Genomic DNA, 520,692 nt, shown 5'->3' on the forward strand with positions numbered 1-520,692 from the left:
TTGCCAATAAAGAAACTAAACCCAGAGGCTAGGCTAGGTTGCCAAAGTCTCACAGGTACTGGGTTTGAATTAAGGCAGTTGGCTTCCGTGTGCATGCTTAATCAAAGAGCTGAAGTTTATTATGGGGCCAACCTGCAGTGGAGGCAAGTGTGAAGAAGTATCAAGGCAGAGGTTTGGTCTAAGCTGGTCCTGAGAGGGGCATATTTATTCACAGGCTGGATGTGGGTAGGGTAATTCCACATGGAGGACTCAAGAGCAGAACACACTTGGGACTGCAAGTGGTTTAGGAGGAATATAGAAAAAGAGGTCTCTTGTAAGGTTGGTGTGACGGTTAATCTCAAGTTGTCCACTTGAAAGGTTATACAACTAGAATCATCTGGGAGATGGAACTTTGAGAATGCCTGTGGGGGACTACTGTGATTAGGTTAACTGAAGTGGGAGGACCTGTCCACTGTGAGCGGCGCCATTCCCTGGGCTAGGATTTTGGATTGGAGGAAGAAAAGAAGGTGAGCTGAGCATGATCACTCATTGCTTTCTTTCTTCCCCTCTATGGATACAATGTGACAAACTGTTTCAAGCCATCTTGCCTGTTATGATGGATCGGGGAGGGGCTGTGCTTCTTCACTGTTAGTATTGTCAGGGTGTTTTATCACAGAAACAGGAGAAGTAACCAAGACATGTAAGGAGAAGGCAACCTGAGACATAAACTGGACCTATGTGTCAACCTGGATTTTATCTCACCAGCATGAATTAGACTTCTCGTCTGGAAAGATGTTTTGACGGCCATATCAGGGGTGGAGGTGGGAGGTGGGAAGGGCTGGCCATTGGGATTTGTATGACATGGAGCAGGCTGAAAGGTTTCTCTCTTCTCTGTGACTCAGGAAAGGGGAACATTATGGGATGTTTGTCTGATGACTACATCCACTTAGCTGGTTGGTGAAGACTCTGTTTAAGGGACTAGTTTCATGGGGCCAAGGACACAGCCCATCTGCTCCTTCAGAATGCAAAACTGTTACCTCCTGGAGGGAGTCCACTACCTGCCTCAGCTGAGGCCTCCCTCTCCTTTCCTAACCCTAGGGCCTAGGAGGCCTTTCTTATCCCACCACCAGCAACTCTCTTTTCTGTTCCTCACAGGAAGGGTGCATGGTGAGTAGAGGAAGCCTAGCCCCTTGGTGAGCCTGTTTGAGTTTGTATCTGCAGATCTGGTCTTCTGCATCAGATTCCTAGGTCTGGCTGAGATGGCGGTGGTGACCAGAGGGCAGGGAAGGGTGGGTACTCCAGGCACAGGATAGCTGGAATCCTCTCCCCATGTCCCGTCCACCAGCGCAGGTGTCACACTTACTGTCTCAGCCTCGTCTAGTTCCAGATCTGACTGTGCTCAGAGTCTAGAAGGGAAAGTTATGATTGACTTGAAATTCAAAACAATCATCTTTACCACAGCCTGGGGGTTGGGGTGGGGGTGGGGGTGTCATTTCTGCCTCGTTTGGGACAAGAGACAATTTTTTTTTTGGTTCTTTTTTTTCGGAGCTGGGGACCGAACCCCGGGCCTTGCGCTTCCTAGGTAAGCGCTCTACCACTGAGCTAAATCCCCAGCCCCAAGAGACAAATTTTAAGGCAGTGGTTCTCGACTTTCTGAATGCTGTGACCCTTTCACCCAGTTCCACATGTTATGCTGATCCCCAGTCATAAAATTATTTCTTCTGGTACTCCATAACTGTAATTTTGCTTCTGTCGAGAATCGCGATGTAAATTGTTTCGAAGATAGAGAGTTGCCAAAGGGGTCGCGGCCCCCAGGTTGAGAACTGCTGTCCTAAGGGACTATGGCTAGCTGGAGTTACAGCAGTACCAGGATTCCACCTGCTTCTCTTACACTTAAAGACAATGGCTGAGCCTAGAGCCTGTCCCCCCTTGAGAGGCAGAGGCAAGAGAATCTTTACAAGTTCAAGGCCAATCCAGTATATACTGGGAGTTTGGGGCTACCTAGGGCTACACAGTGGGTTTCAGGCTACCCAGGCTTGCTAGACACTGTCCCCAACCTACAAACAAACAAACAAATAAAATTTTAGGTAGCCAAGCTGGTATTTAAAGTCTCCAATCCACCGGTATAACATTGTGAGAAACTGCGAAGTTTAAAGAAATATTCTCTGCACAGCTTTTGACGTGCAAATAAAGTTCTACAGATGAAATAATCATGAGAGTGATTAAATTGTAATTACGACAGAGAGCTGACTGCTTATTTGGGTAGACTTAAACATTTGACAGAACTCCATGTTAACCCTGGCCAGCTTTCTTTTCCCCTTCCTGGATTCTCCTCTGAGTTTCAGTGAATTCTTCATCAGCTTATTAATTAGTATGAATCTTGAATCGCACTTTGTAATTAAGGTCTTATATGTTCCTCCCGCTCCCACATTTGAGCTAAATGTTAATTTCTCAAAGAGAAAAATTAGGAATTTGACAACCGCCTTCCTTCCTGGCAATAGAATATACATGCTACCTGTCAGGAAAGATGGAGTGCCTGGGTTCCTCAGATAGAGAGTGATAGATTATCCCTCGTGCCACTGAACACTCATTTGCCCGATCTCATACTCAGCTGCTGACGGAGTTCCTCGAGAACGCCATTTGTGAGATGTGCTTAGAAGTCTAGTCACTCAGCATCAACTCAAACCCTCTGACTTGCCCAGAGTCTGGGTAACTTTTCTTGCCTCCAGTCCCCAGTTTAGTCCAGTATCTAGCAGTTCCAGAATCATCCAAAGACACAAAGTTATGTGTTGCAGCACTCCTACAGCAGCTCGGAGGGCGAATCTCGGTAGTCAACTTGACTATGTCTAGAATCAACTAAAAACTGTTGGGCACTCCAGCGATGGAGTTCCTCGATTATCAGAAGGAGGAAGACCCAGCCCAAATGTGGGAAGAGCCTTCTGGTGACAGCCCAGGCCAAAGGATGCAGAAAAAGGAAAAGGCTTTTTGCCTGCCTGCCCTCAGGCTGGCTGGCAAATTCATCTCTGTTCTACTATTAAAACTCTAATAATAAAAATAACACCATTGGTGTTCCGACTTAGACCTACAGCTCTCGAGAACTCCTCCAGTCCTTTAGCTCCAGACTAAGATATCCGACCTCATGGACTGAATAACTACAACATTCTTGGCCTGTCCAGTGTGAGACAGACTTGTTGGACTAACAACCAACCTCGTCGATCCACATTTTACACACACACACACACACACACACACACACACACACACACACACACAAATTGGTTCTGTTCTTTCGGAGGACCCTGCCTGTTACAGTTGTAATACTGGTTCCACTATCTGCTCTCAGGAATGGTTCAGAGATACTCCTCAGAGACACTTACTACAAACATCCTTGGAAGAGAGGGGCAGGGGTCACTGCCCAGTATAAAGAATAGGGACTGCCCACACTCGGGATTTCCTCTTACAAAAGCCCATGATGCTTACATCACTCCATGGTGCTTCAGCTCAGGGAAAATCTCGGGAACTGACACTGGCTGCTGCTGTGGGCGGGACTGACACTGGCTGCTGCTGTGGGCGGTGAGTGATCATGTATTTTGCACTTGACTCCATGTTCTCCATCAGGGCCTATGAAAGGGGGCTGCTTGACTGGCGAATTCCCACGTAGAATATGTTTGTTGGCCCTTTGGTTGGTTTTGTTTGGTTGGTTTTTGTCATATGCCCAGCACTGTCTCCCCCAACCCCTCTCTTCCTCCCTCCTTCCTTCCCTTTGTCTATGTGTGTATATGTGTATATGTATATGTATGTATATGTATATGTATATGCGTATATGTATATGCGTATATGTATATGTATATGTATATGTATATGTATATGTATATGTATATATGTGTGTGGTGTATGTGTGTGGTGTGTGTATATATGTGTATGTATGTGTGTGGTGTATGTTTGTGGTATATGTGTATATATATGTATGCATGTATGTACGTATGTGTGTATATATGTACATGTATGTGTGTGGTATATGTGTGTGTGGTGTGTATAATGTGTGTGATATATGTGTGTATGGTGTGGTGTCTTACATATAAATGTGGGTATAGTGTGGTGTGCGTGTATGTGTGTGTGGTGTGGTGTATATGGTGTACTGTACAGTGTGGCATGTGGTTTGTGTATGTGTGTGTGTGTGCGTGGTGTTTGTATGTGTGTGTGTATGGTGTACTGTGTAGTGTGGCATGTGGTGTATATGTGTATGTGTGGTATGTGTGATGTGTATATGTGTGTGAATGTGTGGTGTGGTGTCTGTGTATGTGTATGTGTGTGTGTGTGTGTGTGTGTGTGTGTGTGTGCATTCACACATACATCGTCATAACCCTCATGAGATAGGCAGGTATCATTATTGTTCTTATCTTGCAGGATGTGAGGAACACAGAGACCTTACACGAATGATGGCCAAGCCAGGGTTTAAAACTAGGCAGTGTAGTTCCAGCATTTGAGCTCTGAGTCCTTCAAGCAGAGGGACCTGAGCTTGTGTCAGCTGCTGAATTTTACTTTAGAAATTAAGTTCTGCCTCTCTGTGTCTAGGCATAGACTGAGCAGCTGTGTGGGGTGATGGCATCCATTCCAAAGTTCCAGCAAGTTCTTGTGCATTCCCGTGACGTACATCTACAGAAGAAGAAAGTGCCTTGGTAGCTGCCTATATATGGTGTGGGGGGTAGAGCTCCACATGTCCGATGAGCAATGCCCATCAATCACAAGGACGACCAGGCTGGAGCAGTGAGCATCCAGGGACAGAGGACTAAAGGAGGACAGTAGCAGATGGCCTTGTGGATCACAGTCAAGGACTTCGGCTCGTTGGTGTGGGATTTCCACGGGGTTGTGACCCATCTGCCCTTGTCTGACTTATAAAATACAAATGCTCTTCAGGACCACTGCATGTATTAGCACTTAGGGTGAACCACCACTGTGGGAGCCCTGGGTACGTCTGACTATGGTTCCGCTGTATGGATGAGCTCTTGGGGTAGCGAGTGCTAAAGTGACTTTCCCCAGGGCGTACAGTTGGTCTTCATAGAGTTGCACTCTTTAATCCCAGCTAGGATTTCTGCAGCTCAGTGTCCTTTGGCCAGCCAGCCTTCAGGTCCCCAGAGAGAAGAGCCTCTGTCCAATTGTCTTGTCTACCCCGTGAACCCCGTGGCACACTTTCGAGCATAACTGCACACTCTTTGGAACCCTGGTGCACACTTTGGAACATAAGCACACACCCAGCAACCCGGCGACCGTTCCCTCCCTAGAGACTTACGCTTCTCACTGTGTGCAGTTCAAGGTCAGCAGGTTCACAGCCGCCTGCCACAGCCGTGCCTATTGATGGCATGTCTAGGTTCACACCGACGGAACTGGTGCAGGGCAAGGCTGTTCCCATTTCTAGCTTCTGCCCTACCCTGTTTTCCCCTTTCTCTTCCGAACCTGAAGAACACAACTCGTCTCTTGCTTCTGGTCCATGCCCAGGTCACAGTCTGTGAGAGCTACAGATCTCACAGTTGAGGGAGCAGGTGCTGTACTTTGTCCGTTTGGAGTCTTCCAAGGCTAGGGACAGTGGTGGCCAGTGTCTCCTTGGCCCATGCCCCACTCAGCACCCTTCCTGTCTTTCTGACGGCTTGTTCTGAGTTCCAAAGAGGTCCCCACCCTCCACATTTTTGGTTCTGTTCTTGACATCATCCTATGACATCACGCACTCATGGACATTGTAATTCCAGTCCCAATATGGCTCCTGAGTTGAATGTTTCTGTCTATATGGTTTCCCGGCTGCATGCCCACAAGATTCCTGGACTTTCACAACCCAGTAAGACCACTCGTCATCCCCACCCCCCACCCACCTCTCAGAATGATCCCAGCACATCCTCTGGGGACCCCGTTCAGCCCCCTTAGATGCTGCTCCCTCAAAGCCCGTCATGAACATGCCCTGTCCTCACGGCCTTTTCTGTACTCTACCATCTGCTTACTGGTGTTTAGCTACTGCAATGGTGTAGTTACAACTTCTCTTTCTGGAAGCTTTTTGGGAGTTCAGGTCTTCAGACCTTGCTTCTGGGGTCTGATTTAGTAAGAACAAAGGTAGGGTTAGGTAATTCTGGGGTTTATAGTTCTTAGATGCTCCTGCAACCCAACCCCCCATTCCCAATCCCCACCCCCAAAAACCCACCCCACGGCCAAGGCCTTTCAGTCTAGTGTGGTGTCTGCTGGGTTAATGGCTACAACTGTCATTGCCTAACATCTTCTGAACACTTTACAGTTCCTTTACTGTGCTGAGCCCTCTCTGTGCACTACTATACCACTAATATAACTCTAGGCTTTTACACTGTGAACACAGAGGTACAGGGAGCCATCAGTCTGCACAAGGACATGGTGTCTCTCACCCAAGGCCTTGTTTGTTCTTAATGATGGGTTTTTCTTTCTCATTTGCTTGCATGGTCCTGCTAACCAGATGGCTTTTGTTCTCCAAGTGCACCCTGCCTCCGAGCCTTTGCTGTCCTGCTTACCCTTCTCAAATGGCCAACCCCCTCCATCTTCTGTGGCTCCTGAACACATTGCAGATCCATCAGCTCAAATCCCCTCCAATTGGTTAATCATAGTTTTATAGCTCAGCACAGACAGCCGGAGTCCTCTCTCCATAGTCTTGCAAAGCTAAACTCGGGTGTCAGCTGGGACTTGGTTGTTCGCAAAGCAAGCTCTGGCTTCCCTCCCAGCTCACTGGCCACTGTCAGAACCCACTTTCTCACAGCTTGGCTCTCAGCTCTCTCCTGGCTAGCCAAATTCCGCATGAACAGCCAATCAGGGAAAACTCCACAAGAGTCCTTTTGAGTCTCCAATCTCTTCTGCCAGGAACATTCCAGTCCCTTTAAAGTATTCAGCTGATTGGGCGAGGCCTGCACTGGACAATCTTTAGATTTTTAAGATTGGCAGACCCAGGGATCTTAACCACACCCGCAGATTCTCTTCCCGGCCGCACTCAAGTTCATCGCTTGAACCACTGAGAGGAAGGATGTGTACATTGTGGGCTGTCAATCCACTTTTATTCTATCATGCTAGTTGACCTTCAGGACCCAGCTCAAGTGGTGACTGCTCTCTTCCTTGTCCTTCCACAAATGACACACACACATCCATTTTTCCAGGGGACTATGGTGTTTATAAAATAAAACACCTCCCACGCAATCCCCCTCCCACGCAATCCCCCTCCCACGCAGCTCCTGGGTCCATTTCCTACACCTACCTAGGCTCTACATTTCTTGAGAGCAGGAGCCTAGCCCAGGGCATCTTTGTGTTGCCAGCACCTGGGAGAGCCTCTAGCTTAACACATTCACTGCTAGAAACACGTGTCAGTTGAGCATGCTCTCCAGCTAAGAGCGTTTCTTTCGGAATCACATACAACAAAGAGCGGGATTGTGGTAGGTGACGGCGCATGCTTCCGGGGAAGTGCTAGGAACCTTGGGCGCTGCCTTTGATTCCCCAGGTCTTTGAAGGCAAGGAGGAGCTCCAGTTTTCTCAAAACCCCTCTGAGCAGAACCGTCAGTGACGACGGTGAGGCGGGCGAACCACTAGGTGTCACTCAAGATTCAATAAAGAGACTCAGGTCCTTAGAAAGGTATTTCCACCTTTCCTGGGGGAGGAAACTGATTAGATGGTCCCCACACATTGTTTCTGTTGGTTCACGATTCCTCACTAGCTGCTGTTTTCTCTCTGTGGACAAAAGCTGGGTCTAAAATAGGACACCAGTCAGACACCACCAGAGTTGGAACCACCTGGCCGTCGAATTCAGCCTCTCGGTTTTGTAGATAGGAAACTTGACGTGTGTGTGTGTGTGTGTGTGTGTGTGTGTGTGTGTGTGTGTGTGTGTGGCTTTACCGTGGGTCTGAGTTGCTCCCTACTAAAAGGTGTCTGAGATCTTCCCCAGCACCAAGTCTCCCTAGTTCTAGAGTCTGAGAAATGGAAGGTAATAGGGTAAAAAAAAAATAGTAATAATCGGTTGTCTTTCTTAGAAATTAAGGTCTCTGGAGTAGGGGGGGCACACCTCCCCCTTGGAATCAGCACCTGCAATTAGCCACCGGATTTTATGCTCAGAACTGAAAGGAAGGGGCTAAGAAAGAGCTTGTGAGGAACATCTCCTGGTTGCTTTATTTTTAACAGCCTTCTAGAAGTGAAGTCTAGTCATAGGGTTCACCAACTGCCAGACTGTATTTTCCTTCACCCTCGGCAGAGGGCGCCCTTCTCCCGCGCCAGCTGCCCGCTGGGCGAAGCCCCGGAGGCTAGTCGAATCCTCACCCAGCTTGCCTGTGAAGCACCAGGGGCCAGCTGGCACATTACACTGAGATAATTCGGGACTCGCTTATGTTTCACCTTGGGACACAGTCTTGAGATCTTCTATCCCCTTCCCCCTCTGCAGATCTACAGCACATTGTTATCTTAAGTGAATATTGAAATTCAGTTGCATTTCCCGGTGCTCCTGGAAACTTGAGAGGTTACCCCACTGAGAATCCAGTTCTTGTTCTGAGAATCCAGAAACGTATTCAGAATGGAGAGTCCTGCCAGACTGCCTGCACAGAATGGGGAAAAAATCTGATCTATCGGTGCAATAAATTTTTTTAAAATCTGGGAACCCCCGGCCCCTCCCCTATTCTGTTTGATCTTCCTTCCTTGCATTGAAAAAAAATAAGTCATTCATTCATTTAGTTTTACAATATGCATTTTTTTTTAATAAAGCACGTTCTGTGTGCCAGGGACCTGGCTTGGGAAAGCGGGCTGGCTTGCTGGTTTGGGTGAAGTAAGGCATGGGAAAGGAGATAACTGAAGAGATATTTGTAGGGATAAGTGTGGGCCATTCGTGAGATGACTACCACAGAGGAGAGGCAAGATGGGGTGGGGGTGGGGAATGACAGCAAGTGCCTGAACCTCAGCCAGGACTCTCTTCTACCTTCCCTCCTTTTTGGGCTGCAAACTTACAAGGGTTACAGCCTCCCGGAAGTTGCAAGCTATTGCTCTCCTCATTGCCCTTCTCCTCATTGCTCTCCTCATTGCCAAATGAAGCAGCTGGAGGAGCTGGAGTCTGGCTAGACTCTGTTTCCAGCTTTGTGCCCTGCTCCTGAGTTGAGTATCAGCCATTATGCAGGAATCCACACCACTCAGTTCTCGTGAGGTTCAACATGGTCTAAAAGCAAGATGACAGTCTGGGTGCAGCGCTCCTGTTTCTCGGGGCTTGTAGAGCAGGTATCGGGATGCAGGTACCAAGGAAGCTGCTAGGACCTTAGAGACCAAAGGAGGAAGGCTGGACAGCTGACGGGTGTTACAGAGGAATGGTTCTGGGTCTGGGGCTTTAAGAACAGGTGAAAATAAGAATTTATGTGTTCTGGGGAGATACGAGGAAATGTCTATTGACCCAGATAGGACATCCATGACGGACCAAAGTACTGTTGTGAGCCAGTGAATTTATTAGGGTTACTTGCTTATAGGAGCATGGTGATGCAAAGACTGCTGAAAAACTCATCCTCAAACTGGTAATCATATATCCAGAGCTTTCTGCACGACTCTCGGTGTGACCCAGCTTGCCTGGGCTCCAGTCACGTCCCCCCCCCTTTCTTCCCTCCTCCAGCAAATGTCACTGCTCATACAGTGTTGGGAAGGGAGGGGACCTCTTGTGAGTTTCCATAGCTTCTTGAGACTCAGAAGTTTTGTTTACTTCCTTAACAAGCTTCCCTTCAGTTGGAGTGGAGATGGACATAGGCTTCAACTCCTGGATAGTTAGAAAAAAAAAAAAAAAGATTAAGACAAAGCCAGCATACCATTAGCTACAGTAAGACAGAGGATAGAAGTTTTCCTCTACCATGGTGTCTGCAGTTCCATGGACGCAGAACAGGTGAATGGGCTCTCTGTGGCCCTGCCTGTGATTTTCTCAGAACAACGAAGGCAGAAGGAGGCAGAGACTTGGATCATTGCTTCTACCTACAGCTGCAGGCAGGGCGTTGAATAAGTGCTTCAGAGCATTGCTCTGCGGTGCTCCTCCTGTGCTCTGTAGTGCTCCTCCTATGCTCTGTGGTGCTCCTCCTGTGCTCTGTGTTGCTCCTCCTGCCCTGTGGTGCTCCTCCTATGCTCTGTGGTGCTCCTCCTGTGCTCTGTAGTGCTCCTCCTATGCTCTGTGGTTCTCCTCCTGTGCTCTGTGGTGCTCCTCCTGTGCTCTGTGGTGCTCCTCCTATGCTCTGTGGTGCTCCTCTTGTGCTCCGCTGTGCTCCTCCTGTGCTCTGCGGTCCTCCTCCTGTGCTCTGTGGTGCTCCTCCTGTGCTCTGTGGTGCTCCTCCTATGCTCTGTGGTGCTCCTCCTGTGCTCTGTAGTGCTCCTCCTATGCTCTGCAGTGCTCCTCCTATGCTCTGCGGTGCTCCTCCTGTGCTCTGCGGTGCTCCTCCTATGTTCTGTGGAGCTCCTCCTATGCTCTGTGGTGCTCCTCCTGTGCTCTGTGGTGCTCCTCCTGTGCTCTGTGGTGCTCCTCCTGCCCTGTGGTGCTCCTCCTATGCTCTGTGGTGCTCCTCCTGTGCTCTGTAGTGCTCCTCCTATGCTCTGTGGTGCTCCTCCTGTGCTCTGTGGTGCTCCTCTTGTGCTCCGCTGTGCTCCTCCTGTGCTCTGCGGTCCTCCTCCTGTGCTCTGTGGTGCTCCTCCTGTGCTCTGTGGTGCTCCTCCTGTGCTCTGTGGTGCTCCTCCTGCCCTGTGGTGCTCCTCCTATGCTCTGTGGTGCTCCTCCTGTGCTCTGTAGTGCTCCTCCTATGCTCTGTGGTGCTCCTCCTATGCTCTGTGGTGCTCCTCCTATGCTCTGTGGTGCTCCTCCTATGCTCTGCGGTGCTCCTCCTGTGCTCTGCGGTGCTCCTCCTGTGCTCCGCGGTGCTCCTCCTGGTGCTCCTCTCTTACTTTCCTATAACCTGTAGCACTTTTCAGATTGCCTTTGTGGTCTGTCCTGCTGGCCTTGGTCACCTGCTCCCTGCTCATTCCATGCTGGTTACAACCACTTTCTGCTTCTTTAACCAAACCCTAACTGGATACCTTTTCTCACCCGTGTGTTCTTCCCACAGCCTCTTCAGTGGCCTGTTCATCCCTGCCTAAGGGCACTGGGACTTCCTGTCTTGATCTCTTCAACAGCTCGGGGCACTCCAAAATGGTAGAGCATCTCGAATATGCTCCATAAATATGCGCTAAGTGAACTGAATAAGAAATCTGGGCTGGAGTGAGTGATGGCTGTGCTGGAACTTGCTTTGTGAGGTGTCTTGTGGTGACACCTGTCCTTTCCTGTGTTGTGACATGAACATATCTGCAGATACTATGCTAGGTGATGTCAGAGAGACACAAAGAACCATCACCCCATGTACCCATCGGGGTGTCTAGAACACCCAACTTCACTGAGACACAACATAAAATGGTAAACGCCAAAGGTTGAAGGGAGGGCGGTTCGAGGAGTTACTGTTTGTAGAAGACGAAAACAGTTCTGGAGGTAGGTGGAGGTGAGGGATACCTCGCCCAAGTGGGATCATATTTATCTTTTGTGACAGGATAATTCCACTTGACAGAATGTCTTCAAGGTTTACAAGAGTCAAACTTCTCTCTTTTTTTTTAACAGGCAAAGCAGAACATCTCCTCTGCCTTACATTGGAATGAATTGCAAAGACTAAAGAGGAGAAAACACATACAAAATAATTAATGCATAGATGGGGGAATCACTGAAGGGGTAGGAGAACATAGGAAGGAGCAGATAGTGTGACGGTTCCCAGCCTAGTATGACGGTCCCCAGCCTAGTATGACGGTCCCCAGCCTAGTATGACGGTCCCCAACCTAGCATGCTCAGAAATATAAATACTTCTTTGCTTACAGATGGGAAGAATAGAAAATGTGGATGGCTGTAAAAGTTGATGGGTCAGAAATTTGTAGGTCAAGATTCTCTTCAGAATTAGAGCCTAAAAGGCAGATGCCATCTTGGACGGGACCTCCGCCAAGGTGTGGTCACAGTCCTCAGTCTTTGCAAGAGTGTGACTAAGAAAAGCTCCAATGGGCTCATAGATTTGACTGCTTAGTCACCAGGGACTGGCACCATTTGAAAGGGTTAAAAGAATTACGAGGTGTGGCCTTGTTGGAGGAAGTGTGTCCCTGGAGGGTGGGCCTTGAGGTTTTAAAAGCCCATGCCAAGCCCAGAGTGTGTGTGTGTGTGTGTGTGTGTGTGTGTCTGTCTGTCTGTCTGTCTGTCTGTCTGTCTGTCTGTCTGTCTGTCTCTCCTCTGTTACTTCTCCAGCACCAGGTCAGCCTACCACCACGCTCCTCGCCATGATAACACACTAAACCTCTAAAACTGTAAGCAAGCCCACAACTAAATGCTTTCTTTTATAAGAATTGCCTTGGTCCTGGTGTCCCTTCACAGCAACAGAACAGTCTCCTCTACTGAGATGGGTAATGGGGCTTGAAGTCTGGCTTTTACTCCTGTAAGACCACTCTACAGGTTTCTCCCCTCATGTGGTAGGCCAGACGGACCACAGTCTTGCCCTTTATGTGAAGTGCTCGGTGGGCCCAAATAATGTCCTGTTTTTCTTGGAGTGGCGTCGTTCTCCAAGCCCCTCAGGTAAGTATAACGGCACAGTTTGACCCACCCACCCATGCATCCACAGTTGGGAGCTTCTGTCTTGCTTCGACCACTGCTGCTGCCTCCTGTTGTTTCTCCTTCAGTTCGTTGAGCATGTTTTCGGAATTGGAATCACCCACTCAAATGGTAATTCTATGTTGTACTTTGAAGAAATCTCCATGCTGTTTTCCACAGTGGCTATACCATTTTACACCCCTCGGGATAGTACATAAGCAGTCTACTTTCTCTAGAGCCTTGCCAACACTTGTTATTTTCTGCTCCCTCCCTCCCTCCCTCCCTCCCTCCCTCCCTCCCTCCCTCTGTCTCTGTCTCTGTGTCTCTCTGTCTCTGTCTCTGTGTCTCTCTGTCTCTGTCTCTCTCTGTGTCTCTCTGTCTCTGTCTGTCTCTCTGTCTCTGTCTGTCTGTCTGTCTCTCTCTGTCTCTGTCTCTGTCTCTGTCTCTCTCTGTCTCTCTCTGTCTCTCTCTGTCTCTCTCTCTCTCTCTCTCTCTCTCATTGATGGTGAATTATAATTTGTGCAGAGTAAGACCTCACCGTGTTTTTCGTTTGTTTTGTGTTTTTGTGACAAGCTGCCTAGGCTTGCTGGCCTGAGACTCACTCACGTAGCCTCCATTGGATTAAACTTGTGATCCTCCTGCCTTTGCCTCTTGTGAGCTGAAACCCGTGTGTCACCACCCCAGCATCTCACCGAAGACTTGATTTGAATTTCTGTAACCATTCAGTGAAGTTGAGCATCTTCGATGATTTTATACTTAGTCACTTATGTAGTGTATATCCACTTTGGAGAAACTTCTGTCTCAGCTAAAAAGGTAAATTGAATGTTACGTACATTTGATACCCAGCCATCACCTGCCCTCGCCGAAGAAACACAACCAAAAACCTTGAAGCTCCTTTTAAAGAGCTCTTTTGCTTGCCTACAGTTACTTCACCATTTCCCATCCTCGAAGTTGTAGTTGATTTTATTTTAGTGCTGCAGGCTATAAATTGTTTATAGAAATCTCAGGAAAGGGTCTGTCTGAGTGTATGTATGAAGGGGAGGGGGCCAGCTATCACCTAGAGAGGACAATTGAAACTGAGGTGACAAGGACTGAGGTAGACAGAGGTCACCTAGCTGATTATTTATTTATTTTTATTTTATTTTATTTATTTATTTACTTTATTTTTTCCCCACAGGCAGATTTCAAAGGAAATGTGTGAGTATCTTATCTGGGAAAAAAATGATGTTAAGGGCAGGAATGCCTCCAACTGTGGAAGTTCAAAACATAAAGGTTGAGATAAAGATGTGTCACCAGCCAGCATGTGTCACCCACATGTGACTGTGTGACTAAAACTCACTCATTTATAGCAGAGTTATGATAGGCAGATAGAGCTATTAGGACACAAAAAATAAATACTTCATTTACATAAGCAGGTCCAGCTACAGAACTGGAATAAATGAAAACGTGGGCCTTACTAGGGGATGGTAACGAATTTCAAAACAGGGGCTGGAGAGATGGCTTGGCTGTTAAAAGCGTGCACATTTTTGTAGAGGACTGAGTGTGGGCTCAGCACCAACATTAAGGAGCTCACAACTGCTTATAATTCAAGCTGTGAGGGAATCTGATGCCCTCTTCTGGTCTTTATGGGCACTGCACCCCTTGCACAAACCTGCACGAAGATACACGTATTTCAAGGAAACGATGGAACTGCATTAAACACAGGGCCATTCTAAGTTCTCCAAGGGGCTTGAATCTCTTCATGGGAAGCGTAAGTCAGTGGAGGCTCACCAGCCTTGTCCAAAGGTAGTTCATTGCCACATTTATGCGGTTTTCTTCCTTTGATAGTGTTGTCACCACAACCTGGAATCCCCTAGGAGACAAGCCTCTAAGGACACCTGTGAGGGATTATCCAGATTGGGTTGACTGTGGTGAGAAGACTCACTCTAAAGGAGGCCAGCACTGTTTCCCCGGGCTCCAGTCCTGCACTGCATAAAAAGGCGGAAGTGAGGAGAGTACTAACGCTCATCGCCTTGCCGGAAGTGAGGGGAGCATGGATGCGAGGGGAGGAGCACTTGAACGGAGCACTGACGCTCATTGCCGGAAGTGAGGGGAGCACTGGCACTCTTTGCTCTCTTCGACCTAACTGCAAATTCAACATCATTGACCACTTCATACTTCTGCCACCACGACGGCCTTGCCATGACAGACTCAAATTACAAGCCCCAAACAAAACCTTACCTCCTTTAATTTTTCTTGTCAGAATATTGTATCACAGCAACTGAAAAAGTGACCAAGGCATTTCCCCCTTTTTATCGACAGGGGATATGTTTCAAGTCTCCCGGTGGATCCTTGAAAACCATAGATAGTGGTAAACATGATGTATATAGTATTTACTCCTATACACACACACACACACACACGCACGCACGCACGCACGCACGCATATCTCTGTTAAAGGTTTCACCCTTTCAATTAAAGGAAGCACGTAATGGCTTCTCTTTGACGCACCCTCATTTCTAGCACCATCATGATTTTTTTTAACTTTAAAGCTATTTATCAGGTAAAATGAAGGTTGTTTGAACAGTAGCTCTGGTTTCGTGTCAGTCGACCTGATAGTGATGTAGACTGTGATAGACAGCGGGGGTGGGGGTGGGGGTGGGGGTGGGTAGGACACATGACAAACAGGTGACTCAGTCCAGGCAGGACAGAGTGAGACTTCATGGCACCACCGCTCAAAGCAGAATGCAATTTAAAAATGTGTGAATTATTTATTTCTGGAATTTTCCATTTAAGACTTAGATTTGTGCTAGCCACAGATAACTAGTACTGCAGAAAATGAAGCCAAGGATAGCGGCTACCATATTTCATTCCTTTTGATTTGAACTTAATCTCTTAACCTTCCAGTGCACTTGAACATCTGTCCATGGAGCTGTTTAACACAGGCCTTCGTGTGCTAATATCCTCGTTCGATCAAATTCTAACCCCGTCAGAGTCAAAGTTTTGGTCTCCATTCCTATCTCCTATTCCCTTTCCACAGTACGGGGCTGGGGGATGCTGGGTGTTTAGTATGCATCCATTACAAAGCTTAGCTTTCTCTGAAGAGAAACGTGGGTAGACGGATGCTGATGGAAACTGGTCCACAGAGGAAGAGAGACACCATGACTTATTTACTCTACACCGAACACTGGGCGGGAGTGCTAATTTAACTCTCATAAATAGTCCTGTGAAATATGCAGATATTTTCAATTTTAGAGATGGCGGAGTGAGGCCCCGAGGGCTTAAAGAGCCTGAGGATTACACAAGGATTCAGTTTAACTCCAAAGCCTTGACATTTGTTTTTTAATTGCTAGACCTGTCCTGTCCCTGCTCACTACAGAGTCTGATTCCTGAAATCTGGTGAAAAGAAGGAATTGCTCTAAAAATTGATCAGCATGAGGGTTATTTTTTTTTAAATTTTGATAACCATTTTGGAAATCACTTCTTTAATAGGCAGGGTCCAAGTTACAATGTGGTTACAGGGCTCTCACGCGTCCCTGAATGGAGAAGTGCTTTCAGGGGTGCTAGCTTTACACATCTAAACATTGCTTGGGCTAGAATGGGAAATCATATGTTCTTTTTTAACTCCCTGACTAGACTAGAAAATGGGAATGTAATCTTTCAGTGTGTGTAAAGACAGAGAAATATTGCTGGGCAGTGGTGGTACTCACCTTTAATTCCAGCAGCACTTGGGAAGCAGAGGCAGGCAGATATTTGAGTTCAAGGACAGCCTACTCTACAGAGTGAGTTCTAGAATAGCCAGGGCTACACAGAGAAACCCTGTCTGGAAAAAGGAGGTGGGGGGAACGACTTAAGTCCAAAGTTAACTCAAGTTCATGACAATTTATTGAGTAATTAAAGACATTGCTAGATGCTTTAAACCAGTGGTTCTCAACTTTCTAATGCTGCGACCCTTTCATCCAGTTCCTCTTGTTGTGCTGACCCCCAACCATAAAATTATTTTTGCTACTTCAAGAGTGTAGGTTTGCGTTGGCGATTTAGCTCAGTGGTAGAGCGCTTGCCTAGGAAGCGCAAGGCCCTGGGTTCGGTCCCCAGCTCCGAAAAAAAAAAAAAAAAAAAAAAAAAAAAAAAGAAGAGTGTAGGTTTGCTACTGTTACGGATTGCAATGTAAATATCTGTGTTTTCCAATGGTCTTAGGCAACCCCTGTGAAAGTCTTTTGACCCCCATAGGAGTCCTGACCTAAAGGTTAAGAACCTTCTTTTAGAGGCTACAAGATGAACAAAGATGTCCCTTAAAGAGGGGGGCAAAGCAAGTATGCAAGTGACAGAGAGACCCAGACATGGAATGTCTACAGAGACATCTGGAGAAAGTGTGTTTGTCCACCAAGACCAGGGTACGTGTCCAGAGGACATTGGCATTTTGAGTTGTCTTGACCAACAGCAGAATTCTGACAGGACAGCGTCCTGGAACACTGAGGATGGCAGCCATCAGAAGGGTGACGAGGTCAAGAATTGGGTAAAAGAGGTGAAGTCAATTCAGGTAGGAGACAGTGATGTTTTGAGCTCAGGTGGGTCAAGGGCACGATGTGTCAGAGATCCTTGAAAACATCTATCTTCTCATAAAAAAATTATGCACAGATTATATAGAGACTTTTCTAAGGAGTTTGGAGAAGTGACACACCTTTTCCATCACCCTCTCTCTTATCCAGCCTGGGATATTTCTCCACAGTTCTGGTTGGCTCCCATGGACTCTGGTTCTCTCGGACTCCCTGACAGCAGCCTGCGAGGAAAACAGCACTCCCCTAACAAGGTAGTGTCTGTGTTTGTGTCAGCACTTCTTTGGCTCCTTTTGGAGTATTCCACTGTCTTAGATAGGGTTTTAATGCTGTGAAGAGATAACATGACCAAGGCAACTCTTATAAGGACAGCATTTAATTGGAGCTGACTTAGAGGGTCAGAGGTTCAGTCCATTATCATCAAGGTGGGAACATGGCAGCGTCCAGGCAGGCCTGGTGCAGGAGGAGCTGAGAGTTCTACATCTTCATCTGAAGGCTGCTAGCAGAAGACTGGCTTCTAGGCAGCTAGGGTGAGGGTCTTAAGCTCACAGCCACAGTGACACACCTACTCCAACAAGGCCATACCTCCTAATAATGCCACTCCCTGGGTCAAGCACATTCAAACCATCACATCTACCCTTCCTGGGCCGCTGGACAGTTTAAGACCTGCAAGTAAAAAAAAAAAAAAAATCACATGCAGTGAATAGAAGAATAGATGGACCATTTTGTGAGTCAAACGGCCACAGAATCTTTGCCTTTTCAGGCATCCACACCAACTTAAGAAGCTGATCAAGAAACTTTTTCTTAAGACCCCAGCATCCTGGGGGAAGAGCCAGGGCTCTTTCCTTTACTCTCTGTGGGACTCCCTATAACCAGAAATACATCACTCACTATTCAGAACACTGGGTGACAGGATTCTAGAACCAAGGAGTTAAAAAGGGAGAGGAAAAATATGACCCCCCATTCTATCCCAAGCAATCAATGTTCAGTCTGTGTAATGCCAGCAGCTCTGAAGGCACCTGTCCACTCACGGACGTGTGAGGAACCCTGTAATCACACCGTAATTTGGACCCTGCCTAATCGCGCGTCTGGGAGCCACAGAGCAACGCTGCGATGAAGGAAGCAGAGTGAGTCCTCTGCTCCTCCCAACAAAAGAATAAGGTACATCCAGGAAAAGCGGCATGCCCCGGGAACGCAGTACATCCGGGAAAATGACGATGTCTGGGGAAATCATTACCTCTGGGAATGAAGTACATCCAGGAAATGCCGCCCGCATGGGAACGCATCGCCTTCCAGAAAGCCGGGACATCTGGGAAAACCAGGTAACACCAGGAAACTCAGAACACCCAGGAAGGCAGCGTCTCTGGGGAAAGCATTCTCAATCCATCAGTGCATGAAGCGGCTCTGCAGGCTGCATAGCCTGTAGACAAGGGGAGGAGGGACAGGCCTGTTTCCTTACAGAAGGGATGGGGCACAGGCTTGGGGCTGAGCAGACCTACACTCAAATTCCCTCTTCTACCCACTAACTCCCCCTCCCCTCCCCCTCATCCCCTTCTCCATCCCCCTTCCCCCCTCCCCTCTTCTCCCATCTTTCCCCTTCCCCTCACCCCCTTCTCCCTCTCCCTCCCCCTCCCCCCTCATTACCCCCTTCTCTCTCCCCCTCCTTCTACTTCTCATCTTCTTACTACATCTTAGCTATTTATAATGCGTGCATTTATGTATGTGTGTATGCACATACATGCCATGGCTGTCAAAGGACAACATGTGGTGTTAATTCTCTCCTACCACATCAGTCCCTGGTTGCCAAACTTGGTAGTGGCCCCCTCTGTCTGTTGAGCCACCTTGCTGGGCTGGGAACAACCTTCTGGAAGCACAGTTTGCTTATTTGTAAGATGAGGAAAGTCTTGATGAGTGTGTGATTAGAGAGTCACGTGGGTGACATATTCAAGTCCAGTGACTTCTCAACCGCTTCTGAATTTATTATTTCCAGGAAACTATTCCTTCTGTTTTCTTTGCAGACACCCATAAAAGATGTCCTTAAGCTCCATTATCTGCTGTGCCTGGCAACGCTGACTCCAGAAATTCTAGATATTGGATTTGTGGGCAGGGATAGGGAAAAATCTTATAGCTGCACTTGCAGTCTCTGTTTTGTGAGAGGGTTTCACATGGTAGCCCAGGTTAACCTGGAACCCATTATAGACCTGGTTGGTCTTGCCTACTCATGGCCATCCATCTGCCTCAGCCTCATGGGTGTAGGATTGCAGATGTTGGTCACCACACCTGGTTCCAACCCCTCTCCTCTGTGGTCAGTTGTCATGGGAGAAAGAACGGGACCCTAGGAGAGAGTCTGAGTACTCCTCTGTGTGAGTACTCTTCTGTGTGAGCACCCCTCTGTGTGAGTACTCCTCTGTGTGAGCACTCCTCTGTGTGAGCACCCCTCTGTGTGAGCACCCCTCTGTGTGAGCACCCCTCTGTGTGAGCACTCCTCTGTGTGAGCTCTCCACTGTGTGAGCACTCCTCTGTGTGAGCACTCCTCTGTGTGAGTTCTCCTCTGTGTAAGCACTCCTCTGTGTGAACACCCCTCTGTGTGAGCACTCCTCTGTGTGAGCACTCCTCTGTGTGAGCACCCCCTGTGTGAGCACCCCTCTGTGTGAGTACTCCTCTGTGTGAGTTCTCCTCTGTGTGAGCACTCCTCTGTGTGAGCACTCCTCTGTGTGAGCACACCCCTGTGTGAGCACCCCTCTGTGTGAGTACTCCTCTGTGTGAGTTCTCCTCTGTGTGAGCACTCCTCTGTGTGAGCATCCCTCTGTGTGAGCATCCCTCTGTGTGAGCACTCCTCTGTGTGAGCACTCCTCTGTGTGAGTACTCCTCTGTGTGAGCACCCCCTGTGTGAGCACCCCTCTGTGTGAGTACTCCTCTGTGTGAGCACCCCTCTGTGTGAGTACTCCTCTGTGTGAGCACTCCTCTGTGTGAACACTCCTCTGTGTGAGCACCCCTCTGTGTGAGTTCTCCTCTGTGTGAGCACCCCCTGTGTGAGCACCCCTCTGTGAGCATCCCTCTGTGTGAGCACTCCTCTGTGTGAGCACCCCTCTGTGTGAGTACTCCTCTGTGTGAGCACTCCTCTGTGTGAACACTCCTCTGTGTGAGCACCCCTCTGTGTGAGCACTCCTCTGTGTGAGCACCCCTCTGTGTGAGCACCCCTCTGTGAGCATCCCTCTGTGTGAGCACTCCTCTGTGTGAGCATCCCTCTGTGTGAGCACTCCTCTGTGTGAGCACCGCTCTGTGTGAGCACTCCTCTGTGTGAGCACTCCTCTGTGTGAGCACCCCTCTGTGTGAGTACTCCTCTGTGTGAGTTCTCCTCTGTGTGAACACCCCTCTGTGTGAGCACCCCTCTGTGTGAGCACCCCTCTGTGTGAGCACTCCTCTGTGTGAGCTCTCCACTGTGTGAGCACTCCTCTGTGTGAGCACTCCTCTGTGTAAGTTCTCCTCTGTGTGAGCACTCCTCTGTGTGAACACCCCTCTGTGTGAGCACTCCTCTGTGTGAGCACTCCTCTGTGTGAGCACTCCTCTGTGTGAGTACTCCTCTGTGTGAGCACCCCTCTGTGTGAGTACTCCTCTGTGTGAGCACTCCTCTGTGTGAGCACTCCTCTGTGTGAGCACCCCTCTGTGTGAGCACCCCTCTGTGTGAGCACTCCTCTTTGTGTGCGTGTATGTCCTCCCAGGTTTCAGAATGGTGGTTCTCTTCGCTCTCAGTTCTCATGCAGAGCCACAGAGGCCTTGCATCCACAGTAAAGACGTCTCCCCACACATCTGTTCACACTGAACACGTCCATCTGACCCCAGCAAGACGGGTGATGTGCTTCTACTTAAGTGTCTTTTGGTAACTTCTCCTCTATAACCCTATAGCCGCTCAGTCCTTTGTACCTATGGTAGACACTGGGGGTGCACTCCCTGCTCCCCACTTTGGGTGCAGTGCATTCTCATACTGCTGCCGGGAGTGTATGCTGCTTCTGAAGCTAACCTTACCCTTTCTGGATAATCATACTGGGCTTGGGGGATGGCCTTCCCCCAGGAACTCTTGGGAGACTTTGTTCTTTCCCCTCTCAGTGGTAGCCTGCTGCGGTGACCTGCTGCTGTGTATCCTCCTGGTCCTTTTTCCAGGACCTCTGGGAACAGCTCAACCCACACTTCCTCTCTCCCTTGAGACTACCCACCCCAACCCCCACCCCCATCCCCAGATTCTATTCCTAGGGAGCCAGCTCTGTGACAGAAGCCAGGGAGGAAATTCTTTTAATCATGTTCTCTGTTCTTGGAGGACACGGCAAACAGCTGCCCTTTCTTGGCAAGCCCTGTGTCAGTGGAAGACTCCTTCCTACCTTCTGTTCTCTAGCTGCACAACTACAATTCCATTAAACTGTGGCTCATGGTTTAATTTTTAAACATCCACACTCCTTCCCAGGACACCTCAATAAAGTCACTTAGCAAGAATGGGACACAAGAATGGGATGATCTCACAGATAGCCGTAAAGAAGAGGAAAGGGCCAGCCATCTCAAACGGCTGTTTTTCTTTTTATATCAGGTAGTTATCACGGTTCTGTAGGAGTGACTCTTATTATTTTCAATGAGGAATCTCGAGTAAATAGTGCTTAAGGGGCTTCTTACGCCCCATGGAGCAAGCTTAGTGTGAAAGCAGCACGGCATGGAATAAAAAGACAGATTCTGGACTGGTTCCAGGCATGCATTCCTATCCTGCTGTCTAACCCTGAACAGATCTTTTTATGATATATCAGTGAGGAACTGTATTTGGCTGACATTTAGACATGCCCCAGATGATGTTTTGAACACTCAAGACTATTTTCTACAGTTAAAAAAAGGAGGTCGGGAAAGGGAGGTGCTTGGGACTGGTGGATTGGTGGGGCAGCTTCATTACCATCAGAGACTTCTCGTCCACCAGGCTATGATTCTTGTTTTCTTGCTTCAATAGGATCATGGAAGTCCTAGCCATTCTAAGATAGTTCCAGACAATGAAAAGGAAGAAAGGCCTGCTCGGGCCCCTCTTAGCCCCGCCCCCTCTTAGTCCCACCCCTACATAAGGAGGCTTTCCTATTGTCTCAGAAAGTACCTCTCTTCGGGTCCGGTTGGCCAGACAAATAGCAACATCTAGGGGCCAGCAAGGTGCAAGCAAATGTTCCTCTCAAATGTTTATGCCTAAGTTCTTGTTCTCAATTTGTAACTATTTTCAGAACAGATTGAGTATAACTGTGCTCCAGTTACTCATCGGGGCATAAAAATGATTAAAAGCAGGGATAGATGTGGGTTAGAATAATCACAAGAGGCAGAGTTGGAGGAAAGACCCAGCAGTTAAGAGCATCTGCTGCTCATTCAAAGGGCCTGTGATCAGTTCCCAGCACCCACGTTGGGTGGCTAACAACTGCCTGTAACTCCAGCCCCAGGAGATCTGACGCCCTCTTCTGTTGGAGTCTGATGTCCCTTTGGGTAAATGTGCCCCTTTCATCAGCCTCGCTCCTAGCTCTAATTCTCTAAATATCGTCGAGAGTGGTGAGGCGCTACGGTCTGAGGCAAAAGAAAGGAATGAAAACTACAAATCCATGAGGGCAAAACATCGACAGCTGATGTACTAAGAAAACACGAATACCCCCATTTATTTCACTTCTGAAGGGGAAAAATATGTTCCTCTTTGTCATAACTAAAACGAGGGTGAGAATCACTAAGCAGATGATAAGACAGAACTTAAGTCGAAAGGGTGCTGTTAAGTCCTGCTTCTTGGCCGTGTGGGTAAAAAGGGTGTTTACCGACCCACTTCTACAACTGCCCAGGAGAGCTGCGGTGGTTCTAAGGGAAAGACGTGCCCTTTCATGAGCACGGAACTCTGAGATTTACCAGGGCAGCTCTGTTTCAGTGACACCGAACCGTAAAACACATGACGCATAATAAGTGTTTGCATCAAGTGAGAAAATTTATTTGCATTATCAATCTTGGAAAACTCGGATCAAAAATTTAAATAACGTATTTTGCTGGATTTAAGGCATCGTTAATAATAGATATGCCATTATTTTATGTATGGTGATGATAGGGCAATCTCTGCCCAATAAATTATGGTGACTTCCAATAAGCCGTAAGCTGCATTTTAACTTAAAAGATGCTAAAATGCAAAAAAAAAAAAAAAAAGCACCCATGATTTATGGTTACCCTTCTGTGAATACATTTCCTCATGGAAATAAAGTGATACATTATAAAACGGAAACGATTTTGCCTCATAGGAGTCCAGGGAGTGTTTGATTTCCCACTCCTTCCCTGTGTTCCTATTACCAGCCTTGTAGCCATTTCTCTCTCATGGGGTGTCATGGCAGAGTCTTTTACACTGACATGTCCACATCTTTGTGAATTTGGGTTTTGGTAGCCAAATGAGCTGACTACTGTCGTAAGTGAAATGGCGTTTCTTCTGAGTCACCTTACGCAGTGGGAAGGAAAATGATTGGAAAGTTTGATCTTGGCCCAAGCTACCAAATTGTAGGCAACGACTTAAAAACAAATAAACAGCTGTTTGTTGTTTTTTGTTTTTGTTTTGTTTTGTTTTCTGAAACCGGATCTCACGGAGCCTGGGCTGGCCTCAAACTTGATATGAAAGCAAAGCTTGTGTTGACCCACGGACCTGAACGCTTTCTTCAGCCCCCAAGTTCTGGGATGGTAGAAGTGGACCACTATGCCTGATGAGTATGGTTGACATTTAAAAGGTCAAAGTATCATAGAGGTAGAAAAGGAATGAACTTATAATTGGAAAGTCGCCAGTAAAGTACACAGGAAAATCCCAGAAAGGATTGCAGGGGTAAGCACGTGTGGTTATGGCACCCATGAGGTACAGACCCATTTATTGCCCCAATAATGGCCTCTTTAGAATGGTTACGTGCCAGACAGGGTCTCTTTGCTGGAGGTTTATGCATTGGCTGACTCACAGTTTTCACTTTTGGGGGATGGAGTGATGGCTCAGCCATTGAAAGCACTGGCTGCTCTTCCAAATGACCCAGGTTCACTTCACAGGACCAGCATGGTGGCTCATGGGTGTCCTTGGTAACTCTAATTCCAGGGGATCCGACACCCTCTTCTGATCTCTGTGGGCACTTTGTGCACGTGGCACAAAGGCATGCATGTGGGCAAACCGTCCATACAATAAAATAAAAACAAAAGCTAAACACTTTTAAATTATAACACCTTTCTGAGCATGCGTGCATGCGTGCGTTAGAAATGACAGTAGATGTCGATCTGGGGACATGGTTAGGCTTAAGTGAGGAGAGCAATTTGGGGATATGGACTCTGAATAATCATGACAGCCTGCACTTTCAACCCTTCCTCCCTCTGGCTTTTCCTTATAAGCCAACGTTATAAGACTTAGCGTTTCTAAGTCTTTCCATACTAAAATAAGTAACCCAAACATCGTTCCGCCAACGTCCATCTTACCTCTCTACTCTCCAAAAAAACAATCACATTCTTCTCTTGAAGGAGCAAATCCCATTGTGCTTTCTGTGTCATCTTCTACCCGGTGCTCTTGCCCATTAGTTATTTTTCTTGTTTCTGTGGTAAACCACTCTGAGGAAAGCAGCTTATGGGTTTACCTCGGCTCACAGTTCTAGGATACAGTCAGTCTATCTTGGTGGAGAAGTCACAAGGGCCGGAGCCAGACGCAGCTGTATCCAGTGTCAAGAAAGAGAATGGTACGCGCATGCGCTCAGCTCATGTTCTCCGTTTTGCTCAGTGTGGATCCCATCCCAGGAAATGGTACCATCCACAGTGGGTGGATAAAGACAAGCCCTCACGGGATGCCCAGAGACCCATTTCCTGACAATTCTAGATCTCGTTGAGGTAACAATTGCAGTCAGCATCACTTCTCTGTTACAGTTAGGTTCTGACTGAAACATCCCTTTCGTATGCTGAGAACTCAGCAGAGAAAATTCAGTGGCGGCGTTTAGAGACGTGATCAGACCGTGAGGCCTCCGATAACATTCATGGATTATCCGTCCATGGATTTATAATTTGATCTGTTATTGGGAGGCAATAGAAACGGAAGTGGGCGTGCCTAATTTAAAGGAGTAGCCCTTTGGAGAGAAGATGCCCTCAGGGATATATTCCGTTTCCAGCTCACCTGCTTCCTTGTGCTCTCAGCCCCTAGGGCTAGCCATTTTCCTCTGTCGAGCCACCCCTGTGTGGTGTCTGTCTCTTTACAATCCACTCATTTGATCCTGGACTAGAACCTCTAAACCCACGAGAGCCAGAATGAAGTTTTTCTTCTTTAAATGAGTTATCTCAGGCTAATGCCACCCCATCCCTTCTCTGAAGATGCTCTCACTGGGCATGCCCATGACCTGAATTGTGTCAAGTCTAAGCTTTGGCTCCCTTGATGTCATTGATATGTTGAGCAACATGGCTCCCTCGCTCCTCTGAGATATTCATATCCTAAGCTTCTGGGACCCCATACTTCCTTGGCCCGTCTCTTGTCGGGTGACTCTCGGTTTCCTTTCTAGACTGTCCAATTTCTCCTGAGTTTGGGCTTTTGCTCATCACTCTTGCTCCCCTTTCCTTGCACAGTCTCATTCTCTCCTGTGATTTTAGGTAGACCAACAAAGGGCAGATAACTCTTAAAACTCAAACCTTTATCCAAAATGCCAGACTCCTAACTGCCAACCGCATCTAACCAAACAGAAATCCCACAGGCCATCGTAAGGCTCAAAGTGCGTCTTAACTACCGGGAGAGCCCTCAGGTGAGATACGAGAATGGAGTGCGACGAAAACACAAGAGGTTTATTTTCTGGTGCATTGAGGTCGACCTTCAATCATCCCCTCGTGGCAAATGACTAGAAGGCAACCCCAAATGGCTATAATAAGCAGTTTTTATACTTTTTAGGGCTACAGGTTACATCAGCAAGGTTACAGTTTAAACTTATTGGCTAAGCATATTGACCTTTGAATCTATTGGCTAGCAAGCAAGGACATGCATTCAAACTCTATCTGGGACCAGAGGGTCAGGTGACTATCACTCAGTGCATTCTGTGGTTTTTCAAGATTGTCCCTGCTCCTCCCCAGAAGTGTGGGTGGAAAATGGAACAATAGCCTTGACCCGAGGTGGGAAGCTGGTACTTGTCCTAATCTTGACTGAGGTGGTGGGTGTAAAGGAGGTGAAAGCCCTTAGGGTCCTTCACAGGAACTCCATAACCTACCTACCTTCTACCAGGCCAAGCCTCTTAATAGCTCTTACACTTCAGTAAGAACTAGGGTCCTTCATTCCCCCCCTTTTTCTTGTACAAGCTCCAATCTTAGAGCTATGCTCACAATCTCTGGTGACAACTCATTTTTTTTAGATCCTGCCCTCAAGGTCTCATATTGTTGGCGCAGGACCAACAGCTGTACTGTACCTATTTTTTCTTTTATGAAGGCTATACACTTGTTCAATATGCAGGGTCTAAAGGTCAACAATAGCAGAACAATTAAGGGTCCTAACAAGATGGATATGAGGGTGGTTAGCTAAGGGAATGAGTTAAACCAAGCTTCGAACCATCCCTGACTGTTCTCTCACTTCCGTTTGGCTAGCCTTTCTCTCATCTTGGTCATCATACCACAATTTGTACAACCTGACTCCCTAAGCTTTTCTCCTTAGCTATTTCATTGGTTCTTTGCCTTTCTGAGTGAATCTGATTATTGGGTCATAGGTAGCATTTGCACAGAGGGTATCTCAGTACCCTCTGTTCCTCTGGTAGGGCCCCTCAGGAGTGTAAATTTTTATCATGATCAAGTCCCAAGAGGAGGAGGGGTTCCAGTAGGTGTCTCTTGTAGTCTGGCATCCCCAGGCGGCACAATAAAACTGGTGTGGAACCCGATATCGGTGACCTTCTACCCAGTTTCTTTCATTGAGGCTAAATATGAGTGTGTGTGTGTGGGGGGGGTCTTCCTCAAGTGACATCTCTGTGCAGGGAATGCACATCTCATCACCCCTCTCCCAGCCCTGAGCCCTCTTTCTCCCATATGGGCAGTTTGCTTCTGCCAGCACTCACATCATAGCTGGGGATGTCCCATGAGTCAAGTCCTGCTGCCAGCTGACACAGGTTAAAAGTGAGGTCAGGCCACCGGATGTTGAGGGGTTTGGAGGCAGTCAGGGAGGTGACCTCATCTCCAGTTCCAGGAGAAACCACACTCCAGGTTTGATAGACCAACACATGGGGCAGCAGGAGTCCCTGGGGAGTGAGGCGTCTGCAGGTTTCACATGGGATGCATGCACCAGGGCTGCAATATCGTCCACCTTAAGGACTGTAGGAGTGGTTAAGTACTAGGAAGGGTCCCTTCCACTGGGGTTCCAGCAACTGTGCCCAATGCTCTGGCTACTACTGTAGCCAAGATTCTACAGTAAATTCTTTTCCTGTCACCTTTCTTTTTGTATCTCCCTTTTGTCTTCTTCCTTTCTCTTTCTCTGTTCCTTCTCCTCCCCTGTCCCCCTGTTATGGTAGACCTGCCCAGCAGCCTGCACTAAATCCCTCAACAACTTATACTACAGTCCCTTTAGCCCCTGAAGCTTTTTCCTGATATCTCTACTAGCCTGGATAAAAGCCAAGGTCACAGTAGCTTTATGCTCCTCAATGCTGGGGTCATAGTGTGTATATTGGCAGAATGCCTCCATGAGCCACTCTAGAAAGGCTGAGGGTGACTTGTCTGGTCCCTGCTTAACCTCACATACCTTGGTCTTCCTGCGACCCCCATGATCCCTGCCAACAGAGTCTGGTGGTAGACCTTCAGTGCTCCTTACATCCTGCTGTATCAGTAGTCCCAGTCAGGTCTAGTCAGGGAAAACCTGCTGTTGATGACAGCCTGATCAATCGGTGGTGCCCCTGTGTCTGAGGGAACATTCTTTCTGGCTTCCTGCATTATCCTTTCTCACTCTCTGGTCATGAAAACACTCTCATGCGTTGTTGGCTATCATCCCAGGTGGGCTGAGGAGTAAATAAAACAGCGTTAAAGAGGTTAATCAGCCCCTTGGGGTTATCTGAAAAGGGGGGTGTTGGCCTTTCCAGTTGTACAAGTCAGCCAAAGAAAGGGGCCAATATTGCATGGCCTGATTGCCATCCTCATTTATGGGTCCATAGGCTTGGACGGGGAGGGCCACTGTTGCATCGGGTGAAGTGGTCCTCTTGGTCCAGGTCCCCATGGCCGGTCCCAGTTCTGAGGGTCCCTCCTCACACTCCCCACTTGCTGAGGCCTGAGAAAGGGTGGGGTAAAGGGACAATGGATGAGAGCTCAAAGGAGATCTCTGAGGAGGGGCCGTGGGAACTAGGGCCATAGTAGGTGGGTAAGGGAGTAGAAGATCCATCAGTAGCAGATCCTCTGTGGAAGGGTCCTGGTTACAGACTCGTTGGTCTCTGCAGGGTTCTTCTCTTTCGTGGCCAGGACCTGTGAGAGTCTTGGAGACAAAAGAGCTTTTATCCAAGGTGACAGGGTTGGGGTGGATCTCTACTAGATTCTTCCAGTAACTACATAGGGCACTTGGTCTCAGTAACTGAGGGATCCTGGCCTAAAGACTCTTTCCTCTACTGCTTTGATCATCTGCAAGCCAAAGGTCCCTATGGGTGGCCACCCTACTCTGAAGGTGGGCCATTTGGAGGCGCAGAGAGTAAGTAACCTGCCTTTCTTTACTACTACTGACAAGTTTTCTCCTTTTCCTAACTTCCTTCCAGTGGTTAACTAGGATGTTTAACAGGGTAGTTTCAGTCTGTCCCATGTCCAAAAATAGCATCAGCCACAGTCCAAGTCCAAGAACACAGAGAAAGACAATCAACACCCAGTTTTACCCCTGCTTCAGATACAGAGCAAGACTCACTTGATCGGCTCCTGCAGATACTGAAGTCCAAAAACAAAGAGAAAGACAATCAATACAAACAGCTCACTCCTCTCACGGGCACAGAAGCCAGGTAATCAGGTGACCCTCCAGCTTACGCCAGACCAGAGGCTACAGATATAGGTGATCCATTAGCTTACACCAGACCAGAGGCTCTCTAAGCCTTACAGATGCTCACAAGCAAACCAAAAGCGAGACAGACAGCACAGATAGAGACAACACGGATACAGACAACCGTGGTACCTGACATCAAGCTCGAGCTGTTCCTCCGACCACCGTTCTGTCCTTTTCCAACAGATGATTCCTGTATTTTTGGATTTAACAGATGGTCCTGTCATTCACCCAACCTAGAAACAGCCCCCCTCATCATGGCTTCTACATTGCCATCGTTCCAACAGATCTACACCCGATGACTCCTACTCATCGTCAGCATGGCTCTCCCTTCCACTGTCACCAAAATCACTACGATTTTCCAAACCATTTTGAACACCATGTTGTTCCTCCTCAACCAGTTCCAGAGAGCGACTGCTTCTGTAGTGCGAACATTACAGAACTATCCCACTTAAAGCCTGCCATCAGCTCTCATTGTCAACAAGCTACACTCAGACTCAGGTAGCATTGACTTAACTCAGCGTTAAGTCAATCTGTTAAAGGGATGACATTTGGTTCAGCAACTACATCTTCCATAATTTCATGTATGGGCCTGACTCTATCTTCTAAACCTGGCTCCACCTTCTAGACCTGGCTCCACCTTCTAGACCTGGCCCCACCTTCTAGACCTGGCTCCACCTTCTAGACCTGGCCCCACCTTCTAGACCTGGCCCCACCTTCTACAACTGGCCCCACCTTCTAGAACTGACTCCACCTTCTAGAACTGACTCTACCTTCTAGACCTGGCTCCACCTTCTAGACCTGGCTCCACCTTCTAGACCTGGCCCCACCTTCTAGACCTGGCTCCACCTTCTAGACCTGGCTCCACCTTCTAGACCTGGCTCCACCTTCTAGACCTGGCCCCACCTTCTAGAACTGGCCCCACCTTCTAGACCTGGCTCCACCTTCTAGACCTGGCCCCACCTTCTAGAACTGGCCCCACCTTCTAGACCTGGCTCCACCTTCTAGACCTGGCTCCACCTTCTAGACCTGGCTCCACCTTCTAGACCTGGCCCCACCTTCTAGACCTGGCTCCACCTTCTAGACCTGGCCCCACCTTCTAGACCTGGCCCCACCTTCTACAACTGGCCCCACCTTCTAGAACTGACTCCACCTTCTAGAACTGACTCTACCTTCTAGACCTGGCTCCACCTTCTAGACCTGGCTCCACCTTCTAGACCTGGCCCCACCTTCTAGACCTGGCTCCACCTTCTAGACCTGGCTCCACCTTCTAGACCTGGCTCCACCTTCTAGACCTGGCCCCACCTTCTAGAACTGGCCCCACCTTCTAGACCTGGCTCCACCTTCTAGACCTGGCCCCACCTTCTAGAACTGGCCCCACCTTCTAGACCTGGCTCCACCTTCTAGACCTGGCTCCACCTTCTAGACCTGGCTCCACCTTCTAGACCTGGCCCCACCTTCTAGACCTGGCCCCACCTTCTAGACCTGGCCCCACCTTCTAGAACTGGCCCCACCTTCTAGAACTGGCCCCACCTTCTAGACCTGGCTCCACCTTCTAGAACTGGCCCCACCTTCTAGACCTGGCCACACCTTCTAGACCTGGCCACACCTTCTAGACCTGGCTCCACCCTTCTAGACCTGGCTCCACCTTCTAGACCTGGCTCCACCTTCTAGACCTGGCTCCACCTTCTAGACCTGGCCCCACCTTCTAGACCTGGCCCCACCTTCTAGAACTGGCCCCACCTTCTAGAACTGGCCCCACCTTCTAGAACTGGCCCCACCTTCTACAACTGGCCCCACCTTCTAGACCTGGCTCCACCTTCTAGAACTGGCTCCACCTTCTAGAACTGGCTCCACCTTCTAGAACTGGCCCCACCTTCTAGACCTGGCTCCACCTTCTAGACCTGGCTCCACCTTCTAGAACTGGCTCCACCTTCTAGACCTGGCCCCACCTTCTAGACCTGGCCCCACCTTCTAGACCTGGCCCCACCTTCTACAACTGGCCCCACCTTCTAGAACTGGCCCCACCTTCTAGAACTGGCCCCACCTTCTAGACCTGGCTCCACCTTCTAGAACTGGCTCCACCTTCTAGAACTGGCTCCACCTTCTAGAACTGGCTCCACCTTCTAGAACTGGCCCCACCTTCTAGACCTGGCTCCACCTTCTAGACCTGGCCCCACCTTCTAGAACTGGCCCCACCTTCTAGACCTGACTCCACCTTCTAGACTTGGCTCCTGTCTTCATACTCTCTTTGATGTCATAGCTCTTTAAAAATGAGGCTTATATGTCATCTCATGCCTTCAGACAGCCACTCTCCTCCCAACTTCTTCACATCCCCATCACATCATCTGGGAAACTGCTTAACTAGCTAATGCCATTTCTGCTGAGATGACCTCCCTGACACCCCACCCCTACCCCAGATCAGACACAGCCTTTCCCACAGACACCCCTTATTGTGTTCTTTATATCCTGTATATGGAATGTGTGGTTTGAGTAGGAACAGCCCCATAGACTGTGTTAGAATGTTTGGCCCATTCAGAGTGGCACTATAATGGGATGTGGCCTTGTTGTAATGGGCGTGGTCTTGTTTCAGTGGGCGTGGCCTTACTGGAGGAAGTGTGCTACTAGGGGATGGGCTATGAAGTCTCAGAAGCTCAAGCCCAGGCTTAGTGGCTCACAATCCCAGAAATACCTTCTGCCTACAAGCCCGTAGGTAGAGCCCTCAGCCATCTCTCCAGCACCATGTCTGCCTGTGCATCACCATACTTTCTGCCATGATGATAATGGAACTTTAAGCCAGCACCAGTGAAATGCCTTTCTTTGTAAGAGTTGCCATGGTCATGGTGTCTCTTCATAGCAATAGAAACTCCAAGACATGGAGTCTGTCAAGTCTCTCCTACCTTAGCTCAGAGAACAGGCCTTGTTTACTCTGATATTTTGGGTTCCCAGAAAGGTGCCTGGTGTATACAATATGCGCTCAATACATGTTGGTTCTGTTACTCTCTTTGGCTCCAACTATAGTGTCTTAGTTAGGGTTTTATGTTGTGAAGGGACACCATGACCACAACTCTCATGAAGGACAGCATTTGATCGGGGCTGGCTCATAGTTCAGAGGTTCAGTCCATTATCATCATGGCGGGAAGCATGACAGCATGCAGGCAGGAATGGTGCTAGAGAAGGAGCTGAGAGCTCTGTGTCTGAATCTGCAGGCAGCAGAGAGAGAGACACTGGACCAGCCTTGAGTGTCTGAAACCCCAAAACACACTACCCAGTGACACACTTCCTCCAACAAGGCCACACCTCCTAATAGTGCCCACTTCCTATGCATTCAAATGAGATTCTATAGGGGCCATTCCCATTCAAATCACTGCACATGGATTACTTTCTCTTGAAGCTCTGCAAGGAAATGGTCTCGCATGAGCAAAGGAAATCGAAGACTATTATCTCACCAGTCAGATCTTCCAGCGCTCCCTTACCTGTCTCTCCTCATCTTTCCCCCACAAATCAAAATTAACCCAGTAGGGGTTCTCATGCCTAAGATACTGAGTATCTGACCACACTTTGTACTCTGAAGTCATTCAATGCTCACAACAACCCCACAGGTAGGTGTCATTCTTCCCGTTTAACAGACGAGGGAACTGAAAACAGTTCTTCGCTCAAAGTATTTCACGATATTCATGATTCGATGAAATATATAGGAATCAGTTTTATGCTTGTTAATGCTTAAGAACCAGAGATTATGCGATAGGCTCAGAAGCCAATGAGCTGGCTGTATATAGTTTCTAAATGAAGTGAAGGGGAACTCGTATTTCTGGGCCCTTTAGATGCCTCATGGCTTACTTTACAGTGAAGCACTCAGTTACTGAGGAATGGACCAACGTGCTGTGAAGGGAATGGGATGTTCGGAATGGGACCAGCTGGTGGGCAAGCCTGCTGCGCTACCCTCTAACACTTGCCTTCCCCAGTGTGCCACCTATTCATCCCCACCGTGTGTCCAGTAGAAACAAACCAGGGCGCAGCCAAAGCCCTTTCTTTCCACCCACTCCTTACACTGCTCTACACCCTGCTCTGCTTGTCCAGGCCGGCAGTTGCCATGCAGGCACTCTTGAGCTTCCAGAAGAGTTCTCTTTATGAACAAAGAGTAAGCTCTATTTATTAGCCCTGACCAGCTTCTAGCCGCAACAGTTAACTTTATAGTCATTGCCTTTAGTCCTCACACATACCCTATCGAAGTAGATGGAGGCGTCTCACTTCAGACACTGGGAAACGGGGCTGTAGGTGAATGAGTTGTGCAATGTCTGTGTGTGTTCCTAATGCTCATTTAAGAAAATCACTGCAAGGTCGGTGGCTTAATGTAAAACCATCCTAGAGATCTCGAAGCCAGATCCTTAAAGGCAGCGTCCGTGGGCTAAGGTCAAGGTGCTGGGGAAAAGAGAAGAGGCCAGCAGTCCGCATGTCCCTTGGAAGGTGTGTTAGCAGAGTGGTTAGGTGAGAGCTGGGCCTGGACTGCCATAACCAGAGAGGCGAAGGTACCCATCCTCAATGGGGCCATGGGGAACAGAGAATGGCATATATTTGATGGCCCCGTTTGGAAGAGGAACAAAAAAAGAGATCTGGTGACGCCCAACTCTGGATGAGACCTTTAGGGCTAGCTAAATGACGTGTGATCTGTTGGGGGATGGTTTTGTTCACCGTGTGCTCAGATGCTTGGATGTCTGGTTGCAGGCTGGATAACGGACTGGTCAAGCATCTCTGATGTCAATGCTATGTAAACATTGTTTTTCTTTACCTCAGATTGGTTACTAAAGAGCCGATGAGTCAATTAGCTGGGCAGAAGAGAATAGGGAGGGACTTCCAGTCCCAGTCAGGGGATATACGGAAGAGAGAGTAGGGAGAAGGAAGGAGGAGGTGGAGAGACCATATGGAGGTACCAGGAGGATTCATCATGTAATCGTGATGAGAGAGCAGCCATGAGGATACACGGGGACCAGAGTGAACCAGGACAAGACCAGATTGCAAGTAACGATCCACATGGCTGGGTGGTAGCCTAGTCAGGTTAGACTAGCTCAGAACCTGTCCAGCTTAGGTTTGGGGCACCATTTGGGAGCTAAAATGGGTTAAAGCAAGCATAGAAATGCCATGTTCTTACCTGGGAGCAAAATGAGCATATAATGCCCCTAAGAATTACATTTACAGTGATCAGCATAACTGAGCTGCCCCTGGCTGAAGTGGGATCCCCTCCTTCACGGTCTCATCACAGACTCACTGTGTCCACTCCATTCTCCCTAACAAGGTGGTAGACAAGATAGCAAGATCTTTTGCAGGGAGCTAAGGACCTCCGCTGGCTGGCACTGGGCTTCAGCCTGCTCCTTTTCCTAGAGAGAGGCTCCCAGGGAACCCAGTTCCTTGCGGCCATTGTTTCAATACTGTGATAACCAGAAAGGGTGAGACTGTCTCCCTATTAGAATATCTTTGCTCATGCCAAGCTGGCTAAAGGCAATTCCACAAAACCCGATTTCCTTTTAGAAGAATTCACCTCTTAGATGTTTCACCATCCCCTAGTGTAGCACTGCCCGGAGACTAAGCCTTTAACACGCCAGCCTTTGGGAGGCATTTGCCCAAGCACAGTAGAACACGTCTCTAGGAGGTCCTATGGTGTTCAGCCTTGAGAACTGAGCCCTATACTAGAGAGATCTGGCTGTCAAAGCCTTTGAGCATAAAACACTGTAAGTCTGCTATGGAAGGATGAACTGTAAAGGTGCATGCTAAGAAAAGGGAAGCGGGTTAGCGAGCATCCGTCCTGATGTCGTTTCCAGACTCTACAACCGTGGTGATGTCACCTGAGTCCCCTGCACTTCACTTCTTTTAGATAACCAGACCTTGCAAGGGTGGTACAACGACCAACAAGACATCGTGAATGAAAAAGCCCTTAGCTAAGCCCGGCGTGCTAGCACACACCTTTGGTCCCAGCATGAGGAGGGAAGGCAGACAGGTGGATCTCTGTGAGTTTGAGGCTAGCCTGGTCTATGGATTAAGTTCCATGACTGTTAAACAAACAAACTCCGTTTGGGAAAGGGGGAGGAGGGAGAGAGAGAGAGAGAGAGAGAGAGAGAGAGAGAGAGAGAGAGAGAGAGAGAGAGAGGAGAGGGAGGAGAGAGGAGAGGAGAAGGAGAAGAGAGGAGAGGAGAGGAGAGGAGAGGAGGGGAGGGGAGGGGAGGGGAGGGGAGGGGAGGGGAGGAGAGGAGAGCAGAGGAGAGGGGAGGAGAGGAGAGCAGAGGAGAGGGGAGGAGAGGAGAGCAGAGGAGAAGAGAGGAGAGGAGAGGAGAGGAGGGGAGGGGAGGGGAGGAGAGGGGAGGAGAGGAGGAGAGGAGGGGAGGGGAGGGGAGGGGAGGAGAGCAGAGGAGAGGAGAGGAGGGGAGGGGAGGGGAGGGGAGGAGAGGAGAGCAGAGGAGAAGAGAGGAGAGGAGAGGAGAGGAGAGGAGAGGAGGGGAGGGGAGGAGAAGAGAGGAGAGGAGGGGAGGGGAGGGGAGGAGAGGAGAGCAGAGGAGAAGAGAGGAGAGGAGAGGAGAGGAGGGGAGGGGAGGAGAAGAGAGGAGGGGAGGGGAGGGGAGGGGAGGAGAGGAGAGCGGAGGAGAAGAGAGGAGAGGAGAGGAGAGCAGAGGAGAGGAGGGGAGGGGAGGGGAGGGGAGGAGAGGAGAGCAGAGGGGAGGGGAGGGGAGGGGAGGGGAGGAGAGGAGAGGAGCCCCTAGCTATATGCTGACTGGTCCCCGACAGAGGGCACTGTAGCCTTCTCTGCAACCCACCCACCTCTGTAGAATGGAGCTGGCCGAGCCTCTACTAAGAATAGAATTCCTTTGGATCTTGTTTTCCAGCTCAGAGAATATCAGATTTGCTTGCTTCTTGGCTGTGTCTGTCTTTTGCTTCCTTAAAGGTGTCTTTTTAGTTTTTTTTTTTTAACTTAACATTTCTACTACTCCCAGTGTTTGATCACGCCAAGGCCAGGAGGTAGATGCGGATACTTCTGATCTTCCGCGCTGCTTTTGGGAGGCCAGGATGTTACTAGGCTTTCTTGGTCGATGCCAAGCTATCTAGCTGTAAGCTGAAGGCAAAAAAAAAAAAAAAAAAAAAAAAAAAAATAGTGAAGAAGCCCTTGGAAGGAAACTGTGTTTAGTATGTGGTTGGAGGTGGGAATCGAGAAGTTTCCTCTGAGCTGAGGCTAGCAAGGAGAAATCTAAAAAAATTGGATGTGACAGAAGAAGAAAAAAATGTTTCTAATGGGAAGACTTCCTAGAGATGGAAAGAGACGGAGGTCTTGGCCTCTGTTGTCTGTCTGAGGGTGTGGATGGTACTCTGGGCCTCGCTCTTCCTCTGCTGATTGTTTTAGTTCTTGAGGGCATTAGGAGATGGGGCTGAATCATCGTTTGGACTGAAGCAGGCGGGGCTGGCCCAGGCAGCTCTGCCTCAGACCGTGGGGCTGGATTAATAGCATCAGTGGAAAGTGTTCCAACTAAAGAGGGAGTAGGGCTCTGGCAAGGTCACTTTCCATCAGGGACGGCCAAAGCTGATGTCACCAGGAGCTTGCAACCTGGGTCTGATTTCTCCCTTTCTTTTGTACTTTTTGTTTTGTTTTGCTCTTTTGAGACAGGGTTTCTCCGTGTAGCCCTGGCTGTACTGGAACTCACTCTGAAGAGCGGGCTGGCCTTGAACTCAGAGATCCACCTGCCTCTGCCTCCCAAGTGTGGGGCATTTTGTACTTTTTTTTTAAAGTTATAGAATGATGTCTTTTTTCCCAAAGCTCACCTCTTGTCGTTCATTCAAGAGGAAGCTTATTTTTCACCAACTCTATTGTACCACCCAACTTAGTTTTTAAAGATTGCACTTCCCAAATTGTGCTGAGCCAACAGGCACCCACCGTGGCTCTACACTGGGTTAGGAATTGAGGTAGGAATAGCAAGGACATCCAGGCATGGTACCATGCCTACCATCAAACTGAACAAGGGTATGAGAGTAACATGCATAGATTAATGCAAGGAAGATGATTCTTAGGAGCTCTCAGAGAAGTGGGAGGCAGGTGAACCCTTGAGTGGCCTGGGAAGACTGCCTGGCGGGGGTGATCTGTGAGGGAGCTGGGTAAGCATAGCTAGGCATAGTCAGGGCATTCCAGAAGGGAGAGAACACAGGAAGGGCCTGGGGTAATGAAAACAGAAATAGTAAACGGAACAAGTAATCATGGAAACAGGCTGTTTGTTGGGGTGTCCGGCCCCCTCCCCACAGGTGTAGAGATAACCTTGATAGAAACATGTAGTCCAAGCCTTTCTCACAGTTTATCTCCTGGGTAAAGGGGTGCTGCTTTCCCAAGATCACCTCAGACACTTGGACTGCAGCATCTCTGTTCCAACTAAGTTCTAGGGACCAATGGGACACCCACTGAAAGGGTGACACCCCATGGTAAAAGTAACCTTAGGGGCCAACAGGACACCCATTATAAGGGTGACCCTAGGGGCCAATCCACTGTAAGGGTGACCCAAGGAGACAACAGAACACCCTCTGTGAGGGTGACCCTAGGAGACAGCAGGACACCCATTGTAAGGGAGATCCTAGGAGACAACAGGACACCCATTGTAAGGGAGATCCTAGGAGACAACAGGACACTGCTCTAAGGGTGACCCTAGGAGACAACAGGACACTGCTCTAAGGGTGACCCTAGGAGACAACAGGACACTGCTCTAAGGGTGACCCTAGGAGACAACAGGACACTGCTCTAAGGGTGACCCTAGGAGACAACAGGACACTGCTCTAAGGGTGACCTTAAACCTAAGGTCCTTCGGACTCACATCACTTGACTCTAAGAGTGAATGTGAATTCCTTGCAGTGAAGTCTCTGGTAAATGGCTGGTTGCTGCTGGTATCCTTGGATTTCCTCTGACCTCTTCCCCTGCCACATCCCCAGCTCTTTCCCAATGGTCTCTGGAGCATCCATGTGTCCATAAGGCTTATTGTCTCCCGAGTGGATGGAGAGCTGCCCAGCTGAAACCTAAGGACCGGGTAGCCATCTGGCCGGCCTATTATCTCAATTAAATAGATGGCAGGCAGAGGGTGTAGAAACTCCCAGTTCCCATCTGGTGTGTGGAAATATCTGAGGCCTGCATCAAGAACTTGAGCGCCTGCTGGCCGCTAGGACGGACTGTCCTCTGGACCTGTGCCGGACACTGTGAGGTCAGGGCTGCAGGTGTGGTAGCTCATTTGGCTCTAGTGATGGAATGGCTGGGAGGGGGAGGGGGGAAAGGCTGAAACAGCCATAAAAGCATCGAGCCCTCTGTTGTGTGCCATTTATCAAAGTATCAAGAGATGCTGAGGGTGCGTATTCTGTCGGAATAGGAGTCGCGACAGGGAAAGAACGTTAAAAGTTCACCTCTGTATTAAAGATGGTCTCTTCAGAAGGGGCACGTGTGAAAATTCACATCACCTATTCAAAATTCTGATATGTGGCCTAACCCAGCCATTTTCATGGATTGAATGTCCTACTCAAGCATCGGGAGGAGTCAGACAGTGTAAGTCCGGTCCCTCATGTATAGTAGAAGTTAGTACCCCTCTGAAGAGGAAGGGTCTAGTAACACCATCCTCTATTTTCTCAAACTTAACTCTGGGATGACCGGCTCCTAACTCTGTTGGACTTTGGAATGTCTTGTTGTGGAGGTGGGCTAGCCAGGGCTACTATTAGGTCCAGAGCAGTATTTTCTTAAGAAACTACAAGGCAACCCCCTCAGAAGGAGGGCCACTAACCACACTATAGGGTATGAGGGAAGGTGGCTGGGATTACGGTATACGCCTTTGCATGTAATTACTATTGTAATATGTGACTTACTACATCTTATATTCACGTAATTCTCTAACATGATCTTCCTGAGATTTTTGTGATTTGGAGGGGCAGGTGTTGTTATTTGGTAATCAAAGAACCTATAGTTCAGAGACATTGCCATTTGAGTCTCACACAGAGTAGACAGAGGCCCATGCATTCAGACCCCAGCACAGGGCTGTCTGACAGGCCCTGCACAATGGTCCCTCCTCTGCTTCTCCCCTGCTGTATTCGATCTCATTTTGTCCTTATTAGCTCTGCTCCAGCACATTGATATCCTGGACATACTTCTACTTCAGGGCTCAGGTCACCCTTCTATGCCCACATCCTCCTTCCTCTAGGCTTTTGCTCAAATAATTCCTTTCCCAGAATGCATCCTGTGATGGGTAAGCTTCAGGTTGACTGAATTTAGAGTAGCCTGGGAGATACATCTCTGGATATGTTAGTGAGGGCATTTCTAGACAGGTTTAATTGTGGAATGTTATCCTGAATGTGGTGGTACCATCCCATGGACTTGGGTCTCAAACTGACTAAGAAAGAGAAAATGAGGAACTGGGCTAAGTACCAGTCTTCATCTCTTTGCTTCTTGTTTGTGGTCATAATGTGACCGTATCGTGATGCTCTTGCCTCTGTCCCTTTACTAGTGTTGATGATCATACCCTCAAACTGTGAGCCCAAACAAACCCTTCCTTAAATTACTTCTTGTCAGATAATTGGGTATAAGGAGACAGTAACTAATACACCTCCTTGGGTTACCCCATGTAGAACTTCTCCCCCTCCTTATCTTATTTGTCTAGCTGATATATATCTGCTATTTATCTATATCCTTTTATGTCTAATTTGTATCTATGCCCATTTCCATCTATCCTACAAGGTCTTTAAAACTGTAGTAAAATGCAGGTAACACCACTTTAACAGTTTTGCAGTATGCAACTCAGTGAAATTAAGTAGATTTGCAACAATGTAACAATGGCTACCACCCTTCTCCAAACCTCTTTTCATTTTGCAGAATAAAAACTCTAAACCTATAAAACAATAACCTCTCCTCTCCCCCACCTTCTGGAAGATCTCATTCTATCCATTCTCTGTCTCTGACATGTTGACTATTCATGCTAGTGGAATCATACAATAATTGCCTCTTAGGGACTGACTTAGCTCCTTGGCATATTGTCCTCAAGATTCACCCACATGAGTCAGGCTACTTTTTTTTATGGCTGAGTAATACTGCATCATATGCATACCCCCAACTTTGCTCATGTTTTCATCCTTTGAAGGACCGGGTTGCTTCCACCCTTTGGCGGTTGTGAGGAGCACTGTAAGCATGGTGTCTTAGGGTTACATTGCTGTGAAGAGACACCATGACCAAAGGACAACATCTAGCTGAGTCTGGCTTATAGTTTTCAGAGGTTCAGTCCATTATCATCAAGGAAGAAGCATGGCAGCATCCAGGCAGACATGACTGACGCTGGAGGAGCTGAGAGTTCTACATCTTGTTCCAAAGTCAAACAGGAGAAGACTGGCTCCATGTGGCTAGGAGGAGGGCCTCAAAGCACATGCCTACAATGACATACTTCCTCCAACAAGGCCACACCCACTCCAACAAGGCCACACCTTCTAATAGTGCAATTCCCTGGGCCAAACATATTCAAGCCATCACACAAAGGCATACACATACGTCTTCAAGATCCCACTTTTAGATCTTGGAGTCCATACTAGAAATGGAATGCTTGTACGTGTGGTAATTCTGTTTTTGTTTTTGTTTTTGTTTGTTTGTTTGTTTGTTTGTTTTGAGGAACTGCCATTTTGTTCCTCACAGCAGCAGTAACATTTCTCGGTCTGACTAACAGAGCACACAGGTTCCTGTTTCCCATGATCCTCATGAGGACTTGTTAATCCACTTCTTCATCCTCAGCCATCCTAATAGTTGTGATATGATAGCTCATTATACCTTTAGTTTGTTTTACCCTGATGATTCATGAAAATGATTGTGTTTTTCTGTGCTTGTGGGTGTTTTGTATATTTTCTTTGAAGAGCCCTTTGCCTGGTTTTGGGTTTAGGGCTTTTTGTTTGTTTGTTTGTTTTTGTTTTTGTAGTGCTAGGCATTGAACCTAGGATCCCGTGATGCCAGGGGAGCCTCCTCAGCCACTGAACCACAGACCTAGCATTTGCCCATTTTTAAGGCCAGGCTGTGCGGTAATTTTTGTTACTGCTTTAAGCTGTAGGAGCTCTGTATGTCTTCTCATCCAGAAAACTTATTTTTTGAGGATGAGCTTGGCTGGCCTCAGACTCAAGATTTTCCTGCCTCAGTATCTAGAGTTTAGGGGTTATAGGTGTGTGCCAACAATCTGGTTCACACTGGTATATTTTTAATAAGGTGTTACTGGGCTGGGGATGTAGGTCAGTTAGCAGAGTGCTTGTGTAGCATACATGAGGCCCTGGGTTTGATCCCCAGTACCATAAACCAGGATTAGTGAATACACTTGTAATCCCAGCACTTGGGAACTGGAGGTAGGAGGATCAAATGTTCAAGGCCATCCTCAGCTATATAAAACACTGTCTTAAAACAAATAATTAAACTAATAATGATTAGAGTTAGAAATATTTGTTTATTTTTTTCATTACTTCAAGTCCAGCACCTAGAGCCTTGCCTATTAAATTTATTGAATTAATGATGTTGTGTACTATGATATAATAGGAGTGTAAGCCAAATAAACTCTTCTTTTCTCCCTGTCTTAGTTAGGGTTTCCACTGCTGTGAAGAGTCACCATGACCAAGGTAGCTCTTATAAAGGAAATGATTAATTGGAGCTGGCTTACAGATTCAGAAGTTCAGTCCATTATCATCATGGCAGGAAGCATAACAGGCATGGTCCTGGAGAAGAAGCCAAGGATTTTAAAGCTTGATTCAAAGGCAATCTGGACCCTCAGGCAGCTAGGAGGAACCTCTCAAAGTACATTCCTACAGTGACACAATTCCTCCAACAAGGCCACACCCACTCCAACAAGGCCACACCCACTCCATCAAGGCCACACCCACTCCATCAAGGCCACACCCACTCCAACAAGGCTACATGCCACTCCATCAAGGCCACACCCACTCCATCAAGGCCACACCTCCTGGTAGTGCCACTCCCTGTGCCAAGCATATTCAAACTACCATACTCCCCAACATGCGTTTTAGCCATGGTGTTTCATTTTAGTAATGCAAACCCTAAGGAAGACACATAAGTGTCAGGGGATCCTGGGTATTGCTGTGACAGACCTGACCATGTTTCAGGAGGACAGTGGAAGGACTTTGGAACCTTCGGCTAGCAGAGCCATTTAGTGTTGAAAGCTCAGTGGGCTGTCCTTTAGGAGCTTTGAAGAGTTGAATGCTGAGAGGGGTGCAGACGATGCAGGTTTGACTTGGGTAGAGGGAAGTTTAAAGACTCAATCAGAGCAGTTTGTTATTTTGAATTAAGATTCTGTAGTTCTGGTTGGCTGAGGCTGAAGAGTCAGCAGTGATTAACAGGAGACCAGCACCATTGAAGAGAAACCTTTGCATTACGGGGACAATTGATGCTGGTTAGCTAGAACTAAGAAATGAGGGGTGATTAAGAAGAGACCAGAACACTCCTGGGAAATGTCTCCTTAGGGTTAGCACACAGAAACTGTGCTCCAGAGGTGGTCAAGGTTGGACCTCAAGCCGGCAGCTGAACTTAGTAGAGTCACCTAGGCAGTGCTGGCTTTGAAGGCACGAAGAGGGACATTGGAAAACAGCTGAGAGAGTCCAGGAGAGGCCATTGGTGAAGGTGCAGCTTCAGCAGCAGTTGAAGGCCCAGGATGAAAGGGGTCATGCATAGATGTTGAAGCTTAGCACCGTGAGGAGAGCCTGTGAGAGGCTATTGGTAAAAGTGCAGCCTAGTTGCAGCAAGGGACCCCAACATTTTTCCAGATGTCAGTGTCATGGGACAACCACCAAGAATAGGAGCAGTAGAGAGTAGAGCCAGATAAAGCCTAGAAGACAAGCTGTGTGTGCTACAGAGAGCAGAGCTGGAGGAGTGACTCGAGCCCTTTGGAGAAGCCCAGAATATTGTGACTGAATCCCAGATAATTGGACATTGAGTTATTTACACTGTTGGTGTTTAGCTTGGCTTTGTTCAGACTGTGGCTGTGTCCTGGTTCCTTCCGTGTTGGAAAATTTGTTTAATTTAATTTTGATTTTTATTGGAGCCCACAGCTGAAAGACTTCAATTTTTAAAAGAGACTTTGGATTTTAAAAGACATTGGCTATGTAAAAGGGACCAAAACGTTAATGTGTTTGAGTTTGTAAAGAACACAATTTTAATGTGAGATCCTGGGGACAGACAAGAAAGGAAGGACTGTGGCTCAATACCAGTGCGTTTGTGTGTCAAATTAACAAGCAGTCAGTTGTGGTGGCTGGCCTTCTGTCAGCTGGACACAAATTAGAGTCGTCAGAGAGGGAGGAGCCTCACTTGAGAAAGTGACTCCATGAGACCCAGCTATAAGGTGTTGTCTTAGTGATTGATGGGGGAGGGCCCAGCTCATTATGGGTGGGGTCACCCATGGACTGATGTTTCTGAGTTCTATAAAAAAGCAGGCTGAGCAAGCCATGAGGAGCAAGCCAGTAAGCAGCACCCCTCTGTGGCCTCTGCATCAGCTCCTGCCTCCAGGCTCCTGCCCTGCTTGAGTTATTGCCCTGACTTCCTTCAATGATGAACAGCAATGTGGAAATATAAGCCAAAAACCCTAAGACAACAGGTGATTTTAAAAAATTTTAGAGCTTTTTATTCTTACTGTATGAGAAAAGTAGAGGCCATTGCCAGAAAAAGACAGGTGCAGGGTAGCAGACACTTGGAGGCACTTAGCATAACTGCGGATAGACAGGCTTTCCTGCCACAACTTCACGCCCGGAAAAATTGGAAATGGAAACTGATAGCATCAAGCTATAAGATTATGAAGGCCACAGAGCAGCAGTGTTTGCAATTGCCCCAAGGTAGAAATAACTCAAATATCTGTTAAGAGCAGAGAGGGAAGTAACCAGGGTTTGTTCAAATGGCAGAATTCTGTATGACAGTGAAAAGTCAACCAGGCCTGTGTCAAGCTCCGACAGGTAAGCTACGTGTGGTGGTTTGAATACGCTTGGCCCATGGGAAGTGGCACTATTAGGAGGCGTGGCCTTGCCAGAGTGGGCGTGGCCTTGTTGCAGGAAGTTCATCACAGTGGGGATGGGCATTGAGGCCCTAGGCTCAAGTTCCTCCCAGTGTGAATGAGAGAACCTCTTCCTGGCTGCTTACAGAAAATAGTCTCTTCTGGGCTGCCTTCTTCAGATCAAGATTTAGAACACTCAGCTCCTTCTCCAAGCACCATGTCTGCCTGGATGCTGCCATGTTTCTCACCATGATGACAATGGACTGAACCTCTGAAACTGTAAGCCAGCCCCAATGAAATGTTTTCCTGTATAAGACTTGCCTTGGTCATAGTGTCTTTTCACAGCAATAAAACCCAAACTAACACAGTACCTTATACGATTTGATATTCAAAGAGAGCAGATATAAATAAAAACTGTACAACAATGGGGGGAGCTGGTGTCAGCGCCTGAGAGTGGGGACGCTACCTCAGAACAGTCAAAGCTACAGCGTAGCAACCATGTCTGCTTTCTGTCTTCCTGTTGGTACCTCCCCTCAGGCCTCATTTTGCACTCATTCTGACTTCTCTACAGAAGTCTTCTGGACAATGACATCACTGCTGTAGTCTTTCCCCTCAGGCTGTTTTCAGAGATGAGCTAAGTTTTTAAGCAAGCCTGCGCTGCTGTATACCGAGGCTGGCCGGTTGCCTCCACTCCCATCTCTGCTTGGTACCGTATTTGTAACAGAGGACCGTGAAGTGTGGCATCCAGTGGCAAAAGAGCAATTCTCATGCAAGCCACGCCCTGTTTCAGTTAGCAGGAGAGACGTTCAGGTCCTCCCACTGAGGTCTCCTTGTTTCTCCAGGCCTCCCTGGGATGGGTCCAACTCCCATGTCAGTCCTACCTTTAACGCCGAAATGACTTTTGGAAAAAGCACAGAGAAGGCGAAAGCTGTGGCGGAGACTCACGGTTGACTCTGCAACCACTGATTCCAGCCAGTGTGGATGCACCCTGGGAGAAAGCAGCCCAGATAACAGTACTGCAGTGTGGATCCTGGATTCTCATTCTACACGTCATAAGCCAGAGTCTTGACACGCTCACTTTGCTCATTCCTGCTCTTACAGTCCATACGGCTCATGGTAGGAGATCGGGACTCACACCCCCATCCCCCCACGCCCCCACCCGTTAGGCCAGGTGTCTCTGTGTAGACTTAGCTGCCCTCAGATGTGAGATCCAACTGCCTCTGCCTCTGAGGGCTGGGGTTAAAGTTGAGCACCACCAATGTGGGGCTCAGGACTCAGCCCTTAGAGGTCTAAGTAAGGCTCGGACGAGCAAACTACAGCTATAGGCCAGATTGCAACAATTTTGTATAGTCTCTTGAGTCAAACTTATAATTTTAAAAGGTTGCAAAAAAATTAATAAACAATAGAAAAGTGAGTGTGGTAAGTTGCTGGACACAATTTGCCTACAGTTTGACTTGCATTTAGAGAAGGAAATCCACCTTAATACACATTTCACCCTAACTCATTTGAACCCCTGGATCTCTAGTTTTAATGGTCCTGACAGACTCAGAGCTCATTCTGATACTTCTGGCATGGTGACACTCAGTGTTGATAGGGGTTTAAAAGTGATTTTACTTTATTTATGTGTGTATGTGTCCATGGAGGCCAGATGAGATGATTAGAGCCTTTGACAGTGGAATTATAGGTGCTTGTAGATACCTGTTGGGAGTGCTGGAATCTGAACCCTATTAGAGTAGGTGGCTGAGCTCATCTTTCAGCTGTGAGAATAGGTATCCCCAGAGAACCTGAGTGGTATCCATGCCTTGGATGAAGAGAAAAAAAATATAGTGTCTTTAGTTTCCTTTCCTTTGTTCTGATAGGTTTCTGGGTTATGGTCAGTTTTCTAGAACTTTCTGGAAGCCTGGTCACTTAAAGAAAGAATAGTTAGTCTATGACTTGAGTGTCTTGGTCTTTTGTCAAGTAGGTAAACACACATGAATTTACATCACACAGTTCTTCTCCAGGATCACATTTCTAGGAACACCAGCCATTTGGACCACAGAATTTGAGTTCAAAGAGAATGCCCCATAGAGATGTAATTGTACTTTACTCAAAGGAGAAAGGAATGAGGGTACACACTTGATTCCAGCCACTGACCGTTCTAGGAGGGAAGCAATTATCATCAGTGACAAATGACAACAGAGGAGCCAACAGCAGTGCAAGAGACAGACAGGCAGACAGCAGTCCAAGAGACAGACAGGCAGACAGCAGTCCAAGGGACAGACACAGGCAGACAGCAGTCCAAGGGACAGACACAGGCAGATAGCAGTCCAAGGGACAGATATAGTTAGACAGCAGTCCAAGGGACAGACATAGGCAGACAGCAGTCCAAAGGACAGACACAGGCAGACAGCAATGCAAGAGAAGACACAGGCATGCGGCAATGCAAGGGACATAGGTAGACAGGGCAATTTGAGACTACACAATGTGGGGACCACCTTCCCCATACATCCTAGGAACATTCAGGGGATAGAATCATGTAACAAATTTATAATAATTTTAATCAAGAAAGGAGAAAAATTCATGTTTTATAACCTCTGTGATAAAAGGCAAAGTTAAAATTCTATCTATCCATCCATCATCTATCTATCTATCTATCTATCTATCTATCTATCTATCTATCTATTTATCTATCTAATTCTCAATAGAATGCCAACTTAAACAATGGAACCATCATGAATAAAGGATACTCTTCACCTAAGCTGGAGAGAGACCTTGATTAGCCTGACTTCTACCATGCACTCATATTGTTTCACACGCATGCAGGCAACATGCACACATGGCCCCAAACATTCCCACGATCTACAAACATGCTATAGCTCGCGACTGCTGATGTCACCAAATGCTTAGATACATTGGGCATTGCATCAAGAGCTCCGCCTACCGTTTTACTTTAGTTCTCACCACTCACCTACAAAATAGGCATTAAAGCCATCCACGTTTTTATACATAAGAAATTGTCCTTAGTCACACTGTCTACAGGCGAGGAAGCCTGGGTTCAAATCCAGACAGCCAGCTCCTTTATCCACACTCTAGGGTCCGTGAAGGCAAGGGGCTTGGCAGAACAGAAATGAGGTCTTCGGAGAAAAGGCAAGGGGGCCCGGGAGACGAGTACGCCAGCAGACCTTCTGTGTTCTTCTCAGGTGGAGAACTTGGTGTCTGCACGGCCACGTACCTCAGTTACAGCCTGTACTAAGTGCTGTTTCCATGCTAAAGGCTTGTCTGACATTGGCGGTAAGAAAGCACCCTGAATACATCAGAACTCAGGGTGAAGACACCAAACAATGGGATGGGCCACTGTACTCTGCACATGGCCTGTGTGGAAATGATGGCCTCTTATTCAAGGCACACTCTTTTTGTCTTCTAAACTGGTGTGAGTCAGCCTTTGAGGTATTATTGGTTTCCTGACTGTGGGATCGCACATAATTTTAAACACAATTTCATGCTACAGCAGGCAGTTGCAATGGCTCCCATGGTCCACACACGTGCTTTCCTTTGCTCCATTCAGTTCTGCCTATTTTTAGTCCACGTTACTGAACTCCCATTTCAAGCCCCCTCCTTAACGCCCCCACACCCCTTTGGAATAGAGCAGACATAAGCATTGCAAATATTTGGTGATTAACATAAATCCCATTTATCGATGGCTGGCTTTTTTTTATTAGCAAAACACAAGGAAATAGACCCACCATTAAAATTACACCGAGCTTCGTATAATGTTGCCCAATTACTCAAATGGCCCTTGGAAGCTTTACACAACGGCAGGGCATTATCGCTGATATCAGCTCTCAGTCACCTGTGAATGTGCGGACATGACTACTAAAGATTTCCAGTGGCTAGAGATAATGAAGGTGGTCATAAAATGATGGACATTTGCATATTGATTCCCTCAATAAAGGTGAATGAGTGCTTCCTCTATTAGAGAGGGAGAAGTTCTTGCCCTGACGTGATTCAAAGGTTGAATTGACTTTTGTAAGACTCGTTTTGTGAAGTCCTAAGCACCCATGTTTATTATTTTCCTCATTGTCATGACTAAATACCCAGTAACAACAGCTTACAGAAGGGGAGTTCATACTGGTTATACTGGCGTAGAGCAGGTTTTCTCAACCCGACCACTTTGAAAGTTGTATATCAGACATCCTGCGTATCAGATATTTACCCTACGACTTATAACAGTAGCAAAATTACAGTTAATGAAGTAACAACAAAAATAACTCCATGTTTAGGGGTCAGCACAACATGAGGAGCTGTATTACAGGCTCGCAGTGTTAGGAAGTCTGAGAACCACTGACTTCAAACTTGAGAGGTCGCGGAACATCATGGTGGAGCAGACATCGCTGGTCATGGTGGAGCTGGTCACACTGCGTCCTTCCCCAGAAAGCAAGGACAATGTTGATATTCACCTCAGCTTCTTCTCTTGGTTCATCCAGGACCCCAGTCTATAGAATGGTGCTGTCTACATGGAAACATTTGGGGGACATTTCTAAAAGTAACAGAATGAGAAAAAGGAGTCTAGATCTCAAAGATGGGCGACTTGAGGTCTTTGCTTGTACTTTTCTGTATTGCAGTCAAGGAGGCAGACAGGGTTCTTAGCTTCTCAGATCCTGGTTAATTCCATTTCCAAGTAATGTGGGCTTACAAAGCTGGAAACTGTATTTTCTGCAGACACTAGAATTCCACCCCCCTCTTTTTTTTCCTTCATGGATGGAGTGTGGGAACATCCTTCCTTATCTATATCCAGGGCCAGCATAGCAGGACATCTAGAAGGAGATGCTGTGACTTGCTATGACGGGCCCCCCAAAGCTCATATGCTAAAGAGTTGGTCAATAAACAGTGACTCTGTGGAGGAGTGATTGAATCGCACAGACTCTAATCATCAGAGGGTTAATTCATCAATGGACACAAGTAGCTGAATGAACTGTTGGGAGTAGGAGAAACTGTTGGAGGTGGGTTCTGATGTATTAGGGATGTAGATAGTTACGGACATGCATTTGAAGGGTCTGTTTGTTCCCTGAACCCTTTTTCTGTTTGTCTTTGCTTCCCATGAGGTAAGTAGTCTCTTCTCTCATTTGCTTGGGTTACTACGATGTTCTGCCTTCACACAGGCCCATTGCAATGGTGCTGGCTGGCCATAGACTGACACCTCTAAAACCATGGGCCAAAATAAACGCTCTTTCTCTAAGCTGTGATATTTTTGCATTTGTTTATTTAGTGTGTGTGTGTGCGCGCGCATGTGTGTCCGTGTGCATGTGTGTGCCTGTGTGTGTGTGTGTGTGTGTGTGTGTGTGTGTGTGTGCATGTAATTCATTCTCTCCTTCTACTATGTAAGTCTTCAAGTACTTGGGGTTGAATTCATGTTCTCAGGATCGGAGGCCTTTATCTACTGAGCCATCTTGTCAACTTTTTCGTAAGTATTTTGTCATAGAGAAGGAAAAAAAACGACTCATGAGAGGATTGAGGATTCTAACTAGATCAGTAAAGGCCAGTCTGGCCCAGTTTTTTGTGGGTCTATTTTAGGGAAGCCTGGGGAAAGGAAATGGCCTCTTAGACTCATAGGCTCATCCTGCTGGGTACTATTGCCAGGAGCATTACAGATGCTGGAGTTCCTAGCAAAAGCTCAGGATAGAAGGCTTAAAGAGCCCGCTGAAGTCATGTATCTTACTCCAGCATCTCAGGGCATGGGGAAACAAGACTTTTTTTGAACTTTCTCAGTTCTCAAGACTTGACCATGGCCTGAGGTAAAGTCACAATGCCATCCCATCCATTCTATTTCTTCTTTCTCCACACCTGCTCAGAGTCCCCATAGCTTGAAGGTGTTTTGAGTGCAACCCCCATGCTTTTGATTTACCTCTCTTCTACAAGCCACATAGTCCAGTTCTGAAACACATGCCTTTAAGTGCATACATGAGTCTTGATGTAAATTACCCAGGCTTGTTATCTATGAGGAAAGCAGGCTGCCCTGGAGCCACAAGGGCTATCCTTGGGAAGAGAATGCAGGCCTAGAATGACCCCTGCACTCCTAGAGCACTGCTGAGACCTCATGCACACAGCCAGAGGGCAAGGTGCTAGCTTTTGTCCTGAGACAGGGGACGGGATGAATCTTTGATAGTAGAAAGTCTGATTCTTGCCTGGAGATAGTATCAGAGATAGACTTCTATGCGGTGTGTTTGTGTGTGTGTGTGTGTGTGTGTGTGTGTGTGTGTGTGTGTGTGTGTGTGTCTATCTTTGGTCTCATTTATACTCATGTGACAAGCATTTTATCCCTGGAGCTACCTCTCCAGCTCTCCATGCTACTTGCCTGTCATATCTGATCACCAGGCAGCTATTTGGATTCATGTTGGAGGGACATTGGGCATAGTGACAGGGAACAGTTGGCTGGGGAGGCAGAGAGACCTGAGCGTGGATGGCTACTCTCATTTCTGAGCCCTGGGAGTGTTGGTCTGGGGGAGAGGGAAGCTCTCTGAGAAGCAGGAAGGGAAAGTCCATGACCTCATTCAGCAGTTATATGAAGGCCGGGGAAACAGCAGACGGGGCCGATGGTGCCTGCAGTGGGAGATGAACTTTTGAACGGGGTAGATGAACTCCTCAGTGAGAAGCTAAAGCAAGCAGGCAAGAAGCACATCTGTTCTCCCACACTGCCTTATTTCTGGGCCTCCGGTGGAAGGCATCCCACCATGTTTACGGTGAGCCTTCCTGCTATAAATAACCTAATCAAGGAAATCCCTGATCAGTGTGTCCAGAGGGTTGACTCGTGGTGGAGTCCAGATCTTGTCCAGTTGACAATCAATACTGACCAGCACAGCATTCACATGGGGCTTCAGTCTGTCAGTAGACATTTCTAAATGGCAGCTAGACATGGCTGGGTGTGGTTCCTGGGTTTCACTCTCTCATCACCCGGGGGGGATCTTACTTGCTTGTGGACTAACTGCAAGGTTGTTTGTACAATTCTGTTCTGTAGCAGCTTGCACCATGGCTGCAATTATGTAAGAAATTCTATACTTTTTGCTGGAATGTCTGGTGAGGGGAGGGAAAAGCTACTATTTAGAGGGGTATTTAAAAGGCTTCCTTTTCTATTCTGGCCAAAGGTAAAAATAGACATAGCAGATGTTGAGGGGGAAAAACAGCGAAGCTGATTGTTTCTAAGTGGACTTGAGTTGGTGGGTGAATTGGAGCAGGGAGAGGAGACCCCCGGGACCAGTTATTAGATGAAATTGCTTTGGTCAGAAAGGTGATGGCCTCTTTCAGGTTTCCCAGGCCAGATGTCTTTTTTTTTTTTCAGAATTGCATAGTAAAGTGATTTTGCATTTGGGCTCTGCAGGAACCCGTGTTCGATCATGCAGCAGCCCACAGGACTTTTCTGACACCAAGGCACTTTTGTTCCTTCCTTCTCTTCATCAGCACCAGAGTGGGCAGGGCAGAGAGAATGCACACAGCCTGCCCATTTCGTAGATGGAGAAATCCAGGTTCAGAACAGCTCAGTAATGTGTCCAGATATTCAGCAAACGAGAGTAGAAAAGGAGGCAGTCTGACTGCGCCATCAGAATTCTGTTCTGGGTGTTTGTGAAGGCACTCGAAACAGCTATATGTTTACTTAGGTTTTAAAGTAACAAATCTGTAAATTCCACTAGCAGTTGTCAGTCCAGCCTGAAACCTCCTGGGCTGGAATTTGCCACTTTTCATGAGTCCGGAACTCCAGTACAGTGTGCTGGTGGTTAGGCGCAAAAGCAACTTTTATTCTCCTGTTGTTATTGATGTCTGAGAGGTTTATTGCCTCTGTCTGCTAACCTAGGCCTGGTCCCAGAAACTTTTAGTTTCTGTTTAATCTATCTAGACCTAGAATGTTTTCATCCTCTGGGACTTGCTGGTTAATAAGCTCACCCCTTTCTAGTTCTTTCTGAACTCTAGTTGGCTGGTTCAACAACTCAGCTGTTCTGTTCAAACTCCTCTCCCAGCTGACTTATTCAATCTGGCTTTTCTCTTGGCCCCTGAACTGCTCTGCTTGGTCTCAAACTAACTCTAGCAATCTGTTCTGATCTTCCGGTTCTTTCTCATTCTCTTGCTCGTTCTGTCTTTACTGGAATTCTCTCTTCAATTTGTCTCTGTAAAACTCTCCTGGTAAAACTGCTTCCTTCTCCCTCTCTGTGCTGCCCTACTCTCTCTCAACTCCACTGCACTGTTCTCCACAAACTCTACTGTATTCCTGCACTGTACTTTCTTCCTGTACTGTCTCTTCCCTTTTGTCTCTCTTCTCGTGAGAGTTGGTCATATGCTATTCTGTCAAATCTTTCTCTGATTCATCACTTTGTCTGCCTCTCAATTTGACATCACTTTCAAACATGGGCGCTTCCTTCTACAAACTAACCTTAATCTTCACTGTTTGGGATTAAAAGTGGATACTAAGGGTGGGTCTGTAGTTTAGGGATTAAAGTTGTGTGCACTCTAACTAGCAGGTTCAAATATCCTATAACAACAGCTAGTGTGATAGTTAATTTTATATGTCAACTTGACTGTACCATGAAGCCTAGATGGTCACAAGTTACTGTGAAGTGGTTTTTATGGAATTAACATTTAAATTGATAACACTGAACAGAGTTGAGTTACCTTCTGTTATGGAAGGTGGTGAGCTTTGTCCAATCAGTTAAAGAATTAAATATAATGAAAAATGGATTTCCCTTGAACAAGAAGAAATTCTTCAGGAGATGGTCTTTGGAATCGAACTTTTAAATAGAACCTTGACTCCCCTCACTCTTTGGTTGGTTTTAGACCAGCAGATTTTAGACTTCCAGACTCTATAATCACACGAGGTAATTCCTTAAATCTAACTATCTCTCCACAGATCTGTCTATCTATCTATCTATCTATCTATCTATCTATCTATCTATCTATCTATCTTCTATCCACCATTTATCTACCCATCATTTATCTATCATTCATTTATCATCTATCTATCTACCTATTATCTGTCTATCACTATCTGTCTGTCTGTCTAGTCTGTCTATCATCTGCCTATCTGCCTATTTACCATTCTACAAACCAGTCTTTTACTACATGTCAAAGCAAGTCACAAACAGGTCAAGGGCAAAACAAGGTTCCATAGAACCTACCTCTTAGTGATAGAATTGAGGATATGAAGACAAAAGAGGACCGAGGGAATTGCTCATTTGATAATTCCCACAGCCTCTGAGGGGTCAGAGACAGGTGGATTCCCGGAATTCCAGCCTATTTGACAAGTTCCAGACCAATGGGAGAGGGGGAAAAAAGGTGCATCGTGCCTGAGGAATAACCCTGAGGTTGACCCTGGTCCACACACACACACACACACACACACACACACACACACACACAGACACACACACATACACGCATGCACACACACGCAGGCACACACATGCATACGCACATGCACATACACATACACTTCTCCCCACGAAGACAGGAGAGATAAAAGATATTCATGTAGCTGGTTTTAGAACCAATCTTCCATAATCCATTTTTTTCAAAGTCGTTGGGGATATTAGGTATAACAAGGAAGACAAAGGGTATAGTTTAATAATGATCCCTTGAATACACGTGTGTGTGTGTGTGTGTGTGTGTGTGTGTGTGTTGATGCACAGATGGGTGAGAACATATATGCTTATGATTTCAAAGGCCCATTGTGATCTCAGAGACACCTAGGTGATCCAAGATCCTTCCCCCTTTCATCCCTTCTGGGTCTATTATATCTTGTTCATGCTTGGAGCTCTCGGCTTTGGAGGTTATAGATTACAGAGCTCCAGACCCAGCTCCACCACTGGGGAGGAGTTAGAGAATGTTTGCTAAGGTTTCTCCTCAGAGCCCTCCAAGATGTTCCCATGAGTATTCACCGTCTCCACGGACTGTTGTGTTACTTAATAGTGAAAGTGAGGTGGTGTAAGGGGAAGCCTCTGTATATACTTAGAAGCTTAGTGGTCTTATCAGTACACAGTAATAATTACCAGAGTGATTAGTCTTGTGCCACGCTCATGGACTGCCTGCGACATGTTTCCTTTCTTTCTGCCCATGTACGGCCATCCTTTCATTCTCTCTCAACACTGCTCCCCCACCTGTGAGCACAGTCCCAGTGTCTCAGGTGGTGCTGTCAACTGCCTATGACACAGTATATAGAACGGGGGATGCCCTGGGTCTAGTGATCAGGCTGCTTGTCCTCCTGAGCTGCAGTGCTCCCAAACTTCAGTGCTCCCTAATTGCAGTGCTCCCCAGCAGCTGTGCTCCCCAGAGGCAGTGCTCCTGACTCCTTCTTGCTCTGTTCTATTCCAAGTCCCCAAAGCAACCTGGCTTTCTGAATCAGACACTGATGTCAAGATGAATGGGTCTGGTTTTGAATGGTGGCTTTGGCTTGAGCTGTATGTCTGGCTTTTGCTGGCTTCTCCATCTCATGGTGCCAGACAAAGGTCCTCTCAAGTCATTGGCTGCTGGCTCCTGTGGTTGTTTCTTCATCTGGAGTAGAAAGAGAGGGAGCTTCTGGCAACCCGTTTTTAGATTTATGATGAGTTGTTCCTTGATTGCCAAGATCCCTCTGTTCTCCAGCCTTAGACTACGTAGTCATTAAAAGGAGATTACTGACTTTGGGATTCAGGGTGAAGGTTCAGGGATATCATACAGAGTGGTTCAGGGCACTACAAGAGCTACCCAGCCAAGACATCCGGCCTCATTTTAGCTCACTAAGCCATCTGCCCTTCTCAGAGAAGTGCATTACTTTGTGGATAACTCACAGAGTCAGAGAGTGTACAGAACTGCAGTTGGAGAGCACTGCAGCTTGGGGAGCACTGCCTCTGGGGAGCACTGCCTCTAGGGAGCACTGCCTCGGGAGCACTGCCTCTGGGGAGCACTGCCTCTGGGGAGCACTGCCTCTGGGGAGCACTGCCTCTGGGGAGCACTGCCTCTGGGGAGCACTACCTCTGGGGAGCACTACCTCTGGGGAGAACTACAGCTCAGGAGCACTGCAGCTTGGGAGCACTGCCTCTGGGGAGTACTATCTCTGGTGAGTACTGCAGCTTGGGAGCACTGCCTCTGGGGAGTACTTCAGCTCAGGAGCACAAGCAGAAACAGAAGAATTTCTCTTCACTGCTTTAATCCTAAATTAATCTTAATCTTAAACATCAAATAAGAAATACCTTGGTTCAGAGCCATCAAGGCCTTTTCCCTTCTTCCTACCTCGCTGCCAGTACATCCCCACGAGGCCTGAGGAACAGGCGGTGACCCATGCCTGCAGCACAATGAGTCTGTTTCCATTTCTACCAACAGTAGGCTCAGGATTTGTGTCTGTTTAAAAACAAAAAACAAAAAACCCAAGCCCAGGACTGGAGAGAAGGCTCAGTGGCTAAGAACAATGGCTGCTCTTACAGAGGATCTAGGTTTGGTTACCAGCACACACATGGTGGCTCACAACCACCTGTAACTTGGGTTCAGGAGATCCAGTGTCCTCCTCTGACATCTATGGACTCCAGGAATGCTCCTGGCATACATATATGTGCACACAGGTAAAACACCCATAAAATAAAAATAAATGAAGCTTTAAAAAAATTTTGAGACAGGTTTCTCTGTTACCCTGGTTGTCCTGAAACTAACTCTCTCTCTCTCTCTCTCTCTCTCTCTCTCTCTCTCTCTCTCTCTCTCCACCAGGCTGTCCTCAAACTCATAGACATCCACCTGTCTCTGCCTCCTGAGGCCAGGATTAAAGGCATGTGGAAGAATGAAACTAAATAAAAACCTCCAAGCCACTGAACTTTCCAAGGCCCATATCAGAAGGTGTAATTTTTGCCAGGGGTTGAGATGTCCTCCCGCTAAGGCTCCTTGCTCTGTAGAGTTGCCTCCCCTGTGGGTTTTTTAAATTATTTTCATTCACTCATGTCCACTACGGTCCGGCCTGGCACTGGGCAGCCTCAATTGGATGTGGGCAGCACTTCTTTCTGTTGAGCATCTCTAGACATAATTATTAACCTTTCCTTTGCTTCAGTTCCTCTATCTGCAAAAGGTAAAATGCAGCCATGCCTGTCTCAGAGAGCTGGGACCGTGCAATGAACTAATCTGTGTAACTTGTGCATGTCTATGATGCTAGTTCCCCCGATGCGAGCTCTTCTCCAGTGACCTGAGATCAGCAGCAATAAATCTGGTTTTGAATGGTAGCTCTGGCTTGATTTGCGTATCTGGGTTTAGCCGATTTCCAGGTCCCATGACGTCAGATGAACAGCCTGTCATTCACGTTGCTGGCTCCCGCTGTTGCTTCTCCATCCAGATTAGAAAGAGCTAGGAGGTTTGGCAACGTGTTATTTGATTTATGAAGAGTGACATAAATAGAGCAGGCACTGGGAAATCACTAAGAGGGTATGATTTGCACCAGACCTCCTGGGAGCTGACCATCTAGGGAGGGACCAGGAGCCGGGTACCTCTAACACGGTTTCATGGACATTATAGAAAAGAATCCCAACTCCAAGGACCCAAGAAAGCCCCTCACTAGCCACCAAAGCCTTACAAATCAAAGCACCAATAAAATAATCTTGTACAGCTGCTAGGATGGTTTTAATAAAAGGCAGGCAATAACGACCATGGGCTAAGAAACCGGAACCCTTCCACACTGCGGCTGGCAATGTAAAATGGTAAAGCCACTGTGGAAAAGTCTCGTCGTTCTTCAAAAACTTAGAGAGGCTGTATGAGCCAGCAATTATAGTCCTGGGCATAGAGCCAAGCATATGTGCACACAAAATTTGTGCATGAATATTCATAGCGGCGTTACTCACGATAGCCGACAGCAGGCACAACGCAAATGTATAGCAGCTAATGACAGGGAAAGTAGAAGTTGGCGTGTACATACTGTGGGACATTGTTTGGACAGAAAAGGAAATGGGAAACAGGTCCACAAGACTACAACGTAGTTGAGTCTTGAAAAATCTTCTATGTGACAGAAGCCAGGCAGGACCACATGTTGTTCCCATCTGCTCATGCAATGACCCAGGTAACTCAGAAGGCTGGAACACGAGGATACCGAGTTCAAGGCTTTCCTGTGCTACAGGATGAGGCCAAGGCTAGGCTGGCCCATGTGGAGAGCTTCTGTTTCAGAAGGAAAAGTGAACAAGTGCTGGGACCACAGATGCAGCCCATTTATGGTCATTTATGGTAGGTAGAGTGCTTGCCTAGGGTTCACAAGGCCATAGGTTTGGGCCCTAGAGTCACCTATACATTTAGATCTTTCACCCAAAGAGTTTGATTCAAGTCTGGTTGGGAATGTATAAAGCACCTTTGTTTTTTCAAATCTTCTATGAGTTTGGCAGTTGAGACAAAGGTTTGACCAACATATATCATGATTGGCTTCCTGGAGGAGGCTATACCTGTAGTAGTCTAAGTAGTAAATGAGGTATAGTCCACGGGGGTTGACAGCTGTTTTTCTTCACTCTCTTTTCTCTTTGAATCTGAAGCTATGTCAGTTAGAAATGGAGCAAAAGGCAGCTATTAACAACCCACTGAAGGGCCGAGTTTAATGTTCATAGGAGTCCTGGGAAGCGAGCCCTTGCTGCGTGTGTCCAGCAAAGCCCTACATAGCGTTTACTATCTGACCTCAGGATTAATCTTCTTTTTTCCCAAGAGAAGGGAGAAATGTCCGACACTCCAACAGTCCCCCTGGTGAGGTTGAGTCGTGAACATGATGTGAACTCTGCACTATTAACATCATGCAGAACCAACCGAAATATCTGGGACTCATGGGGCTAGAAGGGAAGGGTGTGTGAGAGTGAGATCCAGATCAACTAGTGGGTCTCAACCTCATTGGGAGTTGCATGTCAGATATCCTGCATATCAGACATCTACGTTATGATTCATAATGGTAGCAAAATCACAGGTATGAGGGAACAATGAAATAATTTTATGGTTGGGGGTTACCACAACACGGGGAGCTATGTTAATGGCTCGTGGTATTAGGAAGGTTGAGAAACAGAACTCTAGAGAGAGAAGAAAAAATATATGAGTCTAATTTATGAGGTTATTGAGAGATTTTTGTCAAATTAATAATGGTACAGAAGTGAGGAGCATTTTTAAGAAATAAAAATAGGCCCACACCCGCGGATCCCGGCCCGCAGCAGCTCTCTGCTCCCAAACCCCGTGGGAGAGAGACCTCACCGCCTGATCAGGTGGGCACTCCTGAGGCTGCAGAGCGGAGGAGACCACCAACACTGCCCACCCCTGCCCACATCCCTGGCCCAAGAGGCAACTGTATAAGGCCTCTGGGTTCCCGTAGGGGAGGGCCCGGGAGCGGCAGGACCCCTGCGCCTGAGACACCGCCGGAACCTGAAGGAAACAGACCGGATAAACAGTTCTCTGCACCCAAATCCCGTGGGAGGGAGAGCTAAACCTTCAGAGAGGCAGACACGCCTGGGAAACCAGAAGAGACTGCACTCTGTGCACATCCAGACGCCAGAGGAAAACACCAAACGCCATCTGGAACCCTGGTGCACGGAGGCTCCCGGAAAGAGCGGGCAGATCTTCCCGGTTGCTGCCGCCGCGGAGAGGACTTAGGCAGTACCCCACGAGCAAACTTGAGCCTTGGAACCACAGGTAGGACCAACTTTTCCCCTGCAAGAAACCTGCCTGGTGAACTCAAGACACAGGCCCACAGGAACAGCTGAAGACCTGTAGAGAGGAAAAACTACACGCCCAAAAGCAGAACACTCTGTCCCCATAACTGGCTGAAAGAAAACAGGAAAACAGGTCTACAGCACTCCTGACACACAGGCTTATAGGACAGTCTAGCCACGGTCAGAAATAGCAGAACAAAGTAACACTAGAGATAATCTGATGGCGAGAGGCAAGCGCAGGAACCCAAGCAACAGAAACCAAGACTACATGGCATCATCGGAGCCCAATTCTCCCACCAAAGCAAACACGGAATATCCAAACACACCAGAAAAGCAAGATCTAGTTTCAAAATCATATTTGATCATGATGCTGGAAGACTTCAAGAAAGACATAAAGAACTCCCTTAGAGAACAAGTAGAAGCCTACAGAGAGGAATCGCAAAAATCCCTGAAAGAATTCCAGGAAAACACAATCAAACAGTTGAAGGAATTAAAAATGGAAATAGAAGCAATCAAGAAAGAACACATGGAAACAACCCTGGACATAGAAAATCAAAAGAAGAGACAAGGAGCTGTAGATACAAGCTTCACCAACAGAATACAAGAGATGGAAGAGAGAATCTCGGGAGCAGAAGATTCCATAGAAATCATTGACTCGGGGGCTGGGGATTTAGCTCAGTGGTAGAGCGCTTACCTAGGAAGCGCAAGGCCCTGGGTTCAGTAACCAGGTCCGAAAAAAAAAGAACCAAAAAAAAAAAAAAAAAAAAAGAAATCATTGACTCAACTGTCAAAGATAATGTAAAGCAGAAAAAGCTACTGGTCCAAAACATACAGGAAATCCAGGACTCAATGAGAAGATCAAACCTAAGGATAATAGGTATAGAAGAGAGTGAAGACTCCCAGCTCAAAGGACCAGTAAATATCTTCAACAAAATCATAGAAGAAAACTTCCCTAACCTAAAAAAAGAGATACCCATAGGCATACAAGAAGCCTACAGAACTCCAAATAGATTGGACCAGAAAAGAAACACCTCCCGTCACATAATTGTCAAAACACCAAACGCACAAAATAAAGAAAGAATATTAAAGCAGTAAGGGAAAAAGGTCAAGTAACATATAAAGGCAGACCTATCAGAATCACACCAGACTTTTCGCCAGAAACTATGAAGGCCAGAAGATCCTGGACAGATGTCATACAGACCCTAAGAGAACACAAATGCCAGCCCAGGTTACTGTATCCTGCAAAACTCTCAATTAACATAGATGGAGAAACCAAGATATTCCATGACAAAACCAAATTTACACAATATCTTTCTACAAAGCACTACAAAGGATAATTAAGGGTAAAGCCCAACATAAGGAGGCAAGCTATACCCTAGAAGAAGCAAGAAACTAATCATCTTGGCAACAAAACAAAGAGAAGAAAAGCACACAAACATAACCTCACATCCAAATATGAATATAACAGGAAGCAATAATCACTATTCCTTAATATCTCTCAACATCAATGGCCTCAACTCCCCAATAAAAAGACATAGATTAACAAACTGGATACGCAATGAGGACCCTGCATTCTGCTGCCTACAGGAAACACACCTCAGAGACAAAGACAGACACTACCTCAGAGTGAAAAGCTGGAAAACAACTTTCCAAGCAAATGGTCAGAAGAAGCAAGCTGGAGTAGCCATTCTAATATCAAATAAAATCAATTTTCAATTAAAAGTCATCAAAAAAGATAAGGAAGGACACTTCATATTCATCAAAGGAAAAATCCACCAAGATGAACTCTCAATCCTCATCTTCGGTTGGTTTATATACAAGTGTGCAATTTCTAGGCTTGAAAGTAAAATGATGCTATCTGGTGCTGGATAGAGGAGCCTTATTTTTTATTATGGCAGCTTGCTATTTTTGTAACATGGTGATTTGGTTGAACACAATAAAGTACAGTAGTAACTGAAAAAAAAAGAGAGAAAGATTTGCTTTAAAAATATTTATGTGCATTGGTGTTTTGATGTATATCAGTGTGAGAGTGTTGGATTCCCTATAAGTGGAATTACAGATGGTTGTGAGCTATTATGAGGGTGCTGGAAACTGAACCCAGGTCCTCGGAGAGAGCAGACAGTGCTCTTAACCAAGGAGCCGACTCTTCAGCCCCAAGAAAAGATTTTATTTTAAAAACGTTTTCATCGTGTGTGAATTTATATGTGTATAATCTGTGTGTAGGGGTGCACATGTGGAGATTGAATAATAACTTTATAGAGTTGGTTTTATGTGGGTGCTGGGATTAAATTCAGGCCATGAGGCTTGCATGTTTTTACCCTCTGGAAAAAAAAAAGAAATAAAAATAGATATCTCCCCCCAGATAGACATTGGTAAGCAGTGCTTCTCTGTAGATAGGGGGACTGACTTGTACAGTTGTCTGGGACTTCTCTCATAGCTCCCATGTCCCACAAATCCTCTTGGCCTAGCAAATTGGAATGATAAGTCGCATTACTTACAATAAGGACATACCACTCCCCATGTGTCTATTAGCCCAGTATAGCATAGAAAACACAGGAATTACTCCTTGGATTGTGAGTTTCTAAACCTGAGTACAAAACACAAGGCAGGATGTACATAAGATTGGAAGACCATGTGCAAGCAAGCCTTCTTCCTCAGGTCAGTGAAGATTCTGAGGAGAGGAGAACAGAAGCTACCCATGGGAGCAACCTTAGACTACCGCCGTCCAACAGAAGTCTCTGGGCAGTGGAAATGTTCCACAATACAAGCCACCTTTAGAATGCTTGCCGCTGTCCACATGGCTAAGGAACCCTTGAAATACGCCCAGTACAAATCTATAAAGGTACAACTTTCACTTCCTTTGCCTTTGGATAGCACCATTTGCCCAGTGTCTATCAGATTGAACAGCACAATCTTTGAGGCTGTGAGAACTCTCTTCTTCAGTAGAGCATTGGGAAAGGGTGTGGTTGATATTAAATGAAGGAATACCCAGGTAGCACTGGGGACCCAAGAGACAGAACACACCTGAGCTGCATTGTCAGGGCCTGGGAAGGGTCCTGTATCCCTAGGCCAATGAGGTCTGAGAGCAGAAGGCGTTATCAGTGAAACGAGTCATGACAAAAAGGGCGAAGGCTGCCTCCGTGAGGATTCTAACGTTCTAGAACAATCTGAGCAATATGAGGGTGCTTCCTATGTATTTTGGAATCATCCAAATACGGCATGTGGAATTTGCAGGCCTGCATATGGTTAGCGGTGGGAACAAGATGTGATCCACACAAACCAGAGACCCAAATAACAGCCAAGGCTAACTCAACGGGCAGGGAGTAACAAAGAAGGCCAGAAAACATCTCCTTTGCCTTTATACTTAAAGCTAGACTCTCCTTGCAGACGTTGGCTGAGACTGGATTGAGACTCAGTTGCTGTCACCAGGAGGAATGGGTTTAATGCCGTTAAGTTCTAATATGGAAAAATGAAGTCATTACATAGATGACTTTATAGACTCAGCCCCATGTGTATTGTCCATTCTGTGATATTCTAGTGGTTCCTCTTGCATGATAATTACACAAAGTACTTGGCCAGCATTGTCTGGTAAGAAGTTTGTGATGATCGAAGAAGGAAATTCTACTATTAATTCCCTTTTATCATGGAGGCAACTGAAGCCCTCTGTCTTAGTGAGAATATTCTGTTTTGTCAACTTCAGGTCTTATTTTCTTCCAGAAACAATGCCTACTTTTTGTTTTAGAAAGGCTTTACCTCACTCACTCCAAAGATCTCTTTTTAGTGGGTTGCTGGTCAGGATAATTCACCTCCCAGGCCATGGCGGTCTGTGGGTGGGGAAGAAATGATGACAGACGTTTGCATCCTGTTTCTTTTCCTTTGTGAGCACATGAATGAGATTGCATTTTCCAGACTTTGGTGCAGTTAAATGGACCGTGTGAATGAATTCTGCGCGGCATGGGTTGTGGAAATATGTGAAGGGGGGTAGGGAGGGTGGAGAGAGAGAGAGAGAGAGAGAGAGAGAGAGAGAGAGAGAGAGAGAGAGAGAGAGAGAGAGAGTCCTGATACAGCACCAGCTCAATGCTAGGGAATTGTTTAAACCAAAAAAGAAACAAACAAACAAACAAACAAAAAAAAACAAAAACAAAAATAAAACCAAAAAACCCCACAAGCATGAATTTAAATGAAAATGGAACATTTGGAACGTTTGGGGTGTTGATGTTATAAAACCACCTTAGACCTGTAAGTCTGTTCTAGGAAGACAAGGATTCCAAAGCCATGACACTCTCCTAAAAATCTCACCATTTGCATCCTAGTTTAGACACACAAAGATTGGCAGGAAGAGCGGTGTCCCAGGGACATGTACCGGATAAAGGAATTTCCCCCACAGTCAGCATTTTGGAAATGCCGTGGACAAGGGTTGCCTCTCCTATGACTCCCATGTTCCAATGGGAGCTTTAGTTTGGGCTAGCCACTTCCTTTCAGCAGTGTGTATAGTTCATGATGGGTGATGTCTTAGTTAGGGTCTGACTGCTGTGAGCAGACACCATGACCAAGGCAACTCTTAGAAGGACAACATTTAATTGGGGCTGGCTTACAGGTTCAGAGGCTCAGTCCATTGAGGCTCAGTCCATTATCATCAAGGCATGAGCATGGCAGCATCCAGTCAGGCCTGGCACAGGAGGAGCTGAGAATTCTACGTCTTCATCTGAAGGCTGCTAGGAGAAGACTGACTTCCAGGCAGCTAGGATGAGGGTCTTAAGCCCACGCCCACAGTGACACACCCACTCCAACAAGGCCACACCTACTCCAACAAGGCCACACCCACTCCAACAAGGCCACACCTCCTAATAGTGCCACTCCCCCGGTCAAGCATATACAAACCATCATAGGTGATAATCGATGATCTGTTTCTCCAGTTCACAGGTCTCTAAACCAGCGGAAGCCAGTCTAAATTCAGTGGTGAGTTATCTAAAGTACCCAGAGGGTCTTTGGGTTTTCTCAGCTGACATGACAATGACAGGATAACGAGTAATATGGGCATTTGTTGGCCAGATAGGCAGACTATTCCAGAGACAAGGCTATGTGGTGAGCAAATCTAGCTTCTTTTTGTTCCTGACCACCCAACAAGCCTGTATTTTCCAAATGTCTTTGCACTTTGGTGACACAGGGTGACCAAAGGCTGGCCTATAAAATGGTGAATGCAGAGGTGCCCTGGCAGGTTTTGAGCAGATATGTAGGTAAACGGAAGGGACAGATTGCTGGCTAACATAAGAGTGTAGCACTGTTCCTGCATAGCGCCTGGTGAGAACACAGGGGCTTCTGGACATGACTAGGTACACTGTGTGCTGCACCAAGATGCCTGACCCACAAGGTGAAGGAAGGCTGAGTTCTCATCCATGCTAGTAGCACCTGTCTGTGTTCTGGCACCAGGACAAGAGGCATCCAGGAGTCCAGACAACACCTCTTCTTACCCCCTAAGGCACATGCCTGCAGGGCTTTGCCTGCTTGAGAAGAGTCACATCTTCCCCTCCCTCTGCACTTGCTAGAGACTACACTTTGAGACTAAGCCACTCCCTGTGGTGAATGCTTTCCCAGGTGTGGGAACAGGAGGCTAGCTCCTTGAAAAGTCTCCGGTTTGAAACAAGAAAGCTTTGCTTTCAAAGAAGTCTGGAGTGGGCATATCTCCCACCTTCCTAGCTGCTTCTTACCGCGCGTCTGGTAGGCTAATCGGAAATCTGAGTTCTGACAAGCCTTTGAATGTTCCGACAGCTCAGAACCACCGAGAACTGATGAAAGCGTGTACACTTTTTTTGTTCCGATCATTTTTCTTTTTTGCCTCCTTGATTTGATATTTCCAGTAAACCTCCTCATTAAAGTAATATTAAGCTATCTCATAAATATGTATATCGTCTTCTTAATTATCTGTTGATGGATATGGACTCCGATACATTTACATAATAAGCCTTTAAAACATGCAGATGCTCTTCACAATTAGACCCAGGTGGGGGCTGGGCGAGGCAGAAAACACAGGAGGAAAAACAGGCTCACTTTTGACAACACCAAAGGTTCTGTTTTAGAGAAACCAGAGCTAGGGGGAAAAAATTGTCCCGTTGAAGAGCTTGGCTCCAGCCCACAGATCTCAGATGAAATTAGGGATGCTGCCAAGTTAGGGGAGACCAAGCGAAATGCAATTACATCGTATTCTAAAAGCTGACAGCCAGTCTAATAAACCAGAACAAAGGTGGAGGGCATTCAAAGCTTAGGTGCCAAGATGGGTGTGGTAAGTATTACCACCCTCACCTCTTTGATACTCAGGGCTGTGTCGCTTTGAGTTTGGGGAAGTTAAGTGTAGCCATGATGTACATGCTCTAGCCAATGAAAAGTGAGAAGTGTGTGTGTGTGTGTGTGTGTGTGTGTGTGTGTGTGTGCGTGCGCGTGCGCGCCCATGTGTGCCTGCCTGCCTGCCTGCCTGCCTGCCTGCCTGCCTGTCTGTCTGTCAGACTGGAAACATCAGCCTATGTGATCAAGTGAGGCATCTATGGAGCAGAGGACGTTGCTCAAACATGCCAACTTGTGTCCTCAGCCAGGAATAAGCCTGTGATGCGTGTGATGCGGTAACACACCAAGATTTTGGGAACTGTTTGTTGTAGCAACGAAAAGAAACTCATTCTGACTGATAAAAGCGAGGCTAGGGTGGGGTGGATGCTAAGGAGACGGCTCTGTTAGTGAAAGTGATTGTCATACAAACAGAAAGACCTAGGTTCAAATCCCCACCTGTCCCATAAAAAGCTGGGCAGGGTGGCACACATCTCTAATTCCAACACAGAGGGCATCTGTAGGCATAAATTTTTTTGCAACCTACTTTTAATAAGGGTTCACCCTTTTTTCTAGCCCACTACCCAGCACAGGTAGTGGATGAGAAAGTTATTAAGATGTGGGGGGAAGTGGACCTGCTCAGTAATAGTTCTTTGTGGGTGAGCTTGATCTTTCTCAGCAGTTCAGTCCCGTGGCAAACACCAAATATGAGTCAGCAGCTGCTGACCAGCCCTCCAGGCAGGCAGACACCAGGCACAAACCAGCAGCTGTAATTCAAACCTGAAGAGATGGCTAGACTTGCTAACTGGCCTGAGACTAGGTCACAGAAGACTCAAATTGCTGCAGGACCCTCATGGGCAGTTCTTGGGCGAGCTTCTCTCAATGGTGGCGTTATCACAAGTTGAGCTCAGCAATGCTATGTAAGGCGAACCAATACATGCGTGTCGTTAGTGAAGAATAGTGAGGCAGAGCAAACCATACCAAAGCTCGGTGCCTGTCTCCCACTGTCTGTGGGGTCATATTTATCCTCCTTCATCAAGCGTCCCTTCACGTGTTTGCTGTAGCCAAACGTCCTTTCACCTGTGTCTGCTTCAGGAAAACAGTCCTTCGTGTGTCTACATTGGCAAGACATCCATTCACCTGTGTGCCCCAGCAAGACAACATTTGACATCGATAACTTTCCAAAGGATCTAGAAGTTTCCACTTCAGGGGGGTGGGGATAAAGGGATCCTTGATTTCCTTTGGCCAGCTAGACAAGTCTGATCAGTGAGCTTCAAGTTCAGAGAGAGTCTCTGGAAAAAATAAGGTGGAAATCAATCAAGGTACCTAACGTGGGCCTTTAACAGCCATACCCTGCACATGACCCTGCACACATATGAACTCACATGTATCATATACACTGCAAACACATACACAGATATGCACGCACAAAGGGACAGAGGTAGAGACAGGGACAGAGATGGATTAGGGGCCGGGGACTGGCGATGCTATTCAAAGTGCAGCCCCACTGGGATGGATGATTGTCAGCGCTCACTTTGGAATGACTTTAAAGCAGTACAAGGAAGCTAAGACAAACTCCTGGTCCATATTCCCCAAGAGAACCATGCATTTGGGATCCCTAAATTTTTAATCTAAAAGTAAGGTGGTTCTAGTTTTCTTGGCCCACCGGATCCTTGGTCCTCACTAGGGCAGAGACTCCAAAGGCCACTGGGATCTGATGCTCAGAGTAAGTCAGTGCAGTAAATTCATCTGACCCATCAGAAGGGCTGTTATGATAGTGAGTGGTGATTTGAGATATTCATTCTGCTAAAAAAAAACCTCCCTCAGATGAAAATTGCTATATAAATCTTTGCCTGATGGTAATATCCTGACAGAGGAGAAAATTAGAAAGTAGTGATACCCAAAGAGCTCTAAATTAGAAGTTGGTTTTCATTCTCAAGCTCTAAGGGACAGATGTGGACCGAGGACCTACAAGAGTCAGGTCACGTTGTCTCTGTCCTTGCCCTCTGAGGGGAGGGATATAAAGCAAGAGGATACTGTCTGGACTCAACGTTCTCTTCTGGCCTCTGCAGGCATCTGTGCTTATGTGCACATACCCCCCCCCAACACACACACACACACACACACACACACACACACACACACACACACACATAACTTAAAAAGAAATCACCCAAGGGGCAGTGTTCCCTTACTTGGATTTTTTTCATCATTCTCCACTTCACAAAAAACCCTATTCCTATCTAATACTTGACATCTCAATTGATTTCTCTCCAAGTAGATGGGTGTGTGTGTGTGTGTGTGTGTGTGTGTGTGTGTGTGTAAGGGGCCGTTGTCGGACAGAAAGAGTTTATATCCCATACGTCTTGTTTGTTCAGTAGGGCATGCCAAACCTCCACTAGTTAATGACTTCTCCCATCCCTAGGTTCAGTCTGATGGAGGGGGTCATGGCTACTCCTTTGCCTCCATTTGTCCCTCACTAATATGCCCTCTGTCCTAGCCAGCCTCCAACTGAGAGTTCCCTCAGGAGACCACCTTCTATTCAGGTACACAGGCCTCTGCAGGCACCTGTGCTTAGGTACACTTATCCCTGTGTCTGGTTCAATCTTTGGAAGTTGGCCTCAGGGCTCCTCGATCCCCCAATTCTAACTGGGATCTGCACTGCTCCTTTCCCCAGAGCTGGAATGGGAGTATCCAAGCAGGCTTCGTCCTACCCCCAAGTGACAGTAGCAATGAGAAATGAGTCTTTGAGACCATAAGCCATGAAAAATCGAAAATAACTACTACCTGTCCCAAGCCTCGCTTTTCTTGATTAGCATGGTCTCCTAGGTGGGGACCATATCCTATTAATTTACTGTCGACTCTTTTACCTTGTGTGGTAGGCCCTGCCAGCTGTTTTCACTTCTTACCGCTGTCATGCGGGTGCCATGGAAACAAACCAGACTACTTTCTGGGTTACTGCTTCCTTAAGGCCCAATCTGGGTTGTGGGAAGAGAGATGCTGGAGACAAGGGCTGTCATTTCCCAGGCTTTGAGAGGTCCCGCTCTAGCAGGCAAAGCAATTTGTTGGAGATTCAAAGGTCAGGAAGGGATGAAATGTCACTAGCAAGCAGAGAGCATGTTCACGTGGTTTCTTCTCATCTATCTGGCAAGATCTTTAATTGTTTCTGAAGAAATCTCCAGGCTGATGTTAGCCATATGGAAATGCTCAAACGGGGGGGGGGGGGGGGGGACGACAACAGAAGAACACAGTTGGATCCTGTTTCTTTGGTTGTCTGTAAAATGGCGTGTAATTTGCAAACCAAAAATGATGCTTAAAAGAAACAAGGACAGCAAAGTTCTTCATTTGAAATGCCTCCATGTGCCACCCCACCCCGCAAAGGCATTTTTAATGAATGGCATTCTTTAAAGCATTCTATCTTCATAACACTCCTTAAAGGACCAGGACCGGTGCACTTGTGTGCCCCTCCCGCAAACCTAATCCTCTATTAATCCTAACTTATTTTACTAGTCCTATAAACCTCCCCCCCCACACACACACAAACACACTTACCACATTAGGTAGTATTTTTTTTTCTTCTGTTAGCTCTTCAGTGGTCCTTATTTAACCAACATTTGAATAGATGTGATATTGACCTTCCCTGAGTAGCAGAAATATTTATACTCTCTATATAATTTCCCATGATACCCTTCCTTCCTTCCTTCCTTCCTTCCTTCCTTCCTTCCTTTCTCCCTTCCTCTTTCTTCCTTCCTTTTTCTCTTCCTTCCTGACTTTTTCTCTTCCTTCCTTCTCTTTCTCCCTCCCTCCTTCCCTCCCTCCCTCCCTCCCTCCCTCTCTTCCTCCCTCCCTCCCTTTCTTTCTTCTTCATGTTTAGCAACGTCTCTATTATTGAGCTATGCCCCCAGCCCCTGAAGGTATTCTAACTTGGACTGGATTTGATAATTTAGGGATGGGCCAAACCCACAAAATGAGAGGAAATGGATATAAGTAAGTAACGGCTGTATGAAAGACGAGGTGTGCCATAGTTAGTAACACATGGCCTTAGACACAATGTGTCTAATGTTACTAGCTACAGTCCTTTCCTAAACTGCACTGGGAAAGGTTTTTCTCTGGGAAGATATGCTCTAAATAGTTTCAACTTTGCTCTGATTCTAGAGACTTTTCTCTTTATAATTCTTGTTAGGCACTTATGCACCTAAATTTGATGGCGTATGATATCACGAAGGTGGGGGGAGTTGGGAGCGGTTACGTAGGCATGTATTTATGGGCAGACTGCTTAACTACGCTGGTCTGTCCGTCTTACTTGTCTTCCTGTCATTGCTCAAATCTGAGGGTTTAACGTAACAGAATCCCGGAGACTTTCATGTCAAGCGCTGAAACAGATCTTTGTTTGACTCTCTTTATTCCAACTGTGCAAATCAGCAGGGCTCCTGGAATTATGGCAACAGACTCTGTTCAAATAAAAATATACTCTAGAGCTTCCCCACTTCAGCGTACTTAAGAGTCACCAGGGATGCTTGTTAAAAATACAGATTTCCAGACTCCACCTCGCACAACTCTATCAAAACAGAGAAGAGTAAAACTTCTAACTCTGCTTTCTAAGATCGGCACCATATATGGTTCTCAGACTGCTAGCCAGACAATCCTTCTTTGAAAGACTGTACTGACTAGGTGTCTACATGATAGGATGATTCAATGGGCTTCCCCTACTGTGGTTGGGAAATTAACATCTCCTGGTCTGAGGGATGTTTGAAATAATCCCCTTCACTTCTCGAAAGACCCCCTAGGTCAATGGTTCTCAACCTTCCTAATGAGGCAACCCTTTAATTCAGTTCCTCATGTTGTGGTGATCCCCCAACCATAAAATTAGTTTCATTGCTACTTTATAACTGCAGTTTTGCTACTGTTATGCATTGTAATGTAAATATCTCGGATGCAGGATATCTGACATGTGATCCCCAGAGGGGTTGTGATCCACAGGTTGAGAACCATTGCCTTGGGTAGTTCCTTGCTCCAACTCTTGCATGTGCTTCGCTACCTTTTTTTTCTGTTCTGTTAAGTTTTGTATTCACATAGGCTGGGGAAAGTAACAGAGTTTCCGCAGGAAAACCTTGAATAAACAAGAACAATAACATCTAACACATCTATCTAACTGGGCAGTGCCTGGGGCTTGAGCAGAATTGAAAATTTAAAGGTATTTTACTTACTCTTAAATTTATTTTTAAGATATGTGTATGTCTATGTAGGGATGTGGACATATAATTAAAGTGGTCCTCAGGGTCTAAAAGAAGGTATTGGATACCCCAGATCTAGAATTCCAGGCAACTGTGAGTGACCCAGTGTAGGTGCTGGGAACTGAGTCCCCTATAAAAGCAGGATGTGTTCTTAACTGCTGAGCTGTCTCTCCAGCCCCGAAAGATTCTATGTCTTCCTAAATGTATTTCCAAATAAATGCTACAAAAGGTTTTAGACCTTTCAAAGTAACAATAAAAACTCCCTTGGGCTGGAGAGATGGCTCAGTGGTTGAGAGCGCCAGCTGCTCTTCCAGAGGTTCTGAGTTCAAATCCCAGTAACCACATGGTGGCTCACAACCATCTGTAATGGGATCAGATGCCCTCTTCTGGTGTGTCTGGAGACAACAACAGTGTACTTATATATAAAATAAATAAATTTTTAAAAAACCCAAAACTCCCCTGCTTCCAAATAGCCATATTATTCTTTGCAGTAGTCTTTGGAAAGTCTTCCCAATAGAACATGCCTAGAAACACTACATAAAATAAAATAAATATTCTAGGGATATGATTCAGAACAGTGGTTCTCAACCTTCCTAACCCTCTGACCCCTTGATACAGTTCCTCCTGTTGTGGTGCCCCCAACCATAAAATTATTTCATTGCTACTTTATAACTGTAATTTTGCTACAGTTGTAAGTTGTGATGTGAATATGTGTGTTTTCTGATGCTCTTAGGTGATCCCGTGAAAGGGTCGTTCAACAGCCCCCACAAGGGTTGTGATCCCACAGGTTTGCAAAGGTTTAACAGAGCAGTTGGGCAGCGTGAGGATGAGTTCAATCCAATTCCCATCAAAATCCAGCACAACTCGTTACAGACCTTGAAAGAGCAATTCTCAACTTCGAGCGAAAAACAAAACACTCAGGATAGCCAAAGCAATCCTGAACAGTGAAAGAACTGGACGAATTACCATCCCTGACTTCAAGCTGGACTACAGAGCAATAGTGATAATAACTGCATGGTGTTGGCACAAAAGCAGATAGGTTGATCCACAGGATCAAATTGAAGACCCAGACATAACCCTGCACACCTATAGATACCTATACACAATGAAAAATAAAGCATCTTCAATAAATGATGCTGGTCTAACTGGACCTGTTGGCATGTGAAAGAATGCAAAGAGGTCCATATTTATCACACTGCGCAAAGCTTAAGTTCAAGTGGACCAAAGCCCTTGATGTAAAACCAGATACACTGAACCTGACAGAAGAGAAAGTGGGGAATAACTTTGAACGCATCTGCATGGGAGACAGCTTTCTGAACAGAATAGTGCACCGATAGTGCACGTAATATCACCAACTGTTAATAAATGGGACTTCGTGAAACTGAAAAGTTTCTGAAAGGCAAAGGACACCATTAACAGGACAAAGAGGCAGCCTATGAAATGGGAAAAGACTTTTACCAACTCCACATCTGATAGAAGTCTAATATCTAAAATAAAGAAAGAACTCAAGAAACTAGATATTTTAAAAAAACAAATATTCTAAGTAAGACGGGGGGTATGGTTATACAATGGGGTACGGAGAATTTTCAATGGAGAAATCTCAAATGGTTGAGAAACAGTTAAAGAAACATTCAACGTCCTTAACCATCATGGAAATGAAGAGCAAAGCTGCCTGGAGACTACATCTTACTCCTGTCAGAAGGCCTAGGATCAATAGCACAAGTGACAGCTTGTGCCGTCAAGATATGGAGCAAGGGGAACTGGTGTGAGTGGAAACTTGTACAGCCAATATGGCGGTTCCTCGGAAAGCCGGGAACCGATGTATCCCAACACCTAGCTATAGCGCTCTTGAGCATACACCCAAAGGAGGTTTCATCCTACCATACGGACCCTCGCTCAACTATGCTCATTATGGCTTTAGTCGTAGTATCTAGAAACTGGAAACACCCTAGCTGTCCTTCAACTGAAGAATGAATAAAGAAAATGTCGTTCATTTACACCATGAATTATTACTCAATGGTTTAAGGGGGGGAGGGGATTTGCAGGTAAATGCATCCAACTGGAAAAGAAGCATGCTGAATGAGGTAACCCAAACCCAGAAAGGCAAATATGGTATGCATTCGCCTATAAATGAATATTAGCTGTTAAGTAAATGATAATTGAGCTACAATCCCCAAGCCCCGAGTTGGGTAAGGAGGAGGGTTGGAGCCAGGAAGTATGGATCTCCCTGGAAAGGGGAAACAGATTAGATTCTCTGGGTAGAGTGAAGATGGGTGGGGATAGGAGCAGGAGGGGTCAGTTGGGGGAAAGAGATGGAAAGAGGAAGTAGGGTACAGGGAGAGAGAGCTGGACTTGGGGGACACTTGGGGGGCAGTGTAGAAACCTAATGCAGTACCGGCTTGGAGCCTTCAGCCATGCATTCTAGTCTCTTCGGCACGTGTGGCACTCTGCAGGCTATGGAAAGAGGAATCTGAACAACAACCCAGCCATAAAACCCACAATCTGACCTGCCTGCAAGATGTGGTGGGGCTATGGTGGTGCAGAAGGTGTGGGGATGGCCAACCAGTGTTTGGTTTAACTTGAGGTACACCCTATGGGAGGGAGAGACCCATGCCCTATACCACCTGGATGGCCAGGAGCCAGAGTCTAGTAGCTAGCCTAGAGACATAGGGTGCAACCAAGCAGGACTTGAAAAAGATTTTAATAAAAATTTAAATATAAAGATAAAAAAAGTCACACACTCAGTGAAAACACGGGCTAGAAAAACATGGGCTTCCTAATGGAAATGTGTGTCACAGCCAAGGCTCTGGAGTGAATAAAGCGTTCCCTCAAAACTAATGAGCACACACTTGTGGGCATGGCGGCCTGAACCAATATTTACATAGCCCTTGAAATTCCAAAGCACTGAGGAAGAATAATGCAATTCCAAGGCGCCGTGAGAGGAGAATGAATTCTCTCTGAAGGAATGAATTTTGAATATGAGTTACCCACATGCATGAATCTGGGGTGAAGAGCCCAAATGGCAAATATGTTGCTAGAAGCGACCTCAGAAAATGGAGTTATCCGGTACACAGTGTAGACAGTAATAAGTTGAAAACCCAAGAAAGGGACATCACCTAAGAAGAAGGGTTTGGAAATGACACAAGAGCAGAGCGAAGAGAAACGAAATCCCCGGCGGGAAGGTTAATAGCAGACGTAACAGCTAGAGCGAGGGTCAGTAATTCAGACAGAGAGGATTAATTTATGTAGAGCGTGACCCACTGAAAGAGGAAAAGCACACAGGAGAGCCATTTCTTGGTGGATGGTTTTATGCCTCTGTCTTTCCCACTTTAGTCGACACTAAGAGAGATTAGAGGACCTGACCTTAGAACCCCTTGGCTTATCAGAGGGAGACAGAGAAGAAAGCCAATCGTCTAACCTGATATGGCGAGGACTGTCATAATATAGCTTTAAGGACTGTGATGACTTGTATATGCCTGGCCCGGGGACTGTGGAAGCAGAAGTGTCAGTGAGGGCGAGGTCTTTAAGACCTTCATCCTAGCTCCCTGGAAGCCAGGCTTCTCCTGTTTGCCCTCCGAACAAGATGTTGAACTCTTAGCAACTCCTACACGAGGCCTGCCCAGACGCTGCCATGCTCCCGCCTTGAGGACTGAACCTCCCTCTGACCTGTAAGCCAGCCCCAGTTAAATGTTGTCCTTATAAAAGGTGCCTCAGTCTTGGTGTCTGTTCATAGCAGTAAAACCCTCACTAAGACAAGGACCAATTAAGCAAATATCAAAGGGGTAACCACTTAGGCCATGAATCTAGGAATGCTCATTCTTCTATCTCTACTCTATAAAATGTGTGTGTGTGTGTGTGTGTGTGTGTGTGTGTGTGTGTGTGTGTGTATGTGTGTAGATGTGTATATTCTGCATGGAAGTATACATATATGCACGTTACGTGCACATCTGTGTGGCGGTCAGAGGTCAACCTCAGGTGTCATTTCTTGGAACCCATATGCCTTTATTTGATTTGAGATACCGTCTCCCACTGGGACCTGGGCTTGTAATTAGGCTATGCTGCCAGGGAGCCCCAGGGATTCTCCGGACTCTATTTCTCCTGTGCTGGGGTTTTAAATACATTCCACCAAACCTGGTTTTTACATAAGTGCCAGGAGTCAAAAATGGGTTTCCCCAGGTTGCAGTTACAAGCCCTTTTCTGATTGAACTATCTCCCCAGCAGCTCGGGAGGTTTTCTGATAAAGATATACTCATAAGGGGAAATGCTATCACTTACAAATGATAGTTAAAATCTGGCCCTATGAGAACAGTTGCTGATACTCCAGCTAGAGAGCGGAGTCAAAGTGAGGCGGGGCCATGGGTTAGAGTAGATGTAAGCGTGCAGCTGTGTTTTCCTTAGATCTGAATCCTGACTCTGGGTGTGCTGTAGGAAATGAGGTGTAGGGCTGTCACTAAAGCAAGGAAACAGAATGTAGGAGTTCAGGCCGTGTGTCTACTTCTGTCACAGGATGGTGACAGTGACTGGTCCTGGTCAGTTTCATGTCAGGTGTCAGGGCCCTGGCGGAGCACCTTCCGTAATGTAATTTTACATTTGCCCGTTTTATGATTCAAGCCCGTGTTCTCCCTACTTTACATTGAGAAGGTGGAAGTTGTGGTAGACTAAATATGTTCATCAAGGTCACATAAAGTGTAAGTGGCAGAGCGAGCTGTAGTGTGAACTCTTTTAACTCCCGTGGTCCCCATGAGTGTGCGTGTGACCTTTTACCGCACCACTGAGCCCTGAGCATGCCAGTAAATGACTCGGTCTGTGCCAGGAAGCAAGGCCGACCAGATTCTTCCTTCTCTGTGAGGAGGTGGGCAGGCAGAAGAAAGATGTGCCTTCCCTTTAGGTTGATATAACAGTGGCATCTGTCATTTGGGCTGCTAACTTTTCCAGATGACTGTCATTGTGTGCTTAAAGCACAACGGTGGATGCTACCTGCTCTCCTTCTAGCCTCCTTCCAGTTGTTCCCCACGCTTTCTCAGCTTTGTTGTGTGTGTGTATATTCATGGAGACCAGAAAAGGCTATCAATCCCTTGGAGCTGGTTGTGAACCATTGGGGACCAACCTCTAGTCCTTGGAAGTGCAGAAAGTGATCTTAACCACTGAGCCATCTCTCTAGTCCCAGCTTTGTGATCTTCTGTGTACTATTTTGGTCGTGGTCTCATGCAAATGAAGTAAATTTACAGCATCCCAGGGCTCGAGGTACTCGGGATACTAGCACTCTTAAATAGTTATATATTTTAGGTATATAAAAATAAAATATCACGTGATAACCACACATGCTGTCAACAGCCAATTTAACAATGCATATTGTGTTAGGCGTGATGAAACAGGATGTCGGAGTGCAGTAGGTGTTTGTTAAATGAATGAATACACTTGCCACTTATTTCCATACTTTGGATAATGAAATTTTGTCTCTTGAGGCTCCATGATTTTACCCCACCATTTTTTTGGCTGGAGAGCAAGGCCATGACATGTCCTCATGAATGTCTACAATCTGTCAATCTAGAATGGGAAAACATTTCTCTAGAAATCTCTCTCCTCTTTAATTCTAGCTATTGAATTTTTCTCTTAGCCACACCCTGTAGCATTTATAAAAGCACACATGCCTTCTCTTGTTCTCTCTGTCTCTGTCTCTCTGTCTGTGTCTGTCTCTCTGTCTGTGTCTGTCTCTCTGTCTGTCTCTGTCTCTCTGTCTCTGTCTGTCTGTCTGTCTGTCTGTCTCTCTCTCTCTCTCTCTCATGAGTTTTGTCCCTCAGTGCTCCTAATTTTTATGTCCCATATAGTTAAAAAAATTATAGTAAAGTTTGTATCCTGTAAATTTTGCTGTCAACTGTTTCAAATGCACATTAAAATTGCACTAAAGATGCTCACATTGTTACGCAGCCGTCACTGCTGCCTTTAGCCAGGGCTTGATCTCCCCTATATAAATTTTACAATGGCCGTGGCCACAGCAATGCAGAAGGCCACACCGCATCACCGGCCTTAGTAAAGTTAGGCTTGAGTGCACATTTGCAATTTTTGGTAGCTGCTAGAGATTTGTGACCCTGGGAAAATAGACTATTGCAATAAATCATAGAATTCATCAGAAAAACAGTAATATGAACAGCTGGTAGTTAACTTAAGAGGTTTTTGGAAGCAAGATTCCATATTCTCTCTCTCCCTCTCTCTCTCTAATATATATATATATATATATATATATATATATATATGCAATGTCATAATTCATTACATGTCTACAATGCCTTCTGATTGTTCTCACCACCCCCACCCTTTTACCTCCTGCGAACTCCCTGCTACCTCTCTTCTTTTCTACTATCTCTTTCCCACATTCCTATCTTTTTGCTTGAGACCCAGTGAGTTTGACTGGTCCGTCTGTGTGACTGACCACAGATGCGTAATTATCCACTGACACCTGGTGGGCTAAGCATCAGGTACGGGATAGAAGGTGATGGTTTCCCCCTCACTCCCAGAATCTATTGGTAGTCAATAAATAGTTCAGCAGTAAGGGCTATAGGCAGGTCTTAGGGTTTTACTGCTGAGAAGAGACACCATGAGCGAGGCAACTCTTAAAAGGACAACAACTGGGGCTGGCTTACAGGTTCAGAGGCTCAGTCCATTATCATCAATGCGGGAGCATGGCTGCATCCAGGCAGGCATGGTGCAGGAGGAGCTGAGAGTTCTACATCTTCATCTGAAGGTGGGTAGTGGAAGACTGACTTCCCTGGCAGCTAGGATAAGGGGTCTTAAGTCCACGCGCATAGTGACACACCTTTCCAACAAGGCCTCACCTCCTAATAGTGCCACTCCCTGGGCCATATACAAGTCCTCACAAGGCCTGTGAGCCCTTCCTCCATCCATAACTGACTGTCGAGAGGGATGAAGACTCTGTATTCTTCTGTGACTACCTCACCCATGCCAATGACATTTGAAAAGTGGGTGGTGCCCACTTTGAAAAGGAGAAAAATTGGGGGCTGGGGATTTAGCTCAGTGGTAGAGCGCTTACCTAGGAAGTGCAAGGCCCTGGGTTCGGTCCCCAGCTCCGAAAAAAAGAACCAAAAAAAAATAAAGGGGGGGAGAAAAATTGAGAAGTGCGAAGAACTACCAAGGAGTTTGAGAGTCGAACTGCTAAATTTTATGGACTTCATGTAAGACAAGATCTATAAGGCCAGAAAAGTGTTTGAGGATGCTTGTCAGGCATGAGAATGGCAGTAAATAGCCAAGGACAAGGAAGGTGGGGTTGAACGAAAGCATTTCTTGCTCCAGGGCCTGTTCTAACAGGTCAGTTATGGATGTTCAAGTGTGGCATCTTGTGAGACCGTGCTGGCAGATTCCATAGAGGGAGAGGCCCCTCTGTCACTTCTTAAGGGCAACTTATTCAGATTTTGGAGTACAGGTGATTGTCGGAGGTCTATTCTGTTTAAATGCTGCCCCTGCCCCCAGGAAAAGACATATTCTTGAAAGTGATCGAGTTGGAGAATTATCCACCGGGAGTGAGAGGCCAGGCACCTGGAGGTCTTCATATTCCTTACAGTCCAGTTGTTCTCGCAGATGACTTGACATTTCCGAAAATCCCCTACATCCCTGCCATTTTAGAACAGCGGTGGTCATGGTCTCCGGAGGTTGAGCATCAGAGGACTCTGAGATACAGTTATGGTGACTGTAGAAACCACATGTCAAAGTACTGCATGTTCCAGAGTGGAAGAAGACACTACAAATGACCACAGGAGCCACCGCCTTACCTGTGGCTTTGCCCCCCCACAGGTTATCTCAATCCAACTGTGGTCTGAAAAAGGTTAAATGAAATATTCCAAAAGCAAGCAATCTATACAGTTTATTTCTCTATTAAGTTTCATTTTTTATTTATCTATTCATGTGTGGTGTGTGTGTGTGTGTGTGTGTGTGTGTGTGTGTGTGTGGTGTGTGTGTGTGTGTGTGTGTGGTGTGTGTGTGTGTGTGTGTGTGTATGTGTATGTTCAAGGTCAATGCTGGCTGTCTTCCTTCATCTTTGTCCACTTTATTTATTTTAGAGACTGAACCTGGAGCTCACCAATTAGCTAGACTGGCAGGCCACTAAATCCCTAGGATCCTTCTCTTTCTGCCTTCCAATTCTGGGTTACAGGCACACGTAGTGTTCTTTAGAAACACAGAAATGTTATGTGAATGTGCTTTGTTTTAATCCCAGGTGTGAGCTATAAAAGCCTTGTCTTCCTCAAATCCAGTGCTAACCTCTTGAGGTCCACCTTGAGGGGGAGGCAGCCTGCGAACGCAAATAAAAGCTTGCTTTAATTAATTGGGCATGAAGATTTGGGTGTGTGGTCTTTCCTCTCCCATCTTTGGGATTAACAGATGCACCAGGAAGTAGGCCACAGAAGAACATATTTTCTTGGTGTTATTTGACAGCACAGCAGGACATGTAGAAGAAACAATGATACCAATATTGTCCTGTACAGTGTGGAGAATGACACATGGGAAGCTATGCTTTTGACTTTGAATGAATGAATTTATTAAGTATATTACAAGTAAAAGGACAAATAGCAAGTGACGGGTATAAACAGCAAGAGATAGCAAATTATCATCACACCAGGAGCCTACAGGCCCCAGCACAGAAGACTGAGGCAGTCTGAGAACCAAGGCAACCTCTTCAAATGGAAGCTTATAAGCATCTAAACAGAAATCAGCTAGATACATTGTATCAGTCAACTAGAGCTTCCGATTGGGTTTTCCCTGGGTGGATAACCATCCAGCTGCCTTTCTCACCACTGCAGGGCTTATACCATGGGATAAACAGCAGAGATATCTCTTGGTAATGGTTTGTCTTCGAGCTGTTCTCAAGGATACAATGTTTTCAATATTCTTATCTGCCCGTTCTTTTCTCTCTCCCTGTCACAAAGCGAGAGGACCAGCCCGACCCAGGACAGGGCAGGGAGAGCAGGAGGGGGTCGGAGGACACCAAGGAAGAGTTCTTTGCCTCCATAGTCTATTTTCAACAAACATAGACAGCACGTGACACTTTACCAACATAATGCCCATTACTGGTAGACAGTATCCATTACTAACTGAAGCTTTTCTCATCCAACTGGTGATTTTGAAACAAAATCTTAAAGATAAGGGAGTGGGGGGAAGGGAGGCTACCATGTGTGGGAACAACAGTAATAAGATGTCTAAGCGGAACAGATGTCTCTCGTGTCTGATGTTGCAGGAGACTACTGAGGAGGCACAATGGGTGCATGGCTGTCATCAGCTTCACTAATGTCCCATGGAAGAGGACCCTCCACCAGTCTTCCTGGCTGCTGGCAGCTCAGTCCAGTTGGTTAGTACCAGCATCCTGCTTCTACGGGGGTTTGATACAAGAGTTCCCAAAGTACACTGTAATTGTATGGAATCTTGCCATCCAGTCTTGCTAGAGGGTGAGCCTGGCTCATGTCCCAGTGGTATTATAAATTACTCTATCTCATGGGCTTTTAGGAGATTCTTCCCATGGTCAAATCCAAGACCCATAAATCCCCCCTGTTTGATGACAAACAGGATCCATCAAAGGCAGCTCAGGGGTTTCAAATGCTCAGAACCAGCTCTAGCACAAAAAGGAGGGGTTTTTTTCTATTCTTTTTTTCGGAGCTGGGGATCGAACCCAGGGCCTTGCACTTGCTAGGCAAGCGCTCTACCACTGAGCCAAATCCCCAACCCTGAGGGTTTTTTTTTTTTAAACAGCACTTTTTGATTGGAATAAAATATTCATCAGCTGACTGTTCAGACTTGCCAGAGATAGCCCCACAGCCTACAGTTTCCCCTGTTGTTAACACCTTGTGGCGCACTTGTGACTATGAACAAACCCATGACACAGCCCCCAGTTTACTCAGATTGTCTTGGGTTTTATACCACGGTCCTTTTCTAACCTGGGATCATATCTAGGATACAATGTTACAGTTAGCTATCCTGTCTCCTACGGATCCTCTTAGGTGTGACAGATGCTCAGTCTTCTCCTGTCTCTGAAGACCTTGAGAGCTGAGGAGTGCCAGTCAGGTAAATCTTGGGATTTTCTACTCTTTGGGTTTGCCTGATACATTTTTTCGTATTTATGCTGTACGGATTTGGGAACAGCAAATCACAGAGGTGTGGTGCTGCTTTTAGAGCAACCATTAAGGTAAAAACCATTGACATGATTTACGATTACCGAGGTTGACGCTGATCAACTGGCTGAGGCAGTGACCATCAGAGCTCTGGGCTGTAAAGTTACCCTTTTTCCCACCCCCCCCCATGCTGTACTCTGTGGAGGGAAGTCACTATGAACAGCCCACAAACTGGACCAGGGCATCCTTTTTCCCACCTGTTTAAGGGCAGGAGAGATGTTGCCTTTCCTTTTTTTATAACGTTTGGAGAACATTTGGTTAATGAGCAGTGGCTAGCAAGACGTGAAGACACCTCGGTCAAAGGCCAAGCCTACAGTCATAACACTAGCCCGTGTACACATAGGTTGGGTTTCTCCCATGATGACCGGGACAATGAAATGGTATCACAGTCACAGGATGAGAGGGAGCTAGAGATCTGGGTTGTGTCAGGGTGGAGAACTGTGCATTGACAGCTGCCTGGCAACGCACAGAGCAGACTCCGTTACCATTTAAATCACTTCTTAAACTAAGGCCAGAGGTAAGAGCTGCAATAGAACTATCGTGTGATTGTTGTTGGAGGGGATCCTTTCAAAGAGCTATTAGTCAAGTTGAGGATTAGGAATGAGAAGCAAGAACACGCGTTCAGACATTTTGAAAGAACTCATCTAACTGCTTCCTAATTAATTAGTCGGCTTTCTGAGAGCAAACTGCTGTCTAATTGCTGGGGGAAATTACCCTTAAAGAGACGACCCCGAAGCGTCTACAGCAGAATGTGATTTTTCTCACTTGTATTCAGAAAGACCGGAGCTGCTTAACACAGGCAGGCAGACAACTTCATTGACAAAGTGAGCTCCTGTCATCTGGCCACTAACAGCTGATCCTGTTTTAGATTTCTTTCTTTTCGGGGAAGTGTTGATGAGGGAAGAGAAAAAGCATCAAGTTGACAGGTCTTTGAATCTAAAACCCTCCCAAGACACCTAGCAGACGACTCTCTTGTACTATCTTAATACCCTTCTCATGCAAGCACTGTGCTTAACACCCCGGGTAGGTATCCTAGTGTGGGCTGATAAACTCTTCTGTGTGATAAATGCCAAGTTTTATTTAACAAGCAAGCAAGCTGGCATCTGGAAAGAAGTCTGCAGGCAGACCCTTAACTTCCAGGAAATCAGCCGAGGCTTTAGCGTTTCCATAGCAATGGCTATTGCAGAAACTAAGCACGAAGAGCATTGCTGGGTTCGCTTCTGTTTGTCATCCTTCATCTTAACTTCATAAAGTAGAGAGGGTCTCAAGATTAAGCCTATGTACAGATACGCTCCTACCCACGACGGGGCTGAAGGCTGATAAACGCGCTGTAATTTGAAAATATCTGAAGTTGGAAATGCAGTTAAAACGCCCAGCATAACCCAGGAACGTAGTGTACGGCCGGATGCAGGTCTATTCTGTTGATCGAATAGAGGATGAAGCTGTGTCCAAACATCCCAAGACAGTGTCCTGCCATGCGTGTCACCAACCCTGGAGGGAGGGGGGACGTCAAAATTCAAAATTTAAAGCATGGTTCCTACTGGATGTGTGCCAGTTTGTCCCATTACGGAGTCCAACCTCTCGGGCTGAGCAACCGTATACTATTAAATACTACTATATCTAAATTACATTATATACTCTATTCGCCCATTACGGTTGTGTATTTGACACTCTGTCTCATCTTTGAATTCATGTCCCTGCGGAAAGTCAAGTCTCAGAAGCGTTTGGATAACTGCGCAAGGAAATGCCTGTGTCCTGTTCCAAGCTGAGGGTTCTAACGGGAGCTGCTTTATGTCTCCAGGATTAACACACTTTCAACACAGGAAAACTCACTGCCTGAGCTAGAAAGAAAACGGAGGGCATCGTTAAAACCGTTAGTGATGCTGGGAACAATACGGGTTTTCTTCTTTTTTCATCTAACCTTTCTCAAAGTGACATGAATCTTCTTGGTTGTCCAGCCTCTGAGGAGAAATGCATACCTTTTTTACCCAGTTTAGTAGCTAAGGTTAGGTTGCTTCCAAAGGAAAAACAAATCCATATAATTTCGAATACATTTGAGATAAAATTATTTCAAATGTATATTTGAGATCTATAGTATTTCAAGTGTATTTTTGAGATATATTGTTTCAAACACATATTTGAGATATATGTTATTTCAAATACATATTTCTTCTCTCATCTACATGTTTCTCAGATCTTGTTTTGTACCCTTTACTGGTAAGTTGCCCATGGCTTTACTTCCATAGAAAATGATCTGTAGCAGGTGGAACTGAAAATTATCGTCGGTGGAGAATGAATTCCAGTGGGGGTAGACTTAGTGCCATTAACGCTTTCTACAGCTCACAGACACTCCCCTCACTGATGACTTGAAATCGCCTTTCCTTTGTAGCGTCGTCCTTTGTAGCGTTGCAAACATCACAGTCGCTAATAAAAGGTTTGAGTTCTTTTTGCACCAGTGAAGAATTGGACTCTTGCCCCACGGTCCCTCATTTATTAAAGGAAGGATGAAAGAAACATAAGGCTCAGTGTCTCGTATGCATATTTTATTCCCTTAGAAATCGCTGTGGAAATGAAGCTTCTCCTGGGGTAGTTATTTCATTTCTGCTCTTTGATATATTAGAGGAGGTTTAACTGTTTCTCCCCAGTTACAAGATATTCATTAGGCAAAGTGGAGTGGCCGAAGGTCGAGAAGATTGTGTCTAAAACCTTCTTCACAGCTCAATGATGAAATTTGGCAGGAATTCCCAACTGGGGGTTCGGGAAGGTCAGAGACAGTAGGTGGTTGCTTTTTATGCAATGTACTTCAAAGACAGACCGGGCAGCCTTAGTGTGGTCCCTAAATTTTCCATTTAAAATAGGAAACTAGTTTACAGGACAAGTCATGTTTCAGAGCACCGCAGTGTGGTTTCAAGGATGACAACTGGTGTTAGAAAATGACCCTTGATCATGCCTGTCTGAAATCCTGTCAGAGCATATGAGAAACTAAGATATTGTTGAGATATATAAAATTCGGAAATAGGACTTGGTGCCCAATCCAGGATCCACCAATGACCAATAGCGGGACTTTGGGTAATCTTGGTCTCATCTATGAACTGAAGACAGTAACGACGTCCTGCCTGTTCTGGGCCCGTCTCTTGGTCTTTCTCTCCCCACCCCTGTCCACTTCTTGTTTCCATCCACTACTGAGGCCGGAAACCCCCAGCGCTCGCACATAGAAGAGTCAGGTGACTGCTTCTGGCTAATGAGAAGTAAATGAAAAGCTGTGTGGGACTTCAGGGAGAATATTCATGGCCTCGTGAAGGGACTTGGCTCCAGAAGAGCGCTCACTGCCGTGGGCTCTTTTTCTTTTTTCTTTGTTTGCTTGAGGTTCGTCTGTCACCTTGCTTTCATGATAAAATAAACATCCACATTAAAGCCAATCTGGTAAGTATAGCGAAATGGAAAATCAGGTACTGGGAGCCTTTCCACTTTGAAGATGATTGTTCGTAATCAGGCACATCCATGGACAGCTAAAAGTCAGTCCTCAACAATCAGGCATCTCCACAGCCAAGTTTGAGGGACCCAGGGGCAAGATATGTCATGTATAGCTGCCCAGGAGGCAACACTGTTGCTCTTGTCGCATATGTCTTTGTGCATGTGCCATCGCCCCAATAAAAATCATGTTCTCCCTGTCCCTACTCTTTTCTTTCCTCTCTCCTCCAGAGGCTGTCTCTCTGCCTCAATAAACCTCCCACGTGAGACCTGTTGCATGGTGTGCTTTTGTCAGAATCTATTACCTAGTACTATCACTTATAATGTAAGACTCTACTTATAACTTATTACACACCTATCATGACATTATATATGTATTATTACATATGGATATTACTTACATATTTACATATCATTATTCATTATAACGCAATGCACTGTGGTTTTAGTGTTGACCACCACCAATGAGATAGTTATCCTAACAGTTAAAAACATTCCATGTCTTTTACAATGATAAAATAAAAAAGCTAAACCCTAACACGAGACCCGGCTCAGAGAAGACAAGAGTAAACGTTAGTGCTTTTCTGTGCTCAAGACTTAGTGGGATAACAGCACATTGATGGAGGACTTCATTAAGTGAGTCAAAAGTGTCGTTCATGTTATTCTTGCTTTTCCCTTCTGGAGAGAAGGAAAAGGGTGTGTGGATCATGCTGAGTTTGTTTTGGAGAAGGAGAGAATCCTAAAATGAACACTTTTATGCAGTGAAATTTGCATCTTAGCTAGATCACTGAAGCTTCAGGGGGTACGTTTGCAGCAAAATAGGGCAGGGAGAAGGGAAATGGGAGGAAAGCCTTGCTTGCATCTTTGAAATAATCTGCTGCGGAAGCTGAGTGTTAAAGACAAGGCAACTACGGCAGAGACTGGACAAGAGAACCATAAACTTTTATTGTTAATATAAAGCAACGGAGAACTGGTGTTTGAACAGAATGACTGAAGGGCAAGGCAGAGAAGAAAGGTAAATCCTAACGCTCTACACTGTGTGGCCGTGGATAACCAGGGAAAGTGTGCTTATCTTTGATTTAGAGAAATGTTGGCAAGGCTAAGCCCATGGAACCTAGTCATACACATGAGGAAAGTGTGAGTTTGAGCTTCCAGCTTCTGGGAAATCTGGAAACCATTAGTTTAAACCGTCTAGGAAGAATGAAAGGCGGCCTGAGATAAATGTAGTTCTAGATAGCCCCACTATTTACAATTAAAAAAAAAACTGCAACAGACCAGTAGTTTACTTGAGAAATTACAAGAAGATAAAAGTTAAATTTATAAACAAGCTAAAAGCAATAAATCAGAAAATAAAATAATAGTAAAAAGAATATTAATTTAAAAGCTACCTTCCTTCCTCCTTTTTCTATGCATTATATTGCCACATGACCCAGGTTGACTTCAAATTTGTAATCCTACTGCCTCAGCCTCTGAAGATCTGAGAATATTGTGTGTGTGTGTGTGTGTGTGTGTGTGTGTGTGTGTGTGTGTAGGGGTGTATATTGTGTGTGTAGGTGTGTGTGTGCATGTGCGTGTATGTGTATGGATGTGTGTGTGTATGGGTCTATGAATGTGTGTGTATGTGTGTGTATGTATGTATGTGTGTGTGCATGTGTGTGTGTATATGGGTGTATAGTATGTGTATATATATGTATGTGTGTGTATATGGGTGTATAGTATGTGTATATATGTATGTGTGCATGTGTGTGTATATGTGTGTATGTGTGTGTATGTGTGTGTATATGTGTGTATATATGTGTGTATGTATGTATGTATGTATGCATGTGTGTGTACATGGATGTGTGTAATTGGGTACACATGTAGATGCCAAAGGACAGCCTCAACTGGAGTGTCTTGGACATTGTTCAGTTTTTCTTTGAGACAGGGTATCTAGCTAGCCTACAGTTCATCATGGGGAGAGAGCACTGACTGTCCTGCAAGCCCCAGGAATCTACCTGTCTCCATCTTGTCCACGACTGGTATCATAGGCCATCAGCCACCATATCTGGCTCTTTTACATCAATTCAGGGAATCCTACTGAGATTCTTACACTCAGGCTCACTTTACCTACTAGGCTAAAAGCTACTTCTTGATCAGTGATACAGATTTATATATCATACACACGCTTATGGGACAAATCATAAGGCTGGAATGAATTAAGAAACATGATCACACACAGACAATATAAAAGATAACTATAAAGGAAGACTTTCCACACATTTGAAAACTAAATACAGGATTCCCATATGGATTTAATTTTGGAAGCAAAGGGCTGGAGGGCTGGGGAGGTGGCTCAGTTTTGTAGCTATGAGGATCTGAGTTAGGATTCCAGCACCCATGTTAAAAGCCAGATGGGAGGTCTGCATCTGTCATCCCAGAAGTGGGGAAGCAGAGAGAGAGATGGATCCGTGGAGCTCAAGAAGATGCAGAGAGTAGTCATGGAAGATGCAGAATGTTGACCTCTAGCCTCCAAATATACGTGTGCACACTTGAACACTCACATGCATTCACGTGCACTGTGATGGTTTCTATATGCTTGGCCCAGGGAGTGACATGATTAGAAGGTGTGACCTTGTTGGTGTAGATGTGCCACTGTAGGTGTGGGCTATAAGACTCTCATTCTAGCTTCCTGGAAGTCAGTATTCCGAGAGCAGCTTCAGATGAAGATGTAGAACTCTCAGTTCTTCCTGCACCATGCCTGCCCGGATGCTGCCATGTTCCTGCCTTGGTGAGTATACACTGAACCTCTGAACCTGTAAGCCAGCCCCAATTAAATGTCCTTTATAAGACTTGCATTGGTCATGGTGTCTGTTCACAGCAGTAAAACCCTAAGACATTCTTAAGAAGCACATGTCTTCATGAACATATATCATCTCCCCCACCCCACCCACACACGCAGAAAACTTTATTAGATGATTTACCACAGAGAAGCTGGGAAGGATAGGTAATAGATAACTAAGCAAGAAAAAGACATTAGAATAACAATGTAGGTGGTGGCAAACCCTTATAATCCCAGTTCTTGGGAGGTTGAGGCAGGCAGGTCAATCATGTTTGGCAATCTTGGGCTTTCTAATGAAATTATGTCAGAAAGACAGAGAGAGAGAGAGGTGGGGGAGGGGAGAGAGGAGGAGAAAACAAGCATTAGAATCTAAGAATGTAGAAGAACTAAGTTTGAACAGGAAATATTTCAACAAATTAATGCCCATAAATTATTTTAATTTGTGAAATTAAAAATTAAAAAAAAACAAAATTAACATTATGGGATGCGAAACGCCTAAAAAAAACCAAACTTGAAACTATGTCAAAGTAGATCATTATCAGCTAATTACACTGGTGAGGAGGGAAAAGACAACAATTCCGTGTTTTATGAAGTAGAATTCACTGGATTATCGGGGGAATAGTTCACAGCTCTCAGCACAGTTATTCTAGGAACTCAAGAGGAGTTGGTTATGGGGAAATTATTTGTATTGTGCCAACAAACTAAAGGCAAAAATAACTGCACCGTGTCTGTGGATGGCAGAGTGTTTGGATTAACCCGACGCCTACATAAAGGTCACACCAAATGTCACAGGCATAAGAGGAATGTACTCACAATGAAGAGCGTGAAGGCCGTGCATGAGAAAGCAGCAGCAACTATAGTCACGAATGGTGAGCTGTGGTAGAGTGCACTGTGCTGTTAATTACTTACTGTCTTGCCAGTGAGTGGATTATAATCCCCCACAGCCTTGACATCACAACACCACAGGGCATTCATCTGCCCATTTGATTGGTTTTGGCCAATCAACACAAGAGGAATTGCTATGGACCTCTTTACAGCTGAATGAACTGGCTGTGGCCACTTTCTCTGTTATAAAAATGTCAACTCTCCCGGAAATCTGAGCTTGGTCAAGATCCTAGAGAGAGAAAACAAAACTAGAGGCACAGGGAGCCTACAGCTAAGACTCAAGGTGAGCTGTTTTATTAAAAACGAAATTTTGGAGCTAGGATGTAGCTTAGTGGTAAAGTATCAGCTCAGCATGCGTGAAGCCCTGGGTTCAATATTCAGTACCACATAAAGCAGGTGTAGTGGCTCATGAATGGAATCTCAGCACTCAGGAAGTGGAGGCAGGAGGATCAAAAATATCATTTTTGGCTATATAGCATGTTAGAGGCCAGCCTGAGCTACATGAGACCCTGTCTTTAAACTTAACAGTTCCTGCTAAAATAAAGAACAAGATGTTATTATCATTTAATATTATCTGTATATACTAGGGAATTATTTCATACACTGTGTACATATATTTGTGTGTATAATACATGGTACAAATATGGAAGAAAGAGGTGAAATATGTTGTTGGTAATATAATTCTATGCTTGACATTACCAATAAACTCTAGTAAAAAAACAAAAAAAAGGTAAAAAAAAAAGACAACTGATAAGCTAGGTAGATACAAAAATAAATAAAATCATTAGTTTTAGGGGCTGGGGATTTAGCTCAGTGGTAGAGCACTTACCTAGGAAGCGCAAGGCCCCGGGTTCGGTCCCCAGCTCCGAAAAAAAAGAACCAAAAAAAAAAAAATCATTAGTTTTTTTACATGAGCAAAATTTACCTATACATGGAAATAAGGAAAACATCCAAAACACAATCATGATAAAAATCAGAAATGTATGAAAATGAGATCCTACTATGGGGCAAAACTAAGATCTGGACAAACAGGAATCTGTACTATGTTCTTGAAAAGGAATATTCATTATCACATAAATTCTGATTCCTAATAACCAGATGAAATGTGTAATTGATAACCTTTACATATTATGCAAAATGAAGACTTGTGAAAATGGTTAATCATTTATCTTGTAGTCTCTACTGCAATTTCTTAAATCATGTGTACACTGAGACAGACTCAAAAACGTACAAGCATAACATCATCTCCAAAACATCTGATGGCACTAATTATTCAAAATGTTATCTAGCCTTAAAGAAGAGTGATAAAAACATTAGATAGTGCGAACCACCGGGAAATCATTTACATTTGTTGCATTTTGTAATGAATAAATAAAAAAATAAGCTTTAAAACCTTTGGTCTCAGTCAGTTTTGTCAACTAGACATAGCCTAGATTGGTCTGAGAGGTGTCAGTTGATGGGTGTTCAAGGACTGTGAGTAAGTCTGTGGAAGACTGTTTTGACTGCCTCAATTGATGTGGAGGGGTCATTCCTACGTTGGGTGACACCATTCCTTGGGCAGGTGATCCTGGTCAGCATAAGAAAGCAAGCTAAGCACACTCTGGTGAATGAGCCAAAAAAGTAACACTTCTCTGTCAGCCTCCAACTTTCTGTTTGAATTCACACTCTGACTTCCTTCTATGATGGGCTATTGCCTAGAAGTATAAATCAAATATACCCTTTCATGCCCTACGGGGAGAGAAAGAACTGTTCGGAAGAGAGGATAGACATTTAATGTTAGCTTCAAAAATAAATTCCTGATGGATTGAAACTTGAAAATAAAAATAATTATTTTAGGGGGGAAAATGGAGTATTGTCTCTATAGCTAGGAGCTGAGGGAATAGTATTTGTAAAGGAAGTTTGTGGTGGTGAATCCTGCCCTCTACTGAGTTGTACACAGACTGGAAATGTGTCTATAAACCCAGACATTTGTTATGATACCTTCTCTCTCACAATTAAGATCCAAGGAGTTTTTTAAAATAACCACATCAATCATAACCCACTGCATTAGAAGCTGTGGTGACCTTGAAGTCACAGTTGTACCTAAATATGGTTTATCCTTGAAACTCAGAAGTCTGACTGGCTGGCAAGTTAATTAAACCCTCAATATGCTCAAATAGAATTGAGAAAAGACAAAGTTATGATTTTCACAGAGGTACAGTCTACTGGAATCAGCAAATGCTGGCCATCTGTGGAGTTCTCAGCTCTGAGAGAATAAGGAACCACATGCCCTTGAGGTTAGGCCAATCCAAGGAGCTCGTAGAGACATACTCTAGAGGGACCACATTAGTCCAATAGCATTGCCCAAATCTCAATGACTGCCCGGAAGCCCTAATTAGAGCCCTGTGTTCATTAATATGGTCCACAAGCATCTACCAGGCAGTGCTCTGTTTGTGAGACTGTAACTGGCTTGGCTTGGCCTACCTGGAGTCCTTCTTAGCCCTACCACCAGCCATTTTGGATTCTGCTGGAGCAAAAAAATAAAAAGCAAAAACAAACAAGCAAACAAAACAAGCGGAGCAAAGATCATGGCAAGAGATAAATAACCACTTGTTCTTTTGTAGCATTAACTGTTGGCTCATGTTTCTGTTCTTAGTTTATATTCATTCATCATGAATGGAGGAGGTGGTATGAACGTTAGCATGTGCAATATATGTATATGGCCCAGAAGACATGTTTATAATTAATAGCGTTATATATGTACTCTGTTCATTCTGCGTCCATATGCATAAAATTCTTAGGAATTACCTGTAGCTCAAGAGATACCAAATATAAAGTCCCGAGGTGAATAAGTTGGAGAAAATCCTTTAAATTCAAATGGTGGATTCAAATTCCTATCTATAATTTAAGAACAGCTCTTTTACAATTTAAAAAAAGATAAGGATAGTCAAAACCAATAGCAAAATGGGTTGGAGATACAAAAAGGCAATTGTCGGAAGAGCGAGGAAGATAAAATGTTCAGGTTCCCCGAATGGGCAGAGAAGGGGAAATTAAAATGACTATGGTGATACCCATCTCAGTAGCAAGCATGAAAATGTAATAGCACCTATCACTATCAGGGATGGCAGTCTGAGCAAGGGCGCTCTCATCTATTACTGGTAGACACGTGTAAAAGCGATTTATGACCTTTGCTAAAAATCTACACACACATGCAATTCCACGCAGAGTTCCACTCCAGGGACCATAAACTACAGAAATTAAAAGCCCCTAGTGTATAAGTACTTATGTACAAGGATGTACAAGGGTGATCATTGCAACCTTAGCTTTAATAACTGAAAGGTGATGGGAAACCTAACCCATTAATAAAAGAATGCCTGGATGAATTATGACAACCCTTAGGACAGAACATTCTGTAGGAATTGAATATTAATGACCTATACTAGTTGACCTGGAAGGATTTCTGCCATATATTGTGAAAACACAGAGAATTATATAGCACCGACACCTTTAAAAACACGTCCTTCAGGAATTCTTTCCCCCTCAGAACCTCTCCCATTCTCATGAGTTCCTTCTCATTTTTCTCTGATAAATCCACATCTATTTTGTTTAAAACAAAATGAGTATAACCTTAAACATCGCATGTGGGCATGCACACATATATTAAACACATATGTTATCATACTTACCCATACACAATCTATAGCTACACGAAAGGGTGCTCATGCCGTTACTCTTTCATGGGACTAACTTCCCCTGTTTAATATATCAACCTTCTGAACACACTCAGTTGGAATCAGGAGCATCTTAGATACCATAACAGAACACCACACACTGGTTACCTTATAAACAATAAAAGTTTATTTCTTACTATGCTAAAGATTTGGAAGTCCAAGGTTAAGGTTACACAGAGACAACTTAGATAAGGACCTACCCACTTATTTGTGCATAGTCAACTATCTTTTTATATATATATATATATATATTTTCTTTATTTACATTTGAAATGTTATGCCATTTCCTGGTTTTCCCTCCAGAAACCCCCTATTCCATCCCCCTTCCCCTTGCTTCTATGAATGTGCTCCCCCACCCACTCCCTCCCACCTCCCTGCCCTGGCATTCCTCTACACTGGGGCATTCCCCTTCATAGGACCAAGAACCTTTCCTCCTATTGATGCCTGACAAGGTCATCCTCTGCTACATATGCAGCTGGAGCCATGGGTCTCTCCATGTGTACTCTTTGGATGGTGGTTTAGTCCCTGGGAACTCTGGGGTATCTGGTTGGTTGATATTGTTGTTCTGCCTATGGGGTTGCAAACCCCTCCAGCTACTTCAGTCCTTTCTCTAACTCCTTCATTGGGGACCCTATTCTTGGTCCTATGGTTGGCTGCAAGCATCCGCCTCTGTATTTGTCAGGCTCTGGCAGAGCCTCTGAAGAGACAGCTAAAATCAGGCTCCTGTCAACATGCACTTTTTGGCATCCTCAATAGTGACTGGGTTTAGTGACTGTATATGTGATGGATACCCAGGTGGAGCAGTCTCTCTCTGGTTGGCCCTTCCTTCAGTCTCTATTCCACACTTTGTCTCTGTATTTCCTCCTGTGAGTATTTCGTTGCCCCTTCTGAAAAGAAGTATCCACACGTTGGTCTTCCTTCTTCTTGAGCTTCATGTGGTCTGAGGATAGTATCTTGGATATTCCAAGCTTTTGGGCTAATATCCACTTATCAGTGAGTGCATACCATATGTGTTCTTTTGTGACTGGGTTACCTCACTCAGGATGATATTTTCTAGTCCCTTCCATTTACCTAAGAATTTTGTGAAGTCATTGTTTTTGATAGCTGAGTAGTACTACATTGTGTAAATGTACCACATTTTCTGTATCCGTTCTTCCTTTGAAGGGCTTCTGGGTTCTTTCCAGCTTCTGGCTATTATAAATAAGGCTGCTATGAACATAGCACGTGTCCTTGTTATATATTGGAGCATCTTTTGGGTATATGCTGGTTTCTCGGATAGTGCAATGTCCAATTTTCTGAGGAACCTCCAGACTGATTTCCAGAATGGTTGTACCAGCTCACAATCCCACCAACAATGGAGGAGTGTTCCTCTTTCTCCACATCCTCCCCAGCATCTGCTGTCACCTGAGTTTATCTTACCCATTCTGACTGCTGTGAGGTGAAATCTCAGGGTTGTTTTGATTTGCATTTCCCTTATGACTAAAGATGTTGAACATTTTGTTAGGTACTTCTCAGCCATTTGATATTCCTCAGCTGAGATTTCTTTGTTTAGCTCTCTACCCCATTTTTAATGGGGTTATTTGACTCTCTGGAGTCTAACTTCTTGAATTCTTTATATATTTATGAGGCTTTACAGAAGCTTTGCAATTTTATGAAGTCCCATTTGTCAATTCTTGATCTAGGAGCATAAGCCATTGGTGTCCTATTCAGGAAAATTTCCTCTGTGCCCATATGATCGAGGCTCTTCCCCACTTTCTCTTCTATTAGTTTGAGTGTATCTGGTTTTATGTGGAAGTCCTTGATCCACTTTGACTTGAGCTTTGTATAAGGAGATAAGAATGGATTATTTGAGGATTGATTTGCATTCTTCTACAGGTTGACCTCCAGTTGAACAGCACCATTTGTTGAAAATGCTGTCTTTTTTTTCCACTGGATGGTTTTAGCTCCTTTGTCAAAGATCAAGAGACCAGAGGTGTCTGGGTTCATTTCTGGGTCTTCAATTCTATTCCATTGATCTACCTGCCTCTCTCCGTCCCAATACCATACAGTTTTTATCACTATTGCTCTGTAAAACACTGGAGGTTAGGGATGGTGATTCCCCCAGAAGTTCTTTTATTATAGAGGATACTTTTTGCTATCCTGGGTTGTTTTGTTTGTTATTCCAAATGAATTGGAATAACAAATTACTCTTTCTTGCCTTCTTCTTTTTTTTTGGGGGGGGGTTCTTTTTTTCGGAGCTGGGGACCAAACCCAGGGCCTTGCGCTTCCTAGGCAAGCGCTCTACCACTGAGCTAAATCCCCAAGCCCCCAAATTACTCTTTCTAACTGTGAAGAATTGAGTAGGAATTTTGATGGGGATTGCATTGAATCTGTAGATTGCTTTTGGCAAAATGGCCATCTTTACTTATATTAATCCTGCCAATCCATGAGCATGGAAGATCTTTCAATCTTCTGAGATCTTCAATTTCTTTCTTCTTCAGAGACTTGAAGTTCTTGTCATACAGATCTTTCACTTGCTTGGTTAGAGTCACACCAAGGTATTTTATATTAGTTGTGACTATTGTGAAGGGCGTTGGTTCCCTAATTTCTTTCTCAGCCTGTTTATCCTTTGAGTAGAGGAAGGCTACTGATTTGTTTGAGTTTATTTTATATCTGGCTACTTTGCTGAAGTTGATTATCGGGTTTAGGAGATCTCTGGTGGAATTTTTTGGGTCACTAAAGTATATTATCATATCATCTGCAAATAGTGATATTTTGACTTCTTCCTTTCCAATTTGTATCTATTTGGCCTTCTTTTGTTGTCTGGTGGCTCTGGCTAGGTCTTCGAGTACTATATTGAATAGGTAGGGAGAGAATTAACGAGTAGAGTGTTGTTCAACTTCCTTGTGTATGTGGGCTTTCTGTTGTTTTTGTTGTTATTGAAGACCAGCCTGATCTGATAGGATGCGTGGGATTAGTTCAATCTTATTGTATCTGTTAAGGCTTGTTTTGTGACCAATTATATGGTCAATTTTTGAGCAGGTGCCATGAGGTGCTGAGAAGAAGGTATATTCCTTTGTTTTAAGATGAAATGTTCTATCTACACAATGGAATATTACTCAGCTATCAAAAACAATGACTTTATGAAATTCGTAGGCAAATGGTTGGAACTGGAAAATACCATCCTGAGTGAGGTAACCCAATCACAGAAGAACATACATGGTATGCACTCATTGATAAGTGGCTATTAGCCCAAATGCTTGAATTACCCTAGATGCCTAGAACAAATGAAACTCAAGACAGATGATCAAAATGTGAATGCTTCACTCCTTCTTTAAAAGGGGAGCAAGAATACCCTTGGCAGGGAAGAGAGAGGCAAAGATTAAAACAGAGACAGAAGGAACACCCATTCAGAGCCTGCCCCACATGTGGCCCATACATATACAGCCACCCAATTAGACAAGATGGATGAAGCAAAGAAGTGCAGGCCGACAGAAGCCGGATGTAGATCGCTCCTGAGAGACACAGCCAGAATACAGCAAATACAGAGGCGAATGCCAGCAGCAAACCACTGAACTAAGAACAGGACCCCCATTGAAGGAATCAGAGAAAGAACTGGAAGAGCTTGAAGGGGCTTGAGACCCCATATGAACACAACCAGAGCTTCCAGGGACTAAGCCACTACCTAAAGACTATACATGGACTGACCCTGGACTCTGACCTCATAGGTAGCAATGAATAGCCTAGTAAGATCACCAGTGGAAGGGGAAGCCCTTGGTCCTGCTAAGACTGAACCTCCAGTGAACGTGATTGTTGGAGGGAGAGCAGTAATGGGGGAGGATGGAGAGGGGAACACTCATGTAGAAGGGGAGGGAAAGGGGTTAGGGGGATGTTGGCCCGGAAACCGGGAAAGGGAATAACAATCAAAATGTAAATAAGAAATACTCAAGTTAATAAAAAAAAAGATGAAATGTTCTATAGATATCTGTTAAATCCATTTGGTTCATAACTTCTGTTAGTTTCACTGTGTCTCTATTTAGTTTCGGTTTCCATAATCTGTCCATTGATGAGAGTGCGGTGTTGAAATCTCCCACTATCGTTGTGTGAGGTGTAATGTGTGTTTTGAGCTTTAGTAAAGTTTCTTTTATGAACGTGGGTGTCCTTGCGTTTGGAGCATAGATGTTCAGAATTAAGAGTTCATCTTGCTAGATATTTCCTTTGACATGTATGAAGTATCCTTCCTTATCTTTTTTGATAACTTTTGGTTGAAAGTCAATTTTATTCAATAGTAGAATGGCTACTCCAGCTTGTTTCTTGGGACCATTTGCTTGAAAATTTTTTCCAGCCTTTTACTCTAAGGTAGTGTTTGTCTTTGTCACTGAGGTGTGTTTCCTGTATGCAGCAAAATTCTGGGTCCTCTTTATATATATAGTCAGTCTATATTTTTTATTGGGGAATTGAATACATTGATGTTAAGAGATATTAAGGAATAGTGATTGTTGCTTCCTGTTGTTCTTGCTGTTAGAGGTGGAACTTTCTTGCTTTTTCTAGGGTGTAGTTTCTCTCCTTGTGCTGGAGTTTTTCACCTATTATCCTTTGTAGATCTGGATTTGTGAAAAGATATTGTATAAATTTGGTTTTGTCATAGAATATCTTGGTTTCTCCATCTATGTTAATTGAGAGTTCTGCTGGATATAGTAACCTGGGTTGGCATTTGTGTTCTCTTAGGTCTGTATGACATCTGCCCAGGATCTTCTGGTTTCATAGTCTCTGGTAAGAAGTCTGGTGTAATTCTGATAGGTCTGCCTTTATATGTTACCTGACCTTTTTCCCTTACTGCTTTTAATATTCTTTGTATTGTTCATTTCGATTATTATGTGACTGAAAGAATTTCTTTTCTGGCCCAATCTATTTGGAGTTCTGTAGGCTTCTTGTATGTTTATGGGCATCTCTTTAGGTTAGGGAAGTTTTCTTCTATAATTTTGATGAAGATATTTACTGGCCCTTTTAAGTTAGGAATCTTTGCTCCCTTCTGTACCTATTATTCTTAGGTTTGGTATTTTCATTGTGTCCTGGATTCTTCGATGTTTTGGGGACTAGGAGTTTTTTGCATTTTGCATTTTCTTTGACTGTTGTGTCAATGTTTTTTATGGTATCTTCTATACCTGAGATTCTCTCTTCTATCTCTTGTATTCTGTTGGTGATGTTTACATCTATGACTCTTGATCTCTTTCCTAGGTTTTCTATCTCCAGGGTTGTCTCCCTTTGTGATTTCTTTATTGTTTCTATTTCTATTTTTAGATCCTAGATGGTTTTGTTCAATCCCTTCACCCGTTTGGTTGTGTTTTCCTATAATTCTTTAAGGGATTTTTGTGTTTCCTCTTTAAGAGCTTCTATCTGTTTACCTGTGTTCTCCTGTATTTCTTTAAAGGAGTTATTTATGTCCTTTTAAAGTCCTCTATCATTGTGAGATGTGATTTTGAATCCAAATCTTGCTTTTTCAGGTGTGTTAGGGTATCCAGGACTTGCTGTAGTAGGAGAAGTGGGTTCTGATGATGCCAAGTAGCCTTGGTATCTGTTGCTTACTTTCTTGCACTTGACATCTGGTTATCTCTAGTGCTACCTGCCCTTGCTGTCTCTGACTGGATCCTGTCCCTCCTGTGACCCTGGTTGTGTCAGAACTCCTCAGAGTCCATCTGTCTCTGGGATCCTGAGACCCTGGGTGTGTCAGAGCTCCTGAGAGTCAAGCTGCCTCTGGGATCCTGAAATCCTGGTGTGACCAGGCTCCTAAGATCCTGTTGTGTCAGAGCTCCTAAAAGTCAAGCTTTTTCAGGGTGTTGCAGGAGTGGGTGGGGAGCCAGAGCCCTGGTTTTGCTCTGGGCACAGGTACAAGCTGGCAGGAACCCATGCCGCTGGCTGGTGTGGGTGTCCCAGTTATGCTGGGTGTTGGGAAAGATGTTGTAGCCTCAACTGTGATCTTGAGTGTGTCAGAGTTCCAGTGCTCCTTGGTTCTGCCAAGTCTCCCTGGAGTGGGGCTTCCTCTGTGATCCTGTGATCACGGGCACTTCAGAGTGCCTGGGAGTTGGGCTCCCTCTGGGTGTTGTAAGAGTGAAAGCAGAGCCAGCGCCCCAGATCTGCTCCAAGTCCAGGTTCAGACTGGACAGAACCCGTGCTCCTGGCTGGACAGAGGTTCCTGTGTCCCTGGATTCTGGGGGACCCAGTTACTCCAGATGTTGGGGCATTTGTGGTCCCCTCACCTGTGGTCCTGGGCATGTGAGAGTCCCTGAGAGTCCAGCTTCCTTTGGGTCTTGTAGGAATGGGTGCGGAGCCAGGGCCCAAGGTCTGCTCAGGTTAAGACATGAAGGTGACAGTCAACTATCTTTTCTGCCTCTCATGCGTGCTTTTATCTGTGTTTTCTCAGGGCATAGAGGGAGAGTAAAAGTTTTGAGATCTATTTTATAAAGCCACTAATCCCAATTAGGAGGCTCTACCTTTCTCACTAAAGGCTTCGCCTCTAGAAAAATAAGGCTCGGATCACAGCAAGAAGCAAGCAACAGAGCGCTCTTAACTGTGGGAAGGAGACACTGGGAGAGAAGATTAAAACCTCAAGCCAAGCAGGAATACCTCTGTATTACTCAAAAGATCATAAGAACTCGTCAAAATGTAAAGGTCTAAAATTAGACTTTGGTTAATACATTATAATCCACCGTGTAAACAGTAGCAAGTAGCAATTTACAGTGGAAAAAATATACTTATGGATGTGGTGGCATTCATTTATTATTAAGAGAAAACAAAACTAAAGAATCTATAATATACTATTTATGAGGAAAATATATTGTATGAGTATATGACTACTTATATGTGTATATCAAAATTATATTTATGCAATCAACTTATGAACATTTTGAAAACGATATACCAGTATATATATCTATATTAATATAGTAGAGATATTCCTTTTGCTTTTATAAATTTTTTCCTTTGAGACAGGGTCTCATTATGTAGTCTTGTCTGTCTTGGAACTCCTTATGTATCCCTGGCTGGCTTCTAACTAAGAGAGATCCACCTGCCTCTGCCTCCACAGTGAGAGGATTAAAGAGGGGTACACTACATCAGCTGACATGGTTTCCTTGGTAGCAGATTTATAGGTGGTCTCTATTTCTGCATGTACACACACACACACACACACACACACACACACACACACACACACAAACCCGTGTTGCACTTTTGACTTACATGAACAAAAAATGTTTGGGCTTTTCTTTTCTTTCCCATGACCCTTTCCTAGTGTTTTCTGACCATTCTTTAATCCTAAGGGTGGAGAGGAATCAGCCACAAAAGGGAACAATTTTGGGAGATCCTTCCAGCTCTTAATTCTTCTCCCCAGAAATCTTTGAATGCCCCAGAATTGAGCTCCATTAGAGGACACAAAGTTAATCCTCTATTCTCCTCATCTTGTTCAACTTAAAAGTCAAACTCGGAAAAGGCAGTGTCAACTTTATTAGCCCTAATTATAGCTGCATGCCATTAAGATTCCGTGATTGTTCCCCATCACCATTTCCTCTGAACCTTAATGAACTGATATAATCACTCCTGTAGGGACTGCTTACACACTAGAGGAGAAAGACCAGCTGCCGTCCTCAAACCCTCAGCGTGCTTTTCGAACATCTGATCTGACCACAGCTGCTCTTTATAAAGCAGGAAAGCCGCCCACCCTCCATGCAAGCTCCACAGGGTGTTACAAGCCCTCAAGGGGCTCACAAAGGAGGAATTCTAGTTGCTATGGAGAAGGGCTGCATGGGAACCAGGCCTCCTCCTGGCTCATCTCTAGGAGTCCGAGCCTTAGGCTGAGGCTGGCTAGACCCCTGGTCAAGTTTTCTTTCTACCTCCTGCTGAGTTCTATCCATTTCCTAGTACTATTTTAAGAAGTACAACTTTTATTTCCGAATTCCCTCGGTAGTTGGGTTCATGTAAGTGCAGGAAAAATTTAATGTTCATGTCAAAGCCCATTTTCCTTAAAGAGCTTGTTTCTGTCCTAGCAGCATTTTATTAGCCAGAGTCTCGTGTAGCTCAGACGGTTTCATACTTGCTAGAGAGCTGAGGATAACCTTGAACTCTTGATCTTCCTGACTTGACATCTCTATTGCTAGGATTATAGGCATGAACCCCCATGCCAAGCCTTTTTAATTTTACTTTGCTATTTTTTTTAAAGGACATGGTCTCATTGTACATGTAGCCCAAGGTAACTTCACATCTGATTATATATATTGAACATGAGTACACTGTCTCTGTCTTCAGACACACCAGAAGAGGGCATCAGATCCCATTACAGATGGTTGCAAGCCACCATGTGGTTGCTGGGAATTGAACTCAGGACCTCTGGAAGAGCAGCCACTGGGCCATCTCTCCAGCCCCTAATATCTTTTCTCAGCCTCACAGACCCACACACCACACTCACGTTTTCTTTGTTTCTTTTTCTCCCCCTTTCCTTTGACATGCGTGTACTTTTCTTTTGCAGTGCTTGGGACTGAACCCATAGATTCACACAGGCTAAATACTCTATCATAGAGTTAAAATACCAGACTTTAAATACTTAAAGAACTCTGTGGGTGAAGTCTTTGCATAATGGTGGCCGGTTTTAGCGCTTTCTTGAATCTTGAGAAATTTTTAATGAATTATTTCAAGTCTGCTGATGGCTTGGTTTGGTGTTTTTGTTTTTTGGAGACAACTCTCCCCGTGTAGCTCAGCCAGCATCAAACTCGTTATCTCATTTCGGCTTCTCAAGTGAGGCTTATAGACATGCGCATGCGCTGTCACGTTCAGTCTTGATGCCAGTACGCCATTCACCATTTTTAAAACTCACTGACTCCCACTTTACCATGGTGATGAGCTTTGATTTCTCTTTCTTCTGGGAGCTTCCACACGATATTTATCAATGAGTTCTAGTTACTTTTTTCTTTTATATTGACACTGAAAGAACACACATAGCCTCATGTAGCTGGAAAAGCGCAGCCATCCATCCACTGATGGCTGGAACCAGGCCAAGTAACTTGCTTAGAGTCATTTCATACAAACAGTCCTGGCCCCATCTGATGTCTTCAGAGAAGAGGCATCTCAGATTTAAGCAGGTATTTGAGCCCACGTTCTGCTGTAAGCCACGTGTATGCAAACATCTCTAAACAATGCTAATTTGATTCAGACTTAACACTTAACCATTTCAAGTAGAAAGGGGGTCAAAGAGATCTTCTTGGCTCCTTTACCCCCTCTCAATCTGAAAGCTAGATCTTCATGTGGAATCCATGCTAGCAAGACGCCTTTATAGAAGCATATTTAAGTGGATACGTGCTATTTTATAATACATATGTGTGGAGCGTAGAATCTGTTGCATTGTGCAGTTTATAATAACCAAATCAAGATATTTATCATGTTTGCCTCTTCAAACACTTCTAGTTACTCTGAAATGTACTGTGTAGGCTATAGTTACCCTGCTGTGTGTCAGTTTTGACCTCTCCCATCTAGCTCTGTGCTGGTACATGCAACCTAGCCCCTCCCATCTCCCTAGGTCCTCTTCCTCTCCAAGAGCAAGTATTTCCCTCTCATTTTACACACAGTCATTTCTTTCTCAGCCTCTCCCAGGGATGTGGAATACTCTGCAGTTGTCTTCTTTCACTTACCATGATGTCCTCTGACTTTATCTAGGTTGCTGCAAACAAAAGTATTCGATTTTAAGAGTGCATATATATACAGTGTATCGTCACTGTGGCGGTTTGAATATGCTTAGCTCAGGGAGTGGCACTACTGGAGGCGTGGCTTTATTGAAGGAAATGTGTCACAATGGGCGTGGGCTTTAAGACCCTTGTCCTAGCTCCCTGGGAGTCAGTCCTCTCCTAGAGGCCTTCAGATAAAGATGTAGAACTCTCAGCTCCCTCTGCACACTTCCATATTCCTGCCTTGGTGGTAATGGACTGAACCTCTGAACCTGTGAGCCAGCCCCAATTAAATGTTGTCCTTCTGAGAGTCGCCTTGGTCATGGTGTCTGTGCACAGCAGTAAAACCCCAACTAAGACACTCGGCACATTTTCCCTGGTTGCTCATCTGCTGATAGATGCCTTGGAAAGATCCAAGTGTCTTAGCTTGTGTGGATAGAACTACAGTTGACATGGGAGTCCCAGGATCTCTTAGACATTACTGACTTCATTTCCTTTGGGCGCATGACTAACAATGGGGCTGCTGGGTCACAGAGTAGGCTCTTTTAGTTTTGGGGAGAACCTCCACACTTTGCCATAGTATCTGTACTAATCTACGTTCCCACAAACAGTGCACAGCACCTGCCCTTTCTCTACATCCCTACCAGCATTCGCTATTTTCTGTTCTTGACTTTTCGATAATCACAGCTCTAATTAGGGTGAAATTAGTACATCACAGTGGCCTTGATTTGCATTGCCCTGTCTTCTAGTGATGAGTATTTTTCTTTCATATTCTTCTTGCCCATTTTTATTTCTCATTTTTAAACACAAATGATATTGAGATTACTTGCCAAGCATTTAAATCAGATGATTATATATTCTGAATGTTCAGGTCTGCCCTCCCCAACCCAGCATATCTGTAGCCATTTTGTTCCACGCCTGTCAGCTACTTCATATTTCAACAAGCCTGCCAGTCAGTGACACAGGAAAATGACTTGACTCAGAGCAGGGTCATGCTGACGGGGTCCCCTGTTATGTTCTGTATGTCCTAAGGTTTGTTAAACTTAAGGAATCCCACAAAGCTTTACTTAGGACCCATCAAGTTAAAGGTCAGTGTGAACTTCTATGTCTGAAATTTCTTGAGTCAGAGCTGACGACCAGCAGCACTTCCTGTACCAGCTAATGAGCTCATTGTGGGTTTTGTGGGGTTTTTTTCCTCTATAACCCTGGCCTGAGAAATGTTTGTTGTCATAGCTCAGATAATCCTGAGCTACGTCCTTGATCTGATCAGCCTTAGGATGTGCCTTTAATAAACCATCCCTGTCTGAGATCGGTGTTCTTGTGCTTTATGGAGTGACTCTCAGACCGCCACACTGAATGCGCATCCTCTGCTGGGTGATGGTTTGCTGGCATCTTCTCCTGTCCCACTTGTTATCTCTTCATTCTGCTCATGCTTCTGTTTTTTTGGGCGGAAACTTCTGTGTTGGATTCAACTCTATTTGCATATATTCTCACTGTAATTGCCTGCGCTTTGAGGTTCTTTCTCCCATGCTGATGAATTACAACCCTCCCCCTATGTTTTCTCCTGGTGGCTTCATAGTCTTGAGAGGGGTAATATTCTGAGTTCACTCTTCTGTGTGTGTAGTTACCCCAATCATTCCTTATCCAAGAAACCACCCTTTCTACCATGTGTCTTCTTGGTACCTCTGGTGAAAATCAGCTGGCCGTTTGTCTGTGGATTGATTTCTGGGTACTCCATACTGTTCCATCATCTATACGGTTTTATACCGGCACCATCCTATTGTGCCGCGGCTTTGCGAATGCCAGAGGCACTTACAGTAGAAGCACCTGTCCTCAGGCCTGAGAGACACAGTAGAAGCCGTGAGCCTGGGGCTGTGCTTTGCAAAGGGACACGTCCTTAGGCACACGAGAGGAGAGGAGGTAGAGCTCTGGGCTTCTGGTAGCGGCTGCCCTGACGAAAGAGCTGTCTGCTGATCCCCAGGGCAAGGTGGAATCTAGTGATGGCTCTATTCCATTCAAATGGCACCGTGCTAGATGGCAAATTGGGCTCTGGGGGTTAGAAACTTACCATGTGTTCTTTAAGTGAATAGAGTGGTTGTGCAGACAGGCTGAGTTTAAAGCCTGTGGAGACTGTTAACATTCTCTGGTGGTGATGGGAGAGCCATGGACTGTCCCATGTCTGGAGAGGTTGCAACAGAAAACCAGGGTCTCTGCGGCAGTGTCCTGTGTGCCTCTCTAGACTATCACCTCCGTGCCTACGGGTTCGTATGGATTCCTGGCTGAGTTCTAGGGTTCTCGCCCTCAAGGGGTCAATCCCCTCAAAACACAGGCATTCCTTTGTCACCCTGGCTCTTTATGCAGAGGTAAAAAGGAATGGGGTTTGCTAAGTTGCATCCTCTCCTCCACCTGACTCTTGGTCTGAGTGTAAAATCAAGCTGCTTGGCCAGGTCCCAGGTTGCACTGCGTTGACAGGAGCACCCTGGAGTGTGACTTGCCTGACTACTCTTTGTCATTTGTATTTCAATAACAAGGGCCAGTCTTTTTTTTAATATTTTATTTATTTATTTATTTATTTATTTATTTATTTATTTATTTATTTATTTATTTATTGTATATAAGTGCACTGTAGCTGTCCTCAGACACACCGGAAGAGGGCATCAGATCTCATTACAGATGGTTGTGAGCCACCGTGTGGTTGCTGGGAATTGGACTCAGGACCTCTGGAAGAGCAGTCAGTGCTCTTAACCGCTGAGCCATCTCTCCAGCCCCACAAGGGCCAGTCTTGATGAAGCTAGAAAATGCATGCTGAAAGGGACCGGATATAGATCTCTCCTGAGAGACACATCCAGAGCATGTCCAACACAGAGGTCAATGCTAGCAGCAAACCAACCAAACTGAGAACAGGACCCCCTTGGGGGAATTAGAGGAAGGATTGAAAGAGCTGAAGGAGCTCGCAACCCCATTAAAACAACAATGCCCACCAACCAGAGCTTCCAGGGACTAAACCACTACCCAAAGACTACACATGGACTGACCCAGGGCTCCAACTGCATATGCCCCTTGTTGGGGCACCAGTGGAAGGGGAAGCCCTTGGTCTTGTCAAGGTTGGATCCTCAGTGCAGGGGAATATGGGGGGGGGGCAATAAGGGGGATGGATAGGGGGACACCTGTGTGGGGGAGGGGGAGGGGAGAATGGGGGCTATGGACAGGAAACCAGGAAGGGGAATAACATTTGAAATGTAAGTAAAGAAATATATCTAATAAAAAATTTAAAAGAGAGAGAGAGAGAGAGAGAGAGAGAGAGAGAGAGAGAGAGAGAGAACAGAATACAAGGGAGTCAATCCCATGCTTTTCCCTGAGAACCAAGAGACTCAAGACAACAAATTTTAAAAATAAATTTATATGCCTGGGGCTATATCCTAGTTGGCAAGAAAAAAAAAGTATTTTAAAATTAAAAAAAAATTAGAAACCCTCCCCCCAAAAAAAACGAATAAAAACAAGGGCCAGTCTTGCTGGGTGGATCTTCTAGCTGGCTCTTATCCTGAGGAAGGTCAGGCTTAAGGAATGGCATATGGAGGGGATTTGGGAGGAAGGGAAAGGAATTGTGTAGCAAAGTGGCTGAACAAAGAAAAGGTTCTGTCTTAGGGTGAGGTTAAGGGTGCGTGTGTAGGGAAGGCCAGAAGACACAGAGCAACAGAAACATGTCTTGATTCTGCATAAAGGTATGTATGAGAGCCTATAGCAAGTAGACATTGGGGTCTTTGCTATGCTAAGGTGGTGGGGTCTTTATTGTCAATTTGGCTGGGTTTAGACCGGCTCAGGAGACACACCTCTGCGCATGTTCGTGAGGGCGTTTCCGGTGAGGTCCAGCAGACCGAGTCTGGGACTGAATACGATGGAGAAAAGGGAGAAAGCAAGCTGTGCTGCAGCCTGCATCTCTTTACTGTGTGAGCGAGTATACCATAGAGTAACTGCCTCACACACCCTAATGGACTGGGTGCTCTCAAACCAGAAGCCAAAGGAAACCCTCCCTTCCCGAGGTTGCTTGTGTCAGGCACTCCGTCAGAGCAGTGAGATGACAAATACACTTGTCAATAGGAAACGTGTCACTTTAAATGTGTCCTCTGCATAATTTGCAGCTAGGACCTACCAACTCTCGTCCTCATCTCAACACATTAGTTTTTAAACTTCTGCTGCAAAACCCACAGAAAGAAAGTCACCGTACTTCACAATCCATGACTCCTGTCGCTATGCCCCAACTGGAAGCAAAAGTCCATGAAACGATGTTTGTAGTAATTACAACGGCTCTGGGCACTGCCTTACATCCTCCCTCAAGCCCAGAAGCGTCTCGTCTCTCCTAGACACAGGCTCTGGGTACCATTTTCCCAAGCGTTCACCTGCTTCTCGTCTTTCCTTTTGCATCTCACAGAGGCTGGTTGTAACCTACCAAATTCATTCCACAGTTTCTGAAGGAATCGGGGCCTAGAGATTGAAAACCATGTTTCAGTTCCAGTCCCCAGTTCTGCCACCGTTCTCTGGGGGGCACAACTGTCATCTCTGGCCAGCCTTAGCATAACCCTCTTACCATCCCCACTTCCTCCAAATAAACCCTGTTGCCCAAGGCTGCCCACATTTCACTGCTCCAGGGTGTCCTTTCTCTTGTTCCCACCCCTTACCTTGGATAGGCACTTCCTCTCAGAATATTCTCCCATTTCATCTTACTTGATCTCTTGGCTTTGAAGAAAGAGAACAAAAAACGAATTTCCCAGAATCTACCTAAGGCATCTCTCCGGCGTGAAGATAACTTTAGGGTCAAGGAGGTGTGCTGTTGAATACACCCTACCCACCTTTCTTCAAAACACACAAAAGTTAATCACAGCTACTTTTAATAGAGAATTTCCAGAGATATCAGACAGGACCCTTAGGGCTTTGTCTGTACCGCCTTGTTTAGCTCCCATTATAATCTCGTGGATTAGTTGCTATTACTGTTGTCGCCATTAATAAAAGCACACAGGAAGTTAAGGCTTGCCTGAAGTCAGGGCTAGCACTAGGACAAAACAGATTGCAAATCCAGTGAGGTTCCCCCCACACACACCCCATCTTTTTAACTGGCATCTAATAATTATGCCAAACAGTGAGTTTCACTATCAAATCCAGGAAGTCTGAATCCTTTCAGGAAACTCCACTCTAGAAACTGCATGGGCTCTAGTTCCAGCTCTACCATGTTATGGTTGGGTGAGTTTTTTAATCCACACGAGCCTCAGTTTCCAGATCCCAGCCTCAGCTTCCTCACTGAATCTAATGTATCACTAATGTATGTGTCCCTACGAAAGACGTGAAAAAAAAAACATAAATTCTGACATGTATGCACCTCCGTATCGATTCTGTGGCGCACTTTGAAACGGACATGTTAAAAGATAGCAAGACAAAAAACAACGGAGGCACAGGATCCCTGAAACCTAGCAGCACTAGCCGTCTAGCCCACGGCGCTACCATGAAGTACAAGTGAATCGGGTTGGTATGCCTGGCCCTTGGCAGCACTCAATAAATTCAAGCTCTTCCGATTGTGACACTCAGCAGAAGGAACAGAGGCCCAGGTCAAATTCTCAGGTTGTTGTGATGGGAAGTCAATGGCATTTGAACGGGGTGGAGCCCCGCCTGGTGGGTAGCTCTGGCTGCTTCACCAGGCAGGACTGGCTTTGTCCAGCCACTGGCTCAATGCATTTTTACTATGCATGTGCTGTCTTGAACCCTGGAGCCCATTTACTTGAGATCTGATTACTCAATGCCTTTTGGGTTACAAAAGCGTCTTGAAGGTCATAGAAACACACCGAGGGTTTCACATCCCCAGGGGAGTGTCTAGACTTTCTGACTCAAGGCGAATTACTAAATGTACAATTGCCCGTTCTGCTTAACGACTTCCCTTTCTTCCTAGACGAGGAGATGTGGCCAGAAATAGCCCAAACCCTGTAATCACTCACAGAGCTAAGAGGAGTTAAGTGGGCAGCGTTTCTCCATCGCTTCTTCTCCAAGCACTTACTGATGGTATATGTCCCCTCCCCACTTGGCTGGAAGAACAGATGCTTTAAAAAAAAAAGGCAGTTGATGGTGAAGCAGGAAAAAAAAGAGCATTGCTAAAATGTCGATTCCACTCCTGCGCCCCCACCCCATGCAAATGCTCTAGGCTGCAGAGATGGATGCTATCCTATATGAAGATTCCCCAGTTTAACTGGCACACTTGCACGCACCTGACTGTGTGTACACCCATATGTCACTGTACCCTCCGATGTCACCATTTATCCAAGCACAGTATGCAAGTGGATTTTTTTTTCACTTGTATTTTGAAGGTTTTGCTCCACAACTCAGCTGGGAGTGGATTTTCCCCACATCTGTCTCATGAACCCCAGAAGTGGTAGTCTCATTGGAATCTGGCAGGAGATTCTTTGAGAGGCAGCCCAGGAGGGATGTCATAGGCCTGTGCCTCCTTCTGGTGTCATCACTGCCTTGGAATGAGATGGGTCCTTTGGGAACACAGACTTGGGATGTAGCAAGCACAGACTCCCACACAGAGGGACAAAACCTTTGTCATAGAGCAGGAGGGGATGATGTGGTGCCTTGGACTCTCACAGTGGAACAAAGGTTACATCTGACACGACTAATTGCCGTCTTTGCGGATAATTGTTCTCTTTCCTATCATGTTGGGAAGATTGTAGTCTCGGAGAGGAGCTCCCTGTGGTGAAGCTTTCCTTCCCTGCCACCTTCTTTATCTTCAAGGACAGCAGGAGAGGGATCACAGGTGCCATCTTGTCATAAGAGATGAGGACACATGCACGGGAAACTAGATGTTGAATGTGGCACTTCCTCGGGAAATATGGGATTTGTTTATGTACTTCTTTACAGACTGCTGCTAAAGATCAAGTCCAGGGTCTTGCACCTTCAAGGCAAGCACCTGACAGTGAGCCACCTCACCGGCCAAAATCTGGGTTTTGAAAGAAGATACCATGATCCTTGCAAGGGCCCTGGAGGATTTCGTCAGGCAGATTCCTCTCTGTGGTTTAGCAAAGGTTTATCTTTGCTCTGGCCAGAGCTTTTGTTTCCACGGGGAGAAGCAGAAAGGATAGAGTATGTGCCCCAACTGCAATGTAAGCCCTGCAACTTCTAGAGCACAGCTCTACTTAGAGTCAGAGGTTGTACGATGATGGCTCCCATCTGGCCATCAAGTGACCTCTTGGGGGCAAGGAGAATGTCATCTAGACACAAGGAATCACTTGCTTTCTCCATCTCTCAAAGGAGAGACTTGGGGTACTCTTTAAGCCCAGAAAGGGGATGATTTACCCCGAGAGGGAAAAAAATGAAGTATTTGGTTTCTTCCAACAAAAGCATCCCCCATTGTTTTAATCTCAGCAAAATGCACATAACAGAATTTACCATCTATTTGCTTATGAGCAGTTCAGTGGTAGTTCCTGTACTTGTAAGGATATCGCTCAGCTATTGCCAGCATTCATCTCCATTCCTCCACCATCGTATTCTCCATATATGAGCACAGTATCTGCCTCATTTCTCCCTTCAGTTCTTCCCATATCCCCATCCCCCTCAAGCTCAGGACCTCCTATTTCATATTTTCTTATGGTATCATACACACATACAGTCTGCTGAGTGGTCAGCTCTGAACACGTGTGCAGAATACCTCCATATTTCCTTATGATCTTGTAAAACTGAAGTTTTATGGCCAATAAACACCTCACCTTCCCTCTCTCCCAGATTCTGATATCCACAGGTCTGTCTTCCATCTCTATGATATTGACTCTTCGAAGTTAGTTCCACTACATGGTATTTACATCTTTGTGACTGACTTATTTCCCATACCATAATAGCTTCATAAGCCTTGACATATGTCAATGTTTCTCTTCTTCTTAAGACTGAGCAATATTCCATGGTATAAATAGGTCACATTTTACATAGCCATCCATACCCATACCACCCATACTAAATATTCCTTTCTAAAAATTATTCCCCCCTAGTTTCAAAGTTCTGTGGCTCAATATATGCCCCCCCATAACACAATTTCACAGGTATTTCCCAATGATTGAACAACACTTTGAAATGCACATTTAACATGCCCTCTGTGTGCTTTCTTTTTGCCTACACATTCTGCCACATGATGTTCATGGACTATTAATGTTCTGTTGTGGTAAACTAATCAGAATAAGTTAGCAAAAGCTGCAGTAACAAGCACTTCCAACCCCAGATGGCATGAAACAGTAATTTTTAATTTTTTTGCTCACTCTGTGGATAATTATGTATTTGTCCTTAAGATTTTTGCCTGAAAGCCATGTGGTTTTTTCCTTTCATAACTCCTTAGCCAGAGCTAGTCACGTGGTGTCAGTCACCATAAAATGGGAGGAGTATGCAGTCTTAGCTTTATCCAGAATTGGAAATGCTTGATGGATAACGATTACCACCTTTGGATGTAATATAAACACATGAAATTTATTTTTAATATATATAACATTATATATATACACATATATACATACATATATACGTACATACACACCACACACACATATATATAAATGTCTTTTGGTAGACATATATATAAATGTCTTTTGGTAGAAATGCTAGTTTATGTTGAGATAAGCTTTGGACAAATTATAATTTTCAAACTTTGCACTTGATCTTAGCCAAAAGGCCAAGAGGTGGCAAACTTCCAAACTCAGAGAATAGACTTGAATCTTGACATTCTACATCAATCCAAACACCAATAGTTCAAAGTAAATTAGACACCAACAATGAAAAAAATCCATTGCTTCATTTTTTTACCTAAAATCCTTTTATAAGCTATCTTTCTGTTGGTAAGGAACCTTCTGGAAAACTCCAAAATCTTATCAGGTATGGTTGACACCTTGGCCTGTGTAAATTATTCATCCCTAACCATGAATCCCTGTGAGGTTTTGGATGCTACATGAGCACATGCATCTTCAATCGCTGTTTCACAGTCTTCCCCAGAATCACGACATGTCTTATTTAGGGTTTCCACTGCTGGAAAGAGACATCATGACCAAGGCGATGCTTATAAAAGACAACATTTGGGGGCTGGGGATTTAGCTCAGTGGTAGAGCGCTTACCTAGGAAGCGCAAGGCCTTGGGTTTGGTCCCCAGCTCCGGAAAAAAAAAAAGACAACATTTAACTGGAGCTGGCTCACAGTTTTAGAGGTTCAGTCCATTATCATGGCAGAAAACATGGCAGTGTCCAGGCAGGCATGAGAGTTCTACATCTTGTTCCGAAGGTAAAGTGGAGAAGACTGACTTCCAGGAAGCTAGGAGGAGGGTCTCAAAACACCCCCCCCAGTGACACACTTCCTTCAACAAGGCCACACCTACTCCAACAGGCCACACCTGCTAACAGTGCCACTCCTTGGGCCAAGCATATTCAAACCACCACACCATGTGAGCGCTTGCTCACATTCACTAGCTAAAGACAAGTCCATCGACCCTAACCACACACTTTCTACCATGGGCCACTATTCTTATGGAGCAGTCAATAAGCTAATGGCCATATTGGTTCAGGGCACTGGCTAATGTCCAAAGCAAGTCAAGACACCTTGGGAGGTGGCAACACAAAACACCTTAGGAAAACCTATCTCAAGGCCTCTTTAAATATTAACCATACAGTGTCATTTTGCCTGCTATCTCAAGCCACGACTATAAGACAGGGGAGAAAAATGATAATATTCTATATGACATATGGCAGATACAGACCACATTCAGACTGCTACTGTCCCCAGGAAGCCATCCAGCCAACCACTTGTGTATTTGATAGCCTTCACTTACTTTCGCTATGTCTTCTACTATTTAAAGTCATTTTACTCAAATTGTGTTTCATGGGTGCTTTTGTACATGGGAGGATAGGAGATGATCAAAAGAATTCATTCTGAGATCCATTTGGGGAAAATATTAGATGGAGTGACAGAAATAAAATTCTTTGTTTCTCAATCACTTCTCAGAGCTTTTTTATGCTAATGTGATGGCGAGAATCTTCAAAGGCTGCCAGTTTTTTATCAATAGAAATGGCCTTAGCATATCTTTTTCAGACAGAGATTCAAAGTCGCATTGTTTATCAGTAACTAATTCGCCTCTTTCCGACATGTAACCTCCGTGAAAACTTCAAAGTTTATAGACATTATCTCCACTTAATTCGATAGTCACATCGTAGTCCCACTAACAACAGCTAGCTGTCTAGAATGAAGAACATGACAGGGATTTCCTGAAAGAAACTTAAAATGATGTTAAAAAAAAAAAAAGCCGGGGAGATGTGAAGAAGATTTTAAAGAGTGTGGGGCATCTAAGAATATGGTGGGCAGTTGGGCACAGTCAATAGATATTATAGAAGAAGAAGCTTAAGGAAATAGCTCAAATAATCCTGTAGATTATGAATGGAATCTACTTTCCATTGCTGCTGGGATGAAGGATGCCAGTAGGGTGGGTGGAATAGATAGAGGCAGGATCAGGAGTCTGAGGACAGTCTATAATGTTCTAAAAATTACAAAAAATGTGTTTGCTTTTATTTTTCCTTTCATGCTATACTTGAGAGCTGGTGAGATGGATCAGTGGTTAAGAGAAGGCACTGCTCTTGCAAAGGACCCAAGTTCTGTTCCAACTCTAGTCTTGGGATAGCCACCACCCTCTTTTGGCCTCTGCAGATATATATGCACTTACACACACACACACACACACACACACACACACACACACACACACACACACACACACCATAGACACTTTTTTTTCTTTTCTTTTTTTCGGAGCTGGGGACCGAACCCAGGGCCTTGCACTTGCTAGGCAAGCGCTCTACCATTGAGCTAAATCCCCAACCCCGACAATTTTTTTTAAAAAAATCTACATTTCTTTGCAAAATTGAAACAAGGTAAAAGTCATGATCACCTGTGGCTATCGGATGCTTTTGAGAATGTGCCCATTTTATTGAGACTGACCAGCTGAGCCCTGGGACTTTTTTTCCAGGCTATAAAGCATCACTCCAACATACCCTAAAATATATTCAGAGAAGTGCCCAATAGCACTATGTTTCCAACTTACACGGCTAAGAATAAGAATAAGGAGGTAAGCAAAATAATTTGCTTCTATCTTACAGGTTTGTTTGCTTTATTTTAAAAAACATTTATGGAGCAAAGCACAAAACCTGCAACATTTTTCTTATTTTAAGGGTTGACACGAAACTTCAGATGAATTTCTGGGTACAAGACAAGGCTTCACTTTAGATATTTATTTCATCAAAGGGAAACCATCAGAGCAGTATTTGGTCACACACACTTTTATAATTGTTGCTTTGATGGCATGAATGTGTCAGTTCAAATAAAACTTTAACAACCCCGGGTTGAATTGACTTCAAGTGTGAGCCATCTGTTTCGTTAATTATGGGTGTTACTTATGTTAATGGCATATACCTAGTCAAACCATTAGGACTGAACTAATTAAATGGAGGGAACAGAACATGGCCTATTACTTAGCTAAATCTTCATAGGTTCAGTTATCATTGTTCTGCCCAGAGTCCACATACCTTTTCCCTGGATCTCTGTTTCTCAGGCCATCTGTTGGGGGCTGCCAAGATGGTCCAGCAGTTAAGAGTGTAAGTGCTTTCTGCTCTTGCAGAGGACCTGGGCTCAATTCCCAACACCCACCCAATCCAGGTGGCTCATAACCATTTGTAACCCCAGTTCCAGAGGGTCTAACACCCTCTTCTGGCTTACCCAGGTACCCACACACATGCGGTTATACATACAGATAAGCAGGCACACTCACAGACACAAATTAAAATAAACTTTAAAAAAGAAAATACCCTAGGCTAGGTGAATGCTATATATTAGACTATGACGTCTCAGAGTTCTGGAGGTTGGGAAACCTGAGGTCCAGGTGAATAAAGCTTCGGCAGATTGAGGACTTGCCTCCCCTTTCTCTGTAGGCTTCTGTGTAGACAGAGCAGAAGTGTCATGTACAATCTGTTTTGCCTGGAGGCTCTGCTTATGACCTAATCACCTCCCTCCCAATTACTTTTGATACTTTACAATATTTTTGTACTTCTCAACTTTTTGCATTTGTTCTTGAATACTGTTAGACAAATACACATATATCATGTATAACAAAAAACAATGCAACTAAAAACTTGGCACCTCCCAAGACTTGACAGAATGAGTTATATTTTGATGTAATTGGGGCTGTAGGTAATACATCAGCCATTTATCATACATTGGGGATATTTGAGGAAGGAGTTAAAATGAACAACAAATTAATCATAAGAGGAACTTCAAGGCAGGAGAAGATGAGGAAGACAAGATACGGTGTTAAGTAATGAGCCTTGGAAAAGACACGAGAGTTTTCAGAACCAGCATTCATGTAGCCAACCCCTATCGGGCTCACGGTAATCAGCATTTCTTTTGAATATCTATCAAAGAGACTTTGATAGATATGAATCTGCATGAAATAAAGTTCTCGGGTCACAGGTAGCAAGCACACTCCTGGCAACGTCAGCTTTTTTTGAAAGGCTGTTTGAGAGTATATAGGAAAGCTAAAAGAATAAACTCGGAAATCAAACTCACAGATGCACGAGAGCCCAGTCTGACCCCTAAGGTCGCTTACCTTAGGAATCTCAGTTTTGTAAAACTACCCAGGTTTATTTGCTAGAACATCATGGTTGATGGGATGAGTTTACTGGTGTTCAATATCTTTGCCCTTTCGGTCAGTGCTAAGCACGAACCTGGTGTGATTGTGTACTTTTGTAATCCTGGTGTTGGAAGCTGAGGCAGGAAAGATCTGAGTTGGAGGTCAGTCTGGGTACATACTGAGTTCTAGGTCAGTCTTGGGTGCATGCGTCTCTGTCTCAGTTAACTGAAAAGAAATATAAGTAAGAACACACATAAGCAGGACCTAGAACACAGGGGAGGAACTCGTGGATGCTGTGGTTCTCAAGCCTACCTCTTGTCTGGGGAAAAGGAGGGGAGCTGGTGAGATTATGGTTAGACTGTCTCCAAGAGGAGAGACAAGTCTCACCCCCCCCACAACGGAACCAGAAACCAGGCACTATTAGTAAGGAAATATGGCACCCATCCTGAATTCCTAACACCCAACAGATGCCCACTAGCAGCCTGAACAATTAACAATCAGCAGTTGGCCATTCTAGCACTTGAAACTGCATGCCAGTAGCATTGTCTATTCCCCCAATACAAAGAGCTATGAATATCCCTCTCTGTGTAAGTCCTGAAAACAGCCACACTGGGAGGCAGTGTGGGTGGTACACATATCCCTTCAGCCCAGTCTAGAATACCCATGGCGCCCAACATGGAAACCACAAGGGTGGTACTGTACCCTTTCTGCTCCTAACCTCCCAGGTTTCTCATTTCTGACGCCATTACCAACTACTAGGGCACATGGCAACAGAGATCAACTTTGATAGCTTCTGATCAAAATACTCAGATTTGTTTTTAATGCACAAGGTTAATTAGAGTTGGTGGCTCGCCTTTCTCGTTAGAGGATTCATGCCATGCATGCGAAAATTCTCAGCTGTCCCCACGGTTGCGTGAGTCCGCTTGTTTCCACACACTTGGGTGAATGCAAGCTGCCCTTGTTCCTGTTGCCTGGATTTGGTTTTGGTTTGGGTGGTTTCTTGCCTGTTTACAATCCCTCTAGCTCCACAATCAAATGCCTGGTCAGAACGTCCATGTTCCTGCCATGGTAAAAATCAAACCCAAGGAGACCCATTGAGCTTGTCACCTACCTTCTTGGCAGCAGCCCGATGTTAATTTCTTGCAGCTGTGGCAAGAAGGCTTGACCCTCAGCCTCAGTGGGAGTGGAGTGGGAAAGCAAGGTTTCCTGTGGATCTAATCTGCCCAAGGCCCCAAGTAGCGTCTTTGTTTCCATTTGCTACATTTGTAAGCCTGGCCGTATTACCAGTGTGTGCAGCAAAGGCGATCTTTTCCACACTGGCTTAACTACCACATTAATGATACCTCCAGAGACCCCAGTAGTTTAAGGGAGAGTTGCCAAGCTGGTATTTTAATATAAAAATGGATGTAGGAGTCTGAGGAAGCCATAGACGTTTCTTGTTAATATGATATTTCAACATAGGATTAGGCAGTCTTTCTTTGATTTATGCTTTTGCTTCTCTGTGCATTAATGCCGATTACACGCATAGTTCTGTTTTAATGGCTGATCCTGCACAGAAGCAAGTCTGACAGCTCCCACGAGCATTTCTCCAACCTCAGCCCTGAACAGTCTGCCCTGTTCCAACTTGCGCTCTGCATCCCATCCCAGGCTCTGCTTGCCCATTCATGGCCTTGCCTTGTTCCCTAGACCTTGCTTCACCTTCCTGCCTCACTTTCTTCCCCTCCCAGATCAACCCCAGCCTCCAGCATTTCCCCTTTGACCTGAGGACACCTGCGAGCAGCGTCTGCCTCCACTCTTGTGAGCGGAATCCAGTTATTTAAGGAAAGAAAAATACAACAAAATAAAAGCATAAATAGAACTCGCAGACCATCCCTGCATAGAGAGAGCAACAAGAAGCGGTACACTCCTTCCTGAGCTGGCAGCGCTCCTGCAAACATGGCGAACGTTCCAAAGACCCGCCGGACATTCTGCAAGCAATGTGGGAAGCATCAACCCCACAAGGTGACACAGTACAAGAAGGGCAAAGATTCTCTGTATGCCCAGGGAAAGTGGCAAGAAACAGTGAGTTGGGTGGGCAGACTAAGCCCATTTTCTCCAAAAAGTCTAAAACTGCAAAGAAGATTGTGCTGAGACTGGAGTGCGTTGAGCCCAACTGCAGATCTCAGAGGATGCTGGCTGTTAAGAGATGCAAGCATTTTGAACTGGGAGGTGACAAGAAGAGAAAGGGCCAAGTGATCCAGTTCTAAGCTGATTTTGTTATAAAGACAATAAAATCTTGACCTTTCAAACAAAAAAAAAAAAAGTACACTACACAAGAACACTGAGAGAGAGAGAGAGAGAGAGAGAGAGAGAGAGAGAGAGAGAGAGAGAGAACCATCAAAGCCCAACTTTTGCCAGTAATTTTGCAGGCTAAAGATCTTCCCAAGCTAGCCTCAGGAAGCTGGTGGTAAGGGCTCAGGGAGAGGGTTCTAATGACTCTTCTCATAAGTAGAGAAGAGAAGAATGCCTTGAATCAAGTAGGAAGATCAGCTTTGAGTAAGTTGAGTTGATCATTCCTGAGGAAATGAGCGCTTTGATATCTAGAGACTTTTAGAAAGAAGAGTTTCTGAAAATGAACATTGTTTTTAAAGGGACCAGTCAGGCTCTGCATGGAATGGATTAGAGGCAGACAGGATCCTTTCGAAAACACAGAAGTCTGTCCTAGGGAGCTGTGGATATAGCTCTGTTGGCAGAGTAGACTTACCTACATGTTCACAGCCCCTGGGTTTGATTCCCAGATCCTCTAAACTGGGCATGGAGCCTGCCTGTTCACAGAATTAGGGAAACAGAGGCAGAAAAGCAGTCCTAAGGTTGTCACTCAGTGAGTTTAAGGCAGCCTAGGCAATAGGAGACCCTATCTTTAAAAAAAAAAAAAGACAACAACATATCAGGGAAAAGAAGACTCTTACAGTCATCTTAACTGTCAGAAACATAGTTCTAAAGGTTCAGGATGTGACACAAACAATGGAGAAGGGACAGGCAGCAGGGCCAGCAGGAATAGAATGTCACGAAGATAGCAGTGAAAGTTCCTTCTCTCTCCTGAGAAGGAGCGACACAATCAGAACACTGATTACATCCCTAGCCCAGCCCCAAGGCCGGTGACGAGTTCTGTGTCCACCCTGTGGAGCAGTCAGCCAAAGGGAGGCGTCAAGGTGAGCAACTTCTCAGATGGTAGCGAGTTTGGGAACAGGAGGGACTCGGAAGGGATGGGCTCAAGAGCGTTTTAAGCAGTAAAAAATGGATTTGATAAAAAAAAAAAAATAAAAGCAACAAAATAGTATAAGTACGAAAGAAATAGGATATGCAGAAGCGACTCCGTGGTTTCAGATCTGCAAGAACGGAGGTATCTTCATGAGTGTGTGCGAAGAGCTAGCTTGGAATATGGCAACAACTGCTCTGTCTGTCTGTCCTTCTCCAGTATAACTGGAGCTGGAGGTGGACGACTGGGTGTATCCCTCCTCCATGCAAACGTCTGTGCAGCTCAGTGTCTGTTGTAAGCGCTTGCTTAGAAGCTACCGAAGAGGCCCTGTGGCTCAGACTCCATTAATAGAAACTTCTCGAGAGTCGTGGGGGAGAGTGAGTTGGAGGGGACTGTCCCAAGCTTCCTGCACAACTGGTCTCGTCTGTACCCATTCATGGGGCTTTGAAATAGACGTGGACAGATGGCCGCTCATCCAGAGCAGGACAACGAGGGTGAGCCGGGCGTAAGCCACAGAAAGAATGAACTATGTTTAGCCTAAATAACAGGAATGAGAGGAGGGTTGTGGTGTGGCACCTGTCCTCAAATATCTTAAGAGGCATCCCTTTAGAATGCTCTGGGTGGTTCCCTTGGCTGGGGAGTTTTTCTCAAGGTTATAGCAGATGGGATTGGAGAGAACTAGTTCTTGTGACCACACAGTCTTCCTAGTCTTCCTAAGAATGGCTTTGGGTCATTCGCCCTTCAGAGTGAACATGTGGCTTACGCTCTCTACAGAAGGAAGAGGACGTTGGAAGAGGCTAGGACTTTCCTCCCAGCAAACTCCTCCCTTCTCAGTTCCTGTTCTCCACACCCATTATTCGCTCTCTTCTCCACCCATAATAAAACTGAGGCTTTCCCACGCTGTTACCTCAGTGTCTCTTTAAGAGGCAGAACTGTCTAAACTCTTAAAGGGATGCTTTAGTACAGGCAAAGAAAATTTACAGCCCAAGGCAATAGAATCCTTGGTGTCATATCTCCTGTCAACTAATGAGGTGACTTTGGTCAAAATCTGAGCTCCAGTTTCTTCAAACAAGGGGATTTAAAATTCCTTCCTGGTTCTACGCTTCTGTGACCAAACATTCTAAGGTAGTTCGCTTTAAAAAAAAAAAAAGGAAGATATCCAAAACTTTCTTCTTTCAAGATCCTGCCCGCCGATGTGCCCGCCCACCACCCTCACTATCGATTGTTTGAAAGCCTCACTTCACTTCCCTCCCCATTATCTGGGTGATCTTTCTTCCTACTCCACTTGTCTAAATGCCACCCATCCTCCCAGTCTTAACGTAAAGTTCTCCTTTGAAGGCTAGTGTATTTGCTGTTTGTACACTGCCTGATTGGACAAGACTGAAGCATTTGTGGCAGGAAGCGGGTCCCTTGCTACATTCTCAGGACTGCCTTTATGCTTAGTAAGTATTGGTTAATTGCTGGCACAGCTGAGAGGCTCAATCTGTAGTGGCAGACCTGAGCAGCATCACAGTTGGTAAGCGTTCTGGGAGGTCAGCAGACAGCTACATTCTTCCTTCTCGGTCACATAGAAAAGATTGGCCTTGACGGTCCTCTATCCGGGTGAGTGTTTTAGGGCATAGTGCAGCACTCCAGAATAGTGGGAGAGATTCAGTTCTGTTTGACATACTTAATCTTGTCACCGGTCTGCAAATGCTCATTGGCAACGACCCTGTACCAGGCACACTGCTAAGTACTTTACATAAGTCACCTTGTTTGACACTCATCATAAATCCCATTACCTTGTTAATAGGAGGTTCCTACTGACAGATGGGGAAACAGACGCTCAGGGGAGTTAAATAACTGGTCCAGGGTCACTAGGAAAGAACAACGAAGCCAAGAAGAGTCAAACCCAGGCTTCCTGATGCTGGATGCTGAGTGCTAACCCAGGCCTCCAGCCATGCCTCCTAGAAGTACAGGCTTCTCCTTTCATCCTAGAAACCAGGAGAGACAGGTTAGAAGACATGTCATTGGAATATACAGGAACCATATAGACAAATGCAAGCTGTCGTGGAATGTCCCCGCCAGCGGGGACCCAGTTATTCAGGGTCCCGAAGAGGCTTTCTACCTGTGGGCCAAATGGGGGTGAAGAGAAGAAGGAGACCAAGCAAAAGTTCTGTTGTCAAGGTCTCGTTTATTGGGGTGAACGTTACAGCTTTTAAGGCTTTCAGGTAGGGGGAGTGTCCTTTGTGAAACACAGAGGAGGGGGAGATGAGGGTATAGGCAGTGATAGCTGGAGGCAAAGAGGTCAGGCGGTAGGCGATGAGGTCTGGTGGTGGAGACACTGGGTGTTGACTGAGGAGATAACTGGTATCTGCTCGAGCTGAGGCATCCCTTGAATGTTACCTTCCTATGCCGTAAATTCATGGGAGAGTCCTCTGTCCAACAATCTTAAGACTTATGGCAGTCATCTTAGGGGTGAATATCTGTGGCCAAACAGCCCAGAGTCACCTAGCCACTTTGAGCCATGCAGTCAAAAAGCGGCTAGGCCCAAATCCAATACGGCTCCCTACAGTGGAACACACAGCAGGCCATGGGAAGGGTCCCAAGATGTCATGTGCATTTGGTATTTCCTACGACAAGCTGAGGGGGGCCAATAAAGCAGAGCTCTCCATACCAAGGGCATGAAAAAGCCCACAGGGTAAACAGCTGTGGGAAGGACATGACTGACTTATAAATGCAGATAGAGAGACGACAGAGGAGTGAGACTGGGGTGTTTCACTGGGGCCCAAGAACAATAGGTACTGTATGATGGGGTGGCAGTAGGAGCCATTGAAAGATTCTAAGCAGAGAAGACTCATGTAGTAATCAGATGTTTGCATTAGAGAGATAAGTCAGTTTGTAATGTAAAGATTAAATGAAGGGGTGAGGTGGGGTGCACATGTCTCTAAACCAGCCTCCTTAGAAGGCAGAAGCAAGAGAAGGGTAAACTCAGAGCCAGCTTCATAAACAGACTCTGCCGAGAAAGAAAGGGAGGAATGTATAGCAGCCTCCTCCTTTCCTAACAGAACCCCCGGGGTTTGTTCAGAATTCTCTTCTTGTAACCATGGCCGTTAATAAGAATCTTCCGAGATATTCCGGAGAGGTTTTTCTCCCTCCTACGTGAAGCATGATGGAAGAAATGGCCATCCTATCTCTGACAACTTAGACTCTGAGTATCACACCGGGAAGGGATCCGGTCGACTAGCCGGAGGCTGAAGCTGCCACTTGGGGGAGTTTGAGACTAAGAGATGTAGAGGGTTCAGTGAAACCCGTGGTGTGGCCGATGTGCTTCTGCCCTGAAGCAGATCTTGGAAGGAAGCTGCTCTCTTTGATTTGCTGACTTGGTATTTTCTTCTGGGATTGCTGCTACTGGCAGACCGAGAGGGAAGGTTTGCTGTCACCAAACGAAGCTAGCTTTTGTCCTTTGGCTGCAGATATCTCCTCTTGGCTTCCCAGAGAGCTAGCCCCACCACTCTGGTCCTCCCTATTTGACCCATGAGGAGCACATGAACTTTCAACATACCATGAAACACCCTTCCCTCCCAGTTTCTAATTCTGTTGAACACCAGTAAGATTTGGATGGGGGCGGGGGAAGACCAGTGAATTTAGAGTGCCGAGTCCCCTGGGATTAAGGCTGATGTTCTGTTACCTGGGGACCTGCCTATGGCTACATACAGTGTAACTTTAATTTTTTTCAAAGTTTATTTTTAGTGATGGTTCTTAAATGCTTTAACCTCCCTTTTAGCCCACCGCCCACCACAGGTAGTGGAAAAGAAAGGATACAGGGGTGGGGGAATGGGGGGTGAGTGGACCTGTTTAGTAAGGTTCTTTGGCACAACCCCCATCTGTGCTGTCTGGAAATCAGCAGTTCAGTTCACAGGTCAGCTGTGGCAGCTCGATCCACTCGCAAACACTTCATGGATACACCAGCAGTCCAGTTTGATAGAGTCAGGATAGCAAACATGAATCAGCAGCACTGGCACTACCTAGAAGAGACAGCCAGGCCTCAGGCTCGGCACAAGTCAGGGATGTCAGGAGAAATTCTCAGCTGTGCCACTCTCAGCAAAGTGAAGATCAGTGAAGACTCGAGACCCACAAGCACTGTATAGCTAGCTCTATAAACAAGCCTATCTCAGCCTCCAACACTGTCAAGTCCTTTTCATATGCCCTCCAAAAATCATGTGTCTTCCATGTTCAGGTCTTGCCTCAGTTCAGGTCTTACCTCAGCATGTACGTATGCCTCAGCTGACATCACTCTTCCAACCGGCCCGAGTCCTTGGAAGTGTCAAGAAACTGCAGCACAACACCAGATGTTTTTTGGTGCATTTCTCTCTGTGGAGTCCCAACAAATGCAGCTCAACTATGCAAAGTAAGGTGAACCAGTACTTGCACTGTTAGAGAAGAATCCTTCATCATGTGTCCTTTCATGTGCTTGCTTCAGCAGGACATCCTCTCCCCTGTGTCTGCTTCAGCTAAACATCCCTTCACGTGTTTGGACCAGCAAAACACCATACAACTGACTTTCCAAAGAGCACTTAAGTTCCCACTTCACTACAGTCCTTGTGGAAACGTCCCAGCTCCCATAAAGAAATCCATCCCTCAAGCCTCTGCATTCCAGAAACTGCTCCCTGCCTTTCCTCCTTGTGTAATGTGAGGAAACCCTGCCTCCCACTCCTTCACTTATTCCTGGGCAACTAACTGTAGGCTCTGTGGTTGTCTAGAATCCCACTTTGAGTCTACTTCTCTTTTTGTGTTTGGATCCCAACAGGGTTTGTTCATTGCACTCATCTGGGGCACTAGAAAAGCAGATGCCAGAGCAAGATGTAATAAGTAAGCACAGAAAAACCACAAGCCCAAGAAGCCAAGGGGGCAGGGAACACTAGACAGGAGCATTCTAGACTATTGTACAACCCAGAAGAGGTTTGGTAAGATGGATGGGAAGTCTCAGGTCAAAGCCAGACACCAGAAGAGTCCTATAACTCTTAGGATAGGCTGCCTCATTCTTACTGGGTAGGACAGAGTATGGCCTCTATGAAAATCTCGTGCTGGACTCCAGAGCACATATCTTCCTCCCTGTGGGTGGCAGCTTATGAGGTACAATTTTTAGGGCTCCCACATTTATTACATCAACACTTTTTTTTATGTATGTGAGTACACTGTCCCTGTCCTCAGACACACCAGAAGAGAGCATCGGATCCCATTTCAGATGGTTGTGAACCACCGTGTGGTTGCTGGGATTTGAACTCAGGACCTCTGGAAGAGCAGTCAGTGCTCTTAACCGCTGAGCCATCTCTCTAGTCCACCAATACTTTTGGCGTTATCTTCAACTTTGCACCCAGGACTCTGTTTTCACCTTGCTATAACTATTTTCCCCAACAAGGGTTGTATTCAAGTTCAAAATGTGGCAAAGCACGGTGGTATACACTTTCAATCCCAGCATCTGGGAGTCAGAGGCAGGTGGATCTCTGTGAATTAAAGGCCAGTCTGGACTATAAAGTGAGATTCAGGCCAACGAGAGCTGCACGGTGAGGCCCTGTCTAAAAAGAGAGAATGGAAGGAAAACTCTTAAAAGACAGACAGCAAACTTGAGATTGTGCTTGATAGAAAAGTTCAGTATGTATTCTCAGTTAGATAGCTACATCAGCATACTCTGCTACAAAAATATTGGCTGGCTGTCTTGGCTAATGACACGATCTTGGTATTATTTATCACCTTACAAATTTATAACCCCGGTGTTCTGATGATTAGGCAAAGTCAAGACCTGCCCTTGTCAGCATGCCAGCAATTTATCTATTTCCAAGTCAGGCTCCTGTTAATCATATTCAAGGCTGGTGGGGGGAAATCAGTGTACTTTGTGCATGAGGAAAGCACCTTCAGAAGGACATGAGAATTTGAAGGCTTAGGATCAATACATTATTTCCCAGAAGAAGCTAAGTCCTAACTGAAGATTCCAAATGTGATGTTAGATCAAATAGACCTGGATACCCAGGAGGTTATTATCAGTACAGCAAGATGTAACCTCATGCCCTGTTTACACCACACAAGGACATTCTTTCAGACCGGATGTGCATTCTAGATGTATCCATGCATTAGGAAAGATGTTATAAATCGACTAAGCTCACTTTTCCACTGAGTAGATTTCTAACAAGCACTACCAACACTCGACTCCTCCTCCCCCATTTCCATGATTGACTGTCAGATCCACCCCTCCCCCTTTTCAGCCCAGCCAGTTCCAAGAACTTTCCAGATCATCTTGTTGTTTTCCATTAAGCCTTCACAGCAAATCCAGCAGTATTTTCAGCCCCTTGACTCCATTTTTGTCAGATGAGAGCCAGAAAAATCAAAGAACTAATTTTGGTTTTCACCAAATGTGCATAGAGCAAAAATAAAGTCTGGGGAGTAAGGAAGTCCCATGTTCTAAGAAGAAAAAGGTTAGATCCATTTTATGTGAGTGTTTTGCCTACATATGTGTCTGTGCATCATGTGCGTGCCTGGTAGTTTTGGAAGCTAAAAGGTGGCATTGGGTCTCCTGAGAGTGGAGCTATACACGGTTGTAAGCTATCATGGAAAGTAAGGAAGCCCTGTTTTCTTATGACAAAGTCTCTGACTTTTGGGTAGTACTGGGCATTTACTTGATTGATTGGTTGGTTGGAGGTGGGCGGGACTGGGGATTGAATGGGGAACAGGCTAAGCCTGCATTATGTTGTATGGAATAGCAGCTTTGAGGTTGTGCCTAACTTTGGATTACTCTGTTATTGAGTATGAGTTCCATGAATGAATGACTCTCAGGGATAGAGAAATGGCTTAGAGTAAGAGCACCTGATGCTCTTGGGGAAAACCTCCATTGATTCCCAGCTTCCCAGCAACCATTTTGGGAGGTCCCAACCACCTGTCACTCCGGTTCCAAGTGCCTTCTACAGGCCTCCTCAGACACCTGTACACACACACACACACACACACACACACACACACACACAGAGAGAGAGAGAGAGAGAGAGAGAGAGAGAGAGAGAGAGAGAAACAAAAGTAACTCTTAAAAAGAAGACTGACATCTTGTTCACATAAGTAAATACCTACTGTTTGCCAGCACACAAGGAGGCACAGAGAGAGAAATAATTTATTTGTGCAATAAATAATACCTGCAAATACACCCAATCATTTGAGAAACACCAGACACAAGTTTGTCAGGTTCGCCAGATTTAAGCTCCCCTTCACTTGGGACTATAAAGTAATGGACACTCCAAGGCCACAAAATGTGGCGGGTATGATTCATTTCTTGGTAACTCATCATGGGCTCCATTCAGAAAAATTGCTACTGTGAAAGACTCTTGTGTCTGTACCAACTTGACAGTAGATTTTCTTGCCTGTGACAGTCTACTTCACAGAGACCCTTAAAATGGCCCTGCCAGGCAGCCAGTATCTGCCACCTGTGCTTGAACAGCTCTTAGGCCTCATGTCCCTCAGACTTCTCATATGGTCTACTACAGACTTTCCCTTGTGCCTGCATTAGGTTTCTGCCCCAGTTTCAGAACAACCTTTGTGAGCTCTACAGCCTCCTTAACCACACACACACACACACACACACACACACACATACAGATACATACTCATGTGCATGCACACACACATAAATGCATGCCCACATACATGTGCCTTCATGCACACATGCACATGCATGTATACACACATGCATACATGCATGCAGGCACACATGCAGGCATACACATGCATATATGTACACATCCACACATGTACACATACACACATATACATGTATATACATACATGTGCATACATACCCACACAGTGTGTATGCATACGCACATGCATAGATACACACATGCATGCACACACATTCATGCATACACACATGCAGACACATACACACACATGTACAGGTACACACATGCATTTACACACACTTATATAAAGAGTAATGTGTGATCATAGAGTTAATAATGAAGATTAGGATATCAGAATCTGTGATGGTCAATGGCCCGCTACCAAGCAAAATTGGGAGTTATTTGGCAAATTGCAGTTAGCATAAGTGTTATAGCTTATGAATCTATTTTTATTCAATACATTCTGACATTGTAGAAAGACACAAATATCCATCTATGTTTCTGCAACATATGGCGTGCTCACAACATATTGATATGCATCCAGGCTGGACTTGAACTCTTGATCTTCCTGCTTCAGCCTTTTTACCAACATGTATGTAATAACTAGCTTTGGCCTGATAATGAATGGGTGTGTGTGTGTGTGTGTGTGTGTGTGTGTGTGTGTGTGTGTTGCTGGGAATTAACCTCAAGGCTTTACACATGTTAGGCAAGCATTGTACCACTGAGCTGCCTCCTCATGTAACATTAACACAAGGGTATCCTAAGGGTTTTGTGATTTTCTTCCTTTGGTCACCCAAACTGCTAGCTTCCTAAGCATCCAGTGATTTGACTGAGAGTGCTCTAATACCAGTCAGCAAAGGTAAGAGGACACATCAGTTAAGACTCTTGATTTCTGGGAATAAGAAACCCATCTGTCAACACTGGAGTCCAGCAATGAGAGTCTGTTGGAGGTGGATCTCAGGACTGTGGGAAAGTGAAGCTGGACCGTGGGGACAAGTCAGCTGAGGACTTGGTTCTAACCAGTAGGCCTCTTTCCATCTTTATAATTAAAACATTTATGGGGTGAGTCAAGCATGCTACGGTGTATGTGTGGATGTCAAAAGAGAACCTCCAGGAGTCCGTTCTCTCCTGCTCTGTGGCTTTAAGGGACAGTTCTCAGGATGTCAGGTTTGACAGTATGTGTTCCTCTTCTGAACCATCTCAACACCCCATCCTCTTTACACCTTGTGCCTGCTAATCTATGACTTTTATTCTCTTAACAGGATTCTTTGAAGACGCGATCCACATGACCATATCCGGAGGCCAGCCTACCCCACCAAAATGAAGTTATATATATATTTTTTTTAGTTCCTATTTGAATGGTTCTGAGAAATAACTGTGTTGGTCTGGTGGTCCTCACAAGTTCACCTTTGGATCACTCAATCATGTCTGCAAGGAGGACTTAGCATACCCGGCCAAATCAAGTGAGATCTCAAGACTGGAGGGGGAGGGACAGTCAGGATCAATGATCCAGGTATAGTCAAGGGGGGCATTTCTGTCATTTAGAGCCATTGAAAACACTTTCAAGGCATCGTTAGAAGTGGCAGCCAATGTAATTGTGAGAAGTAAAGTGAGCTGCTAAAAATGCCTTCAGGTTAAGTCTTTGTATTAAAGTCGGAGTCATATTTATCCAAGGAATGCAGAGCCTGGAGGCCAAATCTACTGACCAGGATACTTGGCCACAGTGTACTCAGAGGAGCTAAAAGCTCACAGGGACTTGGCTACTTCTTCACAATCAGGGTAGGCTCAGAATATTCAAGTGTGAAGAAGCATACAAAAGACTGTCCAGCCCCTTGCCCATCTCTCTGAGAACATTAGCTGCTGGGTGATAAAGCTATATTATCTTCTCCCTCACCTTTCCCAAGAATCTCCTGGCAAAGTTCAAACCTGATGCTTTGTGTTAACTCATTTCCATGACAACAAATTGGCCCTCTTTCTTGTCGCCTGGCCTTCATCACATGACAGGAAAGGGGCAACGAGCCTCGATGTATTTCTACATGAAGAGCAGGAATGTGTGCTAACAGGAAAAGTGTGTCTCATTAACTTTTATCAAGAGCCAGGGAGAACAAAACAAGAACCGGCAGGCTAGGTTGACATTTTCCTCCTAGATACCCAATTACAACTAATTCTTCCCCAAAGCATGGAAGCAAGCATAACGTATTCTAAAACATAATTAATCATAGGCAAAACTTCTTAGGGATTAAAATGATTCTTATGGAACATCTCTCATAATGACTTTGTCTTTTGGGTACAGACTGCCCCAGAGAATTTCCTAGAAAGCCTTAGTCCAGAGTTACGTGGAAAAGTTCCTTTTTTTTTTTCTCCTTTTTTTTTCTTTTTTGTCAGATGTGAAAAATCTGAGTTTTCATACTTTAGTGTTCATTTATATGAAAGAGACATTGACAATCTGAAAGTAACCTGGGGGGTGGGAGGTTGGGATGCTATCACTCCTACACACATAGCACATGTGTGAACCAACATGTCAATCCTACATCCATGTGCACACATATGAACCAACACATCAATCCTACACACCTGCACTTGTGTGAAGCAACACATCAATCCTACACACTTATGCACATGTGTGAACCAACATGTCAATCCTACATACATGTGCACATGTATGAACCAACACATCATTGGGAAATTTCTCAGTGACCCAGGGCTTCGGAAGCTGTGTGTCCCTTAATATCTGGATGTCAGTTAAGTCTTTGGTCACCCAAAGAAAAAGGTTATGCATAAAGCCAGTCTCATTTTAAAATAATAACCCATCACCTACCTACCCAGTTGGTAACTGCAGTAGGTTAAATGCTGGTCTCCAAAGATATTCCTGTGTCCTATTTCCTAGAACCTATGGCTATGATACTATCTCAAAGAAAGGGCTTTAAAGTCATAATTAACGATCTTGAGAGGTGGTCATCTGGATTATCCAGATTTGCCCTAAACACATCACTGACAAATATCCATGGAGGCCCGAGAGGCTGGCACAATGGGGCCAACAGTCAAGGAATGTCATAGCCCCTGGATGCTGTAAGAAGCAAAGCTCGCACGGAGCCTCTTCTGGAGCCATGGAGGACTTGCCAGAAACTGTGAGCCTTTATTTATGTTATCTTAAGCAGCCGAGTTTGTGGTTATTTATTGTGATTTCTCCAGGAAACAAATATTGTACCCCTCCCAGAAGATGAAGCCAGGAGACCCAAAGGTTTTATTATTCAGTGAGGTTGGTATCTAAACACCTACTCTACAGGAACTGATTTTTTTTTTATTAACTTGAGTATTTCTTATTTACATTTTGAATGTTATTCCCTTTCCCGGTTTCCGGGCAAACATCCCCCTAATCCCTCCCCCTCCCCTTCTTTTTGGGTGTTCCCCTCCCCACCCTCCCCCCATTGCCCCCTCACCCCAACAATCTAGTTCACTGGGGGTTCAGTCTTAGCAGGACCCAGGGCTTCCCCTTCCACTGGTGATCTTACTAGGATATTCATTGCTACCTATGAGGTCAGAGTCCAGGGTCAGTCCATGTATAGTCTTTAGGTAGTGGCTTAGTCCCTGGAAGCTCTAGTTGCTTGGCATTGTTGTTCATAAGGGGTCTCAAGCTCCTTCAAGCTCTTCCAGTTCTTTCTCTGATTCCTTCAACGGGGGTCCTATTCTCAGGAACTGATTTTTACATAGAGACAACGCTACATCTGTCGCTGGCCCGCATGCGCTATGCATTCCAGCTAAAGGCTGCTCCATCAATCTGCTGGTGGGCGTGAAGCTCCCGACTTGGGGGGAGCACACAGCACCAAGGAGAATGAAGCCATGGAGTTCTAAGGGGTTTGTGGTAGCAGGTCAGCCTAGCCTGTTCAGACCAACAGACATTCTCGTGTGGTCTTTTTACTGACCTCACAAAGAAGGCAAAGACCTAAAAACAAAGAGACTCAGAAATTCATTTCATCGCCCAAGGGCACAGCGGTTGAAAGACAGCCCTGGGAACAGACACCTTGAATGCCAGGGGGGAATGATAACCTTTGCGAGTCAAGACGATATATAAAAACAGGCTCCAGAAATCAGTGCAGAATGGACAGTGGTAGGGAAGAAGGAAGGTAGGGGAGTATAAGAGGTTATGAAATGGAGAGACATCACAGAAGAACCGGGTGTACCCTTCTGAGCCGAATACCACGATGAAAGCTAAGAAGCTGTGGTAAGAAAGGACAGGGCACAACCTTGAGACAGCTTTGACTATGAAACAAGAAGAAAAGAGCAACATTGGGAATCTTGCCATCCCCCCAGAAAATTCTCCGAAGGTTCTAGAGCCAATCGGACAGATGTACTTTGAATCCCGCTTGCCAAGCCACAGCATCCCCCATCCCCTCCAGGAGGGGATCTCATTACACTCTCCCTTGGTTCTTGAATGAATTAAATGCTGTAAGGCAAATGCGTGTGAAGCTTCCTATGGAGTCTTTAACAATCTAATAGAATCCGGGATCTTGAAGTAGGATCATTTCGATTTAGACGAGTTTCCCACATGTGCCCAGCACACTAATGGCTCGTCCAGCCCTGGCCACAGCTGTTCTTTATTTCTAAACTTACCTCAGGCCCAAATTTTGGGTCTTGACATTTTGTGAATGAATTCAGAAATCCAGGTGACGTCTTTGCCCTAAGAATTGTTTACAGGTCTTTAGACATTTGGACACTGTTCACAGAGGAAAATCTTACCACCATCAACCTTCACGGGGACAGAAAGAACACTCAGTCAAGATGGTTCGGCGTTTTCCTCACAATGATGAGTTTAATCCTAGAAGGGTATTGTATTTCCTAAGAAATAATTCTTTGCATGTTATGTAGATGTGCATTGATTCAATATTACTTGTCAAAAGGCTGTCGTTTATCATCTGTAAAGAAGCATAGCAAAAAGAGAAGGCTCTCTTCACACGCCAAGCTTCAACTTCTCTCCTTGACGCCTTTAGTCCTGGGCCTTCAACTGCCCTGAGTCTGCACCTTATCCTGGCCTCTCTCTGTGCCAAGCCTCAGCTGCTTTTTTGGACCCCTTCATGCCTTCAAACCAGTACTGGCAAGTTCAGCTGGTGTCACAAGGTCCAACCCTAGCTTCTGACTGTGGACTCAGAAAACACTTCCCAGCTTTCACCTCAGTGATGCTGGTTTCTTCTTTTTTTTTTTTTCTTTTTTTTCGGGGCTGGGGATCGAACCCAGGACCTTGCGCTTCCTAGGCAAGGGCTCTACCACTGAGCCAAATCCCCAACCCCGCTGGTTTCTTCTTAATCACTGCTAACTTCTTAGCTCCAGCTGACCAGCATCTATTGTCCCAGTAGACAAAGGTTTCATTTCATTGGTTCCAGTCTCTTGTTAATCACAACTGATTCTTCAGCCCCAGCTAACTAGAACCACAGATTTTTAACTCAAAATACACAACAGCTGGGATAGTCTTCGCTCTCTAAACTTCCCTTTGGATATTCACAAACCAGGCCTCCCTTGCCCACATTTCTCTCAAGGACTCTTATTGTTAAAGCTCACATAGAATGGCTCACCCAGCTTTGAACAGCCAATGGCTTTTCCAGCCAAAAGTTCCAAAGCCCTTCCACAGTCCTCTCCAAGGCATGGTCAGGACTGCCACAGCAATACCCCACAACCCTGTCCTAGTCAGTGTCACCATGGCTGTGACAAAAGACCATGGCCAAAAGGAAGTTGAGGAGGAAAGGGTTTACCTGACTCACACTTCCACATCAGAGTTTTATCTCTGAGGGAAGTCAGAGCAGGAACCTGCAGGCAGGAGCTTCACACAGAGGCCTTGAGGGGGTGATGCTGGCTAGCTCATCATGGCTCTCTCAGCCTGCTTTCTTATAGAACCCAGGACCGCCAGCCCAGTGTTGGTACAAACCCACAATGGGCTGGATCCTCCCCCATCAATCACTAATCAAGAAAATTCTCTACAGGTGGGTCTTATGGGGGTGTCTTCTCAGTCGAGGTTCCCTCCTCTCAGATGACTCTAGCTTGTGTCAAGTTGACGAAAAAACAAAACAAAACAAACTAGCCAGCCACATTGGCCAAGCATTGGGCTTCCTTACTTGTACATAACAGGCAACAGATCTCCCTAAAGAAATTGTTATTCTGGTGGAGAAATGTAGCTAATTAATAACAAGACATCGTTGCAACGTGTAAGGCAGCAAAGGAGCTTCATGAGGAAAGTTGAGGGAGGCCTGGAGGAGAGAGTGCACGGGGTCAGTGCGGAGTGTGGGCTGTGGGTCCACATAAAGGGTGATGGTGGGATAAAGGGGTGCTTTCTGACGGAGACTTAGCACATACAAAGACGTCAGCATTGTTGAGGAGGGAGCTCCTTGCTGTCACCCTTAGCCCGAAGAGTTCTCTCCATCTTTTAGGGACTCAACTCATACCACATCCTTGAATTTGATATAGAAAGGAATTTTGGGACGAGCCAGTATGAAGCAGAGATAGAGTGCATGGGATGCCTTTTTTTTTTTAAAGTATAGATTTTTGGGAGATCTTATTTTCATTCCATGCATACAGGTGTTTTTCTTGCATTTATATCTGTGCACCGCATGTGTGCCTGGTGCATGAGAACTCCAACTGGGGGCATCAGTTCCCCTGGGGCTGGTTGTGAGCCATCGTGTGGGTGCTTAGAATTCAACCCAGATCCTCTGGTAGAGCAGACAGTGCTCTCGAACACTCAGCTGTTCTCTGGCCTAGTATATATTTTTAAACATGGGGGTTAAAAAAGACGTAACCCAGAACACAAGTGGGGGCATCTCAAAGAGAGAGTCCTACTTTACTGTCTTGAAATTGCCTTAGAAATACCTTTTGTGGGTCTTAAAGCTAGTATCTTTAAAGGCTTACTAAGGAAACTTACGTGAAATTACAGCGTGGGTCCCAAGGGCGCCAAACAGGATTACAGCTGATAAGGTTAAAGTCTGGATGCCGAGGACACAGGCATTAGGATGTTCTTACTGTAAGCAAAGCTAACAACAATCTTGACTGAGGTTCCCAGAAATTATCTTGACAAGGAATGAGGTCATATATGTGCAGGTCTAAAGCTTGGTCCAGGGCTATTCTAATAGAAAACATCTCTGTACAAGAGATATTATCTGTGCCTTGGCAAGCCTCAGAGCAAATGATGTTAACTGTGCTAGATGTGTGAAAACGCATGTCTACCTCCGAAGGACCTAGGGCTAGACGAAGATAGAATTTAAGTAGGTGTTTTCCCACCAACTCAGAGACAGCTCCCCGATTTTCACCCAAGTCCTCGTGGTGACAATTTTCCTTTGTTTGATTCATCCCACAAACAGAAGCCTTGGGCAGAGTTTCTAGGTGTACTTAATGACCCTCCTGTTCCCTGAACTGGTTAGAATAGCTGGAGGCATTAAATACCACACCGTCAGAGGAACTTCAGTGAATCACCATGTAGCCGGGAAGGTTAGGAACTGATGAGGAATTTGAATGCCGTGTGATGTGGTAGATAACTCCCTAATAGCTACAGAGCTGTCAGTGGGCGCCTACTCCTTCCTAGCCTCAAGCCCAATGTTCTGTGACTCACAGACTTAGCCATTCGTGTACTGTGTGACTTACAACCTGCTGGCTCAAGCCACAGCCCTAGGCCCAGGAGCTCCCCCTTGGCTTTGAAGGGCAGGGCTTCCCCTCTGGGAGGGCCAGACCTGAATTACATCTGTGAGGCTGGGGTTCCAATCCCAGAGTCATTTTCTGTTAGTGTCTGAAGAGATTCTGGGCTAGCCCAAGCATGGCCAGCCTGGCTCCAGCAGGCTTTGCCCTTCTCCCCCATTTCCTCTGCCTTACTAAAAACTACTAGATTACATTCCTAAAGCTGGCCATCAAGATCAAGTCCATATTTGGCCACTTCCTCCTCCTGAGGGTGACAGCCAAGGTCCAAGGTCCAGCTATTCAAGTATCCAAGTCCAGCAATCAAAAGTCCCCTTTGGCTCACCTAATGCCCAAATTAACATGCCCAATTAAAATTAAACACCTCCTCCTAACATGGGGCTTCCCCTTCTACCTTTATAAACTGTCATTATCCTATGGGCCAAGTCTGTCTCCTCTCTATCCCAAGGCAGCCCTCTGTAACCCAGGGATAAATACCCCATCCTCCTCCTGTCCCCTTCCCCTTCTCCCTCACCCTCAATCTCCTGTCTTTGTCTCTCATTCCCTGCCCTCTGTCCTTCTGGAGTAAATGAGTGTCCTTTGTGCTGAGGACTTGGTCTTGGGGGTCCTGATCCCATACTGTTCCTTTTATCGTTTCCACCAACATCTTCGCTGTAAAATCAGAATGATTGGAGTCAGAACCGCCTAGCTCACTCGCTCTAAAAACATGTGAAGAGATGCGTGCTGGATAATCTGTAACCGTTATAAGCTTAAATTCCCAGAGAAGAAGAAAAGCTGAACGTCTGTTGAAGATTCTACAAGGCCAAAGGACTCAACTCTGTGCTTACAAGGAGTTAAATGTCTTAGACCAGAGACATATTCTCTGGGGCTATTTTTAAGACTCTTTGAAAGCCATCTCTTGCTCACCTCGGTGTCCAGCTGATAGTAACTAGGATGGTGTCATTTCTTTATTTCCAGCTGAGATCTTTATAGTGCAAAGCCCAGGGGTATTCCAAGCCATCATTTTAATCCTCTAAACATGTGTTCCTTGAGATAAGCATGTCAAAAGATGTCTACAATCTTTTAAGCTAACTTTAAACTAAGCACACTCAGACATGGGACAAGCGGTGTTTGAGTATCTACAGTCTCCCTTGAGCGTTCTCTCCAGCCTGCCTTTGTTCCAGGAAGGCAGAACTTAGATATACCCTCTGTGTTTCTTGACTGCTGCTGGTAACAAACCTTTCTCTACTCTGGGATGTTTTGGCTGGGCTTGGTTTGGCTTTGCACTAACGGCAATGCGACCCACTGAGCCCAGGTCCAGGAGGACGGCTTTAAAAGGCAGAACTAAGAACCCTGAAACAGAGGAAGAGTTAGGAAGAGCTAATCCTTCACCTTGAGCCCCAGTACACGCCTAACATTTCCCAATTGGACCGAGAAGATCTAACACTTGCCAGTTGGAACTCAATGTTGCTAAGGACCAGCTTCTTGTTTTCCTGTTTTGGGGACAGAAATATCTATTTTGGCTAGCCCATGACTGTCGCTGTGTGTGTTGGGGGAGGGAAGAAGACAGCTTTTACTCTAGTTGATGGATCTTTAAGTAGAAGTCTATTTACGGAGCTACCACAAAATACCCCATGGTTACCAGGTCTTCGTGCAGATGGCAATTTTGTAAGGTAAGATGACATGTCGCAGGGTATCACTTGCAGGAACTTGGAAAAGGGATTGTATATATTTATATATTTATTACATATTCAAACTGCAAGGGGTGGGGGGGTATGTGTGTGTGTGTGTGTGGTTTTTTTTTTTTAGTGGTTTTGTTTTTTGTTGTAAAATGTGATGGCTTAAAAATATCCACTTTATTTTTATTTATTCTTTTTTTTATTTTTTAATTTTTTTAGTTTCTTTGGGCTTCAAGAGATAGGACCAGAAGCACCTTGCCTTGAATGTGGGATGACCTAGTGCCTTCTTTCTGATAAACAGAAAGAAGAAGAAGAAAGAACAGGGGTGGGTACTGCTAAATAGTGTGACTGTCCACATGTTTCTATGAAGCAGAGCTTTCTTTCTGAGCAGTGGGAACTGACGTGCCCTCTAAAGACCAAGTATCAGCCTGTGGTACAGCTGAGTCAGTAGAACGCTTCCCCTGAATGCACAAAGCTCTGGGTCTAACCCCAGCCCTGCAACAGACTGGGCATTGTAGTGGGAGCCCATGATTCCAGCACTTGGGAAGTAGGGGCAGGAGGATCAGACGTTCAATATAGAAAATAATTTGTTCCTCACATCCCAGTAGAGCTTTGAGCCCCCCTTAGGGGAGACATTGACTTCTTTTTTGTGGTTTGGTTGCACTTTGTTTTCGTTTTTTGAGACAGGATTTCCTCTGCGTAGCCTTGACTGCGCTGGAACTCACTCTGTAGACCAGGCTGGCCTCGAACTCATAAATCTCTCTGCCTCTGCCTTCTGAGTGCTAAGATAAAAGGTGTGCACAGCCACCTGCCCAGCGAGAGCAATTGATATCTATTCAAAGGAAAGTAAACTCTTTCTTACCTTCCCTAAGGCTACATACTCATATTCCTGGACAGAGTACTTCCTAGTTTCCCTAGAGACTATTTTATGTTGATTCCTTTCTTTGGTGGGTACTAGGGTAAAAGTTCCAGCTATAACATGAGCTTTGAATTAGCAACTTCAGAATCCCCGTCTTGTAGAACAGACTTTCTCTTCTGCTCATGTCCTTCCTAGACATCAATGGGATACAAGAAACAGCTACTGAAATAAATAGTCTCCATCTTAGTTAGGGTTTTCCTGCTGTGAACAGACACCATGACCAATGCAAGTCTTATAAAAGACAACATTTAATTGGGGCTGGCTTACAGGTTCAGAGGTTCAGTCCAGTATCATCAAGGTAGGGACGTGGTGGCATCCAGGCAGGCATGGTGCAGGAGAAGCTGAGAGTTCTATGTCTTTATCTGGAGGCTGCTACTGGAAGACTGACTTCCAGGCAGCTAGGGTGAGGGTCTTAAGTCCATGCCCACAGTTACACACCTACTCCAACAAGGCCACACCTCCTAATAGTGCCACTCCCTAGGTCAAGTATGTACAAACCAGCACAGTCTCTAACCAAGGTCTCTGGCTCAGAAACCTTACACTTACTATAAGCTAAATATAAAAAGTAAGCTGTTTAGTAATTCAGTGGTAGACTAGCTTCTTAACATTATGAGACCCTGAGTTCAATTCCCAACACTGAAAAAGAAATAATGAAAGAGTGTGTGTGTGTGTGTGTGTGTGAGAGAGAGAGAGAGAGAGAGAGAGAGAGAGAGAGAGAGAGAGAGCGCCTTATTAGCTAATTTAGAGATTAAATCATACAATGAAATGACTTCCTTGTCTCTCTTTCTTTTAGGCTATACCAGGCCAGCTGCCATGTTGGAGACATACCAAAGTGAAAAAGAAAGATGATTCCGGCCAATGGCTGAAAAGACAACTAGACCTATTGCCATCAGCAACGGTAGAGAGCTCAGAAGGGGACCCACACTCTCAGTCAATCCTTCAGATGACTGAAGTAGGACAGATGACATTTTTTTTGGCTGAAAAGGTATGAGACACCCTGGTCCAGAATCACCTAGTAAATTGCTTCTGGATTCCTGGCCCAGAGCAATTGTGAGGTAATGAGTGTTTCTTTGAGGCACCAAGTTTTAGAGTAATTCTTATTTGGCCAAAGATAGCTGAGATAGTTAGCCAGAGTTAATTCCTATTGCTTGCAGCTAGAAGAACTCTGAATAAGTATGTCAGTCACTAGAGACCTCAACACACAAGAGCAGTTAGTATGGTCTTATAAGAAATCAACACTTACCTTGTATTGCTCCCAATGGTGCACCTAGAACTAATGGGAAGAAGGCAGAGTTCAGCTTAATAACTCCAGCAATTAGAACTTGAAACAAGAGAACAGTTTGCTCAGCCAACTAATGATCTCTCTGCTTGAAAAAATTCTAGTAGAGGAGAGGGTCTGTGAATATTCAAGAACAAATTCTTGTGTGGGGAGAGATCTAGAACTAACCAATCTCCTGGACCCCCCCAGCCTTGAGATTCAGTTACTTTACAACTCACCGTGCCTTAAGGATGCTTGCTTAGAGCTGTCAAACCCAACCTCTCCCGTTTCTCAGGGCAACCAGCCCAAAGGTGATGTCAGCTGAGAAGGTCGCTGAGACAAGGGGAAATAGATCAGGGGGATTTATGAAGGGACAGACTACAGTACCAAGGCTGACCGAAACTTCTATATCAAATGAGAAGGCCTTAAAGCTTCCGGTAAGATGCTGCTTCAAAAATGACCATCTTCAGGTTAAAGAGAGTCAGTGAAATGGATCGTATAATCGATTAACAACAAGCTTGGGGAAATTGAAAAAAAGAATCCTTAAAACAGGCTACAGAGTTCTGGCAGGTCAATCTTTACAGATGAATGGGAGCCAGGGGTCTCAAACTGGGACAGTCAGAGTGACTGGAGCATAGAGTGACTAAACTATAAGCCGGAACCTTGGCTGTGGCTAGAGTTGAACTATAATCTGAATTCTGCAGAAGTTAAATTAAACTATTATGGCAATTTCAGGGGAGTATAGAACAACCCATATTGGGGGAGCACTCGGCTCCCCAAATGGGAAAACTTGACCTCCATTGGAAAATATGAACATATTGACTGCCAGGGTCTGTCTCTCAATGCAAAGTCAAAAGATTACAGCACAAAAGCAGTGCCAACAGCCAGGACAAGGAAGGACTCCTATAACCCATTCCAGCATTCAAGTAGCTGAGATAGGAAATATCTACCATGTAATCCACTAATAAGAGTAACTATTGTAGATACGCGTGCGCTGGAAACAGACTGAGAGGAAATGGCCGAGGTCTGCAGTGTCCTGGCTTGGCGTGCCCCTCCCCCCATCCCTCCTCCACCCCAATTCCATCCTCCCAACAAGGATGCTCTACTCATATTGTAAAGGAGCCAATTTTTACTTCAGCAAAATGTTTGGAGCCTCCAGCTGTGGCTGCGTTGGGATAACAGAGGTCAGCCAGCATGTTTCACGTTTGTATAATAAGGAGATGGGTTGATAACGAAGACCAAAAGGCCAAGACATCTGGAGCCACGGGATGCACCACGCAAGAGGTCAGGGAAACTCAGAAAGGTAAAAATGACCTCCCCCTATGCCCGAAACTGAGGCAGAAGGAGCACTCCCAGCCATCTTCGGGTCATCTACTGATGATGCATGCTCACGATGTGTTGTGAGCTTTTAAGGTCCCAAATTGAGGGAGAAAACCATGAGAAGGTGTTTAAGGGCAGAGAGCAGGCTCAATCTATCAATGTATGAGTTTATGTCTTCCAGTTTATGACATCACTTAGTCGACAATGGTCCGGGTCTTAAGCTCCACGTAAGCTCCAAATCCCACAATTTGCAAGGCCTCCAGTAAACCTCTTATATAGACTCACTACTCTCAATGTCACGGCAGAAGGACCGTGTTTAACACGGGAGAAGGCCCTTGGTGCTATTAATAAAAACATGCAGAATTAAAGTCATCAAACATAAATGAGAGATCAATACCACTCCCTTCTCTGTGAGGCTCAGGGATCACTGAGGAAGAGTGGGCGGAGAGACTGTACTAGCCAGAGGCAGTTGGCTGAAACAGTATTTGGGAGGCGTGAGAGGTCCGTTACACACACGGACTTGCAGCAGCTATGAGACCATCCACAAGAGCCATCCAAATCAAGCCAGACAAGACCTCAGCACAAATGTGGAAGAGAGTCACCAAGTTCCACCACTAGCGGCTGTGGGCAGAAGGGTCAGTTTGCTTCAAAGATGAGGCTCCTAAAGTAACTGTCCGCGCTCCAGTAGATGGCACTGCACTCTTGCGCATAAAACACAGAAGACACCAAGTAGGGGCTAGAGAGATGGCTCAGCGGTTAAGAGCACAGCTACGCTTCCAGAGGTCCTGAGTTCAATTCCCAGTAACCACATGGTGGCTCACAACCATCTGTAATGGGATCTGATGCCCTCTTCTGGTGTGTCTGAAGACAGTGACAGTGTACTTACATATATAAAATAAAATAAATTTAAAAAAAAAGAAGATACCAAGTAAGTTTGGTGGTTTAAACAAACAAACAAACAAACACAAAAGCAAATTGAGAGGAAATAGTGTGGGGGTGGGGAATGGGGTGGGAGTGGATGTGATCATTTACTCTTAAGAGTTTATTTTTATTATTTTAGGTTATGTGATGTATGTGCATGGAGGCATATGTACATGAATTTGGATGCCCAGGGAGGCCAGAGATGGCAGATCCTCCAGAGTTATAAGCAGTTGTGAGCTGCCCTGACTTGGGTGCTGGGAACCAGACTCGGGTCTTCTAAAAGAGTGATGAGTGCTCTTAGTTCATGAGCCGTCTCTCCAACCCCCTAATTTCCATTTTTTTATAACATAAAATAAAATAGAAAAATTTAAAGGAAAACAAAAACTAAAGTTACCCAAGACACATAGTATTTCAAGAAATTTAAATTTAAAATAAGAAGCAATTGTCTTGTATGTCAGAAAAGAAATACTCCCGTGAGGTCCGTGGGTTGAGGAGAGGTTTAGAGTAGAGTCCTGCTTGTATCGTGTTCAGTATATGACTCAAGTAACCTAACCCTGATCCCAGGTTTCCCATCCCATTAATAGAGAAATACCAGGGCACTTCAAAGGCTGTAATGAGGAGTTGATGAAAGGAAAGCCAAGAACTTACCATGGTGCTTGGCAAACAGTGGAGGCTCTCTAAGCAATAGCCATTACTCTTACATTTCCGGTCCTTAGGAAGGCACTGTTGCAAGCTTAGCATGGCTCTGAAGGACCAGCTCCCTAACTTACCTCCCACAAGAAGACAGACTCAGCCCTGTGGGCCATTGACTTCTGGGAAGGCAGGGCTGAGAAGCAGATCTCAGATGTTTGAAAGGTAATATTTGCATTAATTCATTTGACTGCTTCTGGGCAGGAATGCAGGATGAAAGTCACCGACCAAAGAAAGAACAAGTTGATTCTGGCTTGATGCTCAAGCAGGAGCTTTGAATCAGCTGGTTACATGGCATCTAAAGTCCGAAAGTAGAGACTTGAGAACCCCTACCCCCATGTTTGTGTGTGTGTGTGTGTGTGTGTGTGTGTGTGTGTGTGTGTGTGTGTGTTTGTGAGAGAGAGAGACAGAGAGACAGAGAGAGAGACAGAGACACAGAGAGAGAGACAGAGAGAGACAGAGAGAGACAGACAGACAGACAGACAGACAGACAGACAGAGGGCAAAGGATATGGATTCATTGCAACTGGAGTCACAGGCAGTTGGGAGCAACCCAATTCCAGTGTTAGGACCTACAAGAGCAGTACATCTTCTCATCCACCAAGCCATGTCGCCAGCCCAGTGGAGACACTTTCCCTTGCTAACTCCGTCCAGGACCCTTAGCTCTGGAGTGGGGCCATCCAAATTTAGGGTGGTTCTTCCTACTCCAATCAACCCCAACTAGATGCTTCCACACAGACAGGCCTAGCAGTCATTCCTGTGGGTGTCCCACACAGACCCAGCGGGTGTCCCTGTGGTTATTCCATATCCCTGCAAGTCGACAGTCAACATCAGCCATTACGAGGACATCAAAGGGACCTTGCTCCTACCCTCCGTTCCGTTTCTGGAAATTTTTATAATGTCTTCCTGTGTAGCACCCCAGCAGGGAAGAAAAATAAATAAGTAACATTTGGTGTATAATTCCAAGTAGAATGATAGTTTGTAATCTCTAGGAAAGCGGATGATTGCGGTCTCTGGATGGGAGCTATTACTTAAAGCCAACTCTGTGTAACAGCTCTGCGGAGTGGAAAAGCCAACGGTCTTGACTTTAATTTCCTAATGTCCATAAAGTCATTTAGTTCATTCACTCATTCATGTATAACAAATATTGAGGAGTACTTTCTATAGTAGATCCCCCCCTTAATCATCGCAAGACTCCAGTTGACCTTGGGAGATTCCTACATTGTACTTTCTCTCTATATATCCACCTGGGATAAAGTGTAACTTCTAAATCAGGCCAGTAAGAGCCCAACAGTAACAATGAATGTAGTCATGGCAGGGTATTAGACAAAAGTTTGTATCTGGATGCAGATACCACCAACTCCTCACATTTGGCCTTACAGAATCTCTGCTAATTGCTGTGCACTGAGGTTTTGTTTGTTGGTTTTAGGTAAGGTCTTTATGATCTGTCAGAACTGAAATGTTTCTGGACTCCGTCATTCATCTCACGCCAGCAGTTACCACTGCGCCAGATCTCTTGGCCTCTCGCCCTAACCTAGGCAGTTTAGTTCTCAGTCAGTTACTCAAAGAGACCTCAACTCATAGTTTAGGGTCTTTCTCCTCTTGGGGATCCTGTCCTGAAGATTGCAGGCAACCTCAGCATTTCTGAACTAAGGATCTTCTCTTTCTCTGTCTATAAACCACTGCATTCTCCTGACTCCTGTCTCTGTGCCTCCATTTGCTACATGCCCAAGGCAACCTTTCTTTAATGATGAAGTTGTCTGCAGGGCTAACTGTAAAGCTCACTGTGTATAGTTTCCTTCCTTGCTATTGCCTATTGATTAATGTCCGCAGGTTGTTTCCTTGTGTGTTACAGGTGTGAGGATGGAAAGTCTATTTTCCATAAGACTGAAATGGATGTCGCACTCAATAAGTTTTAGCATTGCTGTAGGACCCTAGGAGTGCTGCAAATCTATAGGTCAGGAGGTGACTGGGAAGGCAAGACAAAGAGGAAGTCCAAACTTCTAGGCTCCTTTAAAACTTCAATACTGGAAGGCATTTAAGTATAGCAATTGTACTGGAGGTAAAGTTCAAAGGTAGGTCATGTGCCTGGCTGCGTTTCATCTGAACTCAACCAACAAAAGAAGAAAATAAAGGGGGCTGGAGAGATGGCTCAGTGGTTAAGAGCACTGACTGTTCTTCCAGAGATCCTGAGTTCAAATCCCAGCAACCACGTGTTGGCTCCCAACCATCTGTAATGAGATCTGATGCCCTCTTCTGGTGTGTCTGAAGACAGCTAAGTGTGTGTGTGTGTGTGTGTGTGTGTGTGTGTGTGTGTGTAATAGAAATAAATCTCTTTTTTAAAAAAAAAGAAAATAAATGGTTCAGAGAGATAGCTCAGAAGTTAAGAGCACTGAATGCTCTTGCAGAGGACACAGGTTTGGTGCCACATGGCAGCTCACAACCATCTGTAACCCCAGTTCTAAGGGATCCAACACAATCTTCTGGACTCTTCTGGCAATGCGTGCGCACGATACACAGACATACCCAGGCAAGACAGTCATACACATGAACGAAAAATACACCTTTTTTTTTTTTAAGAAAAGAAAAAAGCAGCAATCAAAGAAGAAAGGTTACACAGAAGGAATGTGAATACAAGTCCTGCAGAAAATCCTGAGAAAATAGCTTGGTCCGTCTGACATTGCAGCAGAATGGTTATTGGCGAAAAGACAAAGCAGGTAAAGCACCTTTAGAACCATTTCTCCTGAGAATGGCTACTGCACACTTGCGTTTCGTCGGTGTTGGCACTGGAATTTGAAGTGAAATCTCCCTGGAATATAGAAAAGAGAGCACACGACCTGTGGTGGTTACTTTTAGTTGTCACACAGGTCTTGTCTGAGTGCGCTCATGAGAGTGTTGGGGGTGGAGTTAATGGAAGAGGAAGACCCGCTCAATACGGATGGCGCCATCTCACAGGCTTGGGTCTTGGACCAAATGAAAATGGGAAAAGGAAGGGGTGAGCGAAGAACCAGCCTCTGTCTCTCTCAACTTCCTGACAACGAACTCAGTATCACCAACTGCCACAGAACGTCCGCACTGTTGTCTCCCGCCCATCCTTCCTTCTCGTCCAATGACAGGCCTCATTCTATCTTGTACCTGCCTCACCTGTGACATCATCCCACACTTTGGAGTCACAGCTAAAGCAGCTCTCCCCACCATTCATTCTTAGTCATGGTAGATGAGCCAGGAGAGCCCTGCAGATCAAACTTCAGGTTGTCAGACTTGGTGGCAAGCCCCTTTACCAACTGAGCCGTCTCACCAGCCCATGGTCTTTCTTTTACACAGTTTGGGAATTGAATTTCAAATCCTCTTTGGATGCGCTCCTCAAGCAGTCAAGTCAGGTTTGCTTTGTCTCTTGCCGTGGCCGTATACCCCTGTGAGGCGTGTAGCGCTGATCTGCCTTAGGCAGTTAAAGGAGTCACTTTAACTGTAGATGCCGAAGCAGAATTCCCTCGTGAGCTTGAAAACGACACTGGTGATGACTGAGAGGAGAGGTCCTTTTCCCCATGTGCAGCTCTGAAACATGATAAGCACTGAGGGAACCCTGCTGTGGCTAGCACTAGAGCAATAAAGACGCTAACCATGAGACTCACCACCCTTTACTCCATAGTTACCCATCTGCCACGGCCATCCAGCTGATGATCACAACAACATACATTTCAAACATGATTGGCTAACTATCTTCTTCATAACTTATAAAAAAAAGGGAATCGATGTTTTCTCCCATCTTCAAAAAAAAAAAAAAAAAAAGAAAGAAAAAGAACAAAATTCTGTTTGAAGATCCTCAGAGTCCCAATGTTGAGTCTTTGAAGACAAAGAAAACCACTGTAGCTCATTCTGCAACGAAAGGACCATATTTAAAGAAGAGTTAACCACGGCAGGGCTCAGAGGCAAGAGGAGATGAAGGTTGGAGGCAGCCAGGGAGGGACGACACCCCCCTGGCATGCTGCCCAGCTGCCAGTGGAGAGATGATAGCCTTTGGGGTAGGATGGGGGGGTAGGGGGAGCCACCAAGGTTGAGCACCATGAGGGAAAATAGCTGAGGCCTAGACACACATCAAAATAAATTCCTTAACTTTAAGTGGTTTTCCAGGCAAAGCCTTTAACCCTTTTGCCAGTGGTGTGTGGATTTTTAGGGATAGATATGAGAAATCCGGTGGTCTGGTCAATGATTTTATATGCTCAAAAGTCCCGGGTGCAGAGCACAGCCTCATGTAACCCTGCTAAAAAGGACGGGTCACGAGCTTGTCATTCAATCAACATGCAATGCTATCTCTTTTTACCTCTGGCAAATTTCATCCCCCACCCCCGCCCCCAAACGGATTGGGGAAGCAAATCTGAGTTTGTAGCTCTTTGCCAAATAAAGCTTTTTCTTTTTGCAAAATCCCAGGCACAGAACACTGGTTTCTATGCACAGCAGGCAACGAGCCCTCCTCAGTGATGTCATCCCTGTTCCAACTAGCTGAGCGTCTCAATGATTGTCCTGCTGGGACAGACCTCTCACCATAACTGGCTTGCCTCTCACCATAACTGGTGGAGTGTGTTAGCTCTCCATTCCTGCAGAGAAAGTATCACACACACACACACACACACACACACACACACACACGCGCGCGCGCGCGCACGCGCGCACATGTACACAGGCACACACACACACTCCATTAAAAAGACAGAGGGGTTCTTCTGAATGATAAGTCAGACCTGTCAGTCAGTTGTTTCCAGGTAGCTTCCAGCCTTCAGAAAGGCTGAAGGAGCTTCAAGTTGGGTCTTGTCATAGAGCAAAACCCGTTTCCTCTTAGCAGTAGGGATGGGAGAGACTGATATAAAGGGACCTGTGTCACTATCTCCTGCAAAGACAAGGTCCTGATGACCCAACTTTCTTTCCACCAGGCCTCACCTCTACCATCTGTCTCCCAGTAGCAGATGAGGAACAAGCCTTTAACCCATGGTCTTTTTGAAGACATTTAAGATCCAAACTACAAAAGAGAGGAGGGAAATAAAATTCCCCTATATTTTCTTCTTCCTAGAAGGGATGGGAGAACAAAGCCCTATAATATGAAGTTGCGTTAGCAAGGAAAAAAAAATTAAATGAAGCACACCTCGTTTATAGGTGGGAGATAGACAGGAAATAAGGTTAAGATTCTGAGTAAATGTCAAAACAGTCGGGTTGGCTTTAGAATTAAATGTCACGTTCCTCAACACGAAGGTGGGCACCAGGCCCACTTAGGGGACTCTGGATAGGGAGACGTTTTTGTGCAGATCGTTGTTTTGTTTTGCTTTTTGTTTTGAGTCTCTATCTTAGGGTCACTATTGCTGTGATGAAACTCCGTTGATCAGAAAGCAAGCTGGGGAGGAAAAGGTTCATTTGTCTTGCTCTGCCCATCGTTGAAGAAGTCAGGACAGGTACTCAAGCGGGGCAGAAACCTGGAAGCAGTGGCTGATGCAGAGGCCATGGAGAGGTGTTGTTTACTGGTTTGCTTCCTATGCCTTGCTAAGCCTGAGTTCTTACAGCACTTAGGATCACCAGTCTAGAGATGGTGTCACCCACAATGGACTGGCTCCACCCCCATTGATAATTAATTAAGAAAATTCCCTACAGACTTGCCTACAGCCTGATTTCATAGAGGCATTTTCTCAGCTGAGGCTCTCTCCTCTCTGACGACTCTGGTTTGCATCAACTTGACATAAAACTAACCAGGACAGCTGACAATGCAAACACATCACTTTTTTAGTAAGAACCTTCCCTTTCTCATTTATCCCCCAAAGGGCACTTTAATATTCATATCACCGTATAAAACATAAACAAAATTCAAAAGACCCACGGTCCTTACAAATTCAAACACTTTAGAAGTTCAGTCTCTTTAAAACATCCGATCTCTTTAAAAATCCAAAAATCTTTTAAAGTCTTTCAACTTCTGAGGCCCCTTTTTAAAAAAAAAAAATCAAAATTAAGTTAAATACTTTCTTCAGGAGGGAAGATCCAGGGCGCGATCACAGTCTGAACCAAGCAAAAACCAAACTCCGACAGTGTGAACTCAATGTCCAATTATCTGAGATCCACTCACCATCCCTGGGCTCCTCCAAAGGACGTGGATCACCTCTCCAGCTCTGCCCTCTGCAACACACACAGCTTGCCTTCTAGGCTCTGGCTGACTCCATCCCACTGCTGCTGCTGTTCATGATGGTCATCCCATGGCACTGGCATCTCCAAAACCGCTAGAGTCTCTTGCTGGAACTGGGCTGCACTTTCACCCTCTCCTGGCCTTCTGCAGGGACTCCAGCCCTGCCACACAGTGCCAAGCCTCAGCTTCTCCCCATGACTCCTTCATGCCTTCAAAACCAGTCCCATCTGGGAGACTCTTACCCTACCAAGTTCAGGGGGCAGAAGGAGGGCTCCTCTGGAAGACAGCTTCTGTGAGCTCTCAGGTAACACTTCCCAGAAGATTTCACCTCAGTGATGCTGGTCCCTTCTTCTCCAGCCGACCAGCAAAGTTTCGCTTTATTAGTTCCGGTACCTTGTTGATCACAGATGATTCCTCAGCCCCAGCTAACCGGAACCTTAATTCAAAATAACATGTGACCCCAACAGAGTCTTTAAACCCCACAGGCAGTCATTCATCTTCTGCCTTTTCCTCAACCTTCTCACCTTCTAAGCTCCTATAGCTCACCATGCAATGAACACTCAACCACTTTCCTGGCACCAAGATCCAAAGTCCTTCCACAATCCTCCCCCAAAACAACCTGGTCAGTCTGTCACAGCGATACTCCACCATCCTGGTAGCAATTTCTGCCTTAGTCAGGGTTACTGTTGCTGCAATGAAACACCATGACCAAAAAGCAAACTGGAGAGGAAAGGGTTTATTTGACTTACACTTCCCCATCTCTGTTCATCATCAGAGTGTGGACAGGAACCCAAACAGGGCAGGAACCTGGAGGCAGGAGCTGACGCAGAAGCCATGAGGCTCCCTGGCTTGCTTCCCCTGGCTTGCTCAGCCCGTTTTCTTATTGAACCCAGGACCACCAGCCCAGGGATAGCACACCCCCCCAAATGGGCTGGGCCCTCCCACATCAATCAGTAATTAAGAAAATGTTCTAGAGAAGTGCAGCCTGATCTTATGGGGGGAATTTTCTCAACTGAGGCTCCTTCCTCTTGGGTGACTCTAGCTTGTGTTACTATCCAGTACAGTCTCACACTGTATGTGGCCGGCTGGCCCAGAACTGCTGGGTTTGCAAGCATGAACAATATGCCTGGTTCTGGTGCAGATTTAAGTGGTCGCCTTCTCCATTAATATGAGATTATAGAGAGGTAGAATCACCCTTCTGGGTACAGTGAAGAGACAGACATCTTTGCAACTACAGATGTGTGTGTGTGTGTGTGTGTGTGTGTGTGTGTGTGTGTGTGCCTGCCAGAGATCATTCTTCAATAACTCTCCACCTTGATTTTTGAGACAGTGTCTCTCTTACTTGGACCCGAGGCTCATGAATTAGGCTAAGCTGGGGTCTTGACATTTTTAGTCTGGCTAGACATTCTGCCTGCACATGTGATGTGAGCTGTGGTAATTCATTCATGCATAACGTCTTCCAGTAAGCCACTAACATTTGCTTTCAGTGGGTGTGTTGAATCATTCTTAAGAGTCTGGTTTTTCTTTTTCTCTTTTTTAACATGGGATGTAGATTGGTTCCAACTTTATGCCCCAACTCTGATCCTTACAGAAACTTGGTTTAAAATCTACACAAAACCACCATTCTACACAGCAACGGCGCCATTAAGCCCCAGTGAATCGACACACCTAAGGATGAGCCTGGTCTCCACGGTAATCCTGGAAGACAACTGTGCTTTTACGGCACAGTTACTGTCAGCCCTTGTTTTTAATCCAACCCCAATGGGAATGTAGAGGAGCGAGAATGGCAATTAGAAGATTTCTGGTCGCAGCACCCGGAATGTAGCTCGGCGTTCAGGTTCAACCCCCAAAACCAGGAAAAGGAAAAAATGGCCTTCTGGTAGATGATCAAGACCGGATGAAAACATTCTAAGCTGGGAAGAAGTCAGCGTCAAGGTTGCCCCACCCCCACCCCCAGCTGGTGATTTCACCAGATATGGAGTGGGGAGGAGGGGAGCCCGGAGTGATCTCCGGGTAGAGGCATCCTGTTGACACTATGTAGCAAGTAGTTTCAACAAAACACCCACGTGAGCATAGCTGGCAACTTTCAGCTGGCAACCGCTCTAGGCAACTTTCTCAAAACCTGGTGAGGAAATCAATCCCTGACCGCTAGCAAGAGGCTCCTCGGACACAGGTATAGAGTCAGTACACCTTAATCTCCCACCTAGGGTCTTTGGATGCTTCCCCATTCTTCTGAAGTAAGTTCTGGCATAGCGTACAAGGCCGCGTGTAACGGGAATACCCGATGCCTTTTGGATCTTGGCATCTTGGCAGTATGGGTCTGCATCCTGAACTCTAACTTCATTGGAGCCGTACTCCACTCATGTCCTCTAGGGGTCGCACACACCGCTCCACTGCCCCACCTCACCCATGAACGCCTTGTCCCATGATGATCATTCCCACAGGCCTCACTGTATGTTGAGCCCAAGTCTGTGCACCCTCGCTTAGTATCAGTCAGTACAGATCAAGGACCTTCCATAACTGCCCAACTTCCTTCCATGCGGTCTCCAGGAAAGGCAGGGGCCTGACCCACCCATTTCTGTGTCTGAAGTGTTTCAGCACACATCTGGAACAACATAAACGCACTACTCCAAAGCACGATTCTCATTAGAGAAGAAAAGGAAGATCACAGGCCTGTTCCGCCTACCCATTTCCTGGTAAAAATGAGGGGGGGCGGAGCTAAGGACCTTGTTTCCTTAGAAATAAGACACATTTTAACGATAAATACGTGGACTCCAAAGGTCTAATTTCTGGTGTTTAAAGTCACACCCCGTAAGACCCATGATAAAGATGTCCTTTGATCTCGCAGCTTGCCTCCGAAAAGCTCTGATCTTAACCATTCTTTGACAAAGGGTCTGAATCTGTATTAAGCACTCACCAGACTGCTCGTCACTTTCTCTGCCTAGAACAACAAACCAGCAGATGCTTGGAAAGAGGGCATTAGAGGAAATGAAAAATGATTTACAGGGACACAACAGAGCCAATGCTTTAGTGGCCTCCACAGCAATCATCTTTAAGTACTTAAAAAATCATTGCTTCCTAAGACAAAAGAACTTTAAATGCCACCTTCTAAAAACCTGGAACTGTTAGACACAGGAAGAAACTGACCTCCGATCCCATTGATGTTCTTGGTGGGTGTGAGCAGTTTCCATTCAATCCTCTCCTCTGCAACGCTGCAGACAATGGGGACTTGCAAAGGGCATCTTGGATCATGTTCTCTTCAATAAGGAGTCCATTCTTCAATAGATATGGACGTCAGACTCAGCTAAGCATTCTACATATATTAGTGTGTTTTTAGTTGCTACAACAAAATACCAGAAGTTCCATGTTTGTTTGTCTGTTTTTTAGAGAAGGGAGGTTTGTTTGGCCCACAGAGTTAGTCCTCGATCAGCCTTGGTTCAGCTTCTGTTAGGAGTTCCCTTGGCTACTTCACATGGTGACATCATGTTGGAAGATGGAGGGATAAGAGGATGAGACAAAAGTCAGGGACCAGGAGAAACATCAAGCTCACCCTTTTAGGGCTTGTCAGCCTTGTAGGAAATAACTGAAGTTGTATGAGGACTACTGTAATTTCTTCCCGAAGTAACGCCTCGATACTCTCCACACAGAAGCACTGAACGGCAGTCCTCTGCTGTGTGAACCCTTCCAGGACACTCCCAAACCACAGGACCACCACGGTCAGCTCTTTCTTTTAGAAAGCTGTAGAAGTTTCTAGCAAGCGTGACCCGCAGAACAGTTATTCTCAATATTTAGCCCAATGTATTTAAAAACCAGTTTGAGTTATATTTGAGCTCTCGTGTCATCCAAGGTCATATATCCGATGGGACACTAAGGGATACAGACACAGACTTGACACCAGCGTGGTCTCTAGGACACGGGTGTGATAAGGGAAAAGGGATAATGACAGATTACTGAGGGAAACCTCCCACTCTGGGTTATTTAGGAGAATATAAGAGTAGTCATTCACCACCTGTGGGTCCATAACTGTAGGTGACCTTATAGTAATTAGGAGATGCAGTCATACTGTAGTCAGAAATGTGCCTAAAGAACGTTCCCAACTGTGCTATACTATTATGTGAAAATGTGCTTTAATCACAGAAAAAATGAGAACCTCCCCTCCCACCTCTGAGAGACCATTAAGGCCTCAGGCTAAGGTAGCTAAAAGTCTAGGATGTGAAGAGACATAGCATGGAGGAACAAGGATGTTTCCGGTGTTCATAGTTAAGACTAGAGTTCAAACCTTAGGATACTCAGCCAAGGGCTTCTTGCAGTATACTCAGTTCCCTCTTTGAAACAAACCTAGGTCCCTACCATTAAAAATGAGAAGAATTCTTGTGCATGCACAGATACACACATATATTCTCACACACTTTCACACACACTCTCTCACAATACTCTCACACACACGTACACACATATACACACTCATATACACAAACACACTCACTTGCTCTCTCACACACACTTATACACAAATCCATACACACACACACACACACACACACACACACACACACTCAAACAGGCATGTGATCACTTCATATCCCAAAACCCTGTCCCTCTTGGATTATGAACTATCTGAAACACTTTGGAGGGTCTCCTCCAAAAGCAATCAAATTAGTGAAGAATTGGACAAATTAGTAGAGAATTGGACATTTTGCACGTCTTGAGTGGGATTTCTAGTTGCTTGCTCTTACCGCTGGAACTGCATGAGACTCTTACACAGTTCGTAATAAGACTGCATTAACAGGAGATGAGGATAGTTTGGGGTTATGTGAGACAGGAATGAAGTGCTAAAGAAATCCACTGAGCTGGAGTGCTGACCCCCAGGAGAGTGGTTTTATGGCTCCCGGTTGACTGCAGGTGCTGGCCAGCAGATGTGGATACAGGAATGAGCTCACCCAGGCAGCTCAGCAGAGGCGACTGGGAATCCAGGTGTAGAGGCTGTGGAACTCTGTGCTCTGATTCCGAGGATGACTTAACTCTCAGCAATTCTATAGCGTATCTTCAAGAAAAAGAACCAACATCCAACCCGAAGAAAGAACCCTGGGAAAATGTAGGCAGAAGTCAGGCATTTGCTAAGCTGTAGCATTTTTTTTTTTAAAAAAAGTCCAGTTCTTGCAAAATTGTTAGAAGATAAAATGTTGTAATTCAAGTCCAGCGTGGAGCGACCAGGAAGTGACAATGTGACTCTGTGTCAGTGGGCAGGCAAGCTGGACCAATGTGTTTTACCTCAGTGTGTACTGTATACGCTGCCTGCTTAACACTTTTACTTGAAAAATGGATAGTTTATATTTTAGGATTAAAAACCCATCAGTATTTATATGTCCAAAGCATAAACTGGGTTTATCCAGCTTCCTGGTTAAGATCTATTTCAGATGCCCATTTTCTGGGTTCCTTTCTATTCCCATTTATTATGGTTCTCCCTTCCCACTTCCCAGCTCCAAACCTCACCTTTCCATCTGCAACAGTAAATGTGTTGGAGTCCCTGGGGCTTGACGCCTCTGACATTGTTACATTCTTGCTTCTAGCCGACACTCCCTTGCCGGTCCTTGTTCTGAAGACCTAGTGGGCCATCCATCATCCTATAATACTTTCTCTCTGCCTCCAAGCAGAAATGACACCGCCCTTCATCCACTTGTGCCTGGGATTCCTCTCCAGTCTTCAGCCATCTTGTGTCAGGGCTGCCTGTGCCAGCTCTAAGATTACTGAAATAACGGGTTAATAAAAAGCTACTTTCTCAAGACCTCACATGCTTTCTTCCTACCGTCCTAGACCTCTCCAGGGGGACAAGGACTTAGGCCAGTGCTTCTCAACCTTCCTAATACTGTGGCCTTTCATACAGTTCCTCATGTTGTGGGGACTCTCAGCCATAAAATTATTTTCGTTGCTACTCCATAACTGTAATTTTGTTACTGTTATGAATCGTAATGCAATTATCTGTGTTTTCCAATTGTCTTAGGTGACCCCTGTGAAAGGGTTATTCAACTACTCCCCAAGGGGCCTCCACTCACTGTTTGAGAAATGTTGACTTAAAGGCTACCTTTGCTTAAAAGCATTGATGCTTCCCAGTCTGGCCTAAAAATGCCCAATGGGTAAGTAAAGATATAAAACCTTGACATCTGTGGATCCATTTTGCCTAGGCCACCTTTACTTTGAATCATTCTCTTCTGCGGCTACCTCAGATTTAAGTAGACCTTGTGACCAGAGTCTACCATCTACCAGTCAGGAAGCAATGCTTTTCATGTTGCAATAAGGCCCTGTCTAACCAATGCTGATCAATGGAACCACCATTTTTCCTTAAAGATTTATTTATTTATTTTCTGTATATGAGAACAATGTGGCTATCTTCAGACACGCCAGAAGAGGGCGTCGGATCCATCATAGATGGTTGTGAGTCACCATAAGGTTGCTGGGAATTGAACTCAGGACCTCTGGAAGAGCAGCCAGCCTTCCTAACCATCTCTCCAGCCCTGGAACCACCATTTGACTAAGACGTATTATTTGTAATTGTTTGCGCCACCCTTTGTCCCTTTCCTCTATAACCTGGAAAGTGAAGTCAGCATTCCTGGGGACAGAGATAAGGTTGCAGGACTCCTTTGTCTCGATATCATGGATGTACTGATTAAATTTCTTTGCTGTTTTTCACCACTTCCTTTTCCATTTCTCGGGAACTATTTGTTGGAATTCCCTCCCCCTAGAGTCCGGATCTCTATTGCAGGATTCCATTAATACTAGAGTCCAGCGGCTGAAGGGTTAATGCTGGTAGCAGCAGGACTCTCCAGACGGGCTGCCCCTGGCCTCACTCTCACCCGTTCTCACGAACTCACCAGCGTTGATTAGAACACCCACCTTCAAGTCTGTCCGATTCACACTTCCCGGTGAATTACTTGGTTCCTCCCAGTCCTTAGCTTTCTCATCTACAAGGCAGGGGTGAGAACTACCTCGCAGGGTTTGCAGCAGGAGTTTACGGTCATTTACAGTTGAGATGGTAATTACTGGTGTATGCCAGTTTTGAAGAAGATTAGTAAGTATGCCAGGATTCTGAGAAAATTCCAGGGGAAGGCAGTGCTAGTCTGGGCCTCTTGTGCTGACATTGTTGCTGACCAAGCCTGCCATACCTAACAGCCCAGAGTGGGGAGAACAGCCGGAGGCTTGGCTCCTTTCCCAAAGGCAGTAACTGTCCTAAGTGGCAGCAAGGTTTTTATTTAAACACTTAACTCATCTAAACCTCTCAGAGTGTGTGGAAGGCTCTGTTTTCTTTGCTTTTGTTTTTCCATACACTTCTTCTGATTGGACCAGCAAGCTTGGAGGTCGAAAGGGCTTCTGAGAATCCCATTTTCTTGGAAGCCTTTAAGAGGCCAGGCACTATTCCCTGGAAAATATGAGGTTCTTGGGGATTTTTAGAAGCTTAAACTCTTCCATCAAAGTTAAGATATCTCAAACCCAGTTCCTGGGAAGCGTCGTCAACACCTTAATTGGCCCAGTTGGCTTCCTCTGAAGGCAGTGCTTTCTAATTCAGATCCTGGCTTAACTCCAAGGTCTCCTCCAACCAGTCTCCTTCTGGGATGGATGATAAGCAGCAAGCTCTAGCCTGTGTTTCTTCAGAGTTGGAGAGAAATAAAAGAAGCCTGGCTGCGGGCGGTTGCATAAATCATGCTTATGTTGCTTTCCGGAAGTGTATTTTTCTCCAGGAAATCATCACCCTCAAGAGAAATCCCTCTTCTTCCTCCTCGCCTCCATCCCCCCCATACTGAGTGTGAGAGCGAATAGAAGATTCATCTTTGGTCTGGGCTCAAAAGGTAAAGTCTGGAGGCCAGGAAGCTTCAGGGTTTGCATCCTGATGGGCAAAAGCCTGGGCAGCAGAACTGAGGAGGAAGGAAAGATCTCTCTCTCTCTCTCTCTCTCTCTCTCTCTCTCTCTCTCACACACACACACACACACATACTTACACATTCACACATACACACACACATGCACACACTCAAACACATACATATATACACTCATATATACACACACACATATAAACACACACATAGGCAGACACTCACACACATAAAGACACACACATATACTCACACAATGCACACACACATATACACACTCATGAGTATACACACACATATACACACTCACACGTATATACTCACACACATGTATACACACACTTACACACATATACACTCACACAATGCACACATACATATACACACTCATGAGTATACACATACACATATACACACACATACTCAAACATACACACACATACACACATACACACACACATACTTACACATTCACACACATTCACACATACACACACACACATGCACACACTCAAACACATACATATATACACTCATATATACACACACACATATAAACACACACATAGGCAGACACTCACACACATAAAGACACACACATATACTCACACAATGCACACACACATATACACACTCATGAGTATACACACACACATATACACACACATATACACACTCACACGTATATACTCACACACATGTATACACACACTTACACACATATACACTCACACAATGCACACATACATATACACACTCACGAGTATACACATACACATATACACACACATACTCAAACATACACTCACACACACACACACACACACACACACACACACACACACACACACACACGAGCCTCTTAGAAAGCACAGCTGCTCCCCTCCTTGGGGCTACAAGCAGAGCAAGCAGGATGAAAGAAACCCGCCCCTTTGGAGTTTTCCTTTGCTCCTCCCTCCTCTCAGCTTCTCATCTCCCATTCCTGTCACACCCCCTTCCTTTTAAGGGCATTCAAAATTCTGAGGAAAAGTTTCTGAGGAAAAGATGGGTAAGATGTTAACAGTTAAGTTTTTCTTCAGATTCGTAGAAACATATTGTTTGGGTCTCTGTCTCAACTAACACAAAGCACAACAATTCAAAAGGAGAATTTGCAAGAGCTGGCCCCAGGGCCATGTACAAACTCAGTGCAATGTCTCAGAGAAGAGGACCCAGATCCTAACCCACACCTTCTCTCCTAACATAACGCTTCATGTTCCTGAGCCCCCATGTTGGAGTGTTAAGGCAGTAACCCCTTTGTATTCCCAATCCTGTGGGTCGTGAGTAAACATGAACCCCATATCTAATTCTCGTCTCCCTATAGATGCACCCGCCAGACCTTTAACTCGGGAAAAGCTACACCTTTGAACCCCCACACATATGTCGATGACACCACGCTCACAATGCTCTAGTGACAATTCTAGAAGTACAGCCAGTACGGACTACAGTTTTAAAAGCACAGATGCTCCGAAACCGTAGCTGGAATCCTTTTCCTTCACCTCATGGCCCTTCAACTGTTCGCTTGAGGTCATGGTAATGTTGTCTGAGCAGTAGGGTCGAACAGCTGAAAAGAGAAAAGAGCAGTGTCAACTGACTTCTTTCGAAGGTTCTGCCCTTGAGACACACAAATGGACAGCATACATTAACAGCTTGAATGATAGATTTGGAAAACGTCGTCAGAAAGAGGAAAGCTCCTTTAATTTTCTTTTCTGTGACGGGGGTATTATCCACCAGCTGAGGAGGATATGGTAGGAGATTCATCCACCAAATGAGGATTCTTCTGCTTTGCTCAGATAGAAAATGTATGGCAGTCAGGTCAAGGGACTTCTTCCGTGCTGGCAACTGTGACCCCTGGGTTCTGAGATGCTCCATGGTCAGCATTCTAGCTCTGGGCTTTAAATGTCAGTGGCTCCGACACACAGCACCCAGTCCTGAGGCAGGAGAATGGGGTGGCGAGTAAGACTGTACAAACGGTTGGCAGAGAAGAAGCCAGGCAGGTATCAGCATGTTTATGTGCGGCTGGGTTGTAAACTCCAGAGTTTGTGCCAGGCCAGCTCTTTATCAAATGAGCCCCATCCTCGGCCTTCAAGGAAACTGTTTTAACAATGAGTAAGCCCTAGCTGAACATCCTGGGGCATTCTGCACCGCATGATCTAGCTTACATTAAGGGGTAAAATAAGGAAGGGCCTCGTGAGGACCTGTGCATTTGTAGAATGCAAGGAAAGGGAGACGGCATTTCTTGTCCAGGATCTAGGGAGGCAGTAAGACCTTTAATAATGTCCCAGAGAGGAGACATGTGTACAGAAAGGGCCCTAGAAAACAGAGGGGTTAACAGGAACCCTATTCCTATTGTTGTAATAAAGCATGGTCAGCAAGCAACTTATGGAAGGAAAGGTTTATTTGGCTTATGTTCTGGAGGGAAAAGGGTTGTCGTGGTGTTAAATCTCACATGGCTGTAAACGGCAAATACGGCAGCTGTAACTGAAGCTGAGGACTCACATCTTGTCTCACAGGCACCAGGCAGGGTGACCTGTGAATGACATGTGGCTTTGGAAACCTCATCACTGCCACCCCCCAACCCCCCATGACACACTTCCTCCAGCAAAGCCTCACCTCCTAAATTTATCCAGATCGTTCCAGCAACTGGGAATCAGATATTTCATACACCTGAACCTGTGAGGAACAGTCTCATTTAAGATACCACAAGGAGCAGTGGCCAGGCAGAGACAGCGTGGTAGCGGCCAGAAGGGGCGTGGCCAAGCTCTCTGAGATACTTGCAAAGACGGTCACGAACGTGGCTGAAAAACATCCTTGGGAAAATGTTGTGTGCTTTTGGAAACAAGTACCTTTCACATGTACATTCCCAACATATATTATATATAATATATACATTTATATTTGACATTTTATTATACACATTCTCTTATATACACATATGGTATGGTTTGCCCTGGAGTTATCTATATTTTGATGCTAATTCCACTGCCCCAAGGACAGCTGCCTAGTCACGTACTCAGGATTCAGGTGACTTCACCAGAACCTTCTCCCCATTGAATTTGTAAAGTACAGGTGAGGGGCAGGTACAGGATAGAAGGAGGCCCGTCATTGGAGGAGAAGGAAGGATGGGCGGGAGAGAAGTTTGAAGGAAGAGGAGGAGACTGGAGGAAAAAGGAAGGGACAGGAAAGGAGGAGAGGGTGAGAAACCATGGCAGGTGATGTTAAGATTCTGCTCTGTGTATTTACAGGTTGTTATTAATGTTCCTAAGGGATGGATGTTACCGGGCTTTGTATGTTTAAGTGGGCAATTATATCTTATCAATTGGGTCAAAGATTATTGTGTTGTGTGTTCTTTCATGTGACGGTTTGAGTGTAGGAAAGTGTGCGGCGGCAGGAGACAATGGGCCGCCGTGGAGCTGGGATGTGTTTCCTCCTAGATTTCTAGCAGATATCTTGGGGCACTGCAGTGCGGACCTAGTGGGGAAAAAGACAACCATACCTTTTTTATTTTCGTATTTTACAACAACACATATATATGTATATGGTAGCAACATTAATAGAAAACCTATAAACATCATAGAAATAATGCAACACAATGGTAACTTAGTATAAATCCACAATATTCAATCACTAATCACTCTTGGACTGGTGAGATGGCTCAGTGGGTAAAGGTACTCAGCATGCAAACCATATGACCTGAGTCTCCAGGACCCACATGTTCGAAGGCGAGAACCAACTCTCACAAACTATTCTTTGGCCTCAGAGTGTGCACCCTGTCATGCTCCCACCAATAAATAAACACAATAAAAAATGTAAGGAGTAAATTAATCACTTTTTCTTTCACTTATTCAGCTATAATGCAAATTATTTCAGAGCCTATGTATTCCTACTTGCATGCCTGTCAGACCAGTCAGAAAAAGTTCAAAACTTCCTTTAGTGAGTGGCTACACATGAAGGTAATTTTGTTGCAGGGCATTTTCTCATGCTGTGAACCCTGAGATTGTGTTATTATTGGAAAAAAAGGAAAACAAAAACCCTGTTTTTAGCTGGGGCTCAGCCCTTAAAACACACTTTTAATCCCTCTGTCTGGAATACAGACACACCTTTAATCCCAACCAATGAGGGTAAAGTTAGCTTTTAGAAGGAAGCCTCATGTTTGATGTCTAATTGAGTGGCAGACAGAGTGATGAATCAGAGAAAGATTTGATAGAATTGGATGGATATGCCCAATTCTCATGAGAAAAAAGAGGAAAGGGAAGAAAAGGAAGCTACTTAAGGGGCCATGCAGAGAGAAAAAAGGGGCAATTTACTGGGACAGTTGTACAGAGACAGGTTGTAGGAAGAGAACAAGTTAGATACAGGTGAAAACAGAATGATCTAGAGAATGAGAAGGAGCCAGAAGATTGGAACAGGTTACCAAAGTTAGTATGAGGCCAAGCAGAGCAATTCAGGAGAGGCTGAGAGAAAGAAGCCAGCTCGAATCAGTCAGTTTGGAGGGGAGTTTCAGCCAGAACAACTGAGTTGAACAAACCAGCCAGAGATCAGAAAGAGCTAGGAAGGGGTGAACTTACTCAGCAGTAATTCTCAGAGGCAGAAAACATTCTAGACCTAGATGTATTGTATGAAAGCCAGAAGCTTCCAAGACTAGGCCGAGGTTAGCTGACAGTAAGCTTCCATGACCACAATAACTTCAGGAAAACAAAAGTTACATTTACATGAATTTGACCAAATTCCATTCAAAACGTAAACCTTTGACTGAAGTGAGCAGTGCTTTTGTCCAAATCCTATTTCACAGGTTAATAACAAAGTATCAAAACCAGAGCTCTACCTCTGCAAGTGAGAAGGAAGAAGGTGGTGTCTCGGGTTTTGACTATTCCGTGTGCTAACTCACCATGGCTCTCCCCATAACTAGCTGAGTCTGGCTGAACAATTTACCACTCACAAGCTTGTCATTTCCAACTGGCAATAAGGGCACCTGTGTCATGGGGATGTGCATATAGAAAAAGGAAAGAAGATGCAAAATTTAACAGTGCCACAGACATGCGAAGATGTGCCCTGCAAATGCTAATTGTATTGTGATTGTAGACTAGGTCACAGAATGCTCTAACAGTGAAATGTTTGAGAATTAGATTTTGCAACTTAGTCCTGGAACCTGGAATTTGCCCGTTGGATTAACTGCTCCCCACCAGTTTTCACGGTTTAGCAGAACATAAGATCGTGACCGGTTCTCAGAAGGAAGATAGGTAAAGAAAATGAAGGATGGTGTCGAAGGTGATGGCCGAGTGTGAATTAGGAAGGGCACTGTCCGTCAGGTCATTTGTGAATTGGCAATTCAAATATATTATCATCTTAAACAATAATAAAATAATTTTTAAAAAGACAAACACAAAAACAGACAAGGCAGCTAATTTTCAGAGGGGTGGATCATGGGCACAAAGTAGCTTATGTGTGGGACCATCAGCTCCATCAAGTGCTGCTCCAGTTGAATCCTCAGACACAAAGACAAGTCGTTCCCAGTAAGTACAATGTGGAAAAGCTGGCCTAGGCTCACACATGTCTTAATCTCCCTCTTCAATGCCCTGACTTTCTGCAACGCACCACTTGGGGACATTTACCCAGGAGGAGAGTCTAGTCTACCTCCTTACTCAGACTAATCATTTTACTGGGACTTGAGCATGCCCTGTGTTCTGAGGATTAGCTCACTGTAGTGAAACTTGCCTGTCAGAGGCACTTAAGGGAGCAATCTTCCCTTCCTCCCAAAGGCCAGCCCTTCGGTGAAGAACCACAGGCATCGTTTCATTGTGACTTTCATACAGAAATTACAGGGTACAAGCTCCTTGTTGTGTGTGTGTTGTATGTTTGTCTTTCTTCTTCTTCTTCTTTTTTTTTTAAAGATTTATTTATTTATTTTGTATATGAGTACACTGTAGCTGTCTTCAGACACACCAGAAGGGGACATCAGATCCCATTACGGATGGTTGTGAGCCACCATGTGGTTGTTGGGAATTGAACTCAGGACCTCTGGAAGAGCAGTCGGTGCTCTTAACCACTGAGCCATCTCTCCAGCCCTTGTCTTTCTTCTTTAAGTGTATATTTTGCTTGCTTTGTTTTTTGAGAGAGTCTCACTGTGTAGTCAAGGCTGCCCTGGAACCTGTTACGTAACCTAGTCTGGCCTCAAGCCCTGGTTCTGCAGCCTCAGCCGCAGCCTCACGAGCAACCGGGCAATGGGCTTGTGGCAGCGCACTTCAACTCAATATCGATTTTCCTTTATAAGTTATTTAAAACTCCACGGTAGGGTTTTAAATTATAAAGGCCCCTCACTGAAGCTAATGATAGATCCGGGAGTGGGGGTGGGGGGGGGGGCTCAGAGGAGAGAGTGAATGAAAATCACTTTAATAGGTCAGTGTGTAAAAAATAAGTACAGTAAACCACAAAAGTCTGTATAGCATTTTTTTTTAAATCAACGAGGAGTTAGCCATCATGGAATTTAAAACTTTATAATTTAGAGAAATGGTTTCTGGAAAAGGGGGAACGGCTTAGACAAGTAAGCCTTGCTGGTGCCTTCTTTTGTTTTGTTTTGTTTTAATCCTTACAGGTTAATCTTAATTTCTTATTTTTCCATGTGTATGTATTAAGCGATAATTTTTAGTTGTGGAAAACTATTTCGATTGGAAACTCTTAATAGTGGCGAGAAAAGACAGTTGTGGGGCAGGGATCTGAGGGTGGGCCACATCGAGAGAGTACTTGCCTCGCCTGTCCAGGATTCTTACTTTGATCTCCAGTATTGAAAAGAAGATAGTTTGTCTGTTTATGGTGGAGATGATTCAAAATTTCAAAGCTTTGCCAGATATGGGAAATCACCCGGAACAGAGGTAGACATTCTATAGCGTTCTAGAAACCAGCAGGCTTCCACATAGCATGGCTTCTCTGGCTGTGAAGGAGTTGGAACTGGAGGGTCACTATACAAAGGCCACTGCCTGCTCCGAGAGTCGTTCTGGAAACTTTCCACCTATGGCTTCCTACGCCCGCCTCTTTGACTTTTCCCTGCCCTGTGTACAGAAGTTTGGCTGCGTCATCCTTGCTCCTTGCCCACGCATCACCCACTGCTGCCCTGGAAAATAAAATGATTCGTTTTATCTTTACTCTCAAAGCATAAAGGAAGCCACACCTCCAGGTTATGAGAACATGAGTGGAGGTTCCTGCTGCAGCTTTATGGCATGTTTCCTGATAAGATAAGGAACGACCTTGACACCGAAGGTGTGCGGGTGGCAGTTTTCCCAGGACTGAATCAGAAACTTCGAGGTGGGTTTATTTTTTTTCTCTGCCACGTGAAGCTTATGGTGACTAAGCCAGGCCTGAAGACCGGCCAGGGTGGGCAGATCCTGTGGAAGAAGAAAAGAGAAAAACTCCTCAGCTCCTTGGTAACCCATCCAATCAATGCTCTCAGAGGGAGGTAACAAAATGGCCGAAAGTGTGTCCCGCCCCCTGCCCACCCTACCCCCCCCCCGGTCTTTATACTGCATCCTCGGATGGGGACCATTTCTTCTTTTCAGTGTTGCTTTGCCATGTTTGACCCTAGGTCTGAAAAATGAACGGAAGGGGTTCAGATCAGACGAATTCAAAGAACCAAGATGTGAGTGGAGAATGAGATCAGTTTGAATTTCATAACGGGATATACGGGGACCAGGGGAATAATTACCCTCAGTCTGAAGGAAGACTGCCCACACCCTCACTCAGTTCTCCTTGAGTCATTCCGTGAGATTCCCAGCAAGTGTGTGTCATCGGTGTTTGTGGTAGAGAGTTTCATGTCAACTTGACACAAGCCGAAGTCATTGGAGAGGAAGGATCTCAATGAAGAAAATGCTGCCACAACGTTAGGCTGTCAACAAGCCTGTAGGGCACTTTCTTGATTAGTGATTTAAGGGGGAGGGCCCTGCTCATTGTGCCCAGGGCCATCCCTGGGTTGGTGGCCCTAGGTTTTATAAGAGAGCAGGCTGAGCAAGCCACTAAGAAGCACTCCTCTGTGGACTGTGTCTGCCTTGTGGCTCCCCTGTTTGAGTTCCTATCCTGACTTGCTTCACTTATGGGCTATGGATGTGGAAGTGTAAGCCAAATAAATCCTTTCCTCTCCAACTTGCTTTGTTCATAGTGCTTCATCAAAGCAATAGAAACCCTAAGACATTGTTCATGCCCAGTTCCCTCACCTTCTACTCAAGTTCCTGTCCTCAGCTCAATTAAGTAAGATACCACTGAAACATACACAATGCAGTCTGCGAGCATGTCAGGGGACTGAGGCTCTGTAACACCAGGTTACACTCATGATCAATATTATAAAGTGTTGCAGTCAACACAGCCATCTTAAAGTTATACCCAGCATATCATTTGGGGCATATCGCTAGGAGAAAATGGAAGGTTAGAGGGGGATTTAAGGTCTTCTCACCCTTTAAGGAATGCCAGGTGCCTTCCTGGGCCTTCAGTCCCCCTTGCTTGTGTAAGACCTGGTTGGCGTGGTGGTGAACATTGTCCAGACACAGTTCCTGGTGACTGGAGGGAGAATGGAGTCAACAGGAGGTAGACTCCAGGTCTGAGAGTGAAGGGGAAAAGTCAATAAATGGAAAAGGCCTGGCTCCGAAGGCGATGGAATCTATTACTCAGAGATTAAAATGTCATAAAGAGTATATGTCAGCTCCAGACCTTGCAAAATGGTTTTCCATCAATATCACTCCCGTCATCAAGAGAAGGAACTTTCCCCTCCCAGGGATGGGGCTGACCTACTTCCTGTCTTTTTCTTTGGACCTCAAAAGCTGCCTCTTATTCATGATATTAACAATGGCCAACACCAATGAACACTTGCCTTACATGAACTCTTTACAGCATGTCAGTCTTTCAGTGACTCTGTGAACGGGCACATTTTATCTCACCATCTTGCATAGGAGGAAACCGAGGCATTGAGATATTAGGTGCCAGGTCCTAGACTTCTGGGAAGAAGAGAATTGGGATTTGAACTCAGTTAATTTGAGGGCTGGGGCTGTAGCTCAGTGTAGAATGCTTTCCTTTCCTTGCATGCATGATAACATAAATTCAAGCCCCAGTAGAATCTCCTACCATTGAATAAATAGAAAGAAAGGGAGAGAGGGAAGGAGGGAGGGAGAGAGGAAGGAAGAAAAGAAATGAAATGAATTTAGCTCATCAGTTCAAGAAGATATTTACTATTTCCCAAAACTTCCTCTGCTTAGCCCATGGGCAAGTGGAAACAGTAAAAGGTGTACTAGAAATTATATGCTTTCCCCAGTTTGATTTCATAGTGAGGCTAATAAATGCCAAGATCTAAAGGCTAGAGAGGGTGGAATGTTAAACCAAACCATAGCTGGGGGTGGTTAAATGAATTAGTATGATTCACAACCAATGGCCACTTATTAACTAACCTTTGGAATACTGTGTCACAGGCTGTGGCACCACAGCCTTTAGTAATCCCAACACGTGGGTGGCAGAGACAGGTGGATGTCTGCGAGTTCAAGGCCAGCTTGGTCTACATAGACCAGTTCTAGATAGTTCTAGGCCAGTTAGGACTACACAATGAGACCCCTTCTCTAAAGGGGGTGGGGGGTAATGCTCAGAAGATATTAAGCAGATAAGGTTATAAAGTGTACATATGGTGTGATCTCCATTTCAGTATGTTTCCATACACAGAAGCATATCCCCGTACTTAAGACATTTCCTATCAAGGATCATGGATCCTTCTATTCTGGTTGTCAGATTAAACACAAACATTTATGTGAAGCTCTGACTTCTTCCTCTTCCCTCTCCTCCTCTCCCCTCTGCCCCTACACTCAGATTGTACTAAGATTTGAACTCTTGGGAAGCTGTGTAAACTTTGGTCTAGCTAGCAGAGATGGGTCACTCAGGGTAGCCTTGAAAATGCTGTTTCTGATCCAAGCTTTCTGCTCCCTGGTTGACCAACAGGTAAAAAAGCTGTACCACCAAAACAGGCATAGCCACCTTAGCTTCTATGTCCTCTCTGCCATAATGAACGGCACTTCCCAACTATGTACCAGAGTAAACCTCTTCCCGTAAGTTACTGGCAAAAACCTTCAACCAACAATGTTTCCTACCAACAAGAGGTGCAGGGGTAAAGAGGGAGCAGAAAGGGAAGGAATGACCAACCAGTGACTGGCGGAACTTGAGTCCCATGCCATGTGTGATAGAGAGCCCACCCCTGACACTATTAATAACAGTCTGCTATCCTGGCCAACGGGAGGTTAGCATTACAGTCTTCTGAGTGGCTTCACCCAGCAGCTGGTTAGCTATCTACTGCTGTAAGAAAATGCCCGAGTCTAACAATTTACAAGGAAGAAAGGTTTAGTTTGGATCTTAGCTGCAGAGCTTTCCAGCAGGCTGGCCTCCTCCTATCACTGTTGGCCTGTGTAGGAGCAGATCATTGCAGGACCACGGGCTGGAGGAGGCTCGCCCCAGCGTGACCAGGGAATGAGAGGAAGGGAAAGGCAATGCCTCAATATCCCCTAAAGGACACACTTCCAACCCAGTGGCTTATCTCTTCCCTTCCACCCAGCCCCTCTCCCAAAACTTTCTGTCCCCTCCCACTGGTACCACAGGCTGATAACCCAACTGTTTACACATGGGCCTTGTTGGAAATTTACAGTCCAAATGGTGGCATCCCAAAGCAATTGACCAAAGCCTTATCAAGGCTGAACTTTGTGGAGAATAGAAATCTCTTAAAGGTTTGTTTTTTTTTTCCTTTAAAAATAACTTCAATTTCAATTTATTAACTCATCTCATAAAATACACAGAACATGTGGCTTAGCATCTTAAACTACCTTTGAGTAGAGTTAAGTGTATTTCACATTGCCGAGTAAACATCTCTATCCCCAGAAACTTCTTCCAGGGGGCAGGGGAGGGGCTGGAGAGAGGCTCAGCTGTTAAGTATACACCAACTGGCATCCCCCAACTGCCTCATTTTAGATTGTTTTAATTTTATGTGTTTGAGTGTTTTACCCTATGTACGTAAGCATACAACATGCATGCAGTGCTCAAGGAGGTAGAAGAGGACATTAGATTCCCTAAAATTGGAGTTACGGTTGGTCGTGAGCCACCGTGTGGGTGCTAGGAATCAAAGCCAGGTCTTCTAAGAGCAGCATGTGCTCCTTGCTGCTGCACCATCTCTCTAACCTCCAGCTCCCTGATTTGAGTGATAAATAATTCAAACAGTTAGAGTTGAGGCAGTACATGCCAGGCATTGACCTAGCCACTCCATAGATGTTCTCATTTAATCTTTAAATAGATACTGTTATTATCGTCACCTCTCAGATGAGAAAATGGAAGCCTATGAAATTTAGGAAGCTTGCCAGATCACACAGATGCCAGGGGCTGGAGTCAGTATTCTAATCCAATGGGTCTACATGGGAGCCCAGGGCTGTCAGGAGAATCATTACGGAGGCTAGAGAGATGGCAAACTGCTCTTCCAGAGGACCTGGGTTCAATTCTCAACACCCACATGGCAGCTCACAACTGTCTGTAACTCCAGAATCAGGGGATCTGACACACTCCCTCACAGAAGTACATGTAGGCAAAGCACCAATGCTCATAAAATAAAGATAAATCATTTTTTTAAAATGCAATTTATGTCATATGGGAGCACTGTCAAAGAACAGGATATAGGTGACTTCTCTCTCATTTACAGATGTCAACTTCATTACTTTTAAATACGTATAAGAAAAAGACTCATTGAGTGTTGGGGCACTTCTCCTTTAATGGTTGTGATGATTTGCATATGCTTGGCCCAGGGAGTGGCACTATTAGAAGGTGTGGCCTTCCCAGTCTGTTCTTGGCTTCCTTCCGGTGAAGATGTAGAACTCAGCTCCTCTTGCACCATGCCTGCCTGGATGCTGCCATGTTCCTGCCTTGATGATCATGGACTGAACCTCTGAACCTGTAAGCCAGCCCCAATTAAATGCTGTCCTTTATAAAACTCATGTTGGTCATTGTAGAGGGCCGCAATAACATTCGCCACCGCTAGATGGCGCTGGCTTCCACTGCGCCCCACGTGGAAGGCCAGGATAGCCTCCGCCATTACAAGATGGCGCCAGCCTTCGCCGCGCCAGTCGACTTCCTTTCAGGAAGTTAACTGTGTGCGCATGTGCAAGAGTGCCTTCGTGCCAGGTCTTTGCTCACTCCGGGGCGTGCCTGTGAGATCATGGGTAAGCAACCAATCAGGCGTGGACACGCCACATTAGGGTGTATATAAGCAGCGCCATTCTGGGGCTCACTCTCTCCCCTTCAAGATGTAATAAACGCTTTGCTGCAGAAGGATCCTGGTGTCCGCGCATCGTTCTTGCTGGCGAGACGTTGGGCGCGCGACAGGTCATGGTGTCTGTTCACAGCAATCAAACCCTAACTAAGACAATAAATATTTACGTTCTCTCTTGGGTCGAGCTGCAGAGAGATGTCCTATTTGTGCTCAGCAGAGACTTAAAGAGAGGAGTATCAGTGTGTCCCTTAGAGGATTTTCTAAGTATCAGCTTTAAAATACAAAAACCAAACCAACACACACACACACACACACACACACACACACACACACACAAGATCCCACAACTGAGCTGCATCAACTTATCGCTGGAACATGTGTTGCAAGGTTCAGGCCCCTGCAATTCTACAATATCTGATGTCCATGGAGGGTTCTGGAAAGAGTCACATCACTGCCCTGCTTGTTTTCCTCAGTCATAGAACACTTCACTCTCAAGGCAGACAAGAAACCCCAACCTCCCACAAGCAGCCTTTGTCCACGCCAACTATACAGTTGTTCTTCTAAGAAACGAGTCAAGTCCCCATAAAAGACAGCAATAAAAAATAACATCAGTAATCCTGTGAGTCAGCTTCCCAGGGCTTGTTGAAAGTTTTTGGTCATAAACAATCTCTGGCTTCTTTGCTTAAAAACCCTTGCAGATCGTTGATCCCATATAACAAATAAACTCACAGGGAATGTATAAGATTGGAGGTAACCAGAACTTCCCAAGGCTTCCTCAGCCTGAAGTCTTCATGCTTAGTTTCATGGCTAGCTCCCTGAAAACCCCATGTCTCAGTGACTTCACCAGACCAACTATGAAACATTCTGCAGATGGTGGCCTTACCACTGCCTCAGGTGTTGCTGTTGGGCTGGCCAACCACCACCAACTGTCCTGTATTGATTGCATCCAATATGGCGGGAGCCCAAGGTGATGGTCAGGTGACTGAACAGGGTTTCAGATCCCAGTAAGATCTGAGTACGTAGTAGCTGTGATGATTTTCTTACCTAGCTTATTGAATGTATGTTTTTCTGTTGGAAACCAGCCCCATCCCTACACTAGCCTGTTGAGGTGTCCTGATCATGTAACATTTTTACAAATTAGAGAGATCCTAACACCGCTGTCTATAGATGATTCATAATCTCTCCCAAATCTATTCTTTCTCAAGTGTGGAGTATTTGTGCCTTGGATCACACCATTGTGATTCTTTAATTCCTCCTAATCCTTTGCTAGACTCTTAATCCATTCTTTAAGTCTTATCAGCTCTCCATAACAAAAATTCTGTAACACGGGGTTGGTAACACCCCTGTTACAAAACATTAGCTTTTCAAGCCTCATCTCGGACTCGAAACCAGACAGGGTCTGGGCTGAAGCCTTTCCCCACCCTATAGTCAGAGAATGACGTCCTGACTCTGAACATTCGAAGCACTCCCTCCAGGGTTATCCCCTTGCAATTGACACCTTTTCTCAGGTAGTTCCGGATCTGCACTAGCATATGCTGTAGACCCGGAATCTGTTTCCCTTTGGCTTTCTATCCATGTTTGTTCTGATGGATGAGACATGGTGGAACCATTGTCATCTTGGTCCTCACCCTGGCCCCAGGTCTGCTCAGTAAATATTAATGGTGTGATTTTAGGTACCCAATGCCCAGCCTCTTCAGACTGCTGTAGGGGCAGTGTGCCAGAGGACTTGTGAAGTCAAAAGAGTTAGTTTCACAGTGAGTCATCCTGAGCCGACTTCTTATATCAGCATTTTAAAGTGTAGTCAAAAGTAAGATTTATGTGACCCTTTTTAAGAAAATAAATTACTTCAGAAATATTCATGTGGTTACATAGCAAATGTCCTTTCTTCTTTTTCCTCCTCCTCCTTCCTCTTCCTCCTTCTTTCTTCTTCTTCTTCTTCTTCTTCTTCTTCTTCTTCTTCTTCTTCTTCTTCTTCTTCTTCTTCCTCTTCTTCTTCTCCTCTTCCTCCTCCTCCTCCTCTTCCTCCTCCTTCTCCTCCTCCCCCTCTTCCTCCTCCCCCTCTTCCTCCTCCTTCTCCTTCTTCTCCTCCCCCTCCTCTTCCTCCTCCTCCTCTTCCTCCTCCTCCTCCTCCTTCTATTCCTCCTCATCATCCTCCTCCTCCTCCTTCTATTCCTCCTCCTGCTGCTGCTGCTCCTCCTCCTCCTCCTCCTCCTCCTCCTCCTCCTCCTCCTCCTATAAAGCTTGACTGAGCACACTCTACATGCCATGTAGGCAATAGGCCTGGAGAACACAAGCATAAAGCAGACAGATGTGATCCCTGCCTTTGTGGGGTTTATAGTCTAGTAGAGATGCTAGCAAACCTATTACGTACAGTCCCACACAGCAAGCATTGTGAGCCAAGCATTCCTCATTGCTCTGTTCAGCCCTACTGCTGTGGCACACAGCAGCCCCAGACAGACAATATGCAACAAGCAGACGATGATGTTTCAATAAAACTTTATTACAAAACGGGCAAGGAGAAAGACAAAGACAGTGAGGCAGTGGTTCCAGGGGAACAGGGGGATGAGGAGAGACTGGCCAAGCTGTATGATACTGCACTGTTGTGTGGTGAACGAGCCTGGTAACCTAATATAGAGACTGTGGTGGATGATATTGGAGTCTACCCTGGAAATGTGTTAAGAGAACAGTCTAATGGATTCTGTCACCTACCCATACAATGAGAGGTTGGTTACATAGACGTGCTTTGACTGTAGTAGAGGCTGTAGTGTATGTATGCTACAATATGTTTACTCCTGGCACACGGTTCCACTGTTATCTGCTGTCTTGCCACCGGTCCAAAGTAACGGTGCCAACCAGCAATGAGGAGGAAACTTCAAATCTGGGGGTTGAAATGAACTCTTCTCTCTTCATAAATTAATCACCACAGATACCCTCATAGTAATGGGAAGTTACTATCCACATACAAGCTCAGCTTGTGGGTATACCAGTGGCCAGCGGGTGATAGTTGGCTCAGTGACTTAGTAACCACATGCAAGCTGGGAGCACCAGGGATCTGAGAGATTGACAAGGGGGCGTGGTCTGAGGTGATGTGTAGCAATGAGAGGAGCAGAGGCAGCAGCAACAGCTGTGGGAGAGAGGAGGGCATCCTCTGAGAGCAGCAGCAGATATGTGGTGGACACAGCTTGTCTGAACGACCCACGACTTTCCCAATGGTATCTATACAAAGCTACTCTCCAGCCAACACTAGGATAGCAACAGCAGATGTCCAGGTAGAAAATCGCTCAGTAAATTATTATAAGAGTTCGCAGAGATACATTCCAGCAAAGGACATTAGGGGTGTCGGGGAACGTACCTGTAACCCCAGGACTGGCTGAGCTGAGGCAGGAGGATCATGAGCTTACATATAGTCTGAGCTACAATGTGACACTACCTCAGCTATTTTCAACTGTTGAGAACTTCCAGTTTTAAAAGCTGATGACACAATAAAAACCATATTTCTACCGGCTTAGAAATAGAATTCAAATGTGACAATAGTTCTGTTTGACAAAGCGAAACTAACTTCATACTGCATTTCAGAGGGACTGGCGGTTTTTTAACTAAAATAGCTTTCAAATTAATTTCCCCTGTGCCTGGAGACACGGCCACTGAGACTACAAAAAGATACCCTATGTTATCTGAGAACACGAAGACCCCCAAGTCACACAAATCTCAGAATCTATCAGAAAACACACTAGTTCATTCTGAGATATTTGAGGTTGAATTGTAAGAAGAAATGAATCAGAAAAGAGTCACCCCTAGATTTACTGAAATCCGTATTTCAAACGATTTTCTAGAACTCGGTACCGATATCATTAGCCTAGGAAATCATGACACCTGTTCCAGCAGCAACTGCATTGGATTTTATTATTGAAGTTAAAAGTATCTCAAAGGACTTGGTTTTCCCTTTGCCAAAAGCAATTAGCATTGCTTTCAATGGCATCGTTTGAAGATTCATTTGCTAAAAGCACAAAGGAGCATGTGAATGAATAAGCAAGAAAACAAGCCCGAAATATTGTATGACCTATTGCATCAACACAATATTAAGTCATTTATTACACAAAATTATGGCCTCAGAATACTTACTTTCCATTTAAAAATTTGTACTGGTTTAATGTTATTACTCTTATTAGCTTTCAATGGTAAAAAGCATTACAATCTTTACGGTTTAGTAAATGCCCATTTCTCCTCTGAGTTTCAAGCAAGGACAGCTCGAACGTGAAGCCCGTGGCTTTGTATTAGGTCTTGCCAATTTTGTATCGAGTATGCATAGGAATTAGAGCCGGTTGCTCTAAGGAAGAGGGAAGGCCTAAGTCGAAGAGGGAACTGGAGGAGGACTGAGTAGCGTGGCACTTGCTTAGCACCTGCAAGGCCCTGAGTTGAGATCCAGCATCTGAGGCAAGAAATTCTCACTGAAAAGATAGATCCTGTCTCCCAGAGCGATGGGGTCCCTGAGTCAGTGTCCCCTGATGTCTCTCTCGGTCTGTAACAGAACTTCCACCCTGGGTGGGTTAAACACCAAACACTCACAGTTCTGAAGGCTGGAAAGGTCAAGGTCAAGGCAGATTCTGTGCCGAAAAACTACTCTCTTCCTAGCCATAGAGGGTTCTCCCCTCTTTATCCTCATCTGGTAGAGGGGCCAATATGCTCTCTGGGACCCACCCTTCCTTCCTTCCTCCCTTCCTTCCCTCCCTCCTTCCTTCCTCCCTCCCTCCCTTCCTTCCTCCCTCCCTCCCTCCCTTCCTTATTGTTTCAAGATTTATTTCTCTCTTTTTGAGTTACCCCAGGAGGTCAGAGGTATCTGGGGTATTAGATGTCTGATGTGGGTGCTGAACTCTGGTCCTCCCCAAGAACAGTAAGTATTCTCTCACTGAGCCACCTCTCCAACCTCTCTGGGATTTCTTCTATGGCACTGTTTCCACTCAGAAACAGTGAGCTATCATGTCCCAAAGGACTTACCTCATTCAGTGAATATTTACTGAAGACAAATTAATGAGGACTCAGTCAAATATATACTGTCGGATTAGGATAAGTGTCAGCATGTGACTTTGGTGGAGACATAACTGTGTAGACATTGCCCCTAGACCCTACTAGAATTTCAGATTTCTGCCCTCACCCCACCCCCCAGATAAGAATGGGACTATTATGGTAAGGGCAGAGCTTTTTACATGGGCCCCGTCATCCTCCTGACTGCGGACCCCCACCACTTTGCTCTGAAGCCACTCTAGTGTCCTCAGTATGGGAGACACTCTGCTGCTTCAGGGCCTTTGCACTGGTCACAGAAGGTTTATCCCAGCACTGCTGTGTTCTCTGTATTCTTTGGGGCTTTTATTCAACAATATTTTCCCAGAAAGGCCTGTCCTAGCCATCCTGTTTAAAACTGCTCCCCGACATAGACACACACACACACACACACACACACACACACAGAGAGACTTACACTTGCTTACACAATTCACATACATTTACATACTCAAATGCACTATCACACACATACACATGCATTTACATGCATAAACTCACACACAAATACTCATTTATGCAGTTATATACATTCATGCTTCTACACATACACTTAAATATTACACACACACACAAATACACTTGCACATATTCACATACTCTTATGAACATACATAGACTAATACAATAAACATGCATGCACACATTCATGCACACTTTTTTTTCTTTTTCTTTTTCTTTTTTTTCTTTATTAACTTGAGTGTTTCTTATTTACATTTTGATTGTTATTCCCTTTCCCGGTTTCCGGGCCAACATCCCCCTAACCCCTCCCCCTCCCCTTCTACATAGGTGTTCCCCTCCCCATCCTCCCCCCATTACCGCCCTCCCCCCCCAACAATCACGTTCACTGGGGGTTCAGTCTTAGCAGGACCAAGGTCTTCCCCTTCCACTGGTGATCTTACTAGGCTATTCATTGCTACCTATGAGGTCAGAGTCCAGGGTCAGTCCATGTATAGTCTTTGGGTAGTGGCTTAGTCCCTGTAAGCTCTGGTTGGTTGGCATTGTTGTTCATATGGAGTCTCGAGCCCCTTCAAGCTCTTCCAGTCCTTTCTCTGATTCCTTCAACGGAGATCCCGTTCTCAGTTCAGTGGTTTGCTGCTGGCATTCGCCTATGTATTTGCTGTATTCTGGCTGTGTCTCTCAGGAGAGATCTACATCCGGCTCCTGTCGGCCTGCACTTCTTTGCTTCATCCATCTTGTCTAATTGGGTGGCTGTATATGTATGGGCCACATGAGGGGCAGGCTTTGAATGGGTGTTCCTTCTGCCTCTGTTTTAATCTTTGCCTCCCTATTCCCTGCCAAGGGTATTCTTGTTCCCCTTTTAAAGAAGGAGTGAAGCATTTGCATTTTGATCATCCGTCTTGAGTTTCATGTGTTCTGTGCATCTAGGGTAATTCAAGCATTTGGGCTAATATTCACTTATCAATGAGTGCATACCATGTGTGTTTTTCTGTGATTGGGTTACCTCACACAGGAGGATATTTTCCAGTTCCCTCCATTTGCCTATGAATTTCATAAAGTCATTGTTTTTGATATTATGCACACTTTCTATGGCACTGTTTCCACTACAGCTTTACACTCATGAGTACACAGAGTAACACATACACACACACACACACTTTCACAGGTTCACACACTCTTATACAAATATTACATATACACACTTTTATATGTACATCCACAATACTTATACACACACAGTCTTACACACGTGTGCACACATCACAGTAATACACACTTCCACAGGCTCACACACTTTTACACAAACACTACATACACATACCCCCTGACACATTTACACAATCATACGCTCACTCTTTTATTTACATTCACCAACATTTGCACACACATTTACACACTCACTTATATACTCATTCACACAAATGCAAACTTTTTTTACATAGCAACACACAAATGCAAGCTTACACATACAGTTACACAACATATACTCTCACACACACGTTCTATTTCCCTGTTATATTTTCTACCATTTTACCCGTCAGCTCACAATCCATCTCGTTCTTGTTTCTTTCTATGTTATATGTCTTCCCTATTTGCTAACAGAATGCCAGTCTACGCACAAAGTGGTGGTGTTTTCCTGTTTTCATCATTGGTACCCCAAGGGATTAAAACAATACCTGGGAGAGCAGAAACATTAGGAAAATATTTCCTGAATGAAGACAGGTTAACAATGCCTTAATCAAATAGATAATAACCATAGCTAACAAGAAAGGGGTTCTTTCGCTGGGTTATCGAAGTTTCTAGCATTTGCTCTTAACCTGGGGCTACGATTTGGGTTTGCTTATTGAGGTAGAGATTGTGAGGGATCTGAGAAGGGAGAAGCCATGTGTTCCCTCACTTTCTTACCTGCTCTGGTTGGGGTCCCATCACTCTGCTGGCCAGCGGATTGAGGAAACTAAAGGTGTGTTTAATGTAGGACAGGGAAGGTAGTAGGAGTATCCTCTCCACTTTGCTGTCTGTAGCCATGGAAACATGATGAGGAGGCACAAGGTAGAAACAGCCTGGACCCCCGAGTACCTGGAAGGAAGCTTCCTCCTGGTTTTTTTTTTTTTTTTTTTTTTGTTCTTTTTTTCGGAGCTGGGGACCGAACACAGGGCCTTGCGCTTCCTAGGCAAGCGCTCTACCACTGAGCTAAATCCCCAACCCCGCTTCCTCCTGTTTTTATGGGAAGAGATCTTCACTGTGATAGAGCACTTGACTCTGGGGGGTGTATTCGTTACTGTACCATGTTGATCTCAACTATGGACCCTGACTAGTATTCATTACCAATAAGCAGACATACTGACTAGGCTTAGAGAAAGTATTTGATATGTTTAATGAGGTACTAGCACCTAGTTCATGAGTGGAAGTACATATAAATATATATATATATATATATGTATTTATATATATATATGTATTTATATATAAGTATATATAAATACACAGGAACCACGGAGATTGTGAATTGAACACAGAGTACCCAGCTAGAAAGCAAAATATACAAATATAGAGAGAATATCTTGTGTACTATATGGATGCATCATTTGTCAATTAAAAAGCCCATGGCCTATGACTTAAGCAGGAAATAAGGAGGTGGGATGTCTGGGAAGCAGAGAGAATTCTGGGATAGAGCACAGGCAACCAGCCATGTGCAGAATGTAGGTTAAAATAATTGGGTTATTTTAGTTATGATCTTAGTCAGAGTAGAATCTAGCTATGTGGCCAAGATCTTTGTAAATATATTTTGAGTCTGAGTCTTAGTTCTGGGAGCTTGGGACTGGGAGGAAGAACCGGACCTAACTTCTACAGAAATACTCCATGTGACACGGTTGAGTTCTGAACTTCAGCAAAGCTACCTTTGGCCCTTGGACGAGTAAATTTGCATTCCTGTGCCTGAGTTCATTAGCTGTATATAAGGATGAGTACATTAGCTATCTCCTGATATTGCTTGATGATCAGATAAACCAAACTATGGAAAGTACCAGGTCAGAGCTTGACCCAGGGTGCCTTCCTTAGGAGATGTTATTAACCGTTGTTGTTATTGGAAGTCACACTTCAGTGGACAGAACATGAATGGACACAAAGGAAGGACATAATCTCCCATGATTGGGGCTCCATATACAGCCCTTGACCCAGAGGTGACCGTCCCCGAGTGTCTCAGAGCCAAATAACTACTTACTAGTGAATGGGAGGAATATAGAGGAAAAAGGAGGATCCTACATCCTCTGGATCTTCCAGAGAGACAGCACTGACAGCTGGTGTGCCCAGCCTACTCCTTTGACATAACTAAAATCAAAACAATGGTAATGACGATAACTCTCCCTAATATAAACTCAATGATTCTATACCAGTCTGCTTGAGACACTGTTCCTACCCGCTGTCTACACATGATGAAAAGACGCAGGGGAGTGAAGTCACTCTCCCAGGACCCTGTATGTCGTGAGCAGTGCGGCTGGGCTTTAGGACCTGCACTGTGACACAAAGGGCACAGAAGGGGTCTGGAGGTAAGGAAGGCCGGAAATGAATCTCAGCTGTCAAATTCGCTTATCCACTGACTTACAGGCAACAGCTTTTAAAAAAAGTTGGACATGATGGTAAATACTTGTAATCCCAGGGCTGGGGAGCAGAAACGAGTGGTACCCTAGGGCTTGTTGGCCAACTAGCTTAGCCTACTTGTCCAGTTCTAGGCCAGGAAAGATTCTGTCTCTAAACAAAACAAAACAAATCAAAAATAGTGGATGGCACAAGAGAAATAATACTTAACGCATGTGCAGACTGACTCTCTCTCTCTCTCTCTCTCTCTCTCTCTCTCACACACACACACACACACACACACACACACACACACGTGGAGGGGGAGGGAGATAAAGAAAGAGTACGAGAGAGACAGAGACTGAAAGTCCTTCAACGTCCTTTAAGGGTAAGTCCTCGAGGACCTGAAAGGGGGGACATTTACCATCCAAATGGCAGGGGTTAAGCAAAGGCAGCCTCTGCTCAGGACACACATCAGCTGGCAGGCTCAGCCTGTGCAGGCGTTTTTTTGTCAGAAGGCCCAGTTCTCCTCTCCACCCTCAGAAACCTGCCAAGCCTTCCTCCGGGTTAGGCCACCCTGACCTCCATCTGTGGGTAAAGAGAAGGGCGCTAGCAATTCAAGAAGCCTCTGCTGTCGGACGCCAGGGCTTCTGCTCCTCAGGACGACAGCCCTGAAGCCAAAGAAGCTAGTGAAGTGTTTCTGAATCATCTTCAACAATGAGAAACTTTCCACGGGATTGTGTGATTGGGGCAACGGAGTCCATTTTACTGTCCAGATTCCTTTGAAAACCCAAGAGCTACCAATGACCACACCATGTGGAGATGGGTGGGGGAGGTGTACCTTGTCCTGCCATTGGATTGGGTCTAAAATATTTGGCCTCACCCTGTCAAAGAGCATTATTTGGCAAAAGGAGTTTAAAGGTCACACTGGCTTTCATCTGAAAATCCTTTTTCTTTTTTTAATTTTTTATTTTTTTACTTATTCATTTTATATCCTGCTCACTGCCCCTCCCCCAGCCACCCCATCCCACAATCCTTTCATCTTCCCCCTTCCCCTTCTTCGCTGAGCAGACAAGTGCCCCCACAGGGAGGGTGGGGGGTGGGGGGGTATCCCTTTACCCTGGTACTTCAAGTCTCTGAGAGGCTAGGCACTTCTTCTCTCACTGAGGCCAGACAAGGCAGCCCAGTCAGAAGAACATAGCCCATGTATGGGCAAAAGATTTGGGGATAGGCCCTGTTCCAGCTGTTCAGGACCCATATTAAGGTCAAGCTGCACAATAGGAGTGGGGTGCCTAGGTCCAGCCTGTGTATGTTCCTTGGTTGGTTGGTGGTTCAGACTCTGAGTGCCCCAAGGTTTAGTTGATTCTGTTGGTCTTCCTGTGGAGCTCCTATCCCTTAGGGCCCACAATCCTTCCTCCTATTCTTCCATAAGAGCCCCCAAGCTCCATCCACTGTTTGGCTGTGGGTGTCTGTATAGAATAGAAGCAAGAAGCAGATGGAGGGAAGGAACTGGGAGGGAGAGGGATGGAGAGGGGAATGGGGGATTCAGGATCAGGGTGGGGAAGGACAGGAGAGATGGCCAGAGGGCCATGAAATGAATGAAAATCTGTAACCGACATGGGTGAGGAGGTGGGGGATATCTCCAGGATGAGACAGAGAGCTGGGATAAGGGAATCCCAGGAATCAACGGGGGTAACCTTAGCTGCGACTCACTACATTGGGGATATGGAACCTGAAAAGGCCACCTCCTGTAGCCAGGCAGGAACCCCAGTTGATCCCATAGAGACACCAACTCACCCACAAAACCTTCAACCCAAATTTTATCCTATCTACAAACAATGCAGGCACAGGGGAGAGAACAGAGATTGAGGGAATGACCAACGGATAAGCAGCCCAACTTGGGACCCATCCCATGGGCAAGCACCAATCCCTGAAACTACGAAGGATGCCCTGTTATGCTTACAGACAGGAGCAAGATGTTCGCTGGGAGGCTCCACCCAGCAGTTGACTCAGACAGATATCTGAGAACTCTTAAACAGGGGCACCGTAGAAACGGCTCCAGTGATTTAAGTACAGGCAGGCTTTAGGAGAGAAACACGGATCAGGGCTTAGAAGGGAACTGCCACTCAAAGTCACTTTCTTTACAAGTAAAGCAGAGACCAATTCAGACACAGAGGGGCTCTGCTTGTGAGTCTCCGTGTGGCGGGGAAACTGACTTCTTAGGGATACCATTCAGGCTTGGTCTGACGTGTAGACGTCTACTTCAGGAGGTGAGTCTCTTGACTGACCCGATCTGTGGCAATATAGTTGTAGATAGTGCAGTTGCAGTTTGGAGACTTGTGTCTTTCTCTAGCAGCCACTGCGAGTTTCACCAGACAAGCATATCAGAAGATGTAGGAGCAGTGGCACACCCCAGGGCAGACATCGTCATTTCCTAGATCTCTTGTGCCCTCTACAGAGACTCTCCATCTCTCTCCTCAGCAAGCTATTTCTCTTTCACTCTGCCTGTCCCTGTTTCTTCCTGGTCTCTTTCTTTCCCTCTCCCTCAATACCCTTCTTCTTCCTCCTTGCTTGTCTGGAATGTTTTTCTGATAGCTTTTTTTTTATGTTTCCCGTCATAATTTAATAAGAAGCTCACTCTTCCTCCCTAAATGGATGGCAGGATTTAACAAAACAAACGATGCCCAGTTCATCTGAGTTTTGACTAAACGGCAAATATTTGGGACACGCGTCAAAAAGCAGTTTCTTGTTTCTCCAAAACAAGTCATTGTTTTTGGTGTATCTGGCACCATGATCCCTCCAAGCTCACGGTGGCTCTGTGTAGGCCTCAAATGTATTCTTGTAGTTCTTCAAAAATAAAATGCTCTGTGGTAAACTTCATGATTCTCTCACAATTCAAAAAATTAGGATTAAACAATATATCCCGAACATTCCAGAGAGTTTTGGGTCTCTTGTTCACTCATGACACCCATGCCTGGGTCTGTAAGGAGCTCTTTGATTCCAACTCCACCACATGTGCCCTTCCTGAACCAGAGGTCAAGGGAGGTTCCAAAGTCACCAAATGCCAACAGACACATCAGGCCTTCCAGAAAGAGAAGGTTGATTTGCATATGGTAGGAGTTAAGTCAATAAATTATAAGCTTAACTTTCACTTTTGCCTTATATTTGATATATTCTCAGAATGACTGGAAGATGGGGGGGGGGGTTAAAGAAAGAACCCCTTTCTGGGGCTCCTTTGGGTGTCCTTAGGGGTGAAATTTATAAGAGAAGGTGTGTAGGTGTGCACTCCCAGGTGATGTGGGATCTCACCGCTGACGAGAGCTGGTCACCTAACCTGTCACCCTCTTGCATGTTGATATTTTATGCCTGTGAAGGACACGGAGCTGTCTGAAGGAAGCTGTAGCAAGAGCCTCTGCAGGGCATCCCACATCGCTTTCCACCCGAGTGACTCCAGCATTGATGGAAGTTCCACAAGCAACCCAAAAGAACAGACCCGCCATTCTGGAGGTCCTGAGGAAGGCTGCCTTCCGGCGCTGCCGTTTCTCAGCATGGTCCGGGCCAGGCTTTCTGCTCTGCCGGCTGGAGGACAGCCATCCTTATTGAGTGTATTTCCAAGAAAGCAGTTGACAGGCTTGCAGTGCTATTCCTGGAAATGTTCAATAGGCCATCCTCTGGCAAGGCCTGCTGCTGACGGATGGGTCTGAAGGGGTACCGCGTGCTCAGCGCTATCTAGGCCGGGCCTGTTCCCAGGTGCCTCTGAGAACCAGTTATCTCCAAGTACCACAGCCTCCGCGGAACTGCTTCCTCCCTGGCAGGGCCGCTGCCAGCCGGCTTGCTGCTAAATGAAGACAAGCGCCCTGTGACTATAAACAGTAAAACATCAGGTCCAGCTGATGTGCCTCCTGTGTGTCCCCACAGTAAGCTCCACGGGGATCCTTGACCACAGCCAGAGGGCACTCCATACAGCCGCTGATCTCTCACAGCAGCCACTGGAGAGCGGCCAAGCCTGCTGCCAGGCGGACTGATTCTCAGCAACCTTCAAAGTTGAGAGTTTACCCTCGATTTCCTAGCACAGTATGGACCCAGGCTTCTCGGGCTCGGCACTACATGCATTTTCCGGGTCCATCTGTGTGTTGGGAGCCTTATGTAAGCATCCCGAGCCTCCTTCTACTAACATGCCAGCAGCAGAAAACACAAAGAAAGAAAGAGAGCCTGGAAGGTGCAGGCTGAAGAGCCAGTCTCTGATGACAGGCCTGAGAGGGTCCTGGGGACCGTGCTTCAAGCCCTCTCCCTCACAGGCTGTGCTCTGATGATCCATGTTTGGTTTAGGACACAGATAGACAGACACACAGACAGAGTCTCTCTCTCTCTCTGTCTGTCTCTGTCTGTCTCTGTCTCTGTCTCTGTCTCTGTCTCTGTCTCTGTCTCTGTCTCTCTCTCTCTCTCTCTCTCTCTCCAGATATTGCTAAATATCCCCTTAGAAGGCAAAATTGCCCTTAATTGAAAATCACTATCTAGAGGCAAGGAGCTGGGTCCCTGGGGCGATGCCAGGGAAGGGGCAATGTATTTGCATTCAGAGGTGTTTAGTCTACAGACAAAAGAAAGCAGCTGGGGCTTCTACTGTGGAGCTTAAATCAAAGCAAGGCTCCCCTGAAAGGAAAGCCAGGCTGGCTATTTATAAAATTCCCTGACTCTTAACTGAAAACAACCACACGCTTTAGACAGCTTCCTCTCCCTCTTCTCTGCTTTTCTTGTAACTTTGAACAAGAATAATGGCCCTGTGTCCACCTGAAGGTAGAGAACAAAATTCCCCCCCCCCCTCTTTCTTCAAAAAGGCTTTGGGAGGGTTGTTGTTGTTGTTGTTGTTGTTATTGTTGTTGTTGTTGTTGTCTTTTGGTCATGTTGTCATAAACACCATCACCCGCCCCACCCTCCCCATCCCATTCCCCTACCCTCCCCACCTCCCTTCCCATCCCGGTGCCCTGCCCTTTCCACTCCTCTTCCCCACCCTGGTCTCCTGCCTTCCCCATCCCCCTCCCCACCCCCACCCTCCCTTTCTCCCCTGCCCCAGCCCTCCCATCCCCTGCCCTCCCCCTCTCCCTCCCTCCCCATCCCTGCCCCTGCTCTCCTCAACCCCATCCCCTCCGCCCCCCACCATCATCCTAGGAATTGTCTTTCTCTGACCAAAGCAGTGAGAGGGGAAAGTAGGGGTGGAACTGTGGGTGGAGTCGCCTTGATTTTTCTTCACAAAACTGGTGGACTTTTCTTTATCCTTAGAAACAGAAACCGGCCGGGAAATACCCCTTGCCCACATAGGAAGATACTATTGCTTTAAAACGGCTTTGCTGTTATATAATTCACGCCTGGCTTCTCCCGTCCAGCTTTCAAGGAAACTATAAAGAAATCTTGAAAGATCTCTCCTGCTCCTACTGGCAGAAATCACAAAGGAAAGGGGGAGTAACTGAACGCCCTGGTGGAAGGTACAGGCTGGAGAAGACAAGGCTGCGTGGGTCCTGGGGATGGCTTCAAGCCCTCTCCTTCACAGCACAGGCTGTGCCTTCGGAGGGCGCAAGGCCATATTTGCTTTTGGAAACAGGGCACTGTGATTAATCAAAGAAAACAAAACCAGCTTCATTTCCCATAACAGGTCCGAGGAGGGCTTTTCTAAGAAAAACCTTGATCCAAATGTTCCTTCTGTTTCCCTAATGGCCGATGAGGAGGGATCCATGGAAGCCAGTCCTGAAGAGTCCCCTTCAGAGAAAAGGGCTTCCTTATGCTAACTTACTCCAAACAGCAGGGCAGCAGCCGGTCTGCGGCAGCATCATTGACCCCTCTGGCAGCAAGCAAAAAAGGGTGTCCTGTCCCTGTACTCACTTGGGTACTCACCTGTTCTCTCTGGGCCATTCTGATCATCCAGGCTTCCTGGAATACCTGGGGGAACTGAACAATGATCAGGGGGGTCAGAGAAGGCAGGCAGCTGGGAGAACTGTGGGCAGCTGGCTCCCTTGCACAGGCTGACCTCTCAGGGGGTGAGACAAAGAGACAAAGGAGATACAGTCTGGGGTGCCAAATAAACTCAGGAATCGGAAAGTATTTTAATGGAAATCATTTAAGCAAAATGTAATTTCTAAAATCCATGGTGAACAAAACCTCTATCATTCAAAATATGGATATCCACTTTCAGTTAGGTACATTTCCAGCCGTGGGCTTGTGACACTGGAAAGTCACAAAGCAGCTCAGCGAAATGGGTACACCAAATCAGCCCTAGATTTAGAGACTGAAAAGTAGTCCACCCCATCAGCTGCCAACAAGCCTACCACCTCTGGGCTTCTGCCCTGTGTTGGGATGAGTTGGTTAATTTTGATTGGGCATGTTAGTATGGGCAGCCCCAAAAGGGGGGATTTTGATAGCTAGACTTCAACACTTTGATAGCTGGACCTTGGTAGTCAGCCTCAGGAGGAGGGAGTGGCCAAATAAGGGAATAGACCTTGGTGGTTATCTTTAGGGATGTAATCTAACAGTTTAGCAAGGAATTACCTCTGGGAATGGGAAAGAAAGGTAAAAGGCAACCCCCCCCCCACCCTAGTGAGTGTCCTGTTCGCCATGCTCAGACCTTCTAGAGCCCTTCTGGTGGGGAGGTGCAAAGGAAGACTCGTGGAGGATTCTGTGTTTGGGATTCTGACCAGAGTGCTGGAGCCTTAGGTCATCAGCCTGTGTCAATCTTCCAAGATGAATGGGCCTCAGCTTGTCTAGTCTCAAAATGGGATGGTAACAGGATTATGGAATGCCATGGTCCACAGCATTTGCACACATGTGTACACACAGAGAGGTACATGTGATGGAACAGGAGGGGTGGGGAAGGATGCTGGTAGATCTTGGTGGAACTGAGAAGAGAACCAAGCAAAGGAAGAGAGAGTAACTCAGATCCCATTCTTAGACAGCAAGTCCGCCGAGTTTCCCCGGAAACATCCTTGAAAAGAACCAAGCCCAGCGATCTATTTGACACTCAGAGCTCTGATTCTCTTGTTTTTTCCAGAGTATTCTAGAACATTCTACTCTCCTCTTTCTCTGGAAGACCAACGTTTACTTATACTATTTGAGAAGACGTCTACCACATCAATGAAATTTTATTATCTCGGGTGAAGAAACAGAGAAATAATAATTTTTTCCCTACTTTGCTGGTTCTGCCAGACCTCCAGGCCTTGCCCTTCGATTTGATAGCAAGGGGATTCTGGGAGTGGGCAAAGAATATGGAGGTAGGCAGCAGGCAGGTGACTTGTGGCCAGTTTTGCCATACTCCAAAGCCCCAGAACAGAGATACTTCAGGGAAAACAGTTTCTCCTCCAAGGCAGAGCGCCTTTGAATGGCCTCCCTGTGCCTTTCATGGTAGAACAAAGAGGAAAGGCAGTCTGTGAACTGGGAGGGCTGCTACTGACAGACATCCCCTGGAAGGCAGCCTGGGCATTTCCTTACCAAAGAAGAGGAGACAGAAGTGCCAAGAACTTAAAAGAATAAATATTCTAGAAATAATACTTGACCGTCTTTGGAATGTGTCCTTCCTCCCCTGGTAGACTGGTTTCTTAGAGACTGTTTCCTTTGGCTTCAGAAGTTGGTCTGCACTCTGCAAGCACCCACCTGCTCTGGGGGGAGTGACTGCTGCCCCCTCTGGCATCTGTGAAGCAGCAGCAGGGAGGGAGGGAGGACCGGCCTCCTCAGTCTGCTGCAAGGTTAACTCCTTAGGCCAGGACTTGAGGGCTGGGATCTAGGGTATGAACTTGACAGGATACCAAAACTCGGTAACCAAGATAACTGTTGTTATAATCCAGTGCTTAAAATGTACTGCAAAGACCCGAGATGAGCAGAATACGAATTTTAAAATAAAGACAATATCTGTGCAAAAGACTCCTTTAGCTCAGCTGGAAAGGGAAGTTCTACAACAGAGGCTTTTGTTTTGTTTTGTTTTAATATTCTCTACATTTATTTACTGTGTGTCTATATGCATGTGGGTGTGTGTCATGGCACGTGTGCCAAGGACAGGTGACAACCTGAGGTTATTGATTCTCTCCTTTGACGTGGGTTCTGATGGGACTTGGGTCATTGGCCTGCGTAGCAAGTACCTATATCGGTTAAGCCGTCTTGCCCAGGCCATCAGATCTGAGGCCTTTAGTGTGGGAAAACAGGCTACCATCTTAGAAGGTCAGGGACGAAACTGTCCCCATCGCTTCAGAAAACTATCTGCCCCACATTTGGAGGACAGGGTCTCTACAAATCACAACATCCTATAAAGGGTGGAACGGACCAAGCATAGCCTGAAATCTGCTCTTCTGAAGCTCCTGCTCTTTCTCATCTAGAACATTCCAGCCTCGTCCCTCGGTGGGATCACGGCAAGCTGACTGACAGCTGACTGACATGTGTGTGTGTGTGTGTGTATGAGTGTATATGTGTGTATGTGTATGTGTGTGAGTGTATATGTGTGTGAGAGTGTGTGTGTGTCTGTGTGTGTATGTTGGTGTGTGTGTGTGAATGTGTGTGTGTGAGTGTGTGTGTGTCTGTGTGTGTATGTTGGTGTGTGTGAGTGTGTGTATGTGTGTGTGAGTGTGTGTATGTGTGTGTGTGTGAATGTGTGTATGTGTGTGAGTGTGTGTATGTGTGTGTATGTGTGTGTGAGTGTGTGTATGTGTGTGTATGTGTGTGTGTGTGTGTCTGTGGGGCAGACAGACAGACAGACATTCAGACAGAAGATTTTAACTACATGTAAACATTTTAACATTGGGAGATTCTGATAAAAAAATAATCTACATTCTAACTAATCTTTAAAAACTTAAATACTAGACTTGCCTTGAAAAAATATGTTTAGTAATTGACTAGAAAGGTTAACTTTTTCTCTCTCTATGTGTTGTATTTGGCAACTAAAACCAACATTAATAACCATTCCTACTTACTGATAACACATTAAATCTTAGCAGAGTTCAAGGCTTCCAAGTGTTTGTGCCTTTAACTCCTCACAATTCTGCACTCATTCCTCTCATCTTCTGAAGCTCAGAAAACATAAATAATGTTTCCAAGTCTCTTGACTAATAAATAACCTGGCTGCCTTCCATCCTGGGAGGTGTGGACTAAATTACCGACTATCAAAGAGTTCCAGGAAGCTTCAATGGTCCTGGGTGTGCCCACAGGGGCGAGGGAGGGCCCCACCACCCAGAGAGACTGGCTCAGTTCCCAGGCTTCTGTTTCTGTCAAACAGCCCTCCCCCCTTCTCTGTTGTTGTCTTGCTATCCTCATCATTTCTCTTTCTGATTTCTCTTCCCTCTCTTCTGTTTGCTTCTGTGTTGGTTGCTTTGCTCATCTCTGTGATGAAATACCTTGCATCTTGACTTACATTTTGAGGGTACAGCCTACCATGGTGGGGAAGATATAACAACCAAAGCACAGGGCAGATAGTGACACTACTCACACTACCGGCAGGCATGAAGCAGAGAGGTGAACGGTGGTGTTCCCTTCTCTTTCTCCTGTTTCTCCTGTTTCCTCAGTCCAGGAACTCAGCCTGACCCTTGCCCCTTACAGTAAAGGACATAAGAGTGGGAGAGATGGTCCTGCCCTCTCCATGGCTGTAGCACTCGGGAGAGTGGGCCCTGCTCCACCTGGGCAACAGAGTGGAGCTGGCCCTGAGATAAAGGCTAGGGTGATCCTCCTAAAGGCCTGAGACCCCCTCCTACCTTGACCCTGCCTCCTATGGATGAGTAACCTAGCCATGTGCTCGCCCTGGTGGTGCGGGTAAGGGAAAGCCTGCTTGCTGCCCAGCTTGGCTGCCACCCAGGCCCAGATCCAGGGCTCTAAGTTGGCCCAGCCCCAAATTGATATCATCTGCAAGTGGTTGGGATTCGTGAAAAGACCAGTCCTGCTGTCCCTAAGCTGCAGGATCTTCATGATGCAGAGTACCAATGGGAGTCCTGGTGAGAATCCAGTATTAATGGTGTCACAGAAGCCAGACCTCAAACCAGACCAATGACTCATTGCAATGAGCATGTGCAAGTGAAGATGTGTGGACAGAGGGGTACACTGTGGGACACACTGCGATATGTTACAGCCTCCAGGATGAGATGTTTTCTATGCTTGTGTGTGTGTGTGTGTGTGTGTGTGTGTGTGTGTGTGTGTGTGTGTGTTTAGTTTTGGAGTGTCTTAGATAGAGTTTCCACTGCTGTGAACACACTCCATGACCAAGGTGTTATGAAGGACAGCATTTAATTGGGGCTGGCTTCCAGGTTCAGAGGTGCAGGCCATTATCATTAAGGTGCGAGCATGGCAGCATCCAGGCAGGCATGGCACTCGAGATGCTGAGAGTTCTACATCTTGTTCCAAAGGCAAATGGGAGAAGATTATTCCCCATGTGGCTAGGGGGAGAGTCTCAGAGGTCACCCCCACAGTGACACACTTCCTCCAACAAGGCCACGCCTACTCCAACAAGGCCACGTCGTGCCACTCCCTGAGCCAAGCATATTCAAACCACGACATTCCACTCCCTGGCCCCCATAGGCTTGTTCAAGCACATGATTATATGGGGGCCATACCTAAACACAGCATGACGCAAAATATTTTTAGTCCAGTTTCAAAAGTCCCCATAGTCTGTAGCAGCCTCAACAATGTTAAAAGTCCAAGGTTCAAAGTCTTCCGTGAGATTCATTCCATCACGTAACTGCAATCCTCTATAAATTCAAAATCAAAACGCAGGTCACATACTTCAAACATCACAGGATACACATTATCATTCCAAAACATCGTAGTGAAGAAGTACTGGACCAAACAAGACCAGGAACCAGCAGGGCAAACTCCAAACTCTGTATCCCCATGTCTGATGTCAAGGTGGTCTTCAAATCTCCAACTCCTTTCATCTTTTTTGACTGCAACAAATGTCTTTCTCCCGGGCTGGTTCCACTCCCTGTTAGCAGCTTTCCTTGGCAGATAGCCCACGGCTCTGGCATCTCTAACACCTTGGATTCTCCAAGGTCACTTCAACGTCACACCTTCTTGTTCCAATGTTTGGGATCCACACATGATCTTTTGGGCGCCTCTAAAGGGCTTAGCTCATTTCTCTAGCTTTGCTCTCTGTAGCACTCTAGGCTCTGGTTGACTCCACTCCACTGCTGTTGTTCTTGGTGATCATCCCATGGTACTGGCCTCTCCAATACACCGGCGTCTTCCACTGCAAATAGGCTTCACCAATAGCCTCTCATAGTCTCCCTTTGTGTCGCCAAGTCTCAGCTTCTTTACGTGACTCCTTCAGCCCTGGGCCATCGAGTGCAACAGAGGCTGCATCTTTACCAGTGGCTTTCCCTGGTCTTTCACAATGACGACCTTCAGCTGCTCTCCATGACCCCTTCGTGCCTTCAAAACTAGTATCACTTGGGTGATTCTTACCAAGTCAGCTGAAGCACAGGCACAACCTTGGCTATCTCAGAAAACACTTCCCCAAAAAAATGTCACCTCCCAGATGCTGCAGTAAAAATAAAAAAGGCACATGACCGGTTCCCATTCGTACCTCTCCTCACTTTCTCTCCCAGGCCACCTCTGACCTGGGTGGTCCATGAGGCATTTCAGCTCAGCACCCTGCCCTCATTCACAGCTTCATCCCATCTCACACTGCCGACAGCTACTCTGAGCCCTGTAGCCATCTCTCCACCCATCTAGTTCCCAGGGCGGGTCGCTGCCACACTGGTTTCATACAGAGATCACCTATCTCGAAGCTCTCTTACTTCGGACTCAATTAAGTCACCGCACGAAAGAACACACCACACAATAACCTCTGATCCAACTGATAAGATATAACTTGCCCATCTAGACAGCACAAAATCCTGCATACATCTCTTTTAAAAATGGTCATAACAACCTGTATCTGTGCATAGAAAAGAATCTTAACATCTGCCGCCATGTTCTCCCGGTTCCTTCTTCCTCACTCAGGCCCCTTCTCTCCTTTCTAAAACTTTTCTCTCGCCCATCCTTCCTTCTCGTTCAATGACAGGCCTTGGTCTATCCTGTACCTACCTTCCTGCATAATGATATCAACTACACCCAGATCAATGATGCTGGTCTTTCTTAATCTCTGCTAATTTCTTAACTCCAGCTAACCAGCATCAATTGTTCCAGTAGTCCCTTTATTCTTGACCCTGAAGGCAGAGTCACATGGCCAAAGCTGCTTGTTGGGGCTAGCACATGCTCCCCTTGTTCTATTACATTATGACCAGCTTTGGGTTTTCACTCCCTGAGCTTGGCTGTCTTGGAACTTGCTCTGTAAAGTGATCTCGAACTCAGAGATCTGCATAGCTCTGTCTCCTGAGTGCTGGGATTAAAGGCCTATATCACCATACCTAAGGTTCTCTCTACTTGAAACTCGCTCTGTACCTGGCTGGCCTTGAACTCAGAGATCTGCTTGCCTCTGTCTCCTGGGATTCAAGGCATGTATGACCGTGCCTGGACCTAAGCTTTTCATGCCGACATTCCTTCGAGATGTGGATCAAAAGCCTGTCTCCTCCATTTCTGGATTGTAGTTTATTCCAGGTTAAAAATCCAAATGAAAACGATAACCAGGGAATAGTACCTAACATAATATAACCATCCCTTGTGCAGATGCAGACACATAAACAATAAGTGTAGCTAGGTGGGACCTTGCCCTGAGGTCACCACTCCCTTTATCTGTTCATCTCTTTGAATACAGGATTCAGCTCCCTTCACTTCCTGGTGCCCCTTTGTTCTTCGAACCCTGTATTTTGTATCTTTCCTTTCTGAAGCTTGCTACACTTGATCAAAAATGCTCTTCATGGGACTAAACCAGAGAATGAGAACCAAGTCTGCTGGGCTTTTTTGAGACTTCTTTTGTCAATGCAATTAATATAAATCTCTTTACCTTAGCCTCAGGGAGACCCCTCAGACAAGGGTAAAACAAAGCCACACCCTTCACCAAAATACCACAAGAACACTCTCTAGGCCACATGCTGAAAATCTTCTTTCCTGAAACCTCTGGGGCCAGGTCTGCACAGTTCAAATCACCCTCAGCAACAATGCCTTCCATATTCCTCCTGGGATCGATTGTGGAGAATCACAGCTTTAGCAACACTCTTCACCGTAGAGCAGAGGCTCTCAGTCTTCCTAACGAGGCAACCTCTTCACACGGTTCCTCCTGTCATGGCGACTCTCAACCATAAAATTATTTTTGTTTTGCTTCATAAGTGTACTTTTGCTACTGTTATGAATTGCAATGTACCGATCTGCATTTTCTGATAGTCTTAGGCACCCCCTGTGAAAGGGTCATGTAGTCACCTTTCCAAAGGGGGCGTGACTCACAGGTTGAGAACCACTGGTGTGGAGCCTCAAGCACATCCCTCAGATCGAATGACTAGGAGTTGTGGGTCACGGCCTCTGTGTAACATCATCAGAGAATCATAACTCTCATCACTGGTCCAGGATAGGATATACATTGAGCATTCATTTTCAAGGCTTTTTAAAACACTGCATATGTATTGCTTCTCCACAATCATAATAAAAGAGAAAAATGGAATGTCAAGCCACCATTTAGTTGGGGATTTCTTAAGTTGGCGTCTTATTCAAGATTTTTCTTGGGAGTTTCCCGACTGAGAAGCAAAAACAGATCACGGTTCCGAGTCCCCTCTGCTCTCCATAGGGCTGACTCCTTGTGTCAGCAGAAGACCTTCACCCTCCCATCTAGACACCTCTGGACACATCTAAACACCCTCCCCGTATTGCTACATTCTTTCTGGTAGTGCCTATGAGTATAATTGGACCGTGGTTTACAGCACACGAATGGCCAGAGCTTTGGACCCATGGCCAATACAATCTTATGAAAAAAACTCCATCTGGTCGCTCCACACTTTTCCAGATTCATTTCCCAAATTGGATTTGTGATGGTTAAGCTTCAATGCCACCTTGGCTAGAATCACTATGGAAACATATCTCTGTGCATGTGTGTCTGATAGCGTTTAACTGAGCAAGAATGACATGCTTTGAATGTGACGGGCACTGGGCTGGATGAATGCAAAAGAGGACGCAAGTGGAGGGATGGAAACCAGCACTTGTTTCTTTACTGTGTGCACAGCGTGACCAGCTGCATCTCGCTCTAGCTGGCAATGCCTTCTCTGCCATTGTGGACGATAACCCATAGAACTTTTCTTTATGTTGCTTTTGTTGATTTTTTTTCCTGATAGTAACAAAAGAACAGAGAATATATAAGTCCCTAACACTTCTCAGTAAATAAGATGCTGATCTCATCTACATCCCAGAAACCTGGGTATCACACACATCCTGGATCACTTCCCTACATAGTCCTCACACTGAATCCAACACAGAGTCTTGTTGATAAACATCTTTAGGGGGCTCTTGCACTGGTTTCTTCCTTCCCAGCTCTGGCAATATAACTTGGATTAGACCGTGACCATCTAGAGAATGAACCATTGAGAGTAAGCACCCCGTGCTTTTGTCCTTGTCCCTACCCTGTATCTCATGCACTGAATCAGCAGGTTTCCTGGAATATACATGCCCAGAATCATGATCTTTCTAAACCATAAGTGACCATCGTATCCTCATTCTTAAATCTCTGATGATCTGTAAGTCTCTAATGCAGCGTGTGAGACAAGTCTCTGCCTGAGTATTCAGCCATCTCCACTTGCCACACAGAACCCTTTCAACTTCCCAGATACACACATTCTCTTCTGGCCCTTCCCATACATTCCCCTTTCTGCAGAAAAAACACCCAGCGATAGTTTGTATATGCTCGGCCCAGGGAGAGACAATTAGAAGGTGTGGCCTTGTTGGAGTAGGTTTGTTACTGTGGGTGTGGGCTTTAAGACCCTTGTCCTAGCTGGCTAGAAGCCAGTATTCTGCTAACAGCCTTCAGATGAAGATGTAGAACTCTCAGTTCCTCCTGCATGATGCCTTCCTGGATGCTGCCACGTTCCTGCCTCGATGATAATGAACTGAACCTCTGACCTGTGAGGCAGCCCCAATTAAATGTTGTCCTTCTAAGAGTTGCCTTGGTCATGGTATCTGTTCACAGCAGTAAACCCTAAAACACACCCATTAGCTCCCCATCTTTGAGGTCTCACTTTAGATAACACTTGATCCAGGAACCTTGTGTTGACCTTCCAACACTGGGTTGGATACCCTTTGTTGAACTCTCTCGGGTACCCTGGCCTACTTGTATTGCAGCTCTTACCCTGACAGACAAGCCGTAACTCTTTGATGGCTTGCCCACTTTTCTTGTCAGGCTAGAAGTTCCACGAGCACTGGTATGTGACGCCATGTGTAGCCTTGGTCACAGCTGACTTTGTAACTTGGTCACAGCTGACTATGCGTTCAATAAAATCTATTTTCCCAACTAAAGTGCTCAGAGCACCAACAACAGGAGTCACCTTCTAGCAAAAATATTAAGAATCGCTACCAGGGGGCTGGAGAGATGGCTCAGTGGTTAAGAGCACCAACTGCTCTTCCTGAGGTCCTGAGTTCAAATCCCAGCAACCACATGGTGGCTCACAACCATCTGTAATGAGATCTGATGCCCTCTTCTGGTGTGTCTGAAGGCAGCTACAGTGTATTCATACAATAAAATAAAATCTTAAAAAATAAATTTAAAAAAAAAAAAAAAAAGAATCGCTACCAGGAAAGCCTGTGTTTGCTCAGGAATGGCAGGTGCACAAGTCAGGTCAGACGATGCTACAAGCTGGCTGTGAGCAGCAGGGCGTTCGCTAACCGCCCGGCTTCCTAGAAGTACACATGTTTTAGAATTTGTTTAGAGAGGTTGTGAAATTAATCCCTTTCTATGTGTTTGAGAACATTCCATGTTTCCTTTAATTTCTTCTTGCCAGACCGATACGGTTTCATAATTTCATTTTAGGGCCACTGTATCTCAGTGCGACCCTTGCCCTTTAACCATTAATAGCCCTGCCTGGTTGGCACGGGAATCTCCTGAGGGCATGTTTGAAGAGGAAATGGTGTTTAAAAGCACGTCTGTACCTTGTATCAAGAAGGAAAAAAAAGTAAGAATTTCATTTTTCATTTAAAGTAAACAGCTTGACCTCACTGTTGCCTAAAGGCCAACACTACAGGCTTTTGTGATCTCAGCCTTTGGTTAAAAGAGTGTAATTATTCTGGTTCCCTGTGTATTTTCTCTCATTTACAGAATAGAAGTGACTATATTTGATACCCCTTGGCATGAAGTTATGGAAACCGCAAAGAATGTGGATTCGAATGTTAACTCGTCCATGCCTAAGCTTCTGTGGCCTTAAGCAATCCATTTGACCTACCAGAACTTTAGCCTTCTCTGCAAAGTGAGAGAAATGGCAGCCTCACACCTCACTCTCTGCCTCGAGGGGAACAAGCACTGGGTAATGTTACTGTCCTTCCCAAACCTTCTGCTGTTTGCCACACCAGAGCATTATGGTAGTCCCTGTGGAAACTCTCTGGACTGGGGTTGTTTTCTGTGAAAAATCTCCACTGTGAGCTGGAGTTGCCAGTCAGTCTCCGAGCCCACACTCAGCAGTTAAAGCTTTGGGAATTTCTAGTAAAATGACAGGGTTACAAGCGTTCTGCTTTCAAGAGGAAGCAAAGTCATGTAAATGAAGAGGACGAAATGAAATATCCAAGAGCAGTGAGCTGATACACTCTTGAGACCAAGGTAAGAGGCAAAGGGCCTGGCCCTCTTAGCTTAACGTTTAGATTGCTTATAGATTTACATGTCCAAAGACTACTTTTGTATCTTGCCCAATACCACGGACCCTAGATACATGATTCACATGATTCCTTTTTAGCTTTGGAATCATGTTGAAAAATCAGCAACTGCTGTTATATACCCATTTTCCTGAAGAAGCAGCCACAGAGTGTATACCTGAATCACACTAACCTACTCGTGACAGTGCTGGATTGAGCTCGAGGCTTGCTCTGTGGTCAAGGCCCTTCCTACCACACTCTCTCCTCTCTCACACAGTTGAAGAACAATATTCCAATCAATCTTAAAGAGAGCATATGCTTGGGAGCCCTTGCCAACGTCACAGAGGGCAAAGTACCAAACTGGGTTTAAAAGGAAGGGAAGGAGGGAAGGAGGAAGGGAGGAAGGAAGGAAGGAAGAAGCACCTGTGTTCTACTCCCAACCATTAACCCTAGGGCTGAGTGCTTTCTCACCTCTGCAAAGAGCAGGTAAGGAATACATGTGTTCAAGCTTCTCCTGGGCTTTCGTTTTTTGAATGTGGATGCATAGCTGTTTTATAACACAAATGCCCATGGCATAGAAGAAATGTCTAGAAGTTAAATCTGGAAATCACAAGTGTCGGCATAATTACATCTCTAGCCTGTTCTACCCACCGTGCTTGGTAGCAAAGCCTACGGTGCTACTTCATGGCTTTTTAGAAACAGGTCACACTCAACCTCAGCAACTGTTCCACAGCTCGGTTTCCAATGTAGGAAGAGCAAGGACTGAAGAGTTTTTAACTCATTCTTGCCTCTTCACCATTACAAGGAGGCTAAGTTGTTAATCTAGTTGACCAGAGACAGAGCCTTCCAGTCATTGGGCAGGATTACCATACCTAGGAATGGTACTTTTTTCTGTGTAGTTGGCTGGCAAGAACAGCCATTTTTTCTGGCATTCACATCTGTCACGCAAAAGCCTAGGGAGGTAACTCCCCTTACTTTATTTGTCCTTTTGTTCCCTTTCCTCCATGTATCTCTTCTAGATACAATGTCTGTCTTATAGATATGGTGCCCTTCTAGATGCAATGGCTTTTCTAGATACAGTGTCTCTTCTAGATACATTGTTTCTCTTCTAGGGAGTACAGTGACCTAAGATCCAGATTTAGGGATGTAGGAGTAAGAAATTCTGCTTCCATTTGTTGTTTTGGTTTTTGAGACAGTCCCACCATATCACCTTGAACTTGTAGTCCTTCTGTTCAGTCTCTGAGTTGTTGGGGGTCACAGGTATGTGGCATCATGTATGGTCTTCTATTAGTTCACGATTAAGACTCGGATGGATGAATCTATTAATTAAAAGCAGTACTTTCTCTTTTGACTCACTTCTTCTGCCTCCTACCAGAGACCTATGCTAGCCAACCTCTCAAGCAAGTTCTGACATACCCCACTCCCAGTAGTCATGCTCTTTAGACCAAGGTAAAACCACGTGGCCAATGGAATTTGGCACAGGAAATAAAAGGATGCCTTTAAGACAAGCTATGCATGATCCTAAAGCTCCTCTCATGGCTGATCTCTTCTTTGGATCACCATGATGGGGAAAGCCAGTTCCGACAACTGGACAAGCCTAATACAGAGAGACATAAGTGGCTGCCTTTCTGGGGCTTTCTCTTTCTTGTCCTTACATGAATACTTTGCTCTTCAAGCCGGGATGAACTGTACCGCCTCTTCAAATCCTCAGTGTCTAGCATCATGCCTGGCACTGTTCATACCTCCTATTTTCAATGTTTTAAAAGTTGCTTTAGTTTTTTTTTTTCAGTAGAAAACTAAATGTAGCAATTTACATTGAATTTCATGGGCATTTTTCGATGGCCAAATAAGTAAGTGCACATAGAAATCAAAAACGAATGTGGTAAGTTTTACAGAGGCGTTTCCATATTTGTATCTGAATTTGACCTCACAGCTCAGTTCCCTGTGTACCATAAAATGATCCTTTCTGCTTTTTCATAAGCTCAGTTAAGTCACACTCAAGACTAATAAAATTATACTCTATTAAGCTGACTGTTTTGCCCCCACAGATACAACCGTTCCAATTCTCTCACTATTGCCATTTGGGTCTGTTTTCACTCATTTCTGAAGCCTCCTGAGACTCAGAAGACCGAGAAGACCTCTAAGAACCAGGAGAATGAAAGAAAAAAAAAACCCACAGAGGACAGCCTGACACTGTTTGTCTCCTAAGTCTGGATTCTCAGAAGTGAGCTAACGCTGGGCCATGGGCCCAGGAAATCTGCTCCGTCGGTCTGGATCTGGAGAATTCGCCTTTCTTCCCTCAAAGATAAAGCTCCGAAACATATCCACAAGTCCACTTACAGCCATTGAAAAGGTGTCTCATGAAACTCAAAAGCAGCTTACAAGCCTGGGGAGCAACGTACACGACCTAGGACTGGTGAGATGGCTCAGCAGTGAACCGCACTTGCTGTTCTTCCAAAGAGTGCACACCGGCATGGTGGCTAATGACCATGGGACTCCAGTCCCAGGGGATGCAATGCCCTCTTCTGGACTCTAAGGGCACTGCATACACGTGGTGCACAGATATGCAGAAAAAAAACACCCATACATAAATCAAAACATTCTTTTTGTAAAAGAAAGAAAGAAAGAAAGAAAGAAAGAAAGAAAGAAAGAAAGAAAGAAAGAAAAGAAAGGAGGGAAGGAGTCAAGGAAAGAAGGAAAGAAGGAAGGAAGGAAGGAAGGAAAGAAGGAAAGAAGGAAGGAAGGAAGGAAGGAAGGAAGGAAGGAAGGAAGGAAGGAGGGAGGGAAGGAAGGAAGAAACTTAACAATTCCCATGAGGCTCTCCCTGAGGTTTTATAAGCAGTAAACACTTGCTGCCGCGATGAAGCTTTCTAGAGTTGTTAGCATGCTGGAGAGGGCTTATCCGTGTGACTCAGCTGCCTATGTTGACCATGCCTCTGGAAATAATGCCTCATCGTTGTTTCTTGGAGTAATTCTGGCAAACACATTGATTCACTATGCTGGACTGGGCTGAACTGGGCTAGAATTATTTCTTTGGTCAGTCTTCGCCTGCTGTGGTGGTTGAATAAGAATGACCCTTATAGGCTCATATATTTGAATGCATAGTCACCAGAAAGTGGAACTCTTTGATAAGATGAAGGATTGGGGGTGTGGCCTTGTTGGAGGAAGTGTGTTACTGGGGGTTGGGCTTTGAGATTTTCCTCTCTGCCTTTTGCCTGCAGATCAGGGCATGGAATACTCATCTGTTCCTGCATGCCGCCTCGCTCCCTGCCATGATATAATAGACTAAGCCTTTGAAAGTGTAATCAAGTCCATAATTGTTTTCTTTTGTAAGAGTTGACTTGGTCACGGTGTCTCTTCACAGCAAATGACACCCTCTGCATCAGACAGGAATAGAAATAGAAAAGTCCCCAGGAAAAGTCATGCTACCTCGGCCAGTGTAGAAACTCTACTCTCTGACCAGGCCACAGTGGATGTGTTTAAAGCAGCACTCACTGCCTATGGCAACAGAGGCAGGTTTTCTGCAGTATGATTTGGTATGGCTTGGTAGAAGAAGTGAGCCCTTGGTTTTGTCTACCTTAAATATAACTCCTGCCACACGGAATGAGAAGGCTAGGTTGACTCCATGACGGCTTTAAGCTGGCAGTTAAGGAGACTAGGCCTACATCTCTGTTTCCAATAACTGGGCAATTCCAGGCAAGTCCTGCCCTCAGAAGCTACCCCACCACCTAGTCTGAGACAAGGACAATAGGTTCAGCAGCAGTTTCCAGGCTTCCTCAGCAACAGTTTCCAGACCGCCCAGCAAGTTTTCAGCCCCTATACCCAGGTAATGGAAATACCCATAGAGAGGGACCCAACAGATTAACACAGAAGTCACCTGCCCTGGAATTCCCTAATGTGCTTTAAATCAGGCCTGCAAGCTCACTTGGGTGTCTTTCTATTCTGGTAATGGGAGACCCCAGCATGCTGGACTTATACAGAATAAAACACTCTTTGTTTGAGTCCAGGGTCTCATTCTTTGGTGAATCGTGGACCCTAACAGGAGTAAAAGAGCATAAAGAGTGCCAGTGTTCTGTTCCTGAAAGGGTAAAATTGTAGCCCAAAACTGGGGAGCACAAGAGAGAGAAAATACCTCCCCTCAAATTTATAATTTTTCATGTCCAGTGGTAGAGCTGAGAGGGTAGGTCATGGTTCAGGTGTTGTCGGCTCATGCAGTGTTTACCAAGATGTAAGTTTTTCTCAGATACATATTTCTCCATCGGTTGTCTACTGTATCCCTTTAGTATAATTTCAAAGGCTTGGAATAAGTGTTTTAAAATGCTTCTCTCGGCATGAGAGTATCTGACTATAATAATACTAGTATTTGAGATGTTGAGGCAGGATGATCGCAGGTTTTAGGTCCTCCTTGGCAACATAGCAAGCATCTTTTAAAGAAAGGGATACTTTCACTGGGAGATCAGACTGAGAAGTCTTTTTTTTTTTTTTTTTTTTTTGAGACAGTATCTCATGGAGCACAGTCTGGTCTTAACCTTGGTATGGACCCAAAAGTGACCTTGAATGTTTGATTTTCTTGCTTCTACTTCTCAAACACTGAGATTACAGAGGAGTGCCAATACCCCGAGCCCAATCCTTGCCCGTCTGTACCATTAGTTACTTCTGACGAACACTCTTCAGCCATCCTTCTCCTTTGTCTCCTGTATATTCATCTTTTTATCATTTGAGGAGGACATTTCCACATGGGAGTCTTCTTCTTCTTCTTCTTCTTCTTCTTCTTCTTCTTCTTCTTCTTCTTCTTCTTCTTCTTCTTCTTCTTCTTCTTCTTCTTCTTCCTCCTCTTCCTCCTCCTCCTCCTCCTTCTCTTCCTTCTCCTCTTCCTCCTCCTCTCCTCCTCCTCCTTCTCCTCCTCCTCCTCCTCCTCCTCCTCCTCCTTTTCCTTCTCCTCTTCCTCCTCGTCCTCCTTTTTTTCTTAGATTTAAAACTCATATTATTGCCTGGTGGTGGTAGCACACACCTTGAGTCCCAGTATTCAGGAGGCAGAGGCAGGCAGATCTCTGTGAGTTTGAGGCCAGCCTGGTCTACGGAGAGTTCCAGGACAGCAAGGCTACACAGAGAAACACTGTTCCAAAGATCAAATCCAAACCCCAAATCATATTATAATTCAAATTTAGATAATTATTAAGCCAAACTTCTGGTCTTAATTCTCCCTTCTCTTCATGTTCATGGGTATTTTCTTTTAGATATTCGTGTTCTGTTTATTTCTCTTCAAATGTTTTCTCCCCTCAGCTTGATGGATTGTGGTGGTGATGGTGTGTTGTTGACTATTTTGCAAATGTCCCAATATTTTCTTCTGCTTTTTCCAAAATGATCATAGCCTTATCCAACATGCTTTAAATTATGTGTTTCTTTTTTTCCTACTTCCGATATTTTAATTTTTTCAGTTGTGAGAATGTGTCAGTTCTAAAATTTCCATTTTTTTCCCTACAGTCCCCACACCGTCACACAGTACATTAATCTGTTCCTGTAAAGGATGGTAGTCGTCTTAAGTTCCATATATGCTGGTTCTAACCCCGACTTGCCTTGTGGAGATCCCTTTATTTTCTGGCATTAGTTACTGTCTTTGCTCTGGTGCACACTTTTCTACTTCTTTGCACATCTGCTGACTCTGCTTGCATGCAGGACATTGCAGAGAACAGAATTTATGCTATCTTCTAACAGGTATCTGGATTTATGCCACTGGAAGCTGAGCTTCTTGTGGATAACCCTAATGGCGTAAGCTGTTTCCGAGCCTCGTTAAGGTCATCTTGTTGAATTTTGTCCTCAGTCCTACACTAACAGCTCATACTCCGGGAATGTGCCCCATATAGCTGAGGCATGATGCTAGTGCCTCACAGACCGAATTCTGGAGATGTTGATCGAGTTTTCCTAAGTTGGTAGGATTTAACTTCAAACCCTATCTCCCCAGTGCCAAGCAGCTGCTGTGATCTCTGCTTATCATCCGGCTGCTGTTTTCTGCTGCGATCTTTGGAATTTTGCCCAGTATGTTTCCACTTAAGGATTCTGCCAAGATTTTGTACATACATCTGGGCTCTCCCTCTCCGCTGGACCGAACCTTCTGTTACTCCTTCCTTCAAGTTCCCTAGTTGACTAAGCCCGTCCATTTCCTGTGAATGTCTGCAGGGGAGAAGTCAGTTAGGTGTGATTCTATCCCACCAGCTCCTGCCTGCTTTTGAATCTGTTTTTAGAACTCTGCAGATACAGAGTTCTAATGAGTGCTTTCTCATTATTAATGGGAAGTTTAGTCTGATGTGAACTACTGTGTAATTACTGGAGGTCTTTGTGTATACTTAAACATAAGTGGTCACGATATATGTTCTAGTTCATAATGATGGTTTTAATAAACAATATACCTCATACATTATTTCACATTAATAGATATTAATTAAGCTTGTGTCTTTCCCCTGGTTGGTGGTGCTTGAAATATTTAACAATAAGGCTTCAAAACAGAAATGCTTCTTTAAGTAGAGGTAAGAGTTATGACCTTGAACTCTTTCAATGTTCTGTGAAAGGAACTAAATTAGTTTATTTTATAATAACCCACCCCTTCAGAAAGACTATACAACAGGAAACCAGTTATATTTGGATCTCCAGCGCCAAAGATTCTCACACCATGTATTTTTCTTTTTCTGGTTTGCCTTAGAAGCGATGCTGTAATGGGTTTTGTAGATTAATTTTCAGTCTTCCCAAATCATTGTGAAATCGAAGCAAATCCGCATTCAAGATTTTAATTTTAATGTGTACAGTCATCTGGTGTTGTGCACAGGGAATTGGTTCTGGTACTTTCCCTGTGGGCGCCAGAACGTGTGAGTGCTCAAGCTCCTTATGAGACTTGGATAGTATTTGCAGATAGCGTACACGCATGCTCCCCGGTATATTAAGTCACCTCAAGATCACCGTTAACAACCAAGGCAATGTGAACGTTGTATCGACAGCTATTTCACTACCGTGTGTTGGGAAAAATGATAGGGGATTACGTCTGTCCTGAACAATCCCCCGATGCTTTCCGTTCTTGGTCATTACAGTTCTTTAATGTGGAAGCCGTAGTTACAGGCTGTCTATAACCACCGTTGCTCTTCACTGAAGACTATACAATGATATACCCCTCAACGGTATGTGAAATTGCCCATTTTTAAGGAAACGTTAACTGTACCTATCGTTCGTCTCTGAACTCTTTCCATAAGCATGAGACTCGTGAATGGAAATGTGGATTTATCCCAACTTCCTCTGTTCTTGTCAATCTTAATCACTTAATCTTAACCCTCAACTGCGGCTGAACTGTGTTCAGGCATGGTGACCACTCCTTATGAACTTGGCATATAGGCACGTTGGTCACATAGGGGGTGTCCCCCTCAAACCTGATGGTACCTACCTAACCTATTTTGTGTTGCAGTAAATATTAAAAATACCCACAAGCCCTCGCTAGCGGACACCGTCCAGCATCGTCAAGCCATATGGCGTTAGCGGGTACATTCATCTCAGCGGCAGTGGGTTCTAGGGCACCACGCACAATACCCCCAGCCATTCTTTGTCCCCAGCGGTCTCTCTGCCCCTGTTGCCACCAGCATGCCAGTGGCCGCCCTCTCCCCACTGGTTCTCTGCTTCGAACTCTGCTCTCATTCCCTGCAACTGCCCCCTGCGGTCACTGTCACAACCCACACCAGCCTGACCACATCAAAATTCCAGATGCTTGTAATTTAGCAATCAGATTTATATGTTAAATTCAAACCCTCCAAAACATCTGCAAAACAAACTCATAGCCAAATGATAATGATATAAACCACCCACCTAAATAAGATAAAAGTCTATCATCCCTTAAGAAATATTCATAACTACCTAGGGCCATTTAAGGTCACACGGATCTGGGTCATCCTTCTTTGCCACCATCTTGGTTCCTCTCTTTTTCCTCTCTCTCCCCTTATGAAAACTCTGTCCCCACCCCCTTTCCCACCGTCTAATTACAGGCCTCGCCTTAACTTGTCCCAGCCTTCACCTGCATGTGACACCAACCTACAATTTTGTCCTGCTTCGAGGCTAAAACCATAAAGATGAGAGTGACAGAGGCATCTTCCTGTCGGCCTTTCCCACTGCTCGGCTCTGTGTCCCACAAAAATTGGTGGGAAGTGCTCAATCACTGTCCCAAGCTTGGGTTGGGACACTTACCTTGGGTTCTAGGAACAGAACTCTGAAGACAGATCAACCCGTGATGTGATTATCCGCAAGCTGGAGCAATCAGTCCGAGGAAAACAAGTGATTTCTAATTAAGCAATAGGGACTTCTTCCAATCACCTTCGGAAACAAGCCTGAGAGAATGATTAACCATATCTCAGCCTGGCCAACAGTGCCTGATTAGGCGCGTCCCTTTCCCACCGCCCTAATTCTTCCTCTATTTGAACCTAAAGCTTGTGTCAATACTCTGATGATAAACCTGGGAGTGGCTGATTGAAGCTCCTCTCTGTGTCCTTCAGCTGCCATGCTGGTGTGGGTAGATGGACCCAATCTACCATGAGGACTCACGGAACTGGGGATTTTACTATAAAATGCCAGGAACACCAACAGTTAAATAAGCACCCAACTGAGCCATCAAGATGGAAGTCAGACCAAGATAAGAAATCTAGGTGAGTCCCCACACACACCAAGAAACTCTTCTGCATGTGTTCTCATAGCTTGCTTCCTTATAAAGATTCATTTATATTTATTTTACATGTATGGGCGTTTTGCCTGCATGTATATATATGCACCACATGTATGCAGTAATCTAGAGACCAGAAGAAGACATTAGATCTCCTGGAACTGGAGCTACAGATAGTTTTTGATGCTGCGTGGGTGCCGGGAATCAAACCCAGGTCCTCTGGAAGAGCAGCCATAACCACTGAGCCATCTCTCCTCTCCAGCCTACATAGTTTGCTTCTCATCATTTACTATAGCTATAATTTTAAAGTAGATTATAACCTCTATGAGGGTAGGGAGGACCTGGTTTGTTCGTTCATTTGTTTGTTTGTTTGTTTTTGTTTTGCAGCTATGGTAGCCTCCGTCTAAGGGTACCTCTCATCATGTGCTGGAGACGCTAAGAAAACTTGTTTGCTACATAACTCAGTGAACCAGCAAGAGCAAAGAAGTTTGTGGGAGCAAATGAAGTACAGGCTTCAAAACCAAGAGTTAAAAAGGAAGAGGCACTGGGGGATGGCATGAGATAATGTGGGAGATGCTGCTTCTACAAAGTGGGACTGCGGGAGCCTGGCATCTGTCCTCCCAAACGTGCCTCTTTGGCATAAAGAATATCTTGAACTGGTAACTGGTATAGGGGAAGCTGATAACAGAATAGACAGAAGCCTTTTATAGAAGGGATCTCCATCTCAGAAGGAAATCTCCATTTGCAAAGGCGTCTCCTCGATGCGCCAAGAAGGAACTGCTGACTCTAAGAAACTGGAAAGGCAGCACAAGGGGAAGGCGCGACATTAATCTGATCGTGTTTACCGAGCGTTTCCTGAGCATCTTGCCAGGATTCTGCAAAGCCTTGCACCCCCTGCTCTCTGTTCTAGGAACCGATGGAATTTCAGCCTGAACTTACTCTTACTTATTCTCTGTTTCCCTTTACCCAGGCTTACAGGCTGTTAAACTTCGATCTCCTGTTGGTCTCTTTTGTTATAAAGGATCAACCTGACTGAGAACAAAGAAAGCGCCAGAGCAAACCAGGCCATTCATCTTCCCTCCTTGCTGTGCTGACAGTCTGGACAGGGGAGGGAAGGGATTCTTCTGAGTCTCACCTGTGCCCGGAAACCCCACTCATTCCTGTTTGTGCCTGATGTGCTCACTGTGGGTTGTAAACACTGGGACTCTGACTGTGAGAAGGCTCATTCCACTGACACCGGATGACAGCCTGAAGGGAGAAAATGGAGCCTTTTCTGGCAGCACACCAGCAAGCTGAAGACGGTAGATTCCTGTCCAGGACAAACTCTCCTTCCTAACAACTGTAAATGAAGAACTTACACAAGGAATTCGATACAACATTCTTCAGCTACAGAAGGCCTAGGCGCCACAGAATCTTGACTCCCGCAGCGGTCCATTTCTGTGATGCACATTCTTGTGTTATCTGCAAATCACTGATATTCTGGGTTCCGTATATCACAAGGAAGATTGCTGATTGAAAGGCTCGATGACCTGCTGGGTTTTTTCTGTTCCTTGTTCCTAGTAGAGATGACTCTGGCATTTAATATCATAAGCATTTCTTGGGAATTTACAATGTCAGGAAAAAGAGAGGGGAAACAAGTGACTGATCTGCACACAACAGTTTGCAAAGGGCAACTTGACCTGTCAAGTTGGGAAACATTAGTGCCAGGGGAGGGCATCCCTGTTGGAAAGTTGTTCGTGGAGCTGGAAAGAGAATTCTCTGGCTTTTACTTGGGAACCCAAACTTTATATTGACCAATAGCGACCTCGCTGGGATTAACAATTTCAGATGACAGGCCACGTCCCAATCCTGTTGGAGGCTTCGTAAGTTAGCTGTGGGGAAAGCAGAGTGCAGTGACAGTTAGCACTAGAGGGCAGGAGGAGTATTCCTCCAAGAGTAGAGGACACTAAGGACATTTTGCCTTGGAAATAGCTTTGTCTTGGGTTCCATGGGCATAGAAGAGGGGGTCTGGGTGGAGATGGAGAACACAAAGGGCTCCATACAGACTGCCACAAGGAGCTCATGTTGTATGTGGCTGGCAAAAGCCAGAACATTCATTGGCTCACACACTGAGGCAGCTGTGTCTTCCCTGCATTTGCAGGGAAAGGGAAAATTAAACCGTTTATAAAAACACTCAGTGTTGCCAGGAGTGGGATGTAGGGCCCACCTGCAGCAGAACAGATAGAGTGGAGTCCTCCATCTCTGCCACACTTGCTTCTCCTATACTCTCCCTTAAGTCACTATCTCTTCAAGGTCACCAGTGGGGTGCTTTTCCTGTAACTCTGAGTCAAATCCCATAGTCAAAATATTCACGCCACCCCCGTCCGGCACATTCACAGACAGGTTATCTTGGCTGTTTACTAAATCCTGAATCCCAGGGGACAGCCACTGCAGCCTGACCGCACTCCACCCTGTCACATGACTGGATGCCGAGGGAAGACTGTGTCTCGTACAGAACGTCGCCTATTTAACGAAATCACTCACCCATCCTCTGCACCAATGAAGGGAAGTAGTGAGGGTGTAAGAACGTGGCCGGCAGCCTGTACTCGCTTTGACATGTAGCTGATGTGTTCTCCTGAAAGTGTGGCAGGGGTTAACTCCTCCTGGGCATCAGTTTCTCCAGTCTGGAAAATAATAAGGTAAACAAGGTTCAGGCCATGGTCCCTAAGAAAATCAGATGGTTAAACTATAGCTGGAGTCCTAGGTCGGAAGGGTTACAAGTCACATCCAGCTACTTGTCCCAAGGAAAAGCAGACAAAGGTGATGACAGACGGTAGAGGGGGTGCCTGGGAAGATAGAGTAGTGGACACAGTGCTTGCCATACCGCTATGAGGAAGGGAGTTCAAATTTCTAGTTAATGGAAATGCCTGGCGGGGGTCCTAGCCTGTCTGTAACCCCAGCACTTGGAAGGAGGGCATGAGGGAGCCTCAGAGCAAGCTGCCCAGCTAGACTACTCAAATCAGTGAGCACCAGGTTCAAGTGAGAGACCATGTCTCAATATATAAGGGGGAGAGTGGTCAAGGAAGATACCTGATGCCAGCCTCTGGCCTACACATACACACACACACACACACACACACACACAAGTGCATGCACTCGTGCACACATATCATATACACATCGTCATTGTGCTCAAGGAAGACATCTGACATCAGTCTCTGGCCTACACACACACACACACACACACACACACACACACACACACAGACACACACTTGTTTGCACATCATATACATATACACATACCCTACAAAGAAAGACAAAGAAAGGGACAGAGGGATTTTATCAGTAAAGCTATGTCAGGAAGACGGAGACCAAGTTCTTCAGCCCATTTGGGGTGCAGATAGTCATTTTTCTAAGCGGAGAAGAACAGGGGTGAGGTAAGGAGGAGGCGTATTTAAGCAGGCTTGTTCAGACTGTGACACAACTCTTCGTTATCTCAGTTCTGGTTCTGAAAAGTAGCTTCAGAGAAGTCCTTACCGAAGCTGAGGGACAATCCAGTTCCCAAGGGATGACTGCTTCCGCCTGGGTGAGGAGGCTCATCTAGCTCCCACCCACTGGTGATTTCTTCCCCTTAGGAGGACCAGCCCGTGGGACGATCAGCCCGTGCTGCTCCACTGTGTCTGGAATTCAGGGCGAATGCACGACTGCAGATTTTGCGCCACTTTGGAGGGGGTGGAGTCTGAAATGTTGTCAAAATGGCAGTAAAATAACTTAGTGATTTTCATCTTCGTATGTTAAGCTTTGCAAGGGGGTAAGGTGGGTGAGGTCATTTAAAACCAATCAGCCTCGTGTCACCAGGTTTTAAACAGACACCCCTTAGCAATTAGCACGCCTATGGGGAACCGTCTCCTAGTCTAGGAGACGGGCACGGGATGAAGGCAGAGCTGCCATGTTTTAGTCTGCATTTAGTTGCCCATCATTGAAGACTCACTGCTCTTTTACCAGCCACAGTTCCTAAGTCCTTGTTAGGAAAGGACTCTAGTGCTTGCTTAGAATCGTTCCCAGAGGCCCCGTGTCTACCAGGAGTCCCATGATGCTCTTCTCTCCCCTGCATCCCGCCCCTCCATTACTCACTACAGAGACATAGTTGGTCCCTGCAGGATGAGTCAGGAGCAACAGAGCATGCATTCAGCTAATTGGACATGTTCTAGTGCTGGCCTAGATCACTAATCCACAGGTCCCTGGGGTGGGGGAGGGGAGCGCTGCTCTGTGTTCTGAGAAAGCTTTTTCTATGTTAAGAACTGAACTGGAAGGACTACCTCGCGTGTGTTCGTTCAGGATTTCACGCCTTCACAGAGACTTTCAGAGCCATGATGGTGTGGTAGACTCTGAATGAGGTTAGATGGGAGCTTGGCACAATGCCTGGTAAGCCTCATTTTTTTAATGCTTGACTCTGGAATTAGCAAAGAGATGGTTGGCCTGGGTCATGGCTGTGGTTCTCAGGTAGGCATTTTTATATGAAGCAGAGTGTTTTATGGGTGCTCAAACACATTCCCTTTGCTTACATGATGCTCACACTGGAGTCCCCACAGTGCCTGCTTGGACCTCTGTGGTTCAGAAGAGAAAGCTTGTGTAAGGTTAATGTCCCCCATCAAAACCTAAAGGATATGCGATCATAAGATGTCCCCAGAAAAGTAGCAAGTGGATGGCAGCACGGGTGGTGCTTTAGATACTGAACATCATCAGCGTACTCTCCTGGAGCCGCAGTAGTGGTTATGGATTGACCATGAAACGTTCTGCATGGATTCGTGTATTGTAGTACTTGGTCCTCAGCTGGGACACTGTTGGGGAAGCCGTGGAACCTTTGTGACATGGTCCTCCTGCAGACGATAAGTCACTGAGGACAGCTCTGAGCATTAGAATTCAGGTCTACTTTTGGTTCAATTTCTGCTCCTTGATCCATGATGCTGTGAAGAGCTGTTGCTCCAGGCTTCACTGCCACAAATGGCTACCAGCATGTATGTCCCTCCATAATGGGCTGTGTCCCCTGAAACCATGAGCCAACATAAACTTTTCTTCTCTTAGGTTACTTTGTCAGGTTTTAGTGGTTAGAAAAGGCGACTGGCACGGTGGCTGACATTATAGTGTCATTGTCGCTCTTTATCATGGTCAGTTACCTGTTGTATACCTGATAGCCCTAGATGCTGCCACCCCTATTCCCCAACATGCATGGTGACTACTGTCACTGCAAAAAGAAGAAAGCCTCTAAATGTTTCTAAATGCCATGTATTACAGTGTGTGTGTGTGTGTGTGTGTGTGTGTGTATCTCTGTGTGTGCATCTGTGTGTGTATGTGTCTGTGTGTGTGTTGTAGTTTGCCCTGGAGTTATCTGTATTTTGATGCTAATTCCACTGCCCCAAGGAAGGTTGCCTAGTCACATATTCAGGACTCAGGTGACTTCACCAGAACCTTCTCTCCATTGAATTTGTAAAATACAGGTGAGGGCTGGTACAGGATAGAAGGAGGCCTGTCATTGGACAAGAAGGAAGGATGGGCGGGAGAAAAGTCTGAAGGAAGAGGAGGAGACGGGAGGGAAACCGCGGCGGAGAGAACATGGAAGCTGGAGTTAAGATTCCACTCTGTGTATTTACAGGTTGTTATGAATGTTCTTAAGGGATGGATGTGTTTAGGGTTTTGTATGTTTAGGTGGGCAATTATATCTTATCATTTGGATCTAAGGTTATTGTGTTGTGTGTTCTTTCATGTGCAGATTTAAGTGTAAGGGTGTGTGGGGTGGCTGGTCTGGGCTGCCATGGAGTAGGGATTTGTGTTTCTGTCATGGAAACCTGCCTTGGGAACTAGACAGATAGAGAGATTGCTGCCAGGCTCAGAGAGAGACCTTTGGCAGTGTGATATGGGATGGAGCAGAGCAGGTGAGAGGCTTTGTATTGAGATTAAGATATCAATCAGATATCTTGGGGCACCACAGTGCCAAATCTAGAGGGAGTAAAAGACAGCAGATATTTTTTATAATTTTACAACAACATGTGTACCTGTGTGTGTGTGTGTATAACTGTATGTGTATGTGTCTCTGTGTGTATCTCTCTGTGTGTGTGCACTGTGTGTGTGTATTAGTGTGTGTGTATAGCTGTGTGTGTGTATAACTGTGTGCATGTGTGTCTCTGTGTGTGGTATGGAGGTTGTAATAGACACTGTTCTAGAAAGACAATGGAGGATGAAAGTCAATTATACCAGGGCTCAGTGGAGGAGGCTCCAGGTGAGCAAATGAGAACCCAAATAAGAAGACAGAAGCAAGAACAGGAGCAGACAGGAAATGCCTGGGGGAGCAGACAGGTTTCCTGAGACAGATCCGTCTCTGGGGACAACCTAGTCCCTGTCTGCTTGAGGTATGGGTGCCACCTGGCAACTGATGATAACAGGAGAGAGTGCCCCCTGGCCACCGAAGGGCAAGCAACACATGCTATGGCTTGGGTTAAATGAGGGATGGCAAAAAGCCAAGGAGAAAACTTGCAAGGATATTGGAGTCATAGGAGTAAAAAATGTGACAGATGTATCCATCACTGAAGGACGAAAGGAAGATTCAGAAAACCATATGTCTCTCGGCAAGCGTTCTGTAGTGTGATGTGTTGCATTGCTGAAGATGGATTTGGAGGAAAGGAGAATGAATTGCCGCTGTTTAAATATCGCTTGAGGTACTATCCGTGACCTTTAGAGAGTCTTGGCTATTTTGGGAACCTGTAAGCTACTAGTTTTCCCATTGCATACCAAGGTTGAACAGTCTCGACCTCAGTATGTCTGTGAAATAAATCTTTCCAAAGATACTCTTAGGTGGTGTCATAGAAGCAAGACTCCAATGTCAAGTAAACCTGGGAAGTAGGGAAGCAAGGAAGTAGGGAAGCAAGGGCACACTGGCACCTGAAGGTCTAGAGACTTCTCTTCTTGCATTTTTAGTCTAAAAAGTGTGATCCAAGCTCTGTCTGGTTTTAAACACACACACACACACACACACACACACACACACACACACACACACACACACGCACGCGCGCGGGAGGGGAAGTCAGATCCACACAAGTGTTCCTAGCGTCTTCTCAAGAGCATCTTCTTGAAACAGTTCTACCACCCTTGTCTTCTTTCCTTTGCTAACACATGCGTTGTTTTGAGGCAGGATCTTACTATGTAGTTTACACGGGTCTTGAACTCGCTGTGTAGCCCAGGCTGGATTTTTGACTTGTGATCCACCTATTTCAGACTCTCGACTGTTGGAGCTGCAGGCAACGTGCCTCGGGCTTAGCTTCTAACTAACATGGCCCCAGTATTTCCGTTTATTCCATACTTCTGGGTCAAGATCTTTCTCAACCTTCGTTCTGCACAGTGAGCGTGCTCTTTGCTGGGAGCTTTTACAAATCTAAGGTGCCATTGTGTTACTTCAAGTTGCTGTTGGCAATAAGATCTGGGTATGTAGGATTCTCTGGGTGTGGGGGATTCTCTGGGTGTGTGGAATCTTCTGGGTGGGGTGATCCTCTGGGTGTGTGGGATCCTCAGAGTGTGTGTATGGGGTCCTATGGGTGTGGGGATTCTCTGGGTGTGGGAGATCTTCTGGGTGGGGTGATCCTCTGGGTGTTGGGGTTCCTTTGGGTATAGGGGATCTCCTGGGTATGGGGGACACATGGTCTATAAACAGCTCCACTACTTTAATCTCCATGTGGGAACTACACTGTTCTAGTCTATGTATTCTAAAGGTTTTGTAGAAAAATATTGCTTGATGAGTTTCCCAGTAAGTGCGCCAAAGGCTAGCTAGCCACAGCCCCCAGAGTGCCAGGATCACAGCCTAGCCTCAGCCCCAGAGTGCCAGGATCACAGCCTAGCCTCAGCCCCAGGATGCCTGTGTAAGTCACTACACCCAGCTGGCATGCTGCTTCCTCTGGCACGATGAAGTAGTTCTTCTCCTTCCTCTGCCTCTAGCACTTTCTTGGTTATGCTCTTTTTCTCGGTAACGGGGAGCTCCTCCAGGGAAGAAACTTGGCACTGTTACACCGAGTGCCTATGCTCACCGAAGTTCCCGCCGGTGCACTGAAGGTGCTATGAAGTGGATGAATATGTGTGGAACGAAGCTATACAAAAAGCTTTCATGATTGACCCAAACTGGAAATCATTCCACAGTTTTCTAGAATGACAGGAAGAATTGTTTCCTTTCATTTGGTTTAGCATTATTGATAAAGGCCATTTGTTTCTCCTTTTCCAAGTTAAACACAGAGACAAGTGTCTGCTATGGAATGGTGGGGAGGGTTCATAAGATGCCACGATTCTGTTTTGTCTCATATGCAAATCTTACAAAGCTGATGGTATTTTTTTTTCTTTCAAACTTGTTTCAGGCTCTCGTTCTGAATGAACGCAGTGAAACATCTAAAGAAGGCTAACTTTATATAGAAAGGGGTTTGTTTACAGCTCTGGAGACGGAAAGGCCATGATTGGACGGCTCCATCGATATGTCCCTGTCAGAGCTGGGTTTGCTAGTGGGAAAGATCTATTGTCGAACAGGAAACCAGAACCCGATACAAAGGTAAATTCAAGGGTCACTCAATCCTGCAACAACTCCCCCTCTGAAAAACCCAGGGTCCCACTAGAAGGTTCTTAATTCTTTTTTCGAGAAGAGCTCTCAAAGACCTAAGACTTCCAGCAGACCTGCCTCTTAAAAATGTCATCTTCCACATCGCCATGCTGAGGACCAGGCTACTAACAAATGAATTTTTACCACATCACATCGGGCGTAGAAGTTTAAAAACAGACAACTGTGGGGGGTGTGGAGGTCAACCTTGTGAAGGAAGAAGTGGGATGGGGAGCAGGGCGCCACAGTTCCTGTGACTCCTTGAAGAGTCTTGACCTGCTGTACAGGGCCTTAGATCTAAGATGGCTTCCGAACAATGAGACAGCAAAAGGGAACCAACGCCAGGGTGGTGGCTGCTTCCTGCATCTTCACATTAGTTCTAACAGGTGACAGCCGGTCGTCCCACCCCCTCCCCCCTTTCTGAGTTACCTCATCAGGCAGGGCTTTCATCAGGGCATGGTGATGGCATGGAGAGATATGATTGGCTCAGACATCTGCACCCTGATGCTGCTCTCTGGAGTCCGAGTTCCCGGATCTGTCATGTGACTCTTTCACTTCTCAACCCCTATCCTCAGTCCTGTTCCCACAAACAAACAAACAATAGCAAAACAACACAACAATGGCTTTTTACCACTGTCAACTTTATCCAAGCCCTGTGCTCTCCAAGAGCAGTAACAACTATAAAGAGAAAGGTGATGGGTTAAGATTATCTAATTTCACGAGCTACTCACCGATCCAGATCTATCATACACTTGGTGACTAGTGAGCACAACATAGTAACTCACAGATCAGCACAAAGATGTGCCAAACCAAAGGAGTGAAATCCTTTATTGTGTAATAATAGAAAGAAAATCATCCACCATGAATGACAACTCACCCCTTGACTGTTCTAAGACCATCCTTTCTCATAAGACGTCTTGATAATTCCTTTGTACAATCGGTTTGTCCACAAAGCTCTAAGAGGCTCTCCTCTGAGCTTTTCCTTGTTAACAAATTTCCTCCCTATGGCAGTAGCCTGAACAAAAGATTACATCCTTCTATAGTGTACTTCACCTTTCACAGTTTGAGGTCGTTAGTGGCGAGGATCCAGCTCTCTTTTAATTCCACATGTGTAAGCTGTCTTCAAGAGGTTCATGATCTGGTGCCTTTCACTAGCAGCTGGGACACTTACGTTGAACAGCATAAGCCTGACAGTGTTGAACTTACGTCCCCTGCCCTGGAAAGCAGGGTTGCCTAACGAATGCTTCATCCTTTTCAGTTGCAGTTGACCGACTGCAAAAGACCATCGGTCTCTGTGTACTCTAAAACTAGCCTCCCCTTCTTCCTGACTCCCATGAACCCACGGGTGGATGGATGTCTTTACTTATCTTCCTCCAAAATAATCAAAGACGCCATTCCTCTTCAGTGAATGTCCTTACCCCGAGCCTGAGGAAGGTCTTATCCCGACTGACCGGTACGATGGTACGGTACTGTTTGTCATTCACACTTTCAGAAAGGGAGTGTTGGGGTTTATTTATAACCGTTAACGAAAGATGTCCCCTGGCAAGCAGGAGATGACAATATTGAGTGACAGAAGATGTCTTGACGACAGAAAACAGACAACCAAAGGGTCCACTCCCTCAGCCGAAGCCAGCAGGGAGCTTAGCTTTGGAGCAGGAAAAGAACTGCTCCCAGAAGCTGAAAGAAACGAGATTCAAGCAGATGGTGGAACAAAAGATATTGTTAGGAACAATTTCCCAGTATATGAAGTGAATGGGGCTCTGTTTTCTCCGATTTCCCCATGAAACCAACCACCCATTTCTTCCTTGCCGAGGAGTTCTGGTTCTAAAGAGATGAGGCGACAGCAGGAAGTCCCTTAGAGGCAGAGACTTATACATGGCACGGCTGTAAATGCTTCTTTGCCAAGAGGCGGGTCCAGGAGGACTGTCAGCCTAGACTCCGTAAGAGAAAAGATCTGTCGTCAGTTATACACAGATCTGGATTTAGATAAATGACTCTGCCTCTACTTCAACACCTTCACAGCGATTTATACCTTTGTGTAATCCAATACGAACAGCTCCACGCTACTGAACTCAAGGCCTCCCGATATCATCTGAAACAAAGAATACTCTTGGTAGAATAGTTCAGTGCAGAAGAACCAGGGTTCACATGAGGAGTTCTTGGGAAGAATGACTTGGATTCAGAAGTACCGAGAATTCCTTCAAAATTATATGTCAACATGTCTGTGTACAACATATGCACATGTCTGCGTCTGGGCACATCAGAGTGTGCCAGAGCTCATGTGTATTTTCCTGAAGAAAGTCTCTGCCGTCTTCTAATATCTGTAAAGGAAGAAATCTGTGCCCTTCAATGGAGAAGAACCACTTTCTACTGCACATGCTCTGGGCCTTCAAAGACGTAGCCCCTATACCTCATTCTTGGTCAAGGCGTGTTCCGAGGGGCAAGTTCATTACCATCTATTTCCAGCCTAGCCGTGTGGAGAAATCCAGCCTCATCTGAGGTCAACACTGAGCTAAGTCACATCCAAGTCATTGGCATTGGCAAGGTGTTCACAACACCAATGTGTCTCCTAGACACAGGGACGGTTAAGGGTCAGCAGGAGCAATAGGAATAATTATTTCATGACATCCCGCCCGTTTCATATTTTCCGCAAATACTCTCCACCAAGAATGTAAAGTGACACCCCCCAAAACATCGTGGCTCGAGATGAGATACAAAAATGAGATGGAATTGCTGCCGAGACGTTGTATCTGCTTTTTCTTTCTGAGCATTCAGACCTGGATTTCAGAGCTGGTGTCTTGAATGAACAATAGATCTCCGAATCACCGCCGCATGTTTCTCTCGAGTTTAACAAAGCAGAGACAAGGTTTAATTGGCTCACTGAACCGTGTCTTTGAGAGACTTTAATTTTCTTATAAGAACAGTAAATGCCAACAAGACACACATCCCTGTTCCTCTCAGCTGTTTATAGTTCAGGGAAGTAAACAAGACATTATATTAAAAACATTCCCTGAATGCTGCAACATCTATTTTGAATTTGTACAAGTGTTGGGGGGTGGTGGTGAGAGGGGGTGCTATAAAAAGCTCCCTCAAATATGCCTGATACCTAGACCCTTGAAGCCTGATCCTGATTCTACTGTGGCTGAGCACGCCACTGCTATCTAGGGGTATGGAGCAGGCTGGCATTTGTCAACGTGTTTTGTTTCTAATGGCTTTGAGATAGCATTTCGGAGGCATATGCATCTTGCAGACATATGGAAGGAGTGGCATTTGTCAAGCTGGATGAAGACGACATTAAATGGAATTCTGGTGTCTCCTAATATCCCCTGAGGGGGGAACCATCACGCTAACTCGGGCAGGGCTTACAAGTGTCGCTTCCTCTGTGGCCAACTTAATTGCTCCCTTCTCTGTGCAGTGTCATAGTTGCTGGCCGTTACATCCGCCTTCTCGGCAGGCTAAGGTCCTGCTGGGCAGAGACTATGTCTTATTTATCTTTGGCAGAATTTGTGCCCCGACTGTAGGGATTCATTTAATGAGAGCCAAGGGTTAGATCAGACTCCCACCCAGATTCTCGACATGCTCTGCAGTGTACTGACGGTTCATGTTTCCTTATGCCTAGGAATGCACAGAAGGGTTGCACACTCCCTGCGGCTGCATACGCCCCAGAAGGAGGAGGGGCCTTAGCCTAAGATTTTTGGGGCCCTGACTTGGTAAAGAATATTAGGTAAAAAACAAACAAACAAAAAAACCCAAAATCTAGTAGCCAAAATAATTCAGCTCGGACATTTCCTTTGCCAAAATCCATTGTAGGCGCAGTATATCTTTCTTACCTCTGGAAGGCTCTCTGAAGCCCTAGACCAGTTACTGTGCACACGTGAATAAACCTGCTCTAAGATGATAGAGTGACTTACCCAAGTGGTGGCGCTTTCTTGTTCTTCAGGCCTCCCATCCCCTGAGGAGCAGGCCAGAGGGGGTCATTTTGCTCTGTTCTCAACGGCTCGGTACTTGAGTGTGGACTTGATCCTGTCATGTTGTGATTAGAGATCTGTGGCTGTCTCATTTGGCGTTGAGCTCCAGAGAGTAGGGCTTGTGTCTTGGTTGGTGAGCTTTCAATGTCCTCAATTAACAGAGATGAGATTAGCCTCTCCCTATAGCTTTTCTGGAAAGACACGTGAGGAGTGAATGTCTGTATGTCTCAGATAGGACAGATGACAGACAGAAGAAACCATTCCATACAAATCTGGGCTGGTACAAGAATGAGTTTTACTGGGACGACTTACAAGAACAATGGTAAAGAATTGCTTACAGAGCCACTTACAGGTGACAATTATACTACCAGTTTCTCCCCTCCAGCAACTGTCAATTGCGTACACATCCTCGAAAAGCACAGGGGCCATGTGTAGCTTCTGTGTTTACTGTCTTCCCCTAACATTCTCTTGAAGAAAAGAAACTCAGCTGTAGTTAGATGTAGTCCAGTGGAGAGGACATCTTGGGGCAAGGGGAAAAGCTCTGCGTGCAGACATGCTAAGCTTTGCTTCTTGCAGATGTAAGGTGCACAGGGCCGGCAGAGAGCAACGATTTGCTCAGATTGGTTCTGGGTGGGATTTGGGGTCGGGGGATGTCAAGCAAGAACTCCAGTGCCTGTGAACTTCCTGAAGGGGAGAGCTGTTGGTATCTTAGTAGCTAAGTGCTTTTAATCTCTTCAAAGATGCTGCCCAAACTACAGCACCTACAAGTGTTCTCTAAGAGCAAAGGGTGTTGTAAAGTCCTTTGGCATTAGAACAACTGCTGTGTGTTCAGTCAAGGAAGCCAAGTGTCAAAGAGCCTTACGGGACAATCCTACTCTGCTGAGAAGGGACACGTGGGCTTAACTAAGAAACTGACCGCAGAGCAGAACAAAGCTGACTGGCTGCGGTGAGCACAAGGGGACTTTCCCTCGTTTTACTCGATGCTAGGTTTTCGAAATGACACAATGAATGTGTACTTTATTTGCGCTGAGAAAATTTAATAGAAGTTACACATTTTAAAATGTTGAAAGACGCAGTCATGTATATAAATGCTGACACAGAGAGAGAGAGAGAGAGAGAGAGAGAGAGAGAGAGAGACAGACAGAGAGACAGAGACAGACAGAGACAGACAGAGAGACAGAGAGAGACAGAGACAGAGACGACAGACAGGCAGAGAAAGAAAGGACATTATTTTGCTGCTTTTAGTGCCTCAAAGCCTTGCTGTCCCATCGAACACATGTAGAATTTTCTTTGGGGTAGGTCTCTGAAGTTTCAGAATCTTCTGTGCAAGAACACATGGAATCCTGGTGGGCTCCCTCCCAGCCTTCTGGGAAACAGAGAGATGAGATGTAGCACAGAGGTGCAGCCGTTCAGCTGCCTGGCTTCACTCCTAAGCGCTTCTGCAGGAAGTGGGCAGGGGCAAGGCGTGGCCCTTGTCATTCAGTAGTGGCACCCCCTTGCTTACTTATTAAGGGCAGTAAGGCAGAGCTCTACTAACCCACCCAGCATCAGCCCCCCACAGCCTTGCTCTTCACCACCAGCCCACTACTGACAGCACAGGAGTGTCCCCGAGCAGGACAGATTCATTAGAAACAGCAGGAGGAGGAAGCAGCTAGGCGGCAGACCCACACCAGCTAGCTGCAGGAGAGCCCAGCCCTGCTCACTCAGCCACAAGAGGGGCTGAACTGGGAGAAAATAAAAGCCAAGACAGCTCCCTATTAGGAATCCCGGCAGGGATATGGCAAAGCAGTAAGTTCAAAGTTCAAAATGACAAATGGTTTTTGAAGACTCTGCCGAAGAGCCATCTATCACTGGGTACGGAGATGTGGCGAGAAGCATGGGCTTTATAAAATAATGAAGTACTGACTGGACCACAAGAAGGAACATTAAGAGAGGGTATGGCTCGTATACAACGCTTTGGGATGGCATCCATGGAATGACAGGGGAACAGTTGGTCTTTTCGGTAAAGGTACCAGATTCCTGAAAGGACATCAACACACACTGCTTCATGCTAACTGCTACCTCTTCACAGGCTTGTCCTTGGATGGAGAGAGATAAGCTACCTCAGAAAGTCTATAGAATTAAAAACTGGGTTCTCCGGGCATCCCAAAGGATAAAGGACATGTCTACTTGTCACCTTTAATGTGGGTTTGCTCTCTGTTTATGACTGGGTTTCATGTAGCTTAAGCCGGGCTTGAATTCACTACGGAGATGAGGATGACATTAAACTTCTGATCCCCCTGCCGCCATCTTCTGTACTGCTGAGATCGCAGGCTTGCCCCCACCACACCAAGTTTATTAGCTGCCGAGGTGGTTTTGAGCCTGCTAGGTAAACGCTCTACCAACCAAACTGCCCCGCAGCTCCTACAAGAGCTTTTTATGTCTTTCCCGGATGGAAGCTTGCCTACCTCTAATCCACTCATGCGCAGGCAAACCCCTTCCCAGCCTGGTCAGCCGACACAGGCCCTGCTGCGGGTAAAGAAGGGGCCAAGGACCCTTGCATATCTCTCCACAGGACCTCTGAGAGGCTCACAGGAGAACATGCAGACGAGCAGGCCCTGAAAAGGATCGTTTTATAACCCCTGCATGGTAAATTTTTGTTTATTTGCTTTGAGATGGGGGTCCTGCTAATAACCAAATCTGACCTGGAACTCACTGCGCAGCCCAGGATGGCCTTGGGGTGATCATCCTGCCTCAGTCTCTTAGATGGGATTACAAACACATCCACCTGTCCAGCTAACACTATGGGCTGTTAATGAAAGGCTGGGCCACCCATGACTCTCCCCTCTGATCCAACGCCTTTAATAAAAAGATTCCTCACTTAGCTCCTTTGTCTCTGATCCAACGCCTTTAATAAAAAGATTCCTCGTGCAATCTGTTAAGATGAAGGGCTTCAGTTCTCTCCCTGGCCTCTGCAGGGAGTTTCGGCGCCTCCTGCTTAATCTATACTCCCCGCCTGAGTTATTTATCCCCACCATTGCACGGCCAAATCAATCTTGTCCCACTCCCATGTTTTTACACCCTCCATCTATGCAACAGAAGAGTGGTGTGTGTATGTGTGTGTGTGAGAGAGAGAGAGAGAGAGAGATACAATACTTCCTCACAAAAGAGGCACATTCTATACCACAATTCACTTTTTATTATCATCATCATTAAGAAGAGCTAAGTCCACAGTCCAGTTTCCAGGCAACGTAAGCATGGCTGCCTTGTGTGCAGGACGCCTGCATGCGATGTTGTAGCATGATTTTTTTTTTTTTTTGGTGTGTGTTTTTTTCTGGCCTTCCATCAAAGGGAAACCATGAAGTTCAAAACGGTAGTTACAACAATGCCATCTTTGAGCAATTAAAGCCAGTAGATTGTTGAGCCAGTGTGGGGGATCTACTTCGTGATCTTGAGTAGAATCCAGATGTTCTCTTTCCACCTGAGGATCATTGAAAAGAAAAACCCTAACCCAGAACAAAGGCACCTGCTGAGCAAAGTCCAGTTCAGCCTGTGTGACTTGGGAACCCGGGCACCGGCAAGTGGCAAGGGTCTGGTCACTCCAGCATGTGCTGGAGCAGCGAAGGGTCAGCCTCCACTGCTTGGAAGCCCTTGTGCAGGCTTAGGAAGGTGGCCTGCTTCCCATAACGCTGGCGCCAGCGGACAAAGGCCTCCACCACCTGCGACTGCACGTTGTGGGGATGGTTGGCCTTGCAGCGGTAGATGTCGGTCTGCGACAGTCCCAGAGACAGCACCATGGGCTCCCACTCTGGGCCTAGCTTCTGGGCCAGCTGGTTAATCTGCCGGTCTGATGGGGAGCTGTTGAGGATGTGGGAGGGGATTCCAGACATCCAGTCACCTGAGGAGGAAAAGAACAGGAAGTTGAATGAGGTAAGTACCTCAGATAGGGAATGGGGCAGGTCAGTTAGGCGACTATTCCTGGTCTCTTTGTACTGCTCAGTTCTGTGGGCTGAACAGTGCCCCTTAGCATCTCTAAAAGTGTTCAGTGCAGGAGATTTGAGAAAAGCTGCTGAGCAGAGAAGTCCGTGGATGGACACTTATTTCCTCCTCCTTGTGCACATAGACAGACAAACAGACAAACATGTATCATGCCCACGGACACACTGTTTTGTCACAAGCTTTTTTTTTTTTTTTTAAATTCCTGTCTCTTCTTTTTTGTCAGAAATATCAAGAGCTCTGGCTGAAATGCACTCCCCTCAGTACCAGCCTGGGGACTGCTCCAAGCTGTGAGTTCAAGGCTAAACCAACAGCCTCTCTCCTGGTGGCCCTAATAAAATATCATCCAGAAAAGAAGTAGGGACAGAAGCAGGAAGCCAGAGCATCCTGCCTCCCTAAGGAAAAAAACAAAAAACAAAACAAACAAAACAACAACAACAAAAAAAAACAAAAAACAAAAAAACAAGCCGTAGAGCCAAGATGTGATGGGAGAGGAGAGAGGAGGCCATTCGAGCGATGTCACCATCCCAGCTAAGCCAGAGGAGCACAGAGTTGGAGTAGGTGCTGAGGAGAGCTTGACCTTACACTTCCTAAATAGGATTCTGACTGCCTGAGTCTGCCTCCTGTAAGGGGTGACTGTGCGTGGCTGTCACTGTGCACTGCACAGCCACAGACGTTCTGTCACCTCTACAGAATGGGGTCTAACCAGGTATGAGCCTCAGAGAGAAGAAGCTAAAGCTGGCCCCCGAACAAGAGAATGCTGGCTGAAGAGGGCGGTCCAGCCTCTCCTGAGGGAACGCAAGGGTGGAGGAACTGGAGTGCATGGAGTCTGAGGCCGTTTGAGAGGGACCCCTCCTTACATGCTGTGCAGGAAGGTGGCTCGATCCCAGTGACATTCAAAGTGGCAGAAGAACTCTCCTCCACCAACTGCCTTTAGTTACGTTGGAAGATAAGACCCTGAATGTCCTTGCAACCTCCAGTTAAATACTTAACACAATCCCAGGGAAAAGGATTACAAACACTTGAAGGGTTGGAGAAACCCTCTGACTGAAACAATCCGGAACCCACACTGCGTCCCCTACCCCAGCCCCTCACAATGCTTCATTTTTATTGGTTTTGTAGAATGCCTGATACCTTCCTGTTTCTCAAGTGATAGTCTACATCCCATGCCCTCCACTGAGTGAAGGCAACAGGACAGTGCCTCTAGCCCAAGATGGAGCTCTTTGCTACTGGGTTGCGACTGGTTTTCAACTGTGACTCTTCCGTTCCTGTGTCTGTAGTTTTGATGTATGTCAACTATTTACTTTTATTACAAGTTTTTTCATTTCTTACAAGAGATGTTCACAGTTGCTGTAGTCTCTGAGTACTTTCAGGTCAAGACTGCCTATTGTCTCATTAGAACAATGTCTTTATATTTATACAATCATATATATGTATGATACATTATATCATACTTTTGAATTATAAACATATGTTTATATGTTATATAAACAATTTTATCCCCCCTTTGCTAATTTTCAAGTTTATAGACCTCACTCCTATTTTGTGGTTGGAAGTGTTGCTTTGGAGAATTCTGGTACCAACTTGGTTATCCAACATTTTGCATAGAATAGTTTTTGGCCTTCAAAAGAGTTAATATTCTGACATGCTACAATGTTACAATCTTGAGGACACCTGCGAAGTAATTGCAGCATCTGTGCAGAAGGATAAGCACCGTGTGGTTCCATTCGTAGGAAGGACCTAAGGTCATCGAGGTCACAAGGGCAAACAGCAGAGTGCAGCAGGGACAGGAGGGAGGGATGGGGTTGGTGTTCGTGGGTAAGGGGTTCGAGATACTGAAGATGAGAGGTTTCCAGAGATCTTTCCCCGCCCGACACTCTCCGGATTTTATTTGTCTGTGTGTTACTTTATACACGGCTGGTGAATTGGAGGAGTCAGGGTTTGATTTGCTTTTGACTGCTTCCCTTTCAGGTGAGAGGATGCTGGGGAGGGACCATCAGTGTCTATGCTGCCCTGGCACCTTTTTATCTCCAGGACAACTCAATGCAGCAGAGGCTGTGAGCCAAGTGTCCGGCACTAAGAACAGACTATGTTCTGATTCTTCTGAACTTTCATGGTCACCTGCCTATGGATAGTGCCTCACCAATGAGATGGCAGAAGCCTGTGGACACCAGCCAGAGCAAAGATGACTGGCATAAATACACTACTTCCCCCAAGCAAAGCCCACCCTACCCACAGAGCTTCGCTCCCTCCCTCCCTCCTTATATACATCTGCTCCTCCCCCACCCCACCCATGCCGCAGAGGAGACAAAGCTGTTAGTGTCATCTGACTTCCAGCAGGAAAAGTTTCTTCCCTAGGCCTTTTTAAGTTTATGACTTCTGCGAGAGAGAGAGAGAGAGAGAGAGAGAGAGAGAGAGAGAGAGAGAGAGGGGAAGGACACTAAATTTAGCGTGAGGATAGAATGCATCAGATCAGGCAAAGCTATAAATTAATCCACTGTGACCAGGGGCCTTTGTGTAGTGTGCAGGGCAGTCTTTGGTCACACTCCCACGGGTGTTTTGTCTGTCAGCTACCACATCTACTTTGATGTGGTGGGGAAAGTGTAATGGGAATTTTGAAGCCCAGATGTCAAGGATTAATGCAGGTCCAGTTAAATTAAATGGAAATGAAACAGACAAGGTCAACTAAAAACACAAAGTAAACGTAAGGAGATTCAGCGAGTAGTGTGGGTGGCGTATGCACACACACATACACATGCACACACACATGCACACACACATACACACATACACATACACATGCACACACACATACACACACATATACATGCACACACACAGGCACACACACACATGCACACACACATACACATGCACACACACACATACACACACACACACACACACCAACACTGCAGCAGTGGGACGGGAAGAGCAAGGCTGGAAGGGCCAGGTCTGTCCACAGGTGCACCTGGCACTCCAGCAGCATCTGGAGCCACACCTTCCCACAACCTTGACGGCCCCTTCCACCCTCCTAATTGCTAGGAGCAGACCTCATCCCACCATAGCACACAAGGGCATCTGTCCTGGGATGATGAGATTATCCTTGGTTATGAAGCACCAGATTCTACTGAAGAATGCCTGTTCCAGTATTTAAGACCCTAAATGAGAATTCAACTCTGTCTATATGGATAAAATGGTCTGCCTTTATACAGATCCTAAATCTATCGTGTAGTTTTAAAAATCTCCTTCTGGGTGAAGCTAAAACTCACCTGTTTCAAAGGGAGCAATTCACACATCCAAATCCACCTACCACACAGAGTCAAGGAAGAGCGACCCCTACCCATGATGCTTTCTTTCTTCTGTATTCTCTAGCCCTTCCTCCCTCCATCTCTATGGTCTTATGAGTGGGCACAAATAGAATGTCAATGTCCCACTTCTGCAGTTGTGTCTGCCCTCTTCTCTCACACCCATGGGCAGCTGTCCCAGACCCTAAGCCAAAAGTCTCTTTGTCAGTCATCCCTGTTGGTTTAGAACCATGCGTCACTTTCTGTTTGACAGAAGGTGACTGCTGTCACCCATGCTCTTTACGTACAGAGATCACAATGTCTTCTACTTACTTCTACCCACAACCCCCACCACTTTCAGCCCCAGACCAGGGACAAAAGAAAACCTGATGGGTTGAGTACTCTGATGGTTTGTATATGCTTGTCCCAGGGAGTGGCACTATTCAATGTGTGGCCTTGTTGGAGTAGGTGTGTCACTGGGCGTGTACTTTAAGACCCTCATTCTAGTTGCCTGGAAGTCTGTATCCTGCTAGCTGCCTTCAGAAGAAGATATAGAACTCTCAGCTCCTCCTGTACCATGCCTGCCTGGATGCTGCCATGTTCCCACCTTCATGATAATGGACTGAACCTCTGAACATGTAAGCCAGCCCCAATTAAATGTTGTCCTTATAAGAGTTGCCTTGGTCGTGGTGTCTGTTCACAGCAGTAAAACCCTAAGGCAGATGTGGTGGTGCATTCTTCTAACCCCAGCACTTGGAAGGCAGAGGCAGGAGACACAGGAGGTCAAAGTCATCTTAGACCACACACTTTTTTTTGAGGCCAGCCTGGGCTACATGAAGCTCTGTCTCGAGAAAATACAAAGAGAAGAAAAATGTGAAATGTTCTTTCCTGATATGTAATCATAATGTTAAAGAAAAAGGGTTCTCCAGGTCAAGTTCCCAACTCACCGTCTTCACTGGCACATGTTTCTGTTTTATAAAGAAAGCCCTCATTTTCAACAAACCCTTGGGCCCTGGTAATATAGAGGCTTTCTGAATGAACTAGTTTATGTCTGGTCAATCTGCCCTTTCTACCCTGCATTCTCCAGTACGTGGCCACTTTAAATGTTGCCTGAGATAGACCGCAGGGTTCAGAAGAGAATTCAGGGGCTGACGACCATGGTTTGAAGCCATAGAGCAACCGGTACAAGAGCTGGTGGAATCTGTGGCCAGGAATCTAAAGTAACAGGAAGCCTTTTAAACCTTAAAGTCCTTTCATTTTAACTTCAGCTAATTTGTGACATGTGCTGTGACCAGATATGAGTTCTTTATGATGGTGACTTGGTTGGATATGGTTAACCCTTTAAAAAAACACACACACTTTTTTTCTCCCTGGGGAATCTGATAATATACCAGTCACTCCAACTCACTGTAACTCTGAGCCACTGATGCTGACTTAAAATAATATGTTATGAACACGTAGACCTTACCCTAGGTTTATAAATAATTTTCAGTATCATAGACTTTTTAATTATTTCAACAGATCAATGGTCTGAAGAGAAAGGTCATCTTCATAATGTGAAAACTACATTTGTTGAAGATACCCACCTATAATTTAGGAAAAATGTTTCTGTGAAAATTTAGATTTTAAGCAAATTTTTTGACTTGATAAAACCTGAGACTTATTTCAGTTGGCATTTTCTTAGGTGAGGAAACTTTAAATGTGTTCCCTCTAAGAACTAAAGCAAGAGGGCTGAATTGGTGGTTCGAGGCGGACCTGGGTACACACGACCACACGACTAAATGAGGTATTCCTGAAAACCGCCAGGAGAGACAGGAACCTCCACCAGACAGGTTATTTACATTAAAGGACTCACAAAAGCAAACACCTGAAAAGGTGGTAAAGCACAAAGTTTAAAGGAACAAGAAAGCAAACGCCAAGGATAAGTCATTTTATGTGTGGAGAAACAGAAAGATACCACGTTTTGTCTAGACAGCAAACTGGCAGTGCTGGGGGTGGGGCAGGGCATATTTTGGAATATTAGTATCAGCTGTAAGTATCAAGAAGAATTCTACAATCCATTCATAGGTTGATGCACAAAGCTGTTGGTGAGATAAGGTTCGTTATTTGTGCCAGCAAATACACATCTTATAACTCAGCCATCTATTTGGAAGATATGCACATAATACTGCACATACAATGCATATATATCCACCCAACACGTATCCGCGAACGTGTTCACGAGAGCCATGCACCTATTTATAAATTGCGCTGGGTGTAGGAACTAGAAGCGCCCCAGCAGCTCTCCACTGGGGAGATTAATAGGAAGTGTGCATAGGAAAACCAGTAAGGGTGGGCTGAACGTGGACGGTAGGTAGAGCGCCAAAGGAATATCCTGAAGGGGGCAAATTAAAAATAATGTCCAGATGCCACTTATAAAACAGCACAGATAAATAAAAGAATACATCAGACACAACAGTTATGGGGAGTGGGAGGGGGACGGGAACAGAAATGAAGGACAAAGACGTTCCTTGTGTCCGTTAAGGGCATACAGTGCAGCATACACACATTGATGAGTGTGCACTGTTGAGGCTGGCTTTGTGCTGCTATGTATTCAAATGCTAAATTCTGTGCCCCAAGATCCGGTTGCCCTAAGATGGGCGGAATTCTCACCTACACCAGCTTTTGTTGTGCGGACCTTGCTCCTTAAAGTTAATTGGTTAATAAAAGGCTAAAGCCTATGATTGGGCAGTACAGAGGAAGAAGAAGAAAGAGGAGGGCCCTGTTGCTAGGAGACATGGATGGAAACTGTCTAGGTATAGCTAGCGGTTTGGCTGGATGGAGCTAGGCGGTCCGGTTAACTTAGGTAGGTTAGTAGAGAGTCTGCCCAGCTAAGGACTAAGCTTTGAGATATTAAAAGGTCTCTGGTTGATTACTTGGGGAACTCACTGGTTAAGGAATTTCCAGTATCCAGCGCTAATTAAGATACGCACAATATTAGTCATCATTCTTACAGTGGAGAACTGAACAGGAGAGGGTACAGTCAGAAGGGAAGAAGAAAGAGGGAGAGAAGGAGGAAGGGGAAGAAAGGGAGGAAGGGCAGACTAGGGCCCACACCGCTTGGCAGCCATCTCGTGGTACTCTTAGCAATGATCATGAGGGACGTTATCTGCGGCAGGTGGGCTGGGTTACTTCCAAGGACCTGTGTGAACTCTGGTCCTTGAGGGTAACGACTACAAAAGCATTCTTTTGGCTAAGAAACTGACGTCTCGAAGAGAAAAGAAAAGCACCTTGAAAAGCAAACCAGTTAGAAACCTTCGTTCTGACGGGCAACCACAAAGGACACCCCGAGTTCTCAGAGAGGCACAGGAATCAGATATTTGATCTTCCTGAAACCAATTCCCAGTATACTCCAAAGATGAAGGCCATACAGCAAAAACACAAATACATCCTACTTATTGCGATGGAAACCTTGATTTGACTGTCAAGTCTGGGAAGGCCAACGAGACTGTCATCAATAACTGGGCAGGGGTTGGGGCGGATACCCTCTGGGCTGGGATTAGCAGGCCAGGGCAGTCTCTAAAGATGAGCCTGTCGCCAGGTAACCAGGTAGCATGGGCTAAGTCACTTAGCGCTTCCCAGACGACTCATTTGTAAAAGATAAAGCCAGATGGCAACCAAGGCTTCATTTAGCTGTAATATGGTACTGTCTTCCAGAAATGATTTTATTATTTTCTTCAGACCTTGTGATTTTTGAGTTCTCATTAAATCGACCGCTAATCATTTAGCACTGTGTCCCCTTACATGGCTGTTAAAATAGAAGCATGCCTTCCAGGCTCTTGAGAATGAGTTTTGGGTAATTATTTCAGTTTTGTAGAGACCACATACCTTCTGAAGGAAAAAAAAAATGGTGAGCTGGATCTTTGCTACAGTTTTTTTTTCCTAAGTTGTGTAAAACATTTGAGAAGTTCTTGGGGAGCCGCACCTTCCACAACCTCACCAGGACCCGACAGAGCTCCAGTTGTTAGCCATTTCTCCTTCCTTGAGCTCTGCCCTCAGACCGCAGCTTTACCATAGCTGTCCCCTTTCTGTGGGACACTTCCTCCGTCCAAGTGTGACTTCTCATCAAGCCGTACCACCTGCACAGCTCTCAGATGCAATCCCACGTCCTCTGAGATTTCCCTTGTCCACCTGTGACCTCTAACGTCTCACCCACTGTCTATGTGCTGCTGCTGTTTCCCCTTCCCTGGCCCTGCTTAATGTCTCTGAAACCTTTAGCTTCTGTTGAGCAACTGGAGCTCTGTCCACTTGCTCAGTGATGCACCCAGGTACCCAGAGCAATGCTTTGCATACGACGGTCCCTCCCCTGATGCTCTGGGATAAAAGAGTGATTGCAAAGGACACTTTAGCTCGACATTCATGTATGAAGCTCTCTGTGTGTGTCTCTGTGCCTGCCTGCCTGCCTGCCTGTCTGTCTGTCTGTTGTCTGTTGAGTACCCCAGAAAGGGAGAGAATTGAACAGCAACACTAGCTCCACCACAGAAACTAGAAAACACAAAGCCCACGAAAAAAGTTCGTCACCCCTCTCCCAATTTTGTAAGGAGAAATAAATAGCATTTCTTACTATGAAAAAAAAAAGTTTATTCAAAGGTCAGAATTCTTTCCCATTCAGCCCCCCCCCCATTATCTCAGGGAGGGGAGGCCAGTTTTCTGTCAATTTGACACCAGCTAGAGTCATCTGAGAGGAGGAAACCTCAATTAAGAAAAGGCCTCCCTGAGATCCAGCTGTAGGCAAGCCTGTAGGGTGTTTTGTTAATCAGTGACTGATGAGGGAGGGCCCAGCCTTGATGCTGAAAGGCGATGCAAGAGGGAGCCAAGTAACTCCCCCTTCCTCCCGAGCTGCTTTCAGTCCTGGTGCTTCATCACTGACAGTAACCCTGATGAAGACATTGGGCGAGTTTGAGAAAATTAAATGTAATGATTTTTAAACTTTCAAAATAGCAGCGTATCGCGTAATTCAGCTTTTCTAGACCATCTCCTAGTCTGTAACTACATCTCTTGTTGGCTGTTAGTACAGTTCCTATAGTCTGCAATAAAGCTCCTGACTCTCTTCAATTAAGAACACCCCCTTTCTCTTTGTCCGTCTGTCCATCCATCCATCCATCCATCCATCCATCCATCCATCCATCCTTCCATGCATGGACAAGATGATGATACTTTGTGAGTTTTTTTTCCTTCCTTTTCCTTTTTAATACGGCTTGGACTCCTCTAAATGCACATGCATAATTTATAGGAGAAAGTCACAAGAAGCCGAGAGAATGAGAGGAAACAGCTGGTCTTGCAGTGCTCAGCCTGGATGCCACTGGGTGCTGGAAAAGAGACACACATCTTTATATTGTAGAGGAGGAGGGGACTGAGACTCAGAAACTGACGGCATCATACGACAGCGCTGGACGCAGCGAGCAGGAAAATGCTGAGTCAGGCGCTTGTGCTTAGACGGTTGGCAAGAACTTTAGCGCTTGGGGCCAGGCAGGCAGATTGAACCTGGTACGAAATGACATGCGTTTTTGGGTTGTTTTGGTTTTTTGTTTCGTTTGCCAATTAAAAAAAAAATCTCTTATTCAGAAAAATTACTGCTATAGCTCTGGCAACCTGACTTATTCCCATCGAATGTGCAGCTGCTTCCTGGGTGAACGTAGCTGCTTTCTGAGGTAATTGGGTTTTTTTTTTTTTCTTTTTCCATTTCATTAAAAACATGGACATTATAATTCAGAAGTAAAATCTAAAAAAAAATTGTAAAAGGAAAAATAATGACTTCTAATCAGACTTGTTTTACCCACGGGCAGGAGGGGCCAGCATTAAGAGTTCATAATACTTTGGGGAGAACAAGAAAAAGTAATTTTTTATCTTCATAATTAGAGGGAAAACTGGACATTGGTTGAGTGAAATGTTTGAATAAATAACATCACCATGTCCACCTTTATTAACCATCATAAACTTACTTTTTTATTATCTTAAAGAGGAGAGGCTCATAAAGACAAAAATGGCTATGGCCCAAGGGAGCCAGTGTGAGCCTGCCTCTAATCTGCCTAGGTCACGGTTACAGTGGCAGAACTGCTGGGTTCATGGAATCATGTCCTTTAAAACCACACTTGAAACTTAAAGACACAGTGAAGGGCTAAGTTCCAAAGCGCCTGCTGTCTCCCTAGAACGCAGAGGTGCCCCACAGACATTGTTAATGCTAGTGCCCGACAGACATTTGAATGCTAGTGCCCGCACTGCTGGCTGCTCTGAAGGCAGTGGGTTGCCTCAATCACTCATGAGGTCCATGCCGCTCCTCCCCGGGAGGTCTGCAGGAGACTACTATTAAAGATTCCTTATGACGCTACATCATCTGGACATACAGATCTGAGTTTTTCTCTTTTTCAAAATAGGGAAATTACATTATTTCACATTAATAAATACTCTCAAAATTTAAAAAAATGTTCAAATATTCCTTTAAGCCATGTTTTAATCTTCCAAATAAAATGTATAAACATGGGGCTGGAGAGATGGCTCAGCGGTTAAGAGCACCGACTGCTCTTCCAGAGGTCCTGAGTTCAATTCCCAGCAACCACATGGTGGCTCACAACCATCTGTAATGGGGTCTGGTGTGTCTGAAGACAGCTACAGTGTACTTGTATTCATTAAATAAATAAATAAATATTAAAAAAAACCGAGATAATCCTTAGTAGCAATTACAGTATGAAGCAGCAACAAAAATAATTTTTACACACACACACACACACACACACACACACACGTAGACTGATACCCAGGCTAAGGAACACGAGCTGGCCCATAGCCCTGGATAAGATCTCTGCTGCTGATTTTTGGGCACTGGCCATTTCAGAGGCGGTTTGAGAAAGCACAACATCACTATAAATTATGATGCAACTCCAGTGGATTGATGCTTTTCCCTGTGCAGCCTCCTGAAAGAAGGGATGGGCCTGGAGCAGTACTGACGACAGGGTTAACTTCAGCCACAGATACCCATTTCCCGGATGGTGCTCAGATGGGCTGGGTGACTTGGTAATAAGACTGTAGTGGGCAGGGTTTGAAGGGCAGGCAAATCTGGGGTACAACACCAACCCCAAGAGCAAAGCACTCAGTTCTTGCACCAGCAAGCCCAAGAGAAAGGAAGAAGACAGTGACCCACCCTTTTGTTCTTTCTGAGACAGGGCCTTGCATAACACAGGCCATCCTTCAAGATCTCCCTGCCTCAGCCTTCTGGATACTGGGTCATAGGCAGTGTCCACACCCTGTCTCGCAAGGTAGGCGTCCTAATGTGTTACCCTTTCAAAGCTGGAAGATCCGGATGCTGACAATCGAGTGATTTCCAAGGATTGGTGAAATGGTACTAGAAAGATTTACGTTGTTTTGGGATAAATGTAATATTTTCATCCTGGCTTAAGTGAAGCCTGAAAAAGGGAGGGTTTGGTGGTTTTGTTTGTCTGTCTGTTTGGTTGGTTTTTTTTAAGACACATTTTATTTTATGTGTATGAGGTTTGGGCCTGTATGCATGCGTGTGTACTGTCTGCATTCAAGTTCATGCATTTTAACTGACTGCAAATGCAACAGGACTCTGGCCCTGAAACCAAAACAAAATAAAAAAAAACACTTGAGAGCAATCTCTGTTCCATTAACACCTGCATTTGGAATCTGGGGCCGGGAAGATCAAAGTCCCAGAGCATCCACATTAGCCAAACGGCTGGTTTCCAAACCCATGACAACTGCATGCTATTATATGGACAGGCAGAAGGCTGGCAAAGGCGGGCAAGGACGGAGTGCCAGTACACATGTCACCTTGGGCAGAGGCGTGTGGCATGTGCTGCAGTTAGCTAAAAAGCTAACAGGGCCACGTTCCTCTTGTTCACAGCTCATACCCTCCCCGCACAGTGTCTGGTCATTAGCAGCTCCTACCAATATATTGTGAGGGTTTAGGGTTTTGTTTTGTTTGTCTTTTTTATTTTATTTTTTTTAAGCTACTGGGGCAGTTGCCATGGATTCAGAGGCTGCTCCAGTCTCACGCAATGCATAACTAGCTTGATAAAGGGCCGGATATGCCATGCGGCGGGGCGAAGCGAACTGCAGAGTTCCGCTTGGCTGTGCGGCTCTGCAGTTCTTGACGAGCTTGCACTTTTCTAGGCTTCTCCGCGTCTCAATTTTGTGAGGAAAGAGACTTCAGAGATATTTTTATCACGGGGGGATGCGGGCCTCGCTTCACGTAAAATGCAACGACAGCGCACATTAATCCAGCGAATTCTCCCAGGGGCCTACAGTACGGGCACGTTTGAGGCACTGCCGACAGAACACGAGGCAAATCGGGCTGATTATGGACATCGTTGAGGGACTGTCTCAAACACTGTAGGCTTGAGCACCGCTGTTGAGCCAAACGCATATACCGCCGTGAAGTTGAAACGAGAGAAATAAAGTCACTTGCTCACTCTGGCATTAGCTGGTGACAGAGCTCAGCTGGCCAGGTGGCTGTGTGCTGTTGCCTGGGTCACAATCCTGGCACCCATTCCGCGGGACCTCAAATAATAATGCAGGCTCAACCCTGATTGATGTTGCTAATCCCCTTACCAGCCATGAAGATAATGTGTGTGTTTCTCCTGATCTTTTCTATATTTTTTATATATTTCCATGTTTCTTTCTAAACATACGGATATATTGGAAGCATGTGATACGTGTGAAAAACTGAAAGAAAAGTTTCACAGAACAAAGGAACCACCTTCCCAATATGTTGCCCTGGTTCATTTTAAGGGCGGCTTAGTAACCTCAAAATTTATTTCATTTCCTAGTGGCTGACAGCAGGCGGAGGCTTGCTTAATCCTGTATATTCCCAGTCTAGGTTCCCATTCTCATCAGTCATTAGCTGGTGCCACCTCCTCAGAGGAGCCCCCTGGGACTCTTCAAAGGTACTTAGCCAGTCCCTTCTCCAGGGGACAGATTCGGGAGAGAAAGGGAGGGGCTACAGAGATGCTTTTCTATGCCCAACCTGAAACCCTATTGGAGCAGGAGACCTAGGGCCCAGGAGAGGAGGGGCCTCCCCCGCCCCCGCCCCCAAATGCTTCCTGGCATCTGTTTAGTGCTCAATAAGCAAGTGTTGAAATAAGTCCTTTAGGGGGCTGAGGAGAGAGCTGAGTATAAAAGAACTCACTCACTAGAGGCTTCACTTCAGGAGTCAATGGATGAAATTTGGCTACCTTATGTTGAGTGTGGCCTATGTAGTTCAACTAGATTTAGAACTTGGTAGGAGGTTCCATAAAATCCCATATTGGTGACTTTACCTGTCAGCTCCCTGACATCATCTGTATGCTAGTCGCCACTACCGCCCCCGCCCAAGTCGCCCCGCCCCCAGTCTTCCTGCCCCCAGGCGCCCCGCCCCCAGGCGCTTTCAGGGCAGATCCAGCTTGAGTCCTCTGAGTCGTGTGTCCTAAGAATGTGGTGGAAAACAAGCCCATTCAGAAAAGAGGACAGATTTAGAGCAGATAGTTCCAGCGATGAAGATATAGGGGTGGGGGATAGAGACACAAAAAGGCACAGTGCGCCAGTCGTTAGGGAAACGCACATTTAAACCACAGTTGACCACTCAACTCAGATGAATATGGCTGCCAGGCTCAGAAGGAAAAACCCTGCTCGCGTGAGGATCCATCCACGGTCACATCCACCGAGGTGGAGTCGTGCTTGCCTGGAGCATGGGGAGTGGAGTGCCTTTGTCGGGTACCAGCTCAGCTGTAGAAGATGAATAGGTCCTTCACACCTGTCAGACCGCACTGGGTCTAGTTAACGATGACACATCATGTAGGCTGCATGTGGGTTTCACGGTACAATGGGGAAAAGCCGAAATTAAGGGGAACTATATACCATGTTGGCGGGGTTGTGGAGCGACAGAAAGTTACTCTAAAGACAGTCTGGGTCCCCAGCTCCGAAAAAAAAAAAAAGACAGTCTGACGGTTTCTTAACAGGTTAGATCTATAGCAGGCCTTTGTTCTTCCAACTGCATTTCTAAGCATTTACCGCAGAGAAAAGTAACCTCCGTTCACGCAGTTACACGCATGAGGGTGCTTAACGCCGGTGCTTCTCGGTGGCTTCATAACAGCTGCGAACGGGTAAACAGTGCGTGCCATATCGGTACAGTGGAGTATCGCTGTCTAGTAAAATGAATGAAATACTATACATACTTCGACCTGAATGAGTCTCAAAATAATTACACTGAATGAAAGAAGCCGAAAAGGAGGAGGAGGGAGTACAGAACTGCATTTAGGTGAACGCAGGCAATGAAGCCCACGAATAACAACAGAGAGTAGATCCATGTCTCCCCCCAGAGCACCCCCTCTCCCTCCCCCAGGCTGGGGAGATGGGAGGGAATTACAAAGGATCATGGGGAAAGTTTCAAGATGATAGCTATCTCGTTATCCTGACGGTGGGGATGGTGTATACACACGTGTGGAAGGAGATGGTGTATACACTCGTGTCGAAGCATGCCAATCCACTGTTGTGTTTTGAGGCAGGGCCTCATACAGTCTCGGACCTCAGCCCTGCTTTGGAGCTGAGGTTGACTCTGGACCCTGGCTCCTCCCGTGATAAATTACAAGCATGTACCACTGTACCCAGTGCAGCTTGTGAGACTTTACACCGTGTGTTTCATGCCGATTCCTCTTCAAGGAAGCTGGCTTTGTTTCCTTTAGAGCACTCAGATGCCATGGCTTCCTCCTTGTCCCCAACCCCGCCCTCCATCCTGGCCCCATCGAACTCTTCATCGTTGTGTGTGATTCCCATCCAGCTGATTTTGGAGGCTGTGCTGGCACAACTTCCAATGCCCTTCCATTCACTTGACGGGATGGGAACTTGCCCTGGCTTAACCTTGGCCTTGCCTGCCAGCCCACCTGCCAGCGAGTACCGGGAGGCCTGGGGGAGCCTCTGAGCCAGCACTGTGGCTGATAGAAGGAGCTGTCACGTTGTTCTGTCCAGTGACCCCACTGCTGGGTTCTCTCAAGTAGCTTGAGAAAAGGCTGTGGGCCCTGCCATACGGTCTCAACCCTTTCACCCACAGGGATCACTCGAAATCAAGGACTACAGAACCTCCTTTTCAGTTCTAAAATGTCCCTCTTAAATGGGTAAAGGATATGGGGTTCAAAGCAGCGGAAACATACCCAGAGGCTTCTGGAGGCCGAGGGGATGGCTTTGAAAATGTACAAGGTGTTAGGCGTTTAGAACAACCATAAATCGCAGAGAAACTCTGATTCTCGGCATCTCTCAGAGGAGCGTTTCCAGAGGCTGCAGGGCTTTCAATTAACAGCTCTGGCTTCAGCTTTGGCCGCTTCCCCTTAGAACAACAAAAAGAGCCATGCCAGCTACTAAAGGCGGTCTTGTTACACAATGCAGTTAGTCGCACATACGCTCCCCTGTGGGATTGAGCCCAGGTTTCACAGTGGTCTATTTTACTTAGCACTGATAGTTTTATTTGTTTCCTGTTAAAGACATTTTCCACAAAACTGACTCTTGCCTCATCCTTGGCGTAAGAAAGAAGACTCTGATTTAAGGCCGTGAGCCACAGATGTGCCTCGGGTATAAAGAACGTCGCTGAAACTTCTCACGGGAGGCAGGTGTCCCGCACGCCACTAAGTTCTTTGGGTCCTGCTATGGAAGGTTTTGCCTTTAACCTGGGCATCTTGCAGGAATGAACATAAAAGGGAAGGCCAGTTTTATATCTTCTTGTCTAGTTTAAGGGCTGCTTGGCATGCTTGCTCACTTCCAATGGCCCAGACTTTCATTAATTGAAAAAACAAACAAACAAAAAAAACCAAGACCATGAAGGAGGCAGCAGGAGAAAGCAGAGGGAACTTGGTACTGATATACCGCCTCCTCCTCCTCCTCCTCCTCTTCCTCCTCTTCTTCCTCCTCTTCCTCCTCCTCCTTCTCCTCCTCCCTCCTCTCCCTTCCCTTCCCACCTCCCCCTCCCCCTCCCCCTCCCCCGAGGTTGGGGTCCCTGGCATCATAGCATGGAAAGGTCTGTCTGATACTGCGGCCTTTTCTGCTCCCAGGGTGGGGTTGGGAAAGTTGTGTGAAGGTTCCCTATGGCCCAGCACTGTCTCCCTTACAGCCCCACACTTCCCTCCTAGCTACTGGGTAGATAAGGGAAGGGAAGCAAGATGAAGTAATTTCCTTCATGCTTGTATGACTGATAAAGCAAATGCTGTGCTCCAGCCTGAGGAACATTTCCTAGTACAGTCCCTTCTGGTTCCAGGGAGCTCCGGCACAAGTGTGCTCTCTGTGTCATTTTAAAGCAAGGATGGGGGGGAGACAAAGAAATACTTGTGCTTTTAGAGCCACTGCCACAAGACAGGTAGCATCCACTTTCTTAAAAAGGGAGCTAGTAGTATTAGGACACACTGAATGACATGCCCTAAACTCTAACTAGTAAATGTCTGAGACTATATCCGGCTCTGTTTGGCTGAAGGTCTGGGTTCTTCCAGACAGCCTGCTAAGATGCTGATGAGGTGAATGCTGTTGACAAATCTGAGAGGGGGGGGGGCAGAGAGAGACAAAGAGAGAGAGAGACAGAGAAAGAAACAGAGAATGAACATGACCATTTCAGACTAGTCTGACTGCAACAATTCTCAAATTGTGAAGATTCTCGGACACTCCTACTAAAGGGCCAGCCTGAATCCTCCGGGAAAGCACGCTATGTAGCCTAGAGGGAGAAGATGAGTCTTACATGCTTCCATAATTCATGCTGCAGCTGGAGCATCCTAGAGAGAAACAGCTCCTGTGAGACAGTGGGCAGGGGCAGCTACACTTTAACAAAATAACAATAGAAACTTGTTTTCTCAGGATTGGCTTGGGATAAGCCCCTTGTGAAGGCGTGTCTGGTAATACCTGTTTGGAGAGACGATGTGACCAGTGACTGACCGAGAGATGAGTGGACCCAAAGACACAATAATGCTTGATAACCTCTTCCCAGCATGCTTCACCTGTTCCATGGCACTTTCTACCCCGTACAGGTCATCGGCGTTCCAGTCTGCAGAAGATGTGGACACCGCAAACAGCACCTCAGTTTGGGAAATGAATACTCTATTTCTAGAGGGGCTGCTTTTAGCAAGATCGTTTGCCAAGGGCGAACCTTGGATTCAGCTATTACATCATCCAAATCGCCGCCCTTTGGTGCTGACGCCACACCATTGGCCCCTGGGCTTCCGAGCTTTTCACTTTATAATGCGGTGGAATGAGATCTCGTCAGTAGAAAGTGTATTTCAAATTTAGGATTTGGATCTTTTCTTGGTATCTCTTGAGACGCTGGGCAGCGGCCATAGGCTGCAGCTCCTGGCCAGCGAGCTACCGGCCATGCTACCCAACCCCAGGGATACCCAATGCAAGAGGTTGTTGCATTTCTAAGCTAGGGTGCTCAATAGGGCAGGTATGTTGAAATGCATTTGTGACCTAGGATATTTTCAGGTTAGATTGGCTTTCCCAAGATGTAACCTTGCTGTGAGCTGGGAAACATGGCCGGCCCCACAGAGATTAGTAACTGAAACTACGAAAAATACGAACTTCAAGGTAGTGTTTTTAATTTCCTCCTCCAACAGAAGGTACTAGAAGAAGGTAAAAAGGAAGAGGAGGATAAAGAGGAGTGAAAGGAGGAGAATGAGGAAGAGGAGGAAGAGGAGGAAGAGGAGGAGGGGGAGAGGAGGAGGAAGAGGGAGAGGAGGAAGAGGAGGAAGAGGAGGAAGAAGAGGAGAAAGAGAAGGGGAGAAAAGAGGAGAAAGAAAAGGGGAGAGGAGGAAGATGAGGAGAAGAGGATGAAGAGGAGGAGGAAGAAAAGGAGGGAGAGGAGGAAATTGAGGAGGAGGAGGAGGAGAGGGGGAGAAACAAAAGGGAAAATTCCATCATATCTTTTTTAGTCTGTTTCCTGGCAGTATTTCTGTGTAGATGGCCCAAAGAGCACAGAAGCAGCTTGTATGGTTAGGAAATTAAAGTGCTATCAAACTTAGGAAATTACAGGGATGGGGAACAACCGCTCATCTACATGTGTCCCATCTGCTTTTGGTTTCATGTTTTGCACAAGCAATTGCTGGAAGCATTTGAGGGTGTGCTACGACACTGAACACGAGAAAGGGGTGTGTCCTAACTGCAGCCTGGACTAGAAATGGGGGGAACGTGAGGGGGGAGGGGATGGGGGGGAGGTGAGTGAATGCAGCCCTGGACTCCAGGGAGGGTTTCCAGGAAACAGCAATGCAGAGTATCACAAACACAAACCAAGCGCGCACACAATCAAGCCAGTGTTTTGGAACACGGTGAAAAGCAGCTTTCCGCTTGGTGGGGAGATGCCACCCATTTCATTACTGTGTCAGCTTGGGTCACAGTGTCCTCCGCAGTTTTGCTGTGGCTGCAGTTGCTCTCAAGCTGCTTTGACTGTGACACTTGTGGGCGCTTGACCATGGCCCAGAGCCTGCTGCTGCCTTTTTCCAATGTGAGCTCTTAAGAGGGGTTCTGCTTCTTCACTGTCCTCCGACTACTCCCCACTGCCCGCCCCACCTCCGTGAGCTCCTTGGAGCCTCCCTGCACTCTTGGCTCAGTTATTATGGCCACTTCAGCCTGAGCCACAGCCTTGCAAGGAAAAGGGCCTGGTTTCTCAAAGGACAGGCAGAGCCCAGAGCAGCAGTGGGTTCACACCCCAAATAAACAAAGCCTGAACTGAAGAGGGGTTGATAGGAGCCGACACTCTTTGGCTGAAATAACTCAGTGGCAGAGAATTCTTTAGAAGTAAGAAGAAGAAAAAAAGGTGTTTTGTATCTGCACCAGTCAAACAATTAAATGCATCAGCAGCGGAAGCGATTAGAAAGTTATTACTGTCTGTCTGTGGGTAGGAGGGGAAGAGGATGGTGTGAGTTGCTGATCGGCTGCTTACTCTTCTGGGTATCCTTCTTAAAGTGGAGAGCAGATAAAGGTCCCTGGGATGCCAGGAATACAGAGCAGCAATGTGAGTCTATTCATACGATCCCTTCCGTAGCATAAATCACCACCAGCCTCATTAGTCCACTGTTAGCAGGCGGTGACAAAACTGCATCATAAATCTGACTGCCATTTCTGAGCAATGACTCACAAGTTTGAAAGAGAGCGCTCCCCTCTCCTTCCCTATCCCATGTGTGTGTGTGTGTGTGTGTGTGTGTGTATGTGTGCACACGCGCGCACGTGAGTACATGGATGTGCATGTGTGTGCACACAAGTGCGTGTGTGTGTGTGCATGCATGTGTGTATGTAGGCCACAGGACAACTTCATGCACTGTTCCTCAGGTTCTGTCCACCTTGTTTTTGAGACGGGGTCTCTCTCTCTAGCCTGGAACTCAGCAGTTAGGTAAGGCTGCATAGCTGGTGAGCCCTAGGACTCTGCCCGCCTGCACCTGCCCTGTGCAAGGACTATGAGCCCACGACCAGCTCTTTAATATGGCTTCTGGGAGAGAAACTTGGGTCCTCATGGTTGCAATGGTGCTTTGCTGACTTGGCTATCTTGCTCCTCGATCCCATAATCCTCTTATCGGTACAATATTCTGGTCACATTTACTTAGTCATTTGAGAGACTGTGTCTCCAGAGTTCTTGAACACACTTAAATACAGAGGAAGGGGGTACCATTCACCATCACTAGGCATTTCAGGGTGCCAGTGGTCAAGGCAAAGGAGATGGCCCAATAGAAACAGACCCAGGAGGCAAACGCATGTCATGCGGATAAAGTCTAGAGTCAGCCATGACACGAGGTAACCTTGTGTGATGGCTTTAGTGGGATATCTCACATGGATTAATGGTGGTCTCTAGCTGGTGATGCTGTTTGGGGGAGGCTGTGGAACACTGAGGAGGTACAGCCTTGCTGGAGGAAGTGTGTCATTGGTGGAGGGCCCTGAGGGCACACCCCACTTTGCTCATTCTCTGCTTCCTGTGTATGTGCAAGCATGTGGTGGGCCAGTTTCCTGTTTCTGTTACAAACCCTGCCGTGATGGAATCTAACTTTCTGAAACTGCAATCCCAAATTCATCCCTTCCTCCAAAAGTTGCTTTTGATCAGTGTGTTTTATCATGGCGCCAGGAAAATAATTGATGCATCTGCCTTCTAGAGCCATAGTGACGATTCCACAGGATACAGTGATGACTCAGCAGCGAGGTGGTCCCTGCAGGTGTTCAGGTTAACTTCCCCAAGGGTGAGTGTGGTCTCCTTTACTAGCAGACCCAGGAGGAAGTTCTTAAGATTCTAGGCTCTGAGGCACAGGTCACTGCAGGTCCTTTTGATTGGCCAAGGCCATTGCTCATTAAGGAAAATTTCAAGTTTTCCTTTTCCTTAGCAGTGACACAGTAACTGTATCAGGGGAGGGGGTAGCAATATTGGTATAGGCGCTAAAACTTCACCCTTCTTCCACTGACTCCTGGCTGCCTACCTACCTGTTCAAGTGTGTGTCAATAGGAAGAGAACAGCCAAGCTCTCTCGCCCACTTTCCTACAGTACCACAAGAGGAGTCTGGAGTTCAGATTTACCTTGCCTGTCCCATTCAATCCTCCCATGTTACCTTGCTTACTTGGGCTATAGTCTCCTACAAAGTAGGGGTGGGGCATTCTCAGAATGCCATCTTGGCCTTCCAGAGCACATGGCCTAGCTTTCCTGTGGCCCTGAACACAAACAAGAACAGCTGAAGGGTAAGTTAGTTGGGGGACACAGTAGGGAGTCTATCAAACCAAGTCGCATAGTGTATTCAACACAGAGATAAGAGACCCAGGAGTTAGGAGACGCACGATCTAGTCCATGACCTAGGGACGCCTTCTGGACTCACCTTCCACACCTGTAAAATGAAAGGGTTGAGACAGCTCCAGACACTGCAAGTTCGAATATCTCCACGGGTGTAGTAAAGAGTATAGACGAGTGTAAACGCGGGTCTACAGGGGCTAAAGACACCCGTAAGGACAGAGCTCACTAGCATCAGTTCCTGCTTAGAAAGAGTTAACTGTAGCCCTCCGGGAGGCTTCCAATGTCTCCAAGTTGCATCTTTCAGAAGAAAGCCACAGATTTGTAAGAAAAAAAAAACTCTCTGGGTTTTGTTTGGTTATGTTTCGGGTTTTTGTTTTGTTTTGTTTGTTTCTTTGGGTTTTTTTTTTTTTTTGATTTGTTTTGTTTTGTTTGAGATAGGGTTTCGAATAACCCTGACTGGCCTTGGCCTTCCTATGTACCGAAGTTGGTCATGAACTCGTCTTCCTCCTCTACCTCCCAAGTGCCAGGATGCACCCCCATGGTTGGCTGAAATCTCTTTGTTTTACATACTGTCAATGAATTTAAAAAAAAAATCCCTCACACACATCTAAGTATGCTATGTAAGCCAAGCAAAATGTTGCATGCAGGGTGGCTGCAGCCTAAGGGTTCAGTCTGTGGCCTTGGCACTGGGCCATGTCTCTGAGCTTTCTTTAAGCACTTGCGTACATTCTGTGATCTGCTCCAGAGCATGTTTTCACAGAAAAACTGCTGCCCTGATTAGTGTCTATCTGATAATGGAGCCAGAAAAGACCAAGCGCAGGACTGACCCAAGGTCGGGTCAATACAGGAGCTATACAGAAAAGTAGAGGGGGTGTGGAGGTTCAGGAAGGAAGTGGACATCGGCTGACGGGTTAAACACAGGCCAAGACAAGAGGAGCCATGGATGCCCAGCTTCTAGCTTGAGTAACTTGGTGACTGCTTTTCCCTCTGCTGGAATTGAAATGGAGAAGGCTGGGCCAGGGCGACGGCTCAGCAGATAAAACTGTTACCTGAGCAAAGCTGGAGGACCTGAGTTCAATCCCACCCTCGGCTGAGGGACAGAACCCACTCCAGAACCTGTCCCCTGACTTTCACACGCACAAGGTGGTTCACACCCACACACACCATACACATGTGCACCCATGCACATACAATAATAACCCAGAGAAGGCTGCGTGCAGAAGGGGCAGGGAGGAGTGAGACTGAGAGACATGTTTGAATGTGCTCAGTGGGAGATTCCTGGGGGGGGTGCAAAAGTCAAAATCTGAGCTACAAAATAACTCATCTAGTTCTCTCATTTTCTTGGCCCCTTACTTTTCAAGGTACTTTTCGGGGAAACTGATTACACACGACCTTAAGCTGTTCGCTGGGGTTGGGTTTTCAGCAGCGGCTCTCCTTTGGTTGCCTGGTATAACCCGCATCTGCCTTCCCGTGCTCAGTAATAAATGCATTGCTTTGCTTGACGGGCATTGTTTTGTGGTGTGCTCACTTGTCCATCCGACTTTCAGTTCTGCTGTGTGGTAGGATATCCCTGAACCGAGAGAGGGAGGGTTGGCTTCCACTGTCCGTCCAGGAGACAACCCATCACTGTGGCGGAGTCACACTGGTCAGAGCCTGAGGCAACTCATCTGCCAAGTGCAGGGAGAGGGGGAGGGGGAGGGAGAGGGAGAGGGAGAGGGGGAGGGGGAGGGAGAGAGTGAGAGGGAAGAGAGGGAGAGGGAGGGGAGGGAGAGGGAGAGGGAGAGGAGGGAGGGGGAGGGAAAGAGAGTGAGAGGGAAGAGAGGGAGAGGGAGGGGAGGGGGAGGGGGAGGGAGAGAGAGTGAGAGGGAAGAGAGGGAGAGGGAGGGGAGGGGGAGGGGGAGGGAGAGAGGGAGAGAGGGAGGGGGAGGGAGAGGGGGAGGGAGAGGGAGAGGGGGAGGGGGGAGGGGGAGAGAGTGAGAGGGAAGAGAGGGAGAGGGAGTGGAGGGAGAGGGAGAGGGGGGAGGGGGAGGGAGAGAGAGTGAGAGGGAAGAGAGGGAGAGGGAGGGGAGGGAGAGGGAGAGGGAGAGAGAGTGAGAGGGAAGAGAGGGAGAGGGAGGGGGAGGGGGAGGGGGAGTCATGCATGTTTGGTTCGCTCCTAGCTTTCTCTGCCCTTACACGGTCTAGAGGCTAAGCCAGGTGAGTGTGCTTCTAACTATCGAGCTGGGCCTCCCTACGTTGATAAACACAATCAAGATACTCCATCACAGGTGGCTGGAGAGATGACTCAGTGGTTAAGAGCACTAAGTGCTCTTCCAGAGGTCCTGAGTTCAATTCCCAGCAACCACATGGTGGCTCACAGCCATCTGTAACGGGATCTGATGCCCTCTTCTGGTGTATCTGAAGAAAGCAATAGTGTACTCATATACATAAAATAAATAAATACATCTTTAAAAGATACTCCATCACAGACATTTCCTAGGGGCCGGCCTGGTCAAGACAATTCCTCATTGCAAATCTCTCCCCAGGAGATGTTAGGGTCCCAAGCTGGCAGTTAAGCTAATCATTACTGCTTAATTCTCATAGCGGCTCTAAATTCAGACACCACCTTATCTTCACTCTGCTAAGCAGGACACTAAAGCACAGGGGAGCAGAAACTCGCCAGGGTCAGACCGCCCGAAGCGTACTGGCCCACAGTTGAACCCAGACAACCGGGCCCCTTAGACACGCTTTGAAACATCACGCACTGTCTCCTGCTGCCTCTCTGAGCATCTCAGGTGATGTCTGTGGCTCCGTTTAGTCTCCCGCTTTCATACTGAATATCCTCATTCCTCATTTGAACTGGTATCCGGACTTCTTGTTAGGCTTTTCCTCACATGAACTGGTTTTTAGATGATCCCCTCCCCCATTCCCTCTACACCCCCACCCCCCTGCCCCGATCCACCAAGGTTTGCCGGTTCTCGGTCTGTATATGAATGAGCCTTCTCTTCTGGAGGAAGAACAGGAAGTAGGCCCTGTGTTTACTCCGTCTGAATCCTTTACAGTGATGCCAAGAGTGGTACAAAGAACAGGCCCTGTTATGCAGACGGGGCAGGCCAAGAGGGGATGATAGGACCTGGCCACGTGGACACCATGAGTCAGACGGAATACATTTTTATCTGTCACAACCCCAATTGAGGGAAAGGGCCTTATTTTGTAAAATACTGGCCTTGTGGCCAGAAATGTCAACATAATGAATTGGCTAATTGTTCCTTCTTGTTGCCGATCCTTGCTGGTGCCATCTCTCGATCACAGCATCAGAACTGGAAGGCACCTTACATGGTGGGCCCTGTGACCCTGTGGGGCAGTGAGGCTGCTCAGAAGTCAGGCCACCTCTCTCTCACGTTGGTTTCTGGGTCCCACTGCATTTTGGGGCACTGTGTAGTATCGCTCCCCTCGGTATCTGCTCTTCTGTTCCGTTCCCGAGGGGCCGGGAGGCTGCTCCCTGCCAGATGCGGGAACGGTGCTATCAGCGGGTGGCTTCTGGTCCTCATCCCATCCCAGCCTCTGCACAAACTCCCTCCTAGCAGATCTTCCTCCACATTCCTCACCGCTAATATTCCTCCTCACTTCCCACCCACAAACACGTCCTTTCTTGTAGGATCAGGATTGCCTGACGGGCCGAAGGGAGGCTAACATTTTGTTCTGGGTCCCCTTTGTCATGTCCTCCTCGTGTCGAATTTCCAACAATAACCAGTTGGCCCTAGCATTTCACGTTATAAAAATGGCCTGACTAGAAATCCATCACTGAGAACAAGTGAGGGAAAACTGGCAGTGCTGGACCGGAGAGAGTGTGGTTGGTAAAGTGCCTGCTTCATAAGGGCAAGAGTGTGGGTTCGATCCTCAAACCTCATTTTAAAAAATGCTGTGTGATGGGGCAGGCTTGTAGTCCCGCCACTAGGGAGATAACTCTGGGGTTCCATGGCCAGCCAGCCATGGTGCCTAGTTGGTGAGCTCCAGGCTACGGAGAGACAAAAGAACAAGGGAGGAAGGGAGGAAGGGAGGAAGAGAGACTGACTAGAGATGACTAGAGGTGTTGAGTACGGCTACATAAGCTCTCTTCTGAGTTATCAACATGTGCAAGGGTGTGCGTGTGTGTGTGTGTGTGTGTGTGTGTGTGTGTGTGTGTGTGTGTGCACGCACGCACACAGGGGGATCAGAAACAAAATATTGAAAAGAGTTATCTTTTAGGATAAAGCTCTGGAGTTGATACTTGAGGCCCAGAGACCCCGGGGCACCACGAGTTCGTGGCTGGCAGGCGAGGGCTGCTGAGCCTCCTGGTGCCAGCTCTTTGCAAGGTACCTAAGGGTCTGATTCCTGTGGGAGAGTCTATGGCCACTTGGATGCTGAAGTTGAGCCTGTTCCATTGGAGATATCAGAGTTTACCCTGCTACCTCCACAGGATTCTGGGACTCCTGATGAGGAAGGACACAGAGGAGTGCTTAGATTCTCCCAAACCAGTTACATTATGGTCACGATGGGTCCATTTGACCCCTCTGTAGTTCTGGGACAACAGTCTAGTCTTCACTCTTCCCCAATACTATTCACTTTGGAATGGGAGGTCAGGTCAGCTACTCGGAGGCCTGGCCTGGCCTGGCCCCTTGGTGGAGTCTGCATCCTCAGCGGAAACAATTTGCTCAGGCCAAGGAACTGGATCCTGTTTAAATGAGTAGTTATGGGAAAACAACATGTCTACAGCCGGGACTGAAGCCTGGCTTGTACTTCATGGCTGGCACCGCCCCAACATGGACTTAGCAGGCCGTGGAGAAACTTCCTCAGGACACCAGGCTATGACAACCAATTCTGCTGCCCTCGCTTGCCCTTCGCTGCCTCGCCCCTCAATCTGGGTTTTGTCGGACAGTGATATCCTCAGGCTCCAGTCAGCTCCTCTCCTGGGATAATAGCATCTGGAGAAAGGTAAGGTTCTGGCTGGCCTGAACCAGTCTGTTCCCGGATTCTAACACCTTCTCTACTTTGCCAGGGCCACTCTAAGCTCATCTTGTCCCCTACACTGCTCAGCGACACACCCTCCTCAGGCCAATGAGTCCTTAACATCTGAGGACCCCAGACCCAGGCCATCTCGTGAGGTGAGCCTGTCTGCTGGCACCTGGATCACTGAGGGTGTCTTGGCTTTGGGATCTTTGTCTATCACACAGTGGATGAACCAGAAAACTCAACTCAGAATAGTGACAGAGGTCAGACAAAGAAAGAAAGAAAGAAAGAAAGAAAGAAAGAAAGAAAGAAAGAAAGAAGAAAGGAAGGAAGGAAGGAAGAAAGGAAGGAAGGAAGGAAGGAAGGAAGGAAGGAAGGAAGGAAGAAGAGAAAAGGAAAGGAAAGGAAAGAAAGTGAAGCAGGCATTAGTTTCCAGAGGCATGTACGATGTGGATGAGTGCGAACGTCCAGAAGCGAATGTGTAAAGGAGGCTCTTAGCCAGGTAAAGGCACCTGCCACCCAGTCAGGTGATCTGAGTTCAATACCTAGGTCCCCCATGTTGCTAGGACCAAGCCAACTCCTACAGGGCGTCTGTCCCCTGACCTATGTACACGCATACATCCACACACAGACAGTGTACATATCATAGAAGAAAGAGGAAGTTTCTGTCCCAACCTTTTCTGATTGCTTATAACCCTGTGTTTCTGAAATGGGCTAGGAGGAGCTGCCAACCAAGAAGGTAGAGAAGGTAACATTTATATTACTTTACGTGTATATTTAGTGCGCTGTAACATCAAAGTCTGTTTATCCTAGGCTCTTGACAACTTCTACATTGCTGCACTGGATGCGAGGTTTTGTTGGATGGGGCCACTTGGAAGGTTTCTTAGCATCTCAGGAGGAAGGAAACTCTGGCCTGGAAGGGGTTCCAGTCATAAAATAGGGTGGTTTTTTTGTTTTTGTTTTTTTTTTTTTGTTGTTGTTGTTTGTTTGTTTTATGTACTATATAATCCTTCCCATACATTAGGTGCTGGCGATGTTTTCTGTGTACCATTTTAAGGCTTTAGAACTCTCACATAATTTAGCATTTCATTCAAATTCAGAGTACCTGCCTTTGCTTCTCACCATAATTTAAGCCGTGCCAAAACAAAAATAAAAACAAAACAAAACCAGGCAACATTCACAAAGGCCCTCTGAAACAAAAGAGGAGAAACTTCAAACGGAACAAACACGGTACTGCACTGCACTTCCTCGGAGCCTTTCTTGATTAAAGTGAGCGTTTTACATAACAATACTGGATCTGGGAAAAATCAACTCAAGATGCAGTCTATTGCAAGTGCACGCAGACTAACTGAGTCGAGACCCGGACTTCACACCAGCTACAAATCACGGTGCCTACAAATCCAAAATTCCTGCACAAGACAGTTTGCTACCCTTGGTTTTGGCCACGGATTATCCTTAATTTGGTCTAAGATAGGGAGCCGGCGAGAGAACACCATACCCTTCTGAGCGCACCTATGGCTGTAGAGGGTGACTAGCTCCCACTTGGCAGTGGTACCATGTTTTTAGTAACACAAATAGAAACTACGCTCATAGCTCCCTGCTGCCCACTGTGTGCTAGGGAGTTAGGTCTGCCCTATCCGTGCTTAGCCCATTTAATCTTTCAGACTTATTTAATAATATCCGCAGGTTACATAAAGGCTTGTTCTCTGTGCTGTGCACTGTAGGTCCGGACACAGACCATGCTGTGTCTCTATTACAGTGTTACACATAACGGCTTCCCTGCTCTAAGTAGCCAGGGTTTCACCCAGGCACCCTCTGTCCCCCTTCCTGAACACTGGGCAAACATTAGCCTTTTTACTATTCTGATTGTTTTGCTTTTTCCAGAATGCCACTGCCACAGTTCTGAGCGTAAGGCGTCCCCCCGGGAGGTAGGTTTATGCGTTGAGAGCCTCACTTTTCACACAGCAGAGACCAGAAATAGGGAGTTCAGGGGAAGTGACTGTGCTCTCGGAGCTCTGACTTCATGACTCAGTGCACTGACAGGGAGGAAATAAGGGGCGTGTGTATGAGGGATGCGTCTTATGCCTCCTCCTGTTTGCCATGAAGTGAGCAACCTCTGCCCCGTGCTCACGCCGCACAATGCTTCGGCCTCGCCTCAGACTCAAGCAATGAGGACAACCAGCCATGGGTCGAATCTTCTGAAGTTGGGATCCAAGGAACCCACTCCCCAACCTTTCGCCCTGGTGTCTGGTATTGTCACAGCAATGAAATAAATGTCAGCGAAGAGTCGTGCAGTTGGGGGTCACGGAGGGTAGCCCTTTCAGGGTGGTTTTTTGTACCAATCAATGTGCAGTCAATACCCTCCGGGTCTTCCCATTGCTTGCCAGTTCGTTTCTTTTGTTGCCAAATTAACAGTCTACCGTATGGACGTACAATGGTTTGTTCCATCAGTTACTGAAGGGTCCTGGCTGCTTCCACGTCTGGGCAATTGTGAATAAAGCCACTGTAAACATCAGTGTTTGTGTGGACGTTTGCTATCAGCATTTGAGTGAACAGCAGGGAGCACTTCCGGGTCATCCTGAGGTAAACCGTGTCTAGCTCAGTAGGAAACTGCTGAACTCTCCAAGTGGTAAGCCTCCTCCTCTGGCTGAATCTTTCACAGTCCTCGGTGTGTGTTATTTTATGCTTGCTTCTCGGGTGAAAAAGAAATCTGAGGGTCTAAGGTGTCAGGTAACTAGCCTGCAGCTGCAGCACCCTGCCCCTCCAAGCCACCTTAGTGTTCAGGCAGCCCGATTCTCCAGTGTCGCGTGTGCATAAAGCCAACCTTTGCTGCGTGGGTTAACGTTCCTGTTCGTACTCAATGAGAGTAGCAAGGAAATGTCCTGTGTTGCATCCCGTTACTTTTCCTCCTTCCCCAGTCACCCTTCTCCTCTCCCCTGGCTATGAACCCAGAGTGAGGTTTGCAAGGCGCTGTGGGTCTGGAAGGCCACAGGGATCAGAGGCAGCCACACCTCAGTATAACTGCGGCTGTGGGCAAAGGCAGCATGCTGTCAACTAAACTTCGCCTAATCACTCCGTAAGTCGCATTTACTGATGCACATATGGGCCCTCCTTAGTGGAGCTATGTCCTGATACATACATCCTAAATTAGAGCCCCATCAGTAAGAAGGCACTGAAGACCCCTAACATACTGAACGTGCGAGTTCAGCAACATGCTATATGCAGAGGGTCAGTTGTTTCCTCTCGTGACTGTGGCTAGCCATGAGCTGGAGCTTGCAAAAGAACAGTATCGCTGGCCCAGGGCAAGAGCAGAGTTCAAAATGTAAACAGTTTCTACTGAATGGGCATTGTGTTCTGCGCCATCACAAAGTCCAGAAATCTTAAGTTGAACCAGGACTGTCTCCTCTCTAAGTAAAAGTCTCTGGATCAGGCTTAAGGATCCAGGGTTTCCTTAAAACATTGTCAGCAGCAGCAGATGGGAGAGTAAAGAAGAGGCCACTGCATCTCTTTCTTTATTCTAGCATCAGCAACAGAGGAGCCCTTGTTCGCTAGGCTGGGAGTGCAGCTCAGTGCCTAGAAGGCAGAACTGGACTCTATTCTTGGCCTTTAGTTATTTATTTATTCACTTTAAATCCCAATATCAGCTCTTCCTCTCTTCCAAGGATCTCCCCATTCCTCCCTCCCCTTCTCCTTTGAGGAGAGGGATACCCCCTCTAGGTATTAGCCTCCCCCCACTCCTCCCTCTCCCAGCATATCAGCTCTATTGGCCTTCAATTCTATTCTTAGCACTGAGGGAAAATGAAAGAAAGAAAAGAAAATGAGGAATCGAAAATTCAAATCTATATGGCATGTAGTCACTTAGAAATATTCTATTGGTTGGGGATTTAGCTCAGTGGTAGAGCGCTTGCCTAGGAAGCGCAAGGCCCTGGGTTCGGTCCCCAGCTCCAGAAAAAAAAAGAACCAAAAAAAAAAAAAAAAAGAAATATTCTATTTGCAGACGATAGAGTTCAACATTGTACCTCTGAGGCGTGGTCTCAGACTGTCCTTATTCTGAACCCAACACAGCCGTTCACTGAACCACCACAACACGGTGCAGGAGTTGGGCAGGAAACAATGCCAGCCATCGGACTCGGGGAGGATGGCCAATCTAGGCCCGCTACTATATAAGAAGGCCGGCCTTGACACTTCCTATGGCTCTGGGCGTGATGTGGACTCTCTGCCATTTTAAGGCAGAGTAAATCTGCCCTGTCAAAATACATGGGTCAGCTATAATGTGTTCAGCGAAGGTCCCAGAGCAATTCTGCACCCCTAAAGCACATTGGTCATTCCCGCCCTCGCTTCCCGAGAAGTGTGTCTGCTAAGTTAGTCACGCCGGCTTTCAAAGAAGCACAGAGCATCCTATTTCAAGAGGCAGTTTAAGAAGCTTACCAGAAGGAGCAATGCTTGGTGTCACGGCAAGTTGGGTGAGGTTAATTTAGGAAGCGCACTTTGTATAGCAATTGGACAACCTAGAAGCAAAGCCCTTTGCTGACAGCCATTGCTTGAGGAGCTTGGACCCCCTTCAGCTATTGGCTGAGTTAGTTATACAATAATATGCATACCTTTGGCTGCCACAAGAAGATGTGGTCTTTGCCCTCGTTACTGTCACATAAGCACACCAAGGATTTGTTTTAAATCAGTGCTGTCATTTGTTTTATTTGATAGAATCTCATTAGGCAGCCCTAGCCAGCCAAGAAATCACCATGTAGCCCAGGCTGGCCTCGAACTTGTGGCAATACTCTTCCATCAGCTTCCAGAGTGCTGGGTGCAAACCACTATACTGGGCTTTTTTTTAAGTGATAAGACTGAACCCAAGGCCTTTTGCATGCTAGGCAAGTGCTCTATCGCTGACTTGTTACTCAGCAGAGAATGGATGGGCGTGTTTGGATTGGCGTTGTATCACCCTCCTCTGTTTAGCAAAGGTGAAGATGAACGAAACACGGCCCTTCATTGGCAGCTAGGCACATGGGCATTCGACCTCAATGCAGCCCGGTTTCTTAATCACTAATCCCGACCCTTCCTCTCAACTTGTCTCCATCCTGATGAAAATGTAGTAGCCACTTCTTTATTTGTATCCTTGATAGATAATGCAGACTACAAAAGTTCCCAGGTCCTGTTCCGATTCTATCAGTAAACTGAGCTGTCTAGGGAAAGTGTCTGACTTACAAGGAAGAGGAATAAAGGACCTGCAGTGCACTTTATCACATGCATCTGAACCTGAAGGTCAGCAAAGGCAGCAGCAGTGTGGTCCTCAGGCCCTGCTGGCCTCTCTTTCCCTGACTCGGGATCTGCTGATGACTAGGACCCAGCTGGGAGGCAGCTCCTTATTCTTAGACAGTTCTGACTACCCCCTTCCCCCTACCCTCACCCCTTAGACAGTTCTGACTACCCCCTTCCCCCTACCCCCACCCCTTAGACAGTTCTGACTACCCCCTTCCCCCTACCCCCACCCCTTAGACAGTTCTGACTACCCCCTTCCCCCTACCCTCACCCCTTAGACAGTTCTGACTACCCCCTTCCCCCTACCCTCACCCCTTAGACAGTTCTGACTACCCCCTATCCCCACCCCACCCCTTAGACAGTTCTGACTACCCCCTTTCCCCACCCCACCCCTTAGACAGTTCTGACTACCCCCTATCCCCACCCCACCCTACCCCCAGAGTCCCTGGCTGTGTTCACCATGTGGCTCTCAGGAGTCTGGGCACCACTGGATTCTGGGTTTTAATTTACAATGATGCTATGGCTTCTCTGAAGGAAGGATGGAGGCCTATTACGCTTAGCCCACAAACCCAAGAGCTTCACTATATAAATTTTATCTTTATCAGTGACTTATACTTTTAGAGGATAAAGAGCATCCCATTCATGCCGATCATAGTCACAGTAAAGCTTGAAGTTGAAAATACTGATGCCAACACAGATACTTCAGAGAAACATTAAAGTTTCTAACATTCAAAACACTGGGGAAACAGCAGTCCTACAGGTTTCAAACACTGACTTCTTGTACTACACCAAATTTAAATGAGAAAAGCAAGAGTGATCACTGTAACATGAATGTCTGCTTGCCCAAGGGCATTTCCTAAGCCGTCTGCTTGGTATATCGTGCCTTATGCTCATGGTTTTCTGGGTCTCCAGGAATTGGTTTGGTTTTGTTTTGTTTTTCTGTTTTAAAATTTTTTATTTTATGTAAATGAGTGTTTTTACCTGTATACATACATACATACATACATACATACATACACACATATATGACATTTCACAGACATATATATATGCACTGGGTACCTGTGGCGTTCAGAAGAGGGCATGGGATTCCCTGGAACTGGAGCTGTGGTGGCTGTGAGTCACCACAGGAGTGCTGAGAACGGAACACCAGTCCTCGGCAATAGACACGAGTGCTAAGCCCTGAGCCCTCTCTCCAGGACCCAAGAATTCTTTGTCCTCTTTCCTCTGTACTTAAACATATCTCAAAACTGTGTGGTGACTAACACTTACGTTGAGGGAACTCTATTCCATTTGGGAACATTGTGTAGCTCTCTGCTGTCCCCTTGGCAGAGAGTGGCAGCCTAAGGTAAGATTTCAGAGACCACAGAAGCTCAGACATTTCTACAACCAACATCAAACCTGGGCAGGCTCTGCTAAGCTACCTTCCATCAAAAGAACAGTGATATATATATATATATATATATATATATATATATATATATATATATATATATATATATATAATTTTTTTTTACCAGAAACATTTGTTTCTTGGTTCATTGAAGCTGTGGTCCATAAGGCAGGGTATCAAATGGACACTGGACTGTGGCACCTGAGCTGTCCCTAGCTGGGTGAAGAGAAGGCAGAGCGTGGGCTGCGGAGAGTACACAGAGAGAGGCAGTCACTTCTCAGCGCCTCGTTAATCTCACACCTGGGTCACTCCGAGGCTGCTCTCCACATGGCTGCTGAGTGAGCCTATTAATACCCAAGCTGCATCAGGCCACCCCTCGCCTCAAAACCCCACAGGAGTCCCCCAATACATAGTCATCGTATTTAGAGAGAAAATACAGAATGCTCCCAGTGGCCTATGAGGCCCAGGAGATCGGACCTACAGTGATTGATGGTTTTGGCTTCTTGTCCAAACACGGACCACATTCTTGTTCCTTAGACGTGGGTCAGTCACGTTCCAAGTGAGGGACCTTGTGCTGGCTTCCTTTCACAGCTGATGCACACAGCTAACTCCTCCAAGTGTCTGCTCAGAGGTTATCTGGTCAGTGACACTCCCTGTATGCACACTCTCTCTCTCTCTCTCTCTCTCTCTCTCTATATATATATATATATATATATATATATATATTATATATATATATATATATACCTCTGAACATAATACATAACTTTACTATCTCATAATTCCTGTGTCATCATCACCAGACACACACACTGAAGGATCTCCTTCAGTGCCTAGAACAGTGCCTAGCGTGTAGCAGACGTACAGCGTCATCACGTTGGTTCCCTGTTTCATGATCCAGCATCTTAAAGAACTGGAGTGTGGGGCACTGAAGCCACGAGTGCTGTGACCCAGCTGCAGTGGACGAAGCACCTACTCCTCTCCTGTTGCAGACAAGCACTTCAGCTTATTCTCAAAGGACGTGACCTGTGCCATCCAAGTACAGTGTCCCTGTTCCTTCCCTAGCTGGGGTCCAGTGAGGGTGTGACCTTACCCAGTGCCTTCTCTCCTTGCGGTTAGAGGTGTAACCTCTTGGTCCTAGTATGCACGCCTTTCACTGGTATTCTCCTGTGCCATGAACGGCGGCTGAGGGTTGGGGAAGCAGCTCTTACCCCATTGGAACTTGAACTGAGCTGTGACGTCACCATTTTTTTAAAAATTTATTTATTTATTATATATAAGTACACTGTAGCTGTCTTCAGACACATCAGAAGAGGGCATCAGATCCCATTACAGATGGTTGTGAGCCACCATGTGGTTGCTGGGACTTGAACTCAGGACCTCTGGAAGAGCAGTCAGTGCTCTTAACCGCTGAGCCATCTCTCCAGCCCGACGTCACCGTTTTTTAAGATTTTTTGTTGTTTTTTTATTTGTGTGTATGTGTGCTGATGCCTGCAGAGGCCAGAAGAGGGCGTCAGATCCTTTGCCCCTCAACTCACCAGCAGTTCTGGGCCCCCTGGAAGTGGGTGCTGACAACTGAACAATGTCTGGAAAGCAGCAAGTGCTCCTAACGGCTGGGCCGTCTCCCCACACCCAGACCAAACAGACTCCTTCTGGGATTGGTACCCTCATTAGAGTAGCGCAAAGCTGATTAATACATCAGGTCCGTGACCAATCACAGTTGTCTTCAGATGGACTTTCCAAAGAGACGGATCAGGAGGGCCGAACACATCTGTGAGGGCTGCCATGCCCTCAGCCAGGTATGTACTTCTTTCTAAAACTGGCCGAGGGTTTTAGGCATGGACACTCTCTCATCCCACAGAAGAAAAGTCCTTCCTCACATATCTCAAACCCTACTATGGTGTGATGCCCTACATGACTAAAAATGTTGGTTTGGGGGAAGCCACAGGTCCTTCTGTCTGTCTTAATCCTGCCAGTAAAGATGATCAAGAGAGGAGCAGGTCAGAACCGGGACGCTCTGGGTCATTACAAAGTGTGATTAGTTCTAAAGTAGCTGCAGTGTTTTCTGGAGCCACCAGATTTCTTTTCTTTTGGTGGGGGCAGGGATGAGCTGTATAAATATTTCGTGTAAAAGTTTTTATTGCTTTGTTTTAGGTGTCACATGATACTGAGTAAGGTTATTAAGATCTATTTTATTAAATCATGTTATGGAAGGTTTATTCCACATGCCATTTTCAGCCTATTTCAGTTTGTGACGTGTGTTGTGTTTTCTCTTACTGTTGAGATATCAGGTTTAAAAGGCCAGGAGGTGCCTATTTTAAAGCATTCTTTCAGAGGCATCTAGAGCCCCAGAGGGGCAGAGCAGAGAAAAGCGACTCGCTTACTGAAGAGCAGACACTTGGAGCACACAATGGCCACATGGAAGTCCGCTGTTTGTCTCACAGAGGCAAGCTACTCCTGTCTTCTGGGAACCGACACGTTCAGCCCCTGGAAATTTTTCTTTAAGCAGGAAAATCACATTGACCTAGTCAGCTCATGACCAGCAGTTGCTCTGGCCAACGTTAAAGGATATAGCAAAGTCACTTACGAATTGTTCTCTCCTCAGCAGGCCTGTGGAATCTTACATCCCTCTGGGATCTGCTGTGCTTTGCCCTGACTGTCTCTGGAAGATCTGTGACGCAGCGGTGTCGTCACAATCCATGTTCCCCTTTCTGTCTGACGGATGTATCACCAAGGCACTCGTTACACAGTTTCATGGACGGGAATAGTGAGACATAGTAGCACTTTCCAGTTTCATGTAACAAATACATTTAGATTTCTAGGGCTCTGGCTAGTATACATTTCCACAGAGAATCTGTGAATTTTTTTTAACATTAGCTAGTTTTTGCTTTGTTTCTATTTACATATTTATTTTGATATAAAATCCTATCTTCTTTTTTGCCCACTGACTCAATGAACTGTGTGGGAGAAATGTTCAAGTAACAGGCTCTGAGAAGTAGCTAAAAGAATCAAATGAAAAATGATTGTGAAGGTAAACTCCAATAAATACGTGACTTTAAAAATAAACAAGAATATGTGTTCCCTTCAGAGTAATTTCTATAAAGATTTTCTTATTTCTTGTTACAGTAAGAATTTTATCATCTATATTTAAATATTTCTTGGTCCCCAACTCTTTTATCATCTATATTTAAATATTTCTTGGTCTCCAACTCTTTTATCATCTATATTTAAATATTTCTTGGTCCCCAACTCGGCATAAAGCCAATCTCTGCTACAGGATTCCTGTGCACGAGAAGGGAAGAGACCTCAACAATTATAGAAAGACACAGGCATTTCACCTTTCCCACTGTGTCACAACCACAGCAAGGAAATGCTATTAATTATTTTGAGAATAAGGAGTACACAGACAGAGACATCTGGCTCTCTGCTCATAGATGACTTATGAACTCATCAGAGGCCTAAGCCCTTCTGTGAATCTTTGAGAGAAGGAGACCTTAGACTCCAACATTACTGCTATTTATTCGTTCTTACCACCTCCACACAGCACACAGAGAGTGTCCTCCCCACTTTCTGAGAAGGGTAGGGAAGGTGAATGAAAGGCACAGCACATGGGCAAGATGGGGGAGAGTTGCACCTAGGGGGTCTTCCCTCCAGCATGAGTTCCTAACTGTTGGCTTTCTCCCATCCCCGCCTCCTCCAACCCCCACTCCCCACGCCATGTGGCTTTATTTTCCAACTGTTTTGCTCGGTGTGAATTAGAAGGATGACACTCTAATTGGGAGGTGCAGCAGCTAGCCACATTTCAACAGTAGAGGAGGGGGATGATTTAGAAGGAAACAAAATCTTAATTGCATCGCTTGCCCAAGGGCCTGACCACAGCATTAGCGGCTAGTCTAGCACGAGGCGGACGAGGCGAACACCAGGGTTGAACAGCATTGTCCTCCCGAGACATGGGGGATGAGTTAGTTCCTCTGGAGCTCACATCGGCTGCCATGTGAGCTCTTGCCAGAGTGTTGAGGAGGAACCAAGAAACTCCCTGAGATGTGCCTGGCAACGTGATTCTGACCTCCAGACATCTGGAATCAGCCAGTAAGGCTTGTCGTTGTCTCTACTGTGCTGTGGGTCAAAAACCCTGACGTGAGGCTCACTGAGTTAAACTAAGCCATCAGCTGACTGCCTTCCGTTTAGGCTCTAGGGAGATTCCCTGGGCTTGGTCTTTTCTGGCCTCTGGAGACTGCCTGTGTCCCCGGTTCAGGGTCCCTCCCAAGTCAGGGATTCTGAGTTGAAATTTCCTATCACATCTCTGTGACCTGCCTTCTGCTTCCCTTTCTCAGTTTTCTTTGTGATGCGTTCGAGTACATCTAGATGACCCAGGGCAAACATCCATATCAACAGCAAGACCCTCAACTGTATCTGTGTGTTGCGTTAACACGGCATGAGTTTAAAGGCTCCACTGACTAAGGGTCAAACATCTTTAAAGCAAGGCCCACTCTGCCCTCCACGAATGACTTTCTGTTTTGTTCCGTTTGTTTTCCGTTTTTCAGCTGGAAGTAATTTGGGGCTTCTGCTTCTCAGAAGGCCAGGGGAGACAGATCTCCTGGGTTAAGACGTCCTGTTGTTTATTGGCAAGAGAGGGGTACTGGGGGGGGGGAGTTTGGATGGTTGTAGCTACTTAGCTAAAAGAAGTGTGGAATGACTCTTAAAGAGAACTGTACTTGCCATGTACATCTGCTACACGTGGAACGTATCTCTGTCCTTACTCGCGAACAGTTACTTCTACGCAGGTAGGCAGGTCAGAACACAGATACCCGGCTGATGGAGACTGCCAGCTCTCAGCCTAGCCAGAACACGGAATCAAGAACACAGAGGAGAGAATGCACATGGGAGGTTCCTGTGGGACAGACCTTGAGGAGTTTATTCCTCTGTTTCTGTCCCACGGAGGCAGCCTCCATTTCTCTGGACTGCAGTGAAGGCTGGGTACTGTAGTCTGCATGTGAGGAAGAGAAGACGAAGTGATCTTGTTCGGACACACGTGGGCAAGGAGGACATGTGGCTGTATACTCCAGCCTCTCCTCGGAACTTAACGCTCCCTCCTATCAACTTCCAGAAGTGCTCGGTGGTAACGATTACCAGGGAAGGATCTGAGGAACGGCAGTTTATCTATAAAGTAAAACCAGTACTTGGGGCTAACAGACACAGCTTCAAACCACAGCTTGTCTCTCCCATAAGAGGAAGAGGGAAGAGTCCCAGACTGTCACTGTCGCTGGGCCTGCTATCTCTGTGTCTGCCCAGGAACCTTTCAAACAGGAAAAGGCTGCCCCTTGAAAGCTTCTAGAGTTCTCACTCAGAGGCCCTCAGGACACGGAACAAAGGTGATGGCTAAACAGGCCTGAGGTAACCTCACCCTTCCCTGAAGCACCTGCTCCTGCAGAAGGAGACAGGCTGTCGTGGCACAAAAGGGATCTGGGAAAAGGGGTGCAAAAGGGATGACGGAGTCTTTGCTTGGCGAATCTCAGCAAAACAAAAATTCTCTTTGAGAAAAGGCAAATACCTTTGCACCCCACTTCTCTTGCTTCTCGTCACAAAGCTTGCTTTCTCCAGATAGGGTCGGGGAATGCCCATGGCCAGGTGAGCCAATCCTAGCTGCTTACCATTGTCAGCTGACCACTCTGTGCCCTCCCTGAGGTGCTGACTACCTAAGTGAGACCCCACTCAGGGGGCCACGACTTAACGGAGCCTCATAGCTACATGTCAAGATAACCAAACAGTTGGAAAGAGAATGCCTTCAGAGATGAAGGCCAGCTAGGAAGTGTAGAACTGCATCTGTGAGTGAGTGGAACTCCACTGCGGTTGACACTGAGCCATGTACAAGGCCGACAGGTGCTTTACCATGGAGGGCAGGCAATGCGAGTGGGGCTGCCAAGTTCATGCTCCAGGGACGCGTTCATTGAAAGTACACGGCACCGTACAGTAGGCTTTCCCCTGAAATATCCGACCAGAATCAAATCAAGCTGCTAGATCGAACTACTAGCTACGGGAAATACAATCGACAGAAGAGTAAACCACGAAGATAAACCATTCAAATCCAGGCCAGCATAACTGAACACTAAAGACCGTGTGGTGCTGCAGAGATGGCTCAGCAGTTATGAGCACTGACTGCTCTTCCAGTGGATGTAGCTTCCCCGTTTCTATATTGTAGTTCATAACCATCTCCAGTTTCAGGGGATCCATGGGCACCTGACATACATGTGGTACACAAACTTACATGCAGGCAAAACAACTAAACACATAATAATAATCACAAATATTATTATTATAGTTACTATTGTAATAATAAAAATAAAGAATTTATGTGATGAATAATTTTATATGTCAACTGGACTGTGTGTGAGGAATACACAGCAGATGTGACATTACTTCTGGATATGTCTGTGAGGGTGTTTTAGGAGAGAGTAACTTGTGACCCAGAAGACAGTGAAGATCACCCTTAGCAGTGTGGGTGAGACTCACACAGTGTGGAAGGGCCCTCGTGCAGAATGAAAGTGTGAGGGGAGGCAGTTTCCCTCCTCCTGATCTGGCACACCCAACCCTTCTTGTCCTCCGGCAGGAGCTGGCATTGCTCTTGGACTCTAGGATTTGTGCCATCTCTCTTTCCTTCTCCTCCACTGAATCACAACAGCTAGCTTTCCTGGTTCTCCAGGCAACACAGTGATGAACCTCCACAATCACTCGAACCAGTCCCTACAGTAAGTTGGTGTGTGTGTGTGTGTGTGTGTGTGTGTGTGTGTGTGTGTGTGTCCATCTATCTATCCATCTATCTATTATCTATCTACTCCCTCTATCATCTATTTCTCTATCAGTTATCTATCATTGACCTATCTACCATCTATCTATACCTATCTACTATCTATCACCTATCTATATCTATCATCTATCTCTATATCTATCATTTATATCTATTATCACCTATATGAACTATCTAAGCTATCATCTCTTTATATCTATCCATCTATCTATGCATCTAACGATCATCCTACCTACCTACCTACCTACCTACCTATGCATCTATCTACATCTATGAAGCACTGGTTCTGCTGCTCTGTCAAACTCTAACCTCGTATACCCCCAAATTAACTTTGTTTGGTTTCTTGTTTGAAAGGGGGTCTCAAGCTTGTGGTCTTCTATCTCAGCCTCTTGAGACGTGCTGCCATGCCTGGCTTAATAAACTTTCCCATGGCTAATGAAAAAAAAATCTGGGCACTTCTGTAATTCCAGCATTCAGGAGGTAGAGGTTGGAGGATCCTGAGATTTAGGCCAGCCTGGGCTAGACAGTGAATTAAGGGGCAGCTTGTCTACAAAGTGAGACCCGGTGTCAAAATAACAAAGGCTAGGGATGTGGCTCAGAGGCAGAGTGTGTAGCATGTGGGAGGTCCTGGACTTAGGGGAAAGTTACCACCGAATACCTGTTACCATGTTTCCTACTATGAACCATTGTAAACTGGTATTTCCAGAGATGGTGAGCTAGGCGTGGCCTCAGCTACAAAGTAGATAAGCTATCGGTTGCTCCAGTACAGATGCTCTGTTTGTCCCGTAGGCTGGCCTGAATGGAATGTGTACTGGAAGAGATGGCCCGGAACCTCTGGTGTTTCTGTCTCTGTGCTCTAAGGACTAGGTCAGCAGAGTGGAAAACATAGCTGACTCTCAGTGCTGAGACTAAGGATCACCGACAGGATCCTCGTCCTTCGAAGGAGCCTCATGCTGTTCTGACACCTGCCTGCACTCCTGACCTAAATGTGTCCTTTTATCTTGGTTTTTAATATTCCCCTAGCTATGCACTATGTGTGAATTCTGAAGACCATGCTGAGACAGTTGGCCTTGCCCAGCAAGTATCTTAACCCTCTGAGCCTTCTCACTAGCCTCAAGTTTTAAATCTTAAAACGACACATGCTATTTGTAAATCTGACACATACTTATGGGGCACAGTATGAATTGATAAGAACTGTCAAGGATTACCAAGATATAGTCCAGATATTAGTTCAGAGACTCACTGCCCTTGAGATTTAGGAGAAGATGGCTCAATCTATTCACACTCTCGCCTTCTCAACATTTTGGTAGGGTTACACGTTCAGAGCCTCCTTCCGTTCCAGGGCTCCTGGTCATGTTGTCCCTGGGGTTGTTTTATGGACAGAGCCTGGGTCTTGGCAGTACTGACAAGCTAGGCTTGGCCACCATGTTTGAGATTACAGTTAGAGAAGGCATCGTTGCAAACAGAGGAAAGAGATTTACTTGGTGTGGGTAGGCTTGGTAGAAACACAAATAAAGAGATCCAGTGGCCATGCCCCTGCCTCCAGACCATCTGTGGGTCCTCTTATGTAAATCAGGAGCAAGAAGCCTGCATAACTGAGCAGCATTGGTTAGGGTCTGGTCCCGTCCACCACTAACTCCTGGCCTGCTTCACAAGGCGGTGGGACAAGTTATCCAAAGTACATACAGTCACCTCCTCGCTGCCACCAAGAACTCGGTCCTTTCCTCATCCAGCAGGAGACTCCCAGGGGGTTTGTGAATCCTTGGGGTCATTTGTCCTAATAGTCTGATAGCCGAGGGCAGGGGTACAAGTGTTTCTTTTAGCATCTTTTGGCTCCTGCCGGGATGGTTACAACGTGAATACCATCTGTACTTTGTATGTATCAATCAAGTTGCTAACACACACATTTTTAAATTTACCCCACCCACAATCTTCTCCAATGTCAGCATGTACCAGCACAGGACACTTCAGAGAAGGCTTGGGGACCTCGGCGTCGTACAGCTGTGTCATGGCTCTTCCTGTTTAGGGATGCTTTGTCCCACCTCCTCCCTTCCCTTTTATTAAAGCATAAGTCCCCCTCACTCTCTGAACAACCAATAAATGTTTCCCCTTGACTCACACAGAGCAGCTCTGCCAAGGTCTGGGCCTTTGGGGCCTCATCATCTTCCCTCATCAAGAAGTTTCTTCTAAAGTCATTTCCTTTATAAAGCAGAGGCTGAAGCCAGATGTTCCAACAGCAGCAACTTCATCTCCCCTGATTCCTGATGCTTATATGTGAGTGGAGGGCTCACCCCAGTGGAGGCAGCCAGGGTAAATAGCACAGGGAGCTATCGGGTGATCTCAGGCTTGAGTGTGAGCACCGGGAGACATGGCCAAGTCTAGAAGAGTGATTTGTGAGGGGCATGGCTCTGATCGAGCAGAGGCTAAAGGAACCACAAAACTGGAGACCGTGACCCTGAAAGAGACCCTCTTGTCCTGGGCCTTAGGAAATAAGGACCTCTGATAAAAACAAAACAAAACAAAACAAAGATAACCTCTCCCACGTAAGTGATTCTGCTATTCTGAAAGTAAAAAGATGTGAAATGTGTAAGCACTAGTTTGATGCAGGTGACGATGCCCAAGAACACAATTCTGTCTGTGCCCTGCAAAAGAATACTACTTACTTACAAAAACTGTTTGCTAGGACAGAAAAAGAGAACAAAAGAAAGAAAACCAAACCAAACCAAACAAACAAAAAAAAATCCTCCCAGTGGCTTAGCTTTCTTTTTTTTTTTTTTTTTTTTTTTTTTTTTCTTTTTTTTTTCGGAGCTGGGGACCGAACCCAGGGCCTTGCGCTCGCTAGGCAAATGCTCTACCGCTGAGCTAAATCCCCAACCCCGTGGCTTAGCTTTCTATAAGAGTTTTAAGGTATAATTCTTTAATTCTTTGGGGACAAAAGTCCTAAAAAGAAAAAAAGAAAAAAAATCCTCCTACCCAATCTATTAAGTAGACTAGAACAGCTGTGATCACACACACTGGATCCAGAAATGTAGCTGGTTTTTCCACTTTATCCCTCATCTACACAGAAAATTCTTGAAGTAGGACCTGTCCTGGGAGGTGGCTAAGGGTCTGATCTGTTAGGAACGCCCATCCCCACTAAGATAGTACTAGGATTTGTTCACACCAATGAGGCATCTAGAGGTCAGGTTGAAATCCTTGGCCCGATTGTAGCCATCCCACAGGAAGCTGCTCAATTATTAGACTCAAGTCCATGTTTGAGTGTGGCTTTTGATTTTATATGCAAGCTTGGGAAATCGGTTTTCTAAGAACTGATCATGCTGAACTAGAAATATATGGGCTGCTTTTTAAAAAAAAAGAAAAACAGAAATAGAAACACAGAAGGGAAGGGAAAAGAAGGAGCAGGCCGACCACTAAATACGGGCAGGGGAAGGTAAGAAGGAACAGTTCTGCCTTAGCTCAAGGACAAGTGGAGCTGGTGTGCTCTGTGCTGACAGATGAGCATTGTGGGTTGAAACGCAATTGGAGGAGCAGGCTGGCGGTTGTGGAGTGTTGCTACTTTTCGAGGAAGCTGAATGAGATGCCGCTGGTTGGTGTCCAGGATGAAATGTGACTGTAGAACCTGACGAAAATAAACAACGACAAAATGCCAACAATGTACAGTGCTTCTCCCATCGAATGCCGCATGAGCTTTATGCCGCACACAAACAAGTGTGGGTTTCCAGAAGAAAGGGGTAGGCTGGGGTAAAAACGCATAAGTATCCCCATAGGTGCAGAGCTCCAGACCTTCACCCATAAACAGGATTCATTCATCTGTCCATGCGTGTTATAAATATTCCTCTCCTGAGTGTGCTATGCATTATTCTAGGCACCACAGACACAGCACTGAGTAAGACCTGCCCTGCTGGGTTTATAGGCAAGGGGCAGAAACCTAATAACTTTGTTTTGCTTTGTTTACTGACTTCTGGGGGCTTTGTTTACTGACTTCTGGGGGCTTGGTTTTGTTGGTGCCTTTCGTATATAAATCAGAATAAAATAGGCTATAGGTTAGAGTATGCCTGGGGAGACAGGGAGACCATGCAGAGTGGTCAGGGAAAATCTTCCTGGGCAGGTGACCTGGCTGGGACTTAAATGAGAAGGAGGCAGCTTTCTCATAAACGTGAGAGACAGAGAGACAAAGGACACACAGCTGTTTATCTGAAGACCAGAAAAGAGGCCAGAGACTCTGCCGGGCTCTGTGGGACTGGGAGCCAAGGGGTGGTGAATCACACAGCTTCTAAGCGGGCGAAGACCTCTGCCGGGTTATTTTTGTTTTGTTTTGCTTTTGTTTTACATCTGTGAATGACTAGGTGACATTCCCGCTGAGAAATCACTTAGGATTACTAAAATTCGTACAGTTGGAGGCTGATTCTTACTCAAAATTATGGTCGGGTGCTTGTCAGCCACAAGCCTCACAGCCTGCCTTGCCGCACAACAGCCACAGGTGGCAGGAATTACTCAAAACTGGGGCAGGCCCCCTAATCACCCATGTGGGTGCCTAGTAGACTGTGATTGGAAATTCTCTCCCATTCCTGCCCCAGTCCAGGATAGGCTCTCCTGTAGCCCTAGCTGGCCTGGAACTCCTGATTCTTCTGTCTTCTCCTCCCAAAGGAAGAATATATCACACCAAGCCTGACTCTAGCTTTTACTTACTTATGTCTGCTTGTTCAGCGTGTGCACACGTGTGTTGGAACTATTGTCTTCTTTACCATGTCTCTCTACCATATTCTTTGAGATAGGTTCCTCTTTGAAGTTTCCAGGTTCAGCTGGACTGGCTGGACTTCCAGGGAGCACCCCCATCTCTCTCCCAGCACTGGGTTTATAAGTGTGCATTGTGTGGGCTTTTCCAATGTGAGTATTGAGGGCTGAGTGTTTGCATGGGAAGCACATTCCTCATGGAGATACTCTTTTCCTTGACCCCTTTCTTTATTCTTGCTTTCTGGCCACACATGATTTACCTTCTTTAGCAATAATGTAACTTTCTTGGGACTATCCGGCTAAATCATCAGTAGTGGTGATGTTCCTTTAAGTCATTTAATGAACTGTGTTAATTAACTTGTTAATTTATAGTCATCTGTGGTCCTGAGAACAAGGATTTGAGAGAGGAAAATTTCAGATCTAGACGATCCTATCTGTCTAGCATTGATTTGTTATGTGGACTGGGGAAAGCTTGCTTACCTCTGTCTTCGCTATGCAAATATCGCTCAGCCGTTCAGAACGGAAACTGGACCTACAGCTACTGGGTTCACGTCAAAGCTTTGCCACTTGGCACCTATGAACCTTTAGGAATTGATTCATTTTTTCCGTCTCTCTTACTTAAACAACTTGTTCAGTAACTGGGTTGACCTCTCACATATATTAACTTCTAAGCTTTTTATAGAAAACATTGCTGCTGTAACCACTAAAACAACAACTGCTACAACTACTGCCGGTTCACCATGACCTTGGAATTCTTAGAGGACATCCTGAAAATGCTATAACTTCCCTAAGAAACAGATCTAACAATATCAATGGTGGGCAGCTTTCTACTATGTAACTCGTCTCTACTATTTAACACATCGCGTCATCAAACATTCACTGAAAGCATTAGCTGGAGTTCTCAGGTGTAAGGGATTTAGTGCAGAAAGCGGTGAGATGTGAATCCTTCCCATAGAGCGGTCCAGCCAAGGCAGTGGTGTGAGTTTCCGGGAGCCTCCAGCATTTTCTCACCTCCTTTCTGCCAGTTTCTCTTCCCTTCTCTCCCCATGATTTCTACAGCCCAGGTCCCTGAATTCTGGATTTTATCTTGAGTCTTTCACCGTAATACCAGGCTACCCCTCCAGCAGTCTGTTCTTCAAATGTGAACTATTCTCTAAGCCTTTCCAGAGAAGCTTACAGTGAGAAATGTTTTGTAAAACTGTGCCAGCAGCATCTTGGGATTCTCATGAGTATTTCTAATCTTAAATTTCTTATCAGAATCTGAAACTATTACAAATTAATGCAGAGAAACAAAGATAAGTGAAAAAATTCAACCAGTAGGAACGACCATAATCTTTTCTGGAAGTTAGTCTTCTTGAGACAGAAAAACTGTCGACTTAATTTCTTCCCCCTTTCTAATTTGAAATAACATAATATTCATTTTTATTATAAATACAAAATAACCATATAATTGTAAGGCAATATTATAGTCTAATAAATGTATTCATTGAATATCACCTCACATGATTATATTTTGTCAGGTTAACATTTGAAGCCTTCAGCAATTTTAAAATAAACGTTGCATTGTTAACTGTAAACACCATGCTGTGTCCCTCCCGTGTCTCTGAAACGTTTTGTCCTTTGATCAGTATCTTCCCAGCTCAGCCCTCTCCCTGGCCTCCAGTAGCCACTGATCTACTCGGGCTTACATGATTTCTATTTCACATATTAGTGAGCCATGAGTCATCATCTTTCTGTGCCTGGCTTTCGTCTCTTGACAATGCACATCCCTTATCCGTTCATCTGTGAGGGTCTCTAAAGTCAGCGTCGTCTCTTTGCTGTTCTGAATGACGCTGTGAACGCAGACATCTGCTCGACACCCCTATTTCACTTCCCAACGTGGGACCACATAGTTTAAGTTTTTGGAGGATTTCCGTATTAGTTTTCATAATGGCTATATCCGTTCCTATAACATTGTATTTTATAAATCCTCTCTGTAAAGTTCCTGTGGTAGCTGGGATCCCATGTTTGAATAAAGACAGAGGAGAAAGAGGAAAGCTGCAATCAGGTATTTGTAGGACTAGTAAGGGTGTGTGCAAGAGTGTACATAGAATGTATTCGATGCTTTTTATTTGATTTGCTGCTGATAATAATTACTGTTAAGTGACCTCTTTGCGTTCAGGAACTATTATCATAATTCACTTCTAGCCAAAATTTGGGACCTAAGAGTCAATAATGGGGAAAAGTTAAAGATAGTGACTAAGTCTGACAAACCACATGGCTTTTTCAAATTTCAAGTAGTTTGATTTTTTCTGGCACAAGAATCTCTTGACTAAAGGACAGTCTGTGAACTAAACCACAGACTTTACTTTCTGAATAACTAGAAAAAGTGTGGGTGGGGGGTGGGGGGTGTAAAGCCCTCAGTATTTACAAAGAAACAGAGACTCAAGGTCAGGAAAGGGTAAAATGAAGTAGAAATTCAAGATGAGTGAAAGTGACCCCCAGGTTGCAGGCCATGTCTGGCAGAGCTGTGCCGTGAGCTGACCTTTTCCCTTCTGGAAGATAAGGAGGAGAAGGGGACAGCACTCCACTGGTTTCTGGGAGGGATCCTGTGCACTGTGTCCAACCAGAGAAGCCCTACCTGAGCTGTGGCCATAAAATGTTCCTCAAATGGACTACAACTCTTGAATGGGCTTCCAAGACACCTTCTGCTCTACCCCAACCCCAGCCGCTTAGGACATCTTAAAAAAAAAAACAAAACAACAACAACAACAACAAAAAAAAAAAACAAATAAAACCATCCTAATACACAAGAGATACACAAAGCGGTAGGGGAGATGTGGACTTCCTATACAGGAGCAGCGCAGGCTCGTGATATTTCTTCTAAATGGTTCAGATTACTTTTATGAACTGTGAGAGCTCCAATTAGAGAGCCCCACACAAGGGATTTGTGGAGAAAATAATAACAACAACAACAACAACAATAACAATAGGGCTGGAGAGATGGCTCAGCGGTTAAGAGCACTGACTGCTCTTCCAGAGGTCCTGAGCTCAATTCCCAGCAACCACATAGTGGCTCACAACCATCTGTAATGGAATCCGATGCCCTCTTCTGGTGTGTCTGAAGACAGCAACAGTGTACTCACATACATGAAAATAGATAAATAAATCTTTAAAAAATAATAATAATAGCAACAACAAAAACACAAAATGACTTGCACTGCTTTACTTTGTCTTTCTAGAGTATTACTTTCTACAAGCATCTCTTCTGCAAATTTCCTCCTGTCTAGAATGCTGAAGACACAGATTTTTAGCCAAGTTCACTGAGGCGTCTGACACCGTGTGGGCGATCCGACACCGTTTTACAGCTGTGAGCTAGCAAGGGCACAACGTAGTCCTCGGAGCTCCTCTGACCCATTCTGTGCTGGCCTCTTGCTCTCCCCTCTCCCTCCCACCCACCTCATCCCAAGGAACTGCTGGTCTACTTGAAAGTTTAAAACTTTTTTTTTAAAGTAAAATGTGTACGTGATATTTTCATTTTGGCCATGTTCCTTAGTCATTTTCTGTAATTTTCCAAGTCAATCGGTTGTTCTTTCTGTCTCAAATTACCAAGAAGTAACCCGCCACACCCACTTTCCAATTCTTTCCGACTAGCTTAGGACCTGCTGTACCAAGGCTGCATGTACACCCAGGGGGTTTGGGGAAAGCCGTGCAGTCCCTGCCCTTGGCAGCCACCTTACTCTTTCTAGCTGACTCTAGCAACAAGCTCTGAAAACAAACGACTGCACCGGGCACTGCCTAGCTTCAGCTTGAGGGGATCGCGTAGCTTCCTGGAAAAACACTGAGGCACCGCTGGGAAGAAAGGAGATTCTCCGTTGACACAGGGATTGGACAACAAGGGCTGGAGTAAAATATAAAGGGGATGGCCACCGTGGTCTGTGACAACCACAGAAGGAAGGAGTGGAGAGCTGGGAGTTCCGCTGTGAAGGGAGGCTGTGGGGAAGTGACCCTTCATTCTCATGAGGTCAACGACAAGGCCCAGTTTTCCACAGTTTCTCGAATGTGCTCAAATGTCCTGCTTCCTGTGACTCTGTACACAGCAAACAATGTGGTTTGTTTCTTAGGGTTCTGCCACTGTGACAAGATGTCGTGATCAAAGCAACTTGGGGAAGGAAAGGCTCTGTTTCATCTTTAGTTCTCAGGATACACTCCGTCCCTGAGGGAAGTCAGGGCAGGAACTCTAAGTAGGAACCTGGAGGCAGGAACTGAAGCTGAAGTCAAAAAGGAATCCTGCTTACTGGCGTGCCCAGCCTGCTCTTTGAAATGAAATACAGTCCGAGACCACCTGCCCAGGGGCATCACCATCCACAGTGACCTGGGTCCTCCCACGGCAGTCATTAGTTAAGAAAATGGCCCACAGTCTTTCCCACGGGCCGATCTGATGGAGGCATTTTCTTAATCAAGGTTTCTCTTCCTTGATAACTCTGGCTTGCAATGAGTGACCAAAATAAAACAACAACAACACCTTAGAAGGTGAGAACACTGGTTTCAGACAAGTCATGTGACTACGGTAGACAATAAGCTGAGGAAGATGGACATCAGGGAGTGACTTGTGGGCCATTCACAGCTAGGGATGGCTCACATTCACGACCCGCTGGAGTGGGCACGGTTTTTTTTTTTAAGATTTATTTATTTATTATATATAAGTACACTGTAGCTGTCTTCAGATACACCAGAAGAGGGCATCGGATCTCTTTACAGATGGTTGTGAGCCACCATGTGGTTGCTGGGAATTGAACTCATGACCTCTGAAAGAGCAGTCGGGTGCTCTTAACCGCTGAGCCATCTCTCCAGCCCGTGGGCACGGTTTTTATTTTCATTTTTGATGTCAGAGAAAATGAAAACCAGATAACCGAGTCGTCTCAGTTATTCCTGGGAGTAGCAGAGTGCACCCCACTTACCCAGGCTTTCTCCTCTTTGCTCCCAACAGTGCTAAGCTCATCAAACACACACTTTCAGGCCCCTTCTCACAGAGAAGGAGAAAGGCACCCAGAACAATTTGCCGATTGGAAATAACATTCAGAGGTGTCTGGGCATGTATGTTTTCTAATAGAGGTCTTGTCTTTCTCAAAATTAGAGCAGAGCAGTGTGCTGTGCTCTTCCCGTGTTTCTGCACGGGACTGAAACTAGAGACAGAGAAGATGGCCTAGTGAGTGAGTATAAACCATACATCATATGCACATGATTGGTGGACTGGATAGTGAGTGAGTGTAGACCATATATTATATTCACATGATTGATGGACTGGATAGTGAGTGTAGACCATACGTTATATGCACATTGGTATGGTTGTGCTCAATTTAGATCTGAAAAAAGGAGCCTTTTTATTGGGCAAAAAGGGGGGAAATGTTGTGGGTTGCCCTGGTGTTTGTATCTGATGTTAATTCTGCTTCCTCAAGAGGGGCTGCGCAGGATGAAGGGTGGATCCATGTAAGGCGATCTATGTGAACCTTCTCCCCATTCTGACTGGTCAAATAAAGGCTAGAGCCTGTGATTGGGCTCTATCTGAAAGGGAAAGGTAGGATGTGAGGTCTTAGAGAGGAGGGATGATGATGGTGATGATGATGAAGAGGAAGAGGAGGAGGGGGAGGAGGAAGCCAATACAGAGCAGAACCACATGACCTGGAGAAGCTGCATTAGCAAGGGGTCTCATAGCTGGGAATGAATAAGTATAGTGATAGATTTGCCGAATCTAGGCATATAGCTTATAATAACTGGTTTGTGTGGTTTTAAATTCCGGCTTCTTGGGGTAAGAAATGACAACAATAGACTATAGTTGTCAAAGTATCACTTTTTTTTTTAAATTTATTTATTTATTATATATGAGTACACTGTAGGTGTCTTCAGTCACACCAGAAGAGGGCATCGGATCCCATTACAGATGGTTGTGAGCCACCATGTGGTTGCTGGGATTTGAACTCAGGACCTCTGGAAGAGCAGTCAGAACTCTTAACCACTGAGCCATCTCTCCAGCCCAAAGTATCACTCTTTTGAGGACAGTCTGTCACACTGAGTTGTGCCTGAGGGAGGCTGGGACAGCAAAGTAAATAGTCTCCGTGCTTTTCAAGTGAGTTGGTAAAGAATAGATACGCATCCTCATGGAGTGAAGAGAGATCTTGTTTTGGTATTTATGGTTAAGTGGCCTTTCTTTGCCGTTTGGTTACATTTCCAGTCTGAGGTACTTTCTTCCTCACAGCTGCAGTGAACATCCATTCTGACGGCCTTTAACTGCCTTGTGTGGGAGCCAGGCCGTGCAGCTTTCGCCCTAGACGGTGAGTTAGCCGACACTCGGTGTTCTAACACCGGTTCTGCAGAACTGCCTGCCGCGTGTGCACCATCTGTCCCTTCTTCCCTGCATGCACCTCCGGATAGCTATAAACATGAGGAAACAAAGAGCTCCACACAGAACAGAGGCGGTGAGAGACCGAATGAGCACCGGCTGGATTACTCCATGTCCGTTACCTTCTGTTGACACTGAAACTACGTGGGGGACAGAAAGCGAAGGCTCTGGCGTCAGAGGAAGGGCTCTCAGAGCCCAGCTCTGCCCCTTCCTAACTGTAAAGCCTTGTGCGAGTCACTGGACGGCCCAGCTATAAAATGAGATTACTGGGAGGGCTACTGGTGATTATGTCGTTACAAGGCTTAACTGCATCTGGTGTGCTGTAAGACTCCATGCTCAGCAGTGATATTTATCCCTCCATTTATATATATATATTTTCTCACTGGTCCCTGAATGTGAATAAAACTTTCTCACTCATTCTGACTGTATTCAGAGCCTTGATTTCCAAAGGACACGACAATGTTAGGAACATCCGTGCGGAATCCACACACTCGGTCAGACATCTGTAGGGCACAGATCTTGCTGGGAGCTTCGGGTGCTTTCTGCTTCTCAGTAAATCTCGTGGAGCAGAAGGCAGGGATCTTACACAGCCCGAAGCAAGGGCCCGGCAAGGCAGCTACTCGGATGACTGCTGCTCCTGACACCTAGTGTGTGACACATGACAGGTGACAGCAAGATCTGTACGTGCCCTCGGGCGCCCCGGGTTTTTACAAAAGGCAAAATAATTTTGTCAGGAAGCAAAGAAAATCCCAGCCTAGGGGAAGTTGGGGACTTTGTGTGTTTTGTTTTTACATTTGTAGAAGTTTATCATCATCATCATCATCACCACCACCACCATCACTATGACCTCCACCACCACCACCACCACCATCAGAATGGTCTTAAAAAAGTGTTTTTAAGATCTGGAGAGATGGCTCAATGGTTAAGAGCACTGACTGCTCTTCCAGAGGTCATGAGTTCAAATCCCAGCAACCACACGGTGGCTCACAACCATCTGTAATGAGATCTGGTGCCCTCTTCTGGCCTGCAATCACATATGCAGGCAGAATGCTGTACATAAAATAAATAAATTAAAAAAAAGTGTTTTTAAGCACAATAGGGAACTGAAATCACCTATTTCCCCTCAGGCCTTATTAAAGTATAAATGAATGTTACTTTTGGTTTGCAGGGTTTTATTATTGTATGAATGTGAGGCAGGGCTGCAACGCGTTTCCGTGTCATAGCAGCTTCCCTCAGACTGGGTCTTCACAACTCTGTGTTAAAAGGGACACCTATACCCACTCCCAAGAAACACAGAGGCTGTCCCACTTGCTTGGCCCTTATTTGTTGTTCAAAGTTTACCCACGAACAAAGTAAAAGACAGGTAAGTGGGTAAAACCACTGTGTGTGAAATAAGGAATATGAGCTCCAATTGTGGGCAAGTGGGAAGGTGGCTACACGGCTTGGTCTTCGGCATCTGGCAGGCGCGTGTGCGTGTGCGTGTGTCTGTGTGAAAACCTGGTTCCCCGCCTGGGGCACTGTACGGAGAGGTGGAACCAGCAGGATCAGGAGCGGAGCACAGCAGAAGGAAGTCAAGCCCTGTGCGGAGGGCCCCTCCCCACCCTTCCCGACCACCAGCAGACAAGGAAACCTCTCTGAGTCACCACAGTTTCCGAAAGAGAGAGTCAAGCACTTTCTTCACAGTGGTTCCACGGTGGGCGGAAACCTGACCTTTAGGCTTTGTCTTCTTCCTCTGAAGCAGGGGCAATAGGGACAAACGGGGCTCAGCAACGACTTCGACTTCGGAAGACATGGAAAAGGTGTGAAAAGAGAGGAGGAAAGTGAGAACGGGCAGAGAGTCTCTCCAGTTAAAGCCAGGCCTCTGACTGGGATTCTGCCTCTCAGACAGCGAAGGCAATTGTTTCTATCATGTGCAATTCTCATAAGCACGAGGGTAGAGCAGAGCCATAAAGAAATTCATGACCTCCTCACCAAACACTAGGACCACATTCAATCACTCTGATCTTACCTACGGCCTCATGCGGACCTCTTTGCCTTTAATAGAATGTGTTCTTTCCCTTTATCTCTTGTTTATTCGTTGACAATTTCATGTGTCTACAAATGTGTCTTGGGCCTCTTAGTGGACTATTTTTAAAGGAAAACTCAGACACCCTTTGAACTCATTTGTAAGTATGACTAGTAGACAAGAACTGGTAAGGGTCATCTCAGTACCATCAACACTCAGAAATTATCAAGTATCCCTTAATAACACAAAGACTGTATTCCGTTTTCTCCTAGTGTTTTAAAAGAAGGATATTATACAGCTAGTCTGTATGACTTAAGTTCCAAAGAGGGCTAGCATCTGAAGCTAGTTAATAAATCTCCTTAGATCTGGCTTAGTCCCTTCTCTACCTTCTTCTGGAACATTTACTTGTGGGTGTGATGAATCCAGTTGTTTGTAGAACTTCTATATTTGGGCACAGACTACCTTAAGTCTTATAATATTAAACATGATCTCCTGCCCCCTGTTTTTCCTATAAATGACTATGGTGGATCCCTCTTACCAGGAACAGTTGTCTACTGCTAACCAAAGTGTGAAAATATTACATGGGAAATCCAGACACGAATAATTTGTATGTTTTAATTTGCATGATACCGTGACTAGCGTGATAAAGGTTTCTGATGCTCTGCTCAGTCCCCTAGGGGCAAGTCACAAATGTGCCATTGGCCCGGCAGTCTGGGCCCATATTGATTGACTTATGGTTCATGTTCCAGTATCTTTTACTTTATAATTTGGTAATGGCCCAAAACGCAAGGTTATGGAACCTAAAGATTTGAAATGCAGAAGAGAATCCACACATGCATCCTTCTGGTGAAAGAGTTAAACTTTCAACTTATTTTTTTTTTTTTAGGTGCACAGTGGTCGGTAAGATGTGTGAGAACAATGAAGCTTCTATTTCTGGGAGTGTGAAGGAAAAAAAGAAATGAGTTATAAGTGGCTCGATGACCATCTACTGTGGTCTACTGTACATGAGGCCTTGGGTTTCATCTACAGAAGAGGAAAGAAGAACGTTACAGGAGAAGAGAGAGAACAGCCTACGGAACACTTGCAAGGCGGACACAATTACATAAGTTTTGTTATGGTGTATTACTGTCAACTGCTCCCCATTCGCTATTAGCTGTTCCTGAATATCTAATCACTTTCTTTAATTTAAACATTTGAAGTTATCACATGTATATACAGAAGAAAGTCAGCATATATGACTGATTGGTACTTCATATAGTCCACAGACAATGCCTGTATGGTGGTGGTGGAGTCACTTGGGATGTGTGTGCTGTAGATAAGTCGAGCTCCACTGTATTAGACATGGATGTTCATGACATTGAGTTCAGCTTTGTTAGGAAACAGGACAGTGGGTAGGAACACTACATAGGTGCTGCTATTTCTGTGCGTGACTAGCTCGTGTTTAACAACGTGGACGTGGGCCTGCGGGTTCCAGCACTGTCTGTTGATGGACCTGCGGGTTCCAGGACTGTCTGTTGATGGACCTGCGGGTTCCAGCACTGTCTGTTGATGGACCTGCGGGTTCCAGGACGGTCACACTATCTTCCACTATAAAGCCCCACTGGCACCTCATGGCTTCAGGTCTATTCAGGGTTGTCGCCTCCCTCTTTGATTTCACTGGGTGCTACCAATCCATGGCCTTTTACCCCTGCATCACTAATTAACCCCAAGCCTGTACGGGAGACTTGCCCTAAAGTACAGGATCTCAAGGGAGTGGGGATGGAGGCCAGACTTCCTTGTTTCTCCTTAATCCACAGTCAGAACCATAACAGGCCGCCTCACACCTTTAAATGCCACAGAGAAGCCTGGTTTCGTCATGTCTTGTTTTCCAAGCATTATCACAGACTCGAGTTTTTTTATGTGTTTCAATTCTGTTAATGTTCACTATCCCTCCCGTTTTTGTCCCCAGGACTCCTCCGGGCTGGCTCCGGGGTTCTTCTGGTGTCATCCTGGCCTCTTCAGTTTTGAGACGCGCCAAGGCCATTCCACGTGTTCCCGTTCCAGACCCAGAATAAGGTGTTTCTTCAAGGAGCCCTGAAGCCTCCTAGTGAGAAGGGCCATTTAGAGGCCCCAATCTGGGCACCTCGGGTCCTAAGTGCTACTGCCCCTACCTCTGAGTTTCCTGCTGCTTCTTTCTTTCTTTTCTTTCTTCTTTTTTTTTCTTGGTGGCATGTCTAACAATATAAATCATGCATTTATACTGATAACCTCTCATTTAAATAAAAGATAACTGGACTGTTACGTTACTCTTTTGAATTCACACCTGAGCCTTTTTTCTTACTTAGAATTTAGTGCTTAGTTGTATTAACTTAATTACTTATTTCTCATTAACAATAAGTTAATAATAAGAACTCTGGTTATAGTTTGAGTATTTCTTGTGATCATTTTCAGTTTGCCTTAAGCTGATTTCCACATGGGATGCAGAGTCAAAATATTTCAAATTCTCTGTGATACATAGTTATATTCATTTCTTATAGTTTTCTGAGGGACTTGCTTTCCTTTTTACCTTTTTATTCAATTAGATAAAACTCTCCCATAGGCTGAAGACTCAAACAACAAAACAATAGACAGCGATCTTCAACTTCCTCTCTACCATTCACTCCCCATCCCATGGATAACGCCCGACTCCTGACTTCCCCTAAAGAAGAAAATCTATACAGAAAGTTCCAGTCAACGGTTTTCACTTTTGACAAGCACAGAACACTCTTGACATGTCCATGGGAAAAATATTACAAGAGAAACCTTTGGGTGTCGGCTGTAGTGTGTTCAATTACCAAGAAAGCAAACGGCAGCACACTGTTCCACTTTTCAGCTATTCAATATTTCAATTCTTCGGGTAACAAGACCTGTGAAATTCCTCGTACTCTTCCTCCTTTCTGAAGAAAAATGTCAGAAATGCTGCTGAAGATACTGGTACCGAAAAACCAATATTGAAAATTCATAATACGTGTGTGTGTGTGTGTGTGTGCATGTGTGTGTATGTGTGTATGTATGTGTGTGTGCATGTGTGTATGTGTGTATGTATGTGTGTGTGCATGCATGTGTGTGCATGTGTGTATGTGTGTGCATGTGTGTGTATGTGTGTGTGTGTGTGTGTGTTTACTAGAATTTAAGGTGAGTTTAAGGATTTTTGAATCTCCACCATTTTAAAACAACCAACTACCCCAGCTTTACTGGAGGTAGAGTCAGCAATCACAATGGCCCCGCTGAGGCACTGACTGACCCACACTGGTGCTGAGCCCCAGCCAATTACTGCTCTAAAACTGGTCATTCCTGACATGACATTTCTGTTAAGTTCAAACAAGATTAAAATGTCAGCATCTGACAACATGCTCAGGTAAAAACCTGTCTTCTCCATAACAAACATCCACCTCCTACATTTGAACTTGAAAGAATGAGGGGCTGAGGAGACGCCTCAGTGAGTAAAGATCTAATTTAATGATCCCAACCTGACAGCCTGGATTCTGTCCCCGGAACCCACCCACAGAGATATCCTCTGCTCTGACCTCCACACATGCACCATGGCATACAAACCCACAGTCATAGATCTCTCTCTCCCTCTCTCTCTCTCCCTCCCTCTCTCTCTCTCTCTCACACACACACATACACACATACACTTTCACACTCACTCACATACTGACACACACCCACTCATATACTGACACGCACTCACACTCACACACTCGCACACTCGCACACTTGCACACACTCACACATTGACACACTTGCACACACACTTATACACACTGACACACACTCACTCATACACTGGCACATACTGACACACTCGCACATACACACTGTAAGTACATACACACTGACACATTTGCACACACTCACACACTTGCACACACACACTGGCACACACTCACTCACACACTGACATATTTGTACACACACACACACTCACACACTAATGCTGCCTACTCACACCAAACCAAAACCCTGCATTTACTGATTCTCTGATTCCTTTGATGGCTTTTATGAAAGAACCTGGTTCTTAGTCAAAAGGAATTCTTGACAACACATGCACGGCTTTTCGGTGAACTCCACCTCTGTATAGAAGCCAAAGAGTAGCCATGACAGGGATCCGATCCAACATGGAAAACAGCTCAAGGGCACTAAGAGGCTGCCTTTGATTAACTTTACACAAAGGTGGAAAAAGCCTGATGCGTCAGAAATCATTGCCAGTAATGAGACACACACAGACAGAAGGGAAGGAAAGGAAGCAAAAAGCCTGGCCTACCATAAATGTCCTAAAGAAGGATCTGTTCTGCCATCGTCTGGTGCACAGTGTACTTTCAGTCTGGCTCTCCTAAGCCAGTGAATCCAGACAGGTCTGGAGTGTGTTCAGTTTTCAAATGATGGTCAGAACTATTACAATTTTTTTTTGTAATTTTTCTAAAGTAGTGGAAATACATTCTAATCAGTTGACTTTGTTATTTTATTTATTTATTTCTATTTATTTATTTATTTCTAATTATTTATTTTGGCTGTAAAGCTCCCTCTACCCTCTGAGAAGCCGGTCCTTCAATGAAGTGCCTTCAGCACAAGGTCTCCTTACATAATGTGTGGAGGGAAGACGGAACCTTCCAGTAGCTGAAGGCTGGATGGGTGGGAAGGCGGGATTTTTAAGAATCTATGCTGGAAAAATAATCCTTAATCCCCTTTTCCTGGAGAGAGAGGAGTCAAAATACCCCCAGCGCAGGAAGAGAACATTTCTCCTGACCTTGTCAGAGGTTAAGAGTCTACTCCAGCAAGTGTGTTAGGGGCCAGTCTTTTCCTGGGTAATTGAATGTATGAAGCTTCTCTGAGTCATCAAAAATTATTTGCTGCTCATTAACAGGCAGATGTCCCTGACCTAGGCAGGTGTGAAGCCCAAGCCCCTGTCCTGTAGCAGCAGTGGGTGAGATCAGGGACAGACAGGCGAGATTACCCTTTTCTAAGGGAGTGCCAGGCTACAGTGAATCCTACGGAACATATAATGAGATTGGTCTCGTCCGTGTACACACGCCAGTGCAATGCACGGTGTGTTGGTGACACGAGGTGGTATACTCGGGAAGATGTGAGCAGGAAGAGACTCAACATCTCCCCCACAGAAAGAAAGGGTTCATGGAGGGGAAAGTACTATTTAAAAACCATTTTTCTGTTTCTGTATTACTATTTTTGAATGTTCTCTGAAAGGTATTTTTTTGAAACCCTACAAGGGAGGTTCCAACCCAGGCTATAAACGAAGGTGGGTGGGGGTCTAAAATAATGTCCGGGCTATAGGAGAAGAATGAGTTTGCTGACACAGACTAGACCAGCAGACAGAAGGCTGGGGGTGGGGGAGGAGGAACTGGAAACAGAAGCAGGAAGGAGGCGAAAGGGGAAGGGAGGAGAGGGAGGAAGGAGACAGGCAGGGGGAGGGGAGACAGATGAAGAGAGAGAGATGGGGGTGATAACAGGCTACTACTGGTTAGAATGAACTTGAAATAATATCAAAGCTGGGCAGGAAACAAGTGGTAATAGCAATATTCAAATTGCCATGTCTACACATAAAGCCAGATACCAGTGACCGAGTGAGTCAACAGCCAGTGCCTGATTGGCATGCTGCACACACGCATCTGTCTTAATCAGTGCTCTACTGCTGTCAAGAGACACCAAGGCCACAGCAACCCTCAGAAAAGCATTTCACTGGGGAGGGCTTGCAGTTGCACAGGTTTAGTCTATTGGTTGTCATAGTGGGAAGCCCGGCAGCATCCAGGCAGACACGGTGCTGGAGACGGAGCTGAGAGCTCTACATCTGGACCCACAGTCAGGAGGAAGAACAAGAAGACACTGGGCTGAGCTGGGGCTCAGAAACCCCAAAGCCCACCCCTAGTGACGAACTTTCTCCAGCATGGCCTGGTGCCACTCCCTGATGGCCAAGCATTCAAACATATGAGCCTATGGGGGCCAGGCCTGATTTAAACCCCTACATAGCACATACTAATGTCTATCTCCGTCCTCCGTAAAGTTCATAAACACAGAGTGTAGGGGCTCAGGGGGAGTCTGCAGTCAGGTGTAGTGCTCACACCTTTAATCCTAGCACTCAAGAGGCAGAGGCAGAGGCAGGAGGATCTCTGTGAGTTCAATGTCTACATGGTGAGTTCCAGGACAAGCCAGAGCCTCATAGTGAGATCCCCCTCTCAAAACACCACCACCACCAAAAATCAGAAACAAAAAAGTAACGAAGAAAGGGGTCTGTTGTTTATGATTCCACCAACAAGCATTTGTTGTACACAGTCTTCACTGCAAAGACCACAAAGCTAAGATGTGGGGAAGAAGGGCCACCATGATGTGGGGACCCCCAGAGCTTTGTGATCATGTGATCCTGATCGGGATTCATCAATGGAGTCAGTCAGTGGCTGCCTTCAAAAGCTTATGGTCCCTAAAGAAAGCCAGACACCTGAGCACACACAACAGGATCACAGCTCAGGAAGAGGGACCAGAATGGGCAGAAGACTGCCTGCCGTGATCACTGGGTGTTCTCGGAGTTAGACAGGCCCTGTGACAGCCACTCCAGAATGATCGTCCTCACACTCACTCGGAAGCAGGGACCTCTCAGGCCTTCTGCTCACTTCATCTTGCTAGCTGCTCACTGTCCCCTGAGCGCTAAAAACTGTTTCCTGTGGTTTTCAGCTGCAGACACACCGATGGAGTCCATCCTGGTTTGGCCCTGACCACCAGCTCTAACCCCGGCAGTACACAGCTTTGCCAATGAAACATAACCCTGCCAATCCCATCGTTCCAGGTAACTTCGGCGTTCCTATGAGGAAATGGGCTATCTTCAAAGAGGCTCTGCTTGTTCTGAGAAACTAAACATACACTACAGCATCACTTCTAGCCTATCTGTGGGCAAGTTTAACTTCATTTTAATTCAAACTTCTGCCAAGTTTAGGCCCCCGCACAGTCGGGTATGCAAATGGTTCTTGACTAAACCTTTATTTCTCTTCTTTAAGGGTCAATAATAAGAGAACCATGTAGACTAAAGAGAGTGGTGACAGCCAGCAATCTTACATGGAGCCATGGACAGTCTCATAACATCTGCAATAAACGAAAGGGCTAACATGAACCCATTTCCAAACTGCCATCCGTCCCCGATGAGTCATCAAATCAGCAACGACTTTTGGGAACTTGGAATGACACAGTCTTCTTGGGTGACCATGGTGTCATAATACAATGGTCTTCCACTTGCAAGGTTTTCGATTATTTATTTGGTGTGTGTGCAAGAGTATGCATGCCTTCATACGTGCATGCCACAGCACACATGTGCAGATCCTGTGACTTGCTACAGTCAGGTCTTGCTTTCTACTTCATTGACAAGCGGTGGCTCTTGTTTCTGTTGCTGGGATGGACACTCCAGGAGAGCTGGCCTGTGACTTCCGATCCATTCTCCTGCCTCACCTCCCATCTCATTTCAGGGGTGATGGGAGTACAGATGCATGCCACCATGTCTTGTGTGGCTTTTTACCCAGCCTACCACCTACCTGACCCTGATTTTGGTTTCGACAGTACCCAAGGGGCTATGTATGAAAGAGAACTGTTAGTAATCATAGAACCTTAGAGACAGGGGTCTTCCATATCATCCTATCCAGAGTATGCATGCCAACTTCTTAACACTAGCAGATGTGCAATAATCCCTTCCCGAATCTCCAAAATATAAGGAGGTATTTCCCTACCGACGTGCCGTATCTCCATTTATAACTTCAGAGTCCTACCTTTCCTTTAAGCTACTGCACATGCCACGCCTAACTCCTCCCACTTCAAAAGATAAAACATAAACAGGGCTTAAAGCCCCCCAAATAGGGATAAGCCTGAGCAGTTTAAATGCACTGACGTCACCAAGCCAAGGTGAATTGTCGTCTAAGATGCTGGAGGAAATGACAGCTACACAGAAAGAAGGGAGTCTCTGAGGAGCAGACAGATGGCAAATAAATCACTCTGGATCTTGAAAATGGAAGAGTGGGAGTCTCTAAATCACAGACCACTGGGCTTACTATGATAAGGCACAGACTCTCTCCCTAGCAGAGTTTATGAACGGACGTCACACAGAGGTCAACATTACCCACACTGCTGCTCTCAGGAGGTGCCACTGACTTGCTTCTCCTTTTCCTTCCTCTGAATGAATGCTGACACAGAAGATTCATAGGCATGTGGGAGCCAATAAATACCAGGAAATGCCAAACAACCCGGGCCAAAAATGAATTTCCTTTTTAGATAAGAGTTGCTATTTTGATGGTCCAGAGGAATGACATAACCACAGTATTATTGCAATAAAAACTTTAAAATCAATACTCTGCAAAAGAAGCTAAATCGATCATCAATCTACCTTACTGAGCCCAGACTAATTCCCTTGTTCATAATCCCCCATGAAACCCTCCAGCAATTTAAACACCATTTAAACAGCTAGGAAGGAACAGAGGAGGGCAGGGTCTCCGGTTGGGAGAATCCAAGTTGGCATGCTTTGTGAACACATAGGCCATCTCATACGGATCTCTTCCTTCACTTACAACTTGACAGCTCCCTGACACAATGTCTGCTTTGCCAAGGATCAATATCAAAATTCTTGGCTCTAAACAGTCTAAAGTGAGCCTATAAGAAGAAATCCAGATGGTCTGGTTTTGGTGCTGCAGATCAAGCTCACGGTCCTACCCAGTGTAGGTAAGCACTGTGCAAATGAGCCGGCCAGCAGCTACGTTTCTTTTTTTTTTCTTCTTTTCTTTTTTTTGGAGCTGGGGACCGAACCCAGGGCCTTGCGCTTACTAGGCAAGCGCTCTACCACTGAGCTAAATCCCCAACCCAGCAGCTACGTTTCTTACGATCTTGGTATTCCACTTCCTTGTTTCAGCTAAGATTGCACACTGTGGCTCTTCAATGCCATCTATTGGGTTTATCTTTGTTTATTTTCGTGCCTGACAATATAATTTAAACCAAACCAGCAATCTGGTTTAAAAGCTTGGTGCTAGCAGGCATGAGTTGGGATGCTTACTTACTTCAAAGAGGCAGACGTTCATTTCCTTAGTGGCGTAGCCCTGGTAAGTTGCCTGGGCTCCAGTAAATAACTCCTATCCAGGTCAACACAAGCAACCCTAATAAAATCCACTGAGTCCAAAAATAAAAGGAAAACTTAAGGTAGAAGAGGAAGATGGATGGGGTCAGCAAGAGTGGGAGGGGAAGAAGGGGTACTAAGGAACAAACATGATCACAATACATTGTATACAGATTCATACAAAAGTATACATTGTATACATTTCAGACATATATGAAACTATCTCCTCAAAGAGCCAGATATTGAAACAGGTCAGGCCCTAATCTGAATCTTGGCCTCTGATCTAGAAACTTCAGGTTTGTTATGAAGTCTCCTGGGGTCTGGTAGTTCCTCTGTAAATGGGGTTGATGGCAATAATGTCTACCATGCACGGCTGCTAAGCGTACTAGGAAAGAAAAAGTCAACCCTCTTTTATTGTGTCCAGCCCTGAATAGAAAGTCAGTGGGTTGTGGTAACTTATTATCATTACCTAGCTTGCACACTCTGTTTACTACCAACCACTGTCACATGTTAACATTACTCCGTCTGTCTCAAGCCATGAGCTCGTTAGTCCCTACCTGCCCTCACTCTGGACTCAGTTATAAAGGTGCTCTTCTGGTGGGCTCCACATTCTCTCCATACACAGTTAGGTCTGACCTTAAGCTCTGTGGCTATTCCCTGCTGGTTTACACCATTCTCCTGATTTTGTGCTTCATTTTTTTGTTCCCCCTTTAGTCTTCTGTGTGTGCTCTCTTGGGATCCAAGCCCAACAAGAGTTTCTTGTTCTTAAAACAGCTCCCTCTCCCCACCCCACCCCTTTTTTCCATCTAAAATATTGTGATTTTGCTGTATGGATTTTCCTCCTTTTTAAGTTTGTGGACATTGAAAATACCCGTCTTTCTCTGAAGTATACATTCCTGAGATCATTATTAATAAAGTTATCATAGCCAACTTTCTTCTACAGTCACTAACAAATACCATGCTTACAATCACCCAAGGATTTAGTCAATAAACAGTTCTCTGAGTTGGTCAGAATCACATTAAGAGCACAGTTGTGTCCCAGTCTGTGGCTTGTGAAGAGAGCATGGCAGGAAACATTTTGTTTCTATGGACTAAAACAATCTATCAGACACTGAAAGCACTCAAAGTCTCCATCAATGGCTGTACACTGGCATGTGGTAATTGTGATAATTGGGCGAGTTTAAGCTTATACAGTATCACACAAAACAGCAATATAAAGCAACAAAGGAAAATTCTTACTCGTTTGTCTATACTAATAATAGCTGTCCAAGCATAATTAAGATGCTTTGGTGCCAATGGCAAAGGGACAAGCTGTGCTTTGATGTTAAGTCTGAGCTGCTTACAGCCAGTCTCTAAGGGGGCGGGTTGCTCAAGCCAGTCTCTAAGGGAGCAGGGCTGCTCACAGCCAGTCTCTAAGGGGGTGGGACCTCTCACAGCCAGTCTCTAAGGGGGCAGGACCTCTCACAGCCAGTCTCTAAGGGGTCGAAGCTGCTCACAGCCAGTCTCTAAGGGAGCAGGGCTGCTCACAGCCAGTCTCTAAGGGGTAGAGGCTGCTCACAGCCAGTCTCTAAGTGAGCTGGCAAAGGATGAAAGTTTATTCCAACTCAGAAGATGGTGGAGACACCTTGCTCTTATGTTCATGAGTCCAATGAGTTCATAGCTATTTCCAATAAACTAACACAGGAGCCAAAAGGAATTCTACTGCAGGTCATGGCTAGCTGTCTTTAGCAATACATTTAGCAAACATAGCTGTGCATGGTTATGTGTAATAATTCATGCTTGACTAATAGTCAGAAAGAATAATTCACATTATGTTGTATAGTTTACCTGCCAAAAATGCTATTCTTCATTTACTGTATATGAGGAAGTTACATCAGAGAGGGAGGTACTTCAGCAATCAGCGAGGCATAGTGTTGTTTTTCCCAAAGGTTGAGACGTCACAGATTCAAGTGAGACAGATTCAAGGAAGAGGCTCTAAGTGTCATGAGCGTAAGGAAGCTTAGTTACTCCTTAGCCAGCCATGGGGCTTAGACTAAAAATAGCAATAAATGTGAAAATATCCAGCAGTCCCCACTCAAGCCACTAGCCCAGCTCAGCAAGGCTCTCTTCCCCTCCTCATACTGAATGATTTACCAAATTTTCTCATTGGTAACATTTCTTTAGCAATTTACAATAAAACCAGAAACAAAGAAAGAAAGAAATTATAAAAAGAAATTATTGGAGAGTTCTTATAGTGGCTGAGGTTCCTGTGTACCCCCCTAATCAAGCACAAAGTCTAACTTTTATTATCCAGGGGGTTTGTTTGTTTCTTTGCTTTTGAGTGCTGTAGGGTATTGGACCTAGGATACTATATATGCAAGATAAGTGCTCTACCACTGAGTATGGCCTCAGGTCTCGAGAAACTAGTCTTCAGGGAAGTTAACAAGACAAAAACAAAAACAGAAACAAAACAAAGACAACAAAATCAAGAGTGATAAAGAAAAAGACTTCTTTCTGCCTGTTCCGAAGCCACTTTGCTATTGGATCAACACTGACCCACAGCTGTACTGTCCCAGACTCTGAAGTAAACAGCTGGTAGACCAGCAGTAGCTCCCTAAAAATAATTAGCTTTCATATGGACCACGGAGACCCCAGTTCTTTCTGAGTTCAAAACCTCAGACTTGGACATAATTAAACATAAGGTTTGGGGCTGTTGCATTTCATCCAATCTGTGCACAAGTCAGGGAAGATACGCAGACGGTGTTTAACGACCAGACACAGGGACATGTGGGCTGGGAGAGAGGGCTCTTGCTTCTCCTTTAACTGTAGGTGTGCAGTGCTAGGTTAATCCTATTTCCTTGCGCTGAATGTTATCCATCAACACAACACAGAGCCACTTAAAATGCTAACTTCTTTCTAAACATTCTTATCCAGCTATTCAGGAGCAAAGGCTTCCAAAAGAACAGTCACATCCAGTGTGTAGGAAGAAGCTTAATTGCTAAATCTCAAACTGACTGTACTCGTTCACTAAGAGGAGCCTGGCTCTGTCTGTGACTTTAGTGTTTCCTCTTGCTTTCCTTGACTCAGCAGCTGAGTTCAACTTCCCCTCTCTGACCAGACTTTTCCAAACGCTGGAGCACAGCAGGCATTTCTTTCTAGGTCAGCAGAAGAACTGATTACTGCCTTCTGGGAGAACAGTGCCTCCTGTGTCTTCGAAGGACTGACCACATACAGGGCATTAATTCGGGGTGCTACCCTCTTTTCTGACCCTGAGGAACATGGCATTGACTGCCTCAAGTCTGCACAATGCTCCCTTGCAGCTGGCTGTCATTAGCCCAAATGAATGGATGTCCCCAACACACTGCTGGCCATGCCGAGTATGAACCCCTTTATGCCTGGCCCACAAGCCCATGGTAAAGCGTGCATCCTTGTTCTTTTGTTCCATCCCATGCATGGGATGCCACTTATTTTAATCGCTTCAGAGGCTTGAAGTTCACACATTGTAAAATTCACCCATTTAAAATATGCCATTCAGTGGGTTTTTATATGTTCAGAGTTGGGCAACTATCACCACATTTCCATCACCCAAAAGGAAACACTGTGCCAAGGGTGCCAATTAGCAGCCAATTGGCTGCTACTCTCTCTGTTTCTCAGGGTTGTCCATTCTGGGCACTGCAGGGAAATATATGTGCTCACTTCTGATTGCTTTTTTGAAGTAGCATAATGCTTCCCACCCAAACTGTCATTTCACTGATGAATAGCATCCGTCCACATATGTAATTATTAGTGTATTTCTGTACCACATTGTGTATCCATCCACGAGCTGATGAACCTCTGGTTGTGCCCACATTTTAGCAGCTATGGCTAATGCCACCAATTTTTGTGTCAGGTTAGGTTTTCATACATCTTGGCCACCCCACCGTCTTTAGCAACTCCTCTCTGTTTCTTCAGGCCTTGCGTTTGGGATTCTATTTTAAGAGAAGTCCATGGTGAGCAGCCATTCACGGGCACTTACCCTGCTGAAAGTGGGTTTTCCCAGAGGAAATACATGTACACTCAAGCCATTCCACTCAAGACCTTCAACAAATGACCCCTTGACATGTTTGCAGATGGTTCCAAGAATGTTTTCTGCAGCACAGTCTGTGATAACCGGTGTTCAGCCAAGGATAGACTATAGTAGTGGTTAAAAAAATGATATGAAGGAGGAACCAGTAAAGGTCTCCTATAGGTTCTAATGAAAGCGGGTTACAGAAAGGAAAATATTAAATCTGCTTCAATTAAGCAGCTGTGTGTTTGATTATCCGTATCTAAAAAGATTCATTTTCTTTAAAAGGAGATCAGAATTGTGACGGAAATGGACAACTGTTTTTAATTCCCTATGCTTATTCTCTATAACTTGGGTTGTTACCATGAGGATGTGTTTAGAATCTAAAACGTGTGCGTTATAATGATCCGGACACTCCTCCTGATATCCCATGGTACCCTACTGTAGACAAATGATGGGAAGGTATGAGGAAGCGAATGTCAAGAACACAGGGGACAGACCAAAGAGGAGCTGGGGGTGCTGGAGCAAGCACTCTTGGTTCTTCACTGATCCCCAGCAACCTTGATCCTAAACCCCAAGCCTGAATCCAGCCTACACTCTCAGAGGGCGCTGTGCCATCCATCATGGAGAAGCATAAGCATCAGAGAAACCTGCTCCATGGCAGGCTGCCACTTATGTCACAACTCTCATTCGATGCTTCCGTCGCCAAAGTCCTGTTGGCTAGTCTACAGGCAACGCATGCTCTGTTGTTATTATCTAACAACTCCTGCTGGCTGGTTTTTGTGTGTCAACTTGAGTTAGAGTCAGCAGAGGGGGAAATGTGTCCTTGAGACCCAGGTGGAAGGCATTTCCTCAATTAGTGATCAAGGCGGGAGGGCCCAGCCCATGGTGAGTGATGCCATCCATGGGCTGGTGGTCCTGGGTTTGTGGGTCCTGAGTCCCATGAGTGAGCCATGAGAAGCAGGCCAGTGAGTGGCACCATCCCGCGGCCTCTGAATCAGCTCCTGGCTCTGGGCTCCTTTCCTGCTTGAGTTCCTGTCCTGACTTCCTCCAATGGTGGACTATATGATCTGGAAATGTAAGCCAAGTAAACCCTTTCCTTCCCAAATTGCTCTTTGGCCATGGTTTTTGATCACAGTAATAGAAACCCTAAGACGCCACTGTACTGGAGATGCCAATCAAGTATTTCCATTGACCTTGCAAAATTAAGCTCAACATAGGAACTCACAGAAAACCTTTCTGGAGAGAGAGCCCAAATTCAGCTTTTGCACAGCTGCTCAACACAATGCACTGTGCATCTGTTCCCTTGCTAATTCTTAGCTCATGCTTCTTCCTTCTGTCTCTCAAATTCTTTAAAGGGGTCACACCTAACTAAAAACCCATGATTATTGAGCCTAGACGAATGGATCCTGTCCCATAAGTAAGTAAATAAATAAATAAATAAATAGTCTACTGGCTCAATAAAATACTTGATGATGACTGAGTGGTATGCAAAGGTCATTTTATGTAATTATTTACCGGCCAAAGCTTGACAAAATGATAGATGAATAGCGATTTGCGAAGGCTAAATGTTAATTTGCCATGGGAGGTTTGATTTGAAAACAGAACGCTAGAGTTAGGTTGATTTTTGTTTTGTTTTGTTCCATTTATTTCCCCCTCGATGCACATGCACGGTAATGGAGGCAATCTGTGTCCATGTGTGCGCAAGCACCCATGTGTGTCTGTGTCCATGTTTCTGAGTGCACCAGTTTCCAAGTGCAACCCATTCACTAGCATCTGATTCGAAGATTCCCTTCTAAGGCCAGGTGTGGTGCTGCACACGTGGGATCCCAGCCCTCAGGAGGAGGCAGAGAACCAGGCGTTACAGCATCAAATCCCATGCAAGCCGGAATCAACCGAGTCTCTGATGGTGCAAACGTAAAAGAGCCCACTGGTGCCAGTCACCAGAAACATCAATAATAGTATTCACTGGGAAAAAGCAGTTTAATTTTCCCTTAAAAGAGACAATCTACCACCATTAAGAGTGACATTTAAAAGCTAATTGTAAAAGCAGTTTTCCCCGAGTCTCGACAAGTATTTGCATGTTAATTAATTCTAGGGATAAGAAGAATGGCTTCCAATATGAACTGTCAGAGGAGAGAAAGTTCCTCTGCAGAAGATAAAAGGCTGTGGCGGAGACATAATTAAATTACTCGGCTTCCAGTGTTCCAGAAGGAAATAAGCTTCCCCTTTGCAATGCAAATCCACACTGCCTCCTTTGTGAAGGGGTGCATTTTAATGAAAGGCCCAAAATACAGATTTCCAGCTCAATACTCTTTTAATGCCTGTGCCTTCCTCACAGACCAAAATGACTTTTACTAGAACAGTGGCTAACAAGCTCATAAGGACTGTCCGTCTGGCAGACAGAGCCCCAAGGGCCGATAAAGCACAAACACCCCCTGAACGGCAGCACAGAACATCAGCTTGGATTTTTTTTTTTAAGGCGATAAACCGTTTCTTTCAAAAAGAGTCAGGCAAATGGATGTAAACCCAAAGCCACAGAACAAGAAAGATGCTTGCGAAGGCTACTTTATAAATAAGGTTACCTGAAAAGATAATTTTAGTAAAATATACACTCACCTAGCTATACTCATGACATACTTATTAGCCCTTTAACTTATATAACAGCTGTTGTTTGCAGTCTTCTTCTCTGTTTTTGAGGCAGGGTCTCATATAGCCCGGGCTGGCCTCAATGTGTAGTCAAGGATGGCCCTGAAGTCCATCCAAGTGCTGGGATTGCAGGTGAATCCCACCACACCTGGTTTCATGTGGTGCTGGGGACTGAACCCTGGACCTAATAAATGCCAGGCTAGCACTTTACCAATTGAGGTACGTCCCCAAATCCTAGCGGGCTTTTAAAAGATGATCTTACGCAGACAGCCCTTAGAGGGAAGGTTGACGTCTATGTAACGTCTATGTATAGATGAGGAGATTGGGCTCAAAGAGAATATTCAGTACCACGGTGGTAAAAAGCGATGGAGTTGTGTCTAGAGCCATCTTCTGGATCTACGGCCAATGATCTTCCCACTCATACTGTCTTCCTTTTAGCTTATCTAGTTATTAACATACTAAGTATGCTATTGATATGATATTGTTAAATGATCCAAAGACGGGAATTAGGAACAGTGTTCATATTCTCTCTCTCTCTCTCTCTCTCTCTCTCTCTCTTCCCCCAGCCCCCCTCTTTTCACCTCCCATAAAAAAAAAATAAGCCTACTCCAATAATGAAAAAATACTGGTTAATTCATCTGCTATAAATATTTCTGTTCTGTATGTAAATATAATAAACTGTGATATACAAAAACACACTATTGATAAGAAAGGGGGATAAATATACTGATCCCATGAAATTGTTAACCAAACGAAAACTCATTCAATAAAAAGAATTCAAAGTTCAAGCGTAGTAGCATTTACCTATAATTCCAGCACTGGGGAGGCAGGAGCACGAGCATTGAGAGCTCAAGGTGGGTCTGGGCTACATAAGATCCTGACTCAAGAAAGAAAAAGCCAAACCAAAACACAGCAAAACCAAAAAACTCAAGATGAAACTACAATGAGTTATTATCTTTTTCTCATCAAATTGGAAAGTCACTTAAGAATAGGAGTCCTGTGGATTGACGTCTATTATGAGACTCACAAGAGTGGACCCCATTTCCACCATAGGGAAGCAGGGAAGGGAGGAGGAGGAGGGGGATGTGGTTCATGGAGAAGGAAGACGACAGTGTGTGGTGTGTGACTCCCAAGTCCAAGACCACGAATGTTTTCTGAAAAGGCAGACACTACTTAAATGTGAATGTGTGAACGTTTGTGACCACACACTCCACCTTAGTGAGATAAAACAAGGTGATCGATCAGATAAAGTCACTCATAAAACATTCTGAACCCCTTGAAAAGAATTACATGGTTAAAATTAAATCACTAACGTACACTGGGTAAATCACAGAAGACTGAGGTAAACAGGAAGTTATTCCTTGAGCTTGAACTACAGAGTTCGGTGTTGTGAAGCTGTCGATTCTCCGACAGACTTGACTTCGAAGCAATGGATGCAAGTTTGAAACAAACTCATCTGAATCTCTGCATGCATCTGTGTGTATGTTCACTTCATCGAGAGATGTAAGAGGTTAAGGGCAAACAGGATTTCGCTTGGGGCTGGTGAGTCAGCTCAGCTGTTGGGGCACTTGCCCCTCTTCCACTCTTCCGGAAGACCTAATTAGATAGTCAGTGCCAATGTTAGGCAAAGCATCTAACTCCACCCATGACTCCCGCTCCGCGGAACCCAATGCCCTCTTTTGACCTCTGTCGGCACCTGTAGTTAAGCATATCAGCATGAATGGTTACTTACACATACACACACACACACACACGTGCGCGCGCGCGCACGCACGCACGCACGCACGTACGCTCGCTCGCACGCACACGCGCGCCGGTCACTGGGGGAAGTCAGAGCAGGAACTCAAACGGGATAGAAGCCTGAAGGTAGAAACTGATGCAGAGGCCATTGGAGGGGTGCTGCTTACTGGCTTGCTTCCCCTGGCTTGCTCAGCCTGCTTTCTTACAGAACCCAGGACTCCCGGTACTCAGGGGTAGCACTGCCCACTGTCGAATGGGTCCTTCCACATTAATTATCAATCAGGAAAATGCACACAGGCTTGCCTACAGGACAATTTGATGAAGGCATCTTTCTTTTTTTCATTTGTTTGTTTTTTGAAATAGGGTTTCTCTGTGTAGTAGCCCCGGCTGTCCTGGAACTGACTGTAGAGCAGGCTGGCCTTGACTTCAGAGAGGCTCCTCCCTCTGCCTCCAAAGTGCTGGGATTAAGGTTGTGTGTCACCACAAATCTCCCCTTCCAAACTAGCTTGCTCAAGTTGACATAAAACTATCCAGCACAGGCTAAAAAAGAATTTTTACCCAGATTTACTGGCTTTAAACATGTCCAAGGAAGATCAAGCAAAAGAGTAGACGTTTAAGTTACATAATACTTTTAATCTATACATAGAACAAGCAGTTTTATTTAAAACATTTAGGCCCAGAAACTGCTTACTTTCCAAAGCTAGTAAAGTGGGGATTCATTTTGAAAAGGATAATTTAAAAACCACCTGTTGCCTTGGCCATTTTATTTTGACTTTAGCACTGGGGGCCTTAGAATTCTACAGTGCTGCACAAATCATATCCATATTCCATATTCTGCTCTACTCAACGGTTCAGTTCTTTTAATGTGGAACAAAAATTTAAATGTGAGAAGCGATATGAATGCTGAATCATTCATGACTTTTAATATTTCTTCTCAAATCTCTGACAATTATTCCACCCGCTCCTACTTCCAGAGTGACTGTGTTGGAGCCTCACGGTTATCACGTTTTCCTGAAGCATTTGACTTTGTTTTAGTGGAACCAATGACTCTACTTTTATAGTCATAGTTCAATTTATGTACTGTTTAATTTTAGTTCATAATTATAAGTTAATTGGAATAAACAGGAGGGGGAAGTGACTCCTAAGAAGTGTACAACGGTGGATATCTTCAGGAGGATTTGTTAGCAGAACTCATTTAGCCCTGGGGTTCTTCTGACGTGAAGACTTGATTCTTGGTTTTACCACCACAGAAGGTAGAGGGAGGGCTGATGTGGAAACTTCTGGTTTCTTTGCAAAGTCAGTTGTGTCAAAAGATGTTTTGCTGGGGCACACGGGTGAAAGGATGTTTTGCTATAGCAGACACACAAAAGAATGTGTGATATCTAGAAGGAATATAAATGTGGCCCCACATGCATATACAGCCATCCAATTAGACAAGATGGATGAAGCAAAGAAGTGCAGACCGACAGGAGCCGGATGTAGATCGCTCCTGAGAGACACAGCCAGAATACAGAAAATACAGAGGCGAATGCCAGCAGCAAACCACTGAGCTGAGAATAGGTCCCCTATTGAAGGAATCAGAGAAAGAACTGGAAGAGCTTGAAGGGGCTCGAGACCCCATATGTACAACAATGCCAAGCAACCAGAGCTTCCAGGGACTAAGCCACTACCTAAAGACTATACATGGACTGACCCTGGACTCTGACCCCATAGGTAGCAATGAATATCCTAGTAAGAGCACCAGTGGAAGGGGAAGCCCTGGGTCCTGCTAAGACTGAACCCCCAGTGAACTAGACTGTTGGGGGGAGGGGGACAAGGGGGGGAGGGTGGGGAGGGGAACACCGATAAGAAAGGGGAGGGGGAGGGGGATGTTTGCCCGGAAACTGGGAAAGGGAATAACACTCGAAATGTATATAAGAAATACTCAAGTTAATAATAAAATAAAATAAAATAAAATAAAATAAATAAATAAATGTGGCCCCACAGACAGTGGGAGCTCAAGCAATGATTCACTTTGCTCCACCTCACTATTCTTCCCTGAAGACACGCGTGTACTGGTTTGCCTTACACTGCATTGCTGAGCTTTGCTTGTGGTGACGTCGCAGGGAGAGACTTGACAAAAAACTCCTTGGGAGGTTCCTGAGGCTTCTTCACACTTCTTCGGTCTCGGGCCTACTAGCAGAGCCTCGTGGTTTCTGGATCAAAATGCCGTTGCTGACCCTTAGCGGTGGTTGCTGAGGGCTGGATTGACTCTGCTGACTCCTGCTGGTGCTTTGCTAGAGGAATGGACTACTAATGGCAGAGAGTGGAATCGTCCCAAAGGACAATTTCTTTATTTTTTTTTTAAGATTTATTTATTTATTCTATATGAGTACACTGTAGCTGTCTTCAGACACACCAGAAGAGGACATCAGATCTCATTACAGATGGTTGTGAGCCACCATGTGGTTACTGGGATTTGAACTCAGGACCTCTGGAAGAGCAGTCAGCGCTCTTAGCCACTGAGCCATCTCTCCAGCCCCAAAGGACAATTTCTAAACAGGTTCACAACGCTATTAACCCTATTAACATTTCTTTTCCGCTGGCTCTGGTGGGTGGTGGACTAGAGAGGACGTTGAACCCTTGTGTGTGTGTGTGTATAGATATAGATATAGATATAGATATAGATATAGATATAGATATAGATGCTGACAGAGGGCAGCAGCATGGTGGAAAGGGTAGAAGCTCTTGTCGCCAACCCTGAAACCTAGGTTCCATCCTCAGGACCTATACGGTAAAAGGAGCGAATGGACTCCTGTAAGTTGCCTTCTGACCACGCCACACATGCACCCCCGCACATACAACTGTGCCAAAGTTACATAGAAAAAAAATGTGATAATCGCTGTCTGAAGACAAAACACAAATGTTACTAATTGTTTATTTTGATTGAAAAGGTTTCTGGTGAGGTTAAATTTGATTTGCTTGTGCGTATGTTTCCTCAGAGGACTTGTATTATATAAAAATGCATCATTTCAAGCTGGGCATTGGTTAATCCCAGCACTGGGGAGGCAGAGACAGGCCGATCTCTGAATTTGAACCTAGTCAGGATTATGTGGGGAAACCCTGTCTAAAAGCAACAAACAAAACAAAACAAAACAAAATGCCATTTCAAGTCTATCAAAGCTTGTTAAGATCTCTCTATGGCCTTCCGTTCATGACCCCTATTGACAAGGTTTCATTGCATAGCCATGTCTGGCCTGGAACTTATATGTAGGATAGACTGTCCTCAAACTCAGATTCACCTGCCTCTGCCGTCTGTGTGTTGGCACTAATAGCGTGTGCCACCATGTCTGGCTCTCTGTGGTGCACTCCTAAGGAGTGTGGTGGCTGCTGGAAGTAGAAACAGGAATATTTCTTTCCTTTAAGAAAGTGCGAAGTAGGGGCTGGGGATTTAGCTCAGTGGTAGAGCGCTTGCCTAGCAAGCCCAAGGCCCTGGGTTCGGTCCTCAGCTCTGGAAAAAAAAGAAAGAAAGAAAGAAAAAAGAAAAAATTTTTAAAAAAGTGTGAAATATGATCTATTTAATGTCTTAGTTCATGTTCTATTGCTATGAAGAGACAGCATGGCTGGAGCAACTCTTATCGAAAGAAAACACTGAACTAAGGATTGCTTAGAGTGTCAGATTATCCTCAGGACGTAGGGCAGGGAGGCAGGGAGGCAAATGTGGTAGCCGACCCCAGGCATCAGGAAAAGAGAAAGACAGTGGACCTGGCTTGGGCCCCAGAAACCCCAAAGCCCACCCCCAGTTAAATACTTCCTCCCACGAGGCCGTACTTACTCCAGAAAGGTCATACCTACTCTAACGAGGCCACACCTCCTAATCCCACTCAAGTAGCACCACTCCCTAATGACCCATGGAGCATTCGAATATATGAGCCTATGGGGGCCATTCCTATTCAAGCCACCACATCTAACTAGGTCGGTGTAGCTGAGCAGGCAGTGTTTGTCTGTAATCCCAGCACTCATGGGGCTGACCCAGAGGGTCATGAGCTTGACACCAGCCTGGGATCCAGAATGAGGCCCTGTTCTCCTGCAAAAAGGTCCAACCCCCAGCTCTGCTAGTTACCAGCCACACGTGCTTAAGCATGGCTCCTCTCTCAAACTGGCTGTTAGCCTATGGACCAAGGATACTCGAGACTATTACAAACAACAGCTTGGAGAATGAGCGTGCAGCCTCTAGGCTCTAAAGCGCGGGACCTAACACAGAGTCAGCTTCGGTAAGGATCAGCTTGAAAACTGCCAAACGGCAAGAGAAAGAGAACGAATGTACACATGATGTACAAATAAATACGAGGCATCACAGCACAGCCTGCTGGCAACATGCTGAGGAGACAGGAGAAGGGAGGATGCAGGATAAATGAGGCCCTGACTGCAGGGAAGGGCTTTGCATACAGGGGGCGGTTTGGACTAAGGCTTATCAGAAATTAAGGAGAGGGATCAATAGTCAACACTTTACCCAGTCTGTGGAAGGAAAAGTGTATGAAGAGATCTCACATGAGCTTGCTGGGATCATTTACATAGACGACGATGACAATGACAGGAGAGCTGACTTTTTTTTGGAAAGCATAGATGGCGAGCTTTCTGCCTGGGCCCCGTGTCTAGGAACACACAAGCAGAAGATAAGGGTGGAAAGGAGCCCGGAAGACGCACTTAACTAAGCTGAGTTAGATGCACACACAGATCCTTGACACACACACCTCCAATGTCACCACAGGAAGGCTCGATTCCTTACACTCCAGGCAGGGCAGCAAACACAAGGACATGGAGATGAACCACAAAGCTCCCCGTCCTTGTGATGCTCTTCTCATTAGGGACAGCTAAGCCTCAGCACCGAACGACATCAGTCTTCTGGTGGTGGCAGAGGTTGGGGGCGTTAATTAGGAAAGAACGAGACTGGGTATCCTCTCATCAAAATGAGCTTCCCCCTGAACTTATTTTTAACCCTAGCCAATGGGAAAGTAAGAACTAAAGAGAACTAGGGGCTTTGCCAAGTCAACAGAGACAACCAACAGCAGCCAGGAAAACAGCCACACTAATCGGCAGCCCAATGGGAAACTCTGAACAGCACATTACTACAGGTGATGGACCGAGAGCACTGCAGCTTGTGCTTTAGTCAGAATAGCAGTTGTCTATATATCAAATTCCCAGGGCCCTTCCATAGCTTGATGCTGACAGGACACCGTCAGAGAAGTTGATGAGGGGAGGGAGTCAGGTGCTGATGGACCAGAGAATCTCGAAGGTCTGACTGACCAGCCATCAGAGTGCTTCTTTATCTACAGAACAAAGACAGACTAATGGTGACTCAAGAAGTACGGATTATGTGTTTGATTTTTCATTACATACCCAGGGTTACACGTTCGGTCACCATTGGGAAATACAAACAGAACAGATTTTATTTTATTATCAGCCCTATAACTCCAATTTAAAGAATCTAAAGAATGTCTCCTCCAAAGCAAACATTTATTGTATGGCAGCCTGCTTTTAGGCTGGCAGTATTTGCAGTTTGAAAGCACTCCAGACAAAAAAATATCTAAACTGTCTTTATGATTAGCAAATACTAATACCTAAGTCCTTTTATTATATGTTTCATCATCTATGCTACAAAGCAGGGGAAATGTTAGCCAATATATGTTATTTACTGAGTCCTATTCTTCCAGGTGGGTGTACTCTGCAGGACACCCCCCCCCATCTTTAAACTACATTTTTCAGAGTGCTAAGTATATTATAAAGGGAGGCCTTGAATCTGTAACCTATCCCCCTGGCCAGTCAGAGTTTGTCAATTGTCTCTCTTTACCCTGCACCATCTCACGAGCAGACACCTCAAGCAGATTTCACTTAGTTCTCTGCTTATCTGTGCTTAGTGATCTCCAGGGCATAAGGAAGACTTCCAAATAGTGACCAGATAAAGTTAATTTTAGGATTTTCCTAAAAAGACTCAGACTTTTTTTTTTGAACCTGTCTCTGCTGGTGATTTTTTTTTAAGGAATGCGAACTGAAGACAAGAAAATTTTACTGGTTAAAAACAATGGCAATGTTTAGTGTCCCCAACTCGTTCCTGGCACTAAGGTGGCAGAGCCCTGGTGAGGTGGAGTTTAGTGGGAGGAAGGCTGGGGTGAGCACTTGATAGGGCAGTCCGGCCATGACAACCATGAGGTGAACAGGCTTCTTCACCCTGAGCTACTGTGACATCATGAGGGAAGGGCAACAGGCCAAGCAACTGCTAGAATCTCTGAGGGTCTGAACAAATAGCCCCGCCCTCCCTGTGACTGTCTCAGGATAGCCCCGCCCTCCCTATGACTGTCTCAGGATAGCTCCGCCCTCCCTATGACTGTCTCAGGATAGCTCCGCCCTCCCTATGACTATTTCAGGATAGCTCCGCCCTCCCTATGACTATCTCAGGATAGCTCCGCCCTCCCTATGACTATCTCAGGATAGCCCCGCCCTCCCTATGACTATTTCAGCATAGCCCCGCCCTCCCTGTGACTGTCTCAGGATAGCCCCGCCCTTCCTATGACTATCTCAGGGTAGCCCCGCCCTCCCTATGACTGTCTCAGGATAGCCCCGCCCTCCCTATGACTATCTCAGGGTAGCCCCGCCCCCCCATGACTATCTCAGGGTAGCCCCGCCCTCCCTATGACTGTCTCAGGATAGCCCTGCCCTCCCTATGACTATCTCGGGTATTCTGTCACAGAGAGCTGATAAACACTGACCAACCTCCTTTTGGTTCCCAGTCAAAAGTGTGAGTGGAGTTGTGCTTTTAATTTTGGGACTGAAACCAAGGCAGCATACCAGAGCCTGCTGACTCTCTCTCTCTCTTTCTCCTGCCACAAGGCTTCCCTCCTGCCTCACTGGGGCTGCAGAGAGGACATCACTGAGGCATCCAGCAAATCTGTGTCTACTGGGGAAAGCGATGCGTCCAGAATTAGGTGACCTCAGATAAACTTCTTGGATCTGTTTTGTGACCTGTAAAATAGATTAGCGACGTTGGCTCTCCCTGCTTCAGAGGGCTAAATGAGTCGCACCCTTGCAGGAAGTAAATTGCTGTGCAAACCTAATGGGTGGTTACTATTTACTAAAGTCTATTGCTGGGAAACAAAACCAGTAGCTCTCTCGAGACTTCTCCAAATAACGGATCAATTCCTTTACTTCCTGAGCTGTGGGCAATCTGTGCTAAAACAATGTTTGTCTTCAGGTACAACAAGAGCATTAATCAATCATCAGTAATTTCAAAACATAACCAGCCCTGGACTCGGTGTGATCCCAGCACTGGAGACAGAGGCAGGCCGACCTCTGTGAGTCTTAGGTCGCCCTGGTCTACAGAGTAAGTTTCAGGACAGCTACACAGTGAGACTCAGTCTCAGACCAAAAAAAAAGGGGGGGGGGGCAGGACTTTTCCAAAAATGCTGTCTTTCCCTAGTAAGTTGGGGTAGAACTAATGGACATATTAATTTCTGAATTCTGAAATTTTTCTGAATTCTAGAAACTTTTAAACTTCTCCACGGGGACTATTTCTCAAATAATCAAAAATTAAATTGATAGATTTTATTTATTTATTTATTTATTTACTTATTTAATTATAATCATTGTTTTAATTTGTAACCCAGGCTGGCCTCGAACTTGTGATCCTCTTGCCTCTTCCATATCCTAACAGTGTGTGCTACCACAACCGGCTTATTTATGTTTTTAACCTTTCTACTGACTCACGGAAAGTTAGGTTCCATAGGATGATTTGTCTCTGACATAAAATATTATCAGAAAATGGTAATTTTTAAATATGTTAATGACAGACATTTCTTGTCAACCAAGAAGAATACACACACACACATACACACACACAATACACACACACACCACACACACACAAATTCATACAAAAAAGCTCCATAATCAGGAGGAAAATTGTTATATCCTTCCTCTGATGGAAAATTCGAAAGGGAAGACAGGAAGGGAAAAGAGAAATCTTGAAAGGATATAAAGAGATACCTAAGGGACCAGGAGATGACTTCTGTCGTGTCCATTCGTGGGGTCTCCTCCTGTCCACCGTCCCCCTTCCCCTGTAAGCAGTGGGGACCACAGAGAACATCGCACTCAGCCTCTCCTCCGCCTCTCCTTCAAGATCCAAGAAAGAAGCCGCAGTCGGAGGATAACGGAGGAGGAAGGGCTATAAAACCGAACAAGGCTGAGACAAGTCCCAGCGCCCAGTTGTTTACTCTGGACCAGCCGCGGTTCTAAGTGCTTCGTGCCCACTTGGTTCACGTAAAACTCAGAGGCAACTGTGTTAGCACAGCCCTCCCATCATAACCCGCCCAAGGGCCCACGACCAGTAAGTGCGCAAAGATCCTGTTCAGGGGTCAGCTCCACTTTCCACGTGCTCCGTGGGTGCCTATGTGTGTTTGCTGAGTCTGAGCCTCATATTCAGCGGTAAAGAAGAATGACCACTCAGTGGCTATGGAGATGGAGCAACTGGAGTTAGCGGTCTTCCCGCACCGTGTTGGCTGCATAGCCACTTATGTTCCAACCCGAGTGTGAGCCTATCTCCTCAGGAGCAAACGGCACTCGGGGTGCTTGCCCAAGAAGACATACCAGGTAGGTTGGCCTTGCTCTGTTTGACAAGAGCAGTCTCCCTTGCTCTGTGATGTTTTATATTTTTTTTTCCGGAGCTGGGGACCGAACCCAGGGTCTTGGGCTTGCTAGGCAAGTGCTCTACCACTGAGCTAAATCCCCAACCCCTCAGGATGCATAATTTTAATAAAATGTTTGTCAGTTGCATTATCAAAGAGCTGGCATTAACTATGGGGAAGTTTATAGGAAGTGAACCAGCACAGCCTCTGGAAAGGGAAACCAAGGGTCTCGGGACATTAGAGAGAGAAACCCTGTTCGCATTGTGGCACGTGCACACCTATGTTCGCAGTTCTAAATAAGTAAAGTCTAAATACTAACACCTACCACTACACAAAGGCCTGTGAGTCACTTAGAGCCCAGCCCAGCTCCCAAATATGTGAGAGCCAATCTCCGTGGCCCGTGGGTCTCTACTGACCTCGCAGCTCTTCCTGACTGACCTCTCCTTTCCCTGAGCTTCCTTTTACCTCTGACATCATTACCAACTGACTCAAGAAAGCCAGGCACGCACCACCAAGAGAGGCAGGGACCAAGCTTTCTGGATTCGATGCTACCCACTGAGCTGCCCAGAAATGAAGCAATGGACTCTGGGTAAAGCACCTGGACAGAGCAATGGCTACCATCACACATACACTCACCAACCTCCAGGTACCTATCCAGCCTGGATCAAGACGCTGAAGAGACCACTGTTGCTTAAAACACAGTGAGTTTGCCTCCAGCTTAAAAATCTCCCCAAGTCATGAACCTTCCCAATGCACTCTAAGCATTGTTGGTTTTGACTCTGCTGAGCTGGGTTTCTGTTTCAGGTTTCACTGGCTGGGTGGTGTCTCCTCTAGTTAGGAAGACACAAAGCACAGAAAATGGCAGAGAAGCAAAAGCTCGTCCTCGGAAAGGCAGCAATTTTCTGAATTTGCAGTATTCATCCGCTCCTTTAGATTAAAGCCTGGGCAGCGGTTTTTCTAAAAATCAGCAAGGAATCCGTCGGGACCCAGAAGCATACTGAAAAGCAGAGAAATTAGAATGAGGAAAATTACAGAGAATTTTCTCTTCATTCCCATTTGTCACAGAGTGTAGCTACTACTCGCAATGCCCTTGGACACAGTGAGCTCTGCAGGGAAGATGAGGAGAGCCTGAGGGGCAGTGCATCCTGACAGGGCTCTAGAAGCAAGGACTTAGAGAGGTGCATCCTGGGACAGCAGGGGGCGTGGCATTGGAGGCCATCTGATCCCCTGCCCATCTCCCTCACCAGCAGACCTCCCTTCCTGTAGTTGTCCCTAACTCAGGAGAGAACCTCTGCACTTGCTCCACTGTGAGATTATCGCACTGGAAACTCATTTTTTAATCTGCCTCTGAGCTGCACTCCCTGCTTCCCCAGCGCAGCCACTTCTCATGGTGCCCACAGCATTCGCTTTCTCTCATCCGCCTTGAGGGCCATGTGTCCCTGAAGACACCCTTCCTTCTCTCAGGTTGGAAAAGCTTCTCAGTGTAATCAGAATAAACCCAAAGCCACGTGAGAGTCACCTGGAGATATTTTTAAAGCACCCGTGCCTCACCTCTTCCATAGAGAGGTAGACAGAAACCAGGACGGGTGGCTCTGAAGCCATTCGCCTCTTACCTGCCACCATTCTTAACTGGCTTGCTGGACCCAGATATCTGTGGCCTTCTCCCCTGGTGCCTTGCACTGCAGGTCTATCTGCTTCAACAGCCTTTCCCTTGATCATTTATTTACTGTCATTCAAATGTCATTTCCTAACTTTGGCTAAAGTCACAGAATCACCAAATCTTCACTACTGGTCGGGGCACAGGGAGTGGAGGAGCCCTTCACATACTCAGAATAAGTAGTACTTGCAACAGTGCTGGTGCCCAGTTAATCTGCAGTGAGTGAGTGAGTGAGTGAGTGAGTGAATGAACGAGTGAGTGAGTGAATGAATGAATGAATGAATGGATAGATGAATGAAACACAAATTAACCAAGAGATAACCCTTCAAGTTTAAGTTCCTGCTGCAGAAGCCCCATTATATCCATGTGATGGCTTGGCTTGTTTTTCTTCTGCTGTTGTTGTTGTCATTGAGTTTGTTTGTTTGTTTGTGACAGGATTTTCTACGATAGTCCAGCTGGCCTTGGACTCATAGCCATTCTCCTGCCTCAGACGCTACCATGACTGACGTGGCTCTCCCAGCACATTATGACAGCGGCCCCTGTAGGTGCGCGTGGCCTTTAAGAATGCCCGTGGCTGAGCAGGAACAAGCATCTTCCTTGCTCGAATCTGCTGTCCCCCCAGTTGTACCATGCTGGCCCACTTGACAACTTGCCTCCTGTCTCTCAGCCGCACACTCGGTCACCCTGCCCCTCACTTAACCCCATACTCGATTGCCCTGCCCCTCTCCAAAGATCTCATTTCTCCAAATCTGCTTGCCAAAATTCCAATCATTCTTACGAGATCAGAAACAACATCACTTTGTTCATAACACCTTATAACCCTATAACTTCTTCCTTCTCCATTATATGGGGGGGGGGGTTCCATTTCTGTACTTCTATTCTAATATGTATTTGACAGAGCTCCAACAGATTGAACTTTTGAAGAATAAAAATCCAGTGCTACCGTCCCTTCCAGTGACACTCGCTTACGCTAGGGTAGAACCTGGCGTGCTGAAGATGTCAGGCTCCTTTGGGTTCATCTCCAAGGCCCCTGCCATACTCACTCCCACCACCCTGACTGGCAGAATGCCACGGAGCAGCACACTGCCCCTCCGAGCTTGGACTCACGCTGTTCCTTTGTCTAGAACGTTCTTCCCCTTCTCCTCAGACCGGCTACCCTTCATCCTTCAGATAATTCCTGAACTATTTGTGTTCAGAGTCTTGCCAAGGCATGGCAAGGTGGCTCCCTCATTTCCTGCCGGCTACTGTTTCCTTCCCAGAGCTCTTCCTGGGCTGTAGCTCTCTGTTTTTCCTGTCTTTGTTAGCATGAAAGCTCCCTGGAGGTGGTGGTCATGTCTGCGTTGTTGGCCATTTTGTTTTCAGTTCCCGACAGAATGCCTGGCACGTGATGGGTAAATAAAGGAATGAGCAAAGACAATTCTATCTAACTCTTGGTCTCTACAAGTCAATGAGGCCATTTTTCTCAGAAGCCCTGAGCTTCTTCTTAGACAGTAGTGGCTCTCAGTGTGTTACAGGGTAAGGACAGCGGTTCTCAACCTGTGGGTAGCGACCCCTTCAGGGACTGAACGAGCCTCTCACAGGGGTCACCTAAGACCACCAGAAAACACAGACATCTACACTATAATTCATAACAGTAGCAAAGTTATAGTTATAAAACAGCAGTGAAAATAATTGGGGCCACCACATGAGAACTGTATTAAAGCATCAGACCCTTTACTCAAAAGAGTAATGATTTCCTTTGTTCTTCTACTTGAATCAAGCAGTGTCGAGGGTGAACTTATAGGTTTCATTTAGAAAGTGACATTATTTTTGTAAAATTCTTGTAATTTTCTTTAAAAAACAAACACGTTGAATGCTCATATAAAACCGAACCCTAACCCTAACCCTAACCCTAATGAAAAACACTAAGTATGCACTTATAAGTGTTGTTGGCGACTCGTTGATTTTACAGTCACTTACTGTCACGGAAAAGATACTGCCTTGGTTTGTGCAAAGGCTGGGTTACAGCTATTTGTGTGCAGGCCTGTTAATCAAGCTAGGAGCTTCAGACTGCTGTGACAGACACCTGAGACTGCAACAGCACGGTTGTATTTGGGTCACTGTTTGAAGGGAGGTTCCACGCATGATGAATCAGCCCCATCATCTTGAGCCTATGTCAAGGCAGCACACCATGGAAAGAAAGTGTGCAAAGGAAGCCTCTTACCTCCTGGCAGCCAAGAAACAAAGAGAAAGGGGCTAGGGACCCAATATCCTCTCCTAGGGCCTACTGCACTCACATTTAACTTCCTCCACTAGCCCCCTCCTCTTAAAGGTTCTACTGCCTCCCAATAGAGCCTCCCAATAGGACCTCCCAATAGAGACTCTCAATAAAGCCTCCTAATACAGCCTCCCAGTAGAACCTCCCAATAGGATCTCCCAATAGGACTTCCCAATAGAGCCTCCCAATAGTACCTCCCAATAGAATCTCCCAGTAGGACCTCCCAATAGAGCCTCCCAATAGAGCCTCCCTCCCAATAGGACCTCCCAATAGAGCCTCCCTCCCAATAGGACCTCCCAATAGAGCCTCCCTCCCAATAGTACCTCCCAATAGAGCCTCCCAATAGAGCCTCCCAATAGGACCTCCCAATAGAACTGCAAGCTGCTAACCAAACATGGGGGCCTTTGGGGGGGTGGAGGGGGACACATACCTAGCCATAGCCTAGTGGGCAATGGTTTCTCTTGACTCTAACTCCTTTGGCCTACATTTCCGCACTTCTTTCCCCTCCTTTTCTTCTTTCTACTTGACTGAACATCCTACCCATACTTTCCTGAGCTCCTTATGCTGGGGCCCGGAATGACAAATGACTGGTATTCACCACTTCCCTGGAAGAGAGCTATTTGTCCGCAGTATCTACAATTAGCCGGCTGACCTTGACAAGCCAAACAATACCCTGTTTGCCACACTCCTGCAGCAGAGGGGAGGACCTACGAGGGTGCTCAGCTCCCAATCACAGTTTCTTTGGTAAAGAGCAGACTTCCAATAATCCCCGTTCCTGGAAATCCGTGGACGGTTTCCGTTGCTTCCCACTTTGGCAGCATCTGCTGATCCCTGTTGGATTTAGCTGCCTGTTTTCCTGCTGCTTGTCTTTCTGGGATCTGACGGAGGCGGGGCACCTTGAAGGAGCCCCAGCCTCCTAGAGCAGAGAACCTTGGTCAACAGGTTTCCTCAGCTGCAGGAGAGGGGCTGGGGGCACGGAGAGCAGGAAGACATGGGAATAGAAGAAGACAGGCTCTCGGCTGGCAGTGTGCAGCCAAGCCCAGAACTTGAACGGTTTCAAAATGTCCAAATGGTGTTCTCTAAGGACAGGAGCGAAGAGATTCACAAAGCAAAATGATCCACTTTTCAAGCAAAGCATGGGGGAAGAATTCTCCCTCATCGAGTACCTAAGGAAAAAGAAATTTGTTCCCCTTCGATTAGGTTAGCAGAACATCCTACTATTATTATCATGTACAACTTTTTAACTGTGTAGTAACTCTGCTGTAATTGGTAACAGATATTTTTCTCTCTTGTGCTGTTCTCTCGCCCCTCGTGTGCCCCCTACCTCTAAGCCAAGATTATATCAACGATTATTACTGCTGTGGTTTTTTTCCACTCTGGTTACATCATGTGCAATAAAAGCAAACATTTGTAACTAGCACACTGTGTAACACAATACCCTTCTCTATTTTGCTAGTCCTCAGAACTTAAAGAGTCATAAAACACTCTACACTCACACAAAATTAAATGCCTCAATATTTTCAAATTCTCGGTAAGATATTTCTTAGCCCCTGAGTTCCTGGAAACCTGTGAGGATCTCTCAGAAGAGCAGAGCTTAACAGAATCACAACAAACACGGCACCTATCTGAACTTGGACTGATCCGCTCCCAGGGTCCTGTGCTTTCCCTTGCAGCAAAAGGATCTGGGGCGCCGTTGGCTTGAGGCTAACGGGGCCCATCGTGAAACCTCAATGATGCCTTTGCCTTTGAGCCCATTTAAGTGGCAGATCAAGCTGTAGAGAATCTAAAATGAATGGCAAAATGCTCCTGTAAATTAGGCTCACGGCAAGTCAGGGCATGTGCAAAATGCCATTTGTGAAAGGAGATGTGAGAGCGCTCGTTTCACCCAAAGCTGCAGTGGCTATACGGAATCACTAATGATTTAAATAACAGAAACATTTAAAAAACAGAAGTTCATGTCTTGGTGTCCTGTGAGAAATATTTAGTTATTGGTTCGGAGACATGGGGTGGGTTTGTTTTTTTCCCCACAAAAGTTGCTGAGTTTCTAACACAATCCCCAGAGTTATGTTTGAGAAGTGCACTAATGATGGGGAATCTCGTGCTCACTGCTAAGCACATGTAGATTTTAATCTGACAACATTTGGATTCCCTGTCCATGGGTGGAGACTAACTTTAATTCTAATAACAGTCAGTGAACCTTCCGAAGTGAGCCCACCACAGTCGCACCAGTAGCCACAAGAACTGATAAACTTCATTCCTTAGCAAACACAGGTACAGTGCGAACTCGCATAACTAAGCTTATTAATGTGCTAGAGACTCGAACTTCTGGCCCTGGGACTCTGCCTGCAATGCAGGCTAAGTCCGGCTGCTTCCCTACCCACACCACATCTGTCCTCCCACAGGACGGCTTCCACGGGGTTTGCAAGAGTCACCCTTATTGCTCCTGAATCCTCCAACAGCCAGAGGAATCCTCCAGCACCCCTCCCAGACAATGACATTCCCTGGCACCCCCCCTCCTCCCCATTATTTTAAAGAGGCAGCTATGGAGCTCTTTGAGAATCAGGTTTAAAAAACGAGCATGCTTTAATCGGTGTGCCTAACTACTTTCAAAACCTAGAATGGAAAAATTATGAGCCACTGACCTCACTTCTCCAGAAGCCTGTATCTGAGGAGAAAAAAAGGACCAGAAATGGACAAGTTGGGAGAGGAGGCTCATGGGTATCACAAAACCTATAAACGAAGGCCTTGTGTGTTTATTGCTTCTTATTTATTTTCATATTGTTCTTTATTAAGCAAGCCTGATAAAGTAAGTCATCTACTTTCACCCATATGATCAGAGAAACTGTTTAGAGTCTGAGAACTCTTCAGGTAGCTGTGAAGGCAGCACAGGAAATGCATACCAATAGCCTGACAGACAAGGGGGGGGGGGGGCAAACAACGAAAACCAGACAGGAGGAGCTTAAAAGCAGAAATTAGTTTTCAGCACAATGAGGAGACTCCGTCATGACTGTGCTCTGAGTGTGTGCACCAGAACTGAGGCACAGAACTTCCGCCTCGACCCTGACATCATAGGGAAATACAGACCAGATAAAGCTCCCGATACTTTTAGTAAATAGTTTTGAGAGAAATTCGGGTACCTACAATGGATGTTAGTAGATTTTCCAACAAAATGGATGGGATGGTTTAAGAGATGGCTCTTAAATGGTAACTATTGTCGTGTCAGCGGTAATAAAAGTGAGCAAACACACTGACCGGTCTGGAAATGAACTTATTTTTCAATTCACACTCAACTGTGTCTGTCTCTCAAGGGGGTGGCCAAGTCTTCTCACCTACAGCTGGGCCAGCAGAAGGAAGAGAGGGAGAAACGGGGCTTGGGGGAAGGGGGAGGGGGTAGGGGAGGGAGGCAGGTATGCTGGCTGGTTTCCAATGTGGAAAGGCAGGGTGGGAGGCTGGGAGGGAGTGAGGAAGGGAGGGAGACAGCTAGGCTGGTTGAATTCCAATGTGGAAAGGCGGAGGCTATGTGCTCTTGGGCTGGGAGCTCCACAGTCTAGCCAGCCTAGAGGCTCTATCTCACGTTCCCTACCACTGTGTCCGCTAGACCTAATTCCCCTTTGGATGGTTCCTCTTTCGCTGTATACAAAGGCTGTCTCCCACTCAGGAAAGCTTTGTCCCTCTCCACTCAGAACACACTTACTGAGCACCTACTGTATACCAGCACTGGTTCAGCTTCTAGGGAGGCCGGGTTGGATTAAGGAGAGCTTCTCCTGAGACTGGTCTAAAGCCCATTAAGGCTGTTCACACTGAGCTACGCAGATCAACACCCTCAGAGGAACTCTGCAGTGGAAGTTTCTAACAGCAGCCATTCAAACCTCACTGTCACACCGTAACTCTCTTTATCATGGTGTTTCCTGTGGCGTTTCCATTCGTAAACCGGAGGGTACCAATAATCATGTCATATGGGTAGTGACGTGGACATTCACGTCTAAAGACTCGAATGTGAATGTCAAAATGTAACTCTCGCAAGTTAAAAGTAGGATCCGTATACGAATGCACGCTGAGTACATGTCAAAATTTATACACTTCATTATGTCAAAATTTATACACTTCATTAATGGCAGCAAGGTGGCAAAGAACCTAATCCATATAGTCAGTTAAAAAGGAAATGTTAGGGGGTTGGGGATTTAGCTCAGTGGCAGAGTGCTTGCCTAGGAAGCGCAAGGCCCTGGGTTCGGTCCCCAGCTCCGGAAAAAAAAAAGAACCAAAAAAAAAAAAAAAAAAAAAAAGGAAATGTTAGGAAAGCTGGGGAGATGGCCCAGAGAGTAAGAGCACCTACTGCTCTTACAGAAGACCTGAGTTCAGTTCCCAGCACCCACAATGGCCCGAAACTACAGTTCTAAGGGGTGGGACCTCTCTCTAGCTTCTTTGTTGCTGGCACACACATATGCGCGCGCACACACACACACAAACATTAAAAATATTTTTTTAAAGAGCCTGTTAGAATATAAGTCTAAATTGTTTCTAGGCCTGATTAGTATTCAGTAGGACAAAAACAAATCCATAAATACTAAGATTACCTTTTCTATCTGCAAAAACTCATTCACAGCGTATTAACTTCTAACTTTGCAGAGTCTGTGACTAATTCCTGGTAAATAATAAGTACAGCAAAGCTACACTCTGTAGGGACTCACATGACCCCTCCCTCAGCTGACTCGGACAGGTTATTCTCCGCCTTGCCCACAGTACAAAGTTTCAGGTCATTTCTGTTCATGAGACTGAACCCTGACTTGGTTGACTACAACGCTGACCGTGCTTCTGTATCCCCGAAGTAAATGGCCGGCACGGGGGCTGGATCTCGGGTTAGGAAGTCACATTTGTATCCCAGTTCTCCGTCTGCAATGCGTTTCCTATTTTATAAAGGTTCTAAGGTACCAATGCACTCTGGAGGCTTAAATGGACTCCTTAAGACGGTATGCTGCTTGGAAAAGAGAACGATGTTTGTCGAGTTCACCACAGATGTCCGGCAGACTTTGCTCCAGTGGATTTATCCACTCCTGTAAGGAAACATGAGCGCCTCGAAGGCACAGGGGCTTTCTGTGTTTGTTACAGTGAACCGAGTTTTATAGAGCAAAGCAGTGCATGGGAGAAAGGATGCCCCTAGAAGTCGTGCAATACATGTGCATAAAAAGGTATCCTGATCCCAATACTGGGGAGCAAAGTGAGGGCCAGGGGTAAAAGCTCACTGACTGCTGGCCGCAGGTGTTGGAAGGCAGATAGACAAAGTCTGTAAGAGAGAAGAAAAGAGGGAAGGAGAAGGCCCAAACAGACAGAGCAGGGAGGCTGACCAGTGTTCCAGAGATGACTGCTCACGTGTCCTTTGACCTACAAGGGACACTAACAATGACAGTAAATAGTATTCGAGTGAAAAACTTAACAAAGAAGAAGAGGGACAGTGACTTCAAATTATTCGCATTTGAGTTAAAAGCAAACGTGTCACTGGACTAGCCTTGCTCCCCGCCAGGTTTTTTTTAACACTGCAGGAATCCGCTGGAGAGACAAAGTAGACTCATGCCGATTGCCTTTCTCCCCAGACGAAAAGCCTTAGGAGCTTCGTGTTCTGGGGGTAAAACCCACACTCCTGTCCAAGGCTGGCAAAGCTTGGCATGTCCGTCCTGGCCCTCACCCGCCTACTCACGAGGGTCCAGCACGTCAGGTTCCTCCTCATCCTCTGGCCTTGCTGGCCTTACAAGGCTAACTCTGCTCCTCTGCAGATAGAGCCGACCTCATTGTCACCTCCTCAGACAGATTTCTAACCACCCATATCAGGAGCCCCCACCCACCCACCCATCCTGATCTTGATGTTTCTGAACAAACTACTCTTCGATGTTTCCATGACAACGGGATCTTGTCTATGCCGTTCGTTAACAATCATATCCCCAGAACATCGACTAGCACACATTAAGCACTTAATGTTATTGAGAGAATTCGTGGAGTTAAGGTAAATACCCGGCGTGCCACCAACAGGACCCAGGATAACGCTGGGAAATCACTGTGCAACTTTTAGTGGTTTCCAGTAGACTTATTCTTACCACACCCTACACCGGCCTTCATGGTGACAACCATTTCAAGTTAAGTCCCCAAAACATCTAGTTTTACCCAAACTGCAAGGGAGATTGAAAATGATTTTTTTCCCAGAAACTTCTTAATAATATGGTTTATGGAAGGCAGAAGGCCAGAGCCCGTGATTAGGTGAGATACAACAACCCACACTCTGGATCCTTCAGACCTTTGCGCATCACTTCCCGTCACCCCAGCACAGCTGTTGTTCTCACCGTCTGAGGACCTTCTCTCTTTCCCGTCCTATCAACCTACGCTATACTGTATCTGTACTCCGGCCCGAGTTCCTGAATCTCACAGTACCAGGAGGCTGAGTAAAGTTTCAGGGCCGTGGGCGGGGTCGATGAGGGAGAGGGCGGGGTCGATGAGGGAGAGGGCGGGGTCGATGAGGAAGAGGGCGGGGTCGATGAGGAAGGGGGCGGGGTCGATGAGGAAGAGGGCGGGGTCGATGAGGAAGAGCACTGCTATTGACTAAACAGTTCTTGACTTTCATCAAAACGCTCACAATCTTCTCAAGTATCCTGGGAAGTACAAGCAAGTGCATGTGTGCACATGAGCGTGCATGCGCGCGAGTACACACACACACACACACACACACACACACACACACATACACAACGTTTTCCAGTCTACCACTTAAGCAAACCATCTGACATTCTGCACACAGAGAAAAGGACTGCTGAGCCTGAGACCTTGGCTTAGCTGCTTCTCAAAGCCAGGTATGGAAGGAAGAACGGAGAGGAGAAGCAAAGCGAGGAAGGGAGTAGGAGGAAAGTCAGTCCCTGGCCCTGCTCTCTCCCCTGTTCCCTCAACACTTCCCAGACCATGGCTCCCACCCCACACTCCAACCAGCACCAGCCTGGTGGTTACTGGAAGGCCTTTCACTCCCACTGAACTGCGACAAAAGATCAATGGTTTCCTGCATGGGAATCGTGGGCTTCTAATAATTTGTTTATTCTTTTTTGAGATTATTAAAAGTGACATGATTCTCCCTTCCCTTTCCTCCCTCCAAACCTTCCCATGTGCCCCCCACCTCGCTCTCTTTCAAATCCATGGCCTCTCTTTCTTTAATTGGTGGTGATGGTGGGGTGTGTGTGTGTATACGTCCCTAAATATACGAACATAATAGGTTGCTGTGCACAGTGGTGCACACCTTTAATCCCAGCACTCAGGACCCAGAGGCAAGAGGATCTCTGACTTCAAGGCCGGCCTGGTCTACAGAGCAAGTTCCAGGACAGCCAGGGCTACACAGAGAAACCCTGTCTCAAAAACACAAAATAAATAAGTAAGTAAATAAATAAATAAAGGCAGGCATGTATGTAACGTGCTGGGTTCATATAATGTATGTGTTCAAGGCTGATTCTTTGGCATTAGATATATTATACCATGAAATGACATTCTGCCATGGCCAAGACGTGTCGTACTCGTGCAGTTCTTCCTGTTAGAAAAGGAAAGCTCGGCTCAGGAGGGATGTGCTGATCTTAACTCCCAGTGCTCTAAAGCCGAGCGTTTCTTCATAACTCATTTGGCAGCAAGGCCTGACCTGGGCTGAACTCCCCGGGCCCGGGTTTGCTTGCTGACAAAAGCTGACCTGAGCTCACAGGAGATTATTTATAGTTTGTATGTCTGCCACTGTGTGTGAATATTCATCAGTGGCTGCAGAAATACCAACGTGTTTGATTACAGACGCCTCCAGACCCCGTCTCAAGGCCGTGGAGCAACTGCTATACACAAGCACTATCCTTTAAAGACACCGTTCGAATGCAGCAGAGTCCGTTTTGTCTGTTGTTTTAAAACCCACCGTAGCCCAGGCTGGCCTTGAACTCGGCAGTCCTCCTTCCTTAATCTCCCCAGAGCTGGAATCGCATGTGCACATCCCAGGTCCAACGAAGGACTGGATGCAAAACTGGAGTCCTGTGTTTACTCAGATTTAACTTCTCTGAGCTTTGGGTTTGTTGAAAATCCAAGATACTTTATAGACAGCTTTATTTCTTTGAGAAAATATATTCTTAATATCAAGTATGTAACTTGAAAATAAATTCTGGAATACCATGAGTTCTTGGGCTTAAAAAAGTTAGTTTTTTAAGTATACAATAGAGAAGACTTCTTTTTGCTAAGGTTTTTCATTCTATAAAACAGAAAGCCCAAAACAAAGAAAAAAAACCCACAACAACAACAACAAAAATCAAGTATTGCTTCCTGTTTCAGAGAATCATCAGGGAAGCCTCCAGCAGAACCTCTGAGGGAGGGAGGGAGGGAGGCAGGGAGGGAGGGAGAGAGAGAGAGAGAGAGAGAGAGAGAGAGAGAGAGAGATTGATTCTGTCAGATGCCTCCAGTCTGTCAGACTGTACATTTAAGTTCCTGCCAAAACCATGTTTCTATGACGTTCCCTGCAGTTTACAGTTTACCTTTTCAGCAGAAGGAAAGAGTCAAACATCTCTCTTTCGAAACAAGACGAGTTCAAGAGAAACCCAATTTTTCTGTTTTCATGTGAATATGTAGCTAATTATTTCTTGACTCCGCAGTAAAAATGCTTGCCTGAAACACACACACACACACACACACACACACACACACACTCACACACACACAGCATTTTCTGAAAGGAAACAATAGGATTTATATAGCAATTGTGATGAAATTTTGTAAACGGTAAATTGGGACATAAAAACAAGCCTAATGAGATGTTAAGAGGCACTCTGATCTCTAAGAGATGACGAGGCCTTCCCATGCCCCACAAACAGGAAGCTGCTAGTGCACCGATGACAGTGACGTCGGGAGACCTGGTTTTCTCACTGAAAATTGAATTCTAGAGTAATTGTATTTAGTACATTAAAAAATTCTCCAAGGCTGAAATCAGGGTTTACATGCAAAGCATTGTTTTTAAGACAATTGTTTTTAATACTATTATGTCTATTCCATAAATGTGTATGTTCAGGTACTGTATGGTCAGGTAGTGTATGTTCAGGTACCGTATGTTCAGATACTGTAAGCATCCATTATAATATCAAAAACCAAAGACTGGAGAAGACTTTGCAAAGCAGAGACTGAGCTTAAGAAACACCATGCTAGGGCTGGAGAGATGGCTCAGCGGTTAAGAGCACTGACTGCTCTTCCAGAGGTCCTGAGTTCAATTCCCACAACCAAATGTTGGCTCACAACCATCTGTAATGGGATTCGGTGCCCTCTTCTGGTGTGTCTGAAGACAGTGACAGTGTACTCATATAAATAAAATAAATAAATCTTTTAAAAAAGGAAGAAAGAAAGAAAGAAAGAAAAGAAACACCATGCTAGGTTTGGTGACACACACTGGCCATTCTGGAAGGCTCTGGATTCCAAGACAGCCTGTACTACATGGTAAGATCCTGTCTCATTGCAGGGAGGAGGGGAGCAACAATTATGGTAAATATTTATTGTTGCAGAAACTCAAAAAAATGGTTAATGGGTAATATTTGATGTTACCAGAGTTTACAATTTTATCTTACAAAAAAAATAATCCTTAAAATGTTTAAAAGTCACTTTAAAGGATGAAGTGACTATGTCTGTTGCCATCCTTTGAAAACTGTGACTAGAGGGGTATGGTACCCAAACTTCCAGAGATAATACTTCAAAAGTCCTATCAGTTAAGCCGTTAAGGTAGTTGGTATAATGCTACTCACAGGTGTAATTAAGATTACTAGTCAGCTAACTAAAGACACCAGTGAGTTCAGCAGGAGAGCAGGGGAGGAAGGGGGGGGGGGAGTGTCATAGAGATGGGCTCCTCCCAGGTGCTATTGCTGGCTATGCAGCTGAAAGGAAGCAAGCCTGGAAGAGCCCACTGACAGCTCAAGACAACTGGGGTGCCCCGCCCCCACCCCAACATCCTCCTGGAACTGAGTCCAGCCAGTGAACTGTAGTATGTCCTAAAGAGAAAAGACTGCAGGCCTCTGCTGCCTCTGCTTCCCTAGACCCTGGGCAAAGACAGCACGGGAGCCACCCTCAGCCCCAGTTTCTACCTCATGGCGAGAGGCAAGTGTGTATTGCTATAAGCCAGTAACCTGTGTGGGAACTTGTTATGCAAGATAGAAAACTAATAACACAAAGGGAAAAGAAAACAGTCTGAGAATTTCTTAGACTCGCCTATCTTTATTTAATGATTCCAACTTAACTCAGTTACACAGAAAAATGGATTTTTTTTGAATACCATAAAGCTCCAGACATGACCAGGGAGATGGCTCTTTTAACAGAGAGCTTGCCTTATAGACAGTGGTTCTCAGCCTTCCTAAGGTTGCGACCCTTTAATACAGTTCCTCGCGGTGTGTGACCCCCCAACTGTTAAATCATTTCACTGATACTTCAGAACTGTAATGTGGTGGCAACTGCTATGAATCGGAACGTAACTATCTGACATGCAGGATATCTGATATGTGACCCCTGTGTAAGGGCCTTTCAAGTCCCAAAGAGATCTCGACCCACGGGTTGGGAACTGCTGCTTACAGGCACTAGGCCCTGAAACAGGTCTTCAGAACCACACAAAATGTCTGGACAGTGGCCTAGGCTTGGAGTCCCAGTCCTGGGGAGACAGAGACAGGGTAGGGTATCCTGGAGCTTGAGCCTAATCCACGAGCACAAGGCCAATGAGAGACACTGTATCAAAGAAGGTAGCAACTGTTCTGAGGATGGTGACATCAGAACTTGTCCTCTGAAGCACACATTAGTAATGATAATCATCATCATCATCATCATCATCATCATCATCATCATAAATAGGAGGAGGGCTGTTGAGATGTCTCCATGGTTAAAAGCACTGGCTGTTTTTCCAGAGGAAACAGGTTCAATTCCCAGCATCCACATAGCAACTCACAAATGTTTATAACTCCAGTTCCAGGGAATCTGACACCCTCACACAGACATACATGCAGGCCAAATACCAATGCATGTATAAAATAATAATAATACCAATAAAAATAATAAATATTTAAGTGTCAAATTATTTAAAAGGTTAAAATATTACAATATAACGTTTCATTACATAACCTCAAAGCACTACCTAAAAACCAAAGATTGTTTCCAATAATTCACAGGACACACAGCAAGGACTGGAACCAAAATGTGAACAGAATTGAAAACTCATTTTATCATGATTTTTGAGTACATCCACACTAATTAAAATTAGGTGGAAAAGAGTCATTGTTTAAAGAACGATTTCTCAGAGAGTTCCAGTTAGTATTCAAAATAACACTGCAGCCATTAGAGTTTTCTAGCACTGGGATTGTGCACTTCCCACAGCAATCAGAAACAAACAAAGATTGCTAAGCTGTCATAGGAAAAATCAGAAATAGAGAAAGATTGCTAGAATGTTGTAGGGGGGTAAATGACAAAAGGATAACACTCTCCTCCACCTCTAGGATTTTGTATTCTGTAACTCAGTAACAGAATGTTGGGCTCCTCGGAGTTCTGGTTCAATTTCTACTACTAAAGGTCCACAAGAACCCACTCACTCCATTTTAGCCCCCCGGTTCCCAGCGCTATCTTCAGGGCAGTGTGGATTATCAGCATTGCGAGAGTCTAAACAGGAATCGCATACACTATTCTAAATTTTGAGGGCAGGCTCTTGTCTTCCGGACACCTTTGCGGAAGAGAAGTTAGGGGTGAGGTTTCAGGTCTGTGGCTGGAGAGGAGAAGCTGGAAAGGCCAGGCCCGCTGTTGGTCATGCTGATAGGGCCCAGCACACACCAATGCTAACACCTGTCTGCAAGCACGGAAACAAAACTCATCTCACACAATAAACCCCCGGCAACCTGGGACTGCTGGCTGAGCAAAGCTGTGCTGAGGCCGCTGGAAGTAACGCGAGTTTCCCGGTATTCCCAAAGCAATGCCAGTGTTTGTGCAAAGCTCACGTTTCACTCGGGCTAGGGATGGGCTGGGGTTTGTTTCCTCAGCAGAGTCCAGTTGCCCTGGTTTTGATGGGGTAAGGGCATGTCGATCGCTTCACAGCTGCCTTTCGTAAATGCATGCAGGCAAACACGCACTCTTTGAAGGGTGCTGTCACCCTCGCGGTGGCGGGGAAAGTCTGCACCCTGGAGCGCGGGGACGCTGCCTCCAGCTGCAGCCCCCTTAGCCTTAGGCTTATCGCAGCACACACCAGTTCCTAGAGAAGAGATTCCGAGAAAAAAACCCTAGTTCCCTAGAAACATTAAATTAACACAAGGGATCTGGAAACGAAACAGCAGATGCCTGGAGCCTTCCCCCTTGCTGGCTTCCCGCCTTCTCGGAAAAATCTTTGCGTTAAAATAGATTGGATTACCCGACTCGGCCAGATGCAGCTTGAGACCTGCTAGAGAACAGGAAAGCCGTGTGCCATCTTTTAGAAAGATATTTTTTTTTCTTTCCCAGGTGGTAGAAAAATGCCTTTGGGTCGTTGGTATTAGCAAGGACTCAGAGGCTGAGCTGCTTGTGTTCCGACAGAAACTTTCCACAACTCCGACTTGCAAATCTGACAACCGGAGACTGAAGCAGAGTAGGTCAGGCGCTTAGTTCGGAGCCTAGGAAGAGGATAACTCGTCCCCTCTTTTACTAAGAAGAAAACGTCTGTTTTCTTCCGGAATCATCTTTGACAAGAACTATGAGAACGGAATAAAGCTAAAAACATTTCCAGGGAGTCACAGAGCTTGAAGGCTTTCAGTCAGGCTTCTCATCTGAATCTCAGAAAGTAACTAACTAACCCCCATGGACCCTGTCTGCATCATCATCGCAAGGTGTGTAATCTCTAAATTCAAGCCACGACTGATAAGCACATTGAAAAGCAGTCAGCCGTAGGTGCCTAAGTATATTCCATTTTTGTGGCATCTTCCACACACAAATTATTTTGGTGGCTCAGAGTCAGAAGCAAAGCTTCCTGTGAGTCTTGAGAATTTGAGGAGAAATACAGTTTTTACTGTAGCTTCCTTCCTTGATGCATTTAACTTGTTTCTCTTGGTAATCCTTACAGAGGGGCCCAAAATCCTCAGGCTCTATTTTAACACCGGCCCTTCTTTCTAATAAATCAGATCATAATCTGTAGTTCTAAAAGGATTCTGTGCTTAGCCCCGAGCTTGGGTGCTCTGGATGGAGGAACACATTACCAAATACTGGAAGACACATCTTTGCCTAAACATAAGAACAAAACCTATTGTAAAACCCTGCAGGCAGACAAAATTACCTCCCCAGAATAAAACAAGGAAGGCCTTCCATGAGAAGAGCCACCCTGGGTACTCCTGCACAAAGCCTCGAGGGAAAGAGAAAGGGCAGTTCCGTATTGACTTCCCTGCTTCAAACTCAACGGCAGGCAGGCCGAAGAAAGAAAGCCGGGGAGGACTCTAAACTGTTTATAAGAAAGCAAAGGGAAAACGCTGGGATGGTTACTTGGCTAGCAGGCCACAGGGAGGGCTGAGAGTTGCAGACAGCAACCAGCAGGCTGAGCTGCTTAAAACCGAAAGTCAAACAAAGGGCTTTGAGCAGGTAGACTCTCATGCAACAAAATGATCAGAAGGGCGTTCTTCCGAGCAAAGAGGATGCTTGTTTTGTATCGAGCTAATGGGAGCTCGGCCACACAAAGTAGCTAGTCCTGCTACAGCAATTCCAATTAGCCCAGCAGACAATGTTAGTCAGTGGTTGCTTTTTTTATTTTTTAATGACAAGCGAATTTCCAAATGATTATGAATGACCACATGTGACATTTTTCGGGTTGGGTCTTCACCACAAAAGCATGCCTGTCACTAAGACACAGTCTTATTTTCTAAGAACAGACCGTATCTTACTCCCATGTGGCACAGCAACCACAACGATGGCCAAAGGTCACCCAGACTCCTTTAAAAAATATTTCTTAACTTGAAAGTAAACTACAACATTACGGAATACTATGGAAACGCGATACGTTTAATAATGTCCTTCAAAATTAAAAAAGAAAAGAATACTAACATCGTAGAAAAATGCCAGCAGCTTCAAAGCCACAATCTCTTTCCTGTGGCTGGATGGGGCCTCATTCCTGGGAGTTTATCACACTTAACTGAGTTTTTTTAAAGGAAGAAGACACTTAGATATTTAAAAGCAGTTATTTCCCCTTGATCATCTAATCCCAACTCATCAAATTAGATATCTAGAAATCACCTGGTCTGCTTTAGCAGATTTTTTTTTTCTACTTTAAAAGTTAGTTCTGTGCAGATGTAGATGCAGTGGCAGTCAGGTCCCCATGCATACAGCTGGCTGCCATAAATGCACACGGAACTGGGTCGGTATACTCTCCCTTCTACAAGCTGCCGGTCTCCTTGACCGGACACACACACACACACACCCATGAAGTCCTAGTTTATGATTTGTTCCTTAAGTTAAAAAATGTTTAGACTTTATGTTTTAAGAAACAGTAAACATCTTCTGAAGTTGAGTGTTCCAAAAGAAATGATTTGAATGTTCTAATGAAAGCCTCTTATAGCTAAATGAGATGGCGCGGGGCAGGAAGGCCGTGGGAGAGGAGGGAAAAGCCTGGTTAAAATGAGAAACCTCCACAGTGGTGTGTAATCTCTCTAGAAAATCCTGCGCTTGCCATGGAGCCAAAGGGACAGCATAGGATAGTTTTTCCTTAATAAATAAAAGGTAATTCCTTTATTTCTAAGATGAGGACCACACCAGCCATCTTTCTTTTTGGCCTTTTTCAAGGCGTTGGGTTTTCCTTTTGTGGCAGTGGTGGTGGTGGTCTTTTGTGTTGTTAAAATCTGAGTGGTATTGCCACAGTTCAAGGGTGCATGCCAACAGGAACTGACAACAGCCTGCACTTCTGACTATGTCGTACTGACTGCAGGCTTGATATTTGATCTTAGGAGTCTTTTTAAAAAGAAAGCCTCGGGTGGCAATAGAAGAGCTCTGTGGCTCAGGCAAATCCGGCTCATCAGCTTACGCTACAACCAGAATGGTGTTAATAAAACCAAATAACACATTTAAAAAAAAACGGATTAGATCCGTTCAATACATCCCGTTAAGATAAATGAGTGTCAACATCAAATTCATACTGTAAATAAGCAGGGTATATACATTTTTAAAGAGGCTGCAGTGTCTACTTCCTACTAGTCCTGGCAGCTGCCAACTTCAGTCTGTGAAGTTCAGCTCAAATGTCAGTCAGACACCTACATGGTTGCCATGAGACGGGTTGGGCGGGGCTGGGGGTGAGGATGCGCAGACAGGACACAGTGGGGTCGGAACTGGGACAGGGAATGGATCACGCCATACATCGGCTCCAGATTCCCCGTGTCATTTCAAAGTCCCACTTTACCAGTGGGAATTAGATCAAACAAAGCAGCTGCAGTAACTAAATGATGGTTTCTCCTCATAACAGTTTCCGGAGCCAACCAGACGCGCCCTTCCGCTTGGTACCACCGCATAGCCCTCCTTTGCTCTCTAGCTTTGAATGTTCTGACTTACCGACCCATTCCTCTTGACTCTGGCCCCTGTTATCTTCTGTGATTTTCTACAGAGGAGGGTTTTACTGTTTGTAGCAATGAAGCAGAGGATGGGACTTTATGTACAGAAGAGGACAGGCCAGGTTAGGGGGACGCCAGCTTTAGCTTGGGCTGAAGCCGGCATTGGGCAGGCTGAGGATTTCTGCTTCCTGCCATGATCCTGGCGGGCTCCTGCTAGGCCTGGCTTGCCCAGTTTGAGGAGTTGGGCCACCTCTCCCGGTGTAAGGAGCCTAAGGCTGGCAAGTGCATCTCAAGGAGGAAGCCCTTAGAGGGTTAAGCTAGGATAGGATGGTGACAGCTTCGCAAGGCAAGGCGACTGGTAGGCATGCCTGAGGCCACAGGCCTGCCTGCTTCAGGTCCTTGGTCTCTCTTTTCTCCTCCCCACACCACCCCCAAACCCTCCCCCTTTTCCTCTAACCTTGCGGAAAAGAGAAAAAGAAAGAAAGAAAATGAAAGAGCAGAGCTGTTGTTTTGTGCCAACTAACAAAACAGCTCAGAGGCAGCGGCAGAAGAGTGCTGCCCTTTTAAAAGCAAGCCACGTGGTTGCAAGTCAGAGGCAGCTCTCACAAAAAGGAGCAGAGGGGGGCAGTAGGGAAACTCCTGCTTGTTTTAAGAATACTGGACCTCTATCCTTGAAGCTACCTGAGCACCGGAATGGCTTTATATAATGAGCTATATTTTCTCAGCCCCAAAGTTCTTTCCTGGACCAAATTGCTAATGCGGCGGGGGCAGGTTCCAGCTGCCTAAATTCCCTCAGCACCCCCCCTCCGCGCACCCCCTCCCCCGTTCCATAAAAAGTATTCGAGTGCTAACACAGCAGTCTCGCTCTCTCAGTTCCTAGAACTATAAACCGACTACCCAGATCCCTGGCCTGGAGAGACAACCAAGGTGCACAACAGACATGATTTAAAGGTACACAGTATCCGAGGTGTCACTTTGATCATGGCCAGCCAGGGTGGACGAGGTGGGGGCCGTCCCCATTTTTTCTCCTGGCTATTATATCAAGTCCCTGGGAACCATCCTTCAGTGAGGTGCTGCTTCTGTGGTGGTGTCTGCCACTAAGAGGGCAGCATCCCCACAACTACCTCCAAGAGTAATGCTGTCGCCTCACCAACCCTGTTCACACAGCAAGCTCTGCCTTATTCCTGGACGGCAGCTAAGCAGCACCCCTCTACGGTCCCACCACTGCCTCCTCCGTCCCTCCCTCATACATGTGCCTGTGCTAGGGGATCAGATGGCACCAAGTTTGCTCACATGTTCATCTCCCCAGATGGGGCTCCAAACTCCTTGGAGATCTAGTTGTCTCTGTAGCTCCTCACAAGAACTAACGCAAGGTGGCTGCTGTTGCATTTCTGGTTTCTAACCATAAGCAGGAATGGAGCTTATGCAGATTCGGCGGCTGTCCTTCCACACCTCACCCTGCAGTCAGAAGAGGAAGACCACTGTTCATAATCCCACGACCTCTGCTTCCTACTACGCTGCAGTGGGGGTGGGCAGCTACAGAACTCGCCGACTCCAGTCACATTCCAAGAGAAATCAGGATGGAACTCAGTGGCTACTATCGACATTGAACACATCCTATGTTCACCCTTATTTTAAAAGAAATAAACAGATACAGAAATACAAGGGTTGTGCGGTTACCTATTTCTCTGTATTGAGGACTAAACCTGGAGCCCCATACATGGTAGGCAAGTGCTCTACCATTGCCCCATGTCTCTACCCTCTCCCTATCTTAACTATATGAGTTGGCATCAAAAGAGAAGCGGGGGAGGGTAAGGAATAGATGAAATTAGCAATTCAAGGAACCACTAAAGGAAGTGAGCCTCGGGGACACCTGTAAGACGGAAAGACGGAACTGACTACAGTGGACAAACAGCCTTGAACCTCAAGATGTAAGAAGCCCATTTGGTCCATAATTTTAATTACAGTCTGGCTGTGGACAAGAATGGACAGCTCCTCAGATCCTACAAACTGTCCTGGGCTGCAGGTGAAGCATCCCACTATGGTGTTTGTCTGCGTAAACAAGTTATGACTCTATTGCTATGATTCAAAGGCCCTGAGGTTCCCTGCTGCTGTTTGATGATCTATTTACTATATTCCCTAGATATCTTCCTGGGATTAGACTAAAGAGAAAGTCAGAAAAGATGTGCATACACCGGGTGAGATATACCTGGTGCTTGCTAAGCACTTTGTATGCACTAAGCCTACAAGAGCACACTCTACTTGATAGGCGCAATTAGCCTTCACTTAATTATAATTTTAAACCCAGGTTTCAAACTTAATTATAAATTTAAAACTAGGGAAATTGAATGAGAATGGCCCCCACAGGTTCATATATTTGAATGCTCGCCCCCCCCCGCCCCGTTGGTAGAACTGTTTGGGAAGGATCAGGGGGTGTGGCCTTATTGGAAGAGGTGTATCACTGGGGGAGGACTTTGAGGTTTCTAAAGGCCACACCATTCCCAGTTAGAACCCTCTTCTGGTGCTTGTGTCTTAACCGTGTAAGCTCCCAGCTACTGCTCCATCACAATGCTTTCCCACAGCTGCCATGCTCCCTGTCATGGTCATGGACTCTAACTCTCTGAAACCGTAAGACCCCAATAAACTCTTCCTTCTATAAGCTAGCTTGCTCATGGTGGCTTATTACAACAATAGCAAAGTAGCTAAGACACTAGATCCCTCTGATTCTGTATTCAGTACTTTTTCCATCAATTATACGGCTTCTGCTTGTAATGCCAGCATCAAGAGCAGATGAAGTTGGCTCCAAAGGTCTATGACTCAATTCGGATTTGCTCGAGAGTTGATTTGTACAGAGGAATATATTCTCCTTAAAGATAGAAACAATAGTTTTGGGTGCTGGCATCAAACCATTCACAGTCTAAGGGGGAAGAGACATTTTAAAATAAGACAATAAATTAATTTATTCTCTTCCCCTCAACCCCCGTCTCTGCCAGATCTGTACCCCTCCGTGTCACATTTTGCAGTCTCTTTATGAATTTTCCAAATCTTAGTAGATGCTGCCTCGCTCTTTATTTAAACATCAGCAAAACATGAGAAACTTGTACTACTTCGTAAGCTGCCTACATCTCGAAAGTCACATTCCAGGAGGACACTTGAACTTTATCATGATGCTGTGAGTTCCTTCACCCATTCATTAATATGGTTTGGAGTATCAGCAGGAAGCCTGGGACCACTAAGGGAAGCAGTGATAGGAAGAACACAAGCAGACGCTGCATCGTGATATCCTCCAGCCATTCCAGAAGGCGAGCAGGAAGTATTCAGAGCCACGCATTGTGCTAGGTGTGTTATAAGATGTGAACGCAGGGCCTGGAGGGATGGCTCTGTGGTTACGAGCACTTCCTGCTCTTGCAGAGGCCCTGGGTTTGGTTCACAGCACCCACAGGGATCACAACCACCTATAAGTCCAGTTCCAGGGGATCCAACACCTTCTTCCGAATGCCACGGATATCAGGCACGTTTGTGGCATAAATGCGTATATGCAGGCAAAACGCTCACACACACAGGTCTGTAAAAGAAAAAGGCCATGGGAGTACAGTACATAGCGTGAGCTGAGGTCTGTGCATGAAGCAAGGCTGGCTTGACAGGTTTAAGAGACAGGAAGGAGAAGGGACACATTGAGCCAAAAGAAGGGCAGAGGTCTGAAGCCAGGAGGAGCACAGGAGCTGTGGGAAGGCAGGGACTACAGGGCTGGGTCTGCACGTGGAACTGGAAAATGGCATGAGCCACATCTGGGACGGCTCTGCGGGGGATGTTCTGGGTCTCAAATCTCATTTTAAGAGCAATGGAAATAAATGTATCAAAAGGTTAGAGAAGAAGAATGGAATTCACATAATTGCCCTTCAAGTTCCCTATGCTGTCTATGACTGAAGTATCAGGAAAAACCCAAGGTGGAGATCTGTTAATGCCTGAATAGAATAGAATAGAAACCACAGTGCCACAGGTAAAAGGTGCTAAGATGAGGGAGGGAAATAGAGGTTCTGTTTATAACATTGCCATCCGGGCTGACTATTTAATTGAACTTTCCCCCTCTATCAAAGGAAAGCGTTTCTGACCTCAGAATCTCTATACTTGATCCAAACAGCAAATATGGTAACACTTTAAAACTGCTTCCACTCTCTAAAATGTAAACTCCTTGAGGTCAGAGACCACAGGCCACGTTCCCTGCCATATGCAACCCCTAGGGGCTGCATACCTGGACGGTGACAGGACCGTAGATGGACAGAAGATTGTAGATGGCAGACATATGGAAATTCACGTTAAGGCATCATTCTGTGGTCTAGCGGAACATGACGGGGTGTGTGGGAGAAGTTTATCCAGGGGACAGTCTCCACAGGAAGGGTTTCATGGACATGCATGCCAGCTGGCAATGCCAGGTACCTCCAGGTACCTGGAGGGGCTGGCTGCTCAACTGGGTTGCACAGTCAGAGGTCAGTGGCATCATCAGTAAAGTGAGTGGGACAATCACATGTTCTACTTGACACTTCTTCCCAAGAGACCAGAGGCCCTGGCGCAAACGCCCTCCCCTAATACAGCCTACCAGTTGCCGTGATTCCGCGTGTCTGTATCGAGTATAGCGTCACATGTGTCTCTGTGCATTGTGTGTGCCTGGTACCCACAACAGCCAGAAGAGGCCATCAGATCCCCTGGAACCTGAGTTACAGGTGGTTGTGAGCTGCCGTGTAGGTACTGAGAACTATCTGAGTCTCTCCACACCCCCTCCCCTTTACAATACACTGAGTATTACCTCTTAAGCTTGTTGGACTGAAGTCCTCATTGTGCGTGTCCCAATTCTTAAAGGTTACAGCTGGGGGTAAGAAGCAAAGGCAGGAGGGGAACTAGGACGAGGCCTAAGATGTTCTTTGGTGTTTACGCGCTCTGTGACAATGACCACTCACTGAATACTTACTCTGTCCCAGGCAGAGACTTTGGCAAATATGGCCAAACATGGCCTCTAACCTCACAAGTTCTGACAAGATAAAGAATACTGGTGGCACTGCGTGGGCAAAAACCTGAGGCTCAGAGCGGAATCAATGTGCTCAAGATTATGCGTTGTCAAACGGCAGAGGCGGGTGTGAACCTGGCGAGGACTGTTAGCTACTACACCAGTCTCATCCCGCAGCGTGATAAACTTCTAAAGTAAACAGACGTGCAGGACAAAAGAAGCCACTCGCAGGCGTTTAGAATGGTACTATTAGGTTGTTTGTAACAGTATCTCTTTTCATCTTGGCAACTTCCAGAAGTTTGCATTTTGACGTGAGAACACTAAAGCTTAGAAAAGCTTGAACTTGCCCAAGTTTTTAAAAACTACTCGAGTGAAGGAGCCTGGATTTTAATTTTAACCTAGGTCGGTCTGACCCCCCAAAAAACACACTCAATTAGCCGTTAAGAGTTTGGCTACTCAGACACAGAGCTACAGCTTGTACTCCTCTGAAAGAGAATGTCAGAATGAAAGGACGGGGTCAATGCAACATCTTAAGGATGAACTCCGAATTCCCACTGCATGAAAAGGCCTCTCCAAAAGCCATCTCTGAGCATTTTCTCTGCAACGGTTTCCTTGAGCTGCTCCCCGAGGGCCTCTAGAGCTTTTTAAAGCCAGTGTCTTCTTCGCTGCCTGTGCCTCTCCTTTCTTTCTGGTGAAAAATTAAGCGCTCTTTCTAAATCTGCCCCTCCCTTTAAACAGAATGCACATGTCTGCATTCAGGGAAGGACTATGTTGACTAGTCCTTACTGTTATCACTGGATGGTGTTCTTTGAGTAGGCAGAATCATGGTAAGCCACTGTGTGAACTGCGAACTGCCCCTTAATTATTTACCTGAGAATGTTGCTATGTAGCCCAGGCTGTCCTGGAACTCCCTACAGTGACCGGGCTAGTCTCAAACTTGCAGAGACCTTCCTGCCTCTGACTCCTGAGTGCTGAGATTCAAGTGCTTGCCACCGAGCCCAACTCATTTCATAACTGATTTTGGTTCTGCCAAATCTTTCAAGATGTTCCTAACATAAGTGTCTGATTATGACAAAAAACGTTCTTCTCTAGACCGGAAGACTCCTCTGGCAGGCAGGTCTCCTCCGCCACTTCGTTAGATCCTGCTAGGGCATTTCATTTCGGAGTTAAAAAGGTACTTAAGTCCAGTGAGGAAACCTGACTTTACAACTCTACTGATTGAGGGAAGCTCCTAATATCTTATCTGTTCCTTTAAATGCACTGAGGAAGAAGCAGCCTGGTAACTCTTGGTAAAACCTGAGAATTAGTGTGCGTGTGTAAGCTGACACTTGCATCAACTGCTCTCAAGGAAATGGAAGTTTTAAGAGAACCGCCATGCTCGTCCATGAACGCAAAGCTAATGTGCTTCCCCAGGACGCAGTCACCAAACTGCATGCTCAGTCTTCGAGTTGAGATGTCCCATCAGTTTGAAGAAAAAGAAATTACGGATGTCAACTCGGCATGTGTGGTGGTAAAACTGTATCCGCAGACACTGTTGGATGACGTGAGGGAGAAAAGACATCAGCTCTAGATGCCAGGCTCCCCAGCCTCTCTCTGGCAGGCACACGTAAGCACTGGAGTTGTCGAGCTCCAGCTGAGACGCATGTCCCATGGTGGGACTGCTTTGCTCTGCCTTCCTGTTACAGCAAATTAGGGGCAATGTTTAAAACTTACTAACGAGATATGCTGCTTTGGCTCTCCCGAGCTAAGCAATGGATCAGTGATACTGACTCAGATCTTTTATTTATATGAACAATACTGGTAGGAATGCTCTTTTACATATAAGTACGTGTCTAATTAGTCCTTGTAGAGCCAGGAGGAGTGGCGAGCACCTTTAATCCCAGCACTTGGAGACACAGAGGCAGTTCAAAGCCAGGCTGGCCTATAAAGTAAGATCTTGTCTCAAGAAAACGAATATTAATTAGCTTTTCGATCGCTCCTTTCGTCAGGATCCTTAGAAGTGGAAACACTGCTAAAGGGTGTGGCGTGCGACAAGTACTGTGGAAATGAAAAGCATGCTTGCTGATGCGTGCTCCGGCGAGATGTTATCGCAAACTTCATGCACTGGCGTTCCCTAGGTGTGAGTACTGTCCTCATTAGGGTGAACCAAAATCAACTCGGCAGGAAAGGGCTTATTTCCGCCTCCATGCCCCAGCCACGGTCTGTCATGAAGGGAAGTCAAGGCAGGAACTGGAAACACTCACTGAAGCAGAGGCCATGGTGGACTGCTGCTTACTGGCTGTCCCTCATGGATTGCTCAACCTGCTTCTTAATGCCAGCCAGGACCCCCTGCCCAGGGGAGGACGCATTCACAGTGAAGTGGGTGCCCCCAAGCCAAGCATGAATAAGTGAAACGCCCTACAGACTTCTTCCAGGGCAATCCTGTGGAGGCCTTTTCTCTAATAGCGTCCCTTCTTCCCAAACGATCCTAGCTTGTGTCAATTTGACATAAAAAAAAAAATTACGTAGCACAAGTACTACTTTCCAATAATTGCCAATCTGCTAGAAAACCAGTAACTTCTGGTTACTTCCACTGCGTTTTTCTTTTCAAGTACAGAAGCAACCTGTGCTGTTGCACTACAGGAAACTTGAGAGAGAAGGAAATTGAAGAGAGAGATCAAGGGGACCAAGAGAGGAGAAGATCCAAGGAGCAGGTCCTGGCTTGTAAATGCTCAGCCCAGGGAGTGGTACTATTAGAAGATTAACTCCCTGGTGGGGTAGGTGTGGCCTTGTTGGAGTGGGTGTGGTCTTGTTGGGGTGGGTGTGGTCTTGTTGGGGTGGGTGTGGCCTTGTTAGAGTAGGTGTGGCCTTGTTAGAGTAGGTGTGGCCTTGTTGGAGTAGGTGTGATCTTATTGGAGTAGGAGTGTCACTGTGGGTGTGGGCTTTAAGACCCTCATCCTAGCTGCCTGGAAGTCAGTCTTCTCCTAGCTGCCTTCAGATGAAGATGTAGAACTCTCAGCTCCTCCCACACCATGCCTGCCTGGATGCTGCCATGTTCCTGCCTTGATGATAATGACTGAACCTCTGAACCTGTAAGCCAGCCCCGATTAAGTGTTGTCCTTCTAAGAGTTGCTTTGTTCCTGGTGTCTGTTTACAGACACTCACTAAGACAGAGCATGTGGCCAAAACATTTGAGTCACATGAGAATCAGAAGCCGGGGTAAGGGAGGAAGCAAAGCCCCTGAGCTTGAGGTTTAGGGTGGGAGATGGGGTGAGAGAGCTGAGAGGAACCAGGATGGGGAGCATGGCCTCTGTAACAGGTACTTGCTGAGAGACCAGAGACCAGCATGCGCTTCGTAAGCTAATAGGCACCACAGTTAGCCATTTTCCCTGAGTTTCTCTGGGAGATGGCACACCTGTCCCGGTAGTTTAAGTGTTAACATGAAGCTCTTGGCCCAAGGCAAACTTAGTAGATGATGGGCAGTGATGGTTATAACGAGAGGGGGATTGGGGGGGTTGTGCTGGCGGCCATCTGTGTCTATACTGTGCCTGTATATTAGTGTCTACTTTTTTTTTAAAGATTTATTTATTTATTATATATAAGTACACTGTAGCTGTCTTCAGACACACCAGAAGAGGGCATCGGATCTCTTTACAGATGGTTGTGAGCCACCATGTGGTTGCTGGGAATTGAACTCAGGACCTCTGGAAGAGTAGTCGGGTGCTCTTAACCGCTGAGCCATCTCTCCAGCCCTAGTGTCTACTTTTAACTGAACAATTCATCTTCTGCTTATTAATCTGTAAGTTCTGGATAATAACTGTTTGCTCTCTATGTAGCCAACCACTTTCCCACGTCAACAATCCTTTTTAGTCTTCTGTACCGAGCTCGTACTACAAGGAGGGAACTCTCAGAGAGTTGGATCTGCTTTCTCTTTTTGAGTTTTCTCTAGTTGAGTTTTCTCTAGTTCTGCTAACAGTGTCACACCCACAAAGACCTACTCATGCCCCACGAGACACCAGACAATGCATCTGAAATGGGTATTGATTGTGTGATGCTACTTTAACAGAGACCTTATTTACTTTTATTTAAATAGTTAATGTTGATGTTAAGATTTCACTTTATTCTTTTTGCCCTTAAGTGACTTGTATGTCATCCCAACACTTTTTATAACTTTTTCAAACTCAAAATTGATTCTTACAAGTCAATTATTCTTGGCCTAAAACGGTGAAATCAATAATCTCTAAAAATAAATGGGCTAGTAACATACACTCCCATTCCAAAAGGGAGGACTAGAGATACAGGCAAGATTAGATCGAAGCACAACTGGAGGCCAGCAGGACATACAGCAAGTAAGTAACTGAATGCCCGGCTTTAGGTTCAGTTTCAAAGGGCTTGGTGGTCCTGCCCCTGGAGCGTTGCTATGGGCTTGGTGAGTCCGCCCCTAGAGCGTTGCTATGGACTTGGTAGTCCCGCCCCGGAGCGTTGCTATGGGCTTGGTGAGTCCCGCCCCTCGAGCGTTGCTATGGGCTTGGTGAGTCCGCCTCTCGAGCATTGCTTTGTGCAACATACATCACTCTCTTCTTCTCATTCTACTTCTCCAGCTCCGCCAGGGGCAGCCCCTGTAGCTTATGTCATTGCCTCAGGCAGTCGTCCAACATGATCACACATCTCCAGCCAGTACCCTAGGTCTCCCCTGCAAAGGATGCTGCACCTTCACCGATGGATTCTTTTGGCCTCGCATCGGGGAACTTCAACAGTGTCACGCAATGTCAGGCCTCAGTTGATCTCTAGACAGAGAGTTTAGTTAGACCTCCAGGTTACAAGCCACCACTGAGGGAAATCAGGACAGGAACTCAGGGAAGGACTCAAGCAGAAACCATAAAAAAGCCACTTCCTGGCTCACACTACAGATTTCGTAACTCCCCACACCGTCTCAGGTAAGGAGGCTGAGAAAGCCATTGAGTACTTGCTCTTTGCCGGCTGTGCACAACCACAAAAGCAATGCATGCCACGGGCCACGCACATTGCAAACAAGCAGGTTAATAAAATTGCAGGTCCTGACAGAGCTGGGATTAAGTAAAATCATATGATTTGAGACCCTGGAAACATTCACTTCTCTGAGCTTCCTTGTCTGTAACAAGGTCTCTCTACTTACTTACTTACTACTTACTACCTACTTACTTACTTACTACTTACTTACTTACTACTTACTACTTACTACCTACTTACTTACTTACTACTTACTACCTACTTACTACTTACTTACTACTTACTACCTACTTACTACTTACTTACTACTTACTACCTACTTACTACTTACTTACTACTTACTACTTACTTACTACTTACTACCTACTTACTACTTACTTACTACTTACTACTTACTTACTACTTACTACTTACTTACTACTTACTACCTACTTACTACTTACTTACTACTTACTACGTACTTACTACTTACTACCTACTTACTACTTACTTATTACTTACTTACTTATTTGAAACAAGGTCTCTCTAGAGAGCCCTAGCTGTCCTGGAACTCACTTAGACCAAAGTTGTCTTGAACTCACAGAGATCTGCTTGCCTCAGTAGCCCAAGCCGCTGTAATCGAAAGTGTGTGCCACCAAGCTAGGCAAGGCAGGAAGAGGCTTTTGAAGCTTAAAAGAAATCAGTAAGTATAATGACAGTTGGAATAGAAGGTCACCCGCACCCACTTAGTTCCCTACTCAACTCCTCCACACACTGAATGGTCAAAGCAAATTTTGGAGCTTCTCATCATCCCACAGTGGACACTTTCTGCTTAACATAGGAAAGTCTGTCCATAGCTCACTGCCCTACATCTTATATCACAGCATTCCACAGACAAATCCTCTTCAGCTCAATTAGAACTTCTTGTAGCTACCACTTGCATGCCCCTTCCAGTGACAGCATTCCCAAAGAAACTCACAAGGGATGTGGGTGGGAATTGGGAGGCATGGCTTCGTTGAGTGGGGTCTTGAGACCCTAGAGAGAGTCATGACGCCTGGTTCGCCCCCACCCCTCTCTCCCTCTCTCTGATTTTTTTTTCTTCTTCAAAACACAATTGGAGATGTGAAGCTATGAGGAGTGTGGCACTCCCCTGAGCACAGTTGTTACCACCTTGTTCAAATGGCTTTATGCTGGGGGATGGTTTTGTGCACTGTGTATTTGAGATGCTGACTTCTGTGCCCAGAGACCTGGTTGCAGTGGGACGTTAGCATCGCCATTATTATTGGAGCATCTCCGGTCTCGATGATGTGTAAAGACTGTTTTCCATCATTAACCTCTGTTTGGTTAATAAAGACAGCTAGTCAGCTTGAGGCTCCACATGGAACAGGAGGAACCAGGGCAAGCCTCAGACGCCAGGTAACGCCAAGTAGCTGGGAAGTAAGCCAGGCCAGGCATAGTCCAGTTAGAATAGATAAACCCTGTCCAGCTATGGTGCAAGAAGCTCATTAATAAAAATACCTGGTTTCTGAGTCATTATTTCGGAGCAGGGGCAGGCATAGAAGAGCCACATGCTGTTGAAGTTTGGTCTGTTGCTATGTATTATATGCCAAATTCTGTATCCTCAGGATGAGTGGATTCTCACGTATACCAGTTGGGCAAACCTTACTCCTTAATTTAAAACTATTGGTTAAGTAAAAATGGCTACAGCCAATTACTGGAGGGAATAGAGGTAGGCGGGTTTTCAGTTACCCGGCTGAGGGTCTCAGGTAGAGAAGAAGGAGAAGAGACCATGAGGAAGAGAAGCTGCCATGAGGGGAGACGGACCAAGAGCACATGACCAGGAGAGACAGCAAGTATCTGGGGTATGCTGCTGGGGAAATAACCAGCTCAGCAGTTAGAAAAGTAGACTGTGAATTAGGGGTTCATCTCAGGGTTTTACTGCTGTGAACAGACACCATGACCAAGGCAACTCTTATAAGGACAACATTTAATTGGGGCTGGCTTACAGGGTCAGAGGTTCAGTCCATTATCATCAAGGTGGGAACATGGCAGCATTCAGGAAGGCATGGTGCAGGAGGAGCTGAGAGTTCTACATCTTCATCTGAAGGCAGCTAGGAGAAGACTGACTTCCAGGCAGCTAGGATGAGGGTCTTAAAGCCCACACCCACAGTGACACACCTACTCCAACAGGGTCACACCTTCTAATAGTGCCACTCCCTGGGTGGAACATATACAAACTATCACAGGGTGACCCCCCTCCCCAGTGATTGTCAAAGTCAAATAAAATAACCACAGCATGAGTCTCACTCATTTGTAAGCTAGATAGGGATATGTTTACATTAGTTTAACTACACTGTACATTACAGATTTACTCTTAGATACATCATCCCTCTAATAGCCAGAGCGCACTACTGGTTAGAAACAAAAGCAGACACCACTGATGGTACAATACACCAAGTGCACGGAGAGGTAGACCTAGAAACAAGTGTGTTCCTTAGAGATACATGGGACAGCCTAGTGCCAGACCCCTCTGTAGTGAAGCAAACATCTACAACTATGCTCGAATGATAAAGGCGGTAATTATTATAGAGCCTTATCATTTACAGTGAATAGGAGTGTTATATATTGTGTTAGTTGGGTAAGGGAAGTTTTGAACAGTATTCAGTCTTTTCTAGATCTATGTATTTTTTTTACATTCTTTTTTTTATTTTTTTATTTATTTTTTTTATTAACTTGAGTATTTCTTATATACATTTCAAGTGTTATTCCCTTTCCCGGTTTCCGGACAAACATCCCCCTCCCCCCTCCCCCCTCCCCTTCCTTATGGGTGTTCCCCTCCCAACCCTCCCCCCATTGCCGCCCTCCCCCCACCAGTCTAGTTCACTGGGGGTTCAGTCTTAGCAGGACCCAGGGCTTCCCCTTCCACTGGTGCTCTTACTAGGATATTCATTGCTACCTATGGGGTCAGAGTCCAGGGTCAGTCCATGTATAGTCTTTAGGTAGTGGCTTAGTCCCTGGAAGCTCTGGTTGCTTGACATTGTTGTACTTTTGGGGTCTCGAGCACCTTCAAGCTCTTCCAGTTCTTTCTCTGATTCCTTCAACGGGGGACCTATTCTCAGTTCAGTGGTTTGCTGCTGGCATTCGCCTCTGTATTTGCTGTATTCTGGCTGTGTCTCTCAGGAGCGATCTACATCCGGCTCCTGTCGGTCTGCACTTCTTTGCTTCATCCATCTTGTCTAATTGGGTGGCTGTATATGTATGGGCCACATGTGGGGCAGGCTCTGAATGGGTGTTCCTTCAGTCTCTGTTTTAATCTTTGCCTCTCCCTTCCCTGCCAAGGGTATTCTTTTTCCTCATTTAAAGAAGGAGTGAAGCATTCACATTTTGATCATCCGTCTTGAGTTTCGTTTGTTCTAGGGATCTAGGGTAATTCAAGCATTTGGGCTAATAGCCACTTATCAATGAGTGCATACCATGTATGTCTTTCTGTGATTGGGTTAGCTCACTCAGGATGATATTTTCCAGTTCCAACCATTTGCCTACGAATTTCATAAACTCGTTGTTTTTGATAGCTGAGTAATTAGATCTATGTATTTTATGTGTGTGTTTTGCTTGCAAGTATATTTGTGCACCACAATTATGCCTGGTATACTCAGAGGTCAGAAAAGAGGATCAAATTCCTTGGAAAGAAACTCAGGACAAGGGGCTAACTGTCGTACTTATTAGTATATCAAAGCGAGCTGCCTTCAGCTCTGCCAGCACCTGTTACAGAGCCCAAGCTCCTCTCAACTCTTCTTACCCCTCCTCCTACCCTAACCTCTCACTCCCCTGAGCTCCCCTGCTGTGTTAGTCAGGGTTCTCTAGAGTCACAGAACTTATGGAATGTCTCTCTTCATTAAGGGAATTTATTGTGATGACTTACAGTCTGTCATCCCACTGACCCAACGATGGGCAGATGCGGATGGGAATCCAAGAATCTAGTAGTCGCTCAGTCCCACGAGTCCAGTGTTTCCCTTGGTCTTCTGTATAAACCAGAATCCCATAGAAGTAGGTTCCCACAGATGTGCCAGCAAGTAAATGCAAGCAGTCGAAGAAGTTGAATCGTCCTTCTTCCAGAGTCCTTATGTAGGCCTCCAACAGAAGGTGTGGACCAGTTTAAAGATGTGCACCACACCTGGATCTGGGATTTGCTTTGTCTCAGGCTGACCTTGAACTCAGAGGTCTCCTTGCCTCAGTCTCCTGGGATTAAAGGCCTGCACTCCCTTGCCTAGGCCTAAGCTTCTCATGGCCACTATGCCTCAAGATCTTCATGTCAAAATCCAGGTCAGAAGCCTGTGTCTCCCAGCCTCAAGATCTGGATCACAGTGTGCCCTGCAACTCTGGATGGTAGTTCATTCCAGACGTAGTCAAGGTGGCAAGCAGGAAGAGCCATCACACCTTCCGTTCCCTGAGCTTCTGATTCCTACATAACCCAGCCATTGTGGACATGCTCTCGTTTGTCCCTTGTCCTCTTGGTTCCTCTCCTGGTCCTCCCTCCGCCCCCCCACTTCCTCTCTGGATGCTCATGCCCGTCCCTTTGCATGGCCCAGTTCAGTCTATTAGTTTCTCTCCCAGATCTGGACTCTTCCGGCTGCCTCTGGCTGTGCTCTCTCCTGTCAACAATGGGAGGATCGCACCCTCACCTTCCTCCCCTCTGCACGAGCAGCCAAGTGCTCTAAAAGGCCTCACACAGGATCCTGAGAGGGGAGTGTTGCACTCTGTTTTCTGTTGTTGTTGTTGTTGTTGTTTGTTGTTGCTGCTCTTGTTTTTAAGACAGTGTCTTACTATGCAGCTCTGGCTGTCCTAGAATTCACTCTGTGGACCAGACTGGCCTGAAATTGACAGAGATCCACCTGCCTTGGCCCCCTCGGTGCTGGAATTAAAGGTGTGTGCTACTACACCAGGCTTACATTTTATTTTCAAAGGCAAAAAAAGGGCAAGGGGGCTCGGTGGGTAAAGGTGTTTGCTGGTGTTTGCTCGCCAACTTCATAACCCGAGTTCAGTGTAGAACTCACGTGGTGGAAAGAGAGAGCTGACTCCTATAAGCTGACCTCTGATCTTCACAAATGCCAGTACGGGAAGCACATGGAAGCACACACACACACACACACACACACACACACACACACACACACACACGAATGCACACATAGATAAAAAAATTTTTTTAAAAAGGAAAAAGTCAAAAAATGGATTTTTTTTATTCCCAGATGCTCAGAAAGTCACCCCTCTGCCTAGGGAGCAGAAGCTGGAAAATGGTGACCTTTCAGCAAGTCTCCCCACCGCTGGAGAGACAACGGGCAGACACAGAGGAGGAACCTAACGTACTGGGACAGAACTCTCCACAGGAAAACCCCTGCGTGGTCCAGTGGGCGGGGCTAAAGAGAGGGGTCCCAGTATGAAAGACACAGGCAGGTCTGCAGAGGGAAACTAACCACAGGTAACCTGCTGGGCTGATATAAGACATAACTGACCTGTGGGAAGGGAGACCTCACTTCATCCCAACCTCACCGCTCCTCACCGCTTCCTCACCTAAGAAACACCTGTGAGATCCGGAGAGCAGTGAGGCAGGCTCGCCAAACCGCGGAGGCCCACAAGACGCTGCATTCTCTCGCCTTTTCACATCTGCTAGAGGCCTAGTCGCAGCTGTGTCCTCTACTCGGCACTCATATCCACTTATAAACAGAAATCACCAGCCAGGAACTTAACTGTAGTTATAGAGGACGGGTTCCAACACGTGGTCAGCATGTTGAGAACGGATGGGCAGGAGAGCCACAGAGAAAGAACCCATAAGGAAGAACGTGCTGAAGTCCAGAGCAGGGAAAGCTTCTGGTGGACTCTGTGGGACATGGTCAAGGAGACAGTATCTGTCACATCAACAGAAACCCACCAGTCGGAAAGGCAAGGAGAACAGAGACAGAAAAACATGACATTTGCCAGAGGTGTGAGACGACAGCTACAGTCAGGTAAGAGGGAGGACTGGGTTGGGGAGAGGAAGGGCAACAGGGACAGAAGTGCTTGAGGTAATGCTGAGAATTCCTCCCAAATGTCAGACACGAAAGCACAGGTGCAGCAGGCTCAACATTGTGCAGGATAAATATACACACAGATACACATACTACACACATACATGCATACACATGCGTATCTCTACACACATATGTACATACATATACACAGAAACACACACATATACATATGTACACGTGCACAGCCCTGCACACACGTATACACAGAAACACACACAAAGCCGATACAATAGGCTTACCGTGTTCAAGCTTCAGATAGTGAAACATTATTAATGAGAATCCCTGAGATCAACTCTAGGGGAAAAAAAAAAACAAGCTGGCTTTTGAGAGCAAGGATGAAACTGTGGCTAATGCCCGGAAATCGCACACACGTGAAGAGGTCTGAAACCCTAGGAAAGACACAGACACTAGCCGAGAGTCTGGTGGAACCATCCTTCAAAGCTGAGGGAATTTCTAAATCAAAACTGGAGAGAATCTCTGGAAACACATCTGCCTTGCAAGGGATGTTAAAGGAAGTCCTTCAGAGAAAAAAAGAGTAGAGGTAAGAAGGTAAGACCGCCTCAAAAGGGAGGAGTGCATCAGAGCCGGTAAGAGAAAGTGAAATAAAAGTATTTACATCCTTTTTCATTGCTAATATTCTTTATTATTTAAAACAATTCTTCAAATTTAAATATATTTTGACCATATCCTTCCACACCCCCAGTCTTTCCAGAGCCTCTATCCACCTAAGTTCTTTCTCAAACACAATCAAAAGCCCAATGCAACAAGAAAATCCTCCAAATAAAACACCACCAAAACCAAAACAAAAAAGAAAACCAACCAAACAAACAAACAAGCAAGAAAAAAAATGTAAAAATAAAAGCACACAGAAAAAAAAAAAAAACCCTGTGGAGTCCATTGTGCTCTGGTCAACTACTCCTGAGCATGAGGCCTGCCCTGGACTGGGTGACACACCCAGCATCACTTCCTTGGAGAAAGCTGATGTTCCCTCCCCCAGCAGGTCTAAGTGACAGCTCAGTTGGTGACCTTTACCCTAGTAGCTAGGTTTTATCCATTCATTCCTTCATTTGCTTTTTAAATATAACAAAGTAAAATACAGTAAGATAAATAAAAAAGCTACCACATTAAGGTTGGACAAGACAAACCAACAGAAGGAGAGCCCAAGAGAAGGCACAAGAGTCAAACATCCACTGGTCTGAAAGTTTTTCTCATTCTTAATTGCTCCAAAAGAGTTTCCTCAAAATGCTAACAAAAACAATGCATTTTATTATGTAGGGGTGTGTGTGTGTGTGTGTGTGTGTGTGTGTGTGTGTGTCACATGTGTGTTTAATGAATGCAAGGGGTGAGGTAAGAAATGGAAACTGCCATTCCATGGGTAGAAGGGGAAAAATTTATTCCAAACTGCCAAGGCTGTTGGGGCTGGGGGTTGGGGCACAGAGAAATGGGGAGGAAATCTTCAGGGTTCTAAGGGACTGGGCACCGGGGAGAAAGGGAGCCTCTGAGCTGGGGTGGGAAGCTTGAAGTGTATAACAAGAAACTGTGAGTAGGGACTGAGGGAAGCTGCAGACTAGCATGGACCGTCAGATGCTGACAGACAGGCAGTGCAGGCGGAGGTTAATGGGAGAGCACTGGATCCTTCCTGCTATGGATGACAAGAACTACCTTTGGCAAGTGGGAAGTAGCTTCCCAAGTTCCTGGGGGAACGCTGACTTTCGTCTAACCTATGGCATTTGAGAAAAAGAAGTTCCTTCCAATCTGTTACATATGCTGCTGTGTGACAGTTGTATATGCTGCTGTGTGACCGTTGTATATGATTGTGTGACCGTTGTATATGATTGTGTGACAGTTGTATATGATTGTGTGACAGTTGTAAATGTTGTTGTGTGACCACAGTATATGATTCTGTGTGACAGTTATATATGACTGTGTGTGACAGTTGTATATGATTGTGTGTGACAGTTGTGTATAATTGTGTGACAGTTGTATATGCTTCTTGTGACAGTTGTTTATGCTTATGTGTGCATCAGGTGAATGACAGTAATGATACAGGAGACAGGGCAAAGGAATTAGACACTGTACTGTCCGTAGATCCACACAGAATTATTTGAGAGTGAACTCATGTAGTTATAAGAATATCCTATAAAATCTAAGACAAAGGGGCTGGAGAGATGGCTCAGCGGTTAAAAGCACTGACTGCTCTTCCAGAGGTGCTGCGTTCAAATCCCAGCAACCACATGGTAGCTCACAACCATCTGTAATGGGATCTGATGCCCTCTTCTGGGAGTTTATTTGTTTGTGTTAAGGGGCTGATGAGATGGCTTGACTGATCAATGTTGTTCTTATAGAAGATCCTTGGGCTTCTACTCCCAGAACCTATGTGATGGCTCCCAACACTCTCCAACCCCTCCCTGGGACTCTGACTCCTACCTCTTCTGACCGCTGTGTTTATAGACGCAGACAGAAATGCAGGAAAGACATCCAACACATAAAATAAAGTAAGGCTTTGCTTTAAAGTATAACTGAGCCCGACGTATCTGTGGAGGGCACACCTCTTCATCCCAGCACTGAGGAGGCCAGCAGCCACATCGCTCTGAGTCCGAGGTCAGCATGCTCTACATGGTGAGACCCAGGCCAGCCAAGCCCCCAGGGCAAGACCCTGTCTCGAGACAAGACTATAAGCCTGCCATGCTGGGGCACGTATGCAACTTGGCCCCAAGGCTGAGGCAGGAAGAACATGAACCAGAGACCAACTCGGGCCACAAGATCCTGCCTAAAAGAAACAAACAACAACAACCAGAAAGGGACGCTGGATAGATGGCTCCTAAGGTGCCGGAGAGACGGCTCCTAGGTTGCTGGACAGACAGCTCCTAAGATGCTGGCTGCACTGGCCACTCCTGCAGAGAACCTAGATCCAGTTTCCAGAACACACATGGGCTAGAAACCACCTGTAACTCTAGCCCCAGGGCATTCAACGACCTCTTCTTACCTCTGTGTGTGCCAGGTACACAAGTGGTACACATGTATGTGTGCATGCATGCATACATGCATACACAGACACACATATAGGCAGATAAAACATTCATACATAAATATATTTTTAAAGGATAAATGATCATTAAATTTTATTACAAGGACATGAATTCTCAATAAATAGCTACAAATTGAGACCAACGATGCATAAAATGAACTATATTTCAACATAAGAAACCAGCTCATTTAATCATTTAATATGCTAGGTACAAAAAAATTCACAGGATCCTTTCACTGCATGCAATAATGACATTTGGCAAAATCCAAAACCACTCATGAAAAATGTCTCAGCGAACTCGGAAGAGAAGGGAGCTTCCTGCCTTGATGGCCAATGTCTAGCACACACCGTAATGCAAAGGAAGCATTTACCTAGTGAGCTCTCCCACTAAGACCAGCAGCCAGGCAGGCATTCTTTGTTTTTTTTTTCTTTTCTTTTTTTCGGAGCTGGGGACCGAACCCAGGGCCTTGCGCTTGCTAGGCACCAGGCAGGCATTCTTCTACTTGCAACTGCCTTTCAACACTGGACTGAAAGTCCAGGATGCTACAGAAAGGCAAAGAGAATGGGAGCTGTAAAGATGGGAGGAGAAAGAAATTAGATTTCTTCACAGACAAAATGATCATCCAGGAGGAAAATCCAAAAAGTCAACAAAAACTCCAGGAACAGAGATATTTACACCAATAGTAAATTTCAAGATAAAGGGTTAAGATACAGTAACAGCCTTCCAGCAACAAGTATGAACTAAGGTGAGGCTCAAACATGTTGTTGTATACTTTAGCATGTCTAGAACTGTAATGTAATGTAGACTAATAAAATGTGTACATGATATGAAAACCACAAAACTCTGATGGAAAACATCCGAGAAGAGCCGTGTGGTGGTGCAGGCCTGGAACGGCAGCACCTGAGGATTTGAGGTCAGCCTGAGCTGCTCGGCAAGTTCCATGCCGGCCTTATCAGAAGACTGTCTCAGAGAGACAAAGAGAGAAAAGAAGCTAAAAAGAAATGGAAATGTTCATAGACTCTAGACTACTAGAGTGTTAGCTGTTCCCACACTTATCTATAGTGTAGATACAGTCCCAGCCAAAATCAAACTAGTTGTCTGTAGATACTGACAAAGGAACTGACTCTAAAGTTTAGTCAGAGGGAACCATCCAGAAAAGACAGTCAGTGCTGATGCACAAGGTTGGAGGACTGACGCTACTCAACTTGCAGACTTGCTGTAAGAGGCATGTCTCAAGGTAGCACAATGTTGGTGGAAGAACAAATAGAGCAATGGACTGAACACAGGGCCTGTGGAAGACCAAGGCAGTCAGTCAGCTGGCCTCACAGTAGAGCAGATACGGAACGGCAGTACCATGCGCCTCTCAACAAATGGTGTTGGAACAACTGGACCTGCTAAAGAACAAACAGAGTCTAGACACCACCATTACAACTCTAAGTGTGAAGCAGGAAACTATAAGACTCTGTCCGAGTGAGGCAGTGCATGCCTGTGATCCCAGACTTGGAAGACAGAGGAACGAGGATTGGGAGTTCGAGGTCAGCCTGGGATAGCAAGACCCTGTCAAAGACCGGGAAGAGACGGGTTGAGATAGTATGGAAGAAAGCTGGGGTGTAGCTCAATGGTAGGGCGCTTGACTAGTGTTTGTGAGGCCCTAGATTCAGTTCCTCGTTTTGTGAAATAATACATAAAAGGAGAGATAATGTAGGTGACTGTAGGTATGGCGATGATTTGGGGTACAACCGATGGGGACCCATAGAAGAAAACTCTACTCTGCAGTAAACACTGCCAAGAGAACAGGAGAGAAGCCGGAGAGGTTAAAGGAAATATTTGTGAAATACCTGACCAAAGACTGTTTTCAAAGTATAAAAAAAACCTCAGGAATTAGAGAGAGAGGGGTGGAAGGGGGGAAGAGAGAGAGAGAGACAGAGAGAGACAGAGACACAGAGACAAAGACAGAGAGAGAAGAGAGACAGAGATGGAGAGAGAGACAGAGAGAGACAAAGACAGAGACACAGATACAGAGACACAGAGAGATAGACAGAGACAGAGAGAGAAGAGAGAGACAGAGACAGAGAGAGAGCAAAGACTTATGTAGATACTCATTAAAGAAGACACACAGACGGCAAGTGGGCAGGTGAAATGTGATGAGCATTTTAAATCACGAGGGAGCTGCAAATTAAACCACAGTGAGATCCCACTCTATACCTATTAGACTGGCCAAAATCCAAAACACTGACAACACAGACTGCTGGCAAGAACTCAGAGCAACAAGAGCCCTCATTCGCTGCAGATGGGAGTGTGAATCTGCAAAGCCACTTTAGAAGACAGTGACAGCTCCTTACAAAATGACCCAGCGAGAGTGCGTCTTGGTATTTATCTACTTACTAAACTGAAATTGTATAATCTAAAAGAAAGCATGCTCATGGGTGCTTATAGAAGCTTTAATTAAAACTACTGAAATTTGAAAACCACCAAGATGTCCCTCTGTAAGTACATGGATTAATAAACGTGGCACAGCCAGATAACGGAATATTACTCAGCACCCAAAAGAGGCTAGTCGCTCATGAAAAGCAGAAATGAGGAACAGTAAATGACCGTTACCACATGGAAGAAGGCATTCTAAAGGGCTGTCTACCACATGATCCCAACCATGCCGCGTTCTGCAAAGATAAAAACCACAGAAACAGTAAAACGAGATTCATGGCTAGAGCCAAGGACATGGCTCAGCTGATAGGATCCTTGCACAGCATGCATGAAGCCCTGGAGTTGATTGCCCAACACTGCATATAAAACTGAGTGTGGATAAGAGCCACTTGGGGAAGAGATCTGCTCTCCCGAAATTGCGGCCAGAAGCTCCCCTATACCCCTCACCAGGTAGTCAGTCTGCTGGCTCAGCATGGCTGGGCAACCGAAGTAACAGCGAAGGAAAGGAGCAGAACCGGCAGCAGAGGTCGCAGAAGCAGCCCCACCCCCACCCCTCGCCTGAGTTCTCTCCCCCCTCACCCGAACCAGAACATCTTGCTGGGCCAGAGATCGCTACCTGACAAGAGGCCCAAGGACCGCTGTTTTCTTCCAGGAATGGAAGTTCACAACTGTGCAATGCTGGGAACGGATCCTCCCCAGATGTTTAGTCTGTGGGCGCCTTGATCCAGGACTTCCTCATCTCCAGACCCGTGGGAAGAAAATTCTGGTGGTTTCACCCACTTAAGTTAAAGCACTTTGCTACAGTAGCCAAGATGGCGGCAGGACTGGAAAGTAGAATCCCAAGGATGGCCCGCCCTGGTGAGAGATGCTTTCAAGGTCAGGGTGTTCTGGACCTATCCCTATTGTCAGCCATGTTGTCTGGAGTTCAAGGCTAAGTTGTCTCCAGGATACTGCAATGTATTTTCTTCATTTACATTTGCTTTCTGTGTCATTGCTGATCTAACTGTGAGAGTTGGTTTGTAAGGCATAAAACTCGGCAAAAACATGCCCGAGTTTCTGCAGAAAAGGGGGCTGGATGTCTACACTTTCGTTGTGCCTGGGAGCCAAGAACACGTGAAAAAAATTGACTTTGTGTTTCGTCCTTGAACATCTTGCCACGGAAACTTCAGACCAATTAGGGTTATGCTGCAAACCTAAAGTCCCATAAAGCCTGTGGGTCTGTGAAGGAGTCTGTTTTAAACCGGCTGGAAATCTCAAGCTGCTATCTCCCAGGGTTTCTAAGATACAGTTGACTCCAAATTGGCCCACTGTGTTGTGCCCTGGGGCAGTGCTACAATGTGGCAATTGTGTCTAATTAACCTGCTGCTAACCGTGGGGTGTCAGAAAGGCAAATCACCAAGCAGAGAGGGAGGCTGCTGTTATTTCCTCAGACTCGGAGCTGGCTGGTTTAGATTTTTTGAGACAACTCTGAAACCTGCCATCACATTAGTGCTGTATTTCAGAGTTGGGTTTTATGCGTCTTTGACAGGGTTATATTTTAAACTTGGAAAAGGTAAAAAGGCACAGAGATTATTTCCTGAATATTAATTTGGAGGTGGGAGCAAGATTTCAAACAATCAAGCTTTGAATCCACGCACTGACTGTTCCGTGCATACTCCAGGTGATAACGCTAATGGGGTAATTTTCTTCAGCCATGTGGGAGCCAGGTGAGCAGAACAGAAGGCTTTGCTTTATATGCAAGTTGGAACACATAAGTAGAAGTCAGTAATGCTCACACGAAGTGCGAAGTGCGAAGTGCGGCTTTAAATATCCATTTACATTAGGTCAGCTGGGACCCAGCCTGAGGGAGGCTTCATCCCTGTGCTACCAACTGGGTTTCTATTGTTGCTTCAAACTACCCACGGTGTGGGCTTTCAGAGCAGTGCAGTCCAGAATTGCATTGCCTCACAGCTTCTGTGGGTTGGGGGACCAGAAGAGGCTCGGCTGGATAGTTTCACCATGTGTTGGGAGGTTGCTACTGAGGTCTTAAGGGTCTGCTTCCAAGCTGATGCTTGCAGATTGCTTTCAGTTCCCCATCTGCAGAGAGAATCCCCAGTCTGATGTAACAAGTAGCATTGTATTGGTTAGATATTTTCTAGTTTGTAGCAAGTCGCAGACTAGGCCACCCTTAAGGGGCGGGGCTTGAATGGGAAATGAATTTCCCAAATCATTGAAAACTAGAGGCCATGTGAGACTTCATATGCGGCCAAGGCAGAGAAGAATGGATATGAGGCATGAGGAATGGCTCTGGGAGATGTCACTTTCATTTTTAATCACGTGGCCATGCCACCTCACACGATCACGTGGTAAATCTAATCCTGTGCGTGCTGTGTGCATAATACATGCCTGGAAGAGGGAAAACCACAACCTTTGTCTATAGCCTCAGCAGCAGCTTTATCTTGTCTATGAAATGAAATTACTTTGCTCTATGTAGAACAACAAACCAATTGCAAGCAGATCAGCTCACAGGTGGAGTTTAAAACGTCACCAAGTCAACCACGGGGCTCTGCCTTTCTCTTGGCGGGGTTCCTTAGATTCAGAGACAGGAAAAGGGGCACGGTCACAGGGAGTCTAGATGTGAAGGGGAAGCACAGAAGACTAAAATGAGGTGTGGGATGACAGTGACTGCAAATCCCTGGAGCGCAGAGGAAGTTATTTTGTGTGGCACGGAAAGGTGGTCTATGTTTTCCTCAACTCCCACCGGGCTGAGGGCTGTCTGTGGTAACCAGCCATTTCCAGCCCTCTCTCTGTCTGAGGGAAGGATTTAGGCAAAGGGTTTCATCTGCTTGAAGTAGCTCCGCGGTCGAGTGCGTTGGCCTTGAGTGCTGAGATGTAATGGGCAGGGCTCAGCGGCATCCACTATAACCACTGGGCCAGTCTTATGCTCGACTCAAGTAACTGGAATTTGGAGTGGCGTTTCTTCTGTAACTGTTACAGGGATCCCACCAGACGTGATCGCTCAGACAGTTGATGGCCAATTGAAAGTCTTCATTCCAACTAACTTGGATACAGACGCCCTGAGTGTTTAGGGGAAGAGATTTTTAAAGGCAAAGCCCACATCCTGGTATCTTGCTAGGTACTAAACGACAGGGGGAAGTTTTGCTGGAGGAAGCAGCTTGACAGACGTAGATAATCAGCCAGAGCGGAGGGTTTGCAGAAGCAGGCAGTTTTGACAGAAACCGAGATAAATTAGCTAGGGCATCTTGACCTCCATTTTCCTAGAACAGAGTGGGATTGTTTTCTATGGGGCTTGTCATCGGGTAGAACCAATTTTAGTGAAGCCTAAAATGGACCGTGACCAAGGTGGGAGGAACCTCTGTACTGTGTCCCTGTGACACGATCATGTGCTAAACAGCAGTGTTTTGGTCAACACAATGAATCGCATATGACTAACTCTACCATATTGCATGGAGTTCTAAGAGTCCTATACCTACTGAGGTGCAATCGTTGAGGCTTTGCGTACCAGAACACGTCACTGATAGGTCTGTGGTGGTGATAGAGGGAATGAGTTAGCATAGCCCTACAATTATATACAGCACATATTTGATAACGAATGTATTAATATGCACACCACAGCTTTTGTTTTGTTTTTGAGGCAGGGTCTCACGACGTAGTCCTGGTTAGCTTAGAACTGGCTATGTGGACCAGGCTGGCTTTGAACACAGAGGTACCTCTGACCGTGCCTCCTCAGTGCTGGGATTAAAGGCGTGTTCCTCCACGCCCTCTACTCTGCCTGTACTGCAACAAGACCTCTGTATCTATAACCAGTTAACCCCTTTCAATTTGCTAATTTCACTTAACACATGCAGAGTGTGAAGCTTCAGAAAGTCTCTATAATCAAATGTTTGTTATGTGAGGTTGAGATTAAAGGTATGCACCACCATGCCCAAGACACGCGCGCGCGCGCGCGCACACACACACACACACACATACACATATGTGTGTGTGTCTATGTATGAAGTGTATATTAAATTGCTAGTTTCTTGGTGTAGTGTACCTATTTTTAGAATATTTTCTCATGATACAGAGCCATGTTAGCAACCTTAAACCATTTGTGTTTGCCATCTCCAGTACAAGAAGAAGCTTCCTGAAGTTTTGACCTGTACTTTCCAGGGTTTTTGCAAGTGTGCTCTAGAATGTTCACACAATAAAATTACCCAATGGCACAGTTCTCAGAAAAAAAAAAAAAAAAACTGAGTGTGGTGTGTTGGGAATTAGAACTAATGCTTCGTCTTAATTTGGCTCCCAAAGTTGCACTTCCAGACCTGAGGGTCCCTGCCCCAAGATGGCTTTGATTGATAATAAAGAATTGCCACGGAGCCAATGGCTGGGCAGGCAGATGGAGGCAGGACTTGAGATTGCTTGGGCAAGGGACCAAGGAAGAGAGGAGGAGAATTGCTATGACTCAGAGGCAGAGGGATGAAACTTAAGAGCTGCAGAAGAGAAATCATCCAACAATGTAGGTGGAAAGAGAGAGTGGCCCCATGGTGGGGGAGGGAGGAGGGACCCAGAAGGTAACAGGACAGCAAAGATAAAATATAGATTTAGAAGGTGTTAAGCCAGGAGCACTGAGAGAATTTGCTAGCCGTGGGGAGGTTTAGAAGTGCCCAACCATTGAGCTAGTCAAGGCATATTATCAAAAACAATTAGCTTGTGTGTGTGTGTGTGTGTGTGTGTGTGTGTGTGTGTGTGTGTGTGTGTCTTTCAATGGAGAATCCAGAGCTCTTGGGAGGGTATAGACCTTTTAATGAGCTGATGTAGACAGTTGTCTCTCTGTGAAATTACTTCTTTACCATAGACCAAAGCAAATGAAGGAACTAAGAAATGCCACAAGGCTGCAAGAGGCCATTCCTGCCACAGGGCTCCCACAGGCAAAGTCAGATCTCTGTGGGCATTCGTTGCCACATGCTTCCATGGTCCGCATCTTGTGGTGTTGGCTATCCTCTATAAAGATTCTTTGATAACAAGAATTCCTAAGACTAAACTTCGCCCAGTTCTCGCCTCTTACATGATAACGTCTTCTCCTCCTTTTTTCCCACACATCTTGTCACATATGGTCTCCTCTGCAACAAATGTCTGTTGAGAACTGATAACATTTGTGTTTGTTTAGCAACACTCTCGTGGAGTGCTCTCATGACAGATAATAACTGTGATGATCGTGACATTTTCAGATAACTGAAAATAAAACCAATATGCTCATCTTTGCTGTTAAGTTAGGAAGGTAAAAGGCTGGAGCAAGGAGCCCCACCCACTCCACCCCCAGGGAGGAACTGACGTAGGGAGCAAAAGCATGAATGGCTCTCATTTTAAAGTTTACTAAAACTGGACTAGTGTGACGGGCAGGCAGATCTCTATGCGTTTGAGATACTGACTGGAATGATGGTCTACATAAAAATCCAAAGCTCTGGACTTGGTCAGAACTTGATCTGCATAAAAAGTCCCAGAGTTCCAGGCCTGCCAGGGATACATAGTGAGTTCCTGTCTCAAACAAACAAACAACAAGTAAATAAGCAATGGGCTACAGGGCTGGCTCAGTGGTTAAGAGACACCGATGCTTTGTAGAAGCCTGGAGTTCATCCCGATTCTGCTACAAAAATCAGTGGTGACCTGAACACTTTCAGTGGAATTCTCCAGAGCTCCTGTCTCTTGGGATGCCACACATTGCCCTAAACAACATTTACTCATCGTAAGCTGCTGTTGCTCCTCCTCCTTCTCCTCCTCTTCTTCTTCCTCTTCCTCTTCTTCTTCCTCTTCCTCCTCCCCCTCCTCTTCCTCCTCCCCTTGTCTTCCTCCTCCCCCTCCTCTTCCTCCTCCCCCTCCTCCTCCTCCTCCCCTCCTAATCCTCTCTCCTCTTCCTTCTCCTCTTCCTCCTGCACCCTCCTCCCTTTCTTCCTCCTCTTCCTCCCCTCCTAATCATCTCTCCTCCTCCTCCTCCTCCTCTTCCTCCTCCTCCTCCTCCTCCTCCTCCTCCTCCTAATTGTCTTTCTCCTCCTAATCCTCTTCCGCCTCCTTTGCCTCTGCCTCAGCCTCCCCTCCTTTTTCAATCTGGACACCAGCTTACTTGGTACACCAGGCTCACAGCAGCCCTCCCATCTCTTGCAGTGCTGGACATCTAAACTACACACAGAGAAAACACCCAGCGCAAGACTGTTGGTTTGGTTTTATATTTTTCTTTTTTTATTTTTTTGTGAGCAACAAAAAATATGTGTCACTACCTAGCTTGCAATCCTCCTGCCTCACCCTTCCAAATGTTGGGATGAGCAACCTAGATTTAAAACTCAAATCCTTCGCTCTCGAAAAGCCAGACCTGAACCTGTCTGTCCACAGAATCCCCCTTGCTCCGTTTCAAAATCCCGTAAGAGAAATTAGCAGGGAATTACCCTCAAATTCTTTCAGTGTCCAGGAAAGAACACTCACTTAAAATCCCAAACGCAGTACACACAAGTGAACCCTCTCACAGTCCAGCCGGCTTTCCCGGCCTCTGCCTTCAGGGTTCTCTGGCCTATCCGCTGTGACGGCTGAGTTTCAGTTCCTGATTTTACAAGGTTTTCAGGGTGCACTGGATATGACAACATGCTGGCTGTACAAGCGGAATGAAAAGGACTTTCAAAAAGCAGACACTTCAGTTACAAATGAGGGACAATGGAGTGGATATAATCAAGGGACATTTAGGTAGCAAAAAGTGACATCTTGACAAAGTTACCATGGAGAGCACACCAGGTACCAGCTGTTCTTTTTTAAGGGCACCTAACGTATCCTCTGGTAACAAGTATAAACCACTGACGCCTTACACAAGAGAAAACTGCGGGCTTCGTTGATGAGAGCAGGACCTGCAGAGGACCTGGGTACCACCCCAGCTCCCACACGGTAGCACCCAACAGTCCATAGCTCTGCAGAAGTAGACGGTGGAGGAGTGAGGAGGAGACAGTTGTCCCACTGCGGTTATCTGGTTGTCCAAGACCTGGATGAAGAAGCAGCTGCACAGAGATGCAGGTCCAGAGTGGTCCAGAGAGGGAACTGTAGGTACGAGGGCCTCGAGATGCAGTGGCTCTGGCAAGGGGAGCCTGGAGAGCACCAGGAACAGAAAGGAGTAAAAGGTGCTCCATCACAGAGAGGAGAAAGAATAGGAGACACGCCGAAGGCAGCGTGGATGCTAACATAATGGACAGCAAATTACAAATGCAGCAAAACCCGTTGGGGTATTCTGAAGGGGAGAATGATACATGTTTTATACACATACTATTTTCATTGACGATTAGGAATTTCCATCATGAACCCCAATCACACTTCCCAGTCTTCCCAGGTCCGGCCCTCCCCTTGTGACCTGACCCAGAAAAATCAGTAAGTAAATAAATAAATAAATGTGTGCGTGCGTGCGTGCGTGCGTGCGTGTGTGTGTGTGTGTGTGTGTGTGTGTGTGTGTAACATGCATAGGCATGCAAGTCTCTCCACAGGTCAGTCAGTGCCACCTAGGAGCAGAGCACAGCCTGCAGCGGATGTCAAATCTGCAAGTGCATGGACTTCCTGGCTTCCAGAACATGGTGAATAAGCTGCCGTCTGTGAACTGTCCCGTTCATGGCTCTGTTCTACCAGTTTAAGGTTCTGCATACGATTAACCACTGTATTTATATTTTTAAATGTTTATTTACTCATTTATTTATTTCCTTTCTTTGAGGAAGGTCTGAGTGTGCCAGGGCGTGCATGCATTTGTTTGTTTGTTGTTGTTTGAGGGTCTGAGCATGTCACGTGGAGGGCAGAGAACAACTTGTGGAGTCTATTCTTAACGTCTACCACAAGTGGACTAAGGCACCAGGCCTGACTTCCTGCCTTCACCGGCTGAACCATAATATGGACACTACTGAACCACGTTTTATTGGTTGCCAGCCATACACCAGAGAGCGGTCTACGTGCTAAGGATACAACGGCCTCTATGAAGAGAGACCCCGATGAAGAATGAGGAGCAGACGGGAGCAGGGGAAGGCAGGAGGAGGCCAGAAAGAGTGGAAATAGGAAAAGAGCTGCTCTGGAGGTGGAAGAGCGGCAAGCACTGGAATCTGCCAGGGCCAACACCTCACAAGAAAAAGAGATAGTGGCTGCGGCTTGGCTATGACCTGCCCAACCCCAAAAACCCGGTCTCCAGGGAGAAGCCGCTCAAGTGTGGGAATCTCTAAAATTCAAGGCTATGGGTAGGCAGAAAGGCCCTGGGAGAACAGCTCTTGAAAAGAATGACATGAATCTTATATAGCTGGAATCGTTCTCATGACAATACGTTGTTAAAAGAAATCCTGGCTCCTCCCTTGAATCCCTCCATAACTCTTTTAGAGGGTGAATCCCATTCTGTCACATGCACCCTTGACATCAGCCATGGGGCCTACATCAAAGCTGATGAGATGACAGTGTCATGTTCCTATGCCTACAGAACCGTAAGCTAAATAGACCCTTCTGACTTTATAAAGTACCCGATCCAAGTATTTTGTTATAGCAACACCAGATTTAAGTCAGGAAGCAATGGGATTAGACGGGAGGCAAGGCCTTGTATTTCAGAGGAACTTGTAGGCAATGACTAGCTCTTTGGATTTTGCTTTCAATGAGATAGACAGGCAACCTGCTTGCTGACTGCCTCTCCCTGATGTCATTCATGACTGTGTGACCCAGCATCCATGACAACCCCTCACTCTGGTGCTTTTGTTTGCCAGTCAGCTGACATCCACCGGCCTCCTACTCATCTCTCATACGTTGCCTCTATTTCCGAAACCCTGTCTCAATGGCAAGAGTCTGACATGTTCTTCTCTGTGCAAGCCGCAGGGTCTGGCACCTAAAAGACTTTCAATAAATCTTTCCGGAAGGTGATCGAGTATGATGGTGTAATCTCTTAGTGCCCCTTCCAGCTGGAGGAGATGAATGGTTTGAACTCTCCTAACAAACCAGTTTGTACAAGGACTCAGAGAAGGCTAACAGCTTTCTAGATATTTTGACATTAGTCAGACCACTCTTCATCATGTGACTGGGATGTGCTGCAGCAGATATTTTTGTGTAAGCGAACACCGCAGTGCTTGGAAAGGGTCCCAGTACACAGACTGGCTGCTTGATCACCAGGCGGAAAGCTTGCTAAGGTTCAGGAGCAGGGGTTACAAATTGTTACTCAGTAAGCACTATTCTGATGGGATTGATGGTGCTCTGAAATTCTTTCTTTCTTCTCCTGTGAAAGATGGAGACACCTCCATCTCTGCCCTCAGCCAGCCCCAGAGCCTTAGCTGATGTTAGTGACATCCTTGGCAGTAACACACAAAACGACTAGTGATCTGAGGGGTGTAGGGACGGTGATGCTTCAACGATACCTGGTAGTACTCTCACAAGAAACCTTGAGGCCTGAAATTCTGCCCTCAACTTCTGAGGAACTCAGCTTCCATCCTATGAGAAAGCACAGCACTGACAGAGACCGTGTGCAAATACATATACATAGACCAGGAACCCAGCCAGGAGCTGGCCCCTGCTGACAGCTATGACAGGCCCCGAGTAAGAAGCCATCTTAAAAGTGCATCTTTCGGGCCAGTTGTTTCAACTAATACGCAGTGGCTCAAATGCTGCACAGTCTACTGAAACATGACAAGGAAGCAAGACTCGCCATGCCACATTGTTACTGGCCGTAACTGCCAGAGCGCCTCCTCCTGACCACTCATAAAAATGACAGGTTCACAGTCAAGTCTAATATCCAGTGATGGCGCCACACAGATTTAGTTCATAGGACAGAAAATGCACCAGTTAAGTGACTCAGAAGGAGTTCTCTGAGTCAATCATTCTGACAGGATTGTGGGTCAACAAAAGTCACCTGAAATGTACCCGACTACAACATTTATCAGAATTGTACAGGTCATAAAATTCGGCGACTGGGCAAGCTGTAGGTACATTCTTTCTCAGCCCATCACGGACAAGGAAATGATTTATTACACTACTTAAAAGGCACAGGTAAGACCTGAAACAGAAATGAAACATGTAATCACATCATGCTATAAATATTCTAACCCCTAAATGGTGATTGCATTTAACAGTGGGGAGTTCTAAAATTATTCTCAGGTGCTACAAGAATAGGAAAACACTTGATTGCAAACGGTCCTTTTCTTTACAGCATCCTTTCGTGTGTACAAAGAGCCAAAAGGCCCTTGAAAGGCGAGCCTCTTCCGCCTGTTGCTTTGACGCCCTCTCCCCACAGCAGCCATTTTCAGTCCTGCCAATGAGAAGCTTCTGGAAAAACAGCCCTTTCATCCCATGTCCCTCTCCTTTCTCCCTCTCCCTTCTCCCAAGCCACCTTCTTCAAGTCAGATTTATTTCTCCACGGAACTGTGGAGTCATTAAGGTTGGACCTGAGGAAGGGAATGGTTTTAAGCTAGGCACAGTGCACACTTATAGTCTCAGCACTTGGGAGTCGAAGGCAGGAGTATTGGGGATTTACAGTCATCCTATACAGGGAGTTTGAGTTTGAGCTACATGAGGTCTTGACTCAAAACAAAAAAATATTTTTCATGGAAATTACTATTTTGAGCTAGAGGGGAGTAGAAGCTTATGCCAGCAATCGATGAAGGCTAGCAAGCTAGATTCCACCCTGGGCTACACAGTGTAGAGCGAGAATATGGACAAGAGAGCAAGCTCAAGAGACCTAGAAAGGGACCTTGAAGTGTGTCTCGGTCTTTCTGTCACCCCCATTTCATAACTGGTTCCGCGCTCACAGCGACTCGTTATTTTTAAAAATCAACAAAAGGAAAGACCTCAAGAAAACACCCTAGACGCTAATAAATGAAACAATGAAAAAAAATCGGAACAATGCTTTTAAGAGAAAAATGCCACCTTATAACTTTACAAAGTGCACTCATGCTTGATTGAAAATGAATTCATTAGCAGTGATACAAGGGCAACCATAACGAAAGAAGCCAGACTGCCAACACTTGTGCTGCTGGAGGTTGATTTCCATTACATTTTAAAACGGGTAAATAAGTAAGTCCTCCCGGATTGAAGGAAAGGAAAACTGGCCTTTGATGCGGAGGGCTAGTGAAATGTGAAGTATTTCCTCCCCATAAAACCACTCTGGATGAAGCAGGAAATCATCAGTGCAGAGTGACCCAGGGATGCATAGTCCATCTCCCCGTCACACTTCCAAAGCAGGAGGCAAGCAAGAGATAGTGAGGGAGCATCACCAGAGGCTACTCGGGCATGGGTTTAAGCCAATAGAAAGTCTTTACTAGCTGGGGGGCGACTGCACTGGGTGTTTGGGAGCCCACTGAAGCCCTGGGATGTTCTCAGGGCAAGATTATAAGCAGAAAAAAACATACGCTAGGTTGACAAACTTCAGTTAACAAAAAACGGTTAGCCAAAAAGGCTTTCCCGAGGCTTTCCCGCAACTGTGGACTTTGATGGATTAGATCCCTTGTTTTCATTTTGGCTGATGGTGCTGTCTATGTGCTGAGTTTTAAGGCCTAAATGGTACTTCTATCATAGAGTCAGCTGTGGTGAGATCTGGGGGCCAGTTACAGTAACCGTTTTGTTGTGCGGCTCTGACCATCAGTAAGCGGGGATTAAACAAGAATTTAAGAAGAGAGACAAGGGTGTACCCGTCCTTCAGTTTACACGAGAGCATTAGCAGCTCCCAGCTCGAGCCCTCATTGACATCCTCAGTTCAAAAGGAAAGGAAGGCATTCAGGCTGACAGCAAAAGCGGATCTGGCTAAATGTCAAACCACATGATCCTAAGATTCCTGCACTTTAAAAAGGCCAAGAAAGTCAAACCCTGATTTTTCTAAAGCAAACCCACAGCTGAGGCTGGGATGTGGCTCCGTACGGTGTTTGTTTAGCTGAGGCCGGGATACAGCTAGGTGACAGTGTGCTTGCCTAGCATGGTCAAGGTCCTTGGTTCTCATCAGGACACAGAAAACTTACCACCCCAAATGGTCCTGCCTCAGAAAAGACCCTCTGTCAAGACACATATATAAAAGAAATTTATACAGGAATTTGTTAAGAATGTTCCCAGAAGAATCCAAAAGATACACCCCAAAATTTAATCATTTTATTACTTTTTCAGTTTCAAGAACTATTGTGATTATCTGGTCCATTACTGCACCTGCTCAACTGTTGATGCCTTCTTTAACCAGGGCGTAATCCTAATGCAGGGTGAACCAGACGGCTAAGGCAGACCTTGCTGGGGAGCTTGCAGTCCAGGGAGGGCTAGCTTGCCAGTCTAGTCACAGCCAAGGACAGCCAAGTGTAAAGATAACTTCATATGGTATTACATGCTGTGGAAGCAGCAGCCTGGGGTGGCAGAACGGAAAGTGACTTGGGGGCTGGGAGGGCTGATACAGTAGTCTCACAGCAAGGTACCAGATGGAGTTAATTAGCAGAGGAAAACATGAGACAGTGTGAGCAAGCAAGCAGTTACGTGAGGCCACGGGGAGGCACAGACTTCAGTAACTGGAACTTCGCGGAGCCTACGTGGCTGGTGCCCAGGCAGAAGAAGGCAAAGTGACAGCTGACTCTTAGATTAGCAGCGGGAGCTGGGGTGAACTGTTCCTTCAGTGTCACGAGGGGCCACCGAAGGGGAGTTTTAAGCAAGGAACAGTAAGATCTACTTTTTAAATTCTGGCCACTGTATAGATAATGGTCAGTAGAGACCACTTATGGGTTCTATTCCACAAATCCAAGCAAGTAATGAAACAGGTCAGAAGGCGCAGGGAAGACTTCAGAAGGCTCCCGGGGCCAGTGGGCACTGCCACTGAGGACAGAGAAGGCTTCCTGGGGCCATGGGCAGTGCCACTGAGGACAGAAAAGAATCCCCCAGGACAGTGGGCACTGCCACTAAGGATAGGTGCAGCAATGGAGGAAAACAGGATGTGTCAGTCCCAGGGTTGGGGCTGCAACAATTCAGTGAGCCGCAGGGCATGCTCTCTGAAAAGCAGTAACTGTGAAGGGCTTTAGGGAAGGAAAAAGTGGAATCAAAAGTCTTGCTTGGCTTAGCGCCTCCATGCAGAGATGGGGGAGTGATGCTCTGAGCATGCTTGTGACATCATCGAAACAGCACAGCTGGATGGCTAGAGATCTGGAGTTAGAACCTGACCCTCTACTAACTTCTACTTAGAAGCCTTCGCTAAGTACAGTAAACCAAGACTTCACCATGATGTCACTTCCAGTGTTGTCTCGTTATTCACATGAGAATTCCAAATAACTTCATGATAAATGAGCATTTTACAAATCAAGGTAGATTGAAACAGGAAATTGCACAGAATTACACACAGAGACACGGGGGCACACACAAACTAAATCCCAGTAACATCTGTTACCAATACTGCACCAAATCAGTTTCCAGCTTTTAACAATGTAACAAGGTCACTTACAGTGTTACCCTTGGAGAAGCTGAGCAGAGAGTACTGGGAACTCTGTCACTGCTTCTTGTCTTAAATCACTTAAAAGTAACAACAGGGGAGCAGAGAGATGCTCAGTGGTTGCCAGGAGCACGTGTTGCTCTTGCAGAGGTCCTGGGCTGTCCCCAGCACTCAGATGATGGCTCACAACCATCCATAACTCCAAGTCCAGGAGATATGACACCTGCTTCTGAGTTCTCAGGCACTAGGCAGGCACACGGCGCACATACATATTTTCATATACTGAAAATAAAAATAAGTAATTCTAAAAGTAACACAATATCACCACCACTAAAACAGCTTGCCATGGATACTCACTCATGCCTAAAACCCCTGTGTGGTTTGCACAGAACCCTAGAACCAACAGAAATCAGACAAAATTTCAACTAGTTCTATTATACCACAAGTTTAATTCAAATGATCTCTTTTAAAAAGGCATTTTGAAAAAGGAACACCTACTTGGCACTTGTTTTCTCTAATGAACAAAAGAGAAATGGCCTTTTGGACCTTTTTGAAGGCAATCCCTGTCTTTGGCTAGACCCTGTCTCGCCCACACTCAAGAACACAGCTTACAGTCAGCAATCTGAGAGCCAAATCCTGCATTTGGCTGGTTCAGGAAGTCGGTGTGAGGTGCGAAATGCAGTTCAAAACAACAAAGAGCTCTACCCTCTCAATTCCCGAGTGAGTGAAACAAAACGACGACGATAATGACTTAAGCCACTCGTGAAATGAATAAGAATATGGCTATCACAAAAAGCAGGGTTTGTGTGATGGAATGAGGACCGCTGCTCTCAACAGCCTGCAGAGCAGACACTACTAAAAGGCCACCACAGCATCCAAAAGGTGCACTTCCTTAAAGAGAGCTGTTTCCACTAGCAAGGGAGGCAACCGAAAGCCTGGAGGAGCAGGGCGGGTGGGTGGTGAGACCTGGTGAGCATTGCTCTATGAAACCCACTGCCTAGAAGCCCAGTGAGAGGAGTCGTAACAGGCTGAATGGTTTCCCTCTCTCGCAGGAAACCACAGCAAAGAGCACTGCAGCACTTGAGCCATGCCTGGGATACAGAACCTGCAGTTTCCAAAGCTTGCCAAGCACTGTCAGGCCTAGCAGCAGCAGCCGTCACCACAGCCTAGAACCCACTCTGGTTGTCCTTTCTCAGTTAAGGTGGGAAAGAGAACGGAAGTCTTCATGTCACCCCAGATATGAAGAAATCTAGTAGCTGTGGGGCGGCTTTCAAAGGTGGGAATTGGGGGTGATGCCTCCCTCACGGCCTAAGCCAGAGTCTACACTAGAGCCCTCACCCTAGCCCTACAGAGTCAACGTAGAAAATCTCCCCACTGACTCATGTGTTTGATCATGTGGTCCGGTTAGTGTTGGCATTTGGGGACATTGTAAGACCTTTATTAGGTGGAATTTCATTAGAGGAAGTGAATTTCTGGGGGTTGTATCGTGAACCGTTTCTGGACCAGTCTGGACCGGTGTCATCTACTTACTGACTACTGATGGCCAATCTAAACCCCATGAGACTCTTTGACACCACTGCCATCAGCCACTTTGGTTGCATGCCTTTCCCGCCACCGTTGAAACGTTCCCTCCCATGTTGTGAGTCAAGTTTAAGTTCCCATACACGGTTCTGTGGTGGCTGTGGCTGAGGACCTGGTAACTGACAGTGAAGAGGAGGTACAGACAATTACAAGTAACTATGACCAAAGATGGTTGACAATGTTACTACAAAATTCTAGGGAGCAAGGCAGAGGGGGCCCACTCCAAATTCAATAGAATATTGAAAGGCTTTGGGAAAAGGTTATACTGGGACCCGAAAATGGAGGTGCTTCTTGTTGTTGGGGGTTTTGTTTGTTTTCTGGTTGGTTTTTGCTTGCTTGTTTCTTTGTTTTTGAGAGACAGAGATTGGACACTAAACAGAAAAGGAAGGAAGGGAGGGAGGGAGGAAGAGAGGGAAGGAGGGAGAGAGGGAGGGCAGGCAGTCAGGTCCTTGAGTAACTGCGAGTGAAAAGACATGGTGTTGTTACATAATGAGGCAAAAGCTGATAAATGTCTCTCTTCCAAAGCAGGCCCTGAATGGCTAGACTGGGTAACTGGATCATCACAGGAAGCTGGGACGGTCAAAGTAGCTAGACGGTGTGGAGGTATGGTTACTCTTCCCAGAAGACCAAAGAATTGGGGTTTGATTAAAGACCTGTTCTCCCTGGAGGTACAGGGAGTACCCCTTCCCCTTTCTATTTTCTCTCTAGTCACCCCTCTCTTCTAGAACGACTCTAGAGGCAATGTAGGACCATGAGAATGCAAGTCATGCCATAAAGGCAGCATGAACAGGAGTCCTAGCTTCTCATCATGGGACTTGGCCTTGGACTCTGAGACAGCATACTGTGTGTGTGTGTGTGTGTGTGTGTGTGTGTGTGTGTGTGTGTGTGTGTGTTAGGAGGTGGGGAGGGGGAACTCTAGAAGAACTCATTAGTACTTTTTTTTTCCCTTTGCCTCTTGCTTTGTTTTCTCTCTCAGACAGAGTCTCATGAAGTCACTCTACCTAACCTGGAACTTGCTATGCCTCTGGAGTGATAGGGCTGAAAAGGTAGAGGCCACAACACCTGTCTCACTGTTATTTCTTTGTAGACCTCGCTGTTAACCATTCAGAAAATTCACATTCAGGGGCTAGAGATGTGGCTCAGTGGTATGGCACCTGTGAGACTCTGGTTCAATCCCCAGCACCATGAAAAACCAAAACTGGAAAGAAGCTAACACACAGACTATCAACCCCTTGAAGGAGAAAGGCTCTCGGTTCAGTTTCTGATGTAATCTTTTTGATGCCTTTCAGAGCCCACAGCACTGTCTGTATTGACCAGTCCTTAGGGAGCAGAGAACCCCACTCAGATGCACCTCAGAATAAAAGGCAAAAACCGCACAATGACCAGTTCAGGGAACAGCAGAGATTCTCACGCTTGCTTAGGATCGCTTGTTAGGATTTTTTTGAGACTTGGTAACAAATGGCTTCCTTCAAAAGAATGAGAACAAAGCCAAGAAGGACGGTTGGGTGGGAATACACAAAGTACCTAACAGACAGGAACAAACATCGTGGCTTCCTAGGTGCAGACCTTGCCTAACTCTTTGTGTGGTTACTAGTTAAATGCTAGTGTTACCTCACAGCCCAGTACTTAAAGATCTGCAGACTAAACCAGAGCCAGTACGCAGGGTGAGCTGAAATCAAATCCTCGTGTGAGTGAACACAGCACAAAGGCGCTGTGTCAGTTAGCATTACCCAATGCTCTCTCCTCTTCTGCACGCAGTAGATATGAAAGAAAAGGCTCAATGGGTCTGGTGTGACAAATCTCTTCTGGCAAAACCCAGTTCCAAAGAAATGGCAGAGATAATGACAGGGTTTCACAGGGACTATTTACCCCAAAGGAAAGTCCCTCTAGGTTTTCCTCCCAACCAATTAACAGTAAGCATTAGCTTTAACCCTGCACTGTATTAGGTGCCAAGAGAACGATGTGACTCCCAGTCACCAGGAGAACCACAGCTCTCCTGACCTTTCTCACTGTCCTATTTTGGAATTGTGTGTGTGGCTGTGAGAGCTCTACTGCAGTTACTTAATTCCACTGCTGTGGTGTGAGGGCAGCCAGAGGCAGCATGTTAACAAATAAAGCATTCCCATATTTCAATAAAACTTTATTTCTGCTCAGTGTGTTTGAAGTGCCACCTGATTTTCAGCCATAATGAAACATTTTCTGTTTTCTGGCCATTTAAAATAAGACTTGGAGGTCCAGCTTGGTAGTAGAGAATTTGCCTAGCGTGTGGAAAGGCTTGGGTTTGAGCCCCAGCACCTCCATGAAAGGAAAGAAAAAAAAAAGGAAGTATAAATCATTCTTAGAAGTCGGGTGACAGGTAGACAGGTACACACCTGTAACCCTAGCACTCAGGAGGGTGAAAAAGGAGGACCATGAATGGTAAGCCAGCCTCAGCAACATAGTGAAAGTATCACACACACACACACACACACACACACACACACACACACACACACATAAACATGCACACACACACGACACACACATACACACATATACACATACACAGACATACACACACAATCACACACATACACATATATACACACATAAACACACATATACAACACACACATACACAGACATACACATACATAAACATACATACATGTACGCACATATGACACACACAGACATACATACACATATACACAGACATACACACAATCACACACATACACACATTTATACATACATATACAACACACACATATACACACATACACACATGCGCACACACATATACACACATGCACACAATCTATTCTTACCTCATAGGTCAGACAAGACAGGATAACTGAGGCCACAGATTCCCAACTTCTACAATCCGTATCCCATGGCAAGGCAGCAATGAGACAAACAGAAATCAGGCCGTAGGCAATACTTTTGTCACCTCCCAGCCCTCTGCCTCCTACAGTGCACTAAATAACTGTTTCTTCCTATTGAAGACTTGAATTCGTTTTAAAACTGTGTGCCTCCTAAAAGAGGCAGAGATAGAAAACCACAGGCTTCCGAATGGAGGACAGAGAAAGTGACGCAGGGCAGAAGGCAGCAGCAAGAGGCCCCACCACCTCTGCATCTCTCCGTGAAACGAACGGAGGGCCAAGAGAGGACTAAGCTTGGAGCTGACAACCAGCCCAGCAAATGGGCTATGGGTTAACCTAGAGGAGAGACGTGGACCAGGGCAGAGACACAGAGGTTAGTAAGTATATTGTTTCTTCTGCACAGTTGGACTAAGGGCTGGATAGAAACCACTTACAGGAAGGAGGACATCTTTTAGCTCATGGTTTGGAGGACTCAGTCACAAGTCAGTTGGCTTCATGAGATTCAGCCAAATGGGGACAGAACATGAGACAGAAAGGCTGGTCGCATCACGGTGGACAAGAAACCAAGCAGAAGTGACTGGACACCACGTAATGACTTCAAGGCATACCCGACCCCCAACCCCAGGAGCCAACCCTACCTACCTTATGTCATAAAGTCCCCCCGACCTGCATACTTGGGAGCACGCGTTGGTCACACTGACGTGTGGGGAACATTCCATCTTGCTAGTACGGCTTTCTGTTACTACTATGAACGCCATGGCCAAAAGCCACTGGGAGGGGCAAGGATTTATTTGGTTTACCTTTCTACATCAGGATTCATGGAGGGAGCAGGGCAGGGACCTGGAGGCGGGACCTGCAGCTGAGGCCATGGGGGAGGGCTGCTTACTGGATTGCTCCCCATGGCTTGTTCAGCCTGCTTTCTTAAAGAACCTAGGATCATGTGCCCTCGAATGGTACCACCCACAGTGTGCTGAGACCCTCTGCATCAATCACTGATCTAGACTCGCCCACAGGCCAGCCTGAGGGAGGCAAGTCCTCAGCTGGGGCCCCCTCTTCTTCGGGGGACTCTGAACCAACAAAAATCGAACTTCGCGCAGACTGTACCAGAACCAGAGCCACTATGTACAGAATATTAGTTTGTTCAGCAGGAAAAGGCTGGTCTAAAGTGAGAGATCCACTGGGCTCTGCGAGCGGAGCTGGTTTGCATTTTCTTTTTGCCTGTTTGTGCAGTGATCCTGGGAAAATCAGGCCAGAGGGGACCCATCCTGAGAGCTGAAGACTTTCACTCTTCAAGTTTCCCTCATCTGAAAAAAGATTTGGCCTTGGACAAAGATGGGCCCCAAGGGTTCCAGTCACAGACCCATTCCTGTATTTAACCAGGACATGCAAGACTGGAATTTCCAGTCATTTAAAAAGAAAGAAAGATAAGGATCATGTTCCCAAGTGAAATTCGCTATTGTAATGGTTACCGATGGCAACAATAAAAATGCGTCCATAAGCCATAAGTAGACAAGTCAGACACCTCCTGGTGGGTGACCGGGACTAAAGGCCTTCGGTGACATGAATCACTAACAGATGGTATTCAGCAAACATTACACAGAAAGCACTAAAAGGTGCCCAAGAGTCACTGTCACTGAAGGTCAGGCAGAGACATATCTGCTAGCTGTCGAAGGAAACCTAAAAGTAGGCTAAAGTATAAACAGTAATGGGCTTCTTAGTCTGCTTCTGTCGCTGTATAACAAAAGAGCTGAGCAGGTGCACTCCTTATTTTTCTACTGTGTGACAGAATACCTCGATGGGAAGACAGAGTTTAATCTGGCTTGCACTTCCAGGACACGGCCCATCTAGGGAGAGGAGTCGGGGCAGGAACTCAACCAGGGACTTGAAGCAGAGGCCATGGAGAAACGCTGCTTGCTGTCTCCATCAGAGGTTTGTGCCTACTGGCCTTCTTCCATGGCCCAGGACCACCTGCTCAGGGAACAGGGTGAACGCAGTACGCTGGGGGCCTTCTACATCAGTGGACCACCCAGATGATCCCCACAGACTCACATGGGCCGATCTGATCAGGGCAACCCCTCAATGGAGAATATTTCTCAGGTGCCTCTAGGCTATACCAAGTTGACAGTTAAGCTAACAATGAGACCAGATCATTTGTAAGGAATAGGAAGTCGAGACTCCTAGGAGGCCTAAAAGCCAACTCCCAACACCTATTCAACATCTGGTCCGGGCCTTCTTACTGCTTCTTGACTCGACAAAAGGTATTAATTACACCGTGAGACGGCAAACTAGGGAGTGTAAGTCTTTGTTCCTCTTTGTAGAAAACCATCAGTGACAGGCGCAGGGGCCGTTTCCCTGGCCTCCGCTCATCCTAGCAGCTTCGAACACCTCACATGTGAATTTGGGGATTCAGTCCAACAGGACCACTGCAGACAAGCACATTCAGACCATGGTCTTGGGGTCAGGGATCCAACACCCGACCTCCACGGGCACTGCATGCCAACAGTACAAGGACACGCACGCAGGTAAAACATCCGTGCGCATAAAATAAAATGAGAAACATTAACACCGCCTCCAGTGTAGCAGTTTCCATGTCAAAATTTCATTCACTTGTCTCGACCGTCTCTGGAATAGGGCAATGGAGCACTTCAGTTTGGAGGCAGAGAAAACTCCAGCAACCAGGCAGAGAAGGTAGAAACCAGATTTCATCCGGACTGACCCCACCAGGAAATGTCTCAGGCCATCTGGACACAGTGAAATGCCGGGGCAGAGCCTCAGGTTCCTCATCTGAGAAGCTGAATTAATAGCATCAGCCTTACACTTGAATGGGGTTATGTCACGGCAAGAACTCTGGAAGTGGAAGTGACTATGTCCTCCAGCCACAAGCACACCCAACCCCACAGCCGTCTTCCCCCTGTGCATCCGGTCCTGCTGAATCACACAGCCTAGTACTTCAACTCCATTTTAATGACGAAGACAACATCCAAGGAGGACAACTGATCCCCCGGGCTCCATGGGAAGCCCTCGGTTTGTATGAGAGACCAGATGGTCTGTAACCTCACCAAGCCTGGAGAACCTTCTGGGGTGAAGCAGACAGAGTTCATACTTGACTAATCTAGAGTGACTTAACTCCTGGCACATAGTGTAACCTCATTAAATGCTGACTGACCGAAGAAAAGAAGAGTGAGTTTGTCGTGCTGTGATTTTTTTCCCCATTTACTAATAGCGCCTTCTGTGTCCTATAGCCTTGTGTGGTGTTGAACCAGCTAAGCAGGAGGGAGGGGGGAGGAGGGCGGGAGGGAGGTAGGCGGTTGTTCTGCCAAAGCTTTTAATAGTCTCTTTGAAACACGCTCTACAGTTAAGTGAAATAGTCGTCAGGAATGCCTTAGCAAGCACAGGGCGAAGAAGGCCAACTGTCCAGAACAAAGCCAGCCTATCTGGAGAATATTTTAATATGGCACTGGCGAAAACAGAACCATCTATAATCTAACAGATTGTGGAAAACAAAGAGAAGATTTTGGAACTTAATGTCAGGAGGCACGTGAATAAAGACACTAAAAAGGGAAAATGGTTATATAATAATCTAGTGAGAGGCTTTGAAATAGAATACTCACCGAAAGATAAACAAACAAAAAGATTATTTAAACAGCAGAGTGAAAATATCCTCCCCGGTTCCTTAGAGGCACTTAGGGGAGGTCATCTAAGTCCGCCACCCCGCCCCCAGCCTCTGCTAACTGAAGCAGCAGCAGGCCACAGTAATAATTTGAGAAGACTCTCTCCAGTTGACTCGGGACTCGAAAAGAGTATAATGTATTCACACGTACATAATCGAACTTTTCTTTTCTTTTGTTCAGCGTCTTGTAAGAAATCCCAGATTTTAGCATCGGTGGCGGCAAGTAAACTTTCCGGAAATGAGATGACGGTGACCGGCCTTCGGGTGCCCCATTGCGGATCGCGGGATCTGGGGATGAAGCAGAAGCAGGCCGCTCACCTCACCTTTCCTTACCCCTTCCTTGAAGCTGATATTAAGACCCTGCTGCGAGACGCTCCTGCCTATGGCAGAAGGAAAAGGGGCTCCTGTCTCTGAAGAGATAGACAGTCACGTGGCTGTGCAGTCAGTTCCCATCACTGCCATTGGATCACAATGCCAACTGTCTTCATTTCTTCTGACCTAAATAAATATACCAAAGTCTAACGGCTTCCCTGGGTCTGAACTTGCTTAGAAAGACATCCATACCATAAACCTTATATTAAGTTTGGAGCCTGGAGAGCCAGTTGGGTAGTTAAAAGCACTGGCTGCTCTTCCAGGAGACCAAGGGGTCAATTCCCAGGACCCACATGGCAGCTCACAATTGTTTGAAGCTCCGGTTCCATGGAATCTGATGCCCCCTGCTGGTCTCTGTGGGAACTAGGCACCCACATGGTGGACACACATACAAGCAAAACACACACATAAAAAATAAATTATATACATATAATATATTATACACCAGCTGATATGAAGCCCCCCCCCACACACATACACATATACAGCAGAGGACTACCTTGTCTGGCCTCAGTGAGAGAAGATACGCCTAACCCTAGAGAGACTTGATGCCCTGGGGAGTGGAGAGGCCTGGTGGGGTGGGGGTGGGGGGATGAGGACATCCTCTTAGAGAAGGATGGGATGGGAACCAGGAGGATAACTACTGGACTGAAAAAAAATTAAAGAATAATAATAAATTTTTAAATACATAAATTATTGTAAAAAGACAAGGTGGGATAAATTACATTTAAAAGAATAGATGAGGTAGAGAGTGATATTCTCCTTATATCCTTCTCCACATGTGTGTGCATGGGTACCACATATCACACATCACCACACACACACTAATAAATGTCTTAAGTCGTATACTTTCATTTGTCTTTTAACGTGAGACTCAGCCACAGACCCAGGATGTCTGAGAAAAACTATTATACTTTTCCTATACAGACAGGCTAAAACTTTGAAACTAAAAAGATAGTTCAGATTTTTCATATGATACTTTAGTACTAGTTTATTACAAGTGGTGGTCATCTCTTGAAATGTACTAAATTAGCAAATAAGGATTACATGGGATTACTGTGTATAACACGATGGGGTGTATTTATAATGCTATTACAAGATACCACAGCCTGGGTAACTTATAAATGGATGGAAACTTACGTCTCAGTTCTGGATACTGGAAATCCTAGGTCAAGGGCTGCCACTCGGTGCCTGGTGAAGGCCGACTGGTGACATCTTCTCAAGGCAGTGGGAGGAATGTGGGCTCATTAGGAGGAAGACCTTGATGAAGAAAGTAGGTCACTGAGGGTGAGCTCTGAGATTTGGGGGTCTAGGCCCACTCCCTGTTCACTTGTTCTCTCTGCTTCAGACCACTGATGTAAAAGGACCAGCACCCACATGTTCTGGCAGCTCTGCCTTCCCTGCCATGACAGACTGTGTCCCTTTAGGACTGTGAACCAAAGGGAATCATCTCTCCCTGAAGTTACCCTAGCCAGGATGTTCTGCACAGTGACGGAGAGAAGGGTGACCACCAGACTATCCTATTACATGGTTTTGCCCTGTCTCCCACCGGTTACAATCTGACCTCTTAGAGAGTATGACTCTGGTTTTTATATAACTCTTCTGTTCATCCCAGAAACGCACGATGGTTAATATGCACCTCGGACTTCACCGTGGTTTCGAAGCTTGAGTTTTTAAAAACTTGGACATGTCTGCCTTAAAGAACACTGCAGTCTAGTTACACAGGCATGAAAAATGATAATAACAACCGTAATTTCAGAGGATAAGTGGCAATGGGAAATGTTCAAAAGCTCCTTGCTCGGAACCCTGCGAATTACCTATCACTTCTCAACTCTCTGCCTTCTCTGCTCCAGATCCTGAGCTGGATCCTGGCGACATGACTGTTCTGCACACAAAGCTAGTTCTGCCTTACAGGACAGGGAGGGAAAACGAAAGACACTGGGTGGGTGGGTGGGGGGGCTTCTTCCTGAGTTTGGATGTTTTGACCCTCTGAGATGTCCTGTTACTTTCCAAGTAGCCCCTTTGCTCCTCTATCGAGATGGCTTTCTTTTTTTTTTTTTTTCTTTTCTTTTTTTCGGAGCTGGGGACCGAACCCAGGACCTTGTGCTTGCTAGGCAAGCGCTCTACCACTGAGCTAAATCCCCAAACCCTTGAGATGGCTTTCTTATCCATCCCATACCCTGTCAGAGGCCTGGCCCTAGGGCTTGAAAGGGGTGGGGGTAGGGGAGGGGGGAGGGGGCTTCTTATAAGCTCTTAAGAAATTGTAGATTGGGTATTGTACTCTCCTTTAGGTCCAGAAAAAGAAAGGAGAAAAGGGAAGAAAAAAAGGTTCTTCTAATGTGATTCTTATATTCCCTGGAGGTCACTGACATTCCTTTAGAGGCTAAGCAGAAGTAACTTTCTACTAGCTAAATAAGTCTTCACTGTTCTGAGGGGTGGCCACTGGCAGGTGGCCCACCCATGCCCCTCTGAAAAGACTCAACACTTTTTAAACTTGTTTTAAAACTTAAAAGGAGGGCATGAATTTGTAAGGAAGAGGGAGAGTTGGGGGGAGGGACTGAGGGGTGGATATGTATGATTAAGAAATACATGAAGAGAGAGAGATATAGATAGACACATACACACATGTATGTGTGTTTATACACACAGTATTCGGGTGTGTGTATGAAACTTTGAAATAATTAAAAAAAAAAAGAATTCTCCGCAATAAATTTCCAAGTTCCCTGGTCGCCTTGAGACAACTGTGCGAAGGATGAGCCTGCCCCAGGTCCCAGGTCCCGGAGGACTTTGCTGCTGTAGGCGCTATGAACTCTGTAACCCTAGGACGGTTTCCAGCATGGTGAGAGAGGCAGCACTCCCCCAGGGGTCTAGCGGAGGGGCGGCTGTGATTCGCGCTCTAAGACAAAAGGCCACATGAATGGCGTGAAACCCAAGCCTGGTGACTGACTAGTGCTAAGAGACAAGACTACGATTGGTCCAAACAAGCCTCAGTGGCTGCGACAGGTGCGGAGGGGCAAGAGTTTGATTGGTCCAAACGCCCCTTCTGGCCCGACTGAGCAGTCTCCGCGACCGGACTGAGAGACTCTGGTGCTGCCTCCCTTGGCGCTGCGGTAATAAGCCTAATAATAAAAGGCTTCTCAGGCAAATGGTCTTTTCTCGGCTGAGCTGTTAACACAAAAGAGACAGCAAAACAGAAGTGGCGGAAACAGCGGAGCAGTCAAGTCAAGCTGTGAAGGCAGCGAGGCAGTCAGTGTCCGCTGCCGGAGCTGAGAGAGCAAAGTGGGCAGTGGAAAGGTGACAGAGTGATAAAAAGACTGTGAGGAAGCAGGGAAGAGGAACCTACGGCTCCAGAAGACTTCCAGAGAGCCATCATCTTTTCAGGCCCCTCCCGTTTCGATGACCTTCGACACTCCCGGTGATTCCAGCACCTAACAGATGCACTTAGGACCCAGGCTTGGCCCACGGTGTGCGTCCCAAAGCGGGCACAAAGGATGACGGCCTGGATACACCATCTGGTGCCTTAGACCCACTCACTGCCTTTTCTGGCCCCTTGTTGAGTTCTTCGATGTTAGCCCTTTTTTTTTCAAGGTCGTGAATTTCTGCAACATACTTCAGAGAAACTTTTATTTTTGTTTATGTTAGCACAAAGTCCTAGTGCTTGAACCAAAGAACCCAATTAATGTATTTTATAGGCTTGGTGGTAGTCCTTCTGCTGCGGATCGGATGTGAATTATCTACCACAGGCTCGCATATCTGAACTTGCGCTCCCCAGCTACTGGCACGGGATAGGAAGAGAACTTTAAAAGGCCTTGGTGGAGAGTAGTACCTCACTGGGGGCTGGCTTTGAAGTTGTATAACCTGTCCCTGTCTCCTGTTCTTATTCTCTCTCTCTCTCTCTCTCTCTCTCTCTCTCTCTCTCTCTCTCTCTCTCTCTCTCTCTCTCCTTGACTGCTGGTACAATGGGACAGGCCAGCCTCTTGGTCCTGTCACTGTGCATTTCCTGCCAAGATGGGCAGTGTCCCCTTTGGAACTCAAAGCCAAAACAAGCCTTTTCTCCCTTACATTGCTTTCGTCAAGGTATTTTGTCATTGCAACAAGAGACTAAATCAACATGCCTTCCCTTCCGCTTCTATAAATAGAGGCCTCTAAGCTCTATTCCAGCTCTAAACTTCTATATCTATGGCAGCAGGACAAGTCCCAGCAGACACACTGCACGCACATCCTGCTGGCAACAGCCCCATCCACACACGACAGAATCGTGACCTGCCCCTTAAGGACTTACACGAAGGCTTCATGGCCACAGGCCTTATTTGCCACTATGATAGCACGAAATAAGTAACGTCTGGTTCCTGCCACACTGCCTGGCATACACCTTCCACACTTTGGTGACCTTCAAAATAGGTCATGCCTTTTTACTTGCCACTAAGCTGACCAATGACAGTCTCTTGATAGTTTTGGGATAGACACAGTCATTCGAAATCCAAGGTCAGAGTGGGGAGTTGAGACTCACAGTCTCCACTTCTAATCCTCCTGCCTCTGTCTCCCTCTAGAGAGGAGAGAGCACCTGAAGTTTAAGTTATCTGGTGATTTAATCAGGCGTGTCAATGTGATGATGAAGCTATTAAAAACTCCAAGGGGCGGGGTTTGGTGAGCTTCCAGACAGCTAAAGGTTATAGCTGGAGGTGCCAGGATGTGGTCCACACGGGAGCGACACAGAGGCTCCTTGGCTCTCCTTCTATCCCTCGCCCTGTGCATCCCTTATCCGTGCCCTTCAAAACATGCTTTATAATAAACTGGTAAGTGTGCTTCTCTTGGCTCGGTAAGTAGCTTTAAAGAATTAACTGAACAGGAGGAAAAACGCCACAGGTATTCCATCTTGAAACTAAAGGATGGAAACTCGTGACTGGCCTTGGAACTGAGAGATGATCTCTGGAACTGGGGCCTCAACTGTTGGGTCACATGCTAGCTTCAGGAGGGCAGTGTCAGCCTTGAGATGAACCAGCAGACAACCCGTTAGGTGATGTCCCCCTCCCCACCTGACCCCACAACAATGCTGCCTGCTTCCTGGGTGGGAAAAGATTCTGCACATTTACATCTGGTCACAGCCATGGTCTGTGCTGAGGACTGACTGAGAGAATGCCGAGGCCCTGGGTTTGTTTATCCCTGTGTCCTCTCAACCACTTCAGACATCTCTACGGTGTTATTTTGGTAACCGTGTTGCCACCCTCTCTGCCATGGTGCTAAGTATAAATAGAACCCGAACACTTCCAGGAACTGTCAGCCTGGCACTTCCTACAAAGGGGCGAATCTTTCATATCGTGGGCAAAATAAAGCTTAGGACTAAAACCTGACCCAAAACATCCACAAGTCGTACTTTGTCCTCAACTCAAGTTCACTGTTTGGGGGGAAAAATCACATTTTAAAAAGGGGAGCAGGGCGGGAATACCTTCCCAAGGACCACATACATCTCTGCTCCGTGCTGGCCAAACTGAAGAACAAGTATAAACACAGCTGCCTATTAAATTTAGGTAAAGCAAACATTCCTGCAGCTGGCTGTGCCTACGACCTGTGTGTATGAAGCTCGCTCGCAAGCCGGAATGCTACCTTGCTAGGCAGTCGTCCGCTGCTGTGCTGGAACTGCACCAGCAGGAGAGCTTATTCCTGGTACCCACCAGCTGTAGATAGCATGATTTATGAGCTGCAAAGTGGGTCCTGAGTGCAGCATCAGCAGAGCCACCGTACACCGTCCCTTAATCACAGCCAAGCCTTAGTCTTTGGGACTCTGGAGACAGCAAGGGGACCTGCAGGGGGAGAGAGATTCATGGCCTTGCCTCAGACCCAACCCCCCTCTTCAAAGGACCAAAGGAGATTAGGAAATGGGAGACATCAGGAGTGAGGGACTCTCATGACAACAGGAAAGAAACAGGATCTCCCGAAAGCCCCTGAGCTTGGGTCTAACAAGAGCAATGGGATCCGTGGGGACTCGGAGCACTGGAGCATATCCGAATTAGGCGAAGGGGAAACCGTATTTTGATAAGGTGCTTTTTATAGGGTAGAAGTCAGCAGGCTTGGAAGTCAAAGCACCTAAGTTGATAATTTGGCCCCACACACGTGCGTGGCCCTAAGGATGTTATTAAATATCCCCATGTTAACCTTGCCTCCTCTATATACTGAAGGGCTCTGCAGAGCTCAGGCCTACACCTCCCTGAGCCGCTGAAGATGACCTTTAACTCTGGAACTTGTGTCTCTCCAGTGGCACTACACACACACACACACACACACACACACACACACACACACACACACACGTGAGCACCCATGAAAACCAGAAGAGGACACCAGGTCCCCAGAAGCTGGAGTCACTAGGCGTTATGAGCCAACATACATGGGTGCCGGAAACAAATACCACAGGCCTTCAGGAAGAGCCGCAAAAAGATGCTTAAGCCCTGAGCCATCTCTCCAGCCCCCAAACTCATTTTTAATGACAAAAGAAGTCAGAGGCATACAGCCTGCTACCCAAGATGCTCCAGGGCCACCTGCCTCTGTCCTCTCTCTTCACGATTTGTATGTGAGAGGCGCATGCAGGTTCTCACTGGCAGGTCCTAGCCCCAGCTGGTCAGAGCTTGATCTATAGAGCACAGAGAATGAAGGAACAAGTACCACACAATGTGAATTAACCATAAAAATATTATGCCCTGAATTCAACTCCTTCCCTTCCACTCCTCCCCCCCCCCAACCCCTGCCCCAAGACAAGGGGTTTCTCTGTGTAGCCCTGGCTCTTTACTCTGTAGGCCAGGCTGGCCTCCAACTCAGGGATCCACCTGCCTCCGCCTCCGGAGTGCTGGGATTAAAGACGTGGGCCACCACCATCATGGCCTAAATTCAACTTCTCCAGGTAATGCGAAATCCCTCCCACTTTATTTTTGTGTGCATTTAGCCTGATATCCCCAACATTTTGACGTCAGTAGTGGGCATCATACTTGCTCTGGGCCCTGATACGATGGAAAATCCTTCAGAGAGTGTGTGCCTGGGCTTGTTTGTACACGCATCAGTGCGAGGGCCCGTGCCTGATGTCACTGCCTGGAGTCTACTCCCAGAAACTCTGATTGATTTGTACGGCCAGGAATAGCACCAGGACATCGGTACTCTCTGGGTCGCCCAGGGAATTCCAGTACGCAGCCACGGTTAATGAACTGAAGGCGACCAGGTAAATGATGCAGCCCAATGGTAGGGAGAGAAAGAGTCATGGACTTTCTCAAAAAAAAAAAGAAAAACAAAAAAGGGTACTAATGCCTTTGAAAGTGAAATGGAGCCGTCCCTGCTGGGGCAGGGCCTGTCACATGGCTTGCTGTTCCTAGAAAGAGCAGCAATTAGTTGCCAGCAGATGCATTGTTTCATCAGGCCCATAAATACTCATAAAAGTCTTCTGCCTCGCCTTCCATCAGCCTTGCAGAAGCTGGGGGAAGCCTCTGATAACATGCAGCTCTGGACTATTACGACTCCCCATTAGGTGATTAGAATTAGCGTTGATAAAAACAAAATATTCTAAAGCAAGCTCAGCCCACTATACGTAAAAATCTTCAAGTTTTTACTCTTAACATATTAAAAAAAAAAAAAACAACAACCCTACATTAGTGCAACTGCTTGAAAGTCTCTTTTGGCTATTAACACCACAGCATAACACAATTCCATTTCAAACCCAGTGGGGAGCCAAAGAAATGAAAGGCAGGGAAGGTCCTAAATCAAGAGCTGGTAGGCTAGGATTCCAGTCTCTGCAATAAATTACATCAACTAGCTGAGTGATGGGGAGCGAGCGGACTTAATCTTCCAGGCCTCTGTTTCCACAGAGAAAAAGAATAGGATGTGTGGGTCCCACCCAGTTCCCAAAGACCAGGATCTGCCGGCGTCTTGCTGAGCGTTGGTGGAAATTGCAAACGTTGTATTTAGATAAAAAGTTACAAACTCCATAATGCTACCCATAAACTTAACTGTTTCCTGTCCTCCCACCACCCCGTACAGTCAAAGCCTGGAGACAACACCGGCTTGGAAAGCGGCACTCACTTAAACAGAGCACGCTCAGCCGGGTGGCAGACAGAACTACAGAAGCCAATGAGAAGAGTCCCAAGCCTGCCGACGGTGTTCAAGGCAAAGCTGCTTGTGCAGCTGCGCCTGCGGTCTGAGCTACACCGGCCCTTCCTTTTCTAAACCTGGTAGGGAATCCTCCCTTGCTTCTGCCACTCTCTGTAAGCCTGAAAACACGTCGGGGGAGGGGGAGCAACCCAACTAAACACTGTTGGAATTCTCTAGCCTGCCAAGTGTTGAAGCATGGGTCCTCTATCCTTATCTGGACTACTGCGGAAGTTCTCGTGGGCTTCACTGTTGGGCATTGCGTGTCCCAAATGATCTACATACAGCTTCAGTAACTAAATCACTGGTCCTGTGCTGGTACGGCGTGTAATACCTGCACGGGAAGTCTCTTACCGAACACCTTCCACTCTCTCTCAGAAGGGAGGTCAACACATCGGAGAGGCTTTCTAAGGCTTACCTGCCCACCCTCCCCACCACACATGCGACGGTAATTTCTCATTAGCTATCTGCCCACACCCTTGGTCCTCCTCCAGGAGAACATAGCGAAGCCCATGTCCACGGTTCTGTTTATGGTCAGATCCCCAGGACCTGACCGTTAAGACGTGGTCAACACCACTCCACATCTGAAAGGATGGATGAAGGGATACCTTCTGTTATCCGAGGGCCCTTCAGTTTAGACCCATGACACTGAATCCGCAGGAAGTATATGATAATCGGGCTGGGGATACCAGAGGGAGCAACTGACATCAGCACAACAGTTACCTCATGGGTCAGCCTTTGACCCATGGCATGATTGGAAGAGGCTCTACGAGGAAGACTCTCAAGTCAGGAACCCAATAAACCTATGGGGATAGGGAATACAGCTGTCATGAGAGCTCAGTAATTACAAATACACCCAAGGATGTACTTCAGAGCCAAAATGTACTTCTTAGGAGAGACACCAGCTGATGTAGCTCAGCGGGGTCACTCGAGGCCAGCTCATAAGGGACAGGCTGGGCCTGGTGCCTCTGGGCAGAAAAGGAATGGGCAAGCCAACCCTGTGTATTGCACTAGTGAGGGCCGGCCAGGCAGTCAAGGACATCCTGTCTGTTGGGATGACCCACAGAAGGTCAGGCAAGGCTGAGACAGGGGCCAGCCTCAGGGCAGCCACTGAACTGGGCCCAGGAAGGAAGCATCTGATGCTTACTCTTGCTAGTGGCTGAGCATATACATAACTCGGGGATCCTGTTGGTAACGGAGAGAAATACAAAGAGAGAAAAGGAAGGCTACCAGAAGACAGAATTCTGAGAGGCTCGTAGCAGAGCTGCGGCCTCACAGCCAGGCCAGAGCAAACAAGCTAGAACACAGAGTCCTGTGGCCTATGAGCCACTCCGCCATGCCTGACTCCAAGTCCCATCAGATACTGAGGCCAGGGGTTCGGAAAAAGTCCCTTCCCCAAGCCAGATGCACTCGGGCACCACAGAGAGCTCAGTCAGGTCCACCAGGCTGGGAAGCCAAGCCACCAGTCACAGGCTGCCTTCACCACGCCCAGCGCTGTCCTGTCTCCTAAAGTGACCCGGCAGGAACCCAGAGAGGACTTCCAGCTGATCTAATGTCTGGTGTGTGACCTTGGTCACAGCAGTGTACTGCCAAGTGTCCCTTCCACTGTGCCAAGGTGGATTAAGTCATTTTATCAGCAGAATTCTTCTTTTCAAAGGTAAGAGTCCTTGTGGGGTGAGGAAGAGACAAACCAAATATCCGCTTAACGTCCCGGACTTTTACTTTTTGAGAAGAGACGTTAGGAGAACTAAGAAAATTCTGAGGTATAATCAAAAGATTCGGGAAGGTTTTCTGTCTGAGGATTGGTTGAGATAGGAGATAGAAGTATAGAGACGGAGACATTACTCAGTTTTACTCTAAATCACTTACATTTGGTATAAAATACAAAAAGCAAATAACACAAAAATATCCACAGCAGCTCAAAATGTAGAAATGAAACACAGAAATTAGTACACAAAGAAGGGGAAACCAAGAGCTGGCCAGAGACACCAAGCAGAAAACTGGAGTAAGAATAAAGTTCGCTTATTCTTGAGAAAGGATGGACCCAGTGGCTAAGTGAAGGCCACTCCTTACTTCTCAAGGCTTCCTGAGGGCAGAGCCCCAAACCAGTCCATGGACAACCACAACCAACATAAGCAGAAAGCGAGAAAAGTTACTGTGTGCGCACCTCACAGACGCCCTGTTTTCCCTGAGCCTGGTCACAAAACCCATGATGCCTCTGCAGAAATGTGTGCTACACTGTTCTGGCACCGTGTTAGAGAAACACCGAGGTCCCAGAAAATGGGACTCTGGGTTTGTTTGCTTTTTCCCCAGAGATGTTAAGTTGGAAGGCATTTCAGCTCTGACGCTGGTCCGTGGCTTTAAGCCTCCCCTCATTCCCCCACCCCATAGAGGAAGAACCCAACACCCTCACAAGGTTCCAATTCACTAAACCTCAGCCTGATTTCAAAATCTTATTTCCATGAAATTAGACACTTAAAAATATTTCAGGCCTTAAGTAACAGAAAGCAATTAAGCACCTACTTCTTTAAAAATTTCTACCCTCACCCCCAAAACACTATATATATATGTGTGTGTGTGTGTAATATTACATATTATTATATATGTTATAATATCATATAATATATAATACATGATGTATAACAGTATGCAATATGTGGTATATGATAGATGATATAATTACATGTAATTTATACGCATTTACCACTAGACCCTATGGCATAATAGATTTTCAATAATCAATAAGGACTTTTGAAGAGACTTGTGAGCTAGAAAACTACCAGTGAGGAATCGAATGACCGACTGACAAACCTCGAACTCAGGGCTTATTAGTAAGAGTTAAAATGACAGGGTTCTCAAAGGCAATTGTAATGTCACCTTTTTTTTTCCTTATAAAGAAAGAGTTTATTGAGGGCTGGCTTACAGTTCTAAAGAGTTAGAGTCCGTGGCCATCATGGCGAGGAGCCTGGCTGCAGACGGCTGGGCGTGGCACTGCCGCACTAGCTGAGGACATGCTAACTGCAAGCACCAGCCAAAGGGAGCGCTAACCCTGCAGGGAGAGCATCATTCTTCTTAAAGCAAGCACGAGCACGAGCACGACAAAGGTACCCACTTTATCACTGGTCTCCGCCTTACTAGTCCTTTCAGTGTTACTTTATGGTTCCCCGCCCCAGCAGGGGACCGAACCCAGGGCCTTGCGCTTCCTAGGCAAGCGCTCTACCACTGAGCTAAATCCCCAGCCAGTGTTACTTTAAATAGTCAATATTAAACGACAGTCATACTTCAAAATGGGTTTATCTCACCAAGAAATTGATAAATCAAAGCCCCGCATACGAATTTTTTTCACTAGCAGAGTTAATTATATATAAAAAAAAAAGTTCACAATGCTCACTTGTGTTGTGAGGTGAGCCATTTAACCCTTTCACAGAGTTAACAAGTCTTGGGGAAAACCTACTTTTCTAAGCACATATACAGATATGTTTGATTTTTTTATATATATATCCTTTATAAATCTGCTTTTCAGGGCTGGAGGGGAGCTCAGTGGTTAGGAGCACAGGCTGCTTTTGCAAACCACCTGGTTTCCTTTCCTTCCACAGGCAGCTCACCACCATCTGCAACTCCATTGCCAAGGCTCTAGCGCTCTCTTCTTACCTCCACGTGCACCAGGTACACACAGCGCCCGTACCTACACTCGGATGTATAAACTCAAACATATAAAATAAATAACTAGATGTAGGAGCGCCTGTCCCCTCGGCTTCTCTTTAACTTTTATAATTTCTCCAGGACATCTTAGTTCTCTCTTGCTCTCTGAATAATCCTGAAGAGGTGAGGATGAGGGTCCCATGTTTATGACGATTCATGACAAAATGATTTGTGTAACCGACTAATTAAACGAAACATCTTTGAGAGATGAAAGCTTCTGGTTCTTTGGTCAAATCCAACTGCATGCAGCCAGGAGAAGCTTCTACGTGAATACCAGAGAAGTGCAACTCATTGATGCGACCTCCCCAACTCTATGCTCTATATTCTGCTTATAATGATGCGGTAGAAATGTCAGGGCTATTTGGCCCTGGTTTTGTTCTGACACATGGAATATGTAATTTTCTAAGGACAACCCAAGCTGAAAATTCTAGGGGTCCTCAAAGGCCAGCATTCTCAGGGTTTCAAAAAGACATGTAATTTGGACAAGCCAGTAGGAATAAAGATATTTTTAGATTTGCCACTGAATGTTTACCAGGTCTTTATAGATTAACCGGTTATCCCATTCTGGTCACATATTGAGATCTATGTCATTAACTTAAAAAAAGAATTAATTGGGTTGGGGATTTAGCTCAGTGGTAGAGCACTTGCCTAGCAAGCGCAAGGCCCTGGGTTTGGTCCCCAGCTCCGGAAAAAAAAGAAAAAAGAAAAGAAAAGAAAAAGAAGAAAAAAAAGAATTAATTGTGATAATATATATGCTCTCAAAACCATTCAAAATACAAGACCCATAGTGTTACGTTTAAATTACTTATAAAAGTAATTTTTTTTTCCGGAGCTAGGGACTGAACCCAGGGCCTTGCGCTTGCTAGGCAAGCGCTCTACCACTGAACTAAATCCCCAACCCCTTATAAAAGTAATTTACTGGTAGCATTTGATTTTTTTAACTGGTTATAGTTATTTGGAACTTGGGGGTTGAGGAAGGGTTTTAATATGTAGCTCTGGCTGTCCCAGAACTCACTATGGAGATCAGGCTGTACTCACAGAGATCCACCTGCCTCTGCCTCCATAAAGGCATACACCACCACCACTACCACCACCAGCTCTGTTACACTCATTTTTTTAAAAACAATAACAATAAACTCTGGAGACCACTGACTTGGTCCTGTATCTATATCGAAAACCCAGAAAATGTTGAATTCTTAACTCTGAAAATGTACTGATTTGGTTTGGATAAGTTGGATTGGTCAACTTTCCACCATATATAATATGTATATATAATATATATAATATATATATTAAAATTAACCTTTCTGGGTCAGCCCCTAATCTTTGTAAAAAGTACTGTGCATGAGAGAAATTGAGGAGAACAGCGCTTTATACCACAGCCCCCTCACAAGCACCAAGCTGTTTCTCTTCAAATCACAGCTTCCAGTTCCCCTGGAAAGTCAAAACAAGATTCTCCCCCAAATGATTGCCCTTGCAAAATAAAATTCCCCAGGTGTCTGACCAAAGCCAAATTTTAAAAGGCCACTTTACACCAACAGCCTTTAAAAACAAACTAAGGCAGGCTTGGGAAATAATCCCCCTGGCCTCAGAGGCTGGCTGCAGGGACAGGTGCAGGGCATGCCTTCCTAGAGGCTGTCTCCCAGGATCTGACCTCCTCCAGCTAGCAGCTTGGCACCCCACAAATCAGTTATCAGCAGGCCAAAGCCTGCGTTCCCATCTGCGCTTTCCAAACGGTTCCTGTTGCCAAAGGGCTCAGATTGACCTGGCTCTCTGATGAGAACATGCCTCCCAAGTGACTGGCCAAGTTTTCCTGGAAGCATGTCTAAATTGTCCTCTGAGCTCCCTCCTGAACCTCTCAGCCTCATGCTTCATTTTCCCTTCCTTTCTTAACGCCACCTCCTCATCTTGACCCTCCAATGCCATGCCCTCTCTGTCCAAAGTGTTCCCCATGTTCATGACCCCTCTTAAAATACTAACTTCCAATCCACCCGGCACGGTTGCAACAATTTCAGAACTGTTTTTTTGTTTTGTTTTGTTTTTTGTTTTTTGTTTTTTTTTTTTTTTTTTTTGGTTCTTTTTTTCGGAGCTGGGGACCGAACCCAGGGCCTTGCGCTTCCTAGGTAAGCGCTCTCAGAACTGTTTTGAAGTGATCTCTTTGAGGCCTACCTGTAGGCAGCTCAGCCGTGGCTTCCTCTCTTGCCTTCTCCAGCTTCTCTCTTACCCAGGGAAATTCCTGGAGGGAATCTAGGAAGGTGTCAAAGGCTTTGGGGCCCCTGGAAGGCAGAATGTCCAGCAAAAGCATTGTCTTCCGGAGGCCTGTGGTTTGAGCTTTGATTTCTTGAATGTGGTTTTCCGTCAAAATTCCTTCCTGGTAAAGGTACTGAAGAACCAGTCCTTCTACCAGAACCTCAGCACCCAGCTCCAGACGCAGTGAGCGGAGAACTTGCTTGTCTCTGGCATCCATTTCTCCCTGGAAAGAGCCAAAATCAGCACCTAGATTTCAGGAGTGCTGACGGAGCACCTCAAAATCAGTCAGGGCTTTACATCTTAACAGAGTGTAGGGCCACGGTGCTTCCTAAATGGCTGTTAAGCCAAACCACGTTAATTTCTAACACTTCGCAGCATAATGAACAGCACTAGTTATGAATCCGTGTCTATCTCTGCTTTCCGCAATAATGGAGTCCTATTTCAACTCCTTGTGCAGTAAGAGATCGGACAGAAAACAGGTCTGATCCCTTACTTACAATGCAGTCCCCTAGGGATTATAGATTTATTGATCTATTTATTTATATTATATAAAAGTAAATGCTAGAGAATAGTGGGCTTCAATTTTGCTTTGCCAGAGTTAGTCCAGCACCCACAACTGCAGAAACCACTTAAGAGTCCAAGGACATTATAGACCCTGACCAGCAACGGGAGACAACCTGGAGGAGTTTAAGGATCTTTCTTACGAAGAGAAAAAGTCACTACAGGAGCAGCACCTTCAAGAAAATAAGTATTTGTGTGTCTTTTACGATAAGCCTTACAAGAATTCGGAATGTGCGCCGCAGCACGGCCCTGAGCACTCATGCATGGGACATTTAATGAGCTCAGGTCCTTGGTGTGCTGAGAGGTGGCTGTGTGGTGGCAATGAGGTAAGTAGTGCAGAGATACAGAGACCCAAAGGAGGCGGGCGGGGCTTCTGACACCTTCAGCCCACAGACGCAGGACTCCCGATCCCAACATTGCTCTGCAAAGTCGGGAGGTGGCAGGTGAGGAGGGCGTGTGTGACCATATTTGGCAACGTGTTTCCATTTGGAACTTGTAAAAAGTTCCCCGTCTCGGCAGCTGAAAGCCGTGGTTGTGGCACAAACGGGAAGAGCTACCGGCGGTTTTCACAGTAAGTGAACCCGACGACTGCCCTCAAGGAGGAAACCGATCCCCAGCACCGCCACCCGAACCCTGGCCCTGCCCCGCCAGAGCCGCGCAGGGGCGATGTCGCCACAGCGCGGGGATTGAGAGAGAAGATGGAGTCGTATTACTTACGTCCGCGACCACGTATCGTTAAAAAATAAATAAATAAATAAATAAATAAAACTACAACCGGAATCCAAACTGATAGGGAACCTGTACCACAAACACCATCTTTGTTGAGGGCAAAAGTCCTAGACAGGAAGTATTGCGACCATCTTTGTTGAAGGCAAGAGCAGGAAGTGCTGTAGCCATCTTTGTTGAGGGCGCAAGAGGTCAGGTTGTTAACGTTCTCCGCCATGTTTGCTATGGGCAAAAGGGACAAATTCTCCTAGATTGAAAAGGGGTAGGGGAGGGGGTAAATAATCTGAGGCAGTAGTCTCAACCTTGCTGTTCCTAACGCTTTGACCTTTCAATATAGTTCATCATATGGTGTCCCCCAACCATAATATTATTTTTGTTGCTACTCCGTAACTAATTTTGCCACTGTTATAAATCGTAATGTAAACGTGTTTTCTGATAGTCTTCCACTAACCTTGTGAAAGGGTTGTTGAAGAGCCACAGGTTGAGAACTAATATGAGAGAGTAAACGAACTGTGAATCTGAACACAAAAACCCCAGGAGAGCCTGACACAGAATAAGCTGGTCGAAAGTTACTCTAGCAGTTAAGCCCTGAGTTCAACTTCCAGTAATAGACACATACCTGCACAAATTACTTTATATAATAAACTCAGTGATTGATTTTTAATTAATTGGATGGCACATAACAAAAAAGTCGTATGTGATAAAAAAAATTTTTTTGACAATAGAAAAAGAATATTTCTACCAGTAATTCCAGATGAAGGTAAAGTATCTGTAAACATATCAGTGAACAGTTCTCATTGTGGGTGGTCCCACCCCAGACTGGTGATCCTGGATTCTATATGAAAGCAGGATGAGCAACCCATGGGGAGTAGCACCCCTACATAAATGCATCCACTCCTACCTTCAGGTTTCTTCCTTCTTTGGGTTCCTATCCTGGCTGAGTTCCTGTCCCAGTTTCCTTCAATGATGGATTACAATTTGGAAGTATAAGCTAAATAAACCCTCTTCTCCTCAACTTACTTTTAGTTATAGTGTTTGTGGTGCTTTGAATATGCTTGCCCCAGGGAGTGGCAGTGTTTTTGGAGGAATAGCCTTGTTGGAGCAGGTGTAGCCTTGTTGGAGGAAGTGTTCGGGTGGGCAATGACACCTAACCATGTGGGTTCTCCTAGAGGCCTTCTGATGAAGATGTAGAACTCTCAGTTCCCCCTGCACCACGTCTGCCTGGATGCCACCATGTCCCTGCCTTGATAATAATGGACTGAAACTCTGAACCTGTAGCCAGCTCCAATTAAAAGTTGTCCTTTAAAAGAGTTGCCTTGGTCATGGTGTCTTTTCATAGCAGTAAAACCCTAACTAAGACAGTGTTTCCTCACAGCAATAAAAATCCTAAGACAATAGGTACCCACATAAAATTTTCTGGAATTCATTCAAGCAGGAATTTGTCAAATGAGCCTTGACATCAAATATTAGATAAATTAGTAGATTTTCCCATGAGGCTTTGCATATGATTCTGAAGTATCGAGTACCATTTCTGGTATTAACGTATATTGCAAGAGAGAATATGTCCCAGTTACTGGTTTCCTAGTGATACAGTTAAATGCAGAACAGAAGCTGACCAATTGGATGTCCTTGATCCTCACAAGCACTAGGTAACACTTAATCTTAAGTTTCCTGAGTGGCACATTTTGATAGCTAAATGTCTACTGAGTATGTGCTGACATGATGTATCATCACTGGTTAGACAGAAACCATAGACTTCCCTGTGCTGGTTAGTTTTTTGTCAACTTGACACAAACCAGTCACAGAGGAGGAGGGAACCTTGTCTGAGGAATTGACTCCTTCAGATGATTGGCCTAAGGGTAAGACTGTGGGGCATGGTCTTAACTGGTGGTTGATGTGGGTGGGCCCAGCCCACTGTGGGCAGTACCATTCATGACCTGGCGGTTCTAGGTTGTATAAGAAAATAAACTGAGTAATCCATGAGGAACAACCCAGTAAGTAGCACTCCTTCATGGTCTCTGCTTCAGTTCCTGTGTTTGGGTTTCTGCCTTGGCTTCCCCCAGTCATCATAGGCTATCACTTTGAAAGGTAAATAAACTCTTTCCTTCTTATGTAATTTTGGGTCAGTTTTATGACAGCAACAGAGAAGCTAACTTTCAAAATCAGATACCGGCCATAAAGGAGACTGAGTTATTTTTCAAAAAAATAACATAGCAGCCAAACCCTAGATTCTTATTCAAGAGACGTGAAGTAGGAGCAGCCTATGCTAGTACAGGTAATGAGCCAAAATGTTTCCATGCTTTCCAATACTCACTGTAGCGGCCCCCACAGGTCCAGAGGGAGAGGAACTATTAGGGAGTGTGACCTTGTTGAGTAGGTGAGGTCTTGTTGGAGGAAGTGTGTCATTGTCTTTTCCTGCCGTTCGAGGATCTGGATATAGAACTCACAGCTCCTTCTCCAGCACCACATCGGCCTGCACGGCAACACGTTTCCCCACCATGAAGAAAATAGACTAAACCTCAGAAACTGTAAGTCAGCCCCAGTGAAATGTTTTCCTTTATAACAGTTGCAGTGGTCATAGTGTCTCTTCACAGCAATAAAAACCAAACGAAGATACACAGTCAACTGAATGGTTGCAGAGTATTACTCATTCGTATTAGCTGCTACCAAGGCTTGAACCCGGGACCTCATATATGCTAGTGAAGCACTCTACCACTGGGTTACAACCCCCAATGGAAAGATATTTCTCAATGAACAATAAATAAAGTATAAACCTGTTTAGAATATGGCCATGTATCTGGAAAGCATAGAATTTGGTATCATAAATATACAGAAAGAAATTTTACATGCCCATAAGAGTCCCTGGGCATTCCTCTTATCAACTACTCACACTGACTGAGCACAAAAGAACTTCATCATGAGTCCTGTTGAGAATTTATTTCCAAGCAAAATTACATCATCAGGCTTCTGCCCAGGATGAGTTATCAGCAAATATACCAAGCAGTTGAACGAACTAAGTGTTTATCTTGGGTTATTTAATAAAGTCCATCTAAAGCCTAGGCCATGACTGCTAAATATAATGATTTTTGTCTTAGCATAATTGATGTTAAGCTGTCCTTTCTGATAACAACCTGCCAGAAGGCTTGGCTACATCTTAATAAAAAACAAATAAATAACATAAAATACAGCCATTAGCCCAGAAAAGGAGTGTTCCCTTCCTGTCGTTTATGCTGATAAATGGACATACATCTAACCACCATGACAGCTGTACAGGAAGTATATGGTTCTGAACAAAGAGGGAATACTAACGCTAAGACAGAACTTGTGTTTGATTTAAGAAGGATAAGAGGCAAGCCATTAAAGGTGAAAAAGTTTCTGTGTGTCTCCTTTCTTCTAGATAATGGGAATACAGATGCTTGGAAGCTTGGTGTACGGATTGAAAACCGTGGTATGGATGGACGTTGTCTCTACCCAACAAACCCCCACCTTATCCACCCACACAACTGGAAGCCGAAATGACTCAGCTTCTTGAAAGGGGAAAAGGCAGGAGGCATTGTGGAGTTTGACCCTCATTGATTTTTCTTAATGACCTCAAGACACGAGATGCACACATAGAAAAAGGAAGGCACTACCCTTGCAGCTCTTAGGAGGTTTGCTCTCCCTCTCTAGTTTAGCCATTAGTTGAGACAGGGAATTATTTATGCAGTTGTTGTCAGGGCTGCTTGGTAGCATGCATCGGGGGTTCTGGTTCTAACACTTGCCTCTTGGCCAGACCGTCTAACAGGCAAGATTCAGAGGGACTTTTCCTCTTCTCTGTCTTTTCTGGTGTTCCACAGACTCCCTACCACAGGTTACTAAAATGTCCCCCAGAGAATTTCCAAGCTTCAAGAGACGAAAGTGCAAGTGCCTGTTTCCTCCCAAGGCCTCCCAGTCTCTTTGGCCACAGTGTCTTGGTTAAAGTTGTCCCAGCCCAGATCCAAGGAGGAGAGAAATAGGTCCTGCTTCTCAGTGAGAAGAATGTCAAAAGATGCATAACCATCATAACCACCAAAGCCCCAGAAGCCTCCTCAGTCATACGTCCAGCTTCACCTAGTGCTCCTATTGGTAATTTCTCTGACTTATGCAGCAACCAACTTCAAGGAATCTCAGGCACCAAGAGACTGTGGCTCTTGAAGCTTTGAAATTCTCTGGCAGACACAGTACTTGTAATCTAAGCATTAGGAGGGCTGAAACAGGAGGATCATGACTTCTAGGGTAGCCTGGGCTAAATAATGAGTTTCATAGCAGTCTGGGTTATACAGAGAGGAAGAAAATGAAGGCTATAGAGACAGAGGAGAAAAGGAATGAAGACAGAAGGATGGAAAAGGAACAGAAGGTAAGAAAGGAGGAAGGGAGAAAGGGAGGGAGCGAGGGAGGGAAAGGAGAGGAAGGGAGGGAAGGAAAGAGAAGGTATGGGAAAGAATGGGAAAAGGAAGGAAGAAGTAGGGAGGATCCTCTCCAATTCAAACACTAGGCAGAATGCCATTGTTCAGTATGATATGAATATACCATTGTTTATTGCCATAATACCAACCATGCTACAAGGCCCAGTGAGCATTGGGTGGATAAGTGATATATCCTGCACTTTCTTCTTAACATAGTTTGCACTCAAGTAGGAGGTGCTCACACAGGGATCCAGTTCCAGCAAGAGGGAAGTGAAGGTGACCTTGAGGAGTCCACTCCTTCACACATGCCATTTTCTCTGTGTTGACCGTCTGACTCACAATCGTGGATTTGTTCTCCAGTTCAAAATGGCAGCTCGAGAACGGTTCAAATGAGCTGCTAGTGTCCAGCTGGACTTAACCCTTTCCTGTCTGCTCGTCATGTGCCCCACACTGTGGGTGTGTCTGCGTCTGGCTTTTCTTCACTTCACAATGGTCCACCTGTTGCGTCAAATCCAGGACTTATTTCTTTTTAAGGTGGAATAATAATCCATTGTGTGTGTGTGCACATTTCCCTGATCTATTTGCCCATGAATGGACTCACGGGTGGTTTCCTTACCTCAGCTGCTCTGAGTAGGACAATGAACAGTGGAGGGCAGGCTGCTTTATTACTTAGTGATTCCCTCTCCCTTACACACATTCACATGTTTCTCAACCCTTTGTCTCCTTCCTGCCTCCACTTGAGGAACGGAGCACACGATCACGGCATCTTTAAGTTAGTAAACACTTAGCTCTGAGAGACAGAAAAGAAAAGAACCACCTTGCCCTTTCCTTGTGCTGTTTAGGACAACTAGTAACAAATAGGTCTATGAGGATGGGTGGTGGTTAGAGTAGAGAGAAAACGAGGAAGAAAAGCTCTCAATGTGTTCCCACAGGTTACCCAGTGTCTTAGTCAGGGTTTTATTGCTGCAAAGGACAACATGACCAAGGCAACTCTTATAAAGCAAAACATATAATTGGGTCTGGTTTATTCAGTCCATCATCATCGTAGCAGGAAGCATGGCAGAGCGCAGGCAGACACAGTGCTGGAGGAGAAGAGAGTTCTACATCTTGATCTGCAAGCGGTAGCAGGGGACTGTCTTCCTCAGGCAACCAGGAAGAGGCTCTCATCCATATCGAGCATAGGAGATCTCAAAGCCCACCCTAACAGTGATGCACTTCCTCCGATAAAGCCATACGCCTCCTAACAGCGACGCTCCGATAGCCATATATTCAAACACATGAATCTGTGGGGGCCGAGCCTATTCAAGCCACCAACCTAGAAAGTCTCACAAAAACTATGTAAGAAGGGTACTGTGGCAACATAAGAAACAGACCTGGACACATGACTAGCCTCTGACAGAGCAGTGTGTGAACCTATTCTTACTGCATAGCTCTTGTTATTTCTATACCACACACACACACACACACACACACACACACACACACACACACACACACACTCCCTTTCAGCCATTGAAGAGTCAAGTGAACTGAGGGCTTTGGGATACTTGTATGGCTAATGTCTATTGAGGTCTTCATATTTACCTCCTTCTTCACAACTACTATTAGAAATATTCTGTTAAGCTCATTTTACAGCTAAGGCAGATTACGCAGGTTTTAGGTGGGGAAGGCGAAAGAGCAAGTGCTGTCATTCCTAGTGTGGCCTGAAGGCCTGACAGCCAGCAGCTTTAATGTCAGCAGGCAGGAAAGATGGGCGTTCCAGCTAGGAAGAGTAAATTCGCTCTCCCTCCGTCTTTGCCTTGTGTTCCTACTCTCTGAGGGCCGAATGATGCTCACCCTATGACTGAGGACTATCTTATTTATTTAATCTACTAATTCTTAATGCCGATCTCTTCCAGAACCGCCCTCCATGACACACCTTGAAATCACACTTCTCCAGCTAACCAGGGGTCCTACAGTCACGCTGACATCACGACTGTCCGAGCAGCCATTGCTTACTGGCAATTTTTCTTAGGCACAACAGATGTAACAGCCAGAAGGTAGCCCTTAAATTATTCATGGGGCCCAACGCAAAGGGAAATCCAGGTCCTCTAGGTCTCAAACCTGAGACAAATAGCCAAGGTACCTCTTTAACATCAACAAGGACACCAGGTTCCCCCAGCATCCCGCAGTCCCTACCTGTTACAGAGTATGGCTGCCATACCCCACGCCTACCCTAAACTTCTCCATCCCTGGAGCTGGGCTGGCATCCCCTTCAGTTGCCTTTCCCTATATAATCCAGCCATTTTGGTTACATGGCACCTTTTGGTCTACCCTTTATTCTTCTTGCTCTCCTCTCTCTCTCCCTCACAAGGCCTGGACTTTTGGAACATCTTCACCCTGGAGTCTCCCAGATGTCTCTGCCTCTATGTTCTCCTCTCACTCTACAACCAACTTCCATGCCTAGCAGTGGCCATGGCCTTTCTTTTTATTTTTTTTCATTCAGTCCTTCTATTTAAAAAGCAAGGGAACGGCATAAGTAAACATGTTAAAAGAGAAAATCCTTTTCTTTAAATTATGCTAGGGGTGTAGCCCAGGGGTAGAATTTAGCATGTGTGAGGCCTGGGGTTCAATCCCAAGCCTTTCAAAAACATTATTAGCATAAATGTTACCATTCTATTTTATCTTCTGTAGTACTATTTTTTAAATACCAATATAAAAACATTTGACTGATATATAGAATCACAGAAATTACTGTTAGCAATTTGTGGTTTATATTTGTGTATATCACAGGTTTTTTTTAGCAGTTGAAATGTTGCACAAACCTAAACTAAACAGGGGTTAGGGAGAGGGCTCAGTAGGTAAAAGCATTTGCCATACAAGTGTGAGGATCCAAGTTCAAATCCCAAGATCCTGGTAACCTCATGGGCCAACTGGCCTAATAAAACAGGAAAACAAGAGACCTTGTCTCTAACAAAATGAAAGTTGAAGACTAACACTTGTGTTTGTGCTATGATTCCCCACATGGTGTACACACACACACACACACACACACACACACACACACACACACACCCCTACTCCTTAGAAATAGTGTGATATTATAATGGCGGTGTTCTATGCCTCCTGTCTCCAGGACCTGGGAAGAAAACCAACTCTGTTTACTTGAGCCCCCTTTCTATCTCCTGTTGTGGTTGTCCCAGACTTATGAAAAGAACACAGAATACTTCCTAACCTTGCCAGGTTTCCTGAAGGACCCTTTCCCTCCCGAGTCTTATCTCTTTTCTCCGCACAAGGAAACTACTTATGTTTTCCTAAGTGAGACTAGACCTTGGGGCATTGTGTCAGGGTGTGTGGATGATATTGCACACGGTTACCCTGGAAAGTCTTTATGACAGGGTAGGTGATAAAATTCAAGGAAACATTTCATCAGAGGAGCCCCAGGGTGTTCCAAATGCAATCAAGGAGAAAGATAACTGGGAAAGCAATGTAAACAGGCACAAATCTGGAGGGTGGAAGCGATTGACTGCTGTAACAGAAGACTCTGGTTCATGGGTCAGTCTATTTCTGTACAAACCATGCGTTATCCCATAGGACTTATTGTTCAAAGACAATATGAAAAGAAAGCCTGCTTCCTTTACCTGTGTCCCAGGGGACTTCCTGTTGGCTGAAAGGACAGTTATTCACAAAGGTTCCTAAGCCTGAATTGAAGCTTAGCTGTGTTCCCTAAGGACCACATCACTTGGAATGCAGCCCCGCGTTTATAAATAAAGCAGAGAGAGGCTGGGGGAAAGGGCAGCGCAGTGGGAGGATCTCTCCCTAGCTACACTCTACAGTGCTCTCCTTCATTTCACCCAGACCTGGATTTGCTTACTAGCAAGCTAGTTAACCTTTCCTACTTTCTGTCCTCTCCTGAAAATGAAGAGGAAGACAGAGATGACTTCAAGGTCCTGTTATGGCTATTCGAAGAGAGTCCGACCTGCCCCACGGGGCGGGCAGCCCTTGATAAGCACGGGCTCTTTTCTGTGCATCGTAGAGTTCACAGGAGACACACTGTATCTTAAGGCTGTGGCTTTACAGCACGCAAAGTGGGGTCCGCAGAGCCCCTGCTTAACGCTTTATGCATCTTCACTGATGCATACACTGAATGAGGAAGTATCCTCGGCGGCTTGTATTAGCTGATGTGTTCTTCTGTGTTTGCTTTTGTTTGTTTTATCGCAAAGGTGATTTCCTTAACTCAATGAGTAAGGACACACGTTTCATTTTGAAGAAAGAGGACAGGGTATTTGCAGCAACCCAAAGGGAGCACTTGTCATCTTGAAGATTTTTACTTTGTGAGATTGAATATGGAATGATGATCAATCCTCCCCTATGGGAGTATTGTGGTAGAGTTTGCCGTAAAGCAGTCCTTTGGAAACCTAAACACAAACCTGCCTGGGACGGCGTGGTGGGGCCAATTGCTAAGCAACTGAATAGGGTTCAGACTGCACAGGAACAAAACCTCTTTGTTCAGTGCGAGGAAGAATCATTCAAAGGAAACTGCTGAATAGAATCTTACCTGCAATGTAAAACATGTTATCCAAAGTGCCGATCAGTGGTTGTTAACCATTCTTTATGACACTGTACAGTAGTTCAAGCTGTTAGTCTTTTGTTATTTCTCTCCTTTTCTTTTTTGGTGTGTGTGTGGGGGGGGTGTCTGTGTGTGTCTCTCTGTGTGTCTGTGTGTGTGTCTCTCTGCGTGTGTGTGTGTGTGTGTGTCTGTGTCTGTGTGTCTGTGTATCTGTGTGTCTGTGTGTGTTGTATTTGTGTGGTTTATGTGCAAGTGTGTGTGTAGATGCCTGTGCATAGTCAGGCACAAAGAATAGAAGCATAGGTACCATCCTCTATCTCTCTCCATCCTTTTATGAAATACAATGATTCTCCAAGAAGCTTCCCAGACTATAAAATGTCATAAGCATAAATTAAATTCCATCATCATTTTTCCTATATCTGAAATGTGTTCAACGAATCAACAGATTTTTACGTGTAAACACCACATAGTAGCATCTCAGTGGTTTTTTTGGTTTTATGCTCTGGCTTTATTTTTTTTTCTCATTTTCCCCTTTCATTTTCATTTCCAGTAGGCTGAGTTTAGAACTTTTTACTGACGTTTTGAAGGATCCGTGTCCTCACCAGATAAGCCAGACTTGTATGAATATTTTGACTGAAAATGACTCTATAATTTTAAACATTTCTACTGGGCTTGGCTTGTCTGATATCACCATTTCAGATTATGCATTTTTTCAGGTTTACATTGATTTTTATTTATGTGTCTGTGTGTGTGACTGCCACACATAGGTAGGTAACCAAGGAGTCTAGAAGTTTTATGCTGTGGTCTTATCCCTGAAGCTCATCCAGGTCAGATCCCTGGAGCTGGAGTTACAGACAGTTGTTTGTGCCTTAACATGGGTATCAGAACAGAATTCGGGTCTTCTGGAAGAGCAGCAAATGCTCTTAACTGTTGAACCATCTCTCAAGTCCCAGAGCTTACATTCTTAGTTATTCTATTTTTATACTAAATGGAGGTCACACTCTTTCAATTTTTTTCCTTTTTTTTCTTATTGCATGTTTTATATTTACATTTCAAATGTTATCCCCTTTCCCAGTTTCCCATCCATAAACACCCTATCCCATTTCCCCTTCCCCTGCTTCTAGAAGGGTGTTTCCCCAGCCACCCACCCCTTCCTACATGGGTCTGTCCATGTGTACTCTTTGCATGGTGGTTTAGTCCCTGGGAGCTCTGGTTGGTACTGTTGTTCTTTTTTTTTTAAGATTTATTTATTTATTATATGTAAGTACATTGTAGCTGTCTTCAGACACACCAGAAGAGGGCCTCGGATCCCATTACAGATGGTTGTGAGCTACCATGTGGTTGCTGGGATTTGAACTCAGGACCTCTGGAAGAGCAGTCAGTGCTCTTAATCTCTGAGCCATCTCTCCAGCCCCGGTATTGTTGTTCTTATGGGGTTGCAAGCCCCTTCAGCTCCTTCAACACTCTCTCGTTTTTCTGTCACTCTTACTCTATTCTTTGTTTCTGGCACTCGCTTACCATACCGTGGCTACTTCTGACGTATGTTCTGCTGAAGTTACTATGTGATTCTTACTCGCTCCCAAACAGAAGACACTTCGCTGGGAAGATGGCGATCTTTGATGTTGTGATCTTCGTCATCTACCAGACTGGATTTAAAACCACCACAGAAACACACACCTGTAGGTCTGTCTATGAGGGTGTTTCTAGAAAAGTTTGACCTAGAATGGAAACGCACACATCCTGATGATGGTTGGTCCCATTGCATGGGCTGGCATCCCAAACTGAATAAAAGAGAGAAAGTCGACTGAGCACAAGTGTTTATCTCTTTCTTCTCTTTGACTATGGATGTATCATGACAGGCTGCATCAATCTCCTATCACCGTGCTTTCTCTGTCATGACGGACCATACTTACGTAATCCTTTTGTTGAGGTATGCTGTGTGAAGTTGTCCTTCCTCATCTACCTAAGGCATTCTCCAATTGGCTTTAATAAAAAACTCAAGGCCAATTAGCTGGGCAGGGGATTGAAAGTAAGACTTCCTGGGCAGGAGAAAGGAACTCTGGGAAGAAGAAAGAGGAAGGCCTTTTCTCCAGGAGACGTGAGGGAGACAGACGTGATAGATAGCCACATGACTAGATGGGGCTAGATGGTTGGGTTAACTTAGAAGAGTTACTTGAGAGTCTGAGCAGCTAAGGTCTAATCTTTGAGATATTAAAAGGTCTCCATGTGGTTATTTGGGAAACTAGCTGGGTAAGGAATAGTTGCTGCCATATTAATTTTCAGTGTTAATTAATATACATAGAATATTAGTGGTAATTATTTTTCTAATTAAATTGCTTTTGTCAGGTAATTTATTACAGAAATGAGAAAGTGACTAACATAAAGTGTTTAGATATGTCTTTCCCTACTCTATGCAAATACAGCTTGCACTATGCAATGCCCTGTGGGCTTAGACTTTTCTCTAAACCTACTTTATTTAGGGTTTTTTTTTTTTTTGGTTCTTTTTTTCGGAGCTGGGGACCGAACCCAGGGCCTTGCGCTTCCTAGGCAAGCGCTCTACCACTGAGCTAAATCCCCAACCCCTTTTATTTAGGGTTTTTAATCACTTCAACCTCCCTCTTATCCCACTGACCAGAGGTAAGAGAAAAAGAAAGTTGATAGGAAAAGGGATTCGTGGGCTTGTTTAGAAATAGTTCTTTCGGGTAATTCCACTCTTTGTTGTCAGGATACCAGCAGTCCGGTTCAATAGCAAAACCAAACATAAGTCAGTAGTGGTGGCAAGATCCAGCAGAAACCTCAAGGCTCCACCAAATCAGCATGAGTCAGCAGTTCCAGTCCAGCCTGGTCTACAGAGCAAGTTCCAGGACAGCCAGGGCTACACAGAGAAACCTAGTCTTGAAAACACAAAAACAAATACCAAGAAACAACCAAAACCAGTGAGGAGAGACACCTAAAACAAAACGTACTGTCATGAAATTTGGATGGTAGATACACAGAAGGGTATTATAGTATTTTTCTATGTGTTTAATTTTCTGACCTATAACATTAGGATGTTAAAATTAATTTACATATGCATCTTAATTTCTTAGTAAAATTCAGATATCTTCTAGCCTAGATGCCTTGCTGGAACCTTCTGGAGCTATCAGACCTTGGGTTCCAATTGCAGATTGTATACTTAACATTTTTTTTGTGGCCCTCATTGTTTCTTTACTTACAGTTCAGGAATAAACTGCTAGATCCTCCATTACAGTGACTGGTGTTAAAGTTGCTGTTAGGATGTGTGAACTAAAATCCTATAAAGTAGTGGCTCTAACTCTTGTATCTCCCATTAAGTGCTGATGACCTGTGACACTTAGTGGTTGCTGTTTTTAAAAAGAGGAAAGACTGTGGAGAAAGATCCAGTGATGAGAGACTATCCCTGAAATAGCCTACTTCTAAGCTTGCAGGGCTGCCGTAGAAGATGCTTACTGTGGACTGGATGGCTTCACCAACAGCCTGCCTCGTGCAGTTTGGAGGCCTCTGAGTCCAAGTTTAAAGTATTCGTCAGTAAGTTTCTTGACAAGTACTCTCTTTCTGGATTGCCAAAGGCCGGTTTCTCACTGCAGCTTGACATGGTAAAGAGGGAGAAAGAGGTGTGTGTGTTTTCTTTTCTTTTCTTTTCCTTTTTTCTTTTTAACACTAATTGTCTTAGTTAGGGTTTCATTACCACAAAGAAACACCATGACCACAACGACTCTTATAAAAGACAACATTTAATTGCAGCTGTCTTACTGGTTCTGAGGTCCAGTTCATTATCATTATGGTAGGAGTATGGCAGGCACGGCACTGGAAAGGTTGACAATTGCACCTCTTATTTCAAAGGCAGCTAGGAGAAGACTGACTTCTAGGAAGCTAAGGATGGAGGTCTCAAAGCCCACCTCCACAGTGACACACTTCCTCCAACAAGGCCATACCTACTCCAACAAGGCCACACCTCCTAGTAACATCACTCCCTGGGCCAAGCATGTTCAAACCTCCGCACTAATCCATTGGAAAGGCTTGAACCATGACTTATTCTAGCAGAAATTACTTTCCAAAGGCCCTGCCTCCAAATACTATCTTAGTGGGAGCTAGGACTTTAACACAAGAATTCGGGGTCCAAAGCACATCAACATACAGTCTGAAACATGAGTTAAACGTCATTTGAAACATAATGCTTAACTTTGAAAACTATTATTATTAAATGAGCAGGCAAGGTTGGAGCAGCAGGGGGTTGGGGATTTAGCTCAGTGGTAGAGCGCTTGCCTAGCAAGCACAAGGCCCTGGGTTCAGTCCCCAGCTCCGAAAAAAAGAAAAAAAAAAGAAAAGAAAAGAAAAAAGGTTGGAGCAGCAGAGAATGCTACTCGAAGCCAGAAACGTCATAGGACGGAGGAGGCCAGGAGTACAGAAATCAGTGGTTCCTTTAATTGACATATTTCTATAATCTCTTCATATGCCTGCGTGTCAGAATCAATGATTTTCAACCCTATGTACTTCGTAACCCTTGTCAGCTTGCCGTTGATGGTTCTCCTGTTATGATGGCACACAGATATCTGCAGTTTATTAGTTAAGGTAGTGGTCTATCCACAGTCCTGTAATAGTTTGCATATCTTTTAAGCAGGAGCCATGCCAAGGTTTTAATTATTGGGGGCTAAAGGGTCCTCTGATGCATCTACTTCCTAAGGGTTAAAGAAAGGGGTGGGGCTTGCTCGAGCTACCTGTTCACAAGCATGAACTGGGAAGAATGTGACTGGGATAAATTACTGTGAAGGTCAACTTAATCACACCATCAATTCTTCCAAACCTATATAATTGTGCACATGAAGGTTGGTTATGTTAACACAGTCAAGTAAATAGTTATCAACAGAGCAACGAGTGCATGATCATTTATTACCTGCATGCAATATAGATGCATGTCTGTGCTGATGAAGATCATCAATCAGATACAGAGAGAGAGCAGATTCATTTATTCCAGGCTTCATGGAAGGCTGTTCTTAGTTTCCATCCCTAAGCCAAACAAACAAACAAACAAAACATAAAAAACCCAAAATGAACATAAACCAGTTTTTAACACTGTTATCACAGAAGCTGTAGAAATCTGTCTACTTTCTGTCTACTTTCCCCATTCAGAACGTGAGGCTCTTGGGTTTGGAAGATGAATTCCTGAGCCTCTCAAAGAAAACTTGAGAAGCTTTTCTGGCTTGCTGAGAACCAATAAAATGCTAGATTCCAGCCAGTGACTCACCATATTAGCTCTCTGGCAACGGACTGACGTTTCTTGCCTGTGTTCTCTAGCATTGTATAATTTTATTCTTAGGAGACCACGGCAATTTCTCCTAACTGAGACCTCACACTTGGTAAAAACTGGGCGATAATTATACAAGGGCTCATTAACAAAAGCCTCACAGCCCAAACAGACAGCTCTCTAATTAATGCCTGGGTTCTGTTTTTATGCAGTGATGGGTTTCATTCTTCCTCTACAGTTTCAAAAGGAGGGTATTGCAAAGGTTACGGCAAAGGTTATTTCAACATTGACCAGTGGAAAATGCTCTGAAGCACAGAGAGGAAGGCCGGATTTGGGCAAGGTTTCGTGGAGAGCCCTTAGAAAGTTTTAATTTCTGTTTCTGGGCTACCCTGTCAGTTCCCCAGAACCTTAGTCCCTAGAGGCTGACTGTGTTTGGAACTGCTATTCCATCCATTCTTATTACTAGAAAACACCCTCTGAATTATGGGTAGTTACATGGAAACACAGACATCCATCCGTGTGAAGAGTCTTTCCTGCGGGCTGCCCAGATGATGCAGTTTGAGGTTTTAAAGGATGAAGAAAATAAATACTTTTGAAAGTTATAATGCATCAAATTTGAATTATAACTCAAGAAATTATAGAAGAAATACAACAGCCGGTGGAGGAAATGTTTCTATCCACCAGTAATCCCAGAATGTAAACCGAAGTGACTGAGGAAGTATTTGTCTCCTATCAAGTTAAAATTTTCAATTACAGTTTTTTTAGGAGAAGGGTGAGCATAAACCACCATACATGTATGGACATCGAGGGGCAACTCTGAGGAGTCAGCTCTGTCTTTCTACCACGTGGATGTGTTGGGAACAAGCAAAACAAGAAACTATTCTAAGTGCTACCAGTACATTTTCAGACTCCATTAAATCATGGGGGGAAATTAAATTCAAGGTCCCAGGCCCCTAGGGGAGCTGAGGACTCCCCAATAGGTGAACAGCTTCTGTTGTAAACAGTTATCTGAATCCAGACATCTCAGGGACAGCTTGTAAGTAGAGAGTCGTCTGAGCCCAGACATCTCAAGGACAACTTCTCCATCTTGCTGGCAGGCTCAAACAAGTTCATGTTCCCAGGCCTAGAAATGCACTCCTATCCCACTTCTTAATTGTCTGTGAACCGGTACAGAGTATGGAAATTGCTGTTATCTGAACCAAGGTGCATAAGTTATCAAAATCTATAACCAATTGTCTGTTGTGCCCTTATTGACTACACGAAGCTGACTGCTCCTTTGTCCCCTCACTCTGAGCTCCAGACCTAACGTCCAGGAGGATGAATTAAGGACCTTGAAGATGCCCTGGATACAGCCCAGTGTCCAACAGGTGCCCCCATAAAGTCAAAACACAGTTGGATAGCACTGCGGCTGCCCCCACCCCCACCCCCATTCCCAGCGCGCTCTGTGTTCCCATCCTTTAGAAATGGGGCTGCAGTTCAGAGCCTGAACTAGCCACCTTTCCGCGAGCTCGGAAAATGAGGCTTTCGTTTGTAAGCTTCTGTATCTGAACCCAAGAGATACAGGAACCAGACGTAGGTCATCATCAAGCTTGGTGTCAAGGGCCTTTACCCACTCAGCTGTGTCAGCATCCGACTCGCTTAAATTAGAGAAGTGTTTCACAGGAGAAACTGGGGGAGGGGAAAAACATATATCAATGTATATCGTATGGGGAAAAACAATTTTTTCAGTTAAAAAATAAGAAAGGTGTTTCACCTGTGAATCGCAAGCTAAGTGTACAGTCTCTCTACTTTAGCCACGCCCTGGATGCTATGATGTCCATGATGTAACTCTGTCCAGGGTCCATTAGGGAGGAGGACACATTAGAGAGAAGCTTTGAGTGGGCAGTTCCTTCAGAGGTTTGGTATTCCATTCTCCTTCCTCACCTCGGACCCATTTGCATACCCCTTGTCTCTGGAACTTTACTCCCAAGAGTTTCTCTCAAAGAAATGAAAGAGCTGGGAATATGGTTCAGAAGCTGTCCTTGCTGAGGACCTGAGTTTGGTACCCAGCACTCTTGTTCTCACAGCTACCTGAAACTCTAGCTCCGGGGAGATCTGACACCTCTGGCCTCCGAGGACACCGCATCCATGTGCAAACCCACAGTCAGTCACACACGCATGTGCATGACTGAAAATAAACTAATAAAACCTTTCAAATACAAATAATCAGAGATGCAGGCAAAGATCTGCGTTCACAGCTGTTCATCTCAGAATCATAGCAAAGGGAGGTTTCCATGATAGTAAAAATAATCATAATAAGAATACTCAATGATTAGGTATGCTTAATTTTGGAATATCCAGAAGCTATTACACGCTTCATTTTAGTATCATAGAGGTAAGTAAGAAACCCTTCATGACATAATTAAAAGGGAAAAACAAATACAAAGTGAAATTTGGGAAACTACATTGTGTGTGTGAAAATGTATGCTCCCTTAAATGATAGAATAATGGAAGATGCGGGCTTTGTAATATGTGAGCTTTCCAAACTTTGTAGCAAGGCATCAGTCAACTGTAGCAAGCAATTAGTCAACAGTTACTACAGCAAAATACTGAGGCCAAATATGTTTTTTAACTTATTTATATTATTTATTTCTATGTATTTAATATGTCTTGTGTGAGGTACGAGGTTTCACATGCACATACACAGACTTGTCACTATGTCTATGTGGAGGTCAGAGGAAAACTTCAGGAGGAAGTTCTCTTCTCCGCCATGTAGGGTTCCAGACATAGAGCTCAGATTGTTAGGCTTAGGGACAAGACGAACTCCTTAACCCTCTGAGCCACTTCATAGGTCCACCCCTACCCCCTTTCCTCTGTTTGAAACAGGGCCTCACTATATAGCCCTAGCTGGCTCTTAACTCACAGTGTAGACGCAGCTGGCCCACCAACTTGTGTGGGTGACCCTTCTGTTTCTGCTTCCCCAGTGCTGGGATTACAAGTGTCGAGCACCGTGCCCAGGTTCTTGAGACAGGGTCTCACTGTATAGCCTAGGCTGGCCTTAAGCCTGCCTCAGCCTGCCACATGCTGGGATCATATAGACTCTACCACGTCTTGTCTTGAATCATACTGGAACCACGACAGGGGCCAAAGATGCACCGTGTGGGTGACCTGACAGAACGTGGGAGGAGTTAGGAAGGATGAGATACGGTTGTTTTACTCAGGGATATTTTAGTCAGTTTACCCATTTTAGCAATCTGATAAGAAGGGATCACCAGATGCATGGATCCTTGCTTCCTGTCTTCCTGAGTGAGCCTCATACCTGCTGCGCTCTCAGCCTTCCTGTGTACTTGCGTTCATCTCTTCAGCCACTCCCTCCACCGCCTGGGATGGGGGAACAGCCCTAGAAGGCAGGGCTAATGTCCATGGCCAAGTTTACTCTTCTTGCCAGAACAGAAAACTCAGTAAAATCTTGGGAGTTGGGAAGCATACAATGCTACCAAGGGAACCATTTCTTGGCAGACCTCCCTCCCGAAAGTCTCCTATATCCCTGTGGCTCTGTGGTCCATGCCTGAGGTCCTAGCACTCGGGAGACTGAGGCAAAGGATGGAAAGTTCTAGGCCAGCCTGTGATATATAATTGATATTGTTTCCAAAATGTGCCAAGATCACAGCGCCATGAAGCCTGGTTTGTGTGGTGCTGGGGGGTGGCGCTCAGGGATTTATGCATTTGAGGCAAGTACCCTTATCAGCCTGAGCTCTGCTGTGAATCTGTAGTTTCTTGGCTTTACACATGACCCCCTGTGTGGCATTTTGCATCCTTTTAAAGACAGGCCTTGCTTTGTAATTGGTCACAATCCTCCAGCCTCAGCCTCCCTGGATTACAGGCCTAAATTTCTCTTGTACCTTGACCAGTGAGCCTCCTGCTTCTTCTAGGAACAAATTACTCACACAGCCCAACAGCCTCGTTGGAAGAATTTGACTGGTAGCACTTGTGATCAACACTGCAGATCTGAGATTCACACTCAGGAACTCGGCCTCCAAGTTTTGTCACAGTTAAAAGGCTGCACACTTAGCAGTGCAAGTGCCTAGTGAAAGGAAGACCAGGGACCGGCAGACTGTCCCTAAGATGAACTTGGCCCCAGTAACACCACCCCACACCATCACTGGAGTAGAATATGAGTCGTAGGGACAGACCTTAGGAGGACAAATCATCTCCTTCTGCTGTTAGGCTCACATAGCACCTTCCCCCTAGGCCACTCCCTCGATAGATATAGACACAGAGATGTATTCCTCATATTCGAGGGCTTTGTTTTCTCGCTCCCACAGGATAGAAATGGTGTGGAACAGACCTGAGGGGAAAACTATTTTTCATTAATTTTTTTCTTAGCGGGGAAGCAGAATACAAAGGCGGAAAGGCCGGGGACTAACCCCTTTGCATGCCAGCATTCTCTCACTGAGGCCCTGGGAACAGGACCTTAGCGTCAGAACCATCCCCCCACAAGCTACATCCCCAGCGCCTACTGGATCATTGATCGAGTCTCCCCTGTGGCTTGGGGTAACACAGAAAAACAAATTTCATGCAAGTTCCCCAAAATGAAATCTTACTGGCATCGGACAACCAGTCGTATTGCATGCTTCACAGGTTACAAAGGAAGCATACAGACATGTGGCAGGGGGGCAGGGCAAATCTTGCTCAGGGCTTCCGGGAAAAACGCGGCAAGTGTTCTGGGGGTTGGCGTCTGAAAGGTAACTTTTAGAAGTTCCAGGTACTCAGGGGACTCTGGAACCACTTAAATGTCTGGTTTTTCGGGAATCTCTATCCTGGGGCCTCTTTTCTTGGCCTCTGAAGAGAGACTTTTCTGGACAATAGGTGAGGGTCATGTTCATCACCCGTCAGGCTAGAGGGTATTAGGAGAGTCAAGAGAACACCACGAGAAGTAGCCAATTCAATCTTAGACCAACAGTTCAAAGGTCAAGAAAAGTAGGTTTCTTGGGCTGGATCCCTTTCCCTCCTTTTCTCCAATTAAATACGAAAGCAGACAAAGAGGGAGTTAAGGAAAAGGATGACTTCTTGGGTATCGTCCCACTGCCCCCCTCCCCCTTGCTGGCGTGATCCTCCTGGTTTTTGCGAAGGGCTTCCCTCAGTGCTGGCAGATGCAGATCTCTAGGTAGCTGGTCTCTGTAGTGTGCCTGGAAGAAGGCTTCAAAGTCACAGCGTGTGATGGATCTCAAGGAAGGAGAAGTCTGAGAGCCAAAGTGAGCCCGAGGGGTGTAGGGAGGAGGGCGGGGAGGTTTGGGATCAGCCACAGGCACCTTAGAGAGCATGACAGCGCAGGTCCTGGTCCCTGAGCAGACCTCGATCGATCGTACTTGTTATGGACAGAGGATGGCACTGCCCAGGAGATGAGAGTGGAGGGGACTCATTGCTCATAGAGGGCGGTGAGGGAGTAAGTCCTCACTCACGAGCCCAAGCCTGCGGCCAAACTTTGAGGGAACCCCCAACTTGCCACAATCTCCATAGCGGTGACAGCGGCCACCCAGGCAGTGCGCAGCCGCCATGTTGTGCGAGGCCAAATAATTTAAGCGGGGGGCGGGGGGTGGCGGGGAGAGGGGCTTATTTAGATCACAGTTCTGGAAGTCCGATACCCAAGAGTCAACTCAGCCCTCACGAGGCCCTCACGGCAGATATCATCACAAGGTGAAAAAAAAAATCACAAGACAGAAAGCTAGAGGAAGGGGCTCCTGCTTAAGGGATCTTCCGTCATTATCTCTCAGGGGAGCAAGCTCCCAGTCTACATCCTCTCCGGGAACACATTCCAACCGTCTCCAACCTTTAGGAATCATTTTGAATATTTATGATCTCTGCAATGGGAGAAACTGATGCTTGGGTGTTAGAGTATGGCACAAAGATTTTGCCCTGAGTATGAGTGGGCCGTCCCTGAAGGCGTACAGGAGCTGAGTCCCGAAATCAGTCAGGATTCTTCACCACTGAAGGGAAGGCACACTTCAGGCAGAAGGAATGCACACACAAAACAAGCACACTTGGGGAGGCGCGAGGTTGGGGGACAGCTTCTGTTCTGTTTGTCATACACTGCAGCTCCATTCCGGAGGTCACTGAGGGGACTTTCCTGCACCACCACACGAACAAGGAAAGGGTATTGCAAATCTCCCCGCATAGTCTTGCTGGATCGCAATGGCTCAACTTCACGGTGGGATAACATGGACACATTCAGGGGAAAGTGCTCTACCTTTTTCAATGTTTGTTCTTTTCCTTGGCCGGCAATGTGGGGTAGAAAAGCATCCTGGGATCTCTTGGCGACAGTAAAGTATGCTATCCCAGAAGTAAGTAATCAGTACTCCATTGGGCTGTGTTGCCAAACTACATTGTTCAGTAGGTTTGGGGTATTAATTTCACCAGACCCATTAAGAGATGTATACTACCTGCTTCCACGATCCATTCCACAAACTTCAGTCACATAGCTCTTCATCGGTGCAAAATTGACTAGGAGGGGCTGGAGAGGTGGCTCAGGGGTTAAGAGTATGGACTGCTCTTGCAGAAGACCTGGGTTCAATTCCCAGCACCCTCTCATTCCCAGCACCTGCACCAGATGCTCACAACCATATCTGGGTCTCCAGCTCTAGGGAGATACTCTACCTCTGACCTCTGTGGGCACCCGCACTCACGTGCACATGGAGACACACATAATTTAAAAATAAAATCTTAAGCGAAGTGACTGAAGCTGACGATGGCTGAGCTTGGTGAAGCAGACAAAATAAAATGGCCGCTGAGCAGGAGGAGGCACAGTTCACTGTGCAGGGACGTCACTTTGTGGAACCGTGTTGGGATAAATGTGTGGAGAAGCCAGGGAGTCTGCTAGACTTCCACACTGAAAACTGCCTCTCTAGCTGTGTGGATCGTTTCATTGACAATACTCTTGCTATCACGGGTCGTTTTGCCCAGACCATACAGAAAGGAGGGCAGGAGGCCATACCTTAGAATGACAGGAGACTGAAAGACTTGTTACTAAGCAGGTTGGATGGCCAGGGGTGAAAGACTTGTCGACGTGTCGGTTAGCGTCAGGCAGTTACCAAGTCTGTTGGTGTTAAAAAGTAGCAAAGCGAATGTTCAAGTGTAATTTTATTTATCAGGATTCAGTGATTTCATGTTGTATCACACCAATTAATAAATGTGAAGTCTCCAAAAAATAAATAAGTAAATAATCTTTTTCAAAATGACTAGAAAATCTCTTTTAAAGTACTTCTCTTAGCTTTTGAGGTCACAAGATAATGATATCATTTCTCCGATCCTTTTCTCCTTCCAAATCCTTCCATATTCCTACATCCCTCCTTCCCAGATGCATGTATTTGTATGATGTTTTCAGGACTGACCACTTGGTACTGGATAACCAATCGACGCTCTCTCCGGCTCTCAGCATTCCAATGCTTGCCTGTAGCTCTTCGTGCAGCGTTGAGGCTCAGTGGACTTTCCCAGTCCGCATTAGCATGTCCTGTTCAGCTCATGTTTGGTGAGACTTTGCGGGTGCGGTGTCTACAAAAGGCTAGGAAATCTTAGTATGTGCGCATGCATGTGTAAGAACCAAGTACTGAACTCTAGAAGGATCTGTTGTCAGAAGGGAGAAAATCATGGGACTGCGTGTGTCATTGATTAGCGGTGTCTTTGCTAGCTCTGGACATTCCTAGGCTTTACAACCCCTAAAAAGACTAGGACATGAATTAAAAAACAAACAAAACACTTTTTATAGCATGTTTATAATCTCATTTGATTCTTACATTAGCTCACGAGGCTTCTCTTACTATTTTTATTCTCATTTGCCCAAGTCCCCTGACAGCAAGAGGATCGTGAATGGAATGAAATCTTCGAGATTCCAAAACTGAGTTCTCTTTCCACACTGCTGGATTTGGTAACCTCTGTGAGGGAGATTAAAGTCCCGACCCCCTGGTGTGTGTGGTTTGATTTGACTGCTCGCATTCTGGAGGAAGAGAGAAGAAGAGTTCTTTCTTAGAAAGAACTCCAGATGAAGGAGAGGGGAGAGGAGAGGAGGGATGAGAAGGAGGGGAGGAGAGAGAGGAGAAGGGAAGGGAGGGGGAGGAAAGAAAGGGGAGAGGAGGGAAGAGCGGAGGAACATCCAAGTACACCAGCCATTTCCTCTTCCTCTGGATTTTGCAGACTTTGTGGGTGGGATTAAGAAAATCTGAGTCAGGCATGGTCACTCAGCTGCTGTAATCCCTGGGTTTGGGGAGAGAAAGTAGAACCAGACTCTAAGGTCAACCTGGGCTACATAGGGAGTTTGAGGCTAGCCTGAAGCTGAATGAGATCCTGCCTCAAAACAGCACCAAAAAGCTGGGGTGGTGGTACAGTCGAGAAGTAGAGGTAGGTTAATCAGGGGTTTGAGGGCAACCTTGACTACTTAGAGTTGCTGCTGGCTACCTTGGCTATGCTTGGCCATGAGAGAGAGAGAGAGAGAGAGAGAGAGAGAGAGAGAGAGAGAGAGAGAGAGAGAGAGAGAGAGGAAGAGAGAGAGAGAGAGAGATCTGAGGAAAGCCAAAGAGTGGGCACCCCTCTGTGTGGACCTGCATTTTGTGTGTGACATTGGGCCACATGCTGGCCTCTGATACAAAGACTGACAAAATGTCCCTGGATAGATTAAGACAAATGGCACAAAGACGAAAGGTACTGGGTCCCCTCCACCCTCGAGAGGAGTAGGACAGGGATGAAGGAGGGCACCACAGCTACCCTTGTGCCTGATAAATGATGAACTGGCCCAGGAATGACAGAGAGCAGCTGCTCTGTTTCCTCAGAGCTCCCAGCTGCTGCTGCTGCTGCTGCTGGCCTTGCCACCACCGTCTCCCGGGACACGCAGGCTAACGGAATTGATGGCCAAGACGCTCTCAGGTGGCACTGTTGCCTTTGCCAGGAGAAAGGTCTGTAAATGGAGCTGAACCGACAGGGGAGAGCACTGGATGGAAACAACCTTGACCCAGTAAAGGCAGTCAGAAAGGACAGCTTGCAGTAAACTGGGACGGGGGAGGGGGGGGTAGACGGAGCTCCTCATTCAGAGGGTGGTTTGATAGAGCTTGTCCACAGTCTTGGATGGAGCCGAGAAGAGCCACCACCACACAGCTAGTTTTTATTCTAAATGCCTTCTGCTTGAAACGTGCTCCTTTCTTCTAGGATTATTGCCTTCTTGGTTTTGATGTGAACTGTTCTCCTACGACACTGTACCGATCCAGGATGATACCCGGCCCCCTCTTTTACTCACAGCAAAATGGAATGTTGGTAACAGTATGTTACTCTCAGTAACTTTCTTGTTACTGATGTTGTTTTGAGTCTCTTGGTTCGTGATATTTTTCAAAAGTCTGGTACCCATTCAAAAGTCTGGAATGCCTTAAGAACTATTCAATAAATAAATAAAAACAGAAGATAACTTAGAAAACAACTGCACCCTGTCCCTGTACAGGATTTACCCCCTGGATTTGGAGACGAATCAAGGCCCAGAGGTGGAGTAGACCAGACTATCTTTGGGACAAGTCTTCACACCAAGCAGGAAAAAACTAAGTGGTCCGTTTCTGTCTTAGGAGCTTGAACTCTCTGTCCCTTTCAAAGACAAAAAGGGAAGGGCTGACTCAGGCAGACTTAAGCACCCCCCGTGACTACCTCTAATACCGACAGCACAGCTGACGTGAAAAACTAGAGACTGTAAAACTTTCCAGTTTTTGGGGAAAAAAAAAAAAAGGCCAGGAGCCAGCTGGGAAGACTTTGGAGCAAAGAACTGTTCTCAGTGTTCACAAGAATAATCCTGGGAGCAGCCAACAATAGCAGCTGTTTGTGGGGGTGGCAGGGAGTGGTTTGGGGAGGTAGAGCAAAAGAAGGGTAAGGAGTAAGAGGTACAAATAATGAGAACTCACCAGCAACCGGACCAGACTGGAAGCCGTGGATGCTCCTACAAAGGGTGTTTCCTTCGCCCTCTGCCTGAGCGCTGGGACCTAGGCAGGGGATGAAGTGAGACCATTTAGAGAAACAGAAAACTTGGACTTATGAGTAGAGGAACCGGATGAAAGAGATCCTGCATCTCAGCTACACATGAATTTCAGACTTAGAATAACCTAAGTGTGAGTAGAAGGCTAACACGTGAAATGTAAGGTTGACTCGCATTCCCCGGAAGATTGATACTATTCATCCATCTGTCCCATATGAATGATTTCCTGGGGAAATAAAACTGACTGAGAAGTAGTGAAGGGAACTAACTGTTAGGTATCAAACACCAACTGTGGAGGCCAGGTATGGAGGTGTACACCTTTAATCCCAGCATTCAGGAGGCAGAGGGAGGCAGATTTCTGGGACTTTGAGGTCAATCTGCTCTACATACAGAGAGTTCCAGGAAATCCTGAGTTACCTGATGAGACCCTGCCTAAGAGGAGGGAAATCCAGCTGAGGGCTAGAGAGCATGCTTGACACCGTCTACACATTATCTCCTAGGATTTCAAATAACTGCACTCTGAGGCTGGGTCCCACTTTCCCAATGACAGTTCTGAAGCTAAGTGACAGTAAGATGTGTTGTCCTTCCGGTCCTGAATGCCCTCTAGATGCCATATATTAGATCCTTACTCCTCTGGGTGATGCTGTAGATATGGTGGAAACGTGAAAGGATAGGACACAATGGGAGGTCTCTCGGGCATTGGGGGTGTTCCCTCAAAGGGGACTGCAGGCCCCAAGCCCCTTCTCTTCCTGTTTTTAGCATCTTAGTCTTGAGATGGATAGCCCTGCAATGCACTACTGAGCATAACGTACTGCCTCACCACAGACCCCAAAGCAAAGAGCCAAACAACCGTGGACTGGAACCTCTAAAACTGCAAGCCAAATAAACACACTGTTTGTTCTGATAAATTAATTGACTTGGGTCTCTGGTTATGACAGGTATCTAATTAATGCAAGATTAGCCCCCCCAGGTGTTCCAGATGTTGTAACTATTGTCAAGAATTAAGTATGGGAACTGGGGAGCTGGCTCAATGGATGAAGCACTTCCCACGAAAGCATGAGGACTCATGTTTCTATTTGCAGTACCCATGTAAAGCTTCAATTGAGATTCCTGTAGTAGGGATGAAGGGAGCAGAGACAGGAGACTCCCTGCTCATTAGACGAATCGGTAAGTTCTGCCTCAATAATTCTAGTGGAGAGTGCTTAAAGCAGGCACCCAAAATCAGTGTTGGGCTTCCATATACATGCACACAGGTACATACACACACATAGGCACACACATACACATGAACATACACACACACGGACAACACACACACACACACACACACACACACACACACAAGAACTATGTATACATTTAACCACTACTTTTACAAACTGCCCAGAGGCAGAAGGAATAGCCGTAAACCTGAGGTGAGAATAACCAGTCCTCTCAAAACTCCTCCCACTGGTGCCTGTTTCCTCACTGGGGATGGTGATGCCAAACTCCCTGCTCTGTTCTTCCTCATTCTCTCAAGTGATCCTACAAAGTTGTTTCTGTGTTAAGCTACCTGGGGATTTATCTGATCAAATAGTGCACGGCTATGTAGTAGGAGAAGAAAACAATGGCTCCCCTAGCCAGGCAGTGGTGGCAGCGGCTGTGCATGACTTTAATCCCAGCACTCAGGAAACAGAGGCAGGTGGGTCTCTGCTGAGTCCGAGGACAGCCTGGTCTACAGAGTGGGTTCTAGGATAACCCTCCACAGTGAAACCCTATCTCAGAGAGAGAGAGGGGGAGGGAGGGAGGGAAGGAGGGAGGGGAGGGAGGGAGAGAGAGAGAGAGAGAGAGAGAGAGGCAGAGAGAGAAAGAAGAAGGAGGAGGAGGAGAAGGAGAAAAGAGAAGGAGGAGGAGGAGAAAGAGGAGGAGGAAGAAGAAGAAGAGGAAGAGGAGGAGGAGGAGGAGGAGGAGGAGGAGGAGGAGGAAGAAGAAGAAGAAGAAGAAGAAGAAGAAGAAGAAGAAGAAGAAGAAGAAGAAGAAGAAGAAGAAGAAGAAGTAGTAGTAATTCTGGATGCTTTTTTATTAAAGTGAAACTTTAAAAAAAACCTGTCTATCACAATCTGTGCATAAAAATTAATGTACAGGGGCCTGAGAGATGGCTCAGCAGTTAAGAGCACTGGTTGCTGGGTTCGATTCGATTCCCAGAACCCACATGGCAGCTTTACAACTATCTGCAGCTCCAGTCCTAGGAGATCTGACACTCTTTCTGAAGGCATACATGTGGTACACACACACACACACACACACACACACACACGCACAGGCACAGGCACAGGCACAGGCACACACACACAGGCACAAAATAGCAAATACTAAAGAATATTTTCAGTTGAAACTGTGAACGGAAAATAGACATGATAAATTATTCCTCCAAGTAAGTATGACAACACAATAGTAGAACTTATTGGAAAGCGAGCAAAAGACCAACAATTTCATAATCCAGAAAAGAAACACAATTGTCTAATAAATGTGGCATTAGTCAGGGTTCTGTAACAGGAACCGACGGTAAAGCACTTAGTCTCAAAGTAACATAAAATGCAAATTAGAACTAACGTTTTCCACGTACTGTGTTAGTAAGCATTCTTGTACATCCCTCCTGGGAAGTAGACTGGCCCCACTTCTTAGAAAGTAATTTCATGTCAAGAGATTTTTTTAACATGGTGACTCCTCTTATAAGCTTGAATTCTGCAGGGTGGAAATCTACACATTCATCAAAGTAGGATGGTGAATTTTGTTTATGTCTTCCTCCTCCTCCCTACGTTTGTGTGTGTGTGTGTGTGTGTGTGTGTGTGTGTGTGTGTGTGTGTGTGTGTAGTCATAGGCAAACACATGGAAAACTCAATACACAAAGAGCCAATACAATCAGCATGACGGCGTTTGAGGAAGAGGTGGGAATGTGCAGGGAGAGCCCCTTTGGGGTGGAATTGTGGGATTGTATAAATTACCTCACACACAAATATATTTTAAAGTTACTTGTGTGATAGAAAGAGAAGAGGGTTGCCAAGATGGCTTAGCAGACAAAGGCATTTGCCACTAAGCCTGAGGACCCGAGTCTCATACTGGGATCCCACATGGTGAAAGGAGATAGTTGAGGTCATCTGACCTCCGAGTTTGTGCTGTGCCTTGCATGTACCCACACATGACACGCACGTGCACACACATACACACACACACACACACACACACACATATACATGCATACACCATACTAAAAACATTTTAAAGAAGAGGAGGGGAGAAGGAGGAAAGGAAAAACAATGTTGACTGATCAAAGCAGCAAATACGTATCCCTCAGAGACTGTAAGCTTCTTGTCCGAGTTTCCCCCTTGACCCTTTACTCCCTGCCTGCCCTGATATTTCCCCATGTGGCCTTTGATATTTCCCCATGGTTTGGTCCTCTTGGGAACCAGAAGTAACAAATTGTCCTTTCGATGGATTTATTTCTTAACGTGTTGACCTTACAATGCTTGAATGACAATAATCTCTATACTTAATAATCTTAGAATTATCTACAGTTTTTTTTAAAAGGTCCTAATAGTTTTACTGGTGGATTACACAGATGTTTAAAATAAGAATAATTAATATTAATTCCCCAGAAACTCACAAAAAGTATAAGAGTAGGGACTGCCTCCCAACTCATTCTGGGAAGATAGCTGCTGAGATCCAAACAAGACAGAGGTAGCCAATGAAAGAAAAAAAAATATATATATATATAATGTGTACACACATATACATACACATACAGCTGATATTTTAAAATACAGAAAAAAATATCATTGGAGACTTAAAAAAAACTGTTGACTATGTTACTGGAGTAGACCCGGGCACTTGACACTCCTGTCAGCTAGCAGTGCAGGGGCAGGTGTGCAGGCAACACTCACACCAGCTCAGCGTCAAAACGCCAACGGTAACAGGCTGCTAAGATTACACATCGTCCGGGAGTTGGTTTCTTCATAGGCTTCCCACGTTTTCTATTACCACATCCTATCATATCGTGAAAAATACATAAATATTGCAAAATAAATTCTTACAAATGGAGAGCACTCCACTGACCTGAGGTCAAGAGAGTTGTGTAACAATCGTACACTAGGTACAGGGAGGGTCAGAAGTTCTGGGACTATTTGGATACAGGGGGAAAAAAATGCTTGAGTCGGGCCATGAAGGATAAGTAGGAGTTCTCCGGGGAGAGGAGGTGGAAGAACAGGCTGGGAGGGAACAGCCTGTTCAGAACCTCTGACGCGAGAGCGTCCTGGCTCCCTCGGCAACTGTGTGATTATGATGTATTAATGGACAGTACAGTCTATTAGGAGGGTGCAGTGGGGTGCGGGGAAAGCCAACAAGATAGGGCTGGGTTACTGAGCCGGGCTGAAGATGGAGGGTCTGGCGGGCCCGTGAAGCTGGCAGCCTGAGGTCCTCATACCAACCTACTACGGCAGAGACCAAAATATTGACTTAAGAACTTCCCAAGTTAGCCGCTGCTGCTGCTAACCCAAAATGGCTGCCACACGATACAAAAAGGCGGCAGACCCCGGCGATGGTCTCAAGCTGGCAAGCGATGAACCTTTGGCAAATGCCAAGGGTACTTACTATTCTCAGTGATCCACCCTGCTCCCACCTCAGGCTACCATCACGGGGACACTGGCTTCAGAACTGCTTTGAGTCATAAGGAAGGGTTGTGCCGCTGCCTCTGCTACTCTCATTATTGTAGGGTTTCAGACGCTGGAGTCACCAACGGAAGCAAAGTGAGTAGCCCAGCATACCAAGCAGCTGGCGTTTTTCTCTCTATAAAATTGTTATACTGAGCCTTTCTCATCGGGAAAAGTCTCAAGCTCCGGGGAGTCGAGGCCCAGGAGTTGGTTAAAAAAAAAAAAAAAAGAATTAGACCCTGGTTTCTATTTCGTGAAAGGAAACTAAAATTGAAGTAAAAGCATGCACAGAGAAAGAATTGGTAGTCTATGACTTTCTCAGTAGGGTGTGTGTGTGTGTGTGTGTGTGTGTGTGTGTGTGTGTGTGTGTAAAACATCAACAACAAAATAAACAGAAGAATTAGTGAGGATACATGAGTCACTGAGAATGTTTGAAACGTATTTGTCTCCCCCAGGAGATGTCAGATAATCAAAGAATAAATCAGCCTGGGAAACTACCAGGAGGAGCAAAGGCATTGGGGATGAAGAGGTCTGAAGATCTCAGAGGTGGGGGAGGGGGAAACAGGGCCTTCCCTTGCAGCTGGGAGTTTAAAAAAAAAAGATTACCGCAGGGGATAGCAAAGGGCTGGGCTCCAACCTGCTTTTTCAGAAAGCAACCCAGAAAGTGGTTGGTCAGGACATTCAACAGCCAAACCAACCCTTAGCCACCAGTAAACTCTTTTGGGGTCTTGTATTTGGAAAGGAATTGGCAACAAGTTTACCTAAAAAGTGGAAGACACTGTACCCTTCCCCGTGGCCCTTCACTCCCAGCTTGTCAGCACACTGGGCAGAAGGCTGGGAAGCAAGTCTTGGGATAAGGTCCAAACCCCTCTCAGCGACTGCCTGCAGTGTCCTCAGCCTCCACCCTGGTCTGCTTCTTCAGAACCACTCCAGGGTGGTTTGGCAAGAATATCATCTGAGAATACTGACTTGGTTTATTTGTGCTGTTCTGACAAAATACCTGAGACTGAATATAATACAAAGTTATTTTTCAAAGTTCTGGAGGCTGGGAAGTCAAGATCAAGACCTGCTCTCTGTTTCCCTGCTGAATCTTTACCCACCTCATGGCGGAAGGGTACAGAAAGGAACAACTTGGGGAAACATGTTCTGACCACAGTGAGGACCTATATCTTTATACAGCATCTAAACAGCACCTTCCCTGAGCTCCTGCAGCCGCTATAAAAGCTATCAAGCCTGGTGACTGTGGACTTCTATCCCTGGGACCCACGTGGTGGAAGGCGGGAACAATTTCTGAAAGTTGTCTTTTAAACTCCGGGTGTGCCCTGTGGTACGCACACATGCTCATGCCCTCAAACAAGAGTGGCAGATTCAAATTAATTTCAAACTCTAAACTGTGAGGTCCCGTGGCACTTCAGACCTTTCTAAAGAGCACAACGTGATTTTGGAAAAGAAAATGATGCCCTAAATTGCCCATAAAACAGAGAGTTCAGAGCTGACATTTGTTAAAGGATTACTATGTGGCAAACAGTCTTTGTTGGGTTGAGCAAATTATGTATTTTCTATGGCTTTTAGTCTAGTTTAAAAATAGAGACAACAACTTCTTTCTTATAAGTCCAAAGAGCCCCAGATAGCTAAGTAGCAGGAGCCAGTGCGTTCCCAAGAGTTGAGAAGGGCCTGTCAGCCTGGTAGTCTAGCCATTTGCCTCTCTTCCTTTTTGCTCATGGGCGGAGCTTGTGTTTCCTCTTAGAGGAGGCAAGCAAGATTCTTTCTTGAATGGAGGATAGGTGTTGATAGACAGGGTGTGTGGTTGGGCATGACTGAGAGCACTTCTTTAGGTGAGCTTCTGTGGATCTGTTTGTACTCAGGGTCTCACTGTGTAGCCTAGAACTCAGAGATCCACCTGCCTCTGCCTCCTGAGTGCCTGGGGGACTAAGCCATGGTGCCTGACTCGTTTGTTTTGAGAGTCTTACCATCTACCCCATCACGTTCCTTCCTCAGCCCCAGAGTTGGGATTACAGGATATTTGGGCAACACTGCCAGACAAATCTTTTGTTGTTGCTTATGTTTTTTTTTTTTTAATAAAGCTTTTCTTTCATAAGGAAAGATAGGGCTGGAGAGATGGCTCAGAGGTTAAGAGCACATACCGTTTTCACAGACTCTCAGAGTTTGGTCCCACATGGGATTGCTCACAGTTGCCTGCAACCCCAGTTCCAGGGGATCTGAGGCCCTTTTCTGGTTTCTACAGGCACCCACGTGTATAGCCGCATACACGCACAGACTCACACATACATATCATTAAAAAACAAAATAAAATTGAAAGAGAAAACACCTTGAGAATGTTGCTCTTCTTCACTGCTTGCTCCTGTGCCCATTGTATGTGTGTGAGTGAGTTTGGGATGCCCGGGCCTTTGGAAGCGTTTTGCCTCAGCGGTGGGCAAAGTGGGAGCTAGGAGGAGAGCTGCTGAGCTAACAGCCTAAAGTGTTCAGAGCAGACAGCTGGGGCGACAGCAGTGAAAAGCAACAGTTCTCATGTGCACGCACGCACCATTGTGTTAACCCTACACCACCTTGGGAATCTTAACCAAGAGGGAAGTCATTGGCTGAAGCCACTATCGTAGTTTCTGCCAATCACTGCTGGCATAACTTCCATGTGTTTGCTTACTCGTGATGTTAGAGGTGGAACCTGGGGGCCTCACCCCTGCTAGGCAAGCCCATTGCTAACACTCTGTGACACACTGGCAAAAAAGGATCCCATTCAAAGAGGTCGGTGGCATTGACCTCAGGCTAGTTGCTACCACATGAGGGTTTTTTGGTTTGGGGTGGGGGAGGTGGTGTTTTTTGTTTTGCTTTTTCAAGAAAAGGCAGAAATCTAGATTTTTTAAAAAGATTTATTTATTTATTATATATAAGTACACTGTAGCTGTCTTCAGACACACCAGAAGAGGGCATCAGATCTCATTACAGATGGTTGTGAGCCTCTATATGGTTACTGGGATCCGAACTCAGGACCTCTGGAAGAGCAGTCAGTGCTCTTAACCACTGAGCCATCTCTCCAGCCCCAGAAATCTAGATTTTATATATAAAACTTCAGGATTTCATGCATTGGTTCTAATTGAAGGAATATCTGCAGGCCGAGTCGAACATATCCATTGACCACTTTTCGACACCTGATCCGCTTCATTGACTTCTTGCAAGGAAAGGGTAAAAACTTTGAAAATGGGCTGGAGAGATGGCTCAGCGGTTAAGAGCACTGACCGCTCTTACAGAGGTCCTGAGTTCAAATCCCAGCAACCATATGGTGGCTCACAACCATCTGTAATGAGATCCAATCCCCTCTTCTGGTGTGTCTGAAGACAGCTACAGTGTACCCACATAGAACAAATGAATAAATCTTTAAAAAAAAACTTTGAAAATAAGGTGAATGCCAGGGTGGTGTTTTATGTCAACTGGACACAAGCTGGAGCCCTTTAGTAAAAGTGACTCTCGGTTGAGAGAAAATGCTTCCAGGAGACTGGCCTGTAGGCAACTCTGTGAGGCATTTTCTTGGTCAGTGGCTGATGGGAGAAGCCTACTGTGGGTGGTGCCATCCCTGAGCTTTGATCCTGGGGTTCTATAAGAAAGAGGGCTGAACAGGCCATTGGGAGTGTTAAAGCGTCTTTTATTTGCCCAATGTAACTGTCATCTTGGAGGATTACTGCCCCAGTTTGCTAACCTAGGCCTAGGACCTGGAAGCTGCTAGCCTCTCCACAATCCAATCAAGACCTAAAATGTTCTCAGCCTCTGAGACTTGCTGCTGAATAAGCTCACCCTTTCTAGCTCTTTCTGAACTCTTACGGGCTGGTTCAACTCAGCTGCTCTGCCTCAAATGACTCTCCAAGCTGACAGATTCAATCTGGCTTCTCTTTTGGCCTCTGATATTTTGCTCTGCTTGGCCTCAAACTCCCCTTGGTCATATGTTCTAGTCTTTTGGCTCCTTCTCTGACTCGTTCTAGATTCAGCGGTATCTAGCTTGTTCTCTTTCTCTTTCTCTCTCTCTGCAACCTGTCTCTGTACTACTGTCTCAGTAAAACTGCCTTCTCTCTCTCTCTTGCCCGCACAGACCCTCAAGTAGCTTCCCTTTCCTCCCTCTTCTTGAGAGTTGGGCATATCCAATTCTATCAAATCTTTCTCTGATTCATTGCTTTGTCTGCCACTCAATTCGACATCACTTTCAAACATGGGTGCTTCTTTCTGCAAACCTACTTAACCTTCACTGCTTGGGATTAAAGGTGTGTACTAAGGGCATGTCTGTATCCCAGCCAGAGGGATTGAAGGTGTGTGCTGAGGCTGAGTCACGCCACAACTAGAAACAGGTTTTTTCCAGTAAAGGACACAATCTGGAAGTGTGACCAAATATCCTGTAAGAGCAAGCCAGTAAGCAGCACCCCTCCCTGCCCTCTGCATCAGCTCCTGCCTCCAGGTTCCTGCCCTGTCCTCACGTCCTTCAGTGGTGGACTACGATGTGGAAGTGTGAATCAAATAAACCCTTCCCTCCTCAAAGAGCTTTTGGCCATAAGGTTTTACAACAGCACTAGACACTCCACGACAAGTCGTGTAGCAGACACTCTGTCTAACACGCCCCAGGTGTAACTCTCCTTGAGCTGAGTCCTCATGTACAAATGTATTTAGGCCTCGTGAGGCTATAAAGGGTATGGAACTTCTACCTCATTTTGTAGATTATGAAAGTAAGGAAGAGAAACTTAGAATTTGGCTCTTCTGCATAGCAAGAAGAAGTAGAGTGGGATCTGAAGCGAATCAGAGCAACCAGCCATAGACTTCACCATTCTCAGCCAGAGCATTGTGCTTGCAAAATGAACGGTATGGTTTCAGTCAGCTGTGCACGGATGTTCAACCAATGCTTTAAGGCATTTTCAGGGGATTTTTCTGACACTAATAGGGGCAGTTTGGTATTTTTTCAATATAATGGAAGTTGACATTTCAATTGGATATCTCAAAAAATTCTGTACTATCCCACATAATGATGGAATTTGCATGGTCTTGACTGGGACTTTGAGCAGTCGTAATGACATCCGGACTTAGCTATTGGTCAGCAACAGACAAGGCTATGCTATAAGATGGTGAAATGGTACACCTTTGGAGAAGATCACAGCCTCCAGGGAGACACCACACTTAAAAGATACATTGTTACATGTACGACACACACTTGTAACCCTTTTCCCTATTTAATACTAGCTCATGAGTAATTATATTATCCAAGCTGTATAAACAGCATTTTCAAAATTATTAGCACATGTCAATTGTGTATGGTAATGAGAACATACCTATTCTGTATCTATAGTGTACTTGGATCATGTTTTCACCTATTGTTAATCTCTCATCCATTCCTTTTCCTCCTCATCCTAGTGTCCTAGGGTGATTGTGAGTAGGGTGGGCAGGTGGATGGTTGTGGGGGTGGGGATGGATGGGTGGATGGGTTTTATAAGGATATTCTTCCACCTGGGTATACCAGAAGACACTTCTGATTCTTCCACAACAAGATGGATTAGCTTACAAAACAAATTCGATTCTCAAGCTGAGTCTATTGGGTGTAATTATGGCTGTGGCACCTAATCACCCGTTCTAGGGATTCCCTGAAGAGATCGGCTCTCGTAAAAGTAATTCCACCAAAAGAAATCCACCTCGGAAATGTTGCTCCTGACAACCTTGATATTGAGTGGAGACTGAATGGAATTCGGAGGCCGTATATATCCAAGTGTCCAGCAACGGAGAACTTGAAGTAACATCCACACCTAGGATGACTTTTAGAGCACCAATGATAAGCCAGGTACTGTGGCAGTATTCACAGCAGCCAGGTTAAGCAGTCTGCCGGGGCTCCCATTAATGGGTGGAGAGATACAGAAAGCATGCTGCTGGTACCTGATGGTGTGTTATTTAGCCATAAAGAAAAAAATCATACCATTTGCAGGATAGTGGATGAAACTGGAGCTCATCAGGTTGAGTGAAGCAGATCAGACTCAGAACCACAGCCATCACACATCTTCCCTCACATATGGAGTCTAGTTTTCTTCCTTTAGGCATAAAAGCAAAAAGAAGGTTATTTAGGAAGAATAAGCACACTTAGGGTGAGGGAAAAGGAGGGATAGAAGAAGAGAGCACTAATGGGGTGAAGAATGACCCAAGTATATTACAGACACGGACTCATTACCACGTACAATTGATATATGCTAATTATTTTGAAAATGCTGTTTATACATCTTGGGTAATAAAACTACTCATGAGCTAATATTAAATGAAAAAAAAAAAAGAGAGTGCAAGTTTGCCAAGTCCCATGTGTAACAATGTATCATTTCAGTGAGTTTTTCTTAAACATTAAAAGGCACCAAGCAACTAACTATACTGACTGGTGCCTGCCCAAGTGCTTCAGATGAAATGACAGGAGACAAACAAAACCCAGATTCTCCAATGACTTAAAGAGCTGGGGTGCTCTTAAATAATTACATTATAAAGAAACAGATGGCTACAAATTAGCATACACTGCATTCTGTCTGGGGCCAGTCAGAATGACAGACATCAACAAAACAAACAGCAAAGGCTGGCCAGACTTGGACAAAGGGAGACCTTCTACACCGCTGGTAGAAATGTAAACTGATCCAGAAACTGATGTAAGCAGTAGAGAGGTTTCTCAAACAACTAACAAGCTTATGGCCCACTTTTAGGTGTTTCCCTGAGGGACTTGGGAAACCATCACAGAGGCACTTGCCCATCGGTGGTTATCACAGCTCTAGTCTACAGTAGGGTCCAATACAGAGACATGAATAAAGAGAACATGGTCTATATACACAGCAGAAGCACAAAGTTATGCTGCTTGTGCAGAAGTAGAAGCGGCTGGAGACAATCCTCTTGAACAAATTCAGCCGGCTTCGGAAAAAAAAATAAAATAGAACATTTTTTCTTTCGCTTGTGGTTCCTGGATTTTTTTTTTTAAATAGATACATGAAATCACATATGAATATCTGACCTTCAGGCAGAAGTGAAACTGTCTCAGGGAAGAAATGAAACTGACAGGAGGTGGGAGGCGGGAGAGGAGGGGGTGGGGGTGGCTTTAGGGGACTGTGCTCAACATATATAATATATATTATACATAATATATATTATATATTATATAAATTGTTTTATTTAAAACATACGGATTGGAGAGATTTCTCTATGGTTAAAACCGTGTGCTGCTCTTGTAGAGGACCTGAGTTGGGTCCCCAGTACACACATTGGGCGGCTTATGTTGTTTACAGCTCCAGTTCCCAGGAATCCAGTGCTCTATTCTCTGTCGGCTTCTGCATTCACATGCATGACCCCATAATTACAAACAATAGAAATAAATTCAGACGTCCTGCACACAAAGGAGACGAAGGAAGGCAACAGCTGGTGGTTGGAACATGAAAAGCATTAGATTGTCACTACAATATCCAGCTGGGGGAAGCAGCCTTCCTCTGTGGACCCTGGGTAGGCTAGAGACACGGAGGCCGAAACAGAGTCTGCTCCGGGAATCAGCGGGCAGACAGACATTTCCAGGAATGACCAGAGCAGGGTCTATCACATGTTTAACTTGATCCAGTGAAATAATTTGGGGGGGGGAGCTTCATTTGTAATTTTGGCTCCATGATTCCTCCTTTCTGGGGTCTGCTAGCCGTTGAGGTCTCAAGATCTTTAACCACACACACAGCAGCGATGTTACCTCTTGCAAATTTTCTGCAAGGTTTAAAGATTATTGCTTCCCCCTCGTTTTTGAGATAGGGCCTCTCGTTTGTAGACTGGGCGGGTCGAAAATGCACTGTAGACCAGGCTATCTTCACATTCGTGGCAATCCTCCTGTCTCATCATTTTGAGTACTGAAAATACAGTTGTAAGCCACCATCCCTAACTGAAGATTTGTAGAGGGTACATTTCGGACGGAGGCTTGCGAAACTTGTTTGGTTTTGGTTTTGTTTTCTGGAGACAGGATTTCTCTGTGTAGCCCTGGCTGTCCTAGAACTTACTCTGTAGACCAGGCTGCCCTCGAACTCAGAGATCTGCCTGCCTCTGCCTCTTGAGTGCCAGAACTAAAGGCGTGTGCCAGCCACCACCTTGGAGCTAGTGAAACACCTATTGGGATATCTGTTTTTTCTTCAGCTTTCTTTGTCTCCTCAATTAGTTGTTGTCTTCTCCTTTGGCATATACCAAAGCAGGAACTGGCTGGTTCTGATGGCTTGCCTCCATCTAGTCTACTGGCTGTTCTTTCCTGCCCCACTGTGCCTCAGGAGACTGGAGAAGATTGGCATTTATGAGCCACACTCCCCCTGTACCCTTATCATCTAGCTTCCAGTTGGGTTTCGCAGGGAAACCTGACTGGAGGGTGAATGATGGGCAAGTTAGCCAGGCTGTACTTCCTCCCTGCCACAGACCCTCTCTCCAGTTCTAGAGCTCCTCATCTCTAGATATTGTCTTGCTATGACTTAATGATTTGAGTTACACACACACACACACACACACACACACACACACAGAGCTTCATGTGCTGGACTTAATCCCTATTATGAGATATTAAGAAAACTTAGTCACACAAATGTGCTTATACCTGAGGTTTTTTTCTAATGATCCAAATGCACCAGCTCTGAACTCTCCCAGCAAGGCTACCAACAATCTTTCGTCCTTGGACTTCTTTTCTTTATAATCTTATCCAGCCTCAGGTATTTTACTATAGTGATGGAATGCAGACTAATATGGCTACTTTTTTTTTTCCTCATAATGCCTGACCAGTTTCCTTAGCCTGCCTATGTGCCTGTATATAGTCCTATTGTTAGTTTCCTTTCAGTTAAGGTATTTTAAGAATGCTATCTGCTGCTTGGGGGTGGAGGGGGCTCTATCCTATACACACAGTGTACAAGGCAGCCAAAAAATCATGTTTCCTGGTGCTGTCCATACAAAGTGTTCTCTCTCACTCTCTATCTCTCTCTCTCTCTTTCTCTCTCTCTCTCTCTCTCTCTCTCTCTCTCTCTCTCTCTCTCTCTCACACACACACACACACACACACACACACACCATATATTGAAAAATAAAGTAAGAGTATGAAACCAATAATGGCTGGGAGAAGATACTTAAGGAGCTGACATTTGAGCTGGGTATCAAAAGGACAAGCTGTAGCTGACAGTGCAAATATCTGGGAGACTCATTGTTCATGTGAACAGGTAAAATCCTGAAGGCACAGACACATAGGAAGAAGGAAGAGATTGGATGTGAGGCATGTAGATTGGAAATCAGTGATACAGACAGTGTGGGGGCAACTGGTCAGAGAAGCAGTAGGGGTTGAAAATGGTGGCCTTTGGGGCTGTGGAACAGGTCTTGGACTTAAATTTGGATTGCTAGGGAAAAAAACTGAAGAGTTTCAGGTTGGAGAGTAATTGGAACCAGGTTTTGTTTGCTTGGTTTTTTGTTTGGGTTTTTGGTTTTCAAGACAGGGTTTCTCTGTGTAGCCCTGGCTTCCTAAAACTGGCTCTGTAAACCAGGCCCGCCTCTAACTCAGAGACCAGCCTGCCTCTGCCTCCTAAGTGTTGGGATCAAAGGTATGCACCACCACCCCCAGCCTCCATGTTTTAAATATATACTTTTTATTGAGTTGCCCATGCATTATACACAGCACAGAGTAGAGGGTGTTGCTACAGTTCAAATCAGAATTACTGGTGTTTAAACTGCACAAGGTCCCGTGGAATGGGGAGATGTGAGTCGACACAATTTCCTTCTACTTCATCCAAACTATTAGTTACGTTTCCGATGCTGTAATAGGATATCCTGATGAAAAGTGACTTAGAGTCTGAGGAAAGGCTTATAGTTCCAGAGGGAAAACAACTTACTGGGGCGGGAGGCATGGTGGCAGGAGCGTGAGGCTGGCCAATCACATTTCATCTGTATTCAGGAAGTGGAAAAACCCAGAACAGGAAGTAGGACCACACTGTAAAACACAAACCCCGCCCACCCAGGATGCTCTTCCTTCAGCAAGGCTTTACCTCCTAAAGGTTCCATAACCTTCCCGAATCGCATCAGTAACTGGGGATCAAGTGTTCAAATCCAGGAACCAATGGGGGACGCTAAGATTCAAATCACTGTGGGCTGGCACAAGACTTCTGAAGGGCGGGGATGGAGGGAGTGTTTGTTATGTTTTGTTTTGTTGTTTGGTTTTTGCCTGCATACATGTCTGTGCACCATGTGTATGTCTAGTGAGATGGGTGGAGCTGGACTTATAGGATGGTTGTGAGCCACCATTTGAGTGCTGGGAATTGAACCCAGGTCCTCTGAAAGATCAGGGAGTGCTTCAAACCGCTGAGCCATCTCTTCAGCCCTTACTTCCCACTTTAGGTTTTTATTTTTCAACTAGTGTCTGAAAATCCGGGAGAGTTGTGCACACACTACTATAGGTTTAAACTTTTATATTTTCATTTTGGCTGTTATTTTCTTAAATATGACCTCACTTTGTTTTGTGTCTAAGACCGCCACAGGAACAAATGATTGCCTACCATAACAGCATTTAACATAACGAAATGTTTTTATTGAAACACACAGACAGTAAGTAAGCCACTCACAGATCGGCAACTCAACCGCTTCTCCTAAACTAAGCACCTCCACATAACCTGCACAGCATTGGAGAATTCAGCATTACCAAGACTTCATGAGCGCTCCCCAAGTTCCTATCACATCCACAAAGGTAGCCACTCTCCTGACCTCCACCACCGTAGTTTGGTCTTGCTTGATTTTGAGCTTTATGGGCAAACAGAGGAATGAGGACCCCAGGCTCCAGCAGGACTAAAATCCCTGTCTTCACGAGTTCTCAGAATGGGATTGCCACCAGGGACAGCCCCATGGTTTCATTTCATGTTTTCTGGGTATCGCAATGGAGAACTGAAGTTGTAAGGCAGTCGTGCTCAAAGCAGGAGCAAGTCATGCTGCTGGTACTGCTGCCCAGATCCCCAGCACTGGCCCTGCCCTGCTCATCAGGAGCACTGGGGACGCAGGAGGTTTGTTTCCTGTGCCTGTAGCTGGTCAGCATGCCTTAGGTGAGTCTTAAGGTACCAAGAAGACAATGGTGTCTCTGCTTTTGGCTTGTTTTTTTCTAAACTGCCTTACAGCCTATCCAGGCCAAAACGTGTTATTAATCTAGGAAAAAACAAAAACAAAAATCTCCAGCTTCTAGTTGCACATGCATACCTCCAAACACACCCACACAACCACATACACATATATATATACACAGCCACACACACTCACACAGACGTACACACACATACATATGCATACTCATGCATATATACACATACTTACACATATACACATATACATGCTCACACATACATACACACTCTACATACACACATGCATATACACACACACATACACACTATCACTCAGTCACACAAACACATACACACAAGCATACTCATACACACTGTCACACACATATATATATACGCACATACTCACATACACCTACATACATACGCTCACACACTCACATACACATACATACACTCACATACACACACTCACATACACATGCATATACACACCGACACATATATATACACACATACATACATATTCACATACACACACACACATACACATGCATATACACACCCACACATATACACACACACACATACATACTCACATACTCACATACACACACACACACACACACACGCTCACACACACACACACACACACACACTCACACGTACACATTCTCACCCTCCACCAGTACTCATTAAACTGCTAAGGTCACACAAGAAAGCAGGAAAATTTTGCCCTAGATAACGTCCTTCACATCAACTCTAACCTTTGACCCTACTCCCCTCCCTGAGACTCAAAGCTGATTCCCCAGAACATGCACACATCCTTACCCATCAGCATGCAGCCCTGGCCCTCGCTCCAGTTCTACTTTCTGTTACAGGACAAAGTACAGCATTGGGTTAATCAGAGGACTCCCTGGCATGCCTCAGTGGGCAACCATGAGGGAAGAGGCTGGCTCTAACACTAACACTTTGCAGTTAGTGGAAGGTGGCTGAAACTTAGTCTGGGAATTCATCCAGAAAACGAAGCATGGTGATTAAGCTTGGTTGGTGTCTTAATTGGGTATGGAGTCAACTAAGAGACAAGTCTCTAGGCCAGTCTGACAGGATATTTTCTAGGTTTAGCTATCAGGGACAGACCCTCCCACTTTTCAGTGGCAGCACTATAAAGAAATCCCAGGGGCAAGCCTGACTGCTTTTGAGGGCCCGCCCGCCTTTACTTCTAACTGGCGAATGCATCTGCTATGTAGCCGCCACTTCAGCTGCCTTCACTGACGGCAAACTCCAGCTTCTTCAGACTTCTAACACAGAGGGAAGGCCAGTGGCCCTCAGGAATCTTCCAGCCTTCAGTACCAGATGGAAACCGCTGAGTCACCAAGTCTCACAGACAGAGCATCTGTGAGGTTCTTAGCTATTCTGAAGTACAGACAGCCATTGTTAGACAACTGATAACATACCACATAACTCAACCTAACAAACCATGAATATTGTAATAATATTCATTCTATTGGCCTTTTTCTAAAATGCCCTGACTAGTCCACCTGGAGATGAATGAGTTCTTGTAGGAATCAGGGTCAGCCATGGCTGTATGATGTCACCGAGCATGATGGCTACCCTTCTTTAGAATGGTTTTGCTTGTCATCGCTTGTGACAAGGTGGCTGTGAAGCCTGCGTTTGCACCCTGCCTCTCAGCAACCCTCATGGTAATTATGAGCTTCTCTTTCCCAGTGCTCTGGAGTCACACGATGCTTGATCACGCAAGTCAAATTCATGTTTATTCTAGAATTAAGAGTGAAGTCGGCACAACTCAAAGTGTGGAGGCTGACTCTTGCCAGGGCCAAACAAGGAGGCTGGTGTCCTATGGAGGCTGGTATCCTGGTGTCCTACGTTCATTTCTGTAGCTGCGGTTGAAAGAGAAAAAAAAACATCCTGATGAAGATCAACTGAAGAGAGAGGAGGTTGATCTTACTTTACAATTCTGGAGACAGCAGCAGGATCTTGAAGCTGCTCGTCACAACACACCCTCGAGAGCAGAGAGAAATGAACTCAGTAAGCCTGGCACTCAGTCAGCTTTCTCTTCTACAGTCTGGGACCCCAATCCAAGGAATGTGGCTGCCCATTTCAGGCTCCTACACCAGTTTAAGAAAATCAAGATGGCCTCCCACAGACATGCCCACAGGCCAAAGAGATCTAAACTACCCCTCAGGGGATTCTCCCAAGGGGTGAGTCAAGTTGATAATTTAAACAACCACCTCAGCTGAGTTTTATGTAGGAGCCATGGAAGAATTTTGAGCAGGATAACATCATTTCACATTTTAAAAAGGATCAATTGGAAGTACAGAAGGTCGGGAAAACTAAGACTAGACTTAGGAGTAGAGAGATGGCCTCAGTGGATAAAGTGCTTGCCCCATAACCTTGAACAATGAGTTTCCATCCCTAACACCCATACAAAAGCTGGGTGGGCACTTTAGCCCGACTGTACTCCAAGCTTCTGGGAAAAGACGGGGGATCTGCTCTGCAAGTAGGTTAGATAGACTAACCAGAATCAGTGTGCTCAAGGTTCAGTGAGAGAGACCTCATCTCAGGTAATAAGGTAGAATGCAGTCAAAGAAGTCATCCAGTGTCAACCTCTGGCCTCCACATGTACCCGCACATATATGTGTCCATATACCGGTATGTCACAGACACAAAGACACACACACACACACACACACACACACACACACACACACACACACACCAAAATGTCAAGTTTATGGTCTTATCATCTTCATGGTAAAAGCATCATATCAGACACAGTATTCGTCTCCTTGTTTTTGTGATATTGGGTACGTGTGTGTGCATGCGCGCACGCACACGTGTTAGCACATGTTACAGCTCACTGTTTCACATAGAATACAAAGCTTATCCTGGAAGAAAATGTCTATACCTGAGCCTAAAGTTTTTGAAAAGCTCATTCCTGTTCCAAAGCTCTTTACCGTGATCCATACATCTCTGCTGAGAAGTTGGCTACAGTCTCAAGGGCTCGCATTTGATCATAAGGCAAGTCTAACACATTGGCATACCCTAAAAATTATAAGGATTTTATAATCTATCCTCATTAAAAGGGCAGCCATTTGGACCCTCTTCCTCCCCACCCCCCACATTTGCCCTTTACAGAAAAGAGAAAGATCCATTTGCTGTGGAAAACTGCCCTGTGCCTAGGCCATGTTGCCTCCTCTACATTCAGACGGGTGAATGGAAGACTTTCCCTAATGGTGTCCATTCTCAGAGCATCACATGTTTGGAAAAAATAGGGACACATGTGAACTGGGGATTCCTCAGACAAAAGAGGAACAGGAAAAGAACCAGTTGACCCAGCACAATAATGCTTGCCTCAGCATCTCAAGGCTGTGGTTCACAGAGTAGGCGTCTTCCCATGTTATCAGTGATTGAATGAAAAGGACAGGCTGATTTACACAGAAGCTGTGACAAGGACTATTAATTCTTAGTTGTGTAGCTAACAGGGACCATTGGTGCTCATGCTAAGGTCCTACTCCCCAACTGGTACTTGATTGATCAATGAAGATTCCAGCGACCAATGACTGAGGATGGGGCGGGACAATTAGAGTTGCACTGTAGGACGCAGAGACAATGGGGAGAAGTGGGGAAGAGGAGTAGAGCCATGTGAGTTATGGCCACTCTGTCCAATTATGTCTGGGATGGCAGGGAAGGTTTAGGAGTGCCCAGTCATTCAGCTAACAATTGGCATGCATGCACATGCGTGTGTGTGTGTGTGTGTGTGTGTGTGTGTGTGTGTGTGTGTGTGTGTGTGTGTGTGTATGTTGTTTTTATCCGTGGATCCAACGGAAATCTGGGTGGGGGCTGGTAGCACAGTCTGCCCAGAGCAAAAAAAAAAAAAAAAAAACCCTACACGCTACAGACCGTGGCCAAACAGCCATCCAAAATGAAAAATAATACTTTCTAAAACTTTATATTGGCCTTGAAGTATATTTCTTTCTTTTTTTATTTGTTTTATATCAACCTTATCTTTTGAGCTCTGTTTAACTGAGGATCAAGTGACAATTCCTTTTTAGCATCTTTTGAAGTATGCAGTGTGCTCATATGCATGGAGTGCCATGTAGACTGCATGGACTGACTAGCGTGCCTGCCCTGTGGATGAGCCTGGAGATACTAAATGGCCTCCCATGCACTCGGGTCCGAGTCTCAAACTCAGAATTCTGAGTTGAGCCCAGTGCTTTCTCTGAGACAGGCAGAAGGAGCCTTTTGAAAAAGACCCACGACACTGGTCTGGCAGCAGGATGGCAGTTCTGAGGATGAGAATTTAACAACAAAGAGGCCATTTTTCACAAGGATTCAAAATGAGAGCTCTCTTTCTCCTCTGTTTATACTGGAGCCTTGTTGCTTTAAAGGGCTCCTTCTCCTCATTTGGAATGAGAAAATACTCTCTGAGGCCGCCATGCAATTAGCCAGTAGCACCTTGGAGGTATTGATGTCCTTGGAGCAGCACAGCTTTTCAAAAGGTCCACACCATCTTCAAAGGGAAGAAGCTGGAGTTACCAACACCTCAACTCACTGAGCTGTTCCCACACACCTCGGCCACTTTTATCAGGCTTTCTCCTCCAGAGCTCCTCAGCTTCAGGGTCAGAGCCACAGAAAGGGAGGAAGAGGAAAATGGTGGGGGGAGGGGGACAAGGATGGAGGGAGGGGACTGAGAAAGTGAATATGGACTGGAGTGAAGAGGAAGAAATAGATTCCAGGTGTGGGGGGTTGAATATGCTTGGCCCATCGGAGGGCCAGTGTGGGACACAGCAAATTCTCGGTGAAGAGCAGCTTAAGTCCACACATGGTAGGTAGTACATGCCTTTAATCCCAACACTCAGAAGACAGAGACATGCAGATCTCTGAGTTCAAGGTCAGTTTACAAAGCAAGTTCCAAGACAGCTAAACTTAGGCAGTGAGAGATGTGATAGAATAAGGGGACCATGTTCCAGCTCTGGCAAACAGCAAGAACTCAGCAGCTTTGGCCATGTAGCTCTGGCTTTAGAATCAAGAATAGAAGGGACTACTGGGACAATTGATGCTGGTTAGCTGGAGCTGAGAAATTAGTGGTGATTAAGAAGAGACCAACATCACTGAGGTGAAATCTTCTGGGAAGTGTTTTCTGAGAGCACAAAGAAGCTGTGTTCCAGAGATAGCCGAGATTGTACCTTATGCTGCAGCTGCACTTGGTGATATGTAAGAGTCACCCAGGTGGTACTGCTTTTGATGGCATGCAGGGGTCAAGGAGAGCAGCTGAGGCTTGGCACTGTGAGAGGCCAGGGAAGTGGCACTATTAGGAGGTGTGGCCTTGTTGGAGTAGGTGTGGCCTTATCTAAGGAAGTGTATCACTGTAGGGGTGGACCCTGAAGCTCTGCCCAGTGTGAAAGAGGCCCTCCTCCTGGCTACCTGAAGAAGAGAGAGTGTCTCCTGGCTGTACTCATATCAAGATGTAGAACTCTCAGCTCCTATAGTGCCATGCCTGCCTGGATGCTGCCATGCTTCTGCCATGATGATAATGGACTGAACCTGTAAACCAGTCCTATTTAAGTGTTGACCAAGAGTTGCCTTGGTCATGGTGTCTGCTCACAAGTAAAACCCTAAGACACCAGGATAAAAGCTCAAGAAGTTCTTGTGCAGAAGCTAAGGTCTCTTTGACAAAAGGAGGCAGAATAGGACAGAAGTAGAAATTCCTGAAGGTTCAACTCCTCTTCATCCATCAGCTCACTTCCCACCCATTGTCACAGACTCTGAGAGACTCTTGAAAACACACACAACTGGCAAACCAAGTCCCTTCCTTTACCAAGGGCATGCTGGTACTAAGATTCAAACACCACATCAGGAAAGAAAGAGAAGGGAGCAGGGTTGAGCACAGGGTAATGTCTGAATATGAAATAATCACAAAGGACACTTCAGCGTAGCTTAGTCTGGCTGTCGTAGTACACTTGGGAGTCAGAGGCAGGTAGATGTCTGTGAGTTCATGACCAGCCTTGTCTGTATAGCATGTTCCAGGACAGTCAAGGTTATGAGCTGAGACTCTGTCCAAAAATAAACAAATGTACATATGTGTGTGTTTGTATGTGTCTATATACATATAGTATATGATGTACGATGGTTGGCCTTTCAAAGCCACGGTTCAGTCATTGAAAGGAACTATGGTCCTGAGCAAGGCAGCTCTCATCAGCACTGGAGGCAATCTGGCAGCCCATGGTCACAATTTAGGCAAAACAAAACAAAAACCCAGCACTCAACCACATAGGAAGAACACAATATCATCCAAACATATGCCCCAGAGCTCCCAGGGACTAAACCACCAACCAAAGAGTACACATGGATGGACCCATGGCTCCAGTCACATATGTAGCAGAGGATGGCATGGTAGGGCATCAATGGGAAGAGAGGCTCTCGTTCCTGTCAAGGCTTGATGCCCTAGTGTAGGGGGATGTCAGAGCAGGGAGGTAGGAGGGAGTGGGTGGGTGGATGAGGGAGCACCCTCATAGAAGCAGGAGGTGGGGGTGGGATATCGAGTTCCTGGAAGGGAAACCGGGAAATGGGACAACATTTAAAATATAAATTTAAAAATGCAAAAATGGAGAAACATTATTGTATTCAATAAAAGGATATCACGGTATGGGGAGAGGACATGACAGCAGTCAATGTGAGGGTAGGTCTGACTGACTACTTGAAAGCCTATCCCACATGCAGTCAGGTAGAGGAAGGAAACTGACATAAAATAAATAGGAAAAGAAGTGTGTGAGCTATGTGATTGGTGTGACAAAGGATCACTTCTCAGCCCTTTGGCTAAGATCAGGTGTAGGTGTTACAAAGGAGAAATCAAATATGAACCAACAGGGAGCCTGGAGCAAAGGGTTAACTTTTAGATAGGGAAAGTCACTGGGCTGGAGTGATGATGATTGAAGCTGGCACCTTACAGAGCTCTGCTTAAGATGGGTAGGTCTTGATCGACTACCTGTGAGCACGTACCAGGCACACGCTCAGGACTTGAGCCACACATCATCATCGGTGGTGTCACAGCCCACCGGGCTGGTTATTGCCTCAGGTTTTCACAGCATCTCCAGCATGTCATAGAATCAAGGAATAGCATCCCCTGGGACTGTGTGGAAAGGCCACTGTCCCTGACCAGGCATTGAGTTAAAACTGTAACTACTTGTTGATGACCAAACCAAGCAGTTCTTTGAGCAGAGGGATGGTTTTAAAGGAAGATGGAGAAACAGACTGACCTAGGCCTTCACGATGGAAAAAAAAGAAAGAGAGGAAGAAAGAAAGAAAGAAAGAAAGAAAGAAAGAAAGAAAGAAAGAAAGTAATCACCATAAATGCCAAATCAAGGCAAATTCCAAACTTACACACACACACACACACACACACACACACACACACACACACACACACAAATACTGCAAATCTTTGGAACAAATTGAATAAAACATTAAGATGGGTTTATTCCCGTGTTTACTTAGCAATGCTGCTGTTGGTACACTACTAAGTAAGTAAAATTGTACATAAACAGAATCATAATAAAATATGGCTCTTTGGGCAGTTAACAATTACACAGTAAGAGGACTCTAAATGTAAATGTCACTTTCATATCCTCAGATGAAGTGGTGAGATGAGAGCTGTTTACAAGCTGTGTTGAGTCCAGACCCTTTCCTTCTTTGTACTAACTATCCCTAGGCCTAGACCTGGAAGCTTCTTGCCTCCATACAATCTAATCTTCTGCAAGCCCAGACCTTGAAGGTTTCAGTGCCAGCCTCCATCTACTACCCTAGGCCTAGAACATTTCAGCCTCGGTGACTGGTGAACAAACTCACTATTTCTTGTTCTTTCTGAACTCTGGCTGGCTGGTTCAATTCAGCTGCTCTGGCTCAAACTCCTCTCCAAGCTGACTGATTCAAGCTGGTTTCTCTCGGCTACTGACTGAATTGCTCTATTGGAAAGACACCTCCTTCCCTTCACAAACTGAACTCACTCTGTGCTGCCTTAAGTAGCCTTCCTTTCCTGTGCTGTTCTCATGAGAGTTAGTTGGGCGTATCTATCTCTGACTCGTTCTGTCAAATCTTTCTCCAATTTGTTACTTTGTCTGCCCCTCAATTGGATGTCACTTTCAAACATGGCTGCTTTCTTCTACACACTAATTTTTGCTTTTATGGTTTGGGATTAAAGGTGTGTTCTAAGGATGTGTCTTATTCTAGACAGAAGGATTATAGGTCTGTCATTCCAGCCAGTTCACACAGAGCTAGGTCTTTGGATGTGTTCCCTGCCACAGCAGCCATGCTGCTGGATTGGATTTCCTCTACAGGACTTAAAGAAATATTTTTAATAGACAATTAGGTGGCTTGGGCTTGCATACTTGATAATACAAAAATTGTTGGAATAACACCATCTGCAAAGCAAAAATAGTATCTTGACATTTTCTTGTCCTTTAATTTCTAAAGTTACTTGTAAGAATATCTGCCAAGAAATGCTACCCCACCCCGACCTTCACCCCTGAGGCCCTGCTGTATGCACTATAGATCTGCTTAAAGACTGGCCTGAAGCCTTCCTTGTCTCCCTGGAGAACTAGGGCACCTCCAAACTGGGAAGAGAATTCATCCAAAAAGTAACAGAGCCAATTCCTTTGTGAGTTAACAGTGAGGGGTGGGGAAAGTGGAATGGGGACCTGTGTGGTATCAGACCTGGGTTAGAAATACTTCCTAGAAACATTTCCATGAAATTTCTAATCCATCCTGAGTCACAGTTTGGTTGTAAAATTGGGACAATAATGCCAGTTTCACAATGCAATGAGAAACTCTGGAGCTGACAGTTGAGTACCCATTGCCTTTAGATATGGAACCTGTCTTAGTTAGGGTTACTATTGTTGTTATGAAACATCATGACCAAAGCCAAGTTGGGGAGAAAAGAGTTTATTTGGCTTACATTTCCATATCACTGATTGTCTTAAGGTTTTTATTGCTATGAAGGGACACCCTGATCACTGCAACTCTTGTAAAGGAAAACATTTAATCATGGTTTGCTTACAATTCAGAGGTTCAGTCCATTATCATCATGTTGGGAAGCATGGCAGCATCCAGACAGGCATGGTGCTGGAGCAAGTGAGAGCTCTACATTTTAATCCATAGGCATCAGGAAGACACTATGAGCCACTGGCCTGGCTTGAATATCTGAGATCTCAAAGCCCACCCCCAAATGGCACACTTCCTTCAACAAAGCCATATCTACTCCAAATAGTCCCACTTTCTGTGAGCATATGGGGCCATTTTCTTTCCATTCACCACACTGTTCATCAATGGAGGAAGTCAGGACAGGAACTCAAAAAGGACAGAAACCTGGAGGCCATGAAAGGATGTTGTTAATAGCTCGTTCAGCCTGCTTTCTTATAGAACCCAAAACCACCAGCCCAGGGTTTGCCCTCCTTCCTCGGTCACTAATCAAGAAAATGTTCTGAGGTCTGTTAGGTCTGCTGCTATGTATCGTAATGCTAAATTCTGTGAAGGTCTGGTTGCCTAAGAGTGAATTCTCACTTTGTTTTGTTTTTTTTTTTTTTTTTTTTTTTGTTCTTTTTTTCGGAGCTGGGGACCGAACCCAGGACCTTGCGCTTCCTAGGTAAGCGCTCTACCACTGAGCTAAATCCCCAGCCCCGAATTCTCACTTTTACCAGCTTTTGCTGTACAAAGCTTGTTCCTTACTGGAGGGATTAGAGGTAGGCAGGTCTGGAGTTACCTGGTAAGGGGTTGCAGTGAGGGGAGGGGAGCCGCCATGAGAGGAGATGAACCATGAGCAAATGGCCAGGAGAAACAGCAAGTGTCTGGGGGACACTGCAGGGGAAGTAACCAGCACGGCAGTAAGAAGGTAGATTGTAGACTAGAGGTTGCTCCCCAGTAATTGTCAAAGCCAAGTAAAACAACCACAGTCTGGGTCTCACTCATTTGTAAGCTAAACAGAGATAAGTTTAAATTAGTTCAGCTACAGTGCTCTCCTGTAGAATCGCCTACAACCCATCTTATGAATGCATTTTCTCAGTTGAGGCTCTCTCCTCTCTAGGGACTTTAACCTTGTGTCAGGTTGATATGAAAGCAACCAGCACAGACCTTAAGAGTGGACATCCACAGGGCATCGCAAAGCGACTCCAGCTGGGTGTCTCAGGTCATCCTGCTGCTGAAACAAAACTCCTTAGACTGGGTAATTATAAACAACTCACTGTCCAAGGGGAGGGGAGGGACTCATAAGGCCTCATCCCTTCCCAATTGGGGAGGGGTTGGGTCTTTTCAGTGCTGTGACTGCTGGGAAGGTGCCCGTAAGCAACCCCAGTTAAACTCATTCTCACACACTCAACAGAAGACGTGGAAGTAGAAGAGGGCGCTGGCTGGAAAGTTCAACAAGAATGGAATAGACACTGAAGCATAGTAGGACGCAGCCCTGGTATTAGAGAGCAGGGCTACTCGGATAGCAAGACGTGGCCCTGGTATTCGAACCCAGGTGAGGCCCACATCAGCTAGAATGAATCCTGGGTTTTCTGGAGATTTGCTTTTTATTCTACTTTACTTTTCTGATGCAGGAGATCAAACTCAGGTCCTCGATCATGTTTAGGTGAGCGTTCTAACGTGGAGCTACATCCCCACCACGAAGGTCTTGAACACCACTTTGTGGAGCCACATTGGAGCCGGAAGAAATGGGAAAATGTGCACTATCTATACACTCCTCCAAATAGCTTCCTTTATTTTGAAGTCAGTGAGAAAAATTAAGGCTCTATCAAAGAGGTAGATATGTATGAAGCCCCCACACCAACCAGCTGTAATCATATGTATGTAATGTATATAATTCATACAACTGTGATTGCTATAAGCCATCCAGCAGAGAGGAGTGAAATCTGGGGACCAGGGACGTGGGGGCCTCGTGAGAAATCAATGTTCCCATCACACACAAAAAAAAAAAAAACAGCAGCAAAGCAAAAATAAACAGCTCTTACTTTATTTAAAAATCTTGGCATTTCAAATGCCCAGGGCTAGGGAAGCCATAGGCCCTGGGGCAGAACTTGGTATTGTTAGCTTGCTATGGTCATGCTGTCAAACTGCTTCCTAAATATTTAACTTTTACCCATAGATCCAGGCTGTTCTCAACTGTGGTCGGAGAAGCTTCATTTTGCAGTAGGCATCAGTCATTGTGCAAATGCATAGCTGATCCAAGTGCCAGTAACAGGGGACTGGGTGCTCAGTTCGAAATGGGATGTCTTTCTAGGCACACCTGTCATAACCATGCCATCCCGAAGGCTCAGGGATCATTGTAGGAGATAAGCAGAGAGAACTTAAGAGCCAGAGAATGGGGAGGCATGCTGTGAAAGGCGCTTCTGGTCTTCACATGACTGCAGAACTCATGAATGCACATTGACTTTAGTTACCAGTACAAGACCTGCGCAAGATCAAGCCAACCCAACTTCCAGCATAGGCAAGGGAAAGGGCCCACCTCTTACTGAGAAGCTGTTGGCAGTCGATAGCCACTTAGGAAGGGGGAGTCATCCCATTTTTTTGGGTGTTGACCACTGGCAGGTTTCCCCACCTCCAGTGGATGGCCCTACAACCATTGTGTGAGCAACACTAACTGGACTTGGTGGGTACAGGATGAAGTTTAAAGGTAGCAGTTTTTCCTAGCCTGGCTAGCTCCCAAATAATTGAGATGGAGTCTGTCTTAGTTAGAATTTCACTGCTGTGAACAGACAGCATGACCAAGGCAACTCTTATAAGGACAACATTTCAGAGGTTCAGTCTATTGTCATCAAGACAGGAACATGGCAGCATCCAGGAAGGCATGGTGCAAGAGGAGCTGAAGGCTGCTAGCGGGATACTGGCTTCCAGGCAGCTAGGATGAAGGTCTTACAGCCCACATCCATAGTGACACACCTACTTCAACAAGGCCACGCCCACTCCAACAGGACACACTTAATAATGCCACTCCCTGGGCTGAGCGTATAGAAACCATCACAGGGTCCTATAAGTTTATCAGCAAGCTTTAAGCACTGGGCAAGTTATAATCTATTCTAACCCTCTAAGCTATCTACATCCTAGCACATGCCCCATGTTACTTCCAGTTTGGTTCTAGCCCTGGCTTGCTCTGTTTCATGTGTGCCTTCATGGTGAACTCCTTTGGTGACTGCTTCTCACACCTGACCTCATGCCGACTTTCTTCTTCTTCCTCTACCTGCCTCTCAGACCTCCATCTCCTGCACCCTCACCTGCCTCTTGACTCTTTCTCTGGCCCTTTTGCTGGGACCTTTGGCTAGGATCGGAAGTCCAACCTTTCTGTTTCCTCTGCCCACTCATTGGCTGCTCAGCCTTTTATTAACCAATCAGAGATAATTAGGGAACAGTCTTTGCACAACATCGATAGTGACAATACCCACGTCCTGAATGTAACTGGATCCTGAGGCATAAAACCCAGCGTCTAAGTACGCCACAGACCACACGACCCTCCTCTAATAAGTAAGTAATTAAAAAAAAAAAAGACATGAAATTGGGCGCTGGCTGTGCTGGGTGATTTGAGGCAATGGGAGGGAAAAGTGGTTAGGGATGTAATCATATTTCATTTTATACATGTTTGAATTTTTAATAATAAAAAATTTAGATATGACATTTGTTCGTGGTGATTATTTTAACATTTATTTTTAAAATGCAGCATCACCTTTACATGTTTCGGTTATAAAGATTTTTGATATCCTAGTGGGTTTTTTTCTTTGCTGCCAACGGTGAGTGGTTCACCTGACCCTGGGCCTGAATCATGCAAATGTGACTTCTCTCATGGGCCTCCTTTTTGGGTCCGTTCTCTGGACCTGGAACACTAGCTTGGAAAACCTCGGATTTGAACTTTGACGAGCCAGGTCTCCCTGTTTTAAGTTGTGTTTCCAGTGCATAGCATCTGTTAGAAGTCGTGCTCTGGGGGCTGGGGAACCCAGAACCAAGACCTCCTGCCAAATTTTGCTCCGTGGAAGATGCCAGTGGTTAGATGACGTAGAAGAACAACATCTGTTTTCAATGGTGTTTTTTTTTCCCTTAAAATAAAATTCTTTCTAGAAAATCTGCCACCTTAGGAGATTGTCTTTGTGTCAACATTGGCCTCTGGGAGAAAAATTATAGAAACAATGAATATTTTATTAAAGGTTTTCTTCTCTTCTTTGAACTGTGTGTGTGTGTGCGTGTGTGTGTGTGTGTGTGTGTGTGTGTGTGTGTGTGTGTGTGGTGTCTCATGTAACCCACGCTAGCTTCAAAGCCCTTATGTAGCCCTCTGAGCTCTTGGTCATCCTGCATTAGCTCCCAAGGACTTGGAAGTATTTCCTTCTTAATTAGGATTCTGAGGGCAGGTGACACACACCTGTAATAGTAATATTTGGGAGATAGAGAACGAGGGTTCAGGGTTCAGAATCCAAGCCACTCTGGTGAGTTCAAGGCTGTTCTGAGATATCTGAGACTTTGTATCAAAAAGCTAAAAACAGAGGAACAAAAACAAAACAAAAATGGGGTAGAAGATAGGGAGGAAGAAAGAAGGGAGGGAGGACAGTGAACCAGATCGTTGTGGGGAGGGTGGTAATGGGGGGAGGATGGGGAGGGGAATACCCATACAGAAGGGGAGGGGGAGGGGCTGGGGGATGTTGGCCTGGAAACCCAGAAAGGTAACAACAATTGAAATATAAATAAAAAATACCCAATTTAATAAAGATGGAGAAAGAAAAAAAGAAGGAAGGGAGGAAAGGAGAGAAATTTTGGGGAATGGATTTTCTAAGCTAACTCCAAGTCAGGTATAATCTGAATCAAATCAAAGAATGGTACTCCCTTGGTCTGGTTCCTGGTTTTGATTAAGCAACACTCAAACGTAATACCCATTGCTCAATAAGTGTCACAGAATTCCTTGAACAAAATTAAACATGTGCTTCCTTTGAACTCTAAAGGAAAGGCATGGGGCACCTTCCTGGACATTTGTTCTTAAGTGGTATGGTGAAATGAGGTACCAGTGTGCTGTGGCAATCCCAAGAAAGCAGAGATCTCTCCACCCCAATTCTAGCGCTAGAACACAGAAAAGTAGACACAAATACAGAGGGAACAGGAATAAAGTCACACCCAAAAGGCTCACAAAGAACTACCTTGTGTTTCCTCAGCAAGTAACTTGATCTCTCTTTTCCTTGAATAATGAAAGGGATCATTTGTACCTGACTCCTAGTGTTGGGAAAATAAAGAGAAGCCACAGATGTCTAAGTGGCTCCAAGTAACTACCTCCTCCTCTTCTATTAGAATTGAAGTTTAAAGGGGTGTGTGTGTGTGTGTGTGTGTGTGTGTGTGTGTGTGTAATGCACTAACGTGTGCACACATATGGGAAGGCTAGCTGTTAGAACTGTATGACTTCCACAATGGCTTTCTACCTTAAAATTTAGATCAGGTCTTTCACTGAACCTGGGCCTGATCAATTCTGCTCAGCTAGCTGATCAGTGAGCTTCAGAGGTCTCCCTGTCTCCTCCTTGGTAGTGCTGGGGATACAGACACAACCAACTTCTGCATGTTTGCTGGGCATCCAAACTCACATTTTCACATTTGCTCAACAGGCACTTAACTAAGCCATCTCTCCAGCCCTAGAAACCTAGTTTTGTAGTTGGCCAAACATGGCTGTGCAGAACAAAAACTACATTTCCCAGCTTCCCTTGCAGTCAGATGGGCTCAGGGGATCCTGTGTTGGCCAAAGAAATGGGAGCAACACCTAAAGGTTCTAAATAGAAAATGGTTAATCTTCATCAAACCCATTAATTTGGTGGACTTTAGAATCAACACCAATGCATGTGTTTATGAGGGTGTTCCCAGAAAGGCTTAACTGAGTAGGGAAAACCCACCCAAAATTCGGATGGCATCAACCCCCTGGACTTTGGCCCTAGATTGAACTAAGAGTGGCGTCCCATTGGAGCCCCAGCGTTCATCTCCCTCTGCCTCCTGCTTGAAGCTGCAGTGTGACTGGCTGGCTCCTGCTCCTGCTGCATGCCTTCCCCACCCTGATGGACTGTTTTCTCAAACAGTGAGACAAACCCTCCCTCCCTTAAGTTGCTTTTGTCAGGTATTTGAACAAAGCTCAGGGAGAAGAAATGATGTAAGAATCAAGAGTCATCTCGGGCCAAGAGTGCAAGGAAAATGTCCTGTGAGTAATGAGACAAGAGGGGACAGCTTGTACCTTGACCCAGATGAATCCAGGCACCTTTGCCTTTGTAACTGTGATTACTTTAAAAATGGGTCTGATCTTTTTCTTCAGTATTGCAGATTGACTTCACCCAGGCTAGGCAAGAGTGCAAAGCTACACCCCAGCCCTTTTCACACTTTTTCTTTTGAGACGTGGTCTCACTAAGTTGCCCAGACTGGACTGAACTCACTCTACAGCCTGGGTAAACCTTGTGACCCTTACCAACTTGGAACACTCCTGACTCAGCTTCCCAAGTAACTTTCAAGCATACAAATGTTAGATTAGAAAAATCCTTTTGTCGTCTTTGTTGTTGTTGTCATTCTAGAGGATAGAAATACAGATCACTGGCATATTGAATTTTTAAAGAGGCATCCTCATGTCTATGTACACCCTACCCTATTCATGCAAGGACAGTATTATCACATTCCTATCTGCCCTGGAACAACAGTGACAGAATTCAGTTTTAGGGTTTTTTGTTTGTTTGTTTGCTTGTTTAAGAATCTTCCAGTTCAGGGGCTGAGGATTTAGCTCAGTGGTAGAGTGCTTACCTAGGAAGCGCAAGGCCCTGGGTTCGGTCCCCAGCTCCGAAAAAAAGAACCAAAAAAAAAAAAAAAAAGAATCTTCCAGTTCAGAAGAAAGTGTTTGGAAATTGAGCTTTGAACAGATACAGTCTCCCATACTGTTTCAGTCAACCCCGGGTGCAGGTGTTCAGTGAGGCATCCTTCTCCGACCTTGCCACAAAGTAACTAAAGCTTGTAGAGCCAATAGGACCTCATCAGGAAACAGCCAGCATCACATTCCGGTCAAGAGATATCAAACTGAAACTGTGTATTATGTCCCCACGGGTGCCGGGTACTCTCTGTGCTTTTGTTTGGCAAACGAAACCAACATTTGTTCTCCATATTCCATTGACATGAGATAAGTATCTCCTGATGAGAAATTTCCCAGATGTCGTTTCTCCTACGATGCCTGTCAATCATCTCAGCAAGCATGGAATCCTGAACTTGGTCTTCGGGTTAAGGTGATCCAGACAGGCAGCTTCTCTTCTGGTCTCGCCTGTGGAGCTTGTCCAAAGTCTGATGGACTTCATGGTATGTCCTAAGACTGTGTTCCACGCAACTCCAGGAAGCCCTTTAATTGTCAAGCAATTGCCACAGACCATGCTGTGTTGGAAAAACATCTTGAGACTCTCTGTAAAAAGGAAGCACAATGAATTGAGCAAGATAACATAAATCCAATGGCTCCTCCTCCTCTTCTTTTCTTTTCCTTCTATTCTCTCTTCTTTTTCTTTCTTTACAAACAGGCTTCTTTTTTTAAATATAGAATGGATTTTTATTTTGCCTACATGTATTTCTATGTAAGGGTGTCAGATCTCCTGGAATTGGAGTTACAGACAGGTGTGAGCTGTCATGTGAGTGTTGGGAATTAAGTCTGGTCCTCTGGAGGAACAGTGAGCACACTTGACTGTTGAGCCATCTTTCTAGCCCCTCTAACGGCTTTTTTTTTTAAATAAAGCAAATAAGACACTAAGAAGGATAAGTAATTTCCTGATTATGTAACTTGAATCTAATGTAGCAACTAAATTCCTTTCAGGAAACTGGACCGGGTCCCATGTAATAACAACATCCCGTTACCAGTGTCAGGGTGGAATGTGGCAAGGTGGGAAGGAAATATGTTCGAAATCGAGAGCTGTGCTGTCAGGCTGGTAACTGGCAGAGCATCCTGGACTCTGCTGGTGAAAGGCTGACTTGGGGAAGGCCACCCAGCATTTGTGAGCCTTGGTTTTCCCAAATGAAAGCAGGAATAACATCAGTGAAGACACTGGAAGATTAAACAATGACCCCCGAGAAAATGTTAGCATCCCTTGGCATGGTTACCACAGGATAGCATCTTGAGCTGAAGTCTGCTGACATTCAAATGTCTGGGTTTCGAGCTATTTTTGTTAGCAATGACATCCTAAAAATAGACCACGCTGTTTATTTGCATAGCTTTGCAGACGAGCTATGACTTGGTCTTTGACCAAGCAGATTCAGTGGTGGAGAACTAAAGAGCCTGACAAGTGTCTCTTGGTTCAGACCATATCCTGGACCTCACTCCATCGAAGCTTGAACATCTTTGGGAAAAACAAAAAAGTCCCTCAGATGCAACAAGCCAGGCCCTTGAGAGGCTCCCTTCAGGAGGAGCCAATCTTAAGGCACTTCCTGTTTCAACCAGAGGACTGGCTGACACCCTGGCTATGAGTTGCATGAACTTCCTGATTTCATCCCTCTCCTCGCAGTCACCGCTGCCCACACCTTGTTAGGAAAGCATGTTCCTAGATCACAGGTTAAATATTTGGTGGGCCCTACTCTGTCCTGGGACTGAGCATTAATGGGGTCTTTTGCCATAGCCAGTCTTCAATGGAGGGCAGCCCGGGTAGCCCTAGGCAGCAAGCATCAATGAAACTCCAACCAAGCCTCAACTGAGGGATCTATCAGTGATGCCCATTCCCTGAAATAATGCCTCCGTGGTCTCTTATAGGCCTATCATCTACCCTGAGACTCTAGTTAGGAATAGATTTATGAGCATGACCAGTAGACAACCAGGAGTACCCATAGTTACTCGGGATGGGGAGCAACTGCCCAGATTTGATTTTTCATTTTCATGATGCATGTTTTCCTCATGTCAGTAACTTATAAAACTCACATGATTTTACACATTAACAAATGGTGTGTGTGTGTGTGTGTGTGTGTGTGCAATCGCATGTGTGCACACACACATGCATATGTATACTAACAGTATTGAAGACTGATGATTTTCCTTTTCTCGTTCTTTCTTGTCACATCCCCAGATTTATAAGATGTCCAGTAAGTGTCTCAGTCTACAGTCGCACACTGTCGATGACTGGAAAGCCACATGCTAATTAGGTCATCAACAATGTGAGGTTTCTAATTTTTAAAGTTCTAAAATTTTATTATATATTTTAAATTTTGTTGTCAACTTTTAAATTTTCCATGAAAATTAATAGAAGAATGAATAGGAGTTAGTAATAAAAATATTAACGTATAAAGATACTTTATAATGTACAAAGAATGAGTATCTATGCTCATTTTTTACCCCAGCATATATACAAAACAATAAATGGAAGCTCAGATTCAAAAGTTTGTGGAGAACTTACAATAAAACTGTACACATTGTTTCTTTAAATCCAGATTCTTCAGGTGAAATCTTAGAACCATTTAAGAGTTCCACAATGTACCTAGATAAAAATTAATATCCCCAAATTAACAGTGGTTTCGTGTACATGCGGATAACTAAGAAAGGATATAACTTTTATAAAGTGTCCATTAAAAATTGCAGTAAAACTGTGGGGAACTCGAAAACAGACATAACAAAGGTCAATCGAGATGGATCAAGTTTGACTGACCCACAACACTGAGAAGTAAATGACAAGACCCTTCAAGTTCATCATGAGAGGACTCTATGCTGCCAATACCTTCCAGAAAATATGTGACCATGTTGCAATTACAGCTAATGTCTACATTTCCCCTGTGGGGTTTGACAAGTTACTTCTTAAGTTCATACTAAAGAATTAAGAACCAGAAATCGGGCTGGGGAGATGGCTCAGTGGTTAAGAGCACTGACTGCTCTTCCAGAGGTCATGAGTTCAAATCCCAGCAACCACATGGTGGCTCACAACCATCTGTAATGAGATCAGATGGCCTCTTTCAGTGTGTGTGTGAAGGCAGCTACAGTGTATTTATATAAAACAAATAAATAAATCTTAAAAAAAAAAGAGCCAGAAATCACCAAGATAACAGAAAGGCATCTGACCACACTAGACAAAAAGGCTTATCCTAAAGCTATGGCATTGCCTAGCACAACCCAGGGCAAAGTGACGGGCAAGCAACAAGCCCATGCCCACGGGAAAAGCCAGCAGGGAAAGCACACGATTGTTCATTGAATCATAGCAGATCAGGCACTTTTCCATTTGGAAAGAAAAGAAAGAAAGAAATCTCTATTCTACCTCATTTACAGAACGATTGTAGGACCACAGGGTAAGGAAAGAATGATATTGCTAAATCAGGCAAGAGTGGGAATTTAAATGTAAGCTGCCATTGTAAAACATGAAGACAGTGCTGGGGAGAAGTTTGGGGACACAGTCCTGAACATTTGTAGGGCGAGCATATGCAACTTTTATTAACCCATAAAAGTGTTATCCTGAATATATAAAGTCTGATGAATTAATAAGGAAAGAAATCCCAGGAGAATGAGCATGAGCTAAGAGCTGTGAATTCTCAGAAAATACAGTCTAGCACGCCTTTAACCTCAGCACTTGGGAGGCAGAGTCAGGTGGAATGAGTGGATTGAGGCCAGCCTGGTCTACAGGCTGTCATTTCTTTGACAGAGTCTCACTACATAGCCCAGACTGGCCTGAAACTTACTATGTAGACCAGACAGGCTCGGATTGCTAGCCTTCTGGGTCATGGTGTTGCAAGCATGAGTCACCAATTTGAAATCTATCAGCTAGGCCGTCGTTAAACCCACATAATAATTCTAACTCTTGAGAATAACGGGAGTGGAGGTTCTCATGCACAGTTAGGGTCCGTACATTTCTGTCTCTAGAGTGCAGTTAGGGACCATCTGGAAAATACACAGAATTTACTGAAAAGACACAGCTACCCTCATAAAGGTGTACACCCCAGAAAAACCCTTAATTCACCTTAAGACAGTCAGATATAAGGTAGAGTTGCATACACAGTATAGAGATAGTTTTAACATCTAATAGGAGCATAAATAGAAAGAGAAACTTTGATATAGTGGTAGACTGCACTATCTCAAACAATTAGAGTGAATACATTGTATCAGAAAGCAGTAATATAAATAAATCCCGAAGCACAGTGTTGGGTTCTAAAGGAAATTACAGAGTGATAAGACCTTTAAAGTTCAGCCCTTTTATTTAATAGAAAGTGTCATCTTACACACACACACACACACACACAGACACACACACATATACACATACACACACACACAGACCCACAGACACACACACAGAGACACACATATGCACACACAGAGACACACACACATACACACACAGAGACACACACATACACATACACACAGACACACAGACACATACACACACATATACATATACACACACACACAGACCCACAGACACACACACAGAGACACATATGCACACACAGACACACACACACATACACACACAGAGACACACACACATACACACACAGAGACACACACACGTACGCGCACACACAGACACACAGACACACACCTACTCCATCTTTCCTATAATGACTACTTCACATCCCGCTGCTGTCTTCCACTGGCTTTCCTCTGCAGCCTTAAAAAGATCTAAACCTCCAGCACTGTCTGCCTAACCCATTCTAATATCGCCCCCACCCCTACAGCACATCCCTCTGACTTCCTCTCCCACCCCTGCTATCTTGTCTACAACATTCCTCCCTCCCTTTATACAACAAGGTCGTTTGTTATGGCATCAAGAGGGACTATTCCTTTATTAATTTTTAATTATTTGTTTATTGTATGTGCGCTGATGTTTTGCCTGCATGTATGTCTGTGTGAGGGTTCAGATCCCCTGGAACTGGAGTTACAAACAGTTGTGGGATGCCGTGTGGGGCCTTGGAATTGAACCCAGGTCCTCTGGAAGAGTAGCCAGTGCTTGTAACCACTGAGCCATCTCTCTTGCCCCAAAAGACTATTTACTTTTTTGTTTTGTTTTGTTTTGTTTGGTTTGTTTTTCAAGACAGGGGTTCTCTGTCTACGGTTTCTCTAGAACTCTATAGGCCAGGTTGGCCTTGACCTCACACAGATCCATGGGTCTCTGACTCCCAAACGCTAGGATTAAAGGTGTGTGCCACCATTACCCAAGATTTTTTCCTTCTTACCAGTAAGCCTTACTATTACTCTGTTGTATTAGTTACTTTTGAAACCTCAAAGCCCGCTCCAATGACACACCTCCTCTAACAGGGCCACACCTCCTAATCCTTCCCAAACAGTTTTACCAACTGGGGACCAAGTATTCACACACATGAGCCTTTGAGGGCCATTTCCATCCAAACCCCTACATTCCATTCTCTGGTCCTCATGGACTTATGAGCATATCATAATGCAAAGCGCATTAATTCAGCTTCAAAAGTCCCCCCATAGTCTTTTAGTCTCTACATTGTTCACGAGTCCAAGGTGTCTTTTGAGACTCAAAGGGATCTCTTAATTATAACGTCCTATAAAATAAAAAAATAAATAAATCAAATTATATAATCCCAACATACAATAGCACAGAATCTATCTTACCCTTCCATAGTGAGGAATGGGGGCATAGTGATGAATTACTAGTCCAAAGCAAGACTGAAACCCAGCAGGGCAAACTCCAAATCCTATATCTCCCTGTCTGATGCTACGGAGCTGCCTGGAAGATCTCTTTCTCCTCTCTCTGCTCACTACCACGTCCCGATTGCATCTCCCCTTGGCATATATCTTGGCTCAGTCATCTCCAACATTCTGGGGTCTCCAATGCAATCCAGGCTTCACTCCATAGCCTCATGCAATGCCCTCTTAGGTATCCGTGCAGACTCCCCTGCCACAACCTGGGTTCAGTAGCTATTTGAAGCCCATGAGGAAAGATTCCACCAGTCCTTACATATCCTTCTTGACTCTAACGTCATCACCTCTTGGGCAACCCTGTTGAGCTCTGCTGCCATTGCGAGAGAAACTCTGGTCCCCCTCGAATGACATTTACAGCAGCTTTTGTCGTTCCTTCCTAGATGTAAGGAATTCCTTGGACCTTTTCCGCTCACAAGCTGCAAGCTTGGCTGGGTAGAGCCTCGTCCTGAAGCCGCCCTTCCCTTTACTCCACTGTAGTTCCTCTCCTTTATCTCCGTATCTCTTTCAGCCTAAGCCTGGGCCACGTGTGACATCAAGTTTCCATTTCTTCGAACTGTTCATTTTGTGTTTCTTTCTTCTGTGCCTCTTACTCTTTTTCAGTGTAGTGTTCCATCAGAGTGGTTACTATTAGCCATGTGACAGAGTCACTATTAGGCTGTCTTGAAATCTCCTCTGTCCAACAGGTAGGCCATTGCTTTTTAATTGGACCTCAGGCAAAGTCTTAGATGCGGGGCAGAAGGCAGTCACATTCTTTGCCCAGGAAAAGTCTCTAGGCCTGTGGCTAATATGTTCCCCCTCTGAAACCTGATAAGCCAAGCCTCCACTGTCTGTACAGCTTCATCAGTCTTTCAAGCTTCTAGTAGGGTGACCCATTATGATCCACTTACAATGCTCAACAACTTTTCTAGTCCAAAGTCTCCAAGTCTTCCTCAGTCCTGGAAAAAAAAAAGTCATGGTCAAACCTGTCAGAGCAAAAGGTCCAGAGCAAACCGCCCCCTCCTGGTACCAGCTGCTGCTTTAGTTACTTTGTTGTTGCTGTGATGAAACGACATGGCCACAGCAACCTGTGGAAGAAACGCTTTGATTTGGCTTATGGTTCCAGAGGGATAAGAGTTTACCACCATCATGGCAAGGAAGTATGGCAGGAAGCAAGCATGTTGGCTGGAGCTGGAAGCTAGTAACTCTCCCGAACCATAAACAGGAAGCAGAGAGGATGAACTCGGAATGGCTTGAGGCCTTTGAAATTTAGAAGCCCACCCTCGGTGACCTGTTCTCTTCAGCAAGATCACGCCTCCTAATCCTACCCAAACAGTGCCACAAACTGGGGACCAAGTACTTAAATGTCAGATACTACGGGAGGACATCACATTCAAACCACACTTGGCAAACCCCTTACATCCCCTTCTCCCCTGCCTACCTGAACTATACATTGCCCTATTTTTAACATGTTTCCATACTTTGGAATCATACAGTTAGTGGCCTGGTAGGGTAGTCCTTTAATCCCAATATTCTGAAGGCAGAGGCAAACAGCGGATCTTGGTAAGTTCAAGGCCACAGTGGTCTACACAGAAGGCTATAAGTAGCCAGGGCTACACAATGAGATCCTGTCTCATTAAAACAAACAAAAGGCAAACGACAAACAGAATCATGGTCAATTATCTCATTATTCATTTATTTACATATTTAGGACAAGAGTGTAGCCCATCCACCGCTATATTCCCAAGGTGAAGAGCTGAGCCTATCACGTTGTAAATGCACACTAAGTAGATGTTGTCTTACTTAGATACATTCTGAAGCTACAACTTATTGAAGTTGCAGTGCATTTCTTGCTACCCACCCCAATGTTCTGGGTTTCCAAATGAAAGACACACACACACAGCCTTATATTTTAATATGCCTTAAACAACTCAATGGCTGGACCACTCTAAACCTCCATGTGGCTAACGCCTCCCCTCCGATATTCCTGAGTTATTACTTACTAAAAAAAATCTATATTTTATCTTTGTTGCCCCAGACCCAATGCGTGAGGGTGGGGGGGAGGGGGTGTTGGGGTTCACTCTTCCCCAGGCTCTTACATGATTGGTGTGCTTTCTCTCAGACCTGGTCCTTACTCCTTTTCGGGCATGGCAATTCTAAATTCTTCTTCTTCTTCTCTTGGTCCCTTTGCCCACGAATCCTAAAGTCCCACCTCTGTGTTCCTGCCCAGCCATTGGCCACCAGCAACTTTATTTATCAATCAGAACCAACTGGGGGCAGGGACCCTCAGGGTCTTACATGTGGATTCTCATGCAACTTTGGGAACCCAATTAACATAATACTAGCATTAGTCCAAATACACAACATATACTATCTAGTGTTCACACAGTGATGTAGGCAAGGATGAAAGGTAGATAGGAAGGATGTCTAATAACTTTTTGGGGAAAGGATGTCTCTAGGAAAGGTCAATCAAGAGGAACAGAGAGTGGGCCAGGCATGGTGGCACACACCTTCAATCCCAGCTCTTGGAAGCAAAGCAAGAGGATTTCTCTAAGCTCAAGGCCAACTTGGTCTACAAAGTGAGTTCCAAGTCAGAGAGGGCTACATGAAAGAAGAAAAGGGGAACAGAGAATAAGACACATGGATTTGTGAAAGAAATAATATAATAATTTGGAGTGAGAATGTTTTATAAGCATTGTTACAGTCTTCTCTGTACTCACCAGTAAAGAAACTTGAAGTCAGGCATGGCGGTAGACCCCTGTATTCCCAGTACATGGGAGGCTGAGGCAATAGGAGGAACATGAGTTCAAGGTCATGCATGCATTAATAAGACTTTTAAGGGGCTGGTGCTGTTCTTGCATAGAACCTCAGTTCAATTCCCAACCTCTACATGGTGGCTCACAACATCCTCTAACTCCAATCCTCTGACCTCTGTAGTTTCCTGCAAGCATGTGGTACCCATAAACTCATGAAGGCACAAACCACAAGCAAAAATAACAATTTTATTTCATTTATATTTATTTATGGTATTATTTATTTATTATATTTAAAATTTTGATTTTTCGAGACAGAGAGATTTGACATGAGAAATTTAAGAAACATAAAATGAGTCATCGGTCGCTAATGTTGGGGGACAGGAAGAGGTGACTCTAAGTGGGTGGCCTAAGCAGATCTTTGTGGTGACAGCTGTCTGTGCGGACTTCAGCTGTAGCCCTTGTGATCTACCGTGGGTGAAGCGTTGCTGATCCTTACACACAGTTTTAGGCCGGTGTCAAGGTTGTGAACCCTTGTGCCTATAACACAAGCTGCAGCCATGGAGGAACTGGCCAAAGGGAAGACAGGCCGGGCCCTCTCTTATCATACCGTTTTATCCGGTCCTGGGAGATCCATTACTATTTTAAGTTGTTTTTTTTTTTAAGTACATCTATAGCCCATCTAAAATAATGTCTCTAATCCACATAAACAAGGAAAAAACATAATTTGTAGTGAGCGTTCTTTTGAGAATCACCATCCCCCAAGATGGACATGGCAGTTACCCTCGTGAACTCTCGGCAGCTATAATTACTCACAGGAGACCCGCGCAAGACTGAGTTCATTAACTTTCTTTCATGGAGTGGGGAGGAGGAGGATCCTCCCTGAGGGTTTACAGCCAACGGTTGTGAGAAATTGCAGAGAGACTTTCTCTTCAGTGATGCAGCCTCTCGTAAGCTCCCTAGGCCCCTGCGAGGAGTCCTCAACCACTGGCTCACCTTAGGCTGCTAGAAACAAACCTCATGAAACCCAGGGGCTCACCAGGTGACATTTGCGTAGGACTCCTTTGGTCTGTCATTGATGTCCTACCTCTGTTGAAGAGACACTTGTTGACCTCTCCGGAAAAGGGTCATAAAATAGTGATGCAGGGCTCAACAGAGAGGCCTATGAGGCCTACAGTTGATTTGAATGAGTCAGTCAGTGAATGTGTGGGTCAATGTCCTTTAATCATCTTCTCTAAGGACGTCCTAGCAGGAACAGTCTAGTTAGTTACTCTGGCTGCATGACCGTGCTTGAGAGTCTAGATTAAATCTGATATTAAAGTCAGATAGCCTGGTTCCAAATCTCAGCTCCAACACAGTGGCGAGATGCTTTTCCACTTCACCTTCATTTGGGCCTCAAGTCTCTTTATCTTCAAAATGGTCACCATGCAATTACATGCCGGAAATGGTGTTGTAGGGATTGAATTCAATCGGATACGGAAAGTTCTTGCCATAAAAGTTGGCAGATAGGACGAGTCCTCCCCCCAACCCCTCCACACACACACTTCTGACAAAACAGAAATCAGGCTGGAGAGATGGCTCAGTGGTTAAGAGAGTACTGGCTGCTATTCCAGAGGTCCTGGGTTCAATTCCCAGAACCTACATAGCAACCATCTATAACCCCAGATCCAGAGGACCCGGTGCTCTATTCTGGACTCCACAGGCACCAGACAAAAAGGCACAGATAAGGTGCACAGACAAGACAGCCATTCACATAAAGTTTATTGTGAAGAAATAGACTCAAATTAGGTAAATAAATCCAAACGTGCTTACCATTCGTCCCAAGTCTTCCTATGCATTTTCCTGACCAACTGGGTAAATCCTTGTGCTGAGTTTCAGAGGTGCTGGATCATAAGGGGGAAGGGAAGGGTAAGCATGAGGAGGGCTGGGGGAACAAACCCAGGAAAGCCCCTAGAAGTGTCCTTGTCCTCGGCTGCTGAACGATAGTAGTAAAAGAACCATACTTACACACACACACACACACACACACACACACACACACACATTCACATACAGATAAACATAGACACACACGCACACACATACACAAACACACATACATACACACACAAAAACACACATACACACATATACATAGATACACACAAACACACACACATACACATACACACACATGCACACACACATTCACATATACAAACAAACACAAACACACAAACATACACACATACATATACACATTCACATACACACAAACACATTCACATATACAAACATAAACACAAACACACAAACATACACACATACATATACACATTCACATACACACAAACACATTCACATATACAAACATAAACACAAACACACAAACATACACACATACATATACACATTCACATACACACAAACACATTCACATATACAAACATAAACACAAACACACACAAAAACACATACACACATATACATAGACACACACAAACACAAACATACACACACATACACATAGACACATACACACATATACATAGACACACACATATAAACACATACATAACACACACAAACATACACACATACATACAAACACACACACAAACACAAAAGAAAAAGAAAATGGAAAAAGGTTTGTCTGGTTGTGTAAGCCTGCAGACTGCAAAGTGTTATAACCCCAGAGAAAAGGCCAACAAAAGTGGACTAGGGGATGGAGAGGAAGAAGGCTTGATTAGAGCATCTGCTGTGGGTGTGGTGGTGCATGCCTTTAATCCCAGCACTCAGGACACAGGAGAAGGCAGATCTCTGAGTCCTAGGTCAGCCTGGCCTATAAGCAGCCCGGAGGATTACACAGAAAACCCTGCCTCTAAAAACAAAACAACAAAAATAAAACAGCAAAGGAACACTTGCTACTCTGCCAGAACCAATCCAAGATGGATTCCCAGCACCCAGATCAAGAGCTCACAGCCACCTTGTGGGGATTTGATATCTTGTGGGGATGCTACTGTTGTGCACACACATAAATAAATAAAAATAAAGACAACCTTTTGAAAAAGGAAATACACATCAGGTCTGGAAATCCAGCTGAGCAGGCAAAGTACCTGGTGTGCACGCTTGAGGCCCTGAACTCAATCGATATCCCCGGAATGCAGCAGAAAGTCAGTCCTAATGATGTATTGCTTGGGTTCACTGAACAGAGCCCCTGATCCCAGAGATACCTGTCACAAAAAACAGCGGACAGTACCTGAAGACGCATAACCAAGGTTGACTTCCTAGCCCCTGCATGCATGCATGCCTGCATACACACTCTCATAGAGAAAACCCCAGAGCTCAAGAAATAAAAGTTACTGGATACGAGGAACAGGAGGAGGGGGGAGACGGGAAAAAAGGGTGTGGGGGGAGAGGAGGAGGAAGGAGAAAGTAGATTCTATTAGATTAAGTCCAAAGCAGAAAGACTATAGGTTGTGGTTTGGTTTTGGAACTTTGGGTTTTGTTTTGTTTTTTTGTTTTTTTTTTTTTTCCTTTTCTTTTCTCTTTTTAAGGCATTTCTGGTCAGGAACCAATCTAATTTCAAAGGAGTGAAAGCAGACTTAATCTGGGAGAAGAGGAGGAGCGGGCTTTACTTTCAACTGGCAAAAGAGAAACATTCCAACCGGAGGGGCTCACACAGGCAGGAAACGTGAGCCCCCTCGGCTCCTGCCTCTCAAGGTGCACCGGGGTTGACAAGGAGCCCATTTCAGATCTGGACTCTGGGCCATAAAGAATGATGGGAAAAGCTGAGCTTCCCTCTCAAGATTCAGGGACGGAGTCGGCGCTGTGTCTTCAGAAACAGGCCATCAGGTTTCTAAACGGGATGAGGGGCCGGAAATGCAAGCCGTGTCTTTAGAAGGCAGCTCACACAGTTTGTTGAACTGTGTGAAGTAGCCCTGAAGTTGACCATTGGCTCAGAATCGGTAAAAAAATAAGTGACTACTGGAAAAAGAAAGGGCTGAGCATAGTTTGCTTTTAGGAATGAGATTCTCAAGGAAAAGCTTCCCTCCTCACTGTGCTTACCGGCGAGTCATACCACAGAGAGGGCTTGTTTCATTTTGACAAGACCTAAGAACCCCAGTAAATCCAAGGCTAATACCATCACATATTTTTCAAAAGTAATAAAGCTGACGCAATGAAAGAAGTCGCAATAAATCTTCACTTTCAGAATACTGCTGACAAGACTTGGGACCCCGAGCTTCTGACCGGATTATTCAATTTGACATTTGAAGAAAGTGTAGTAAAACTTGCTCTAAGGATCGGTTACATAACCACAGAAATCTTTTTCTTTTTTTCTTTTTTTAACTCTTATTTAAAACATAAGATCAATGGCACACAAGTTCAAGCCTTCTCCTTAACTGCCAGCGTTCCAAAGCCTGAAGCTTATTTACCACCTCCTTTTAGAGCAACCCGGTGACTGTGGGTTCACATTACCCGGTGCTGAAACAACAGAATTCTCAAGCAAATCAACTGCCTTCATATTAAAGTGCCACAGGAAAACGAAGGATCGATTGTATCCGAAGAAACAAGAATAACAAAGGAGTTGGGATACTTCTTAGGAAAAGGAAAAGTTCTATTAAGAACCTTGGTCATACGGTGGGGAAAGAGTGGTCTCCACCTTCTCAGAGGAGAAGGGGAGAGGGGATGGGGGAAAGGATTGTGGGAGGGGGTGACGGGGGTGCAGTGAGCAGGATGTACCATGGAAAAAAGTAAAAAATAAATTTTAAAAATTTTTAAAAAAAGAACCCTGGTCACTTGCTACGTAAAGGAGGGGTCTGGAAAAGAAGAGCTTCTAAAGCAGGTGTTTCTCAGCCTGTGGTGGTGACCCCTCACAGGGTGGCGCGCAAGTGAGCCTTTCATGGGGTCCCACAGCACATACCCTGCACATCAGGTATTTACATTACGATTCGGAACAGTAGCAGGATTGCAGCTGGGAAGTAGCAACAACAATCATTTTATGGTTGGGGGAGGTGGGGGTCCCCACAACATGAGGAAACTGTGTTAAAGGGCCGCAGCGTTAGGAAGGTTGAGAACCACTGAACTGAAGTCTTTATGGACGATAAGAAATAAAAAGAGGGGAAAAAAATTAAAAGAGGTGGTTAGAAGCTGTGATAGTTGAGACGTCTTTGTTTCACTTTTCAACTTTTAAACGGAATCTTGGAAAGAGCTGTAAAAATGAAAGTGCAGGCTGCAAGTGCAGGCTCCAGTCGAAGCAGGCGAGGGACGGTCAGGGTTAAAGCGAAGAGCCTGGTCTGAGTGTCCTTCCTAGCTTGACATCATCTGCCCCACCCTCGCAACCAAAGTTACACATTCATCATTGACTTGAATGAATTATCTCTGTAATTCAGGTTGATGGGAGAGGGAAATAAAGGCGTGAAGATACTAAAGGCGCTGGCACTTGGACACCTCATTTCCCTCTTATTGCAGAAACAATTTCTGTCTGAATTTCTAAGCAACTGAGCCCCCCCAGGTGCTTCCTGACCGTTGAAAAGACCATTCTATTTAAGGACATCCTAGGACAATTCATTTCACACACACACACACACACACCGCTCTTCCTGTGGGCTCCTCGTGTGTTATTGGACACTGGTTTGAGATCAGAGGCTTTTATTAGGCAGTTCCTCAGCCCTGCTAACTTGTCTCCCGTTATCTTAGGGCACAAATACATCTGAGTGAGGGGCGGAGGCACCTAAGCACAGACTGGACCCATGGAAAGGGAAGGTTTGAGTCTTACTATTTTTTTTGTTTGGTTTTGTTTTCCTCTTGGACGGCACCTGGACCCCCTATCCCAATGTGGCTCTGTCTTTGTTGAAGATAAGTTTGAGGGTGAGGGAGTTTGCTTTTGAAACAGTCGTTTGTTTGTTGTTTCTTTTTAAGTTGAGTGGGTATTTTGGGAACTAAGACAACTGGCAACAAGCTATACAGCCCCCCCCCCACCAAGGTTGACTATAATCTAAAAGGCTATTGGGGCGAGGGGGGGGGAGTGTGCTACTAGGATCATTTATAAAGCAATTTAATAGAAGCTCGAGTCCCAAGTTCTAAAACTTGACTCACACATTGCTTTCATTTGAAATGTTTCTACCTATAAAACTCAAGTGAGGAATAAAAGGGATTATTTCTCGCAGGTGGAATGCTTTGAGCCACTAAATTAATAAGCAGGCCAAATACCCCTTTGGGGGGCAAGATCTAGATATAGTATATGGCCACCCACCCGGGTGACATCCTCTGGTGAAGCTAATCTCCTTGCTGGATCACCTTTCAGTGGCAGGAAATTAATTTTGTGGTTCCTAGAACTGGGCTCCCATCTGGTGTCGGGAGGCTGGTACAGAGAAAGGCAGGGGGAGGAGAAACTTTTGCCGTGGTTGTATTTAGTGTTTTTGAAGTGAATTAATTGGAGATAACACTCTTACACATGAAGCAAACGCTTTCCCAATCCTACCCGAGAGTTTCTCAAAGCAACTAGTTTTCTGGAGCCATATGCCACAGCCGCTGATGTCCCTGGAGAGAGGGTAAGTTTGTCACGGCTGGCTTCTTGCTAGTTCTAAAGGCCCTGGCAGAGAATTGCACACTCCCAAGACCTCTGTTTGGGACTAGAAATTTAACTTTAAAGACACTTAATTAGCAACTAAACACAAGCTTATTTGCCTTCGATACCAAATGTGCCATTTAAATATTAACAGGGTTTTCAGGAAAGCCTTGTAAATGCTGGAGATGTGCAAGATGGTAACTTCTTTAAGTCTGAAATATTCCTAGGACCATGGGCTTTTGAAAACCTTTTAACACGTCCCATGTGAGTACCCCACTACCAAAACTGTTCCAGGACCGCGGATTTACTACATACTCCATGCGTTTGCTCCCATAAGCACACAGAGCATTCATTAGGCTTTGATACAATGTTGTTTGTGAGGGCAGAGACAACCTAACTGTCCACGGATGGGGACCAAGCCTGTCAACAAAGATGCATTCACGCTGGCTGGAATATGTTGCAGCTGTTGAGAAGAAGGACGAAGAACTTGAAGCTGCATAAGGACATGAAAAGCTATACAGACCCAAATACAACCCTGAGAAGCAAATCACAGAGCCGAATGTATTCATGCTACTGTTTGTGTGTGCTTTTTTAAAAAAAGTTATTAAAAATAGATGCTTCTATGGCATTAGAACATTCTGAAATATTTTTTACAAATAGATAACAGGTCCCTAGGAGATGGGGTGGGGAAGGAGGTAGGCAGTTCCTGCTTTAGTGACTTGCTGAACTAGCTAGATTTTTTTTTAACCCCGAGTAGGTTGCCGTCAGAATAACTGAGAAACTAGCTAATAAAAGATTATATTTACTCTGGATTAACAGAAACAAGAGGGGTGCTCTGTTAGCAGACAGTGGGGTCCAGAACCCCCTTTGTAGGAGGAAAACGAGGGGGGGGAAACCTTTGTAGAAGAAGGTGTTAACCCATTCTCTGTAGAGGAAAATGTCAAAACCGGCGCTGTACACTCAGCGCCACGCGTTCTTGGTGACGTCTCCTCTGTAGCTATGGCCTTACATAAGGACCTCACCCCACCCCCAAGAGACCCGCAGGGCGCCGGGGAGCCAGCAGGAGCTGCCAGACTCAATGGGCTGCGCACTCCCGGATGGCCGATGGCTGCAGAAAAAAAGAATGCCTTCTGCGTCACAGGGTGGCACCTCAGCCCTTCCCTCTGTTCTGCCAGGGTGAGCCCCAAACAGCGTGGACCCTCTCAGAAAGAATGGAGATCGATCTTAGAGGAGATGCCCCCTTCCGCGACACACACACACACACACACACACACACACACACACACACACACACTTCTCCCTGCTTCTTCCCTCTTCCTTATCTAGTTCCTCGAAATAGCCAAAACCGGCCCAATCCTCGGCTCCTGTGTTTGTAAAATCAAGGTCAAATTGCTCCCAGGTTCCAGCTGAGTTTTGTAGTTGCTTTAAACAGACCAAGTTTTCTGTCCTCACGCCTCATTAACCTACTAATTAAATGCCAAGTCTTTTCGAAGATCTGTAGCTTTTTTTTTTTAAAAGTCCTTCCAAATCTAAAATATTTAACTCCTATTTACTCCCGGGCTCCCTAGCTCCCTAGTGAAGCATATCTCGAGAAGCTGCTTTTTTGTTTTCAATAGTCATTTTGTTTCTAGAGGCTTCAATGCACTGCCAACAAGTAAAGACTTGTTATCCACCCGGCGGCTTTAGAGAGAAGCCAGGGAGTTTAAAGAAAAAGTAACTCCTGTATCACTAGGTTCTCTCTGTCTGTCTCTGTCCCTGTCTGTCTCTCTGACTCTCTCTCTCTCTCTCCCTCTTTCCTTTCCTTTTCTCTCCTTTTCTCTTCTCTCTCTCTCTCTCTCTCTCTCTCTCTCTCTCTCTCTCTCTCTCCCTCTCCCTCTCCCCCTCCCTCTCCCTCTCCCTCTCCCTTTCACTTCCCAAATACTTATGACATAAATGAAGGAAAAGACTGTGATTTGCATGCCTGGGCCGGGATGCTAACTTTCCCCAGTCTGTTTCTCCCAACCTAGCTCTCCTTGCTTAAAAAAAAAAAGGGGGGGGGCAAGAACAACAGCTAATAGCAATCAAACCTTCAAGACTAACCTGAGTCCTCTCTGCCAGACTGAGAAATGTTATTAGAAAATAGAGGAAAAGGTACCCTGTTTTCCCTAAGTTGTGGGACTAATCTGGTGTCAGTAGCTAAAGCAGTTACTCGCCTTACTGGAGAAAGTCCAAATACTCAAGTTATTTTTGAAGAAAGGCCGTCTAAACAATCCAAGCCGTTGTCTGCCTCTCAACTTTGGCGCTCACAGGACGTGCCATGTACAGCCCTCAAGACTGAAGTTCCTTTATGTTTTCAGCCACTTGAGGAAAAAGTTTTGCCACAAAGTTCTAATGACATGAAGTCCTACAAATCAGCCTGGAAACGTCTAAATGTGTTTTTCCTAGGAAAAAAAAGTGCCAGACATCGATTTTATCTGGCAACCATCAAAATATATCAGACCGCAAAGCTATACATTCCTGGACCTCACAGGAGGCACAGCAAGGGACCACAGCGAGCCAACCCCAGGGCTCCGCTGCTGTGGCATCTGCAGCCCACAGCCCAGGCAGTCGAGCTGACACTTCCTTCTGCTGCCCAGGGCTCAGGACAGCAAAAGGAAAGCAACCAAAGTATTAAAAGAAAAGAAAAGGAAAAGGAAAAGCTGTAAAAAGCAGTAGGAGGACATTTCTAACCCACCTTTTCTATTTCTGGCTTGAGATAACATTACATGAATTCTTTAACTCGTTACGCAGAAACCAACACAGAAGCTCACATGAATGCATTATTTATTTGCAACTGCAGCTTCTAAAGCTGGTGTTGAGAACTGATAAATAATACAGTGACCTTGAAACAAGAACTATCTTTGGAAAGAATCAGTCTTCACATAAGTCATTTAGTCAGCACCTACTGTGAAAAAGTATAGTAGGGCTACAGACTGTGGGGCACTGTCTGCATAGCACTTACACTCCAGCCCAGGTGGATGTTCAAAAGGTGTAGGCCTAGATTGGACCAGGCATGTAGGAGAAACGTGCAAGACGAGGAAGGAAGAGTTCAAGGCCAGCCTCGGTGATGTAGGAAGGTCAAAGCCAGCCTGGGCTACATGAGAGTATCTCAGAAATTATAAAACAAATGTCAGGACTGACTGACAGACAGACAGACAGACAGACAGGAGGAGAGTCAAGGAGCCTTCTTTTCAGTACAGCTTTCCATACTTGACCGTGGAAAACACGCGCTACATGTTTTACTTGGGGTGAAATTTTAAAAGGTGGCAATAGGAAAGAAGGAAAGGGTGTGATAAGCATGAAAAAATGTTGCCCCCAGGAGGTCTCCACCCTACAAAAGTATACAGGTAACCAAGCTGAAACCTGGATAGTCTCTGGGAGGAGCACACCTATTGGCTAGGCTAGCTAATACCAAATGGTCAGCCCTGAAACCACATGTACAATTAACACTGAACAGACTAAGAAGGCTGTATTTATGTCTTTAGGGATGTGTGTGTGTGTGTGTGTGTGCGCGTGTGTGTGTGTAGATATACATGTATGTATGTAACACGTTAGTGATAAAAGAGCCCGTGCATCTGAATGTAAGCAAAGGGACTATATTATGATGTCATTATAATCTTTAAAAATAAAAGACAAAGTAATAGATCTAATATCCACATTAACTTCAGGGTTTTTTTTCTTAAGTATAAAACGTATTTTGTGCTATAAAGCAGTAACTGCAATCTCATATCAAAATCCCAGGTTTCCATGGGTGATAATCTCACATCCTCTGCTAATTCTACGCCATCTGTTGATAGACTCACATCTGAAGGACGGTTTCGTCCCGTTTAGGAGATGCTGACGATGCCCATGTAAACTGTTTTCCTATGACCCCATGCATTTTAGCTTTGGGTCCCTTGTAAGTCTAGGTATGCGGTTGAAAGGCTCCGGATCCCATGCCTGAGGCTATCACTATAATCAGAAGCCTTTAAGGGTTTTCATTTCCTGGGTAAGCATTCAATAGTGCTGAAGGCAGGCAAAGCCCTGAGTGCTGGTCTGTCCTCCAGGTTCTAGGTCTCAGGTCAGAAGTCACCTCCTCCACCACCATGTCTCCCTGGATTTTCTCGGACAAATCTAGGTGTTCCCCGCCAAGGTGCACCGTTCTTCCAATCTACAAGTGTCTTTGTGTATCGAAGTGAGGCTGGCTCCCAGCCCTTGGTCGAGACACTCCAAATCTCAGACGCACCTTATGTAAAACGGCAGGGCATTTGCGTGTAACTCAAGGGCTGACTTTAAATCATCTCTGGATTGCTTATGACGCAATGTCATGCTTGTATGTTGTGCACTTGGTTATATTATTTAATCGGGCTCCCAAATCACACGGGAGTTCTCACGACTACAGGAGATGCCTCAGGTCCCTGCCCCGAGTTAGCTCTAATAGGTAAATAAAGTTGCAGGCGGTTAATGGCTGGGCAGAGAGACAGAGATGGGACTTTAGATTTCATAGGCAAGGGAACTCAGGGAAGAATGATTTAGAATGGCTTTGTTGAGGGTGGTGGGGGAACAGATCGGGCCTGAGAGCTAGAGAAGCAAGCAAGTACAGCCATTTAAGAGCGGAGAAAGAGTGAACCCAAGGGGTCCCCCATCTGGGTCTAGGGTAATCTAAAAATGGAATTTAGATTTTAATACGTAATAATTCAGGAATGTGGGGGCAGGGCCTTAGCAATGTTGAAGTTTGAGAGTGGCCCGGCCATTGCCTGTTTAAGGCATATTAAAATAAAAGGGCGCGCGCGCGTGCGTGTGTGTGTGTGTGTGTGTGTGTGTGTGTGTGTGTGTTTGAGCAACATGGTTGTGAGCAACATGCACCACCAGTGGGGTGGGGCAGGTGGGTGGGGGTGATTTGAGGAGTGATAAGTAATTAATGCAACACTTATACCAAACCCCTGTTGTCTGGGAGGCAAAGAGGAGGAGACAACCTTGTGTGTGGTCAGTACAATTACAGCCTTCTAAAAAGTATCCTTTATTTGTGTTGTCTAATTGCATGGGTTAACACCTACAGATTAAGAGGTATTATCCAGTACTCCCATCGGCCCACACTTCATTTTCCCTCAGCTTCATTGGTCCACGATTGACTGGTCTGAAAAAATCAATCATGAAAATATCGATAATGAATTCTATTTTATTCTTAGCCATTGTTAATATTATACTATGTCTATTTATAAGTGAAACCTTCTTATAGGAGTGTGTGTGTGTGTGTGTGTGTGTGTGTGTGTGAGAGAGAGAGAGAGAGAGAGAGAGAGAGAGAGAGAGAGAGAGAGAGGGAGAGAGAGAGAGACTTCAAGCAGAAGTTCTCAGACTGTGGGGTGTGACCTCTTGGTGGTGGTGGTAGTGGTGGTGGAGGCCAAACAATCCTTCCACAGGAATCACCTAAGACCATCAAAGCAGAGATATTTACATGACGATTCATAACAGTAGTGAAATTACAGTGATGCAGTTGTAATGAATTAATCTTATGGTCGGGGGTCTCCACAGCGTGAGGAACCGGAAGGCACACCATGCCACTCCCCTGGAATCTTCCAGCTCATCCCTCAAAGATGGGGGCAGGACCTATCCTGTAATTGTGGAACTATGATTTGCTTAAAGACAGACAGTGTTCTTTAAATTTTCCCTAGGACCCTGTCTTGTGCATGGGCCAAGTATATGTTTAGTAAATATTTGTGGGCTGACTGTGTGAGTCACATGGATAAAATATCTAACTAAATTAACAAGTGAGAAAGAGAAATATGAAGAGGGAGAAAAATCAGTAATGTGAAAGTTTTCAACCCAGGTTAGTATATAAAACCTGAGAGGTAGCACTGAAGAAAACCTGGATTCTGCTATATAATACGTATATTTAGTCAGACCTAGCAATCTGAGCGTTCAGAGGAGGATTGCTGTCTGCTAAGACACAGCATGTTATTCGGTTAGATGGCTGCTTTCTGTAGAGGAAGACAGTGGAGAACGCAGTTGTTGAGAATTAGAATGCAGTTCCTACAAAAGCAGTTTAATATCAGTGATTAGCTATCACTCTATCATTAAAAAAAAAAAAAAAGTCCATTGCAGCTGTAATGTGCCTAAAAAGTTTCATGTTTGGTTGAAAATTGATTAAAAAAAAAAAAAAAAAAAAGGTTGGGCATAGTTAAAGATGCCTATAATCCCAGCACTTCGGAATTAAAGACAAAGGTCATGAGTTCAAGACCAGCTTCAGCTACATAGCAAGTAAGCCTGTGCCAAATGAAACCCATGTCTAAAAAAAGAAAGAAAACTTGTAGAAGGGAGGAAGGAAGGAAGGAAGGAAGGAAGGAAGGAAGGAAGGAAAGAAGGAAGGAAGGATATTATTCAGCATTAGGTAAATTGGGTAAAAGAGTAAATACTGAAAGTGAATGGGCATATGATTTATTCATGTTGAAATATTCACACTGTAGAAAAACAGGATTCATTTCAACAAGGTGAGAAGCCAGCAAGATGCTACTGAGAGCTCAGCTTCAATGCACAGTTCCACCTCAGACCTTTTCCTTTTGCTCACAAATGACTTTCGCTACCTGCAAAACCAAAGGGAAGACAGGGACACAACTAAGGAATCCGTGTATGTCCTGCAAAGTCACCCAGGACTAATTTAAACCGCGTGCTGGAGAAAAAGAAGGCTGTCCGGCTTGTGGCTCAGTGTGTGTGGTGGTGAAGACCATTCATTCACCATTTGTTTCCGCCTTGCAGAGACAAGAGAGGATCACACTGCCTACCCCCTTATGGTTGGCGGTGGGGGAGGGGGACGCCATCTTACAGCAATCTAGCCTACAGGCTGAGAGCAGTTGAGGTTTTGGTAAGTGTGGGTCCTGCTGGGAAATGTTCTGAGTTCTCGTTTCCCATTGGCTCAGCATTCCAGAGTCATCCAATGGGTGGCTAGTTCATCAGATTGGGGTTTGGAGTGATTAGCCTGGCTGTTGACCCGACAGATTCAGAGGGGTAGGAATCGTTTAAGCCATCAAGCATTCCGGCTGTTTGTTTTGCAGCAGACCCCAGCCTATTAGGCCATATGCCCACGTTGGTTTGAATGAGACTACATACATACATATGCACACACACACACCCACATACACACACCCCGCCCCCAATCCCGGTAGCCTCATACATTTGCAAGTTCGTTTCCCCACTTGGGCTATTGTGTGGCGTCCTTGGAGTATGCATCTTGTTGGAAGAGGTGTGTGGCTGGGGAGTGAGCTTAGAGGTTTCTTCCCACTGCCTGTGGGTCAGGATGTAAAGTTCTCCTGGGCCATGCCTGCCTGTGCGCCACCATGCTCCCCAATATCACGATAATAGGACTAAAACTCTGAAACTGTAAGCAAGCCCTTTAAAAGAGTTGCCTGGTCATGGCGTCATTGCACAGCAATACAACAGAGACAGCATCCTTCGTAGAATTTACCTCCAAAAAGAAGAAGAAAAAAGAAAAAGAGAAAGAGAAGAGAGGATGGAACCTCGTTACACTGGCAATGGGAAAAGTTAAAAAAAATGGGGGGTGGGTTTGGGGATTTAGCTCAGTGGTAGAGCGCTTGCCTAGCATGCGCAAGGCCCTGGGTTCGGTCCCCAGCTCCGAAAAAAAGAAAAAAAAAAGGAGGGGGCAGAAATTACAAAAGAGAATCTTCTAGAGTCGGTGCTCGGGGTTTCGACAGATCCAGTAGAATACTAACAATACTGTACCTAGACATCAGGCAGACTCATGCCATTTTAAAATTAACATGCGAAATATTAACCACATTGTTCTGCCGTACAGCACTGAGCAAAGGTATAGAGTAAGCGCACTAAGAAAAAGAGAAGAGAGAATAAAGTCGTAGATTTTGTTTTTGAAGTCAGACAGTTTTGAACTCAAATCCCGGCTCTCTGGTTTTAATAATCTGATCTTACTAAACTTCAGCCTTCTCGATCTCTAAAGTCGAGCTCAGCAGTTTGCTGTGTGCCCTTGGGGAGGTCATACGTGGCGACTAGCAACTGTAATCGATGCCTGGTGTTAGTAATTTTTTTTTTCCCAGTCCTTTGGGAACCCGAGAGTTGGTCTGTTTTGGAATTGCTGCCTTACTCCCAGGCTTTGAACACAACGAATGCTACATCCTACCCAACACAACTTCAACCTGATTCTCCATGAGCTTTTAGCTATTGTCAGGCTAAGTGATCTGATGCGGACAGGCCACGAAGATGCTCCCCCTGACTGCTGTGTCTATTTTCTACCGGCTTGACAGACAGCCCTAGTGTAGGTGACTTATAAAGAAAATAGATGAGGTGAGTGTGCAGAGAAAGCCAAACTTACAACTCACTCTCATGGTGACTAACTTCCAGTTGCAAAGCTCAGTCCATGAAAAAAGCCCGGAAGGCTCTACCAGCTGCCATTTCTATCAGGTTAGCAAGTACATTCCAACCTGACTCTTCCTTGCTGGGAGCAAAGGGCACCAAAGTCATGCAGGTGTCAAGAGCAGAAGTGGGTACCCCTGCTTTAAGACAGATTCAGGAGGAACCATACAGGACAGTACATATCTATAGTCCCAGCGGCTCAGGAGGCTGAAACAAAGTATCACTTGATCAAGGCCGGAGTAGAACACCAAGTACAAAAGATGCTTAAGGGCTACAGAGATGGCTCCGTGGCTAAGAGCACTTGCTGCTCTTTTGCAGAGGACGGGGGCCACAGTTTGCTTCCCAGCACCCATAGGAAGTAAGGGAGAGTTCAAGTTCAAAACTGTTTTCAGTGTGGAGACTGGGATGGTGGCTCTGTGGTAAAACCCAGGGACAAAGCCCAGAGGTTGCTGATAAGGAAAAGGAGCAATTCTTTTAGTTTTTACGAAAGAGTCTAAGAATCTCCTTAATACCTTACTCCCGGGTGGTGGTGGTATTTTGTAACAAATTGTAACTTTTGTAATAAATTGCTTGAGGAGGGAACACAGAGCTCAAAGACCACCAGTCAAAAGTTAGAATAATTTTTTTTTTTTGGTTCTTTTTTTCGGAGCTGGGGACCGAACCCAGGGCCTTGCGCTTCCTAGGCAAGCACTCTACCACTGAGCTAAATCCCCAACCCCTAGAATAATTTATGAATGGAGAAATTATGCTTTGCCCACAGTTTCCCAAGAGGCCGGACGAGAGCAGCAAGGACAATCATCTGGGCCCCTGGGTGATGGAAATTCATCCCGAGGGTTAGTAAACTAACATCAGGCATACAGCAGAGCCTTCTCCATCACACCCAAGATCTAAAACCCCGAGTCTATACTCTGTATAGAGCCAAAGATCCAAAGCTCAGAAAACAACATAAAATTCCTTTTACCATACAAAAAAGTCTACTGACTCTGACCGTGAAAAGGAAAAAAAAAATATTTAGGATAGAGAGAATTTTTCCCCCCACATAAACCAGAGTCTGTGATAGCATAGAGGCAAAATCCACATTAAAACATAAGTCAGCCTGAGACCCCAACAAGATATGGAGTTAGCCTCTCGTGTCTCCTCCCTCCCTGTGATGTGCTCACAGCTGAGAACAACTTCCTGAGAGGGATTAACTGGAGACATCAGCCTGGCAAGCTCAACATTTTACTAAGCAGCTCAGGGTTTGGTCCAAGACAAAGCAACTAGAAATAGTCTCTTTCCATTCCCAGGTCAGAATGGCACCCACTGTGCCACTCTTCCCCCTCTTCCTGAAAGTGCAGAGTGGGCTCAACTCGCCCAGAGTAGAAGCTGGTATCAAATGGAAAGCTTCCAGACCCGGAGCTCCAAGTTCTGGGACCAATCTGAGTGCGATGACAAACTTGAACATCCTGTCTGCCTCTCCACTCCTCTCAGGCACCCACTTCCTGCCTGCCTGCCTTCCACTAGCCCCTCACTCTCCAGCCTCTAAGGACCCCCACCCAGGGATTCCGGAAAGACAAACACAACACAAGCCTAAGTCAGTTCTCTCCTTTAAGGAGTGTTTTATTAGACTAAGGGGAGAGGAGTGCATATGACTGAGTATATTATATATATGTGTATACACACACACACACACACACACACACACACACACACACACACACACACACACACATATATATATATATATATATATATAGGTTTAAACGTCATAGAGAACCCCTTACTGTGTACAGTAATTATCTGCTAAGAATAAAGAAATCCTGTTGGAGAACTCTGGGGAGGGGGAAGCTTTTTATCAGTTTCTGTACCCGACAAGACACACCTAACAGTTCTATCAAGACAAGGTCGGTTCCAACTCATTCTCCAACAGCACATCCCATAAGCCTTTTCTCTACCTTCTTCAACCCCATGACCAAAAGGTCTTCCTCTCTAGTCCATCTGAAGACTCCTTCCGTAGATGAATGGTGTCTGCCCAGAGGCTGGGGCAGGGTACCTGTCCTCACAGTGACTCTCATAGCTGCGTTTCCTGCCGTAGTTATCTGAACAGGTACAACTCCTAGTCGTTGGGCAGTATTGCTGGGCGTTACGTTTTCCAACTTCAAGCTTCTGTTTTATTTTTGATAAAGGGAGTCTGTTAAGGTCCTGGCTGTTGTGGAGATTAAACACAGTGGTGCCAGGGGGCTCGAGACAGACCGAACTATTGAATAAATTTGAATCTGGTCTTCTCCATCTCTTCCCACAAGGTAAAAGGGCCTCTGCTAAAGGAAGAGTATGACTTCTCTGGGTTCCCTATGGATAATATAACAGGTACCCAATAAATGTTGCCAGGGTGGGGAGAATGCAGGGGAGGGGGAGGGGTGGTTATGCAATAAATGAATATAATAGGTTAAAAAAACCTTGGCTTTTTAGACCTGGGTCCCAAGACTTTGTGGATGGGGACAGGAGATATGGCTCAGACACCATGAGCATTTACTGCTCTTCCGGAGGACCTGAGCTCAATTCCCGACACCCACATGGCAACTCACACCCATAATCCAACATCCTCTTCTGGCATTTTCTGGGTACCTACACACAGACACACAGACGACACACATATATTACATACACACATACAAAAAATATATCTTTAAGAAAATAAAGACTTGAAGGATATTCATTCTCCCCAACTCTGAACTCAACAGATGACACGGTAAAGCATGATTAAAAGATGCTGAATGAGAACGTGCCTGGTCCACCAGGAAAAGGTAGCATTCCCCAGTAGAAAAGTGGGACACGATTTTGAATAAAATGGTTGCCAGTTTCTGGAAAAGTAGCTCACTTGGTCAAGAACTTGCCTGGACCACAGGAAGCCCTGGTTTCGCTCCCTCGCACTGCATTAACCAGACTCGATACAGACACATGTGATGCCAGCAGTTGAAAGACGGAGGCAGGGGGAGTTTCAGAGTTCAGGATAACCCTTAGCTATGCAGTGGGTTTCGGGTCTAAGATAGCTAAGACCCTGTCTTAGAAGAATTTTTTTCCCTAAAACTGCTCAGGCCTACCCCACCTTAAGAACCAGGACTGGTACAAACGGTGATAGAAGTAAACTGGTCATAGTCTTGGGAGAGCTCTGTGTACCTAACGACAGACTCGGGAAAGCCCCTCACCATGCCGGTGGGACTTCATCCCTTTACTTCCCCCAACCCGTTTATTGCCTTCAATATCCTTAAATAATATTGATAAGAAGCCGTTTTCCTGACAGTGGTTCCAGTAAGTGAGAATGAACGGAGAGGAAGCAGAGGCTTTGTCTGACCACACTCTGCCCGCCCTTTATAGATAATGGAGAGCAGGTAAGTAAATAGAGCACGAAACGTGAACGCACTTTCTGACCAATCCCACACAATCAAGTCTACTACCTAAAGGAGCTCGGTTCATCAATTCATCATCGGGGTGACGAAAGTCAATGTGGGAAAACAACTTCCCTGGGCAGAAACAACACGGGGAGGGTTTTCCTGAAAGGCGGAGAAAGATCACAGCGACACAAGATCAGAATCTAAACAGGAAAAGGGCTGCCAAAATAACAGAAGGGGAAAACCGTTTGGCAAAAGGCTATCTTTTTATCTTAACATGGCTGGAAACTGGGACAGTCTAGGAAAAAAAAAATCTATGAAGTCCTGTGATGATCTAACTAGCAAATATGTCTCGTTTCGCCACAGCGGAGGGGCTCTCTGGGAGGAACTTAGGCTGAAACAGAAGAAGAAAGCAGCTGGTGTTATTTTCTTAGCTCGCACCGAGACGCTGGCTTGAGCCTCCCTTCCCTCTGTTCCTCGCTGAGATGAGGCCACAGAAGAGCTATATAATCCATCACAAACCGCTCCTGCTCTGGGGCAGCGCCGTTCTCTCTAAAGTGAAGAATGGAGTTCAAAGTGAGAGTTGTCTATAAAAGCAGTTTTATTTTTATGGCTCAGTAAATGTTTATTGAAGTGAGTCCCCTGTCAGACTTGGCAGATCAGACCTCCCTTGTGGACAGAGCCGAGGACAGGGTAAGAAGGACGACAATGCCTCTGCTTCAGTTGACCTGCTAGCCAAGCATTTGGGACAAAACGGGGCTTTTAGAGGCTGACTCTAGCGACGGCTGTCACTTGGGCTGAGCGAGAGGTGAGGCAGCTTTACTCTGAAACCACAGAGAGGGAGAACTGGAGAAAATCTTAAAAGGCAGCTGAGGAGGATGAGAGGACCAAAGCTGAAGAAGGGCTCTCTTTCTTCCTTCTCAACAGAGCAGAGCCTAGAAAGGAGCCTATGGCACTTTAAATAAACAAGTTAAAAAAAAAAGAAAGAAAGTGGTGAAAAAGAAGTGGTGGGACCTGGTTTTGGTTTTTAAATCCTGAAGAGACCTAAAGAGAAACAGATTTAATCCCAAGGACCCTAAATCTGTCAATTTACCTAATTCAAGTAGACGAGAGTTCCCATCCTTCACTGGCCCCTAATAGAGCCACCAAGGACTTCTCTAATAGGCTAAAACGACAGCATCACATCATGGGAAGGGAATAAAAAAGGAAGGCAGGAGCTACCTGTGTGTAAGAGGAGACAAAAGCCAAAACTGACTCCACTGGTAGGCAAGCACAGGAGAGCAGACAGTCTGGGCGCCATGGCCATGTGCGGGCTATATCTGGCAGAGGTGTCCTGAGATCACCACTCAGCAAGGACGGGAGGACTGACGGGAGGACTGACAGGAGGACTGCGGTCTCAAAACAGCAAACAGATTCGAGACATTAAAATGGACTGGAGATGTGGCTCAGCAGTAGGATGCTTGCCAAGCATGAGGAAAGAAAGTCCTATGTTCAAGCTCCAAAACTACAAAAAAAAAAAAAAAAAAAAAAGCAAACAAAAACCCAAGAAATTCCAATTAATACAGATCTCTACACTCAACAGTAGATCAAAACATGGGGGGTAATTCTGGAGAGTGCGGGCAGAAGGAGCCAAGGATTAAAAGTATCCTAGTGTGGCGAGATTCAGAAGCCTGATTTTTGTATGTCAGGGGAAGGCAGTTTTGAGTTACATTAACTGCAGCAAACTTCAGAGTGCGGGTGGTTTTAACCAAGGACAGAAGAATGGTGGAGCTTCTGCTGATACGGGACCTAAGCTGTGTTTGGATGCTGCCCATTTGCTGGCCACGGCACAGGCAGATGATCTCTAATCCCCGAGTCTGAAATGTTCTGGTTAATATAAAGGACCTGAGCAGAGTGACCCAAACAGTGTGTTCCAAACTCCGGGATTCTAGGGAGTTAACTGGATGAGGAGGACGAATGCGGGGCCTCTGAGGGAATGACAGGCCCAGAGCCACATTCTTTCACTGGGAGGCCCAGAAGATGGACAGGACTTCTGGGAGCCAGCGAGGCTTCAGCCCAGCTGTTAGAACCACAGCCACTCACCCCCTCCTGCCCTGTGCCCAAACCCACAACCAGAAGGGCACAGTCTGCTCTTGGGACATTCCATCCCTTGGATTACTTCATGACGTCTCTGTCTCCTACCCTCCCCGCCAAGCAGGGTACAATTTTCTAAAAGCAGGGGAAAGTCTTCCCAAGAAAATAAACCGTGTGGAGCAACCAACAGTCAGTCCCTTCCTGTCACCTATTTGGATTACGTAACTACGATGAAGTCAGACTTTCATACTGACAACACAAAGCATGACCTCCAAGCTCACACAAGCCAGGGTCCCTGTCCCTAAGAAGGCAGATGTCATGACCACTGTAGAGGGGATGACAAGTCCTTCACCTCTGCTGGCTCCCGAACAGAAACTCATAGCAGTCATTTAAGTCGGGGCTGGGGGTGGGGGATGGGGGGTGGGGGGTGGATATACAAATCCTGCACAAGACATCCCACAAGAACCGCAACAATCAGAAGAGTAATACTAAGTATCCTTACTAATGCTTCACACCACACATCCCCCACATACCCCCCACCCGCCCCCCAATCCCCTCACCCTCCCACCCCACCCACCCCCCCCCCCGCATAGACAACAAAAAACAACACTGAAACTTCTCCAGCCTCTGTTGAGGATACCTTGGGCCAACAGGTGATAACTCTAATCATTTAGCAGCCACCCCGTAAAGGGGCAAACTCTCATTCCCCCTCTTCACCCTGCCCCTTTGCCACTTATTGTGAGCTCCCCTTTCAGGGGTCTTCAAGAAAAAAGCCATTGGCAAGACTGACTAGAGGACTGGCAAGATGTCTCAGTGGGTAAGGGTGCTTGCTGGTAAAGCCTGAGGTCCAATCCCTGGAACCCACACAGTGAAAGGAGAATGGACTTCCGAAAGTTGTGCTCCACCCCCCACATATATGACATGGCACATGCGGGTACACACACACACACACACACACACACACACACACACACACAGGCACCAAGAAATCACTTCTTGTGAACGTTTTAAAAGAGAGAGAGAAAGAGCGCAACACTAATTAGTACTCGTCTGGTTGAAGCAACAGTAAAAGGGCTGAGGGCTGCTATTACAGCCTGCTCTAACTTGTTAACTGGATCGGTGTGGAAATACTCACTTCCTATAAATACTGTACTTTGCTCTTTTGGTCCTTACAAAGATCAAATGAGATAATATGGAAAAAGTCAGAAGCTGGCACACAAGGAACTCAATAAATAAATATTAAAAACTATAAAGCAAAAAAAAAAAAAAAAAAACCTATGCCCTGATGCTTATCGCCTTCCTTGCCATCAGAATCAGAAGATAAGGTGATCTGTTTCACAGACTGATGCAGTCAATCCGGGCCTCCCCCCACCTGCAGGCCACTGAATGCAATACTATAGAGCTTATCCTAACTCCACAGCACAAGTGACTACCTCCTCACTCCCAGTATCTGAGGAATGGCAAGAGACCTGTAAAGGGATTCCACAAAGCCCCTTGCTACCGATTCTGTGAGAGTTTCCCCAGGAGTTAAGCATTCTACCAGAGAACCGTCGGTGTGCAAAAGGGAGATTCGGAAAAAGTCAATCTAAGTACCCTGATGGGAACATTAGTGCCCCATCGCCCAGCAGAGTTCGCTCTATTTTAAATAGCAGGCTCTCCCAAAGCTACGCCCAGCAAATCTTCCAGTTTGGATGAGATTAATGTTTCCCTCCAGGTATAAAACTGGGGATTTCAAAAACTGCAAGGTGAGATAGGTGAGAAGCAAGTCCTATTACTCTGGCTTTTACAATCCTCTATTCACTCAGGGTGTGCACACGATACCCCAGGTTCTCATTTCACCCTGCACACTGGAGCCTGCAGCCATCCAGGAAAGATGTCAAGGGTGACAGGAATAGTGTCTAGACTCCAGACTCCACGCACATTGCCGTGTGGCCGAGGAAAGACGGCCGCAGAACTTGTCGTTTTTTCGTGGAATATTGTGTCTGTCCAACTTGTTAAAGCTCAGACGCTGACATAATTTCTATCACTTCTAAACCATTCCTTTTGAAATCCCACAAGGCACGAGGGTTATGCCCATCCGACCTGGACACGACCAGGCTGTCTTGACAATTCCTAGCTTGTAAACCGTGCTTTCTAAAACACGTAGAGCAGGTGCGGGTCCAGTTTGGAGGTGAGCGAGTTAATGTTCTACCCTGCGCTGATTTGCTTCGTTCATTTCGCTTGATAGGAGGTTTTATGGCCAACCTTTTATTAGCATGGAAAGGTACATCTACAACTCAAAGTAATGAGTGCAACTTGTAAAAATCAGGTTTGTTTTTATTTAATACATCCTAGTCAAAGAGTAACAGCAGTAAATAAACACTTTGAAAAACAGGCAGGTACCCCCCTATATCTGGAAGAAGAGTAAGTCATAGTATTCTACATGGTAGAAGGGAGGCAGCTGTTGATGTCCATGGTCAGACAATTCAAGGACAACTTGGAAAGTTCTAAAGCCATGTCCAAAATGTCATGGCAATAGGTTAGGACTCACAGCTACGCCGAGGGGTAAAATGTCTCTGTCTGCATTGGTTTTCGTTTTGTTTTTGTTTTTGTTTTCGAGGATTGAGTTGCACCTGTGTAGCGTGACATTCTTGTCTTTAGCCTTAAAGGAAAAGAGAGAAGTCTTTCCTGTTTGCACCAGTTTGAAATGTTTCTAAAGTAAGGCTGCCTTGAAATAGATGACTACAGTACTCATTCACGGGGGAGTTCATACATGTAGTAAAAAAGACAAATACAGGATCTCATGGTGATGGGCTTTTTTTTTTTTTTGGTTGATTTGATTAATTGCATAAAACAAGGGATAAATACAAGCATGACCGGCCTAACGGAACTCCTACTAGATACGTCGGGATGCAAACTATAACTTGTTCTAGCACAGACTGACCACCAGGCACCGAGAAATGGAGCTGGAGCCTGGGTCAGCCAGGGTCTTTTCCTCCCTCCTTATCCACATGGAAGTCTTTCTCTCCTATGGTGCTTGGACTTCTGACCCAGTGCACAGGCACCCAGGGTGGGGTTAAAAAAAGGGGGGGGGGCTGGGGATTTAGCTCAGTGGTAGAGCGCTTACCTAGGAAGCACAAGGCCCTGGGTTCGGTCCCCAGCTCCGAAAAAAAGAACCAAAAAAAAAAAAAAAAAAAGGCAAGTAAGTAGTTCTGACAGGGTTATTCTCTTGCCTTCCCTTGGGACATCTTGCTTTCCATTTAAAAGGGGCCAATTTGGTCTTGAACAGCCATAGGAAAGAAAGCATCAATCGGCTGAAACTGCCTAAGGGGGACTTTAAAAATACCTAGCTACGTCTTCACACCTTTAAATTAGACTGAGCTCAACCTTGCTTGAGAAAGAATTCTGCATGGTTACCCAGAGGAGGGCCTCCGGGTTTTCTCTTTTACATAGCTGCATTCGGTGATACTCTATATGAGGCATTCATTTAAAAAAAAAAAAAAAGAGAGAGAGAGAGAGAAATACTTATACCTGGAATTTATACTCTTCCAAGTAATCTTTCAGTCTTGTTGGTAAAGGTAGTCCCCGGATGGTACCGGTACACTTGTTAATGCTGAGTCGGCAGAAGTGCTGCAGCGTCGGTGCTGATGTATACAGAGGTTTGGTCAGGTAAAGGTGAACAGTCCCATTCCGGGGGGCTTCAGGGCCTGTCCGTTTGTCCTTGCACATCTGAACGTAGTAGTCAATCAGATGAACCACGCTGTCAAACTGCTTAAGCTTGGACTTGACACATATGATAGAATCCAATCTGAATTTCCCGTCTTGGTACTCAATCCGCAGGTTAGTCGGCCCGGCTGATGTCTTAACAGATATGGTTAATAGGTAGTCTGAGTGGGAGCTATCTCTAATCAAGAAAGTTCCTTCTGGCGCCTCTTTTAATTTCTCTTTGGCTTCATTAACAGTCATACTTCCCCAGTACCATCCTGGGGTTTTTGTTTTCATTCAAAAAAGAAAAAGAAGAGAAAGCGAAATAGTTATTATGAGAATTTTTAGAATAGGGCCTGTACTTGGCAGTCGTTTTCCTAGTTGTTTGGTTTGAGACCGGGGCCTCCTGTGGCACAGGCTGGCCTCAGTTTTACTTTGTAGCCAAGGATAATATTGGCATTCATCTCCCAAGTCCTGGGATGTAAAGGCCTGCACCACCATGCTCAACTAATTTCCCTTGTTATACCTTTTTTTTTTTTAAAGCCTGTGAGTGAAAGTTTATGCCAAGGCCTACCACGAATCTTTTTTTATTTAATAAAAACTTAAGTCCATCCTAGGCACAACAGTAAACCATTTTTTTCTTTTTAAATGATTTTTCTGTAGCTTTTCTTTAAATTATGTTACAGTTTTCTTCTGAGCCAAAGTAACTTGTGCGATATGACAGACATATTGGCTGAGAAAAAAGAGAGATAATTTCAGTACAGTTTAACTGAGACAAAAACCTAAGTAAATTAGAACTAAATTAGAAGTTAGGGGAGAAAGTGGAGAACTCATTAACAGTCATAATTAAAAAAAAAAAAGCAACTTTTTTGACTGACCAGTAGCCCCCTGACCCGACCCCCGAAAAAATTGTAATGTTTAGCCTCTGTTCGAAGCCCTAGAAGGCACTACTGTGGACTGCTTGATTACAACTACCTAAGTTTCTGGGGAAGACCAAGCCCTGGTGCTCTTAGTTTACAGTCTTCACTATATTCTTTTGGACTTTGCCCTGGTTCAAACTGTATTATAACCCCTGTCCTCTGAAATCTCCATTTGATCCGTCTTGACTATGTTCTGCATTTCACTTACAAAAATAACTCAAGATACTTCGTTTAATAACTTTGAACAAAGTGCCCCCTATTTCAACCGACAGCTCTCCCCCACACACATCCCCCCCACACACACACACAAAATCACAAAATATTACCGGGAAACTTTCCTGAGGAAAGCCCAGGGCTGAAAGGAAAGACTAGAACTTTTTTTTTCTTTCCCAAGATCTACTGCTACCAAAAGTTGTCTTGCCTCAAAGTTAAGTTTTCAGAAGTCAGATTTTTAAGACCCAAATTGTTTTCGAACTAATAGGAGAAAATATAATTTTCTCTTCTTTGCTTTCAGATGCAGGAAGCTGCACTCGACCAGGCTACCCCCGCAGCTGCGATCCATACAGTCTGTAGGTCTCAGTCAGAACTTGGCTGCCATCATCCCGGGTTGCGGCAGGCATCGGCGGCTGCTCCCGGGAGCACTCGCAGCACAGACAGGAGGCAGCAGAGCCCACTGGCCGCCCGCGTACCCGGCGTTAAGGGAGCCGCTGGCTGCTTTTCTCCCACGCGGGTGCGAGCCCGAGTCCCGGCTGAAAGCAGCCTAGGCTCCACCACTCTGGGAGAGCATTTCCAAGGAGCCCAGCACGCTCCCCGCCCTCGCCCAAGCCTCGGTCACTTTCATTCTGTGGTCACCTAAGATCCGGGCATCCCTCTCTGCGGTTCCCGAGCCCCAGAGCCGGGACCGGACGCGATGAGACATAGTTCCATCGCTTTCAGTGCTCCCCACCTGGGCCCGCGTCCCAGCCGCGCTCTCCGCCACCGCCTTGAGTAGGGTGGGGATAGGGTCGCCCCGTTTCGCACTCTTCGCCAGTAGTCCGCTCCCTACCTGTTTGACTGAGCTCACGCAGGGCCTTCGCCAGACGCGCCGCCTCCGGGGACTGATCCTCCGGCGACCCCGCTGTCCCCCACTGGCTCCGTGTCCTGTCCGCGCCATTCCCAGAGGGCTCCAGGCACCGCAGGGTCATGGGAGATGAGTCAACACGTCCAAGACAGGTGGTCGCCCGAGCTGGGGCCAAAGGACCTCGCGTGCTTCCTGGAAGTCACAGGGTACCCCAAAACGAGTCTGTGCGGGGTGTCCGAAATGGTGGCGGAGGGGGAGGGGACTGGAAGCAGCTGGTTGTTTCTCTCCAAATTCCCGCAAAATGGTATGGCAAAGTCTCTCGCAGACACGGTCACCCACAGATCGCCTGTGAAGAAACAAATGCGGCAGAGATTGGGTCAGTCTGGACTGGACCCCTACGGCCGAGGTGGGGGTGGGTAAACAGACACGTGGAAAATCCCAGGGACTCCTCCGCCTGTGTGCTTCTGTACCATTTAACCCCGAGCATCCAGCTAACGCCCTGCCCAACTCTGGGGGAAAGACCGGTAAAAAGGGCAGAGATCCAAGATACTGAAGTTGGCCTGAGTGGAGGGGTGAGGACAGAGACAGGATGAGAGTAAACAAGGTGTTTTCCCGCCCAAGAACTGTGTGCAGGAATCACACTCAGGCAGCTTAGGAAACAGTCAGTCACCTGCGGGTCCGGATAGGCCTTCGTCACGGGCAAGTCGCCGGGAAAAAAACAATAAACACAAAGAACAGGGCAGTTCTCTGCACTTGGCATTTCCATCCTACATTTCCAGCAGCCCCAGGGCCCTAGGGGAGGATGCATCCGGCAAAACCTGGTTCCACGCCCTAAAGCGCCGCAGGGCTCCTGGGTCGCCAGCCGAGGGTGCTGCGGTGCGCTAGCGGTGCGCCAGCCGCTGCATCCCCGCCTCACAGGCGGCCTCGCCCCCACTCCTGCCGCTTCCCGGAGCACGCTCCGGATGAGGACGGACGGGGGGCGCAGCGGCGGTCGCTCCAAAACACGGACCGCCGCTCCAGCAGCTGCCACCGCGGGCGCTGTCGAGGAATCGGCCTGAGCGTGCAGCCCCCGCCGGAGCTCCAAATGAGGCCGGGACTGAGCCCGCAGCAGCGAGCGCAGCGGGCTATGCCATCAACTGGGACTGAGGGCTTACCTCCGCCACGGCGACTGCCGCCTCCGCACCAGGCAGCCTCCCCAGCGGACACGGGGCGGGGGAGCCGGGGGGCGAGGAGGGGTGTCCGTCTGAGTTCCCCGAGTGACGTTTTATTTGTGGAACGAGATGCCTAGGGATGCAACCGGCTCTGCGCTCAGTAGGAGCAGCCGTATTTTTCTGCGCCAAAGGCAGACAAAAATCCCAAGGATCGTCGCCTAGCGTCCCCCCTCTCCGCCCCAGGCTGACACCCCTGCTCGCCAGTGCCGGGTTTCCCTCCAGCCGCGGCGGAGATGGGCGAAAGAGTAGGGGTGGGGTGGGGGAGCAAGGGCGGAGGCTGGCGGGGAGGAGCGGGAGATCAGGTTATTAGGATTATAAATTTGGATAACAGTTGTTGGGGAATGGGGGTGCTCCGAAGATTTCCCGACACCGAGAAGGAACCCGGGAGAGGAGGCAGTTGAGTCCGGATGGGACAGAGCCCTGACTTGAACTCTCCTGGGGCGTCCTAAACTGCGGAAGCCCAGACAGTCCGCCGCTCCCGTGCTCGCACCCCGCCGCCCTCCCTGGCCACTGTCCCCCGGGCGGAACCTTCGGGCTTCGCGAGCGGTACCTGCCGCAAGCTTCCGGGCTCCGGGCGCAAGGGATCTTGAGGCCGCGCGCCTGGAGCCCCGGCGCGCACTGTCCGCGATCCGCGCAGCGTTGGCGGCTGCCGGAGGAAAGGCTCATGCTTCAGGGGAGAAGCCCAAGGCCCGCGAGCCGCAAAGGCGGCGAGACTTGGCAAGAGTTAAACGTCTGTCCCCGGAGCAGAGTGTGCGCGCGACTTCCCAGCCCGACGCGCCTCCCTCGCTCCCCCGCCTCCCGCCCCTCGCGCCCCGCCCGGCCGCTGCGGAGGCCGCTTTCCAGGAACTTTCCAGGAATCCGCCTCACGTGACCGCAGCCCCCGCCAGCGCTTTAAAGAGGCCCCGGCGCTAATGCGCAGGCTTCAAGGGAGCCGGTTTGAGAGCCGTTGCGGGTACCGGTGACTGCGGTGTGGAAGCCTGCGACTCCGCCCTCCTCTGACCCTGCACCTCGGGGGACAAGGAGAAGTCCCCAGCCAATGCCTATTAAGCGGACAGTACTGGCCCCTGTCCGCATCAGCTGAGCTCCTTGGTCCTACGAATAGCAGTTAGCCCCTCTTCTCCCCAGTCACCATGGAGGAGGGGACCTTTATGCTAGCCATCCACACTCTAGTGCGCCTGCCAGACGCGACCCTCCTCTCCTCTGTACCGGGTGCGGGACCGGCGTTGGGGGGGGGGGGAAGAGGCGGGGCTCAGAAATCGGTCCCTCCCTCCCTAAGACACCCAGAACCCTAGCTAGCAGGCCAGTGCCCAGGTCGACCACCAGTCCCGGGGACCTCAGGGAGCGAACCAGAGGCTGTCCCCTCCGCCAGCATCCTAGAAGGTCAAGAGCGAGTGTTGCTGAGCGCCTCCTTAAAGCTGCACAGAGTGCTCTCAATCCCTTCCCCTGGAGCTCTGACCCGTAGTCCCCTGCACCAGCCTTGCCGAGCTCCTCCTTTCCTCCTCAGCTCAATTCCTGCTCGTCCTTCCGGAGACCCAACCTGGCCACCTACTGGGCCTACAGAGGAGATGCCCTTTCCTGTGCCCCGGTGGGGTACGGGGTGACAGGCCTGGTGCGTTTGTCCTTGTAGTTCCCTGAAAGCCATGGACCCGGAATTCGGATTGATCCCAGTACTTCCTTCCTCTTGGGACCCTCACCTCCCACTCTGTAAGAGGCCCCCTAGCCTCCCAGCCTGCATCCAGTCACACTAGCCCCTGAAACGTGACCCACTTTGAATGTGACCTACTTTTTTTTTTTACAGAAAAACAAACAAAAAATAACACTCATGGGAAAACCTGATTCAAAATTTCGATAACCATTTTTCTTTGAAATACTATTCTGTTGCATCACTGCTCAAAAGCTTGAAAGGTCAATGGCCACTTTTAGTTGAAGCTGTGACTTTGGGGAAGTTGGGCAAGGGAGGCCAGGAGAGGTTGTGGGGAGGCGCGGCTTCCAAGCCTTGTCTGGTGCCCCGCCTGCCGGCCCAGGAAGGAAACACAACCAGCCAATTCCAAGGCCAGGAACCCCGCAATTTTTATCCGCAGTAATTTTTTTCTCTTTAGAAAATTCTATGCACATACAAAACAGTGAGTGAGAGGGGAGGACATAAGGCAGCTTACAGGGGCTTTGTGAGCGATGGATTCGCGTGCATCGAAGCGGCTGTTTTCTTGGAATCTTTGATGGGAAGGATGGCGCTTGCTGAAGTTTTAGAAAGCCTGTGCAAAACAGGTGAATAACTGAGCAGGGCGCTTACCTTCTTTAGCTCCCTAACCTTTTCTGTAAAATTAAAAACAGGCTATCGGTGAAAGGTTCACATGAATGGACAAAGCAGATCGGTCTGGAGTTCCTGTGGAGTGGGAGGGAGGCCCAAATTAAAAGTTTTAAACCTCTAAAAATGTCTAGGGTTCACGAGGACCAACGCGTTAATGTGTGGTTGATCCTTTCTTGGTAGAAAATCTCTGAGAATATGTGTATCTATGCTTTTGTACTCCTAAAGGCTGTGTGTGTGTGTGTGTGTGTGTGTGTGTGTGTGCACGCACGTGTGTACAGAGATCATACATATTTTTATTCAGTTGTCAGGCGTAGTAAATCTTCCAGCCTCCCTCCTCACTTTACTGAGTACGCTGACCAAACACCTGGCAGAGGCAATGTAAGGGAAGAAAGACTGATCTCGACTCATGGTTTACAGGACACAATCCAACAAGGCAGGCTTGGGGTCTGGAAGACACCCTTCATGAACGCAGAAAACACTGGTGCAGTCAGCTGGAGAAGGGGGACAGGAAAATGGTTTAATTGGGTACTTTCACCACTCCGGCCCCACTGTAGCAACCCACTGCCTTCAGCTAAGCCCCACAGTGGTTCTCAACCTTCTGAATGCTGCAACCCTTTAATACATGTATTAACCCCTATATTATGGTGACACCCCCCATTAAATTATTCTTGTTGCTACTTTGTAACTAATTTTGCTATGTTATGAATCATAATGTACAGAACTTTGGAGATAGAGGTCTGTCAAAGGGGTCCTGACTCACAGGTTAAGAACTGCTGTCCTAAAGGCTTTACAACTTTCAAAATTAGTGCTAGCAGTTAAGAAGCAATGTTCAAATGCATAATCCTATGGGGGATATTTTTCCATTCAAACCATAGCATGTGCTTTTCTTTTCCTCCTGGGCCTTTGCACAGACACTCTTCTCTAGAATCTCATCCTGATTGAGTGCAGGGTGGCCTGCCCTTATTCATATCAAAGTTTAGCCTCCTAAACTAGGAGCCACTTGGCTGCAAAGATTACTATAGGCCCACAGCTTACTGTAGGTCATCGAGCTACACAGAACTTCTCAACTTTTGTTTCTAGCATATCTCATGCCCCATGTTTTTGTCAGCCTTTCAAATCATCTACGAGCACTGTAGGAGCCATGTAGGAAATGTCTATGAGCTTCTGGCAAGCAAATAGGGTAGAATGACATTATGCAATTATGTGTACACGTGGGCAAAACCAGGAGGAAATATAGAGAAAGCAAAGTAAGGATTTGAGGGCAGAATGGGGAGGATTTTTAAACCTGACATTCTTGAATCTAGTATTTTTCCGAAAATCGTTAAGTTTGCCAAAGTCCTCTGTGAATCAATGTCCTGAAGTTAAGCTTATCTTGCTTGAACTTCGGCATTGAAGGACCCCTCTCCTGAGCTCCCAGCCTGACCCCCTGTATACCTCTGGAGATGCCTAATAGTATCGATAATTAAATACCCTGAACTGAGCCCGGATGACCCCTCCCACTTAGAAAGAAAGCATTTCATTCCTCTGCACCCACCCTGCCCCTCATGCCACCGACCCCAGCGTTCAGTCGCTTGCTCGGGCTGAGAGGCACGGACATCACACAACCAACTGCTCTCATGAACACCCGTTGGCCAATCCTTCCACCCTGGCTTTCACAATGAACTTAGACTTGAAAGTGCTTGCCACATGTCTAGTGCACACTGGGACAAACTAGCCTCACCCCTGCCCAGGTCACTGCAGTGTCTCTTACATGCCTTCCTTGCCCTTTTGCAGCCTCTCTTTGACAGAGAAGCAAGAGTACACATGTGGAAACTGGGTCGTTTCACATCTTTTCCTCTGGCCCAACCCAAAGGACAACATTGCACCCAAATAGAAGACCAAGCCTGCCACTTGCAGGGCCTTACGGGAGCCACCCCCACTTACTTTTTGGATCTGGCTTCCTACAGCTTTGAGCCCCAGTCCTATTTATGCTCATACCACACTCTTGCCCCCAGTCAGACTCAGACTCAGGCATTCTGGACTCTTTGCCTTTTCTAGAATGTCCTTTTCCTGCTCCTTCTTCAGAGCCAATTGTCTATTCCATGTCTAGTGTTCATCCAGATATCTGTATGGTTTGCTCCTAAGTAAGTTCCTTAGATCTTTATTTTATGTTCCTTTCTTAGCAAGATTCACCACCCGATTCAGAATTTTACACACCACACACACATACCTCACACACACACACCACACACCACACACACACACCACACACACACCATACACACACACAACACACACCATACACACACTACTCACACCACACACACACACCATACACACACATATACCACACAACACACACTACTCATACCACACACACACAACACATACACCATACACACACACCACACACCACACACTTGTGTGCATGCACACACCTCTTCTAGGCCCGAAGGCTAACCACTATCATGTTTTATTTGGGAGGACAGAAGGCCTTTTGGAACAAGGTTTCACTCAGTAGCCCAAGCTAGCCACAAACTCAAGGGAATCCTTCTGCCTCAGCTTCCCACATACAGGCATAAAGGTGCGAGCCGCTGAGCCAACTGAGATGACATTTAGGTCCTTGTCCAATTTACAGTATTTCTTCTCTTCTAGAACGTGAGCATCACATGCTCTCTCCTTCCATTGCTCATAGATAGGGCTGCTGCTTGAGCACCTAGAACCATCCCTAACATGTAGGAGGCATTGGACATCATTGATTAAGTAGGAATGAATGAACAAAAAAATGAATGAATGAATGAATCATCAACAATGCTTTATGATTGCACTTCCTAGGTGTAAACCTTCAATCTGTTACATATGTGATCTTTGGCAAATTAGGCTCTTAGGGAGATCGTAATAGAGCCTACCTTCTAGGGATGTTGTGCCTGGTGCCCCCACTGGACAGACACATTGCCTCAAAAGATGTGTGACAAAATAATCCATGAAAAGAGTTTTGGCACTTAGCGCACTCTTTCTAAGGACCAGGTTGTATTTATTTGTATTTAAAACAAATAAAACTCATAGAGGGTCAGGAGGTGATATAATTCTGTTACTGGATGCCTAAGAACATGTCTGTTCAGTTGGACAACATACGATGGCAAGGTCCCTACTGTGGTTCTACACCAGGGGAGGATGGGAGTGTTGTTCCCAGAACTAAAAAGCTTCTGTCATTGCCTGTATTGAGGAATGGCCTGAACTTGAACACCCATTCAAAGGGTACCAAACTGGCCAGGCTTGTTCCTCAATGACGATATGCTAATACTAGAATTGACAAGCTTCAGTCAACGTACAAAAGCTGGGTGAACAGTCTTTGGCAACTCAATCTGATAGGAGTCTAGTGTACCTGTAGGCGGAAAGCACATATTTAAGTGTCTGTTACCCCTCCTCTTCAAGTGCTCCACATCTCACTTCTGTGCAGCCACCATGCACTTGCAGCACAGCCTCAGCTCTCTCTGATTCTGAGACCATTCACTCTCCTAGAGCCTGGTTTAGCCACCGAAGTGACTCATGCCCTGGGACACAAGGCCTTGTCTAGTGTCACAACCCCTTCGAGCAACTAGATCCTTGTCTTTAAGATTGAATGTAAATGCTTCAGGAGAAACGGCAAGGATAACCATGTAGGTCAACATGGTTTATAGCCACAACAGGGGCTGGGGAGCGAGGGGGAGACAGAGAAGGATCCCAGTGTGTTGGAATCCAAACCTGTATGAAGCTGTACATCTTGGGTATGGGAGCTGATGAATTTACTTTTCCCTGGCCTGGTTCGATTTGGGTCTCTGTAACTGTAAGTGAAGGCATTCTTATGCTGTGGCTGGCCTACCTGTGAGGGATTTAGGGGAAGGAGTGTAGAATCCCGAGAAGAGGCAGACAAGAGTTATCTTCTATGCTAAGAAGCATCTCCGTCTCTTTACCAGGGGCTTCTTAATACCACACTCCATTCATAATGTCCTACTCGTGCCGTCCCCGTAACAGAGGACTCATTGGTGGAGGAGGGGAAGGAGAGAGGATGATGCCATTAAAATCAGTGCCCTGGATCAGGGTTGGGGAATCAGGAGTAGGCCAGATGGAACCCATCCTACAGACTTCTGAGACCTAAGAACATAGCAGGTGGCCATGCCTTCAGATTTCCCCACAAAAGTGGATGTTGATGAGTGAAGGTTGTTAATGCTACTTAAATCAGGTCTCTCATAGATTCTTGTGAATATGGAGACCACAAACTACTTGCCTATGGGTTGGCTCCCTCAGGCCTGTTGGCTGGTGTGCCAGCATTCGAAAGCAGAAAGAGATTAAGCCTCTGTAGATTTCATTCCCCGATATAACCTGATTAATCCCCTCTTTTGCCCAAGAATATGATCTGTCAGTGTGAGGTCCCATTCCCTCAAGATAGGATCAGAAGACATAGTGCCTTTTTTGGCCAGAATATAACCCTCCCACTGGCCACAGTCCTCGCCCATCCTGGGACCTCCCCAATACCTGCGCATGAATTGCTTTTTGTGGAAAACCCTTATGGTTTTATCCTAGAGTGGAGAAATTACTCACTAACCATAGTGGGAAAGATAGGAGAAAGCCCCAAAAAGCTGAACAGTGACACAACTCAGTGACTTAAGGTACTTGCCCTGGAGCCTGACAAGTGAGTTCAACCCTTCCACACCGTGGGGGAAGAGAGAGCCAAGTCCCAGAAGGATGTGCTCTGACGCCCTTTGGCAGGTTTATGCCACTGCACCCACATACACATGTTGTAAAAATATAAAAACTAGGGCTGGAGAGATGGCTCAGAGGTTAAGAGCGCTGTCTGCTCTTCCAGAGGTCCTGAGTTCAATTCCCAGCAACCACATGGTGGCTCACAACCACTTATAATCAGGTCTGGTGCCCTCTTCTGGCCTGCAGGAATACACGCAGGCAGAAAGCTGTATGATGTATACATAATAAATAAATAAATTTATAAAATATATATATATATATAAAAACTAAAAAAAGTAAGATTGTCTTTTATCCCCCACTAGATCCAGTACCCAAGATATCTGCTGTTTATCTTAATTCTCAGTCAGCAAAGCCTCTCACCCGCTCTGCTCCATCCCCTATCACACGGCCAAAGGCCTCTCTCTCTGAGCCTGGCAACACTCTCTCTACCTACCTAGTTCCCAAGGCAGGTTTCCCAACTCTGTGGTGGCCCAAACCAGCCGCCCCACACTCTATTACACTTAAATCTACACATGAAAGAACACACAACACAATACCCTTTGGCCCAATTGATAAGATAAAATTGCCCACCTAAACATACAAAGCCCAGTACCATCCATCCCTTAAGAACATTAATAACAACCTGTAAATACACAGAGCAGAATCTTAACATCACCTGCCACGGCTTCTCTCTCTCCCTCCTGTCTCTTCCTCCTTTCTGTTCCAGTCTCCTCCTCTTCCTTCAAACTTTTCTCCCGCCCATCCTTCCTTCTCCTCCAACGACAGGCCTCCTTCTATCCTGTACCTGCCCCTCACCTGTGTTTTACAAATTCAATGGGGAGAAGGTTCTGGCAAAGTCACCTGAGTAAGTGACTAGGTAGCTGTCCTAGAGGCAGGGGAATTAGCATCAAAATACAGATAACTCCAGAGCAAACCACAACAGACACCCACTAGATAAACAAATGAATACATACATGTAATTTCAAAGATATTTTAAAGACTGAGTGTATCCTGACAAGTCGGAGGGAGCATGTTTGCCAGTGGAAGTGAAGTACTCTGTGTTTAAGAGACTGGATTCTCACGGCTGACTTATTTTATTCTTCTCGATACCTGACAGGATTTATAGGCTTTTGGGTACAGGCAACAACTAAACACCTTTGATCCCTGCACTCAGGAGGCAGGCAAGAAAACGTCCATGAGTATAAAGCCAGCCCTTAGGCTATCTCAAGAGATCCTGTTTTTTTTTTTTTCTCTTTGTTTTTTTTTTTTTTTGTTTTTTTTGTTGTTGTTGTTTTTTGTTTTTTTTTTTGTTTTTTTTTTTAACAAAACAAAGTCTCCTGAAGGTGACTGTGACTCCCTAGGCCTGTTAGCCTCAGGCAAGAGCTCTGATTGCAAGGCTGTGCAGGTAAGTACTTCTGAGAAACAGAGGTTGCCTTTATCAAGGGCGGTGACACACTTGGACAGCAGTCAAAGGCAGCATCAGTTCTGGGAAGGTGACGATTTTCACCAGTGCAAGGCATCTTTATCTCCTTTGTCCTCCCCCGAGGTGTTTTAACCTCTTGTCACCCTTTTTCTCAATCCAGTCTGCCTTGAGGCCGTTGTTGTTCCTCCTTCACCGATATCCATAAGGCATTCACTGGACGCAGGCCTTTGGTCAAAAAGCTTTCCCCCTTTGTCCTATTGGTGACTTCTCTCTTTCTTTCTTTCTTTCTTTCTTTCTTTCTTTCTTTCTTTCTTTCTTTCTTCCTCTCTCTCTTTCTTTCTTTCTTTCTTTCTTTCTTTCTTTCTTTCTGCCTTAACTTTTTACCTCTGCCCTTGCTGATACCTGGCATGACAACGGTTGTTCATTTCCTGTGTTTTCTGTCTTTTCCCCATGGGATTATGAATAGAACTTGGTCTGTGTCCCCACTGCTGTATCCCTAGAACTCTAAACTGCCCCTGACCATAGTAGGCACCCACCAGAACCCCCAGAACTCCTCGGATGAGGAAAAAGAACACACAGAATGGATGGAGGGCATCATTCAATCAGGAAATGGAAACCTTTCTATTACCTTCTTTCTGGCTTCCATCCCTTTAACTCTTCTTCTTCTTATGCTTTGATGTGCCTCTTAGCTTACCCTCGTGACTCACTCCACTCCTGGGCCTGTGACTCAGAGGAGCCTGGCTCTTGTGAAGTTTTTCCTCAGTCCCTTGCAAGTCTGACCACCCTACACGTTGTATGGAGTAGGGACCATGGACAAGACTCAGCTGATCCTCAAACACACGTGAGTTCTTTCAACGCTCTGTGCTTTTGGGTTCACCCCTTAAGGATGTCTCCGTGTAGCGAGAGGAACTCTGTCTAAGGGTAATCCCATCAGGTGTTGAGGACTCGTGGAAGAACACAAAGAGAAGCTTTGCAGACACTTGGGAAGTATCATTCTGACCACCTGGGAAGATCTCAGCTAACTTCACAAAAGAGGGGACCTTGATCAAGACCCTTGGTAGATACTAATATGCTGCTGTTGTGGTGGTGGTGATGATGGTGGTGATTTAGAACACCAGTGCACATGCCATGGTGCATGTGTGGAGGTCAGAGGAGTCAGTTCTCTTGTTCCACCTCTACGTGAGTTCCAGAGAGCCGATCAGCTCCTCAGCTTGTCCAGTAAGGGTTTTATGTATTGAGTCGTCTCTGTAGACATCCTCTAAACTCTCATTTTCTCACTGGTGTCATGAAGGAAAGGGGGTGGGAGTTGAATGTGATATTAAGCTTTCTTCTCAAACTGGAGGAAATAGTTTGTTTAGTGAAGTGTTTGCCTTGTAAGCACAAGGACCTGAATTTGACCTCCCGGAGCCCATGTAAAAAGAAGCCAGGACTGGCAGTACCCATGGCAATTGTAGTATAATTTTAATTTTTTAATCCTATTTTATGATGTTTTTAAAATGCTTTAACCTCCCATGTAGCCCACCACCCACCAGAGGTAGTAGAAAAGAAAGGATACAGGACAGGGCGGGTGTGTGCGGTGGGGGTTGAGGGGGAGGGAGTGGACCTGTTTAGAAAGGTTCTTTGGAGCAACTCCCACCTGTGTTGTCTGGAAATTGGTAGTTTAGTTCACAGATTAGCAAGCAGCACCTTGATCCACTGGAAAACATTTTTTTCCCCAGAGCTGAGGATTGAACCCAGGGCCTTGCGCTTGCTAAGCAAGCACTCTACCACTGAGCTAAATCCCTAACCCCTCACAAACACTTTATGGATACACCAGTTCGGTAGAGTCAGGTTAACAGCAGCAATGACATGACCTAGAGACAGCCAGGCCTCAGCCTCAGCTCCAGTGAGCAGGAGGGACCAAGAGAAACAACAGGAGAAGTTTTCTGCCATGTCTCTCTCAGGGAAGCAAAGACCAGCAAAGACTAGAGACCCACATTCACTGCACAGCTAGCTGGACCAGCAAGCCCGGCTCTGTCTCCGTTACTTTGTTGAGTCTTATTTATACCCTCCACGGATCACGTGTCCTCCACATGACCGCAGCACAGGTCTTGCCTTAGCGTTTAATCAGCCCACATGCAGAGTCCTAACAAATGGAGCTCCACTACACAATGTAAGAGACCAATATATGTGTGTCGTTAGCAAAGAATCCTTCATCATGTGTCCTATCACATGTTTGCTTTAGCAGATCATCCTCCTTCATGAGTCTGCCTTAGCCTTTCACCTGTGTCCACTTTAGGACAACACCCCGTCACATGTTTGCCCCATCAAAACACCATCCAACACAACTGACTCTCCAAAGAACCCTTAAGTTTCCACTTCACAGAGGGTCCTCGGGGCTCACTGGCAACCCAGACTGGACTAATTGATGAGCTCTATGTCAATGAGAGACATAAATGTCTCTCAAAAATACCAAAGATTGACAGTGTGCAAGGAATCACACCAGAGGTTGGCCTCTAGCTTCCACATATATGTGCCAGCACACATGTAAGTGTGTACACACACACACACACACACACACACACACGCACACACACGCTTTCTTCTCATTTGAATTACCTCCAACGTCTGTTCCATAACCTCCAGTTGATGGTGTCATTAGCCCTAGGCCTCTAGATATATTTGACTTTCCAGACACGTTCACAGAGACCAAAGTCTGCCGTGATGGTGTGGTAATCGAGACAGGCAAAAGAAATACGTATCAATAAACAACAAACGCTATTCCTGGCTTAGTCATCGGATTCTGAGAAGCAACTGAACCAGATCAACCAATCACGGGCGAGACTAACTTTAGCTGTAAACATGTGGCAGAGCCAAAGAAGCAGGCCCCGCGCTTGAGCTGCAGCTCTACACACACACACACACCCCACAGGGAAAGCAGCATGTGCCTTCTCAAAAGGAAAGCCAGAGGATGGCATAGGAACACAGTCTTTTCTGATGTCTTAGTTAGCCTGGTAAAGTTATAACGTTCCTGCCTCACCATAAAGAAAGGTGGTCTAAGACCTCCCATCTACCTTTAAGTGATGGTTTCCATATCTTTCCACCACTACACTGTCGTCTATATACCTGTTTTTGTAACTGCCCTTTGATGATTGTTGAAAAAAACAACCTACTTCACGGGTAAGCAAAACCCAGCTAAAGTCCATTAATCAGGTGGTTCTCTAGTTGTAAGCAGACTTGTCTTAGAACAGAGATGTAGTGTGTACAAAGGTAGCCTTTTACACAGGGGAGAAGTTGGGAGAGGAAGTTGCTTTTTAAAAGAGGTCATGTAAACAATTATGAATGCAAGTTCAGAAGGCTTTAGAGACATTTATTTTGCATGTATGAGTGTTTTGTCTGCATGTGTGTGTATGAACAATATGAGTGCCTAGTGCCTGTAGGGGCCAGAGAAGGGATCAGATCCTCTGGAACTGGAGTAACAGAGAAATGTGAACCACCAGGTAGGTGCTTGGAACTGAACCCAGGTCTTCTGCAAGAGCAGCAAGTGCTCCAACCTATAAGCCATCTGTCTCTTCAGCCTCTCCAGGACCTATATAGGATGGTTCGAAATTACCTAGAGCTCTAGGGGATCCAACACTCTCCTTTTGGCTTCAGTGGGGCTCTGCACACACACACACACACACACACACACACACACACACACACACACACACAATTAAAAACAAATCTTTACAAATAGCTCTCTGGACATCATAGCCATAAATTCTGCCCTTTCCTTTGGCTTTCCCAATGCTTGCTGGAAGATTTTTATTGCTATTTCCTTCCAATGAGTTTCTCTCTCCCTCCCTCTCCCATTTAAAAACGCATGCTTAAAAGAGGCAAATTTGTCTGGCAAAGTCATCAGGCAATTACTTGTCAGCTTCAACATAATACTTTAAGCCCACAGCCTACAATGCCTTCCACCAGGCTCCCAAGCCTCACCCTGCCACATCCTTACTGTCAACTGGATTAAGTGCATTGTGCTCCGTTGATTTCCAGTTGCAGACTAGACCAGAATGGTGGCATACAGATGGGGGGGAGGGGTGGCTCAGCTGGAGAGTTCTTGCCGTGCAAGCATGAGGAGCTGAGTTTGAATCCCGACACGCGCAGAAAAGCTAGGCACCACAGGATACGTGTATAACCCCTGCACTGGGACAAGGGGTGAAGCACAGAGAAAGAAGGGTCTGTGAAACGGACTGGCCATGCAAGCAGGCCAAACTGGTAAACTTCAGGAGCCACAAGTGTATCTGTTATGTTGCTGTGACCAAAAAACACCATAACTTAAAGGAGGAAGAGTTTATTTGGGGGCTACGGTCCCAAAGGAGGAGAAACAGTATCAGGAGACCAAAGCAGGAAGCTAAGAAATCATGTCGTCAACTGTAAACACAAAGTAGAAAGCAAAAGTAAGTGGGTGAGGCTTCGAACCCTCAAAACTGTTCCCAATGACATATTTCTTCCAACGAGGCTGTACCACTCCACCAAACATCCCTACAGCCAAGTATTCAAATACCTGAGTCTATGTGGACCATTCTCATTCAAGCCATCACAGCGAGAGGCCCTGTCCTGCAAAACAAGATGGAGAGCAACTAAGCAGGAAACTTGACCTCAACCTCTGCTGTACACACACACACGCACGCACGCACGCACGCACGCACACAGACTGGCCTGGTGTGAGCTTTTGAAGCCCAAAGCCCACCCCCAGTGACATACCTCCTCCAACAAGGCCACACTTCCCGATCCTTCCCAATAGTCCACCAACTGGAAACCAAACATGAGCCTATGGAGGTCATCTTCATTAAAACTACCACATTCTCAACTGTCCAGCCCCCATGCCCAAATGGTCCCACGGCGCCTCTGTATTCAGGTCTGGGGAGATTAATACCTTCCATGCATTTCAAACTGCTTATTTTCCCAGTTCCTGTACCTTCCTTCCATCAGCCTGAAGGCTGCAAGTATTTTGTTTGCTATGGTGGCAGTAGTAATAATCATACCTTAGCCCATTCAGGCTGGAGAAAAAAATTCCTTATACTGAGAAATTTAGAAACTACGGAAATGTATTGCTCATAGTTCTGGCACTGGGGAAATGAGAAAGTGTCTCCGAGACTCTGTCTGCTGAGGGCTCACTCTCTACTTTAAAGGTAGCACCTTCTGGCTGTTACATCATACAACACCCGGGGCAAACACACTCCCTCGGTCTGCTTTACGAGGACCTTAATCTCATTTTCAGGGTTCTGCCTTCACACCAAGTCCCTCCACCGTGGCGTAGTGAACTGCAAGAGATCACAAATGTTTGCTTGCTGGTCAATAATAATCTTAAAAACAACATTGGCTATTATTTATTAGACACTTTCTATATTGGACAGGATAGATGACCAAGGAGCAGAAGACCGTGTAACTCTGTCTTATATACAGTTTTACTTAACACAGGCCAGGCATCCTTCTACACCAGTGGTTCTCAACCTTCCCCACGCTGTGACCTTTTAATACAGTTCCTCACATTGTGCTGACCCCAACCATAAAATTATTTCCATTGCTACTTCTTTCTTTTTTTTTTTTTTTTTTTTGGTTCTTTTTTTTCGGAGCTGGGGACCGAACCCAGGGCCTTGCGCTTCCTAGGTAAGCGCTCTACCACTGAGCTAAATCCCCAGCCCCCATTGCTACTTCATAACTGTAATTTTGCTACTGTTATAAGTCCTAATGAAAATATCTGATGTGCAGGATGTCTGATATGCGACCCCTGTGAAAAGGTTGTTTGACCACCCCACCCCCAAGGGGTTGCGGTCAAAGGGCTAAGAACCACTTTTTGTGAGGGTTTTGACTCACTGGCACCGCAGTCTTTCCACATAGATCACATTTTGTAGACCGAGCACCTGAACTTCAGAGAAGCAATCACCCGTTCCACTTTAACATTCCAAGAACAATAACAAGGTAATTATCGCATGCCTCCAGGTTCCTAGTACAGTGCTTGTCAGAGAATAGATTTCCAATAATATTTACAGAATTGATCTAAGCCTGTACCTGGAATAGCAGATGGCCTGGCAGAGAACAGAGGGCGGGGAAGGCAAATGTTCATGGACTTGGGCCCACATGGGGCTTAGGACTGGGCATACAGTGCTGAAAAAGACCTCAGTGTTCCAGTTTGAATGCTGTGAACAAGAGGATACCAGCCCCGTACAGAAGCTATTTTTCATCCCAGGAACAGCACCCAAACACAACCCTAGAATCCTCTCAGGTGTCTTGTTCCTCTCAGGCTGACCTGGAGATCCTCCCAGAGGGAAGGACATGATTCTACAAGCCAACCTCACCTTGCTCTATAGTGATTGGCCCTTATCACCATCCCAGGCATACTGAAGACTTGGCTAGCTACTAAGGATCAGCCACCAAGTGATGGAAATGCCCCAATAGTAACCATCCTTATACAACTGCCATCAAGCAAAGGGTCCTCGGAAAACATGGGTGAGCAAGACAACACTGGTTCCGACCTTGGATGCTGTAGTGGAATGCCTAGACTATCCCGGATTAATTCAGCCAGCGTCTCTAGGGTGGGACCTAGGTTTCAGCATCTTTCTGTTGTTTATTTGGTTTTGGTTTGGTTTGGTGTTGGTTTGTCGAGACAGGGTTCTTTGTGTAGCCCTGGCTGTCCTGGAACTGACTCTGTAGACCAGGCTGGCCTCCAACTCAGATATCTGCCTAACTCTGCCTCCTGATCACTAAGATTAAAGGTGTGTGCCAACACTGCCCAGCTGGTATTAGCATCTTTAAGTGTCAGGGAGATTCTACAGTAGGGACCCATGCAGAAGAACTCAAGCCTGCTCTCCCTCAGGGCCCAGAGAGCTAGAGAGCAGTGGACACTTTCTATATTGGACAGGATAGATGACCAAGGAGCAGAAGATCGTGTAACTCTGCCTTGTATATAGTTTTATATAGCTTCATGGAAACCAGGCAGCCCTTTGTGGTCAGCTGTCCTGTGGTCCTGTGCTTTTGGACCTCACACCCTTATCTAGATATTGAAGGGAAAGTGACATCCCACTAGTTAATTCTGAAATGAAAGAACAGGGTGACATTAGAAACTGAACCTCTACCACCTGCTCTCTGCTAATACCTGGAGCTCCCTCCCCCCTAGGGCAGTGGTTTTTAACCTTCCTCATGCTGTGACCCTTTAATGCAGTCCCCCATGTTGTGGTGCCCCCAATCATAAGCTTATTTTTATTGCTACTTCATAACTGTAATTTTGTTAGTTATGAATCGTAATGTAAATACCTGTGTTTTCCAGTGGTCTTAGTCAATCTCCCAAAGGGAGATATAAACTGAGAACCACTACCATAGAGACAATTGTATGTCTTTTACAGTCTGGAGCCTTGGCTTGCAGGCAAGTATGGGAGTCAATGGTCCTACACAGTCACTCCATTCACTAACATCCTCTCTCAGGTGCCCATTTCGGAGGGTCTGGCTTTTAGAAATGTTAAGGCCTATGTGAGCATCCTTTCATAGCTCCTTCTGCTTTGCTTTTTGTCTGTAACTGCTCGTCCCTCCCACCAGCACCCTTCCTTTACACTTCTCTAGTTTCCTCTCCCACTGGAGTGGTAGACAGCTTAGGAGAAGTAATGAACACAGTCGCCTGAACAAAGGTGGATATGAAAAAAATCATCATTATTAATGCTGGCCCTTTCCTAGCATTTATTATGTGCTTTGTCCCACCCCCACCCCTCCCACACACTCTGTCTCTGTCTCTGTCTCTCCCTCTCTCTCTCTTTCTGTCTCCCTCCTCCCCTCCCCTCTCTCTCATGCAGGCATCATTTTATTTGAGCCACGCCCAAGTACACCAGGAGAGAAACGCTGTCTCCATCTTAAAGTCAAAGAGAAGACAGCGTTGTGGCATCTCAGAAGACAATACCCCCAACTATGAGTCCCTAGAATTAAATGGCACTGAAAGATCTTAGAGACTGAATCCATCTCCACCATCCTAACCTCTGCTTTCTTGCCCCTATCCCATGCCTTTTCTCCGAGGCAAGCTAAAGAAGCCATTGTTGTTCAAACCCTTCCCTCCAAAGGCATCCATGAACCCTACATCATTTGGAGTCCTTCACCTTCTGCGACCTGACCATTAAAGGAATTTTCTGGCCTACTTTGTGTAGTGGCAGATCATAATAAGTTCCTTTTAGAAAGATCCTGTTCCATACACAAGAGGAAAGAAAGTCATAAAGAGATGCCAAGGGAGCTGGAGAGATGGCTCAGCGGTTAAGAGCACTGACTGCTCTTCCAGAGGTCCTGAGTTCAATTCCCAGCAACTACATGGTGGCTCACAACCATCTGAAATGGGATCCAATGTCCCCTTCTGGTGTGTCTGAAGACATTGACAGTGTACTCACATATAAACAAATAAACAAAATAAACAAATCTTTAAAAAAAATAAAAGAGATGCCAAGAAGAATCTGAACAGACAGGCCTTGATGGATTCCCACTCCTCCCTCACTATTCCCATTATGTCACCCCATTACATTATCCCATTATGTCATCCCATTACATCATCCCACTACACCATGCACCATAGTACAATCGCAATTCTATACAAATATCCAGCATGCCTAAAATCTATAAACTTGTCACGGGGTTCAGAGTCCTGGATTCTGAAAGACCTCATGTCAGGTAGAAACATAATCAGATCAACATATGAGCCTTTTCTTAGCTCCCGTCTTTTGCTATTAGGGTGTTTCCCTTGCCTCTTTTATGGGTGAGGAAGGTATCGCCATCTCCTGTTCTCTAAAGTCACATAGCTGAGCAATTCTTTGATCCTTTTAAAAACGAGGGTTGATAGGTGGTGCTGTGAGTTACCTGGATACTTGTTAGAAAAGCAGGTATCTTCTGGCAGATTAGAATCCCTGGGTGTGCAGGCTGTGTGCTCACGTCTGAAATTTTATTGTATTTTGAGGCTGGACACTGCTCGAGGGAAATCTGGTGGTCTGTTGAAACGGGTCTCAGAGCTTCAGTTCATCCCAGCTCCTGCCTCCTGTTGTATCCTGGAATGGTTCTCAGCAGCCATGCTGGCTTGGGATGAGAAGAGGCCCTTGTTTCTGAAGTTAGGACATGGGCACAGAGAGGGTTAGTGATCGGCCCACTTCACACAATGCAGGCTGTGCAGTCCTCACCCGAGGCTGGCGGCCCAGCCTCCTCCTGTGAACCATTTCTCTGGAACCTGATGCTATCCCCCCCAGCCAGATACCAAGGCTGTTCTGGCATCAACTTAAGATCCTATGCATGGGGTTGTCCATGGGCCTTTGGATCCGTGGGAGGAAAGATTAACCTCCTCACTGAAGGATGAGGCCAGTGTCTCCCTTTTGCCCTGAAGCAGGCTCCCTCTCTTTATACAATGCAGAGCAAAAATGTCCAGCTACCCCAAGCATGTTAGCTGAGTCTGCTCTTGACTCTGTCTCTCTTTTAAATACTTCATTTATTCTTGAAAGTTTTATATGCAAATACAATGTATTTTGACTATAACTACTCACTATTACCTCCCTCTACCACCGCCACCTCCTCCAAACCCCTGTGCCCAAATATATGTCTCTTCCAATTTCACATCCTCTTTTGAAAAAATTATCCCTGGGCTGGAGAGATGGCTCAGAGGTTAAGAGCGTTGACTGCTCTTCCAGAGGTCCATACTTATATATAATAAATAAATATTTAAAAATAATAAAATTATCCCAACAAAAGTAACCTCTGAAAAAGGGGGAAGGGACATTCCTTTGCCTCAAGCTGGAATAAAACTTTGTGACAGACTGACTTTTTCTTCTTTTCTTTATTTTTCTTTTTTTCTTTTCTTTTCTTTTCTTTGTTGTTGTTGGTGGTGGTGGTGGTGGTGGTGTTGATGATGGTGGTGGTGATGGTGTTGGTGGTGGTGGTGGTGATGGTGTTGTTGTTGGTGGTGGTGGTGGTGATGGTGTTGTTGGTGGTGGTGGTGATGGTGTTGTTGTTGTTGTTGGTGGTGGTGGTGGTGGTGGTGGTGGTGGTGGTGGTGGTGATGGTGTTGTTGTTGTTGGTGGTGGTGGTGATGGTGTTGGTGGTGGTGGTGATGGTGTTGTTGTTGTTGTTGGTGGTGGTGTTGTTGTTGTTGTTGTTGGTGGTGGTGGTGGTGGTGGTGGTGGTGGTGGTGGTTAGTTGGTTGGTTGATTTTAGTTGGCTGATTGGTTGTTTTTTTTTCCCCAGCTAGGGTCTCACTATGTAACGATGGCTATCCTGGAACTCACTGTGTAGACCAGACTGGTCTTGAACTCACAGAGATCTACTTGCCTCTTCCTCCTGAGTGCTGGAATAAAGCTATGTGCCACTACACCCAGCGGAATAAGGCACTTTCATTAAAAAAAAAAAAAACTTTTTAAAAAACTTATTCCTTGAGGATGTCATACATGTATACATCTTGATTGTATCTATCCCCTATTCTCCCTCTTCCAACTACCCTTAGAACTCAAGAGACAAAAACAAAACAAAAAATGTCTCCAAATGGCACAGAGAATGACCTATGATCATTATATCCTGGGTTTGAATGAATGAACTTATTAAGTTTAAGTAAGAGAATGAATAGCAAGTAATAGGTAAATGATAGATGAGATAGTAGATAGATAGATAGATAGATAGATAGATAGATAGATAGATAGATAGATAATTAGCAAAATAGCATTTAACTGGACACACACAGCATCCAGCAGAAATCGACCAGGGAGCACAGGCTCACTGGTTGAGCCTGCTTCTCAGTGAGCTCAAACAGTACATGATAATTCCCCAATATAACATACATTACAACGTCCCCTCCCTCTTTCTCTTTCCTCTCCACCTCCCTTTCCTTCAATAATGCACTGTTCTTGTTTCCTTTCTGTTGCTTTGATAAAACCCTGACCAAAAGCGACTTAGGGATGAAAGGAATTATGGGGGTTACCCTTCCAGCTCACAGTCCACCACTGACAGAAGTCAGGGCAGGATCTTGAAGGCAGTCCTGCTTGTCCTTCCACACATCATCACCTCATTCACAGCCAAGGAATACAGCGGAAACCATGGTGGCGTGCAACCTGAGGCCCCCTCACAGATTCACACTTAGCTAGCTTTCTCGTAACCTCACAACCCACAACCACTCACTCGGGGAGCGGTACTGTCCGCAGTAGGCTGGGCCTTCCCACCTCCATGAACAAAGGAGATGATCCTTCACAATGCACAACAGGCCAATCGGACCTGGACAATTCCTTAACTGAGACTCTTTTCTCAGTCGGGCAGTGATGGCATATACTATTAATCCCAGTACTCGGGAGGCAGAGGCAGGTGGATCTCTGTGAGTTGGGGGCCAGCCTGACCTACAGAGTGAGACCTAGGACAGCCAGGGATACAAAAAAAAAAAAAAAAAAAAAGACTCTGTTCTCAGGTAACTCTAGGCTGTGTCAAGGCTAACTAGGTCACCCATAGAGTGCAACTAGTCCTGCCCATTCATGCATCGTGTGGGGCCGTCCACTGAACATGGGCATATTAGTCACCACATTCCCAAAGCAAAATGTCTCTTTATTCCAGCAGTCGGCAGCAGCCAATAGCACTGACTTTCCTTCCCTGTCCAGGCTGGAATCTTGACTGGCAGGTAACCAATGTCTGAGTTCATGAGCTCAGCGGCCAATGCCTCGCCATGTCCAGAAGAAGACTACAGCACACCTTCCGGTCCTCTGGTCTCCACACTCTTTCTACCCTCTCCTCTACGATGCTCTCCTAACCTCGGGGAGAGGTATTGATAAAGGTCCCTCCCCTGAGGATGAACACTCACAGGCATTGTTGTCAGTACTTAGAGCAGTTACAACGCCTCTCTTAACCACTGGGAACAAGGAGCCTTCCCGGCTGAAGTTGAGAGGAATAGAAATCTATGGGTATAAACAGAACTATCTAGAAGACAGTTCCACAAGATCACCATTCAGCAAAACGACAAAAGTAGATTGGTCCTGGAACCTTGCCAGGATGACCTTGACCTTCCAATCCTTCTACCTCTACATCCTGGGATCACAGGCGTGCACAGCCATGGCCAATTTTATGAGGTGCCAAGAACCAAGTCTAGTGCTCTGTGCGCTCGGCCCAGTCACTGGCTGAGCGAAGCCCCGGGAGCTTAACTTTTTGCTATTGCTCTAGAGGCAGACAATACTTCCTTCCAAAGTATCTTAGCAGGCTCGGTAGAGGGGCTCGGTTCTAGAGCAGTGGTTCTCAGATCTCCTAATGCTGCGACCCTTTAATACAATTCCTCACCTTGCAGTGACCTCCCCAACCATAAAATTATCTTCATTCCCGCTTCATAACTGTAATTTTGCTACTGTCATGAATCGTTATGCAAATAGCTGTGTTTTCCGATGGTCTTAGGTGACCCCTATCATTTGACCCCCAAAGGGAATGCACCCCCAGGTTGAGAACTGCAGTTCTATAGGTTAACGGATCTGAAATAAGTAAAAGTAAAGAAGAGAAGGTGAATTGGTTGTGTCCGGATGCTCTCCTGGTAAGGCGTCGAGCTGGGAGGTGCAAGAATAGAAAAATATATGAATAATGTTGGTTCACACCAGGTTACCTATTTTGGATAAGGATTAAGGCAGAGAGGGCACCATTACCCTGCCAACTGAAGCTGCCTCTGGGGAAACCCAGCTGTTATCTTCTGATTTCTTGGAAAGCCAGACAACGGTTTCGTTTTGGGACATAACTTTAGTGCGTCTCGAGAGCCTGTCCCGCAGTGATCTGCAATTGTGACTTAACACTGTACAGTTCATTATACAGTATACAAATGAACAGCCAGTTGAGGGAATCCAAGAAAGGGGTCCTCTTACAGGAGCCTCTATGTCAGCAATTCTCAACCTGTGGGCCAAGAGCCCTTTGGAAGATGAAAGATGTTTCCATAGGGGGTCTCCAGGATCATCGGAAAACACAGATGTTTGCAATTCATAAGAGTAGCAGAATTACATTTATGAAGTAGCAGTTAAAACAATTTTATGGTCAGGGGTCACCATAACATGAGGAACTGCAGTAAAGGGTTGCAGAAGGTTGAGAACCACTTGTTGAGGTTTGATTTGTTGTGATGCTAAATACTGGCCCTGGTTGCCCCGGGATGGGGAAGGTCTCACATAAACCCAGGTGATACTATTGTAACCTTGCCCTGGAAGTTATCCCCGATGGGTAAATAAAGACGGCTATAGCTGGGCAGAAGAGAGATAGGCAGTTTTCATTCCTGGCTTGAGGTCTGAGAAGAACCATGAGGAGGGAGGAAGAGAGAAGGTAGAGGAAGGAAAAGGCACCATGGGGTGGGTGAATCATGAAAACATGGCCCTGAGGACTGGCCAACTGGAGTTAAGAGTGGCCCAGATGAAACATGGAACCTTACAATTTGGGGTTATTGACGGGGAAATAAACTTGAATAGCTTAGAGGGTAGATACCAGACTAGCTCTAGTGCTTAAAGGCTTGTTATAAATATAAAAGTTTTGTGTCTTTTATCTGGGAACCGAATGATCAAAGGCGGGGTAGAAAAACCCCTGATTGAGATTAAATATTAACCACAACACCCAGTGCTCCGTGGGTTTGTGATATGCGGTTCTCCTGAAGGGTGACTGTGCTCTTCACTCCAGAGGTTCTGCAAACCCTGTCGCTGAGGTACTGGTGTCGGTTTTATTAAAAGACACGGTTGATCACCGGTTGTTGTGTTAGCTTTCTGTTGTTGTAACAAAACAGTCGCAATGGTGAACTTGATAATCACACTTTCAAGGCCCTCAGTCTGTGGCCCCTTGTTCCTCATGGCTGGGAGCCATGGTGACTGCATGACGGAGGAAAACTGACCACTTGAGAGTAAAGAAAGAAGGGGAGATGTTGGGGTGTCGATACCACCTTTGAGTGCACATCCACTAATGAAATTAAGTTCCTTCCAGGAGGCCTGACCTCTTATGCTTCAGTCTTGGGACCAAATCAAGCCTTAGTGGGGGGGGGGGTTGCTTAAGCTTCCAAATTAGAAGTTATCGTGTGTAGCCTGCAGCCCCTTTCCCTCCCTAGGGACCAGGAGATAGAACTTTCGTTTCCCTCTTCCTCTTTGTCTCTCTGTCTCTCTGTGTGTTTTTCTCTGTCTCTCTGTCTCTGTCTCTCTCTTTGTATCTCTGTCTCGTGTGTGTGTGTGTGTGTGTGTGTGTGTGTGTGTGTGTGTGTGTGTGTGTGTGTGTCTAGGAACTACAGTAAATGAATGGATGTCACAAAAACAACCTTGAGTCGTCAGTTTTTTTACCATTCACCTCCTCCTGTCTTCCAGGGATGGAACTCAGATCCTGAGACTCATTTCACCAGCTACACGGAAGCTTCTCTTTGCAGGCATTAGCTGTGCCCTCAAGACTCATAACGGGTCAAGGTAACGAGAGTAAATGACCACTGACTGTGTAACCGTGAGTGGGACGGATGCCTGTACCACCCGCCTCTTCCAAGGCTCAGGGACTATCACAGAAGAGGTAGAAAGAATATCAGAACCTGAGGAAACAGGAAGCCACCGACCTCTGGGCACAACTTGGCTGTTGCACTGTTGAACTCACAACAGCTATGGTTACCAGCACAAGATCTCGACAAGATTGGACCTGCCGGCAGTCCATCGTGGGTCATGGGTGAGAGTCAGTGAGGGAGGGAAATGCATTTACTTCAGTGTGTAGTTGCCAGTGAGGTGCACACAGCCCTGTAAATGACACCCCACCCCCATTCCTACAAAGAACCCTAACGGAACTCATTGGATCATATAAAAAGAAAAAGACATTGAAAGCAAGAGAGGAGGGCTAGTGGGAAAAAGAAGTGGGGAGGGAGACAGGAGGATGAGCGTGATTAAAAGACACTCCGTCTTTATGTATGGGAAGATCATAATGGCACCATTGCTGTAAATGATTAATATATATGTCAGGATCCAGGAACCGCCTCACAAAACACATGGACATGATCTCAGTCAGACAGGGAGAGTTAATTGAGCATATGCCCCAGGACTGATCGATCAGGGCCATGGTCCAGATCCTACAGAGATTTTAAGCCCAAATTCCACGAACGTCTGTGCCAAGTTATTCCACCAATTGACATTTAGGGATTGGGATTTCCTGAGGAACAAGTCTTTGTCGTACACTCGTCCCGCTCCCATTGGTTGGGTTATTCAACTGTGGCAGAGGACCTGCCTTGTCTAACGTTCATGTTCTAACTTGTCTGATGAGATTGGACTTGTCTAACATCCATGTCTTAATTTGCCAGTCAGGATGTCAGTTACCCACGTACATGTCTCTTTCTGCCAAGTAGGATATCAGTTTCCAGGGAGGTCTTGAGAACTTAAACTTGGGAACTTAGACCACTACTCAAAATGAAATTACTTTTCTTTCTTTTTTTTTTTTTTTTTTTTTGGTTCTTTTTTTCGGAGCTGGGGACCGAACCCAGGGCCTTGTGCTTCCTAGGCAAGCGCTCTACCACTGAGCTAAATCCCCAGCCCCTGAAATTACTTTTCCACATAGTTTCTTATATTGGTGTAGATGTTCTTACGTTGGGGTCCATCCCAGGGGCAACTTAGAAAGGCAAATACCCTAAAGGCTTATACACAGGTGCAGGAAGTGATGCTGGATGGTTGGTTCGGGTCCAAGCTTACTGTGGGTAACTATACAAAGCAGTTCAACTGACTTCTACCATGACTGATTTCCAAGGGCACAGAACATAACAGAATAGTTAGTCCATCTTGGCATTAGAAAGTTTCCTAGTAGGCTGGAGAGATGGCTCAGTGGGTAAAGAGCACTGACTGCTCTCCCAGAGGTCCTGAGTTCAAATCCCAGCAACCAGATGGTGGCTCACAACCATCTGTAATGAGATTTGACACCCTCTTCTGGTGTGTCTGAAGACAGCTACGGTGTACTTACCTATAATTAATTAACTAATTAAAAAAAGAAAGTTTCCTAGTAATAGCAGAAACATGTGAGAAAGTTTCTTTATAATATCAGGTTAGCCAGGTATCAGTCAGTTAGGCCTGAACATTTACCTAGGCCTTAATATTTCATTTAGGCCTTACTATTTTACCTAGGTCCTAACTCATACTTGTAAAAACACCTTTAAAAACAATGAATTTTAAAAGCGTGTGATATGTTCTGTGCAGGTGCAGCTTTGGCTTTGAGTACTTTTAAGCTTCGGTTGGTTGAATCAGCAGAGGTGGGGCCTAAGAACTGTATATATTTTTAATTCTCCCCAACTCAGAAAAGACCAGCTGCAGCTACAGCCGCCTCTTCATTGAGCTTCTCCTCTGCTTTTGCCTTAAATAGATAAAAAAAAAAAAAAAAAGAATTCCATTGATTTTATTTCTGTAGGGGACGTGGGCTCTACACACAGGTGCCCCAGTGCCCATGTGGAGGTCGGAGGACAACTTGAAGAAGTCAGTGCTCTCCTCCCACCACAAGTGTTCTGGTATCTGACTCAAGTCATCGGTCTTGGCAGACGCACTTTTACCTTCTGAGCCATCTTGCCAATGCTCACTTTTCTCTTCTGCCTTATTCACAGATTTTTAACCCCCTCCCCCAAGAGCCTATCCTCTGTTCTTTAACACACACCCGTCCCCCCAGAGCCTTTTCTCAGTAGAGGACCTGTACAAAACTTCCTGAGAGCCCAGCTACTGACCTACTGGAGTTTCTGCGCCCTGAGAGGATTTGTGTGTCTAGTGCGGTTCTTAATGACCCTGGGAATTTCCTAAGATTTACCCTGCGTCTGACTCATCATTGCTTTCCTGATACACAGCCCTTCACAGACAATGCCTTGCACAGACACATTTCTCAATAGACTTTGTAGAATAAGCCTCGTACTTTGAAATCATTTGCAAGGCTAGGCGGGGACAGATTATTTCTTTTCTCGAGCTTGCGTTCTACATTCCTGTCCCCGAAGCCTGGTGCAGACAGGCCAAATCTCTGACTGGAGGATGAGGGCAAAGCCCTTGAGAACCGGCCACGAACAGGCTGAGAGGGAAATGTTTGTTGCCGGGCCACCTGCGTTCCTGCTAGTTGTCAGAGACACAGAAGGCCTGGGGTATTTTCACTCTTTCCAACTACTCTGCCCAATCAAGTTAAACAGTCCCTACGAGTAAATAAATGTGGCAAAGTTAGACAAATATTTTTTTCGCAGCTGGATTGGTTCATTCTTTGTGTGGGTTCACATGGGGGAGAACCAGAATGTTTTGATTAAATCAGCTATTGCCATCAAACGCTTGTTTACAAGTGGGGCTGTCATATTTCCTGTTGTTATCTCTCAAGTGAGAGTTCTCGGTATTGCTGAAAGGATTACTCTCGACAGGAAAGTCCCAAGGCTCCTTAACCTAATGCTCTCACCTTGTTATCAAGCATGAAAACAATAGGCCAGCCATACACTCCCGCAGACTACAGGGTAGAAAAAAAACAAGACAGTTGCACTTTGTCTGGGCCCCCCCTCCCCCGTCCTACAGAGTGAGGGGTGTTTTTGACACTGAACCCCCCCCACTGTCTTTGTTTTCCATGTGGTAAGTATGTCTTGCTTCCTGATCGGAAGAAAGAGAATACTGCTCCTCCACGGTGTGGCAACCATGGTTCCTCCCGTCTGAAAGGGTCTTGGTGATCTCCTGAGATGCCACCTTCCTGGGATGCTTGCTTGCTGATCAAGCATCCAGAGGGAAGGTGACCCTGGATTAAGGTGGACAGAGGATGGCGGGCGTGGCATGCGCCACAGACATCCAACAGTAGCTGTGTGAGTTAAATATGCTGGCCCTGCCTCTCCTCACAGTGAGGTAATAGCCATAGCATTTGCATTTTGCATAAGAATGAAACTGGGCTAGAGATCATTAATCATTTACCCTAACAGGCATTCCGAGTGGCAAAGGGAACTTTCACACCCAAGCAGTCTGGCTCCAAGGCAGAATTACACTATATTACCTAATGTCCCAAGAATTACTTAGTAGCTTAAGCGTCCCCTATGTGCCAGCAGTGAGGCCAAGGTTTTTTTTTTTTTTTTATATGTACTCGTCTTTAATCTTCATAAAACCCATCTGATGAGTATCATTACCTTCCCAAAGCCTACAAAGATTGAGTAACTTGCTGGTGGTGGGCAGCAATGAGAGAAGGAAGCAGGTACCCAGGCTGGGCCGTGCACACAGGCCTTTCTTCTGCTCTTGCTGAGGTGAGCACCGAGGACCAGACTCACGGCCTGTAGATGTGACTGGATGCAGATTTCTTTTTTCTCCCCACAGCAAATACCTAATAAGAGGCCCAGAGTCTAGTTTACAGACTGCAACTGCACTAGTCTATTTCCCCAACCAGCATCTCGTCCTTCTGGAAAGAGCACCCTAATTTTCTTTTAGGGAATGTTGGAGTTTCTTAGTTGTTACCGTTCATAAATTCCCATCCAACCAATGACTCAAAACAACACAGATTCAGAATCTCACAAGCCAGGCCTCGCCAGGCTAAAGTGAAGGTGTCCACAGGGCTGTGCTAGTGTAGAATGTCTTTCCTTTCCCTCCTTAGCTTCTAGAAGCTTCCCTTCAAAGCTATCTTAAGCTTAAAGTAGCTTTTTTTTTTTTTTTTTTTTGGAGACAGGGTTTCTCTGTGTAATCCTGGCTGTCCTAGAACTCACTCTGTAGACCAGGTTAGCCTCAAACTCTTGAGTGCTGGGATTAAAGGTGTGTGCCACCACCACCTGGTCCACATTCTCCTCTCTTTAAGGTCAGTTGATTGGCAGCTCTATGCCCCTTTGCCACGTCACCCTCAGGTTCCAGGGATTGGGAAAAGATCTTTATGTAGAGTCTGGGGCACATTACTCCATTGGGAGTGTCCCTTTCCTACCCTTACATCATCTATTCTAGGTCAGAACATCAACTCAGAGGGTACAGTGGTACATAGCTGTAATCTCTGAATTTAGAAGGTAGAGGCAGGAGGATTATCAGTTCAAGGTTATCCTTGGCTAATAATAGCCTCAGCTATCTGAGGTTCTGTCCTTTCTTTTCTTTCTTTTTTTTTGGGGGGGGGGGGAGGGCAGGGGAAACAATTCAGTAATCTTGACTCAGAGGATGGCCATGTAACTGACTAGAGTCCCTGGGGAAGAGTTACTTCCCATGAACCGGGTTGATGGACAGGGACAAGGCATCTTCCTCATCAGCTCAGAATACCTCCATTCCCGCTGGAAACGCTCGGGACTGTCCTTTCTGCCAGTAGCCCACCCTCACCCAAACATCGATCCGTTTACTAAAACACAGGTTTCCCTGCTGTTTCTCCCAGGAAAGTCCTGGAAATTGCTTTTAAAAAAGAAACTATAAGGGGTTGGGGACTTAGCTCAGTGGTAGAGCGCTTGCCTAGGAAGCGCAACGCCCTGGGTTCCGTCCCCAGCTCCGGAAAAAAGAACCAAAAAAAAAAAAAAAAAAAAAAAAGAAAAGAAAAGAAAAAAGAAACTATAGTATGCGGCACATGACATATTATATTTATAACTAAATAAGATCTCCCGGGGTTGGTTACAATCACATTTCATTGTATATGTGTGTGGTGTGTGAATTCTCAAGAATAAAAAATTACCATGAAAATAAACCAAGATTGCTTTAGTACCCAAAAAACCTTCTCTGGGTAGACTTATGCACAGCAAACAAACTAGAATCGCACCAGAGGTTTATACATCCTATAGAAAACGGTGACGCTTTTCTTAAAACCAACAAAACAAAACTTGCTCATATTTGTGGGTCCTACTTTTTTTTTTTACAGATACAAAATTCACACAAAAGTATGTATATGTATCTATATGTACCCACACACATGTATATGACATGAAAGCAGAAAAAAGAAGGAGACGACCAGGGAAGGGAAAAGGGAGCGACTAAGGGAGGGAAGGAAAGGCATGACTACAGTTAACACGCGTGATGTATTTGAAAACAATTGTCTTCGTATAATCTAACACTATAATCTAATGAACGTGTGCTGGGAGTAAAAAATGGAAAAGCGCGTTTGAATGCATTCTCTTCAAACTCCTTATGCAGCTCTAGATAAATTCTCTTGACAGGCTCTCCCTGTTGTTTTCCTGACAAACATTGTCAAGGACCTGTTCTTCTGTATTGACCTAGACTCGATGGGAGATGACAAACGTCTGGGCTACTGACAGACTGTAATATGTCTACACTGTGAGAAGGGCCTTGAGGGTGCACGGAGTCACCAAGGAAGCTATCGGAGGGGTTTTCTCTTTTCTTTTTTCTTTTTTCTTTTTTTCGGAGCTGGGGACCGAACCCAGGGCCTTGCACTTGCTAGGCAAGCGCTCTACCACTGAGCTAAATCCCCAACCCCTCAGAGGGGTTTTCAAGGCCTTCAGGCAAGTCCAGAAGGGCAGAAGCATTCCTCCTTGGCATTCTGTAGCAATCTGTGTTGCTCTTTGGCAAACCATCTGTATGTCCGTGAAGCATGGATCCAACTCAGGATCTTCTGTGGATCCAGTTCCAGCGATGGAGGTGACAGTTTCATCCCAGAAACTACGTCTGTGGACCATGTAAAAGTAGTCTTTTCTCACTTTCCTTGAATATATCCCATTCTATGAAGGGCATTTTCGTTACTTCTATTGGTGTGATGAGATACCATGACAGCATTTAATTTGGGGTTGCTTTGCACATGGTTTGCTTGCAGTTCCATAGAGTAGGGTCAGGATCCATGCATGACCATTTATGTAGAAGTGCATGGCGGCAGGCAGGCATGGAGTTGGAGCTGAGAGCTTACGTCTGATCCACAAGCACAAGGCCAAGAGCCAACTGGGAATGGTTTTGAAACCTCAAAGCCTATACCTACAGACCTAGAGACACACTTCCTCCAGCAAGGCCACACCTCCTAATCCTTCCCAAACTGTTCCATCAACTGGGGCCAAGCATACAAGTACATGAGCCTAAGGGAGGCAGGGGACATTCCCAATCAAACCATCACAAGGGAAAGTGAAAGTTGAGCTTTGGAAGTGAGAAGCACCATCCAGATGGACTGCAAATTCAAGACAGAATGACCAGAAACAATGAAATGATTGTGTGTGTGTGTGTGTGTGTGTGTGTGTGTGTGTGTGTGTGTGTTTGTGTGTGTGTGTGTCTGTGTGTTTGTGTGTGCATGCACATGTATTTTAACATTTGCTCACTTTTACTTTTTGAGTGGGATGGGAGCATTGGTGAGGTTGAGGTACACTGTGTGAAATTGTGCCTCTGTCATTTCCTCACCCTCTAAGACATTCTTTGATTGACTTTACTAAAAAGAAAAATTTGACGGCCAATTAGCTGGGCAGGAAGTGGAAGGTGTGACTTCCTGGGAGTGAGAAAGGAACGCTGAGAAGGAGAAAAGCCTTTCCACCAGGAGACAAAAGAGAAGGTAAAAGTTTGCTACGGACCTTGTAGGTATTGGTAGCCACGTGACTGAATGGGGCCAGATGGGTGGGTAAATTTAGATGATCTAGTTGAGAGTCTGCCCAGCTAAGGCCTAAAGCTTTGAGGTATTAAAGCTTTCATCCATGTGGTTATTTGGGGGGAAGCTGATTAAGGAACAATCACCACTATATTAATTTCCAGCGTTAATGAATATATACAGAATTTTAATAATCATTTAATTTCTAACACATGCACAAATGCCAGTATGTGGAGGAAACTTGTAGGCATATTCTCAACGCATGCATCCCAAAGGTCAGACTCAGGCTGTGAGAATCAGCAGCAAATGCCCCTCCTGCTCACCAGGTCACCAGGTCACCAGGTCATGATGGGTATTTGGAAGCTGAACCCCAAGATCAGAAGTACTGTGGTCAAGTTCAGGGGTAAGCTATGAGCCTCCCATTTTCTTTCTTCCTCTTCCTCCTTACCCTCTACTCGTCTCTCTTTCATGTATGTACATACATGTTCATATGTGTACAGTTCTGTGTGCCTGTGAGGTCAGAGGTCAGCATCAGGCATCTTCTTCCTCTGTTACTGTTCAGCTTGCTTATTTTTTTTTTAAGGCAGGATCTCTCACTGGGTCTGGAAATGTCTGTGTTGTCACATCCTCCTGCCTCTGCCTCCCTGGCAATTGGATTTCAGATACCACCCCCCACATGGCTTTTTATGAGGGTGAGGGGATCCAAACTCAGGCCCTTATGCCCGTATGGCAAGCATTCTACAAACTGGGCCAAAAGAGGTGGCCTTGAAGCGTGAGCCTGGGTTATCACCCTGCCTCGGCTGCTTCTGAGAACTACTTGCCCCCTCTGGGTTTCTGTTCCTATGGCTGAAAATGGGGATGATGTTAGCAAATGAACGCATAGAGTTACGGAGAGGACTGTTGGAGGTAAAACATAGACAGTGTTTTACCCAGCAGCTAGCATACAGTCCTAGCTTAACAAAAGCAGGCTCCAAAGTTCTCTGCCCAATACAGAGAGGACTTTAAGACACAGCAGACTAGGGGCTGGGGATTTAGCTCAGTGGTAGAGCGCTTGCCTAGGAAGTGCAAGGCCCTGGGTTTGGTCCCCAGCTCCGAAAAAAAGATCCAAAAAAAAAAAAAAAAAAAAAAAAGAAGACACAGCAGACTAGATTCCATCCTGAGCTCTGATTAAGAGGCTTAGTGGTGAAATTATTTGATAACTGTTGGCTGGATTTGAACATCGGGACCGACCATCAGTATCTACCATTAATTTGGCCCCTTTCTAGCATCTCTTCTCATTTCTCAGCACCTGCCTGGGGACCACCCGAAGGACACCTTCTCCACTGGGTTTCTATTCTGAGTACCGTGTGTGAGAACGTCCCAGAGGCTCGCCAACGATATCACATGCTCCACCTCTGAGATCTGCACATCAGCCAGTAGAGCGCTACTCTGGGCTCCACCTTGAGACTGAGTCTACTCCATATTTATTTCTCCAGTTTTCCTTGAACCTGCAGCGACACAACACTCCCACGGTAGGGAACAGAAGCACAAGAAGCTCAGGCAGACCTCGTGAGCCGAAGGCCTCTGTCAAGACCATTGCTATTCTTTTGAGTTGCTTGTTTGTTTTTTCAAGACAGGGTTTCTACGTACAGCCCTGGCTGACTGGGAGCTTGCTTTGTAGACCAGGCTGGCCTCAAACTCAAACAGATCCGCCTGTCTCTGCCTCCTGAGCGCTGGTACTAAAGACATGCATCACCACTGTCTCTATTGATTCTTTTTCAAATTTTATTGTTTTATGTATATGAGTGCACTGTCGCTCTCTTCTGACACATCAAGAGAAGGCATCGGATTCCATTACAGATGGTTGTGAGCCACCATGTGGGTGCTGGGAATTGAACTCAGGACCTCTGGTAGAGCAGCCAGTGCTCTTGTTTTTGTTTTTTGGGTTTGTTTTTTGTTTTTTTTTTTCTTTTTTTTGGTTCTTTTTTTCAGAGCTGGGGACCGAACCCAGGGCCTTGCGCTTCCTAGGCAAGCACTCTACCACTGAGCTAAATCCCCAACCCCGCAGCCAGTGCTCTTAACTGCTGAGCCATCTCTCCAGTCTCTCTACTGAGTCCCAGCACTCAGAGATGGGGAAACATACTCCAGTATCTCCAGGAGGAGGCAGCACAGAGGAAAATTCCCAAGACCAGTTACATTCAAGGAGATAAAGACTGAGGCTAATGGAGGTCATCTCGCAGATGCCTACTTCCTTATCCTGTCTTCTCTTTTCATAGCATTATGGTTAGGAACTGGTTTGTCCATCAAGGGTCCACATTTTGAAATATTGATCCCCAGTGTGATGGTGCTGGGTGGTGGGACCTTGAAGAGGTAATGCTTAGTGGAAGGTCCTTTGTTCTATTGGATGTATGCCCTTGAAAGGAATAAAAGGATTTCTTACAAGTACCTTGTTAATTCTCCAGGGAGGGTTGTTTTGAAGAACCAGAGTGGGGTCCCACTCTCTCTAACTCCTCACTTGGCATCCCTGCTATCTGCAGTCTTGTGACACAGCAAAAAAGACCTTCACCAGGACCCATACTATGGAAGACATGTGCTCTTGAACCACCAAAACAGTGCTAAATAAACCTCTTTTTCTTTATAAGGAGTGTGTCTCATTACACACCTGAATCCGAGCAGTACATGTGGGAAAGAAAATAAATATATAAAGGATTATTCTTAGGGTTTATGGAAAAAAAAAGCTATTTCTTGAAAGATGTCGGGGTCAGTAAAATTTCATCCCAGTTCCCGCACACCAAGCTATCTTCATGAGTCAGACTCCTTCATAAGCATGGGGCTCCACATTCAAAAAGTCCCCTCACTTGCTTCAATGTTCCCCTGTCACCATCTCAAAGGAACTTTTACATGAGGGATCTATACTTTCATTCTGTGTTGCCTCTCTCAATCACAGAGTCAAGGGGAACTATTCTGGCTATGTTAACAGTCCCCAGTGAAGAGAATTAATGCTCAGAACAAGAACCAGAGAGCTGTGGGCTCCTCAAGAGGCCACAGCTGTTAGGCTGATGTTTTCCTCTTTGCAATGCATTTAGCCATGCTCTAAGCATTCCAGGTTTTAGGGACACAACAGTGACTACAGCAGCTGGGTCTCTGTGCTTTTCACAACGTTCTGACTCTCACATGTCAGCTGTATATGGGAAATGAGGCACGGATGTACACAGTGGGATGTGCTGCAGACAATGCCCCCCTGAGATCACACACAAAACTCAGAAGGCTCCGAGCATCTCAGTCTTTGTCTCTCAAGAAATTAAATTGGAATTTGAGTCAGAGTGCTTCATAAAGACCATGCATCTGTCCAAGCTCCTGCCCCTTAGGATTATTCCTGGTCTGTGAGTGGCAAAGTGACAGGCCCGTTTTAGAAGGTTTTCAACTGTGAAGACACAAGTCGAGAAGCAAATCCAATTTCTGGTTAACATTTCCCAGGGGCTCAGCCAATACTGCAGGAAGTGCCATTTTGTGACAATTTTGGGAGTGTGCCCAGTTCGCCCTCTGAGAGATGCATGTCCTTCTGTGTCACTCAGAGGAGTGGAAAGATGTCAGGCAGCTGACACTCAGCAAGAGAGGCTGCCCTAAGGCAAACTTGGTTTTTTCCTTGGCTGACTTTGCAGACGTGTATGCCTTTGGCCCCTCCATGCCCACCCCAGACTCACCGCTTGCTTCTTACAGGTTCAGCTGGAGGAAACATTAACATCACATCCATATGCTTCCCTGGGGCACATGACATCGCAGTCCAGCTCTGGAGAACTCACTCCTCTCTCTAGTGGTTGTCAAGTGTCAACTCAAATCTGAATCTAGAGGGCTTTTAGAAACACAGATGACAGAGAAGTGCTATGATGCAATGATCACCAGGAAGCAATACTGCTGGTCAAAAAAATAAAAATAATAAAAAAAAGATGAAACCAGGCATGGTGGCCACAGCTTTAATCCCAGCACCAGGGAGACTGAAGCAGGTGGATCTCTGGGTTCCGAGCCAGCCTGGTCTACACAGTGAATTCCAAGCCAACCCAGCTGAGACCCTGTCTCAAAATACCACCACCCCCTGTAAGTATTCTTCGATAATCAAATGAGTCAATTCAAGCCAAATTAAAGTATATAAAGGTAGGTTTATTGAGAAGCTGCTCTTAGGCGGGCTCACTGGTCCCAAGGAATGAGGCCCAGGAAGTCGCCATGAGGAGGGAGACAGAGGGGAAGGGGAAGAGAAAGAGAGAGAGAACTTGCACGTGAAGGGAGAGAGAAGATGCAGCAAGAGGGAGAGAGAGGAGAGACCAAAATGTGTGGATTATATAGGAAAGAGTTTCTAGGGGAGGGGAAGCCCAGCGCCTGGGTTGGAAAGTTCAGGGCAGAAGACGGTGTATGCCAGCCATCAGGTAGGGACTGAGGGATGCTGGAGAACCTGGAGGCCAGGTACACTTTCCTATGTAAAATATACACCTCAGCCATTTGTCCTGGGTCTGAGATCCAACACCCCTGACCCAAAAATAGAACAACGAGCCCTATCGTTGACACATTCATTAGTAAGAGAGTGAATGTCTTACTTGGGGTCTTCTAGTGTGGCATCTATCTCCAGAGGGCCTGCAGGATGGGAACTGTGGCAGACAGTGTGTTTGAAGCCCATGCTCCATTTGAAGAGGTGCCATGACAAAGTGCCACAGACTGACCGACACAACAGCAATCTGCATCATCGTGAGTGGAAGCCTGAGGTCAACAAGGAGGATCACGCCTGAGACTTCCGTTTGGCTTTCGGATGGCACCTTTTCCTGTGGCCTCACTCTCCCCCCCCTTTTTTTTTCACTTCCCCTTTTGATGAAGACACCAGTCCAATGGCATTAGGGAATGGCTCCCACTGACTTAATTCAATCTAACCACCTCTCTAAAGACGTAAAGTTTTCGGGGTGTGTGTGGGGGGGCGGTCTACAATTCTCCCCACAACAATAATCAAAGGAGTCAATGTGCAACCGCTGGGAGAATCTACCTCACCTCCCACTCTGGGGAATATAGAGCCAGACAGTCATCAAGTCTTATGTAGTGAGTTGTCTTGCCCACTTTACACCCGGGAACCTGAAGGTGACTTAATTTGGGAAAAGAATCTTTGGAGACATCATTTATTAAGGATTATCTCAAGATGAGGGCACTCTGGCTTAGGTTGGGTCCTAAGTCCAAAGACAGTGTCGAGAGAAAGGGAAAGTGGGGGGAGAAGAAAAGAGGGATGAAGAGATTTGGAGAAGACACAGAGATGGGGCAGAATGATACACTCAAGTGAGATGGAAATCAGGACTTCTGTGGAGGACAGACATAGATTCTCATGCCCTTAAACTAGGAAACATTTGCCACCAAGAGTTTCCCTCCATCATATCAACAATGTATGAAACATACTTGTCCCCCTTACCCACCCCCCCGATTTATCTTATCACAAAAGAGTCAAGATAATGCCAGAATGTCTTCTAGGACAAACTGAACATAGATCTTTATCTTGCACTTGAAAATCCCCTTAAACCATGAGGTAACATCCTCATGACTAACGAACTCTTGGAACACTCCAGCAACCAAACAGATTGCCTTGTCTCTCTCCACAGACAGCTTAAGCCTCCCACCATCACTGTGGCCTTTTCCTCATCTCTGCTTTCGTTCCAGATAAAATGCTGCCCAAGAGTCCATATTTAGTCTTGGTAATTATTTCTACAATTTCCAGGAGAAAGCACTGTAAGTTCTGGATCACAAATCTTACAGCCGCCACCAGAAGCTCTGATGGAGGCAGGGATGGGATCCAGTCTTGCTGGTGCCTTCTGGTCTCTTGCTCTTTGGCAGAACTGTGAGGAAATGTGTTTCTGTCTTTCTAAGTTACCCAGTTTGCGATGCTTGCTTATGACAGATAAAGCTATGCTCCCAGTGTTCATTGTAAAGGGACAAGAGGGCTATTCAAGAGCTATAGAAAGTGGGCAACTTCAAAGCTGCCTCTGTCAGGTTGTGGTGACTTAAAAAGTGCTCAAGTCACCAGGCCACCTAGCATGAAAATGGTCACTGTTTGAGCAGATGGTCCACAATGTGTCCACAGAGCAGAACAGTCATTGACATTCCCCAGGTTGTGAGGACTTTGACGTCACCCTCATTACAACAGCTAGAGGATAGGATTGCATTAAGAATGCTGTTCTAGTTTCAATAAAAAGCCACTTTCCAAGAAAGCTTAAACTCAGTTTGCATAGCAACATCCAGTAAGGAACACTGATAGCAAATTTCCTCGCCCGATGTTGTGACCCCAGTGTCAGCACAGGACCCCATTGCATCATAGCCATGCACAACAGCTTCCGCCATTTCTTGGAGAAAGAAAAAGTAAGAGGAAAAAAGGAAGAAAGAGGAAAGTCTGAATTTAACTATTAGCTGATAACAGAGGAGAAGTAGGTCCATTAAACAAATTCTCAATACTTGGCTGTATGTGTTTAACATCTGTAATCTGCTCAAGCCCTTAATCAGAAAAAATCCCTAAAAGTAAGGAGCTTCTCAGTAGGTCTTTCACCTATGGCAGAGGGACAGAGAGGCAAAAGAGGAGTGTGTGTGTGTGTGTGTGTGTGTGTGTGTGTGTGTGTGTGTGTATAGAAAGAGAGAGAGAAAGAGAGAGAGGGGATAGGGAGTTATCATACAGCCAATTAACATTTCAACTCAGCGAACAATTAAATTTCCAGAGACATCAATAGGATATATATATTTACACACACACATATATGTGTGTGTCTGTATATATCCCACCACACATGTATACATATACATACATACACATTATATATATAATATATATATATATATTATATATATATAGCGAGAGAGAGAGAAACAGAGAGAGAGATTGTTTCCATAGTTGGGAGTGGGCAAGCCAATATATAGAATGAGTTATGTACATCTGAACAACAAAATTCAAAGTACAGTATCTATTGAACAGTAGCACTTGTACTACCATAAAATTAACTTTTTCCCAGTCAAGCCATTGTAAGTTAGAGACTCTCTATATAATAATGAAAAATTGGAAGCAGCTTCAATGCACTGCTTAAAACTGTTCCTACCCAACTCATTACTGAGCCTTCATATTAGACACGCGTGTTCATGAAGGTTAGCTGACTATGTTTTATACACACACACACACACACACACACACACACACACACACACACAGTCCATTTATTGTTGTTGGAGTGCTTTTTTTAAGGCTGTTATTGTAGAATGGAGTGAGGGAGTATTGTCATTGGATCTTGACTGTCTACCCCAAGTCCCCATGGTAAACCATGGTGACCAGCCTGTAGTACTGTTGGGACCTGGTGGGAGGTCTTAAAGGTTTTCAGAGGTCACTGTCACAAAGCGATGTCATAGTTAGGATTTTACAGCTGTGAAGAGACACCATAACCTAGGCAACTCTTATAAGGACAACATTTAATTGGGGCTGGCTTACAGGTTCAGAGGTTCAGTCCATTATCAAGGTGGGGGCAAGGCAGCATCCAGGCAGGCATGGTGCAGGAGGAGCTGAGAGCTCTACATCTTCTACATCTGAAGGCAGCTAGCAGAATATTGACTTCCAGGCAACTAGGATGAGAGTCTAAAAGCCCACACCCACAGTGACACACCTACTCCAAAAAGGTCACACCTTCTAATAGTGCCACTCCCTGGGCCAAGCATATACAAACCATCACAAGTGACAAGAAACAACTTAAGAAAAGAAGGGTTTGTTTTGGCTTAAGAGTTTGAGGACACCACCTACCCTGGTGGCAAAGCCATAGAAGGAGGAATTCGAGACAGCTAGTTACATTTGGTCCACAGCCAGCAAGCAGAGAGCTATTAATCCTGGTAGTCAGCCAGCAGAATGGCGCTGCCCACATTTAGGTTCTATCTTTTCATTGTTATACACAGAGTCCCTAAGTTAAAATGGCTTGGGTAAAAAAAATAATTCTATGGAGGTTCAAGTGTTCAACAGAAGCTAAATATGTTGTAAATATGCATGTAACTGATCGTGTGTGTGTGTGTGTGTGTGTGTGTGTGTGTGTGTAGCACATTCAGCTAAGCTTATCTATGTGATCCCTCACAAACATGCCTAGAGATTTGTCTCAAAAGTGATTCTAGATCCCGTCTTGTTGGCAACATTACAAATCTTAGGGGTGTACCCTTGAAGGTGTCTTGTGCAGCCCAAGCTCCCTCCCTTCTCTCGTGCTGCCTGGCCAAAGCCTACACAGCTGTTTTCCGCCCTGTGTTCCCGCATGACTCAGTGACTTGCCATGGGCCCAGGGACACGGGGCTGGAGAGATGGCTGTGCTGGTACAGCCCTGTTTGCTGCCCAGGCTGATGGGCAGAGTTGGAATCCCAGGACCCACGTGGTAGAGAGAGAGAACCAATTGCTGGACGTTGTCCTCTGACGTCCACATGTGTACTCTGGTGCATGTGTGTGTACATGTGCATATGCACGAGCGTGTACAGACACACCGAGGTAAATAACTGTTAGAACTATTTTTTTAAAGATTTATTTATTTATTATATATAAGTACACAGTATCTGTCTTCAGACACACCAGAAGAGGGCATCAGATCTCATTACAGATGGTTGTGAGCCACCATGTGGTTGCTGGGATTTGAACTCAGGACCTCTGGAAGGGCAGTCAGTGCTCCTAACCGCTGAGCCATCTCTCCAGCTCCCTAGAACTATTTTTAAAGGTCAAAACTATGAGCCAAAGTCAAATCGCTTCTTTATGAGTTGGTCACTTCAGGTATTTATGAGGGAACACAGACACAGTGGAAGAATTATTTCTTTAATCCTTTCTCAGTCCTAACTCTCCTATAGGCACCCGTCCGTCACTGTGCATTTAAGTGCATTGACTGTTTCCGTGTGTTCTCGTAAAGTATGTATTGATTAGTAGAGGACTTTAGAGTGGTCGGGAATATCTGGGAATTCAGCTAAGGGGGCGGGGGATTTGCTTGAGAGTATGCAGTTGGGTTTAGTGTATTCTGTTTATTAATCATTCTATGTCTTCTTGCTTTTGTTCTACATCCAAAAATTGAATCGATTTCCTTTTTCTTCCATTTTACTTACTCCTCTCTGAAGTGTTTCATCCCGACTGCAGTTTCCCCTTCCTCCCCTCCTCTCAGTCCCTCCCCACAACTTCCCCTTTTCCCTAGGTCCATCCCCCTCTGCCTCCCCTCAGCAAGGAGCGGCCTCCAGGAACATCGACCAAACATGGCAAAACGAACTACGATAGGACCAGGCACATCCATCACATCAAGGGTAGAACGAGGCAATACAATAGGAGAAAAAGGGTCCCACAAGTAGGCAAAAGACTCAGAGACAGTTCCGTTCCCACTGTTAGGAGTCCCACAAGAACACCAGGCTACACGACCATAACACATACGCAGAGGATCTCGTTCACTCCCATATAGCCTCCTCCCATATAGCCTCCTCCCATATAGGCTCCTCCCATATAGGCTCTTCCCACAAGGCTCCTCCCATACAGGCTCCTCCCATATAGGCTCTTCTCACATAGGCTCCTCCCACACAGGCTCCTCCCATATAGGCTCCCCCATCTCTGTGAGCACACATCACAGTACCAGTCGGGTGACTGAATCATTTTCTTGAAGTTTCCAAAAATGGTAACACTGTCTCCAGCATTCACAGTATGGGATGACCCATGTAGTGTAGAACAGGTTTCCTTGCCTCAGGGGTAGGGATGACTCTGGACTTTGATAGTTCTTTTCTGATCTACCTGTCTAACACTCTATAGGTTAGCCCTTGATTCAGAGTATGACCTTCAACCCACTGTCCTTTTACACACACACACACACACACACACACACACACACACACACACACACACACACGGAGTCTTCTATATCTAGCTCCATTGCATCTCTTATTTAAATCAGACACTGCAGTACAGATTGGCCAGGAGCTAGCTTCTTGAAAATGAACTAAAATGTACATACAGGCAAATGCTTTTCAAAAATGCCCAAGATTGTGGCCTTAAAAATAGAAAACCGGGCTTAAGCGGCAGGTGCCCCAAATGAGTCTTTGAATCGAGGTTAATGAGGTAGAAATGTTTCTAACTTCACACTCATCAAAATGGAGAAAGAAGGAAATGCTTACCAACTTTTAAAGACCCTTAAGCCATCCTCTCAGAAAAAAAACAACCCAACATTCTCCAAATGGTCAATAACTACTATTGACAAAAGCTTCTTTGTATAAAACCCTCCCTTGATACTAGGAATGGGTCCACCTACCACTGAGTGTCCCTTGTAATCTACACTCAAAGTCATATTCAGGATTTCATGTGGTTGTCTTTATCTTCTTCCCCTCTGAATAATTCCAGAAGCGTCCATTTTAAAATGTTAATCATTATTTCTCTGGCTATTTTTTTCATTATAAATAATTTTTAAAAAAATGATCCAGAGCCAAGGAGAGGTTTTCCCAACCTCTAGCAATCAGATGCCAAGATTTCTAGACATTAGTGGCTTTCTTATGGTGGCCAGAGCCAATGCCTCAGGAAAGACAGCTCTTAGGGGGTAGCATGAGCAAGGAACAGGTCACAGAACTGCTAGGGTTGGGGTGAGAACTCACCCCTTTATAGTCTGCTTGCAGAAGTCTGTCCATCCTCGCAGGAAGAATAGACTTCGGGTGTGCTGGGATACTGGGCTACATCTGGGCAGGATGTAGAAGGGAAAGAAATGCTTCAACCAGCCTGTTCAGGATGTAACAATCATCACTCTCTCTGCACTGCCAGAAGATATGTTGTAGCCCTAGGGAAATATCTCCCAAATTATAATCATCTGGCGAGTCTGGCTGGGGAAACGCCTCCATTTTCAGATTTTCATGAATAAGAGAGAAAGCGCATTGGTCAGAACGTTTTCCTTTCCATCCAGTAAGTGTTTTGTGGTCTTCTTGTCAACCCAGATGATCCCCAGATCAAAGTTCTGCACTCCTATCATAACCCCTTACTGTCTCCTTCTTCCTGCAAAGTGGCTTTCTCACGGGGACCGTGGGCTGGAGGTTTTTAACCACCAAAGCCATTAAGGGAAGAACACTTGGCCCTGTAACATGTTTGGAAAGAACCAGAGCCTAGAGCAGCAGAAGCAGGGTTGGGGGTGGGGACATGTAATTTCTCCAGATGATTCTAAGTAATTATTTCTAATTACAAAGTGATACACATTCATGTATTCATTGAGCAAATATTTATCTTCAATCTCAGGCCCTTTTCTAGGTATGTTCTTCACTGGAATTCTTTCTATTTTATTACACCATCTTCACCAACACTGGATTTAATACAATATGTTGTGGTAGACTGTCCACCCGCTTTTCAAGCATCAAGTCCATTTCCAGTTTCTCTCTCTTGTAAATAGTATAACAGTGACCTTCCTTGAATATACTGTTGCCTCTTTACCTATGTTTTTAGTCTCTGTGTGTTTGGTTCCCTGGAGTCAGTCACAGCCCAAAAACATTAAATGGAAAATTCTAGAAGCAACCAATTCGTAAGTTTGAAATAACTTTTTTTGGGTTTTTTTTTTTTTTTTTCGGAGCTGGGGACCGAACCCAGGGCCTTGCGCTTCCTAGGCAAGCGCTCTACCACTGAGCTAAATCCCCAACCCCTAAGTTTGAATAACTTTTATTGCAGAGTATTACAATCACTCTACGTGTTGCTAGTTATTTTAGTTAGTATCTTATTTTGCCTAGTTCATGAATTAAACTATCACAGGTATGGTTAGATAAGAACAGATAGAGTAGTTATCGGGCTTGGTACTATCTGCAGGTTCGGATGACACTGGGGAATCTTGGAACCGTGATGAGCAAGGACTGACCACTATAGGCCCTTATCTGTATTTATTACTAATTCTTTAAAATAAACATGGAAGAATAGAATTACTACATGTACTAGCTACCTTTCCGCTGCAGTGATAAAACACCATGACCGAGACGAGTTACCAAAGAAAGCGCTATTTTGGATTGCGGATCCAGAAGGCTAGAGTCCACGATGCCTTTACTCAGGCATGGGAACAGCTGGGAACTCACATCTCAAACTGCCCCGAGGTGGCGCAGAGACCACCGAGGATGGCAGGTATAGTAGGCACAGTGTTTTCGTGCATTGTGTAAAGTTTATCCTTGGGTTATTCAACAAATGTTGATTCCTTTACCCTCGTATCTTGTTTCCATCCGCGACTGTCGTTGTGCTGCGTATGCCTAGAATCTCCTGTCTCGGGTTTGTGTAAACAATTCTTACCATTTGGTCTCTGCCTTGTCAACATATGCTGATCGTCCAATGGCTGGGCAGAATAGAGAATAGGGCAGGATGTCTGCCAACTAGAGGAAGGGGGTGGGGGAGTCAAAGGAGCCAGGAGGATGGAGGAATTGGAGCCATGGAGAAGGGGTCCGAAGAGCCAGGTCAGTAATAATACTCAAGTATCGTGGGATGGAGCTGGGAGGGAGCCAGGTTCGCCTAGAAAGTAAGGGTAGATCACTTAACAGCTCAGCTATGGAGGTACAGTTTTAAATAAATCTTGGTTTCTCTGTGCGGTTATTAGGAACTAGCATAAGGTAAAGAAACACAGCTGCCAGATCAATCCACTGATTACATTTATATTAAGAACAATTCATTTACAGCCAACCTCAAAGTCCGTTCCTCTCCCCCTATGACAGACCTCCTCTAACAAAACCAGCCTTGTCTCCTAATCCTTCCCCTAAAGTTCCATTATCCGGGAATAACGTATTTAAACATAGGAGCCTACGGGCACCATTCTCTGCCCACCACACTGTATTAACAAGTCTGGAAACCTTAAAACATACTTTGGCAGATTCTCTCACCGATACCATCAGTTTTGACTCCCTCTTCAAGGGTCGTGTGTCCCTGAATAGGAGCTAGACAAGCGTCCTATTCTTTTTAGAAGCAGTTGCTTGAATTTTAAAAACAACCTCATCTTCTGATACAAGTCAAAGTAACTGAGGAGTGATAAAGATTGACGTTGGCTCCTTTAACTCTCGTTTTTATCAGAATCACATTCACAGCTAAAGAAGGGACACCTATAGGCTAACTTGCTTGCCATCAGGTCAAGCTAGGAAGCGAACTGTCAGTGGAAAAAAGAGGGCTTTGTGGAAGTATGTTAGATTAGATTAATCATCTTTTGAACGTCTTTTTTATTTTATGCATATGGGTATTTTGCCTGCTTGTCTGTGTGCCTACTGCCCCCAGAGCCTAGAAGATGGCATTGGATCTCCTCAGACTAGAGGTACAGATGGGTGTGAGCCACCAATGGGTTCTGGGACTCTCACCCATGACCTCTGGAATCACAGAGCCATCTCTCCAGCCCCTGGATCAATCAACATCAATACTGTGTGCACCTAGACTTTGAGAGGGAGTGCATACCTGAAATATCCCTGAACGGTCTCGCTTATTAAAACAGAATCCTAAGCACCACTCTAGTCAATCAAGTGCTGAAAGACTTCGTGGTGATGCTTTTCAACATGCAAGGGAGTCTTATTGCTGTGTTGCCCCTGTTTTTTTCCCTTTGCATGTGTGCACATGGGCATATAAGTGCATGATCTCTGTACATTGTGAGAGAGGGGCAATGGAGGCCAGAGGACATCAGATGTCCTGCTCTACCACGATCTGCCTTGTTCCTCTGAAACAGGCCCTCTTACCCAGAGCTATGCTGGAAACCAGTAAGTCCCAGCAATCTCTCCCCCCAGCTCTGCTCCCAACAGATCTGGGATTTGCTGACACCTGTGAGGCCACACCCATCTTTTTATGTGGGTGGTGGAGGTTTGAACTCAGATCATCTTGCTGGCATAGCAACTGCTCTTACCCACAGAACCATCTGCCCAGTCCCTGGTGCATAGCATTTTTTTTTTTTTGGTTCTTTTTTTTTTTTCGGAGCTGGGGACCGAACCCAGGGCCTTGCGCTTCCTAGGTAAGCACTCTACCACTGAGCTAAATCCCCAGCCCCTGGTGCATAGCATTTTATCTTCTGGTTCCTTTTTTTTTTTCTGGACAATTCTCATAAATATTTCCACTTTCCAAGAAACCCAGCCTATCAATCCTGACCACATTATCAGTACAGTGTTCTTAAAGGAAACAAACAGTTCCTTGGCCTAATTCAAGGTAGAGTGTTTGCTCACTGCATTGGATGGCTGTCACATTTGGATCAGGAGCCGGTTCAGCGGGAATTTTCTTTACACAATGGTCTGATTCAGACAAGAAGTATTAAGATTGAAACTTTTTCTCTTTCCACAAAGCCAAATTTAATTGGTTGTCTGATATTTTCCCCATGACTACATCCAGCCCCTGGAGAAATAAAACCATAATGAGAACACACAAAGGTTCCTTTTTGGATAAATGAAAGAGATTGACCAGAGCAAAGAGTAGAATCTACAGCAAGATGTATACTAGATATGTCTATTAGTCTGTCTTCCCTCTCTCTAACAAATGCCTGAACAAACCAGCTCTCTCTCTCTCTCTCTCTCTCTCTCTCTCTCTCTCTCTCTCTCTCTCTCTCTCTCTCCCTGTTTGTGTGTGTGTGTGTGTATGTGTGTGTGTGTGTGGTGTGCAATGTGTATGTAGGTTTGCTCGCCCATGCATGCACATGCCCATGTGTGCACATGTAGAGGCCAGAGGTCAACATCTGGTATCAACTTTCCACTTTGTTTTCTGTAACAGGTTCTCTCCCTGAGCCTGGAGCTCACTGATTCACCACACTGACTGGCCAGCAAGCCTTTGGGATCTGCCTTAGAACTTGAGGTTTTAATAGGCCTCATGATGCCCAGCTTTTACCTGGGCACTAAGAGTGGAACTCAGCGCTCTGTGCCCACACAGCAAACACTTTAACCATGGAGTCATCTCCTCAGCCCAGGAAAGGGGTTATTTTGGCTCCTGGTTTTGGAAGTCTTGATCTATGGTGGGTTGGCCTCACTGTCGGAAATCACCACACCCTCATGGGCTTGTGGAAGGGGTTCTCAGCAGAGCAAAACCACTTCCCTTGTAGCAGGGAAATGAAAAGGAGGAAAAGAAGAAGAAAGGAGAGAAGGCTCTGTTATCCTCTTCAATACTGTTCCCTGTTGGTGCTGGAGAGATAGTGCAGCCATTACAAGGATTTGCTGCTCTTCCAGAAGACCAGAGATTCGCTCCCAAGATCCACATCTGTTGGCTGACAACCATTGGCCGACAACCACCAGTCACTTTAGCTCCAGGGCATCTGACACCCTCTGCTGGCCTCCAAAACATACAACAGGGCCTCCACATACACATTCATATGATGTACCTTCACACAAACAAATACACTATACACATCAATAAGAAGAATAAAAAGGAATCTTTTAAAAAGATCTATTTCCGAATGGTCAGCCCTGAAAACATACATATACAAGTAACATACAGACTAAATCGGTTGTATTTGTGTATTTAGGAAGATACACACACACACACACACACACACACACACACACACAGACACCAATCATTAATTTTTTTTAAAAAAGGCCAGGAGTTTGAAAGAGAGTAAGGAGAGGTATACAGGACACTTTGGAAGGAGAAAGGGGAAGAAGGGAAATGGTATTATTATAACCTCCAAAGATAAAAGAAATAATTTTTAAAGAAAAGAATGTGCCCCAGTGACCTTTACCTCCTGATATTTACGCCACCTTCTAGAGCAGTGGTTCCCACCCTGTGGGTGTCTACGCCTACAGTGTTTGGATGACTCTTTCACAGGAGTTGCCTAAAACCATAAGAAAATAGATATTTAGGTTGCAATTTGCAACAGTAGCAGGATTACAATTACAAAGTAGCAACAAGGGTTGGGGATTTAGCTCAGTGGTAGAGTGCTTGCCTAGCAAACGCAAGGCCCTGGGTTCGGTCCCCAGCTCTGAAAAAAAAAAGAAAAGAAAAGAAAAGAAAAAGAAAAAAAACAACCCTAAAGTAGCAACAAGGGCTGGAGAGATGGCTCAGCAGTTAAGAGCATTGACTGCTCTTCCAGAGGTCCTGAGTTCAAATCCCAGCAACCACATGGTGGCTCACAACCATCTGTAATGAGATCTGATGCTCTCTTCTGGTGTCTGAAGACAGCTACTGTGTACTCATACATAATGAATAAATACATCTTTAAAACAAACAAAAAATAGCAACAAAATGTTATGGTTGGGGGTCATCACAACTTGAGGGTTAAAGTGTTGCAGCATTAGGAAAGTTGAGAACTAGGGCCCAAGCTGAAGATCAAGAATTTGATGCATGATCCTGTGGAGAAGCGTTCAGTTCTAAACTATAGAAGGTTTTCTCAGAAACTAAGATAGGCTCTGTGTGAGGACGAGAGACTCGCAATCATCTCATTGTGTTTCCTGCTGTATGAGAAGCAGATAAGACACAAGTGTGGATCTCAGCAGAAACCTCTGTTTCACAAAGGGTGGGGCACCAAGAACACAGTTGTGAACGTGGATAACATAGGGTTGCTGGTGGGCAGAACTGTTGGATGAGACACACAGCTGACAGAAAGAGGGAAGAAGGCTGGAGCTGAGCTTCCAAGTTAAAGGAAGAGACAAGTGCACAGGAAAACTCCAGAGAAGTGGGGAGAACCTTGCAGTAGTTTGAGTTTTCAGAAAAGTGGGTCCTTAGCTAATCAGAAGTCCCAAGCCTGGCACTTCCACTCATAGGCATCTACCCAAGACAAAGAAGAGTCGGTGTCCACAAAAGACAAAGACTAGTCACGCCAACCTTAAAAAGAGCCCCTACTGGAACCAACCGAAATGCCTAGCAATGGGAGAAAGAATAAACCAATTTGCCATAGATGGTAAAGATTCCTTCCCAGCAAATAAAAGGCACAGACCTCTTCCATGTCAGAACAGATTAATCTTCAAATGATGATGGCGCGTGACTTCTATTCCTTTTGGCTACATTGGCATGAAATCTACAAATAGAGAAATCCAGTGTTTGGTGGCAAATGCCAGAAAGTGGCAGTTTCTTGTGGACAGGAAGGGCTGGGGATAAATGATGAGAAAGAAAGAGAACAAATGTCTGGGGCTGGAGAGATGGCTCAGTGGTTAAGAGCACTGACTGATCTTTCAGAGGTCCTGAGTTCAATTCCCAGCAACCACATGGTGGCTCACAGCCATCTGTAATGGGATCAGATGCCCTCAGCTGCAGTGTGCACAAAAAATAAATAAAATTAAAAAAAAGAAATTTCGGGGTTGGGGATTTGGCTCAGTGGTAGAGCGCTTGCCTAGGAAGCGCAAGGTCCTGCTTCAGTCCCCAGCCCCGAAAAAAAAAAAAAAAAAAAAGAAATTTCTGAGCTACTAGAATGTTCTATATATCTTGTTAGAGCCAATGGTTTCACCGGCATACCCAGCTACCAAAACTCATCAAAATGTGCTGAAGATCTGAAAAGATTGTTAGTATATTATTCATGAATGTTTTTTAAAAATATATGAATTTATTTTATTCTTATGTCTGTTAATGTGTGTGGTATGTATGGGCCTATACATTATATATGTGCCTAGGTTCAGGTGCTCTGAGCGGATAGGAAAGAGGGTCAGTTATAAGCTATCTGTTGCAGGTTCAATGAAGAGCATGGTAAACTCCTAACTCTCTTCATGCATTCAGTGTTTTGATGTTTTGGTTTGGTTCTGTTCATTTTAAAGACTGGGTCTCGCTATATATCCTGGCTGGCTTGAATCTGGCTAGGTAGACCAAGCTAGCCTTAAACTCACTGATCTGCCTGCCGTTGCCTCCTGAGTGCTGGAATTACAGACATGTACCTCTAGGCCTGGCACTTATCAGAGTTTATAAAAAAAATAATAAATTACAGTGCTGGAAAGATAGATCGTCCATTAAGAGCATTGAATTCTCCTTCAGAGGACCTGGGTTTGGTTCCCAGCACCTGCATGGCCATTCACAACCATCTGGTTCCAGGGGACTCAATGCCATTTTCTGATCTCTGAGGATACCAGGCACACAGCAATATAATTACACATATACCTGTAAGACCATAAAATAAAATACACATAAAATTAAAAATACACCTAAAACAAAAAATACACATAAAACAAAAACACAAGCTGAATGGGTAAGCTGGCACACCCACGAGGGCTCAGCACTAGGAGGCTGAGGCAAGAAGACTCCATGTTGGAGACTGTCTTAGTCAGGGTCTTATTGCTGTGAACAGACACCATGACCAATGCAAGTCTTATAAAGGACAACATTTAATTGGGGCTGGCTTACAGGTTCAGAGGTTCAGTCCATTATCATCAAGGCGGGAGCATCCCAGCATCCAGGCAGGCATGGTGCAGGAGGAGCTGAGTTCTACATCTTCACTGGAAGGAAGCCAGAACAGACTGAGCATCCTCAGGCAGCTAGAGGAAGGACTCCCAGCCCACCCCCCATAGTGACACACTTTCTCCAACAGGGCCACACCTTCTAATAGTGCCACTCCCTGGGCCAAGCATGTGCAAACCATCACAGAGGCCATCCTGGCCAGAGGATCAAGACCCTGTCTCAAAGCAACAGCAAAGGGCAAAACATGCATGCGTGTGAATACATGTGTGCTTGTAGAGGTCAGAAGAGAACATAGAACACTCCCCCTCCCATGTTCTGATCACCCCATCTCTTTCTTCTGAGGCAGGGTCCCTCAGTGAGCCTGGGGCTTCCCATTTTGAGGCCATGCTGGCAGCAAACCTCTGTGGTCCTCCTGGCCTGTCTCTGCCCTGACCTTTCTCAGCACAGGGCTCCCCGTAGGTCCTGGGGATCCATCCTCACACCTGAGCAACAAGTGTTCTCACCCGCTAAACCATCTCCCCATGCCTTAACTATGCATATTTATGCTTTGTAAGCACAGGAATTCCCATGATTTGCAAGCAGAGCCCCCTGAGTGGCCTAGAGAAGTTTCAGGAGGGCCAGAAAGAGAGGGGCTCTTAGTTGTGCGTGTGTGGATTACCTGGGAGCTAGGAAACCATGGACATCAATAGATGTCTATTCCTCGTCTGCATTTAACATACAAAAACCCAGCCAGCTCTTTGCTGACCACCCCCAAGAGCGGTGCAAAAACAGTGGTCAATAATAGATCACAAAGGAAATTTTGCTGGAACAAAAAAGAAAAAGAAAAAGAAAGGTTGGGAAGCTGAAGTAAGAGAATTAAGGAAACCACAGGCGAAGGAAACAGATTGAACTAAATGTATCTAGAAACTCTCAAGCCGGGGCTAAAATAATTGTGTTTGTCCTAAATGTTTTTCAATTCTGCTGAATGCTTTGTCAGGGTCTCTCACTCAGAGTTGTAAAGTCCTTCTCAAGCTGAGACATGTGGCAATCTGTGGCTGGAGATGTAGTTCGTTGGTAGAGTACTTGCCTAGCATGCACAAAGCCCCAGGGTCAGTCTCCAGGACCACATAAACCAGGCATAGTCTCTCACACACATCTCCAACATCAGCCCTCAGGAGCGGAGGCAGAAAGAGCAGAAGCTCCAGCTCATTCCCAGCTACAAGACAATTTTGAAGCAAGCCCAAGATTTGTGAGATCCGCTTGAAAAAGAGAAAAGAGGCCAGGTTGGGACAGGGGCATGCCTCTAATCCCAGCATTTGGGAGACAGAGGCAGTCAGATCTCTGAGTCAGAAGCCGCTTCCAGGGCAGGCAGGGCTACACAGAAAACCCCATCTCGAGAAACAAAAAAACCAAAATAAATAAATGAATGAATGAATAAAAAGAAAGAAAGAAAGAGAGAGAGAGAGAGAGAGAGAGAAAGCATTAAATGAACAAGGACAAAAGAAAAGTGTGTGTGTGTGTGTAGAACTCCTTTGTGCAATAAGAAAGAAAAAAATTTTTATCTGTTTTTATAACTGATAGAATTATAAGAAGATAAGATAAGCCATGTCTCAAAGGGGTGGGAGACTGAAGAGAGGTTAAGAGTGCTTACTGCTCTTGCAAAGGAACTAGTTTCCATTCTCAGCACCCACACTGGGTGGTTTACAACTGCCTGCACCTCCAGGAGATCCAACACCCTCTGCTGGCTTCCAATGGCATCTGCATAACTTCTCTCAGGCACACAGGCATGCATGTAATTTAAAAATGATGAAAATGGGCTAGAGAGATGACTGAGCGGTTAAGAGCACTTCCCGAGGTCCTGAGTTCAAATCCAGAAACCACATGGTGGTTCACAACCATCTGTAATGAGATTTGATGCCCTCTTCTGAGAACAGCTACAGTGTACTCATACATAAAAATAATTATTTTTTTAAAAAATAACAAAAATAAATATTACATAAATTGAAGAAGATGGGTAACCTTAACAGGGAGTGACATTCCTGCAGTCCCAGCACTTGGGAAATAGGAGGGGGATCGAGAGTTCAAGGTCAGCCTTAGCCTCATGGAGCAGTAGGCTCCATGTCATCTTGGGCTACATGAGTCTGTGTCTCAAACACACTCGCAAACATACACACACACACACACACACACACTATACTCACACACACACACACACACTATACTCACACACACATGCACACACACTATATACTCACAATCACACACACGATATACTTACACATACACACACACGCACACACACACTATATACTCACACATATACACACACACTATACACTTACACATACACACACTATATACTCACACATACACATACGCACACTATATACTCACACACATACACACACATGCACACACACACATTATATACTTACACATATGCACACACACACTATATACTCACACATACACATACATACACACACATACACACACTACATATTCACACACACAACATACACACACACACAGACACACTACATATCCACACACACAACATACACACATACCACTGCCACGGCCACCATCACTACCACCACCACAACAACAAAAATTAAGGGACCTAAGGGCTGTGTTACTGCGTTGTATGTAGGTTGTAAAGGGTTTTATCCAAAGTAGCACAATCATGCAATAATTAAATAGGCACGTGATTGAAGGTTTAAAGGAACCAGAATGAGAAGAACTCTGGGCTGGAAAAGTAGTCTTTTCTTTTCTTTTCTTTTTTCTTTTTTCTTTTATTTTATTTATTTATTTATTTATTTATTTATTTAATTTATTTATTTATTTATTTATTGGAGCTGGGGACCGAACCCAGGGCCTTGCGCTTGCTAGGCAAGCGCTCTACCACTGAGCTAAATCCCCAACCCCGGAAAAGTAGTCTTAACAGATCATTCCAGCATACACAGTTCATGGCCTGGAGCTTGTGGCAACCCTCCTGCTTCAGTCTCACAAGGATGGAGACCACAGGCAGAAGCCTCTATGCCTAGCTACTCCTTGTAAGCCCTATAATAAAAGGTGGTGCGAAGCACCATTTCCCTTTCAGAAAAAAGCTAGGGTTCACTCACGGACTCCAGTCAGTGCTCCCCTGTGTTCACAGCTCTCCCCTTCCCTGGGTTAGATAGTAGCTTGCAGCTCTCTTGAAGCTGGAAGGGTAGCGTGCTATAAAACTTTGCTCTGAGCTAGGGGTTGTGAGAGGAACCCCTCACAACCTGGAGGGCTGTTAAGTCAACATTATATTAATATAGATTCATAAAATTAGTACGGTGGCAATTATTCCTTAGCTTGCTAATTCCCCCCAAATAACCACACAAAGAGAATAAGATTTATTAAAATTGCCTTCAGCCAAATCCTGAGCAATTATTACTCCATTCTAAACCTCTAAGCTATTCAGGATTTCCCAAAGATAATATTCCCATCTTTCTTGGGATAATTTTCAGTCATTTCTTGTTCCAGCTCTCTTCTCCTGGTGCTTCCTGGAGCTCTCTTCCTGTCTCTTTCTCCACCCCTTCTAAGAATAAACATAACAAAGCCAGGTCTTGAAACAAGATATGGGAGCAGAGAGGTCAGCACTTGAATAATACAAGGATAACCTTTACACAGTGCACAAAAAACGTTATGCCCCTAGAAGGCTGACCTGAACGCCGAGCACACAACCCTATATCCTTTCTTCCTTGCTTCCCAGCCAGATGCACAGGACCCAGTCGAGGAGTCCAAGGCTCCAAGGAAAGAGGAAGCCACCTTCTGGGTGGAGCCCGTGTCCCTGAGTGACTGTGTGAATCACCGTGTTTCCCACTCACTGACCAGAGTTAAACTGTAACATAACTGAGAAAATTGAATGACCCTGTTAAGTGGTTCTGGTTTGGACAGTTATCTCAGGAGTTACCCTAAGTAGCGCATAAAGGAGTATGTACAAAAGGGGTGGGGCACCTGTTATATATGATAGACATTGTGCTTGGCATTGGGCACGTATCAATGAATTCTGCCCTCCTGGGCATCTACTCATATGGATGGGGCTACATGAAAGTGAGCTACCTTGAAATTTCTCTTGTTTTCTTCTGCAAATGCTTCCTAACAAAGACTCTGAATAAAAATGCCTGTCATCCTTAAGGAATGCTTTGGAAAATCCAAGACGTTTTTCTTCTGGTTCTGCCAAAGGAGTTACAGTGAGAAGAGAGGAGTTAGAATTTATTCCTTCTTCCAAATTTTACTACATTCCCAAATCCCCCGAAACCTTAGCAGGGGTAAAACTTCCTTATACAGCAGGACTTTAAGGACTGGTACAAATTGAAAACTATTGTTTTCATATACCTACTGTACCGGCTGGTTTTGTGTGTCAACTTGACACAAGCTGGAGTCATCACAGAGAAAGGAGCCTCTGTTGAGGAAATGCCTCCATGAGACCCAGCTGTAAGGCATCTTCTCAATTAGTGACCAAGTGGGGAAGACCCAGCCCATTGTGGGTGGTGCCATCCCTGGGCTGGTAGTCCTGGGTTCTATAAGAGAGCAAGCTGAGGGGTTGGGGATTTAGCTCAGTGGTAGAGCGCTTGCCTAGCAAGCACAGGCCCTGGGTTCGGTCCCCAGCTCCGGAAAAAAAGAAAAGAAAAAAAAAAAAAAAGAGAGAGAGCAAGCTGAGCAAACCAGGGGAAGCAAGCCAGTAAGTAACATCCCTTCATGGCCTCTGCATCAGCTCTGGCTTCCTGACCTGAGTGAGTTCCAGTCCTGACTTCTTTTGGTGATGAACAGCAATGTGGAAGTGTAAGCTGAATAAACCCTTTCCTCCCCAACTTGCTTCTTGGTCATGATGTTTGTGCAGGAATAGAAACCCTGACTAAGACACCTCTTTAAAAATTTAACCAAAAAAATACCCTCTAATCTTTGGCCACACCACAAGTACAGTTCCCTGTGTAGTTAATTAGTGGCATTGGCTCCTGCAGACCTAAAAGTCTATGAGCCTGCATAGAATTTTCCGGTGACTCATGCAATGGTTAATTTGATTGGATTTTGAGATGCCAACGAAGTGGTAAAGCCCAGCCTTGGATGTATCTCTCATTGTCTTCAGAGTAGACTGGAAGGTAGCTCTGAACCCAGGGAGGATCCCCTGCCCTGACAATCCAGGAGTCTGGGGAATGAGGAGGGGGCAGTCACAGTGGAGGGAAAAAATGGAGGGAGACACTCTCCCATGCACAGCCGCACCCTGCTTGAGCAGCTGTAAAGTGTTTGTGTGTGTGTGTGTGTGTGTGTGTGTGTGCAGGTACACATATGTGTCATAAGGGGGTGGTCCTCTGCCAACACAAAGGCCAGTAGAATGTTGCTCTGCAGAATCGAGAAGGAAGTCTAATTCAACATGACTCAGTAGCTCCTGCTGGTTCAAACTCTGAGAGTCTGACCTCAAGTAGTTTATTTCAAGGACATTTAAGCTCATCGCACTTCGGTAAAAAAATTTCTTGGTGACAATGAACTCAGTCCGATGTGCACAATAAAACAAGTCATGACTACCCTTGACAGTCTGTAGCTATCTTCTATAAAGATGGGTTTTACAGATTGACAGAGAAAAACAAGTTCATGATAAGGGTGTGGGAGAGGTTCTGGAGTGGTCTCAGCCACACAGATAATAAAGGTCACCGGGTTATTAACCACGTCCACTCCCAGCCTTCTGGGCAGAAAGGACCTTACATCTCGCCTTTGAAGAGATAATCCTTTGTGTTAAACATTCCTGGTTTCACTAGTGCTTATGTGTGGGCACATGACTTACATGCCTCCTTCAGATGTGTGCTCGTATGTACACGTGTGTCTGTCTGTCTGTCTGTGTCTGTGTCTGTGTGTTTTTCAGAAGCTTTCAACTTTGTTTATTCATTTGAGACAGGGTCTCTCGTGGATACCTAAGGCTTCCAATCTATGCTAGAACTGTCAGTGAGCTCCAGAAATCTGCTCATCTCTGCCCTCTCAGTGCTGGGATTATAAAAGCACAACACCACATCTGACTTTTTTTAAATGTGGGTTCAAACTCCCCTCATTCTTCACATGTCAGGAGCTTTACTGATTGAGCCATCTACCCAGCTGTGGTTTTGCGTGGTCACTTGAACAGGTGACTTCAGAGTCCTCAGCCGTTGAACACAGACTTCCCCAGTAAGGGTCTAGAGCAGTGGTTCTCAACCTTCCTAACGCTGCACCCCTTTAATACAGTTCCTCATGCTGTAGTGACACTCCCAAGATAAAATTACTCTTATTCATACTTCATAACTGTAATCTTCCTACTATTATGAATTGTAATGTAAATGTAGGTAGGATGTCTAGTGTGTGACGCCCAAGGGGATTAAGACCCACGTGCTCCACTATGTTCATAGCAGCCTTATTTAGAATAGCCAGAAGCTGGAAAGAACCCAGATGCCCTTCAACAGAGGAATGGATACAGAAAATGTGGTACATCTACACAATGGAATATTACTCAGCTATCAAAAACAATGCCTTTATGAAATTCATAGACAAATGGTTGGAACTGGAAAATATCATCCTGAGTGAGGTAACCCAATCACAGAAAAACACACATGGTATGCACTCATTGATAAGTGGCTATTAGCCCAAATGCTTGAATTACCCTAGATGCATAGAACACATGAAACTCAAGACAGATGATCAAAATGTGAATGCTTCACTCCTTCTTTAAAAAGGGAACAAGAATACCCTTGGCAGGGAATAGAGAGGCAAAGATTAAAACAGAGACAGAAGGAACACCCATTCAGAGCTTGCCCCACATGTGGCCCATACATATACAGCCACCCAATTAGACAAGATGGATGAAGCAAAGAAGTGCAGGCCGACAGGAGCCGGATGTAGATTTCTCCTGAGAGACACAGCCAGAATACAGCAAATACACAGGTGAATGCCAGCAGCAAACCACTGAACTGAGAATAGGACCCCCGTTGAAGGAATCAGAGAAAGAACTGGAAGAGCTTGAAGGGGCTCGAGACCCCATATGTACAACAATGCCAAGCAACCAGAGCTTCCAGGGACTAAGCCACTACCTAAAGACTATACATGGACTGACCCTGGACTCTGACCTCATAGGTAGCATTGAATATCCTAGTAAGATCATCAGTGTAAGGGGAAGCCCTGGGTCCTGCTAAGACTGAACACCCAGTGAACGTGATTGTTGGGGGGAGGGCGGCAATGGGGGGAGGGTGGGGAGGAGAACACCCATAAAGAAGGGGAGGGGGAGGGATTAGGGAAACCGGGAAAGGGAATAACATTTGAAATGTAAATAAGAAATACTCAAGTTAATAAAAAAATTAAATTTAAAAAATTTTTTTAAAAAAACACTAATCTGGGGCTGGAGAGATGGCTCAGTGGTTAAGAGCACTTACTGTTCTGGTGTGTCTGAAGACAACAACAATGTATACATAAACTAAATAAATAAACAAACAAATAAACAAATCTTTAACAAAATTGAAAAGAACCACTAATCTGGAGGCTTCTAGGGCTTCTTACACGGGGCTTCATTAGTTGTTCCATTCATTCTAAGGCTTGCAATTTTTAAGCACCTATGGGGTTTCCCACACTCTGGACAGCAGATGACCTCTGTGGGACTGTTGAGCCTCTGGTTATGTCAGCAACTAATGAATCCTGTTATAGCCGTATATACATGCTATCGGTTCTGCTCCTCTGAAGAAGCCAATTACAACTTTTCAGTGGGTTTTCCTGGTGTCTCAGAGACACTAATCAGGACAGCTGCCTCCTTGTGATGGATCGTTGCCATAGCGATTGTAGCCGACTGGGTTAAATCTCTCAGATTATTGCCATTCTGACAACTTATTGGATTTGGGGGGAGGGGCGGCCTTCTTTCTTACACATTACTCTCTTTTTATCATGGACACGGTGGCAAGCACATCACTCCTGGTTGGCTAGCCCAAAAGATTCCAAGTTTGTATTTGCCTCTGAGATCTTGTCCTTTCAAAAAGGAAACCACAATGTATCCAAATTTTCCTCTCTTTTTGACATCAGCTAAGAATGTTCTGGTTGTAATACAAAGATACATTTAAATTTATTTTCAAAATAAGGATGATAATAATAATATTCTAGCCAAATATTCAGGACTTGGTTTCTCTGCTCTTGTACAGGCCATTTGTCCCCTTGTGGCCATAAATGGCTACAGAAATGCCAGCCCTAACAAGTCCTCAAGTTCACAGCCAGCAGAAATAGTAAACTTGCCTGTTGGTGGCATTCATAAGGTCTTGAACTTTCCTCTGTTGCACTAGTTTAAGTCATGTGTAGAGGGCATTGAGGCAGGGCCATGGCTCCTGCTCCTGATGTAAGAGCTGAGAGTATTGGGAGGACCTAGGAAACTTCTAGTTGAGGAGGGAGACTTCCCCAGGAGGAAACAGGAAGCTCATTCTCTAAGAAGGAGGAGGCTAAGAAAAGCTACGCTGTTGTCATAAACATTGCAGCAGACCCGGGATTCTCTTCTAAGAA

At 45.7% G+C, this 520,692-nt stretch overlaps 2 protein-coding genes, 8 long non-coding RNA genes and 2 pseudogenes across 41 annotated transcripts; 6 read left to right on the forward strand and 6 right to left on the reverse strand.

Annotated features, from left to right (window-relative positions):
* Nucleotides 1-8,686: 8,686 nt before the first annotated feature.
* LOC108351432 (uncharacterized) lies at nucleotides 8,687-27,275 on the reverse strand. Of its 4 annotated transcripts, XR_015624580.1 has the most exons (4): nucleotides 27,216-27,275; nucleotides 24,631-24,857; nucleotides 18,392-18,574; nucleotides 16,455-17,820 (listed from the first exon to the last, which is right to left on the reverse strand). It is a non-coding gene; the product is annotated as an uncharacterized LOC108351432 (long non-coding RNA). The 4 variants fall into 4 exon arrangements; XR_015624579.1 differs by lacking the exon at nucleotides 27,216-27,275 and having other exon boundaries at nucleotides 24,631-24,970; XR_015624581.1 differs by lacking the exons at nucleotides 24,631-24,857; nucleotides 27,216-27,275 and adding an exon at nucleotides 18,893-19,037.
* Nucleotides 27,276-115,709: 88,434 nt separating this feature from the next.
* Nucleotides 115,710-116,047, forward strand: LOC134479862 (large ribosomal subunit protein eL42-like; annotated as a pseudogene).
* A 2,110-nt stretch (nucleotides 116,048-118,157) lies between these two features.
* On the forward strand, nucleotides 118,158-138,393 carry Rpl36a-ps18 (ribosomal protein L36A, pseudogene 18). 3 transcript variants are annotated; one of them, XR_015625259.1, is made up of 4 exons: nucleotides 118,181-118,454; nucleotides 121,475-121,683; nucleotides 125,918-126,168; nucleotides 135,694-138,393. It is a non-coding gene; the product is annotated as a ribosomal protein L36A, pseudogene 18 (long non-coding RNA). The 3 variants fall into 3 exon arrangements; XR_015625258.1 differs by lacking the exon at nucleotides 135,694-138,393 and having other exon boundaries at nucleotides 118,176-118,454; nucleotides 125,918-126,914; XR_015625260.1 differs by lacking the exons at nucleotides 121,475-121,683; nucleotides 135,694-138,393 and having other exon boundaries at nucleotides 118,158-118,454; nucleotides 125,918-126,914.
* A 3,237-nt stretch (nucleotides 138,394-141,630) lies between these two features.
* On the reverse strand, nucleotides 141,631-152,532 carry LOC148004626 (uncharacterized). 3 transcript variants are annotated; one of them, XR_015625263.1, is made up of 4 exons: nucleotides 152,140-152,530; nucleotides 150,742-150,995; nucleotides 150,189-150,333; nucleotides 141,631-142,964 (listed from the first exon to the last, which is right to left on the reverse strand). It is a non-coding gene; the product is annotated as an uncharacterized LOC148004626 (long non-coding RNA). The 3 variants fall into 3 exon arrangements; XR_015625262.1 differs by having other exon boundaries at nucleotides 149,985-150,333; nucleotides 152,140-152,474; XR_015625261.1 differs by lacking the exon at nucleotides 141,631-142,964 and having other exon boundaries at nucleotides 149,048-150,333; nucleotides 152,140-152,532.
* Nucleotides 152,533-191,592: 39,060 nt separating this feature from the next.
* On the forward strand, nucleotides 191,593-201,435 carry LOC148004627 (uncharacterized). The gene is made up of 4 exons (XR_015625267.1): nucleotides 191,593-191,703; nucleotides 193,266-193,633; nucleotides 199,740-199,889; nucleotides 200,291-201,435. It is a non-coding gene; the product is annotated as an uncharacterized LOC148004627 (long non-coding RNA).
* A 28-nt stretch (nucleotides 201,436-201,463) lies between these two features.
* LOC148004628 (uncharacterized) lies at nucleotides 201,464-209,962 on the reverse strand. Its single transcript, XR_015625264.1, has 5 exons — nucleotides 209,933-209,962; nucleotides 208,944-209,091; nucleotides 203,423-203,624; nucleotides 202,427-202,566; nucleotides 201,464-201,774 (listed from the first exon to the last, which is right to left on the reverse strand). It is a non-coding gene; the product is annotated as an uncharacterized LOC148004628 (long non-coding RNA).
* A 5,672-nt stretch (nucleotides 209,963-215,634) lies between these two features.
* Nucleotides 215,635-407,371, reverse strand: Cradd (CARD and death domain containing adaptor protein). Of its 5 annotated transcripts, none has more exons than XM_087557201.1 (5): nucleotides 407,260-407,371; nucleotides 396,548-396,625; nucleotides 386,292-386,404; nucleotides 371,039-371,342; nucleotides 215,641-216,359 (listed from the first exon to the last, which is right to left on the reverse strand). In XM_087557201.1, exons 3-5 carry the CDS (start codon nucleotides 386,331-386,333, stop codon nucleotides 216,058-216,060), a joined length of 648 nt encoding a protein of 215 aa, XP_087413327.1. In that variant the 5' UTR covers nucleotides 386,334-386,404; nucleotides 396,548-396,625; nucleotides 407,260-407,371; the 3' UTR covers nucleotides 215,641-216,057.
* On the forward strand, nucleotides 292,266-294,373 carry LOC134479864 (uncharacterized). Its single transcript, XR_015625265.1, has 4 exons — nucleotides 292,266-292,340; nucleotides 292,433-292,527; nucleotides 292,794-292,922; nucleotides 293,718-294,373. It is a non-coding gene; the product is annotated as an uncharacterized LOC134479864 (long non-coding RNA).
* Nucleotides 372,070-373,716, forward strand: LOC134479865 (uncharacterized). The gene is made up of 2 exons (XR_015625266.1): nucleotides 372,070-372,251; nucleotides 373,576-373,716. It is a non-coding gene; the product is annotated as an uncharacterized LOC134479865 (long non-coding RNA).
* Dnajc30-ps1 (DnaJ heat shock protein family (Hsp40) member C30, pseudogene 1) lies at nucleotides 391,644-392,179 on the reverse strand (annotated as a pseudogene).
* Nucleotides 407,372-411,857: 4,486 nt separating the features above from the next.
* Socs2 (suppressor of cytokine signaling 2) lies at nucleotides 411,858-464,784 on the reverse strand. 21 transcript variants are annotated; one of them, XR_015624413.1, is made up of 7 exons: nucleotides 464,597-464,784; nucleotides 462,821-463,181; nucleotides 460,682-461,133; nucleotides 434,963-435,010; nucleotides 430,816-430,896; nucleotides 428,207-428,849; nucleotides 421,345-421,783 (listed from the first exon to the last, which is right to left on the reverse strand). XR_015624413.1 is itself a non-coding variant. In XM_087559326.1 (5 exons), the coding sequence occupies exons 2-4, from the start codon at nucleotides 462,957-462,959 to the stop codon at nucleotides 435,005-435,007; spliced, it is 597 nt and encodes a 198-aa protein (XP_087415452.1). In that variant the 5' UTR covers nucleotides 462,960-463,181; nucleotides 464,597-464,784; the 3' UTR covers nucleotides 425,034-428,849; nucleotides 434,963-435,004.
* On the forward strand, nucleotides 443,222-444,021 carry LOC134479868 (uncharacterized). Its single transcript, XR_015625268.1, has 2 exons — nucleotides 443,222-443,337; nucleotides 443,509-444,021. It is a non-coding gene; the product is annotated as an uncharacterized LOC134479868 (long non-coding RNA).
* Nucleotides 464,785-520,692: the final 55,908 nt, after the last annotated feature.

The sequence above is a fragment of the Rattus norvegicus genome, chromosome 7 (assembly GCF_021556685.1).
Source record: "Rattus norvegicus strain SHRSP/BbbUtx chromosome 7, alternate assembly SHRSP_T2T, whole genome shotgun sequence".
NCBI classification, from domain to species: Eukaryota; Metazoa; Chordata; class Mammalia; order Rodentia; family Muridae; genus Rattus; species Rattus norvegicus.

What these genes read in the sequence shown, in the direction of transcription:
- Cradd (XM_087557201.1), bottom strand. Translation starts at nt 386,333, where the DNA reads ATGATCTTCATCAGCACAGACATGCATCTATATTGCATGCAG. An exon ending in TGCATCTATATTGCATGCAG is followed by an intron (nt 371,343 to 386,291) that starts GTAATAAATGAT and finishes GGCTCTTTCCAG; the next exon opens with GGAGAAATGGATGCCAGAGA. An exon ending in CACGGCTGAGCTGCCTACAG is followed by an intron (nt 216,360 to 371,038) that starts GTAGGCCTCAAA and finishes TTTCCTCCTCAG; the next exon opens with GTGACTGGATGTCTGGAATC.
- Socs2 (XM_087559318.1), bottom strand. Translation starts at nt 462,959, where the DNA reads ATGACCCTGCGGTGCCTGGAGCCCTCTGGGAATGGCGCGGACAGGACA. An exon ending in GCGTGAGCTCAGTCAAACAG is followed by an intron (nt 461,134 to 462,820) that starts GTAGGGAGCGGA and finishes CAAAAACCCCAG; the next exon opens with GATGGTACTGGGGAAGTATG. An exon ending in TGGAAGAGTATAAATTCCAG is followed by an intron (nt 428,850 to 460,681) that starts GTATAAGTATTT and finishes TCCTTTTTACAG; the next exon opens with AGAGTCTCAAGATGTTTTTC.